The sequence below is a fragment of the Ambystoma mexicanum genome, chromosome 14 (assembly GCF_040938575.1).
Source record: "Ambystoma mexicanum isolate Mex_15411 chromosome 14, UKY_AmexF1_1, whole genome shotgun sequence".
Taxonomy (NCBI): Eukaryota; Metazoa; Chordata; class Amphibia; order Caudata; family Ambystomatidae; genus Ambystoma; species Ambystoma mexicanum.
Genome location: NC_090940.1, coordinates 372435898 through 373012613, shown reverse-complemented (window position 1 = coordinate 373012613; position 576716 = coordinate 372435898). Strand labels below are relative to the sequence as shown.

The 576716-nt window shown below is 47.2% G+C and overlaps 1 protein-coding gene across 9 annotated transcripts; it reads right to left on the bottom strand.

Moving 5' to 3' along the window:
* Positions 1 to 140804: 140804 nt before the first annotated feature.
* Positions 140805 to 478028, bottom strand: C14H14orf28 (chromosome 14 C14orf28 homolog). 9 transcript variants are annotated; one of them, XM_069637482.1, is made up of 10 exons: positions 475445 to 477633; positions 475264 to 475351; positions 475119 to 475181; positions 464091 to 464231; positions 463836 to 463967; positions 449267 to 449296; positions 442868 to 443389; positions 398968 to 399057; positions 238555 to 238689; positions 140805 to 141260 (listed from the first exon to the last, which is right to left on the bottom strand). In XM_069637482.1, coding segments are annotated over exons 6-10 (933 nt in total). In that variant the 5' UTR covers positions 449269 to 449296; positions 463836 to 463967; positions 464091 to 464231; positions 475119 to 475181; positions 475264 to 475351; positions 475445 to 477633; the 3' UTR covers positions 140805 to 141076. The 9 variants fall into 9 exon arrangements, with proteins under 9 accessions (XP_069493583.1, XP_069493582.1, XP_069493581.1 ...); XM_069637481.1 differs by lacking the exons at positions 464091 to 464231; positions 475445 to 477633 and adding an exon at positions 477832 to 478028; XM_069637480.1 differs by lacking the exon at positions 464091 to 464231.
* Between the last annotated feature and the right edge of the window lie 98688 nt (positions 478029 to 576716).

Below are 576716 nucleotides of genomic sequence, written 5' to 3'. Positions count from 1 at the left end.
CACCCCTGCCGACAATATTATTTACACCCACACTCCCCAATCGCAAACACCTGCAAGAGCGCATGGCCACTGTTTTTGAGTGTATTTTTATCATTTTGACCGCTTGATCTTGCGGCCCTTGTGGCCCTTGTGGGGAGGGGGCGTTTGTAGGAACCATGATGACCCCCACTAGTAGCGCAGTGACAACATACCAGCCAGGTAGAGGTGGCTGGGCATTTGTGAGCTGAGCACTGCTAGTGTGACTGCTACGGCGCTGTCAATTCCAGCGCGGTTCATCATCTGTTTACTCAGTCTAACATGCTGCTCTATCAGAGTGTGCGGTAATGCTGGTTTCCCTGCAGCAGCAGGTGAAAGTAATATTGGCATTTGCAGTTGTGAAATGTCTAGCTTCTGTGCAAGTATTACATTTTAAGGATGTGCCAGCCTACTTTTGGCACGTATGTACAATGTACACCGTTTTAATATTTTTAAATGATTTTTTGAAGTATAGTTTCTTGCTGGCTCAGAATCATTCTGCCATTTTCTACTTTGCCATGTTCTTCATATATTCAGTAACCATACAGTACTTGTGTGCCTTTCAGCTATTCTGTTTTCATTGCCAACAAATTCATTCATTTCCAATTTTGACTTTTAACTGCACCCTAACGTCACTTGGATGTGATCTACTTCGTTTCACCTTTCCCTTGCACACCATCCCAGATCTTATAAAAGTGGGACACGGTGTCCCTGCGATAGAACTCGTAGGAGGTAATTTACAGAGCAATGAAGATCTGTGTGAAATGGAAAGACTCAAAAGCGTCCTCTTTCGGGCGGGATGTAACGTGAGCCTGTTGTGTTGAGGTTATTAGTGAGAGGGGGCAGCACGCCCATTGCACGTGTACAACCAAAAACATTTTTGTGACTCTGCATTCCCTTGTATTTTCTCCCTTGCTTGTCATTAGACGTTCGGTGCTTTAGTGCATGGCTGGAGCAGGGATCTGTTAGAGGCCCTGCGGCCACCGCAAATATGTTACATTATCTTGCATTTGTATAGCACCTACTTCCATATTTTGTGGCATCAAAGGGCTTTTGTCTATAGAGAGGAAAAGGAGGTTTATAAAAGAGTCAAGACTTGTCTTTGGGGGCAAGGAGGCAGGTCTGTGTTGTAGCTAGGGGTGGGGCAGGGAAGTGGGAAGGAATGGAGGCACGCACCCTCTATAAAATATGAATTTTACACATGTATTATCCCACTCAGAGCCCTTCTCTTGCACAGTTTACCCTCACAGGTGTGTACAATCAATTCAGAACTTATAAACTTAGCAACAGTGAAGTTCCAGGTGATGCAATAAGTTTCACTACTTCAGTACTTCACGTTGCCTACTTAGAACGCATCTCAGTGGTTTCCATTTGCATTAAATTCTCAACCTTAGTTAGGGGGTAAACGCATATAAATACCAGTAACAGCATGACAAAATTATATTTTTCCACCATTAATGGATAACTATACAATACATTTCTTTATGCATGCAGCATATTACCAGTTATTCTCAGTACAAGCTGCAGTGAAATAAACCATCACACACTTGCATACGTAAGAATAATGTACTACCATTCCATTCGTACCTAACACTTAATACTTTTTAAGTCATGTTTGTGTAGGTTTGGACAGTAAATTGCACATTTTGAAAGCCATTTTTTCCAAAATTATCATGGGGGAAAACCCCCTTGTACCCTCTTTGATGTCGGTTGGGCTCACTCGTTGCGATTGCTCGCTTCCAAATTCGCCCGGAGAAATCTACGCCCCACCACCTTTCAAAGTCACCAGCCGCCACTGATCCCATTGAGAAGGGAAGGTGGTGGGGTTAGAATACACAGGGAGCTCTGTACAGATGAAGTTGATTCTGCCATCTTGTTTCTCTGTGCCTCTATCTCTCCTTCCTGTTGTCTCCACTTCCTATAGCATAAAGCACTTTGGATGCGATGTCAGAACGGCAAAGTCCACTTATTTTAAGAGCAGGGATTGAACCTCTAAAGCATGTTAGTTTTAGTCCAATCACCTCTGGACTTTTACTTTAAAAGAAGGGGTCTCGGACCATTTATTTCACCACTTCATTCACTATGGAACACCACCATAGAAGGATTCATTGGACCTCTTTTGGGAGAGTTGCACTTCCCCAAAAAAAAAAAAAACTCAATCACAAAGATGAAGGAGCAGTCCATTGTAAGTGAGAGCTCTGCCCCTACCCACTCCCAGGGTGCATTGGGGGGGGCGCAACCTTGCTGTGGACCAAGAGCTATCACTCTTCATCAGAAGCTTCCCAAGCTTGGAGAGCAGACCCTAAAAATACTCAACCTGACCTCGAGCCCCTGAATTGGATATCAGTGCATCTGGAGGACCATATCCGCTAAAGTTCTGATTTAGAATTGGTTGAACTGCCGTTGAAGAAAAGCTTGATGCCTTTGATGCTGAGGAATGCTGCCTGTGCTGCTTCCTGGCATTCCTCTGGACCTTCAAACAAGTTCCTGCATCTTAAAACCACACAACGCTGCATTGTGCCTTTGCTCAGCCAGTCACCTACTTGGTTTGAATCAATCGTTCAACACCACAACTCGACTGGAACCACTGGAGAGTCATTTGCTGACTCGAACCAGAGGTTATGCCATGACCAATGTTCCCTGTAAGGTGTGTGGCTGCACACCCCTGATTCTGGTGCCGCGCATATCCTTTTTGTTTTCCTGCCCTCCATTATCATTCATCAATTCGAGACACTTCATCCATTCACATCGCGGACATGGACTTCTGCTGCACAGTGCACACCATGCTTTCAATATGATTGGCTGTATAAATGCAACACTCCCTCGGCTGACCTTGTGCGTAAGGCGTGGCACTTGGTTGGAGCTCTTGGTGTGGCTGTGTGATTGCTTGTGCTCTAGGCCTAGCTCTTTGCCAAGCCCACTGGTGGTGGGCACAGGCAGGCCCTTTACACCCAGCAGCAGCGTGAGAGTGACCAGTTCTTTAACAGGTATGCATTGCATGCAGTGAAACAAGTGTGTGGGACTGGGTTGTTGGGACTTGGAGCGTCCTTCTATTAAAGGCTGCAGTGCGCAGTAAAATTACAGTGCTGTTTGGTGAGAGGTAGGAAATGGCACGACATGTATGGAGCTGGCAGCAGCATTATTAGTTGAGTTTGGCAACTGTGAGACGAGCTACAGTAGCTAGTATAAGAAGCTCGTACTGCAGAGCAGTATGAAAAGCGTGTTCTGGTGGGCTGTGTTAATCAGCGCTTGCTTCTACCATTCATCTGTAAGTCAGCTCTATTATAAATGTGCTTTAGTAATAGTGGAAGAATGCGCTATCATTTTAGAGTATGGTGCTGGGCAGTGTCAGAAGCTCACTTTTGTGGAAAGTGAGAAAATCTGGGACCGGAGATAAGGTGAGCTAAGTGAGGAGGGGAAATTGCAACAGTGTGCAGAGATCGCTCATGTGGGTTGTGAGATGTATGTATTAGATGACAGTACGGCAAGCTTACTGTATTTCGCGAACCTGTGAGAAGCTAGCCGTGGGGATACAGTGAGCTAAGTGAGGAGGGGACACTGTGACAGGATTGCTCTGGTGGGTCTTGGTAGGTGCTTATATTGGATGGCAGTTTGAGAAGCTCACTCTTGTGGACACAGAGTAGCTGGCATTGGGGATAAAGTGAGCTAAGCATGGGTGGACTGGCCTATAGGGAACTCTGGAGATTTCCTGCTAGGCCTCTGCACCCTGGGCCTCCTTTGAGTGTGAACCTATTTGATGTCCACATTTTCTCATAGGAAAAGGGTTGGGCTTGCTGAAAATGTGTAATATGGGGGCCACTTTGAAAAAAACTTCAAGGGACTCTTTTATTCCCAGTCCAGCCCTGGAGCTAAGTGGGGGGCACTGTGGAACAGTGTGACAGGGTCGCTCAGTTGGGCCTTGGCAGCGTCTAAGACTCACATTAGGGGGCAGCGGGAGAAGCTGTTGAGCAGTGTGCAGATTAGCCACGGATGGGCAATAAGAAGAGCTGGCACTGTAGGGTGTTGGCAACTTTATGCCCTTTCTGATAGTTTAAGGGTTTTGCGTTGTAGGCCAGCATGAAATGCTGTCAAGCCACACCTGAAATTCCCCAGGGCGTCCAGAGGACATTTAGTGAGCAACATAAAAAGATCTAATTTTTTTAAATAAATGATTTTGCAGAAATTGTACTTGCATTGCGCACACTCATATTTGTACCCTTCGCCCTTCCCATCTCATTCTCCCTCCTGTAATCGGTTACTTTCGTTCTTTTTCCTACTGCCTGATACTCTCCTGCCCCACTTGGATTCTTCCTTCGGGAAGCACTTAGTCGCAATCCGACTGCTACTGCTTTGCTGTTATTTTGTCTCCTGTCCATGTATTGTCTTCCTGCTGTACTTCTGCAAATGCATGCAACCACTGGCAGCTCCGGCACTTCCCCCACAATTCGAACCCGAGCAGTTGTCCACTACTACAAACCTCTAAGAGAGTTTTGCCGATATGCCATAATCCAGGCAGGCAGAAACGTCTGCTGTCCCAATATGGACATGCCCCACACCGCTCTGAAGTGTTTCCATTGCGATTCATTTCCTGCAAAAGCATACCTCAGTTTGCAATGAGCGCTATGCTCAATGCGTCGCATTCCGTCCTGATTCGCGCTCAGTTTACACCCTTTAGAAATGGGCCTCTCTATAGCATTCGCTTGCAGTGACAACTCCTTTTGAAACCGCAACAGCATTACCCAATCCTGAAAGCGTTTACTTCAGGTGCCACAGCTATCCACACTAAACGGTTTGCTTGTAACCTTGAGCTGAGAAAGATGCGAATATCTGGCCTGCAGCCTGTAGTTCACCTTCAATTCTTTGGTATAAACTTAGTAATTATAAATGCACGTGCCCTAAACGCCTAAATGCATATGAAAGCGCACATGGATGTCTGGTTTGACTGTAATGTGAGTTTTCACAAGTATTGAAGGCGTATAAGAGTGGCTTAGAGAAAGGAACGAAGCCCTTTAGTGATTCAGAAGTGTGTGTGTGTGGGGGCGGGGGGGGATATTAGGGGGGGTGCCCCCAGCATATTCCAGCACTAGTATGTGGGTGTGCCCTGGCCCTGATCGTGTCAAAGATCAGTGTGCCTTTGTGTGTGTATATCTAAAGCTCCAGCCCATGATGGTGCCAGTAGTACACATGTGTGTTTGCAACATGTTTCCGCCTCTGGAGTCCACTCTGAGGCAGTGTGTGTCTGACTCTGCATTGCAGCAACTCTGGCCGCACATTAATATCAGCGTCTTTGCCCTGAGCATGTGTCAGTGCTTGCCCCTATGCCCAACAAACATGCCCGTGAAGGAGCATCGGCTTAGGGCTCACACGTTTGTAGATGCCATCACCGGGGAGTAAGCCCCTCTCTGCCTGCACGTGTGGATGACCGCTCGCCACCACCTACCACCCATTTCCTCCTTCAATCCATCTTGGATGCCATTTTATTTTTCTAGCTCTCCTCCCCTCTTTGCATTCCTTTACTTCTCACGTATACTACCTTCCGCCACGGCCTTCCTTTGTGCCTCATTCTTTCCAGACAACTGCATTGTATGAGAGAGAGAGAGAGAGAGAGAGAGAGAGAGAGAGAGAGAGAGAGAGAGAGAGAGAGAGAGAGAGAGAGAGAGAGAGAGAGAGAGAGAGAGAGAGAGAGAGAGAGAGAGAGAGAGAGAGAGAGAGAGAGAGAGAGAGAGAGAGAGAGAGAGAGAGAGAGAGAGAGAGAGAGAGAGAGAGAGAGAGAGAGAGAGAGAGAGAGAGAGAGAGAGAGAGAGAGAGAGAGAGAGAGAGACAGACACAGACACAGACACAGACACAGACACACACTTAGTGGTTGACCGCTCGGGGTGCCTTGGGTCACACTCTCATTCATCCCACCTTCCGGCCTCACCAATGGAACTTCATTATGTGGAACAAACAGGGATTCTAATTTTGCCTGCAGTGCATCGATCTTTCATGAAAATTCATTTTGGGTTCACAAGGGGAAAAGGGTGGGCATTGTTTCTCCAGGACGAATACCTGATAGGATCGTACTGGACATGATGTTTTAGGCATGGTATGTAAAATTGGGAGACTGTATGCAATGATGTGGCTTTTTCATTCTACCTTGAGAAGGAGATATTGGGATGTCACACCACACGTGGGAGGAGTTCATTGTAGTTCTTCATGCTTTTTTGATACCTACAATCAGAGGGTGGTACTTGGTAGGTTCAGCTAATTGAAAATGCAGGTGGCTGGTCTGATGAGTCTTGGAGGCCCTCAAACCAAAGGTGGCACTTGAAAGATGTAATGTCAGAGAACTAATTCTGGAAAACTGAGTCCACTTCCAGGGAGTTTGTGCAATGTAAATTGCGAGGAAAGCTACTGAGTGAGGGGGAAATGTTAGGACCTTTGCTAGTGAACCGAGAAGGTCTGATTGGCAAACTGGCAATGATGGAATCCGTAATGCGGATGGTACATTGCTGTTACATTAGGTATGATTCTTTTGTACTATGCCAGTCACCACTGCAGTAGTCTTGCGGTGCTACAAGAAATTGTTCAAGAGAATGGTGTAGTGTGCTCCTTCCTGGGGTAAACAATCTGTAGTCTGTGGAGGAAGAAGAAAGAAACACTGGGCAGAAAAAGGGGGAATATGTTAGGGAACGCAGCGGTTGATGCAAGAGGCCCTGTTGGTCTTCCTGGGGCCAGGTCAGAACAGTGTGAATCATACTGACCAAATTCTATTATTAATGTTGATGCCAAGTTGCCAGCAACTTTTGCAAGGTGCTACGGTGGGTTGCTGTGCAATTCTATTTGCACAAATGGTAGGTGGCACTGCTGTGTGGCTATTTGTCTTTGTTTTTCACAGAATGGTATAATTAGTATATGCAGTTCCGATCCGCCTTTGAACACTTGCCACCGTGCATCCCTAGTGCAGCTTGTTTTGGGCTGCCAGTCGACTCCAACTGAGGTGACTCTAAGCTGCTGATGTAGCTCATATTAGAATAGTATTTTACTACTTGTACTCTTGCAATGTGACAAGTTGCAAGCTAATAGCCAGGCATAAAATGCGTCTGCCCCTGACCTGCTCTGATGAATGCAAGTCGTCCACTTGCACATAGTTGGCAGCACAACACTGCAAATAATTGCGATTATTTCTTTTTTATCCAGATTATGGATACACTGTTTAACTTCAGAAGATCAAAGTCTTTTTCATCAAAGGAAGGGGGTGCTGCTACAGCACCACGTAAGAAGAAATGTAGTGCTGCTTTTAAAGAGGACTTGTTAAAGGAAATAGTCGAAACAGAGTTCCAGAAATCACAAGATAAGGTGCGACTTTGACAGATTTTGGATTCCAATGCTGATGTGGGCTTGATTTGTATTGTATGTGCAGAAGTTAAAGTTACTGGCAAATTTTCTACAGGAAAGAAATGGACCGATGGGTGGAAATGAGACTACATGAAACGCCATTTGGTTGGAAAAGTCCATGTCTCTGTTGTACAGGCTCTCGGGCATAAGAATTCAGCAGATAAACTGGGGGTTGCATTGCATAGTATGCTGGCACCAAATTCTACTGAGAGAGTTAATGGATTGGCCATGGTTCAGCGACAATGGTCCATGCCTGAGGAGGTCAAAGTTCTACTGCACAATGTATTTGTAGCTGTAAAGTTGAACAGGTCCATGCTACCTGTGCAAGAAATCCACAATCACAAAGTGCACTACACCAAAATACCAGATAGCTGGAGAAGTAAAAATTATGCGTATGAATTCCTGGAGTCTATCAGCAGCATGATCAGTTCAGAAATCATGGCAGAAATGTGCAATGCTCAATTTGATACACTCATTGTTGATGAACGTACAGACATTTCAGTCAGTAAAATGGTCCTGCTATCTCCCTAGCTCTGCCACCAGGGTACATCGTTCACCGGCAGGACCGACTGCATATGAAAGGGGGTGGAGTAGCTATCATAGCTAAAGAAACTTTATCACTCAGGAAAGTAAACTCCCCACAGGAAGGAAACATAGATTCCATTGCTGTTAAACTCTTACTCCATCCCAAAATTGCTTGATCACAATCCACACTGTCTACCGACCACCAGGACCGTCCTCAGATTTTCATGGCAACCTACTCCATCTCCTAGGTGAGAACCTCAAAACAATCATTAAAACCATTCTACTTGGTGACTTAAACCTGGGCTTCAATGACCCCAAAGACAAGCATGCCAAAGCACTTGGTAAAGAACTTCATGACCTGGGATTTGTGCAGATTCACAAACTGCACGCATTCCAAGGGACACACTCTAGACTGCGGCGCTGACCATAACTGCTCATCCATTATTCGCTCCAAAAATCCTTGACCCTGGACTGACCACCACCTCATTCAATTCACCAATCCCAATCTTCACACCTGCGAAACCCAACTTCCCCGCACCACCTGCACTAGCTCCAAGTGCTCTCAAACTAACTAAAGTTAACCCCCTAGCCTTTCTAAATGTGCCAGCTTTTAAGCATCCTTTTCCCAAAGACACCAGGATCTTAACAGAATTATACAACACCCTCAAAAAAGCAATCAGCGCCATTGCTCCGCTAAAACCAAAAAAAGCTAAAAAGTCAAAGCACGTTAACCCCTGTTATACAGCAGAACTACAGGATCTTCACACCTTCAAATGCAACGCCCTGACCAAATGGCAATCTAAACCCCAAGACGCCACCAAGGCTGATTTCAAAAAAATTGTCAACACCATACAAAAAAGCCATTATCCAAGCCAAAGCCAACTTTTACAACACCAGAATAACCAATGCCAAATCCCAATCCAAAGAAATGTTTGCCATCTTCAAAGATCTAGTTACCCACACCACTAATGCCCACGATATAGTGAAAGATGAAGCATTGGGGGGGCGTGGCTGAAAAGCATGAAAAGCGGTAGAGGGGTGTCTGAAGGTCTATGGCATAGCTGGTAGAAATCCCGGAAGAAATCAGAACGGGATTAGACCAGGAAGACGACTGAAGCAGCAGCAGCAGTAGCGAAGCCAGCTCACAAAATGGCAGGCGCGGCAGCCCGTACTGGCGAAGGAGCCCTGCAAGCACAATAAAAGAGGAGGGGAAGTGAGGAAGCTTGCAGCGTGAGGCACGAACCGCCAGCACACGGAAAGGACGAGATTTGCAGCGGGCCACCGGCAAGCAAGCAAGGTGCCTGACAACACCCTGGGGTCGTGGAGTGAGACCCTGCCCGCCATGAGGGACGAGTGGACACAGATTTTAAATAAAGACACTACACCCATGGGGCAGAAACACAGGCTGCAACGAAGAACGCCAGCAGCATGAACCCATAAACGAGAAAACAGGGGTTCTCACAGCCCAGTCAGCGGACGCCACGTGGCACCCAGAGCAGGTGCGACGAATGCTCGAGGGAGAAAGAATCTACATTTTGGGGCAGCTGACCCATAAAAGGGTTCTGGGGTAGAAGGGCCCTGAGACTCCAGGAAGGTCACCCCAGCCACTCCAGCAAAAATGAGGAGAGAAGTGCCCAACAATCGAGTATGGGACTAGCAGGCAGTGATCCAATGTCCCACAGAGACAGCGGGTAAAAGCACAAGGCCAGCTGCTAGTTAGCCAAGTTGGCCAGCGGCCGCCAAGGAAGTCAGAGCCGAGACCTGACACGAGGCTCCGAACTGCAGGATATCAGGTCCGAAAGGGGACACAGTCCAGTGCCTCGCACAAAGGTGATTCGAGAGGCAATGAGGGCATTGCATGGTCCCGTACTGGACCCCATGAACAAAGGCGGTTCGCCCACCGGCATAAAGCAGAGGACCGCCCGAACTAGAGACACACAAGAAAGGGGGATGGATCTGCGGATCCATTACACTGGGGCAATTGTTATCATCAGGGCATCCCACCCAGATGGCAGGCCAAGGGAAGACAGAGCGAAAACGAGGGGAGAAGTGCCCGACGACCAAGTGCGGGCTATCAGGCAGCGAAGCAACGTCCCGCAGAGGCAGTGGGTGAAAGCACGGGGCGTACAGCTGGTAAACCAAGTTGGCCGGCTGTCGCCACGGTACCTGGAGCAGAGACCTGATATGTGGAACAAAACTGCAGGACACCAGGTACGAGGGAGGACACAGTCCACTGCCTCGGATGTGAGGGATTCGTGAGGCAAGCAGGGCATTGTATAGTCCTGTACCGGACCCCATGAACAAGATGGTTGGCCCATAAAAGCACCTCAGAGCACCACAACAAGGCGTGTCTAATTATCATCAGCTGCCGGCATACAGTGGGGGCCACAGCTGGGTAAGGGGTGCCCAGACCGCTTGGACTAGAGAAACACAAGAAAGGAGAGGGATCTGCAGATCAATTACACCGGAGCAGACAGAGGGAAAACCGAGCATAGGAAAAGGCAGCGGACAAGCGAAAGGCAAGCCACGGAGCAGGATACATCTTCACACCAAGGGCCATCATTGCGCAGTACACCTCCCTGGAGGAAGAGGTACAAAAGACCAGTAACTGGAAATGGAGAGCCTCACCGTCGCACTCCAAGACTCACGAAAGCACATTGACCTGATTTGGTTCCCCTTCATAGAACAGTATGCAACTTATCGAGAATCCTTGAGAGTCCCACCATAACACGTGTCACCTTTGAATATGATCCAGTTTGCATTGTATTGCTTGCTGTGCTGCTAAGTGTATTAAACACTCCCCTTTTAGCGGGGGGCTATAAGGTTGTGACTGGTCCCAAAACACACCTTATTATCACGTGGTGGACATGAGGAATAAGTAAACTACGAAAGTGGACTTTTTTATTTGATGCTTTATGCTTTGTTAACCTTCCCAGTGATGAGTTGGGGGGAGGGGAGAGGTAAAGGTTGGGGGAATGGGAGGGGAAAGTTATATGGAAAAGATCATTTCTTTTGTTTGAAATCGCTAATGCATCCAATGTATATTATACCAGGTTATTATTGTACCGCATTCAAAATGTGATTTTGTAAAATCAATAAAATACATTTAAAAAAAAAGACCAGTAACCAAAGGACACCAGGTATGTGAGAGGGCACGATCCACTTATCCACAAGGATCAGAGGCCCATGTTATAGAAGGCCCCAGAAGCCAGGTGAAGCCACGGACAATCGACGCGTGGCCGCAGTTCACACCAGTACACAAGGAAGATCACTGTTGTATAACAAGGAACAGCTATAGTACGAGGGAGGCCACAGTCCATTGGCACATAATCTCATATTCACCAGCCACAAAGGGTGGGCCTGGACTCGAAGGGGCACGGACGTGAGGGTACAAACAACCCCAATAAAGACTATGTAAGTGGAGGCCTAGCCCAGCAACCATGCACCAAGGTACTCGAGCCAGGGGGAGCCTGGACCAGAGTCAAGCGAGCAAGGCGCAAAGGGAAGCCACAGCACCAACCACAGCTGTCACGCCATAGACACCCTTCACGAACAGGGCCCTGACCGGACCCGGTGGGACAGGCCCAAGGAAGAAGCAGAGAAGTGCAGAGCAACGAGTGCTTCAGCAGGAGAGTACTGGAGCGCCACAAATGCTCCTATGACACAGGAGGCCGCACCAGTGGGCAGGGAGCCACCTCAGGACAATGGCTGGAAACTAAAGTGGCGGCAGAGTGAAAGTGAGACTGGGGCCTCGACGCAAACGAAAAAGCGCCACTGGCACAAGCATGTCGGAGAAGCAGAAAGGAGGGAAAGGTAAACAAACCAGCATGGAGGCGTTCACCCGGTAGAACAAGGCGCCCCAGACGGAGACACCAGAAGCTGGTTCTAGTGCATCCGGCCCCACACAGGCCAAGAAGGGAAGAGAGGAGGGCCCCATACTCGAAGCCATAGCGGCACTGAAACATCACTCAAATATAAGAAGGACGCGGTGATAGTGGACGTGGGACTTTTAAGGCAAGATGTAAGGAACCTGTCAGAGAGGGTCAACACTGCAGAACAGCAGGTGCAGAGTAATAGAGTGAACTTGACTACCACCCAAAGCCAAATGACGGAGGCGCTAGACTGTATATGCACCCTGGAGCAAAGGGCAGAGGATGCAGAAGGACGGGCCAGGCGCATCAATGTGCATATAATGGGGCTGCCGGAGGGTGAGGAAGGCAGAGACCCCACAAACTACATAGAGAACCTACTTCTCCAAGAGGTGGGGGCAGAGAACTTATCCCAGGGTTTAGTGGTGGGGAGGGCGAATAGGGAGCATAGAGCCCTGACCATGAAACCTCACCCAGGAGCACCCCCCAAGACCCATGATTGCGAAGATTATGAACTTTAAGGACTTAGAAAAGATCTTAGCATTTTCGAGAGAAGGTGGATGATAACAAGGAACGCTGCCAGAATAAGCATCTACCCTGATTACACGGCACTGGTGCAAAGGCGTAGGGCGCAATTTTGGCCGTCGAAAGGGCACCTCAAGGCCGCCAACGTGCGATTCATGCTTCTGTAGCTGGCCCAGTTGAAAGTGTTACATAATGGCAGACCATATATTTTTGAGTCTACGACCGAGGCCCAGGAGTGGATGGATCAGCAGGGGATCCCACAACTGAGGGACAGGAATGAGCGGAACGGCGGGAACACCCCTCAGTGAAATATGAAGCGCAAACCAGACGGAAGGCTTACAGACTTGAACCAGCAGTTTGTTAAGCAGGAGCCTGCAATTTCTGAGAGCAGGCCTCCAAGAGCCACAGACAGAACCCCAAGAAAAGACAGAACTCGTGATGCCAGTTTTAAGGCACTGCGCCACAACAAGAGCACCCACGGAAAGGAGGGTGGCATGAGGAAAGCGGTGGAGCCCGAGCAGGTGGAGTGAGGCTGGGCATTTGTTAACAGTTATGGTAGTTGTAGTTGTGTGGTTGGGTGGTTTGTTAGGGGAAGGCATGAGTGGAGAGGGAAGCACCAAACGACAAGGACACGAGACAGGCAGGAATGGCGAGCGATCAGAACTACGTCCATATACAAAGATCCAGAGAGATACACCAGGAGTGCAAGCCTGCACAGAACCAGCACAAGCAGGATTCAAAGAGACGAAAAGGGGTCAGCATTGCTTGAGCCGGTGGGGAATAGTAAGGGCTGAACCGGAGGTGCCAATCACCAGAAGTAGAACACACGAGCCCATGGGAATGTGCGGGCCGCAGGACTCAGTGAACGAATGCGCCAGAAATCAATAAACATAGTCACTTGGAATGTCAGGGGACTGAACGCTTATGTCAAGAGGCTGAGGGTCTATGCCTGGTTGCATAGGGCAAAAGTACACATCGCAATGTTACAGGAGGCACACCTGAAGACCGAAAAGCAAACCAAGGCAGCCAAGAAGTGGGGAGGCCAGATGTATAGCTCAACATACTCTACACAAGAGGGGTGTTGACGTGGATCCCGTTCTTCAGGACAATTACGCCCTGACTAGTGACATATAGAGAAGTGTCAATTATCTGGGCTGGCGACTTCAACTGTACGCTGAACCCATGGCTGGATAGATCAGATGACAATCAGAAGAAGCCAGCACCACCGGCCAGAGCGCTACAGAAGATACTGGACCAGCTCGAACAGGAAGATGTCTGGAGGAAGGTACATGCAGGCACTAGGGGATATGCACACTATAGTGCCCCATATGGGATATTCACCTGGATAGATTATTTGTTCACAGGCAGGGAGACACTTGGGGAATTCACTGAGATACACATTAATGCATTGACATTATCTGACCACGCCCTGCTGGTCGCGGCATGGGTACGCGCATATAGGAGAGTCCCTATACCCAAATGGCGAATGAGGGCAGAGGCATTGACGGACGGGGAGTTCGAGGAGTATATCCAGGGCACAAGTAATGATTATTTTGAGCACAATGTGGGGAGTGTGGACAGCACTGCAACAGTTTGGGAAGCCCTCAAAGTGATGGTTAGGGGAGCAGCATTAGGGAAGGCTGGAGGACTCAGGGGAAGTATCTTGGCTGAACTGGACGACATAGAAAGGGAGAAAGAACAGTTAGAAGCTCGGGCAGGCAGGGTGGGAGGTGAACTGGGAACCGGGAGAACTTACTACTCTGAGGCTGCAGTGTATAGCAATCTGGGGGAGACTGGGGAAACTGGACTATGGGAAATCTATACAGAGGCTGCACGCAGAGGGAGATAAGCCCAGCAGAATGCTAGCCTGGCTAAACAGACAGGCGGGCAGGCAGGACCCAATAAATGCAATTAAAGATGAGCAGGGAGAGGAGGTCAGGACCCAGGACAGCACTAATGCAGTCTTTTCAAGATTCTACAAGAAGTTGTACTCCCGGGTCCAGGAGACAGAGGCGTGAGGTATCACTGACGCTCTGACAGAGATCAACCTTCCCAAGTTGACAGAGGAACAAGCCTAAATGCTAGATGCGCCCCTCACAGTAGAGGAGCTGTCAGCTGTCATAACTGATCTTCCGACAGACAAGTCCCCGGGACCTGATGGGTTACCCAGTGAATTCTATAATGAATACAAATATACCCTGGCCCCTAGGTTGCTCGAGGCACTTGAGGAGGCGTATGAGAGGGGATAGTTGCTGAGGAGTATGTCAGAATCCGTAATTGTTGCTATATTAAAGCCAGGAAAACCGCCCCTAGAGTGCGGTTCCTACAGACCAATCTCCCTGATGAACCAATATTCTAAAATCCTGACAGCTACCCTAGCCAGCAGACTCAAACGGGTCATGCCCACGCTGGTAACCTAGACCAAATGGGATATGTACCGGGGAGGAATAAAATGTAGAATCTCTGCATACTCCACCACGCCATTGATAACACGAACCAGAGATGGGAGGAATGTGCAGTTGCATCACTGGATGCTATAAAAGCCTTTGACTCAGTGAACTCCGACTGGCTCCTGGATGCGTTGGCCCACTTTGGGATAGGAGAAGGGTGTCATGATGCCCGCTCCCGGGGTGCCGGTTCAAGCCCTGCGTCCCCGAAAGCGGACATCCAGTCCCCAAGGAAGGACCCAGCAACCCCATATAGGGGCCCTTTGGACAGTGTCCTGGCGCCTATGACGCCAGGCTCATAAAAGACATCAGTCCTGGCGCCATAGGCGCCAGGCTCATTATGGGAGTGCTTGGGTGCACTTACCTGATGCAGACCATGCTGCAGGATCCCGGCCTCCTTGAGGCCTGAAAGGAACTACTTTATCCTTTGGGACTAATTTACCATCCGGGCGTGGTCGGGGAAGGATACATACCTGATTGGATGAAGGATGCATACCTGGAACTTCTTCCAAGGCTATTTAAACCCCACCCGAACAGCCACACGTGCTTCGCGTTGTTCTGCATCTAGCAGCTGGACGCTCACCGTGTCTGCTCCTGCATCCTGACTTCTGCCACGCCTGCCAGCATCCTGGATCACCTGCAAAGGAAGAGAAGAAGAGAACAGAAGAAGGAAAAGTCCTTACCTGCTAAATCCGCATCCCAGAGACATCTCGCCGACAATCCTGAAAAGGAAGACTTATTTAAAAGCTCATCGCGTCGATCGCTGCAGCGGCGCATTCCACTCACCTTTTCAGGGCACCTCCATGTTCAGCAGCGATCATCCGGATTCGCAGTCACGCCCCAGCGCCTAGGGAGAAAAAGACCAGAACAAAAGGTGAGAGAGAGAAGGGAATAAGGAAAGCTAAATCTCCATGTTAAGACTTACTAGTTGAATCATTCCCTCTTCATTTCGGGTCCGCGCTGCATCCTGGCATTTCTGGACCCCGGCCCCTAAGGGGAAAAAGAGACATCAGCGTTAATGAGCGAATGAAAAGACATTACCAAAAACGCTCATTAAAGACTTACCTGATTTCTACAAGGATTTCACCTCTCATCTCGGGTCGGTGCCTGTTCCCCGGCATTCCGTACCCCGGCCCCTATGGGGAAAAAGACACTAGCATTAGTACATTAATGCATGGACACAAGGGGAACCTCTTATCAAAAAACTTACCTGGAAGCCAAGCAAGTTTGGTTCTCACCAATCCGAAAATCCAGTGAAGTAACTGGATACCAACGCGCCCCTGCATCAGAAGCAGGATGGAGAGCTCGTCCTTCCAGACCCTAAGGTGAGACGCTACGAGGAATCACAGAAGGGTTTCGAGGAGGGTGAGAGGGGAAAGTGGGAGGCTGATTGCATTACCCCGCAGACAGTTAATCCCCTATTTTCGCCTACAGAAGGATACTTCTACGAGCCAGACAAGCCAGATTTGGGGGCCCGATCCAGTCCGTCTTCCGAACCCTGCGCATCACCTTAGAAGAGGTCACAGCAGCGCGAACCAGGCCAGCGCCTCCCTGGGAGTCAGGTGAGCGTTACAGAACGCAAAGCCTTCCTACAAATTCCCACCCAGGCGCTATGGAAAGTTCTGAGACTGATCAGTTGGCCCAATTACTGGGGGAATTACGGGCCGAAGTACATGCCGCTCGTCAAGAGACTAATGCCCTCAGGATGGAATTAATAATATCAAAGGAAAGAACTGATGACCTGGCCAGACAGCTTTTGCAAGGTCAAGCTGGGCAAACTCCTCTACCCGGTTCCGGAGGGAACCCCGCTCCTGTGGTTTCCAGTAACCCTGTGCAGATTAATCTACCTGGAAACATGCCGCTGGCCCCACCCGAACGCTTTGCTGGGGACCCCAAACGATTTGCTGTATTCATGAATCAGTGTCGTTTGCACTTCCTATGCAGACCTGGGGCCTTCCCTAATGATCAGACCAAGGTAGCCTTTGTATTGTCATATCTCAGCGGCTGCGCTGCCGATTGGTCAGTTCCACTGGTTACTCAAGATGACCCGATTCTCCGTGATTTTCAAAGGTTTCAAGCAAGCATGGAAAGGTTATTTGCTCGACACTCTCAGGGGCAGGCTCTGGATGATGAACTTCTATCCCTGCAACAGGGCAATCAGGACCTCCTATCCTATATTGCAACCTTTAATAGACTAATTGTGGAAACGGGATGGCCAGAGGATAAAAGAGTCACGCTGTTTTATCGAGGCCTACGCGGAGAACTTAAAGATGTCTTGGCCCAAGTTGTAAATCCGCCCCAAGAATGCACAGAGTATATAGACTTAGTGGTCCAGGTTTGAGACCCGGGTGTTGGTCAAGACCCATGCTAATCCCAAGGGAGTTGATGTCTCTGAGCCTATGCAAATTGGAGGGGTTAAAGGACCCTTAACTCAAAAGGAACGTGAAAGGAGGCGGCAGTTAAAATTATGTCTTTATTGTGGGAATTCTGGACACTTTCTACGAGATTGCCCGGCAAAACCGCCCCGAAAGGCGGTAGGAGCCGCTGATAAAAACCATGAAGACTCTGTTTCGGGAAACGACTCTGCCCGACAAGTGTAGGGGTCCGTTTGCCGAGCTTGAAAAACTAACTCTCAGACCTCGCATTTCATTGTGCCAATGGTTCTCGTAGATCCAGAACAGCCTAAGCGGTTGCATGCAATAAAGGCATACATCGATAGTGGGGCTATTGGAAACTATGTGGATCGTGAATTGGTCTCTAGGATTAACCTCCCTCTCCGTCCTAAAACCAGCAAAGATGTCATCACCACAGTCGATGGAACTGAAATTGCCTCTGGACCGGTAACACATTCCACTACTGAGGTGACTCTTATTGGTCCCGACGGCCATCGGGAGGGTGTTGTGTTTGATGTAATCAAGGCTCCACAGTTTCAGGTTATTCTTGGAATCCCTTGGTTAGAGACACATAATCCTCGAATTGATTGGCGAGCTAAGAGAATAACCTTCCCGGATTGTACACAAACCTGCTACCCAGAAAACCTGAAGATTAATCTAGCATCTGTAACCTCTGCCTCCATGCAACTACCTCCGGAATACCAAGACTTTCAGGACGTCTTCCAAAAGGAACAGGCCAACACTTTACCTCCTCACAGATCGTACGATTGCCAAATCGATCTGGTGCCCGGTGCACAACCTCCTTGTAGCAGGATTTATGCCCTTACCGAACCTGAGAATCTGCATTTGAGACAATATTTGGATCAATACCTAGCTAATGGTTTTATTCGCCCGTCAAAGTCCCCGGCATCCTCGGCTTTGTTGTTCGTGCCCAAAAAAGAAGGCGACCTTAGAACTTGTATCGATTACAGCGCATTGAACCAGATAACGGTTAAAAACCGTTATCCTCTGCCTCTGATCCCTGAACTCCTTGACCAGGTGAAGGACGCTTGCATATACACCAAGTTAGATCTCCGGGGGGCTTATCATCTGGTACGAGTTAAAGAAGGCGATGAATGGAAAACTGCCTTCCGTACTAAATACGGATTATTCGAGTACCAGGTGATGCCTTTCGGATTGTGTAACGCGCCGGCTGCCTTCCAATACTTCATGAATGATGTCCTTCGGGAACTCATCGATGTTTGTGTTGTCGTATATATCGATGACATTCTGGTGTACTCCTCTTCGGAATCTGATCACAGAAAACACGTCAGGGCAGTACTTGAAAAACTGCGCCAACACAAACTATTTGCTAAATTGGAGAAATGTGTTTTCCATACCACAGAAGTCGAGTTTCTAGGTTTCATCCTGACACCCAAAGGAGTCCGAATGGACTCAAGAAAAGTGGATGCCATCCTCAAATGGCCTTCACCTAGCTCTGTAAAAGGGGTTGAAAGCATGCTCAGCTTTGCCAATTTCTATCGCAGGTTTATCCCGGAATTTTCACGCGTGGTACAACCCATTACTGCACTCTTGAGGAAAAATAAACATTTTGAATGGTCTGAAGAAGCCGAGCAGGCCTTTCAGGATTTAAAAGCTAAGTTTACCTCTGCACCTATATTGAAACACCCGCGTCCAGATCTCCCTTATGTCGTTGAGACTGACGCATCCAGCCTAGCCATGGGAGCTGTCCTGTCCCAAAGAGATCCCGAAACCAACCAACTGCATCCCGTAGCATTTTTGTCATGATCTCTGCTTCCAAAAGATCAGGACTTGCCCGACTCCCTTGGAAGCAGACCCATAACCCCGGTTCCGAGTGCCAGCCAGTCCCAATTGGGACCGTTCGGACCCTGTCCTGGCGCCAGTGGCACCAGGCTCATAAAAATGCCCAGTCCCAGCGCTGGAAGCGCCGGGCTCATAATGCTTGGGTGGACTTACCTGCAGCAGACCATGCTGCTTACTTACCTGCCAGTTGAACCCCTGATCCTCTTCTGTTTGGGACTACTTTTCCTGTTGGGTGGGGCAGGAGCCACTCCCTAGGCTCAGAACACTGGAACTCTTCTGGAAAGCAGGAACTCTTTTCTTACCTAGGCGTGGCTGTGGAAGGAGACACCTAAGCACTACAGGAGGCTATTTAAACCACACCCGATGGATGAATCTTGCTTTGCGTTATTCTGCATTCTCTGCAGCAGAACGCTCATCGTGTCTTCTGCCTCTGATCCTGGGCCTAAGGGAACAAAGGCTTACCATCCTGGAATCCAGTCTTCAGCAGCACCTGTAAAGACAAAGAAAGAACATGTTAGCACTAGTGTCTTCAGTGGCAGCGCATCTCTTACCTGGTCCATCGGCTGTCACCAACGCCTCGCGCTGCATTCCGGCATCTGAAAGACAAAGGCTTACCTACTCTTCGCATGCTCCGGAGGTCTTCGCACTGCATTCCGGCATCTGAAAGACAAAAGCTTACCAGCTCTTCGCACGCTCCGGAGGCCTTCGGCGCTGCATCCCGCATCTGAAAGACAAAAGAAGGTGCGTTTAAAGACATTGGGCAACTTTATTACTCACGTGCCATTACTCCTTCCCACGCCGAATCCAGTGGGTATTCCAGCACCCTTCAGCTTCTCTACAGCTCCGAACTTGTACCTGCAAGATAAAAGGGATAGTTAGTGCGCATCGTGAAGCAGGCTACAAGCGCTTACTTACGTGCTTCCAGGCGCTTCTATTCCTCACGCGGGTTCGATCCTCAACTCTCATCAGCCCACCATCCGCCATCGCCGGAACCCTGCAAAACAAGAGATATCATTACAAAAGACTTTTAAGACATTTGAAGTGCCCAGAACTTACCGTTCGTGCAGTTAACGACGGACAGCAGTCCTCTGAGGTCAAGAGGCCTGCACCCTTATCCAGTGAAGGAACTGGTTATGGCACCCTGCCCCGAGGCAGATGGAGAGCTCGGCGTTCACTTACCTAAGGTGAGGGTGTTAACCTTTGGGGTTCTACAGGAGAAGAGAAAGGGAAGAGGAGAGAGGCACCCAATAACCCCAGTTCATTAATCCCATATTTTCTATCTGCAGACATCTTACTCTTCGAGTCAGACATACAGTGCACAGAGGTCCAGCCCAAAGAGCCAACCGTGTGTTACACATCACCTTTGAAGATACGGCATTCACCCAGTCAAGACCGGCGCCTCTGCGGGAATCAGGTGAGCGTTACAGAACGCAAAGCCTATCGCAAAACTCCCACCCAGGCGCTATGGAAACCTCGGATACCGACCAGCTAGCCCAGTTACTTGGGGAACTAAGAGCAGAAGTGCATGCAGCCCGTCAGGAAACTAATGCTCTAAGAAGGGAACTGATTATTTCCAAGGAGCGAACAGACGATCTCGCTAGACAATTGCTACAGTCACAAGCCGGACAAACTCCGTTACCCGCATCAGGGGCAAATCTTCCTTCAACATCCTCTACGAACCCAGTGCAGATCAACCTACCTGGGAATGTACCTCTGGCTCCGCCCGAACGATTTTCTGGTGACCCAAAGAGGTTTGCAGTATTTATTAATCAGTGCCGGTTGCACTTCTTATGCCGGCCAGCAGCCTTTCCAACTGATCAAGCTAAGGTAGCTTTCGTGCTTTCGTACCTTAGTGGCAATGCGGCAGACTGGTCGATCCCTCTAGTTAATCAAGATGATCCGGTTCTCCATGATTTTCAAGCTTTTCAGCTCAGTATGGAAAAACTGTTTGCAAGACATTCACAGGGGCAGGCCTTGGACAATGAGCTCCTTTCATTGCGACAGGGTAATCAAGACCTTTTGGCTTATATTGCGTCTTTCAACAGACTGATAGTGGAAACTCGATGGCCTGAGGACAAAAGGATTACGCTGTTTTATAGAGGTCTACGTGGAGAGCTCAAAGATGTGTTAGCCCAAGTAGTGAATCCCCCGCAAGACTGTTCGGACTATATTGACTTAGTCGTTCAAATTGACCACAGACTGCAGAACAGGAAGGCCGATCGTTCCAAGTTTGATGCTCGAGTATTTTCCAAACCACCAACTCCTACCAAAGGAGTAGACTCCGGGGAACCCATGCAAATAGGGGGCCTGAAAGGACCACTAACACAAAAGGAGCGGGAAAGGAGAAAACAGCTGCAATTATGCCTCTATTGCGGAAACTCGGGGCACTTTCTTCGAGACTGTCCGGTGAAACCAGCCAAGAAGGCAGTAGGAGCTACAGTTACCAGGGTCACAAACTCTGAGCAGGGAAACAACCTCGCCCGACAAGAATAGAGGTCCTCTTGCCGAGCGTTAAAACCAGTTCCGTGACCTCGCATTTCGTGATACCTATGGTCCTCATTAGCCCTGAACATCCGGATCGATTACATGCGATTGAAGCTTACGTCGACAGCGGTGCCATCGGCAATTATGTGGATCATGAAATGGTTTTGAGGATGAATCTGACTCTTTGTCCAAAGGCTGTAAAGGACGTCATTACTACGGTGGATGGTACGGAGATAGCCTCTGGACCAGTAACGCATACCACCCAAGAAGTGACGCTAGTAAGTCAAGATGGACACCATGAGAAGATCGTGTTCGATGTGATCAAGGCCCCTCAGTTCCAGATTATTCTAGGAATTCCTTGGTTAGAGAAGCACAATCCTCAGATCGATTGGCGAGCAAGAACGGTTCAGTTTCCAGAATGTGTCTCTACTTGTCACCCTGGACCTGGTGTTGCACTGGCAGCAATTTCCTCGGAGGCTCCCCAGTTACCTCCTGAATACCTAGAATTCCAAGATGTGTTCCGGAAGGATCAGGCTAACTCTCTACCTCCTCATAGGTCTTATGACTGCCAGATAGACCTGATACCTGGATCTACTCCTCCTTGTAGTAGAATGTATGCCCTCACCGAGCCTGAGAATCTTCACCTCCGACAATACCTGGATCAATACCTAGCGAATGGGTTTATTCGTCCTTCCAAGTCCCCTGCTTCCTCAGCTTTGTTCTTCGTTCCAAAAAAAGAAGGGGACCTTAGAACTTGTATAGATTATCGCGCCCTGAACCAGATCACCGTTAAGAATAGATATCCGTTACCTTTGATCCCTGAACTCCTGGACCAAGTCAGAAAAGCATGCATATATACAAAGCTGGATCTTAGAGGAGCCTACCACTTGGTACGAGTAAAAGAGGGCGATGAATGGAAGACGGCCTTCCGCACCAAGTATGGGCTATTTGAATATCAGGTCATGCCCTTCGGACTTTGCAATGCCCCGGCCGCCTTTCAATATTTTATGAACGATGTCCTCAGAGAGCTCATAGATGTGTGTGTTGTTGTTTACATTGACAACATCCTCGTTTATTCTTCATCGGAAACTGAACATCGGAAACACGTGAAAATGGTCCTCGAGAGATTGCGTCAACACAAACTTTTCGCTAAATTGGAAAAATGTGTTTTCAACGTGACTGAAGTTGAATTCTTGGGATTCATATTATCACCTAGCGGAGTGCGTATGGATTCAAAGAAGGTCGATGCAATTCTCAAATGGCCATCGCCATCCTCCGTAAAAGGTGTTCAAAGCATGTTAGGCTTCGCTAACTTTTACCGCAGGTTTATCCCTGAATTCTCTCGAATAGTCCAGCCCATCACCGCCTTGTTAAAGAAAAACAAACGTTTTGAATGGTCTACCGAGGCGGAACAAGCTTTCCAGAATTTGAAGACTAGATTTATCTCTGCACCGATCTTAAAACATCCTCGCCCAGAACTCCCCTACATCGTTGAAACTGATGCTTCGAGCCTTGCCATGGGGGCAGTTCTATCACAAAAGGACCCAGTAACCAATCAGTTGCATCCCGTGGCATTTTGGTCCCTCAAATTCTCGCCTCCTGAAATCAATTACACTATCACTGATAAGGAACTTCTAGCTATCAAGTCCGCCTTTAAGGCTTGGCGGCATTATCTTCTGGGGGCCCGACACACCGTTACTGTGATTACAGATCACCGAAACCTGCAATATTTGAAAACCGCAAAAGCTCAATCCTCTAGGCAACTCCGTTGGGCACTATTCTTTGCCGAGTTTGACTTCATAATTACCTATCGACCTGGTACAAAAAACGGTAAAGGTGATGCCCTTTCTCGGATGGGAGTGGAAGAACATTTGATCAATCCTAAACCTGTACCTATCATTCCCGAACAAAGAATTCTAGGTGTAATCGCCACACAATCCATAGAGGAAGTTAAGGATAAAGCCAGGCTACTGGTAACTCCAGCAGACATACAGAATTGGCATCTGCAGGGAAAGGACTTTACGGTGAAGGACAACCTATTATATTTCCAAGAACGGTTATACCTGCTCAGCACAGATTTACAGAAAAAGGTAATCTCTTGTTATCACGATTCTTTAATGGAAGGACATCCCGGTATGACCAAGACCTCGGAAAAGATCAAGCGCTACTTCTGGTGGCCGTCTTGGAAAAGAGATATCAGAGACTTTATAAGGTCCTGTGGAGTATGCGCCCAAAACAAGAGTCAAAAGGAAAAACCAGCCGGCCTCTTACGCCCTATTGACATCCCGCCTCGCCCTTGGCATACGCTTTCTATGGACTTCATCACCGATCTATCTCCATGCTCCGGATACAATACGATCCTAGTAATCGTGGACCTATTCTCCAAGATGGCGCATTTCATTCCACTCAAAGGCTTACCAACAGCAGCAACTCTGGGCCGAGGATTTCTCGAAAACATCGTCCGACTGCACGGTTTTCCTTCAGTTCTAATTTCGGATCGAGGTAGTCAATTTATTTCTCATTTTTGGCGAAGTTGCTGTCGGTCGGCTCAAATTGATGTGAGACTTTCGACCAGCCACCACCCTCAAACCGACGGACAAACCGAGAGGACCAATCAAACTCTGGAACAGTATTTGCGCTGATGCTACAACAAACTGAAAAAACTTGGAAAGATATCCTTTGGATAGCCGAATATGCCTACAATAACTCTGTCCACTCGGGAACTGGGAAGACCCCGTTTTTTCTTTTATACGGTAGTCACCCTCGAACCTCGGAGTTGGATCCACTCCAAGATCTTGGAACACCAGCAGTAGACCACCTGCATTCTACAATCACCCAAGCCTTTAAGGAAGCTGTTTCTCACCTTCAAAGGGCTAAAGAACAATACAAGAAAGGAGCAGACCAACATCGGAAGGAAGCCCCCCAATATCAAGTAGGAGATCAAGTCTGGTTATCCACCAAATATCTACCTCTAAAAGGACCACGCACATTCAACCCAAGATACCTTGGTCCCTATTCCATCACTACCATAGTAAATCCAGTAGCGGTCAAGTTGGACTTGCCCCCTCACATGAAGATACATCCGGTCTTCCACGTCTCTCTATTAAAACCCGTGCAACCTCAAACCCGACTAACTACATCTCCAAAACCTATTCTAGTTGATGGAGAACTCGAGTTTGAAGTCAAAAGCATCCTGGATTCCAAGATCTCCAAATCTAAACTATTTTACCTGATTGACTGGAAAGGCTACGGTCCCCAAGAAAGATCCTGGGAACCTGCAGAATATGTCCACGCGCCTCGTCTAATCAAAAGATTTCATCGAACATTTCCTAACAAGCCCAAACCCCCAGAGAAGCCCGGTTTGGGAGGGGCCTTGAGGGGGGGTGCTGTCATGATCTCTGCTTCCAAAAGATCAGGACTTGCCCGACTCCCTTGGAAGCAGACCCATAACCCCGGTTCCGAGTGCCAGCCAGTCCCAATTGGGACCGTTCGGACCCTGTCCTGGCGCCAGTGGCACCAGGCTCATAAAAATGCCCAGTCCCAGCGCTGGAAGCGCCGGGCTCATAATGCTTGGGTGGACTTACCTGCAGCAGACCATGCTGCTTACTTACCTGCCAGTTGAACCCCTGATCCTCTTCTGTTTGGGACTACTTTTCCTGTTGGGTGGGGCAGGAGCCACTCCCTAGGCTCAGAACACTGGAACTCTTCTGGAAAGCAGGAACTCTTTTCTTACCTAGGCGTTGCTGTGGAAGGAGACACCTAAGCACTACAGGAGGCTATTTAAACCACACCCGATGGATGAATCTTGCTTTGCGTTATTCTGCATTCTCTGCAGCAGAACGCTCATCGTGTCTTCTGCCTCTGATCCTGGGCCTAAGGGAACAAAGGCTTACCATCCTGGAATCCAGTCTTCAGCAGCACCTGTAAAGACAAAGAAAGAACAGGTTAGCACTACGGTCTTCAGTGGCAGCGCATCTCTTACCTGGTCCATCGGCTGTCACCAACGCCTCGCGCTGCATTCCGGCATCTGAAAGACAAAGGCTTACCTACTCTTCGCATGCTCCGGAGGTCTTCAGACTGCATTCCGGCATCTGAAAGACAAAAGCTTACCAGCTCTTCGCACGCTCCGGAGGCCTTCGGCGCTGCATCCCGCATCTGAAATACAAAAGAAGGTGCGTTTAAAGACATTGGGCAACTTTATTACTCACGTGCCATTACTCCTTCCCACGCCGAATCCAGTGGGTATTCCAGCACCCTTCAGCTTCTCTAAACCTCCGAACTTGTACCTGCAAGATAAAAGGGACAGTTAGTGCGCATCGTGAAGCAGGCTACAAGCGCTTACTTACGTGCTTCCAGGCGCTTCTATTCCTCACGCGGGTTCGATCCTCAACTCTCATCAGCCCGCCATCCGCCATCGCCGAAACCCTGCAAAACAAGAGATATCATTACAAAAGACTTTTAAGACATTTGAAGTGCCCAGAACTTACCGTTCGTGCAGTTAACGACGGACAGCAGTCCTCTGAGGTCAAGAGGCCTGCACCCTTATACAGTGAAGAAACTGGTTACGGCACCCTGCCCCGAGGCAGATGGAGAGCTCGGCGTTCACTTACCTAAGGTGAGGGTGTTAACCTTTGGGGTTCTACAGGAGAAGAGAAAGGGAAGAGGAGAGAGGCACCCAATAACCCCAGTTCATTAATCCCATATTTTCTATCTGCAGACATCTTACTCTTCGAGTCAGACATACAGTGCACAGAGATCCAGCCCAAAGAGCCAACCGTGTGTTACACATCACCTTTGAAGATACGGCATTCACCCAGTCAAGACCGGCGCCTCTGCGGGAATCAGGTGAGCGTTACAATTTTGGTCCAGAAAATTCTCGGCACCCAAGGTTAGTTATGCAATCACGGACAAAGAACTGTTAGCCATTAAGTCCGCTTTTAAAGCCTGGCGGCATTATCTGCTTGGAGCTCGACATACCATCACAGTGATCACCGAAATTTACAGTATTTGAAAACCGCCAAGGCTCAGTCATCACGGCAGCTCCGATGGGCTTTGTTTTTCGCTGAATTTGATTTCGTGATTACCTATCGACCTGGCTGCAAGAATGGCAAAGCAGACGCCTTATCCCGAATTGGAATGGGAGAATCTGATACAAACTCAGAACCAGTACTGATAATTCCCGAACAGAGGATTCTAGGTATGACTTCGTTACAGACGCTTGAAGACATTCAAGCCAGAGTGAAACAGCTCCTGGACCCTACAACCTTACAGGATTGGATACAAAAGGGATCAGACTTTACCATAGATAATGGTTTACCTTATTTCCAAGGACGCTGTTCCTGCCACATAAGGAATTACACAAACTATTTATTTCCGGTTATCATGATACATTAATAGAGGGACACCCCGGTATTGCCAAGACAGAGGAAAAGGTGAAACAACAATTTTGGTGGCCCTCTTGGCGAAAAGATGTTAAATCTTTTGTGATGTCCTGTGGTGTTTGCGCCCAAAATAAAAGTCAAAAGAAAAGACCAGCCGGTCTCCTTCAACCTCTAGACAAACCGCCAGCACCCTGGCACACCCTATCAATGGATTTTATTACGAACCTGCCTCCTTGTTCGGGGTACAATACTATTCTGGTCATTGTGGATTTGTTTTCCAAAATGGCCCACTTTATTCCTTTGAAAGGTTTACCTTCAGCTTCTGTCCTAGCCAAAGAATTCCTCAAAAATATTGTTCGGCTACATGGATTCCCATCTATACTAATCTCTGACCGGGGAAGCCAATTCATTTCCCACTTCTGGCGCAAATGTTGTCAAATGGCGCAGATCGACGTAAGATTATCGACCAGTCACCACCCTCAGACCGATGGTCAGACCGAGAGGACAAATCAGACCCTTGAGCAGTACTTACGGTGTATGTTACAGCAATCTGAAAGCAACTGGAAAGACATTCTTTGGATAGCCGAATACGCATATAATAATTCGGTACACTCTGGAACTGGCCACAGTCCTTTTTATACTTTGTTTGGGTATCACCCTCGAACCTCAAACCTTGACTCACCTCAGAACCTCGGAATGCCTGCAGTAGAACATCTGCATTCTACAATTACCCAAGCCTTCAAAGAGGCAACTACGCATTTACAACAAGCCAAGAGAAAATACAAGGAGAATGCTGATCTACATCGGAGTGAAGCACCTCCGTATCAGATTGGGGATCAAGTGTGGTTAGCTACCAGACATTTACCACTCAAAGGGCCTCGAACTTTTAACCCAAAATATCTGGGACCTTATTCTATTACGGCAATAATTAACCCAGTGGCTGTTAAACTTGATTTACCAGCTAGTATGCGAATTCACCCTGTTTTTCATGTGTCACTTCTGAAACCAGTGGTACCCGGAACCCGACTACTCAAACCTCCAGAACCTATTCTAATAGATGGGGAGCCTGAATTCGAAGCGAAGAACATTTTAGACTCAAAAAAGTTTAGGTCAAAACTTTTCTACCTAATTGATTGGAAGGGGTACGGACCTCAGGAGAGGTCGTGGGAACCCAGCGACCATGTGCATGCACCTCGATTAGTCAGGAAATTCCACCGACTCTTCCCAGACAAACCAAAACCCCCGGAGGTAACAACCTTGGGAGGGGCCTTGGGGGGGAGTGCTGTCATGATGCCCGCTCCCGGGGAGCCGGTTCAAGCCCTGCGTCCCCGAAAGCGGACATCCAGTCCCCAAGGAAGGACCCAGCAACCCCATATAGGGGCCCTTTGGACAGTGTCCTGGCACCTATGGTGCCAGGCTCATAAAAGACATCAGTCCTGGCGCCTATGGCGCCAGGCTCATTATGGGAGTGCTTGGGTGCACTTACCTGATGCAGACCATGCTGCAGGATCCCGGCCTGCTTGAGGCCTGAAAGGAACTACTTTACCTGTGGGACTAATTTACCATCCGGGTGTGGTCGGGGAAGGATACATACCTGATTGGAGGAAGGATACATACCTGGAACTTCTTCCAAGGCTATTTAAACCCCACCCGAACAGCCACACGTGCTTCGCGTTGTTCTGCATCTAGCAGCTGGACGCTCACCGTGTCTGCTCCTGCATCCTGACTTCTGCCACGCCTGCCAGCATCCTGGATCACCTGCAAAGGAAGAGAAGAAGAGAACAGAAGAAGGAAAAGTCCTTACCTGCTAAAACCGCATCCCAGAGACATCTCGCCGACAATCCTGAAAAGGAAAACTTTTATTTAAAAGCTCATCGCGTCGATCGCTGCAGCGCCGCATTCCACTCACCTTTTCAGGGCGCCTCCATGTTCAGCAGCGATCATCCGGATTCGCAGTCACGCCCCAGCGCCTAGGGTGAAAAAGACCAGAACAAAAGGTGAGAGGGAGAAGGGAATAAGGAAAGCTAAATCTCCATGTTAAGACTTACTAGTTGATTCATTCCCTCTTCATTTCGGTTCCGCACCGCATCCTGGCATTTCCGGACCCCGGCCCCTAAGGGGAAAAAGAGACATCAGCGTTAATGAGCGAATGAAAAGACATTACCAAAAACGCTCATTAAAGACTTACCTGATTTCTACAAAGATGTCACCTCTCATCTCGGGTCGGTGCCTGTTCCCCGGCATTCCGTACCCCGGCCCCTATGGGGAAAAAGACACTAGCATTAGTACATTAATGCATGGACACAAGGGGAACCTCTTATCAAAAAACTTACCTGGAAGCCAAGCAAGTTTGGTTCTCACCAATCCGAAAATCCAGTGAAGTAACTGGATACCAACGCGCCCGTGCATCAGAAGCAGGATGGAGAGCTCGTCCTTCCAGACCCTAAGGTGAGACGCTACGAGGAATCGCAGAAGGGTTTCTAGGAGGGTGAGAGGGGAAAGTGGGAGGCCGATTGCATTACCCCGCAGACAGTTAATCCCCTATTTTCGCCTACAGAAGGATACTTCTACGAGCCAGACAAGCCAGATTTGGGGGCCCGGTCCAGTCCGTCTTCCGAACCCTGCGCATCACCTTAGAAGAGGTCACAGCAGCGCAAACCAGGCCAACGCCTGCGTGGGAGTTAGGTGAGCGTTACAAAGGGTTTCTGTGCTGGATCAAGCTCCTAGACAAGGATCCAAGGGCTAAGGTGAAGACAGGCAGACATGTCTCGGAGGGGTGGAACATTGCTTGGGGTATGAAGCAGGGTTGCCCACTGTCCCCGATGCTAAATACACTGGCCCTGGAACCATTTGCGGCCTTTCTCAGGGCAGGGTACAAAGACACAGGAATAGAGATAGACAGGGTGGTGCATCAAATATTGATATATGTCGAGACATGCTCCTCTATGTTGAGAACCTACTAGCACACATGCTGTACCTGCTTGAAGCCCTAGGAGCATTCGGGAGACTATCGGGAATTGCAATTAATAAGGGGAAGTCGTTGCTGTTCCCTCTAGCGGATCTGAGAGGAGCAACCCCAAACCAGCTGCTGAACTTGGGCCTTACCTGGACGCCACACACTTTCAGATACCTAGGAGTAGACATATATCCCAACACTACAGAGACACACAAAGCTAACACTCAGGTGGCCCTAGACAAAATTGGGAAAATAATGCAGTTTTGGAAGACATTACCGCTGGGGATGATGGGGAGGTTGGCTCTGTTGAAGATGAGAATATTACCCGTCTTCTGTACTGTTTCACTAACATCCCTGAGTCGTTCTTTAAACTACTACACACTATGGCAAGGGAATTCCTGTGGGGAGGAGGGAGAAACAGGATAGTACTGAGCACACTACAAAAGAACAATGAGTGGGGGGGCATCAGGTTACCAGACTTCGAATGATATTATCTGGCAGGACAGCTTCAATTTGTGGTACAGTGGCTGGCAGAAGACACATCCATAGACTCAATACTCTTTCAGCCAGCAATGTAACAGTATTACTTGCAGGAGCTCTTGTGGATAGATAGAGCCTCGGCCAAAACACTTCCCAACATGGTGAAGCTGGGCCTGACCCTGTGAAGGAGAACATGGAAACCCCAAGGGATATGTGACCCCTGCTCCAGGCAGATCCCTCTCGCGGGGCTAGTAAACACCCACATAGCGACTTTGGCAGCATATCGAACACAGTGGAAAGATAAGGGAGTAGCCCAGATCGGGGACTTGTGGTGAGTCGGACATTGGGTGGACTTCCAGACCCTGGTAGAAGAGCAGAACATACATAACAGCCGATTCATATTGCACAACAACATGGTCCAAACGATCAGGAACAGATGGGAAACCATGCCGGAGGTGGGTGACACAGGGGAGGCACTGGATGCATGGTACAATATCTCGGAGGAGGGACACATAGTGTCCAGACTCTATGAACAGCTACTGGGTGTCAACAACACAAGAGAGTTACAAGCATGTGCCAGATGGGAGGAATAGCTCCTGAAATCCTTTACGGACGAGGAATGGAGCTGGGCCCTCCGATATGCAAAGAAAGTCTCCAGGAACGCAAGATTCAGACAAATGTAGCTTTATCTTCTACATAGAGCATACCTCATGCCTAAATGAATGTTGGCCATGGGGAGCAAGCAGACCCGGAGTTGCCTGGCGGAATTGGCAGATATGCTGCATATGTTCTGGTCCTGCCCGGTGATAACGAACTTCTGGGACTCTATCAGAGAAAGGGCGTCGAGGGGGGAATCCAAATGCAGGCATGGTTGCCAGAGTCTTATCTGCTTGGCCTGTTCCCGAGAGGAGATAAACTTAGGACACAAATGAAAGACTTGATGACCGTGCTGGCGAAGCGCCGCATAGTAATGGCGCGGAACACAAGCGCAGGACCGTCGACAGAAATGTGGTGGGCAGACCTGAGGAAATGGACGGTAGCCGAAACATCAGTGTGGATGAGGGCATTGCAAAGGGGAGAGGGTGAAGGTGGGGCCAAGATACTGTCATGGAACACCCTTGTGCAAGACCTATTCGGAAGCGAGGAAGAACATAACACGGAAGATCCTAGGGATCCGGAGGAGGATTAACTAGAAGGCAGTGGGGGAAAGGCCCAGCAAACAAAAGACTACACGAGTTAAAGAGAGGCAGCCCAGACAGGGCCGCACCCTGCTGAAATACACTGCGTAGTGTACGAACATTGTGGACAGTGGAAGAGAAGGCCTCGCAGGGAAACCGAGAACATGGTAGAAGTAGTGCAAACTCCAACTCAAATGTGCCAGTAGTGTTGCAATGTTTGTTGTTGTTTCTTTTGGTTGTTATATGTTATGGTTTAGTTTAGTTTAGTTTATTCATTTGTATTGCGCACCAAACCCGAGGGTATGAGGGCGCAGGAGCAACAAGGTTATTCACAACTAAGTTACATGTTACACTGCATTACAGTAGTTATAATCAGATCAAGGATAGATGAGGCAGTCACGAAACAGACAAAGGTTTGCAGATTTGCAAGTATTTACAAAGTGGGTAATGGGGATGGGGGTTTTGAGTTGAAAATACCAATAAAAAGGTTTTTAAAAAAGGTGAAGCAAGGTGCTCAAGTATCCAATTAGCTTTGCTCAACAAAATACTTTTTGCAGAATAAAATCCAAGCCCATCTCAAAGCCCGGCCAAGGTCTGACCTTCCCAGCTCACTGACAAAAAATATACTCTCCCAAGACAAGAACCTCTTCTGCCTCAGAGAAGCATCTGAAACTGAAGTCTTAGCCCTCCTCAATAGAACCCCTCTAACTGCAAAGGGCACAGTCAAAGAATGTGCTGACACCCTTGCACCTTTTTTTAACAGCTTTCATAAATGCCTGATTCGCATCAGGCATTGTCCAACCTTGCCTTAAAGAAGCATGGGTATGCCCTCTCTTAAAAAAAACTCTCTAGACCCCTCCTCCCCCAACAACTACCAACCAATAACCATGGTACCTTTTTTGCAAAAAATCCTTGACAAGGCAATTTACACCCAATTCCAGCATGTCCTTGAGTCCAATGGCATCTTAGGAAAGAGACAATCCGGTTTCCGCCCAGGTAACGGAACTGAATCTGCACTACTGGACCTAAAAAAACAACTAGCTGACATTATGGACGAAGGCAAACCAGCTCTTCTCCTTCTTGATTTGTCTGCAGCCTTTGACCTTGTCGACCACAAGACCCTCTGCAGACATCTCACTAATTCAGCACAGTTCACCGCTGAAAGCCACTACCAGGATCACCTCCTTCCTCGAAGGGAGACCCATGAAAGTTTTTTGGAGCAGGCCTGTGCAGCACCTATCACCATCCACTGCAGAGTCCCCCAGGGCTCCTGCATGTTACCCACTTTGTACAATATTGTCACCAAACCTCTTTTTGACAAACTGGACATCTCTGCATAGCTTACACAAACTATGCCGATGACACTCCGGTCCTCCTACCACTCTCTGGCTCATATGAAAAAGATGTCAAATCACTGCACAAGATCTATTCCACCATCCAAGCATGGATGGCAGCCAACGGACTCTGCCTCAATGGGGACAAAATGGAAATCCTCATAGTCGGCCCCAGGGAAATGCTTAGCAAACTCAATAAACAATACAGCGCCTTCACCATAGAAAATACAATTATCATGGTCTCACCTTCAGTGAAGACTCTCGGGGTGTACCTTGACTCTACACTCTCCATGACTGCCAGGTTAGCGCCATTGCCTTTTCGGCCTCATTCATCACAAAATTGATTAATTCAGTCAAACCATTCCTGTCTAAGCAGAGCTGTCTCTCTATAGCTAGAGCCACTATTGGGGCTAAATTAGACTATTGCAACGTGCTCTTTGCCGGAACCACTGCCAAAAATGTTAACATACTTCAAGTTATTCAAAACAATGCACTTAGAGCTGCCCTAAACATCCCCAAGCGAGAACATATCTCCCATGCCAGGCACACTGCCCACTGGCTCCCTGTCAGAGATCGGATCATCTTCAATATGCTTACCATAACCCATAAGTGCCTAGCGCGCACATCCCCTTCTTATCTCTCTGAAAAAAATTGTCAGAGCCACCTCGGCCAGGCCCAAGCAGTCTCACTATTCCGACCAGCTGAACCGACCCACCATCAAAAGGGTCAAAGCAGGCAGTGCCAGCTTCCCTTTAATTGCTTTTAAACAATGCAGTACCCTCCCAAACACCTTCAGGACTGAGACCTCTCACATTTCCTTCAGGAAAGCCCTCAAAACCATGCTCTTCAACTAAGCAATGTCCTCTCCACATCTAAGATCGCTCACAGTTGTGGACCCAGTAGTCATATGCACTATCTGGCTCTCATGTTACCGCCTAACCTAAGGTTCCCCTGTCTTTCTTTGTACATTTAACTTTTTGAATTCTAGTAAAAGGTTCACTGTAACCAAGACCCACAGACAGGCTGTCCTCTTGTCTTTTTTGCTTGTTCTTCTCCACATGTTTTGTGCAACTAAGGAAGTCTTGCTTGTAACAGTGCCACGATGCCAGAGGGCTGCTTTGTGCACTTTATAAATGTAAAAAATAAATAAAATGTTATTTACTTTAAGAGCAGATCTCTTGCGGCAACACCACATTCAATGTACAAAACTGTGTTTGGTGGAATTGCAATTTAACGTCTTGCAATGCGGAAGCTGTCGCTTCCGCTATTACTAAATTTTACTTTGCCAATGGTCTGAATCTGCAGAAAATGGAAATGTTCACATCAGATTGTGCATCCGTTATGCTTGGCAAAAACAACTGTGTTGCAACAAGACTTAAACAATCTATTCAACATTTAATTGAGCAACACTGTGTAGCTCACCATAAAGAATTGGGCATCGGGGATGCTTGGCAGAAGGTGCCAATGATAGGGAAGTACAAACCTTGTTAAGAACAGTTTATACTGCGTTTTGCAGATGATCTTTGAGAAAGTCGAAATTTGAAGAAATGGCATCAGTCATTGAAATGTGATGCTTTGTCATTTCGACTCCTCAATGAAGTGAGGTGGTTATCAAGACATTTTGCAGTGCATGTATGTATGTGCAAATATGAGGAGTTGCTAAAATACTATGATCAGGAAATGAAGGAGGAAAAAGATCCTATAGCGAAATACTGTTTCAAGAAACTGTCTGTCCCCACTTATCACATTTCTTTGGCAGTGTTAAATTATATTTTTCGCGATCTAGCAGCCTTGTCCAAGTTACTCCAAAGAAAAAACAGTCTTGCCACAATTTAAGCCATGCAGTTTGCACGAGATAAGATCAACCAGATTAGGGGACAGTACCTTGGTCAGGAAGTGTTCTGAAGCAACACAGTTAGAGGTCTGATCTCAAAATACTCTGACAGCGAGAACGACTTCATTACCGCATCAATTCTGAGTTTTATTGGCTTTGTGTGTGAGCATATGGAGAAAAGATTTCCAGAAAATGAACTGAAGGACTGGGCCAGTTTCAATTTTGATTCACTAGCCACTCGACAATTCAGCTTTGAATTTGGAATAGAAAATGTTAAGCATCTTGTTGAAAAATACAAAGACATTTTAGATTGTAAGGAGTACTGTTAAGTATCAGACCCTACCATGCTGGTATGCAACATAGTGCCTCGAAGTACGTGGTAGCAGAGAGAAACAAGTGAGGGTCTTTAAAATGTTTTCAAGATGTGGTGAATTTCATACTTCAAAATGCCATTGAGTACAATGTAGTGGCACAGCTCATGGATATATGTGCAACATTTCAAGCCTCAAGCGCAAAGTGTGAGCAAGGGTTCAGTTTCATGAACAGCATTCAGACCAAATCAAGGAATCAACTGGAAGAAAGTCACTCATGTGAACAAAGGTGTATCTATTACATAATGAAGTAAATCTTGACGATGTGTAGCAGTATTGGAAGAGCGGCGAGAGAAGCGTGTGGATCAGGGGGAGTCTGAGGGCTCCAAAGACTCAAGGTTTAGTAGTGCCATGGGCACTACTGAAGTGTGATCACTGTCAACTTCTCATCAATGCTGACACTTTATTTCGTCTGACTTCTCACATAGTAACTGAGCGTATTAATGCTTTGCTCATCAGAGAGAACTTTGACTTTTAAAAACAAAAGCTTATTAGAAACCAGCTTTCAATCTAAACCTGTTGATGCTGGTGAAATGTTACTGATGCTCCAACGTTAGCGAACAGCAATTGGTATGTATGGCATTCAAACATCCCTTCTTTTAAATGAAAATGTGTACATTTGTATTTTTTCTTGGTAGGTAATATTAACATCAACTTCAAGTAACAATATATGACAAAACCGGTGGGCCTCTCGGTCTTGTTGCTTTCCTATCTGATGAGAAATATGTTTGTTTTCCGTATTATTTACATAATAGTTTAATTTCTTTCTTAATTGATTGTAAAACAATTTATTTTGTAATGTGCTACCTAGCTGCTACCAGTCCAACACTCTCAAGGTCCTTCTAACATCTTTATATTTATTGTTCATGTTGAATAAAACAGTAAAAATAATATACTAAACCCTTCCTTATAAGAGTGTTGCCTCTTGCTGGACCTCTGCTTTGGTTGTACAAGAGTAAGTGTCCTCTTATGATACTGTTTTCACACTACACTATTCTTGGCAGAATTTCTGAGACTGTCGGTTTGACTTCCGGAACAATCTGACATTGCATGATTTAGTGCTATATATTTAACTGCCCACTGTCCATCCATACCGCCTTTCTTAAGTCGTCTTTGTCATTAATCATGTTTATGTATTGCGTATTGCGTTAAAGCAATAGAAAGCATTTCCTTTATATTTCATACGTTTAGTGAACTGAGAATGCACAAGCTACTGCTAATATTCATTTGAGGTAGAATCTGTGTTACATTAATGGAAGAACCAGACTCCCTTCTTGTACCAATCTATCATAAAACGAAAGGTCTTGCTAATGTTTAGAGATTTAAAAAGACACAATTTCAGATGCGTTAAAGTCTTAGGAGGAGAATAGAGCACACGAATGTCCCTTGAAGTAGTTTTGTGCCACAAATTCACATTCATTGCTTGCACAGTGTGGATCACTAAGCACTTGCTCACTGGTGGGCCCCTGGCAGCTCACACAGCTGCGCACATGACTGAAAAACAGCCCACACACATCTGTTCTTTGGCGTATACAGCCAAAAGAAATCCACCGTACCCGAACTGAGCTTAATACACTTGCATCACTGCTTGAAGCCGGATTCGATGCCATTAAACCGCAAGAAGATACTATTAACTGCTCTTTTGGTCTAGTCGTGGCCCTAGAGACTGGTTGGGTTCATAAATCCATGTTTGCATCCAAAAAAACATATCCTTTTTTAAGAACATTGTGGTTTGTATTTGCTTACACCCCTTATTCATTATCTAGAGTGAGGTATTGTGCCATGGTAGCTTATTCTTTATTTCCTCAGGAGTGGGTTTCATGAAGTGCTTTTCTTTTTAGTTATTTTACAGATGGGGTGTTTTATTAAAGTAATCTATTTTTTAGAACCACGATTGCACATTCCCTTTATTTTGAACTGGTATGCTTTGCTGTTTGGGTCGCTTCTGAATCACGTTCACACCCCTCTTAAGAGCATAGCCTTCCCTCTGCCCATGTTACCACAAAATGCGAAGGAGGTATTTCTCTTAACTGTGCCTGTTTTACCTTTATGATTATGTTGACTCTTGGTTTGTAGCAGTCTGAGGGCTAAGTGGGCATTGTATCCCTACTCGTCCTTGTACTTCTGTATGGCAGAATCCAATTCATCACAGTAGGATAATAGGGAAGACCAGGGTAACCTAAAGGAGTGTTTCCCACCCCCAATGTGGACAGTCTTGGAGAACACACACCTCAACCATTTGATATCCAAAGTGGCAGAAGAAAGCCTTGTCCTCACCCATACAGTTGATGGGCACACAGACAGAGCCCCACTTTCTTCCCTCACTACCAGGAACACTGAAGAGGAGACACCTCTGGTCTCCCTGACAATTGCCAGTACAAATGAGAATAAATTACCTCGATTATAAGCAGGGGAAAGGATACCAACACTGCACCTAACCAAGGGGAATGCCTCCTCCCCTCCCAACTCCCACCTCACAGGAGTAATGGTTAATACATCCCCTGAGCTGTTTGACACAGGCCACTAAAACATAATTCAGAGAAGGAAACTCTCGAACCTGAGATAAGGGAACAAACCAGCAGCTCCTTCCCAGCTAGCAACAAACACAGAATGAAGTGGGTTCCAAGATGGTGTCTTCCCAGGTTAAAATCTTCCCTCGTGAACTCAGGATTACAAAGCATCCCAACCATGGAGCATGTGCAGAGTGGGCATATGAACCCTCTGGCCAGTCAGTTGGAAGCTAGTCAGTACAAACACTATAGAAGGGCCGGCTCGCCAGACAAGAGTGGAAGGGAGTTTTGTGGCACAGATAGTGAGAGTTGGGGTGTTAGAGGAAGAAGACTGCTGGAGCAGAGAGGAAGGTTGCTGGGCTAGCTGTAAGAAGTGGAATGGAAGAATGGATTGCAAGAACCAGAGAGGAAGGGATGATTCCTGAGCAGATTGTATTACCTGGAGTGGAATTGTAACTCCTGTAGAAGAGTGGTTGATTGTAAGACCCGGATACAAGAGACTGATTGTAAAACCTGGAGACTGAAAGCTGGATAGCAGACATGGGCGTAATTTTAGGGGGGGACAGGGGTGTTTGTTCCCCCATCTTTCATGGCACACTATTTTGTCCCCATTCATTTGGCTGGGGCACCTTTTCTTCAGATGTCATGTCCCCCCCAACTTTTTAAGCAAAGTTACTCCACTGCTAGCAGAAATACAGAAAAGGAAGGTAAACAAGGGACTTGCCACAGCCCTAGTCAAAAAAAGGGCAGAGGAAGCAAAGGTGGAGGTCTTTGATGAGGGAAAGACAGGGAATGTAAAGACTAAGGCTCTGACCAAGGGAAAGGTACAGCAGGAAGACAGAAAGTGAAGACTAATGCACTGTCTCAAGGGGACGGCAGAGCAGGAAAAAAAGCAGCGTTGTTGACAAGAGAAAGAAAGGGTGGAGGTCTTGAACAGAGAGGAGGAGAAGTTGGTAGAGAATGGCAGGGTTAGATACCCTGGCCTATGAGACAGAAAGGAGACAAGAAGGAGGTGGTGAAGAAAGTAAAAGGTTCTCTGGGAACGTACAGGTAAGAACATAGTGTCTTGTGAAGTGTCTGGGAGCACGATAATAAAACCCTGACACCGTAAATAAAAAGCATAAACTTGACTATATTTGTTGCTCCATTTGTTACAACTTGTGACCGGATTGTGAAAGTTCTCCATCTATCAAAATTGCAATCAGTCCTCTTTAATATTGAAATGCTGGTTCAACTGGGGTTGCCCATTAAAATGCTTTAGTCTGAAATCAGATATTGGATGTCCACAGCCTGAAAACGCCTGTTTTTGGACTATGAATGAGTGTAAAGTGCTGGTTGATGCAAATGACTTTCAGTGGGGGAGTTCCTAATACTGGGAGAAGTGGTGTCATCACTGTAAGCATATGAGGTGGGATAAACGTAGGTTTGATCCGGATTGAGAGAAACATAGGGAAAGAGTCTAGAAAGTGTATTAGCAGTGAGTCGATTGTACAGGAGGCGACAACTACGCAGATATTTCTTGTGCATTTAAATGTACTGTTTGCTTAGAGAGTTCATGCGCCGTCTCATTTTTTCAATGAATTGCACATTCTCTGAAGCAGTAGTCACTCTAAATGCTGGCAGTATAGTGGTAATCGTGTAAAGCTTCTTTCATCAATCTGCAGCTCCCGCGCCCTTCTACTCTTCAGCTGCAAGAGCAGAGCACCATGTCCACTTTTAGCACTACGTATCAAACCTACCAACTTGATTTTAAAAACTCTTCCCACACCCTTGGTGAAGTGAAAACAGAACTGCCTAAAATCCTGCAAATGCAGAAAATTACTTGGATGTGCTTGAAAGCACGGTCTGTATTTATTTATTTTTTGGATGGTTTTGATGAAAAAAATAATATTTTTTTCTGTTTTCCTCCACATAGTTGAAGTACTTAATTGTGCTGCCCAAGTCATACATACATTTTTGTCCATGTTGGGCCCTACCTTTTTATTTCTAAGCATAAAGGCACACACTTGACAGAGCAAGTTTTAGTTCCAGCTGAACATGCTGTGTTGTATTTATTTCATGTATCTGTATAGCATATATATTTATTTAATACACATATGGCGCATGCCTTGTGTACACAACATGAATACAATTACACAGATAAAAACATACATCCTTAGTGCTTATCAGCAACAATTCCTAAAAAAACACAAATTCGTTTCGTGTGACCTTTACAGTGGTCCTTACAATTCATCAATAAATACCAAAGCAAATTTACACTCCTAAAAAGAATTGAATAAATACCTCTGATAAAAACACTGTCACACTCAGCCCCTGTTCGCACCTGTTTGCTCTTGGTCGTCTTCTTCTTAGGAGATCTTTCAGTGTTCCGGGATGTCCGGGATTTATACAGGTAAGGGTGATGATCTTCCATATCCAGCGTGGGGACCGTAGGCAGACTCGGAAGGAGACAGGAGATCAGGATTCCAGGAGGTAGGAATCAGGTAATCTATGTCCGGAATGAAGCGTGGAACCAGGAAGGAAATTACTCAGTTCGCAGAAGACAGGGAAATAGCAGGGAGCGTGGGAGAAACAGGTGGTTTCCAGGAAGGAAGGAATGAGCGGCCACAGGCGGAGGTGAAGGCCGCATCTAGAACTCCAGGAAGGGAGAGGTAGGAATGAATAGCGGATGGTTGATACAAGGAGAAGGAAGGAAACAGCGAGCACACTAGCCGCAAACTCAAAAGGGAGCGTTGGGACGCGCAGCGCCTTGGGGCGTACCCGTTTTCTAGGAAGCCAGTGTTCCTGCGTAAAGGCTGGACCGCTATGTGTCTGAGCAGCCGACCATGTTGGGAGGATCGCGGCTCCAATGTTGCAGTGCACTATGGACCAGGAAGTCCAAAAGGGGCATGAACGGCGAATCATGACAGCATGCCCCCTCCTGAACCTTGCTCCACCGGGCTTGCCTGGATGAGTTAGATGGAACCTCCGCACCAAACGAGGGGCATTCATGTGGGAGACAGGTTCCCATGTTCGTTTGCTGGGGGGATATCCTTTCCATTTTAAGTAGTGTAGCCGACCTCTTCTATATCTAGTCACAAATCCTGGAAACCTTGAATTCAATCTGATCGTTGACAATCACAGGGTTAGGACAATGAGTGGATCTGGTGGATTGGATATAAGGCTTGAGCAAAGAAGTATGAAAAACGGGATGTATCTTCTTCCAGGTGTCTGGTAACGGAAGTCGATATGCGACGGGGTTGATAATCTCTTTGATAGAAAAGGATCCATATAATTTGGAGGCCAGTTTATTAGGTTGTAGATGTCGAGGCAAAAGTTTAGAAGATAGCCAGACCTTGTCACCAATTCCATACATGGGACCAGGTCTCCGTTTAGCATCAGAATGTCTTTTGACATCCATCCTGGCCTTTTCTAAATGTTCTTTTACATCTTTATGTAGAGTGACCAGTCTGTCAATACAGGAATGAACCGATGGAACCTGGGTGGAATGAGGTAGGATTGTTGGTAGGACAGATGGATGGAAACCTTGACTGCAGAAGAAGGGGCTTGTCTTGATGGTGGAGTGATCAGAATTGTTTTAGGCAAATTTGGCAACTGAAATCAAAACCAACCAATCATCCTGGACCTTGGCTGAAAAACACTGCAAATATTGTTCTAGGGTCTGATTCACTCGCTCCGTTATTCCATTAGTCTGGGGGTGGTATCCAGAGGACAAGGCACATTGAATACCTAACATGTGACATAGGTATTTCCAGAATTGGGAAATGTATTGAGGAAGTTCTGAAATGATCTTGGAAGGAAGACCATGCAGCCTAAAGATGTGATTTAAAAATATTCCTGCCATTTCTTGCGCTGTTGGCAATTTGTACAAAGGGGTTAAGTGAGCCATGTGGGTGAATAGATCGATATTAACCATGATGGTAGTGAACCCCTTGGAAGGGGGCAATTCCACAATGACGTTGGTAGCGATTACTTCCCAAGAACGCTTTGGCAAAGTAGGCTGATGGAGAAGACCTGCAGGTTTTTTGTTATCACTCTTATTCTGCCTGCAGACAGGGCAGGTTTGGACATAAGCCCTTACAGCGTGGATCATGTTAGGCCACCAGAACTGTCTCTGAACGAGGCGAAGCGTGGCAGTAACGCCTCGATGCACGGAATGGAAGGTATCATGATAGAGGTTTATAACCTTGGTTCTCAATTCTTGCGTGGGTACCGCAAGTCTCTTATCTTTGAAGAGGTAGCCATCTTTCACGACTAAGGTCCATTGGTTTGTCTTGATGTAATCCTTCCAGAGATCAGAAGGTAGTGTTGCTGCACAGATATTTTCCAATAAGTAGTTGGCTTGGGCCACAAAAACCGTTTTCGGGAAACATCTTCGGGAAGGCGCGGGCCTCAACCGGCTCCTAATCAGGGCGCCTGGATAGTGCATCGGCGATTACGTTGTAAGTGCCAGGGACATGGTGTATGCGAAACTGATACCGAGCAAAGAAAAAGGCCCACAGAGCATGGCGACTGTTCCTGCACTCTAATGATTGCAGGTTCTACAGGTTTCTATGGTCGGTTCGCACTTGGACGGGAAATTTGGCAACCCAGAAGCAAATGGCGCCGCTCAGTAAAAGATTGCCGGATGGCGAGCAATTCCTTCTCCAGGACTGAGTAGTTTGTCTCGCTGGGAGTAAGTGTTCGGGACAGGTAAGCGATGTGATGTTCCGCCTTAACCTCAGGTTCTTGTTTTAGTACAGCTCCAATCGCATGCTCTGAGGCATCAGTTTCTACCAGAAAGGGTTTATTGATATCCGGTTGTGCCAGGATGGGACCTTGAGTAAATATTTGTTTTAACTCCTGGAAGGCTGTCTCTTGAACATCTGACCAAATGAAGGGAATGTCTTTCTTTAATAATGCTACTATCGGGTGTACAATGTCTGAGAAGGTTTGAATTAATTTCCGGTTAAAAATTGGCTAGTCCCAGGAAGGACTGAATCTGTTTCACTGTTGTAGGGACTGGCTATGAGAGAATGGAGTCGACCTTGGCGGGATCCATTTCTATCCCCTTGGAACTCAGAACGAAACCTAAATAATGAACAGTTTGGGCATGGAATATGCAATTTAATGGTTTTGACCAGGAGTTTATTCTCTCGTAGGCGTTGTAAGACTGATGTCACATGTTCCTGATGCAACTGGGAATCATTGGAATAGATCAGTATGTCATCCAGGTATACTATGACAAAGAGAAACAGCATATCCAAAAGAACTCTGTCCATGAAACATTGAAAAACCGCAAGGGTGTTGGCAAGACCAAATGGCATTACTAGGTATTCAAAATGCCCAAAGGGGGTCCTGAAGGCGGTCTTCCACTCATCGCCTTCTTTAATTCAGATAAGATGGTAGGCGCCCTGTAAATCAAGTTTAGTAACAATTACAGCACCCTGGACTGCTTCCAGTATGTCGGAAATGAGCAGCAGGGGGTAACGATCCTTAAGGGTGCATTGGTTAAGGCCTCGATAGTCTAGGCAGGGTCAAAGTTCCTTTGTGTCCTGCTTGGGCACGAAGAACAAGGAGGCACTGGCTAAAGATTTAGAAGGTCGAATGGTTCCATTAGCGAGATTGGTATCCAAGTATTCCCGTAATGCCTTTTTCTCAGGTTCGGAAAGGATAAACATTCTTCCAAACAGTATCACTGCAGAATCTCCTGTATCGATGGCACAATCTTCTGGTAGATGAGGCGGTAAAGATTGGACAATGGCTGTCGAAAATGCATCCGAGTATTGTTGGTAGATCTCGGTACTTGGGCAATGTTTGAAATACAAATGGATGGTTGTTCGAGGGTCTGGGTTTCCATAGATAAGGTCTGCACCATATTCCAGGATAAGCAATGAGACAAGCAGAATTCAGAGCCTAGAAATAGAGATGTGGCTGCCCAATTGATAGGAAGGTTGTGTTTTTGTAGCCAAGGCATTCCCAGAACCATGGAGTAGTGGCTGCCTTGATGATATCAAAACAAAGCATCTCCTGATGGTTGTTTATTGAGAGCATTAACTCCGAGGTTTGCTGGGTTATGGGTCCTGAAGACAGTGGTTTCCCATCAATTGCTTCGACAGCTTGGATAGTTTCTTTGGATTCTCGAGCAATGTTGTGCTTCAAGGCCCATTCGTGGTCCAAGAACATTCCCATGGCACCGCAGTCCACTAGAGCCAGGATAGAATGAGATTCCTTATTGGTGGTTGACAAGGATGTTTGCAGGACCACCAAAGTGTTCAATCGGGGAGAATTCAAGGAAGAAACAGAAGCGGAGCACGTATGTAACTCCCGAATCTGGGCTCTGCTCAAGATCGGGAGCTGGCGTTTCCCGAACGCCTGGGTGGAGATATAGGACAATTCCTTACGAGATGTTTATCTGAGGCACAATACATACATTCCAGTATTGATCCTACCCATTCTTTCCTGTGAAGATATTGGAACCCGTAAGGAGCCCAATTGCATAGGTTCTGGATCAGGAGAGTGCTGTGCAGTCGTTTCCCTTGGGCAAGGCAAATCCATGGAAACTTTTGGAGAAGCAGTCTTTGTCTTTCTTTTCTCTGCCTTCCTTTCCTGGATGCGAAAGTCGATTTGGAGGGTCAAATCTATTAAATCCTGGAAAGAACTTGGACGGGCTACTCTGGCTAGTTCGCCCTTGATTTCGTCAATTAACCCTCTCCGAAACAAGGTAAAACTTGCCTCTTGGGACCAGTCCGCCTCTTTAGCCAATTGCTTAAAGCGGGTTACATAAGACAGCATGACTTGGTTCCCTTTTTGAAACTCCAGGAGCTTTTCCTCAGCACTTTAGACTTGTTCAGGGCGGTCAAACATGGTTTTAAAGGCTTCTACAAATGCATCATAATTTTCCAGGAGTGGGTCTCCGGCATTCACCAAGGGAGTTGCCCATGCCAAAGCATTGCCAGAGAGATGTGATATTATGAATCCCACCTTGGCCAGCGGTGAAGAAAAATAGTAGGGTTTAAATGTGAAATGCACCAAACAAGAATCAAGGAAGGATGGCAGTGTTTTGGAAGAACCATCATATTTGTCCACTATGCCCCCTACCATGGCACTTTCCTGGAACGTTGAGTCTCTGGAGAGCACGAGTTGTTTTAACGAAGCATTTTCGGCTTTGAGGTTTTGCACCACAGTGGTCAATTCTTGCATTCCTCTCATGAGGTCCTGGGCAGCAGCCTCCATGTCGAACTCTGTATCAGGTTTTTGGTGTCTCAAACTGTCACACTCAGCCCCAGTTCTCACCTGTTTCCCCTTGGTCGTCTTTTTAGGAGATCTTTCAGTGTTCCGGGATTTATACAGGTAAGGGCGATGATCTTCCGTATCTAGCGTGGGGACCGTAGGCAGACTCGGAAGGAGACAGGAGATCAGGATTCCAGGAGGTAGGAATCAGGTAGTCTATGTCCAGAATGAAGCGTGGAACCAGGAAGGAAATGACTCAGTTTGCAGAAGACAGGGAAATAGCTGGGAGTGTGGGAGAAACGGGTGGTTTCCAGGAAGGAAGGAATGAGCGGCCACAGGCGGAGGTAAAGGCCGCACCTAGAACTCCAGGAAGGGAGAGGTAGGAATGAATATCGGATGGTTGATACAAGGAGAAGGAAGGAAACAGCTAGCACACTGGCCGCAAACTCGAAAGGGAGCGTTGAGACGCGCAGCACCGCGGGGGCGTGCCTGTTTTCTAGGAAGCCAGTGTTCCTGCGTAAACGCTGGACCGCTATGTGGCTGAGCCGCCGACCATGTTGGGAGGATCGCGGCTCCAATGTGTTTATAACCAAGCCATTTTGACTTGCGTATTAAATTAGTGATTCAAAAAAGCACTGCAAGCTCTTAGGAGTGTAGTCGACCAACAACAAATCGTCGGCATAAGCTAGCCAACTTAACGAGTGGTGATCTACTTTAACCGGGCATAGAAGTGGGTTTAAGAATTCCGGACCCATATCCGAAAGGTTTAGATTAAATAGGGTAGCCGCAACCACACACCCCTGCTTAACTCCACAACAGGTGATAAGGGGGGCAGTTAGGCTGCCATGACTATCCAATCTTATTCTTACAGAGGTATCTGTATATAAAAGCATAATCATCTTCAATAGACCGGCTGATATGTTCCATGCTGTGAGCTTTTCCCATAGCCGGCCACAAAGCACTGTATCAAACGCGGCTGAAAAGTTTATAAAAGCTGCATATACTTTGACATGCCTTCTCACCCAGGCACATTCGTTGGAGGATACCAAAATCAGTAGGCTGTATGCCGTGTTAGAGTGTCTGACAAAACCCATCTGATTTGGGGGCAGAATCCCATTTGCGTCAATCCAAGTGTTCAGCTCAACCAACAAGACCTTTGCCAATACTTTAGAGGGCACATCTAACATCGCCAACATGCGATAATTAGCAGCCAGATTCCCTGGACCTTTCTTATGTACCAGCAATATTTCGCTTTCCCTCCAGGTCAGCTGTATAACACCCACAACGCCAATGTGGGAGAAAAGCAAATATAACCCATGCGCCCATAGGTCATTACAAATGCCATCGTGTCCTGAGGCTCGAGATTTATTTAGGTGTATAATGATATTAGCTATGTCATTAGGGGTTGACTGGCATGTCCATATTTCATTTATGGATAGAATAGACACATCACTCTCATTCAAGCCCAAAGTTTTTGTGATATGTGCTTCCCACTCTGGTTCATTAACACCAATGGTGGGTAGGCCTCGTGGTTGTGTACCATGCATTAGTTCCCAAAACCGATTGGTGTCTTTCTCCAGGGCTAACTGCCTAATGTCCTTCCATTTATTCCTATTCTGCATTTTTTTTATATTCAGACAACCATTTATGATATTGCCCTTTGAGAGATTTAATGTAATGGGCAACTTCAATTGCCAAGTAGGGTCTAATTTCATAATAGGCAACATTGCTAATTACCTTTCTAAAACATGTTTGGCAGCAGCTATTTTAGGATCGTATATAATTCGAGAATTCTGTTGCTTGTTACTCCTTTCCGCTATCCCTTTATATTTATGTGTCTCCATTGAGGCTTCCTTAATGTTTGCTACCATTTTTACAAAGGCAGAAACAATATCTTCTCTCTTATCCTCTCTGTTTGGGACATGGTAAATACCATTAAATGTAGTGAGGAGCGAATGTGATTTTTTGATTGTTCCATCGAATTCTATTCCCTTATGTATTAATGGAAATATTTCCATTTGTGGCAGTTAATGGTAGCTGATCACATTTTGCTATCGATGTAAGCAACACACATAATGGAACGTGATCGCTTTCGCTACGGTGTAGAATCGCCATATCTTTAGTTAGCCGAATCCCAATTTTATTCACGAATATATAATCGAGGGTTGTGGCTGATTTACCACTTACACGAGTGTAAACCATTGGGGTATCACCTAAACAATTCCCATTTACCCTCATCATAGCGTACTCTTCCATTAGGGAAGCGCATTTTTTTCCTCGCCTGGTAGCAGAACTTCGATAAAAGCATTGAAGTCACCTACTAAGATCAGGACTACTGAGCTATGGTATTTCTTCAGTATGTTTCCCACTGTTGCTACGTTCACATCTGTTGCGCTATTCATCCGGGGTTCATATACATCTATAATATCAAATGAGTTGTTCCGAGGGTCAATTCTGCTGCTAATACTATTGGGAAAGGACTCTGAATTTCTTCTATTTTCCAAGGCGTGGCGGTGGATATCAATAGTCCACTCATCGGCCTCCCTCTTGGCCCTTTAGATGCCATTTTAGCAATGGTTGATCATCCAGCAAAGTCGACCTGCTCACATAGCCAGGTCTCCTGTAGTGCAACTAGAGAATAGTTGCTTAGCTGAGATATTAACCCTCCATCACTAAAAATATGAGCAAATCCTGTGGTGTTCCATGACATTACTAAATGAGTGTCATTGAGACATTTGCACAAAATGGTTTTTAAAGATTGACGGAAGCCATTGCCAGTACCCACTTCCTGCTTCATTAGTGGCAGGAGGAGGCAAATGTGCCCGCCGTTGGCCTACAGGCAGCTGTTTATTACTCGAATCTATGTCACCGTGGTCCGGTATAGCCGTCGTCAGCCCAGTTGAACAATCATTATTTCCATGACTGCATCGATGCATGCAGCATGGATTTACAGAGAGGGATAACCTTCCCGTTAGTTTCACTACTATCGTTGAACTTGTTAGGAATGTGCATAGGTATTTTACGGGGGGAATTTCAGGAGCCAAGCATGACTTTGTCACAGGGATGCGTGTAGCAACAATCAAGTAGTCCATTTTAAGAATCGCATCCTGGTGAAGCATTACGTAATCTAACAGTTCAGTAGCGTTAAAACAAACATTTGTGAAATTGTGATGACTGCGGTCAACTTGATCAACCAGTGATATGTCGTCTGATAATATCACACGCAGAGGTGCAATATTATTAAATAAGCGAAGGGCCGCTGACCTGTTCAATGGAGGGGCATATCCATTTGTCGGCATGGCTTGTATCTGTGATACCTTTAACGAGTTGGTCATCTGCAACAAGGCATTTTCTTTTTGGGGATTAATAATAATAGGGACTAGGGCTCGTCTATTCATGGGCGCCCATAAATCAGAGATGTGCCTCTGTTCAAGTTGTCTGTCATTCTTTGAATTTTCACTCAGTTTGTCAGCAAGCATAATCTGAGGCCTTTTTGCAGCCACATCATCATTTACCACACAATTATTGTTTAATGGAACTAGATTTCCACCTCTCTGCGCCGGCACAGTGCTACTAAAAACACCTCTTGCGCTAACTGTCAAAACAGGTGTCACAGGCATGCCAAGCGAAGCACCCGCCGTTGTTTTAGACTTCTGCTCATCTCGTGGTCGTTTGGCATACATTACTGCCTCTGAAACTACTTTCTTTTTCCTTTTTTGATTTGTAGTTGATTTTATACTTTGTGTTGGAGGCTTTTTAAAAACACATGTGTGGCTGAAAATATGTGGGGGACAGAAAGGGTCTTTTTGTTTGTACTAAACGCGCTAGAATCAGTATTGGTAGCTTGATCATGCGCGGTTTTCCTTCCTTGGTTAATACTTTTATGCAGTAATAAGGATTGCAAATCAATCTTGATTTCCAGCTTTTTGCATTTATCGATCAGTGTTTTTAGTAGTCGTTCAAAAGCTTGGAACATTTCATCTGAGGTCATACTATCCATACTCGATGCGCTAGCCATTCTGGTTGTTGTAGCGCATAATGTATCATTTGATACCTGAATACTGCTTTTATCCTCAGCATATAATGGTTTAAATTCTTGGACAGTATCAAGATTAAATGCAAGATGAATAGCCTGCGGCTGGAATATGGACCCAGCATGACTATTTGAAGCCAGAACAAGATTGCAAGGCATATTAGGAGGACCGAGAGTATTCATAGGGACACTCTTGTGATTCTCTATTTCAACCTCTATTTGATCCTCTGATTTCAATGAGCATTGCTGCAGGTCATCGGGATCCCTTAATGGCGGTAGGGAGTGTTCCAGTGAGGGACCCGAGTCAAGCTCCATCTCATCCATGCTCAAGTTAATATCGATTTGGTAATTGGTAGGGGCTAATAGTCCAATATAACACGAGATGGGCGCATGTATTTGAGCATCAACGATGAGAGTGGAGTCATAATTAGAACCAGGATTACTCGTAGTTGAAACCCCCCTCTCCCGAACCTGTACATGAGTTGGAACAGTGTCAGTTTTGCTGGTGCTAGACTGTACACTTTCAGCCTGTGCAAAACTCTTTATTTCCACATCGGATTCATTACTCGACTCAACACCGGTGTCTGTTCAGTTTCAGTCTCAAATTCTATTGCATTTACACTTGTGCTTGGAGGCCCAAGTAGATCAGTTTCAGTCTCAAATTCTATTGCATTTACACTTGTGCTTGGAGGCCCAAGTAGATCATTTACTCATTTCAAGCCGCCAAGGCAGCTAAGAGTGTTGGAGCTCATTGGTTACAATTAACGCAGCCTGCAGTGCATCGACGAAATGTAATGACCGAACTTTCGAGAAGTAAGTGGTCATTTTCCGAGTAGTCATTTGCTTTTCCGGCTGCATAATTATTTGCATGGGACAGACACACCGTCCGCGCCGTTTTGATTTGAGGTCATTTCGAGTTGTACTGTTGACGTGCTTGTCACTGTCTAGCTTTTTTTCGTTCGCCATGTTAATGCTGAGAAGTATGTATCCAGCCAACAATCACGCAGAAAACCAATTTTACACCCACTTGCACGTGTACCCCACACGGCTTACGTTTCAATTAATATTGCTACTCCCTTTGACCTAAACGCACAGAATCGGGCTCAACACAGCATGGTGCAACATGACACTACATGCAGTCTGCACCTTATCATTTTGCCCACCAACAGGTTGTGCTACTTACCAAACGCCACCAACACTCATTCATTCATGGAGACGCCCAACCTCTCCTGGAGTCACGAGTCACAAGTGTAGCTCTAATCTGTATGGCATCAGCTACAAACCGCACAGCGTAGCCGCACAGGAACGGCAGCAGGTAAAACAGATAGGTGTAATGAAACTACGGCACTAAAGAGCGGACTTGGATTCACTACAATCCCTCACACGATCAATGTAAATTGTCCATTCAGGAGACACACTCGGGAGACACACAACTCACCCAGCTAAATTCTGTTCTTAGAATATGCAGGGGGTGGGGCTGTTTGATTACAGAAACACACTTGTTTCCTGCTTAAAGTCACAAAATAAGGAGAATCTTCAGGAGTGATTAACAGAATTAAGAGCACAGAGCAGAAGAGTGGCTCCAATGTAGGGATGTATTCCCCAATTGCTATTAATATCGCGTAATAGCACAACGGGGCAGCGTCACACAAAGGTGTTGGTTAACATGCAGTCCAGTACAGCGAAATTGCCCGGTAAAGCAAACATGCAAAAGGGAGGGTACTTGTCTTGCAAAGTCCGGTGTGAAATGTAGATCACTACCACGATCCACAGAAACACAAACACTCTGCCTACTCCACTAGGACTGAGGTACATGATGATAACACCCACCTGGAAGTAAAGGAAATAGGAGACAGACTCAGGGTCAGAGTCAGATAGCCACAAAAACACTCTGCCACACTCCGTCCGCTCTGCTAGGACTGAGGTATATGAAGATAACGCCCAACTGGAAGTAAAGGAATGGCAGACAGAATCAGGGTCAGGTTCAGATAGCCACAAAACACTATGCCACACTCTGCCCGCTTCGCTAGGACTGAGGTTTATGAAGGTAACGCCCACCTGGAAATAAAGGAAATAGGAGACAGACTCAGTGTCAGATTCAGATAGCCACAAAAACACTCTGCCACACTCCGCCCGCTCCTCTAGGATGAGGTATATGAAGGTAACGCCCACCTGGAAGTAAAGGAAATAGGAGACAGACTAAGGGTCAGATTCAGATAGCCACAAAAACCCTCTGCCACACTCCGCCCACTCCGCTAGGACTGATGTATATGAAGGTAACACCCACCTGCAAGTAAAGGAAATAGGAGACAGACTCGGTCAGATTCAGATAGCCACAAAAACACTCTGCCACACTCCGCCTGCTCCGATAGTGTTACGCTCACCTGACTCCCACGGAGGCGCAGATCTGGTTTGGAGTGTTGTTGCTTCTTCTATGGCGAAGCGCAGGACCCGGAAGATGGACTGGATCGGACCTTTGAATCTGGCTTGTCTGGCTCGCAGGAATATCTTTCTGTATGTGAGAAGGGAGTATTAACAATCTGCGGGAGAAAGTATAAGCCTCCCGCTCCCTTCTCACCCCTCTACGAAACCCTCCTGCGACCCCCACGTGAAGTCTCACCTTAGGGTTTGAAAGGTTGAGCTCTCCATCCTGCTTCTCATGCAGGGGCATGTTGTATCCAGTTACTTCACTGGGATTTTGTTTGTAGAGGGTTCAAGTTTTGTTTTCCTGGTATAGTACCGTAAGGATTCTGTTAATGAGTATGATTCCGCAATAATAATTGTTCGTTGTCTCTTCGGAAACTTGTTCGGAAACTATTCCGAGAAGAGTTGTGGAACCGAAGAATGAGACTCTGGTGAGCTTGATGAGAGTTCTCTCAGTGTCCTTGTATCAATGCGCTCACTAACGCTGATGTCTTTTTTCCCCATAGGGGCCGGGGTCCGGAAATGCCTGGATGCGGCACCGACCCGAAACAAAGCTCAATCCAGAAGAAATCAGGTAAGTCTTTAATGGGCGTTTGGGTAATGTCTTTTCATGCGCCCACTAACGCTGATGTCTCTTTTTCCCCTTAGGGGCCGGGGTCCGGAAATGCCAGGATGCGGCACCGACCCGAAATGAAGTTGGAATAACCCAACAGGTAAGCTTTGTAATGGAAATTAAGGTTTCCTTGTTTTCTTTCCCCTCTCACCTTTATTCTTGTCTTTTTCTCCCTAGGCACGGTGATGTGGCTGCGAGTCCAGATGTCGCCGTAGAACGTGGTGGTACCTTGTACAGGTGAGTGAGATGCGGCGCTGCAGCGATCGATGCAATGTGCTTTTAAGTGGATGTCTTCCTTTTCAGGACCGTCTGCGAGATGTCTCCGGAATGCGGATTTAGCAGGTAAGGACTCTTCTTTACCCTTTTCTCTTCTCTTCTCTCTTTGCAGGTGTTCCAGGATGCTGGCAGGAGTGGCAGAAGACAGAATGCAGGAGCAAACACGGTGAGCGTCCAGCTGCTAGATGCACAACAACGCGAAGCGTGAGTTGCTGCTTGGGCGTGGCTTAAATAGCCTTCAAAGTAGTTCCAGGTATGTGTCCTTCCTCTCAGGTATGTATTCCTCCCCTGACCACACCCGTGTGGTTAAGTAGTTCCAAAGATAAAGTAGTCCCATTCAGGCCTCAGAAGGCCTGGATGTTGCAGCATGGTCTGCATCAGGTAAGTTAACACTAAGCACCTTTAACACAAAGTCCCCTTTTATGAGCCTGGCGCCTATGGCGCCAGGACTGTGGCCCGATATGAGCCTGGCGCCAAAGGCGCCAGGACTGAGTCCAAAGAGCCCCTACTTGAGGCTGTTGTGACTTCCCTTGAAGACATGATGTCTGCCTCTGGGGTAGCTGGGTCTTGTCTGGCACCTTGGAGGTAGGCATCATGACAAATAGGACTGAGGTATATGAAGGTAACGCCCGCCTGGAAGTAAAGGAAATAGGAGACAGACTCAGGCAGGGTCAGATTCCGATAGCCACAAAAACACTCTGCCACACTCTGCCCGCTCCGCTAGGACTTAGGTATATGAAGGTAATGCCCATCTGGAAGTAAAGGAAATAGGAGACAGACTCCGGGTCGGATTCAGATAGCTACAAAATCACTCTGCCCGCTCCGCTAGGAGTGAAGTATATGAAAGTAACGCCCACCTTCACGTCTCGGCCCCAGTTTATCTGTATCTCAGTAATCTTGCTGGTAATTGTATAGTATATGCGACCGTTATCAAATCTATAGTAGCATGTTTTGTCTGTGTGCCGAATCTATTAAATTTAGGCCACAGAGAAGTAAATGGTTTTATGGAACAAGTACAATGTCTAACATCTTGCCCCTTGGATAAGTAGATTTCAGTAACTAAATTCCACACCTCTATGTATCTGTTTCGCATTTTTTCTGTCCTAACCAGCATGGGCATCTGTAATTTCTGTCAAGAGGTTAGGTCTTTTTTTATTTTGCTAATACTTTGGTGTGGTTGCCTCAAAGTTTTCTCCAGTTGACTGTGATCAGCACTTCAAGGCATCGAAATTGTCGGGTATATGTCCTATCTAGCTTTCCTTCTATGTTTTAACCCAAGGTCTGTTTTTTTTACTCTTTGATTTTCACTCCAGACATGCGTCAGAGTTCTGAGATTTTTCTATTACCATGTTTCCATTTTTATTTATGTATTTAGTGTGCATTTGTAAGGCACTTATACATCAAGTAAAGTGTGTTTCAAAGAGCCCACGGTGCAGCAGGGAGGGAACATGGGAATGAAAATCAAATATGTCAAAGAAAGATAGAGGCAGACCTAGTAGGCTTTGTGAGCATTCAGGGAGTGCAAGTGCAGAGAGAGAGCATGGATAAAGGAGAGGGGGGGGGCAGGGGGAGGGGGGTAAGTGCTCAGTGTACCCAGAGGGAAGTGCTAGGGAGTGAGCAGCTGTAAGAGTCTAGGTGCGGTTCATTCCATAGTCATTCCCATCAGAAAGTATGGTAATGACATTTGCAAACTCACCTAATTGTATTCTAAATGGTTTCCAATTGAACCCTTTGATATTTGGATTGTCCCTGATTGATACCACTGGTATCATGGTAAAATAAAGGGCACTGGCTGGAGACGCATCATTCTTATTGTATGCCGTACCAAGGTTGTAGCCGCTGTGAGTTGTCATTTTGTTTATGTACTATGGAAATAATGCGTCCATTCAGCTGCATGGCCCACAATGTGTTCACTGCGGGAGAGATTAGTTCCCACTGTGTGCACATGGACATTATGGAAGGGAGGCTATTCAGCAAATGTAACGGTGTAATGTCAGGAATCTGAAGTACCAGGCAGCAACCTGCTGGTTTATCGGCATAGCTCTATAAACATTGGACCCATATGCCATCCGGGATGGTAACATGTCCTGGGTGACACTGAGCCCGGTTCCCATGCTTATTCCCTGCCCCCCAGGTAGTACGCAAGTCATTGGGTGGGTGTTGACAATAAAAGGCCGTGGGATTTTATTGCACAGTTATGGTCATAACAAAACATAATCATAATTACAGTAACCATAATATGTAGTACTTTTGGGCATCGGGTCCCAAGGTTACCCCCTCTGGTCCGTGCCGCCAGTCTTGTCCTACGACAGAGTGGACACCGTACTTTCTCCTTCTTCTCATCCTTTTTCTTAGGGTGTGAAGGTTCTGGGAAAAAGAAGAAGAGACTCTGAGTGAACAGAGTACTCTTTGGTTTGGGTCCCCGTGCAGGGTCCACAAACTGATTTGTCTTTGGCTGCAGCAGCCATTATATAGGACCCAGGGGCTGTCCCTTGGGTCATTCTGTGTGGTGGGGGCTGTGGTGCCAGCCCCCGGCCAGCATCTGCTGACAGCTAATTGCACCTTATGGTGCCTGAGCCTAGCTCCCCCGCCCACTTCCTGCCTTTGGTGGGCCCTGTTGTTTTGCATCCCTGTGTGGGTGGGGCAGGGTGTTGATTAACACCCTGCCCCTCCCTCTGTGTTTCCTGGTGCAGCAACTGTGCTCGCCTTTGTAGTATTATGGAGGAGAGGGGGAAGTGCTGGCCCATTCTTTGGGCTGCTGCTCCCCCTCTCCCCTGCCTAGCCAGCCATGGGGCACTGGTTACCCTGCCTCGCTTTGTGAGACCCTGCAGCATTGCCCAGAATCAAGCGAATCAGGCGCACACTATAAAGCCAAGCAACAACATTTAAGTTTTTATTCGCTGACACAGTTCGCACGAAAATACTCCATTCCTTTTAATGTTATGTTTAGAATCGTTTTCATCGGGGGAACACACATTCCCCATTGGGTTGTGAGAGCCACAATGCTTTTACTCTTTCTGTAGATAGCCTGATACGTTCCTTTTGCAGAGCATATGCAGGCGTAGAAACTGAAAGAACGGTACAATTAATTGTAAATAAATACGTTTAACAACGAACAATTAATCAGTGAAGTTGCTTTATATAGGATGTGCAGGACGTCATTAGGCAGCCAATTTTTGTTTAAAATTGAATTTAAGGATAAACTCATCCGTGAAAAAGATTGTGGAGAAGGGCCGTTTACATTAATGAGGAATGTAAAAACTACTCTGAATGGTCCGGTTCATAAAGGTTAATGTGTCTGAGTTTTTCTTTTTTTTTTTACCACACACACACACACACACTCGTTTCTGAGAACCATTGAAAAATGTAAATGACGTGTCAAGACACCTTGCCACCTTCGACATACACCTAATATTTCATGAAAATTAATCCAATTGGGTTTTTGTTTCATATAAATCGAACGTGCTAGTGATTTTCTGAAGAAAGATATTAATGCTGTTAACGCCACTGAAATCATGCTAGTTGATCTGAACGTTCATAAATGGGAAGCAGGACTTTGAGTTCTTAACATCTCGGTTCGACCATTACTGGTATGTTTAGAAAAGCTTCTGAAAATAAAAAAAGGATTCGATTTCACACTACTTGGAACATTTGATCTGTACATCCTTGGAGCAAGATTCTGATGGAAACGTGATAACGCAATTGGAGATTATGAACATTTTACAAAACTGATGTTACAGTAACCTCTTGACCCCAACACAGTAACATTGTCATATGGTGGCTTCACCAAAGCACAAAGTAAATGCAAAATCCATGATTGCCAACCAGGTTTCTACTGATCTTACCTTGCCAGATGAGTGGAGCCAGGGAGCAGAGTACGAAGGGACAAGTGGGGTGAACTTGAAACTCCTGGAGCCCATACAATTTGAATGAAGGGGGAGAGTAACTCCCCACCAATCAGGAGCAGTTGTAGTACAGATGAAAGGTTGCTGGAATGGGGGCGCAATTGTCTGGAGGATGAGCTATTGTCATTAGGAAGCATCAGGCTTCTGTGCTGAGAGGCTACTCTAGAAAGCCTATGACTTTCACTATCTGACTGACACGTGATGGTGCCATGCCTGAAAAACCACCTGAGATCTTGAGTGTCTGCTGCCTAAAAGGTGCTGAGAACCACCTAGAACCGGAGAGTGGCGTGGAGAACCTTGAAAATCCGTATTAATCAAGAGGGAGCGATAACTTGTCCTATCAGAATTTATACAGGAGTAAAACAGGGGTGCAATATAGCTGCCATATTGTTTAACCTTTATATTTCTTGAATGAAATTTGGAAAGGTTGTAAAATAACGCCTGTAAGATTGGGTGCTTTGCGACTCCACTGGTTAGGTTAGCCTTTGTTGACGATCTTATCTTCTGTGACAGAACACCTATCGGATTACAAGCCAAACTTAATATGTTTATGCAATATGCTAAAATTAACAATTTAAAGGCCAACGCACAACAATCTAACATCATGGTGTTTTCGAGATCTAAAAAAGTTAAAATTCTGACTTGGTCTCTGGGCCCAGAACAAATTGGAACACACCATGAACATGCGTTACTTGTGGTATAACCTCTGTAATTTGACTTCTGTCAAAATGTGGAAAGAATCTCTTGCCAGCAAAGTGCGACCCTTGGTGTCACAGATTAAATGCCTTCATAACAAGCTTTGCAAATGTTCTGTGCTGCCAGTGATCAAATACTATGTCTCCAGGGTAGAACCCATCCTACTATATGGGTTAGACATGTGTCTTCTTGATCTGGGGGATTACCTGAATAGTTTTCAGGGTCGACTGTGGAAAGAAGTGCTGGGTTTCTCCTACTCGTTACCAAATGCCATAATGAGACATGAGCTGGGTCTGGTATCTTTATCATTCTGACTGCTCTGGAGACTTTTACTTAATTATTCTAAAATGCTAAATCCTCCTGTTAATTCCTTATATGAGGATTTAAAAAAATGATGGAAGATAATTTACCTGAGTCAATCTTGAAGTACAGGTTTAGAAAACATTCCCTACTACGCGATATTGACGCAACAGAAGAAGAACTTAATAGTCGTCCAGGGAGTGTCAAAAGGAAATGTTTCAACTATGATTGGTCCAAGACCATTGATCTATTGAGTGGCTATAAGATTCATAAAGATTATGCATGTTTTGCTCATAAAAGGGAATATTTAAGTCCCTACCTACTGCGTTTCCCTAGCCATTATGCACAAGCACTTTAAATGCGTTTTAAATTCAATAACTTCCCAACCAGAGAAAGTGATTCTGTCACCGTTCTCATATTCTGGAAACTCCGAGACACCTTGTAACCAGCTGACCCCATTTCTAATCCAATAGGATAGGTATATTTGGATGGGACAAGCTTGGAGAATGAGAGTTTTCAAGACCTTTTTTCTGGTTGCGTCTCATGTCGGGTGAACATGAAACCTTAGTTATAGCCCTCACTCATTTTTTAGCCACAAATAACGCACAACTGTAATATGTTGTATCAGGACAACTTGCATTTTAAGAATGATCTTATCATAATGTAAAGAAAATGTTTATCGATTACATTTAAGAAGCTTTTTGTAATTTATCTATATTTACTGTTTCAATTTCTGTTAATATGTTTCTCTTTTGTAAAGGTTTTGAATAAACCAAATGCAAATAAAAAAATAAATAAAAAGTGAGATCTGTGTATGTTAATACCATGCCAACATTGACCAAGAAGGGTCAATTTATCAAGGTGTGTTGAATTCACATGTTTGAGGCTGTAGGATGGGACTGGGATGACCATGAGGGATGGGGACCACGATCTGATGATGTAGGCCCCAGTAGAGGTTCATGCTGGATCCTCCAGCCGCTCTGAACCATGTCTGTGGACCCCATCAGAGACTGCCATCAAAGCTCTTGACGTTGACGTTGTAGACAGGAATCTGGAAGAAGGACTATAGTAGCAGGCAAAACACAGAAGGATAACTTAGGGTCTTGCAGTTTGCAGAGTCGCCAATATGGGTGTTTAAAGATTTGTATTTATTTATTTGTATAGCACACCTAGCCCTGGGGCATCTGGGCGCAGATTGTCTGACAGTGAGCCAGGTTTATGAAAGAACTCACAAGTGTGGCTCACCCAGAGGCCCAGGCACTGTGTGTGCCTTTGCACTGTGAAAATATCTAAAAGGGAAGGCACGTCTTGGGCCCTGCATCGTCGACACCTAGGATGGCAAACCAATGTCACCTGGGCCTTTTCAGTATCGGTCAGGGACCTGTTCAATAGGTCAATGACCAAATTATTTCAGGTGCTGCTTCTGTAGGTCAGGCAGGACTAGGGAAATGACATGTCCTAAGCTGAACCCACTCCTACTATGATCCTTGCCAAACACTGCCAAAGTCCCTTTGTGTATAAAAGGAAGTCAAGCTTGCTGCATAGTCTGGTGCTTGAGAGTACTGGACAAGTGTTCAGAGTGTGGTGGTACAGTGAGGTGGAGGGAGAGAGAGGACTATTGTGGAGAGAAGACTGAATGTGGGAGAATGAGATGATGTGGGAGGAGCAGCAGAGGTGAAGAGGGAAACGGAAGAGGAGGAATTGGAACCTCAGAGAAAGAAGTCTATTACATTGGAGATCAAAGGTGACTGCTGGTAAAAAGAGGAAAGGGTGGCAAGGTGAAAGAATGAGCTGTGTGGCTGAACGACATGATGGCCAGAGAAAGGGAGACAGGCGAAGTAGGTTGTGAGAATCATAAAACAGAAGTATACAAGGATGGGTAGGCGGAGAGCAGTAAGGAAAGGTTCAGAAGGGGAGGAGGGAAGATTTGCCAGTCCTGAAACTGAGCTTGCTCATACAGTTGGTGACAAGGGATTTTACAGCAGGTCATGGTTTGGATGAGAAGCCAACCGACCCTGGAACATATCTCTGGCAGAAGCCTCTTGATTCAAGGACCCAACACAAGTCAACGCATCTGATGGCAGCCCTGTGATGACAACCCAAGACAGCAGTCATATATAGTGGTGAAGTCCCCCGCCTGGTTCTGGGGACTACCACAGTGGTGATAAAGATGGTCCCTGTAAACCCTGCCTTGGTCACCATTACATGGCAGTGAAAATCAGTGGCACACTACATACCTGGCTTGGGGGTCTAGGCTTGCCCCATCTCGACAGACCGCTATTACAGACTAACCCTACAAGCCTAGTTTGTGTAAAATCCCCTGGCAAGCCTTTGCAAGGCGGTAACTTTGTAGTTACTCCGAACTGAAAGTTTCTGAACCTCTCTCTCAGCAGACCCAAACCTTAAATATAACAAAGGACATCTTGGGGGGCGTGGCTCGGAGCTGCCGCGATCGGTATGACTCCTTAGGAGCTCCTGACTGGCGCGGTGCGTCTAGTTGAAAATCGCCAGATCCAAGCCCTGATTATGCCTACAATTTGAAGGCAAGCTGGGGGGAACAGCTTCTGCGGATGTCGCCCAAGTCCGGGCCAGTTTCCGTGCAGGATTATCAAGATGCGGACCAAAATTCCCACCGAAACCCATGCGGCCAAAAGATGGCAGACATCACCCAGCGTCCCGAACACCAGCTTTGAGGGGGAGGTGAAGGCGAGTTAGAACAGCCCAGGCCGCCGAACAAACCCAGCCTATGTAGCCGCACAGAAACGTGTGCTCCAGCACTCCAAACACTTCCTTCCCCCTTCGGTCCACCAAGAAGCTAAGCGGTCGTGGGAGTTGGGGAGCGGAATGCCATCTGAGGAGCCACGACCGTTCCTGCTCTGTGGACCCAACACCGCGCCTTCGGCTTTCACAAGCAGCATCGCTCTCAACGAGATCAGCTGAGGCAGGGAGAGCCCGACACGAGGTGGTGAAGCACTCAGGGTCCTGTCCGAGGAAACCTATACATAGGGACCAGGGGTGTATGCGAGGGCTGCTGACCCTCTGGTCTCCTGTAGTCTCCTCCCTCTACCATTTTTCATGGCCCCTCTGTCCGCGACCCGGTCAGCGTGCAACAAGGTCCCAGCGACCCTATGCTTTGCTGAGAGGGTACACCTCACCGAAGGCCCCACACAAAGCATGCCGGACACTTGCAACACGGACCCACCGGCCTATAACCCAGTATCCCTCACGTCCCGTGTTAGGGAGAATTCTCTTATAAGGCTAATTCCCCAAACCTAGTGAGTCCCCCAGCAGCTTTGCTGGATTTATGGGGTTTGTTTTTCTCCTGCTAAGAGTGAGACTCTTTTCCTCCCACTCTTAGGCATGTCTTGGACTATTTGTGTGATTTTGGGCTATGGGGTCTTTTACTCCATTGGGTATCATCTGTTTTTTGTGTATGTGTTACACAGCGCCCTCAGTGCAGTAACACAGGGGTGTCATAGTGACCCCCAAACATAGACTCCATACCCTGGGACTGACTACTGTCACCCAGGGCATGTAAAGTCCCCATTGACTTTACTGGTCTTAAATTGTGAACAGAACCAGTACAAACCATCATATTGTGGAAGTACTGGAATGTTAATGTTAAAGGACATTTGTACCGCGCACTATCACCACCGAAGTGGTCCCCTGGCGCTCTGGCAGCTCTGAAAAAGGGGAAGAGAGGGGGTGGGTTAGTGGGAATAAGCTGGAAAAGTGCAAGAGAGCAGTAATGTGCTGTTGGCAGCCTCAACCCGGTGGGTCCGTTGGCTGGGCTTGGGGTGTTTAACAGTCCGTAGTCGTCGTGTGCTGTTGTGCAAGTCTATGGAGGTCATTCCAACCCAGGTGGTAAGTTCCCTACTTTACCACCATGGTGTAAACTCTGTTTACACCATGGTGGATGGCGGATTTACCGCCCCATTCCAAGGTGAGTGGGGCGGTAAATCCCCAATCCCCATTTACCCTTCCCCATTCCCATTTTGCCCCATAGGGCATAATGGGAGTGGGGAAGGCGCTAATTACGGCACCGTAAATTACGGTGCCGTAATTAGCGCCAAGGACGCTTAGCGCCTTGGTACTTAACGCCTGCTAAAAGCAGGCGTTAAGGTGGAAATCAGGCGTTAAGGGTTAACGGCACCGACGGCGCCGTTAAACCCTTAACGCCTGGGTTGGAATGAGGGCCTATGTGTGGTTTGTTTTGTTGTTGCATTGTTGTGAAGTTTGTGCGGATTGCTGCGTTTTAGGCTTGTGGTTGTGTTTGTTTAGAGTTTGAGAGGTGTATGCAGAGGGATGGAATTGTTAGTTAGTTGGTTAGTTGGCATTGCTGTCCATTGCAACTATGGGATTCCATCTAGGTGCGGTACATGCTGACATTTACATTTCTATCCAAATGCAACGCGAGCTAAAGTTTAAAATTCTAAGTGTGGTGCATGTTAAGAATAACATTTCTATCTAGGTGCGGCGCAAGCTAAAGTTCAGAATTCCATACGAGTGTGGCACATGCTAACAGTCACACTTCCATCTGGATGCGACGCAAGCTAGGGTTCAGAATTCCATGCGAGTGTGGCACATGCTAACAATCACATTTCTATCTAGATGCGACGCGAGCTTAAGTTCAGAATTCCATGAGAGTGTGGCACATGCTAACAGTCACATTTCCATCTAGATGCGGTGCAACCTAAAGTTAAGAATCCTGAGTGTGGCACATGCTAACAGTCCCATTTCTTTCTAGATGCGACTCATGCCAAAGTTAAGAATTCCCCTGGGTCTGTTTTCGAGGGGGCACTGTCCAGTCCCTCCTTGTCGAGTTTCTGGCTGGTGGCAGTGGTTACCACGTGAAATATTCCACCGGAATATTCTCTAAGGGGTTTTCCCATTCATTTTAAACGCACCACTTTTTGGTGCAATGTTAATGATACCGCCGGTTTATTTATTTAATATTAAACCAACGGTTGGGTCTTTTTGCCAGAACTCTTTTCTAAAATGGCGTTCGTGTCCGTCTCTGTAACTCCGACCAAGGTCGAGCCCTTTGTTCGACTTTTTGGCAGGCTTCTCCAGCCACTCTGTCTGGGTTCCACAGGATGGGTGGGGAGGGGAATTGGCACCCTGGACTGCGTTTCCTTAGCAACTCAAGTCGCACTCTGTTCTGATTGGGCCAGTGGTGAGCCGCCCGGATCACCACTTAGCATGTTTGAGTGACAGCTAGGCTGTTGAATGGGGGGGTTTCTGGATAAAAGCAGGACCTTTGGGACTGGAACTTCAGAAGTCGCCACAGGACCCAAGAATCCAAAGAGGGAAGAAGCTGAGCCATCTGCAACGACGACACCACCGGTGGAGCCCTGCTGCAACAAACTCACCACTTTCTCAACGACAAGAGAAGATCTTCTGCTAGACGAGTCTTCTTCCCCTGAGCTGGTGGGACCAACCAGTTCGCCCTTTTCGCCTTCCAAAGGCGTCTCTTGGTCGAATCGCCCGTGCTAAGCACCCCGGCGGCCGGATAGCCAAGCTTCACCACTTTGACCGTGAATAAAAGGAACGCACCTTTTATCGACGAACTCTGCGGCTGATTTCATCCCTGTGCAGTGCAACGACTCCACTTTTCCTCCTCGACGAGATCCTCTCTTTCCCTGGTCCAAACAATATACTGCAACCATTGCCAGGAACAACTTCCACCGCTGGAGCTTCCTTTCTCTTTAAGCTACTGTGTCCTGCCTTGCCTCCCTTTCTTTGGTTTGGCCCAGGTGAGCCTTAAATCCTTGGCTTTCCAACTGGGTTGGACCCAGACCTTCTAACTTTACCTTCTTGAATCGCCCCAACCTCTTTTGAACATTCTGCAAAGACTTTTAGTGCATTTTAAACCGTGTGATCCTGGGCACATTTCACTTTGCTCCATTTAAAGTGGGCCTGGCCTATGAACTCTGGCTCTACAGTATATACTGCCTTTATTCCCTTGCTGAGAACTCCTAAAAGTATTGCGACCTGTTTTATTTCTATGCTCTGCCTTTTTCTCTCCCTTTAACTGAACTATTGGAGTGCCATCAGGTTACGCGCTCACATCTGTTTAACAAATCGTGGTGTTTTAACTCTGACTTGTCTGATAGTTATCAAGGGAGGTGTGTATACTTTACCGGACTGTGTTTTAACTTGCTTTTGATTTAGAGTGCTAGTACATTGCCTAAAGTGTGTTTTAAATAAATAATTATATACTTTTTATACAAAGCTCTGGTCAGTGTTTGTTTGCTCTACTGTGTTTTTGGCCCTATTGTGTATACTCTATATACTGCCCTACTCTTCTTGAGAGAGGTCTGACTGCTCAGCCACAGCTACCAGGTAAATCTGGGTGGTGCAGACTGCTACCAATTGGGTTTACTGCTTACTCCGGTAGTCTTAATCTTTTTGCAGTGCTCCCCAAGGGAACTGCACAGTATTCTGCCTAACACTTGTGTACAGTGGTGGGATTTGTATTGAGTATACATTTTAGAGTGCTTCTAAATACTAAAGTGCAACTAACCACAAAGCTTAGCACTGTAAAAGCAATTTTTTTTTTAACAAGTCAACTATGGAACGTTACAGCCAGGAGTCCCTTTCTGCAAAAACTGCTGATTGTTTAAGAGTTCTTTGTAGACATAAGGATCTTCCTGTAAAAGGCAAGAAAATGGAATGTATAGAAAGATTGTTAGAGAATCAAAGTCTGGGTAGTGGTTCAGAGGAGCCTACCTCCCCAGCAAATGGAAACCACAGTCATGAGGATGATATGAATCAAAGTAATGATAGTATTGTTGTGGAGTTGGAAGAGGAAACTAATGTAACTGCTCCCCCTGGCCCTCTGCCTGCTCTGGCACCTCAGCCTGTGTCTACTGGACCTTTTTCAGGTCCCACACTAAGTCCTGCATTCCTTGAACTGGAAAAAATAAGACTTGAATTAGAGTTCAAAAGAATTAGTGCCCAATCTGAACAAAAGCACCAAGAACTAGGGCTCAGAGAAATGGAGCTCAAGCATGAGCTAGAGATGAAGAAATTGCACTAACAATTGACACCTGCAACCGACACTTGCAGCACGGACCCATCGGCCCACAGCCCTGGGCACCTCACGCCCCGTAGGCAACACCCACAGCCACCCTGAGCTGGGGGGGAGCCGCAGGGGCCTGCAGAGCTGCAACACTGGACCGACTGAGCAAGGTGAGGAGCCGGGGGCGGAGGGGGTAAAGGAGTTGCTCCCATCACGGAATTCAAGCTCGCTATTTGCATCAGCGCCAGCCCCCCCACCTAATAAATAAGCGAAAGTATTTGGGCAACCACAGAAGAGAACCCAGAACACCCCCCTCCTCCCCCCAGCATCTCTCCTACAGCCATCAGGGGGCTAATAGGGACCCAACCAACAAAGCGACCCACAATACAGTGGCGGGGCTGGGTAACTCAGGTCCGTGAGTGCAACCCAAACTCCCAAGTGCCACGTCTCCGGCTGCTCCTCGGTCCTTCCATCAGCGGAATCCTTCCCATTAACCGACCCCCAGCAACACCTGCAACACCCACAAGAGCCCAGAGTTGCAAAGGAAGCCCGACCTCTCATGGGAGATCATATATATCGCCTGGAGCCTTGTACAAAACGGGCCGGAGCACTAGCAACTGACACCTGCAACAGACATCTGCAGTGCGGACCCATCCGCCCATCCGCCCACAGAACTGGGCACCTTGCGCCCCGTAGGCAACATCTACAGCTACCCTGAGCTGCGGGGGAGCCACTGGGGCCTGCAGAGCTGCAACACCGGACCGACTGAGCAAGGTGGGGAGCCGGGGGTGGGGGGGTTCGGCTGTGCCTTCCACGGAACCCAAGCCTGCTCTCTGCATTAGTGCCAGCCCCCCCACATAACAAATAAGCAAAAGCATCTGGGCAACCACAGAAGGGGACGCGCCCCCCCCTCCAAGGTCCCTCCTACATCCATCGGAGGGCTGATTGGGACCTAACCAACGAAGCGACCCACAATACAGCGCAATACAGCAGCGGGGCTGGGAAACTCAGATCTGTAAAAGCACCCAAAACTCCCAAGTGCCAGCGCCCGTTAAACATTTCTGGCCGCTCTTCGGTCCTTCTATCAGCGGATTCTCCCCCACTAACCGATCCTCCTCCACCCAGGGGGCTCTTCGCGGCTAGGCGAAAGCATGAAGAACTAGCGCCAGTACTCTCCAGCCCTAGGGCAGAAATCATTGTGACTGCTAGATCACACTCCTTCACCAAATTTGTCAAATACCGCCCTGCAGGGGGAGCCAAGGATCGGGAGGCGGGCGCCACCGCAGACACCGGCAGAACCCGCACGGGAAGAAGCTACAGTGGCATCTTGCATGCCACACAACTACAAGCATCAACTATAAGCGAAATGGCAAAAAAAGGGAAGACATCTAGACAAACAGACATCGCAGCCCTGATGAGCAGCACCTCCACGGAAAGATCCAAGAGGGGGGACCCACCAGGAGAACCAGCAATCAGTTCTAACCACAGCTCAGAAGCCCTTGACCCAGTACATTCGGTCACAAAAGCCGACCTCCAAGACTTATTGACAGCATTAACAAAAGAAATTCAAAAAGGCACTTAGGAGGTCACGAAAAAGATTATTCCCTCGATAAAGAGAGTGGTAGCTGTGGAACACTGCACTGCTGAAATTGAAACTGAGATCTGTGACCAAAGATTCGAATGGGAGCAGGGACGGGACAGAATTGCAGCCCTCGAAGCGAGATGCGACATCCTTGAAGCAAAACAGGAGGATGCAGAAAACAGGTTGCAGCGAAATAATATCCGCCTGCGGGGGATTCCATCTTCAATCCCGGACGCAGACCTAAAGAGCTATGTGTCAGACTTGTTCAGATTTATAATTACTCTCCCCGACAACTTACAATTGGAATTGGACCGAGTCCACAGAAAGATCCCAAGACAAGCTTCTGCTCATCCCCCAGATGTCCTAGCTAGAGTACATTTCTTTCAAGTCAAGGAAGAGATCATGCGAGAGGCAAGAACAATGCAGCAAATCACCTTTCAGGGATCCACAATCCTCTTCTATCAGGATTTAGCAAACTCCACTCTTCAAAAACAAAAAGCTATGAGGGCACTCACAGAGTGGCTGCGTGAAAAGGAAGAATCCATATCACTGGGGATTTCCAACTTCCGTGAGATTCACCTGGGAGGGGGCTCAGCAACAGATCCAGTCACCAAAGGAGGCGGATAAGTTGATGGGCATTTATGGGGGAGGAGGGGAGTCAGAATCAGAGGGGACAAACCGGGCAGACCCCAGAAAACAAACAGGAGCAACTTGGACAAAAGTCAGCAGAAGGTGCTGGATCCGAGGCCCTCCCTGGAAAGAGTCCAACCCAGGATGAATAACATCAATATCGGCTGCCAAACACGTTCCGAAGGTTCCCAAGCTGGAACTCCGATATCACTATAACCACAAATTCCGATGGAGGATCCGGGGGGAGTTGGGGAGGGAGACAGTGGCAAACCTCCCAGTGTTAGCAATGGAAGGCAATCTGAGCTCATTGCAGGAGGAGTCTATCCATTAAGATAAAGTGCGGATGCTATGTTATAGTTCAGTTTTGTTTTGTTTTTCAGTGGCCCAGTTGGCCATTTAACGGTGCGCACGCGCCACCAGTTACCCATGTGTAGTAGGATGAGGTATTCCCTACTAGATCACGGGGGTGGAGTGCGGGGGGTATGGGGAGGGACAAGTTCAAATCACTGAGAGACTGGACGCACCTGGTCCGTCTCTTCAGTCAACTGCACAACACGACACATCAACATCAACGTCTACACCAGGGCAACGCGCCTGTAATGCCCCACACTCAAATGATCTGGAAACAGCAGGGAGCACAGAGCTCATTAAAGCCAACACCGAATTCCTAGGGGATGGCTGACATAAACGAAGTTGTAATCCTCACCTGGAACGTCCAGGGCCTGAATTCCCCAAGGAAACGCAGGTCAGTGGAACACAGGCTTAGGCAACTGGCCGGAGACATTGTTCTCCTCCAGGAAACCCACTTACTGCAGGCAGACGAACATCAGGTCAGATTTAGCAGATATAACAAAGCATATTTCGCCACATCCGGGGAGAAGAAAAGTGGAGTGGCAATCCTGCTGAGTGATAGGGTCCCCCTATCAAAGATCACAGTGAGAAGAGCTTCCTCTTACTAAAGGGGCTATTTGAGGAACTGCCCATCACTTTTGTTACAATTTATGGCCCCAACACTTCTCAAAGCAAGTTCATCTCTGAATTAATTCCGAACATCTTGGCTTTCAAGGAGGGACACCTGACCATGGGCAGGAATTTCAACACAATACCAGACCCCCAAGTAGACAAAACCCTGCCTCCCACAACCTCAGACTTTGCACAACCACTATCCCTGGCAAAGTTGCTCAGGGAAACCGAATCGGTTGATTCTTGGAGGCTATTCAATGGAGCATCTAGAGACTACACCCACTACTCCTGTGTACATAAAAGGGTACTCAAGAATAGACCTTGTACTAATCTCCGGGGTCCTATACCCATGTCTAAACAAAATAGAGATTCACACGTGTATGATCTCTGACCACGCCCCAGTAACTGCATATCTCAGCATATCGGGCCAAAGCCACCCTCCTCAGAGACACTGGAAATTGAACGACTCCCTACTGTTAGACGAGTGCATCAGAAAGGAAATTGGTGAAACAATAACCAATTACTTTAGGGAGAACAAGTCTGATGACTCCCCCATCAACATTGTATGGGACGCTATGAGAGCAGTGGTTAGGGGATCCCTAATCAGTTCAGGGGCAGAACAGAGGCGGGCCTTGAATATCGCTGCAACCAAACTTGAGGAAAAGGTAAAGCACTGGGAAGCAGAGCTGAAATCCCATAGTTCTAGGAAAACTGAAAGGGCCCTGAGGTAAGCCAATGTAGCATTGGAAATGCACTGGGCTGACCGGACGGCCAAATCATTGGCTTTCACTAAACAGTTCTACTATAGCAAAGGGAATAAAGCTAAACGGGTGCTAGCACATAAACTAAACAAGGTACACAGTAGAAACAATATCCTCAAATTGGCAGGGGCTGACGGCAAGGCCCAATACTCCGAGGCAGATAAAATGAGGGAACTGGTACAATATCATAAAGCAATAATGACAGGACAACCCACACCTCTGGCCGGCCTATCAGAGTACCTGCAACCCACCCGACCTCAAAGCAAAGCCCAACTAGCATCCCTGGAATCATCTATCACAGTTGAAGAAACTGTCGAAGCCATTAAATCTCACAAGAACCGTGCACCAGGCCCAGACGGGTTATCCACAAATTTCTATAAAAGCTATGCGAGTACACTAGCTCCACACATGTCAGCCCTGTTTAATTCCTTCTTGGCATCCAAATTGGTCACTAAATCAATGGCAGAGTTACTCACAGTTCTACCACACAAAGCGGGGGAAGACCCCGAGCAGGCTGCGTCTTATCGGCCGATAACATTAATGAACAATGACGGGAAAATCTTCGCAAAGATTCTGGCACGCAGGCTGGGGGCGACTCTTCCAAACTTGATAGACCGGGACCAAACAGGATTCATACCAGGGAGGGGGACCCACGACAAAATAAGACGAACGATAGACCTCATTGAAAGTGCTCATAGGATGGGAGTGGGAATGGCAGTCATATCCCTAGACGCGCAAAAAGCCTTTGATCGGGTGGATTGGGAGTATATCCAGAGCGTGTTAGAGCACTACGGCTTCAGCCCCAATTTCATAACATGGGTAATGGCCAACTACCAGACACCCACCACACAACTACGGGTCAATGGCACCAGGTCAGAAGCAATAAGCATAACTAGGGGAACTAGGCAGGGTTGTCCCCTCTCGCCTCTGATTTTCGCTCTATCCATGGAGCCCTTCGCGGCGAGAATCAGGCAGAACATGAGGATAAAGGGGCTCACCGTGGGAGGCCACAAATATAAAATTGCTCTATATGCAGATGACGTCCTGGTAACGGCAACAGATCTGGCGGCTTCCCTGGGGGCTCTCTGGGCCGAAATCAAGGAGTTTGGGGTGGTCTCCGGGTTCAGGGTCAACCTAGACAAATCCTCAGCACTAGCAGTTAATCTCCCCAAGCAGCAAAGAACCAGCCTTAACCCCCTGATGCCAATCCCTTGGGCGAAAGGAGCGATCATTTACCTTGGGGTACAGATCACTGAAGACCCATCACGCTTGTACTCAAGTACCTTCCCGCAGCTGATTAGCGAATTCCACAGTGACCTAAAGCGCTGGAAGGCCTGGGAAATTTCCTGGTTTGGGTGGATCGCAGCCATAAAAATGAATATAATCCCCAGGTGGCTGTACTATTGCACAGCACTCCCGGTTCACATCCCGAATTCCGCTCTGACCTCCCCGCAGAAGAAAATACAGGAATTAGTCTGAGGGGGAGGGGAAAGCCTCGAATAGCAAGAAAGATCATGGTTCGGGGGAAAGCAAAAGGGGAATTGGGAGTTCACGAGGGGGCCAGGTATGCCCATGCAGCGCAACTTTCCCATGCAAACACCTGGGTTCAAACGGAAGATCACCCGACGTGGAACCAGCTGGAGGAGGCCTGGTGCCCAGTTGCCCCATCGGACCTCCCACACCTGCCAAACATAAAACCCCTGACGAACGGGGGCCCCTTGACTGCAACAAACACCCGGGGTACGTTAGGCCCTCTCACCCCCATGTGGAACAACCCTGAATTCTCGCCAGGCAATCCACCGCTTGGCTTTGAACCCTGGAAAGATGGGGGACTATTAAAAGTGATGGACTTCCTGGAGGAGGGACTCCCCATATCTTTCGAGAGATGCAAGGTAAAATTTGGTGTGGGTGAACGGGAAAGATTCCATTATGCCCAAATTCGGCACTGGTTGTCCCACAGGGGAGTCAGCGCTAGAGATTTGACGGCGTTGGAACTCTCTCTAACATCCCCAGCCTTGAGAGGTAGGATCTCAGCACTCTATCGGCTCTTGGACAGATCAGACCCCTCTAAAAAAGGAAGATATATGCTTGAATGGGAGAAAGACCTGGGCCGGGAAAAGACGTGGAGGATTGGGGGGAAATCTGGACTAGACTACATAAAAGCACACAGTGCATTACGAACAGAGAAGGGGGCTACAAGCTCTGCTACAGGTATTATGTCACTCCAGTTCAACTAAACAAGGCCAACCCCAATATCCCCGGGAACTGCTGGCGCGGATGCACCACCCGAGGCACTCTATTTCACATGGTCTGGGAATGTATTCTCCTCTCATTGCATACAGTATCTTTGGATATTGGTTTGGTAAAACCCCCATACATGTTGGGTTTGTTAACCCCATGAGGAGAATGGTGCATTGTTTTAGATACTCCCTTAATCGCTTTGCTCTTTTGTAATTTTTTTACATGATGGTTAGCTTCCAAAAGAATTTGGGTGGTTTCAATGACTAAGGCTAAATTAGGTTTGTTGAGCTGTAGTATGGGGCTCTTTGCAGATAAGGGGGTGCAGAATGTATAAATTGTTCTATGGTCAGAATTTCTAACACCTTTTCTAATGGTCTTTTCCCTAACCATAAGGACAATGTATTTTTAATTGTAGCAGATAAATCTACAGGGATTTCTTCAGGATTCAATTAATATAAGTTTTCTTCAATTATCCTTCTTTGATTTCGGAAAAGGGGGTTATAACTTCAGAATTTAGAAGATGATATGAGTTCTTGAGTTCTCCCTTTAGAAGAGTAGCCCAATAACAGGTTTTTAATTATTCCATAAAATATTTTTTATTGTTTTGTAGGTACAAACAAACACAACAACGTAAGGTAGTTGACATTTGGTCACTACACTTAAATATTCAAACATTCAAACATCTAAACACACAGGTATACACTTCTTCCTGGCATCTGATTTATGTTTGCATAAATTGTGAGGTTGTAACATCTGATATTTCTTGAGTTCGTTTCGATGGCTTGTATCAGTTCACTGCTTGGCGCTCAGTGTCCCCATGGCTCTTCCTTGTTTGCCTTCAGTTGTCTTTCCATCTTTGCATATCTTGGCCGCTTTCTCTGGGCACTCCCTTGTAGTGTACACTCTCGCTTCCATTGGGACACACATGTCCACATCCGTTACCCATTTGGCATATTGCGGCGGTGTGGCTGAGCCCCATAATTGAGCTATATGTCTTTTTGCAAGACTAGTGGTCGTTGCAAACATGAGTTTTTCAAATCTGGATAGCTCTATATCCGCATCTATTCCCAGTATCAGGAGTTTGGGGTCCATCTGTATTTCGCGGCCAAGTACTGTTGACAGTCTATCGCAGCATTGTTGCCAAAAGTCCTTTATCCGCGGGCATTCCCATAAAATGTGGAAGAAGGTTCCTCTCTGGTGGTGACATCTTAGGCAGTTGGGGTCCGTCGCCCTTCCCCATTGGTGCAAGGCCTCTCTGGGATAGTAAATCCTGTGTAGGATTTTAAGATGGACCAGCCTGATTCTGGCTGAGATTGCTGATTCTCGGGGGTACATAAGTGCCACTGTCCAATCCTCTGCTTGTATTTGACCCACGTCTCTTTCCCATTTCTCTTTAAGTTCTATGAGCTCCTTCGTGGCAAATGAATTGATGGCATTGTACATTGTGGATGTTACTTTGTGCCCAATTCGTTCCATCACTATGTTCCTCTCAATCGGGGTGCATTCTGGTACATTCGGTATGTCTATTTCACTTGCAGTGAGTGCATGTCTTACCTGTATGTAGTGGAAGTGCTCCGTGATGGGAAGATTGAATTCGTCTTTCAGGAAGGTTTTTAATTATTGACTCCAATTCAACTGATGAGTTAATCTCTCAAAATGTAGAAATAAAATGCCCTAATCCTCCCCATAGGGTTGTAGTATTCCCTGGGTGATTGTAGGTCTTTTAGAGGATGCTGCTATTCTTTCTAACCCCTATTGAATTCTGTTTTCAGCCTGTATTTGATGTTCTGTCCGTTTTATTAAGAGGGCGTCTCAAGTAGCCATTGTGATTTCTTTTAATTGATTCTGAACTTGCTCTATAGGATTCACCTCTTATTTGTCCAGAGGTGTGGACATTCTTTTCACTATCGTCTGATTCCGATAATGAATCGATTTCTATGGGTGCCTCTACTTCGTCCGCTTCTACCCCCTTGGTGGAGACCAATTTAGTTTCCAAGGGTGCATAGAGGGTATTTGGACGGCGAGACGAAATTCCGGTTTCAGTTAGGAGGATCACAGTACGTTTTCTATAAGATTTTAAGTTATAATCTGATACTCTTATTATATTTGACAATGGTTTCTGGAGGAAAAAAGTTTTTGCTAGGCAGTTTTAGACACTCATTGTTTAATGTTGTAAATGGTGTCTTTTGTTTTTTTTAAACAACTTTATTTAAAGTTAAAGGCAAACTTCACAGGGCAATTCAGTAAGCACATACATGAACATTTATGCAGTAGTATGCTACAGATTCTAAGACAGGCAGGGTATACATAATACATTAGGAGTACAGCTGACCAAATCGACATACACTCGTAAAATAATAGGAAGAGGAGAAAAAAGAGCAGATAGCTAAATGCAATTGGGTGTGTACAAGAGAACCACACAACTTGCCAAATCATACCTCGTCAGACCCTGCGCCACCTGAAGACACCATAAAGATAAGCAATGGAGTCCAAATATATTGGGGCCTTGTGAGAAACTTGACAGTATTCTCAAAAACACTCCCTCAGGATCCTCTATTCAGTTGGCCAGGGAAGGACGATCGCTTTTGGATCCAGACCCTGGGGGTGGACAAGCGAGGGAGGATCACCTGAGCATGGGGGATTGGGAGGAGAATGCCCAAGGGCGAGACATGGTATTTTCCCAATCCTAAAAACACTTTATCCTACTCTCCCTCAGCCTTTGTGGTGTGTTTAAACTCTCACCACATCTCCCCCTCCCCATTTCCAAGAAATACTGAGACGAGGAGGAGGCCACTAAGATCATTGACGATTATCCATAGGAATAACATAGGGAAAGTAAGGGCAACTGACTTTAGAGAAAGCCACTGTCCCACTAAGAGTCAGGCAAGGGTAGGTCATCACTCACACCTGACTCCACTTGACTTTGTGTTCAGCTATGAAAGGTGTGGTCAGTCAGTCACAGAATCGTAAGCAAGCTGGGGATGCAGACCGGTCCAGTGAAGCCCAGAAGCGGAGAGAAGCAGGAGCTGCAGGCAGGAGGAAGACAGCACACAGAGGCACTGTCCCGGTGTGTGTGAGCTGCAGCGTGGCAAGGGAGCTATGCCTCGAGGGAGCCAAAGAAGCGCTGCCTGCAATATGCAAAGTGCATGTGCCCTTGCAGCCAGTGCCGACCCCAAGGGTGCCTGAAGGGCAGGTGGTGAGACCCTGACCCCCATCCCGCATTGCCTGAAGGAGCTGCCTCTCTAAGCGATGCTGCCCAGTGAGTTTCATGAAAGAACGTAATAGAAACCCAGAAGCATGCGTAAATGAGAGGGGAGTGGGAGAAAGGCACGAAAAAGAAAAGCGGCATAGAATCGTAAAGAAAGAAAAGTGTGAAAGTTAAAAGTGAAAGAAAAGTGAAAAGGCTGGAAGTGCAGCAAGGTGAAACAAAGCGAAAGAAAAGTAGTGAGAAAAGCAGATTGGGCGAAAGGCAAATAGTAGCCTGATCAAAGCGGGAGATGAGAGAAAGTGGAAAAGAAACAGTGAATGGCTTTAATAAGAGAGGGGCACGAGAAAGGTAAAGAAGAGTGCCTGGGGCACGCAAAGGAAGGTGCAATTGGCACAGAATCAAAAGAGGGTGCAAGGGCTATCGGAAAAGACAGCAAATTAGCAAAGAAGGTGCACGGAAGGAAAATCAGATCAGCAAAGTGCCAGGGGAATGTTAAAGAGGGTGCAAATGTGCATGTAAAGGAAAGCAGAAGAAAAGGAATGCAAAGAGCATCTAAAGGAAGTAAAGCAGTAACAGAAGAACGTGAGAGCAAAGAGAGGGGCAAGAGGGTCAGAATGGTCACGCCTAGGAAAAGCAAAAATCCTGGCATTTTCAAACACCTCTGATTCTACCCCATGGAATAATGGTTTATGAATTCAAGACAGAACTGTAATAAATCATATGTTGTGATTGTAAGCTGGAAGAGACCTAGTGCTTTGGGAAGGAAGAGGACCCTGAGAGGGCTATTTAAGAAATAAAAGTACATCCAGATAAAGAACTGAGTTTTGTGTTTCAAAGTTGAAAGGGGCCTGAGCTTGGGGAAGGGAACCTGTGATGCTGGAAATGCATCGGAGGGACAGGGCCTCCGTATCCTTGTCCTTTACTGCCTTTTATCGTGTGTTCTGTCGTGTTCTCCCCGCAGGAGTTCATGTGGGACTCCTGGCGGTGCAGCTCTCTCTTTTGGCTTTGGTGAACAGACCCATGGGTGGGGGTACAACCCTGTGCCCCTAGTGTATGTTTTTGGGCACCCATGTGTGGCCCACAGAGCAGAGTATGGGCTGGTAGCAGCTCCGTGCTGAATTGACTGGTGCCCTGAGCGTCCTCCATTTTGGGATGCCCAGGCCCTGTCATTGGAATCGGTAGATTCCTGATGGAGACAAGATGGCCCCCATGGCCTCTTGCCTTCCATCGCCTGTTACCTTGATCTTCCCGAAGTCCTGGGAAGCCCTGACTCTGTCCCTTCCCCCTGACTGGCTGTTGGTTGGAAGTTCCATATATGGTAGTGTGGGGAAGTGCCGACCAGACTGGCTGGAGCCTTCCCAATGACCGTATGTTGTGGGTACGCCTGTGGGTGGGGCCTTGGTGAATGGAGTGTGTGACGAATACGCATTCTGTGTTGTGGATGTCTGGTATCTGGTGTTTGACACAATGACTGAGACAGCCCTGCCTGAAACTGGTATGAATGCAGTGTGTAGCGTTGAATGGCGTGGTACTTGTCCCAATACACATAACTTGTTGTGAGTGTCTGGAGGGAAGTGAATGGCCTGAATGCACCGTGCGCCTGATTGGCTGACAGACTGCTGAATGCCCTTCGTAATGATTGGATGCTTAAGTGTGACCCAGCGGAATGAATGGGAGATCAACAATATATATGGGGACCTCTCACTGCTAGGAATCGTGTTCAGAAGTATTCAGAAGCTGAAGTCCAAACTATGAAGAGAAGAATTGCTGTTGCCCTTCTTCACCAATCAGAAAGCTGCTGTGTCTCCAAGGACTGATCCAGAGAGATCCTGGTAAGGGGCCCTCTTCCCGAGCTACGAGGGACCATCGTGCACCAGCTGATCTTTGCCAAAGCTCCCTGGTAGACAGACCTACGTCAGGCTGCCGACCGGAGACGGGGACTGCCGGGGAATCCCAAAGAGAAGTGCCCGGACTGTTGTCCGCCACTGCCGACGACCGGCGTCGACAACCGGAGCCGCTGCACTCCCGTTGCCTAAGAATCTTCGATTCAGACGCGCTCGTCCGCACCGCCGCCCGCCTTATCCTGCCGGAGAAGGCCAGGCTGTTTACGTGCCGAGGAGCCTCCGCCGGTGGGTTTCCCACCACCCAAAGACCACAGAGACGCCGACGACTCGACGCCCTTGCTGGGCCACAGTTCTTCAAACTCTTTGCGGTCCAGAACTATCGACACTGAGGTGCCCCGCACGCCTCTTCCTTGCAGGACGTTTACGCTTCCCCGTCGACGAGCACCGCTAAGAAAGAAGCTGCCACTTCACCGCTGTAGTTCAACCTGTTCTCCATCGGACGTTCGACGACCCGTGACTCCTGCCTTAAAGGGAGGGCACTCAAGAAGGGCTGTCGATTTCCTGATGAGGAACGCTACAACGCCATGTACTTTGGAGTTGCAGAACTATTGGAAAGTCTCTTGTGAACAATATATGGACTGGGCTTGTGATATATCTTTATTCTACAGGTTTCCCAGGTGGGGGCATCTCCACACAGAACTGTGTCTAGGTATCTGGGCCAGTATTCTGCCAATTGTTCTAACCGACTGCTTTCTTCTTATATCTCTTGTTGGTTTCCTTTACGACCTGTTTTGGGTGCCATTTAACCCTACAGTTGATGCACTTTAAAGAGATCTAATAGTAATTGTGGTACCACGTAGAACTGTATAGTTGCCATTATAGATAACCGAGTACAAAGTGAGTTATTGTGATATTGTTCATAACCTTGAATATTAATTATATAAAGACTGTGTTTTAACTAATACAGTGTGCGGACATTCCTTTGTGGGTGCTTGGGGACTACACTGTACTTAATAACCAGCTCGCATCACCTCCTGAGAAGCTAGGCCTTGATTGCTCGACCACGTACCAATAATAGAGATTCTTGGCTGGGGTCCTCTGTGCCTCTCCTCTACCATATAGAGAGCAGAAGTACAGACCCCTGCTCTGGTCTTTACAGAACCATAAGAGGCCTAACCAAGTAAGAGACTTGTTAAGTTTTGTTGAACTGGTAAAGAGGATTGACGAGTGGGTAAGGGAACACTGGAAAGCTTGCAAAAGGAACTGGGCTGTTATTTTGAATGTTGTTTTGAAAATTGGAAGAAGTAAAGCTTGGGGAAGGGAACCCCAAGGAATTTAAAGACATTTATGATATGATATGAAAGGTTATTTATAACGCGCTTAATACCCTGAGGTTTCTAAGCACGGACTCGGGGATCGAACCTGTGTTGCTCTGTGTCGTCTTGCTTCCAAGGCGAGAACCTTGCCCCTGAGCTATCCTCCCGATGAAGGTAATTGGAATAAGGGACCTGTGGAGAAGGTCGTACGAATAGCTCTGTGGATTTAATGTATTTCTGTGAACCCAACAGCACCTGGTGAAAGACCACCTGAAACCAATCCTAGTTTCCATTTTGTTGAACCACTATTCTTATTTTTGAAAAGACTTCCTATCACATGTTTGTATATAGTGAGGGCAAGCAAAGGTTTAGACTCAGACAGACTTTTACTTTGGACTCTTAGACAATGACGGCCATTAGGAACATCAGTTGAGGAAATGATCCCTTCAGACTTAGGGCAGTCAGGCATTACACCAACCCAGGAACCTTAGTAAATAAAGGTTTTTAAATGAACGCATTTGAGTCTTTGTATCTTGATACCATGCCTGTCTCACAGCCTACACAACGGAGAAACTGAGGTTATGTATGTTTCCTCGCTGTCAGAGGTATAAATAAGGTCTCGAAACCACTCTGCACGTGTCGGTTCCACTTTTTGATTTCCAATACCAAAGCACACATTTCTTGGCTACAATACATGCTACATTAAAGAGTAGTTTGACCAACACCTTGCCTATATCCCGCAAGAGCAGTGGTGGCTGGCGCATTTATTCATTGGATGGGTGTAAATGTGCCACAAATAAGAGCAACAGAGTGTAGCGACAGAGTCCAAACAAGCAAAAAGTATAAAGTGGGAGGTGAGGGGGGAAAAAGCAGGGTTCGGGAAAAGTCTTTTAAAATAATGCATTCAAATTGTGCTTTTTTACAATAAACTGTATGTGAAAAATTGTGTAAAAAGCCATACAATTAGTTTTATAAGACAACGCATGAAAAAAAAATCCTCCAATGGATAGCAGGTCACCAATAATGCACAGGAACATTTTCCAACCCCTGCTCTACGTGTACAAAATGCATCAATAGCAGGATTCACAATGACATTGGCTTGTTCTGGTCATTTAGACATCCTGGTTGCACAATATATAATATGATAGAAGTGGAGTTTATGTCGCTGGAGATAATTTTACAGGCACAGAAATGCATATGAGTCAGCGAGGCAGACCATAAATGAAAGCAAGAGATAAAGAGTGGAACTTGTGCCTTTTAGTTATGGAAATGTGACAATAGTTCCCACCCAATCCCGCTAAAAGCTGTGGCTGCTAGGGTTTGGGTGCAGCAGATGTGAGCTAGTGAGTGGAGCCCTTATCCTACCCAGACTTGCAACTCAAACAAACCATGTAACTCTAGGCTGATGAGTGTAATTCCCTGTAATGCCCAGTGTGGCAGGCACTTGGAAACAATGTTCTATTTCGAAACACTCGAAATAATGAAAACATTGGTAGACCTTAAAGCATATGGTGACCGGGAGGGTTTAAATTGGAAAACTTTACTAAGCAACTCTTATGAAGTAAGGCTGTGCATATTGTGCCTCCAAATTACTTGTAATGGTCAAGTAAACACATTGTTACTGCTTTATTATGAAAATCACGCCACATCTTGGAATCAGAATATTGTCCTTGCCATGTATTCTGAACACATTCATACCTCCCCCAGAGAAGACTCATTTCAATTTAGATTTATAGTGAGATTTGTCATATTGTGGAGGGGTGGGGTGCTGTCCACTGTAGTAGTGTACTATATTGTGTTGATTGTATTGTATTAAGCCGCAATTGGATTACGCCTGAACAGATCATTCACAAATGGCTTGTGATGTCTTGTGCCTTTTTGGGCACTCTGCGTTATACTTTGTATTGTGTGAATTTTGAAGGCTTGTGTGCCAATTAAATCCCCTTTTATGGCCACAAGTGATCTTATCTACCAAGTTAATATGAAGAATCTATGCATCACCAACTTAAAAATAGTAACCTGCAACGTGAAATAGAAACCCACATTCATAAAATATACCCAAGCTGCCTCCCCCAGTATTCATCTTTATTGGTGGGGTCATTTCTTTTTCTAGCCCTCGTGGTGTGGCAATAACGAGGCTTTTGGCACACTTTGCACCTTTACATTTACAACATTCTTGGAGCATCATGCAGTTGCCAAACAGTACAGCAGTGCCCACGGGAGGAGGAGGCTGAGTGCTCATCCACAGGACTGACGCCGGTCTCAGATTTGGATCCTGCTCGGGCCGACTCAGCCTGTCTTCCTCCTTTCACTCTGGTTCATGACCCAAAAGCCACTGAGACAGGAAATAATATCAATGATGAATAAGTCACCAAGAAAAATACCTTCCCTAGGCGCTTTACCCCTGCAATATACAATGTGGCTTCTAGGGAAATGTAGCAATGCCAAAGCATGCCAATGAGTGTAATTAATGCAGAAAGTGAAAAACCAAAATGTGAAAGTATTATATTTTTGCCAGAACTGGTTGGTATCCAAGCGAAGCATAGAAGGAAGTGAATGGCATGGTGCCCTTAGTTTTTTGCAGACAGCCAGAGTACTTTCTCCGTTATGTTTGGTTTCCTAATAAATGTATGGAGCAGGCTGATCTCTACAGCCTAACTTTTGAAACATATTTCCGTAGTGTTGGTTAGAAAGCTTCAATGCTGCCCTTGCCACAGTGTTCTGGCTTACCCTACCAGCCTCCACTTGCAATCTTTCAAAGGCCCAATATCTTTTCAAGCTCCTAGTTTCTGCCCACCAGTTCACGCACGCCTTACACTGGCACACTCCTAAGTGTACATATACTCTACACTGCAGTCATTCATACGCACAAACTTTCACACAAGCATGACCATTCAGACACAAATCTCCTCGCATGCACACATTCGCTCTTCTCATCTCCTACTCTAACCTGATCCGATCCGACTCAGCACAGAGGAGCTTTGCTGCCACCAATCACTGAACCGGATGGCCCACCCCCGAGCTTCACACACATGGACGTACCAACAGACTGGCTAAGACTGCTGCCACTCACGAAGACCACTCTGAATGCGCAAAGTTGGAGAGACACAGGGCCGGCCCTCGGATGCCCTGCTGGTCTTTCAATGCTCATGCCTATGACATCTGCGTGAGTCTTTCAATTTCCCTGTACAAAGCAATTGCGAAGCGAAGGTCGCACCCCTGCACACCCCTACTGCCAGCATTTTCCAGGCAGCAATGATTAACAACACGCTACATGTGCCCACCCTGACCATCTGTCTTTTACTGCAGAAGTACCACAGTGCTTTGGCTAAGCGAAATTTCAAATATGTACATTTTGCCTTTGAATCAAATCGTACATCTTGTCACCCCGGCTGTGATAGACTCCGTCAGCACGGCTAGTGGGATGGCAGGAATGGCAGGCGGGGCCTGCAGGCTGGGCGTGCTGCGCGGAGCAATAACGGGGCACGATACACTTACTGCGGTGTCAGAGCGGCGATTACCTTTGCAGGCTTTCTCGCCCCCTTTTATTCACTTTCCTTTACGTGATCTGTCCTGACCTTGTCAGTCACAGATCACGTGGACATCACATCCCTTTCCAACTTGGACCAACAAACAACATGAACAATAACCTTGCTGGGAGGGGCTTCTTGCATCCATATGCAAATAGTTGCACGGTTTTCCACGAAAGGGGTGGCCTGGGGTCTAGTTTGTCCAATAGCGTGGTCGGCATGACATTCACTGTTGCTCCTGTGTCAATCATCATTGTCAATGGGATGTCTCCTATGGTGTGGTGCAGCTGCAGTGTGATCTGCTGTCATTGTTGGGTCTGCCGTTGGCCGGCTTGATGGCTGAGATCATGTGGGCTTTCTCATGCCTAGAACTGCAGTGCTGGTACGTGTGGTTTGGGGACTGTACTCGGCGGATCCTCATCGCCACTGCTGTTGTCAGTGTCTTCTCCCTCAATTGCTCGGGCCCATCCTCTCCGGGTGTCACGGGTCCGCTCGGGTTGTGTCTGCTGGCGGCGGTCTGGTTGTCTGGGGTGGAACGTTTGTGCGTTTCTGGACCTTGTGTCACTCCTCCAGTCTTGATTTCTCCTCTGGGGTGAATGGTCTTTGGTTCTCTGGGAGTTTAGGCACACTGACGAGTAATGGTTGACCTTCCCACACTTGTAGCATGTGGTGCCGTACGCTGGGCAGGGTTCTCCTTTGTGTTGCTGTCCGCCACACATGCATTCTCTTGGCTTGCCTTCTACCTGTCCTTGTGGGGGGTTTGTTCTTTCGCAGGGCATTGATGGTGGACATGCTGTTGCGTGGCGTCTCCGTATCCAGTGGCAGGCGACTGATCATTTGCTCCATTTTTGCCACATGTTCGTTGGTTCTTTCTCATTGTCACCCCATGGTCAGGATGTTGTCTAGCGGGAGGTTCGTCTCCGACAGCATGGACCTCTGGAGTTTTTCAGAGGAGGGTCCATATAAGACCTGTTGCCTCACTGAAAACTCATCATCCGGGAAGTCACAGCTGATGGCCATCTCCCGCAGTCGGCCATGGAAGTCACTGATGCTCTCTTGTGGGCGTTGTCTGGCTTGGCTCATTTTGTACCGCTCAAAGTTTAGGCTGTTCTGGGGCTTGAATTTCTCCGTGAGGACAGCCTTTGCCGTCTCATAGTCGTCTTCTGTACCTCGGTTCGGGAGTGCGTTGAATAACCTGAGGGCCATGGTGCCAAGGTTGATCATAAGGAATGTCCTGTCCTTTTCTTTTCCTCCACGATGATGTCAAATGACTTGAGGTTCAGCTCGAATTGTTGGATTCAGAGCTCTCAGCGGAGCCCTGCATGGGGGCCAAAAGGTTGAAATGGCTGCATAAATGTCCCTTGTGTGGTGTCTAGCCACGTGTTGGTGTCGGGATTCTGGCCTTGCTGTCTTGGTGGCATTGCTGTGGGGTCTTCTGCCATGGTGCATGGTTCACAGGAGGGTACGTGCGCTTGGTGATTGTCCCTCTCCCTCCAACTGTGCCTTTTCTGACTCTGCCCACCAGCCTTGTCCCGTTCACTGGCTGTGTCACTCGCTAGTGCTGAGTGCAGCACCAGCTGTCCTGTTTAGTGGTGGTTCCCTGCTGGTGGGATCACTGTTTATGTTGACTGGTGGCTGTGAGGGCCTGGGGCCAGTTGCCTTGCTCTGAGTCCTGGGTTGCTTGCAATGTGGAGGCTTGGGCCTTCTGGCACGTGGTGTGCCTCCTGCTGATTGGGGTTTGGCAGGAGTGCTGTCTGGGAGCCTTCCGCCAGGGCTGGGATTCTTAGCGGAGGGAGCAGCGTGGTCCGTTATGTGGTAGTGGGGGTTGCTGCTTCTGCCGGCACGCATCGCGCATGCAGCACACTAACTGACTTTTTAAAATCTTTTGAACTCCTCTGGCATCTCACTGACACCCAGGCACCATGTGAGGAGGGCGTGACACGATTCAGCGGGCCCTGGATGCTTGGGGAGCAGTGTCGAGTCCGTGGGACCTGCTGTTGTGGGTGGGAGCTGCAGGCAGCATGTCTTCCGCTCCCTCTCTTCCTCGCCAGTGTGATAGATGCCATCAGCACGGCTAGCGGGATTGGCAGGCGGGGCCCGCAGGCTGGGCGCACTGTACGGAGCAATAACGGACACGATACACTTACTCTGGTGTCGGAGCAGAGATTGCAAAAAGGGAGAGCTCCACTCCTAGACCCATTCATTAAACTGAATAACATTTACATTAAGGTAAGAGGGGGAAGAACTGTATCTCTCAAGTGCCAGATGCACAAGACTCGGCCCTGGGGAGTACCAGTACCCTGCATATTGTGCCTGCGACACCAGATCGTACAGTTCCATATCAGGGCCGCCAGTGCCCCTGATCGTACGGCTCTGTCAGCTTTTCCCAGCTCTTACAGGCAACCACTGATCACCACAGAAACCCCACCATCATGGAACAAATTGAAGCGAAAAAGATCCTACCTGGCCAGAAAAGGATGTTACAGAACAAAAAGAGGAGCCTGGAGAGAACTATCATCTTCAAGAAAGATAACCTGCCATAAACCGAGATAGGCAGCTTAACCCAGATCTTAAATTTGGCCTCCAGGGGCCAGATTACAGAAACTTTGTGCCAATGCAAGGGCAAAGTTGCACGGTATTAGCACTAGGGCAAAGTTCACCCTATTTTTTAAAACACTGGAACACATTAGAAAACTACTGCACCATGACAAGGGCAGTTTGGCATATTAAAAGCACCATGGCAAAAATTGTCCTAGTGCAAAAAAGATGCATTTCTACTGCATTTTTGCACCAGGGCGAAGTTTGCCCTAGTGCTAATACGGAATGGTATTAGCACTAGGGCAAACTTTGCCCTGACGCAAAAATGCATCAAAAATGTATCTTTTTTGCACTCGGGCAATTTTTGCCCTCGTGCTTTTAATATGTCAAACTGCACTTGTCATGGTGCAATAGTTTTCTAATGTGTCCTAGTGTAATTAAAAATAGGGCAAACTTTGCTCTAGTGCTAATATTGTGCAATTTTGCACTAGCACCGGTGCAAAGTTTCTATAATCTGGCCCCAGGAGTTCCATATATTCGGCGTAGTTATCTGCATACAGAGTACGCTGCTACCTAGAGACCTTGATACCAAGGTATTTCAACCGGTAGTCCACCCAGCCGAACCTCTGCAGGTCAGGCATCGGAAGCATAGCATCCGTAATGGGGAGCCACTCTGACTTGGATTTGTTGATAGTGTAGCCCGAGTACTTGGAGAACGCATGCACTTCATCCATCACAGGGCGAAGGTTCACCTCTGGATCACGCTTATACAATAAGGTATCATCTGCATACAGAGATATGACCTGTGGAAGCCCTATCCCCCTATGCTCATGTTTAAATCTTATTATTGCTGCAAGAGGCTTTCATGGTTAACGCAAACAGTGAGGTAGATAGGGCGCATCCCTGATGCGTTCCTCTGTATAGCCCCATAGCAGTTGACAATGTAAAGTTGGTCTGCACTCTGGTCGTGGGATGGGAGTAGAGTAGTTGCACGCAACTGAGGAATTAAGCTCTCAATTTATAACGCTGCAGGACCCTAGTTAGCTATTTCCATAACACAGAGTCGAAGGCTTTCTCAGCATCCAAGGATGCCACAACCATCCTAGCCGGTGGGTTGATTTGGGCAATAACGCTGAATAGTCTGCGAAGATTTAGCGCTGTGGACCTAGCCGGGATAAATCCCGACTGGTTCGGGTGAACCAGATCAGCCACATAGGGGAGAACTCTGGAAGCAAGGATTTTAGCAAAAATCTTTGCATCAACATTTATCAGTGACAGCGGCCGATATGCAGTAACCTCACTCGGCGGCTTAACAGGTTTCGGAAGAAATGTTATCGCCTCACGCATAGACAGCGGGAGGAAGCATGCACCCAAAAACTCCTCCAACACTTGCAGTAATTGTGGAGCCAATATTGCCCTGTATTCTTTGTACAATTCAACCCCCAGCCCATCAGACCCCGGGGCTTTACCAGAGGCCATGGTAGGCATAGCAGTGGCAATCTCTTCAGGGGTGATGGGTCCCCTCGAGCACCAAATGTGCTTCCTCCGGCAACAGCAGGAGGTCTATGGTCTACAAGTACTGTTTGAGTTCTTTCTCAAGCAGACATCCCTGTTAGAATAGAGTGATACATAGTATGCATGGAATTTGGAGTTAATATCAGCCTCAGGGTAACGACCTGAGTGACTTAAGGGTCCTGGAAGCACAGCATAACAGTTCACCCCATATAAACACTTTAAAGATTTCCCAGACCGTGGAGTGACTATGTAAGGATATTTGGCGTGTTACAGCACAGAGTACAGCACTACTGCACCGGTAGCAAACAGCACAGAGTACAGCACTACTGCACAGGTAGCAATTTTTTTTTTTGCAGCACCACCACAAGGGTGCGGTGCATTGCTATATGTGTTACCACATTAACAAGGAAAGACAGGCCATTCAGTCAAAAACGATTTTAACATATAAGATGCAAATCTATTTTTACAGTTAAAAGCACACGTGCACATTCAAAAATGCACACTATTTTTCACCTGAAATGCCTATGGTGCGAGAGACACATTTGAAAATAATAACTAACATTACTTATAACTAACCTGACTAATGAAACTAAAGTTAACATAATCCACTAATAAAAATGTGTCTCCACTGCAGAATTAGGCCTATTCTGAAAGTGAACTTTTAAACGCACATCCATTTTTTTTTTCTCTGCTGCCCTGTCCACATAATTACAGGAAGCAAAAGAGCTCGAAAGAACAGGAAATCAGTTGGTTACAAAGTATTACTATAAAAATGAGCCATTGTGTAGAGAAGGAGGAGATGGCATGATTGATTCTGATTGGAGCAGCATATAGCAAGTATCATGCTAGAGGGAGTGATCAGAGTTTTGCTGGGGTTAATCTTCAAGGGAGCCACATTCAGAAAGAGAACAGCTGAAGAAAACTCTGAACAGATAAGGTAATTACATAAGTGTGGGAGCTGAGTGTGTACGAGAATGTTCAGTCAGAGTAGGAAAGGAGATTCCGGTGCCTTAATCACACGTTAATGTTGCAAATTGTGTTCTGTTCTCCGCCATTTTTTTTTCCAGTGTATTACAGACAATGCTGTTAATGTGCTGTTTTATTTATTTCTGTAAAGAGCGAGATCGTGTTTAAATGCAACTTTTATAATACAGAAAAATATTTGAAAGCAGACGGGTGGTGTGTCTTCTATTTACCAATACAGTGCTGATGATGAGGGGAGATTTTTAAACAATGCAATTGTCATTTTAAGACAGATGTATGCATGATCATATTCAGTATGGACAGTTGAGAGTGATTGTTTGTAGCATAGCTCGTTGGAGGTACATGAGCCAACGGGAAGAGGGACTCTCTGAACATAGTTCCCTACCGTATATAAGGTAGTGGAAATTACCACAAAATTACCACATATAGCTCTCTGTCGTAAATAAGTCAGTGAGATCGCCCATGGTGGCACACTAACACTAACACTGAAAATGTGGTATTCCTAGAATGTAGGTCTGAGGTCTCTCTAGTGATTACACGAAAAATCTAAGCAAAGATAAGGGATTCTGGACATTGGGGCCACAAATAAAACAAGGGAATTATGCTCACCAAAATACCACCAACCACGCATACCAACCACGCATACCAAATATGCATGTCTGGGTGCTGAAATAATGCATGTCCACTGTATTATTGTTGCACATGGCCAAATCTGAATACAAGGAGTGATTATTGCTAAGTTATTTTTCGGTGGTAATAAAATACCGTCAGGCCCCAAATCTCCACAAAATACCCTACATATTTATGGTGCGTTGCAGGCCGGGAAAGTGATCATAGAGTACCTACTGGGCGTGGCAAGTGTGTCTCACACTGCCATTTGCACATTAAAGGGAACCCATTTTATAATAGCAGTGTGCCACTAAAAACGAATTTCAGAATGTCACAAAGGGAAACCACATTCTCAGATCTAGTGCAATATTTAGAGGCAAAGTTGTTTGCACATGGGAATTGGTCGTCAAATAGCAAGTTAGAATGGAATAACCGCATTCAGGGTGAGGTGCAGAAAGAAAAACTAGACAATATTTTTGCAGAAGGCAGCATAATTCAGGTCTGCCTTACAAGATTATTGAATGCAGCCGATAAAAGTGCAGAGAAAGACTGTTTAATACGGCTATGCGGCAAAATATGGTTTATTTTAAACAAGTCCCTGCGAATGCAAGAGAATGATACTCAGCTAATTAACAGGTTAAAGACTGAATTAGAGGGGGCAAGTAAAAATCAGGAAATGTTGAGAGCAGAATTGGATGTATGCCAAAAAGACATGCAATTAAAATGCAGAGACTTTGATACTCAGTTATCCAAAAGCAAGAAACAATTTGAAGATAGTGAGCAAGAATTGGCACACTTAAAAGCCTTAGTGGATCACATTAGACGGGATAAAGATGAGGTTGTTTCAGAAATGCAGATTTTACAAAAAGAACATTGTGAAAAAGAAGGTGATCTCCAGAGTGCAGAACAAGAAATGATTAAAATGATTCAAGAAAGAGACAAGAGAAATAAAGAGTTCAATGAATGCCAAATGCAAATGTGCGACATGCAGGAGGTGATTAATAAGATGAATGGTGAAAACAACTATTTGCAAGATGAAGCCAACAGACTCCTTAAAAAGTGTAGGGACTTAGAACAGCAAATGTGCATTCCCAGCTCCCAGGAGAGGCGGCAGGGTACCACATTCAATGGAGTGGAGGTGAATTCTAGCTCTGCCCAAAGAGCTAGTGCTCCAGTGACTGGGCCGGTGACTGAACTTGGTTGCAGCGCCCTTGGGGGATTTGATACTCCCATTGGGGGCAGCCACCAATTTCATACACCTGAAAACAGGATTGAATCACAAAATAATGCAATTCCATGCATTGCAACAAGTAGCCCCATAAAAATAATGAAATCCATTAAAGCCCTGATCAAACCATTTAAAAAGGGAGGTGAATGCTGCATTGAGGATCACTTAGAAGCGGTGCATGACATTTCTAAAGCACTCCAGATACCTAAGGAACAGTACAGACAATATTTTCATTTAACTTTAGATGCCCCGACGGCCAGCATCATAAGGGGATTAAATGAACAGCAGAATATGACATGGCTGGAGTTTGAAAAAGAAATTAGGCGTCATTTTTCTCCTTTTCAGTCATTGCAGGAGGCAAAGAAAGTCGCGTACACAATTACTGCTGGACCTAATATATCCCCTCGCCAATTTTTACAAGACTTAAAAAGAGCATTTTCTCGCTTTGATGTATCTTTTGACTCAAATTCCAATGAGTTTAAAACTGCATACTTCTATGGGCTACAGAAAGACATCATATCCCAATTGGTCCGTGAATTTGACCGTGACAAGTCCCTTGAATGGATTGTACATCAAAGCACAAAACTATATGAGGTACTCTATTGTCAGGGTAGAGAAAGTGATAAAATGAAAGATACTAGACCTAAATCTAAAGAACCCTCAGCCACAGTAATGGAAATCAGGTCAGCCAAAATGTCCCTTGAGTCTGCTCAAAGCCAAGGTAAAAATAATGTGACACCTGAACAAAGGGGTAATAAACAAAGATCGCCATTTCCTGTACCAATGTTCCAATCACATGATCCTAGTAATAGAGAGAGCTACATCAGCCCTAGGTATTTAGGGGACAGACCCCGAGTAGGATACCGGCCTGATATGGCAGGTATGAACAATAACCAGAGACAAAATCAAGATCAAAGAAATGATGGTCCCTACCAGTCATTGGGGACACAGAGCATATTTGATCCCAGCACCATGATATATGGTAATCAGGATAGGCCCCGATATGTGGATCGATTTACTGATAATGGAAATCAACCTAGGGGCCAGTACCCACAATCTGAGAGACAGGACATGAGGCAAAACGTGAACTACAGTCCACGCCAGTACAATGATTCCCCACCAGGGGACTATAATCAAAGGATGGGTGCAACCCGCTCCCCTCCACAAATGAATCAAGAGTTCAGAAACCATCCCAACCGACATCAATCACCTGAGAGGCATCAGAATAGATCCAATCAGGGGGAAAACAACCAATATCGACCTAGGCCACAGAAAGAGGATCCTAGAGAGATGGAAAGGTTCCAGTGCCTTGAGGCCCAAGTGAAAATGTTAGCTGAGCAAATAGGAAAGCTCTATACAGCGCAAAAACAACCTTCCAAAGAGGTGGCTGATGGCCATAGCAATGACCGGGGGGCTTCCGAAAAGTGACTAAGTACTCATGATAACTGCAGTGCCAAAATGACAGATTGCTCTGATATAATTTTGCATAACGACTCTGAGATGCCTAATGGATTAAAAATGAAAGTACCAGTAAATGAAATTGTGACAGAAAGTGCAAATACTTCTAAAAAAGACGTACGGTTTAACTTAGAGCTAAATAAAACAGTAAAGATTTGCACAAATGAAAAAGAAACATTAGGAATTCCAAAAGAACAAAGGGACAGATTTAAGAAAAATGACTCATGCATGGGGAATACCAGTGAACAGGGAGTAAGTGGGGATGCTACAGCTCCTTCCCTGGGCAAGCAAAACAATGACCAAACACCGACAGAAAAAAGAAATACTCACAAGGAGGGAACAAGTCAATCACCTGAAGAATTCTTTGAGCCACATATTTTTGAAGAGGCTGAAAGGGCTGGTATCACACTAAATGATCACAAATGCACAGAATTAAAAAATGACAAATTGCTGAATGATGTTGTTACACATGTTCAGTTGGAGGATTGTAATGTGGTCTCTGATGTTACCCAGATGGATGGGCGAACAGTGGCCACACTCCAAAAAACCTCTGATCATGGAGAAATGAATAAAAAATCTCACGCAGAAATGGGTAAAAAGGAGGGAAAAATGTCTTTCCATTTACCAATGTGCTTAGCCAAAAGTGAAAAAGACCTGAGAAAGGTGAGCCCTGAAATCAGTAAGAATTCACATTTCTTATGTGTATTAGAGGAAGTTGAGGACAGATATTATGCACCCATCACTGTAGAAGAAAAATGCCACACCTTTGCTATGATTGACACTGGCGCACAGGCCACAATTATGTCCAAGGAGCTGGTAAAGAGTATCAATGAAGGGAGACCTCCACAGAGTCAGATCACAGTGAAGGAAAATCAAGGCCCAGTGCATAACTTTAATGGGGAGGAGGTGCCCATCATAGGTGTAACTGAGGTTGACATAAAAATAGGAAAGCACAGAATAAAACAAGAGGTATTGATCACATCTATTTGTGAAATTCCATTTCTGATGGGGACAGATTGCCTGAAAAGATTGTCTCCTCTCATAGATGGGGTGAATGGAGTGCTGTGGTCCTTAACCAAAAAAACATTGAGGCCTAAGAAACTAAAATCACAAAACAGCAATATAAATGAATGTCACACCGTTGCCAAAACAAATTATGCTGTGGAGGTATATCTCCAGAATAGCTGCATACCTAGTGTCACTGTCATATTAATGTGTCAAGACAAAATGCAGAGCGACAATGAAAAACTACCTGTACAAATATACTTGGACCCAAGGAAAGATTGGCAGACTGCCATAGATGAGCACACATGTTTTTATCTAAAAGAGAAAACGTGCAAACAGAATATTGCTCCTAAAACAGATTCAGAAAAACACATTACCACTCTGGCAGAAATACACATGGAAGATGAGCAACCATGGGTTCATGTTGGTATAAATGATTATTTTAAAACAATAAAAGCCACTTTAGCGCTTGAACATGAAAGGAGTTTCATTAATGAGAAATTGTTGCAAAAAATAATGGAAAGGGAAGAAATCCCGAGATTTAGGATTAAAAACCAATATGTTTCTGGCTTGGACAGTCCAGACTTTGAAAACCGAATTGCAGGCAGATGCATGCTTAAAATTAGCATTGGGCAGAAAACAATTTACCATAATGTATGGATAGTGAGTGGAGCACAAAATGAATTTTACATGGGAAATGACATCATGCACAGAATGTGTATGGTGTTAGATTTCCTTAATCAAAAAATATGGTCACGCCTAGGTGGTTCGGCACCTGAATTTGAAGACAAAAGAAGGGCTTATCATTGTGCACAACTGGTTCCTTATGCAATCGAATTACAAATGAGGAAAAATACTATTATTCCTGCATTTACAAAACAGTTTGCAATAACACTGAAATGCAAAAATGGACAGCAGATGAAAGGCTCTGATGCATTTGTATGCCTGAATGAATCCATGAAACAGCAAGGCCTGGATTATGAATACATTCCATTGGTAGACATTGGTGAGGGATCTGTAAAAATCATGGTAAATAATAAAGGTTGTCAGGATATTCATTTAGAGGAAAACTCCCCATTAGGAATGGCCATACAAAAATCGCATTATACGGCAGATTTAAATAACATGGTGATTGGGAATATTCCTGAAAAATATGTAGATGCCAAGGGCGAGTTGCCAGAACACCTGGACTCTCAGCCCAAAAGGAATATTTAAAATTCATTCTGTGTATCCTTATGATTCAAATGAGACAGTGTGCTGCCATCAAGAGGATTGCATAATATTTAATTTAAATGAAAATGAAACAGAAAATCAGCCCATTGAAGTGGAAGCTGATATGCCAAAATATTTAAAAGTGGCAGCTTTACAAAAAGACACAGCCACACAGTTAGAAGAAAGCGCCGAGATTCCCTTACCAGAAGATTTTCCAGAATTTTCCAAAATGATAGAAGAGCAGATCTCCTTAGCGGATGCATGTGAAAGCAATGAAGAGAGGGACAATCTGAGGGAGATATTTATGGAGTTTAAGGATGTATTTGCAAAAGATGCTTATGATTGTGGTTTAACTGATTTACATGTGGCCACACTACCAGAAGGGTGTAGCAGAAACCCAGTGTTTGTACGCCAGTATAGACTACCGCTGGCATGTTTAGAATCATTGGCAGAGATTATTAAAAATTTGGAATCACGGGGAATCATCAGGCCCATTCATAGCACATCCAATACCCCTATTTTAGGTGTATTAAAGCCAAATGGTCAATGGCGGCTGTGTGCAGACTTGCGAGAGTTAAATAAAAGAGTACCAATATCTAGATGGCCACTGCCATTCATTGATCAGGGCCTAGCTCAGGTACATGGTTCAAATGTATTTACCACATTAGATCTCACCTCTGGATATTGGTGCGTGCCATTGGCAGAGGAGATACAACATTTATTTTCTTTTACATTTGACAGGAGTCAATATGCCTGGCTTAGAACTCCGTTCGGGTACATCAATAGTGGGAGTGAATTTGGCATATTTTTGAGACAGGCCATGCCGGATGCAGCGGAAAGAGGAACAATAGTTTATGTGGACGATGTCCTGATAAAAAATGAAAGCCTGAAAAGCCATTTTGATGAAATAAGACATGTACTTGGCCAATTGCAGAAAGCAGGCGCCAAAGTATCTTTGCAAAAAGCACAATGGTGCAAGAAAAAAGTGAACTTTCTAGGGCATGAAGTGACTGAACATGGGCTAAATCCACAAAAGAAGAAAATAGAGGCCATACAAAGATTAAAAGATCCTAAAAATGTGAAAGGAGTAAAAAGTTTATTAGGGATGACAGGCTATAACAGAAAGTTCATTGAAAATTATGCAGAAATCACTCAACCATTGACTAAACTGCTTAAACTGAATACTCCCTGGAAATGGGAAAAAGGGCAGTCTGATGCAGTGGCTAAATTAAAGGAATGTCTTGTAAAGGCACCATGTTTAGCATACCCCATAAAGGACAGGGATTTCTTTATAGAAATAGTTTTTTCTGAACATTGTATGTCAGCAGTGTTATCACAAAAACACGATTTGAATCACAAAACCATTGCATATGCAAGTAAGGCATTTTCCCAAGTTGAAATGAAATTTAATGAATGTGAAAACATTTTCCCAAGTTGAAATGAAATTTAATGAATGTGAAAAGGCCCTATTAACCACTGTGTGGGCACTACAACATTTCCGCCCCATTGTTCAGGGAGAAAAGGTAATTATTGAAACAAATCATCAACCTTTGCAATTTTTAGAGAGTAAAAGAATTAGATCAGGTAATCTAGCGCAATCCAGAATCACTTCATGGACGCTGGCATTACAAGGTTTTCCCGTAGAAGTGAGATATGGACAAAATAAAAAGAACCAAATTGCTCAAGGGTTAGCTGACTTACATGACTGTGCAGCTGAACAAATACCAAATGAAATGGAAGTAGAAACTAGTTTGCAGGAATTTGAACAATCACCACACAAAGCTTTTGATGAAAAAACATGCAAGGATTTGCCAACTGTATATGTGGATGGTTGTGCTTTTCACATTGAAAATGACAGTAATAAACAGTTAGTGGCAGGAATAGGAAATGTCTGGTTGAAATGTGAAGGTGTCCCCAGTATAGGGATGAGGATTGGAGATAGGAGCAGTCAGGTGGCGGAATTGGCAGCCATTTATAAAGCAATTGCTACTGCAGTTGATAAAAAGTTCAGTGAAATTGTCCTGGTGACTGATTCTGACTATGCACGGAATAGCTTTGTGGAGTATTTGCCTGGTTGGAAAGCAAGAGGCATGGTTACATATAACAAAAAGCCACTTAAGCATGGAAAAATGATACAAGCCATAGACAAATTGGTGTTAGAGAATGAGTTAACAATATACTGGAGAAAAATTCGTGGGCATTTAAAAACACCAGGAGAGGATAAGGAGGGAAATGATAAGGCAGACCACCTGGCTAAGATTGGGGCTGTGATGGGAGAATTGCTACCTATTGATTATTTAATGGGTGAAATACAAATTGATGCAGTCACACGTTCTAAAGCACCAAAGGAGGTAGATCAACCGGTGGTGCAGTGGAGTCATGACACGCCAGACCAAGATTTGATTGAGGCACAAAAGAATGATCAAATTTTGGGAATCTATTATAATCATTTGATAGACCCCGAACAAAATCCTTTAACAGAAAATGATTGTATGGGAAAAGAAGAGTTGAGGTTGCTATTAAAGAACAAAACACGAATTAGATTACAGGATGGACTCATGATTAGAGAGTCCATAACAGGACAAATACAGTGGGTAGTACCCCTTTCATTCAGAGGACTAATGCTACACCATGCACATGATGCCATAACCGCAGGCCATAGAGGTTCACAAAAAACATTAGAAATACTAAAAGATTATGCTTACTGGCCACATATGTCCCAAGATGTGGAATTATATACTAGAGGATGTCTAGTATGCGCCCTATTTAAACCTGCTTCACCAATGCATGGAGCACCATTGATGAAAAGAGGCCTAACTCTCCCATGGTCAGATTTGCAAATAGACTATGTAGGTCCTTTAAAAAGGTCGAGCAGGGAACACCGTTATATTTTGAGTGTGGTATGTTTGATGTCGAAGTGGATTGAATGTATTCCTGCACCAGATTGTAGTGCGCAAACAGCAGCCACATTGCTGGTGAACCATGTGTTCTCAAGGTTTGGGTTGCCACAAAGAATTGAGTCAGACAGAGGAAGTCATTTCACAAGTACTCTAATGAGTAAGGTATGGCAAATACTAGGTGTGAAAAGGAAACTACATATCGCATATCGGGCGGCGTCTTCAGGTACAGTTGAAAGAAGCAATAGGTCTGTTGTGGATATTTTAAAGAAATTTGTGGCAGAAGCAGGTTCCAGCTGGGATTTACGTTTACCATTGGTTTTGATGGCAATCAGGTCGACTCCTGCCAAAGCAACAGGTGTTAGCCCCCATGAGGTCTTAACAGGTAGGAAAATGGTGTTACCACAACACCTACTATACAGAACACATGAGCAAACCCTTGTGAGTGCATCCACAGTTCATGAATATATTGATGAACTGAGGAGGCATTTGCAACATGCATTTGCTTTTGTGCAGAGAAATCTGGAAAGAGCTGCTGACAGTGCAAAATTGTATTATGATAAAAAGACATCAGTAAAGGAATACAGTGTAGGGGATCAGGTATACAAGTTTCATTTTGGAAAAAATAAACAGAAACATTCTAAATTTCTAGCAGCCTGGCAGGGGCCATTTCGAATTATAGATAAGGTCTCTCCTGTAGTGTATAAAATTTTGAAAAATGAAGGTGAAACAGCAATAGAGCAGTTTGTCCATGTAAATCAAATCAAACCATGCCATCCCAGACATGAGATCAGGCAGCTTGAGCATGTAGAAACAGATAAAGTCCCTTGAACACGAAAAGAGAAAATAAATGGGTGTAATCAGGAGGCAGTGACAAAGAAGTTAAAAAGTTGATTGTTATGATGGCACATAAACACTGTAGTATATGTAAAAATATATAATATAAAATAAATAAATAAATAAATAAATGCACATATAACGGAAGCTCATGGTTGGTGTGCAGAGAGAAAATGTATTAAATATTGAATGCTGTTTATGTGTGCTTGTTTTATTTTAACTTGCGTTTAATTTCAGAAAAAAAAAAAAACGAAATATTTTTACCAAGCATGTTTTATTTTTGGCAAAAGGGTGAAGTTAGTATTGTGCTATGTACTTAATTTGTTTATTTTCTATTTGATTTAGAAAATTAACATTATTTGGTCGGAGGTTCCGGGATCAGAGGCCACGGGAGACGATGGAGTCCTGGAGTCCCCTGGATGAAGACCAAAAGATGCCTGCCTCCAGGTGGAGGTGAAGACAAGTTAACCAGAATGCTAAAAAAGATGACTCCTATGGATCTAAGATTGCCAAGATGAAAGTGTACTCGAATGAACCACATAACATCGCTGGTCGGGACATATCAGAGGCAGACAAGAGTGCTGACATATGGAGTTCCACGTATTTATTATTTTAATTATTTATTTTAATTTGTTATATTAATTATTTGTTTTGGTTAGTTGTTTTATTTCATTGTTTTTAATTGACTTGAAAAATCTAAACTTAGAGTAATGCCACTTCCACTGAGAAGGCAAATGTAGAACATTTTGTAAACTAATGAACTCAGGTGAATACTGTATTGATTGCAATTTTTTCAGTGATGCACATGAATATTCATTTTATTGGATTACTATATTGTGAAAAGAAGAAAAAGAACAAATTGTTTTTAGGAATTGGCTTGGATCGTAGCCAGATTCTAAAAAACAAAAGGAGGGTATGTAAGGATATTTGGCGTGTTACAGCACAGAGTACAGCACTACTGCACCGGTAGCAAACAGCACAGAGTACAGCACTACTGCACAGGTAGCAATTTTTTTTTTTGCAGCACCACCACAAGGGTGCGGTGCATTGCTATATGTGTTACCACATTAACAAGGAAAGACATGCCATTCAGTCAAAAACGATTTTAACATATAAGATGCAAATCTATTTTTACAGTTAAAAGCACACGTGCACATTCAAAAATGCACACTATTTTTCACCTGAAATGCCTATGGTGCGAGAGACACATTTGAAAATAATAACTAACATTACTTATAACTAACCTGACTAATGAAACTAAAGTTAACATAATCCACTAATAAAAATGTGTCTCCACTGCAGAATTAGGCCTATTCTGAAAGTGAACTTTTAAACGCACATCCATTTTTTTTTTCTCTGCTGCCCTGTCCACATAATTACAGGAAGCAAAAGAGCTCGAAAGAACAGGAAATCAGTTGGTTACAAAGTATTACTATAAAAATGAGCCATTGTGTAGAGAAGGAGGAGATGGCATGATTGATTCTGATTGGAGCAGCATATAGCAAGTATCATGCTAGAGGGAGTGATCAGAGTTTTGCTGGGGGGAGTTTGAGGAGAGAGAAGGGCAGTCAAGATTTGGCAGAGCTGGGAGAAGGACCTTTTTCCTGGCTGAGACATTCCTATCTGCAAAAGCTGAGAATTCCAGATAATAACCCCGGTTTGAGAACGGCAGGCGTTCGTTTTCACTGGGGTTAATCTTCAAGGGAGCCACATTCAGAAAGAGAACAGCTGAAGAAAACTCTGAACAGATAAGGTAATTACATAAGTGTGGGAGCTGAGTGTGTACGAGAATGTTCAGTCAGAGTAGGAAAGGAGATTCCGGTGCCTTAATCACACGTTAATGTTGCAAATTGTGTTCTGTTCTCCGCCATTTTTTTTTTCAGTGTATTACAGACAATGCTGTTAATGTGCTGTTTTATTTATTTCTGTAAAGAGTGAGATTGTGTTTAAATGCAACTTTTATAATACAGAAAAATATTTGAAAGCAGACAGGTGGTGTGTCTTCTATTTACCAATACAGTGCTGATGATGAGGGGAGATTTTTAAACAATGCAATTGTCATTTTAAGACAGATGTGTGCATGATCATATTCAGTATGGACAGTTGAGAGTGATTGTTTGTAGCATAGCTCGTTGGAGGTACATGAGCCAACGGGAAGAGGGACTCTCTGAACATAGTTCCCTACCATATATAAGGTAGTGGAAATTACCACAAAATTACCACATATAGCTCTCTGTCGTAAATAAGTCAGTGAGATCGCCCATGGTGGCACACTAACACTAACACTGAAAATGTGGTATTCCTAAAATGTAGGTCTGAGGTCTCTCTAGTGATTACACGAAAAATCTAAGCAAAGATAAGGGATTCTGGACATTGGGGCCACAAATAAAACAAGGGAATTATGCTCACCAAAATACCACCAACCACGCATACCAACCACGCACACCAAATATGCATGTCTGGGTGCTGAAATAATGCATGTCCACTGTATTATTGTTGCACATGGCCAAATCTGAATACAAGGAGTGATTATTGCTAAGTTATTTTTCGGCGGTAATAAAATACCGTCAGGCCCCAAATCTCCACAAAATACCCTACACATGCCAGCAAGCCTAGATTATTGCAACAAAAAAAAAAAAAATCCTCAATGTTGGCATAAAGTACTTCTGCAAGATTGGGATCCGGCAGCATTGCAGGTGATATACGCCAGAGGGGACATGGTTTACATGAGTGTGAGAAGACCAGAGCACAATTGGTGAGTGATCATAGAATGCACGTGGTAGGAGAGAGCACCCACGTACCCTCAGGATGTACTCTGTGGATAGAAGGCGATAATCGATCTGAGACAAAGAATCACGGACCATAGAGTAATATGTATATTCCCTCACCATGGGATGTAATCTCTGCCAGACATCAGACAAATGCAGTTGCAACAGAAATCTCCAAGAGAGTTTGTGCCGCCAATTTCAGAGGCTGGGGAACACTAGAGGAGCGATCCATGCCGGCATCAGGAATCGTGTTCATATACCCTCCCCAGACCACAAGCATATTGATATGACCAACAATAATATCAGCAAGAGCCCAGTAGAAGTCAGGGTTGTCAACATTAGGGCCATACGAGTTAACCAGCAATATTTCATTGCCATTTAATGTGCCCCTCAACATGACATATCGTCCCAGAGGATCAATATAGCCTCTTTCCACAATGAATGTGATGATGGGGTGTATCAATGCCATTACCCCACATGCCTGCATGCCTGCGAGAAGTATGTGGTGTTCAATCTCTTTGACAGCCCCATTTAGGGACAAAGGACTCATGGACTGATCTTAATGCATGGGTGTCCTGTAGCATCAGGACCCTCGGGGCATGTCGCTCAAGATACATCAGCAATCTCCTAGCCTTAGCCGGGTTGTTCAGCCTCCACACATTCCAGGAGATGTAAACTCCCCACCCCCCACACCTCCAATGGCCCCAATTCATCTGTACTTACCACAATCACATACCAAACTTCCTAGTGGCCAGCGCCACACAACCAAAACATACATGTAGTGCAGTAAACCATTTGCCCAAACAGATTTAAACTTGTTAACTCCAACTCTGGGAGCCTCACTACTCCCTTTTACCCCCCACCCTCCACCCTGAACCCATCCCACCATCACCCACAACTCGATAATGCATACCCAAAACAACAACCACAGAACTCTCCTGGGAAGCATTGCGAACAGCAACCTTTACTGAAAGTACAGCCGGTGGCCCCGGCTAGCTAGCAATTACAGTTCACTGTGCCTTCAGGTCTATCCTCCCTGGGCAGGGGTCATGTACAACAGCCCCAATGTTCACTCACCAGCATCCACAGTACCAAGATCATCACCACTACAGGAGTGTTGATTACCCGAGCTGCCCTCTGCGGGAAATAAGACACATTTTCAAAGAAGTGTTCCCTGCCCCCATGCATAACTAAGAAGAGAATCGAAGGGCATACTGGATTTGCCAGGTTCAGAGAAGACGCTTAACTGGATCATAGGATGAACGCAGCACTTGGACACCAGTCGCATAATCGGGTTATATATGGACCTTACTTGATTCAAACTGTAGGGACCCAGGCTCTCTTGATAGCTTCAAAATGAGCTCTCTGTATTTGAATAGCTTGGCAATAATCGTCCTTGGGGACACCCACGGTTTAGGAATCGGGGTCAGAATACGATGGGCAGGCTCAGCAAGAAATTGAGCAGAGAATTGTGATGCCCCCAACAACTGCTTCAAGAGCTCTTCTATGAACTGCTCCATGGACCCTTCAGTGCATTTTCAAGCACACCGGCAATGCAGACATTGTTACTCCAGGAACACGAAGCCAAGTCATCACACTTCATCCGGATCGACGCTAGTTCCTTCTTCAAGCCGACTATGTCCTGGTCATGTTGTGTAACCTTGTCCTCCGTTCCACTAATCCTAGACTCTGCTTCAGTAATGCGCCCACTCTCCTTGTCCAGTTTGGAGCACAGGGAGCTGATATTAGCAACAATATCTTCAAGTTTCACATTGACAGCGGCAAAACCACTCTGCACAGCAGCCAAAAGGTCAACAGGCATAGCCTCAGCCAGCACCTGTCTCCCAGCAACTCTCACAGGTCTCAGGTTTCACAGTCCTTACTGGTGTGCTGGTGAAGGTATCCATCGGTCCCTTCCTTTTCCTTGTGCCCTTCATCATGGTTTGACAAGCCAAGTGACTCCCACGCAGAGAACTCCTGATCAAGCACAGTATCACCAAAGGGGGGATGACCACCACACCCGGACAACTAACACTGGCTCAGCGAGTACAGACTGGTCCAACATGTGAATGGCATGCACAAGGAGCAACAATGGTGAATTAAGTTCCCTAGGTGTAACAATTCGCTCCAGCGATGCCTCATACCAACCCACAGGAGCACCTCGGGCCAAAACCAGGTTGCAGGGCCAAATATTTATTTTGCCACTTGTAGAGTCAGGGTGCTAGGTGAAATATATACCGGGTTGGTGCGGACTCAGGACGCCTTAGGGTCTTTGCATCTCCTAGGTTGAGGTCCAGCAGCAAGAAAGAAGAGGGAAAAAAAGGAAGGAGACCCCCACATGGGACCGTGAAATCAGCGTGAGGAAGCTGGTAGGAAGTTGTGATCCACAGTGCATTCAGTCCACACCAGGTGCGCCAGCCAGCAGGCTGCCAACGGCGTACAGAGCAGATGATCACCACAGGGGGTTAATGTAGCTCACGTGGGGAGGCCAAAAGGTATCAGCCCCAGGGGCTCTGGAATGCCTGCGCCAGTACCACACACCAGGCACGGTCTGTCGGAAGTGGGGCCCCAGAAGTTCTGGGCTACCGTGGACTGTCTCTAAAGGATGTTCGAGCCCTGCAGTGGGCCGCCAGCATAGACGCCAGCTGCTGATGTCAGAAAGCAGCTCCCGACCGTCCCAGCATGACTTTCCCCACCGGAGTCAGACAGGCACTGCAGCAGATCTAACGTCACACTGGTCACCTCCTCAACAGCTTGTTAGAGGCACAATTAAGGATGTTCATGCTTTGAGGATGTAGCCAGGGCTGGAGAACACGCAGGCCTCCATATTCATTGCTGCTCAGCAGCGCCCTCTGTGTCTTGTGGTTTGACCTGTAAAACAAACTCATCTGCCTCTGAAGGTTGAATTATTATTTTCATAAGGAATACCAACCTTTACCTTTTGAGGATTCCTAGTTTGCATCAACTCATTCTGATGCCACAGAGGCAGACAGATTTATGAAGGTTTTTCAAAAGATGCCATTTTATTAACTGAAAAGGTTGGATAAACGCCTCACTATTCCTAAGATGACAAGCATTTCCCTGCCCAAAAGAAACTAAAGAAAACACTCTAACAAAAGGATTCTGTCCCTCACACTTAAAGATACACCTCCCTAACAAGGTTATATATGGCAGTTCAATAGCAACAAACATAACGGATACATTGACATCATAAGAACAGTTTCTCCTTCTAATCTGTGTGAATTCCCCTTCCCCAGATTCAAGCAGGATGTTGTTCAACACTTCCAAAAGGTTAAGGAAATCCTGTCTCGTATCACAGCTGCACCTCAGTTCTCTTTTTGGTTCCAATTTAATAACACAAAGTTCTAGCTTGTATTTAACCACCAGTTCATAAGTGGCTAACAATGATTTCTGCACCAGTTCACAAAACTGTTTGGCAATATTAAATACTTGTGTTGCAATTCACACAACACTTGCTTCAAGGATATTAATTTGTCACAAATGTGTCATGATGATTGTGTATTAATGCACAAAAACACTTTAGTGGCTTTTCAGCTTCTTCAAGATTTATAACCACACCACAGTACTTCAATGCCTTCCACCTGGTCAGCTTCCCTGCCAGGCTTAGTAAGACAAAGTTCTCTGCTCTGGTGCACTCTCCTGCCAGAACAGATCCAAATATTACAATATTCTCTGACCTGGTGTACTCTCCTGCCAGGCCAGAACAATCTCCTACTTGCAAGTACCTCTGTGGTAAAGGTTAAACTCAAACAGTTTAGCAATGTATTTTTGCTCCACAACAAAGATAGGAAACACTTTAAGGGAAACAAGAACCACACTGATGCTGTTTGTTACACTAGTGTGATTGCCACACTCTGTAAATTATGCTCCATTCCGTCTGAATGTCTTCCTTCAGAAGTGCAGCCTTCCTGCCACTCTTGTTTCTCCCCTTTTTCCACTAACCAACTGCTGATAAGGCTTTTGTTTCAATTTCACACTTCTTTGGTTTTGGCAATGTGGGTTTAAGCCATACTCTCTTAGGACCTCCTTTTCATATGGCAAAAGATGGCCATGTCCTGAGAGGTTTCCTGCAACGATCCAAGGAAATCCTAATTAAGCATCCTTATAATTGTGGTCCGATGTAGCAAAAGTGCTGGAATCCTGGATGGCGAGGTCTGGTGCCCAAGCGGCAGATTCCTCTGTGGGGAGTGAGGGGTCTGTGCATGGTCGGGACGCCACTGGGCCTGGACCATATGGTGGCCTGCTGATAGCAAGTCTGCGCTGCTGAGCTGTCACGACGGACAAGCTGCTCCTTCATTCAAAGACCCTGCTCGAGCCAGAGTCAGTGGCGGACACCCAGCCGGCTCTATAAATAGCGAGAGTGGAACGACGCCAGCCTTGACCGTGGAGCTGAGGAGGTGCGCTGTCTGCCAGGTTACAGACAATTGCATCTTGGCACTGGCTGCAGGGGTGTAGATTGAGACTGACCATGCATCTCCTCCTGAAGGAGCGCACTACGGGTGAGCTGCAGGCGAGCTGGACCCTTTGCCGGTGTCTTGGTGGTGCTGCAGCTGCAGGGGTGATCTCCTGCTGTGGGGCTGGCAGCACATGATCCAGCAAAGAAGGGTATGTGTTGCCGTGGTACAGCGAGACGCCTGCAGACCCGATGCCCTGGGAAGCCACTGGTTCCAGTGAAGACAGCACCCGGCTGGCCTTTATCTACCAGCCTGCCAGTCTTCGTGGCTGTGAATGAGCAGTGCAAGGGGATAGCTGCTGTGGTCGCACCTTCGGTATACGGAGCTGAGAGGAAGACAGAAGGGGACCTACTCCTGGCCAATTTGCAAACAGTGAGCTGATTCCATCTGCCACTGACCGAACCCTCAGGTATGGGCTATGTGTATTAAACACCTCCTCATCTGCCTAGCAAGCCCAACAGGTTCCCCTAGACCTCTATTGGATCCAAGAAGTGCCAGGACAACATGGAGGCATTTGCAAGAGCTTCCAGTGTGACTCTGGAGACGTACGCAGCGGATGGCACAGGATCAGGTATGCAGCAGCTGAACATTACCCTGGTGACATTCAAGGACAGTATGGACATACTGGGACAGAAAATAGACTCTTTGACACACAAAGTTGACATCTCTTCAATCAAGCTGGAGAAACTCTGCGGTCGTGTCACAGAGGCAGAAGGTCGAATATCCAAGTTACAAACGGATATCACATAGCTGCAAGCTGCCCGCAAAAAAGCCTCAGCCAAGAACAAAGACTTCGAGAGGCGGTTGTAATGCAACAACATTAGAATCATCAGGGTGTCTGAATCTACAGAAATCGAGAAGATGGAGCCATTCCCGGAGTGGCTGCTCCTTGACCTGCTAGGCCAGCCAGTGATGTCCACATTGTTGATGGTGAAGCGCGCCCAGAGGTCTCCTGGCATCAGGCTGCCTCCTGGAGCCCCGTGAGGACCCATCATTGCATGTATCTCCAATTATAGCAATAGACATACCATATGGCGGCTGGATCGCGAGCAGGGGGAGTCGAAGTTTAGATCCTCCATTGTGCGCATTTGCCCAGATTTTAGCCCACAATTTCAGGACTCCAGGCGGCTGTTTTTGGAGGTGAAAGCTGTGACCCGCAAGCATGACATTAGATATGCCAAGTTATATCCGGCAAAACTCAAGATTATGCACATGGGGAAATCTTCCTTCTTTGTGGTCCAAAAGCAGCATCAAAGCTTTGTGGCGGAGCTGGTGGATAGGGGTAGGAGAGGACCCTGGAGAACACCTTCACCGACGAAAGCGGCAAACTTCATGGTCCCAACCTGAGCTGCAGAATCTCTCAGCCCTTGGAGTAGAGGTACGGACGCCTTGAACAAGAGGGACACATGGCGAACAGTACCAGGTGGCGCACATGCTCTTAAGCTTTACAACATTGGCTTCTGGGGCAGCAACCCCCCTGGCTGGAATCCATTGACACTGTTGACGTAAGTGTGCTCTGCAGTCTGGACAGTACAGCGGGTTGTCCCCCCTGTTTGGTAGTACCTGGATGCTAGCTGTGGGGGAGGCACACCACCCCAGACCGCAGTCTAAGCTATCCTGCATGTTTCTTCCTGGATTTGTTAGTTCTTTATTGTAGGGAGCAGCTATGTTTGGCGGTCAGCCCAGAGCACTTGCTTTATTGCTGGGGATTTGGGGTATTGAGGGGAGAGCATGAGGGGACCGGGGTAAGCCAGTCCGTTTTAGTTTCTGGCATGGGTGGGGGCTGGGTGAGAGGAGGTTGGGGGGGATCATTATTGGGAGTTTGCAGTCCATACCCTGTGCGTGCCTCACATGCCTGCTGCTGCGTCTCTCATTGCACATGCGCAGGAGAACAGCATCGCGCACAGTCAGGCATGGACAGAAACGCCACAGAAATGCGTTCGTGCACATGCGCACACGCCGGTTAGCAGCAAAACACTACCCCCGGCGCGCATGCGCACTGAGTTCAGCAGTGAACAGCTCGGCATTTTCCTCTGTGATTTTCCTCTCCCATACTTGGCGCGCCAGTCGCGAATTGCAAACGCGGCCCCACATGCCAGCCTGCTGAAAGCTCGGGACATCAATCCCAGGACAGCTACAGGTTAATAACCGTCTTGAGGCTCACCCAGCCACCATTTCTTGCTGATCCCCAGCCTTATGAACAGTTGCCACTCAACCGGCACCCCGTGCATTTCCTGTGAATTTTCACGCAGATGTTAACTAGCAAGCCACCCACAGCTGGCTGCTAGACCCTACAAGCCTAATCTAACCTGCACCTTACGCCAATCCGGTGTCACAGCAATCTCCAGATCCATGCAGAATTGCAGCCCCAAAGGGAGACCTACTCCAGGCCCAAGATGAAGGCACTCAGCCGAAACGTCTTACCGACCAGTTTCTCCATACTCCTCCTAGTCCCAACATCTTCTTTGATCTATATCTAGACGTCGACCACGTGTTAGGTCACCCTCCAGCCTGGCTACATATAACCAAGAGTTTTCTCATTTATTGCTTTTGCTTTGGTTGCTATGTATTAACTACATGCTAAATCACTTGTCACTATAGGTGGTGGTTACACAGTGTTTCTTCAAACACTATCTTGTTTTACCGTTGGATTTCTGCAAATTTATCTTGCCATAACAGTTGTTTGAGGGAAAGGTTAAGACTAAGAATTAACCCCCCTGCACACTCTGCATTTTTGAATGAATCTCTTGCATTTTCGGATTGCTTTTTCAACAAATGCCTCTTTATATAAAAAAAACTACTGATGCATGACTACTAAATGCATCCAGCAGCAAAATAAATTTAAAAGCTGTCAGATTGATATCTATTTGTGTCTGAACTCCTTCTTGTGCATTTTCACATTCAAAGTGTTACTGTATCTCTTTGACATAATAGAAATAACCTAGGCCTACTAAAGTAAATAAGTAGTCCCCAGAAAACGTTATACATCAGAACAGACCCCCTCAGTTGACCAAGCATACCCTGCGCGTGACATGATTATGATCCCCACTCTACCTGTGCGTATTCAAGATGCGGGTACAATGTGTCCACATGTACAACACCACTTAGGCATATGCAGCTTTATAAACACTAAGTCAAGATAGGGGACCTGAGATATGTCTGCTTACATGGACTGTCAGGGGACTTCAGAATAAAAGAGACTTAGGCTGGTGACGCAGTACACCAATAGACACCATATCAACATACTGATGCTTCAAGTGACACACTTACGGGTGGGCAAGGGAGTTCCCACGGTGCAGGGTTGGGGGCTTCACTGCTATGGGACATCCTACTCGTCCCATGCAAGGCGGGTCGCTACGTACATCCACTCCTCTCTATGTTATAAGCTTCACACCGGGGTAGCAGACACTCCAGGACGATTCTTCCTTCTTGCTGAGGAAATTGCGAGATAGAGTTAGGCCCATATATGTTCACAGGAACTAACAGCCCTGAGTTCTTCACAGCTTGCGCAGGCCACCTGCAGCAGTTTGAGGGTTAAAAAGCCATATGGGCCTTGGACTTCAACCTTGCATTAATCCTAAACATGGATAGAGCACACTCCACTCAACAGACGCTTCCCAGGTCAGTCCTACAGTGAGGGGAAATCGGGAGGAGCTACAATCTCTCAGATGTGTGGCGCTTGGCACATCCTCTTGAGAGGGACTTTACATTCCCCTCTCAGGTGCATGGGTCATCGTCCCGCATCAATTAAGTGATATCCACACCCGTTTTCCTGCAGGCTTATTTTCACTCCGAGATCCAGCCTAGATTACTTTCAGACCACTCCCCAGTGCTGTTTGCTTTCCGGTGGCCATCACACAGTGCGCATAGGTGACATTGGCACTTCCGAGCAGAGATTGTCCAGGACCCAGTTAGCTGAGAGGAAATTACGCAGGAAGCAACACAATACTTTGAGCATAACATATCATCAGCTGTTGATTTTCATGTAGTTTGGGAGGTGTTCAAAGTCTTCATAAGGGGTATATGCATGGCCAGGGAGCATGGAATGCTCAAGACCATCCAGGCGTTTCTGCCCCGGCTGGAGCAGGAAATTAAAGATCTGGAGGTAATTATGGATCAGAAAGAGGACCCTTCTCTGCTGGCCCAGATATGGGTGGCCAAACAATTAGCAGAAATGGCAGCTCGGGAGACCCGCCTCCTGGAAGACCATCTAGAACTGGGTGGTATGGTGAGGGTGACAGACCTGATAGGTCCCTAGCCAGGGCCATACGTCAGGATAGGGACCATGGGGACATAGTGGAGGTGGCAAGGTATAGTGGAGACATGGTTGGGTATAACACAGGGATAAATGACACATTCACCCAATTCTACAGCCGCCTCTATACAGTGCGGAACACAGCACCTGCTGAGCAGGTCACTGACTTCCTAGCCCGTGTAGCAGTGGATGGCTTGATGAGGCCCCTGGGTTGCTTCTTAATCGCTCTATTTAGGAAGAAGAGATGAACGCTTGCTTAAAGCGCACTCGCCTGGTAAGGCCCCCGGGAACGACAGGCTATCTAGTGAATTTTATAAAGAGTTTGTTGCGGACCTTCTGGCACACATACTGCAACTATATGCATGCTCAGGGGGGGGGGTTCTCCCTGCATCCACCCATCAACGTTCTACAGAAGCCGGGCAAACGTCCATCAAACTCTTCCTCCTCTCGCCTTCTGTCCTTGATTAACACAGACAATAAATTGTTGGCCAAGATAAGCTAAACGGCTTCAGCCGCATATGACTGCCTTGGTCCTCCTCGACTAAGCCGGCTTTATACCCGGGAGGTCCACACAGAATAATCTTTGTAGATTGTTTGATTTTTTTTTTATAAAACATTTTTTTTATTAGTTTTCTCAGCAAAACTTAAACAGAAAAGAGCACAGTAACCTTAACGATTATAGCTTGACATAGCGGCACAGGCAAACAAACATTGAATAATGTGTAATTGCAGGGCTCCCTGTGAAGGTCCATCAAGCATATCAATCACAGCAGTACTCAACATTGCCACCCATCCCATAAACCACCCCTACCCATAGCCCCCCTCCCATTTTCCCCAGACCTTCGCAAACTTTGGAGGACACCCCCTGGAATTGTACACTCGTCTTTCCTAGGCCAGACATGTCCATCTCGGCCATCCAACTGGTCATCCGGGTGCGATTCGGAGATCCCCACAGTGAGGCGATGACTCTCAATCAGTCCCAAGGCAACCACCAGGAATATTTTCTCATATTTTTAAAACCCCACCTGTCCCCATACCCAGAGTATCACACATTTTGGGTCACAGGGGACTTCCACCATTTGTACATTAAACAACCTGTGGACACATTTCCGCACAGTAGTGGAACCAAAGGACATTCCCAGAGGGTATGATAGAAAAAGTCTTCGGACCTCCAACACCATAGTCAACAAACATCGTCACCCCACCCATAGACCTTGCCCCGTGAATAATAGACTCAGTGTACAATCTTGTACTGTATAAGGCGGAGCCTGGCAGACATTCTAATTTCCCTCAGAAACATCAGCACTCCCACCCATTCCACAGGTTCTATGGAGCCTGCATCTTTTTCCAACTGTCTTTAATGTGGGACAGTTACTGAGCACCAAAAGCTGATATTACTTGATACAACGTTGATGTGACCTTTAACTCGATTCATGCAGCAGGTAAATTAGCCTCCAACAGGGAGCACTGTGGGATCTCACTCAGAACTGGGAATTGGGCTCTAATCGCATGCAACTGCTGCATGTACCTGTAGCCCTTTCCCAGGGCAAACCATTCCCGCAAAAACTCAAAGGGAAGGCGACAGTCTCCCTGAATCACACCCACCAGGTTCAGAATCCCACGTCCCTCCCAGTGCCTGAAGTGACCCATCTTTAGGAGTTCCGGGAGAAGTACATTAGCCCAGAGGGGTTTACTTGGAGTCGGCTCCCCCCTCCAACCAATATGCGCATGTGCCTCACACCATACGCGCTGCATGCTCTGGGATATGAGTGGGAGTGCCCCTGCCTAGCATATAAGACCTGTATAGTGGTCTTGGCCCCCCATCCAACCCCATTCTGATAGTACGTTGGGTAACCCTGGGTCCCTGTGTAGCCAGTCGTTAACGACTCCCAACTGGGCTGCCTAGTAGTATTGTTGCAAACAAGGTAACCTATCCACCTCCTCCCAAACTGACCGCTGGGAGTTTTTAAGGTGATATAAGCTTGCATGCACCGCCACAATCGCTCCCTAAGGACCCCATCTATTTCCTTGAAAACCCTTCTGCATACCAGGAGCAGAGCGATCTGTAGTACATAGAGAAACCTGGCTAGGGATATAATTTTGAAAAGTGCTGCTTTTCCCATCAAACTTTGTCGAAGGGTCTGCCAGTGCACGACATCCACCTTGAATTTTCCAATTGTCGGAGCAAGTTCAGGTCTACAAACTTCAAGAGGTGTTCTCCCAGTTTATTTATTTATTGGTCGTTTATATAGCACCTATACACTTAAATAAGCGTTTCAAAGCTCTCTAACACATGGAGGGAGAGTCATTTACATTCATGACAGACATTGGAACATTCAGAATGGGTAAGTGCTATGCCTTAGAGGTACAGCATAGACAAAGTTAATACAGACTGATTACTTCATATAAACATAATTATTGTACGTACCCGACAGTTGTTTCAACAATGCAAGAGCTTTACATAAAGAAAGGAGAGAAGGGAGGGGGGAAGAAGGCAGGAAGAAGCACGTTCAGCACACAGGAGCGAGAGTGGTTGGGATCATGGGTGTAATTTTAGGGGGAGGGACAAGGGTGGTTGTCCACCCCAACTTTCATGCCACACTATTTTGTCCCCATTCATTTGGCGGGGGCACCTTTTCTTCAGATGTCATGTCCCCCCCCCCCCCCAACATTTTCAGCAAAGTTACTCCACTGGTTTAGTAGGTGAGCTGCTCACTCACAGTAAGTCTGTAGAGGTGCATGATGTCCTGAAGGGAATGTTCTTGTGGACGCAGACTTCCTTCCAAGCCAGAGGACATTGTTATGATGTGCTGCAGAGGTGGTAAGAGAAAAGAGAGGGGCCCTCAGTGCCCTCGAGGTCCAGACAGGACCTTAGTGTGGGCCTTGGGATGGGGCCAGCGATCACCACCCGGCATCGGTCTCTTTCTGCTGTAAAAGGCTGCAGGCGACCAATCAAGTGGGCTCCCTCCAGGTGCATTGCAACAAAGGATCAGTCGTTTAAAGTTCCCGCATCGGCGGCCATGATGGAAGGGAGGCCCCCGGGCAACAAGCACCCTGAGGGGCAGCAAGAAGCGTCTTCAGAAGAGAACGAGGCAAAAAATAAAGTTGTATGCCTAGATACTGGAATACCGTCCGAGAGATCTGAAACGGGCAGTCCTGTGGGAGCGCTGCATCCCCACCTTGGATGGGGAAAAGGACCTACTTCTGCATGTTAACCTAAAGGCCACTGGTGGCCTGATAATCACTTAGCATCCTTGACCCTACCTGACAGGACAGTGCCGGGTTGCACATATAAATCAATAGGTCATCTGCATATAAAGATATCTTTTCTTCTTCAACCCACGGCCACCTGAAGCCCACCCACTCTGTGCTTAACCTGAGCTTCACGGCCACCAGTGGTTCCACTGCTAGGTTGAACAGCAGGGGGAAAAGGGGCAACTCTGCCTTGTTCCCCGGTGCAGGGTAAAATTCTTGGAGCAAACCCCATTAACCAACACATCAGCTACCAGTGATTTGTATAGTAAACGCACCAAACTCAGGAAGTTCTCCCCCGAAGCCCATTCTTTTCAAAGTCCCCCACAACGAGTCCGAAAGCACATAGTTGAAGGCTTTCTAAAAATCCACCAACAATAGTGCCAGCGGACCAGGGATAGTGGAGGCCTGGCCAAGGACCAGTTGCACCCTGCGCAAGTTTCTGCAGGTGGACTTTGATGGCATAACCCTACACTGGTCTCAGTGAACCAGGTAGCTTCTAACTCCCTGCAGACGATTTGCCAGGACCCTAGCCAGGATCTTCGCTTCCCCGTTTATTAATGATATTGGCCTATAAGAGGCGCAATATTCCAGTGGCTTTCCTGGATCGCGGAGAACCACTATGCGTGCTTTCCTCAAATCTTCCGGCTGTATACCATCCCTCTTACTCTGCAGAAACAGCCGGTGGAACAGCCTAACCACTGCCCGCCCTCCCCCCCCAATCTTTTCCAGACTTCAACTGGGAAGCCATGCAGGCCCAGGGACATCCCTGACTGTAGTTGGTCAATCACTGCCATTACCTCTTCTCTGAGATCTCTGCTTCTAGCACCTCACCCTGCTGCATTAACAATTGTGCAAAGGTCACAGGGTCCGCCTCTCCACCTGCACCACTCCCTGATCCACCCGACGGGGCACAGTATAGAGACTCATAATACCCTGCAACTGCCTGTGCTATGTCGCAGTCAGAGACTCTCTGGCCTCACTCTGCAGGGCTCACACCCGCCGTCAACCTCTTTCCCAGCGATCTAGCCACACAAGCATCTTACCCGCCTTGTCCCCGACTTCATGAATTTGACTATGCCTATTCCAGTCTGCCTGTTTTGCCCTGTACAGTGCCACTATTCGTGGGCACTCTGCAGCTTGAGCTGCGCCTCTGGGGAGTCATCAGCAACCTGTGCCTCTTCTGCTTTCCCTGAGGTCGCTTCGGCCTTGCTTACCACCAGTGCATGCTGCTTTCGTCGTGGCGCGATTAGAAGGATATCCTCCCCATGGAGGACCGTTTTGCAACCCTCCCAGACTGTGACCAGACTGGCCACTGATCCCTCATTGATCAGTGGCCAGTCATTGACTAAGAAGTATTCCTATGTGGTGTGCTCAGTGGTGTCCTCAGTGAACTCGGGGAAGCCCAAATAGTTGGAGTTCAGTCTCCAAGTGGGTGTGGGTGACTCACACCCGCTCTTGAGCATAACTAGCAATGGAGAGTGGTCCGAAATCCCCGTGGCTAGCATTTTTGCAGCAAGCAGCCTATGGCCATCGTCCTGCGGGATGAAGAGATAGTCCAACCTAGAGAAAGAAGGGTGAACCCCAGAGAAGGAGCATCTGGTCTCCACTGCATGCAATGCCCTCTATGTGTCCAACCAACTCATTGCTCCAGCAAAGGTGCATAATTTAGTGGGATATCCCAGATTCCTATTACCCACATGCAATCTGTCGAGACCGTTGTAATCTCCACCCAGGATCCCCCTCAGTGCCTCCCCCAGCACTAAAAGCTTCTGGAGATTATTAAGTAACTCCTGCCTGAGGGGAGGGGGCACACTAACTGCCACTATTCCCCATGTGGACCCCCCACAGTTCCCCCCGAATCAACACAAACCTTCCGCCGTGGTCCGTTCTCACCTCCATGATTGAGAATGGTTCCCTCTTATGCATTAGGATCATGGTGCCCCTTGATCCTCTGGCAAACCCGGCATGATGGGCCACTCTATAATTTATATGCATAAAGAACCTGCAATGCATCCCCGCCAAGGTGGGTTTCAGCAAGCAGGGCAAAGTCAGGTGAGTGCCTATTGAGAAACTGCAATATTAATCGTTGCTTAATGCTCAAGCACATCCCATTTACATTCCACATTAACAACGTGACTCCCTTATCCTGTGCCATCCATCCCTAAATGTCAGATACAAGACGGTTGCCCTCCCCACTCCCAGTCATTCCCACATACAAACCCATCCTAGAACCTACTGTACAGCGATCCGGCCGCCACTGCCAAGCAATGCGAAACCAATAACGATAGAAACAGTGAAAAAGATCTCCAACACCCTCTACTCTACACTTCTCCCCCAACTGAAGCACCCGTCACCCTGGGCCCATGCGAAACCTGGACGAGCCAACTAACTCAATCATGAGCAGAGTGCCCGGTTATTCAGCAACTAGCCCTCACTGGGCCTATCCAAAACCTCCTATACTCCAGAGGCCAGTTCTCCAGAGTTGCTGCACCATACAATTTCAACATTCCAAAATGTGTTGGTGCCTGGCACGACCTGCCAATTGAATATACTCACAGGGGACCACTGTGAGAACCACAGGCTCTCTTGAATGCCCTTATGAGGGTTACTGGCAAATATTTCTAAATTTGTATAGGAGCGGCTCTATACTGGTGTGCATTGCTGGTGAGCTACATATTAAATTCACTTTCACTTTTTGAAGGGAAAGAATAATGACACAGGTGAGGGCACATGGAGTACACAGTGAAACTAGAAATCCACATAATCACTAGCTTGTGACACCATTTTTGTTCATTTTCAGTTTGACATAACAGTGGAGATAAGGTAAATGTGATTTTGTTTTGAGGATATGTATTTAGATTTGCTCTTGCAACTTACATTATTAACTTATATTTTTTGTGTACTTCCATTTTTGTTTGTTTCATTATTCTTTATTTAATTTCAATTTGCTATTTGTTTTGTTCTCACTGAATTTCTGATGTACACTATTGTTGTGTTAATAATGGTGATGACATGATATAATTTCATTTATGTATAATTGCGTGAATGATTTATAAAGGGTTTGACCCGGAGGATGGATTAAATCCAAAATGCATAGGCATTGAACAAACCCATGTCAGCAGAGCACTGCCTTGTTGCTTTATATATTTATTCAACATAAAGAACTGACTGTGGCAATATCTTGCAGTAGAGTTTTCCTTGAAGATACACAAAATAGTATTTATGCAATATTGACAGTGTGTAAATTTAGAAATATTTGTCAGTAAGCCTCATAAGGGTATTCAAGAGAGCCTGTGGTTCTCACAGGGGTCCCCTGTCTCTTTTTGGCCACAGAGCTCCATATATCTCATATTGAATTGTTTGTAGTATATACATTTGAGATTTCTCTTGAACATAAAAATGAATATGCACCATATTCAGCAGAGCCCACCCCTCCCTCCCACTTTTGTACCACCTGTCAGTTGCCATTTAGCCCTCCTCCCCTCGGTCAGTTGTCCCACCTGCGTCCTCTGGGGGAAGCAGATCCTGTGAATATAGCGGAGAGGACGATGGCACTATTTCGGTCCGAGGTCACCGAATCTCCTTCTATGGCATACGTCCATCGTTGGCTGGATGTTTATTTCGGAACACCCCCACGCCTCCGGAAGACTCATCTGGTGAGGAATACATACTGGGCTGAGACGCATACCTAGCAGACCCAACGAAAAGACCACTGTTCGACAGTAAAGAGGAGTGAGGCAGTGTACCCTAACACAGGTGCTGCAGCCTCCTGTGGTGTGCTGAAGAGGAGTGCCTTTGGCCCGTGGTAGACCATGAATTACGGGGGGAGGAAGAGTGCATTGTTAATGCTGCAGGAGAGTAGTTTCAGCTTGACTGAATCAAAGGACTACCTTGCACGCTGCACCTCCCTCGTGTAATCGGGAAAGAAGCCAATGCAGGAGCCATTGGCCCTCATTACGACCCTAATAGCACCATGGTCCATGCCGGTAACTTACCGACTCCGCCATGGCGGAATGGGGAATTACTGCCCCATTCCGAGGTAGGCGGGGCAGTAATTCCCCATGCCGCCATGGCCCTTCCCCATTCCCATTTTTGCCCCATAGGGCTCAATGGAAATGGGGAAGGCGCTCAGTACGGTGCCGCAAATTGCGGCACCGTACTTAGCACCAAGGTACCTTTGCGGGTTGGTTTTTAACGCCTGCAAAAAGCAGGCGTTAAAGTCTCCAACCTGCAAAGGGACCTCGTAATCAGGCGTTAAGGGTTTAACGGCGCCGCCACCTTTTACGGCACCGTTAACCCCTTAATGCCTGGGTTGTAATGAGGGCCATTGTATGTGATCTGGCAGGACGCCCTTGCCATCTGCAGGATGATTTCCCTATTCCTAAAGGTTAAAAGTCTTGCACTGGCATTTGATCGGGTGTAATGGACTTTTCTGTTTCGTACTCTTTCCCGCATGGCGTTTGGAGACAACTTCCTATGTATGATAGTGTCCAATTATAACTCTCCCTCCATTAGAATCGCTATAAATGGGGAGATCACGGGCAGAGTGGATCTTACTAGGGGCACTAAACAAGGGTGCCTGCTGTCTCCCCTTCTGTACGTGATTTTCCTTGAGCCTTTGCTTACCAGGATCAGGGAATTGACGGATATTGAGGGGTTCGAAATGGCTGGCAGGCAGCACAGGGTGGTTGCGTACTCGGACGACGTAATGGTCGCAATCACTGACCCGGATCGCATTCTCCCGGTGGTAATTCAAGAACTAGAGACATTTGGAGCGATCTCTGGTCTGAAGATCAACAGGAATAAATCAGAAATCCTACCCCTTGCAGGGGATAGAGGGGTGATCGAACGGGTGACAGCCTCCTTGGGCTTAAAGATCGCAAATAAAGGGGTTAAATATCTCGGCATTACCCTAACTGCTAGGGTAGACCAGTTGTACGGGGGGGGGGGACTGCCCGGCATTACTGGAAAAAATTAAGAGGAATCTGGATAGGTGGAATCCGCTTGCGATCTCATGGCGAGGTAGAATTGCCATGGTGAAGATGTCCATTCTCCCGAACCTACTGTACTTTTTTCAGGCTATCCTGATCAGAGTCCCCAAATCATTCTTCAGGGCACTCACAAAGGCTGTTCTCTCCTTTATATGGAAGAAGAAGTCCCCGAGGGTAGCTAGGGCCGTTCTAACTGCTCCAATCTTAGAGGGGGGCATGGCACTCCTTTACTTTTTCAGGTACTATCAGGCGGCGCAACTGTGGATCCTGAGGGAATGGTTGGATGAGTGGCAACAAAAGGTGTGGGCCGAGCAAGACAGGGCGGTGGCGAGAACTCCACTGAGGGAACTACTATGGAGGGGGGGCCAGTATAGACACCCAAACCTGCGTATCAGCAAAGTAATGAGGGCCACGCTGGATGTATGGGACGACCTAGCACAGGAAAGCACATTAACGGGGGTGTCTGGTCCGTTCACCCCAATGTTCGGGAACCCAGAATTTCCTCCAGGGATGGAAAAGGGGGTGTATGTGAAATGGGAAAAAGCGGGGCGTTCAAAAATAGGAGAAATGATGCAGGATCAAGAGGTAATCTCCTTTGAGGTTTGCAAGAGCAGCCTTGGCCTTAAAGTCACAGATCGATATAAATATGAGCAGCTCAGGCACTGGCTAATTACCCCTTCAGTCCGGCAGGCGGCAACAAGGGAACTTACCTCTTTTGAAAAGTTTACACTGACTGATTCCAGTACCAAGAAGCTAGTGTCGGCTCTCTATAGGCATATAAATGTGCAGGGGGAAAAGGTTAACTGGAACTACATGGTAAGGTGGGAAAAAACGCTGGGAGAACCCATCAGTGACCAGCAGTGGAGGGATCTGCGGGGAAACATTCCAAAACTGACCCGCTCGGTCCAAATGAGGGAGATGTGGGTAAAGGTGGTGATTCAATGGCACCTCACTCCGGCGCGGCTGCACTCGATGTTTCCAAACGTGTCCAAATTATGCTGGAGAGATTAAGGGGCAGAGGTTACATGGAGACATCTGGTGGGACTGCAAAATGGTTCAGGGCTTTTGGGCAGAAGTGAAGGCACAGAAGCAAGTGATGTTTCCCAATGTGGCCCTAATGGGGGAGAAGGTTTGGCTATGCAGGATTAAAGACCAGCCAGCGAAGGAGCTCACTAAGTCACAATGGAGGGGCTTTATGGGTCTGCTAATAGCGGCTTGGGCGGTGTTGGCCCAGAGTTGGAAGCAGCGAGATCCCCCTCTGACTTTTGGTTGGCTCCAGAAGGTCTGGATTCTGGTAACTATGGAAAAATTGACTCACCCTGCAGGGCTCGGGGGGCTCCTTTGTGAAACATTGGGGGGAGGTGTTGAAATACCTACAGACTATATGGAACAGTGGTGTCCACACAAAATAAGAATTTTGGACTTGTTCGCGGTATGAATAGTCCCCGGCTGATGCAGAGAACTGATTTTCCGGAGGGAGGGGGGGGTAGTTATTGTGTTTTGATGTTTATGAAAATAATAAACATATTTATATAAAAAAAAGTCTTGCAATGACAGTATGTGGGTGGGCTCCCGGCACTGCCCTTCCTGTGGGCACCCAATAGACCCTTTCAACAGAAAAGAAATTGGAGAGTTTCTTCGGTGCCATAAGCTCCACCAACCACTGCTCTCAAATGAGTTCCATGCTGGGCCCTTCCACTTTCTCCGGCAGCCCCAGGAGACAGAGGTTGTTCTGCCTCAACCTCCCCTCGCTACCCTCTGCTCTGCTCTCCAAGACTTTGAGTTTTTGGGATACCACAGTGAGTTGTTTCTCAATCTTCTTTAATGCATCCTCTGTGTCTGATATCCGCTGCTCTGCCTCACCTACTCTTGATCACAACTTACAGATGTCTTGCCGCAGAAAAAAGATCTCTGGTGCCAGTCCATCAATCTATTCCTCCACTGGAGACCGTGACTCTAATTGCCCCCATGATATCATTTAGTGAAATGGTCGGGTCCTGTGCCGGGTTCTCCATGTGGGCACTGCTCTTTGCATTGGGCTGCAATGCGACAAGGCTGCTTACTGCAAAATTGTTTATTTTGCTCTGTTGCGCGGCCTTCATGCTTTTTTCTTTCGTCATGTTTGGGTGGGGGGGGGGGGGACGGAGTGCTTCCTGGTAGGGTACTCCCCAGTCTCGCACCCACTCCCTAGTAGTGGCCACCTGGCACAACCCCTTCAGGCTCCTCTCTGCCCACAAGGGCAATTAGCGCTACAGCGGCACTGCTCACACCTCCTGCCTTGGATGCTATCAGACCCCCCCCCCCACGCCCCAATCCAGACAGGGCGGCCCTCTCAGCTGTGTCATTCCACTTTGTGCCTGCTGGGCCCAAGGGGGCAACCCCTACCTTGCTGCAGCACCTGTGTTAAGGACCATTGCCTCACTTCTCTTTACTGTTGAACAGTGGTCTTTTCGTTGCGTCCGATAGGTATGCATCTCAGCCCAGTATGTATTCCTCACCAGATGAGTCTTCTGGGATGGGGGGCCGCTCCACACCCACCCCCACACCCCCACACCCACACCCACACCCCCACACCCACACACACACACAGAGCTCCACTGCCCAGTCCTTGCCAGCCAGGATGCGCCACTAGATATAGCCACAGCAATGGGGCCCCACCACCACCTGGGCACACCCACATTGCTTATGCTGGGCCCCTCCTTGTTGTGTCTCTGGACCCCATGGCGCACTCCATCCTCACCTTAGTGTTGCCTGTGGGTGTTTATCTACTTCAAGCTGGTCCTCTTTTGCCAGTGGAGGCCCCAAGCTGTTCCAGTGGAGACTAGGTCCTCTGCTGCCATTGCTTGGCTCAGAGTGGGCTCTCTGGTAACCTGCCACCCATCATGCCCCCCACTGCTGAGATGTTCAGGAGATTAAAGGGTGGGAACAGCCCACTCCGCTAGGTGTTTCTTAGTAGCCGAGCACTGAGCTCATACTGCCATGCACCCCGGCAACAGCGGGTTACTCCCAAGATGTGTGGCAGACCACGCTGCAATAAGGCTCTAGTCCTCCGTGAGTGCCACACAGCGTGTCCTTGTGGCAGCCACAGCCCATTCGCAGTAACTGTGACTAGATGGACTCTGCACTGTCGGGCGATGCCCACGTCTCCACCCCAAGGCCTCCGGTGCGGATATTGCAGGCACCCAGCATGCTACCCACAGGGGGAGGGGTAACCACAACAGGCTGATTTCACCACATTCAATGGCACTTTACCATGCCTAAACCGTCAACATTCTGACAATATCATCAAGGGAAATGAGATTAGGCATCCCTACTGAGGGAAAGCTATTAAATTGAATCACTCTTTTACTTGTGACTCTGGTAACGTAGTCTATGTTTTGAAATGTCCTTGTGGGTTGTTTTATGTAGGAATGACGACACAGAAGGTGAAAACAAGATGGACTGAGCATAAATCAAAAATAAGGACCAAAATCCTTAGGCCACCAGTGTCTACTTACTTTATAGAAGCTAGACACAACATTGCACAAATGAAGCGTGTATTTTTATAACAGGTCAGTGTTAGTAACAGAGGGGATGGGGGGACATTAACAAAAAAAACTCCTACAAAAAGAGATGGCCTGGATTGAGAGACTGGACTCACTCACCCCAAGGGGGATGAATTGCGAGTTTGATTTAGTGTGCTTCTAATGATGTGGGCCAGAGTGATTGTTAACACCCTGATTAGAGTTAAACATGGCAGTCACTACAACTGCAGAGACAGGTCTATTTCAGGCAAAAGAGATCATATAAGTTCAGAGTGTGAGCCACTAAGCTGGACAGGTGGATAAGTAGATGCGAAAGACCTCACGCAGAGGCTAACTGAAAGGACCATGCAACCTGTCTACACCTGTACTGTAGGGTAATCTGGAGTGAATGTACAGACTTCGAAAGAACTGGGATGTGGTATTGATTAAATCGAGAATGGGAGCCGTCATGTTGTAAACCGATAGGCTATTGTAGAACTTTGGCGATCAATGGAAGAAGTATAGCAAGTCATCACAATCCCTCTATCCTTGTGGTTTGGCTAGTGTGATAAATAGGTTAATGCAATAAGGGAATCAACGTACTAAAAAATGCATTTATTTACATCACAATTTCTGGTCATTGAGTGACCAAACCTGAGGAGGGGGGCACGAAGTCGCAATCTCTGATGGCAACGCTTGTCCACCGCCCCCCCCGTATAATTTTTTGCAAAGAATGTTATAATGTACCTGGGACACTAGGATTCTATATATGGTAGAATATTGCACTGTGAGATACCGGTTCTCACTACTGTGAGAATTCGGGATGCCCACGCAGCTGATCCATAGTTATGCAAAATCTTGTAATCCCCTAGTAAGATGGCTGATTTAGAGTGCCAGACTCGCATGCACGCAGTGTCCATGTCAACATAGTGTTTATCTCTGTGAAGCCCAGAACCGGCTTACACGCTGCCTGATGTTGCTCACAGAAGGAACGCCGCATTGAGATACAGTGAAGTGAGACTTTACGCCGTATGAGACATTATCAAATCACATGTATAAGAATGGAGGGGCTTGTATACACTACGGCCCATTCGAAATATTCTTACCACATACACAAACGTAGGCTTATCCTTTGAAGGCTCTTGTGTTTAATGTTCAGCGCATTGGTGCTTATCTTAAGAATCATTGGTGTCGCTGATGTTCATTAAGAGGACACTTCCGGATTAATGCGGAGGTAAAAAACCCTGTATTAAATCTAACTCAGAATCCTTGTATTTTATAAAAAAAATCTTTTTTAATGGAATTTGGTGGTTGGAAATGACACTGATGAGACGCTTTGTTTCATCTCTCCTTGGTATTTACTTAGTACGAGACAAGCACTTCTGCTTATCACAACTACCAAAGCAGGACACCGGAAAGTGACAGACAAAAGACCGCTGGAAGGTTACCTGTGGTGTATATATCCAGGTAAACCAGGAAGTTTAGATGCACCCTATGTTTATTTTCTGTTTAAATGAACTGAATAAGACCATTGATTAGGCAATTATAGTGATGTGTGTTATTTTCTTATGTAGGTCATCCAACAGTGCGAGTTGAGAAGAAACTGGGTCACAGAAGTACCAGAGCAATTAGTTAATGTTTGAATGACGAACCACCTTGTGAGGTTAGTCAACTTTGGACATACCCAAGTAGCTTAAAATGGATAATATGAAATTACCTATATTAAGGCATACACTATTATTAATTTCAGGTACACACATCACATGTTAGAATTTTATGTTGAACAAGCCCCGATGACAGATGGTATATCTGAAACGTGTCGGCAAATTGTTAAATAATTGAATTGGAACCATAATTGTAAATTGACTTTTATTAGGATCAAGGGAAAGTAACTTGGTTTAATTATTACTGTACACTAACAAATGTACGCAAGGACGGCAACTGTCCTATATTGTGAAATCTTTTGTTCTTTGGTGAATACCTATGTAACTTTGATGGTGAAATTGAACCTCATATTTTAATATTATGTTCTAAATTTCAGTAAAAACTTTAGATGCACTAAGAGAATTGTGGAATTGCTACTTTGAATGATTCAATTGCAAATATTCCTTTTCTGTTAAACCTCTACATAATACATATGAACATTTGAATACGGCAAGGATAATAAGAGGTAATGTGACCCCACTAGCGAGCATAGGGGTTACCTATTGGTGACAACAGGGTAGATGGGTATTTGTGGGGAGATAGGACACAAGAATGCATAAGTAGGCTGCCCATGTCCTACAACCCTAACGGTCCAGTGTATCGGCTCACTTACCATCGACCATCCCAGATGCAGCGCCCCACCCCCATTATCCCACCTGCCCTAGGTCCCATGCGGCTGCAGCAGATTCAATACCCAGCCCCAAATCTCCCTGAGACACACACATGCAACAGTCACCTGCTCAGCCCTGGGATAAAAAAAAACCTATCACAGCGCTTGGTAAATCATTATACAGAGGCGAGTGTGATAGGGGGCAATCCTTTTCCACTCCCAGGCACAAATGTTTATCCGCAATAGGACAGCCCACAGAGAGAGCGGACGAGCCCAGTACTATCGGTAATTTCAGACTCAGAAGAGGAATCCTGAGTGGGAGTGAAGATAGGAGATCAACCATTTTCTTTAATGGTAAACACAGGTGCTACCATGTCCTGCATTAGGGAAGGGAGGTTTCAGATGAAATAATGGACACACAGGGATCCTCTGGGGCTGTTGTATCAGTTCCTTTCAATGAAGATGTACCCATCACCATAGGCACACACGAATTGACAGAACATTTATTGTATTCACGAGATACCCCAGTTAACATCCTGGTCAGTGATATCATGAGCAAGTTGAACATGACTATTTCATTCACTGAGGAGGGCATAGTATGTTCTACCCCAGGCACATAACATGTTAGAGCTACTGCAGTAATACAAGCACTTTCTGGCCACACCGCCTTCGGGGCATGTCATGGGAACCCAGATTTGTTTTTCTATGGGGAAACAGTTCTGTTAGGTTGGGTGCCCGAGATGATAACAAAACACTACACATACCTGCAAAATGTCTATTCAGTCCAGCCGTCCACCAGGTAGTATCACAAGGCACCATTATCTCACAGGATTTAGACACAGTGATCACTAATGCAGACAAGTTAATACTGTCCAGCACAGATGAGAATGACATCAAATGGTGTACAGTTCTATGTATTGACCCAGCTAAGCAATTGCGAGAGGTGCCTGATGAGCAATTGTTTGAAGACACTGATGAGACAGGAGAGATGGTGTTTCAAATCTGTATAAATAGACAGATAATTATCAAACAAAGATAAGTATCTCATACCATGCTCCTTGCTAAGACACTGCCACCGAATCGGAGGAAAGATTTAGAGAAGGTGTTCAGAGTTATGGACCAGTACGCCCCCACGATGTAGGTCTCTTAAAAAGGGATAGGGGCATTTTGCATCAAACTAAAACGAGGGGCAGAGTCACCATGCAACACGGCTGTGTACCCAGTGAATAATCAAAAGGGTTGTTTTGAAGGATAGTTCAGGACTTCCACCCGTTGAACAATATTGTAGAGTTCACAGTTGTCCCGATCCCCGCCACCATCCTTTGTGATATCCCCACCACATTGACCCATTTCACACTGATAGATCAAGAAAAAAAATGTTGCCTTCCCATTGCACCCCGACTTCCAGTATCTCAACATTCAACTACAGAGGACAAAGGTTCCAACACACTAATTTGCCACACAGGTATTGTGAGTTCCCGAGCATTTTCAATAGGGTACTACAAATGGACTTAGGAAACCTCATGGTACAGAGCACAGCAATTCAGTATGTAGACAACCTCCTAGAGTGTAGCACAGCAGACAAGCAGTGTAGAAATGACTGAGTTGCACTTATTGCCGGAGAAGGGATACAAGGTTGAAAAAGAGAAATGTAATCCTGCCAGCAAGAAGGTGTATACCTAGAGTAGATCAAATCAACAGCGAGGAGGAGAGTAACACCAGAAAGGGCAGCAGCAGTATACCACAACCCCCAGCCAACCACGGTCAAACAGATCCAGCAATTCCTAAGATTATCTAACTATTGTCAGGCCTGGATATTTGATTACTCCACCAAACCTCTATTGCAGGGGTTAGAAGCACGGAAAGTTAAGGGACCTTGTGTCTTGACAGATGAGATGGTCCAGTCTTTTCAGGAACTAAAAAAATGCAATCAGTAATGCACCTGTTTTAGCAACACCAGATTACAAAAAAGATTTTGTCCTGTTCTCACATTCAAACGGTTAAGTGATGACGGCTGTCCTCACGCAATAGACATCAATAGGGCACATGCCTTTGGCTTATTACAGTGGGGGAAGTGATCACTAATCTGCCCTACACGGAGGAACCACCCCTTGCAGGACCTTCAAATAAATATCAACCGGGTCTAGACCATGGAAAGAAATACACAAACTCCCTACTATAAAGTCTAAAAGCAACCAGATCTACCCTACCCACAGAAGGACCAACAACCACATTGAATGCAAAACTCCACCACATTCACAAGTGGATTATTTCTGCTTTAGACTGGATTGCCCCTTAACAGAAATTTCAAAATTGCTCAAAAAGAGAAACAAGCAAATGGTTCACACTCAGACTAAATTACTTAAAAAGGAAATAAACAATAAAAAAAGTAAAAAGAAAAATCGAAAACTGAAAATCTGGGGGAAAAAGAAGCTACACACTAGCAAATGTATCTACCACCAACAGTTATGCCTTTACAAGGCTAAAGTACTCAAAGCAAAGAAAGCACACTACTCCAAAAGCATTGATTCAGTGCATCACAGTGAAAGGGAAATGTTTGCGGTCTCTGATGATCTTAAAGACCTGACAGCCTGTAACGCAACCCCTATGCCTACACATGAGCTCTGTGACCAAATTGCTGCATATTTCAACCAAAAGATCCTAGTCATCCAAGATCACCTCAACAATAAAAGGATACTCTCACCAGCATGCCACCAAGATCCCACCAACACATCCCACTACCTCCTCTCTATTGTCTTTTCGCCTTCTGTCCGCAGAGGACCTACAAGCTACCATGCAACCCATCAGGAACTCTTGTGGCTCCATATACCCCCAATCTTTACAACTTAATCATGAAATCGGCAGACTTAGCCCCCCTTCTTCCTATCCATCCTCAACTACTCCATCAGCACTGGAAGAGTCCCAGCTCAATTGAAATCTGCACAAATCCGACCTTTGCTCAAAAAGCCCAGAGAAGACCCATATGACCCAACCAGCTATCGCCCCATCTCAAACAAGTCTTTCATCGGAAAATGTCTGGAAAAATTCATACATTGTGAGCTCTGGAACTTTATCGAAACAAACAAACCAACTCCTGAATGAGGCACAACATGGTTTTAGACCTTCTAAGAGTACAGAATCGTCTCTGTGCTCCATCTGGGATACACTTAAAAACAATGCAGATGAAAACTCAGAGTGTAGTCATCCTGCTAGACATCTCTGTCACTTCTGACATCATCAGTAACAAGATCCTCCTGAAAAGACTAGAAGATATTGGTAGTAAAGAATCAGCTCTACGATGGCTCACCTCCTTCCTCACGGGTAGAACAGAAATCACAATCTTGGGAGTCTACAATTCTCTGCCTCGCCCACTTACCTCTGGAGTGCTGCAAGGTCCACACACTCACCTCTACTTTTCAACATCTACATGAAACTCCTACTTAACACCATCAACAAATCTGGCATCTCCTGCTACAACTACGTGGATGACATAAATAATCTACACATTTGTGGACGACCACCCATCACCAAACGCCGCAGACATTAAAAACTGTCTAGCACAGTGCATTGCAGTAGTCCAGCTTACTGTGAATGATGGCTCATGCGAGCGTCAGGCATTTGTTCAGAGTGAGGAATTGTCTACTCAGGGAAATTAGCTTCAGAGTTATAAGCCATTAATGCGCTTGGCCACAAAACTGTGAAACACCCTATCCAAACTGCTCCACCTGCAGAAGAACCCCACACCCCGATTGTCAGGAAACCGCTTTTCAAACAACCGCTTTTAAAGAAAACAAAAGAAAAATATTAGCAACTGACTAAAAACTGCACCAGAAACTTGGGCTGATTTACAAGCATTTTTTGAAACTTTCAGTACTACCTACTATATGCGGGAAACCAAGCTGACTCTTGAAACCTCTCCTGCGTGGCACTGGTCCGTACATTTAAACTCAGTGAAATCAATCACCAACAGCCAGAAAGTGGTAACACCGTCACCCCTACTCTCCAACCCTCTCACTACTAAAACCTTGCATCCTTACACCTCCCAAACTCCTACAGACCTCCTAGGTCTAATGTACTTAACAGATTCAGACTCCATGCATCTTCATCATCAACCATGCTCTTCATTTTTGCACTCCACAATTTGGGTACTGCCCATAGGGCGGTCCGTACCAACCACTATCACAAGATTTTCGTATTGCCACACAGGTAACGGGTACTTCCGACCTGCATCCATCAACACCAAAGGGTTCTGCTTCTGCCTTCCTGCTATTCGACTGACACACCCTGCCCTCCTTTCTTAGAGAGCTATGCGCTGCGATGCCAACATTATTGGCAGAAGGACCCTATACAAGACCACTTTACAGCAAAATACAATTCAACCTAATTTTAGGCTTGTCCTGTGAGTTAACTCATTTGCAGGATCGAGAGTGGTTGGTTGTGGGTCAAATACAGATATGTTTGCATGCTGAACAATCAACAGTGTACAATGGATTTTTGCACAATAGAACCGGTGAGACGGTCATCTTCTATACGAGTAATCGGGAATGCAGCCGATAAAAGCTGCCCTGCAAAACCTTTCCCCGATTTCTAGAAACCTTCAGAATTTAACTGTTTTTCTATGCCTTGTGTAGAGTGAAAAATATCGAACGTAGGACAATATGGAGTCCTGCCTATACGGAGTGAGTATGGTTATTGGTCTCAGCTTTGCAAAAGCATACACCTGTATATCCAACATACATCTGTATCTCCAACAGAGACATTGGTTATATAAATAGCATATTGTCCCAATAAAACTAAACCATGTTGCCAGATAAGTCGGATTATGGGATCCAGGAGAAAACATGAGCCCCTATTAAGTGCAGTGGATGCAGAGGGTTTGGTGTATATGGTTGATATGAAAAGGAATCTATTCCAAACTACACTTACCAAAAAAAGGGTAACTATCTAGAAACCCATACCACACTACCTCACCTAATACCATAAATAACAGTCGTTAAGGATGCTAATTATTTTCTACTGTCGGTTGGGAGGGGAGGCAAACTTGCAATACCAGCTGTCTGGCAGTCCCATTCTTTAATATTGTTTTTATTGACTAGAGCTCTTACTATCACTAGGATTATATTATACGCATCATTGGGACACAAACTAAAGATATTAGGCTAAACACTATGGTTTGGCAAATACATGCTAATGCAGAGGCAAGACTTCAATTTTAAAATCGATTTTTACCATTTGGGGGATGAAATCTACATTTTTATTATATTGTTTCTACTAGTCTTCACAGAAACTTCAACACAATATGTGATGTAAAAGTGGGTATTCATGTTCAATAGATATGCTTATATTGAGTGTTAATTTCAGATACTTCCCTCATTAAGCATCTACGATCCGAAATGCATTTGTTTTATCGGTCCTCTTAGGCAGCTCATAAAAAAAAGTTATTTTGCATTAAACGTTACTGTGTAAGTGCTAGCCGTTACCCATATGCATTCATATTTAGCTTTATAAGAATAGACTTGACATCAAAGTAGATACTAAAGCAGACAAAAATACATCTCCTTATAGAAGCATGTAAACCGAGTATGATTGTTGTTGTATTTATGATGGAGAAAGTAATGAGAACTACTGAGTTTTACTACTATGCTTGAAAGACGTATATGCCCCCCAAAACAAGCAGTGTGATGCGATTACCTGCTTGTAGTTACTATTTGGCACAGACATGCAGATGGATACCAAGTAAATTTCAAGTTTCTATAAAAAAAAGAAATTGTGTGTGTTAAAAAGTATATGCCATTGAAATAAAGTCGGTGGTTTAAAAGCGGGATAGATTTGTGAGGACTCATTTTAACTGCGTCGAGAAAGGACACACATTGTAGAAGCTAACAGGAGCTGTGTTTGTGGCTTTCACGAGAAAATAGTACCATTGCTGTTCTGCTCACGCTTCACTTGGGTCTGGTCCATTACCTGACTGCTAATGCCCGCCCATCTCTGGGTTTATTCCCCAATTATAATCCTTGGAATGCTAAGGGAGCATTCTCATTGGATAATATGCAATTCATAAGAACGGGTGTAAACTTTCAGATTTTTTTTAATGCTGCATTCCAAGGCTACAAGCACGGCAGATAAGACCCCCAGCCAATTGCCTGCGACCACCAGGTGTATTTTTGTCTCAACAGCGTCTAGTGCTTACCTGCATGGTTCATGTCTCGGTGCGGAAAAAAAGTGTTTATATTACTCACATCACATTTTACTCTGAAGCCCGCGCACATACCTCCAAAATGAGATCTGTACTTGACAAACTATATTGGCCATATGTTACTGATGTATGTTGACGTGACTTTGTATTCCTTTTGAATCCATGAATGGTCCTTGTACAGTATCAATGGCACGTGATAGTCTGCATGGGGATATGCCACCGGCTTACACATACTCTCATTCCAGTACCACAACCAGCCTCTCATCCCAATACCTGCCTGCCCTGAACCACACACCATAGAACCACATCCACCCACATCCCAGCACTACATCCAACCTCATCCCCAACCAAGCACCACACCCATATTCACCCTCACTCAACCGAACACACCATCTAAACCTCACTCTATACACAAGGGCCGCTCAACAGCCTAGCACAGCTCTCTCGACCCAGCACCACACTTGCTTCCAAATTCAGTGCTGCAACTACTCAACCTCACCCCAGAATACCCCACCCCCTCAACTAGGCACGTACCACATCCAAGGACTCCAGCACTACACAAGCATCAGACCCGCTCATCCTCAATCCATTATCAAGTCCCAGCCCCACACCCCTTTTCAACCTAACCCCAGCACAGCCATGCACTACTCAACTATCACACCTCTGCACTAACCCCCAGCACTACTGCACCCAACCTTACCTTGAAACACACCCACCCTCAGCACATTAACACATCCCAGCCTCCCTTAAACCACCTCCACCTGCACTCCAACACCATTCAATCCTACTCAACCTACACTCATCAGCACCACAGCCTCCTGAGCCCATTACCACACTCTCCCCAGAATACCACCCAACTTCACGCCTGCACCACCATCCTTAGACCAGCACCACACCCACCCCACCTCTGAATTCACCCCAACCCCTCACCCAAACAGCAGCCTCCAACACCACATCCCCCAGCCTTACTACCTTTCAACCCATTACATACCACAAAACACCCAGAATCCAGCACCCCACCTCCTCCTGAACCCAACGCCAACCTCACCATCAGCCCACTTCCAGCCAAAAACTCCCACTCTCCCTGGCACACCAAAGAGCCTCACCCAACATCATTCACCATACCCAGCACCACCAACCATCACCCGAGCAACACAACACCCCAACACCACACTGCCCCATTCAACCACTTCACACCAGCACCACACCCAAGCAAATCCACCTGCACTCGAAACACTTGCCTGTGTATAGGTGCTATATAAATAAACAATACCATACCACTCCGCACACTGACCCACCCTCACCACCACACCCCAACACCAACTCACTGTAGCCCACACCCACCCAATTTCACCCAAGCACCACACTTAATCCACAGCTCATCACACCATACATGCTCACCCTGCAACATTACCCCAGCACGTCTCAACCCATTACCACAGCCCAAGGACCATACATATCCTCAACACAGCATTTTATCCAAGCAGCATGCACATACATCCCCACGCCAGCACCACACCCATACTCACTCGCACTAGACCCACCGGCCATCATCCTCAGCATCACACGTCCACCCTCACATCAGCACCAACTCAACCCAGCACCACCATAAACAAAGCTCACCACGGCCTACCTCCACCCACCCTAGTTGACACCTGCCTAACAAAAACCTAAAACTTGCTCCTGTAACTGCCCTAACCCTAGATCAAACCTGCTTACAGACCACCCTCCACCCATGGTAACCAACCCATGCCCTCACAAAGCTTACGTTAAAAGTTCCAAACATTTCTGCAATTGGTTTCAGACTCAACAGGTGTAATAGACCAAGTAAAAAAATATACTTAACTGCACTGAAATCATTTTACTAGGTCTATTATTATACTTCTAGAAATACAAGTAAGAGGAGCATGACACCTGTGCTTTTAATATGAGGTAGAAGTATTAGCGAGGCGGACACATTCTGAAGGTAGTGCACTAGTTGCAACATGCCTGGGCGTTAAAAATTCAAAATCTCTCAGAAGAGTGTCAATTTGGTCCTATTGCTGTAACTAAGCATGCACGTGTCTAAGGAAGGATAGCTTAAGGACAACGCAGAGCAACACAGGTTACAATCCCGATGCCACTCGCTGGTATTAAGTATGTTATAAAAGAACAATTATAATAGAGAAAAAAATAGGTTTTAGAATCGGCATATTGTAGTTTGGTTTAGTAAATGTTTTAAATATTTGTAGGCTCAAATGTGAATTTTAAAATGTTTCGCCTACAGGAAAAGTACATATTGAATTGTTTGGGTGCAGCAATAGTGGACTAGAACATGGTTATTGACCTATTTCAACCCCCCCCCCCCCCCAAGGGGGAGGGAGGGTTACTCCATGGTTATGCACTTGTACTTTGACCGATGCGTATACGACGGTTTAATTGTTGTGTCGGGAATATCTTGAAGGGTTTCTGTATTTAAAGGAATGGTAGCTGTATTTTAAATTGTAGATGGTTTACATTGTATTTTAAGAAAAGCGGCTATGGGGCATGCATTTGCATTTAAATGGTGTATACGTTAGTCTTATTTATGCAGTGTGTTAGAACGTTCGCTCTTATGTTGGCCAAGAACATATTCGGCTGCATTGTGAGTCCTATTGAATCTTGATATTGGGCTATCAAGAAGGCAGTTTTATTATAGTTTTGTTATTACTTTTATATACATGTGTTGGCTTTTGTGGCAATTGCCAAAATAAAACATATTACAACATGAAATGTCTATTGCTAATGTTGCATGTCTCTTTTGAATTACTGGGTACACAGCCCTCCCACCCCCAAATAATTTCTGTATTCTTGCCTATGAATGTAAAATGCAATAAAGCGCTGCAAACATCAGAACTACGGGCTTCGCAATGCTGGTTTATGAACTGGTAGGCTTAAAGCCTGCTTCAGAACCAAGCAGTGGTGGCTAGAAGTCTAAGGCGCCATCAGTTCATAAGGCTGCATAGACTTCAGGAGAAAGCGTTGCTCAGTTTTGCAAGCATGACTGTTCTACAAGAATATATATTTTTTTAAATAATCCCTGCATTTCCATAGGATAACAGGCATTAGATGGGGGCGTCCGTGAAACAGGAGACTCTATGGTAAACGTAGATGCAACGTTAGATCCTGGGATCCAAACCCAGTTGCTCCAAGAAATGCCCCTTTGTGACGTATTCTTCCGGGAAGGTGAACAGGAGTTGGTGATTGTCTTGGACAACAGCACAGCTCAGTCTTGCGAATATTCAAGAATATACCCCACCTTTTAAACGAAAGAAACAAGGTATGAAACTCAAATGATTGACAAAAAAAACAAAAATTGAGTAGGGGGAAAAAAATCTAAAATAAAATTACTGGTGGAAATTCCTGAGGAAATTTAATATACTAGCAAGCCTGCAATAACAATTTACATTGAAAGGAAAGCCAAATCAAACGACTAAAGAAGTCGTGGATAAAACGTGTAATTGGGCAGCCTGACCTCAGGAACCAGGACCAGTGCATCATCATAGATAATGAGCTGCAGGCTGTTCCATGAGCGAGCTAATGAACTTGTCGACATACTCATTGTATAACAACTCCGTTGCATAACAAATAACCACACAGCACGGGCTGCAGCAGTCCAATGCCGAATCTCATTACTTTATTTGGCCGTAGGCCATCAAAGTGCAACCTAACAAAACAGTTCTAAATTGCCAACATACCAATGCATCAATGTGGAAAAGATGGGGAGGAAGGGGAAGATGGGGACCAACAAACACCACACACAGATGCGAATGCCCAGGCCCCATCAGCTTCCCAACGCCCTTGTACCCAGGGCAATACAATACATGGTAATAAATCAAATGTTTTTCATTTACTCCTTATTTACTTGGAATATGTTTCACATTGAAATGGTTGCTTTGCTCTTTGACATGATGTAATGTACATATGGGCTTTTTTCTTTCTTGTTTGCATTTCTCTTCTTTAACCATGGCCTCCTCTTCTTCCTCTGCTGGTTAATTTTGTTTAAATTTCAAATGTTCTTATCTTTATGGCATGATTACATAATATATTGCTGTATTTGAATGCATATGAATCATACTAACACCACAGTCTTGCCTTGAAAAGGACCCGTTGTTCTGGGTCGAAACACGTGTCGGCAGTCTTGTTTTTGCATCATTTCATAAAATCTGTTTCGACAGCGTATTTTGACTGAAGAATCTACTTGCTTTGGACTCTTTGTTTCACCGTATCTGTTGTCCAGTTACACACTCAATTTGAATAGGACATTTACCATTTGCTCAGGGCTGCGCAATCATTTAGAGGTGACAATTTCAAGTGTTTGTACCCTTTTGTGATGGACCAAGGCAGGGTTGACTTCCATAAATAAGTGGCTTCGGGGCCCTGGGTGTAGTTAGGCGGAGAAAGGAACTGATCCCCGATATTGTTCCCAACATGTTTTCACTCCAGGTGCTACAGTTGGAGCAGGGCTCAGTGGCTCCGCCAGTCTCCATATCCATCCAATCCAGGGCAAGAGGAGCAAGAGCAGGCAAAGGAAGCTCAAGGATGGAGCCCAATAACAGGAGCTGGACTGCCAGAGCCAGGGCCAAAGGAGAGGCAAGAGCCATCACAGACCCCCACAGTTCCATGGCCAGAAGCCATGGTTGTGAAAGAACTGTAGGTTCCTTGTGATAGCGGGTTTGCCTTGCAACACAGCTGGAACTGGCACAGCAGGAATGGATGGATCAAAGGTAGACACCAGAAATTGGCCGAGCTCATTAGTTGTGGAGTAAGCCATCCCTGTAGAATTGGAGTAGCATGTTAATGTTTCACAAAGTGGCTCCCCCGAAGACAAAAGTAATGTCAGAGACAGTGGCAGTCGGGGCTCTATCAATGCAAGGCATAATGTCAAAAGTGCAGCCACTGGCGCTATCCTGGCTTTGTAGTTGATGCCCCCTTTTCCTGCGCATCACCAGCATCTTTCGTTTGGATTTAGGCTCAGGCTCAATGGGGACTGGCAGACTTGAAAGAAGAACCGACTTGCAGAGATACAGGGAGGGGAGGGGGATGGAGGGTCCATCTCTCCCATTACAAGTCTTCTGGAGTTACAAGTGACCAAAATTAGCAGGGGGTTGAGTACCAGCCCCAAAGCTCTATTGTCCTTGCCCAAATACCCAGCTCAGTCTCCATCTCACCTCTCTGTCCGTGAAGAGCGATAGAGGGCAGGCCTTCCAGTCCGGCCCTGCGAGTCCGCTAAAACCCCTGCGGGTCACCAACAACCCACGCCCTTGACCCACGGTCTTCACCCTGCCGGGCTTGGAGCTGTTGTGGAAGTATGGAGGTGGGGCGTGGCCCTCCTGGGCCTAGGAAAGGAAACAGGAGCTACCGCGGGCCGCCAACACTTCGCGCCCTTGACCCGGATCTACTGAACCTGAGCATTCTGATAAGTGTTGCAGTGACTATAGAGGTCTTGGAAACTACCTCTGTGTATTAAGGATTTCAAACACTGGACAGAGGCGATGACAGGGATTAAAAGGTTAAGCGGGGCAAACAGCTTAAAGATTGAGGGGGTCCGCTTCATGGGCCAACCAAGTACTCTGCAAAATGTTGCCACTCATACTATGAGCCCCCTAAGCAGATGTATCCAACTAGCAAGAATAATGGATTTGGACGACCACTTGGTGTTAAATCGTGGTCATGTTTTTCAATCACCTTCCAAGATTGAGATCAATATGATTGAAGGACATAGAAACTGTGGAGTTCTTGAATGAATCTCGTCTGGATTGAGTACATCTTCATCTCGCTTCAAACTTGGTGAAAGAAAAGCTGCTTGAAGAATCTGCCCTTCTGCTTCCGTTGGGATTCAACATAATCGATGTACCACCAGACACGATTAGGGTCTCAGAGGAGTTTGGCAAGCAGCCCAACACCAACTCACAAGTTGACTTACCTCTTGAAGACTATTAACGTGTCAGCCCTCACCTACAGTGTACCTCCACTGAAACCAAGACCATCGTTCAAAATCAACTGGGGGGGAACCAGACAGCCCTGGAGAAATCATGGTTGTGGCTAGCAAAGGCCCTGGTCCTAAACAAAAGGAAAGATTAACTAAGTGAAGCTGAAGACACCAACTAATTTAGTCTGGGTTCCGAGAAGACACAAGGATTTAAACATCTGTTCGCAAGAGGGGATTTCCGATTTGAGGCTTATATCATCATGTTTTCCAGAATACTTGGTTGCGTTCGACTCCTGCCCTTGACGCTACTCCATCTTCCTAAATCCGGCTAAGAAGGGAGAGAAGCAGAGGCCCTCTTCTGGTTTACTGACTGCATTGAAATCTGGGCTGGAAATGTAAGTGGTAGCAGTGAGCAACCAACATTCCTTTATTCAGGTGCTGGTTAGTGGGGTGGCGTAGTGGAGTACGAATGAAAGGAGTGAGAGGCCCTCCTTAATCTGTAATCTTTATTGGAACCCAGAAGGAACTAGTGACTAGGGTTTCATGGACAGTTTAACAGATTCTTTAGACATTTGTACGGAGTCATTGTGTGACCCTATCATCATAATTTGTGAGACTTCAATATGTCATATCTGTGCGGGATTGAGGAGACGGGAGTGGCGAATATGATTGCAAAAAGGGATGGGTGTGAAAGGGGGGCTTTGTGGTTGCATGAAGCCTGCCTTAGGGATGTTCATGTTCTGAATGAGCATGTGCAAGGGGATATCCTGAGCAGACCAACTTAGAAGAACGGAACCCTGATTTCAACTGCGTATCAGGAAACTTCTTTCCAAGAGTAGAAAGTTCTGAAGTCATCCCAGTAGTGAAGCAATGAATCTGGGTATAGCCGCCTTTTGGTGTGCTCTGGCCTTCGTACTATACTGAGTGGCGTGCTGCGTAACTAGTATGATGAGGTTCTACCCCTATTCTCATAAATAGTATACAAGTTACCCAATAATCGCGTTCGCCCCTAAATTAGCATACACACAGATGGCTCGAGATGATCCCCAACCAGACATCACATCCATGACTAGGATTATATATTTCAGAAGAGTCAACGCGTAGCATTGATGCAAAATAAGAAGGTTAACAAAGGAGTGCAGTTAGAGAAGATTATTTCCACCCTCAGAATAAGCGATCATTGATACCGGTTGAAGTACAATTCACGGCACACGGGCAAGATCCAATAGACCTTTATGCCTTGAGAAAGACCTTGTGTCGAAAGAAGAATATCGGACTACAATAAATCCAAATCATTGGACACAGTATATTCAAACAGATATATTTGTTAATTTAGGGGCAATTAACAAGTATAAATTGGGTAATTTTCATCCCAGTAGTAAGTAGTGATCACAATAGTCTACACAATATTCTAAGAATGACCTGGTGCCAGCCTAATGTTAAGTAAGGAGAGATATGCGCCACTGAGGTCGAAGTGACGCAAGGGCGTAATCGCTGTAGGATGAACTCAGCAAAAACATAGGTTAAAGGGTGAACTTGTGGCGGCTACTGAAGGCGCTAAATGACCCAAAGCTCCCACCTCTATCGAATATTTATCGTCCTGGTCTGAATTTGTGGACAAGGATAAGACAGGTAGTAGGAAATACTTTGCCCATAAGCACCACTACAATATAGATTTGGTCACAGTGAAACTAATCTTAAGAGCGGACATAGGAAAAATAAAAAAAACAAAGCATGTCTCCAAGACTGAAACAGATTGGCTTATAAAAAGTCGACGACATAGCTATAAGAACTGGGTCTGGTCAAATAAGGCGAATATGTTGAAGTATGATGCGGAGAACATGTTACAAAAAAGTTCTAAAAAATAAACTGGTGACATTTGGAAACTGCTCAATTCTATAAGCTCCTCCCAACAGGCCTTGCAGCTAAATGTAGTGTCGGAGGAGAGGTGGGTGAAGCATTTCACCACGCTCTTTAATGCAAGTTAGGAGCATAAACCAGGAAGTGGAATATGGGGTGAGAGAATTGGCATTTGACCATCATAAAGAGGACTTGATTGCCCGGATTAAGAGAGCTAGCAACCCAGGCCCAGACGAGATCACTAACATAATGCTAAAAGAGGATCCAGTCGCATGGGCAGAATTCCTTATGGTGCTTTTCAGAAACATTGCAAAAACAAGGACCATCCCCAAGCCATGGAAAACCTTTTGTTCCAATTTTCAAGAAGGGGGATAGGGAAGAGCCTAAGAACTAGCACCCCATCGCCCCTCTTCGTGTCTCTCTGGCTGGGTGCTGAAGTCTGGCCATTTCAACCAGTTTTAATCTGGCTCCGTGAAAAAAGCGGGCATGAACCTCAATGTATTCTTATTGAATGTTTTAAAGACATGTTCCAGCATGAATAGAGGGAAGATATATTTTGTGTTTATCGATGTGGCACAGGTTTTCGACTCAGTTGATAGGGCCCTCCTATGGGGAAAACAGGGTCGATGGGGTTGTCTTCTAGACCTAGTGCAAGCAATTCAAGCCTTGTATTCGAATACATCCTTGAGAGTCAGGTTGGATGTGGCGGGACTTTTATCGAGATCTACAAAGAGCACATTGGGGTTGAAACCGGGCTGCCCCTCGGCCCGTCCTATTCAACTAGTTTATCTCAGATGTGGACGACACCGAGTGGAGCATGTGGCTTTCCACCCAGAATAAATGGAAGGGTGATGGGTCCCCTCCTATATGCAGACGACCTCGTCCTCCTCGACCAAACACCTATTGGGCTTCAACGCACACTAAATGCTATCCAGATGTATGTGGATGACAACATGCTGAGAATAAATATGGCGAAATCTCGAATGCTGATATTCCCCTCGGTAGTAGGGAGGCATACAAAAGGCAAGAGCCCGGTACTTAAAATGTGAGCCATTGGTAAAGGTAGAAACATTTGTATATCTAGGTGTCCTGTTGAACTCAAGTTAAAATGATGCACTTAGGGTGGTGCAATCGAGGGCAAAGGTTACAAGCTGGGCTGCATAGGGCCCTTGTTGAAAGTTTCGGAAGATTTACATGGTCTCCAGTCCGGTCTATCGCCAAAAGGTGGTGGCAATATTTGCATACAGAGCTGAAAAATTCTTTGCCACACCTTATAAATGGTGGCCAGTCTTGGCTGCCCTCTTCGTGGAAATGTTTTGAGGATACCGAAGGGCACGCCCATCCAGGTGATTAGATAAGAAATGGGCCTCATTTCTCTAGCAGCGATTGTTACATGGAAAACACACTATCATAAATGGATAACGGAGAACGCTATAAGAGGCTTCCAGTTACTAAAAGGAGCCGTGTTCAACCATAGCGAAATGATTTTGGAAGACTGGAGAATAGCATGTCGTAAAATCATAGCCGACCTGGATACATCCGAGGAGATGTTGCTCCTAGACCCAGCCTTAATCAAGATCCAATTGTGGAGGAAGGACTGGCAGGAGACAGGGGAACAAAACTCCTATTTAGGTTACACCAAACCCCCTCGCTGAAGTGTCACCCTTATAACGTCCTCACGGAATAAATTTGCTTGTAGTTTCTATCGACAACAATTCCTGCATTTCTGCCTTTATTTACATGCCACAAGACATTCCGATATCTAGATAGCAGTGGAAAGGCGGGACCTATCTTGCAGGTTTTGTAAAATCACTGGAACTAGAAAGACACTGCAGCATGTGGTTCTGGTATGCAAGAGCTTGCAAGAAAAAATAACCCGTCATATGGGGAGTTTTTTCGAGGAACTGGTCACTATCACAACCAACAAATTATGGACGATCCTGATGTGTCGTGCGAGGGTGTCAATGGTCATCAGCTTGATAAGGTTTCTTGAGGATGTCTACAACCCGAGTCCGTCTCACAGAAATCATAAGTCTTGGATATTAAAGTGAATTGGCACATTCTTTTTTAGAACTGGTATTTCATTTCAGTTACAAACTCATGAGTGACTAAGAACATGGAACACATTTGCTTACGAGGTCCTAAATTCTCATTGTAGAAAGTTTTATTAATTTTTGAATTTTATTTGTTAATTATGATGTGCAGGTACAGAAAAATGTATGATTTGACGTTTCTTTGCTTCTTTTTTGGATTTCGTGTAATTTTATTGTGTTTCAAGTGTTTTGTATAAAGTGAAAGGTTTATACTAAGCTGAACATCAAATAAATTTAACAAATCAAATAACAGGCATTACACGTTTCTTTTTCAGCATTATGTTTCTAGTGATGCTTAGTCTTTTTTCACATTATCCTATCATTTTTTGTACCACAAATGACACACTGTACTCTGGAACACAGCAGATCAGCATCTTCCTTTATCCTATTTTTATTAAAGCACCAGTTATTTTAGGTGCATAACATCTCTAGATCTACACATAACTTCTTGTGACCTTGGCAAAAGTGAATTCTCCCACACTTAATTTCACCACCTTCTAATGTGGTGGGGAGGGGTGGGAACTGAATTCCGAAAAGGGAAATGGCAATTGTGACCATCTACTTTTGAATAAAACTCCATCTTTATGTTGACCGTTTTCTAAAAAATATACTCAAATAGCGCATGAATCAATAGCCCCACAGGGATGTCTGCCTAGACTCTTCAGTATATAAGTGCATGCATTTGAACAAGCATCCCAGGGAATTAAATTGCCAATGGGTTTCTCCCAGCTCTTCCCTCATGCTCTTAATGTGCGACTCATGCTTTTAATAATTCTGCTCAAGTATATGAATAGGTGTTAGGAAAGATTTTAATTATGTGCAATTTTCCCTCCCATTATGGACCCTCGAACGTTTTGCTTTTGTTTGGATATCCCCACCTGACTTTTACAGTGGAGCCCAGCCTTCAGCTGAACTACCCTGGGCTTTTGCTCGTTTGTTATGGGGAAACTGACACGTCCTTCAGACTTGTCAGTACTGGGAAACTAGGTTCCCCTTAGTCCTTGACTATGTTGCCATTTCTTGGTAACTTTCTAACAGTGCACAATGTACCTTCCAATACTGTGAGCTGGGGGGTCCCTTTTTGTTTTATAGCCCTAGACACCCCCAAAGGATTTTTTGGTGATTGTGCCTGGGATGAACTGGTGGCAGCAGTTACTTTTCATAATGTTTTACTTCTTTTTACTGAGTTAAACCGTATTTACCACGTTTGGCTCAAGACTCTGTTCAGGTCCAAAAATAGCTGAGCCACAAAATCTTTTGTTCTGTCCCATGGCCATTTTGTCCCTTGCCTTCACCCAGGTCGAGTAGCCCGGGCTTTCCTTATTTCGGCATGCAGTTGCCTTCGACAACTGATCTCTTTCACAGGCTTCTGCCTGTCACGTATGCGTGCAAGGGAAAAGCTGGGACTGTCTCGTCCCAATCCACACTAATGGTGCCAGGATGTCTAGAGTGCCGGAATGACAGAACACTGTGGCCCGTGATTGATCCACGTCTGGGATGCCTGCAAGAGAGCGGATCTACTATTGGAAGTCTACGATTTTGGCGTAAAGCTAATCTTGGATAAGAGAAGGGGCTCTGCCGCCATTCCAGGTCAATCACCTGTGTTCTCACCGAATTACAGAAGGAGCCAAGTCTCCTACACGAAGTAACAAACTTGCGAAACCGTCAGACGCTTTGGAAGGTTTTGCACCCTTCGCCCTCTGCTGTTCCGTCGGACCCCTGCTTTCTTCTTCGATCTAGAAGGCCTACCAAGGCTCTTTGCCAGTTTACAGTAGTGGGAACAACTACTCTCTGCACCCCCTGCTTACCCACCGAAACGAGCCCCTTTGGAAGTGTTCCTGGGCCATACAGTGAACTGTCCATCTCTACCTAAGTGTAATCCGCAGCACTGCCACCACGAGTGCAGACCCGAGACGTTGGCCATCGCTTGCTTGTGGTCCTGTGCATTCTCCCGCCAAATTTCGCAGGCCTAGCTCCTCTGGGTCCCGAATTAGGAGTGTGTGTAACGCTGCCTGCATGCACGATTTCCACGTCACTAGCTGGTGGTGACGGTTGCTATAGATGCCCTGCTGTTCTGCTCTCCTGTGCCCTGAAGCCAGCTGCACTGGAACTTTCTTCATACCGACTTTGGAAACTGAGAAAAGGCAACTGTCCCGTCACGGATGAGGGTTCTTGACCGCAGTGCTGAGAACCGAAGCGCCGCAAAACTGCAGGACTAGAACCTAATAGCGACCAAGAATAAAATGGCAAAGATTGGTTCGGACTGTGCCGAGGGTCGGTGAGTACTTTCAATACTAACCAGTGGCCCTTTGGCACAAGCAATCCTTTTTACGCACAAGTATTCCTTAAATATATTCAAACTTGGCTGAGTTAGCCTGCACTCCCTAGCTATTCTCACCAGTTGCACACTACTTTGCCACCAAGGGCAGGGCCTACTCGTTGGGGAACAAACTCTGAAGAATTACCGAATACCATCTGTGTGTTAACTTAACCCTCTCTTCACATGTTGTGGTTGGAGCTCATCACTAAACTGAATTAGGAAATGGAATGCATGTATGCTGCATAGTTTAAAGATTTGTGTGATAACGGTTTTCTCATTGCGAATGTTACTTAGGTCTATTTGGTCAACAAATGTATATATATTTTTCATATATACTTGTCTATGTGTAATTTGTGGTTCGTTGCTGTGTGTGCTCATTGTGGGCTTCCGATCACTCTCACCCCTCCTGAGACTTAGTCTTGACCGCCTGCCAAGATACCTAGATTGGTCTGGCTTGTCCAGAAGGTTCCCCCGTTTAACTAAACCAAGGGTGGCCCCCTAAACTTCTGCCCACCAGGTCAGAGTTTAGAAATCCATCTTAACATTAGGCACGTTCCGTTATTGCAAATGCTGGGTATATTAAAAAAAAGTGATTCAGTGCTTAACCAAACAATTCTTTCCTGCACCCTGTGTTCTGTAAATACATTTTAGAAATAGAAAGCAAAACGAAATTAGACATTTCTCACACAAATTCACAATAAGGAGGCCAGAAACTCTGATCAAACCATTATGTATTAATGCAATATCTGCGGACCACAGAAATCGAAACAGCCAAACCAGTACCAAGCATAATGGGAACAAAAGTAAAATCTGTTGAGAAAAAGTAAGCTAAAATGTTCCTCACATGGTCAAAGTGCTTTCTCTGCACCCCAATTACCCTCGAGTAACGTGGGCGCCCTATCGTTAAGTGATGGGACTATGGCTTGCCCTGCCAAGTCTCTAATACACCTAATCAGCAAGCTATGTTTTAAAAGCCCTGGATCAAGGTTAAACACCTCTTTGGAATTGGTGTTGTCTTAGAATATGTGACTTTGCTGCCAGGTTTCATGTCGGAAAGTTGCACTACACCAAGGATGGTTATCTCTAGCGATAATGACCCATCCTGAGGTCTAGAAGGCTATTAGCATAGTTGTAGGAGAAATACATGTTTTGTGACGTGTAAAAAAGAAAACAAGAAAAACACTTTATTCACTATTAAACTAACAAAACTTGACAATTAAATGTGTTCTTATTTCGTAGTTTTCAAGTAAAGTTGTTTACATAGGTTAATCATTTTCATTGCAAAATTGGTTAAACAACTACAGCGGGTTTAACACAAGCATGCATTAGGGATAATTTGAAAGAAAATGGCTAAAGAATTTTGCCATGTTTTAGCTTGTTCATTGGTGTGTTAAAAATGATGTTGCATCGAAAAATGGTCCTCCCAGAGAGGAAGTGGCTCCTTGGAAGAAATCTTGCCCGGTCTGCATATTCATAATGCAGTGAATACCATCAGTTCTTGACTGCACTCTGAACATTCTAATTGTCTGAAAGATGGTCAATAACGATCTCCATGTGCTAATTTAGTCTTGTAGACCTATACCGGGTTCATTGTATTGGGATAATGACCCGCTACCAAGTTAGCCAACGACCATAAATTAGGAAAGGATTGTTATCCTGTCTTGGGAGGATAGTCCAGCGGCAACATGCTCACCTTGGAAGCAAGACAACACGGAGCATCACAGGTGCGATCCCCGGGTCCGCACTTCGAAACCTCTGGGCATTAAGCACGTTATAAATAACCTATCATATCATATCTTAAGTGGTAATGACCCCTTCGAAGGTACTCCAGGCCATTAGCACATAAAGGTTTTGGAGTTGTGATGGTGAAGTAAAACATGTTAGTATAATAATGCATAAAGTACACAAAGCGTGTTAAAGATTACAAAATGAAACCACATTTAATTCACTAAATTGTCTTTCGAAGGTAAGCATTTTAATTGCAAACTTGGTTGAATTAACATGTTTTAGCACTAGCTTGCTTTAGATGCCATGTTAAAGTGAACTGTTTTTCTTCAAAAAAGTGAAAGCATCGTTCCATATCTCTTTGTTGTGGTAAATTGGGTTAGAAGGTCTGGTTGAATGAATTCTTGGTGGAAATGGTATTGCTGGTACTTTGTCAGAAAAATGTTTTTTTCTCTCCACCCAAGCAGCATCTGAAGTCAGAATGTCAGATGTAAGTCAATACCAGTAGTTATTACCTGCATTACGAACAGTGATTGACTAAAGGGAGGTCAATAATGGTGCTGCATTTTGGTTTCTGGATGTTAGAATATGTAGCCTGAAGCAGATCCATTGTCTGGGAGGCCCCATTAAAACACAAGAGCTGCACCAGCTCAAGATGTAGTAATGTAATGTATTCCTGATGGTATAACCAGAATTAAATTTGCCGCTGAATACCATTGCATGACTAATGCAAAGAAACAAAAAGCCAAGATGAATTGCAGAGAAAGAAGCATATATATATTTTTAATTCCAAATAAATGATTTGTACAAAAATATAGAATTCATTGTAAAAAGCAATACAAACAATTCTGCATAGTGTTTTTATCTAAGCAAATTCCTCCGACAATACAAGAAAAGAACTACCGTAGTCCAAACGGTTTACTTGGATGCCAAGTATACAATCATTAAGCCTGTAACAATTTGAGGGCGAGAGGCTTTAGAGAAGTGTTCCAGTTTTCCAACATCGAGCTTTCCTCCACGATGAAAGTTATTTCTCTGCTGCTCGAACATAAACCAAGGATGACAAAAGAAGAAATTCTGGGGGTTTATTCAGCAAAATTAAGTTGACGTTTCGGAGGCCGTCATAGTGCATCCAATAGCCATCAATCTGGAAAGCAGCAGAATAGTGGTGTTCTTCTTTATTGAACAAAGTGGCACCTTCCAACAAATACCTGAAAGGAATACAAATGGTTGAATGTCAGAAGTAAACATTCCGAATAAGAAAGAAACCGCTTATGCACGACAGACCATAATTTGACCCTGCAACATTATTTGATCCATCCCATGCAACCTTAGATTTCTGGTTGGACATTTTATGGAAATAAAATGACATGTTCAGCTCGTGCCTTTACCTTTACCTTGCAAACTACTTACCAAAAAAATTAGGACCATAATCTATAGTATGTCAAAAAATGCATTGTGTGTCATCTTTTGGTACATTAATGAACATTCTTTTTTTTCAGGCCTTCAGAATTTATTTCTCAGCTTTGAATAACTGGTGCAGAGGGGCATTTCAAGTGTTTTCCATGATCCTGGGTTCTGCAACCTTTGGCTCACCAGATATTTTGGACTACAGTGGCCAAGCCCAAACCAGCATAGTCAATGGTGGGGAAATCATGGGAGTTGTACTCCAAAACATCTGTAGAGCCCCGATACATCAAAAAAACCTGCCAGACCTCTACATTTAATCCCAGAATTATGTTTTGCAGGACCCCAGTCATTGATCCGTCATCTGTGGTGGGGTAAGTAGCTTGTTAAAATAAATAGGCGACACATAGCTGTCCCCAGGTCCTACAGTCCATCTCTAGGAAATATACCACTTTGAGAGCCACAAACTGTGCCGAACAGCTGCATGCTCCTCAGTTCATGCTCTCCTGCCTTATGATAGGTCCCTCATAATTATTATTATGAGAGTATTTAATCAGTGCAGACCTAGCATTAGGAAATGAAGGAGCGCTTTGCAAGTCATAGGGGGTGGGGGAGGACACAGTGGGGGAAGCAGGGATACAAGATGGTGGGGAGGGCGGGCAATTTGCTAGTAAGAGCTACAAATGGGGGAGGAAACCGTGGGGAGCAAATTACGAAGTCTAACATTAGATGGGGAGTGGAGGGTGTGTGGACCTAGCGGTTAGGAAGGAGCATTTCCATGTAGAAGAGGTTCCTTAGCTCCTTCCTGATATTTAGAAGTGAGGGGGCACATTTGGTGTTGGAGAGGAGGTTTCAGAATCTGGGGTCCTCTGGTCTCCTGCAGCACCATACAGCATCATTGGGAGTGGGAAAGCTATCACTTTACCTCTCATATGGGCTTTTGGACCCAGCAGAGAGGACAACCTTAGCTGCTTCCTAGATAATTTCTCCACCCTCCAACTGCTTCCAGCTGGTTTACAGTGTCCAAAAAACAAAAGGTTTAAGTTACTTACCTGTAAACTCCAACCCTGGTGGCCATCTTCAGATTTTTACTGCGCTCTTCAGTGGTGGGAGTACTCAAGTCACTCTCCGAGCTATTTGCGTGCCATTTAAAAAAATTCCATAAATAGTTTTTGAATTTTGACCGATTTATTTTTTTGCTTGATCGTCTTTGATGCCGGTCAGAGACCGGCAGTGGACATCCGCTGCCGGCTACGATCTTCATTCAATGTCAGATCGTCATAGAAGACAATGCATTACTTACCATAAAAGCATTTCTGATGGTTGCATCTGCTTAGATTCACATGCTGTGCATAGGTCCAACATCCAGTGGTCACTGCGGAGTATTGCATTTTGTTTTTCGTAGTCGAAAAGGGACGTCGACAAGGCGTGTCTGAAACACTATCCCTATAGTGACGTGCGTTGTACCCACAATTCCTCACGCGTCGAGGTCCCTCTGTTTGTATTTTTCTGCCCTGAGGGAGCCTTCTAGACGTGAGTGAGTACAGAAAAGAGAGATATAAAAGGAAGTCTATGTTCCTTCCATCCGAGCGGGGAGGAAGGGTGGGCGCATGTGAATCTAAGCAGATACAACCATCAGAAATGCTTTTACGGTAAGTAATGCATTGTCTTCTGATGTTTGTTAATCTGCTTAGAATCACATGCTGTGCATAGACTAGCGAGCAGTACCCGGAGTTGGCGGTGGGTTATGAGAAGGAACAGTAGAGAAAAGATGTCTTAATACTGCCTGTCCCACCTGGGAGTCAGATCTAGAGTGTGCATCTAGACAGTAGTGTTTTGTAAAGGTGTGCACAGAACTCCAGGTAGCCGCTTTGCAGATGGACTCAAGGGGAACATTTGCAATGAATGCTATGGACGCCCCCGTGCCTCGAGTGGAATGTGCTCTTGGCCTAAGGGGCAGTTCTCTCTTAGCAAGAGTATAGCAGAGAGTGATGCATTGAACAATCCATCTAGAAATAGTGGACTTTGAAACTGCATCCCCTTCCTGCTGCCACCGAGACGAAGAACTGATTAGTCTTCCTCAGTGGTCTGGTTCTTTCCATGTAGAACATGACCGCTCTGCGGACATCTAGTGTGTGCAGAGTCCTTTCTCCCAAGTTGGAAGGATTTTGAAAGAATGCTGGTAGTTCTATAGACTGGTTTATGTGGAATTTTGAGATGAATTTCGGAGCAAACCTTGGGTGAGTGCGTAGAAGGAACAAGTTACTTACCTGTAACTGTTGTTCTCCAGCATGGGTCTGGCATGGATTCACATGCTCATGAATATTCCCCGTCGTCAGGCTGGGAATCCTCGGTAAAGAAAAAACCAGTATCAGTTTCGTTTCTGATCTGTCTTTCGTAGTAATAACCAATCACTGGTCTCTGCGTCATACTGACCACAGCCAATGACTGCCCTCTACCTAAGCACCGCCTCTGGCAGCCATCTTCAGATTTGGAAGCACGTGAAGTGGCAGTATGACCAAGTGAAGAGCCGCAGAGGGGTAGGCGGGAGGGTTCGCATGTGAATCCATGCCAGACCCATGCTGGAGAACAACAGTTACAGGTAAGTAACTTGTTCCTTCTCCAGCATGGGGTCTGGCATGGATTCACATGCTCATGAATAAAGAATACATAGCAGTACACACATGCACAACCACGGGAGGTGGCAAAGGCTCAACATTAAGCATCACATCAACTCAACATTAAGCATCTTACCTCCTCACCAGGCTCACCTCAGGCGAACAGGTTGCGCAGCACTGCTTGGCCGACCCTGGACTCCTCCCTGGAATCCCGGTCGACGCAGTAGAATTTCGTGAAGGTGTGCGTCGACCTCCACGTAGCAGCCCTGCATATGTCCAGCAGGGGCACACCAGATAGGAACGCCGTGGTAGCTGCGATCGCTCTGGTGGAATGGGCTCTCGGACGGCCAGGCAGCGGTCGGTTTGCCAACCGGTGACAGTACATGATACAGCCGGAGAGCCATCTGGAGATGGAAGCCTTCGAGAGAGCCTTCCCCTGATTGACAGGTCCAAAGTTCACAAAGAGTTGTGACGTCTTCCGAAAACCTTTCGTGCGGTCCACGTAGAACTTCAGCGCTCTAGCTACATCCAGCGAGTGCAAAGTCCTCTCAGCCGGCGACGAAGGCGACGGGAAGAACACAGGTAACACCAAGGGTTCGTTGAGATGAAAGTCCGACGGTACCTTGGGCATGAAGGAGGGGTGCGTCCTGAGCACTACCCTCGTGTCGTGGAAAGTCAAGTACGGGGCCTTGCAGGAAAGGGCCTGGATCTCTCCCACTCGTCGTGCGGAGGTGATGGCCACGAGAAAAGCTGTTTTCCACGATAGAAACTTCAACGGGGCCGAGTGCAGAGGCTCGAACGGAGGTCCCATGAGTTTGGTCAGCACCACGTTGAGCTCCCACGCCGGGGCCGGAGCCTTCACCGGCGGGAACGATCTGAACAGTCCCTTCATGAACTCTTTCACCAGACGATGAGACCACAAGGACGTCCGGCCCGTGGTTCTGGTGTATCGGGAGATCGCAGCAAGATGAATCTTGATGGACGCGTGTGCCAGACCAGCTTTGGCCAGCGTCAGCAGGTACGGCAGCACTTGGGGAGCCGTAATCCGTAGAGGGTTAACCTTCTGTGCGTGGCACCAGACAGAGAACCTCTTCCATTTGTGTCCGTAGCATTTAAGAGTCGAGGACGCCCTGGCCTTTGCAAGAACCTCTCTGCAATCGGCCGGTATGTCGTATCCTCCAAACTCTAGCGCTGCAGGAGCCAGGCCTGCAAGTTCAGCGACTTCGGGTCGTGGTGGAGGATGGCGCCTCCTTCCCTGGAGAGTAGATCCGCGTCCGCCGGCAGCTTGATTGGCGGGGACGCCGACAAGTCCAGAAGGTCCGGGAACCATATCTGCCTCGGCCACGCAGGTGCGACGAGGATCATCCTGCACCGTGACCTCTTGAGCTGGTTGACGAGCCGGATTAGCAGAGGCAAGGGAGGGAACGCGTAGAGGAACAGGCCCTCCCAGGGGAACGAGAAAGCATCGCCCATGCTCCTCGTCTGGGGAAACCTGCTGGCGAACCTCCGGCACTTGGTGTTCGTCGCCGTCGCGAACAGGTCGATCTGGGGTGTGCCCCACCGTCGGAAGAGGCGATCCACCAGATCCTGCCGTAGTTCCCACTCGTGGCACGAGCGCAGCTCCCTGCTGAGTGAGTCGGCGATGGTGTTTTTTATCCCTGCCAGATGAAACGGCACCAGAAGAATCCCTTGGGCGACGGCCCAATGCCACAGGTCCTGCGCCTCCTTGGACAGCGCTGGGGACCTGGTTCCGCCCTGTTTCCTGATGTAAAACATGGTGGTGGTGTTGTCGGTGAAGATCCTCACCACCTTGCCCTTGAGGGACGGAAGGAAGGACCTGAGGGCCCAAAACACTGCACGGAGCTCCAGGACGTTGATATGCAGGGACTTCTCCGTCGGGAGCCAGAGTCCCCTTGCGTGCAGATTTTCGGTGTGCGCTCCCCACCCTTCTAGGGAGGCATCCGTGGTCACAGTCACCTGGTGGGCTGGGGTCTGGAAGTCCATGCCCGCCGTCAGATGCGCGCGGGTGCCCCACCACCGTATCGCTCGTCGGAAACTCTCGTCGAGCTTGATCCTTTCCTCGAAGCTGCCCGTCGTCTGGATCCAGCGCGCATCCAGGAACTCTTGCAACGGGCGCATCCGGAGCCTGCACATGGGAATGAGGTAGATGCAGGAAGACATCATCCCGAGGAGGGACTTGATGGACCTCACCTTGGCCGCGTCGGCCACCAACATCCGTTGCACCTTGCCCAAGATGGTCCTGGTCCTCTCCTCCGACGGGGAGGCCAGAAGGGACACTGTGTCGAGCCTCGCTCCCAGAAACAGTGCGACTTGCGCGGGCACCAGGTGGGATTTGGCGTAGTTCACGGAGAATCCCAGGTCCGTGAGGAGTTGGACGGTCCTTGCCGTGTGGACCACGGCGAGCTCCCTCGTCTTGGCGCGGATGAGCCAGTCGTCCAGGTAGGGGTAGACGTGAATCCCCTCGCGGCGCAGCTGCGCCGCCACCGGTGCGAGGCACTTGGTGAAAACCCTGGGTGCCGACCGCAGTCCGAAGGGAAGGGCTTTGAACTGGTAATGACGCCCTTGGACCACGAATCTGAGGAATTTTCGGTGCCCCTTTAGGATGGGAATGTGGAAGTAGGCATCCTCCAAATCCAACGACGATAGGAAGTCTCCTTCCTCCAGCTGACCCAGGACGTGCTGGAGGGTGACCATCCGGAACTTCTGCGCCTTGATGAACTTGTTCAGGCGTCGCAGGTCCAGGATGGGGCGCCATCCTCCCGTCTTCTTCTTCACGAGGAAGTAACGCGAGTAGACTCCGGAGCCCCGAAGCCTCTTTGGGACGAGTTCGATGGCGCCCTTTCTGAGCATCGCCTTTACCTCCAGGAGAAGTTGAGGGACGTGAAGTTCTTTCCTGGCCACGGGGGGGACGCGCGGGCACCTTCTTTGAAACTAGAGCGCGTGGCCCCGGGCCAGGGCGTCCAGCACCCAACGGTCGGTGGAGATGGACTCCCACACGCTGACGAAGCCCGCCAGCCGGCCTCCCACCGGGGTGCTTCGGTGGGGGCCCGACCCCACGGCCGGTTCAATCCTGCTTGGACGCGGCCTTGCCGCCTTGGCCTCCTTGGCGACGACGGCGGGGGCCGCCAGACTTGCCTCGTCCTCTGTAGGCCTCTTGCGACGACGAGCGGGCCGCTTGACGGTAGGAAGCGAAACCGCCGCCGGAACCTTTGGAGGCGCCCTTGCCTCCGCCGCTCCGAAAGGGCGTCCGCCGTTGCTGCAGCACTCCAAGGGCCCGGGCCGTCTCAGTATCCGCCTTGATGGCCTGAAGGGAATCGTCCACTGTCTTCCCAAACAGGTTGTTCCCGTCGAAGGGCATGTCCAGGACCCTGTTCTGGACGTCCTGCCGAAAGTCCGTAGCCTTGAGCCATCCGCGACGTCGAAGGCAAACGCCGTTGCCCATCTGGCGGAACCCAGTGTCGGCGATGTCCGTCGCCACGGTGATGGCGTGGTCCGAGGCCACCTCACCTTCCTGCAGGATCTCAAGGGCCTCCGCCCTCTTGTCGTCCGGCAGAAAATCCAGCAGGGGAGCTATCTTGTACCAGAGTTCCCTGTCGTAGCGGGCCACGATAGCCAAGGCGTTGGCCGCTTTAATCGTCGTCGCCGCCGACGAGATGACTCTGCGTCCCATGGCATCCAATTTCTTTCCCTCGCCGTCCGGCGGGGAAGTCGACGTGGAGGCCGCACCCCCCCCCGCTTTCTTCCTGGCTGCCGCGGAGACGACGGAGTCCGGGGTAGGCTGCGCCCGGAGGCATAGGGGGGCCGAGTCCGGGACCCGGTACTTTTTCTCGTACCGGTCTCTTTTCGCTGGCGTCGTGGAAGGGTTCTTGAGGAGGGAAAGGCCCTCATCCCAAATGTCGTCCAACAGAGGCACTGCGAGGACCGTCTTCCTCTTGGTCTCGCGCCGTTGGTAAAGGAAGCCTTCCTTTTTCTTCTCCTCAGGGCAGAGTTGGAAAAGCTCGGATGCCCTGGCGATCATTGAGTGGAACGATCCAATCTCGTCGGGCGGAGAAGCCCTGGGGGGAGGCGACGACGGAAAATCCTCGTCGTATGCCTCGTCGTCCGTACCCGTCGCTGCCGTGTCAGTCCCCGTATCATCCCCTCGGGTGGACGGGGAGGAGGGCTGGACGGGGCGCGACGGTTGAAAAGGAGGCGGTGGATGGATCCTTCTTTTCTTGGTAGGGGGAACACCAGAAGGTCCCGGTTCTGGATCCCCCGACGGGAGAGGTTCCTCCGTCGGTAACGGTAGTCTCGTCCTTATCTCGGAGCATAAGGACTGTATAGCCAACAAAATGGCCGCTGAGTTGTCTTGCGGCGCTGGCAGAGGGGAATCCGACGGGCGAGCAGGGGCCCCGTCGGTATCCTCGACGATGTCGTCGTCGTCACCTGCGTCGGGGCCCATTCCGACGGGCTGGTCTTGTTCCACGCCTAGGCCGTGGCTTAAGACCTCGATCAGTTCCTCTTCTGAGGTTGAGGCCGAATCTACGACGACGCCCTGCCCCCCCTTCTTCCCCACGGAGGGTTTCACGGGGGTCCTATCGATGGGCACGAAAGAAGACTCCCTCCGGGGAGGCAGGGAGATTCTGGGCCCCGAGGCCGCCACCACTGGTGCAGCCTCCACAGGCTGGGCCAGGGCCGCCGCGACCGTTTCGATAGAGGGCTTGGTCGAATGGATCAAGGCCTTCACCACCTTAGGTGCGCTCACCGCCTTATCCTTGAGGGAGGGGGCACTGCCACGCTCCTCCTCTGCCTTAGAGCTCGACCGGGGTCTCTCCAGGAGCTTCGCCGGGTGCTCGGCCTTCCTCTTACCCGACCCAGAGCGTTGGCTCGTGGTTGATGGTGCCGGGGAGGGTGCGCCCTGCCTGGCGCCCGTAGAGCCCGACCGTTCGGCGCTCCCGGTGCCAGCGGACTCGCGGTGCTTGGCCTTATGTTGGGCCCCCGTCGCCGGGGCGCCCTCAAAGGTCTTAGAAGACCGCTCAGATTTCTTCTTCTTCTCGCCAGACGGGCTCTTACCCTCCAGCCAGCTGGCGAGACGTTGATGGCGGTCCTTCATGGTCCGTTCCGACATGTTGCCGCAAAACGCACAGTCCTTCTCCACGTGCGTCTTGTCCCCATGAAGGCAGTAAAGGCAGAAAGAGTGTTCGTCCTCCTTGAAGACGTTCTGCAACTGGCATCCAGGGCAGGCCCTGAACAGCTTTCCGGGCGTCGAGCTTCCCTTCTCCTGGGCCATCTCCGAGACCGGGCCTGAGAAGCTTCTGGAGTCCTCCGAAGTGTAGCTCGACGAAATCTTCACCCTTGAGGGGCACAGATGAATCCGACACGGGTCCCCGTTGATCGGATGTAGGATCGGTGGAGCTTGAGGCTCTTTTGACCGAAAATCGAAGTTTTTTGTGAAAAAGCGCGAAAAAATAGCACTAACGCTCGAGAGCAATAGCACGAGGATCCCAACACATGAACGTGCGGTAAAAATCTGAAGATGGCTGCCAGAGGCGGTGCTTAGGTAGAGGGCAGTCATTGGCTGTGGTCAGTATGACGCAGAGACCAGTGATTGGTTATTACTACGAAAGACAGATCAGAAACGAAACTGATACTGGTTTTTTCTTTACCGAGGATTCCCAGCCTGACGACGGGGAATATTCATGAGCATGTGAATCCATGCCAGACCCCATGCTGGAGAACCACCTTATCTCTGAACTGTAACAAAGGGGTCTAGAACAGAAAGAGCCTGTAGTTCACTTACTCTCCTGATGGAGGTGATAGCTATTAGAAAAGCAGTCTTAAGAGTGAGGTCTTTAAGAGATGCTTTGTGTATGGGTTCAAATGGTGAGCCCATGAGTCTGGTAAGTACCACGTTAAGGTCCCATCCGGGAGCTGGGTCAGCTATCGGGGGGTGTATTCTCTTTACTCCCTCCATGAAGGCCTTTATAACAGGGATCTTCCACCACGACACTGAGTTGGGAAGTGGTGTATGCAGAAAGTGCCGCTAGGTGGACTTTAATGGAATTGAACACTAGACCCGAATCCAAAAAATGGGTCAGGTATAGAACAATATGTGTGGGAGAGCAGTCAATCGGGTTGATGCTCTTTCCTCTGCACCAGATGACAAATCTCTTCCATTTGCTAGAATAGCAGTGGCCAGTGTTAGGTTTTCTGGCTTCCCTGAGGATGTCCATGCATCTCTGCGGGAGCTGTAGATGTCCAAATTCTATGATCTCAGGAGTCAGGCTGCTAAGTTCATGTTCTGGGGGCATGGATGCAGAGTCCTGCCCTTGTCTTGTGACAGCATGTTGTACGGGCAGGGGAGTTTCACTGGGGGAGATAGAGACATCTCCATCAAGTGAGCGAACCATGGCTGTCGGGCCCACATTGGGGCCACCAGTATCATGGTCACTTGTTCCTGGTGCATCTTGTGCACCACCTTATTGAGAAGGGGAGTCGGGGGAAAAGCGTAAACAAATTTCCCTGACCATTGAATCGACAGACCGTTCCCCTTGGATTGGTTCTGGGGGTACCTGGAGGCGTAACTTTGGCATTGTGAGTTCTCCAGGGTTGCAAACAGGTCTATTTCTGGGAATCCCCATTGCGTGAAGACGTTGAAGACGATGTCTTCGTGCAGTCGCCATTCGTACTCTTCGGGCAGGGGGAAATCTCTGCTGAGTTTGTCTGCCAGCAGATTGAGTTCCCCTGGTACATGTTGTGACAGTAGGAACATATTTTGTCTGAGAGCCCACTTCCATATATTTTGGGCCAGTTGGGACAGTCCTGGAGAGTGGGTTCCCCCCTGCTTGTTGATGTAATACATGGCTGTGGTGCTGTCTGTAAGGACCATCACTGTCCTGCCTTGTAGGTGTTCCTGGAAGGCTTTTAGCGCCTTGAACACCGCTAGTAGCTCCAGAAGATTGATGTGTTTGGATGCTACGTTCGGAGTCCACACTCCGTGAGCAGTCTGATGGGATAGGTGAGCCCCCCATCCTGTGAGGGATGCGTCTGTGGTTAGAGTGGCTTCCGCCGCGGGTGTGGCAAAGGGTTTCCCTTTTCCCAGGTTTTCCTTTGTCCACCACCGTAGCGAGAGAACTAAGGCCTGCGAGACCACCACTAGATCGTCCCATAGCCCGCTGGCCTGACACCACTGGCTGTTGAGCCACTCTTGCATTGGGCGCATGCGCAGGCGCGCGTGAGGTACCAAATAAATACACAACGCCATCATGCCTAGCAAGCGCATTGCTTTGCGTACCGTCACCTCTCGACCGGTCACATATTGAGGGATCTGAAACAGCATGTTTTGGACCCTCTCTTTGGAGGGGAAGACGAGGCCGTCCTTTGTTTGAATTAGAGCCCCTAGGAATTGTTTGATTTGGCTGGGGTCTAGGCTGGACTTCTTTTCGTTGATGGAGAAGCCCAACTGGAACAAAAGGTCTACAGTCCTTTGGGTATTGGAGAAGCATGTTTCGTAAGAATCCCCTGTTATGAGCCAGTCGTCGAGGTAAGGGTAAACTGGGATGGACAACCTGCGCAGGTGGGCCGCTGCCACTGCCAGCATCTTCGTGAATACCCTTGGTGCTGATGCTATGCCGAAGGGTAGCACTCTGAACTGGTAGTGTTTGTCCTCTATCATGAACCGGAGGTATTTTCTGTGCGCTGGCAACATTAAAATATGAAAGTATGCATCTTTCATGTCCAATGTTGTCATGTAATCTCCCTGTGATAGCAGTGGGATCACTTCTTGTAAGGTCACCATACGAAACTTTTGGGGTTTGATAAACTTGTTCGCTGGGCGCAGATCTAATACAGGGCGCATGGTTAGATCCTTTTTGGGTACAAGGAAGTACACTGAATAAATACCTTCCGTTACCTGAGATAGAGGTACGACCTCTATGGCTCCTTTTTCCAGCAGTTGTTGTACTTCTTGGAGAAGGATGGCAAGATGTTCCGGTGTCATGCGACGTCCCCTCGGGGGGTTTGTATGTTGGGGAACTGTTGAATTCGATGCAGTATCCGTGGGCTACGGTGGAAAGTACCCAGCGGTCTGACGTTATACCCTCCCATGCTGGAAGAACGGATGTTATCCGGCCCCCGACCGGTGTTGCATGGGAGGGGACGCGAATCTTCGCGTCACTTGGTGTTGTTGGGGGCTTGGGAGCCTCTGGGGGTGGACCCCCGGCCTCTTCCTTTGCCCCGGCGCTGGCCTCTTTGGCTGTACTGGCCACTATTGGTCTGGAAATTGGTGGCAGGGTACTGTTGCTGCTGGTTTTGTTGTTGGCGTTGGCCACGAAAAAAGCGTTTGTTGCCATAGCCGCGCCTGGTAGAGGGCTTAGAGATTTGGTCAATAGTTTTGATAGTATCAAACTCTTTTTTAGCCATCTCCAGAGCCTCATCCACCGCTTTCCCGAAGAGGTTAGAGTCTTCAACAGGTTTATTTATTAAAGACGCCTGTGTCTCCGGTTTGAACCCTGATTTGCGCAGCCATACGTGGCGTTTTAGGATTATTCCCTGAACCAGGGAACGTCCCGCTGTTTCTGCAGCATCCAGAGAGTTCTTTACAATACTCTGGTTGACCTGGGTTCCTTCGCCAATAGTTGTAAGCAGGCGTGTACGTAATGGTTCCGGCGCTTCTTCGGCGTCTTTGCGCAGTTTGGCCCACTGCGCGTCCGCATAGCTAGCGAGCAAAGAATTGTTGTTCGCAATTCTTGCCGAAAAGGCAGCCGAGGATGTAACTTTTTGCAAGGGCATATAACCGCTTGCCCTCCTTGTCAGGTGGTGCCTCACTGGTGGAAAGTGGTACCCCTGCCCTCTTTCTTGTGTTGGTTACTACCAGGGAATCCGGAATGGAATGTCCCCTGATGTACAGCGGGTCTGAGGGTGAAGGAGTGAAAAGTTTTTCAATTCTAGGATTGACCCCTCTGATTAGTGCGGGTGTGGACAGCGAAGGGATGATTCTTCTCTTCACCGAAGCGAGGAGGGGAATGGTCTGACTGACCGGGGGTTTCTCCTTAATTACTCTTTCCACAAAGTCTAATTCAGGAGAGAGCTCCGCAGTGTCCAGTTCGAAATGTGCTGCTGCTCTGCGCAACAGGGCATTAAATGTGGGCTGATCGTCAATGGGAGACGTGTTTCTAATAGGTGAATTGTCCGGAGGATTTAGGTTCAGGACATCAGTGTCGGAATATATTGATGGGGATTGCCAGGGGTGAGAAGGTCCTTCTTCTGGATTTTCTCCGAAGACTTCTCCTACCAAGTCTGGGCTTTCTTCCAGACCATCCTCCTGGTTCCGTCCCTCTTCCTCGTCCATAAAATCATCCTCTTCCTCAAAATAATGTTCTTCCCCAGTGAGGTCATACACACTCTGGAAGTCTGAGGCTGTGTCTTGGTGGGGATTGACTAGTCTCGGAATTTTGGCCCTGGGGTCCTCCTGAGGCCCTTCTCTTATTCTCTTGGGAGTGGGAGGGTTCTGGGTATTCATAAACCTCTCCATTCTTTCCATGCAGAGATGGAGCCTTTCCATGGTTTCATGGGGTACCCCTGAGCGGTCTAGCGGGGGAAAAATAGTGTCTTGTAGCTGAAAACGGCTCGACCTCTCCCACAACGTCGAGGAAAGTGTCCCGTCGCCCTCCGAAAAGCCTTCAGGTGTGTTGGGAATCCCCTCGACTGAAGGAGATAGCCCGAAGAAAGGCAGGGACTTTTTCGGCGTGTCTTTCGACCTCTGCGTAGCGCTAGACGTGTCTTTCGGCGTACGCTTGTGGGCGTCGGCTACCACGATCCTCGCCAAGCTCTCAGCGACTCGTTTGTCAGCGGAGGGCTGTGGTTTCGACGTTATGGGTGTCGATCGCTCTACGGCGGCATGCGCTTTCTGCTGATGCGCGCCGGCCGATGATTTGGGGGCGGCGCCCTTATTTGCCGAAAGCCCAGTCGCTGGTCGCGGCTGCGAGAGGGGCTTCGAACCCGAACGGTCCGAGGAGGCCGCCGGTGGAACCTGCGTCTCCTTGGGCGCTGATGCTCTCTTCGCCTTCGACGAAGAAGAGCCATGGGTTGTGTGCTTATGTGTGGTCTTGTGTGCGTCAATGTCGCCGGGGTGTTCATCCCCATAAGCAGGGCGTGAGCCGAGCCCGTCGGGGCCGGGGACAGACGACGAAGCGCGTGTGCGCTCTTTAGGGGGGTTTTCGACTTCCGTAGCGGAGGTCATGGTATCACGTTCCTCGTCACTGTCGGTGGTAGCAACGGTGGGTGAAGCGTCGGCCTTCGACATAGCGTAGGCCGCCCACCTCTTGACCCTACGGTCTTTTAGAGTCTTAGGCTTAAGAAGCCGTGCAACCTTCCTCTTTGTGATCGAGGGGCAAGCAGAGGTTACACCGTGAATGCTTGTCCTTCCAAGTAAACTTGCCCTTGCAAAGCGGGCAAAACCTAAAGGGTGTCCTCTCCATAGCCGAGGCAATAAATCGTGATAACCACCCCAAGGGAAAGGAAGGGGAAAAGGAAAGGCATTCTCAGAAAAGAACCAGAGATGTCCCACGACCCCCACTCTCCCTACTGTATATGGCCTGCGAGGCCAGGCCACGTGTTCGGCAACGCCGAAGGATCTCCTCCGCTCGTCCCCTCCGTCGAAGATCTTGCTCGCGGAGACAGCTTCACAACAGCGTCGAGGGGGGGGATCGATATGTTCTATATTAATATAGGAAAACGACCAAAGGTCGAGGAGATGAAATCTGCAATGTCTCTCGAGGAGCTCCGCGTAAAGGATTTCAGCCATGACTGAGGCAAAGGAAAGCAGAAGCCTTTCAAACTCTGTGCGCAGTGTGGAGTAAGGAATGTATTTGTGGAAGATTGGCATCATAAATGCTTATATTGCATGCATTCGGACCATGATGAGGAGGGATGCGAGGTGTGCCGTGGTTTCTCGAAGAAAACCAAAGAAGAGTGCTACAGCAGACTGTCAGTGTGGCTCAAGAAGAGCAAGGCCACCGACTTAGCCTCCGAGCAGGGTCAAGCCTCATATAGAACTGGCCGGTCCAAGCAGCAAACTCGTTCCGGGAGGAGGTTGAGATCCTTTGAGGAGACACCGCTCGCGAGGGTCCAAGAGAAGGCCAAGCTCTGGCGCTGGCTATGCTGGGTTCGCTGCTTATGCGGGTCTCGAGTTGGGCAGAAGGCGATCACCATCTGCCTCCACAGTGAGCATGCCGACGAAAGGGGCCTCTTCTAAGAGAAAGTCCCTAACCCCATCCAAACTGTCTGCAGATAAACAGACTAGGACTCGTCAAAACTGATGACCTTGCAGCCTGCCAGGTCAACTGAGTCAACAATGGCTCTGTCAACGAGGGCCTTGACAAGCACTTTAACTACAAAGTCCACCACAACAGCTCTGACAGTGAACCTCTGAAGGAAGTGTCTGCCACAAACACCCCACTGGTGTCCTTAACCCTGAGGCGAGATATGGCTGCGGAGGCAGTGGCGAAGGCAGCGGCCACTCCGGGTCGGGGAAAGGCCTCGACGCAGCAGCCTCCTGAGAGGGAGAGAGAGACTGTCCCCCTGGTGGAACCTCTCCGGTAGGTGGACCCAGGGGCTGCTCCAGATAGGTCAGAGCTGGATTAGATCTGCTCTGGCCTGAGACACGATAATCAGCACAATGATTACTACACAGATCACAAAGGGGGTGGTGGACCTAGGTCCCCTGCTCACAGGGGAAGACTCATCATCCCAAACCCTACGCCACTGGCTCCTTTCACCCCTAGACTGAGGGATGTGTCGCTGGATATTCTAATGACTGCACACACTGGTCACAGAGGTACAGCAAAGGGTGCCTCTGGGATTTATGCCTCCCCAGACCCTCCAGAGTCTGAGGTTTAGCCCGCCTTCACGGAAGAGAGTCTAAGGGGGTGCTGGTCCTCTGCGTTATCCCACCCCTCCAATACCTCGTTGCGGCACAACCCCATCCGGAGCCCCAGGTCACATGCACCGATGAGGATGACTCACTGAGAGACACCACACTCAGACAAGCCCCATAGGGCCTCCCCATCGGACCAAGTTGGATCTTTTACTTCCATGACGTCAACAACTCTGAGCTGTTTCAGTTGGTTCCCAAGGAGACTAAGCAAGAAGGGTTCCTGTACCAGCAGCACAAGTTGAAAAGAAAGACCATCATGTCCGTTCCCTTCCTGGATGACATCTGGGAGGAAGACTTGGCACTAATGAAGAACCAGAGTACAGCCCTGCCCAAGCGTGACAAATTGGAGAAAAAGTACAGGGTACCAGATTCAGCACCCAGGTGCTTAAGGTCTTAGCCCTCGCCCGACTCAGTGGTCTTAGCAGCAGCCAGGAAGTGCTCGCCAAATCCATCATCGGCAGCCATGTTACCTCCTGGCCAAGAGGGGAAGAAGCTGGATGCAATGGACAAGAGGATATTTTATACAGCAGCCTCAACCATCAAGGCAGCTAACACCCTAGCCATTTTGTCCCGATATGACCAGGAACTATGGTAAAAGCTGGGTCATACTCTAGACTTCCTGCCCGAGGACAAGAAGGTTGAGGCACTAGAACGTTTTCAAGAAGGGGAAGTTACCTCAGACCATGCCATCACAGTGGCAGTGGACATCGCAAACACAAGTTTCTGCCAGATGGGGAACGGGGTGTCCCTGTGTCGGCAAGGTTGGCTGAAGGCAACAAACTTCCAACAGAACGTTCAGGCTGAGGTACTGGATATGCAGTTTGTTTGAGAAAACCTCTTCCGCAAGGCAATCAACAAGTCTTTGCAAGCAATGAAAGCCACCACGAGACGGCACGCTCCCTGGGAACCTTACACCAAAGACAGCTGTCATCCTTTCGCTCATCCAGAGGTCCTGGCAGATCTTCCAAGGGTTATAATACTCTGTACTAGCAGCCTTCACACTCCTCCATGCAAGAAGCGTACAGGGGTTGCTCTCAAGGCAGCGGAGGACAACACTGCCCGCAGGCCTGAGCTTATGCACCCCAGTGGGAGCCCGGCTGACTAAATTCGTCACCACGGACAAATGGGGCTGGACGCTCTCAGAAAGGGGCACATCTTGGAGTTCTAACGCAGGTGTCCTCATATTCCGCCGATACTGCGTCAAGAACAATACGGACCACAGCTTCTGCAGGAACTGCAGGCCATGTTACAGAAAGGGGCAGTAGAATCCGTCTTCGGGGCTCTTGAGTATATTCCATATACTTTCTGGTTCGAAAGAAAACAGGGTGGGGGGGGCAGGAGACCGATCCTGTATCTGCGTCGTCTCAGCAAGTACTTAAAAGTCCCAAAAGTTCCAGATGGTCACGTTGCAGCACGTGCTCTGCCAACTGGAGGAAGGTGATTTTCTGACGTTGTATATCGAGAATGCCTACTAGAAAACACTGCAAGTCCCTACGATTCATGGTTCAGGGTCAGCACTACCAGTTCAAGGCTCTGCCTGAATGCAAAACCCCTGTAAACCCCATTTACGAAGTTCCTGGCAACGGTGGTGGCGCATTTTCATCTACAATGCATCCACACATACACCCTTACCTGGACGACTGGCTGGTGTGTTCCCGCTCACACACTCTGGCAAGCAAACACACATTGAGGATTGTATGTCTGCTGACAGAGTTTGGGTTCTCCATAAAACTATCCAAAGGCCTGCTTGGCGCCATCTCAGGACACACTGTTCTGACTCAACACAGTGACGTGTTTGTTGTCTCTTCAGAGGAGAGGGTGAGAGCCATACAAGGCAAAGTGCAGCGCTTGTCATCAACACAGACAGCGACGGTGCAGTCCATCAAGTTGCTGCTAGGCATGATGTCCTCCTGCATCAGCCTCGTCTGCCTCTGCAGACTTCACATGAGACCTCTCCAGGAGTTCCTGGATGCGAGGTGGATGCAAGTATCTGGGCCCTTTGCTGACAAGATATCCTTTAACTAGGAGTTCCGTCTGCAATACAGTGGTGGGGTGTAAGACCGTGTCTCGTCCAGGGGACTCAGTTTCAAGTTCCGCCTTACCAGGACACAGTCCCCACGGATGTCTCTCTAGAAGGATGGGAAACCCACACCAGACACTTGGGTGCCAGAGGCCTCTGGCATCCGGAGGAGAAGGGCCTCCACATTAACGTCCTGGAACTCTGGGCCATATTCTGGTCCCTCAAGTCTTCTGCCATCGCTGAAGTGCAAGGTGGTGAAGATGTTCAGACATTAGCACCATGTTTTACATCCAGAAGAAAGGGGGGGGCAGCTCGCCTGCACTCTCCAACGAAGCACAGGATCTGTGGCTCTGGGCCATTCGGCAGGGCATGTTCCTCATCCCTTTTCACCTAGTGGGCGTCAAGAACACCATCGCAGACTCACTCAGCAGGGAGTTGCGTTCATGCCACGAATGGGAACTTTGCTGGGACCAGGTGGACCTGTTGTTCGACAGATGGGGCAAACACCAGATCCATCTCTTCGCGACAGGGGCGGACGCCGAGGAGCATGGCGGGTGCATTCTCGTTCCTTTGGGAGGGATGGTTCCTTTATGGAGAATTGAAATAAACAATTGAAAAGTTAAACCTTCCTGAGCTAACCTTTAAAAACTATCAAATCCTAGATGACTATTTAACTAAATTCATGGAAGAAATAAAGACCAAGAAACAAAACTTTCATTAGGGATGAAATAGACTATAAAATTGGAAGATTGTACACTTAACATAAATATGACATTAAGGGCCATTCAAAATTTAAACCAAAAGCATCTGAGCAACCAATGTGGGTACACCGACTCAATCGTCTGACACAGAAACAAACAGCAAATCAGACAGACTAGTGTTATACCAATTATCTCCACAAAACCTCAAGACCTTTCTTTTTTAGTAGAATTTTGCAGACAAACTATCAAGCAGACTATATACTCAACAAGCTGTTTCCAAAATAAAATCAAACTTCGATTCCGGTGGAAATACCTCAACCAATTTCACAAAAACAAGAGGGGAAAGAGAGGAGGATCAAACAAACAAAGGTTCAGGAAAAAGAGGCATGCAAACAAGATCGAAAAACAGGGAAAACAGAGCGAACCAGTGAACCTCGTCCTGAATCTATCAAAACATCATGTAGATGAAACATTGAAAACAGCACTAAACAGAGGACTAAACTATAGTCCGAAAAATAAAGCAGACTACTTCCACACACAAGTAGATCTGTTTAAATTTTGCAGGAAACTGAAATTAAAGAAATATTTTGCTGAAACCCCAATGAAAACCAAAGAACACAACATCAAAGACATCTCGCCCCTGACTGTGGAACTGGCCGAAGGATCGGTTAACATCATGAACTTGACTGAAGCAAATTTTTCTCTCGAAAACTTTATGGAAGAACAAAAAATAGACTCATTTCAAACTGAAGAAACATATCTGAAACCCAAATCTAAATTTATACCAACTCTGATGGAAAATAACGCCATAGATCTTTTTCACAAAGCAGTGAGCAACGAACTAAGAAAAAATTACCTTGAAAATAAAACTCTCAAAATTAAACACAATCTCACAAAAGCAGAGAAAGAAGCTATTGACCAACTATCCAAGAACCAGCAAATCGTCAAAAAATCAGCAGACAAAGGAGGAAATATAGTACTATGCAAAGATCAGACTATATTGTGGAAGGTGGAAAAACGATAAGAGTTATAATTTTTACTCTAATGCGCCAACCACTTGTATTGAATTAATTTCGGTGAGTACTCATGAAAATGAAGAGTAAAGTTCCACAGATTAATAATTCCAAAAAGTCAATTCTGTAATTCCATAGTTCCATTTATTGTGAACTAGACATGTTAACTTCACATGCAAGCATATCCATGGAGTTTGTTTTTCAAAGGCGAAAGCATCCGGCGGAACTCTGCTATGTAACCTGAATCTGAAAGGAGGACTTTGAGAGAAAAAACCAAATGAAATACTAAGAATCTGAAAAGATTTGACAGCAGAGGGCTGTAATACTGTATAAACTACTTAAAATAAGGCGCAAAATGAAAGTTACCTCATTAACAAAGGATATTGGAATAAGAATGTTTTTTTGGTTATCAAGATTGTGTTAAACTCTCCTGAAGAACCATTGCAAAGAGTGATGGGGAAACACGTGTAGAGAGTATTTGGGAATTGGAAGATATGAGAGTATTTTGGAATTGGAAGATATTATATGGAAAATTGAAAAACAAACTCAATGGATATGCTTGCATGTGAAGTTAACATGTCTAGTTTACAATAAATGGAACTATGGAATTACAGAATTGACTTTTTGGAATCATTAATCTGTGGAACTTTACTCTTCATTTTCATGAGTACTCACCGAAATTAATTCAATACAAGTGGTTGGCGCATTAGAGTAAAATTATAACTCTTATCGTTTTTCCAGTTTTTGATTGTTTCTGTGTAGCAACCGCACATGGATTAGAGTATTACTCATGCTGACAACCTTCTAAGTAAATAAGTGATCAGTTTGACTACATAATTGTCGCCAAGGCAAGCTTTTTTTGTTTGGTTGCAAAACTCTTTATTGAACCTATATTGTGGAAGGTACTAAACAACTTAGTGACACCAAATGTTACGCTGTATTGAAAACCAATCCGACCAAACCTATACAAGCACAATGGCACCAAATGTTGAAGAATTGGGACAAAATAGGTTTGCTGACAGAAGAAGAATCGGACTATATGGACATAAGAAAACCAGTGATGTCCCTCATATATTTCCTACACAAAAACTACAAGACTTTTGCACCTTGCAGGCCCATTATCAATGGGATAGGATCTCTCACGGAGAGGATTTCACAGTATATCGACTTACATCTGCAACTTCTTAAGACAGGATTAGCCTCATATTTGAGAGACACTAAACATGTCATCCAACAGATGTAACTCATTCCGTGGGAGACAGACTTTCTATTTGTGACCCTAGATGTGATGTCATTGTAGACCAGCATTCAGCATACTAAGGGACTGGAAACCGCTGAATTATTTTCTAAAAACAAGATCCATTTCATTTCTACAACAGAACATGATCCTAGAGATGCTTAACTTTGTTCTAACCAACAATATCTTTGTTTAACCAAACAATTTACAAACGAGAGCAAGGAACGGCCATGGGTGCCAAATTTGCACCTTCATATGCAAATCTATTTATGGGGCACTTCAAGCTAAACCATGCATGGCAACACCAGGCATTCATTGACAAAAATGTCGTATACTGGGGGCGGTACATCGACGATGTACTTATGATATGGAATGGCAACAAGATGGAACTTAAAGAATACATCACCCATCTCAACAACAACAACTAAAATATTAAATTCACAGAAAAAGTTAGCTCAGAGACAATTGAATTCCTGGATCTACAACTCTACACGGGAGATCACAACGCTTCAATAAGCAAAAAATGATGTGCATAATGGAAATGTAAAATGTGCATAATGGAAATCTATGGAATCAATATAAAAAACGCACTAGAGACTATAACGAATAGTACAACAAGTATATGACAAATGTGTATATTGGAAATGTATGGAATACATACATGATAAATGCATCTACAAAAAATATAAATAATAAACAGTCTATACTGTATTGGATTACTGACTGGCATTCATTTCTGGGATCGCACACAATACAAGTACCAACATAAGAAAAATTATGGTTCCTGTATGCTTTTCCTCTGTTTCCACTCATGCTATGTGTGACCAACACACTCTGACAGTACCGCTGCAAGATCATACTCATCGCTCTAACGTGGCTGAGGCAGGTCCGGTATCCGGACCTGCTGCACCTAGCAGTGGGCCCCGTCCATCAGACTACCGCTGTTCCCAGACCTTCTCACCAAAGAGGCAGGGGTGATTCTGCACCACGACCCAGGGTCGATGAACCTCTCTTGTCTTTCCACGCTTCAAAGGTGGTACTGTGTACACACCCCACCTTTATGCCGAAGGTACTGTCGGAATTCCACCTCAACGACCGTTTGAGGTTACCAGTCTTCTTCCTAAATCCATCCTTGCCAGCCAAGCGGTCCTTTCGTTCACTGGACATGGCACGTACAAAGAATTTGTGGAGGACTTCTCATTTGTTCGTCAAATTTAGACCTGTAAATCATGAGAAAGCCTTATAGAAGGTTTCCATCTCCAGGTGGCTCTCCGGCTGCATCATACACTGTCCTCTGTTGGCTAACCGACCGCTGGCCGGCCGTCTGAGAGCCCTCCCCACCAGAGCGATCGCTGCAATGACGGCGTTCATGTCTGGTGTGCCCCTGCCTGACATCTGCAGGGCTGCTACGTGGAGGTCCATGCACACCTTCACGAAATTCTACTGCTTCTACAGGGATTCCAGGGAGGAGTCCAGAGTCAGGCAATCAGTGCTACGCAACCTGTTTGCTTGAGGTGAGTCTGTTCCAGGGGCAAGTAATTGCTTCTGTTGAGACTTGCCACCTCCTGTGGTTGTGTAATGTTGTATGGTTTTGCATTTGTTATTCATGAGCATGTAAATCCATGCCTGACCCCATGCTGGTGAAGGTTTAAGTTACTTACCTGTAACTATTGTTCTCCAGCATGGACTCGCATTTGAACCTTGCCTCTGACCCCTCTGCAGCTACTCTTGGTCATACTGCCAGTTTACGTGCTTACCAAATCTGAAGATAGCTGCCAGAGGAGGGGCTTAGGGAGAGGACTGTCATTGGATGGGGGCAGTATGACCCAGAGGACAGTGATTGGTTTAGAGGAGAAATACAGTTTTAAAGTGAAAGTGAAACTTTTTTCTTTTATCAAGGATTCCCAGCCTGACGACAGGGAATATTCTTGAGCATGTGAATCCATGGCAGACCCCAATACTGGAGAAATACGATTATCATCACGTCACATAACTTTCAATGCATCAAAGAACATGGTTGAATAAAATCTCAAAATCCTACCATTAAAAAAAAAAAAAAAACTTAGACCCAGATATGAAAAACAGCAACATTTAAAATTGAACTTTCACCCAAAAATATCATGGTCGAAAATTAATCTGTCAAATTATTGGCCATACTAGGTACAATATACTCCTATAAGCTTTTTAATATATTGCACTTAGCTCCTTGCATGAGGTGTGAGGTGAATAGGTGTCAACAAGTTTCCACCTCAATCTGACATCTACAAATTCTCTAAGACCATGGAATCTTTCTCCAGGCTCCCTATCTGGCAATCATCGGCAATTGATCACAGCGCAATTTCATAAGAAATCATTGAATTTTGACATTTCAGGTCACAGTAATATACTTAAAAGGATATTTGATAGAAAACCCCTGTAAAACATACCATTTAAAACTTTTCACTTAGTTTTCTGATATTACTACGATCCCACAGGACTGCTTTATTCTTCAATTCCTTATTAAGAGCTGCCAAGTTCAAAGTTAATATCATTTAGGAATGGTTTGATATCCTTCAGCCAAATAGTGGAAATGTGTCCCCCAGCAACCAAAATATCTTTAAAATGTGAAATCAACTGTGACTAGACACCATTAGCCTCTAGGATTTTCAGATACCATTTGCCTTTTGCAATCTTCCATTTTGTATGCAAGGCCGTAATACCCAGCTCCAAACATGTAGCCGTGGAGGGTTGTCCTGGGTAGTCCAGTGCTGACCGCCATAATTTACTCTCCAATTTATTAAGCCAGAGGGATACCTTCCCCTTCAATATTTCAAGCCCATAAAATATCTTCAACCATTCCATCAAAGCCCTACTATGATACATACAAGAGATGTAATCTGTAGAAAATGACCAAGCATGAGATCCTGTGCCGGCCTGAGGATTCCCGAACTAAGTGACACTGGACCACACTGCAATCTGTCAAGCCTAGTAAGGACTCTACAATCGTGTTCCAGGAAGTCATCACCTTTAACCCAACTTCCCCAGCACCTCTCGTCCCTTAACTAACTCCTCGCTACTAAAATCTTGCAACCTTAAACTTCACTCACTCATTATCATACACAGACTCGGTGCAGTGTATTCAGATTCCTACCCCATCATCGTCATCAACAACCCCACTGCTGCTTTACAACCAGTGGCCTGCTCTTATGGCTAACTTGCACCAGTGGATATTCCTCACCAAAGATCAGTTTTTCATATTGGCACTCCAGTGACAGTCATATCAGACCTGAACTCATCAACACCACAGATATATGCACCTGCCTTCCCACTATGCAATTAACACCCAACTGTTTCCCTTACAGAGCCGCATGCAGCTAGGACAATATCAGCAGAAGGGTGCTATATAAGACCACTTACCTAAAATCCATGACACGCCCTCCCTCCCCCCACCTAAATCACTAGCTCATGCAGATCTTCTCAACATCTCTGGTCCTGTGGGAGGGCTGAAAATCGGTGCCCTCTCCACACAGACATTTGCATTGTATTCCTTGGACTATATAACTAATGATAGCAAAGAATGGAGAGAGAAATAGGAAGTCCATGCCCTCAGGTGAGTGGGTAGGGGTACTGATTGCTTGGCCATGAAATATAGTGTGCACTTTACTGTGGTAGAAGTAACAACACAGTACACTTTGCTTTATGCTTGGAACTCCATGCCCTCCTCTGAATCTTGGAATCTTCTCTCATCAGACAGAGATGCAGGGATCTCTGCTTTTGCCAGTGAGCAGAAAGCCTCTTGGACTGGGAATCGCTGACCTGAAGATGGGCTCTGAGGGACCGGACAGCACAGTTTCTGCTGATCCAGAGCTAGCTTGAAGAGCCACTACGGTAGAGGGCTGACTTGCACACAGGCTTACTGAGAGGTCATCCACCAGACCTACATGAAATCTGAAGACCCCTGTAATGTGATTGAAAAGGGCAATCTCAGGATCTACCTCAAACAGGCTTGGTGGGCTGAGGCAACCTCTATTTAGGGTTCTTTCCAAGCATGGGGGGGCTTTCTATGGCTATACTCTCCCTTTCAGTCTCACCAACCGTCAACTCACGCTCCTCAAACAACTCTTGACCTCCGTTCTGAATGTTCCACTTCCAACAGTGTTGGAGGAGAGAGAACTAGCTTGAGCCCATCCCTGCACAGCATCAAGGAATGTCCCAATATTTTAACTGCACACTCTTTACACATTCCACAATTAGACCGAAGAACCTGGTTCCATCATTACTCTAATAAGACATCATACAAATTAGTTGTTTACAAACTGTTTGCCTAGTCCATGTATGACAATGCATTACTTACCGTAAAAGCATTTCTGATGGTTGTATCTTCTTAGATTCACATGCTGTGCATAGGTCCGACATACAGTGGTCACTGCGGAGTATTGCATTTTGTTTTTCGTAGTCGAAAAGGGGACGTCGACAAGGCGTGTCTGTAACACTATCCCTATAGTGACGTGCGTTGTACCCACAATCCCTCACGCGTCGAGGTCCCTCTGTTTGTATTTTTCTGCCCTGAGGGAGCCTTTTAGCCGTGAGTGAGTACAGAAAAGAGAGAAATATATAAAAGGATGTCTATGTTCCTTCCATCCGAGCGGGGAGGAAGGGTGGGCGCATGTGAATCTAAGCAGATACAACCATCAGAAATGCTTTTACGGTAAGTAATGCATTGTCTTCTGATGTTTGTTAATCTGCTTAGAATCACATGCTGTGCATAGACTAGCGAGCAGTACCCGGAGTTGGCGGTGGGTTATGAGAAGGAACAGTAGAGAAAAGATGTCTTAATACTGCCTGCCCAACCTGGGAATCAGATCTAGAGTGTGCATCTAGACAGTAGTGTTTTGTAAATGTGTGCACAGAACTCCAGGTTGCCGCTTTGCAGATGGACTCAAGGGGAACATTTGCAATGAATGCTATGGAAGCCCCCGTGCCTCGAGTGGAATGTGCTCTTGGCTTGAAGGGTAGTTCTCTCTTAGCAAGAGTGTAACAGAGAGTGATGCATTGAACAATCCATCTAGATATAGTGGATTTTGAGACCGCATCTCCTTCTCTTCCTGCTGCCACCGAGACAAAGAACTGATTAGTCTTTCTCAGTGGTCTGGTTCTTTCCATGTAGAACATGACAGCTCTGCGTACATCTAGTGTATGCAGACTTTTTTCTCCCGAGCTGGAAGGGTTTTGAAAGAACGTTGGTAGTTCTATAGTTTGGTTTACATGAAATTTCGAGATGAATTTAGGTGCAAACCTTGGGTGTGTGCGTAGAACCACTTTATCTTTGTGAACTGTTACGAAGGGGTCTAGTACAGAAAGAGCCTGTAGTTCACTTACTCTCCTAATGGAGGTGATAGCTATTAGGAAAGCAGTCTTAAGGGTGATATCTTTAAGAGTTGCCTTGTGCATGGGTTCGAAGGGAGGGCCCATGAGTCTGGAAAGTACCACATTTAAGTCCCATCCGGGAGCTGGGTTAGCTATCGGAGGGTGTATCCTCTTTACCCCCTCCATGAAGGCTTTGATAACTGGTATCTTCCACCACGACACTTTAAGTTGGGAAGTGGTGTATGCAGAAAGTGCCGCTAGGTGGACTTTAATGGAATTGAACACTAAACCTGAATCCAGTAAATGGGTCAAGTATAGAATAATGTCAGTAGGAGAGCAGTCAACTGGGTTGATGCTAGTACCTCTACACCAGATAATGAATCTTTTCCATTTGCTAGAATAGCAGTGTCGAGTATTAGGTTTTCTGGCTTCCCTGAGGATGTCCATACATCTCTGTGGGAGTTGTAAATGTCCAAATTCTATGATCTCAGGAGCCAGGCTGCTGAGTTCATGGTCTGAGGGCATGGATGCAGTGTCCTGCCCTTGTCTTGTGACAGCATGTTGTACGGGCAGGGAAGTTTCACTGGGGGAGATAGGGACATCTCCATCAAGTGAGCGAACCAAGGTTGCCGTGCCCACATTGGGGCCACTAGTATCATGGTAACCTGCTCCTGGTGCATCTTGTGCACCACTTTGTTGAGAAGGGGAGTCGGGGGAAAGGCGTAAACAAATTTCCCTGACCATTGAATCGACAGACCGTTCCCCTTGGACTGGTTCTGGGGGTACCTGGAGGCGTAACTTTGGCATTGTGAGTTCTCCAGGGTTGCGAACAGGTCTATTTCCGGGAATCCCCATTGCGTGAAGATGTCTAAGACGATGTCTTCGTGCAATTGCCATTTGTACTCTTCGGGCAGGGGGAAGTCTCTGCTGAGTTTGTCTGCTAGCAGATTGAGTGCCCCTGGTACATGTTGTGATAGTAGGAACATGTTGTGTTTGAGAGCCCACTTCCATATATTCTGGGACAGCTTGGACAGTCCTGGAGAGTGAGTGCCCCCTTGCTTGTTGAGGTAGTACATGGCTGTGGTGCTGTCTGTGAGGACCATCACTGTCTTTCCTTGTAAGTGTTCCTGAAAGGCTTTTAGTGCTTTGAACACCGCTAGTAGTTCCAGCAGGTTTATATGCTTGGATGCTAAACTCGGAGTCCACACTCCGTGTGCCGTCTGATGGGATAGGTGAGCCCCCCATCCTGTAAGGGATGCGTCTGTGGTTAGAGTGGCTTCCACTGCGGGTGTGGCAAAAGTTTTCCCTAATAACAGGTTTTCTTTTGTCCACCACCGTAGCGAGAGAACCAAGGCCTGCGAGACCACCACTAGATCGTCCCATTGTCCGCTGGCCTGACACCACTGGCTGTAGAGCCACTCTTGCATTGGGCGCATGCGCAGGCGCGCGTGAGGTACCAAATAAATACATGACGCCATCATCCCTAGCAAGCGCATTGCTTTGCGTACCGTCACCTCTCGGCCTGCTACATAATGGGGAATTTGAAACAGCATGTTTTGGACCCTCTCGTTGGAGGGGAATACGAGGCCGTCCTTTGTTCGAATTAGAGCCCCTAGGAATTGTTTGGTTTGGCTGGGGTCTAAGCTGGAATTCTTTTCGTTGATGGAGAAGCCCAGTTGGGACAAAAGGTCTACGGTCTTTTGGGTATTGGAGAAGCATGTTTCGTAGGAATCCCCTGTTATGAGCCAGTCGTCGAGGTAAGGGTATACCGGGATGGATAATCTGCGCAGGTGGGCCGCTGCCACTGCCAGTACTTTCGTAAATACCCTTGGTGAAGATGCTATCCCGAAGGGTAGTACTCTGAACTGGTAGTGTTTGTCCTCTATTTTGAACCTGAGGTATTTTCTGTGCGATGTCAACATTAAAATATGAAAGTATGCATCTTTCATGTCCAGTGTTGTCATGTAATCCCCTTGTGATAACAGTGGGATTACCTCCTGTAAGGTCACCATACGAAACTTTTGGGGTTTGACAAATATGTTCGCTGGGCGCAGATCTAATACAGGGCGCATGGTTAAGTCCTTTTTGGGTACAAGGAAGTACACTGAATAAATACCTTCTGTTACCTGTGATAGGGGGACGGGCTCTATAGCTTCTTTCTTCAGTAGTTCTACCACCTCTTGAAGAAGAATGGAGACGTGTTGCGGTGTCATGCGCCGGTTCCCTGGGGGTTTGTACTTCGGGGAACCGTTGAACTCGATGCAGTATCCGTGGGCTATGGTGGATAATACCCAACGGTCTGACGTGATTCCCTCCCATGCTGAAAGGAACGATGTTAGCCGGCCCCCGACCGGTGATGCATGGGAGGGGACCCGAATTTTCGGGTCATTTGCTGGTATTGGGCGTGGAACCTCTGGGGCTGGAGCCACGACCTCTTCCTTTGCCACGGCGTTGGCCTCTTTGACTGAACTGGGTGTTACCCTGGTTGGTGGGCCAGTTGGAGCCAGAGTAATATTGTTGTTGTTGATTCTGCTGCTGTCTTTGGCCACGAAAGGAGCGTTTATTACCATAGCCTCGCCTGTTAGGGGGCCTAGAAATTTGATCAAGAGTCTTGATGGTATCAAACTCTTTTTTAGCATGTTCTAGGGCCTCATCTACTGCTTTCCCAAACAGATGCGTCTGTTCAATGGGTTTATTTATGAGGGAGGCTTGGGTTTCGGGCTTAAAACCTGAATTGCGTAGCCAAACGTGGCGCTTGAGAAGTATTCCCTGCACTAGGGAGCGGCCAGCCGTCTCAGCGGCATCTAGGGAGTTTTTAACGATGCCCTGGTTTACCAGTGTGCCCTCTGATATTATAGCTAGCAGGCGAGAACGCAGAGGTTCAGGTGCTTCCTCTGCTTCGCTGCGCAGCTTGTTCCACTGTGCATCTGCGTAGCTAGCTAAAAGTGAGTTGTTATTAGCAATTCTAGTAGAGAAGGCGGCGGAGGTCGTGATTCTCTTCCCCAGTGCGTAGAGTTTTTTGCCTTCTTTGTCTGGAGGTGCTTCACTAGTGGATAGTGGCACCCCTGCTCTTTTTCTTGTGTTGGTAACCACAAGGGAGTCCGGAATAGAGTGTCCTCTGATGTATAAAGGGTCAGAGGATGAAGGGCTGAAGAGCTTTTCTATTCTAGGGTTGACCCCTCTTACTAAAGCTGGGTTAGTAAGGGAAGGAGAAATTCTTCTTTTAATAGAAGCCAGGAGTGGAATAGATTGGCTAACAGGGGCTTTTTCTTTGATGACTTTTTCTACAAAGTCAATGTCTGGAAGAGTTTCCCCTGTATCAATCTCAAAATGCGCTGCTGCCTTGCGCAATAGTGCATTGAGGGAAGGTTGGTCATCTATGGGAGAGGAGTTCCCATGTGAATCCTTGAGAGGAGAAGGGAGAAAGGCATCAGGGTCTGAATGTACTGATGGGGATTGCCAAGGCTGCACTGACGGTGAATGCCAGGGCTGCGAGGTAGCTGTATCCTCTTCAAACCCTGTAGCAGTGGTGTAAGGATCTTCTTCGAACCCCTCTTCCTCAAGTTCTACCTCTTCTTCTCCACCCAAACACTCCTCATCTTCTTGGAGGTATTGCTCCTCCTCAGTGAGGTCAACCAGCCTAGGAATCTTGACTCTAGGGTCATCCTGTGGCCATTATCTTTGTCTTTTGTGAGTGGGTGGGTTTCGGCGACAATTCTCGCTAGGCTCTCGGCCACGATTTTTCCGTCGAGGGCTCTGGTGTCGACGTTGTGTGCGTTGCGCGTTGTACCTCGACGGTCGCTCTATGGAGCGTTGCGTCGGATGTTTTTGGGGTAGCGCCCGTGTTAGATGGAAGCCCAATCGCTGGTCGCGGCTGCGTTTGCGGGTGGGGCTTGTGACCTTTACGGTCTGCGGTAGATGCCGGAGTGCCCTGCGTCCCCTTCGGCGCTGATGGATCCTTCGTTCTCGACGAAGAAGAGCCGTGGGTAGTGTGTTTAGCCTTATGGGGTTTGTGTGCGTCCTTGTCGCCGGGGTGTTCATCCCCATAAGCAGGGCGTGAGCCGAGCCCGTCGGGGCCGGGGACGGACGACGAGGAGCGGGAGCGCTCCTTCTGGGGGTTCATGACTTCCGTAACGGACGTCGAGTTATCGCACTCCTCGTCACTTTCAGTAACAGCGGCAGCGGGTGAGGAAACTGACTTCGACATCGCGTAGTCCGCCCACCTTTTAACCCTACGTTCTTTAAGAGTCCTGGGTTTTAGGAGCTTGCAGGCTGGGCAGCTGTTCTCTATGTGATCGAGGGGTAAGCAACGATTACAGAGCTTGTGCTTATCTTTCCAAGTATATTTGCCCCTGCAGCGTGGGCAAAACTTAAATGGTGTCCTCTCCATAGCTGAGGCAATAATAGCTGGCGATAACAACCCCAAGGGAAAGAAAAGGGAGAAAGAAAGACATTCTCAAAGAGAAGAGACAAAGTTCTAACCCCCACTCTCCCTACTGTAAGTTGGCCGTCGAGGCCAGGCCACGTGTTCGGCAGCGCCGAAGGATCTCCTCCGCTCTTCCTCTCCGTCGAAAATCAGTTCGGCGGAGAAACAGCTTCACAGCTAACGTCGAGGGGGAGGGATCGTTATCAGTATATTAAGTTATGACAAAAGGACCGAGGTCCGTGGTAAGTATAGCAATGTCTCTCTAGGAGCTCCGCGAAAGGCGACCAGAAACTGGGCGGAAAAAAACAATCTGAGGGACCTCGACGCGTGAGGGATTGTGGGTACAACGCACGTCACTATAGGGATAGTGTTACAGACACGCCTTGTCGACGTCCCCTTTTCGACTACGAAAAACAAAATGCAATACTCCGCAGTGACCACTGGATGTCGGACCTATGCACAGCATGTGATTCTAAGCAGATTAACAAACATCAGAAACATATTTCCCAAACATATTGTACAATGCGTTGCAACACCGGTGCGTGACAAACCATCTGAGTTACTGGTTCAATGCGGATACCGGGTACTGTTAACATTACATATCTCCGTCACATATAATCACATTGTTTGTTCAGTATTACATCAATTGTGATCATGTTTTGGGTGGATAATGCAAACTGGCCTTTAGAAAACAAATTGTGTAAAACACATGTAGATATTTAAATTGAATAAACAGCAATGTGATACACAAAAGAATAACATATCACACGTGTTAAGCAGTTTTAATTTCCATCATGATACATTGGACACAGAACCAACATGCACACAATCTTCAACCTTCCCCTTTCTCGCTGAATGGTGACTGTGACTGAGCAGTCTGCTAGGAATTGAAAGGAGAGAAACAGGAAGAAGCAGTATTCAACCAGGAGAAAGACACTGTGGGGGGAAAGTCTGTGGAGAACTTGCAGGTTACTCCAGCAAGTTACGACACACTCATCTCACATAGCCTTGATATATATGCAAAAAGCAGCACAAAAGCTTCTACCAAAAAGAAAAATACTTGAATTCAAACCTATATATTTTTTCGTTTAATGCTCGAAGAACAGTCACATATGAAGCTACTGCATAACAGGCAGTACAACGTAAAATGACTTGACCAATTTTATTTAAAAAAAATTAATTTGAACAATGTATTTATCGCAAAATGTATAATGGTATAAATAACCTAAAGGAATAAATTAGAGACAAGGAAAGGAAAAAAAGACTGAATTCATGATATCCCCTTGCCAGAGTACCAATTGTGGGAAAAAATAAAGTGAAGCCAAAATTAAATGTACGAAATTGGCACATTATGGGTGGCGTGGCTTGAGCAGTGGCGCACGGCATGGCTTCCTGAGAGCTCCCAGCCCTGGCCTGACAACCAAACGAACAGAAGCGGTTAAAATGTGCAGTTCAAAGCGTAACTCAGTGCCAAGGCAGAGCGTAGCATGGAGAATGATGTGAGAGTGAGATCTCATATGTTGGCCCCTTTCAGAGACACCAAGCTGTGGCAGGATGTGGCCACTCACCCAGCAGAATACGCAAAATGGTGGACGGGGTCCGACCTGCCGACGTTCCAGACCAGCGTGAGACGGCTGAAAGGCTTTCAACGACTTGCGCAGTCCCAAACAAGTGCCGACGCCTCCACCTCATATCATGAGCTCTAGCATGCAGCAGTGTTCTGCAGGTGTCCCAATGAGGGAAGCAGACCAATGCTCCGGCAATGATATAAAGGGAGACGGGGACCCCTGGGAAGCTCTGATGTAAAGCTGATTAAGCACGGATCGGACTCCGCCGACAAGACTGGCAAGGCGGGGGCAGGCCTGGTCTGAAGCGGAGATCCAGTTAAAAACAGGGGACCCTGCAGCCTGCTACGACCCTGAAGGCACCATCCCCCCAGCCGCCTCCCTACCGCTCCAACCCAGAGCTCTGGAGGGGGAGGGCTGGCCTGGGTGCAGGCAAAGTCAGCCACCCGTTCCAGGGAGGAAACCATTGAAACAGCCCAGGAAAAGCCACAGGGAACACGAACAGCGGGGAGTGGCGGAACCCTCCCCCACCCCCCAACGCAGACACAACAGGCAGGGCTGCTCTGCAGAAACAACAAGCAGTGGCGGATCTCCTGGTGCGCCCCAATCTCGCTGCACCCACAAACGTAAATCGAAGCTACATGCAGGAGGTAACTCGATAGAGCAACAGCCACTGCATCATAACAACACTGGTAGGTCCAGGAATAAGAAACTAGCATAGCCCTTGCCTCATTGCTCTCAGGCTTGGAAGGAATCGGTCAGCGGCCACCACCCCCCCCACCGCTCATCCCCCACTGGGAAAACAAAGCCTGGGGCCCATGCAGACAAGTAACGCCGCCTGGAGAGCACAAAGCACCAACCTGCAAGTACCACAGGGAGGTGGAGGGGGGGGGGGAACGAGCACAGGGTACATCTCACCCAGCAACCCCTGCTGTGCCTCTACTCCGCCACCTATTTGGGAGGCATTCTGCCGGTCTAGTGAAGAGCCGCATAGAGACCACACGCAGAACCCTGCCCTCCACCCACACAAGACCACCTCAAGGGGCCGGGGCCAGGAGGGGAGTGTCAGTGGGATCCACCAGGAGAGTGAGGTTGAGCAAACAGAATGCTGCAGCACGCATATAGGAAGGAGCAGCAGCACGGCACAGTACTGCAGGTGAGCCCTGACCGGATACACCTCCATAAACAACAACATATGGCATGAGAAACACTGACCAGAGGGTGCTCCCCCGTGGAACCAGATAGGATAAAAGGGAAAAACCCCTAAAGCAGCGAAGCAAATGGACATCTCCATCTGTTACATCTCGCTGTGCACAGCATCCCAGGAGACGAGTTCGCACATCAAAGGGCACTCGCACTATTGTTTCCTTTCCTTATGGTGTGCGGCGCTTCATTCCTCCGTCCTTTCACAATGGAGATTGCGGCAGGGAATCGAATAAACTTACAATTCCCATTCCGCTCTGCTGCTCTGTCAGGTGCCATGTCCCTCCAATCAACGTGCTCCGACGTTTTACTTTCGGTTTTTACAAGAGCAGCGTTCTCATTCAGCTCGCTGCTTCCGATTGAAGTTACAAACCCATTGAAGTTCCGTCTTCAGCCGCATCCCTGAACCCCCTGTAAACATGACCTCTGCCTGATTAATGGACTGCCTCGTTTCCTGTTTTTTGCCGTGATTTCTCATGTTAGTGTACCGGGACTCGTATCTGCCTAACGGACTGCCCTGCTTGATGATTTTGTACTTCAGCTACCCGCCAGTTGACAGGACCTTTCCTCCTCCCTCCAGTAATTGCTTTGCCTAGTGTTTTTGTTCCAGTTATTGCCCGAATGTAAAAGAAGTATCTGCCCGTGTATCTTTTGGATTGCTTTCTTCTTAGCACTGTGTTTTTCTCAGTTAAAGACTCAGTTGGTTTCAAACATCAGTTTACCCAGCATTTTGGTGATCAACGTTGACTCTTTCCACTTAACTCCAGAAGCCATATCCTACAGCTATCTGGGGTCCACTGTTCTTGCCATTTTCTGAACTACACGGTATTGGGACAATTTTCCAACAAGTGCACACGTGGACGCTGCGCAGGGAGTGCACCAACCCGGACCTAGTGTGCTCCTCGTGCCGTTCGGGTTAGAACCCTCACTAATCTTCCTGTTTGTTATTTTATACTGCCGTTTTGTTCACCTTTGGATTTTTCCCAATACTACTAGTGGTAAGAAGCCTTCAATTATTATCCCAATTCATCTTAGACTACCTCGAACAGTCCTGATATTGTTATCTGTTTTCTAGGTAGGTGTGCACCAATAACCAGATAAAAACGCCAGGTATAATTCATAGCAGTTGTGACAATTTCTATCTGAGTATTCGTCACGTAAAACTCATCTCTTCTTTATTTTGCAGCTGGTATTTCATGGCGGTGTGTTCTTCCCCGCCCTTTTGAATGATCAGGCTCTTTGTACTGTCCACTCAGTAGAGGGTTATATCATTTTAAAGGTCTTTTTCCCTCGCACAGAGGAGGCTCGGTTGGAGGCCCCATCCGAGCTCTTCAATCAAAATTGTGAATACCAGACTGGCTCGAAGAGAAACCCAGTCACCTATCTAGCCTCATCGTAGTCGGTGAGTGACACCATCCTATTGTCAGTGTCCGCCATGGAGAAGGTGAAGAGGGGAGGAACAGGTTGAGACGCTGACCCAGGGGGAAGATTGAGCTCACCAATACTCCTGCACAAGCGGTAACCAAGACCGACCTTCAGGACCTACTGACAGCCATGGCCAAAGAATATCAAAAAGGCACTGAGGAACTGAAGAAAATCACCAGCCTGGACAAACTAATGGATGAGATAAAAAAGCAGAACCGACGAGATTGAAGCCACACTGTGTGACCAACCAGTCTCACGAGATCGGGGAAGGAGCAGACACGATCACGGTACTGGAAGTTAGATGTGAGGCCCTGGAACTCAAGCAAGAAGACTCAGCAAACTGTTCATGCCGCAACAAGTTCCGCCTGCAAGGAATTCCAAACTATCAAAGATGCCGAGCTGGGCAACTACACGCGGGACCTCTTCTGCTTTATCTTGATGCTTCCCAACATCGCCCCGCTGGAACTCGACAGGGTGCACCGAACCAGATCAAAACAAGCCTTAACCACTCCACCGGATGTCCCAGCGAGAGTGCACTTCTATAGGGTCAAGGCAGAAATAACGCAAAAAGCCAGGAACTCCACCTGCATCCAAATCAGGGATGCCTCTATCACGCTGTATCAAGATCTAGCAGCAGCCACGCTGCTGAAAAGGAAAACCCTGAAACAACAGAATGGCTGCAGGAAAAGAAACGTCTCGTACCGATGGGGGTTCCCCACCGCTCTTAACTTTAATCTGCAGGCAAGCAGTGGCAAATCCGCACTATAAAAGAAGCTGAAAGACTCTTGAATCCCGCTGGCGAGGACGAAAACACAGAAGATGGAACACACAATGAGGCCCCACTGAGAAGCACCACAAAGCAATGGTTACGGGTGGTCCAAAGATGAAGGATCAATGGTTCAGCCCACAAAAACAAGAAATGTGACAAAGACTGAGGTGGAACAATTCACCAGAAAACGAGAGGGTGCCGCAGAACTCGTACCTCAGAAGACAACCTTTGGATCTTGCCACAAAAGGCTCCCACTCACCCCTCGGAGGCCAGGCAAATTACCCCCCGAACTGTCATTATTCAACACTTGAGGAAGTGGCAGGAATGAGTGAGGACGCAATCATGGAAAGCACCTGCGACTGGCACCCAGTGGAACATTAAGCGGAACGAAAGCAAGTACAATATTTTACCTAGGCCATCAAGAGGCACGTTGGGCCTCGATCAAGGTTGGTTGTGCGGGCTTTGAGCCGGTTGCCCTGTAGGGTGAGGGCTGGGCTCAATCGCTCGCTTTTCATTGGCGGGTGGGGGGGGGGGGGGAGGGAAGTTGCATGGTTGGGAACATTCTGGTTTTAGAGAATGGTTAAAAGGGAATAGCAGAAACGAGGTATCACTTAAACAGAGAAGCATAATGGAAAGTAACAGGGAAAATCTTAATTCCACCCTGGGGGATGGAAGCTCCTCTTGGAATAAACATGGCAGTTGACACTAACAAAGCTCTATGTCGATATAGAATGCCTGCAGGAAACTCACCTTCTGAAGGCTGATGAGAAACGGATTCATTTTAACTGATACGCAGGGGCGCTATTTTTCTATGGTGGGGGGGGGAGAAGGGGGTGGCCTTGCTATTCAGCTGGGAGGTGCCACTGACAAGGGTCACAGTAAAACGAGACCCAATGGGGGATATCTGTTAGTAAAGGGACACCTGCTCGAACAACCCTAACCTTTGCCTCCATATATTGCCTCAAAAGTGCACAAGATTGCTTCCTCCGCTACAGCCTACCAGACATTACTTTCACGGAGGGCCGCCTCCTCATAGGAGGAGACTTCAACCTTGTCCCAGACCCACACAACGACCAAACATTACCACCTACAAGGGAAGATTATTCTCGGGCAATAGGTTTTTCCGAATTCTTGAGGGAAACAGGGCTAGTAGACATTTGGAGACTTGCTAATGAAGGAGTCCATGATTACACATTTTATTACCACATCCACAAGGGACTCTCTAAAATAGACCAAATTCTGATGTACAGTGTGCTATACCCCTGCATTGAAGAGGTGCAAATCCAACCTACAGTGCTATCAGAACACGCCCCAGTGTTAGCCCGAGTGAGAGTTCAGGGCCTCCCAAACCTGCCATAAAGACACTGGAAGCTACAAGACTCCTACTACAGGACGCAGCAATGGGAGGTGAAACATCTGCGGCACTAGCCTGTTATTTTAGGGAAAACACTGCAGTGGGGTACTCAGAGGCAACTGTGACGCAGTGAAACCAGTGGTATGGGGAGTACTGATCAATTGCGCTGCAGCGCAAAGGAGAACTGGGCAGGTACAACAGACCAGGCTAGAGGAGAGGGTAGCAGAACTGGAAAAGGGGTTCAAAAAGCACCAAACCACTGAAATAGGCAGAGAACTTAAAAAAGCAAAATTCACTCTGGAAATGCACATATCGGATAAATCAGCCCGAGCACTAGCGTATACCAAAACAATATTACAATATCAACAGCAACAAAGCAAATCGGCTCCTGGTGTACAAGGAACAAGTTACTTACCTGTAACTGTTGTTCTCCAGCATGGGTCTGGCATGGATTCACATGCTCATGAATATTCCCCGTCGTCAGGCTGGGAATCCTCGGTAAAGAAAAAACCAGTATCACTTTCGTTTCTGATCTGTCTTTCGTAGTAATAACCAATCACTGGTCTCTGCGTCATACTGACCACAGCCAATGACTGCCCTCTACCTAAGCACCGCCTCTGGCAGCCATCTTCAGATTTGGAAGCACGTGAAGTGGCAGTATGACCAAGTGAAGAGCCGCAGAGGGGTAGGCGGGAGGGTTCGCATGTGAATCCATGCCAGACCCATGCTGGAGAACAACAGTTACAGGTAAGTAACTTGTTCCTTCTCCAGCATGGGGTCTGGCATGGATTCACATGCTCATGAATAAAGAATACATAGCAGTACACACATGCACAACCACGGGAGGTGGCAAAGGCTCAACATTAAGCATTACATCAAACTCAACATTAAGCATCTTACCTCCTCACCAGGCCCACCTCAGGCGAACAGGTTGCGCAGCACTGCTTGGCCGACCCTGGACTCCTCCCTGGAATCCCGATCGACGCAGTAGAATTTCGTGAAGGTGTGCGTCGACCTCCACGTAGCAGCCCTGCATATGTCCAGCAGGGGCACACCAGAAAGGAACGCCGTGGTAGTTGCGATCGCTCTGGTGGAATGGGCTCTCGGACTGCCAGGCAGCGGTCGGTTTGCCAACCGATGACAGTACATGATACAGCCGGAGAGCCATCTGGAAATGGAAGCCTTCGAGAGAGCCTTCCCCTGATTGACAGGTCCAAAGTTCACAAAGAGTTGTGATGTCTTCCGAAAACACTTCGTGCGGTCCACGTAGAACTTCAGCGCTCTAGCCACATCCAGCGGGTGCAAAGTCCTCTCAGCCGGCGGCGAAGGCGACGGGAAGAACACAGGCAACACCAAGGGTTCGTTGAGATGGAAGTCCGACGGTACCTTGAGCATGAATGAGGGGTGCGTCCTGAGCACTACCCTCGTGTCGTGAAAAGTCAAGTACGGGGCCTTGCAGGAAAGGGCCTGGATCTCACCCACCCGTCGTGCGGAGGTGATGGCCACAAGAAACGCTGTTTTCCACGACAGAAACTTCAACGGGGCCGAGTGCAGAGGCTCGAACGGAGGTCCCATGACCTTGCTCAGCACCACGTTGAGCTCCCACGCCGGGGCCGGAGCCTTCACCGGCGGGAACGATCTGAACAGTCCCTTCATGAACTCTTTCACCAGACGATGAGACCACAAGGACGTCCGGCCCGTGGTTCTGGTGTATCGGGAGATCGCAGCAAGATGAATCTTGATGGACGCGTGTGCCAGTCCAGCTTTGGCCAGCGTCAGCAGGTACGGCAGTACCTGGGGGGCCGTAATCCGTAGAGGGTTAATCTTCTGTGCGTGGCACCAGACAGAGAACCTCTTCCATTTGTGTCCGTAGCATTTAAGAGTCGAGGACGCCCTGGCCTTTGCAAGAACCTCTCTGCAATCGGCCGGTATGTCGTATCCTCCAAACTCTAGCGCTGCAGGAGCCAGGCCTGCAAGTTCAGCGACTTCGGGTCGTGGTGGAGGATGGCGCCTCCTTCCCTGGAGAGTAGATCCGCGTCCGCCGGCAGCTTGATCGGCGGGGACGCTGACAAGTCCAGAAGGTCCGGGAACCATATCTGCCTCGGCCACGCAGGTGCGACGAGGATCATCCTGCACCGTGACCTCTTGAGCTGGTTGACGAGCCGGATTAGCAGAGGCAAGGGAGGGAACGCGTAGAGGAACAGGCCCTCCCAGGGGAACGAGAAAGCATCGCCCATGCTCCTCGTCTGGGGAAACCTGCTGGCGAACCTCCGGCACTTGGTGTTCGTCGCCGTCGCGAACAGGTCGATCTGGGGTGTGCCCCACCGTCGGAAGAGGCTATCCACCAGATCCTGCCGTAGTTCCAACTCGTGGCACGAGCGCAGCTCCCTGCTGAGTGAGTCGGCGATGGTGTTTTTTATCCCTGCCAGATGAAACGGCACCAGAAAAATCCCTTGGGCAACGGCCCAATGCCACAGGTCCTGCGCCTCCTTGGACAGCGCTGGGGACCTGGTTCCGCCCTGTTTCCTGATGTAAAACATGGTGGTGGTGTTGTCGGTGAAGATCCTCACCACCTTGCCCTTGAGGGACGGAAGGAAGGACCTGAGGGCCCAAAACACTGCACGGAGCTCCAGGACGTTGATATGCAGTGCAGATTTTCGGTGTGCGCTCCCCACCCTTCCAGGGAGGCATCCGTGGTCACGGTCTCCTGGTGGGCTGGGGTCTGGAAGTCCATGCCCGCCGTCAAATGCGCGCGGGTGCCCCACCACCGTATCGCTCGTCGGAAACTCTCGTCGAGCTTGATCCTTTCCTCGAAGCTGCCCGTCGTCTGGATCCAGCACGCATCCAGGAATTCTTGCAACGGGCGCATCCGGAGCCTGCACATGGGAATGAGGTAGATGCAGGAAGACATCATCCCGAGAAGGGACTTGATGGACCTCACTTTGGCCGTGTCGGCCACCAACATCCGTTGCACCTTGCCCAAGATGGTCCTGGTCCTCTCCTCCGACGGGGAGGCCAGAAGGGACACTGTGTCGAGCCTGGCTCCCAGAAACAGTGCGACTTGCGCGGGCACCAGGTGGGATTTGGCGTAGTTCACGGAGAATCCCAGGTCCGTGAGGAGTTGGACGGTCCTTGCCGTGTGGGCCACGGCGAGCTCCCTCGTCTTGGCGCGGATGAGCCAGTCGTCCAGGTAGGGGTAGACGTGAATCCCCTCGCGGCGCAGCTGCGCCGCCACCGGTGCGAGGCACTTGGTGAATACCCTGGGTGCCGACCGTAGTCCGAAGGGAAGGGCTTTGAACTGGTAATGACGCCCTTGGACCACGAATCTGAGGAATTTGCGGTGCCCCTTTAGGATGGGAATGTGGAAGTAGGCATCCTCCAAATCCAACGACGATAGGAAGTCTCCTTCCTCCAGCTGACTCAGGACGTGCTGGAGGGTGACCATCCGGAACTTCTGCGCCTTGATGAACTTGTTCAGACGTCGCAGGTCCAGGATGGGGCGCCATCCTCCCGTCTTCTTCACGAGGAAGTATCTCGAGTAGACTCCGGAGCCCCGAAGCCTCTTTGGGACGAGTTTGATGGCGCCCTTTCTGAGCATCGCCTTTACCTCCAGGAGAAGTTGAGGGACGTGAAGTTCTTTCCTGGCCACGGGGGGGACGCGCGGGCACCTTCTTTGAAACTCGAGCGCGTGGCCCCGGGCCAGGGCGTCCAGCACCCAACGGTCGGTGGAGATGGACTCCCACACGCTGACGAAGCCCGCCAGCCGGCCTCCCACCGGGGTGCTTCGGTGGGGGCCCGACCCCACGGCCGGTTCAATCCTGCTTGGGCGCGGCCTTGCCGCCTTGACCTCCTGGGCGACGACGGCGGGGTCCGCTAGACTTGCCTCGTCCTCTGTAGGCCTCTTGCGACGACGAGCGGGCCGCTTGACGGTAGGAAGCGAAACCGCCGCCGGAACCTTTGGAGGCGCCCTTGCCTCCGCCGCTCCGAAAGGGCGTCCGTCGTTGCAGGACTCCAAGGGCCCGGGCCGTCTCAGTATCCGCCTTGATGGCCTGAAGGGAATCGTCCACTGTCTTCCCAAACAGGTTGTTCCCGTCGAAGGGCATGTCCAGGACTCTGGTCTGTACGTCTTGCCGGAAATCCGTAGCTTTGAGCCATCCACGACGTCGAAGGCAAACGCCGTTGCCCAGCTGGCGGAACCCGGTGTCGGCGATGTCCGTCGCCACGGTGATGGCGTGGTCCGAGGCCACCTCACCTTCCTGCAGGATCTCAAGGGCCTCCGCCCTCTTGTCGTCCGGCAGAAAATCCAGCAGGGGAGCTATCTTGTACCAGAGCTCCCTGTCATAGCGGGCCACGATAGCCAAGGCGTTGGCCGCTTTAATCGTCGTCGCTGCCGACGAGATGACTCTACGTCCCATAGCATCCAATTTCTTTCCCTCGCCGTCCGGCGGGGAAGTCGATGTGGAGGCCGCACCCCCCCCCCGCTTTCTTCCTGGCTGCCGCGGAGACGACGGAGTCCGGGGTAGGCTGCGCCCGGAGGCACAGGGGGGCCGTGTCCGGGACCCGGTACTTTTTCTCGTACCGGTCTCTTCTAGCTGGCGTCGTGGAAGGGTTCTTGAGGAGGGAAAGGCCCTCATCCCAAATGTCGTCCAACAGGGGCACTGAGAGGACCGTCTTCCTCTTGGCCTCGCGCCGCTGATAAAGGAAGCCTTCCTTTTTCTTCTCCTCAGGGCAGAGTTGGAAAAGCTCGGAAGCCCTGGAGATCATGGAGTGGAAAGATCCGATCTCGTCGGGCGGAGAAGCCCTGGTGGGAGGCGACGACGGAAAATCCTCGTCGTATGCCTCGTCGTCCGTACCCGTCGCTGCCGTGTCAGTCCCCGTATCATCCCCTCGGGTGGACGGGGAGGAGGGCTGGAAGGGGCGCGACGGTTGAAAAGGAGGTGGTGGATGGATCCTTCTTTTCTTGGTAGGGGGAACACCAGAAGGTCCCGGTTCTGGATCCCCCGACGGGAGAGGTTCCTCCGTCGGTAACGGTAGCCTCGTCCTTATCTCGGAGCATAAGGACTGTATGGCCAACAAAATGGCCGCCGAGTTGTCTTGCGGCGCTGGCAGAGGGGAATCCGACGGGCGAGCAGGGGCCCCGTCGGTATCCTCGACGATGTCGTCGTCGTCACCTGCGTCGGGGTCCATTCCGACGGGCTGGCCTTCTTCCACGCCTAGGCCGTGGCTTAAGACCTCGATCAGCTCCTCTTCTGAGGTTGAGGCCGAATCTCCGACGACGCCCTGCCCCCTCTTCTTCTTCCCCACGGAGGGTTTCACGGGGGTCCTATCGATGGGCACAAAGGAAGACTCCCTCCGAGGAGGCAGGGAGATTCTGGGCCCTGAGGTCGCCACCACTGGTGCAGCCACCACAGGCTGAGCCAGGGCCGCCGCGACCGTTTCGATAGAGGGCTTGGTCGGATGGATCAAGGCCTTCACCACCTTAGGTGCGCTCACCGCCTTATCCTTGAGGGAGGGGGCACTGCCACGCTCCTCCTCTGCCTTAGAGCTCGACCGGGGCCTCTCCAGGAGCTTCGCCGGGTGCTCGGCCTTCCTCTTACCCGACCCAGAGCGTTGGCTCGCGGTTGATGGTGCCGGGGAGGGTGCGCCCTGCCTGGCGCCCGTAGAGCCCGACCGTTCGGCGCTCCCGGTGCCAGCGGACTCGCGGTGCTTGGCCTTATGTTGGGCCCCCGTCGCCGGGGCGCCCTCAAAGGTCTTAGAAGACCGCTCGGATTTCTTCTTCTTCTCGCCAGACGGGCTCTTACCCTCCAGCCAGTTGGCGAGACGTTGATGGCGGTCCTTCATGGTCCGTTCCGACATGTTGCCGCAAAACGCACAGTCCTTCTCCACGTGCGTCTTGTCCTCATGAAGGCAGTAAAGGCAGAAAGAGTGTTCGTCCTCCTTGAAGACGTTCTGCAGCTGGCATCCAGGGCAGACCCTGAACAGCTTTCCGGGCGTCGAGCTTCCCTTCTCCTGGGCCATCTCCGAGACCGGGCCTGAGAAGCTTCTAGATTCCTCCGAAGTGTAGCTCGACGAAATCTTCACCCTTGAGGGGCACAGATGAATCCGACACGGGTCCCCGTTGATCGGATGTAGGATCGGTGGAGCTTGAGGCTCTTTGACCGAAAGAATCGAAGTTTTTTTGTGAAAAAAGCGCGAAAAAAGCACTAACGCTCGAGAGCAATAGCACGAGGATCCCAACACATGAACGTGCGGTAAAAATCTGAAGATGGCTGCCAGAGGCGGTGCTTAGGTAGAGGGCAGTCATTGGCTGTGGTCAGTATGACGCAGAGACCAGTGATTGGTTATTACTACGAAAGACAGATCAGAAACGAAACTGATACTGGTTTTTTCTTTACCGAGGATTCCCAGCCTGACGACGGGGAATATTCATGAGCATGTGAATCCATGCCAGACCCCATGCTGGAGAATCATAAATACACCACACCACTTCCCTTAAATTCCAGACAAGTTAAGTTCACAAATGTGGGAGCAAAATGGCACTCCAGCAATTTAAAAGGGAGGGAAAGACAAAGTTATTAGCAATTAGGCAAAACCAACAGGTAAGTACTCTGGGCAATTGAACAAGAGACTACAGTGAGGAGATCAGCTAGAAAAGGCTTAGGGCCAAAGTCAATGGGTCAAATGTCTTTTGCTCAAGATCACACAGTTCAGGGTAGTTTGCGGTAAAGTTCGTGGCACAGATTCCAGACGAGGTTGGTTGGTAGAAAAGTTAGTTGAAAGATAAGGACAAGCCCTCGGATTGGAGAAAGATGACAAGCCCTCGGATTGGAGAAAGATTTCAAACACTTTCACCGTGGCTGAGCAAAACGCACAACTGGATTTGCACAATACCGTAAAACGGAGAGGGGGCTGTAGCTAAGGCAGACGTTCCTGGTTGTTCCTGCAGGCTCACGGTTCCTGATGCGACTGTCGGACTGATCAGAAGTAGGAAGACTGGAGGGTCCTGCACTATCCAGGGAAGAAACCAGCAGCAGCACCAAACAACGAATAAAAGGTGCGCTCCTTAAAACCCAAGCAGGGTCTGACCTTCCTGGTTATCCGGCCCACTGTAGCTCTGTACAGCGAATTCGACCAGAGGAGGGGTCCTGGCTTGTAGTTTGGGCAAACTGGTTGGTCCCACCAGCTCAAGGGAAGAAGTTTCCTGGAGGATCTTCTCAGTCGTCGGATTTGGAGATTCAGACCTGCAGCAGGGCTTCACCGGGCGGCTCAGTCGTTGTAGGGGTCCTCTTCTTCCAGTTTCTCGTTGGTTCTTTAGTTCCAGTGGAGGCTCTGCTCTTCCAGTCCCAGAGGCCTGCTTTTTATGCAGTTTTCCTCCATTCATACAGCCTGGCTGTCAATCACACAGCAGGGTGGCTGGCCTGGCAAGGCCAGTCCCCTTAGCCAATCAGACAAGAGTGCGACTTGGGTTTCCAAGGGGACCCATGGCAGGGGGCCGAAGATCCTTCCCTCACATCCTGCCTACCTAGACTATCAGGCGCCTTGAGGAGGGCTTCTGTGCAGAAGCCCACGAAAAAGACAGCAAACAAATGAGTCATCCCCGGTTTGGCACGCAGAGAAAAACACGAGAAAGACTTTAACAAAAAGAAATGGCGAATAAACCCAGCAGGAACCAAAATAAAATATATTTGGTCAAGCGGGTTTATGTTCGAGGCTAATATAATAGCCTAAAACATTACCACGTTTATATAAGATAAATGCGGTACAAATGTTGGGGGAGATACCACTAGCACAAGTCTTAATGTTAAGGGAGCAAAACAAGGCTCCAAGAGGCACAGACAAAAAGGGATACGAGTTAACCCTTTCCAATACTCCATGTAAGATAGGGTGTACTGGGTCTGTGGTTTAAAGTGACTATATAAAGTTAATGGCAACTTTACCCGTTTCTGGGGGACAGTAGTCAGCCCCAGAAAAATTATGTCAGTGGGAAGTCTCAAAGACAACCCTGTGTCACTGCCCTGAAGGTGCTGTGTAACACACAAAAAGTGGTGCACATGGAGTAGGTGAGGCTCCAGTGCCCAAGATCACACAAAGTAGAAATACACATAGCAAAACACATGTAAGAGTGGGAAAAAAAGGCTCACTCTTACCAGGTGGAAAAAAAGAAATCCTAGAAATCCAGCAAAGCTGCTGAGGGACTCCGTAGGTTAAGGGAAATCAGCCATTTATGAGAATTCTCCCTAACAGAGGACCACCTGGGGAAGGGTGACCCTCGCGGAGATAGGATGACATTATTGGGCAAAGTCAAATGCCCCCCCCCCCCCGCCCTCCCATTCCCTTCTGGGGACATTTCCTCCGTTACTCAGACTTTGATGGCGTATTGACATACTCCTCCCCAACTCCCTTGTAGGCCTACTTTGATTTTCTACCAAAATCCCATTTGGGACCATATACCCACTACTGAGATGAGGAAGCCGCAAGGAGCAGGGAGGATCACTCTTAAATGGAGCTTGGTATCCACTTCCTGAATGCCATACAAGAAGAGGAACCAATGACACGAGAAAGAATAACAGAGTAATGATAATTACTAGGACCGAGCATCCAACACAATGATCTAGTTGTTGGAAGAAGAATACCTGAACCGGGAACTTTAAAATCAAGTCAGCCACAGCTGATGGTTTGAAGGAGAGACCTGGAGAGGATTCGTACAAATCAGAGCGCCATGCAAAGGGAAGATATGCTGGGCAGAGGGCGGGGAGGCCACACAACGTCAGGAAGGTAAGACACAGGTGCTGGTGATTCACCCAGAGAAAGGCGAGTATGGCGGGAACCTCGCACCGAAGGAGGCACGGTAGCAAGGCTGCGCTTAACAGGGTTCACACAGAGCTAAATCAATGAAGTAGACAGAGAAGAAGCACCACCAATGGCAACCGGTAAGACCAGGGAAAGTAAAAAGGCTTACCGGGTTGCCAGCATACAGAAGTCATTATCTAGAAACACTATAGGGACAAAGTAACAGAAGTAAGGGAAAGCCAGATACTAACGAAGAGCCTGAATTACCTAGAGGGTATGCCGGATGGTCTTCGCGCCCTGAAACACTTGTGTATGGGTGCAATATAAATAAAATATATCATATCTAGCAGGCTATACCGCTTCATAGAAACAAAGCGAGAAAACAAGCTGCAAGCCAATTAAAGCATTTTTGTCGACCAAGTTGTAACTAGGTCATTTAAATCATAAATTAAGAAGTCAAGTTAATGTGTTGTGTAACAAAGTCATGGATACAGAGTATACCAAGTGAAGTTTCTTTTTTTGTTTTAAACTGTTTTTATTTAAAAATAAAAATGAAACACACAACAAATACAACCAATGGCCTGCAGGCATCACTATTCAGGCAATCTTATCAATCGGTACAGTACATAAGAGAGTAAAGTGAGTAATAATACAAATCATAGAACAATACATACTACTCAGATCGGAAAAAAAAAAAAATTAAACAAAGAAAAAGATAACACACATTAACACCTGCGTGTACAGTTTCAATCCAAAGTGACAGCACATCAAGAATGGGGTTCCCCACATGTCCCAGGGAGGCATAGAGTTGTAAGTGTAAGGTTCATCACCATGAGTATGTCTGTCCAAAACAGACCCACTATGGAGGCATGTCATCGGACGGGGCGCACATAGCTTGCGTCAGGGCTGTCCAAGCCTCTACATCACTCACTTCTTTGAGTCTTCTATATACAGCTCTACTCCATGCCGAGGTCTCAGCAACCGGCCATCTCTTCAAATCACACCAACACGCAGCCACACTGGGTCCCTCCCTCGCCTTCCAGGCCATTGCAATCCTACGCTTGGCAAGCACACAAACCAAGTCTTTCATCCTGGTGAGGTGTGCAGCATGTTTGTTCTTCTTGGGAACATCCCTAGAAGGCACACCTCCAGAGGCCATGCATGCATCTCAATACCACCCCGAGCAACCTTGTCTGCCACCCAAAACTTCCGAACCACTGGGCAAATCCAAAACATATGCAGCATAACAGCCTTCTCATCCACACAGTGAGGGCAGCCCTGCAGAGCCGCCCCATGGAACTGAGATTTTATACAGGGCATATATGTCCTTACAATTGAGTGAATTTAAAATCATGCATTCCAAGAAACCCTCCTGGTGTAGAGCAAGGTCCGGGTCCATTCCGCGTCTGAAGGACCTGCCCAAGTCCAATTCCCACTGCATCCGAACTTTCAACCCAGGCTCGCTCAGCTTGCTCACAACCAGTTCCATACATTCTGGAGACTGCCCGCCACCCTTCTGATACATCATACAAGGTGTCCAAGACTAGGTCTGGCTCTGTGCCCTAAAGGAAAGCAGGCCATCTCTGACCAATCTCTTTCAGGAGGCCCATGTGCAGTGAAAATTGGCCCGGATGTACAACAGAGATCTGCATTAGGAACTCAAAGTCCATCATCTTTCCTTCAAACATCAGGTCAGCTATGTAGCCACCCCGCTAGTCTCCCAATGTCTTCTAATTTCTCAGACCAACGTAAATCACGCAACTGAGAAACACCACTAGTGGGACACTTTTGGAATAGGGAGTTGGGGTTCCCATGAGCTGCCATAGTCGCCGCCACACGGCCTTCCCCAGTGCCAAAAGGTGGGGCAAGTGTGAAAATGCACTCACTGATTCACAAGACCTTCAGGAAATAACGTGACAGAGGGCTGCAGCAGGCCAGTATCCAGACACGGCTCATTCCCCAGCCAATCCATAACGAACTGCAGCTGCTCCACCAAAAAGTATAGCTAGGTCAAAATGCAGAAGTCTAATCCCCCTGCATCTGGGTAAACCCTTTGCAAAGTATGCAGCACGATCTGTTTTCTCCAACCCTGCCAAATGAAACCTCGAACAATAGAATCCAACTCGTTAACATTTTTGGGAATGTTGAAGGGAATAGTAAAGCGATAAAGCAAATGCGGTAGCGCTACCATTTTCAAAAGTGCTTTTTCCAGAATGCTTCTCATTTCCTCACATTGTCCAGGCCCTTCAGAGTGTTGTGTACATGCGAGGTGCAAATGTCGTGCTGCACATTCACACCCAAGTATCTAAAAGAGGCAGCCGATTCCTTTGGAGGCTCGCAACCTAGCCAGTGGAAACAAACAGGATTTAGACCTGCTGAAATGTATACCCAAATAGTTTGCAAATCGGTCTAGTACATCAAGGAGGCAGTGCAAGTTTACTTCCAGATGTGAAGCATAAAAAAAGCATATCATCTCCATAGAAGGAAATTAGATGCTGGACCCCGTCAATCAGAATGCCCTCATCCAGGTATTCAGATCTCAGGTACACTGCAAGCGTCTCAAGAGTCAGAATAAACAGCTGACAGCAGGCAGCCTTGCCAAATGCCTTTCTTCTGCACCCACCCACCAGAAATCTGCCTGCCCGTCCTCAACCTAGCCCTAAGTTAAGTGTACACCAACCGCACCAACTGCAAGAAACCCTCCCCAATGGCAAAACAACTCAGGGTCTCGTATAACCAGTACAACCTGCATCTGGTGAAGCAACCGCGCAATCCAAATCCAAATTTACACTGCCATCAACAATATGGTGGAGTCGCCTCAAATTCTGTGCAGTGCTCCTGCCTAGAGACATATCCCAGTTTGATCCGTCTGGACCAAAGTGCCTATCACTCCATTTAGTCCAGCCGCCAGTAGAGCCGTAAGGATCTTACAGTCTTAATTGACCACAGAGAGGGGTCTGTAGGAACTATAATCCAACTGGTCTTTATATGGCTGAAGTACTGTGACGATGATCGATTCCTGCAAACAGCTAGGCAAGATTCCTGTCTCATAGGCCCCATCCAGTGTGTCAAGGAGCCTAGGCGCCAATATCTGTGCATTCCTTGTAGAATTCCCCCGGCAGGTGGTCAGTCCCAGGGGTCTTCCAAGACAACAATGCTTGCATGGCAACCAGAAACTCCTCAGAGTGTGGCATGCAACAATTCCCTCTGTTCCACGTCAAGATGGGGTAACTGTCATGATGCCTACCCCGGGGCATCCAGACCAAGTCCAGCAACCCCGGAAGCAGGCATCATGTTACCCAGAGAAAACCCAGCAACCCTTGTTAGGGGCTATATGGTTACAGTCCAGGCTCATATGTTAAAACTTACCTGATGCAGACCATGCTGCAAGAGATCCAAGCCCATGTGAGGCTTGGAAGGGACTACTTTACCAGGGGACTATTTTGTTACTCGGCTGTGGTTGTGGAGGAATACTTACCTGGGACTACTTTGGAGGCTATCTAAAACACGCCCGAAGGGCAGCACACGCTTCGCGTTATTCTGCATCCAGCAGCGGAACACTCACCGTGCCTGCAGTCAGCATCCAGCCTCGTGCCACGCCCGCCTCGAGTCCAGAGCTCCTAGAAAGAAGAGAAAGAAGAAAAAAGGTTATAACAAGAACATTATTGGGTTTCTTACCCGATTCCGGATTCATCGCCTCTTTGCACGAGAAAAAGACTTTATTTTAAACACGGCGCTTCGCCAGCAGCAGCGCCGCGCCATACTCACCGTTCCTCGCAGCATCTCTACGATCCGGCGCTGTCTCCATCATTAAGTTGCCGCATTCCAGCACCTAACTGGGACAAGAAAACAACAAGGTGAGCCGAGGGGAACAAATAAGGACAATCTCTTGCCACCATATACTTACCTGATTTTACCACCAGAGGTATTATTCACCAGTACGCCAAATCTTCTTACGCCGCATCCGTAAGAAAAGAGACAGCAGCGAGTTAAACTTTGGCATCATTTAACGGACAGTGTGGAATAGCACAGACTCTTACCAGAACGCTTTCAGCTGCCACAGAACTATTTTCATTTGGGTCTAAGCTGCAAGATAAACAAAGGAATTGGACAAGAGTGATTATTCAGACATTTTTGAACTCTTTAGAACTATATACTTACGGCCCTTCGCCAGGAGTTTGAGCCAAGATTGTCTAGAACTCTTCCAATATCCTCAAGCCAGTGAAGTAACTGGCCATCCACGCGCCCCTGCGTTCCTCGCAGGATGGAGAGCTTATCATTCAAAACTATAAGGTGAGCTTGGTGAAAGGGAATATGAATATAAGAGGTGATAAATGGGGACGCAGTGAGGGGCTATTACTCAACTCCACGGGTGGCTAATTCCCTTTCTCCACCTTTAGGAGACTACTTCTACGGGTCAAGCAGACGAAGCTAGGCAGGCCAGTCCAGTCAGTCATCTCTGCACTACGCATCACGTTGGTGGAGATCGCGGCTGTCCAGTTCCGCCCGACACCCCTGTGGGAACCAGGTGAGCTTAACAGTAACGCTATGTGAGATAGGGCCCCTGCAACCTCTGTGCCACAGGCCTCCAGTCCAGGAGTATAAGGCTTCACAGAACGTGGCGCATACCATGTTGATCTAGCTTGCCCATACTGCGTGACTCCTGTTCATCCTGTATGGCACTCATTTCCCTTTTATCTTCTCCAATGCATAACATGCCAACAGCCTACCCGGTTTGCCACCCTCTGCATGCAGCTTCCGTGTATACCCTTCAAAATCAAATTTTCCCTGTCTCAATGCAGTTGTGAAACCAAAAAAGGTGTGCACTGTGATACCTATATGAAAACGGAAACAGAATGGCAGAATCACAAAGACATCACAAAGACACAGGAAATCGGTTCATTCGAATTGCAAAATTGCATCTTTATTCATGCCTTGTATTGCATGACAAAATGACAGCAAATCACTACATAAGCCAGCAAATCAGCACTCTCTAAGCATAAATACAACGAGCCCAGCCCCTCCGGCTTCTCCTAGCAATGCTCTCAGACCAGCTGAGCCTAGCCTACTGCATCTCTAGCAATACACTCTCTCTAGCATTAGCAAATAGCAAAACCCCTAAATGGCATTTCTCTGTCCCCACACAGCTCTTTCAACCCTTCTAATGAGACAGCTCCCTTCCTTTTAGCTCTTTGCAAATGCTCTCCAACACGCTCATGCCTCCCACCCATCAGAGAGCAACAGAGAGAGAGAGACTCCCCTAATGCTGATCAGATCTCTGCCGTCTACATCTGCCATCCGAGTCTCCCGACAGCCTGCCTCCTAATGCTGATCTCGTCTGTTAATTCCTAAGCAAAGCATTCTCTTAGTCAGTTAAAACATTCTCTTTAGCCTCCAGTCAGCCAGCCAGCCAAGGCCGTCTACCGGTTGTCTGCCAAGGAGTTACTGTCTGCCAAAGACTGAAGAATATTTATCAAACAATTCTCACTTTGCGAAAACAACCTTCGTGCACGGCAGAAGCCATCAGAAATGGACAAAGACAGAGCAGATTCTAGCGCCCAAAGCTAAGCTACAATGTGCTATAAAAATGACAAGTGTACATAAATCACATGGCTCTTCAGCATATATGGAACCATTATAGTTTAGACCAAAACCATAGTATCCTATTCTAAACGAAATGCAAAATGAATGCATAAATGCATGAATATAGAAATGTATTGCTCTCATGATAACCCATCAGACAAAATTCGGTTTTCACACAGTCCGGTCGCCAGACTCTTCCAGCCTCTACAAACCTACGTTCCAACAATTTGATGTCAGCCTCAATAACCGTGAGGGAGTTAAACAACTCTCTCCGAAGCCCACCCAGCTTACCAATCGCTTCCCCACATACCACCACCTTAAAGGCCTCCAATATGGTGCCCATCCCAGCTACGCTACCAGCGTTGGTGTCAAAAAAGGTTGCTATGGTGGCGTGGCTTGGCAGCCATGGAATAGGCTGCTTTCTCTATGTGCTCCGGGATCCGACAGCCGATCCGGACAAGCGCACGCTTGGAAATGGTCCAAAACTACTAAAAATGTAACTAGAGGAAATCGGAAAGCGAGCAGCGCCTGAAGCATGTACCCGTGTTCAGGAAAAGTGAGAGGAACAGAAGTTATGATACTTTGAACTCCGGGAGCCGATGCAAGGCTGCAGAAAAGATGGCGACCTGACCCGAACAAAGGAACCCCTGGGAACTCTGATCGAGCTGGAGGGGCTGGTCGCTACAACAGAGGATCGGACACCTGCGTTTCAGGCGGATCGCGGCTGCGATATCTTATAATTAGTGTGAAGGCGGCCGTGTGTGGTGGCCCTCGCCGCGCCTTCTGGAAAACGGCTGTACAAGGGGGAGACCCCGTACATGGCGGCGAGTGGACAGTGACATTAGGCACTGGTGCGGCGGGACTGGAGGCTCCCCAGGTTGTGGACGCTAAGCGCTCAGGACAGTGAGCGGGAGATAATGGCCATGAGAGGGTGGAACCGATGGGGACGAAGCCGCTGGGCACATTTATAGCGGCTCGGCAGGTGAACAGGAAGCGGCAACAAGATCACGAGCGACTGGTTAAATGGGAACATTGTTATGAGTGAAAAATGACGGCCTGGAACTGAGGCCCAATGCCAAGTGGCCTCTAGGTGCGAGACCAGTGAAGAATACAAAGCTGCCTGCGCCGAGTGCCCAAGACGAAATCAGGACGGCACACAGCCCTGAGCGAAGGAACGCGTCCAGCCCTGCGAGAGTGGAGGCTGGACCCTGCGGGGCCCGTGGCTCCCGAAGCAGAGACATTGTGCACCCTGAACACAAATTAAATCCAGTGGCCACAAGGGATGCAAGAAGGGGATGCGCTTACAGACACGCAATGACAGTGTGGCCACAGTAAAGGGGAGCAGCACGGAGAACGTGGAAAGTGACGAAATGCTGCAGCATTAACAGTATGCAAGTCAGCGGGCATACACCATTGTCACGTAACATTGGGGTAATAAAGGCACCACAATAACAATACCCACTTTACATAAAATACAAAGTGTTTTCAAGTGCCGCGAGGGCACTTCCATTCCTGCAGCCAACAGGCACCCCATAAGAACAAATAATAGGCCCTGACCAGGAGGAGAGGATACAGAGTGCGGACAGCCCAATGGTAGCATATGAGGATTGACTTTTGGTTGGCCGACTGGAGCCACACCTAAGGACACTAACAGAATTATCAAGAAGGTATGGGCATATTGTGGCGCTACTGGGTACAGCAATTGAGCGCTGGGAGGGCATCGGCAAAGTACATGAGAGATCCTGTGCAGGCAAATTCCAGTATTGTGGCTCGCTGAATCCAACAATTTATTGGGCGCTTGCTCAAACAGTACCAAGGAGCTGCACAGATTGCTGGGTATATTAAAAGCCAACAATTGAAGGGAAGCAGACTATTAAGGATACAGGCAGTTGTGCACGACGAAGAGCCAGGTGAACAAAGCAAAGCAAAAGGGTGCTTGCTGTGGCGCAATAAAACTGACTGCAACGTGGGAGGTCACAACCCACTTGAAAACTGACCCGGCCAACACATGCGTAAATAGATGTTTTCCTGAACAATTGATCCAGACCCGAAATACTGCTTTGGGCTACGTCGAATCAGAGAAGCAAGATTGATACATTTGAGACAGCATAACCTCAGACACAAACTGCGGCTCCGAGATGTCTGGGCGAGGGGCCATAAGTAAGAACAAGAACAAGCAATCTACAATGGAATCGTCTGCCAAGGCGCAACTATCCCCAGTGACCACGGCGCCTAAGGGCGCGACAACATCGACAGAAAACACCGTAGCGTCAGAAAACCATCAGATTTTGGCGGCCATCACGGAACTGAGAGACTCATGGGGGATAGCGATGGCGGAACTGCGCACCTCCCTGGAGGCCAAGATAGACGCAGTAGGCGTTGGCGTCGCCTTGCTACGACAAGATGTCAGAGGGTTGGCAGAGAGAACGAGCAGCTTGGAGAGTGCAGTGAAGACCAACTCGGATACTAGCGCCAACAATGCACAGGAGGTTCATGTACTGAAACAGCAGGTAGCTAACCTGGAGAATCGCGCGGAGGAAGCGGAAGGAAGAGCTAGGAGGAATAACATCCGCGTAGTTGGCCTGCCGGAGGGAGAGGAGGGACGAGACCCGACGGACTACATTGAGAACTTACTTTTACAGGAAATTGGAGCCGAACAACTCTCGCAAGGATTCGCAGTGGAACGTGCACACAGATCCCTCATGAGAAAACCGCAACCAGGGGCCCCTCCCCGTGCTATAATCGCCAAAATATTGAACTATAAGGACCGCGAGAAGATACTGGAGTATTTCCGAAAAGGTGGGACAATCGAAAGAGCTTCAAGCACCATCACGGCGTATCCGGATTATACAATGCTGGTCCAGAGACAACGGTAAAGTTATGTGGCTATCAAAAGGAGACTACGCGTGGCTGGGATAAAATATATGCTTCTGTACCCAGCTAAACTGAAGGTGGTGCACAAGAGTAAAATGTTCTTTTTTGACACTCCGGAGGACGCATCGACATGGCTGGATTTGCAAGGTTGCCCGGAAGGAGATGCGGAGGGGGCCCGAAAGGAACAGGATAAGTGACTGAGACATCATATATACATTGTTATAGAGTAAGATGGGCACTCCAGGGGTGCTTAGTTAAAAACTATGATTAATGGGTGTGGCTAAATGAAGCTGTTTTTTTTTGTTGTTTGATAAGTGGCCGCCGACGCAACGTATTTGAAGGACTTGAATATAGTAGTGCGAATGCATGTGCAAACTGTGTAGCGATGTGTAGTCAACTTTAAGCTCAATAGGAGCAGCAGGGCAACAGCACCCTGCCCCCCGATCTATTGTAATAGTAGGTGTGCCACTAGGACGCCCTCGCCCCGCGGAGCTTCGAGTACAGGCGTGAGCCAGAAAGAGCTAGATGCGGGGGAGCCTGAGATCCAGGGATGGAGCTGGGCAACAGTTGTTGTTGGGTAAGGGATGGACGGTGGAGGAGTGGGAAGTTTGGGGTGTATATAGTTGTGGGGAGTTTAAGTTTGAACATGAGCCTATATAGAAGTATTAGATGGTTGAATCTGTATCGCGCGGGAGGGTGGGATCTGCTGGAGGAGGACGAGGGGGATGATAGTGAGCCATGGGGGATCTTAAAATAATCACGTGGAATGTCAGGGGACTTAACAGTTACTTGAAAAGGAATAAGGTCATGCTGTATCTAAGAAGGCAGAAGATGGGGTTGATTGTTAAGAAATGGAAAGGGGTGGTGGTGGGCTCGACATACTCTGCGTATGCCAGGGGAGTACTAATTTGGGTGGCGCCGCACGTTCCGTTCCAACCATTGCAGGAGGTGGCGGAGACGGATGGGAGGATGGTCATGCTGAGAGGGTTGGTGGAGAATAAGGAGATAAGCATTGTAAATACATATGCCCCCAATCGGGAGACAGCAGCATATTTCAGGACTCTGTGTGCCAACCTTGGCATGTGTATGGGTAGCGCGGTGATTTGGGGTGGAGATTTTAATTGTGTACTGAATCCCAACGTAGACAGATCGGATGGCAAGATTGGTAGACCTTCCCCAGCGGCGAAAGCACTACAGACACTGCTAGATGACTTTCGTCTGGCGGATGTGTGGAGAACGAGATACCCCCAAGAAAGGCAATACTCGCATTACTCCGCCCCTCAACAGCTACATACGAGGCTGGACTACGTCTTCGCCACGTCGGATGTGATAGCAGAGGTTACTCAGGTGGAATATAAGGCGAGGGTCCTCTCAGATCACTCGCCATTGGTTCTGGGGTGGCAGTACCGCCCATCGAGGGCACGGATCCCGACGTGGCGCCTTCGTGCTGAGGCGCTCAAGGATCCAATCTTTAGAGAAGATATAAGGGAGGAGATTGCCAACTACTTTGAGGAGAATACGGGTAGCGTTGACTCGGCAGTTACTTTATGGGAAGCCTTTAAGGTAGTGATGAGAGTGGTTGCCATAGCAAAATCAAAGGGCCTGCAGGGCGGGGTGCTAGCTGACCTACGACGGACGGAAGAGGAACTGGAGGGAGTATTAAAGGGCGGATGCGAAGATATGGAGCGGGTACTTGGGCTACAGCAGAAATGTGCGGAACACTGGGAGAGACTCTGCAACCTTAACTATAAAAAGTATATTGAGATACAGCATTCGGGAGGGGATAACACCGGACGATTGTTAGCGTGGCTATACAAGAGCGAGGCTCCCAGACCCCCGATTAGAACGATAATGAGGGAAGATGGTAGCGTAGTGGACACCCAAGAGGGTGTCAACGAGGAGTTTGCAGAATATTATAAAGTGCTGTATGCAGACGAGATGGGGGGCAGCCGAGAGGAAATAATGGAAACGTTAGAAGATATAGGACTACCCATGATAAGTGAGGAGGAAAGGGAGGAGCTAGATGCACCAATCACCCTGGAAGAGTTAGAAGAAGTGGTGAGGCAGTTACCTACTTGCAAGACCCCAGGGGCGGATGGGCTCCCGAGTGAATTCTATAAGACATACAGGGAGGAAGTGCTCCCCCCGATGTTAGAAATGCTCAATGAAGCGTTCGAGGTGGGACAGTTGCCGGAATCACTTAGAGAGGCGGTCATAATACCGCTTCCCAAGCCTAATAAACCCTCACACAGCTGCGGCTCTTACAGACCTCTTTCGATGTTGAATCAGGACAGCAAGATATTGACGACTGTCCTGGCAAACAGATTGCAGAGAGTGATTAGCAAGCTAATACACCCCGACCAGACGGCTATGTCCCGAAAAGGAATATAACTCATAATCATGGGCGACTCCGACGGGTTGTTGAATGGGGTAGTACGGCTGAAGGCGAAATGGCGATCGTGTCCTTAGACGCAGTCAAAGCTTTCGACTCGGTCAAGCGGCCGTGGTTGCTGGCGGCCTTGGAGAGGTATGGTATGGGGCCCGGTTATATGAGGTGGGTGAAGATGCTATATAGTGAGCCACTGGCCAGAGTTAAAACGGGATCAGTAATATCTGAGAGGTGGCAATTTAGCAGAGGCACTAGGCAGGGGTGCCCTTGGTCCCCGATGCTCTATATATTAGCCCTGGAGCCCCTAGCAATATACCTCAGACAGCAATATGATACGATAGGTATTGAAGTGGGGGGAGAACGACATCTGATCTCCTTATACGCAGATGACTTGTTGGTATACTTAAGGTATCCAGAGGAAAATCTCCAGTACATACTGGAGGTGGTGGAGAGGTATGCAGGGCTGTCTGGGATAGCGGTGAATCCCCAAAAATCTAGTATGTTTCCGCTAGGCGATTATAAGGGAACCCCTAAGAGACGGTTACCGGTGTTACAAATACCACGGGAGGTTAGTTCTTTCCGGTATCTTGGGATAGATGTGTACCATATGGTGGAGGAGGAGCACATATATTTCTACAGGGGTACTGCCCCACACAAATCTGGTATTGACCCCTCCTACTAAGTGGGGATATAATAAATTTAAATCACAATCAAAGGAGGAGTACTCATCTTTAATATACATTGATATTGTGCACAAAATGGTAGGTACCTAAACACCACCACATACACTCAAAACTAATCAGTATATGTCTTCAACAAAATGTTCCATATAACATATTTTAATATTCAAGAAAATTCAAAAACATTCAAAGCTACAAGACCCTGACAATTAAGTCTAAAACATTTAAAAAGCATATGCACATGTTACAATACAATATATACAAAGCAATAAATAACAAATTTAGGCATTTAAAAGACACAGGAAACAAAAGTTAGAACCTGAAAAACTGGGTACAGTGCCAAATTAATTGTTATTGTTACACACTGTGCCCAACATAGCCCGACTTATATAAGTTTCTGTCCTTAATGTTATGTGTTAACTGGACATTCCTCAGGGGCAATCATATTTCTTGTGCTCTGAAATGGCGGTCTTTTTCCACTCAAAATTCTATTCTTAGGTTTCAAACACTGGTACTCCAAAATCTGTGGGTGCAACAAAACAACACAACCATATCAATATGTGGGCATCACAGGTTTGCATTACTCCGCCTAGCCCTACCCCTCAATACCAGAAAGGGAAATGAAAACGGTAGGAAAATATAACTATCTCTACCTGAAAAATTTGTCCCAAGAGAACAATTTTCTTAGGCCAATTAAGGTAATAACTCCTCAGTTCTGTTGACACTGGTCATCCTGTCCAACAACAGTGCACACAGTCCCACTGTACAAAAACACAATAAAAGGGCAAAAAAAAAAAAAACAACCCAAAACAGACTGTGCAAGCATCAAACAATTCCGTTGTACGGCTACACACCTAATCTCAAAGCAACCCCTACGGATACAACATGTACCAAAACGACGTAGGTTCCTCACCTTGGTAGACCCGTTCTGAAATGTAGCAATTCCAATAAATTGTAGGTGTCCCAAAAGTCTTCAACCGTCCCCAAATGGATTAGGTAATCAAATGGTGTTCAACCTCCAGAGTTGGTCCTAAACACTGGACAAACCAATAGTCCATTACAAACCGTCCAAACCCAAACACACTCTCTTGAGACATTTAAATTCCATTTCGCTGGTGTCCAGGTTTACCTTCCCAAACACTCGTAGTGTGTCTGTATGTAAACACCCTTTACTAGGACAAGAAAGCAACTTCACTCACTCACTCCCTTTGGAGCAACGCTTAAATGCAGGTACGTCCCGTGATAGTACGGCATAACAGCTGCTGGGAAGTACGTTGCTAAGCGATCCCTTTCAATACAACGTGATACGGTCACTTGATTAAATCACGTAAGGGTGTATGTACAAACAAAACACGCCTCCACAGGCCGTCATTATTGAGGCAGACCCAGCCTCTAATGCCCGAGAACGAGTCGTTAAACAACCCGAAGTCGCTAAGAAACCCACTCCCGTCTTAACATTGCGGCCACGTGATCCTGTCACGTCCTAGTTTGTTAACACGTAGCATTCCCGGACGGGCAACGGAAAGCTACCTGTGGCCCCCGAATCGGCCAAACCAATGACCAAAATATCAACACTGGCAACACCAACATCCACCATGGTGGATCGAGACGGGGAAAGAAACAGCCCCCTTCCTTAATGAATAGCTATAGCCATAGTGAAACATACAAAGAACACCACCAGGTCAGAAATAAATCCAGGTCTATGATTGTGCCCCAACATTGGAATGGAAAAACTGTTCCAGAATGTGTGACATACAGTGTAAATATCTGGTCCCTAAACACCAAAGGGGGACTGTACATGTGTTAAACCTATCCAAATACGGGTAACAAAGGCCTCAAGAAGAACCACTTGGAAAGCCACAGACAACTAATAGAATCAACAGAGGAAATAGTCATCTAACGTTGTGCCATTCAATACTCTCATTGAGCCCACCGAGATAGCTTCTGGTCATGAAAATCAATTTTTGCTCTAAATTGACCAATTTTCTATTAATAAGGTCTTGGCATTTCCCTGTTACCTTCTTCAAAATACACCATTCAAAATAATTGTCTGAGTGTCCCAAACTTCTAAAGTGGGACACTAAAGGTGCAGTTTCGATATTATTCCTAATGCAACTCCTGTGTTCAATCATCCGTGTCTTACATTTCCTGTTGGTCTTACCAATGTATATCAAAGAACACGGACATTTAATCATGTAAGTAACATTGTTGGTATTGCAATTAGTATGTTCTTTTAACACCCATTCATGTTTCAAACCCAAATTCACCTTCAAAACTTTTTTAGTCAGAGGACACATTACGCAATTACCACACGGGTGGTGACCCAACACTAGTGGGAGATTCCAAAGAGTACTTTGTTTGCCTATACACACCGTGGAACGTTGGATGTCATTTTTCATTACCAGGTTCCTAATGTTAGTACTTTTCTTGAAAGCCACGATAGGTACAGGAGACGTCATGCATTTTTTCCAATTTTTACAAATGATCCCCTTGATTTTATAGGACAAATTGCTGAAAGTGTTGACCAGTACCAAGGGTGGATTAGAAGAGTCTTTGCTCTGTTTCTCAAAAAGGGAACCCCGATCATTATTAAAAGCTCGTTTAGCTGCTTGTTTGACCACTCTCAACGGGTAACCCCTGTTGTTCAATTTCTCAATCAGTACATTTGCCCCTTCTTCATAATTCTCTTTGGTGCTACTATTTCTTTTAATACATAGAAATTGACCAAAAGGTAAGTTATCGCGAACATGCTTCGCATGGTGACTCTTGTAATGAAGAAGTGCATTTTTGTCTGTGACCTTAACAAAATGTTTTACACACAATTCCAAATTGTTGTGATAAATTGTCAGATCCAAATAGTTGACCTCCATTGCACTGAATGTGGCCGTAAATTTGAGATATCTGTTTTGACTATTCAACCAAGTCAAAAACTCTTTAGCCTCCTCTACAGGACCATGCCAAACAACAAAGACATCATCGATGTACCTCAGCCATTTAGTTATCTGGTTTTTAAAGGGATTCAAATCTGAGTAAACTACTGTTTGTTCAACCATGTCTACATACAGATTGGCTAGATTGGGGGCCATGGCGGCCCCCATCGCTGTACCTTCCACTTGTACGTAAAATTGTCCCCCAAATTGAAAATAATTGTTAACCAAAGCTGTCTCGGCACACCACAATATAAATGAGTTGCTCACAGGATGGTTGTCCTCCCTTAGTAGCAAGGTTTCTTCAATGACTTCTAGAGTTGCTCGCTGGGGAATGTTAGTATAGAGAGATTGAATGTCTAAACATATTAATACATCTGTGGAGGGATTGAAAGGTAGACCTTCTATTTTGGAAATCGCATCACGAGTATCTTGTACATAGCTCTGCATTTTCATCACAAAGGATCTTAAATATACATCCACAAATTTAGACAAAGGTTCCAAGAGGGAGTTAACCCCGGAGACAATGGGTCTACCTGGAGGTTTCTCTAAACTCTTGTGAATTTTGGGGAGTATATAGAACACAGGGATTCTGGCCGACTCTCTAGCTAAATATTCTCCTTCCTGTTTGCTGATCCATTCTAGTTCCACAGCTTTTTCAACCTTCTCTTTAATCATTTTCTGTAGTATCGGAGTAGGATCCCGATCTACTTTTCGGTAACTAATGTTGTCTGAAAGCAGTCTTTCACATTCATCCATGTAATCCTGCTTATTGAGAATAACTATGGCCCCGCCTTTATAAGCCTGGCGGATTACAATGTCATTGCTATTCCCTAAATTACGTAATAGCCGAATTTCTTTTTGGCTCAGATTAGAATTTCTAGGGATACCTTTTTGTTCCAAACATTCTACTTCCTTCAGCACCTTTTTCTCGAAGACTAGCGATTCGGGAGAATGAGTATGAACAGGAGGAGCACAAGCATAACACTGAGGTGGCACTCAAGAATATCGAGAAGTGTATGCAATTTTGGGTTAAGTTGCCCTTAGCAATGATGGGTCGGGGTGCAATGCTAAAAATGGTGGTCCTGCCTAGACTTCTGCATTATTTTAGCAATATCCCATACATGATACCCAAGAAGTTTTTTGCTAAACTTAACAGTATGTGTAGGGATTTCTTGTGGCATGGTACCCGGAAGAGAGTGGCGCTGTGGAAGCTGCAGAAATTTTATGAAAAAGGGGGGATAAAACTGCCCAATTTTGAGGTGTATTACGTAGCAAGTCAGCTGCAATATGTGGCTCAGTGGCTTTCAGATGAGGTGACCCCTGAATTTAGGTTATTTGGACATGATTGTGCCCCATTTCACCTAAGGGAGATGATCTGGCTGCCCGAGTCCGAAATGAGAGAGCGCCCTAGGATGATGACGCTCGGGTGGCAGATGTGGCGTCGGGCGTGCCGGATGATGGAGAACCCATTTCCATGCTCCCCGCAGGTACCGCTAGTCGCGTTGGCAGGGGAAGATAGGCAGTTAAAGGCGATAATCAGGACACGTTGGGAATCGGTGGGGCTGGTAACGTTAGGAGACGTCTGGCAGGTGGGGGCCATTTTGGACTTTGAGGCCCTTGGGGAGCAAACAGGATTGCATGCTGGCCAGTATATCACATACCACAGAATTGTGCAGAGAATTCGGGAAACGTGGCCTGGAACTATATTAGAAGGAGAACCAGATGCCACTATGGAGGCAATATATGATATATCGGATGGGGGCATGAGATTTCTAGGTTGTATGAGATGGTGATGTCTAAGGTTGGGAAGGACTTGATGCACTTGAGGCTAGATTGGGAGGCGGAAGTGGGAACCCCGATGGAGGATGGGATGTGGGAACGGGCACTGGGATACCATAAGAAGGTGTCAAGGAATGCCAGACTAAAACAAATACAACTATACATTACGCACAGAGCATATATGACGCCTATGAGGATATCCAAGTTCGAGAACGCTGGGCGACAAGCGTGTCCCAAATGTGACGAGGAGAAAGCTGATATGACACATATGTTTTGGTCATGCCCAGTAATTGAGCGTTTCTGGGGAGAAGTGGCACAAAAGCTAGCCGAGAAAGGGGTCACGTTAATCATAGATACAGCTTGGGCCTGTTTGCTGGGAGGGTTCCCCAGATCATCAAAACTTAAGCATGTCGGTAAACTGAAGGATCTGACATATGTGCTGGCTAAACGAAGGATTGCCATGGGATGGAAGACTTGTCACAGGCCACGGGTGGAGGTGTGGTGGAAGGAGTTACAGAAATGGGCAGAGGCAGAAACGATGGTCTGGCAAGAGTCAAACACTGTAGGGGGGGAGCAAGAGACAGGGACCCTGATGGCATGGAAATCATTAATAGCGGAATTGTTTGGAGTAATACAAGATTGGACAGAATCTATAGGAAGCGAGACCCCGACGCGTGCGGCGGATACAGAGAACAATGAACGGACAGGCTCATGAAGATGGGTGGGAGGGGGGGAAGCAGTGACCAAGATTAAGAATTAATATGATTATTTTTGTTGAAAAATGTACTGCGTGTTTGGTTGTATTGTTGTTTTGTTTGATTAAAGTTAATAAAAATTGTAAAAAAAAATAAATAAAAAAAATTCAAAAAAAGTTGCTATTGCTTCCCCAAAATGTTCCCTGAATGCATTGTCCAGCAGAGCTTCCACCCTTAGTCTCCAGGTAGGGATCAAGGGCCTGCCCTGTCCTCTCTGCAACATAACCATCAAGGGAGCATGATCAGAAATAACTCTAGCCTGTAAGCAGCTACATAGAATTCCCAAAGTACCCCGCGTCCCGTAAATAAATCATCAATACGGGTGTGTACCCCATGAGGGGTAGAGAAATGCGATTAGGAGTGGTCCGGCTCATGAGTCGCCCTCCATATGTCTATCAGCCCAAAGTTCCTCCAGGGCCTTCACCGGGGGAGCAGGCTTCTGATATTTGACATCCGACCTATCCATGAATGGGTGCAAGGTGCAATTAAAGTCGCCTTTGCCCATTCACCGGGAACCCCCATTTGGGAAACAAAGGATGTGGCCGTATTATTGGGGGTGTATTCATTTATGATACACACTTCCCTACCCTCCAGTAGCCAGAGAACTAGCACCATCCTGCCTTCATCATCCCCCTTAGTTTCCAGGTGTCTGAAAGGAACCGATGGGGCAATCCACACGGTCTCCCCTAGCAAACTCAGTAGGAACAGCCATACAGTCGCCCTCCCCATTTACCAGCTAGCTTGGCCCGTCTATCCCTCATGAGGTGTGTCTCCTGAAGCAGGGCTATCCCCACGCCCTTACTATGCAAATAAACAAATACCCTAACATGTTTAATATATCCATTCAAGCCACGGACATACCATGTGGCCACCCACACATTACTAGCCAGCCATCACCCCTTCCAGGTCTCGCTTCGTCCCATCAACCGCCCTTGTCCCCAAACCCCCCCCTCTCCCCACCCAACAGTAGCGCCCCAACCAGCCCCATCCCTCACATCCAGTCAATAACATAATAGAAACCCAACAGCCATTAAAAACCCGTCCACAAGCAGAAAAAGCTGTGTAACATCAAACCTAAGGCCCTCTAGCCCTCCCCCCAACCCCACCGCCGGACACCCTCACAGTCAAACAACACAGACACCAAAATAGCAAAGCGCATATTCAGGCCAAACTGCCACTCCCGCACCCCCTTCCCGCCTCTCGGGTGACAAACAGCAGCGGATACCCTAAAACTGGTACAAAAAAACAATGTTTATAGTATTGCGTCAGCAGGAACTGCAGCCAACAGCAAGACTCAAAAAAAAGAAAGAAAAATAGAAGAGAGCAAGGGTAGGGGGCTAAGACACCGTAAACTTGTACGTAACATTTTGTGCAACCACTCTTTGCAGATACCACCATCAAGGGGCATCATTCTGTTGTGCTAGCAACTGTGCAATCCCCATCGAGTCGATCCATTATTGTGCAGCCGTGGTGTCCTCAAAAAAGTGCCATCAGCCATTATGCAACACCTTCCACTTGGCAGGGTATATCAGCATAGATCTCAGGTGGGCCCTACGCAGTCTTTCCTTGGTGGGACCAAACGCTGCCATCCTCCTCTGAACCAACTGTGTGCAACCTGTGTAGATAGAACTTGCGTCTTCCATAATTGCCTATTACATCAGCTTCCCTGGAGAAGGGCATTATGCACACAATTTATAATTCAAAATCTTAGCAATTTGCGGTCTCAGGGGGGGGGGGCAGGGTGGGTGGGGAATGGTTGAACCCAGCAGTGGACTTTTAGCTAGAGATCTGTGGGCCCGCTCCACTGTGAACCCCTGTGTCAGCACTCCTGGGCAGCCCACCTTCTGGAAGAGCAAGTTCTCAACATAAGAAGTGGGGTCCTGTCCTTCCTCCCCCTCAGACCCTGCTAGGATCTGAACATTGTTCCTCCTTGCCCTGCCCTCCGCATGCCTTTCCGATTCCCACACCTTCCCTATCAGCGTAGCAATTCCCGAGAACATGTTGCTTCTGTTCTCCTGTGCCTGGGCTTCCGTGGTGCAAAGCCGGTCCGAACACACATTGTCTCAAAAGGCCAACATCGATGGTAACCGTCTCAATCTTATGTTCCAGTGACGTTTGTAACATTGGTATTGTCGATCCTACCCTGGCAGGCTCCGCACCCCTATGTGGCAGCGACTGCACCGTGCCACCTTCCTCCTTCTGAGTGAAGGCCTCCATGACTCTGCTTGGCCCTAGCCCTGTTAGGCTTGTCTGGCATTTGCAGGCAGTTCTTGGTGCTGTGAAGGGCATATCCAATGGGAGCTGCACACACATACCTCCCTATGCGCTGCGCTCAGACAGTGCAGTCAGCCCACCCACTGGGCAACCTAGGGGCAGCGCACCCCAAAGCAGGTCAGGTGCCACAGCCAAAGAGCAAAATCCACTGCCCACTTTGTACCCAGGACACTTCAGCAGGCACGCAAAGTGAGGAAAGGGTCCAGCAGTAGAAAGCCCCCTCCTGAGGCCACCGCACGCAACAGGGCCATCCGCACCCAGCCCAGGCAGAATCAGCTATGTTCTCACAGGCAGGTGCGCTCCTTCTGGAGCGGTTCAGCGCTGTACAGTCACCAATTCCCCAGGGCAGCACAACAGCCAGGTCGATCCAATATAGCACGTTAATCAAGCAGCTGGACTGCTATTTGGATGCCAGTGCCCTGAAGCCCCAGGTCATCTCCGTCACAAATGAGAGTCCAGGTGCTCACCTTCTGCATTTATAGAGGGCTCCATAGGTGGCATATGGCATGGCGCAGGCTCAACAAATGCATAGAGAAGGTGCACCGCAGCAGAGGCAGCGTCCAGGGATAAGACAACTCCCCTCGCCCTGCCCCTCTCCCAGGCAAACACAAAGGCCAGGTGTGCAAGCCTCACTGCCACAGCAGACCCTGTTAATGGAGCATGCAAGGCCTCGCCCCACCTGATCATTAAAGCTCAGTGCGAGAAACCTCAATAGCAGCTGTCAGGGAGAGAAACTAACAGGACAGCTCACCCTCTGCGGCCCGCTCCAGTAGGCTGTGCCGGGCCACCTGCGGCAGGGAAAAGTCCAGTCCTCTCCCTGCCAATCGCCGTGGTTCAGGTACTCGGTCCTCCAGGCAGCCGGTCCACCAGCCACTGCTGCTACATCCCCGTTTCGGCAGCGTCGTGTGGAGTCAGGACGCAACTCCTGCAAGACACGCCAAACCCCTTCACAGCAGTTCCCAGGGTCATGGCACCGGCTGCTCACCACCCTGGCACAGCCCAGGACACGCCGGCTCCTCACAGCACACAGGTGCCTCGTTGGCACCCAATTAGATGACGCCCACCATTTTAGTAAATCTCAGCAGATTGCCTTGGACGGCGTCCCATGCAGCCTCTGCCCTCCAGCACAGCACTAGCAGTCTCAATCTGCTCCGGACACGTTCTGGAGCAGAAATGTCCAAATAAACAGACAAGATTACAGGCACGTCAATGAAGGATTCAGCAGGAGCTCAGGAAGGCTGCTCCTCAAGGCATGGCTGCTGGCCACGGCCTCCTCCCCATCAGGTGAAGTTAAGTTGTGTGAGAAATCCGAGGGTATTCTCACTCCTCCTCCCCTTGGATCCTGTGCTCAGGTGGCCAGGGAAAGACCCTCGCTCTTGGATCCGGGCCCTGGGGGTGGAGAAGTGAAGGAGGATCAGCTGGGTGGAGGGTCCTTGAGGACGTGGGGGGCAGTGGGGTGCCCTTGGGCGAGGTATGGTATCCCCTTTCCTTATTGACGACCGACCCAACCCTCACCTGACCTTTATGGGCCATTATAAACCAACTCCCCTCATTTCCCCACATGTGTCACTTGACAGTACTGAGACAAAGAAGTGGCAACTGAGAGTAATGAACACAACACATTTTCACCACTTTAGTGCTGAGATGAGGAATAATGCCTATAGAGAGTTACCAGTGTCAGGCATGTCCCTTTAATTGTGGTCAGGCAAGTCTCGTTGGAGATCCACACCTGCAGCCTGCCTGGGTGCTGCAGGTGTATGAAAGACACCAGTACAGCAGAGAGAAAAGCAGCTAGGAGGCCTGTGCGGGAGAAATCAGCAGGGGACCCCGCTTCAGAGGAGGCAGCCGTGGTGGGACCAGAAGAGGAGCGTGGAATCTGGCAACCTTCCCAGGAGGCTTACACAGCCCATAGCCGAGAGACCGGGTAAGTGTTTGCTGCCTGGGCGCTTCAGTGAGCCTCGCTCAGCATCAGTAGCAGCAGACGAGTACAAAGAAAAAGGGACGCAGTCCGCATCCAGAAAGCACCACTCTGGTGGCTGGCGTAAAGAGGAAGATAGGCAGCGGGAAAGCGGAGCGGCGAGAAGGAAACGCCACAAGCCGGTGAGTATCAGAGGAAGACACATGAATGCTGGGGTGCTCCAACAATGTTATTCAATGCCAAACTAAATGGACCTTTGAAAATTAGGCAAAACATACTGAATACCGAACTAAGTTGAACTTTAAAAACTAAAAACGAATGCTTATGGAATAGCGAAGCGAATGGAATTCTAAAATACAGTGAAACCAATGTATACTGCAAATAGCACAAAAGAGAACTTTATAATTCAGCAGCATGAATGATTATTGAACAATAAATGGAATGAATACTGAAATGAAGCATTTGGAGGGTGGAATGGAATAAACCCAAGCAATTACAGTGCATAACCCAAACACCAAAGTGAAAATCAGTTACAGCATAGGGCACAAAGGTGACACAAAGACATAAGAAGGGGGACTGAGGAAAACACCCTCAACTGAACTTGTATGAACAAATGCAGAGCGGCAAGGCCTAAAAGGATGTGTAGTAAAAAATGGCAGAGCCAAGATGCTGATCAGAACAAGCTAGAAGATTGAAAACCATCACACCAAAGACAAGAGGGTGACAAGAGGCATCCTGGATGCGTGACTTGTGATAGGTGGACCGCTTGGTCTTGGTCTGACCCCTCGCGCCTAAACCAGTGAGCCCTACATATTCAAACTCAGAGACATTGTAATAATGAAGATAAAATCTTGGGGACGGGAATCCTGAAACTTGGGTAGCTACATTACGTGGTCTTGGAAACAGACTCATGCTCTTTTGTTTTGTGTGAACAGTGAGGTTTGAAATTTGGAGAAGGGAAACCCGAGGATTGGTTTTGAACTATATTGAAATAGATTACTGTTAAAAGGAGAAAGGTAATCTTGAGACTTTTCCGTGGACCCTTGTTATAGTCGGGGAAGGGGAGCTGAGAGAAAGCTTTGAGCTGGAAGAGGCTCAGAACTTTGAGTTGAACACTATTTATTTTGGTTTTGACATCCCTACACATTGGTTAGCTTTAGTTTTGAGGGAAAGCATGGGTTTTGGACACAGACAGACTTAAGTTGAACTCTTTGACTCACTTTCCTTATTTAGTTCGGGTAGGGAAATCCCACCATAGTTAAGTTATGCCTCCTACCATCCGGACATTTGATTTAATAAAGTATTTTACTTTGAATTTAAGTCTGTCATCTGTGTCTTGCTTCATGATGCCTTCACATTTGCTAGATAATAAAGTCCTGTCAGAAGAGTATACCAGGTGAAGATAAGTGTGGATGCAAATTGTGATGCATCTCAAGGAAAGTTCATGACCTTAGAATTCTGAATTGTGAGAAGAATCTCAAGAAAGACATTGGGGGGTCATTCCGAGTTTGGAGGTAAGTAACGTCCCTTACCGGCATGGCGCAAATAGCGTGTCCGTGCTGGCACCAGTCTGCTAATAGAGGACTATTACTACTTCGCGGGCACGAGCTTTACGCCATGCCGGTAAGGTATATATCGCCATGACGTAAAAGGCTCCCAAAAAGCCCTTACCGGCATCAGGTATAGCGCAGATAACACTACCGACATTGGTCAATGCGTCATTAGCGGTGACCGTAATTAGCGGTCACCGCTATTTACGGTCACCGCTAATAAGCGGAACCGGAAGTAGCGTCATCGCACAGGAACGGGAAGGAGCATGGCAGCCATCTTTAAAAACACAATCCATTCCCATCCTCACCACACAGGACCCCTGGGACACTGCTGATTGTTTAAAAACATCCACCTCGAGGACCACAATGCACAATGCCCAAGGCCCTGAAGAAGGGAGCTGCCCGCCTGAGAAAAGAACGTTTCAACGAGGATGAGCTCCAGATGCTCGTGGACACTCTGCAGGAGCATGCTGCCACTGTCTTCTCTAGCAACACGAAGAGAGAGGCAGTGCTGAGGAAGAAAGATCTGGGCACTTTTTGCCCAGAAGGTTAGTGCTGTGGGGAACACACCACGCATAGTGAAAGACTATCGCGACTAAGGTTGCGCAACATCCTCTCTGTCAATCGCAGCCAGGCCATGGGAACAGGAGGAGGTCCCAGTTCCCCGATAAAACTCACCCCATGGGAGGACGTATGCGCAAGCATGATTGGGATCAAATCCATCAAAGGTGTAGGCAAGATGGAGTGTGGGGCCACAACATCGGGCGATGGAGGCGAGTATCCAAAGTAAACACTGCTATGCCAAATCTGATGAGTCAACCCCAATGTCAGTTCGAAGAGTCAAGCTATGGTCGCCCACACACACACACACACACACACACACACACACTCCCGCAAAGTAGGCTGATGCATCACAGACACATGCAGATGCCTGGTGCAAGGCAATATCGTACATGACACATACCACACAAAGTAGGAAATTCCACGAGTCAGACGGGCGTGCATGTCCAAAATAGTATGCATGTCAGACAGCACAGTTCCTGGCCAACATGAGTGATGCCGACATATGCCTACATTAACCACCCATGTATCAAATGACGTGCTCTTCCAAACACAAATGCCTATTACCCCCAATTGTGTGGATGAGAAATAGTCCCAATGTATGTATGATGCCTATCAAAACATCACTCATGTCGTCCCTCTCTTCCACCCCCCACAGGCACTGACCATGACAGCGATGGGCAGGATGCAACCCCTGCACAGGCAACACCCCGGAAGAGGTCCCAGGATGACAGCAACCGGGCGTCAACCTTGAGGGGACAACCCAGGGGGCGCCGTGTACCAGCATCCAAGCCACCGCAGGTACCCATTGCACCTGTGCCACCAAGGCCCGTGGAGGGCAAAGAACCACCACCACCCACACCCACTGGTCAGCCTGATGACACATGTGAGGCACCACATTCGGAGGAGTCGAGTTAGGCTGGGGAGGTGGCAGCACGGCACCCCTGACTGTGGATGACACACAGGAGGACATCTGGGTCCCCATGGAGGACAATCTTTCCGATGTGGGCCATACCCCAACTCAACTGGCATCCCCCCAATTATCGTCGTTCGATACGGGGAACGCCGCCACCCCAGAGCAGTCCGGTCACGAGTACACAGAAGGACACTTCAGTCCAGTTTCCAGGGCTGGGGAGGCTGAGCATGACAGCCAGTGGCCCAATACCTCCACAGGTGCACCTGCAGGGCTGCAGCGGGCTGACCTGCTAACTTCCCTTGTACATGAATTCGTCCAGGACAGCAGGCTGGCCAGAGCGGAGTGGCATACGGATTTAGCCGCACTAGGCCGGTCCATTACAAACAACACTGCCTCCATGTTGAGATCTTTCTCGGACAACACCAGCCGCCTCTGCGAGGAGGTCTCTGCCCTCTGGCAGGTGTTAGGCTGTTTGCAGATGCCATGGAGGCAGTGCATCCCGCCACACAACCACAGCAGGCGGCCACACCGTCGTCCTGCAGTTCCACTCAAACAAGCCCGCTCCGCAGGTCGGCCCGTACACAGCGTCGACAAGACATGCTGCCCCCTGGGCCAGGGAGTGCCGAGTAATTGTCATGGCAGCCTCATGTAGTCTTCGGGGACTCGATGGGACTTGTGTGTGGGAGTTGATGGGGAAGGGGGTGAAGGTGTGTGGGGAGGGGGATGTTGTGGGGGGAGAGGGGGAGGGTGTGTGGGGGTGTTGTGGGGGGAGGGGGAGAGGGTTGAGGGTTTGTCACTTACGTTTACTTTGTTACATTTAATACACCGGTTGTGTGAAAAACAAGACCTGAGTGGACATTCATCATTGCGCATGCGTCAATTATTCAGTTACAGTGCATGGTGTAGTTGTACCACTACACCCAGTGCCCTCTGTCCAACCATCATGTCACCCTCTGCTGCCATGTGTGTCACAAATATTGTGCAATCACTGACTTACGCACAGTACGGCCCTCCTGTGCATCGTTTTGTCCAGCCACATCTTTTTCCTCCCCTCAGCACCACCAGGTGGTAGCAGTTCAATGTCAGGGGCAGGGGCACGTTCCGGCGGATGCACATATCGTGCAGCTTGACACATGCCATGATGATCTTGGCCACCTTCTCATGCCTGTAGCGGAGTGCCCCACCCGATCGGCTGAGGCAGTGAAATTGTGCCTTCAACAGGCCAAAGGTCTGCTCGATGTCAACACGGGTACGGGAATGGGAACAATTGTAGTCCTCCTCGTGCCTGTTCTGTGGGTTTCGGACAGGGGTGAGGAGCCACGGCTTAAAGGGATAGCCACTATAACCTGCATGCGAGGCAATTAAAAGGTAAATGTCATGCGAATAATGATGGACAGCTGTACTAGTCACACATGCCAGCAGATCATCATTGGTCACATGCAAGCTATTTTTTGACCCTCAATGTGTCCTGTGCCATGGAATAATGGTGTGGGTTGCATCTTCAAGATGATATACGGTGTGCTCTGCCGTATTGTACCTCATGCATTGTGTACGCATATTGCTGTGTTTGTGTGAATTTAGTGATTTGTTGTGTTGTGTGGTATTTTCTGATGGTGAGTGTTGGCAGTAGCCTCTGCAATTTTTGGCATTCTGCGCTGATTTTTCCCATGGTGACATGCTGGATTCCTGTGGTTGATCCGGGATAATGGCCACCACAAAGTGTGAAGGTCTTGCTTGCGTCACCTTCCAACTCCACCTGTTTGTGGTGGTATTGTTTGTGATTGCGTTAAACCACCTCCATGGCATGGAGGCCACCTCTTGTTTCTAGTATCTCCTGGGGAGTCCGTGGTAGGGATATGTATTCCGTTGTGTGCTTGAGGTGGAGCACCGACACTACCTTCAGTAGAGGGTGGATGGCGGTGCATTTTCAATGAGACTGATAGTCGTATATCATGTCCACAATGGTGTTGATGGCGTCACGGTCCAGGCGGTACAGGGGGTGGTTGTGCTGCGGGGTTGGGTTGGAGGGACTGGCTCTGATGTTTAAGCTGGCTGCACTCGTGGGGCATGCAGGGCCTGTCTCATCCTCCTTCTCCTGCTGCGTCTCCTCTGTGGTGCCTGCTATTGTCGTTGGTGTTGTTGCTGGTGTTGCAATGCATGCATGTCCTCCAGCTGAAGTGTTGATGCTGCTATTGTATTGATCTTGGTGTGGTACGGGGTGTGGTGTGTGGGTGTGCTCATTTTGTAGTGGGGCAAACTCCATTGCCCCCACCTGTGCTCATTGTGTGCACTTGTGGCATTTGGGATCACTGCACATGGCATTTTACGGTAGGTCTACGATGCCGGTATTTATGCCATGCCGGTAGGCACTTTTAACGCCTTCATGAAGCCGTTATTTGCATGTCCGCTTACCTTGTGATCTCCTCCAGTTTACGGCATGCCGCTATTGCCGGCATGGTGGGTCGAGTGCCCGCGCCCAGACCGCTATTAACGGCACCATACTTTACAATGTCGTTGTTCGAAGTCGGGCTGGTCAGAATAGCCCATAGCGGTATTCGATGCCGGTATTCCTTTACCGGCATCGTTGTTCCCTTAGCACCAACCTCGGAATGACCCCCCCATTGAGTCATATGGGACTCCACAGGAATGGGGACTTACTCTTTCCGCCGCCTGGCACCCCGGACTGCCGGGACTTGGCTCGGTGGCACCGGGATATTAGGTGGCGGAACAGTGTTACAGTTCGTAATAAGGCCCATTATCATTGCAATTGTGAACTGTGAACCAAGTACATGAAGGAAGGAACAAGTTACTTACCTGTAACGATTGTTCTACAGCATGGGTCTGTCATGGATTCTCATGCATGATTGTTCCCAGTCGTCAGGCCTGGAATCCTCAGCAAAGAAAAAAAACTGTTTCACTTACAAACTGTCTTTCTCCTATAAAGCAATCACTGAGCTCTGGGTCATACTGCCCTCAGCCAATGACTGCCCTCTCCCTAAGCCCCATCTCTGGCAACCATCTTCAGATTTCGCAGCACGTAAAGTGGCAGTATGACCAAGAAAAGCAGCAGAGGGGCAGGAGGGAGGGTTCGCATGTCAATCCATGCCAGACCCATGCTGCAGAACAACAGTTCCAGGTAAGTAACTTGTTGCTTCTCCAGCATGGGGTCGGTCATGGATTTACATGCTCATGAATAAAAAATACATAGCAGTACATACATGCACAACCAGAGTGAGGTGGCAAGGCTCAACAGAAGCAATTACTCTTACCTCCGGGACAGGCTCACCTTCAAGCAAACAGGTTGCGTAGTACCGTTTGGCTGACCCTGGACTCCTCTCTGGAATCCCTGTGGACGCAGTACAATCTTGTCAATGTGTGCATAGACCTCCACGTAGCTGCCTTGCAGATGTCCAGCAGGGGCACACCAGACAGGAATGCCGTCGTAGCAGCAATCGCTCTGGTGGAATGGACTTTCGGACGGCTGGGCAGCGGTCATTTTGCCAACCGGTGACTGCATGATACAGCCCGAGAGCCACCAGGAAATGGAAGTCTTGGAAAAAGCTTTCCCATGGTTCACAGGACCAAAGCTCACGAAAAGTTGAGACGTCTTTCGGAAACTCTTTGTGCGTGCCACGTAGAACTTCAGAGCACGCGCTACATCCAGCGAGTGCAAAGTCCTTTCAGCCGATGACAAAGGTGTCGGAAAAAACACAGGCAACAAAGGTTTTCTGTGGTGGGATTCCGACAGAACCTTTGGCATGAAGGAGGGGTGTGTCTGCAGCGCCACCCTCTTCTCGTGGAAAGTCAGATAAGGCTGCTTGCAGGACAGGGCCTGGAACTCACCTGGCCTCGTGACAGAAATGATGGCCACGAGAAAAGCAGTTTTCCAGAGGAGCTTGATGCATGGGCTCAAAGGGGCCCCTCATTAGCCTTGTCGGTACCACGTTGAGTTCCCACGCCGGGGTAGGCTCCGTCACCGGCGGGAACGAGCGAAACAGTCCTTTGAGGAACTCCTTGAGTAGACGGTATGACCAAAGAGAAGACAGTCCCAGAGACCTGGTGCAGCGGGAGATAGCCGCCAGATGCACTTGATGCGCCAGTCCCACCTTGGCCAAAGACAACAAGTGCGGAAGGATCCGAGGGGCCATAACCCTCAGAGGTTTGATCTTCTGCGTCCGCCACCAAGTTGTGAAACGCTTCCACTTGTGCCCCTAGCACTTAAGAGTCGATGACGCTCTAGACCTGCCATGGACCACTCTGCAGTCCACCGGTAGCTCGTACCCACCCAACTCTAAGGCTGCAGGAGCCAGGCCTTCACGTTCAGCGATCCTGGCTCGTGATAAGGGATTTTGCCTCCTTCTCTGGCGAGCAGATCCGCGACCACTGGCAGCTTGACTGGAGGTGACGTCAACAGGCTGAGAAGGTCCGGGTAATAAATCTGCCTCTACCACGCCAGGGCCAACGAGGATCATCCTGCACCGGCACTGTTTGAGTTGATTGATAATTCGCAGCAGGAGAGGCAATGGCGGGAACGCATACAGGAACCGTTCTTCCCATGGGAAGCAGAACTGGTGGAACCTGCTGGTGAATCTCTGGCATTTGGAGTTTGGCACCATCGCAAACAAATCGATCTGGAATCTGCCCCACCTGAGGAAGAGGTTGCCCAATTGATCCTGCCGAAGCTCCCACTCGTGGCAATAGCGCAGCTCCCAGTGATGTTGTTCTCGACTCCGACCAGGTGAAAAGGAAAGAGAAACATCCGCTGGGCGACGGCCCAATGCCACAAGTCCTGCGCCGCACTGGTGAGCACTGGGGATTTGGTGCCCCCCTGCTTCCCGATGGTACAACATCCTTTCATTGCGGGATGTTTTTTCACGGTTGTTACCGCAAAAAAAAAATTCTGAAAAAAAACCATCTAATTTTTTCTAAAATTGGGGGTTTGCGGCGGAACCCCCCAAAATAATTACAAAAAAATTTGATGGGTTTTTTTCGTAAAAAAAAAAAAAAAAACAGCGAAAAAACATCCCGCGATGAAATGAGAAGGAACCCTTCCTGATGTAGGGTGATATTGTCCGTGAAGACCCTCACCACCTTGCCCTTGAGGGATGGAAGAAACAACTTGAGGGCCCAGAACACTGCTCGCAGTTCCAGGACATTGATGTGGAGATCCCTCTCCTCCGGTAACCACAGGCCTCTGACGTGGAGACGTCCGGTGTTTGCTCCTCAGCCCTCCAAGGAAGCATCTGTGGTGACCGTCTCTTGGTATGGGGGACTCTGGAAATCCGTGCCACCGGCGATTTTGGAGCACACACCCACCACTTTATCGCTCGACGGAACTCCTTGTCGAGCACAATACTGTCTGCGAAGCTTCGGACACCTGGACCCACTGAGCGTCAACGAATTCCTGAAAGGGCCGCATCCGCAACCTGCACAGCCTGATCAGGTAAATAGAAATCATGCTAAGCAGCGACTTGATGGTCCCGTACCGTGGTGATCTTCAGTACCAAAAGCTGTTGCACCTTGCCAAAAATGGCCACTATGCTCTTTTGTGAGGGGGGCCGCCAGGCAGGAGACCGTGTTGAGCCTGGACGCCAGGAACAGCGCATTCTGCAATGGAATCAAGCAGGACTTGGTTAGTTCACTGAGAACTCTAGATCCGTCAGCATCCCAATGGTCCTGTCTGTCGACAGCGATTCCCCTTGACTTGGCCCAGATGAGCCAGTCGTCAAGGTACGGGTACACCTGCATACCTTGCCGACATAGATGGGCTGCCACTGGTGCCAGGCACTTCGTAACACCCTGGGCGCTGACTTCAGTCCGAAGGGGAGGGCCTTGAATTGGTTGTGCTTTCCATGTACGACGAAGCGCAGGAACCTCCGATGCTGCTTGCAAATGGGGACGTGGAAATGAAAATAAGTGTCCTCTAGATCCAGCGACATCAGGAAGTCCCCTTCCTCCAGTTGGCCGAGCACGTGTTGCTACGGGACCATCCTGAATTTTTGGGACTTAAGGAACTTGTTTAGACGCCTCAGGTCAAGAATGGGCTTCCAGCCCCCGATCTTCTTTACCAAGACTCCGGAGCCCCGGAGTTGCTTTCGAACCAGCTCCATCACCCCTTTTCTTAGCATGGCCCATACTTCCTGCAGGAGCTGAGGGATGTGCTGCTCCTGCCAGGCCATCAGTGGTATCTGCGGACACGTCTGCTGGAACTCTAGAGTGTGTCCGTGGGCGAGAGCGTCCAGCACCCATCGGTTAATGGAGATCTTTTCCCACTCGCTGACGAAGCCCGCCAACCGGCCTCCCACCGGGGTGCATGGGTACGTCCTGGCCACGTCTGAAAACCTTGGAACGACCCCTGTAGGCCTCTTGGGTGACGAGGGTTGGTGGTACGAGGATGATCCCTGCCGAAACCCTTTGACCATCTTCTGGATTTGCCTCCTGAGGCACGAAAGGAAGGGCAATGTTGCTGAAGCGTGCCCAAGGCATGCACAGTATCTGTGCCGGTCTTGATGGCTTGCAACGATTAGTCGACGGCCTTTCCAAACAGACTGTCCCCGTCGAACGGCATGTCCAGGACTGTCGTCTGAACTTCCTGCCAAAAGTTAGTGGCTTTCAACCAGACGACGATGGAGGCAGACACCGTTCCCAATCTGTTGGAACCCCGTGCCTGCAAAGTCCAGGGCCACGGTGATGGCATGGTCCGATGCCACCTCACCCTCCTGGAGGATTTCCAGCGCCTTGACCCGCTTGTCGTCGGGCGGGAAATTCCAGCAGCGGGGCAATCTTGCTGTATCTGGCCAGGTTCGCAAGCGCATTTGCTGCCTTGACCGTTGTTGCCACCGAGTAGATCACCTTCCTACCCATGGCGTCCAACTTCTTCCCATCACTGTCAGGAGGAACCAAGGCTGAAGGCTATGGATTTGAGGACTTCTTCCCCACAGCTGCTGAGCCCGGGGAGGACTGCAACCGTAAGCAGACTCCACCCGGCACCCGGTATTTCTTTTCCAGCCTGTGTCTTTTTGCCAGGGCTGAAGCGGGATTCCTCATCAGCGCCAGGCCCTCATCCCAAACGTTGTCCAGGAGAGGCACTGCCTCGACACCTCTTGGCGCTGGTAAAGGCTTCCTTCTTGGTATCCTCTGGCGTCAGCTGGAAGAGCTCAGGCGTGCGGGCGACCATGGAGTGGAACGGTCCCACTTTGTCGGATGGAGAAGTTCTCGGCAGCAGGGAAACGCTGCCGTCGCCTGTGTCTGTTGTTGTGTCTGTCCCCCTATCCCTAGGGTAGGGTGGGGAGGGGAGGGGAGGCATCTGAGGCAGTTTATGAGGCGGTGTGGGTGTTGAGGCACCACTTACCGAATCAGGTATTCACAAGACTCCCGATTCCGGGATCCTAATATGTCTTAGCCTCAAAACACCGAAACTCGGGGTCTCCTGAAACCAGGGTGGGTGGTCTTTTCCCTCAAACACCCCCTGTAAGTTTGTATTGACAGACAGAATTGTGATTAAGGAAAGAGAGCAAATCATACCTCCTAGGTATGCACCAGACTAAAGAAGGATCAGACAAATTTAGTATCTTAAAGCAATAGGGACAACATAACAATGAAAAAGCCGTAATAGACAAACCTGTTGGTGTAACAACTGAGCCTGTATCCTATTTATGGTATCTAATGCTCCAACCGATTTCCTCTTGGTTCGTGGATATTATAAAAAGAAACAGGAAAATAATTCCAGAACGTGGAGCAAAAAACAATAAAGAGGAAGGTTAGTATGGACCTACCTGGGCAGCACGAGGACGCTCCAACCACCCTATAGTAGGCACCGGACTACAGCAAGGTATCTCTTCAAGGTGCTCCTTCTAGTTGATGCAGGGTGTCCGTTGAATGTCACGAAAAGGCCAAAATATAACAAAGGGAAAACAAAAAGGAAAGATCCACAGCAATCCAGAGAACGATCCAAGGTCAGTTCAAGGAGATCAAAACACAGAGCCAAGGGAATACGCAGCAGTCCAGTTACACAGTTCAAAGTCAAATTCTGGTTAACTGTGTGCACGAGGATGTCAGGCTGCCAGGTGAAAATCAAAGAGCCAGGCTAGGAAATCCCCAGAGGGAAAAGGGAGTTTCTCCGAGTACAGAGCGGGACAGGAAGTCGGTAAGGCAGATAGAAATCAGCTAACCAAAGCGCACAATGTTCCATACAGAGTAAGGAGAAAAGGAGGCAAGGTGCAAGGTGCAAGTCGCGCAACAACTTGAATCAGAAGCGCCGGGTTGCCGGAAGTGGAATCCCTTTATGGAGCAGCTGGAAACCTAGCCGCATTCACGGCAGTCTATCGCACCGAGGTGACCATGGTAACGAATGAGTTACCCGACGCAAACTGAATCGCCTGCCTTCCTGAAGCTGCCATAGGCACCATGTAAGTCGCCAACCTCGCAGAAGTGAGAGAGGACGTTGAATCCATCTTCTGTGTCTGCCCACTCTCATGCAGCAAACCTTGACAGTGGGATGCCGTTTCCACTTCTTCACGGGTGGAGCCAGGGTTGCCGTCGGCACCTTCCTCTGGATCTCTGACGCCAGCGTGTGGAGAGTTGACAGGATGTCCAGCGATGCGTCCCTGGGTGGTGGCGTCCCCTGGGATCGTGTGAACGGACACCTGTCCTCTGTCAGAAGAAGAAATATGACCTGTAGCACGGTAGAGGCCTCCACTGACCCCCTCTTTTTTTGCGTCCTGAGGGGTCGGAGCCGGGCTCAGGGCTGGCATCCTTTTCTCCAGTGTTTTCTCCACCGGATTGGCCAAAGCCTTTTGCCTGGGAGGAAGTGCCACTCTGGGCACCACACGGGTCCCCTGGACCGGGTCAACCCCTTTCGCCTTCGAGTGGGAGGCCGCCAGTAGCTTGATTGTCGAGGATTACTTCTCCTGGACCACCTGGGTCTTCAGGGGTAGGTTGGACACCTTACCCTGCACCTTGGTCTTCTCCTGCTTCTCCCGCAGTTTACCGGGCTTAGCAGATTTCCTCTTTGAGGAGTAGCTGGAGCGATGGCTTGAGATGGAGGCAGACGGCGAAGATGAGCGTGCCCTGCTCGTAGTGGGACATGCTTGTGCGGCGACTCCGATAGAAACAGACTTGCGGTGCTTGGCCTTATCTTGGGCCCCCACGGATGGAGCGGCCTCAAAAGACTTAGAAGTCCGCTCCTCGGACGGGCTGGTGCTGGGCGAGGCATGCTCCTGCTTGCCACACGGGGTAGGGGCCTTGGCGAAGCGCCAAGCCACGAATCTACTGCGCCGATCCTTGACAGTGCGTTTGGCGGAACCCAGGCAAATTTTGCAATCCGCTTCCTTGTGGTCTGGATGGAGACAGTAGAGGCACTGGGAGTGTTTGTCCTCCACAAACACATTCCTCAATCCGCAACTGGAGCAGAGCTTGAAGAGAGAACCTTCTGGAATCTTCGATGAAACTATCGACGATTCTTGCCCTTGAGGGACGATGAAAGACGCAGACAAACTGATCCCTGCTTGCCGGTCAACGGAACGAAAGAGCACACAGGCTCTATTTGACAAAAATAGGACATTTTTAACGAAAAATTTCCTAAACGTAGAAAGGCTCTCGGAGCAAAACACGAGGACTCCCAACACTTGAACGTGCGGTAAAAATCTGACGATGGCTGCCAGAGGAGGGGCTTAGGGAGAGGGCAGTCATTGGCTGGGGGCAGTATGACCCAGAGCTCAGTGATTGATTTATAGGAGCAAGACAGTTTCTAAGTGAAACAGTTTATTTTACCGAGGATTCCCAGTCAGATGGGGAATATCCATGAGCATGTGAATCCATGCCAGACCCCATGCTGGAGAAAGCAAAAGTCCTTAAGAAGAAGTATATCTCAAGGATTGGTGGTGAAGAGAAAGCTTGGGGAAGGGAGTGATTTCCCAGAAGGAAGTGAATATTCAGTCTGTGTGAAAACCTTTGTTGAATTTGAACTTTTATGTTGAACTTTGATCATTTGAACACTTTAAGAAAAAGAGAGAGTGTACCCTCTCCACCCTGAAGTTACTTTAAAGTGTGAGGGCCAGAGTAGGATTAGGGACATAGGACTGATTGTTTGGACAGGTTGACACTGGAAGACCCATTAGGTTTGGGTCGAGGTAGGGAAATTCCTCCTAGATTAGGGTCACAAGGCATTTTCAACCACAATTAGTTTTAATAAAAGTTTGTAGCCACAAACATGGCTCCTCCGGGTCTCATTCCTGGCTTCTTACAGTTATGCATTTGCTTTTTAGCCTTATGCCATTATAGTATGGGATTCTCCGTCGGCCTCAATCAGTTACCAGATTAACCCTTTCATTTGTAGTCATGTCATCCCTCTTCCATGTAGTCACATGGACATGCTGGCCTCTCTACATTACCATGGCTACAGCAACGTTGCGTCTTTAGTCTCTGTACAAGCAGTCTAGCAGGTCTGAGCACCAGTGACTGATCTGCTCACAGATTATAAATATTCCAAACAGGTAAATCGACTTGCTGATCCCTTTCCCTCTATTCATTTCGGAATGCAAAGGCATACAGTTTATCAGAACACCCACCCAGGATTTCTCGGTTTCTGTTTTTCAGCCATGAACTCCAACGGTTGTCATGACAGCACGTATTATATCATTTGCGGTTGAACATCGATTGGGACTTTTCACATAAAACAACTGACTACACTAGTGTTCTATAAAACGGGTAAATATTAGTACTTACCTACTCATTCATTTTAGTTAAGCAAAGTAAGTTTAGCTTGATGTGTATTTTTCTAGTTGATTGCGCGCTTTCGCTCTTTCAGCACGCACACAGATTCTTTGCAAGCGAAACGCGGCTGTAAGAGTGTTTCAACATTGCAAGCATGAACATTTGCAATCAAAGTCTATCATTTTGGTTCATCTACCACTTGCATTACAATCCCTCTCAAACAGCAAGTCAATTTGGGTGGTCTTTGCTTTTGTTCGATTGCCCCCAACACAGGGCTTTATTAGTTGTATTTTTTTCAGATAAATCCCAACAATGTTTGTGTTGTTTCTGTTCCCCAGAGCTGCATAATATTCTGGCCTTGTTGAAAGATTTTAGTCCTCTACTACCTGTATAAGGGTTCGCTGCACTGCGTTTTAATACGTGGTTATTAGAACAGTTAGGTTTACTAGTTAGGTTTACTAGGTCCACAGTGATATTTGCACAATCTGCAATCAGGCAATGAAATGGATTAATTTTTACTCTTATATGGTATGGTATGGGATACATTACTCACCGTAATCGTATTTCTGATGCTTGTATCTGCTTAGATTCACATGCTGTGCATAGGCCGACATCTAGTGGAAGCTGCGGAGTATTACAGTTTGTTTTTCGAAAATCGAAAAAGGGCGTCGACACAGGGCGTGCCAGTAATACTATCCCTAGTGTGACGTCCACTGTACCCATGATCCCTCACGCGTCTAGGATCCCCAGATTGTGTTTTTCCTGACATGAGGTAGCATGAGGAGTAGCGTGAGTACAGAAGTCCAAGCAGATAGACAGAAAGGTAAGACTACAAGCAACCATGCGCCTTCTCTCGGAGGGGAGGAAGGGTGGGTCGCATGTGAATCTAAGCAGATACAAGCATCAGAAATACGATTACGGTGAGTAATGTATCCATTCTGAGGCTTGTGGAATCTGCTTAGATCACATGCTGTGCATAGATTAGCGAGCAGTACCAGAAGAAGGAGGTGGGATGTGAGAAGGGTCATGAGCAAACAGGTGTCTTAGAACCGCTTGTCCCACTTGTGTATCTGTCTTGGAATGAGTGTCAATGCAGTAATGCTGAGTAAAAGTGTGAATAGAGCTCCAAGTAGCTGCTTTGCAAATGGTGTCGAGGGGAACATTTGCAATGAAAGCCAGAGTGGCCCCAATGCCTCTAGTAGAGTGGGCCCTTGGCGTAAAAGGCAGAGTCTTTTCAGAAAGAGAGTAACACAGCTGTATACAGTTGATAATCCACTTAGAGATAGCGCCCTTAGAGACGCGATCCCCCTCTCTGCCTGTAGCTACGGAGACAAACAGTTTATCTGTTTTCCTTAGCGGTCTGGTTTTATTTACATAGTATAAGACCGCCCTACGCACATCTAGGGTGTGTAGTTTCACCTCAGCCGAGCTTTGTGGGTTTTGGAAGAAAGCCGGAAGCTCGATGGACTGGTTTACATGGAACTTGGATATGAATTTTGGTGAGAACCTAGGGTGTGTGCGTAAAACCAGTTTGTCCTTGTGGATAGTAAAGAAAGGATCTTGCACTGACAGAGCCTGAATTTCACTGACCCTTCTTATGGAGGTAATGGCTACTAAGAAGGCCGTTTTATAAGTCAGGTGTTTGAGACTACTTTTATGCATGGGTTCGAAGGGGGGGCCCATGAGCTTAGCTAGCACCACGTTGAGGTCCCATCCTGGCGGTGGGTTCGAAATAGGAGGGTGAAGTCTCTTTACTCCTTCCATGAAGGCTTTAACCACTGGTACTTTCCACCACGAGACCCTGTTATGGGATGTGGTGTAAGCCGAGAGGGCTGCCAGGTGTACTTTCAGAGAGTTAAAAACCAACCCTGCATCCAGCAGGTGGAGCATGTATGTTACAACGTTGGAAGGAGTGCAATCAACCGGGTTGATTTGTTTATTCTGGCACCAGATAACGAATCTTTTCCACTTGTCAAAGTAACAGTGTCTTGTATTTGGTTTCCTGGACTCTTTTAGAATGTCCATACACCTCTGTGGTAATTTGAGATGTCCAAACTCTATGACTTCAGGAGCCATGCTGCTAGGTTCATAGAGTTGGGTTCCTGATGCACTGTTTGACCTTGTTGCTGGGACAGAAGGTTGTACCAGGCTGGGAGTCTGATGGGCTCGCACACCGCCATCCTGCATAGGTGTGGAAACCATGGTTGTCTCGCCCACATGGGAGCAACTAGGATGAGCGTCATTGATTCCTTGTTCATCTTGTACACCACCTTCCTGATGAGAGGAGTTGGTGGAAAAGCGTACGCAAACATCCCTGACCAGTTTATCCACAGGGCATTCCCCTGGGAGTCCGTTTGGGGGAACCTGGATGCAAATACTGGGCATTGTTTGTTTTCGCTTGTGGCGAATAGGTCTATAGTGGGGAAACCCCACTGAGAGAAGAGATCTTCTACTACGTCTCTGTGAAGGACCCATTCGTGTTCTTTTGGGAGGGAGTCTCTGCTTAGAGCATCCGCTAGGGAATTGAGCTCCCCTGGAACATGTTGCGATGACAGGAAGATGTTCCGTCTGAGTGCCCATATCCATATTTTCTGGGCAAGCTTGGACAGATTTGGCGAACGAGTCCCTCCTTGCTTGTTCAGATAGAACATGGCTGTCGTGCTGTCCGTCCTGATCTGCACCGACAAGTTCAGTAGATGGGGCTCGAACGCCTGCAGCGCTCGGAATACTGCCAGAAGCTCTAGCAGATTTATGTGGTTCTTGGCTACTGAGTGAGACCAGAGACCCTGAGCTGTGTGGTGGAGAAGGTGAGCTCCCCACCCAGTCAGGCATGCATCTGTAGTCACCACTGCCTGTACTTCGGGTTCGTAAAAGGGTTTCCCCTTTGCGAGATTCTCTCTTGTCCACCAGTGTAGGCTCTGTACGAGTGTTGGCGAAACGACCACTAGATCGTCCCACTGACCACTTGCCCGAGACCACTGTTTCGCCAACCATTCCTGCATGGGACGCATGCGCAGACGCGCGTGGGGGACCAGGTAAATGCATGACGCCATCATGCCCAGTAACCGCATAGCTTTGCGTACTGTTATCTGTTGACCTGACTGATAATGCGGAATTTGCAGAAGTATATTCCGAATTCTTTCTTCCGAAGGGAAGGTCAATTCTTTCTGAGTATCTAGGATAGCTCCTAGAAACTGTTTTGAGGTGCTTGGCACCAGACTTGACTTTTTCTCGTTGATAGAGAAGCCTAATTCGTGGAGGAGGTCGATAGTCCTCTGAATGTTTGATCTGCAGATTCCTGGGGTTTCCCCCGTTATGAGCCAGTCGTCCAGATAAGGGTACACTGGGATTGCCTCCCTGCGTAGGTGTGCAGCTGCCACCGCCAGTACCTTGGTGAATACCCTTGGTGCTGAAGCTATCCCGAAGGGCAGTACCTTGAATTGGTAGTGGCGACTGTCCACCTTGAAGCGCAAGTATTTTCTGTGCGCCGGGAGCATGGAAATATGAAAATAGGCATCTTTCATATCCAAGGTTGCCATGTAATCCCCCTTTTTTAGGAGTGGGATTACCTCTTGTAGCGTGGTCATACGGAATTTTTGGGGCTTGACATACTTGTTGGCAGGCCGTAAGTCCAATACTGGGCGCATTGTTAAATCTTTCTTTGGCACAAGGAAGTAAGTTGAATAGATACCCCTGTTTACCTGGTGTCCTGGGACGAGTTCTATCGCGTCCTTTAGGAGCAGATTGTAGATTTCCTCGAGGAGGATATTTTGATGTTCTAAAGAGTGGACTTTTTGTCTTGGAGGGTGGTTTCGGGGACGTTGCAGTAGTTCTATACAGTACCCCTTGGATACCGTCGACAGCACCCATCTGTCGGATGTTATCCCTTCCCATGCCTGGGTGAAGCTGGATATTCGTCCCCCTACTGGGGTTGCATGGGAAGGGACCCTGAAATGAGCGTCACTGCTTTGGTGGAGGCGTGCCGCCTCCTTTACTGGGGCTGCCTCTGCCTCTACCACGTCCTCTTCTACTAGCCCTACCATACCCTTGGGTAGACTGTTGTGAGTTGGTGTTCCACTGTGTACCCTGGGTGTGGGAATAGTTATTTCCTCTATTGGAATTTTGGCCGCGGGGGCGACGAAAATTGCCGTTCCCTCTTTGGTTAGGTGGTTTTGTAGTTAACTGGCCAAGGGATTTGAGGGTGTCGAATTCCTCCTTAGCGTTTTTTAGTGCGTCCTCGACTGCCTTTCCAAACAGGAGATCACTTTCCACTGGTTTGTCTAAGAGTGCAGCTTGTGTTTCTGCTCTGAATCCCGACTGCCTCAACCAAGCATGTCTTTTGATGACAGTCCCCTCTGCAATAATTCTCCCCGCATTGTCTGCGGCGTCTAAAGTTGCTTTTAAAATGCAGCCTGAGACGTTTCTTCCCTCTGCACAAATGCGAGATAGCTGGCTCTTAAGGGGTTCGGGAGCGGAATCTATTAGTGCTGCCACTTCTTCCCACTGATGGCAGTTGTAGCTGGCCAACAGTGTGGTGGAATTCGCGATTCTGGTTTGGTAGGCTGCCGTGGAAGCTACTTTTCTACCAAAACCATAGAGTTTCTTACTTTCCTTGTCGGGGGGAGCCTCCGAGGAAGATAATGGGGTTCCAGCTCTCTTGCGGGTGTTAGTTACGACTAGAGAGTCTGGCTTAAGTTGGCCTCTAATATATAGAGGGTCCGACTGGGCTGCTTTAAACAGCTTCTCTACTCTAGGGTTTACAGGTCTTGTCAGGTTTGGGTTGACAAGGGATGGTGCTATTCTGCGTTGAATAGATTTCAGGATGGGAATGGTCTGGGCTACTGTCTTCCTTTCCCCTATTAGTTCTTCCGCGAAGTCCCTCTCTTCTTGGACACCTTGTGTGTCTATGTGGAAGTGGTTAGCTGCCCGAGAGAGCAGTTCATTCAGTAGGGGCTGATTATCTATTGGGGAATCAGACACTGGGGCTTCCCTTTCGACTGGTGAGTCCATTCTGAAAATATCTGGGCTATTTTCTGGCTCATCCTCGTCTTCGTCCTCCCCGTAATAATCTGACACTGCGAGATCTTCTGGTGTCTCAAAATCCTGGCCCTCTATAAGGGAAGAGTCTCCTTGGCCTGTAGGGAAAAGGCAAGAATAGGGTTGGACCTCAAAGGGGTCTGAAGCCTCTAAAGGTGTCTCGACCCGGGGCCTTTTATTTGAAGGGATAGGGTCCCTTGAACCTGAGGGAGAAGATTCCTGAGGGTTTAAAGCTAGTAGTTGGTCAGGGTGTCTTTCGAAGAAATTTGCTAAGGAGGACATCCTTGACATTACTCTGTCAATGTCCTCGCATGACCAGAGTTTTGAGCTTGGGGTGACCTTGCTGGAACTCTCTATGGACTGTCCCTGAGAAGACTTGGACGGGGAAGTCAGTTCTATTGTTGTGGAGGATTGTAAGGTTTGTTTCCTTTGTTGCTTACCCCCTTCCCCGTGGGTGGAAGTGTGTTTACCATTTCCCTTATTTTTCGACGCCTGGCGTCGAGGATCGGAGGTGGAATCCCTGTGTTTCGAACTAGGCTTCGAAACTGGGCCCTCCTTACTCCCAAGTGATGTGCCCTTTCCCTGGGGTGCAGGCTGGGGATGGAAGTCGTGTTCGTCTCCGGACGAGTGATCTTCCGTGATGTTAATGGGCGAGGCACTATGTGCAAGTGTGGAGGCTTGCCTGACGTCGTGCGGCGACCTCGACCGGGACCGCCCAGAGGACGTCCTTTCGGACCGCTCCTTCTGTGCCTCTTTCCGAGGTTTCGACGACGTCGAATCTCGGGTGGCTTTTTTGTGTTTAGCGTGTGTATGTGTAACGCTCTTGTCGCCGGGGGACTTCCCCATAGTCGCCGGGACGGACGACCTTCCGAGGCCGGGGACGTGCGTTAGGCTGTCTTTCGACGCCTTGTTGCCCTCGGCGTCCGAAAGTCCGGCGTCGCTGCCGTCGCTGAAGGTACCCTCCGCCTCCATAGCTGCTAGCTTGGCGTGGTGGGCCCAACGCTTGGTGGAGCGGTCCTTAAGAGTTTTGGTCTTAAACCTGCTACAGGCCCTGCAACCCGCCTCGGGGTGGTCTCTGGGCAGGCAAAGGTTGCACGTAGCGTGCTTATCTACCCAAGGGTATTTCTTATTACACTTGGGGCAAAACTGAAAGGGCGTACCCTCCATACGCGCCTGTGGGCAGCGGGCAAGTGTGTGTAGGTAAGAAGGTGTCTATAACCGAGTGTGGAAGTGTACCACCCCCCACTCTCCCTACTTGTAGGGCCGAGGCCAGCGGCCCAGGCCCGAGCCGAGGCGGAAGCCTCAAGGCCCAATCCGTCGGGTTTCGACGTTGATCTCCTCCCCGGTTCGGCGTCGAGATGCTGATCGACGTAAGGGTGACAAAACGGGGCAAATTAGATTTAGTTTTAAGTGCAAATATGGCAAAGCCAGGGAACTCCGATGAAGTGCTTCCGACCAGAATGGCGGAAAAAAACAATCTGGGGATCCTAGACGCGTGAGGGATCATGGGTACAGTGGACGTCACACTAGGGATAGTATTACTGGCACGCCCTGTGTCGACGCCCTTTTTCGATTTTCGAAAAACAAACTGTAATACTCCGCAGCTTCCACTAGATGTCGGCCTATGCACAGCATGTGATCTAAGCAGATTCCACAAGCCTCAGAAATGATGATATGATAAGGCATTTATAATGCGCCTATACACAAGTGTTTCAAGGCACGACAAGGCAAGGGAGGGGAAACATAGGGAGGACAAAACAAAAATCTTACTAGGCCCAGTGACATTGAGATCTCGCAAGTACAGGGTAGAGGGGCAGGGAAAAGTGTTGGGGGTTGGGGGATGGGATGGGCAAGTGCAGTAAATGGTTTCAAAACAACAAGTAGTGCGGCCTACAGGTGGAAAGTGCGAGGGCTAAAAGTGCAGACAGAAAGTGTCAAGTACAGGAAGGGAACTGTAGGGTTACAGATACAGACCACAAGTGCAAGGGATGTCAAGAGGCAGTGCAGGTGTGCAACTGGGTGAGCAGGAACCTGGGCCAGAGTTCAGAGGGTAACCAGGCGACCAGTGCAGTATCAGACGGGAGATCAGCAGGGGAGAGGAAGAGAGAAGGCAGAAGCAAAGAGGAAGGTCTTGAGGTGCTTCGGGAACCGGAGATGGTCCTGCTCAAGTTTCAGAGAGCAAGGGAGGCTGTTCCAGAAGGGAGGAGCCAGCCGAAGAAAGAACTGCCCCCAAGTCGTTGCTTAGAGAAGCGACTGACCCTCAAGGGTGCTTCCGCCCAGATCTGTGCCGTGTGAGTTACCATTGTGCTAGGAGGTGGATGTCTAATGGTCTGGTAGAGCCTTTCTTGTGGGGAGATTCCTGGTCTTGTGTGCATTTCTGCTTTGATGTGCGGGAGTTCAGTGTTGCCGTGGAGAATGTCATTTAGGACTGCCATTTGGGTGGCCCAGTAGTATGTCTGTAAGTGCGGGAGTTCAATGCCACCCTCCCATATGGAGCGTTGTAGGGTGCGCAGAGATATCCGCGGACACCGCCCTCACCATAGCAGTCCGAGTATCCCGTCTACTTTTTGGAATTCCGTCATGGAGATGTGTAACGGTGCGTTCTGTAGGATGTATAAAAAGTGAGGGAGGGCCAGCATCTTTAACAGCGCGGCTCTCCCCAGAAGAAGAGGTACAGCCATCCAATGGCTCACCTCATTCGCAAATCTATTCACAATTGGATATAGGTTTTTTGGCACATAGTCCCCCAAGGTTAGCCGTGATTTGTATGCCAAGGTAACAGAACTGCTCTGTTTCCACCCGGTACGGGCAGATATCCGGACTAATATTACTTATCCCTTTTATCGGAAATAGTATTGATTTGCCCCAATTTACCTGCAGCCCACTAAACAACCCATATCTTTCCAGTATTTGTGTGACAATGGGTCACCAATCCGCTGGACTACTTAAATAAATCAATAAGTCATTGGCACACAGAAATTCTATCCTCCCAGTCGTGAGCCCAGTGAAAACTCATCCAGGACAGTGTGTCCCTCAGCAACACCGCTATGGGTTCAATCACCAGTGCAAACAACATTGCGGAAAGGGGGCAGGCCTGTCTTGTCCCTTTGCCCAAATTAATGCTGCGCAATGAGCATCCATTCACCCTAACCTCTGCTGCCAGGGAGTTGTAGAGGAGTTTCACCCAGCTTAAAAATTGCTCTCCGAAGCCCATTTTACTCATTAATGCCCATAGAACCTCCCAATAGACGGAGTCAAATGCCATTTCGAAATCGATTGCCAGCAGTGCAAGAGACTCCTTATGTGCTGGTGCCCTCTCAATGGCCAAGTGAAGCCTGCAAATATTCATACGTGTGGATCTTTTGGGCATAAAGCCACATTGATCTGGGTGGATCAGGGACGTTATCACACCTTGCAGTCTGTTGGCAAGTATTTTCGCGAGGATTGTGGCCTCGTCATTGATAAGAGATCGGCCTGTAGGAACTACACTTATATGGGGGTTTACCCTCTTTGGGGATCATTATTATGCTGGCCTTCCTCAGGTCCGGAGGGAGAATTCTCAGCTCTTTCGAATGCAGATACATACGGAGCATACGTGGCGCCACCTCACTACCCCCTATTTTCTTCCATGTCTCTATTGGGAAACCATTTGGCCCTAGGGTTTTCCCAGTTTGGAGTTGTGATAGAGCAGCTAACAGTTCCTCCTCAGTAATCTCTTCCTCCAGGTGCACTTTCTGCGTATCGTTTAATATTCTCGTCTAGGATTGTAGCATCAATGGGGCATGTAGGGGCGCAGTACAATTCCTCATAATAGGCCGCAAAACACTCTGCAATTTCCTGATCGGTTGTTTATGTGTCTGACCTGCTGATGCCCCGCATTCCTCCTCTCCAACCATGCCAGCAGTTTGCCCGCTTTGTCACCAGTCTCATATAGCCTTGCACACATTGCTCTATATGCTTGTTTTGCGCAGTTTAAGGTTACATTTTGTAGTCTCTTTTGTGCCAGAATCAGGGCTGTGCTGTGCTCAGGTAAAGTAGTGTTTCTGTACAGTGTTTCAGCATTGCTGTACTTCCAGTTCAGCGTCTTCCACATCTTTCCTATGTGCTTTCTTGTGTGCCGCCGGCCACCCAAGGATCTCGCCCCTAAGATATGCCTTATAGGCCTCCCAGAGCACTACAGTGTGATCCATCGAACCTTCATTCAACTCAAAATATAAGGATGTGGCCGCTTGTATTTTCTCCACCAGGTCCAGGAAGCCCAGATAATAATTGTTTAGCCTACAGGCTGGTGGGGGGCGGGGTCTTTCAGTTTCGAGAATCATTAGTAGTGGGGAGTGGTCCGAGATGCCCTGAGGAAGCAGAGTTGCCTCCGTTGCCTTATGAAGGTCTGTTGCAGGCAGGAAGAAATAGTCCAACCTGGAGAGTGATGCGTGTGCCCCAGAATGAAACGGATATTCATGCTCAGTAGGGTGTAGGTCGCGCCACACATTTTTCAGCCCCAGTGCCGATGTGAAAGCGGCTAAGTTGGTGGGTACTGTAGGGTTCCTTCCCCATGTGTGCGTGGTCCATTTCAACATTCATGACCTCGTAGAAGTCCCCCCGTCCCCTATTATCCAGTTATCTGCTACATTATTAGCTAGTATGGGTGTGATATCCTCCATCAAGGCCGACATGAGTGTTGGGGGTGAATAAACCGCTACAACAGCAAAGGTCTGGTTCCACAGTGTGCCATGTATATATACACATCTCCCCCCTGTGTCTTGGGTTACCTTGGAGATCTCAAAGGGAGTTCTCTTGTGCAGTAAGATCAGTACCCCTCAAACCCATGTAGAATCCTGCATGCACCGCTGTACAGTACTCCGTTCTCTTGAAAAAGTGGCATGACGTGCCCGCCAGATGAGTTTCTGTAAGGAGCACTATGTCTGGGCTGTATCTGTTTAATAACTTTGTCACATGTCTCCTTTTAATACTGTTACCTAGACTGTTTACGTTCCACATTATGAGCGGCAATTGTTTAGTGTTGGGCCTAACCTGAGTCATCATATGACTAAGCGTCTGGTCAGCCCGTCGCGCCCGCCGCGGGAGGTGCTTTCTATTCTTGGAATCCTAAGTACCCATATTCGACTTGCGTCTGGTGCAAACAATTGACCCGCGTTTAGATTAACAAAAACAACCCCAACTCCGCCCTCCCCATACTCCATCCCAAACTGAAGCTTCTGTCGTCCGAGAAAACTAAATTGTGAGATTAACAGGTTAATACTCTACATTCCGAACAACCCAACGTACAAACAGTGGTGGACAACAATTAGACAAGAGTGTTACCTATCCTATTCGCAAAGTAACAGCAATGGGGGGCCTTGCGGTCCGGGCCGCCATCGATTATGAAAGCAGGTTCTATAGCAGCGCTGGCAGAGTACTTACGTAGCATTGCCATGGCTGCCACTTCTTAGTGCGCATCAGGTTAAATTAGTGTCGCCTCTTTCGCATGAGTCATTGGGGATCATTACGAGTTTGGAGGTATCCATGGCGCTATCAGCGCCATGGCTAACCCCCTACTGCATACTGGGTCCGGGGTCCCTGAATGGGGAATTACCGGGCCATTCCAACCTTGGAGGACCCGGTATTTCCCCATTCAGGGAACCCATCCCCATTCGAGCCCCCATAGGGCTCAATGGGAATGGGGACTATGCTAACAACGGGCCTGTTAATAACGGGCGCGTTGTTAGCATGCTGGTCCTTTAGCGGCTCCCACTAAGGGTGCCTGGTAAAACCAGCCGTCCTTAGCGGGACCCGCTAAAGGACCTCGTAATGTGGCGGTAAGGGGTTAACAGCACCGGCACCTTTACCGGCGCCGTTACTCCCTTACCTTCAACCTCGTAATGACCCCCAAAATGTCTCCATTTGGCAGTGCTTCCAGCTCCTGTTTTGGGCGCTCAGGTGGTGCTCTCTCTGGTCGAGGTCGAGTTCTGCCGTTGTCTTGTCTCCGATTCAGCCTCCAGTCACCCTCCAGATGCCTTTCTGCCCAGCTCCATGCTTCTCTGGGATTCGTAATATGCATAGTCTTTCCGTTATAGTTTATTTTCAGATGTGCCGGGAATAAAAGTCTGTATTTTATGTTAAGAGTCTGAAGACGTTTCTTGAGTGGATCAAAGGACTGTCTCGCTTTCTGCACCTCCCTAGTAAAGTCCGGGAAGAAGGTGATTTTGGAGCCATTATAAAAGGTATGGAGCCTTTAGTTCTGGCCATCTGAAGTACGGCATCCTGATCCCTGTAGTTCAGGAGCTTTGCTATTACTGATCACGGGGGAGCTTGGGGAATTTGTCTGCCGGATGGTATACACAGAGCTCACTAGACTGAAAAGAATTTGGACAGGGTCTTGGGAGCGAATAGATCCGCAAGCCATTGCTTGAGGAACAACTCCATGCTCGGGCCTTCCGACTTTTCCAGCAATCCGAGGATCCAGATGTCATTCAGTCTTGCTCTGCCTTCTCCCTCTTCCACCCGGTCTTCCAGTGCTTTGAGGCATGCCAGCACTCTGGCCATTTGGTGGTTTACAGTCCTCAGGCCAGCCTCTGTTTCGGAGATGCGGTCGTCCGATTCCCCCGTGCGGGCCGTAAGCTTTTGCAGGTCATGACGCAGTAGCGACACCTCTGTACTTATGCCATCCATCTTTGTTTCCATGGAGGTTCTTGAGTTGGCGATGGCATTCATAACATCTTTAAGGGATATATCGTCCTCTGTTCCCAGTGCATCGCCAGATTTAGCCTGCTCCTGTGGGGGAGCTTGGGCAGAGGTTGTGTACTGCTCCATTTTGCTCTGCGTTGTCACATTCGTTGCCCTGTCTTTTCCCATGGTGGTCTAGCCAATGTTGATCTGCGGTTACTCCCTTCCTTCTCAGCCGTTATTTGTGCAGTCGTTTAGATCAGTGGGGTGTTCGCTCCAGGTGTAACGATTTTGTAAGGCACCTTCCAGTTGTCACAGTTGTTCCAGGATCTTTGTGGGGACCAGTCAAGCAGATCCCCAGAGGCACTCGTTCCGCTCTTCCAGGTACACTGGCCAGCGTTTATTATGAGTCGTTACTGCACGCAAACAGTTGGTTGCCTTACTATGAGGACATCAGAGCCACCCGGCGTGGTTCCTACCTCGCGGGGGAGGTGCCACTGTAATCCCTATCACCACTTCTCGCCTTCCATTTTCTCCTATGGTTATTGTGCACTGGCCTATTCGTGACTTCTTCCCAGAAGTTTGCCGAGTTATCACATATGTCCTCTCAGCTTTTCCCCCTGTAGCCTGTCAGTAAGACAATAATTGCAGCAAGTTAAACTTCCTTTCGCCTGGATTACAGCACTATGAGGGCACGTTCCGTTGCAGTTGGCTATGGTCTGAGGTGTGTAATACTACATATACCTCAGCAGTATATACCTCTTGCCTTTTGTCTCATTGGTACAAAAGTGTTCACAATACTCAGTGACTTTGCCCATGTAAAGGGAGATGCGGGTTTGGCTATTCAGTGTGTCCAGCTAACCTTCCAGGGGAAGCAGCACACGTTATTTAACTAGTGTGCTGGCCATGGGTATTCTTCCAAAGTGGCAGTCTGGTGTGTTGCATTGTAGAGACCCTGTGCCCCAGTATGTTGGAAGTTCTTGGGCCGAGCTGCATCCAGCCGCAATATTTCTTCAGGAACCTCCACGTCGGCGTCAAGCGTTTCCTTTCTGCAGGTGAGCTAAAGCGTTTTGTCTCTGCAAAGCGTTCCGGTCAGGCGTGATTATTTTGCACGTCTCCCCAGGGACGCATGCAGCATAATTGAGACCTTTCACCACCCTGAATCTCCGTGTGCAGCCTGCGGGTGTTGGCAGGGGCATGAGAGCAGGATCCGTGCATTGGTTCCAGGGTATTCAGCCGGTCTCTGCCTGCCGGTTCACACACCCCGTCGCGCCTCTCACCCCGGAGTGTGGTCTCAGATGTCACGGTGCGCACACAGCGGGGCCCGGCTTTCTTGACAGCCCAGAGGACCACGCTGCGGCAAGCGTTGAAGCTATGTTTGCGTAGCCCCTTTGGCAGGACACACTGTGGGAGTCTCCTGTTCCCAGCCTTCGCTAGAGCGTCTCCAGGAGGGAAGCACAGGTAGGTCTTACAGAGTTATACAGCTGGCGGTCACCAGCGCCACAGTTCGGTTCTCCAGTTATCCTTGCTTCAAGTCTTGCGGCCTTGCCGCGTATCGTAAGGTACACACCGTCATTTAATTACATGGAATCACTCGGTCTCTGCATACAGGGCATCGATCGGCATGCAACAGTGCTTCCACCCCGGGCTTCACAGCAGCGTTGATCTGCGAGATGGGGTAACAGGGTGTCTGTCGTGGCTCTGTCTCGGCTTTCACCCTCCACTCCTCTCAGCCTCTCGGGCGCGTCGGTCATCTTAGGCAGACCTTGTCATCCGCTACCACTGCTCTTCGGCAACTTGGATATCCCGATCTGCACCCTGATTCCAATCCAAACTCCTGCGAACCGCCACGTCAGGGTTCCACTGCCTGCACGCTTCGTTTAGCGAAAAGGTCAGTTCAAATTGGAGGATATAAACAGGATGTAGCTAGCGGCCCTAGGAGCACAGAGGAATCACGTCCTCATCGTGCACACGCTGGCCACGCCCCCAGGATAGCATGGTTGACCGTGTCAAAAGCAGAAGAGAGATCAAGTAAGATGAGAACAGGGGGTGTTTGGCATCAAGTTTAGAGAGCAGGTCTTCACGGATATTCAGAAGAGCAGTTTCCGTGCTTCTGGCTGATCTGAAGCCAGGCTGATATCATGGTGACAACCAACAGATTCAGTATGAAGATTAAGCTGGAGGATCGCCAGCTTTTCAAAGAGTTTGCCCAGGAAAGGAGTAATGGAGATCAGGCTCTAGTTAGTCAGACAGGAGGGGTCCGCTGAGGGTTTCTTAAGAAGAGGGTGCAAAAGAGTGCTTCAGGTGAGGGCGAATGGAAGGTTCCAGTGGTGAAAGAGTGGTTGCAAAAGTCAGCCAAGGCTGGAACAAGGTTCTCAATGTGGTCCTTGATGGTTTTGGATTAACAGGGAAGAACCTGTTTTGATGAGACGTTCATAGATCAGACATACCTAGAAACCTTGTCAGGAGTGAAAAGAGGGAGGTGGCTGCTGGGAGGCCAGAGGTAGAGATGAAAGTAGAGGGAGAAGGAGGAGAGGACGAGAGGGTGTACAGGAGGTCCTGGGTTTTAGAGATGAAATGTGAAGCCAAGGCCCTTCAGGGGGCCTGGGAGGGGACAGGAAATGTAGAGACTGCAGCAGGATGGGCCAGCTCCTTGCAGACTTTAAAGAGTTTGGCCGAGCTGTTAAAAGCTTCAGAGATGTGGGCTTGGATATGGGCTCACATCTTAGTGTGGACGAAGGCTGTATTGCCTTTGGAGCAGGCGGTAGGCCAGTTTGTCAGAGGATGCACAGGATGCCATCCATTTCTTCTCAGCCATCCTAGTTTAAGGGTGACGAGGTCTGAATCGTACCAAGAGTTGCACTTGGCTTTGGGCTTCAAGCGGATCCTCATGACAAGGGCAAGTACATCAAGAGTGTCAGAGATAGAAGAATGGAGGTTAGAGTCAGCCAGAGGTGCAGCGGGGGAGAGAAAGTGGCTGCGAAGGCCTCAACTGACATACGCTTCATGGGTCGGATGACCAAGAAGGTGGGTGGTAGTGTAGGGGTTGAATCGGCCTGATGAGAAGAGAGATGAAAGGAGAAAGTGTTCACTCCAGGAGAGAGGGTTGGAGAGGGGGATATCTGAGGAGATCAGAACATCCAGGCTGTGCCCTGCAGTGTGAGTCGGGCCAGAAGGGAGAATAGAGAGAAAAAGAGTCGTAGAGGTCGCAAAAGAGTTCAGAGGAGGGACAAGAAGCATCCAGGTGGAGGTTGAGTTCTGAGAGAAGGAGGAGTTGAGTGGTCGAGGCCACGAGGGAGGAGGAGAGGTCCGCCCACTCAGAGAGGAAGGAGGTTACCTGACCAGGTGTCCGATAGATAGTAACCACAGTGAGAGAGTGGCCAGGAGAGAGAGCGAGCAGCCAGGAGAGAGAGAGAGAGCGCGCGAGCGGCCAGGAGAGAGAGAGAGCGAGCAGCCAGGAGAGAGAGAGCGGGAGAGCGACTGCAGACCAGGCATTCAAAGGAGGAGTAGGACGGCAGAGGAATGATACAGGCAGGAATCCACTCTGGGAAGATCAAGGCGGAATCGTACCGAAATGTCGACTATTTTTCTGCGTGTGTTTTCTCCCCAGACTTCACCCTTGCAAAACCAAACTTTGTTTCCTGGGGTCTTTTTTTTAATCCCACTCTGCATCCTTTGGTTGGTTGTCTGGCCAATCGGGCCCAGTCTTCCCCTCCTAGGAGGTGGCACCTACAGAGAAACTTTCAAATAAATGGTTAAGCCCTGCTCCTTTTCTCCACACGAGACATCTGAGGCAGTAATGGCGGCCCTTGTTGTACAGTGTCCAGGTTCCTGTTAGGGGGCCCCGCCTTGGCTTTCCCCAAAGGTAAGTGTAGTCCTTGATTGTGGTTGTAACCCCAGTTTCAGTCAAAGGTGGTATAGAGAGGTTACAACGTGACCGTCGCTGATAATGCCAATTCTGGGGAGCGGTGCAAGACATGCCAGGCGGCTATATAGGCTCTAGGCCACGTCTGGCAAGGTCTCTTTTGCTTTGCCAGTCTGCCGCTGGAATGACAATGGGGTAAGGGACGACGATGGGTTGTTTTAGGCAGACTCTTAGTTCGCCTGCAGTGTTGTCTGTGGGTCTTGGAAAATGACAAAAAGCTTGGCGAGCATGTTTTTTTACGAGAGACATGGGGTGACATGCGGGCACTGAGCAATTAAAGATTGGCACTTGGGGAAAGGATAGGGATTGGGGCCCCCTCAACTGCCACCTTCCCCCCCCTTTGGGTTAAGGCTGGCTCTGGCTTCCACCCATATAGGCCTCCCACCCCTGGTTGAGCAAGAGAGGTTCCTATCCTTTTTGATAAGTGCAGGTTACTGACCTTATCACAGTAGCTACATGTGAGAATCTGCAGTTTTTGCTGCAATGGTCTTTTCATAGTTTTGGGCCGCGAGTACAAAGGGTTCTTCTGTCCGGTCATATTCCCCCCCCACGGCATAATCTGCTAGAGGCAGATCATTTGAGGTTTCTAGATGGGGTGCAGTGATTCGCCAGTCTGGACAGGCTTTTGGGCCAGTCCAACAGTATGCTCAGTGAATGATGGACAGATGTTTGAAGGCCATACTGTCTCGGAGCCAGTGGAGGGATTGCAGCATGAATGGTACGTGGTCTGGTGGCTTAAGGCTCTGGGCAACCATCATTTGTACAACTGTCCATATAACTGCCAATGCACCCATTATAGCAATTCCATTACTCCCTACTCAGACAAGGTGCATGCTTATAAAAACGAGTAGGAATTGCGACTAAGGGATAAGGAGGGAGAAGTTTGGAAAAATAGAAAATAGATTACAAGCCCTACAGATAAGGGGTGTATCGGCCACTTGTACTCCCTAAAAATAGGCAAATACTCCCAACAAAAATAGATTTCACACACAAAGCTCCATGGACATGTTTGGACCAGTAGTGCACGTAGTACCACAGGAAGAAACTATTATTATTATTGCCTGATGGGAAGAAGTAAACCTATATCTTTTTATGTGAATAACTAGGCACAAAGAAATAATGAAAACATTTCTGTTTTACAGTTTAAACATTTTTACCAGCTTATAAAATACTCCCATTGGAAATTGGACTCCCTAAAATATCATTTTACTCCCAACTAAAATGCTCCCACTACTAAATCATATCTAGAGCACGGATAACAAGCACCCCACCGCCTTAAAGAAGGTTTTCAAAAGGCACTGCACAATACAAGAGAATACTAGAGCAGCTTCGAAGCTTTAGTGACAGCTCGTTACCAGTGTTACACTTCTTGCCCATTTGTCTTTGTCTTTCTTTGTAGTTATAGGCAACGCTTTAGGACCACCCAGTGTGGCAAACATATAGTTACTGGATTTTCAGAACGGGAAAAGCACTGCAGAGGAGGAACAAGTCTTCAGGTGTCCTTAGTCCCAGCTTTGAGCTTGGAAGTGGTGCACGTAGAGCCACCATTGGTTTGGATTCAAAGGTGGTGCCTTAGCACTACTCAACTAGGCTTTGTTTTGCTTTGGCATCAGTATTCCTTTTGGTTCCAGGAAGGCACTTCAGTACCAAATGATGGTAGACAAGGACATGGTTACACATATGGGATGTGACATACAACAGACATTGCACCCTGGAAGAACCAGGGAAACAGGGTGGTGAAAGAAGGGGGCAGGTGGTGTTTGTGGAGGGCTGGGAGGGGCACTGCATTTTCTTCTGTGGCAGCGCTTCAGCTATGCAAGCCACGTCTCCATCCTCTCTGCAAGGGAGCTGGAAGAGGTCTGCATGGCCAGAACAACTCTCTGTGAGCAAAGCCAAAGCTGGTGGCTTTTTTAATACTGGTTTCGGTTATGAGCAGTGTATAGAGTGTACTTATAGAAAGGACGAATATGTTTTGGGGGAATGCATATGTTTTGTAAACTGATGCGAAACACTAGTGCAAGGTCATTTACCAGGAAAACATTTGAGAGAAAAAAAAAAGGTATTGCGTGTATATCGTTAGGAGCAATATCCTTTTAATTGAGGAGGGTGTACAGCGATAATTTCACAGTACAGAAACATCGGAACTTACTTGTGATCTGATAAACCCAAGTAATAGGGTACGTAGGCAAGTTCTTCAGACTTCCACTGCTGCATATTTAAAATGACAAAAGGAGGAGCCCCACTGCAAAAAAATCGCTGAGAGAATTCCCTTAATCCACCACACCTACAGAGACAAAACACCGGTGAAAATAATTACAAACATTAATTTTCAAACTGTAATAGCAGATTTACTGTAGTATATTTAAATTAGAACATACTGGAGCTTTGTATGATTTGTATGCAAAAATTGACTCAAGAAAAAAGTGCTCGGAAACGAAAAATATAAAATATGGCACTTTGATTTGGTATTCTTAGTTTACAGTCTTTAAAATTACCAGCCGAAGAAAATAGAACCATATTTATTTATTTATCTTGGTGTTGATAAATCGCAAGCTGAGAGATGCATCAAATTGCTTATGACATGAACGGAACGTGCTTCTCAAATGTATTGCATAAAGAAGAAACAAAATAATAAAAATATGCGGATGGTATAGTGAATCCAACCTTTCTGCATATGCAGCCTGAACTATTCTATACAAATTTAGCACAACAGATCTTATCGACAGACAGGCACATTGGATAGTACAAGTGCAGAGAAAGGGTATTCTTTTTTGACTACTCATAACTAGGGCAGAAATTTATCACCCCGAGTACATTTTGGTGATGGGGTCAGAGGCCAAAATCGGGCATCAGCAGATCAGGTTGAGAATGGAAGGTTATGTACATGTGCCGCAGCCTTGGGTGACCTTCTTAAAACGACTTCATGTACTATAGCCTTCGGTACCACCCCTTAGCAGTTCCTAGCCCCAAAGTAGTCAGTTGATTCTAGTTGGGAGAGACCCAAAATCTCCAACATTACCTCCATGGCCCTAAACTGGTATTGAAGTCTGAAGATAAGTTGGCCATGATATAGCCCGATCATAAACTTTCACCTGAATTCCACACTGTTTAAGGTGCGAGAGGAAGGAATTAACCAAACATGGCTCTTGAAGACTGCAAAACAATAAAGGAGGGGCTATAGCAGTTCCAGGATCAAGGTCATTGGGTTCTTTTCCTCCCGAATTGGTGTATACTAGTGAAAACTGAGGGTGTAAGGAATCTCACCATAAGCTTCTTCCACATCCTAGGTATAACTAGGCAGACTACATAAAGATAGCCCTTTCCGTAGTATGCCTCATTTTACTTGATTTTCCTCTTGTGGCATTACACACGCTTGTGTGACTCTCCCCTGGGTTGCCATGCCCCTTTATCATCGCCCCCATCTACTCCCCCCCCACCCCCAAGTATTTTGTCTATAGCGGCCTCCGTTTTTCCAAGTTCTTAGTCCTAAGCTCTGAAACCCATAGCCTCCCAATTTCTGGCTCCTAACTGAATGGGGGCCTCAGCATTTTCCTCAGACAGATTTCAGTGGAATAAGGTAAGGAGGCATTTGATAGCCAGTATGTATGTTGTGGAACTCCCTAGCCTGAAACAGTGTTGGCTGGTATTGTTTTGGGATAGCTCATCAGACCTCCATGAAGACAAGCCCCATCCATGTCCCAGCACACCAGGCTGCTGTAATCCACTCGAGAATCAGAGCTTCAAAAGGCAACACTGACAAAGCCCCACTCACATTAGGGTGCTGGTCACTGTAATCCTTCTGTAATCACAGAAGGGGGCTAGAGTAGAGTGGCCAGAGGCGAGAGATCGGAAGAGAGAGGTGTTCAAACATCTTAGTTTCTGCTAAGGCTCTCTGAAGCTTCCTGTCCACTCCATTTTCTGCACACAAAAGCATTCTGGGTATGTCAGAAGGGAAACGGCACTTGTTGCAACAGCTTGGATTGGATAATTTACATCACCGGTGACATTTTGCCTTTATGAGGGGAAACACTTTCTTAATGGAATCATCTGTGGACTGCTGCAAGACTGATTCACTGGACCTCCATTGGCAATACGGCATATTTTAAAGTCCTCAGTCAGGAAGAAGTGTAGACAGAAGGCATTCACAGCAGAGGCAGGTTTTACTCCCTAACCATCCCTGGGAACAGGAAGAGTGACAGGGCTGTGGACCAAGGCCTCTCTGCTGCCTGTGCACTAGAGCCATGATCCTGCTCACTTCACTTAATAAAGTGGTGGACAATACCGGTGGCAATCATTGGCAAATCCAGTAGGTCTGGGGCTTTTGGAGATGGAAATCTTATGTTGGTTGAGAAAAGGGATCTACGTGATTTTTCCGCAGCTGATTTTGCCTCGACGGATATGTTCGCATGGGAAATGCACGAATACAAAATGTTCGCACATTTCCCAATGAGAACATGGAGGGGTGTCCCCAGCAATCCCCGCTCACTATACTGTGTAGTATAGTGAGTGGTATGTTGCGGGCGACACCCCCGCAGCTCCTGTTTTTTATTTTCTTTTATTTTTGTTCTGTCGATATAGTTGCAGGGGGACAACCCCTCAGCCCCCACAGCCTTTTAAACAAAAAATATTTCACACCGACCCCACCAAAACACCTAAACACACACCACAAAATGTTAGAACTGTTGGTAGTTAGAACTTTTCGTGGTGTGTGTTTTAGGTTTCTTGGTGGGGTCAGTAATTTCTTTTCGGACATTTCATCCTATTCTGAGAAAAGTATGTTCTGCATAGAATTGTGTAGGAATTGTGCAGAAAGTGAGGAAGTAAACTTGTTACAAGTGCAACACGTTTTTAGTGATGAGGGGGTAGCACAGGAGGCTGTATGATTGAAATGTCTATGATTTCACTTTTAACTAGTTTCTCAGCACTTGTCAAGGATACAACAATTTAACTGGGAAGGTTGGTCGGTGCACTAGACATAGGATTGGTGCCCAAACAAAGGAAAGACCCAGCCTATTGACAGGCAGGTTATAATAGATAACCATTGGATGGGGGTTTCTAATAGTCTTCAAAATGTAGTAGCTAAGGTACCAGTTGAGAGCATGTGATTTACAACTGTCAGTGGCTAAACTATCTTTCAGTCACCCTCCTTTGCCATTTAGCCCGCAGATACACTTATCCTTCCTATGCCATTTCGCCCTCCTTGCCTAGCAACAGGTCTGCCTCTTATTGCACACTTTACTGTAAAGAGAGAAGGAGACTACTCCCCTCATGCTTCCTACACCCTGGTCTCCTTCACCCCCAACAAGTAATCATTTTCTCCTGGCACTCACCCCTACTTCCTTTTCCTTATGCTGCTTTTTTTCTTCATAGTTACTTTCAATGCCGTTGGCCATTGCATTTTCAAGGAAACAAAAAATATACTGTCCTACATTGTGGAATGCCTCTACTAGGTGAAAGCAAAAACAATTCCCGCTATATGCTGCCTGACCTAGTTAAGAGCAACCAGCCTATATGTGGCGCAGATCCTTCACATGCCCGGCTCTCAGGTAGGTCAATCTCTAACAATCTCAGCTTTCAATTATGATTTTTGCACCAAATACTCTAGATCTTTATCTGGACTTATTGTAGCAAGCACGACGTTATTAACAAATAATTATATAGTCTATCGGCATTAGTCTTCAATCCCCCGCACTGACCTCCACCCTACCCCGACGTACTCCGTAGTCTCTACCGAGCAGGTTTACCACAGGTGCATGAACACTGATCCTGCTGGCAGTGAATGGCTCTCCTCATTTAGTCACAGCACATGGTCACTTTACTGACGTAGCTTGGACTCTCAATTTTCTTTGACTTTCTCTACCCACCTAATACAGGGCACACACACACCATGTGCTTGATTAGCTGGTCTGCATAGAAATTAAATTGCAAAATGTAGGCCTCTTACTAGGCCAGAGCAGGTCGGGACCCTTTAGCGCTTCTGTCTGTGCACAAGAGTAGTCAATAAGGACAGCACAGCAGCGCTAGTTTGTGGATGTTTTAGTGGGTGATACTTAGGAGGATAAGAACCGACTTCTGAAAACAAGTCTTGTGACTTGTATAGATCTCAGCAAAAATCCAATGATTAAGTCCCATGGCAAAGGCTAGATGACAGAACTGGGGTGAACTTTGGGGCCGGGTGCAAACACACTGGGATGTAGGGAATGGAGTAGATAAGCAGAAGAACCCCAGCCCATCACTAGCCTTGATTCTATCAAGCCTTCAATTGATCCAGGTTGATCCTGGACAACCCAGAATAGTGTGCCTGAAGAGGCAGTGAGGTCTTTTAGAAAACTTGCATCTTGAAACTTGCAACGTAGGCTCTGGAAGCTTACACACTGGAGTGTTCTTTTTTAGAATGGAGTAGAAAACATAGTCCTCCGCCCGTTACAAGCCAGCAAGCTATGCCATCCCCATACGTTCCCCCAAAGAAGCCCTTTGCAGAAGGTTACGGTTCAGGAGATATTGGCAAAACCTTCTGAGGAGGGCACTGACCCATTTTATCTAAAAAAGGTAGAACAGTAGGTCACCCATTTGGAAAGGCCAAACTCTCAGCAGAAGCTGTAGCATAGCAGTGAGGGTTAGGAGAGAAGACAGCTGGTCACACTGGTATAATGAAATGAACACACTTATTACAATGTCCCACATCTGAGAGTAAAATGATTACTCAGATTAAACATAACACACAGTGGAGCATAATGTAGTTATAAAACACTAAAATACCCTAACCCATTCTTGACACCAAAATAGACCTCAAATGGTGGGAGACACTATACATAAAAAGATCTAGGGAGAGATGTGAACCCTAAACATTATAACGTTACTAGCATTAAGACCCATGCTGCCCAACATAAATCAGTCACAGGTTTCCCCCTACAATTTAGCACAAACACAATATACATATGGACACTGAACAGTTCTATATCTCAGAGGAAAACCGGGGTACACAATGTCCAAAGAAGGACATATTACATTCCAAGGAAGGAAACATATGCAGCAAGACATGATACAAGTGAATTAAAGAGGCAGGAGATTCAAGAAAGATTAAGAAATCAGGGGTAGTCGCTTAAATCTCAGTTTTGGTGGAAAACTCCAGGGACCCTAGGGAAACCCAGGAAAATAGGTCACTTTTCAGGTTAGTACCATAGAATGTTATGTGTAGGATAAAATATGTGTCCGATCAAAAAAAAACAAAAGGACAAAGTATTTAGGCAGACCTGCAATTGTGGTAAAAAGCTAGATCTTCCCCAGAGGTGCAGATAAGGGAGCAACCTACCACCAGAGTAGGTCATAGAAGACCCTAAAGAATAGATAATAGATCCAGTGCTGGGTTTTGAGGCGCAAAGGCCCAAGAAATGAAGGAAGCACAGCAGGATTTGGACTAATTTAAGTCAATGGCCACATGTGATCGAGGGGGTGCTGCAGAACCAGACGACCATGGGGACCCCTCAGGGCAGGTATCGGCAATAACCCACCAATCCAGGGTCCACAAGTAGGTAGTCAAGGTAGCAGTTCCTGAAAAGATGGTTCCAACAAGGTGTAACCACCTGGTGAGTAAAAGGCTTGCTTTACAAGTTGAAATGCAGAACCTGGTCTACGGCGAATCTGGAGGTTTCGTCCCTTCTTCCCAATGGGTAACCACCCACTTTGAGGCTAGGGAGCTGAGCCCGCCCAGCAAAACCCTCAATAGGGTTTGGGAAAGCGGGACCTCACTGGGAGCGACTGCCCTCAAGGGGACAAAGACTCCCAGTGACCTAGCCCGCGGTTATTCAACAGAGGAAGTTACATCAGCAGAAATACGCACGGCTACACAAGATAGAGAAGAATTACTCAAACCCAAAATCAACAAACAGGATATCTCTCCCCCACTGGTGTTTGTATCGAAATATTCACGCCAAAGCAATCGGATTAAGTCAATCATAAAGAAAAATTGGAACACTGTTACATGTGATAAAAGGGTAGAACACCTATTTAAAGAAACCCCCACATTTGCCTACCAGAGAAGTTCTAATTTGAAAGACAGATTAGTCCACACGAGACCCCCACAAAAGAAGAGAAGCACGGACCGCATAGGTACATTTCCATGCCTCAACTGCAGCAACTGTGGATATATCATGAAAGGACAAACCATAAATCATCCATATACTGGAGAAAAAATCAAATTGAAATGCTATGCCACATGTGACACGGCAGGAATCATATATGGAATTAAATGCCCTTGTGGTTTATACTACGTCGGACAAACACAGCGCACAGCAAAGATCAGGTGGAACGAACACAGATCTTGTATCAGGAACAAGACTGCAAGCTCTGCAGTAGCAAGACACTGGCAGAGTAAACAACACAATCTGGCACAGATTAAATTTGTAGTCCTGGAAAGAGTCCAAAGAAGAGAAAGATACGAGGATCTACAAAAAAGAATTGATCAACGAGAAACGTTTTGGATAGACAGACTAAGTTCCCTTACACCGAAGGGAATCAATGAAGAGATCAATTATATGTGTTTTCTCTAAAAAAGCCAGATTCACGGTTGGTTCAAGAATAAGTCTTTGAATTCTTCGTGGATGAAGAAGCGCAATGGACTTAGATCCAGATACAACTGGGGACACATTGAAAACGTGTGATTGAACTTGGTGTTGTTTTCTGGTGTTTTTGCACTAACATGTATTAATTGCACATCATGCAACAGTTTAAAATATTTAGGAGTGTATGAATGGGTATGGATCGCATGATCCACTCCACACAACCAGTATCTATCCTTATTTTGACACCTACATTGGTTGACATTCATAGAACATATACACAGATATAGAACGAAGTCACGTGTATAGTTTCCACTAATTGCCTAGGCTTTATCCACACCTCTCTTTCACTCGAGTTAATTCCATCATCAGTAACACAGAGCATACACACACCTTGGGGTCATGGCAACAGTCCCGCCCCCCTGCGCTCCCGTAGGGCGGTGGGTCCCGAGGCGTACGTGCGACAGCAACTTTGCTGCTGCTCGACGCCCCGCCTAGGTTCCCATGACTACCCTTAAAAGCATTTTTTGGCCGCGCGCAGTTCACTTTCGCTCTCACAGGGAGCGCGATCGGTCCCGCGCGCGAATCATACGAGTGCAGGTAAGAGCCCATTTAACTTTTCAGGTTGAAATAGCTTCTCAATTGGATATAGCTAGAATAATAGTAATATATATTCCCCTCTGGCAATTAACAGGAACACTGGAGACGTTCTACGAACGCATTCACAGGAGAGGACAACTCACAATTAGCAGGTACAGGACACAAAATACAAAGAGGAAAAACAACTATGAATGGTTAGCGATACAATGTATGTTGACATATTTTTCATATTTATTTTTCTCTTACATGTACAACATCCATTTGGATCTATTTGGGGTATGTGCCTTGCTTTATTTTGAATTATCTATTATATTTATGTGTATTCTGATGAATAATTGATGTTAACACGGTGCAGATTCTACACTCACTTCAGTACAGCCCTGAAGATGGTCTCAGACCGAAATGCATTGGCATATGTACTATTGTTAATAATTGACCTATCGATTTTGAGTTGCCTCGCAATATCTGAACTAATCAAGAAAGATATAAAACCAGGAAATGTGAATTAAACATTTCTCTTGGAAAAACTTTGTACCATTTGGAAATATATTTTGTCTGACATTTGAATTATTTTACGCAAGAGCTATATATGATTGAGCAACCTTATTTAAGGTCAACTGAGAGCACCAGTCTTAAGTACGGTATTTTTACCTTACTTTTTCTTGGAATTCGTTTAGTGTGATCCGGATGCCACAGGATCAATCATAGACTGGCAGCTCCAGGTTAAAATATTACACAATTTTCCTAAATGAACTTTATCTATATTAAAGGACCTAACTTCTGTGGTGCCCACCTTCACATTGTATTTCTCCAACAAGGTGTAACCACCTGGTGAGTAAAAGGCTTGCTTTACAAGTTGAAATGCAGAACCTGGTCTACGGCGAATCTGGAGGTTTCGTCCCTTCTTCCCAATGGGTAACCACCCACTTTGAGGCTAGGGAGCTGAGCCCGCCCAGCAAAACCCTCAATAGGGTTTGGGAAAGCGGGACCTCACTGGGAGCGACTGCCCTCAAGGGGACAAAGACTCCCATTCCCATGAGGAACTCACTATACCCAAGATATTATCTACATACATGGGAATAAGTGAAGCTGGAGTGCATCCATATGTCAAACTCAAAACAGTAACTTTATCTCTAGGTGTTTGGCTCAAGACAATGCTGGATTCTCTATTAACTTAACAATATGCCCCATTGAAGTTGGGGAGCGAGAATAAAGGGCTGACCGCCCATGAATGGAGGGAGAGAAACGCTCTGCAGAGGCGAGACTCAGAGGGTAGGAGCTGTGCTGCACAGCTGTGGCGCAGGACGAGACCGTCATGGAAGCGAGATGCTGCTGACCCGACACAGGAGAGTGCAGAGTTGAAGAGGCAAAGGCAGCTCAAGTGTAGCCGTATCTGGAGGCACGATCACGCAGAGGATGCAGTGGGCCCGGTACCCGCTAACTGCCGCCGAAACCAGGGATTGAGGGAGGAGCAAATCCTCTGCTCAACGAGAGAGCCCAAGAGCAGAGAGACGCCGGAATGAGAGGAACAGAAATCCAGCTTGCAATCAGTCTGGAAAACCTGCAAGCCGTGGGGAACGTCAAAGAGATGCCGCCTCACTGGAACAACCCCAAACGGAACAGAGGGTATCCGAGTTGGCAGAGGGAGGTAGAGAGAGAAGAGATCTATAGGGGAGGAAGGAAGGTTGCCCTAAGCCCCTACGAGGGTCAGAGACACCTGGAAAGAGCAGGAATGAGAGGGGTTATGGGAGCCCAAGAAACCTGAGGACTGTAATCCACCAGATAGCCCAGAGAAACACAACAAGAGGGGTTACCAATACCCCAGAGAGCTAAGAGACATTTGGACAGAGGAGCCCAAGTGTGCTAGAGAGGCACAATAACAGTGAAGAACAAATACCAGGGGTGCACAGAGATGCCCAAGAAGTGAAGCAAGTGGTGAGAGGTCATCACAGGTTGGAAAGGGATAAGGAAAATATACCTGCACCTAAAGAAATTGGGACATGTTTTTTCCAGGGACTTTAAGGAACTTTTGGAAACTGGAACTTTGAGAGACTGCCAAGACTTGTTAAAAGTAGCAAGAATTGTTTTCTACACACACTTACAGAATCCAGAACCAGGAGAGGCTCATGTGACGCCGGAGAGAGATCAGTGTGAAACCACTGACTTCAGGGAACTCTGCCTAGTTTTTCCTTTTAGATATTTTTCTAAGTGATGGGGCAAGTTTAGTGGATAAGTTTGGATCAAGGACTATTTTTCTTTTGACTATTGACAAGCACCTTAGTTATCATGTAGAAGGGATCTCCCCTTTAGCAATAGGGCCAGAAAAAAAGTTTTTTTTAAATTAAAAAAGCTTTTTTTGTAAACTTGGGAAGACTTAGTCTCGCCCACCATCAAAGGGGCCCCTGTCAATGCACAGTCGCATTGCTGATCTTATCTCAATTAACCACCTAGACTTCCTTGCCATCACCGAAACCTGGCTGCGTCAGGCAGCAGGTGAAGCCCTTTAAATAGCCCTCTGTGACGGTTACTCCTTCATCAGGTCGGACAGAGACTCTGGCAAAGGAGGCGGAATAGCCTTCATAGCCAAAACACATTTTGGACTCAGAGCCGTATCCCATGTCGGCCTTCCCTCGGCAGAACTCCCAGTTAAACTCTATCTCAGCAACCCAAACTATCCTACTACATCCAATCTACTGATCCCCATCTCCTCCTTCGAGGAAGACATTACAGACCTACCAACTCAAAATACCAAACCAGGCTCTCAAATTATCCTGCTTGGTGACTTCAATTTAGGCCTTCATGGCCCCAACAACCAACGCCATCTCTGTGTAAAGCTTTATATCCCACCTGGGATTCAAACACTGTATCCATGGGCCCACGCACAAGGGCAGACCGCTGGACTGGTTGGCAGATGTCAACTGCACAACCACTATCCTACAGAATGAACCCATGGCATGGTCCGATCACCACTACATCTGCTTCTCCATTCAGAAGAGTGTGCCCCCTAATCCTAGCTCCACCATTGCCCAACAAACACTATCCAGAAACAACCGGAACATCACGCTTCACAATCTACAACCCCTACTCCACGCTATCTTGGACCCACCTAACTCCAATGACCTAGACTCAGATAAATTGGTTGACCTTTACCATGGCACCCTAGAACTTGCCATAAACAACATCCCCCCATCAAACAAAACAAGAAAAAGCCAAATGGTTCATGACTGAACTAATAACCCTCCGCAATGCCAAAAGAAATGCTTAAGCTACGCGGAGAAAAATAATCTACCACACCTAACTAGGCAGTGTTCGCCTCTGTTGAATCCTCCTATAAATCGGCCATCCTCAGCACCAAAAAAGAGGCTTACAGCAACAGAATACAAAATGCAAAGTCTGGCACCAAGGAGCTCTACAGTATTCTGAGGGAACTGGAGACCCCAGCTCCACCTACAGACGCTTGCGTCAAGGATGCAGATTGGTGTGCCAAAATGCAAAAGGCTTTATCTGACAAATTAACAATGCTACAAGCTAAAATAGAGGCAAAGAAAAACCAGCCTAGCCAATAGCTCCAACACCATCACCCCGTTGGACCTTCATCCCCCTTTCTCCCCTCCTTTCTTCTTCTCTTCAGTTACACCAAAAGAAGTGGAAAACATTATCCTAGGCCTAAAACCATCAAGGTGCCAGGGAGATATCTGGCCTGATGCAGTCATGAAGGAAAGCGCCAAGGACCTGGCCCCATTCATTGCCGCCTTGATTAACTCCTCCTTCAATGCTAGCTCGCTTCTTAATAACCTTAAGGAGGCTTGGGCCATGCCTCTACTTAAAAAACAAACCTAGATCCCAACATACCAACAAATTATAGACCCATTACAACTGTCCCTTTTCTCTTAAAGATCCTAGACAGAGTGGCCTATGTCCATATCCAAAAGCCTCTGGAGAATAATAACTTACTAGGTCTCTGCCAATCTTGCTTTAGACAGTCACGGTACAGAAACGGCCCTCCTAGACTTAGACATCAAAAGGAATGAAGCCAAAAATAAAGGCAATCTGGCCATCCTTCTGCTATTCGACCTATTCGCAGCGTTTGATCTTGTCGATCACCAGATCTTCACTGAACATTTGACCACTGCCGCAGCCTTCTCCACTAATGCCACTAACTGGATCCAATCATTTATCTCAAAGCGAACTAGGGTCTTCGCACCCGCAGCCTCAGTTGATCCATTCCCCATCTACTGCGGAGTACCTCAGGGCTCGTGCGTCTCTCTGGCGCTCTACAACATCTTCACAAAGCTCCTCTTTGATTGCCTTGATAACATGGGTGTCACCTACACAAACTACACAGATGACACCCAGGTTCTCATTACGCTGACTGGTTGCTATGAAAATGATTACAAATTGATAAACAAAATCTACCTTGAGATTCAGGCGTGGATGGCTGCCCACTGCCTTTGCCTCAATGATGACAAGACAGAGCTACTGATCATTGGATACCAAGCATGTCTAAATAAACTTGACTCACGGTACACGTCGTTCAATATCAACGGGAACACCATCGAAGTTGCTAAGTAGGTTAAAACTTTAGGTGTCTATCTGGACTCTACTCTCTCACTTAAGAAACAACCAAGTGCCACTGCCTCATCTACAGCTTATACCAATAAACTGATGAATGCCTGCAAACCATACCTGTCCCCTAAAAGCTGCATTACGCTAGCCAGGGCACTAGCTATATTGAAGCTGGACTACTGTAATACTCTCTAAGCTCCACAGAACGGAATCTTAATGCCTTGAGATCAGCATTAAACATCCCCAGATCTAACCATATCAAGCATCAGACGGGATTCCCACTGGCTACCGGTGCACGACAATCTCACTCCGTACTCTAGTTATCACGCATAAATGTTTGTCAAACTCCACCCCTAAATATTTGGCTGACAAATTCTCTAGAAATCAAAATGCCAGACCCACTAGATCATTCTATTTGCATTGCTTCAACATCCTGAGGTACAATCTAAAAACAGCTGTAGGAGTTAGTTTCCCAGTCCTGGCCGCCAAATGCTGTAACTCTCTCCCTCTCACCATCAGAGCTGAACAGTCTTTCTGGTCTTTCAGAGCGAAAGTGAAAAACTGGCTCTCGTACAAGAAACTCCAATAAGACTAGGCTTATCACGACCCACCGCCACTGCAACCAATGCACTCCATCACTTATCACAATGTATTATTGTACATCATGCACTGCCGTCCATACTGTAACTGCCGGCGACAACTTATGGTCTTATATGTATCATTATGCAAGTCAACTAATCTGTAACCTTTTGTTGACAAGCACATCCGTATGCATCTGTAACTCTGTCATAAGATCTAGCACCCAGTTACCTCAGGGTTAGGTGTGCTTTATAAATAATAAACTAAACAAACCGCCAATGATAAACAAATTCACCAGCTTACGCACATGCCCTACTTGATCATCAAATACATGAAATAGGCATTGCATGGGAGTGGTGTCCAGCTTACAACCAGTCATAACCGTAAATATAATGCATACCTCTTCCCAGTATTCATCAAATATAGGGCACCTCCACATCATGTGAAAATACCCAGCATCCTCCCCACCATATCTCGTACAGCAGCCTGTGTTTGTATTGGCAAATAGTTTCAGGCGGGCCAGAGCGTAATGGTATCTATGCAAGACCTTGAATTGAATAAGGCGAAACCGGGAGTTATAAGAGACCTTCTGGGACTGCACACATACATCCACACAAACATCATCTGTAATGTCCAGGCTCAAATCAGATTCCCACTTGGAGCAGTTGGCTAAAGTCGACAATGCTTGGCTCTGAAAAGCTGTGTAAAGAAACCATACCCAGTGAATTGTGAGCTTCCATGATATATCCCAGCAAGGAGTCATTCTCAGGCTCAACCGGGAAGCACGTCCATCATCCCCTGAAGGCCCTGCCAATGCCAATATACTAAAGCCTTTGTGAGGATTTAGAATGTGTAATTGCAGGGATGTCGCCTGCAGACATGAACTTCCTGTCCCACATACTCCCCAGTTTACCAAATCCTCCTTGTGACCATCGTCGGTCAGACACCCCATCCATTCTGGGAAAAGCCGGGGTACAGTTCCACAACAGAAAGTTCTCATGATAGAGATGAGTAACCACAACCAACTTCCACACCAAAAAACGTACTCCCCCCCCCCCCCGGCCAAATTGCTTTATTGTAAAAAAAAAAAGTAGACCAGCTTTGGTAGAACTGTCATTTTAAGTAATGCTATTTTCCCCACCATAGTCAATGACAACTTTGACCAGGTCATGAGTGGAGATGTTGGGCATGAAAAATATTTCACATAGTTACCATTGGGTAGTGCAGTATGTTGCCCAGCTATCATGATTTCAAGTACCAAATTTCAGTCGGAGCCTAACAAAACCCAAACAGGTCCAGAGGCACACGTACAGCATTTGTGAGGGGGAAATTAAATAAAGCTTCTTGGCACCATGTCCTCTAGTACGAGTCCTTCTTCTGGCTTGCCACATCACCTAGTTACTTGCAGCCCAGACCAATGAAGGCCCCAGCAACCACCACCAGCCATGAGTGAAATAGCAGCAAAAAGGTAAAGGAATTAGTAGGAACCAGACAAAGCAGATTCTGGCAGCTTGGTGAGAAGACTGGGCAGCCAGCCAGCAGAACACGGTTCCATCATTAAGACACAGTGGAGGTGATGCAGGAGGGCCCAGGCAAACAGAGACTGGGTAATCACGTACCACAACTCTTCTGGATGCCTGCAGCTTCCTACCCCAAGGCGTACAACCGAAGTAGTAAAACAAGGAAGCAGCAGTAAAGCAGCTCAAAGACTGTACTAGCACAGGGATCAAAGCCCTTCAGACATGGAGGACCAAAGGGGTGTGGGGGGTGAGGACCATCCAGGAAATACCGCCAACAATCAGGAATCAATACCGGAGTACGGGGAAGCATACAGGACGCAGCCAGAATAGCCAGATATATTCCTAATAATGCAGTAACAGCAGCAGCTTCATGAAAGAAGACTCCAGCAGGTTAGTAAACCAATCAGCAGAATGGCGGCAGGGTTAGGGTTTCCCCTAGATATACCCATGCAGACATGGGCTTGCTAAAGCCAGCCCTCCAGTCACACACCAGTGACCCTAAATATTTTGGAGGCCAGCCATAGACTGTCAAGGCACGTATGTGCACACTCCCACAGAATGGGTAACAGCTAATTTATGACTAGGGACTGGTCTAAACCAATTCAAACTACTATGGAGGTTGCAGGGTTTGGCTGAATTTGAGCCCAAGTGTGCACAAAATACACTTCACGTCTGCCTTGTGATTTCCCTAAACTACAAAAGTCCCCCAAAACAAAATGGCTTGAGAGCACGTATATAGGGCTACTAATTTGGTAAATTGGCTTTCACCCATGATGAAGATAAAACTATATTGTAGCTGCCACTAGCCTACTCCTTAAAACCAATGTAGGATGATAAAATCACCCCATGGTCAAAATGCTTCACTTAGAAAGCATCGCTATCCTAGAAGCCATATCAGAGGACTATTACAAGTGTAAAAAAATGGGGGCTGTCGTGACAGGGCGGTGAGGAGGATAATCAGCAGAAGTTAGATAACCAAAATAAATTAGGAAACCAAAAAACCAAAAGGGGAAAAAGCAAAATGCATAGGAGTCCCATACAATTAGACTGCAGAACCACCCAAAATGGAATTCTGCCTCAAAATTCACCATCTGTGAGTTAATGTAAAATTCAAGCATCCTCTCAAACTAGACGACTAAGAGAAAACATTTAACAGAGGATCATCATGTGTAACAGCTTCAGATACTGTGGAGCTTTACACAGAGTGCTGCAACACTGGGAATAGGTCTACCTGTTTCTGTGTGACACTCAAAGATGGATCTGGTTTGAGCATTGCCATCAATCAGCAGGCATCCATTGAGCACCTACATTAGAGTTCTCACAACCTGAATTCGGGGAGTCCCCTGCAACAGAAACACCAGTACGGATAACTGAACTGGAACAAAGGACAACCCAAACAATGCTGACTGCCAGCAAGTGCAACTTAGACCCATCTGGATCCAGGATGATGCCTGGACCTAATCATACTTCCAGTGGTTGTGCAGTGGACCCTGCTCACAGATCGAAGTCAGTTGAGTGTTTTGGAGTTCACTATAGTCAGCGCAAATCATAGTGCTAATTTCCAGATGGCAAACAGCTGAGACCAATTAATCAATTGACGGTCCTGTGAATTGAAGGATGGGTGGATAAAAGCATAAAGGTGGAAGGGAGAGCTGTGGGACAGAGTGGAGAGGCAAGGGTGCATGGTGGAGTAGTGAGGAGCAAAGTGCTGGAGAGAAGAGTAGTTTGGAGAAGGAAGAAATGCCACAGAGAAAGGAGGAGTGGTGGTGACAATGGTGAAAGAGTATTTGGGAGGAGGAGAAAGGAGAGTTGAAGGTGACAAGCAGCTTGGAGAAGGGACGAACACTGAGAACAAGGTGTGAAGCCAAGAGAGTTTATTAGTGAACAAGCTAGAGAGAAAAAGAACGAGAGGACGAGAATAGAGCAAAGGTGAAAAGGGAGCAGGAAAATGTTAAACGGCTCACCATACTGCTTATGGTGCTCCTAGGCCAGGGGTAAACATGTTAAGTTGAAATTCACTATCCAGGATTATAAAGTCTGTCGACACTCTGTTTTTCACATTCAGACAACAGCCCATTTCTTGCTTGCCAACAATCAAATATCACTAGCCAGTGGCTAGTGATTAATGCAAATTGAGGCTGGTCACCATAGTTCTTTTTCCTCCATACTTATCGGATGCTCCCCACGAAGTGGATGGGACCAGAGCTTGTTGTGAAGCAAGCCATTATTTGTTTAACAAAACTGCAGGGCACATGCATGCAGTCATACACAGGACCCCCGTTGTGCATCGTCCGTGGCCAAATGTCAGTCCCTTGATCAGAACATGGCCCTTAGCCTTATTAGCGGGGACAATGGGATGAGTGCATCAAGGAAAGGGGAATATGCACTATGTGCAGAAGACACTACGTTAAGTAACTAAATTACTCATATGCACCTTCCACATTCTCTCCATACCTATGGGCGATTCCGAAGCATCCTGTAATCATGGGTTGATATAGCTGTGATTGTCAGGCAAGATTCCCATTTATGAGAAGTTTTCCCTCCAGTTGTTTAACTCCCCTCCCCGGTCCCCCAACTTTTTGCTGCTGTTTAACACCATAGTCTGACTGCCAGTCGAGTACAGCCTTTAGCTGCACTCCCCTTGGCTTTTTGCTGACTTTGTTATGGGGAAACTGACATGCCCTTAAAGACAGTCAGTACTGGGAGACTTTGTTTCCTTTCGTCCTTTCCAATGTTGCAACTTTTCTGCAACATGTTACTTTACAGTACAGTGCACTTGGGTCCTCCTGTCATTTCCCAGGGCCCTAAACACCCTCAAAGGATATTTTGGGAGAAGTGCGGATGTGCCTATCTTTTCATATATTGTTAACCCTTTCCTGCTAGGCAAACTGCGTTTGGAACGGATAACTGGCCTGGCTCCAAAATGGCCATGCCACGAGGTTCTTCGTCCTGTCCTTTGGCCATCTTGCCCCTTCACCTTACCCAGGTCGAACCGACCCGGGTCAGTCCTTATTTGGGCATGGATTCTCCTGCGAAACGCCAAGCTTTTGCAGGCTTATGCATGCCTTGTGTGTGTGCTTCCAGGATGTGGGCTGGACTGTCTGGTTCCAATACACATCCTGGGTGCCAGAGTCTGGTGTGCTGTGAATGACTGGGACCACCGTGGTCCGCGATTGGTCCACGTATGGCGTGCCTGTATGTGAGCAGATCTCCCACTGGGTCCTCTTCGTTTTGGCGCGAAGGAAATTCGGGATAAGAGAAGGCTCTCTTGAGTTCTCACTGAACGAAGGACAGGATCCAAGTATCCTGAAACTAAGAAGCCGAGCCTAGGAACCGCTGGTGACCTGCTGGAAGGTTTGGCACCCTGAGCCCGCTGTCGTCCCGCCGGACCACTCTGCATCTGATCGAACTAGAAGGTCTGAGAAGACGCTTCGACCCATTGGAATAGTAGGACTAACTATTCTCGGCATCTTCAATCCCTGCCAAGTAAGCCTTCTTGGAAGTGCCCCTGGGCCAACCAGTGGGCTGACCAGCTTGCGCAGGACATTTGTTATGACAACACCGCCGTTTCGAGGAGACCCTTGAAACTTGGTACATCACAAGCTCTGTGTTCACGGCACTCTCACACCGAATTTTGTACACTTGGCATTCCCAGGTCTGAAGTAAAGAGAGCACCTGAACCAGAGTGCACGCGGTTACTGTGACACCCAGCCGTGGTGACAAACTTCGCCGGTGCATTATTGCTTTGCCCTTTTGTGCTCTGAAGCCTGCAGCAGTGAAACTGGCCTGATCCATCCACCAGGAGCAGAGAAGTCCCCACTGTCCCATTGAGGAATCATCGCTGTATCTTCGCCGCTGAAAGCCGCAGAGCGGCACAATTGCTGCAGTTGAACCTGCAACCGAAGTGGACTTGAATGCCGAAATTTGGTCCAGAATGCGCCGGGGGTTGGTGAGTACTTACAACCCTTACCGGTGGTCCCTAGCTCGTCCATCCATTTTTACGCACGAGTGTCCCCTGAGGGCCACTCTCCTTTCCACTGATAGCCTGAGCTATTGAACCATTCCCAACTCTTGGAACCTGCTCTGCCCTTTTGGGGAGACCCTCCACGAGTGGGAACTTATTCTACATCACCTCAACCACCTTCCTGAGCTGCTACACACCCTACAAAAGACCCTGTTTTTCACCCATCTGCACTACCGCGTGTGCCAGCATTGCAAGTACATTTGAGCAATAGGCTCCCCCTCTTCTTAGGGACTGGACTGCCTTTCAGTTAGGATTGTGATTACTGCAGAACTGCCTAAAGATAATTTGCACTGCCCGTTTCCTTCCCTTGCAGGTTGTGGATCCATTGTGTGTTTAGACCTTTAGGCCTCTTGGTCTTGCATATATGTATTTCAGTAGGATTGTGTTGGTTTAAAAGTATTACTGTTGATTATTGTGTGCTGAACTTCAAAAGGCCTTGAATAAATGTACTTCTATTTTTAATATATATACAACGGTCTGGGAGTGATTTGTAGTGTCCTTTACTCTGTGTGCTCATTGAGGTCTTTCAGTCACCCTCACCCCTCCTGAGACCTAGTCTTGACCGTCGCCAATTTTACCTTGATTGGTCTGGCTTGTCCAGAAGGTTACCCTGTTCCAAGAAACTAGGCTGGCCTTCTGAAACTCTGCCCACCAGGCCAGAGTTCAGAAATCCATCTGATCCTTGAACAGCATGACCACAAACAGATATTTGCTCAAGAGTTTACATCCAAAACGTAAAGCTTGCATGAAGCATGCAGAGGGGCCCCAAGTGCCCGTCTTGCAAATGTCCTCCATGGGAATGTTCATTTGAGGGCAGATTTTCCCACACTAGGTGGGCATGCATTTCCTTTGGTGGTGGGTGGAGGGGGGGAATGACTGAGGGATTGCAATCCTAAGATTCCAGGATTCAAGAAACTAGCCACCTCGCAATGGAAGCTTAAAAAGATGCAGAACATGGAGAGGAACCACCATTTGTGATAGAAGTGCTCTGATGATCCAAACTACTTTGATCTTTCTAGATAGAATTTTATGTATTCAAATTTTTCAAAAATACATTTAACAAACAATCCCAACATGTTTAGTACTGATCACATTTGGGGGAAAGTTATGCATAAAGAGAATAGCACAATTTCTTACAGGCTCGAGAAATGCTCCCCCAAACCCATCCTCACCAGCTCCAATAAAGATAAAAACGCAAACAAAAAATAAAAACATGTGGACTAGACTCAGTTCACCATTATCACTATTACATTGCCTGTCAGCATCGCATCACAATTCCCCCTCCAAGTTTATTAAATCTGACCCAGGCATCAGGACCACCATTTGTGTGGGCACTGAGATTGGCATCATGGAAGGAGACACAGACAACGGATTCAAAATTGAACAATAGTATTTTATTAAAGAAAAGGTTAGAAGGGAGCCTTACTTGCCGTATACTAAAAGTGGGATTTCCCAACCTTAAGAAACTAAGCAAAGTCTGTGTCAGTATGTTCAACTAAAAAGTCTGTGTCCAAATCCTACACTTGCCCTCACAAAGAACACAAAACAATGTGTAGGAATGTCAACCATAAATCAAACAGTGTTCTAAACAAAGGTCTGAGCTGCTTCCAGCCCTGGCTTACTCTTCAGCTTCTTTTCCCAAATGGCAATAAGTTCACCATATCTTACTTTGAATATTAAAAGAAATGTAGGTTTATAGCTTTGGAAAGGTCAGAATGCCCAGCCCCAAGTTCAGCACAGTTCCAGGGTAACAAAACTTAGGGTTCCCTTCCCCAAGTTGACATTAAACACCAAAAAGAAGGATCTTGACGCTTTGTCTTTCAACAGGATTTTCGCAATTCATTTAAACTCAGGATACCTTTGCTTCTTTCTTCCAATTCTGTATTCAAATAAATTCCACCTTACTTGTTCCATTCAATGCGATATTCAATAAAGTTCCTTTCACTTGTTTCATTCAGTTCGATATTCAATGGAAATAACTTGCCTTTACTGGTTTCCTTGACCGTTATTGTATTCATGGTATTGTTCGAGCGCCCCGATTATTCCAAAAAGCCAGGCGCTTCGCTTAGCACTCGCCGGCTACCATTTGTAGCTGTGCTTCCGCTCTGCGGCAGCACCTGCTACCCGCCTTCCCCTAAAAGGGATCTCCGATCTGCATTCACCATCCAGCTAGACACGCAGGGTCTCGCTCGCTTGGCGTACAGGCGTCTAGGCTTCTCTCGCTCCTGCACGGCTTTCTTTCCTTCTCCTCCAGAAGCTCCACCTTTTATACACCTGTGCCGGGCAATCAGGCCGCAGGTGCGAGTTATGGGTTTGCATGACCTGACCATAATCAAGCAAATCAGTGGGACATGCCTGACCTCCAGACATCTTCTTCGTCCCAGTACTTGAATTGGTAAAGGAGGTAATCCTCATAACTCCTAGTTGTTTCTTCCTAGTCTCAGTACTGTTATGCATCTCAAAGGGGGAATGAAGTGGAACACTCTTATAATGACCCATGAGGTAGGGGGTAGGTCAGGTTGGCTATTGTGAGGATAACAGGGATACTGCGATTTGTTCCAAGGTATCTCATCCCTATTCTTTCTCTTCCTCTGTTTGACGTGTCTAGGTTGATAATGTCTCCTACCCTTCTCAGAAATCAGGGCACAAGATGAACAATATCCCATAACCACTTCTGGGATAGGGGTTCCTTTCTGAAAGGAGGATGTGGATACTGTGTCTCACCTAAGGGCATCCCACCTCCAATCCCTGAGGACCCTCAATCCAGGTGATCTTCTCTCGCTTGTCCGCCCCAAGGTGCAGGATCCAAAAGCAATGGCCTTTCCCTGGCCACCTACATAGTGGATCAAGAGGGAGTAGAAGTGAGAAGACCCTCAGGTTTTTCACAGTAAATATCTCGTATCAACAGAAAAAGAATGTTCCTTGAAGTGGATGAAGGAAATGCCGGGGACTCTTGTGGGAAAGATTCTAAATGTTCTGTTACCAAAAGCTATTGGTTTCAATCATGATATAAGTAAATCTACATTTCACTGAAATTTAGAAAGAAATCATAATGGAGGATCATAAACTGACATTGTTCAGATACATAACATGGGTTGGTTCCACCCTACATATTGTTAATTCACAATTCTGTAAAATTCTCCAAAGGTTTACAAAATGTTTTTTGTAGAATACCAGATTATTCAAAAGAAATACAATTATAATTAAAAAAAACAAAAAAAAAAACAGATTTGAGTTGTACAGGAGTAGTCCACTGTTTTAACTACGATAGGGTGGGGCTCCTGTGGTCACTACGCTTTTTGGGAAGGTTTGTCTCTCTCCATCAGGTGAATAGAATAGAGTAATGAAATATAATTGAACCTCAATCGAAGTAACAAAAGGAATTGTGTTCAGACTTCAAGGAACATCTCATTAGGATGCAGTAACCTTACTGTGTCACAGTTGTCGTTTGAACATAACAGTCTCAACTGCTGCTACCACTGTGGACAAGCCTCTGATATTGGTAAGCTAGTAGGATAATATAAATGAAGATATGGATGGGCTTATCTACTTCTTAATGGGCACTGTTAGATATATTTTCTGGAGCAGTTAACACCTTATCTTCTGGTATTTTAGAATTGTGGTAAATGGTGGTATATTATTGCGGTATATTATTATTGTAGTGATTTAATGGTGGATTCAACTTTATAGTGGTAAAACTCTCCTTGAATATAGTCTAACACCTGTCCTTTATCCCAGGGTTATTAACAATACCAGATACTGTACACTTAACTTGGGGCGGTACCTCTACCCTTCAGCACCTTATTTGGGATGCTGATGTATGCCCTGGTGGCTGATCTACACAGCTGTAAACAGGCAAAACGGAAATACTGTGCACTCGTTCACTTTCTAACTATAGAGTTCACATCAGATTATTCACATGGAAACATGTATTATCGCACACTTGTCTGTGTGTGCAGATCAAAAAGAATGACCAACTGCCACAAAATTCATCAGAACACAAAGTAATTTTTATGATGTGTCTTTATCGTGACAGATAGACTTAGCAATTACACATGACAACAGCTATGCATAGAACAGATTTGCTATTGTGAATGTTTAAAAAAAACAGCAAAAAATTGAAAATCGAACTGTAAAGCAAATTTGTAAATTCGGAATGGCATGCACTTATATCATTGAAACATTACACATGAAATGACCTATTCCTGACTGACTATCGGACAGGCAAATGCAGCACACCCTCATTTCGACCTAATATTTATCTAGAAATTGGAGCGATTCCTTGCACCGCTGAACGCAGGAATCCTGTACATCTGGTTCGCCCACCGATAAGGAATATCATGACCCCAGGAAACCTGCCAGCACTGCCTCACCAAAGCGTCTCAGACTGCCTGTCTCAGCCCAGCACTCGAGGAACCTCAAGACTGTCACTTCCTGGATGCCGGTGGATATCTGCCGTCTCCCAGGAGTTTCCTGAACATCTGATCTGGCACTCCCACTACAGTCCCTTTTATGATCTCTCGCTGCCACTCAAAAGATATCCTTCCCCTTGCACAGTATCTTTCCCTTTTGAGAATGCCAATCCTGCTAACTACAAATGTAACATCTTCCTGCGCACACAATGATGTTGTTCTTTAGCAGCATAAGGTCATAGCCCGCAGCTTCTGCTACTCTGCACGTTTAAAACTCATTGAATGAAGCCACACAGCTCATAATACACTTCCCCCCCATTGCATGAGAGCACTTTCCAAAATAGTTTTCAAGTTATTTCATCTGGACAAATTTGCACTAATTTGGTAAGGACATGTTAGAGGTTACTGGGAAGGGGTTAGCCTGTTAGTTTAGATTAGTATTTATATGTAGTGCAAGCCAGTCAAATGAAATATTATCCTGAAGTAAAACATTTTTAACATGTGCTCTCTGTGAAAATGTGTGCATTTCCATCTGGTGCGCGCACTGGCTGCATTTGCCATTGCTTGAATGTGTTTCTATTGCCCTGTCTCTTCATAAGCCCACTAACATTAAATATGCATGCTAATCTAATAGACCCCTGTAACACAGCCCTCAACTCCTACATATTCCCTCCTTTTCTTTACTGCTGGGATCCACTGGAATCACTACAGGAAAAACAACATCAAATGCTTTGAAATGTATGTGTTGCTCCCAATTGTATTTTCTCCCTCCCCATTGCCATAAAATCCAGCATCAACATTTTCATCTTAATGGTGAGAACAATTAACCATATCAAATTAAATATAATTGGAACTGCCAAAATCACTAAACCTCTTTCAACCAATGTCCCCCAACTGAACCTATCTGCCCCCCACCAAGCCTAGACTGCTCACAGTAATATTATCCTTATTCCAATTGTATGTACATATTTATGCTTCAGCAAGAACTCCAAATCTGGATCAATGGGAAACATATTTCTCTGAAAATAAACTCTATAACCTTTCCCTGCCACACATCGCCATCAGCATGAAACAGGGTCAATCCACCCACTAACACCACTGTATCCTTTGGAACAGACATGTAAAATACATTATGCAGCAACTGTTTCACAATAAAAATTCCATGGTTAAGGTCAGTAATCGTATAATGTGTCATTGAGGTACTCACTAACCACCTATCCTTAATTAACTTAGCATGGGCCAGGTCCTCAACCTCAGTATTACTAATGAACACCTCACACCCCCCAGCCACTCTAGGATCCCACTTCTGCCCACAAATAGCCATCTGCTGCATCAGGAATAAATGGCTTGCCTGGACATATATAATTTTGTTCTTTGAATTTCACACAAGTATCCAATTTCAGAATTAGATAGACATCAGGTTCCCAGGACTGAAACGCTATATTTTCCGGAGTCCTAATCTTTACACATTTGTCACCCTGCCAAAAACCCACATTATGTACTAAACTTGGTTTGATAAATGAACTCTGGGAGCAATGAGTGGGATGCATGAACAGGAAAATAATTTCCATCCTCTCCATATTTATGTATAATGGCATTGCATTTCCCATCTCAAACACAATCTTTTCTTGTATCATTTCCACCTCTCTGCGTGATCCGTGCCATCATTTGACGGATATCAGATGACACAAAATATAGAGGTATATGGCCTTGAATTAACTGAGATAGCGCATTTTAAATTTCCCGCACATATTTCTCCATCATCCTCTCAATTAGGTTTACTACATTTAAAATATCATGTAGCATTTTATCACGTTTAACAATGACATTGGTACTATGCTCACCAATTTTGGCTTGTTCACCGAGCACCCAAATAGTTTCATTCACATAGCGAATTTCTCCACCTCTAATTCCATCTAAGGTTTGTTGCAGTACTTTTAAAATCATATGTTAACTCTTGTGCCTTAGCACTTAAAGCAGACACGGCATTGGCTGTGGATATTGTTGCGCCCACCACAGCACCAATTATATTAATTACAATAGATGCCACAAGTAACCCAGCAATTATCTTCCCTCTCCTTTTCTTTATACCGGATGAACTAACAAAAGTCTTTAACTGCAGCATAATTTCTTTGGTTGTCCTCAGAGCTTCTTCCTTGCGGGATTGCACCCATTCATTTAAATGTTCTGACTTTACTTCTGTTTCATTAAAGAATCTTTCAATGATGAAGTCAGAACTTTGGCTAATGTACATGTTCTGATACAGCAACCTTCTAGTCTCCAAGATAAAAGCCAGCACATCTTCTACTGCAATTCCAGATGCCGGTCCTGGCTCTATCAAAACTTGTGCCCTTGTAAACATGGCACCTTAGACGCTCAGAATTAACGTTATGGATATTAGCCAAGCACTTTTCCTTTTCAGTCTGTAATGCGGAAAGAACATCCAGTCCTCATCTCTGGTCATCATCTTCACGGTCTTCTGCGACTATCTTTACCCCCTTCTTCGGTCCAGGGGCTTTCCAAGGGTCTCTGATACAGTGGCATCCTTCAGGGGTCCAGCACTCCAAGGATCCGGCGCTGATGAGAAATTAATTAATTTTCTAGAGTAAAAACAAAAGGACAGATCAAGTACCAAGCACAATAAATGTTTCATTACCTTCTCCACTGGAGCATCTGAAATTAAAAGTATTGTTAATATTGTTATTTAATCCAAGTTATAGACACAACATGCCATGCTGGAGCACTTGAAATCAAATCTATTGTTATTAATATGCAAATCAGACATAACATGCCATACAACCAAATCAATTTAAAAAATATACACCCCCCACATTGTACCTTTATATCAGACCCCCTTGCACTTTCCATGCACCAGCAATATTTGCTCTTACCCACTTGTTAGGGCAATCTTCCACATTACACACTTTTTTTAACTAGTCTCAACTTGTTCAAGCCTCTTCACCTCATGTTTCGGGTGGTAAGGTTTGATTTGATTGACATGGACAAACAGCTCCACTGTCAACTCACCCTCCTTTTTAGCAATCCTATACACAACTGGCGAGATCTTGTCTGTAATTTTACATGGCCCTTACCATGCTGCAACAAATTTAGAGATTTGATGTCTTCCCTTTCCAAAGTTAAACTTATACACCTGATCTCCTTCCTCGTACCCCTATCATACAACCCCTATCATACGTTTTTACCCAGTCAGCAGCCTTTTCCAAATTCTGCAGCACAAATGCAACTGCATGTTGTAAGTGCTTCCTCAACTCTTCCACATATTTGTGAATTGTGGAGGCCTTTACAAGGGTTTGTTCGTTGGTCTTGCATAGTAAATGTTGTGGCAGCACAATTTTTCTTCCTGTTAATATTTCATGAGGGCTGAGACTTGGTGATTTAGCAGGAGTCCACCTAATGGACATTAATACCAATGGAAGCCGAAGGTCCTAACTAGAACCTGCTTCAGCAACACATTTCTTTAACATATCCACTATTGATCTGTTACACCATTCCACTCCCCCTGAAGAGGAAGGCCAGTATGAAATGTGTAGTTTTCTCTTCACACTTAAAATCTGCCATATCTTTGTCATCAATGCACTAGTGAAATGACTTCCCCGGTCTGATTCTATCCTTTGAGGTAAACCAAATATTGAAAAAATATGATTTACAAGTAATGTGACTGCCGTTTGTGCACTGCAATCCGGGGCTGGAATGCACTCCACCCATTCGAACATGAAACAAACTACCGTTAACATATATCGATCTCCTCTTGCTGATCTTTTTACAGGCCCGACTGTCAATTTGCAAATCAGACGATGGGAGGGTCAAGCCCCTTTTCATTAATGGTGCTCTATGAGTAGGTGAAGCAGGTTGAAATTGTGTACATACTAGACATCCTGTGGTGTACAGTTCAACATCTTGGGACATGTGTGGCCAATAAGCATAATCTTTCAGAATTTCCCAAGTTTTCTGTAAACCCCTGTGTCCTGCACTTATAGCACCATGGGAATGATGTAACATCAATCCCTGAAATGACAAGGGCACTACCCACTGTGTTTGATATGTCACAGATTCTCTAATCATCAGTCCATCTTGTAACCTAATTCTCTTTTTGAGCAGCACCCTCAACTCCTCTTTCTGTTTACAATCTTCTTCAGTCAGAGGATTTTGCTCTGCATCTAACAGATTATGGAATAGACTTAAAATCAGGTCTTCCTTTTACGCTTTGATCGTGTCCTGATCTGGAGTGTCAAAACACCATTGCATCACAGGCTGCTCAACTGCTTTTGGAGTTTTGGAGCAGGTTATTGCATCTACCTTTATTTCACCATGCAGGTGTTCAATAGGAAACAACTCTCCCAGCACAGCTCCAATTTTGGCTAACTGATCTGCCTCGTCATTCCCCTTTGTCCTCACACAGCGTCTTCAAATGGCCACAGATTTTTCTCCAATGTATCACCAAATCATTTTCGTACACAAGTTTGTCTATGGCTTGAATCATCTTGCCATGTTTTAAGTTTTTTTTTTCTGTTATAGGTGAGCATGCCTTTTACCTTCCAGCCAGGTAAATATTCTACAAAGCTAATCCGGGCATAATCAGAATCAGTTACTAGAACCATCTCTTTGAGTTTATTTTCTATTGCGGTAGCGACTGCTTTGTATATACGGGTCAACTCTGCCACCTGACTACTTCTAGACCCAATCCTCATGCTTACTCTTGGAATGTTGTCACATTTAAACCAGCTATTTCCTAATCTTGCCACAAACTCTTTTTCTGTGTTATTTTCTACATGGTATGCACAGCCATCTACATACACAGTTGGTAAATCCCTACATACCTCTTCATTGAACGCTTTGTGTGGGTATTGTTCAAATTCATTCAAACTTTATTCTATTTCCGTGGCCTCAGAAGCACATTCTGCTGCACAATCATGCAAATCTGCTAGCCCTTGGGCAACCACGCTCTTATTTTGTCCATATCTCACTTCTACAGGAAAACCCTGAAGTTCTAGAGTCCAAGAAGTAATTCTGGACTGGGGCAAATTCCCTGACCCAATTCTTTTACTTTGCAGAAACAGCAGTGTCTGATGATTTGTCTCAATAATTACTATTTCTCCTTGATTTATAGGACGGAAATGTTCTAACGCCCGGACAGTTGTTAGCAGTGCTTTTTCACATTCACTGAACCTAGTTTCTACCTGTGACAAGGGCTTGCTGGCATATGCAATGGTTTTGTTAGTCACATCATGCTTTTGATATAACATTGCTGACATGCATTGATCAGTGAATCCGACCTCTACAAAGAAATCCTGGTTATTTATGGGATATGCCAGACATGGCGACTTCACGACACATTCTTTTAGCTTGGCCACCGCTTCACATTGTTCCTTTTCCCATCTCCAGGGTACACCCTGCTTTAGTAATCTTGTTAAAAGGTTGTGTAAGCTCTGCATAATTCTCAATAAATGTCCTGTTGTAACCAGTCATCCCTAAAACTTTTCAACCCTTTCAGACTGGTAGATCTTTCAATCTATGCATCACCTCCACTTTCGTATTTTGTGGTTTTAACCCATTCTCGGTCACCTCATGACCTAAGAAGTTCACTTTCTTTTTATACTATTGGGCTTTCTGTAAAGATACTTTGGCTCCAGCTTTCCATAACTGGCTAAGCACATGTCTAATCTCATTGAAATGGTTTTCCAGATTCTCGTTCTTAATCAGCACATCATACACGTAAACGATTATCCCCTTTCTGCTGCATCTGGGAGAGCCTTGCTCAGGAACATCCCAAATTCACTCCCACTATTGACATATCCAAAAGGTGTCCGGGACCACACATATTGGGATTTGTCAAAAGAAAACTCGCACACATTTTGGATATCGTCATCCAGTGGTACACACCAGTATCCAGCTGTAAAATCTAATGTGGTAAACGCCTTTGACCCGTGAACATGTGCAGGACACTGATCAATAAATGGAAGGGGCTACCTTGAAACCGGTACCTTTTTGTTTAATTCTCGTAGATTTACACACAAACGCCATTAGGTTTTAAACACACCCAATAGCATTTGATGTACTATGAATGGGCCTATTGATTCCTCTAGATACTACATTTTTAATTATTTCAGCTAGTGATTCCAAACATGCCAGAGGTAACCTATATTGTAGCACAAATACTGGTTCCCTACCATGTCCTTCTGGTAATGTGGCAACCTGCAAATCTGTTATCTACAATCCTATGCGTCTTTGGCAAAAACCTCTTTGAATTCCATAAATATTCTTCTCAATTGGCCTTTTTCTTCTTCATTTGTGCACACATCCGCAGCCTGAATCTGCTCTTCTACCATTTTAGAAAATTCTGGGAAGTCCTGCAACAGAGGAACCTTTGTACTCACCTCTAACCATGTGGCTGTATCTCTTTGGAGAGTCAACACATTTAAATATTTTGGAACACTGACTTCCATTTCAATATGCTGCTTTTCTGTATTAGCCACATTTAATTTGAATAGAATGCAATCATCTGGATTACAGCACACTATTTCACTTGAATACTACGGATACACAGACTGAACTTTAAAGTTTCCTTTAAGTTGAGAGTCCAAGGATTCTGGCAACTCACCCTGTGCATTCACATACCTTTCAGGGATGTTCCCAATCACTGCATTACTGAAGTCTGCAGTAAAATAAGATTTTGGTATTGCCATTCCTTACGCTGAATTCTCTTCTAAATGAATGTCCTGGCATCCTTTATTTTCCACCAGAATTTTAATTGGTCCATCCCTAATCTCTATCAGTGGTGTACATTCGCATTCTAACCCTTGCTGCCTCTAGGATTCATTTAGACATACAAATGCATCCGGATCTTTTAACTGTTGTCCCTTTCTGTATTTTAACGCTATTGTAACTTGTCTGGTGAATGCGGGGATGGTAACATCCTTTCTCACCTGCAATTCAACTGTATAGGGTGCCATCTGCGCGCAATGATAAGCTTGTCTTTTGTCCTTAGGTGCGGCCCCCCTAATCTGGACCAAACCTTTTGATTTAGGAAGTCTCACACCATACACATTCTGTACATGATATAATTTCCCAAATAAAATGTATTTTGTGTCCCACTTATGATCCACACATTGTGATGTATACTCCTAGGACCAATTGTAATCTTTAACATGCATCTTCCTATAATCCTTTGCCCTGACTTTGTATCATCCAGACCAAAGATGTGTTGGTTCTTTATTCTGAATTTTGGGATCTCCTCCCTGTCAATTTCCTGCTGGAGTACTTTCTCATTAATAAAACTTCTTTTATGTTTGAGTGCTAAAGTGCCTTCTATCATTTTAGAATGCCCATTTACATGGATAGGGATCCATGGCTGCCCATCTCCGATGTGTATTTCAGAAAGGGTTGAAATGTGTTTTTCTGCGTTTAGCTCTGAAGTAACATTTGGCTTGCATTTCTCTTCCTTTAGATAAAATCGCAATGTGTTTTCATGTATTTCTGTTTGCCATTTTTTCTTGGGGTCCAAACAAATCTCCAGAGACTGCTTTTCTTTTTCACCCCGACACATGAGAATGACAGGGAGACTAGGCACACAGCCATTCTGAAGATATACATCCACTGAACGTTCTGACTTAGCCACAGCATGGCATTCTCTTACATTGTGGTTTTGGGTCATGATTTTCTTAGGCCTCATTTGTTTTCTGGCTAGGGACCAGAATACCCCATCAATGAAGGGCGACAACCTCTTCAGGCAATTCGTCCCTAGGATAAAGGGTATTTCACTGATAGATCCTGTCTCATCCGATGTTTCCCTATCTTTGTCAACCTCTGTGACACCTTCAATGGGTATTTCCTCACCACTGAAGTTGTGCGCAGGGACTTCATTTTGTCTCACCTTTATGTGATATTGGGGGGGGGGGGAAATCTCCCTTCGTTGATACTTTTTACTAGTTCTTTAGAAATTGTTGCCTGGGCACCCGTGTTAATCCTTGAAAATGCATTACATTTCTCTTCCACAGGGATAGGCACATAGTACCGGTCTTCAACTTCCTCTAGCACACACAAAAAGTATGAGTTTTTGCTGATTTCAGGGCTCTACTTTCTTAGCCACTTTTCACTCCTTGCTAAACACATGGGCATGTGAAATGATGCTTTTCCCTCCTTTTTGCCCACTTCATTTTGTATTTCTTTGTCTATTTTCCTGGGCTCAGAACCCATCTGGAGCGTAGCCACTGTCTGCCCCTCTGACCTGGGACAATCAGTGTTCACACTAACTTTTTGACTGAACATCCAAGTGTCACATGGCAGCCTGGCATTTTCTCACGCATGATACTTATCTGTGTTTTGCATAGAGCCTGTCCTGTTTCTTGGAATATTTGTGGTTCAAAATACTCCTCAGGTGACTGACCTGCACCCTCCTTTTGAGCTACTGTTTTTTCTGGTTGGAGTTCAACAGTATTCTGACTATTGAGGGAGAATGCCCTAACTACTAATCCTACCTCTTCTTTTTGCATTTTATTTTCACAATGGATGCTCTCTTTAAACCTGTCTCTCTGTTCTTTAGGTTTTTCTTGTTCATTTTCCCCCCTTTTTGTTTTTTCATATTCACACACTTCAATAGTCTGATTCAACTCTAAATTGAACCACACTCCCTTTTTGTGTGTGTTGGCATTCCCTGTCTCACTTTCATTTGTTTCTATTCTTATTTTTGAATCGGCAAGCAATTCAGGATCGTTACACAAAGGCAATTCATGGGCTTCTGTGTTTTTATCAGTGTAGGGGCTTTTAAATAGTCACTTGTTGTCAGAACGCACAAGATCATTCCTATGGTATTCTGCACCTTCACTTGGCTGCTGTTTTTGAACTGCACAGAGCTTTCCTATTTGTTCAGACAACAATTTGACTTGGGCCTCTAGGCATTGAAACCTGTCCATGTCCCTGGACTCTTCTCTTTGCGGCCTGGGCCGGTATTGGTTAAACTCACCCTGATTGGGCCTATTCTGGTACCTCTCAGGAGATTTATTTCCATTTGTGTTACTTCTGAACTCATGGGCAATAGGAGGTGGGGAACGCGGAGTGATCATCCTTTCACCATGGTCGACTGGTGGTGGTGATTGGTTATAATGGCGAGGGACATCGCTCATATTTTTTCCTTTCATTTGGTGGGAATTGTCCCCAATGCCGATTTCCATTTTCAATAAACCCAATCACATACCTTGGTCTTTCTTGGTGACCATACGCCATTGTATTAGGTTCAAATCTGCTCTGCGCCCCCAGAGTCTGGTACAGGCCATTGTACATTTGATTTTGATTGTTATTCATGCCCAACATATGGGGGCAAAATCCCACTTTGGGGGCATTGCCCAGATATCTAGGGCTAATGTAAGACTATTGCTCGGATCAGATTGGAACATAGGAGTTTGGGGTGGTGTCCTCCGTAGTGGCATGCCCCTCTGATTAGGTGTCATGTTGTTCCTTGCCAGAGTTTGGGCTGATTCAAGTGGCATTTTTGCAGATTTTGCCTCCATTATTGCTGGTTTGGGTTCTTTAGATTTTGTGTCTTTATTCTTAGACCCTCCCTCTCTGACAATAGATTACTTCATATAATTTGGTCCCCTGTTCCATTATCCATTCTAGTGATTTTTCCCAGTCAAATTCACAAATTAACTGGGATACAATTTCACCACAACAAAATGTGAAAATGCTCTTAAAGTCTTGGAGAAACTGGCAAGGGGACAGGTCTTGCTTTGCAGTCTTTGTATACGCTGCTTTTTTGGCACCTTTTATCAACTGGTAAAATGAAAATTGATGTCTAACCGCATTCTCAAAATCTGCCCATGACACATTTTACTGTTCGAGACCCTGAATGACACTAGCAGCTGCCGAATCAAGCGTTAGGTGAAATTACTATCTATATGGTACCCTAGGTATTTGGATGACTTTAAATATATCATGGACTGTTTCTAAACAATCTTCCATGCAACAATCTCCTCCCTTTTTGAAGGGTTTAATGAAAGTTTTGATTGACTGCATGATTCTGATAGGGCTACATGGTGCATTTTGGTGTGCATTATTCTGTCGCTCATTCCTGTTCTCTTGTGTGCAAGAATAATTGTAACCACTGGCTGGTGATTCATACCCCACCAGTGGGCTACAATCAGGTCTGGCCACAGGAATAGCTATCGGTACACTGTTATCTTGGGCAGACCTGGGGTTAACCTCAACTCCATTGAATGTAGCGCCTTGGCGCCTTTCTTGAGATTTTAGACTGAATATTTGCTGTTTTACATTCTTTCATTGTCCATGAAGTCATTCTGCCTCATGGCAAAGATTAGAATTATCATCCCTAATTTTATTGATCACGGCTTGCAACTCATCTATGTGCACCTGGCACTGGTTAAATGCTCCGTCCTCCTTTTCATTCTCTTCCAACAATTTAACTATTTCTTGTTCTACAACATGGAATTCCTTATCTTTCTCCATGTTATTCTTTCCGTTTGTAATTCTGAAATGGCATCTTCTTTGTCTTGTCCTATTGCATCTAAAATCCCTTTTAAGTGCATTAATTCTTGTTCACTCATTAAATAGTTTTTCCTTCTGAGCCAATTGAGTATCCATATTGCTACATTTAGATTGCAATTCTGTATTAGACTGCTATAATTCCGCTTTTAGACAGCGTATTTGACCAAATGAATATCCACACTGCTCTGCCTTTTACTAATTACCTCAGTATCATTTCCTTGCATTTTCAAAGACCGGTGCAATAGAAACCATAACTTTGCACATAGCCTTATGATACAATTCTTCTCCTCCTTTCGGCCTGGGGCTCTAAACAGTCTCATGAGGCATACTTGCACGATGCTCCCTTCCTCAAAAATATTTTGCAGCAGTTCTTTCTACACTTCCCCACATATCCCGTCTTTCCATATGGTTACATTTTCTGAAGAGCAAACTCCATGAGCAAAGAGTTTTCCCTCAAGATAATTAGCCAGAGCGGAAAAATCCGCTTCAATTTGGGACATGGTGACAGTGCAGCGTTGCGTGCACTATCACTTCACAGCACTAATTCACTTTCAAGTGCACACTATGGCTATACGCTGCGCCCAGTAACGGTTTTAAATTTCCCAATGGCCAACGCACCAAATTATATTTTCTGGAGTAATTGCACCTAATCTTCTGGTATTTTATTATTGTGGTAAATGGTGGTATCTTATGTGGTATATTATTATTATTGTAGTGAGTCATGGTGGATTCCCTTTATAGTGGTGAAACTCTCCTCAGAATGTAGTCTAACACCTGTCCTTTATCCCGGGGTTATTCACAATACCAGATACTGGACTTACTTAACCTGGGGCGGTACCTCTACCCTTCAGCACCTTATCTACGATGCAGATGTATTCCCTGGTGGCTGATCTACACAGCTGTGAACGGGCAAAACGGAAATACTGCACTCTCGTTCACTTTCTAACTATAGAGTTCACACCAGATTATTCACATGGAAACATTTATTATCGCGCACTTGTCTGTGTGTGCAGATCAAATAGAATGACCAACTGCCACAAAATGCATCAGAACAAAGTAATTTTTATGATGTGACAGATCGACTTAGCAATTACACATAACAGCTATGCATAGAATGGATTTGCTATAGCGAATGTTTAAAAAAATTGCAAAAGACATTTCAAAAAAATAGAATGAGCTGTACCCAGCCCTAGCAAACCGAACTTGGAAGCGCAGAAATTGGCAAGAATTAAGCTTTATGAAAATCAAACTGTAAAGCAATCTTGTAAATTCGGAATGGCATGTACTTAAATCATGGGGGCGTGGCCTAGACCTCATGACGTGAGGCTGTGATTCCTTCGAGCTCTGGCGGTGATCCTCTACAGATGCTAGAAAACAGCATCTAATAGCCGTTTTTCCTGACCCTGTTAGCCGTGGCGGTAGCCTGGGGACTCCTGCTACCCGAATCAGGCTGAGCAAAGTGGAACGCGATCGTAACCGAATAAGCAGACCGCTCCCGTTCTAGTTGAACGCGCCAAAAGCATAACCAAGATGGCGGCTCTTATCCAAAGCTCCACTAACTGAAGCTGTGCCAGAGGAGTGGGTGCAGCGATTGCTCTACACCAAAAGACCCTCACACCCAATGTACCAATACACCGGGACACCTACCTGTGGTACAGCGGCGCACAACCCGCCCATGAGGTACCAGATTGATTCACACATGAGGCCCTTGACTTGTGGCCAGCTGGCTTGAATTACACCTGGAAACAGCATCATTGCTACAACGGCCGTGCTGAACTGGGGGAGGCACAGCACTTGATACCAGTGGGGGACGCATGAAAACACACTACGCAGCGCTTCAATCAGCTACGACGGACATTGCGCAAAGTAGCTCCCATGCCTGCGTCGCAGGCACGCCCGGGGGAGCTTCCACTTATTGTTGTCGGTGTGCGCCTGCAGCAAGGCGGTAGCAGCCCGATTGCAAGAGGAGGCAGTGGCCTAGCATCCGAGGTCGGATAAGTGGCAGCATTGCTCCCTTTAATTGACCGCTAAATACAGAGCTGCTTGTTACTCCTACATACCCTTTAAGGGTCCACACGCAGTGTGGAAACAGCGCTTCAGTGCTGGAATACTGAGCCCCACATGAAAGTAGACAAGTAGACGACCCCCCAGTGAGCGCTAGAGGAAGAGAGAAAAAGTCTGCACGGCAGTCGTATATGAATCTCCCTTCATGTCCCAACATCCAGCCTGCACAAGACAAACTGCATTACGGGGCTGCACCCTCCCTTCTATGACATTAGGACACGCTTCTTATAAGTAATATACCAATCTCTAGACTTGTTCCTCGTTGCTCTCCTACACAGAGGCAAGGAAGAGTGCAAGTGCAACAGACCAGCAGACTTACTCAGATAGACAACCTGTACTGCACTGCGCTCACACAGATTGCTGACCGTGCAGTGGTATATGCCTGTTGTGGGAGACAGCCCCTCCGAGCAAGCCATCTAAACGTTTTGGGACACAACCGGCAGCTTGTAGACATGTAACCGTTTGTCCTACAATCGCACCCGGATAGGGTCCAAAGACTGCGCCTCAGCTAGAGAGCATGGTGAGTCACAGAACGACTATACCCTGAATAGTTGGTAACTACGCATACTCTACGGAAAACAAAGGTGCTGCATTTTAACAGGTTGACGAGGAGCAAGACGGGGTAGACGCTCCTTAAATTGATATCTGGTCAAGATAAAGCGCTATCCCCGACACCTCTGTCTGCCCCCGGAGAACCTCAGAGAGAGCCTATGGAGACAAATGGCCATATAACATTGACCCTCTGAAGTGAACGTTAGGATACTCCGGCATAGAGACAAGCAGCAACGGCGCAAGCGGGCAATATGCCTATTGCAAAGAACAACAGAAGGGCAACATAACGGACTCCTTTGCGGGGCACGCAAAGACACAGACACCAATCACAAAAGAAAGCGGTCCAGGAACAATGGGTACTGCTACCTGTGCAGATCCGAAAGAAGATGAGGTGTTGAGAACCTCTCTAGAACATAAACAGATGGTTAGCATTGAAGTGCAATTGCTACAACATGATGTGCAAACTCTAGCAGAACGTGTCACAAAAGCGGAGGTGCAGCTGAAAGAAACTGCCACTACCACCACAGACTTGGCTGTCAGGCTGAAAACGTTTGAAACTAAAAAATACAATTTTTTTAAAAATAAATTTACATTTTTATTTTTTAAAAAATCATTACCTTGAACAGAGAGCAGAAAATTGGGAGGGAAGCTCCCGCAGAAATAACGTCAGGGTACTGGGTATTCCCGAAGACACAGAAGGCAGAGATCCCACAACATATATTGGAAATCTGTTCCTACAAGAAGTCAGCACTAACAAACTGTCACAGGGATTTGCAGTAGAGAGCGCACCGATCTCTCCAAAAAAAGCCCCCACCCAGGTCGTATACTCGCCTGATTATCGCCAAAATATTGAATTTCAGAGACAGGGAAGTACTGGAGCAGTACTCTAGAGATGGAGAAATTGAGCCTGGTTGCTCAAAGGTGGCCATATACCCAGACTATACCGCCCCCTAGTGCAACAACAACTAAACAGATGTGTACCAGTCAAAACCAGGCTCCGGAAGAAAGGAATAGAAATACATGCTCACCTACCCTGCAGGACTTAAAGTGATATATGATGGCAAGTCAAGGTTTTTTGAAACCCCCCCCAAGCAGTAACGATGTGGCTAGAACATAACAATCTGGACACGCACAACGACCTACCACAACAAGGGACAAAGACTGCAGTCATATAGACGCTACAGTCGTCTACTGCCACGACAACCAAAACTGCTATGCATGTGTGGAAACCAAGATGGGGGAGGTGAGGGGGAACGAAAATAAATAAATGATGGAACTACCTCAATCACACTACGCACACCTAGGCTGTTACAACAGCAGCTACCACGCCGGGGCTGGAGACCCGGCCCATTATGACCCAGAGGAACCTCCCCCAATCCATATGGCTATTTGGCAGGCTACCCGTGCTGAATCTCTCGGCCGATGCATGCTTGAGAAAGTGTGCACCGGCAAGCCCAAACAGACTACGATTGTTGGGCAAAGTTGGGACCCCACGTTCTGGGGTTGGTTGACAAAGTTTAGTTTATTGATCCAACCAAGACGAAGGTTGATGCCTTTTGTTCTCTATACTGCATAAATAGGTTAGTGAGCAGAAAAGAAAAAGAAAAAAAAAAAAAAAAAAATAGTTGTTTACATTACACAGTGCACCGCTTGCGACTACACATCCGAATGTTCCCCATGATGCCAGGCCCTAGCGCCTGTCGTTTAGTAACACACACACATGGGAAGATGACGCAGATTAGAATCATCACATGGAATGTCAGAGGCCTTGGCACATACATGCGCAGGAACAAGGTCAAGTCATATCTCCAGCGCAAGAAGGTTTTCGATAGCCCTCCTACAAGAGACTCACTTGACAGGGAAGGAACAAGATGCTGTAGCAAAATATTGGAGAGGCGCTGTATATGGGGCTCCATACTCCAATATGCCAGGGGTGTCCTTACATGGGTAGGCAGCTCCTTACCCTTTCAGATGTTGAGTAGTGATATAGATACCCAGGGCAGATACGCCATCCTCAAGGGGCATATAGGAAATGTGGAAGTAGTCCTACTCAACTCATATTTCCCCTAACTATGCCATACCTGCGTACATACAAACACTTACTGCCCGGATTATCCCCCACAGAGATGCCTTCTTGATATGGGGAGACTTCAAGTGCATGTGCGACGCGGTACTAGACGGGTCTGCACCACTTAAGACTCAAGCCTCCCCCGGCAACAACGGGCCTCAATACTGTGCTGACAGAACTCACCCTTACAGATGTGTGGCGAGAGCGCCGCCCGGGTCTGAGGGAATACTCCTACTATTCCTCCCCGCTTGACCTCCACACAAGGCTGGATTATTTTGTTGTGAGCACAGAACACCTACAGAACTTTACTAGTGCAGACTACATGGCTCGTGTAATATCAGACCACTCTCTCCTTATTGTGCTCCGGAATGCTGAGGCGCCGTACGCCCCGGTCCCTACGTGGCGCATGCCCACCGATTTACTGCTAGACCTGGCCTTTAAGGAGCAATTCTGAGAAGCACTGGCTTTCCCCCCCCCCCCTCGAATAAAACATTGGTAGCGTATGAATATGGGTGACAATCTGGTAAACCCTGAAAGTGGTCACTAGGGGAGAAGTCCTAAAAGGGGCTGGGGTTTTCGGAAACAACTAAAAAAACTGAACTTGAGGCCCTAGCATGCAGAATAAGGGAACTGGAAACAACAAAACCTACAGGGGGATCCGCTACGCGTACCCTTCAGGAGGTCCGCAGTGACCACCAAGCTACTTTGGAAAGCCTATCCAAAGTGGACTACGCAGCCAACACCGTGCGCACACATGCAGAGGGGGATAAATCTGGGAGGCTCCTAGTCTGGCTTTGCCGTAGGGAACATCCTAAAACCCTGGTTATCCGAATGAAAGACGAATGCGGGGAAACATGGAGAGCGCAATCAGCAATTAATGATATATTCACTACATACTACGCTGCACTGTATAGTCACAACACCTGTGTCCCTGCAAATGAAATAGAGGTAGTCCTCACAGACATCACACTCCCAAAGCTTACTACCAGCCAATGTGGCTTCCTGGACCAACCCTTCACCCTACAAGAATTAAAAAGCGCAATCACGGCATCGGGCTCAGGGAAGGCCCCGGGTAGTGATGGTCTACCTGCTGAGTTTTACAAAACATTCCAAAACACAGTGGCTGCGACACTCCTGAAGGTCTTTGAAGAAGCCTTCGAGACTTGAAAACTTCCGGACACAATGAGGGAAACTTGGATAGTCCCCATGCTTAAACCAGAAAAGCCCGCAGACATGTGTGATTCATACAGACCATTGGCCATGTTAAATTGTGATGTAAGGGAATAGTTTCTTACCTGTAACTCCATTTCTCCAGCATTGGTATCTTTCATGGATTCACATGCTTAGAATATTCCCCGTCGTCAGGCTGGGAATCCCCGGTACATTATATAGACCCTTTCCCGTAGGAAAACTTTTTCGACGCTTATGCGTCCTATCCACCTCGTTTTGTATCATGCGTGCCCGCAACGTCAGGACGTCATGATATAAATACAGGACCCGCCCCCACGCTCCCTCAGATTTCGGCCCCCAAAGTAGTGGGGAAACCGGTTTGCATATTCAGGGGAGGCAGGTGGGCGCATGTGAATCCATGAAAGATACCAATGCTGGAGAAATGGAGTTACAGGTAAGAAACTATTCCCTTCTCCAGCATTGGATCTTTCATGGATTCACATGCTTAGAATAGATTACATAGCAGTACCACCCCAAAGAGGAGGCGTGCATGCAAACCCATATACTTTCTTCGCCAAGGTCGTTCCCTATGATCATGTATAAATCATTAATCGTTAACATAGGAAAAACGAACCACATACAGTCATAAATTCCACAGGATGCAACCCCTCAGCCGGGGCTTACCTTATTGGAATAGGTGTCGAAGCACTGCCTGTCCCATCCGGGTATCTTCGGCATGTTGCTGCGACAGGCAGTAATGGCGGGTAAAGGTGTGTGTAGCCGCCCAGGTAGCCGCCAAGCAGATGTCCCCAGAGGGACTCCGGCCCACAGCGCCGTCGACGATGCCGCTGCTCTAGTTGAATGAGCTCTTGGCCGTCGTCGAAGAGGCTTCCCTGCCCTGGAATGGCAGTACGAAATGGTAGATGACACCCATCTTGACAGCCCCTGTTTCGAAATGGCTTTTCCTTTAGCCCCCAAACCATAGGCCACGAACAGCTGTCTCGTTTCTCTGAACGGTTGCGTACGATGAAGATAGAACTTGAGAGCCCTTTTTACATCCAAGGTGTGTAGCATGCGCTCCGCTCCCGAGCATGGCTCCGGAAAAAACGTAGGCAACACAATAGAGGAGTGTTTATGGAACACCGAAGGGGCTTTTGGTATGAACTGCGGGTTAGTGGCTAGGACTACCTTGTTCTTAAAAAATCGTAAGTACGGTGGGTCTACCATTAGAGCCTGAATCTCTGAAATACGTCGGGCTGAAGTGATGGCCACCAGGAAGGCCAATTTCCACGACAAAAACTTTAGAGACGATGATGACATTGGCTCAAAAGGAGGCTTCATAAGAGACGTTAAGACCAGGTTGAGGCTCCACTCCGGCGGAAATTTCTTCTCTGGAGGGAAACTCCGAAAGAGGCCTTTAAGGAAGTGTTTAATCAGGCGGTCGCTGAACAATGGTGCCGAATGCCGTTGACGAGTAAACCTGGAAATGGCCGCTAGGTGTACTTTTATTGACGATACCGACAGGCCCTTTTGAGCTAAGAACAGCAAGTATGGAAGGAGCTGTTCCGGCTTAATCGATTGCGGGGCCAAACCTGGTTGATCCTCACACCATTGACAGAAACTTCTCCACTTGTACACGTATGAGGCGTTTGTGAAAGGTGCTCTTGCCGCTTGCAGGATACGCCGACAGTCCTCCGGAATCGTTAGCCAACCAAATTCAGCGAAGTCAGGAGCCAGGCCGTCAACTTGAGGCTGTCCGGGTCGTGGTGCCAAACGACCCCCTCCTGTCGAGACAGAAGGTCGGGGGTCTTCTGAAATCTCATCGGTTCCGCCACCGCTAAGTGTAGCAGGTCTGAAAACCACACCTGTCTGGCCCAGTACGGGGCCACCAGAATTACCCGACATGGGTACCTGAGGATCCATTGCAACGTCCTCCGTACAAGGGGAAAAGGAGGGAATGCGTACAGGAATTTGTTCGTCCATGGGAAGGAGAACGCATCCCCCAGTGAGCCCTGCTGAGGCCATCTGCTTGCGTATTGATGGCATTTCTTGTTGTTCTTCGTCGCAAACAAGTCTATGGAAGGGTGCCCCCATTTCTTGAATACTTGTTGTAGTTGTTGGTCGTTCAGCACCCATTCGTGAACTTCGTTCATTTCTCTGCTGAGGGCATCGGCTTCCACGTTTCTCACGCCTGGTAGGTGGAACGCTAAGATTTGCATGTTGTGTTGCAGGGCCCAATGCCAGATTTTCTGCGCCTCCGTCGATAGGGACCTGGAACGTGTCCCTCCTTGTTTCCTCAAGTAGAACATCGTAGTGGTATTGTCCGCCATGACACGCACCACCGAGTTCTTCAGTTGAGGCAGAAAAGATTTCAGAGCCCATCGCACTGCTCTCAGTTCTAGCAGGTTGATGTGTAGGGAGGACTCCTGCATCGACCACTGGCCTTGTACCTGTAACGTATCCAGATGAGCTCCCCATCCGATTAGCGATGCGTCCGTCACCACCGTCTTTTGGAACTCTGGTTCCAGTAGAGGCATTCCTTTTGTTAGATGAGTAGACACTCTCCACCAGCAGAGTGCTTGAACTAGTTGTTCGTCGACGACCAGTCTGTCGGACCAGCGACCTCGGCTCTGCGCCCAACGGTCCGCTAGAAATTCCTGGCAAGGTCTCATGAACAGACGGCAGTTGTTTATCAACGGAATGCAGGACGACATGGTCCCTAGCAGGGACATGTACTTGCGCACTGAAACCTTGGTACCGTCTCTCCATTCCGACGCCTTGCTTTGAAGTTTCTGAATTCTTTCGCTGGATGGTCTCACCAGGCTTGTGTGTGTATGAAACTCCGCTCCTAGAAAGACCAAGGTCCTCGAAGGCTCTATGGAGGACTTGTTGAAGTTTATTGCGAAGCCCAGTTCCTGTAAGAGGGACATTGTGGCCCTTAGACTGTCTCGCGTTTGTTCCTTGGACGAACCTCTGACCAGCCAGTCGTCTAGATATGGATAGACATGCTGACCATCCTTTCTTAAATGGGCCGCTATAGGGGCCAAGCACTTGGTGAACGTCCTGGGGGAGGACTTGAGCCCGAACGGGAGGACCTTGAACTGAAAATGCTTTCTCCCGACGACGAATCTTAAATATCTCCTGTGTCGTGGGCGTATTGGGATGTGAAAATAAGCATCTTGAAGGTCTAGTGATGATAGATAATCCATGGGTTGCACCGACCTGATAACCTCTTGGAGCTTTAGCATTTTGAATTTTAGGCTCTTTAGCCACTTGTTGAGTACCCTTAGGTCGAGAATGGGCCTCCATTTCCCATTTGGCTTTTTGACTACGAAGAACCTGGAATAAACTCCTTGTCCTTCCTGTGCCACAGGAACTCTCTCTACCGCCCCTTTTCGCAACATAAGCGCCGCCTCTTGTCGTAGGATTCGGAGGTGGGGCTGTGTCGAGAATAAAGGAGGAAGACGCGGAGGCTTGTCTTTGAATTGCAGCGCATGACCCATGCGAATCGTGTCTAGAACCCATCGATCTGTGGTGATGCCTTTCCATCAGTCGAAGTGATGAGAGACTCGACCCCCCAGGACGTTCCGAAGGCCGTCATTGGTTGCTGGTTTGCTTGTTCTTCGTTGACGACGGACCCGAGCCTCGCCGCCTGGAGGCTTGATAGTCCCTGCTTCCACGCGCCGACTGGGACGCTCGTCTGAACCCTTGTGAAGAGTACGAGGGTCTGTTAAATCCACGGTCCCTCGAGGCTTCAAAGCGGGAGTTTCCAGAAGCACCCCTGAAGGGGCGAAAAGAGCGAAAGTTTCTACCCGTTTGAAGGGCGCCGAGGGACCTAGCAGTATCCGTGTCTTCTTTCATCCCTTTCAGCGCTTCATCAACCTTTTCGCCAAACAGGTGTTCCCCTTCGCATGGCATGTCAAGAACTTTGTACTGGACTTCAGGACGGAAAGTAGTACATTTGAGCCACGCTTGTCGACGAAGCACTACTCCGTGGTTGATTTGTTTGAAGCCGGATTCTGCTAGGTCAACTGTGATATTAATAGCGTGGTTCGAGGCCTCTTCACCATCCCGTACCAGTAACATAGCTGCTTTCCGGTGTTCGTCTGGCAGGTGTTCTAGGATATGGGCTAGTTTGTGCCACATTTCTCTATCATATCGTGACACAATCGCTAAGGAATTGGCTGCTCTTACTGTCGTCGCTCCGACCGAGAGCACCTTTTTTCCAAAGGCGTCCTGCCTCCTAGCCTCGCTTTCCGGTGGCGTTGAACATTTTTGCTGTACCCTGGCCTTCCTAGCCGCTGCCGCCGACACCACCAAATCAGACAGAGGCTGTGATGTTAGACATTTTGGAGTGGACTCCGGAGCTTTAAACTTTTTCTCGATCCGTCCTTTTATGGCTGGCTCCGAGAACGGATGGCGCATCGTCTTGAGACCTTCTTGCCACATGTGGTCCAGGATTGGGATGGCAAATACCGATTTTCTCCTTTGACCCATGTGGTCAAAAAGGAAACAGTCTTTCTTCTGCTCCTCAGGAATCAAGCCGAACTCGGAACACGCTTTTCCCATCATTGCATGGAAGGCTCCCACATCATCCGGGGGAGATGGCTGTGTCTGGCTCCTCGTAGATTCTAACTCTACATCCGAATTCCATGTTGGGTCCCTCGACGGTGACAGGGAGATGTCTGAACCCGAGTCACCCAGTTTAGAGTCGGACCCCGACAATTCACCCTCCTCCTGAGCTCGAGGACGATCTTTTACCACCTGGGGAGCTGATGGGTGTTTAGTCGTCTAGCGAGCCGTACATGTTTGCTCGTCGACGGAAGGTACCGAAAACAGTGACGATGACGTCCCCGGTTGAGGGAACTGCGTATCCAGCCGTTGCAGGAGCTTCTGAAGAGAATTAAGCACATCCAGAGACAAAACCGTCTGAGGGGTCAGTAACGTGGATGATATAGGTACCATACCCCCACTCGCACCCATCGTCGTCGTCGCCGACGTGGAAGGCCGTAAGCCTAAATCAGATGGCTGCAGAACCGTGTCACCTTCTCCTTCCGCCGAGCAGGCTGTGTCTGGCTGCAGTAAGACCTCCGGGGGGATCGGGTCATAGACCTCTGGCAGCCAAGCCATAGACTGAGTCTCCGTCGACGAAGGAATCCCAACCGCTGCTGCCTGAACGATAATGGGCATCGTCAATGACACCGAGGTCGACGAGCACGTCGTCGTCGTCGAGCCCTTAGATCTCGTCGACGATTTCGATGCCGACTTCCCGGCTGAAGCATCCCGACTCATGGAAGACCTGGGACGGTCCCCTGAGGAGGATTTTGACAGCGCTAGCCTCTCCGTCTTAGATGATGAGGAGGAGGGCTTTTTATGCGATGAGGAAGATCCAGCATGTTTCCCCTTATGCTTGTCCTCAGTGCGAATTTCCGCTGGCCGCACTTTTTTCGATGGTGGCTCCGACTTGCTCCTGGAGGCCGTGGAGCCAACTTCCGAAGCCGGGTAGGCACCCGCTCCGTCATTAAGCCAGTCGACCAGCCTTCTTTTACGGTCCTTAAGGGTTTTTTGGGAGAAACCCTGGCATATCTCATATGTATCCGCCGTGTGGTGCGGGTGGAGACAGTAGATACAGTCCATGTGGCCGTCTCCTTCATAAACTTTTTTGAGGCCACATGTTGCACACGGGCGAAATAACGCTTTTCCAGACATAATTCTACAGAATTTGAACTTCGCCGAAGCGAAACAGAAAAAACAACCTAGTTTTCACTAGTAGTAAACACGAGGATCCCACTACTTTGAAAGACGGTTGAAATCTGAGGGAGCGCGGGGGCGGGTCCTGTATTTATATCATGACGTCCTGACGTTGCGGGCACGCATGATACAAAACGAGGTGGATAGGACGCATAAGCGTCGAAAAAGTTTTCCTACGGGAAAGGGTCTATATAATGTACCGGGGATTCCCAGCCTGACGACGGGGAATATTCTAAGCATGTGAATCCATGAAAGATCCAATGCTGGAGAAAGTTGTTAACAACGATTTTGGCATCTCGCCTCCAACAATGTATAACAAAACTCTTACATCTGGAAAACACCGGATATGTCCCGGGGTGCAACACTACCTTAAACCTTTGCAGGCTACAACATGTAGTCAAGCAGACGTAAAGCCATGAAGAACACTATGTAGTAGCATCACTGGATGCAGTTAGAGCTTTTGATTCCGTTTACTGGGAATGGATTGCGGCTGCATTAAAATGTTTTGGATTTGGGGCACATTTTAGACCATGGGTTAAAATACTTTACACTTCCCCCACTGCCAGAGTCATAACAGGGCGTTATATATATATATAAAAGCAATGGGAGATCCAGAAAGGGACTCAGCAAGGTGGTCCTCTTTCCCCCCCAATGCTTTATATCTTAGCGCTTGAACCTATTGCAGTATACCTCAGACAGGAATTCCTCATAGTTGGGATACGTGTAGGCAACACCACTTTACTTATGCCAACCGCACCACAACCTCCCTTTAATGTTCGAGATACTGGACAATTTTGCAAGATACTCTGGGATCATATTTAATAAGCAAAAATCATGCCTTTTCCCACTAGCAAAGTTGAAGGATACCAAACTAACCCAGACATTAGACTGGGGATTGAAGTGGGAACATGACTCATTCCGGAACCTGGGTATAAAGATAACGCACACCCCAGAACACACACGCTCTAAACACCCTCAGAACGGTGGAGGGAGTCAAAAGTTCAATAGTGTTCTGGTCTAAACTACCTCTCTCACTTATGGGCAGGTTGGCCATCACAAAGAGGATTATATTGCCACGTTTATTATATGGGTTCACCAATGTCACCTATTATATTGCGGCTTGCTTTTTTAGGGAATTAGAAACCGTGCTTAAAGCCTTTCTGTGGGGCCCCAAGAGCAGGGCTCAAGTCGAGGGTACACGTGGGGGGACGGAGTCCCCCTTCTTTATTCAGAGGGTGGACTCAGTACCCCCCAGCTAAAAGAGAAACATTTGATGTCCTCTTTGAATTTATGAATTATAGATGACCTCAGGGTTCAAACCGCAGTCGTCAGGTTTGCAGGCTGGACACTTCAACACTGCACTATATAAGCTGATCAAAGCTAACAAACAAAGGTGAAATATCCCATTTCGGTACTGCAAGTTCCAGGGAAAACATTTGATTTGGTTCTTGGAGTTTAAAACATGCACGCATTTTAACATTTTCAAAAACACTATTAGAAGAAAATATCTTGTCTTGGTTTTGTGTGTGTGTTGATTTTATGAAAGGAAAGTGCCATTCGTCCTGTTCAATTTGGGTGGTTATACAAAGACAATTTAATCAAATGCGCATATTTCACCTTGATATGCTAATTTCTGGCGACGTCACATCCAATTGCGTTTGTTGAAGAGTCCCCCCACTTTAATTTTTAGGACTTGACCCCTGCCCAAGAGACACAGACTATCTACAACAATAATGACACTACCCTTTGTACAAGGTGGTGTACAACTGCCATCTTAGAATATTACTATCTGGCGGCACAACTTAGTTTCACTGCCAAGTGGTTGACAGACAAACCCAACACAGAACATACTTTACTAGAAGCCCCGATTCGCTCTGCGCGTCTGTGAAACGCTCTCTGGCATTCCTTGAGCAAACAGGTACCACACCCCCTACTGGTGACACTGGGCAGACAAATCTGGCAACGGACCATGAGAATTCTAAAGCTCACACTCCATACTCACCACACAAATCTCAATTGGTTAACACACAATGGGACCCACAGGAGCTGAAGATAGCACTGTGCTGGGAAGATGTTGGCATTGCAGCATGGGGAGTTATGTATGATAATAGCGCTTATAGAGAGTTCTTAGACCTTACTCAGAAAGAGGGTCTCCCGAGGGGGCAGTTCCCAAGGTACATACAGATAACTAAGTTTGCAAAACGCGCTTGGCCTAATTAGCCGGAGGAACCACAACCACATATGCTCCTTACACATATGCACAAATTAGAAGATGGCTGGAGACCAGTGTCCCGAAAATACTAGGCCTTAGTTGACTACGATCGGGGATCAGACGAAGCTTAGGGCCAAATGGGAGGTGGATTTGGGGAAAGAATTCACGGATAAACAGTGACAGTGGGCACTCAGACATGGCAAACATGTCCCATGCAACGCCAGTTTCAGACTCCTGCAGGTTAATGTCCTTCATCGTACACACTTGACCCCATCTAGGGTTGACAAATTTAACAAGGACGCAGCTTCCACTTGTCAATGATGATGCCAAGTCAATGCCCACATAATGCATATGTTCTGAGAATGTGACTGTTCAACAGTTTTGGAGAAGAATTAAACGTACTTGTGTAGGCGCAGGGATCACTAGATACAAATGGACACCACAGGAATGTATGCTAGGTATGTACACTATAAACAGTGAGCACAAGCACATCCCTAAATTCATGGACTTGGCATGTATGCTGGGTAAAAGGTGTGTAGCCATGACTTGGAAAACGAACAAGGGCCCACGATATGAAATATGGCTAAAAGAAATGCAACGTTGGAGAGAAACTGAGACTACGGCCTGGGGACATGCTATTAATGTACATGGAGTAGAGATGAATTATTTTCGAAGCCTGGAAGGCATTGGTTCATGCTGCCCTCTACACATCGGATGACAAACCGCTGAATTGTTGTACGTAATTAGTTAACTTTCATTGTCAAACTTGTCAGCGGTAAAATGCCCCTTCTGTCCTCTCACGCAGATTGTGAATTTCCCCTTACCCAACTTTTGGTTTCCATTCTCCTTGTTCTGTTCCCTTCTTTCGTTGTTCATATTGTTCAGGATTATTGGCTTGTTGTGCCTAGTAAGGTAACATGTACTTGAAAAAGCGTTTTATAAGTGTATTTAAAAGGCCAATAAATATCTCAGCCCAGCACTCGAGGGTCCTCCAGACTGTCACTCCCTGGATGCCGGTGGATGTCTGCCTGCCCGTCTCCCAGGAGTTTCCTAAACATCTGATCTGGCACACCGCACTGCAGTCCCTTTTATAACCTCTCACTGCCACTCAATTAAAATCCTTCCCCATGCCCAGTATTTTTCCTTTTGAGAATACCAATGATCTTGTTCTTAAGCAGCATAATTTCATATCCGCAGTTTCTGCTACGCTGCACATTTAAAACTCATTGAATGAAGCCACACAGCTCATAACTGTACACTTACCCCATTGCATAAGAGCACTTTCCAAAATCGTTCAAATTATTTCATCTGAAACAATTTGCACTAATTTGTTAAGGACATGTTACAGGATACTGGGAAGGGTTTAGCCTGTTAGTTTATATTAGTATTTAGATGTAATGCAAGCCAGTCAAATGAAATATTATCCTGAAATAATTTTTAACATGTGCTCTCTGTGAAAATGTGGCATTTCCATCTGGTGCGTACGAATCAGAATTATTTGCAGTTGCCCCCTTAAGCATTGTCGTTGGTGGAAGTGATCTTGAATGTTCCAACACTGTAGGCCAGTTGTGAGAGGACTGTAGTGCCTTTATTACAAAGTCGACCCAGTGGATTAATTCCAATATTCAGGGCAGACCCATTGATCCACATTTAATCCTAATGGCCCGTAGAGTTCCATGGGTGGGTCTCACAAATAAATCAACTGAAGGGGACTGTATGGCGGTGACCTTTAAGTACCCCGGAGTGACTAATTGGGTGGTGGCCTACAACTTAGGTCTCGCTAGTCCTAAGCGTTGTGCATGGATGGTAGAACTGAACCATTTTTATCCTTGTGGAAGGGGGGGGGGGCAATGCTGCACCAGAGGAGTTTGATTGAACACATTCCACTTGATTGTCTGAGGCATGCTCAATTGCCATTCCTGCAGTTGCTATCTTGGGGACCCCAGAGGTGGAGTGGCCAAAGAAGATAACTTCGTACCATCAACGAAACGGTTTGTCTGTTTTGGCGAAACGGATGACATCGAATTACTCTTGCAGTCAGGCCCAAGTGGCAGCCATAACCCTGGGGCCCGCAAAAGCATTTCCCCAGGTTCCTCTAATGTAACATCACAAGCTGAGCAATTTCTGTCATGGAATGTGGCAGGGGTTAAAACTAGGTTAGCATGCTTGGAGACACAGTATCGATTTGAAGGGCTGGACATCATTCTCCTGCAAGAGTCGTGGTTTCAAAATGAAATCAACGTGGATGGTTACGTTTCATATTTAGGGCTGGTCTAAAGAAATAAGAGGGGGCGGAATAATGGTGGTAATGCAGAGAGCAATCTGGTCGTATTGAAGTCCCCATCTTCCTTTATTTTGGTGGTTAGAATCTTTAGACCCAGTATGTACGATATATTGGTCAACTTCGATAATAGTCTGCACAGTCAATATAAGAAGAACTGCTTACATGTCAGATAACCTTGAAACGTGTGTTTTGATGCTAGGGGGAAGAGTTTAATGCAAAGTTGGGAGGAGGGCCGGGCAGTAGGTTGTATGATGATATTGAGGATGTGGTGGTGGGGATCCCACCTACAATTATGACAGACTCCAAACTATGCATAGAATGGCAGAGGTTATGGCACTACCTCCAAGACTGCGCACTGTAAATAGTCTTTGTGAGGAAATCCCATGCAGGTTAACTTTCTCTTCTGAGCTGGGTAGCTCCACTATTATTTCTGTTTCCCAGTCAGGTTTTCGGATGAACTGATGGGGTTTAAGGTGGTGGATAATAGTACCATGGGAGCAGAATATAAGGCTCGGGTATTATCCGATCACTCGCCTCTGGTCGTAGAGTGGCAATATCAACCCCCCAGGGCACACATCCCAACATGGAGACTCAGAACTGAGGCGTTACAAGACCCGGGGTTTCGAGAGGACCTGAGGGAGGCCATCGAGGAATATTTTGAAACTAACACGGGCAGTGTACGCTCTGTGGGTACAGTATGGGAGGCGTTTAAGGTGGTGGTGCGGGGGGGTCACTATATCGAAATCTAAAGGGCTCCAAGGGGGCATTGAACGGGAACTTCAGGAATCAGAAAGAGAGCTGGAGGGTCTCATGCAAAATGAGGAGACAACCCGGGAGAACAGTGCCAAGATAAAAGACTTACAGTTAACCTGCAGTGGACTCTGGGATAGATTATGCAAATTAAATTACAAGAAATACACAGAGAGACTACATGCAGGGGGGGATAAGCCGGGTAGATTGCTGGCCTGGCTGTATAAAAGCGAGACCCCCGCTCAGTGATTAGAGATCAGGGATGTGGAAGGCCGAACCCATAACACCCAGGAGGGGGTAAACGAGGAGTTCCTCAAGTATTATAGACAACTATATGAGGACACAGGGGAGGATATGAACCAAGACATACTGGGAACAATAGAGGATATAGGGCTGCCCACCCTGGATGACCTAGAACGTGCGGATCTGGATGCCCCATGTTACCTCGGACGAGCTGGAAGTGGTGATCCAACATCTGCCCACATGTAAGGCGCCTGGGTCAGATGGGTTGCCTAGCGAGTTTTATAACACATACAAGCAGGAGCTACTCCAGCCGATGCTTGCCATGTTTAATGAAGCCTACGAGCAGGGGGAATTGCCACCATCCCTCCGCGAGGCAGTGATTATCCCACTTCTGAAACCAGGCAAGCCAGCCATGGAGTGCGGGTCCTATAGACCCTTGTCCATGGTCAAACAGGACTGTAAAATACTCACGGCAGTATTAGCCAGTAGGCTAAAGAGGGGGATTGGTAAGTTGATACACCCAGATCAGACGGGCTATGTCCCTGGTAGGAATATCACAGACAACCACAGGAGGCTGCACCATATCATTGATTACACCGGGGAAGACACGGGTGAGTTGGCGATCGTGGCGGTAGACACGGTCAAAGCCTTTGACTCGGTGCAGTGGCCATGGTTGAAAGCGACCCTGAAAGGTTACGGAATGGGCCCTGGATACATCAGGTGGGTCCAGATGTTATATAGCACCCCGGTAGCGGGAGTTAAAACGGGATCCACAATTTCAGACAAATGGCAACTCAGCAGAGGGACCAGACAGGGATGCCCCTGGTCACGCATGTTATACATACTGGCACTAGAGCCGCTGGCAATATGCCTGCGACAACAATACGGGGAGGTGGGGATTCGTACAACAAGTGGCATGCACCCGATATCGCTGTATGCAGATGATATGCTCCTCTATTTGCGCTACCCGGAGGAAAACCTGCAATATGTGCTGGAGGTGATGGATCGTTATGCCACCCTCTCTGGCATATCAGTGAACCCCGGGAAGTCTAGCTTGTTCCCCTTGGGAAGGTACAAGAGTGTCCCATTGGTGAGGCTGCCTATCCTGCAAATATCCTGTCAACCCGAGACATTTAGGTATCTGGGAGTAAACATTTACCACAGGACGGAAACAGAGCACGAACATAATACAGAGAAAGCGATCGAGGGAGTTAAGAATAGTATGGTGTTCTGGTCTAGATTACCCCCATCTATGATGGGGAGAGCAGCTCTGCTCAAAATGGTGGTTCTGCCCAGACGCGTACATTTTTTTGTAAATGTCCCGTATCTGATTCCCAGAAGTTTTTTCAAGAGAATTCATGGTATGCGCAGTAGCTTCATATGGGGCAACTCCAGGAACAGAGTGGCCCTGTGGAAACTACAGAACGCGTGCGACAGGGGGGGCATAAAGTTGCCGAACTTTGAGCTTTATTATCTGGCGGGGCAGCTGTTGTTCGTGGCCAGGTGGTTGTCGTCATAGGACTCGGCAGAAGCTAGACTCTTGCAGGGCGACTTGGCTCCATACTTTGAGAGAGACGGTGTGGCTACAAAAGAGTAAACTGGTGGGAAGAGGGAGACTATTGGAGCTGGGCTGGGAGGTCTGGCGCAGGACGTGGAGAACGGTGGGTGATCCGGATCAGCTCTCCCAGCAGGTTCCGCTGGTGGCGCTGTGTGGAAACGACTCCCAATTGCTTGAAATAGTCCTTAGATACTGGGAACCGGTGGGTTTGGCCACCCTCGGGGATATATGGCAGGAGGGGGAGGTATTGGAATTCCAGAGTTTGCAGGAGGAGACAGGGGTGCATAGAGGCCAATATATAACTTACACCAGACTCACGAAACGGGTGAGGGAGAGTTGGCCTGAGACAGTGTTGGCGGAAGAACCTGATGCCGCCCTGGAAACGATGTACGATGTTTCGGAGGGCCGGCACGAGATATCCAGGGTATACGAGCTCCTGAGAGCTAAGGCTGGGAAGGATCTGCTTCAACTGAGGCAGGACTGAGAGGAGGAGGTAGGAGGACCCATGAGAGAAGGGCAATGGGAGAGAGCTCAAAGGTACCATAAAAAGGTGTCCCAAAATGTGAGACTCCAACAGATCCAGTTGTATGTCACCCATAGGGCTTATCTGACCCCTGGGAAAATAGCCAGGTTTGGAGGCTCAGCCACGCAGAAATGCCCCAGGTGTGGGGAGGTGGAGGCGGGGTTGCTACACAGGTTTTGGGCCTGTCCCGAGGTGCACAGATTCTGGGACGAAATAAAGACTAAGATGGCCGATGGGCGAGTGGTGCTGGATGTGGGGTCGGCTGGGCATGCATGCTCAGGCTTTTTCCCAGGCCACGCAATCTAAAGCACATAAGCAAGATGAAGGACCTGGCTTACATCCTGGCCAAGCGCAGGATCGCAATGGGCTGGAAGGCGGCCCACAGACCCAGGGTGGAGACATGGTGGGCGGACCTCCTGAGATGGGCGGAAGCAGAATCAGTAGTATGGTTTGAAGCCGTTACCAGGGGGGGGTGAGGAGTAAGTGGGCCCCCTGATAGCCTGGTGACAATTAGTGACCTCTATGGTAAACCCCCTGAGATGGGCGGAAGCAGAATCAGTAGTATGGTTTGAAGCCGTTACCAGGGGGGGGGTGAGGAGGAAGTGGGCCCCCTGATAGCCTGGTGACAATTAGTGACCTCTATGGTAAACCCCCACCAGGTTAACCATGAAATAGAAGACTACAAGCACTGTGATTCCCGAAAACGCTCCCGTAGATGACACGGAAGAGCCGGCTCAAGTTCATGGGGGAGGTGGAGGCGGGGTTGCTACACAGGTTTTGGGCCTGTCCCGAGGTGCACAGATTCTGGGACGAAATAAAGACCAAGATGGCTCCCGTAGATGACACGGAAGAGCCGGCTCAAGTTCATGGGGTGGGTGGGGAGAGGACGGAGAATAACACTGTATAATGTGACGGTTTGATATTGATTATGTACGTCCCGAAAAGCTGTATTGTTTGTTAGTTTTGTATGTTTAAAATAATAAAATTAAATAATTTAAAAAAAAAAAAAACACAAATATCTGTAGTACCATTTTGCTATTGGGCTAGACATTGGACTGGGTCACAGGGACGTTTCTCCTGGGCAGGTCCATCTGCCAGAGGTATCTTTGAACCCCCCCCCCCCCCCACAATGGACATAGGCTCAGGTGGAACTATGACAGAAGGGAGGAACTTCTAAGAAAGGCTATCCAATCCAGTCCACATGAATTGGAGGTCTTGTTGGAGGGGACTAGGGAACAGAATTCTCTCTCAAAAGAGTTTGGGTTGTTATTGTGTAATCGGTCATCACTGATCTCCCGGGCAGCGGGTAAAATTATGGAAACACTGAAGGAGTCTGAATGTACTAGAACCAAGTCCCACCTACTCGGTGTTGAAAAGTCCTCTGGCCTCTAACACTATCATCTGTGCAAAGTCCCCAGAAAAAGGTCCTTGCCAGGAAGAAAAGGACTATAGAAGAGGAGGCATGTGATACATGGGTTAGAGCTTCCCAGAATAATGACACAAACTCTTCTGGGAAATATGGAATCAGGGCCGGTTTTATACATTTAATCAGAAAGTACTGGTCTCTAAAGTATCAGATAAGACTTGGTTGGACCATTTCACATCTTTATACAGTTTATGCCGAGGGAAGTGCACTGTTGCCCTGCAACACAGGGCAGTAAGGGAAACCTGGTGCAAATGGGGAATTGTTGCAAGGATTGTTTTTACAGTGGCTGAAATAACCAAAGCCATTGGTTGTAAGCGCTATAACAGGGCACCTGGACCAGACAATGTTCTGGCCGATCTGATTGGTATGGCTCTGGAACTGTGGGCTCCGGTATTGACCCAAGTGTTGAAAGCTATATGTGCTGGGGGCGTGGTACCTCCATCTTGGTCTCACGCCACCATCCAGCCAATATACAAAGTGGGGCTGCGGGAAGCTCCTGCCTCATATAGGCCCATATCATTATTAGAAGTTTTTTGCTGGGTTATTCTTGCTAGGCTAGAGGAGTGGGTTGTGGGCACTGGGGCTCTCATTGGTGCTGTTGGGATTCCAGTCGGGTCTGGGTACAACCGAGCAGTCCCTTAATTCTTATTTGGCGATTGCTCACTCCATCTATATAAAGGAAGAGCCAATTTACATTGCATTCATGGATCTAAGCACAGCTTTTGACAAAGTCAATCGTGCCAGGTTATGGGCTGTGCTCGGATCCATGAATTGCCCCCCAGCTTTAGTGAATCTCCTTGCCAGACTGAATGACTCGACACAGGCCTGTCAGTAACGGTGCTAATGAGAGATGTGCAGGTTCCTTTAAAGTGGAGTTAGGGGATGCGCCAGGGCTGTGGCCTGGCCCCTCCCTTCTCTTCCGTTCCATTAGTATATTAATGCTATGTATGAACATCTACTGAGATCTTCACCCGATGTGCCCAGGTTGGGTGGCCGGCCCTTGCCGGTCTTGGTGAATGTGGATGAGAGTTTTAAATGCGCGTACCAGGATAATTTTGACTATCTGGGGGTCAGGTTCTCCTCTACCTTTGGCCCGAACCTGAATGTGAGTAAACAGGCTGCACAATTTAAGCAGGCAATGGGGGGGCGGAGGGGCGTCATCAGGTCAATGGGCCAAACCAATTGATTTATTGCTGAAATTGTATAATAAGGCACCCTCTGTCACCAGATTCGGGGTGGAGTTGAGGGGGATACTCCAATGTTAACTCCATCCAAGTAGTGGAGAATCATTTCTTCAAAAAGATTCTGGCCGTGCCGTCCTCAGCCCCGAACTTTGGTGTACACTTAGAATCACATCCCCAATTAATTTACAACCCATTTCTAAGCAGCCCCTTCTTCACTTGCTCAGGCTATGGGGTAATGAGAACGCAGTCCTTACCCACAAATTGACCAATTTTATGATTGCCAAAGACATTGGTGGAAAGGTTCTGTGGCTGTGTCATAGTAATAAACAAAAGACGGAACTACACCATACATTTGTACCCACCTCGCTATGTGTTATCTGGAGGAGAAGTAAGATTGTTGAGCAGCTGCTTTCACAATCATGCTGGCTCAAAAAGAGAAACCATTCAGAGTGTGAAATCTAAGAATAGAGGGTTAATGACAATTAGGTCTCCTGGTATACTGAAGTATTCCTTGTGTGCTAAGTCCTTAGTGGGAGCAAGTCCTCATAACAAGGGCACGGTCTGTTTTGCTACGGGCAGATGTGGCTGAATGGTCTGGGGACGTTGCCAATCAGTCTTGCCCTCTGTCTCATGTATCTTAACCACTTGTTATTTTGTTTGTCCTGCATATGGGGGAGTGAGGTTCTACGTTACTTCCCTTGCTTCATGAACTGGACTTCGCTCAATATCAGCCTGACCTGAATCTCCACGCGTGGATTGGTCTCTTCTAACCTTTTATCAGACAGCGTTTGCTTAGTAATATGTCATGATATGATGATTTGTATGGTTGTTAAATGCTTCATGATATATATGCTTGTATATATATATATATATATATATATATATATTCATGATTTATATGCTTTTTAAATATTGTATTCTTGTTATTTGTACCGATAGGACATGCATTACTCACCCTAATGGCATTTCTGATGATTGTATCGGCTTAGATTCACACGCTGTGCATATAGTCCGACATCTAGTGGAAATCGCAGAGTATTGCATCTTTCTTTCAAAGATCGAAAGGGGACGTTGACATGGGCGTGACTAACACTATCCACAATGTGACGTGTAGTGTACCCAGAATTCCTCACGTGTCCCGTTTCTCTCTGGTTGTATTATAGGGCCTTATAGTCTGCATGCGTGAGTACAGAAGAGAGAAGGTGTAAGAAGTCCATGTTCCTTCTACTCCAAATGGGGAGGAAGGGTGGGCGCATGTGAATCTAAGAAGATACAATCATCAGAAATGCTATAACGGCGAGCAATGCATTTCTTCTGATGCTTGTGGATCGGCTTAGAATCACATGCTGTACATAGACTAGCAAGCACTACCCAGAGATGGTGGTGGGGTGTGTGAAGGAACAGTAACAAAGATGTCTAAGCACTGCTTGCCCGACCTGAGAATCAGACCTAGAGTGTGTATCCTGGCAGTAGTGTTGTGTAAAGGTGTGTACAGAACTCCAGGTTGCTGCTTTGCAAATGGAATCCAGAGGAACATTTGCAATGAATGCTACGATAGCCCCTGTCCCCCGAGTCGAGAGTGTTCTAGGCGTGAAGGGTAGATTTCTCTTGACGAGAGAAACAGTGTGATGCAGTTTACGAGCAACTTGGAAATAGTCTATTTCTCTACCAGCTGCCACTGAAACGAAGATGTTTTTTTTTTTTGTTAGTGGCTTTGTCTTTTCCACATAGTAGATAACCACTCTCCTTACATCCAGTGCCTGGAGGCTCCGGTCCACCACATTAGTGGGGTTTTGGAAAAAGGCGGGTAGTTCTTTGGACTGGTTTACATGGAACATTGCAGTAATTTAGGGTGCAAAGCGAGGGTGTGCGTGCAAAGCCACCTTGTCTTTGTGAATCGTGACAAATGGGTCCTGAAATGAAAGGGCCTGCAGTTCACCATCTCTCCTTATAGAGGGGATCACCACCAGGAAGCGGTCTTGTAGGCGAGTGCTTTAAGGCTAGCCTTGTGCATTGGTTCAAAGGGAGGTCCCATCAATCTGGTAACACCAACATTCAGGTCCCACTCGGGAGCTGGGTCGGAGATCGGGGGATGAAGTCTCTTTAACCCTTCCATAAAGGCTTTAATTACAGGAATTTTCTACCATGAAACCTTGCTCTGGGATGTGGTTAATGCCGAAAGCGCGGCTAGGTGGACTTTAACAGAACGGAAAACCAGTCCTAACAGGTGAGTTAGGTAAAAGGACAATATCTTTAGGTGAGCAATCAATAGGATTGATGTCCTTGACATTACACCAGATAAACAGCTTCCATTTGTTGAAGTAGAAATGTCTGCTGGTAGGTTTCTGTGCCTCTCCGAGTATGTCCATGCATCTCTGAGGGAGCTGAAGGTGCCCGAACTTTGACCTCAGGAGCCAGGCTGCTAAGTTGAGAGTTTGAGGGCATGGATGTAGTGTTTCTCCCTGATCTTGAGACAGCATGTTGTACGGGCACGGCAGCTTCCTGGGAGGGGAGACGGACATTGCCATGAGATGGGAGAACCAAGGTTGGTGGGGCCACCAGGATTATTGTGACTGGTTCTTGGTGCATCTTGTGCACTATTCTGTTGAGCAGGGGAATCGGGGGTTGCAAGGGGTTACAGGGGGGAGCGTAGACAAATCTCCCAGACCATGTTATCCAAAGACCGTTCACTTTGGCACGGTTCTGTGGGTCCCTGGAGGTGTAATCTGGGTATTGGGTGTTATCCAAAGTGGCGAATAAGTCAATATCGGGGAAGCCCTATTCTACGAAGGCACAGAATAAAATGTCCTCCTGTAGCCGCCACTCATGCTCTACGGGTAGGGGCAAGTCTCTGTCGAGTAGGTCTGCCAGAAGATTGAGTTCCGCTGGAACATGTTGTGAAAGGAGGAACATGTGCGAGTGCCCAACTTCCCAACTTCCAGATGTTTTGGGACAGTTTGGACAGCCCTACAGAGTGAGTGCCCCTTGTTTAAGTAGTACATGGCCGTAGTACTGTCCATGAGAACTAGATCGGTTTTCCCCTGGAGGTGTGTCTGGAAGGCCTCCAGGGCCTTGAACACTGCTAGCAGTTCCAACAGGGTGATGTGATTTGCATGGGGCGCATGCGCAGACAAGTGTGAGGAACTAGGTAGACGCAGGAAGCCATCATCCTCATCAGTCACATGGTTTTGCATACAGTCACCTGGTGACTGGTTATATAGTGTGGGATCTTGAACAGCATGTTTTGAACCCTCTCATTGGAGGGACAGACAAGCCCATTTTTTGTCCGAATTAGAGCCCCCCGTTTAGACTGGATTTCTTCTCGTTGATAGAGAATCTTAGGTTGAAGAGGAGATCTAACGTCTTCTGGGTATTTGTCTGGCATGTTCCATACGAATTCCCTGTTATGTGCCAGTCAAGGTAGGATAGACTGGGATGGACTGCCTGCACAGGTGAGCCGCTACTACCGTCAGTACCTTTGTGAATACCCTTGGGGTTGAGGCAAAATCTGGAACTGATAGTGGGTGTCCTCTATCATGAACCTGAGGTACTTACTGTGCGCCGGCAACATTGAAATATGTAAGCATGCATCTTTCATGGCCAATGTGGCCATATAATCCCCCTGCTGTAGCAGTGGGATTACTTCCTGAAGGGTTGTCATCCTGAACTTTTGAGGTTTGACATACTTGTTCGCCAGGCCCAGGTCTAAAACAGGGCACATGGTGAGATTCTTTTTGGATATAAGGAAGTACACTGAATAAATACTCTTGTTTACCTGGAGATTGGGGACAGCTTCAATGGCGCTCTTTTCCAGCAGGACCTGAACTTCTTCCGGCAGGATACACAGGTTTTCTGGCGACAGGTGTCTGCTTCTCGGTGGGTGGTAGTGAGGCGGTCGGAAAAACTCTATACAATACCTGTGGGCACGGTCTTTAGTACCCACTGATCTGAAGTTATCTCCTCCCAAGCGTGGATGAATAAAGATAAGCGACCCCCGACCGGGGAAGCGTAGGAGGGGACCTGAACCAGTGAGTCAATTTGACATGGAGGCCAGGGAGCCTCTAGGAGTACAGTTCCTGACTCTACCCTTACCCCCAAGAGAGCCTCATTGCTGGTATTGGAAGTTACCAGAGGAGCCTTGGCTGGAGGACCAAGGGGTATTCCCTGAGCCGTATTCCCCTTGAGGCGAGCGGGAGAACGAGTGGCCACGAAAGGACCGGCGTGAGTTAGAGCCTCCACGCTGGTGAAAGGGTTAAGCCATGATCTGGCTAAGCGACATTAGAGTCTTGTGTTCTTTCTTTGCCGTCTCTAGGATGTCATCAACCGCCTTCCCAAAAAGGTTGGAATCCTCCACGGGCTAATTAGAGAGGCCCGAGGCTCAGGTTTAAACCCAGAATATTTTAACCAGTCAGTGTGTTCTTCAGTATGTTATGGGTTACTTGTCGGTCTTCAGCCACGACCGCCAGCAGCCGTGATCAGATGGGCTTTGTAACATTCTGAAGACCATCCTGCACTGGGCCCTACTGGACATCACTAACTCGCCAGGAGTGTAGCAATATTTGCGATCCTTGTAGAGTAGGCCAAAGAGGCTGTGACCTGCTTACCCAGGACCTAAAGCTTCTTGCAGGCTTTGTCCAGAGGGGATTCTGTTGAGGACAGTGGTACACTCGCCCTTTTCTGAGGGGTTACAACGACCAAGGAGTCCGGTGTGGCATGACCCCTTGTGTAGAGGGGGCCGGAAAGGTGATGGGTGAAATAATTTCTCAACTCGGGCGTTGACTGCCCGTGTGAAAGACAGGGACAGCAAGGAAGGGCCCAAGCGTCTCTATATAAATTAGTAAACAGATGGCTTGGCTAGCTGCAGCCTTTTCCTTGAGGATATCCTACACAAATTCTGAGTCTGGAGCTGCTTCGTGCGTTGCAATTTTAAATGGTCGTCTGCTCTTTTTAAAATGGAGTTGAACAGCATCTGGTTGTCAACAGGTGATGAATCCCTTTTTTTTAAAAAAATTGTATTTGGCACAATGCACCTTTACAAATATTTATACAATAGAAATGTATCAAAAAGTAATAAAACCATTAATTCGAATTTCACATAATTTAAAAACCTATTAGAACAATCAACATAAAATCAATAAAAGAAATCAACTTACAGCATAACATCTCTCATAGCTTACTCCGAAGCCTGGATTTCCAGACAACTGAGATTTTCTTGAATAGCAATGATGAGGCGTGTTAATGCAAGTATCAACGACTTTGATTTACCCCATATACATTGGGACCACAACAAATCTCTGGATAGTAACAAGTCAGCATTATAGAATTTGCTAATGTGTCTGCGTCGCAAATTCTCAAAGTGACTACAGTGTATCACCAGGTGTTTGAGAGACTCGCAGATGTTCTTATTACCACATAATCTACAACCACTACTGTTTCCTACATTGCAGTGTTTAGCCAGCACTTCGTCCTTTCTTTCAGAAGTGTTAAAAAATCTCAAATACAAATTCCTTGCTTTTCGACAGAGAAAGATTAACAGATATTGTAAACGTGGAAATTGTTTGTGAAGAAACCATAATGCCCACTAAGATTTTTATTTCGCGTTGAGCTCAATCGTGGTTGCCCAATCCATTTGGAAAAATTTCTTTTTTACCACACCAAAACGATCATAAAGTTCCTTTTTGTCCATAGCTATTAGTTGTAGTAATGATCCCATCTTCTTAACCTAACGTTTGATTGACAGCGGGTAGGCCTTCATCACCATGCAACAAAAGTCTTGATACAGCAAATTTGGTGGGGGATATAAAAATGTTCCATAGTTCGTCAAACTTCTGCCACCAAAATTTAGATGCCAAGGAATTCAACCCAAATTCATGAATAATTAATGAGTTTGGAAATGATTTTGGTAAACCCAAAACTACTTTCCAGATGTTTCTTTGCAGCTTATTGTGCATCTTTGTTATATCCATTATGCATAAATCAAGACCATACAAGATCACGGGTTCAATCTTTAACATGTAGAACTCAATCATAGGTGTGAAAGAGAATTTCGAGTGCATGTGATAGATGATTTTCATTTGTGATATGAGGGGAGTTACTTTGGAGTTCAGTGTACTACTCCACATTGCTAGTGAGTTGGAGTCGCATAGATTGTATCCTAAATACCTGGTTGCCAAGACCCGCTGAATCACCATATCATTCATTTTCCATGTGAATCTGCAGACTTTGTTTCTGTTTGCAAATACCATGATGTTGGAATTGCCTGCATTAATGGCAAGATTATTAGATTTAGCATATTCTTGGAGCACATTCAATTTGGTCTGTAGCCCACATGGTGTACGATCACACAGAAGGATATCAGCGAATGCTAACCAATTAATTTGGGTATCACCCAACTTCACTGGAAATACCACCTGGTGTTCCCATAGTTTTTCAATGTCACAGATATAAAAGGTTAAACAATATAGCTGCCAACTGACAGCCTTGCTTTACCCCCATCTCTGTGCCAATTGTGTAGTGGACACCACTTGGTTGATCCGTACCATGTATGACGTGTTAGTATGGAGAAGAGCTATAAGCCCCACAATATGTCCTGGAATACCATATCCAAGTAGCTTATTCCACAGCCTGTCCCTTATGACACTGTCAAAGGCTGTGGAAAGGTCCAGTGATGCCATATAGATAAAACCTGAGGAGGGGTTATGCAAGGTTTCAAGCAAATGGGCAAGGATCGTGGAATTTAGTGTAGACCCTATCTCCTTGCGAAATTCAGGTAATAGCTGCTTTTCTGCTACACAGATTTCTAATTCCCTTAGGAGAAGAGTAGCAAACACTTTGGCAGGCACATCAATCAGAGATATGGGTCGAGAGTTTCCAGGGACATCAATTGTCCTTTTTTTATGGATAGGAACAATTATTGCTGTAATCCATGATTGTGGAATGGTTCTGGTTTCAAAAATCAAACCAAACGTAACCTTTATCACTTTAGCCCACAAACGCGGGTCGTCTTTTAATACACATGGGGGAATCCCATCTGGGCCTGCCGCTTTTGACTAAGTTCCATACACGTTTACTTGGGATCTTCAAGGCAAGAGCAGAGGTATTGGCTGATAGAAATCCCAACGGTAGGGCATATCTGTCCAAGATGTACTCACTCCACTGTACACATGAATCCCTTTGTGATGGACAAGAAGGGGGATCTGGACAGAGGATGTCTGGGTCAGCGGTATGCATCAGCGTCAGCCAAGGGCCCTGGTCCTCTGCCTGATCCCGATCCCAGTCTGGGCCCTGACCAGCTGGGTCTTGTTCAAAGGGGTAAAGCTCTTCATAAGGATCCTCCTGTGTTGGGTCATCTTGGACATTGAAGATGTCCTTCTGGTGTCCCTGTGCAGAGGTGAGGCATTCTTGAAATGTGTAGGGGATGGGACAGGAGTCCTCTTCCCTAGGTCTCTTGGGTATAATAGATCGGACTGAACAGTCAATGAACTGGGCCATCTGTCCATATGTTGCTCAAACCTTTCCCTAGTCCATAGAGAGGAAGCTGAATGGTCTGGAGGAGGGAAGGGCTGCCCAGAAGGGGGAGTTTTTCCACATAAGGCGAGTCTGGGGGGCCTCGAAACAGTCCTCTCGGCGAGAGTGGGTGCCCTTGTACTCCGTGGCCGCCGAAATGATTGCTGCAAAGCATCAACGGCCGTATTGAGGGTTTCGACGAGCCTGACGGTGCAGTCAGCAACTCCACTGGGTCTTTAGGCGCTTGTGCGCCCTATGATGGCGTGTCGACGACAGCGTGTCTTTTAGGGGGTGGAACGCCCGTTCCAGAGGGATGCCCAGTCACATGCCGAGAATGTGGTTGTGTGGAGGTCATCGAACAACAAGGTTCGGAAGGTGCAGTTGAAATTCAGTGGTCCTGTGGGCGATGCGTGCTTCAACAACTCTGTCAAAGAGGCCTGAGGGGTTGTGTGCTTATGTACAGGTGGTGTGTGGGTGCCCTTGTCTCTGGGGTGCGATTTCCCCATAAAAGCGTGGGTGCCCTGTCTGTCGGGGACGGGCATTTGGGAGCATGCGGGCTCCGCCGAGAGGTCGATGGCTTCCAATTCGGAGCCATGGCTGCCGACGGGGGAAACTATTTTCGGCCTGCATAGCGTAAGCCACCCACCGTTTAGTCTGCCTGTCTTTCAATGTTTTCGATCGAAAGAGTTTACAGGCCTTGAACGTGCACTCATTGTGGTCACGAGGAAGACACCAATTGCAACGGCAATGGGTGTCCTTCCATGGAAATTTGCGGTTTCACAAGGGGCAGAATTTAAAAGGCACCCTCTCGAGGTTAGCGGCAGCCAGACCAAGAAAGGAATAAAACCCAGGGCCCAACTCTCCCTACTACCAGAGGGCCGATGCCACGCGGTCGTGGACAGTCGTCAAGCAGTTGCAGATGTCGTTGGTGGCAGGAAACCCACGAAGCAGTCATTGAGAAGGTTGTCGAAGATTACTAGATGACCGTAGGTCGTGGGAACGAATTTAGCAATATAAAACTCTTACAAGCTCCACATAAGCGACCAACTAGTTTGGCGGAAAAAAACTATCTGAGGGACCTCGACGCTTGAGGGATTTTGGGTACACTACATGTCATGTTAGGGATAGTGTTACACAGTCATACCCATGTCGACGTCTCCTTTCCTCTTCGAAAGAAAGATGCAATACTCTGCGATTGCCACTAGATGTCGGACTATGCACAGCATGTGATTCTAAGCAGATCCACAAGCATCAAAAATGTGTATCTTAATTTTTTGTCCTGGTTTTATGGAATGTTTTGTACATCTCTGAAATAAACATTATGATGTTGTTGCAGGACTCCACTTGCCTCCACATTATATGGATCTACTTAGTACGGCACCAAGAAATGATAAGTTACTCACCGCAGTGACTAACGTACACTTAGTCCATAGTCCCCTTTCGTATCGAGGAAAGGGGACTATGAACTAAGAGTACATTAGTCACTACAGTGAGTAACTTATAATTACTCTTATGTCCGTCCCCTTTCCTCCATACTGTATGGGCGATTACAACAGATTGTAACCTCAGGGTGGAGAGGAGAGCCTTCCTACGTAAACAGGTTCTTGCGAACCACCTGTCCGAAAGCCACATGAGATCTAGAGCCGGCATCCAAAGAGTAATGCTTACAGAAGGCCGAGGGAGAGGCCCAAGTGGCCGCCCTGCTTATGACTTGCCAAGAGACATGGCGCTGAAATGCAATGGCCGTTGTTATGGCCCAGACTACATGGGCATTCATGTTGGCCGGGAGCGGCTTGTGCTGGCCCTCATACACGTCTTTGATGGCAGAGACCATCCCGCGGGATATGGAAGCCTTAGAGGCCTGATAGCCTGGCCTCGAGCCGCTGAAAGTGACAAACCGGGCGCCCGACTTGCGGAAGCCCTTGGTCCTGTCCAAGTAGAATTTTAGGGCACGCCTGAAATCCAGGCAGTGCAGCACTCTCTGTGCTTTGTCTTTGGGATCGGGAAAGAATGTCAGAAGGACCATTTCCTCGTCAAAGTGAAATGCATATGGAGATGCATCCGCACGACTACCTTGTCCCTGTGAAAGGTGGTATATGGTTCAGAGGCGACCAGCGCCTTAATCTCGCTGACTGTGAGCCGAGGTAAGACCGACTAGCAAGGCCGTCTTGGTGACCAGGCGAATGTCCACGGACGCCATTGGCTCGAATGGCTTGTGCGCCAGGGCACCCAAGACTATATTGAGGTCCCACACAGGGTGCGGTCTCTTTGACGGGCAGGTAGAGCCTAGCAAAACCAGTCAGGTGTTTGACGATAGTGTTGGAGGAGGAAAAGATGCCCTCCTCCGAGTTCCTGTAAGCCCCAATGGCTGAAAGCTATATACGGCAGGTGTCGACCTGTACACCCGAATGAGCGATGTGTGCCGAAAAGGAGAGCACGTCATCCAAATGCAGGCCAAGGGGTCAATTCCCTTGGAGTCTGCCCAGTGTCAGAACCTGGTCCATTTGCTCTTGTACTGGGCCCTGGTGGCTTTGCTCCTGGCGCCCTGTATGATCTCCAGATTGGCCTGTGAGAGGCTCAGGTGCCAAAGTGTTACCTGCTCAGGTACCATGCTGTGAGGGCTAGTTTCCCTGGCGTGAGGTGGATGATCCTGCCCCCCCTACTGTGCCAGAAGATGTGCTGGGCCCGTCGGGAGGTGTATCAGAGGCATTTCCAAGAGGCTGAGGAGCTCCGAAAACCATGGTCTGGCCGGCCACCATGGAGCAATCAGAATGATGCGGAGTCGGTGAGACTCCTCGAGCTTGCAAATTACCCTGTGGATCAGGTGAGTGGGCGGAAAAGCGTAGGCCTTCATGCCGGTCCACTGGAGGTGAAATGCGTCGCCTAGAGAGCCGGGGCCCTGACCCTGCTAGGATGCGAACTGGGGGAATTTCTTGTTGTGCCAGGTGGCAAAGAGATCCCCTCGGGGAGACCCCACTTGTTGAAAACCTGAATAACGAGGTTGTTTAGTTGCCACTCGCAATTAACCGCTCCCAGCCTCCCGAGCCTGTCCGCCTCCATGTTGGATTCCCCCAGGAGAGGACTGCTGAGAAGAAAATTTCGTTTTCCAAGGCCCATTCCCACATGCTGATCGCCAGTCTGCACAGTGGAGGGGATCTGGTGCCTCCATGCTTGTCGACGTAGTACATGCTGGTCGAGTTGTCTGTCTGGATGAGGACAACCTTTCCCTTGAGAAGTGGTAGGAATGCTCCGAGCGCTAGCCAGATGGCGTTCAGCTTCAACCAATTGATGTGGTATTCCTGCTCTGTGGACCAAGAGGAGTCTGTGGTGATGGTGACCTGCAGAGAAGGTGGCCAGAAGGGCTTGCCCGTCAGTAGGTTGCAGTCCCTGGACCACCAAGTTAGGTCCGGGTGGAGAGATGGAGGAACGTAGATCCTTCGGATTGAGAGCCCCGCTCCTAACTCCATGAGGCCGCGAAGTGCAGCTGAATCCTTCTCATCCTTAGTCTTGTGTGCGGGACAGCTAGCAGAACCGCCGCTAGTAGACCCAGGAGATGTTGATACCACCACGCTGAGGTCATTTCTCTGAGGAAGTGGACGGTGGCCCTTTTGATGGCTGAGATCTGGTCTTCCGACGGGAAGACCTTCTCGGAGCATGTGTCCCAAATTAGTCCCAGGAACGTCAGTCTGCGTAGGGAGCAGCTGTGACTTCTTGAGGTTGAGCGAGACGCCCAGGTCGTCCAGTGTGTTCATAAGGGCATGGGAGGAGTGGTGAACCGCCTCCGGAGATGTAGCCCTGACGAGCCAGTCTTTGAGGTATGGGTAGATGGAGGCCCTGCTCTCTGAGGAGGCCCGCTACCGCGTTCATGAGTCTGGTAAAGACCCTGGGGGCCGAGTTGAGGCCAAACGGGAGGACCTTGTATTGGAAATGGTAGCCCATGATCCTGAACCGTAGGAAAGAACGATGGGGCTGCTAAAGTCCAATGTCTCCGCTATAAAAGCTGGCGTAACCATCTTGAATTTTTGCAGGCGTAAGGAGAGGTTGAGGGTGGAAAGGTCCAGCACAACTCTCTGACCCGCCTGGTTCTTCTTCGGAATGCTGAAATCCTGGAGTAGAAGCCAAAGCCTTGCTGGCACTTCCTCCACTGCATGGCTCTCTACGAGCGACCGGATCTCCGCCAAAAGAGTTGCTGTCCCAACCTGTGGAGTGGAGGAGGGAGAAGCTGGGATGGGTAGGCGGTACCCCGTGGATACTACGGAGAGGATCCAGGGGTTCGCGAAATTCTGGTGCCAGAAATGTGCATGGAGAGCAAGCCTGCCCCCCACCGGAGACACGTGGACCTGAAGGGGCGTGTCATGCCTGCTTTCCCTCGGAAGCTGAGGCTGAGGAGGGGGACTGGAAAAAGCCCTTACTCCCTGCGCCCCCCTTTTGTTGTTTGCGCTGGCTCCGAGACGGCGAGCAGTCCGGCTGCCTGGATCTGCATTTCTGGAAGTCGCGGAACCCTGAGCGCTGCTGAGATTGGGTGTAAGATTTGTGCCTGGTCTTTGTAAGGATGGATAAGGCGTTTGCCGTTTGTGAGCTTTTCTTTTTGTCCAGCTCTTCATCCGTAGAGGAGTGGAAGAGCCCCCACCCCACCCCCTCGAACGGTAGATCTAGAATGCGCTCATGGACGTCCGGGTGGAATTTTGTCGCCAGGAACCAGGCCGTGCGCCTCATGTCTGTGGCAATGCAGATGGCACGGCCTGCGGTATCGATATGCGCCACTGTGGATTCCATGAGGTCATGCGCCATGAGCTTGGCCTCTGCTATCCCAGCCTTAAAGCGTGATTGGCATTGGGAGGGGAGTTCGTCCGCAATTTCCCGCCATAACCGTTGGTTGGCAGCAGCCAGCATGGTATCTGCATTAGCCTGACGCAGGTGCAAGGAGGCGTTGGAGTAGATCTTCTTGCCGTAAGCCTCCAAGATCTTCTCCTCCTTGCCTAACAGCACCGCAGAGGAGGAGGCTGAGGACGACTGAGGCTTGGAGTTAAGTGATGCCACAGCAATCACCAAGGAGTGCGTCTGAGGATGGGTCGAGAGCAAGAGTGTGTCCCCCTCCATCTGCATGTACTTGGCATCCAGGCGTCGGTTGACTGGCTGGAATGAGTGGGGCTTGAGACAACCCTTCTTGGCCAGGGAGACTATATCGGTTTGCAGTGGAATCCCTGTGTTGGCAGAGGGGCGTCTTGTGAGGACCTCAGCCAGAATCCCCTCTGCCAGCTGTTCGACCTAGGGCTGAGGGAGGCCCAGGTACTCAGCCAGGCTAGCAAGACATTCATGGAAGGCCCTGGCTGAGGATGGCGTGTCCGGATCCTCCTCCTCATCCGTGTCCTGCAGATCTGGAGGATCTTGTGGAGGAGGAGGGGTAGATGGCGCCAGAGGCTGGGGTACCAAGACCACAGCCGGAGGCTGAAGAGGCGGCGGTGGTTGCGGCATTGGCTGTGGAGCCGGACGAGGCGGCTGCATCGGGGTCAGGGAGCCCGATGGAGGCGTCTGTGGTGCCATTAGCATGGCAGGAGGACTTCCCTGACCGCATCCTTGATGATAACCCCCATCTGAGGAGACCTCATGAGGCTGGGGAATTTGTCGAAGAGCACCTCATCATTGACCGAAGAGGTGGCAGGGGGTACCGACGGGGTAGCGGGGGACTGCTTGAGCCGCTGCGTACCCAGTCCGTATGGATGCATGGGAAAGTTGCCCTGTGCATAAGAAGGGTAGACTGTAGTCCACGTACCTGGTTGCGACCAGTCCCACCTTGACAATCGTTCTTCGCCGAATTTGTGGAATGGTGTCGGACGGGTGTTCCTGACTGGCGCGGCGGACATTTTGTCGACCTACCTGCCACGTGTTGCCCAGCCTGCTGGGTCCGGCCTCATCCAAGACTCTCACATGTGGATCACGAGGCCTACCCTGCTCCTCGGGTCTCGACCCGGGAGGCGACACCCTCGACCCGGTGGGGAACGGGGGGGGGGGGGGGGGGGGGTGGTAGAGTGCGTTTAGGCGCCCCCCTCTGACATATTGCCGGTATCAGGGCATAGCCCCTCAGATGTATTGCCGGTGGTAGGGCGTAGCCCCTCTGCCATTGCGCCGGTAAAAGGCCATAGCCCCTAGGGTGTAGGCCCGGTACAAGAACCTTCTGGTCCCTCGACACTGCGTCCAGGAGGAATCCGAGGAGCCCTCGACCCGAAGGCCGGTAGCTGTAGCAGCCTCAGTACACGTGCCGGTGGAAAGATCTGGCCGGTCCCTCGCGCGCGGGAGAGTCCCTGGGAAGGCGTCTCCTTTGTGGGGTGCGCTGGAGAATATCGGCCCTACCTTGGACCTGGGACGATGCTCCACGAAGTTCTTGAGATCCTCTCGAGGACGACTTCTGGAAGAGCTCCCTCCACCTGGCTAGTCTGTTTTTCAGCGCCTTCGAGAACATAAGAGTCACACGCCGAACATGATTGCCAATGGTGGTCTGGGCCAAGGCAACTCTGGCAGAGGGCGTGGGGGTCTGAAGTTGGGGAGAGCCAGTTGCAGGATGGACACCTGCTGAACCCTGTAGAAGTGAGGAAGAGCATAGGTGCAATACAGAAGTAGCCATGAAAAGAATTGAGAAGCGCATGCAGTTTTGGGCAAAGCTGCCCTTGGCGATGATGGGGCGGGGAGCAATGCTAAAGTTGGTGGTCCTGCCAAGGCTCCTACACTTCTTCAGGAACATACCGTACCTGATTCCTAAGAAGTTCTTCACCAAATTGAATAGCATGTGTAGGGACGTTTTGTGGCATGGCACGCGAAATAGAGTGGCGTTATGGAAGCTACAGAACTTCCATGCCAAAGGAGGGATAAAGCTGCCCAACTATGAGGCGCACTATGTGGCAAGCCAGTTACAGTATGTTGCTAAATGGCTGTCTGACGAAGAGACCTCTGAATTCAGGTTGTTTGTGCGGGATTGTGCACCTTTTTATTTAAAACAGATGATGTGGGTACCCAGGGCGGAAATGGTGGGGTGCCCTAAAATGATACTGGGGTGGAAGGTGTGGCACAGGGCATGTCAAATGATGGAGGACCCGTCCCCATGCTCACCGCAGATGCCACTGGTGGTATTGACGGGGGCAGACGCGCAGTTACGTATGATACTCAGGAACCACTGGGAACCGGCTGGGGTGGCAACATTGGGTGATATTTGGCGGGAGGGCTCTAGTATTACTTTTGAGGGGCTGCGGGAAGAAACGGGGTTGCACGAGGGCCAGTACATTACGTATCAAAGAGTGGTACAGAGGATTAAGAGAACATGGCCTGAAACTGTGTTGGAAGAAGAATCAAACGCCACCATAGACGTGATATATGACATAGCTGAGGGGGGTCACGAGATTTCCAGATTGTATGAAATGCTGATGTCTAAATTGGGGAAGGTCACTCAGTTGAGACTCGACTGGGAAATGGAGGTTGGGGCCCCAATGGGAGACGGGATGTGGGAATGGGTGCAGGGGTATCATAAGAAGGTGTCTAGAAACACAAGGCTGAAACAGATTCAGCTGTACATAACACACAGGGCCTATATGACGCCTTGGAGGATATCGAGGTTTGAAAATGCAGGGTGGCAAACATGCGCCAAGTGTGATGAGGAGAACGCGGGCATGGTGCACATGTTCTGGTCATGCCCGATCATAGAGCGATTCTGGAGGGGAGTGAAAGAGAAACTGGAAGAAAAAAGGGTCAAGATGGTAGTGGATACAGTGTTGGCCTGTCTGCTGGGGGGGTTCCCCAGACCACAGAAGCTCAGACATGTAAGTAAGCTGAGGGATCTGGCTTATGTGCTTGCAAAAAGGAGGATTGCCATCGGATGGAAGTTATGCCATGTGCCAAAGGTAGAGGTGTGGTGGAGAGATTTTCAAAAATGGGCGGAAGCCGAAACCATGGCAATGCAAGAAGCGAGTAGCACAGGGGGGGAGGGGGAGGAGGAGAATGAGTCCCTGATGGCCTGGAAATCACGGATAGCCGAACTGTTTGGGTCATTAGCTGACCCGGCGGAGCCTGTAGAAGAGGAGACCGAGCCACAGGTTGCGGAAACTGAAGGTTTCATGTAATAGACTCGTAATGGGGGGGGGAGGAGGGGGGGGGGAGGGAAAGTAGTGGTTAGAAGTTAAGAAAGTGTAATGTAACTGTTGGAACATGCACTGTTTGTTTGGTTTGTATTGTTTGATTGTTTGTATAATTCAATAAAATCTTTAAAAAAATAAAAATAAAAAAAACACCCTGTAGAAGTCGAAATGCGCCTGGGAGGAGCGCGACGCCTGAGGACCGAGTACCTGAATGATAGAAAAGGCAAAAAAAGACAAAGTGAAGAAGTATCAGCGCGTGGAATTACATGGCCGAAGCCAAACCCTGGAGCGCTGGTGATTTTGGCCTGTTCCCGTCGACGCGGAAAAGGGGACTGAGGTGTGGCGCCAGAGGGCGGAGTCAGGGCAGCGCATGCTCACTGGGCCGCACCCCTCTAAATTTAAAGGGGAAGAAGGTTTTTCTGGTGAAAAAGGTTCTGTCTCCCGTCCCTTGGAAAGGACGCCCATATAGCATGGAGGAAAGGGGACGTAAGAGTACAGAAAATGAGTCAACTTATTTTACCTTTCAGAACTATATTTACCATTTTCCACACAGTGAGAAAAGAACAGTGGGTAGCTGACATTCTCTTAATTACATTTAACTGAGATATGCACCTCTGTATAAAATAGTGACCTTCATGCCCATTGAGAAGTAGATTAGCTCATACATATCTATATTATTCTACTAGCTTACCCATATCGAAGGTCTATCCACAGTGGCAGCAGCAATTGAGACTGCTGTGCCCAAACGACAACTGTGACACAGTAAGGTTAGTACATCCTAATGAGATGTTCCTTGAAGCGTGAACACAATTACTTTTATTACAGAGACTGAGGCTCAATTCAATTTCATTACTCTATTGTAGGAAGACAGTTCTATTCACCTGACAAGGGAGAGGTGGATGATGACAGGAACCCTACTTTTGAACATACCAAAGTTAAACAGTGGACTACTCCTGTACAATTTTATTTCAATACTTTTTTAAAATAATCTTCTGGTATTCTAAAAAAATATTTGTAAACCTTTGCAGAACTTTACACAATCGTGAATATGTAGGGGAGACCAAGCCATTTTATGTATCTGAACAATATGAGCTTATGATCCTGAATTTGTGTATTTACACATAAGGAACAAGTTACTTACCTGTAACTGTTGTTCTCCAGCATGGGTCTGGCATGGATTCACATGCTCATGAATATTCCCCGTCGTCAGGCTGGGAATCCTCGGTAAAGAAAAAACCAGTATCAGTTTCGTTTCTGATCTGTCTTTCGTAGTAATAACCAATCACTGGTCTCTGCGTCATACTGACCACAGCCAATGACTGCCCTCTACCTAAGCACCGCCTCTGGCAGCCATCTTCAGATTTGGAAGCACGTGAAGTGGCAGTATGACCAAGTGAAGAGCCGCAGAGGGGTAGGCGGGAGGGTTCGCATGTGAATCCATGCCAGACCCATGCTGGAGAACAACAGTTACAGGTAAGTAACTTGTTCCTTCTCCAGCATGGGGTCTGGCATGGATTCACATGCTCATGAATAAAGAATACATAGCAGTACACACATGCACAACCACGGGAGGTGGCAAAGGCTCAACATTAAGCATCACATCAAACTCAACATTAAGCATCTTACCTCCTCACCAGGCTCACCTCAGGCGAACAGGTTGCGCAGCACTGCTTGGCCGACCCTGGACTCCTCCCTGGAATCCCGGTCGACGCAGTAGAATTTCGTGAAGGTGTGCGTCGACCTCCACGTAGCAGCCCTGCATATGTCCAGCAGGGGCACACCAGATAGGAACGCCGTGGTAGCTGCGATCGCTCTGGTGGAATGGGCTCTCGGACGGCCAGGCAGCGGTCGGTTTGCCAACCGGTGACAGTACATGATACAGCCGGAGAGCCATCTGGAAATGGAAGCCTAAGAGAGAGCCTTCCCCTGATTGACAGGTCCAAAGTTCACAAAGAGTTGTGACGTCTTCCGAAAACACTTCGTGCGGTCCACGTAGAACTTCAGCGCTCTAGCCACATCCAGCGAGTGCAAAGTCCTCTCAGCCGGCGACGAAGGCGACGGGAAGAACACAGGTAACACCAAGGGTTCATTGAGATGGAAGTCCGACGGTACCTTGGGCATGAAGGAGGGGTGCGTCCTGAGCACTACCCTCGTGTCGTGGAAAGTCAAGTACGGGGCCTTGCAGGAAAGGGCCTGGATCTCTCCCACTCGTCGTGCGGAGGTGATGGCCACAAGAAAAGCTGTTTTCCACGATAGAAACTTCAACGGGGCCGAGTGCAGAGGCTCGAACGGAGGTCCCATGAGCTTGGTCAGCACCACGTTGAGCTCCCACGCCGGGGCCGGAGCCTTCACCGGCGGGAACGATCTGAACAGTCCCTTCATGAACTCTTTCACCAGACGATGAGACCACAAGGACGTCCGCCCCGTGGTTCTGGTGTATCGGGAGATCGCAGCAAGATGAATCTTGATGGACGCGTGTGCCAGACCAGCTTTGGCCAGCGTCAGCAGGTACGGCAGTACTTGGGGGGCCGTAATCCGTAGAGGGTTAATCTTCTGTGCGTGGCACCAGACAGAGAACCTCTTCCATTTGTGTCCGTAGCATTTAAGAGTCGAGGACGCCCTGGCCTTTGCAAGAACCTCTCTGCAATCGGCCGGTATGTCGTATCCTCCAAACTCTAGCGCTGCAGGAGCCAGGCCTGCAAGTTCAGCGACTTCGGGTCGTGGTGGAGGATGGCGCCTCCTTCCCTGGAGAGTAGATCCGCGTCCGCCGGCAGCTTGATCGGCGGGGACGCTGACAAGTCCAGAAGGTCCGGGAACCATATCTGCCTCGGCCACGCAGGTGCGACGAGGATCATCCTGCACCGTGACCTCTTGAGCTGGTTGACGAGCCGGATTAGCAGAGGCAAGGGAGGGAACGCGTAGAGGAACAGGCCCTCCCAGGGGAACGAGAAAGCATCGCCCATGCTCCTCGTCTGGGGAAACCTGCTGGCGAACCTCCGGCACTTGGTGTTCGTCGCCGTCGCGAACAGGTCGATCTGGGGTGTGCCCCACCGTCGGAAGAGGCGATCCACCAGATCCTGCCGTAGTTCCCACTCGTGGCACGAGCGCAGCTCCCTGCTGAGTGAGTCGGCGATGGTGTTTTTTATCCCTGCCAGATGAAACGGCACCAGAAAAATCCCTTGGGCAACGGCCCAATGCCACAGGTCCTGCGCCTCCTTGGACAGCGCTGGGGACCTGGTTCCGCCCTGTTTCCTGATGTAAAACATGGTGGTGGTGTTGTCGGTGAAGATCCTCACCACCTTGCCCTTGAGGGACGGAAGGAAGGACCTGAGGGCCCAAAACACTGCACGGAGCTCCAGGACGTTGATATGCAGTGCAGATTTTCGGTGTGCGCTCCCCACCCTTCCAGGGAGGCATCCGTGGTCACGGTCTCCTGGTGGGCTGGGGTCTGGAAGTCCATGCCCGCCGTCAAATGCGCGCGGGTGCCCCACCACCGTATCGCTCGTCGGAAACTCTCGTCGAGCTTGATCCTTTCCTCGAAGCTGCCCGTCGTCTGGATCCAGCGCGCATCCAGGAATTCTTGCAACGGGCGCATCCGGAGCCTGCACATGGGAATGAGGTAGATGCAGGAAGACATCATCCCGAGGAGGGACTTGATGGACCTCACTTTGGCCGTGTCGGCCACCAACATCCGTTGCACCTTGCCCAAGATGGTCCTGGTCCTCTCCTCCGACGGGGAGGCCAGAAGGGACACTGTGTCGAGCCTGGCTCCCAGAAACAGTGCGACTTGCGCGGGCACCAGGTGGGATTTGGCGTAGTTCACGGAGAATCCCAGGTCCGTGAGGAGTTGGACGGTCCTTGCCGTGTGGGCCACGGCGAGCTCCCTCGTCTTTGCGCGGATGAGCCAGTCGTCCAGGTAGGGGTAGACGTGAATCCCCTCGCGGCGCAGCTGCGCCGCCACCGGTGCGAGGCACTTGGTGAATACCCTGGGTGCCGACCGTAGTCCGAAGGGAAGGGCTTTGAACTGGTAATGACGCCCTTGGACCACGAATCTGAGGAATTTGCGGTGCCCCTTTAGGATGGGAATGTGGAAGTAGGCATCCTCCAAATCCAACGACGATAGGAAGTCTCCTTCCTCCAGCTGACTCAGGACGTGCTGGAGGGTGACCATCCGGAACTTCTGCACCTTGATGAACTTGTTCAGACGTCGCAGGTCCAGGATGGGGCGCCATCCTCCCGTCTTCTTCTTCACGAGGAAGTATCTCGAGTAGACTCCGGAGCCCCGAAGCCTCTTTGGGACGAGTTCGATGGCGCCCTTTCTGAGCATCGCCTTTACCTCCAGGAGAAGTTGAGGGACGTGAAGTTCTTTCCTGGCCACGGGGGGGACGCGCGGGCACCTTCTTTGAAACTCGAGCGCGTGGCCCCGGGCCAGGGCGTCCAGCACCCAACGGTCGGTGGAGATGGACTCCCACACGCTGACGAAGCCCGCCAGCCGGCCTCCCACCGGGGTGCTTCGGTGGGGGCCCGACCCCACGGCCGGTTCAATCCTGCTTGGGCGCGGCCTTGCCGCCTTGACCTCCTTGGCGACGACGGCGGGGTCCGCTAGACTTGCCTCGTCCTCTGTAGGCCTCTTGCGACGACGAGCGGGCCGCTTGACGGTAGGAAGCGAAACCGCCGCCGGAACCTTTGGAGGCGCCCTTGCCTCCGCCGCTCCGAAAGGGCGTCTGTCGTTGCAGGACTCCAAGGGCCCGGGCCGTCTCAGTATCCGCCTTGATGGCCTGAAGGGAATCGTCCACCGTCTTCCCAAACAGGTTGTTCCCGTCGAAGGGCATGTCCAGGACTCTGGTCTGTACGTCCTGCCGGAAATCCGTAGCTTTGAGCCATCCACGACGTCGAAGGCAAACGCCGTTGCCCAGCTGGCGGAACCCGGTGTCGGCGATGTCCGTCGCCACGGTGATGGCGTGGTCCGAGGCCACCTCACCTTCCTGCAGGATCTCAAGGGCCTCCGCCCTCTTGTCGTCCGGCAGAAAATCCAGCAGGGGAGCTATCTTGTACCAGAGCTCCCTGTCATAGCGGGCCACGATAGCCAAGGCGTTGGCCGCTTTAATCGTCGTCGCTGCCGACGAGATGACTCTACGTCCCATAGCATCCAATTTCTTTCCCTCGCCGTCCGGCGGGGAAGTCGATGTGGAGGCCGCACCCCCCCCCGCTTTCTTCCTGGCTGCCGCGGAGACGACGGAGTCCGGGGTAGGCTGCGCCCGGAGGCACAGGGGGGCCGTGTCCGGGACCCGGTACTTTTTCTCGTACCGGTCTCTTCTAGCTGGCGTCGTGCAAGGGTTCTTGAGGAGGGAAAGGCCCTCATCCCAAATGTCGTCCAACAGGGGCACTGAGAGGACCGTCTTCCTCTTGGCCTCGCGCCGCTGATAAAGGAAGCCTTCCTTTTTCTTCTCCTCAGGGCAGAGTTGGAAAAGCTCGGAAGCCCTGGAGATCATGGAGTGGAAAGATCCGATCTCGTCGGGCGGAGAAGCCCTGGTGGGAGGCGACGACGGAAAATCCTCGTCGTATGCCTCGTCGTCCGTACCCGTCGCTGCCGTGTCAGTCCCCGTATCATCCCCTCGGGTGGACGGGGAGGAGGGCTGGAAGGGGCGCGACGGTTGAAAAGGAGGTGGTGGATGGATCCTTCTTTTCTTGGTAGGGGGAACACCAGAAGGTCCCGGTTCTGGATCCCCCGACGGGAGAGGTTCCTCCGTCGGTAACGGTAGCCTCGTCCTTATCTCGGAGCATAAGGACTGTATGGCCAACAAAATGGCCGCCGAGTTGTCTTGCGGCGCTGGCAGAGGGGAATCCGACGGGCGAGCAGGGGCCCCGTCGGTATCCTCGACGATGTCGTCGTCGTCACCTGCGTCGGGGTCCATTCCGACGGGCTGGCCTTCTTCCACGCCTAGGCCGTGGCTTAAGACCTCGATCAGCTCCTCTTCTGAGGTTGAGGCCGAATCTCCGACGACGCCCTGCCCCCCCTTCTTCTTCCCCACGGAGGGTTTCACGGGGGTCCTATCGATGGGCACAAAGGAAGACTCCCTCCGAGGAGGCAGGGAGATTCTGGGCCCTGAGGTCGCCACCACTGGTGCAGCCACCACAGGCTGAGCCAGGGCCGCCGCGACCGTTTCGATAGAGGGCTTGGTCGGATGGATCAAGGCCTTCACCACCTTAGGTGCGCTCACCGCCTTATCCTTGAGGGAGGGGGCACTGCCACGCTCCTCCTCTGCCTTAGAGCTCGACCGGGGCCTCTCCAGGAGCTTCGCCGGGTGCTCGGCCTTCCTCTTACCCGACCCAGAGCGTTGGCTCGCGGTTGATGGTGCCGGGGAGGGTGCGCCCTGCCTGGCGCCCGTAGAGCCCGACCGTTCGGCGCTCCCGGTGCCAGCGGACTCGCGGTGCTTGGCCTTATGTTGGGCCCCCGTCGCCGGGGCGCCCTCAAAGGTCTTAGAAGACCGCTCGGATTTCTTCTTCTTCTCGCCAGACGGGCTCTTACCCTCCAGCCAGTTGGCGAGACGTTGATGGCGGCCCTTCATGGTCCGTTCCGACATGTTGCCGCAAAACGCACAGTCCTTCTCCACGTGCGTCTTGTCCTCATGAAGGCAGTAAAGGCAGAAAGAGTGTTCGTCCTCCTTGAAGACGTTCTGCAGCTGGCATCCAGGGCAGACCCTGAACAGCTTTCCGGGCGTCGAGCTTCCCTTCTCCTGGGCCATCTCCGAGACCGGGCCTGAGAAGCTTCTAGATTCCTCCGAAGTGTAGCTCGACGAAATCTTCACCCTTGAGGGGCACAGATGAATCCGACACGGGTCCCCGTTGATCGGATGTAGGATCGGTGGAGCTTGAGGCTCTTTGACCGAAAGAATCGAAGTTTTTTTGTGAAAAAAGCGCGAAAAAAGCACTAACGCTCGAGAGCAATAGCACGAGGATCCCAACACATGAACGTGCGGTAAAAATCTGAAGATGGCTGCCAGAGGCGGTGCTTAGGTAGAGGGCAGTCATTGGCTGTGGTCAGTATGACGCAGAGACCAGTGATTGGTTATTACTACGAAAGACAGATCAGAAACGAAACTGATACTGGTTTTTTCTTTACCGAGGATTCCCAGCCTGACGACGGGGAATATTCATGAGCATGTGAATCCATGCCAGACCCCATGCTGGAGAAACATTTTGATTTCTTTATATATTTCTGTGACATTTTTTTACATATACGATTGAAACCAACAACCTTTGGTAACAGAACATTTGGGATCAACTTCAATGAACATTCTTTTTCTCTAGATTCATTTTTATCCCGGATATTTGCCTGGAGCACCAGAAATTCATTTGAAAATTACTTGTGAGTTAATATTAGTTATATCAGTTGTGCGTCCCTCACCACCATGTGCTTAACATACCCTGTATCACCCACAGTCCTCTACCAGTCACCAGCGTTCATCTCACTGTCCCTTTCAGCAGTATCTGCCTTGCATAGATACAATCGAAATGGACCTCGATAGTCTATTGGCCAAGAGGCAGCGATTACAAGTTCACCGAATGTATCCTCCTACATGATATAACAGACAAGGTCCCTTACCAGTTCTTCCACCCCATGGGCTTGGATTGCCTAATGCTTCGCCACACATCTTTTTTTTTGTTAATAATATTTTGAGTTTTCAGAATATAATAATCAACAAATAACAGAACATTTCATAGAGGCTCGTAATACAATTCATCAAACATTAATCCCCTGTCCTCCATTTGCATTTGAAAGTCATAATTCATTAAACAACCAGAAATCGTCCGTAAAACCAATCGAAGATGGATTATAGGAGGCAACCGTGTGAATCAGACTACAGAGCCTTACATAAGGACTCGCAGTGTAAAGATCAACTGTTCATTTCCCTCCCCAATTTCACATTTAGTTGACGCAGTTAAAGCATATCAACCTCCTCTTCAACTCCAACATGGGCCAGTATAGGAGGAGCGATCACCTATTGGCGTCGTGAGCAAAGGGAGGGAAGAAGAAGAAAGCATAGCCTGAAGAAAAAGAAGGGAGTGGGGGAAAAAGGAGAAAGAAAAGAAAGAAAACATTTTTTTAAAAAGTCTAGTTCACAATGCCAGCATCGGGGTTCTATAGAGGATTTACAGTGCCAACATCAAGGTTTAATGAAATGTTTCCGTGACAACGGCGGAAAAAACATCTGCTCTCTATCCCGTACAAAGTCCAGAAATGGTCCGCAAGTGCGCACAAACCTTGACATCTTCCCCTTTAGCATAGCCGTAAGCTTTTCCAGACCCAATAGCTCCCACACCTTCACCCACCAGTATGCTACATTTGGTTCCTCCACTGTCTTCCAGTAACTGGCCCTCGTGATTCAAGCTGCTGTGAGTAGCTGGGCGAATAGGGTTGCTCTAAAACCAGACATCGAGAAGGACCAGTCTTCCGGGGTGTTCCCCAGCACCAAACCCTGTGGGTCCATAGGAAGCAAGACTCCAGTGACGACCTTGATTTTGGATCACACCTTTGGCCAGAACAACTGTATGACTGAACAATACCACCACCTGTGTGCCAGATCACCTCTCTCTCTCCACAGCAGTGCCAGCAGGTATCGGGATAGACACGGTTCATTGTATGTAACCTGCTTGGGGGTAAATACCATTGGTAACACAGCTTATAGTGTTCTCCTTCACAATCGTGCATCGGGAGTTCTGAGCTCTGTTCCAGGATTCCTCAGGAATCTCCAAGCCCAGTTCCCCCTCCCACGCTATCATAATGATAATGATGTGTTATTTATGTAGCGCCTTAATCCAAAGCGCTATATATCATGTATGGAATATTCTCCTCGGGAGGGAGGTTCTCTAAAAGTCCGACAGGTTGAGATTTTATGGGCCTGCTGGCGTTTGAGAATTTTTAAGTTCTATCCCGATCGGGTCCCTGGCCACAGCCCGGCGGGTATCCCCATTGGTTATCTAGTGGTGAAGCTGAATGTACCGAAAACTTTCAGATTCTGGCAAGTTAAACCTTTCTTTGCATTCCTCTGGAACAGCCTTCCTGCCTCCCTGAATCTTGAGGAGAACCATCTCCGGTTCCGGAAGCACCTCAAAACCTTCCTCTTTGCCTCCGCTTTCTCTCCCTCTCTCCCCTGCTAGAATCCCTGAACCTGCACTGAATCTGCAACTGGCCACTCACCGATCTCTGTCCTTGGCCCAGCTACTCTTCCCTCAACTGCCTACCTGCACTACGGGACGGTCTCTGTATCCTACAGCCCCTTCTCCCGGCACTTACCTTGCACTTGCCAACAGCTGGCCCTATTATTATCTTGTATTCTACTAACCATGTACTTTACTTCACCTCTCCCCTTCCCCTTGCACTTTTCCCAGTCCCCCTACCCTTGCACTTGCGCGATCTGAATGACACCTGGCCTAGTAGGATCGTTGTCTGTTCTCCCCTTGTCCCCCCTCCCCCTGCCTCGTCGCGCCTTGAAACACTTGTGTAGAGGCGCGTTACAAATGCCATATCATATCAATCCACAAACGTGAATGGCTCTCGGTTTGTATAAAAATCTATTGGCCTGAGGAGGTTCAGATGAATTCCAGCTCTGAAAGGAGCCAGTATCCAGGCCCGGCGTGAATGCCAGGTTTTGGGTGACAGGGGAAAGAGGACCCAGAAGAGATTTGATACCTTTGTGCGCACAAGCCTTATCCCAGTTCTGAAGCATCATCAACGTGCTAGGCAAAAGCGCGGTGTCTTTGGGCCTCTCTAGGGATAAACGGGAGATGGGCCAGCGGGAATGGGGCCACTGCCTGTTCGATTTCCTGTCATTTTGGGGGTTCTAGAGAGTTTGCCCAGGTCAGTATGGCAGCGACATGTGCAGCCCTGTAATAACGCTGAATTGAGGGAGCCAAAAGCCACCTGACACCTTTCCCCTAATAAGGAGTTTGCAGAAAATTCTGGGTTTTCTCCTCTTCAAAACAAAACAGCCCAACGCCTTTTGCATATTGATGAGGTCCCCTTCCGGGATTCCCACTGGTAAAGATTGAAAAGCATATTGGAGCTTTGGAACCAAGGTCATCTTAACCGTGCTAATCCGGCCCAAACAAGAGATCTCTTGAGAATCACAGCGTGAAAGCCAATCTTTGGCCTCCTTCAGTAAGTAGGGCAGGTATGTTGGCCTTAAAGAGACCCAAGACGGGTTCAATTTTATTCCCAGATAGGATCTCTGTGGTGGACCATGGAATAGGAAACTGTGCCCGGATAGACGCCACCTCACTGGGGGGTCTCTGCCAAAGCCAACCCAAAAGATTTGGATGGGTTTGCCTCAAATCCCTATATTTTTGCAAAGCGAGACACAAGGTTCAGCAGCGGCGGGATAGATCCATCGGCATCATTTAAGAAGCAGAGCAAATCATCTGCATATAAGGCTATTTTATGGCATTGTTCCGCATATTCAAAGCCTAGTATCTCAGGGTGGAGTCAAATTTGTTGGGCTAGGGGTTCCATCACCAAGGCGAACACTAAAGGGGACAGGGGACATCCCTGCCTCGTGTCTTTACCCAGGGTAATCAGAGGAGTCCATTGTGTGTTCATTTTAACCCTAGTTGATGAAAACTGGAAATTTGAGATCATCAGTTTTGAGAATCTAGAACCAAAGCCAAACCCTCTCAAAACTAGCCCCAACTATCCCCAGGACATGCTATCAAAATCCCTATGGGCATCCAGAGATAAGACGGACAACCTCCCTGGGATCCAGGGTGCAAGGGCAATTAAGTTCATCACCCAGTGGATATCATCGCGCGTTGAATGGTTGTGAATAAAGCCCGTTTGATCTCTCTCTATTAATGTTGAGAGAATTTTCCCCAATCGACCCAGCTATTATTTTGCTTAATAGCTTTGCGTCTGTGTTCAATAAGGCGATTGGCCAATAGGACACACATTCTGTGGGATCCTTCCCTAGCTTCAAGATCAAAGTAGTTGCAGATTCAGGCATAGATTTAGATACTGAGCCGGTGGCCCAAATAATATTAAACAGCTTTGTCAGGTAGGGGGAAAACAGCACAAAGTTATATAGAATTTGTAAGGCCGTCTGGACCCGGAGCCTTTCCAGGAGGGAAGGAGCGAATCGCCAGTTCCGTTTCCTCTACCGTAATAAGCTCCTCCAAACGACCCCGGTGCTCCTGGATAACTATAGGCAGATGTGCCTCACGTATAAATTCATGGGCCATAATCGAATCAGTATGGAAAGGGGCTGAGTGTTCTCTAAAGAATGTCTCTATTATTTGAAGCTTAACCTGCTCTTTGTTGATATGCCTCCCATTTGAGTCTCTCAGTGAATCTATAAGATTGCGCCCGGCTTGTCTTTTTAGTTTGGCTGCTAAAAGACGATTAGCCTTGTTCCCTTTCGAATGCCATATGCTGCTTATGGTGAGCATCCAGGGCTTTGCGGGCTATTCATCCATCTCGAAGTGACTGTCGGGAGCGCCTTTCTTTATGCAATTCTTCCCTTCTGCATAGCTCCGACTGTAGCTGGGATTGTACCCATCTCCTATTTTCCAGTCTGGCTACCATTTGGGCTATGATGTGTCCCCTGATCATAGCTTTCCCCGCGTCCCACACCGTGAGATAGTTCACCTCTCCAGTGTCATGCTCAGTGAAGTAGTGGGTTATGGCTGTAGAGACGCTAGTTCAGAACTGGAGGTCCTCCAATAAGGGGTTCAGACAGCAAGTACCCATAGGCCGTGGGATGTCACTAAAGGGGGTCAATGTAAGCATCACAGGGGCGTGATCAGACAAGGCCTGTTGGAGGATCTCTTATGTCTATTAACTGGGGAACCAATTTATCCGAGATGAGAAACATGTCCAATCTAGAGAAACCCCCTACCCGCCCCATGTAATGCAGAATGAAAGGTATACTCCCGCTCCTCCTGAAATGAGAATCGCCAAGCCTCTATAAGTGAATACTCGTGGAGCAGGGAAGTGAACGTTAGAAACTTCCTTTTGTCAGCAGCAGTATGGGGTAGGGTCGTATCTACCAATGGGTTGACCACAGCATTAAAATCAACCCCCACAATGAGCTCCCCTTCCGCCTGTTCAAACAACACCTTAGATAAGGAGGTGAAAAACAAATCCTGATGAGAATTAGGCACATAACAAGCCCAGAGTCACTTTTTTCGCCCCCAAAGTGCTGCAACCAGCAGAATAGATCTGCCATCCTTATCCCACAGCACATTCTGCACTTTCAAGGGGATATCCCTGTGCATTAAAATGGCCACTCCTCGCTTCTTTAGTCCAGAGGAGGTGCAATATCTAGAGGTTTGTTTTATTGCCCAGTATCGGACTGCAGTAGAAGAGTTTCCTGAAGAAATAGGACCTCGGGATTGAGGGTAATCTGTGAAATAGCACTTAATTTTAGAGGGGCATTTAGGCCTTGCACGTTCAATGTGAGGCAGTTAACATGCGGGGTAGTCACTCTGGTATCGCATCAGCCTCTGCACAGCCCAATGTACATATTCACCCCCCCGCCCCCCTGTAAGAACCAGCCCCACAAGCTTCCAGCCCTCATGTACCCCAGCAATTTCACCATGGACGCTGCCATGATACATTCTGAATATTATAGTATTTCCAAAGTCGGGTGTGAACCAATCGCAAGTTAACAGAACGGCTCTAGTGCCGACATTGTGAAAAAAGCACCATAAATAAAAAAAAATAAAAAACAGCATGAACTAGAAGATCATCCATACCCAAAACAAGAAAATATAACAGAATAGGTAAAGATAGACAGACAAAGATAAAAAGGTCACTACAGCTTTTTCACAGAAGTACATCACCCAAAGGGCAACAACAGTAGGTGCAATCCATTTCCAGGCGCCCAACTAAACCACCATCAGCCTCGCCTTGAATTTTATTGAGAATGCCCAGATATTTAACCATAACAACATAGAACTTGACCAACGGTCAAGGGCCCCACCGTAGCCAAATGTTTGCCCTGCCGATTAATTCACTACTGCAAGGGTCGAGACCGCTCCCCACCAGGCAGGAGACCGCCGACTAATCCTGGTTCGCAGGCCAGCTACCTGCATCTGGGGAGATGGAGATCACTGACCCATATAAACTCCAGGAGTCGCCAATCAAAACAACCCCATCCAGGTCAGGTAGGGACAACGCTCCCCGACCCGAGGCCCGAAGAACCTTTTCCAGCAGTCCAGCCTTTGGGTTTCCTTCTCTCATCTTTCGGCATGGGGCTTACAGACGATTCTCTCGATTCACCAAATCCCATGGTAGCGTCGTCACCAATGGATTCCAACATCAGCTGCTTCGCTTCATCTTCCGAACCAATAGAATAGGACCGGTTGTGAAGATCAAAGAGCAGTTTGCATGGATACCTCCAGCGATACCGGACCTTTATCGCTTGAAGCCAGGCTGTGACCTTCTGGAGACGCCTATGGTTCGCTTGTGTATATAGTGACAGGTCCTGGAACAGAGTTATTGTGGAGCCACTGAAGTTCACTGGCTCCACCTTTCTAGCCTCTACTTATTTCCTCCTTTTCGTCAAAGAAGTGGACCCTGGAGAGAATGTTGGGGAGGCGGTTCCGCTTCTGCTGGACTGACAAGTAGACTCAATGGGTCCTGTCTAAAATCAGCTCACCCGAGACCCCAAGGGACAGCAGAGATTTAAAAAGAGCCTGCACATATTCAGGGAGATCTTGCTCTAGAATTGGTCTTGGAATCCCCCGTAACCGGATATTATTTCACCTGGAACAGTTTTCCAAGTCCCCTTGTTTAACCCATACCTCCTCAAGCCGGTCTTCCCTGTTCCTGACTCTTAGTGAGCTCCTCATTCCCATGTTCTTGGCAACGGCCAGGCGAGCTAGAGAGCTCCAAACCAGGGGTTTCACTCGCCCCTTACCGTCTCCGATTCCTCTCCCCAAGTAGGACGGGTCGTCTCCTCCATTCTCCCTCGCAGGCCGCTCAGCGCTGGGGACAGGTCCTTACGGCATGGTCGCTGCCCAGAGGGAGCCGCGGTCTCCCGCACTTCACCTATGTGGGACCCTCCTCCTGAGCAGCGCGGCAGCTTCCCTGTGTCTCCACCGCTTTGGTCTCCACATACCTCAGCCTCGAGCCGCCCACCACCTTGTTTGTTTGTTTTGTTTGGGCATTTATATAGCGCTACGAACCCTCAGGTATCTGAGCGCTGCTCATTTCCCACGGTGTGTGGTGCTCATTTATCGACCTCGGAAGGATGAAAGGCCAAGTTTTGCTCTGCCGGGTTTCGAACCTGCGTCAGCAGGCTCTGCACAGATGTCACACCGAGCACTCTACTCGCTGTGCTATCTGACCACCTTCACAAAACCAAAGTATAACAGCGCTGTGGTTCTAGCAGTCCACCCGCCATTGTGTGTGTCGGCGGTCGCACATCATAACAGCTTGGGGTTTCAGATATTGGGACTCGCTCTGCATGGCATGAAACTGTAGACAGCACAGCTCCTCCAGCTCGGGGGCCTTCTGTCAGCATCCCAGCAGCAAGTTGCAGTACTTAGGGCATTTAAAGTGGCTCAATCAGGCGCCCCTTCCACAGAGTTTACAGCAGACACGTCCGCATTGGCGTGCTGCCTAGCCACGCCCCCGACACACGTTTTTGCAATTAGGAGAGATGTACCCAGCAGCCTATGTTCCCTCACACAGTGCAATTCAAAGAAGTGCCATCTCAGGGTTCAAACATATCATTGCCATCAATCCTTTTCCACATTCCCAAACCATATGCAAGAAGCCTGTGTTCTGCATCATACATCAGGGGCATACACATGGCGAGGTTTGGTCACATTTCCTAATTTTCCTATGGGTGGGGAGCATGCCTGATGAATGTATTTAAAGTGTAGCAGCTTATGCGTATAATTCATAGACAATTTCCTCAACTGGTGACCGGCACAGCACCAATCCTCATCACATATTGCTCTTCCCAATGTACTTTCCCCATTTATGCCTAGCTCTGTCAACTCCGCCGTTAAGCCACTCCATGCACTGCGGATACAGTATTCTTCCGCAGGTCTGTGCCTGTAATATACACTGTACCATTTCCGATGGCTGCGGCAACTGCAGGAATGTTTCTGCCTCGACCCAACAGTATATCATTATTGAAGTAAGTGATTTGCCACTCATGTCTTTACATTTATCACATGATAAACGCCTCTTTTTCAAACCAGTCATCAACCCTCACAATAGCCATCAGTGTTAATTCTTTGCTGGTCAAAGGAGCTTCTAACCCCACGTATTCTGTTGAAGAACACTTCAACTAGCAACAGCCAGTGCTGTCCATGTCTAGAGTGCAAATCATGCGATGCCTTAATCGTGGTATGAACTGTATTGATGTCCAACATTTGTCTATTTTGCATCCCCATAATTCGTTTGAGAGTCCGTTTGGCGATACCATAGTTCTCTCGAGGGCTACCTGCTGGGCATAGAGCGCTATTCCATATCAAAATTTGACGTGACTCGCTTGTGCAACACAGCAGTATGCTTCCAAACCAGAGACAGCCAGAACCCCCTCTTCCAACAGAAGCATGATCATCTCCCAAGCCACTTTAGCTTGTTTACCTGCCCAAATACACTTTATCAGCATCGACAAGATCCTATTGAAAAACTCCTTGGGACGTCCAAGCGGGACATTGAGGAATATATATAGGAACAACGAAGCTGTTAGGGATATTAGGAGACAGTCCCATCTAGTTAGCTCAGCTTCCACCGCCTCCAAAATCGCCAGATAAATTATCTGCATAGTCCATGCAGAGCACACATGATATTGGCTTTATAGCCAGCACAAATAATAGGCGCGACTGGGCAACCGTGCCACGAGACAACCCAACCAGGACTCACCACATACCGTTAACCAGCAGCCTTGCTAACGGCCCAGAGTATAATAGCTTAATCATGGAAATCATAGTCACCCATATGTTTCAATACCGCAAACAAGTACTCCAAGCACAAGCTACTGAATGCCTTCTCGGCATCTAAAGAAATGCCAACTGCTGTAGCATCTAGGCCAATCTGAGAAAGCACTGCAGAAAGCCTGCACAGATTACACTGTGTGGATCTCTCTGGTATAAATCCATTCTGATCAGGAAGGACTGTCAGGGGTGCCAGCCTATTGGCCAGCACCGTAGCAAGGATTTATAATCAGTATTCAACAATGATAGCAGCCTATCCAAGGAATACAGCCTACCGTCCTTCCCTGGTTTAAGTATCAACATGATGATCTTTTCCCTCATGATGTGCGGCAATGCCAGTTCACCAAGAGCCTCCATATATACTGACACCACCAGCGGGGCAACTGTCTGAGAAAATTCTTTGTAGTATTCATTGGCAATACCATCGGACCCAGGCGCCCTGCCACTCGTCAAATCTTTAATGGCCCTTTCAACCTCTTCCTCTGAAAAGGGAGCATCCAGGAGTGCCCAATGCTCCTCGACTATCCAAGCAAGTTCTATCCTCTCCAGGGAGTCCAACAGTCTGTCCTGTCTACAGTCTGCATCGCTCGGGTACCCCTTGGTAGAATACTCCACAAATGCCGCCATAATGGTCCCTTCGTCCCTATACTGCACACCATTCACCATTAACTCATATATCTGTTGAAGGGTTATCAGCATGAATGGTACAGGAAGAAAATCTGCCATGGCCTATACCCCTCTCCATATCTTCGAATCGAAACCTTCCGACCTAGAAACCACCTCCCGAATTGCAGCTTCTCTAATTTTTCCTTTATCAAGGACAACTCTCCAATGGCCCGACCCCTAGCATATTTATTTATAAAGCACACCATCATGAGCAAGGGCATGATAGTGCCAAATGAGCGAGAGAAGGCAGGAAATGAAAACAAACAAAAAAAGTCTTTAAAGCACGATGGAAGGTGAGATGAGCCTGCATAATCCATAGGGTCAAAGGCAGGGAGTTCCAGAGCCAGACAGCGGCCACCAAAAAGGCATGCACCCCGCAGAACATTGAAAACAGGGATCTTGATACGGCAAAGGGAGGCAGAGCAAACAGGACAAGATGGAATATAAGGGCAGAGCTTCGCCTGTAAATACACAGGCCTAGTCTAGTGCCATAGAAAGCATGATGAACAATGCCTTAAATTCCACTCGCGTGGCCACTGGGTATCAGGTAATATTATCCCCATATATATATGGTCGCCGTAAATAATCTAGCTGGGAAAAGGTTGTGGCGATATTATATGGGTGACCATATATATGGGGACAGGGGCAAAAAAAAAAGTTCCACCCAGAATACCGCCCCAGAAGCTTTTCTAGTTGCCGTGTTCAGAAGTACCTGCAGGCAGCAGAGCAGATGGAGGCTGAGCCAAATATAGGGAATCGCAATAATCGAGGGTATCAGGTATTAATATCGCCACATATATGGTCGCCGTAAATAATATCACCAGGAAAATGTTGTGGCGATATTATTTGGGTGACCATATATATGGCGACAGGGGCAAAAAAAAAAAAGTAAAAATAAAATAGAAATTGGGGGTTGCAGGGGTGTCCCCCGCATGTTCCATGCAATAATGTCGTCACAAAAAACGACCATTTTTTGGCTATATTTTTGCATGGCCATATTTTTGTGGCGACATTATTACATGGAACCTAATCGAGAGATCCAGACACTATGGCGGACACAGCCACGAAGTGCAAACTTGCCAAAATAAAAGAAAGGACTTTTCTGTAGGACTTTCAGTTTGAAGTAAACAGATTGGCAGACCAAGCTCACCTGTGGTTCCAGAATCAGGGAAGGGGCCAATGTGATTCCAAGATTTCTAACCACCTAGACAGGTTTCGGCAGAGGCCCCAAAAACCCACAGTCCATAGTAAAGAACTTGAAGCAGGACCCACCACTAAGACCTCAGTCTAGCTGCCATTAAGAAGAAGCCAGTTGTCATTCATCCAGGTGTTAATAGAAAGAAGACAAGCTTGGCACTGTGCAGTCGTAGATTGCTGCATAAGGTCAAGACGTATCTGGGTGTCATCTGCATACCAATATCCCCATAAAACGAAATTGTGAATGAGCTTAACCAAAAATTGAATATAAAATGTTAAAGAGGAGAGGAGAAAGAGCTGAACCCTGTGGGACCCCACAAGGGATGGGCACATGGGCAGACAAAACGGGGAAAGGGAGAAGGAATGGGAGTGACCCAAAAGAAAAGAGTGGAACTAGACGAGGACCAGGCCATCGAGGATCGCCAAAGCCAGCCTGTCAGCCAAAATGGAATGATCAATGGTGTCCAAGGGAGCCGGCAGATCTAACAAAATCATCGCCCTGACGCACCCTGATCCACCAGGCAGGCCAGGTCATCCACCGCAAAAAAAAAAAAAGCACTGATTCGGTACCTTGCGCGGGGCTAAAACCAGATTGAAAAGAATCAAGAAAACCAGAATCCTCAAGAAAGAACCAAGGCTAGGCATCACCAAAGATTCAAGCAGTTTCCTAAAAAAAAAAAAAAAAAGAAAAAAAAATTTAAAAAAAATTAAAAACAAGGAAGTAAAGAGATAGGCCGAAAATTTGAAGGAATGGAAGAATCCAGACAGGGTTTTTTCAGCAACGATCATCAGCATAGCATGCCTCAGTGTGGAGCAAACGGAGCTAGTAGAAAAAGAGGAATTTACTGCAGATGACACCCACGAACCAATACAAAGCATGGTCTTCAGAACCGCCAGCACAATGGGATCTGAAGGAGAGGCAGATTTTAGGCCTTTGGTAGCCTTAATTATGTCATCAGTGTTAAACAGGGGGAATACCGCCCAAGACCTAGAAGAGTCAGGAGGGGGTGCTTAGCACGGCAGGAGGCAAAGATTGAGACCCGGAGTCAACAAATTTGCTGATGCATGTTTTGCCCCGAAAAAAATAAACAATTAATAGTAAATCACACAAGCTTTGGGCCAGATGCTTAAAAAATGCCCTATGCTAGTTCACTGCAGACTCCAACCATGATGAAAAATAAATAAGTTTAGCTTCAAACACAGCTGCTTGAAAAACCGCTGTGACTTTATGCAGAGCCATATGGGATGCTAAGCAGTAGGAAGCACACCACTTGCGCTCCACTTGCCTATGAAGGAGGCAGGGGCTAGCCAATTCCAAGGAAAACCGTGGCTTGGAAGGGAGTCTGCAGAGTTTCAATTTTCTTAAAAGGTCCCATATGCCAGCTGTCAAGGAACAAGCTGCTGAAAGTGAGACCAATTCCACAGACTATAATGATGGACAAGCATCACTAATTTCCTCAGCAATCACTGACGAGTTAATAGACTGCCAATTACAATAGGGAGTACGATGACGTACTGGGAAATCAGAGTAAGGAGGAGTGTGGACTGCAAACGGGATAACAAAATGGTCCGACCACAGAACAGGCAGGAAAGGAAAAATTGTCACTAAACCCAGCGGGGCAAAAAGCAGATCCAGGGCATTAACCTGCTCATGAGTAGGCCCCTTGATCAACTGAGGGAGAGCAAGGTCATATAAAGACAGACAACAATCATCCCTGAAATCACCCAGAACAATAAGCTCCAGAGCATGCAAATTCAAAGGCATGATGACCTCTGCAAAGGCCAGTGAAAACGTGGAGTCAGAGGTAGGAGGTGGCTACGTGAAGCAAAATGAGCAACTCTAGAAAGAGAAATGGTAAGCCTCAATAGTGCCTCCATCTTGAGATCATGCGTAAAGGTAGGAGTTCTAAAAAGAAAGCAAGAGTGATAGATTAATGCCACTCCACTACGAAAGTGGAGAAAGGGTATGCTGTCCAACCTTAAAATACAATAGTATGATGGCAGCGCAAGAGCCAGACCCAATGCTTCAATAAACCAGGTTTGTGACAAAAACCAAATTGGGTGAATGTTTCTGAAGTAGCTCATTAACAGACCGAACATGTGCCAACAGCAAGCACACATTGAGAAATAAGCATTTAAGCTGTGTGTACATACCCCCAAAGAGGCTGTTCCCGTTCCAAGTCCCTCAAGGTGACCTCAATTCTATCCAAAGTCCGTCTCAAATCCTTGAGTACTCCATTTTCCTTAAAAATACAATTGCCCGGAAAAAAGACTTTGGGCCTCATCACGAGTTGGGCGGTATCCCGACTGGGATACCACCCAACTGTATTTGCGATACCGCCCACCCGTCGGGCGATATTACCGCTGGATCACGAATTGACCAGTAAACGTAATTCCCCATTCAGACCGCACAGTAATTGCGCCGATAATTGGCATTTTTCAGGCGCATTTACCCCCAGCTTAAATCTGGGGGTAAATGCTGCCAGACTCGAGATTGGGTGGACCCTTAAATGCAGCGGTAACACTTAAATGCCTTAAATGCTACATCGCTCTGAGAATTTGGTTTGAATCACCACCCCCCAGCCCATGCCCCGCGCAGTTGGCACACTCCAATCCAATATAAAAGAGGACTGGTCTAAAAACATACATGGTAGTAGATCACTGTTTTCAACCCATACACCCAGTTGTCGGGACACTAACCATTATCAATTTACGAGCGAGTGTCATACATGGATAAGTAAAATGTGTACTCCCTTCTCCCACCGTGCCTCTCCCTCCATAAATCAACAAAAATGTCTTACAGAGGCCCACTAATGCTTTAGCTGACCACGTCAACGACCTACATCCATCTGTGGGCCTGTCTAGTGTGAGATCAGTGACCATGTTCATATCAATTTCAATAATCAGGGCATAATCGACAAATTCCATCAACTTCTCCACATTCTGAAAGAAGTTGAGGTCATTGATAGTAGGGATGTATAAATAAACTAACACAATCCGAATATCATCCCCGCCAGCAAAACAAATCTTGCCTCCAAATCCTGCATCACCTTGTGGCACTGGTCCCCTGTGATGTTTTTCACCACAATCTGAACCCCTCACGGGTGTGTGGAATGTGGGCAATCCCATTTCGAGTGGGTACCACCACCCTTCCGGAAACACTCATGCCCAGTACGAGTCAGAGGAGTCTTTAGTAGCACAAGGATGGAACTGCGATGCCCAATGATGGAACTGCGATGCATATTCAAGCAGGCAACAATTTCCCTGTTTGAAAGGGTTGTTTAGCCCTCTAACATTCCAGGTTAATAACTTTAACTTCCCTTTACTGCATGTTCCCTTACTTATCATGGTCCCCTATAATCACCAATCTCTATGACACTGTCTGTAATCCAGACTAATAGCCAGGGTATCGTCAACTCAGCACCAATGACCATAAGTGTAGCATTGCTATATTTTCTCATTGAATTCTGCCAGGTCTCAATCCCATTATATGCACCCCCTAACTCCCCCCCCCAACCCCCACCCCACCTTCACCTCCCCCCTACCCTCACTGGACACTCCCCAACCTACAGTGTACCAAACAAGAAAAAGCCAACATAACTTAGCTGCCCATTTGAGCCATGAGAGTCTCATGCTCTGTGAGGAGGGGTGGGGGCAGAGGGGGGTGGGGGGGGGGTTCGACCCAGAGCCTGCTCAGGGACCCCACCTCAGCTGAACAATTCACTTCTTTTACCATAGTGCTATTGCACACTCGCAAAGTCTATAAGGGGTCTTCACCTACAACGTTTACATGGGTGCAGGGGTCATAGTTTATACAGCGTCTATGAATCTGGAGGCTTCCTCCGCAAACGTGAAGCAATGCGCTCTGTCTTCCTAGATTATTTTCAGCCTCGCCGGGAACAACATTTGGTACTTCACATTTTTAGTACGCAGTCTGCGCTTCAGACCCAAGAATGTACATCTGGCTGCTTGTACCGTCACACTAAAATTCAGGAAAATGGAAATGACAGCAATTTCAAACTGCAGCTCTCCTTTTTCCCCCGGCTGCCTTGAGTATGAAGTCTCAGCCTCTATAGTTCAGCACCTTGGCGAGGATTGTACGGAAAGCACATCCAGGAGCAGGCCTAGGCCCAGGTGTGCAGTGCACCCATTCAATCATAAAGTGGCCAGAGAAGACAGGATGGCCAAGCATCTCTGGCAATGCTTCTCAAGAAATACCTAGCAGGCCCTTCGCTGTGGTCTCAGGTAGGCCCACAATGCGTATATTGCTCAGTCACGCTCTAGATTCTAGGTCATCATTTTTGTCCTGCACCACCTTTATTTCCTTTTCCAGGCGCGCCACTTTACCATCCAGCTCAAGCACCACATCTTCCATGCCTCCAACACGGGTCTCTGCTTTGCCCATGCGCGCATAAATGAGATATTTTAAACTGTGTACACTAAGCGGCCCGTGATGGCATCTATCATTTGATCCTTTCTGCCCAGAGTGTCGCTCATCTCCTTCATGAGACTCTTCAAGTCAGCTGGGTGCAGCTCCTCCATGTGGCCAGCCACTTCTTGCTCTCCTGCAGGCGTTGGGGAGTATTTCACTGGCACCCCTTTTGAGAACGCCTCAAGCCTCCTCAGCTTCTTGGAGCTAGAGCCTGGCATGGTTTCTGAGACCCAGCTTCTCTTTATTCAATATCCTCCCGGCAGCGGTTCTCCTTGGGGTACATCGGTAGTTCTGCGCGTGTGGGTTCCGGGACCAGAACATGTGACAAACCAGTGCACACCCATTTCTCTATGTTTTACTGTGTTCTTGTCTCAGATCCTCTGCTGAAGTTGCCACATTCAGCCCTCCATGTCAGTGACACCAACTCTGTCACCCTTCCACACTTACCTCCTACAGTTATTCACTCCATTTCAGCGACTTTTTCCAGAGGCCTCCAAGTTTGATCCAGCATCCACGTGTTGAAGCCTTTGCATGCGCCTTGCGTCCTGTCCTCACTCCGCTCTTTGCAGCAGCTTCCTCCGGCAGCCCACAGAGCTCCCACAGATCTCACCGCCCCTCTCACAGGAGCGTCTGGCTTCTCAGCGGCTCCAACAGGTTCTCACCTTTATAGTTCATCTCGCAGCTCCACACCTCCGCTGCAGAGTCACTTTGCAGCGCTGATCACATGCAGCGATTTGTTATGGGGAAATCAACCCCCTAAGCCACTCTGGCATTAACAGGTTTTATGTCCCCTGATGGAGCGCCACTCTCAGGCGGCCATCTTTGGTGCCCTCTAGCAACCCCCCCCCACTTTCTAGATAGAATTTAAAGGCCCTTGTTAAGTCTAGCCAGTGAAATGTTCCCTGCGCCTCCAACTGAGGGCTAGTGAAAAATAGAAGAATACAAATCAGGAGGGATGTGAACCTCAGTCAGCACTTTGGGGACAACAGATGCATGTGTTCACTGCATCACCTTAGCCTTATAATCCATTATTCGGCGCGTTGCAGTGACTGCTACTGGGAAAGCTGCTTTTGATCCTACAGACAGAATATCCACTGATGCAATATGTTTAAAAGGTTTATTGGCCAACCTTGCCAGTATTATGTTGTGGTCCCACCGGTTGAAGCCAAATGGCAAATGTAGGATAGTAGATCATCAAAAGATGTTCTGTGGATGGATATGCCTTCCAATGAACCAATGACAGACCTGGTTGGGCATCTGCCGGGAGTCATTTTCCCCTTAAGCCGAAACAAAGGGCACTTCTTGTTGGCCCTTGTGGCAAACCGATCCACTTTCGGGGGCCCCTTTTCCACAAAAACCCCCGAAAGATGTAGTCCTTTGTCACCCATTTGTGGAACCAGAGATGTCCTACTTCGTTCATTTGCATATTCAGTCAATTCACTCACTGGACTTCCCGCTATTGGAATAATATTGTTACAGACACCAGTTCCAAAGTGTTACCAAAAGATTGAGAATTTTGTGCCCACCCACCCCTCTTATCCAAGCAGAACATACCACTGATGTTGTCCATGAGGAACAACACCCTGCTGTTGTGAATGATGGATGCATATCGCTAAGAAGGTGGCTTCCAACTCAAATGCTGACATAGACTTTGACTAGTCAAATATAGATCGTTTACCTTGTGTACGCAGATAGTCATGCCTTCCCTCAACACCAGAACCTCATGGCCGAATCAGTCACGTATGCATGCAAAAAGGGAATTCTCTTGATAGATTGGGAGAGTTCATGCACAGTAGGAGATGTGTTTTAGTGTTAGAAATGGCAGTTATTGGAAGAAACTTTCAAACTCCCGAGCAAGTTTGCCTTAAAGCAATTTTCTGTAAAAAAAAAAAAAAAAATGTTTACTCTACCTTGTCTTCAGTGGTCAATTGATGATATCATCTGGGCTATAGACAAACTTAATTTTCCTATGGCATGTGGAGCGGATGGAATGCCTGCCTGTGCCCTGACCCCTTATTTTGGGCTAAACTGTTGTTTATAAAGTTTGAAAATATATTTATCACTGGGAGAATTCCAGATTCGTGGCATATTGCTATTATTGTTCCCATTTATAAGAAGGGAAATCCAGCGGAGCCAACAAATTACAGACAGATTGCCCTTATGGACTGTTCATATAAAGTTTTTACCAATTTATTGTTAAAAGAAATGGACCAATTTATAATATCATGATATTCTCTCTACGAATCAAACTGGTTTTCGCAAAGATTTGAGAACTTCTATTAATGCCACCATGTTATCTCATATGTTGTACTCCTGCAAAAAAAACAAAACATACAGGTAACATCTATATGGCCTCTTTGGATCTGCGCTCACCTTTTGATTGCGTAATTCGCGATAAGCTGTGGTGCAAACTTCTAAATTTAGGCTTTCCGGAAAATATTCAGATTTTGGCTCTTTTACATACAGATACATACTTCAAGATACGAATTAATAGTGAAGGTGATGTGACACAGAAAATATTAACTTGTACTGGGGTGAAACAAGGATGTAGTTTAGCATCCACTCTTTTTAATTTATATCTGCTTGAGGTTGAAAATTTGTGGGGACAAACTTTGTTTTCCGGTCAGGCTTGGGCACTTTAAGGTTCATTGGTTGGCTTATGCTGATGATATCATATTATTTGATAAAACTCTTAGTGGGCTACAAAATAAACTGCAGGTGTTCTCTGCTTTTGCCAAGGAACATAATATACAGGCAAATGTTGATAAATCCAAAATTCAAATTTTTTCAAGTGCAAGGAAAATTCCTCGTTATTCCTAGGTGCTGGATGGGTGCAAATTGGAAAATATCTCCAAACTTGAATATCTGGGATACGATGTTTCAAATGATTTCTCTAAAAAATATTGGCATATTTTATTAACAAATAAGGTTAGACCCTTAATATCTTTATTAAAAATCATTCATCACAAATTTTGCAAATGTTCTCTAAATCCTGCAATTCAGCTTTTTTTGTTAAAAATCGAACCAATTATTCTGTACAATCTGGACCTGTGTTTTTTAGACATTGATCAATTTTTAGACATGGTGCAAGGATTCATTTGGAAAAATGTGTTCAATCCGGCGAAATCTGTGCCAAATGCATGTATACGCGTGGAATTGGGTCTCTCGAGTTTATCGTCTCGTCATCTATGGAGGCAAATGATTATCTATGACAAAATGTTGAATCCTCCTAGAAACTCAGTCTATGAAGAGTTTAATAGGATGGTGGCCTTAGAAAATCCTATCTCTATTTCACTGTTTAAAAAAAGGATGGATTTGGCCCTTCTCAGAATTAATATTACGAAACAAGATTTGGCAAGTAGAGTGAGCTATGCTAAAAAAAAGTTATATCAAATGGACTGGGTTGACACTCAGGAAAAAATTGGTACATACAAAATTGTATAAAGAGTTTGCATTACATTCGCACAAAAGATCTCCAAGGCTGATGTATATAGAATGCTTTCCTGACAACAAAGTACGGGAGCTATACATGCGTTTTCGCCTGAACCAATTTTATTCTAAAGAGCGTATTAGTCAGTGGATTCATTTTGATACAGATACTTGTCGCTTTTGTGAGACTCCTTCGCAGAATGAAACCTTGTTTTTTGTGAATATTTTAATTATGAAAGAACTTTATATTTGGGAGACAAAAATGTTGGCACCTTATTGTCGTCGCGAGAAATGCTTTGGTACAAATGTATGAACAATCCTTTTATTGCATTCATGTCTGCATTGGCTAGATTGTTATTTACAATTGAAGAGCAACTTAGGCTGAAAATGCAGTGTTATAAACATGTTATTGATTAGGAATGTTTATACTATGTTTTAACTACTATTCTTGAATGTACCTTTAGGAATAGAAATCTTTTTTTTATTTTTCTCTCCATCTTTCTCTCATTGGACCTGATCTATTTTGAAAGACGTGGGCAATTCTATTATGAAGAAAGAAAATATCTAAGACTAACAATTTATGATTTCGATGTATATGAAATGTACTTTTAATGTATCAATTGTTCTTAGTTTGTTATTGGATTTTAATAATGTGAGTGTGAAATGTTTAATTTGTAAACTATAACACTATATTAATTTAAAAAAAAAAAAAAATGGCAGTTTGTTGATTTGTTTCCTGGTCACCGTATGAAGTCAAGTCTCAGTTATGTGCAACCTAGCTAATTGCACTATTTGGACGCACAATGCAATAAAACCTAGCACCCCTGCAAGACTGGCATTCATCAAACTTATCAAACTATGTGGGAAACGCCATCCCCACTTGTATCCCTAATAAAACCAATGTTTTTGAGCTGTTGAGTAGATGGAAGTTGAAACTTTTTGACATTCACGAGAGGCCCACTGCAGACATTATGTGCATTGTAATCTGAAGGGAGTGCAGAACTGCCTACGGGACAGGGGTTGAGATAAACTAATCCTTTAAATAAGGGTAAATGTAAACCTCGTTGGTCCAGAGCATTGCAATGATCATGGAGACCACATGATAACTTGAAGACAAACAGTACTCCGAACTGAAAAGATTGGTTGGACATGGAAAATCTGAGGTTTTTCATGGGGAGGCCAGATGAGAAAGTGCATGTACGCATTTTGAAGGCCCAAGGCATACAGCCATTCTTACACATGGAGAGCTGATGGAATTTGGGGTCATCTTAAACATCCCCAATGGAAGGTATGCACTGAAATGGAGAGTTCCTAAAAGCTCAGATTCCTCCCACTGCATTCCTCTGCAATAGTCAAGAAGCGACAGTAGCAATTCCCAGATCTCTGGAAGAGGGCACTAACTTCTACATCTCTTTCTGAGATTTAATGAAAAGCGTCAGAAGGTGGGGTAGGGAGAGTAGGGGCAGGGTGGGGATGAATGAATCCTGAACGGCTACAAAGCATCAGTCTTGTATGATAGACACCCAAGTTTGGAGGTTAAAAGGACAATTCTGCCTATTATTGGAGTGTCAAAACACTAGACTGGTACCATTTCTATTTTAGACCTGTCAGTTGAGAAAGTAGAGGGGTGGGGGAAAAAAAAAAAAACTGATTTTGTTTGATATTTTCTTGGTAGAACACTGGGTCAGTTTCCATAGCTGTCGCAAGATAGCGCCAAGGTTTGGAAGTCGCTAAAAGCTTGTTCTAATCTGGTCTTGTCTCCAAGAAGAACCTAAATGAGGACTTTGCGATTGGGGAGAGGGATTAGGCAGTCATGGCATTCATTTTATCTTTGGTCAATTTCCTTTTTGGTAATCGGTTTAAATAAATGGGAAGCCGTCAACGGTACACATCAATCTTTTAGGAGCCTAATGGATGGGTTTATTGGCCTTCTTATATGCTGTATGCCTCAAGTTAGGCCGTAGGCATATGCCCCCAAAAGGGGTATCAGCGTGGCCTCGCACCAGACACCGACATTTATGTTTCTGTAAGACTTGCAAACATTTTTTTTTTAAATCAGGAAGCAAATCCTCCATTAAGTCAATTAATACTTTCCAAAGCCTCACGTTACACGTGGCAAACGTTGCACCTGAATTTTCTCGCCTCAAGTGTAGTAAAATGAGCTGGTAACAATGAAAAAAAATCAGGATGGGAGATCAAGACAGCAAGTTTCTGGACTAATCTATCTCAAAATAGTAATATACTGATAAGTATTTACTTTTCCACAAAGCAACAGTAAACAGACAGGTATTTAACTTTACAAATGGGGGGGGGGGGGGGGTACTGCTACGTACCAACCTCTTCAATGTTGAGGGTATTTTCCCTGCATTAGTGCGCATTCTCTAGCAAACAATTGGACATTTCAATACAAAAACGAGTAAGTGCTGCCCATGACTATTGGTGATCCATGGGTTCTTTTTAAAAACATAACACAACAACATGTGAAAACAGAAAAAGTGGGACAAGGGGCGTCACAAATCGACACTGTAGTGTTTTGGCCACCTGTAGCTGTTGATTGAAGCTTGTTGTTGGGGTGGCCTTCTTCAGGATGGGGCGAAGGGTAACTCTGTCTGTGTGGTATTTGTCAGAGTGTAATAAAGATGTGAAAGGCTGTAATGATGGTGTTTGATCTCTGTAACATGTTATTTATACTTTACAATACTTGTTAGTGGCTGGTTGGTGCCAAAAATACACTAGAAAAGTGTATTAATGTAGAGCTTACCGTCAAAGAGCGATGCAGCGGTAAAGTTTCTACATAGAGTCCCTCAGCTTTTCATGGCGGGGACTGGTGGGGTGGTGTTACGAGTACACTGCTTTGGAGATTCGAGAGTGTACAATCACTCTGGAGGTCCTGAACACAATCTGTTGGCCAGGGTGTGGTGGCGCCCACAAGTGGCGTATTCAAACCACAGGTCTAGGAAAAGAGAACGGAAGAATGACATGATCCATCAATGTAAATTAAAAAGGCGTGGTGCTGAGTGGTGAAGCATGCCTAGTGATGCTATAGTAATTGGTGTCGGGTGGTGGCATGCCGCGGGTGATAAAGTGGCATACGAATGCGTAGAGTCATCACTGTGGACAAAATGCCACATAGGAGGGTAAAAATGCAGGAAATCCGATACGAACCTCGGTAGTGTGCGCATGGCATAAGGATAGTGCCTAAAACCATGTCCCCACCCGAGTGGTTGTGGGGGCGTCATCAGATCTGTATGATGTAACTTACTTGTCTTGCTGCAAGCGTTTGAATCTTACTGCGTGAACGGCAATGTTTACTGTGCGTTACCTGGGAGATAAGGCCGAAGGCAGTATCTGAACCTCACCCATCATCCGTCGCAGCCAATCGTGGTGCACCAGATGGGCCAATAGTGAGAGGGGGGTGCGCGTGACGAGGCGCCCAGTCAAAATGAAAGTGAAACTGGTTGGCTGCGGCTGCATACAGCTAGGTACCTGGACCAATAATGAATGGACTCAAACTGGTGACAGTTATTTATTGGTCACATCCTAAGTCTGGTACAACAAAGTGCGGTCGTGTGGGAAAACATGGGAAAACATGATGGGGATTGTGGTCCTGCACGGGCGGGCGCCAAAGTCTGGACCAGTACAAAGCGTCTGTAATTAGAGCGCTCGGGAGGCAGGAGCGAGGAGTGCCCATAAGTGAGCCCTATCTCTGAGTTAGGCTGTGTGCACATGTATGGGTATTGAAGAATATGGCCTGGTTTGCAGGGTACAACTGGTGACTGGTTCCGACAGTTCGTTAATATAATACGTGCAAGTTTGATCAAAAAAGTTGTTACACAACTGCGTTATTGGTGTCACAGTAGGAATCACATCCATGTGAAATAAATTCAACGGAGTAAAACACAAAATACATTTGGTCAATTTTCCAACTTAGTGCATAACAAGTAATCGAGTGATCTATGCCAGATATGTAGCGGCGGAATAGAGCACTAGATGCACTTCTCAAAATTGTTAGAGGAATGTAGAACAAAAGTCTGACACTTTAAATTTCTAGGTGTATGCGGTCTTATAACCACATATTTTCTGGGCGACACTATAGACGTCATTCTGAGTCAATGCCATTGCTGTTATAACATATTTGGTCTAAGTATAAACCATTATGTTAGAATAGGGTGAAGTGCAGTATATTTGCATAATTTAGTTCAAATATGGATTAGGCATGGTTGTGATCTAGTGTGTTTTTCCTTCTATCAAGACCCAGGGTTTTGAGTACGTAAAATGATGTGTACCATGCCCACAAGTGGAGTAGACAATGGGATGCATCGGCAAGGTACATTCCAAAAAGTGGGGACATGTGACTCGAGCTGATAGTTCTAGAGGGTCAAAAGTTTATTTACATGTTGTATGGCTCCTGGCAAGGGATCTCATGCGCCTGGTGTTGTGGGTTGATGCTTAAACTGTAGTCAATTCCAAAAATGCTCACTTATGGGCACTCCCCGTTCCTGCCTCAGGAGCGCTCCAATTACAGAGGCTTTGTACTGATCCAGACTTTTGCGTCCGCCCGTGCAGGATCACAATCCCCATCATGCATTACACACCATTGTCAGGCATCAGGGGCCTGTTTTCCCATGTTTGCCCACACGACCGCACTTTTTTCTACCAGACTTAGGATGTGACCAATCAATAACTGTCACCAGTTTGAGTCCATTCATCATTGGTCCAGGTACCTAGCTGTATGCAGCCGCAGCCAACCAGTTTCGCTTTCATTTTGACTGGGCGCCTTGTCACGCGCACACCCCCATCCCTACTGGGCCATCTGGCGCACCACGATTGGCTGCGACGGACGATGGGCGGGTTTCCGATACTGCCTTCGGCCTCATCTCTCAGGTAACGCACAGTAAACACTGCCGTTCACGTAGTGAGATTCAGACGCTTGCAGCAAAGACAAGTAAGTTATATCGTACAGATCTGATGACGCCCACAACCACTCCGGTGGGGACATGGATTTAGGCACTATCCTTTTGCCATGCGCTCACTACCGAGGTTTGTATCTGACCCCTGCACGTTTACCCTCCTATGTGGCATTTAGTCCACAGTGATGATTCTACGCATTCGGATGCTACTTTATCACCCGCGACAAGCCACCACCCGACACCAATTACTATAGCATCACTAGGCATGCTTCAACACTCGGCACCACACCTTTTTAATTTACATTGACGGATCATATGTCATTCTTCCGTTCTCTTTTCCTAGACCTGTGGTTTGAATACGCCACTTGTGGGCGCCACCACACCCTGGCCAACACATTGTGTTCAGGACCTCCAGAGTGATTGTACACTCTTGAATCTCCAAAGCAGTGTACTCGTAACACCGCCCCACCAGTCCCCGCCATTAAAAGCTGAGGGACTCTTTGTAGAAACTTTACCGCTGCATCGCTCTTTGACGGTAAGATCTGCATTAATACACTTTTCTAGTGTATTTTTGGCACCAACCAGCCACTAACAAGTATTGTAAAGTATAAATAACATGTTACAGAGATCAGACACCATCATAAAAGCCTTTCACATCTTTATTACACTCCGACAGATACCACACGGACAGTTACCCTTCGCCCCCATCCTGAAGAAGGCCACTCCAACAACTAGCTTCAATAAACAGCTACAGTTGGCCGAAAAACGTCAGTGTTGATTTGTGACACCGCCTTGTCCCACGTTTTCTGTTTTCACATGTTGTGTAGTGTGTTAAAAAAAAAAAAAAAAAAAAAAAAAAATGGACCACCAATGGTCCTGGGCAGCACTTAATCGTTTTTTTTATTGAAAGGTCCAACTGTTTGCTAGAGAATGTACACTAATGCGAGGAAAATACCCTCAACATTGAAGAGGTTCGTAAGTAGAAGTACCCCCCATTTGTAAAGTGAAAAACCTGTCCGTTTACTGTTGCTTTGTGAAAAAGTAAATACTTATCAGTATGTTAGGAGATTAAATAGATTAATCCAGAAACTTGCGGTCTTGATCTCCCATCCTGATTTTTTTCATTATTACTAGTTACCCCCCCCTGGGCATATCAGGACATAGCCAGGCACCCTTTATTATATATTGTGAAATGAGCTATACCCCCTTATTTGAACTATCAAGGGCTTTTTCTGTTCTTCCTTGCCTGAAGAATTAAGGTTTAAGGATTATATATTTACTTGTATAATAGTTTATTATGGAAAACCAATCTAACCCCGCCACCCCCACCCCAACCCCAACATTCTGGGGCAACAAAATAGACTTAATCATAAAGTTTTCTTAAAAACAAACCAGTGTAATCTAGGTGCTTATGTAACTCTCAGTGCAGGCGAACCCACCTCTAAAACACTAACAATGAATTCAAACTGCAATAAGGAGACAAAAGTAGGCAGGCTGCAGTGTATTCATTAGCATTTTCATCTAACATAGAATGCCAAGTTTAATTTACAGATTCACAGAAATATCACTACACATACAAACATATCAATGACTATTCCAGAACTATTCTTGGGTATTTTGGTACAAAAGTCACATCTGAATATGGTTTTCTGGAGCAAATCCAATGGATATAAAAAGTAACCATTGCCAATTTAGGATTTCAAAGAAACAGTTGACAACATCAGTGAAATCGTCTACTGAGCAGTACCAAAACAAATATCAGAACATAATAAGCTAGTATTCAGAATAAAAAATACATGAATAGGGCTTCATTTTATCTAAGAATGAAAAGGGTTCCTATTCAGTACACAGGGCCTGAGATGTAGGAATGGGTTTGGATGTTAATTTTTTGAGTAACGGAAAGGGTGCATCTCAAATGGTTTTGCTTTGTTATAAAAAATGAACTTGCAGGAAATGAATCACTTTGAATATCACATTTTAAAAACAGTGAATTGCTTATCAAAATCTCCATCGACTTTGTATTCTTTTGGAAACTATTCTACTTCATATTTAATTTTAAACTGCCAGTTTCATGCATGCATGTTGTAATTAATTTCATTCTGAAACAAGCCCAGGGAATTATTTTACTACATTTTTGTAGAGAAAAAAAAAATCAGGAGGGAATTATATTTAAATACAGTGAGGCAGAAATTCAATTATGTTTTTGGTTTGTTGAGAAAATATATAAAATGAACAGGAATGAGGCACCTTCGGTGTCTCAGAAGCACTCTCTAATTTGGTGCAGTCCACTGGTTGGATTTGGGAAGGCCCTATACATTGTGAAGGCATCATGAAGCAAGTCACAGACAACAGATTCAAAGTTCAAACAGAAACCATTTAAAACTCAAATGTCAGGATGGTAGAAGGCCTAACGCTAAGGTGAGATTTCCCTACCTTAACGAAACTAATGCAAGTCTGAGTCAAAAAGTTCAATTTACAAGTCTGTCTGTGTGTGTGTCTCACACCTATCCTTGCCCTCACAACTAAAAGATAACCAATGTGTAGGCATGTAAATAATAAAAAGGAATAGTGTTCAACCCAAAATTCTGAGCTTCTTCCCGCTCTAAGCTGCCTTTACAGCTCCCCTTCCCCAAGCTCAAGAAAGTTCCATAAAAGTCTCAATATTACCTTACCCAAGTTCAAAGCAACACGGTTCCAAACGAAAAGCTTGGGGTTCCCTTCCCCAAGTTCAATGTAACACAGTTCCAACAAAAAGGTTGTGACGATTTGTTCTCAAGGCAACATTTACAGTTCCTCAAGTCTCAGGGTATCCTTCCCCAAGACTTTAAGTCATACACGTATACTTGTTTTAGTCTTTTCAAAAGGTTCAATACAACTCTAGGTCAACCTGACCCGCGTTCTGGATTGCATCACCAGATAATTTACAGTGCTTCTCCTTGGCTTGTTTCACAAGGTCTTTGGGTTTCACAATTTAGAGCTCACTGGTCTAGACGCAGTAATCAGATCACACGGTTTACCCATCACAGGTCGTGCAACCAGGATCCCTACGCTCTTCAGCCCACACAGGTTCTTCTGTACTTGTGCCTGTGCTCAGAGTCACATTCACTTAGCTCCTCTTTGTTGGCTTCTTGGAATTATGTGCAAGTGTACACTCTTCTGGCTTCTCCTAGTTAGCCTCTTGGCTTTGCCACAATGTGCCATACACATCTTGCCAGTTTTTGGCCTTGCCACACTTCATCTGTTTATAAAGTTCACTTTCAGGTGGTCTTATCATGCCCCACCTTTCTAAGGCACTCTTTTCCGTATATTGCTTTCACCGTATACTGCTTTCACATGGACACTTTCCCTTTGGCCGTCATCTGCTCTTTACTTTGCCCATAAAGTTGTATTCATGCTCAAATTCAAGTTCTCATTCAGTTCGATATTCAATATGTATAATTGAACTTTGTTTTGACTTTTAATTCAGTTTGGTATTTAATATGCATAACTCGGCCTGGTTTTGGGTTTTCATATCAGTATTTGAGATGCCCAATTGAAATTAGTTTCAAGTTTTCGTTCAATTCGACACTTCGTTACTTATTCACAGCCCGCTAGGAGCACCCCGCCTTTGTGTGGCTCTCTGCGACACTCACCGGTCCTCAGCGTCTTGCACGGCAGCTTCTGCTTCCCCCAGGTCAACCTCTGCAAGCCCTGCTTGCATGCTGACTTCAGTCTTGCACACGACAGCAACTCTGATGTCATCCACAGCTCCAGTTGCTCATTCTTGCACAGCAAGGAGGCTCCCACACCTGTGAAAGCCTAGCAAACCTCTCTTGCCCTGGGCTCCACAGGTCTTCCGGGATCTCGGCTGGCATCCTACATCCTTCTCCGGTCCCACCATAGCAGCCTCCTCTCAGAAAAGGTCTCCTGATGGTCTCTCGCACACAGACCTTCCTGTTGCTCCCAGTGCTGTTCTTTGGTTCTCAATGTATACACCTGAAACCACTTGACAGGTTGCAGGTGTGGATCCTCAATTGGGCTTGCCTGACTATAATAGGATATGCCTGACCCTCACAGTACTCTGCAGGCATCTTCCTCGTCTCAGTACTAGAGTGTAGAACTGGGTTACTAGTGTTCACTGCTCCTAGTCGCTTCTTCTTTATTCTGCCTAAATACTGTCCATCACAAGCTCTCTGCTAATCTACCTCCAACCTTCTGCGAGTGAGCCGGCTCTCCAAGAAGAGATTTGGAGGGGGATCCTTGTCCTCAGCCTCCCTCTGGAATAGCCTCCCTGCCGCCCTCCACCTTGAGCCGGATCTCCTTAAATTTCAGAAACTCCTCAAGACTTCATCTTCTCTTCCTTCGCTCTCCCTCCAGCCTGGTAACCCAGTTCTCAGATTTTCCCCTCTCTCCCTCCTCTTCTTTACATCGTGCTGACTGGCCTCAGGGTGTACCTCAGTCTCACTTGTCCTCAGCACCCCCGCCAGTCCTTTCTCGCGCTTGCCCCAGGGCCCTACACCCCACCCACACTCAATGCACTTGAGAAACGAATCTAAGAGTGGATCTCTCTGCACTTACCAGAGTTTCAACCGACCGGGTGTACTTGACCCCACCTGCCTCCCTTTGACCCTCTGTGCACTTGCACGATCCGTACGCGCCACGCCTGAAGATAGTCTGTCTGCTCTCCCTTGTCTTCACCCCTAAATTGCACTGTTAAATTGCAGAATAGCCATCAGGCCTATTTTCTAACTGTTAAATGTATTTTTTTTTATTATTTTTTTTTATTTTTTGCACACTTTCTCTGCCTGTGCAGACTATTATCGTCTCAGAAATTCAAAGGCTCTGAGCTACTGTGTTTTTCCCCCCCATTTTCCCACCCTCCTCGAGTACTTTGAAACACTTGCCCGTGTGTAGGCACTATATAAATAAAACACCACCATACCAGATGGAAAATGTGGGAAAATTAGGGGGATCCGTCTCACTGTAGCCTATAAAGGCTGGCGGAGGGTTAAGTTGGTCTTCACTAAGTAAAGGAGGATACCATGCCTCTCCTGTGGGTAGCCCAATCCCCGAAGTCCCTCCACCCAGGTGATCCTCACTCGCTTCTCCGCCCCCAGGGTCAGGATCCAAAAAAGGTATGGCCTTTCCCTGGCCACCTGAGAAGAGGATTCAGAGGGGGTAGTATGAGTGAGAATACCCTCCGGTTTCTCACACCATCCAGATTACCAGTTATTCCTGTGCCCTATTGGATCCAGCTAATGTGTTCCAACACTGGTGCCCTTCTGCCTTGGCTAAATAAAAAAAATCCTTTCTGGGTTCAGTCCCTCTGCCCTTCTGCAAATGTCCTCTTAAGTGCCTTCACAGCTAAAATTTCACAACACCTTGAGGCCAGTGCCCCTCCTCACTCGGTCCTACCAGAGTCTACTAGTTCGACCTCCACTTCTGGAGCCATTCCTACCACACAGCATTCTACTCCTAAAACTACATTCTCTTTCACTCCATGTACAGTAGCTGAGGTTAAAAATAAATCATAATTGACATGAAACCCACTACATGCAGAGGTGACGTTTGTCGTTCCAGACTTCTGGTTGGTTCCATTGATGCTATATGTCCCTGGATTACCAAACTAATCAAATCAATCAATCCTTTGCCGAGGGGCAGGTACCCACTGACCTCAAAGAAGCTTGGATCACCCCTTTGCTAAAAAAAGAACATCTCAACCCCCTCCAACTTAAGCACTACCGATCCATCACCAACGTTCCTTTCTTCTTGAAAGTGATGAATCGGGTGGCCTACCTTCAGTTTCAAAAATACATCGAGGTTAACTCCATCCTTGGGCCTCGCCAATCAGGCTACCAGGCCGGTCACGGGACAGAGACCGCAATGCTTGATCATAAGGCGAACTTGGCGGCCATTGTCGATTGCAGTCATCCTGCACTTGTTATGTTGCTTGACCTCTCGGCCGTGTTCAACTTGGTCGACCATGAGCTCCTGGCCTCAAGACTACAATCTCTGGTTGGCTGCTCCGACCTTGCCACACAATGATTGGTTTCCTTTCTAGGCCCACGTATCGCTGAGTTGCATCCCATGATGCCTCCTCCTGTCCTACTCTTCTCACACGCTGTGTCCCCCAGGGGTCTTCTCTTTCACCCACTCTCTTCAATAACTATATTTTTCCTCTTCTACTCGATGACCTGGGTGTCCTATATATTAACTACGCCGATGACACCCAGGTCATCCTGGAACTCTGGCACCTACCAGTCTGATTCTCAAGCCATAAACACCATCAATTCTACCATTCACTCCTGGGTGGTTGAAAACCCTATGGCTCTCATCACAGACAAGACCGAGCTACTCATTGCTGCCTCTGGTCACATGCAGAAAAACCTCTCACCCGAGTAGACTTCCTTTGTAATCTCTAATGTATCTATTCCGGTGGCAAAGACTGTTAAGGCCCTAGGCGTCACCCTGGATTCGGAGATGACCATGAGGTTGCACGTGGCCTCTGCATTAGTCGACTCAGGGTTGGACTACTGTAACAGCTTGCTTGCAGGTACTGCTCAATCCAACCCCTCTCCCCTTCAGGTGACACAAAATGGGGCAGTCAGCAGTGTTGGGCATCTCCATCAGGCAGTCTATTACTGCTGCCAGTTGAGCACTGCATATCCTTCAAGATCTCACACTCACGTTCAAGTGCCCAACTCTGACAGCGCCCAGCTATCTTTGGGGGCGCATCCATAGGTACATTCGCACATGATCCTGGAGGTCTTCAGATCTGGCCAAACTGTGCCAACCCAGGTTCCGTTCAGTCAAATTTGGAAACGCCATCGTCAACTTCCGGGCTCCTGCAACGTGGAATTCTATTCCCATTCATCTTAAAACCTGGCAGTTTAAAACACCTAAACCCACGTTGTTAAGGATTTCTAAGCCTGCTCTCCTACTTTCAGCCAACTTTGCTGGTCTCTGACCTCGTCCCCTGCCGCTTGTTGTCTGTCTGTTTTATGTGCGTCTTGAGGCCTACGGGCAATGTGGTGTATCAATCAAGAATTGAAATAAAGTTCCTTCTGGCACACTGCAGGTAGGTCGGCAAGGAAGGAGAGAAAATCAATATTCCCCTTTTAGAATAGTAACAACTTTTTTTACTAGGATAAATTCCACAAATCCAGCATCGTTTGACACTATAATTTTGACTGGACGGAACGGTGAATGGCTTACATCTTTACCTCATTTTACACCTACACATGCTGCCCCATCTTCATTTCCATTGACATACATGCGTTAGAAGGGGTATGCATCAGCTGCAAACTAGGCCCCATTCAAGAGTGAAAACTGATACAGATCTGAACTACATTTTCAGTAGAAGTCTTTAGCCTGTCTAGTTAGAAAATCCCATCACCCTAGATTAAGGCAGCCTGTCTGCCCAACTAGAAGACTGTCTAAGACAGACGGTCTACTTGCGCTTAGAGGTCTTTGAGGGTAGCCTGTCTATAGTGCCTAGAAGAGCATATAAGGGTAACTTGTCTTTGCACAGTCGATCGGATCACACAGCGAGAGCAAAGATAAGCTCCATCTGAACTTAGGGTACATCTAAAACGCACCACGTCGGTGGACATCTGGCGCAGGCATGGCTTTCCATCTACACTTTAGAATACAGCTACAACTACAAAATCTGTCTAGCTGGGCAGGTAACGGCTTCACTCCAGAATTGCCTTAAAACATGGCATTAGAATACAGTGACGACCTATGACAATATTTGGTCTTCCTGGTCAAATATCGAGTCTCTTGTAATAGTGCTCTGTCATGGCCTCCCTCAGCACCCGTCCCAAATGCCAGACCTCTTTGGTTGCTTACTGGAGCCTATCCAGCCCACCCAAATTCCTAATCTTGGCCAAATGCACACATGCAGTCTAAGCCTTTCCTGTGAATTTTCCCATACCTGGACTTCACTCCCAGAGGGCATCCTACCACAAGCGTGTTGAGGCCATAGAAATAGGAAAAGGAGCTATATAAATCACAACTAATACAAGAGCATGTGATAGTGGGTATAATTACAAATTCTGTTAAGAACATTTCAAATCTGTGACTTTGCGCAAAATTGGGTTATCGAAATATACAGATTTTGCACAAAATATACATTTTAAAGTTACTTTATGATACACATTCTATATTAGACTTCCAACGCTAGAGATTGTAATAACTTCAAGATATTGTGAGCCGAGGGAAGACTTGAAAATGCTAGAAGACAGGCGTTTCATTTCCACACCTGCGATAGATACATGCAGAACTTTGACTGAACAAAGTGAAGGCATTTTTATGGGTGATAGGATTGCTTGCTTAGACAAATTGCCTGTGTCTGGAAATATTGGCACCCTTATTCAGCATGCATTTTATTGCCCACCCAAAGACTAAATTGCTAAAAGGAGTCAACCATAATAAAACTGCAGATGCCATGGTGTAAAAAGTTGGGCAACAGAACAGACTCAGAAAAGTGGAGAATTCTAACACGAACCTTGTTTCAATACAGTTTTTCTTACCAGTCTTAAACTTCCAAGTAACAGTACATTTTTCAAATTGTTCTGCAGGTGCAGACGGCTGTCACAGCAGAGGGACTTGCTAATGATCCTAGGTAACACACAGGAGGTATCTGAAAGGTTGTACATGGGACAGCGTGAAATGTGTAGCTTCTGATTGGAACATTTACAAAAGAACAATTCACGAGGAGAAAGTAGATTAACTAGAAAAAGTTACAGGACTGATAACAGGGTCAGAGCTGATCAACATAGATGCAAGCATGGGAGACCTTCATGTGATGGAAGACTTATGCTGTGTCACCATGCTTGTGAGCCTTGCATACAATATCACATTAGCAGGTTGGAGAATCAAATGGGATGTAACATAGAGAAGCACAAAATGACCAGCTAAGATTGATTAGAGATCACCGCAAACATCAGCCTTGACCGGAGAAGTTTGGCAAGGATTCTGGAGTTCCATTCACATTGTGGTTCTGGTAGAAAGCTTTGAGACATCAATATGCTTTAACATGGGCCGCAATGCATTGAATGACACTGTGCAATCTGCAAATGGGACTGGGTAGTCTACCGAGACACGTGGCAGGTGCAAGTCATAGAAAACCTACTCACTAGGTACAGAGCGTTACCAAAGTGATACTAGCCGTTAATGGCCTGGGGAATACGGAGAAAGAAAATTAGCAAATAAATGAATACAATACAAAAGAAGATCAAAGTGTCTTTCTGAGATGACAAAAAAAAGGGTGGAGAAAATGGAAGAAGCTAGTATTTTATATTTTTACATTAACTCCTGGACGTACACAAGTCATGGGGAGAACAGCATCGCAGCCATAACTGGGGAAGAGGACACAGTGGAAGGTATGAAGATTGTGATTAACAGGCACATGTTAAGAAACCTATAAGGCTGTGTGGGTACGGCGTTGGTCTCTGCATGGGGGTTGCGGACATGCCAGGTGACATGCAAAACATCATCAATGAAGGCAGAGTTTTTGCCAGAGAACCAGACCGAGGATCATGTGGGTGCTAGTCATCAAAGCGGTTCCCCTTGCATGTTGCGGAAATTTCTGCTGCAGGCAAATATTGTGCCACGTGGTTAGTGGACGAATCTGGAGTATTCATCCCTTCTCAACAGGGGAACCTCCCCCTTTGAGCCTAGGGAGGTAAGCCGGCTCTGCAAGACACTCCCTTGGGGGGTCTGGGCAAGTAGGACATCACTGGCAGCAACTCCCCTTAGGGGACAAGGAATACAACTCAAAGCCTCGCACCATAGTAGCATATATGGGACTATCTGCTACGAAGAATAATATGAGCACTGCATATTTGGCTGAAACAAAGCAGCCTGAAAAAGGAAAAGATGTATCTTTTGAAAGAGACTTGTACTTAACTGGGACGAGTGGAGTACCAAGGAAAAGCAGACTGCAACGTATGAGGGGAAGCCCTCCCGATGTAATCATGCCTTGGAGAGGCGGACACAAGAAGAGCCGCAGAGCCTGCGACTTCCAAGAAGGCAAAGAACACCAGGCTGATACACTGGAAACCCGGCACATCCCACAACACAGGAACCGTTGTGAACCAGGAGAGTGGAAACCTGTACCAGGACCACGTCCATATCATGGTGGGTAGGACGCCCAACGAACCACACAGAGAGCATCAGAGGAGGAAGCGCAAACAGCTTCCCAACACCAGCGTCCGCACACAGAAGCAGCCAGAGGAGAAGCTGGGAACGGGAGACAGTAGAAACCGAAGAACGAGAAGACAAACACAGAAAAGGAATACCTGGGATAATGCCATAAAATGTTCCCCTGCATAAAGAGGTAAGAGAGAATGGGAGAAGCAGGAGGCGCCGGGGCAACGTTATACAGAGAGACAAACTAGTCCCAATAATAACGACGAGATGCTAAATATAAAAGTGTTGAATTGGAAATGTGAAAATCATTTAAAGAGAAGAGCGAATAACCCTGTATGGGAAGTAGATGAAGAATGGAGAAAGTATGGCATAACATCCTGTAATAAAGGATGAGATAAGACTTTCAAGGTAGTGAGATCTTTACAGAGAGAGAACCCAATAGGGGAGAGATATCAACATGGATCAAAGCACATCCAAGCCGAGAAAGCCTGAATTAACAGACAGAGCTCCAAAAATTCAAACAAGTGTGAGGAAGTATCACAAGCTGTCAGACACATAAATAAAGAGTACATGACCCAGGAATATTGTGGAAGAGCTACAAGAATGAATTAAGAAGATATCCAGCGACTGTTATAGAAGATCGTGTTAGGAAACCAACACAAGTGTCTTTTTATATCAGTGTCTAACAGAAGATAACAGAATACCAGGAGAATCAAGCCATCTTCCTGGCCTTGTTTAAGTTGGTTTTATTAGTTTGTAGGGTCAGGTAGAATTAGATTATGACTGAGGACATTTTCTTTGAGAATTCCTGATGACAGACAAGCACCTTTAAATAGACATGTAAATCCCTCTAGCAGTAGGGAAAGATGGGCCTTTTTCTTATAAGTTTATTAAAAGCAAGTCAGAATGTCCTTAACGTGTCCAACTCCTAACCCGCCACAGTAGGTAGTGCAGAACTGTACAAGCATAACATGGTGTTGTAAAGCCATGCCCCACAATGGGAGAGAAGGCTTGCTCTGGAAGTTCATTGTGAATGTTACCGACTGAAGGCATTTTACATCTTTTCTGTATGAACCCCAATGTGTACAACCCTGTTAAAACCTTTGAAGCTTGTGTGCTTAGGGATCTCATTTTCAGGAGGTTTGCTTGTCCATTTCTGCACAGTGTTTTTGGAACAAACCAGATACTTTGCTGGCTGGGTTGCCTATTTGATTATTTTTCTACAGTAGGTAGTCAAGGACTACAGTACATTACGCATGTTAATCCGAAGAGCTCTTCATAATCCACAAAAAGATAAATGGGCAAAGAAACATGCATATAAAGTAATAGGGAGAGAATTGGTGGCAAGGTGGTTCAAATCCACAGCTCCTGCGGTTGCTTGCCTCCAAGGTGAGTGCTTCAATATCTTGCCCAACCATCTGGGGACCAGGCTCGGTGCATATGAACTTACTTGCATCGAAATACACCACATTGTGGACAGAGGTTTGTACACACAAAAGGAGCTCCTTTGACTGGCACACACCTAGTGCCAAAGCAAATCGAATGCACATCTGTATCTGCTACATCTTGATTAGATTGCTGGAGCCAAAATTGTGGAGACATAAGTCAATGAAACGGCTGCATCTGGGGAGGCAATAAAGGATATTAAATTATAAAGATAAAAAGACAAGGAATAAAAATATAAAATCTAGCAATACCTAAGGGAAATGGACACAGAACAAAAGAAATCTGTGCCATGGGGCAACAATGGGGGAGGGGAGATATACACTTGCAGCCTCTCGCCCTATAGACCAAAAGCCATTGTGTGACAAAACCAAATAACACTAAAAGAGAAAATGGCACAAGTAGGTCAATTAAGCCAACATCCCCACAAAGAGACACAGAGTAAGTTTCTTCTAGCACAGACTATAACAGAGGGAGGACGCTGTTTCCAGGGACTGGGACAGGGCACGCCCGATGGCTTGAGGAGCTGCCTTAGTCCGTCTCTCGCCCCCCTGTCCCTCAGTCCGCCAGGAGTAGTATGCAGTAGGTTATGGAAATAAAGGCGGAAAGACAGGCAGTGAGGACAGGGCACGCCCGGCAGCTTAAGGAGCTGCCTTAGTCCGTCGCCCCCCTCCCCCCGTCCCTCAATCTGCACTGGCCGCCAAGTTCCCAATATGTAAACAGTAATAAGGCTTAAAATAAAGGCTGAGGCAGCAGTCAGGGCAGGGTCTTGTTTTGCCAAAGTGAGGGTTCAAAGTAGAGATCGTTTCAATGCGCTGCAGCACGGAAATGAAACGGTAATGAGACTACCGCTTGTCAGGAATGCTTAGTGGGCATGAAGTATGAGCTTTTAGCTACTAGGTGAATAATAATCCAAATTTCACGAATGGGCCAGCGCCCTGGATTCAGCAGCTGCAGTAGCTTTTCTTCGGAAAACAGAGAGGGGAGGAATTGGATTATGGGTGGACCGCCGCTCTGCACAGGGCGCACCAAATAGTTGGGGTGATGGGAGAGGTTGAGCCAATTAGTGCCAAGGTGCCAAAGAGTGCCAAAAGTACATGGAGCCAGGCGATACTTCCAAAGAGACTAGGCCTATTGGGCGAGAGGGGATGTACGTTCAGTCAGCCATAGCCCTCCTCACCTCTGGTTGCACCTCGAATTCTGCCTTAGATGCACTCCTACTCCCACAGCCACGAACAGATCTGACCAACCAAAGCAGAGCTGCCACCGCTGGAGGGCTTTCTGATTGCCACTGGGTTTGATGACAGGTAAAAGCAGCTGCAGTCCTCAAAACACACAGACCTGCAGCTCTACAGCCTCGCACAGACTGCAGAGACTGCCCTTTTCCGCCCTTCGCCGTGGAGTGAAGCTTTTCTTCAGGAGCAGACGGTATGGCTGATTTGCCTCTCCTCTTCCAGCACCCCAGGGCAGAGACTGCCCTTTTCCGCCCTTTGACTATGCATTTTTACTCTGTTTTTGTGGTTTATGGATAATCTGTTTCTGAATAAACTTATTATGTAATTATATACAACATAAGTTCGGAGCAAGGCTAGTAGAATGGGTGTAAAAACATACACATTGTGTATAGAGAAATTGGAATTAAAGAAAATAATTCGAGGTTCTTAGTGTTATATAAAGATGCTCACATTACAAGGATGCATGCATGTTTTACTGATATGGGCAGTCTCATAAAATGGTTATGATTAACTGTTACTCTGACTAGGGCAGTAACCCGACGCAGTCACCAGGGGATAGTAACCCTTTTCAGCAGCCTGGGTGGGAGGCTTACCAGGGTAGGAGACATACCATGGTTGAAGTCAGAGCCAGTCGAGCCCAGAAGCGAACAGTGGCAGTTTAGAGAGCCCAAATTCGTGTGCCCTCCCCAAGGGCCTGTTTATACATGGACAGTATCCATTTGCATTACCCCATGCCACGACAAATTCTGGGCAACTTCTCTCCTTTCTAGACCCAGAGTCAATGCTGCAGAAATAGTGAGACCGGTGGAGAGAGCACAAACGATCAGCATCCCACGCTCTACCTTCCAGCATCGGACTGCCTCCACTGGCAAACAAACCCACACCAAAACTGATGCCTACCACAGATTTACGCTGCAGCATAACGGCTGCACCTCAGTGACTTGAGAGGAAGACGCGCTTACAAAACAAACCATCACTTACTTTGGACATTGCTGCTCCATGGCACCCTACTATGAACTGGTACACTACAACGTTCGCTACCAATCTTGCAACATGGCATCCCCACGTGGATAAAAAGGTTTGGGGGCTTAACCCACCACTTATTACTTCCCATGAAAGTAACACCTTCCGGGTGGGGAAGACAGGGCCACACTGGGGGGACTAATCTAGACAATTCATCCCTTTTCCCCATAGGGGAGCCATCCCTTTTGAGGTTAGGGAGGTGAGCCCGCTCAGAAAGACCCTCCATAGGGGTCTGGGCAAGTGGGAACTCAGTCACAATGACTCCCCTTCTTGGGGACAAGTTCTCCCATTCCCATAAGGAAAACTCAGTCCAGTGTACATGGTCTGCCTACATGGGAATTGGAAAGACTTAACCCTGTTTTGGATTCACTAACTATTGACATTTCTTCAATCTTTGGTTTCAGGTAATGCTGCACCTTGCCTGAATTCCAGTCAAAGAGAAATGATATACCTCTTTCTTCAGATGACGTACATAAAAATCCACGAGGAACTTTCAATGGAGAACAAAAAATCCTATGCCGAGGAGAGTCTAACGGAAAGAAGTCCTGGAAGGGCAGAGCCACGCTACACCCTCAAAGCCAGTGTTAATGTGGAGAGCGAACAAAATGCTCACAAGATCCTGGAAGGCTGGCATCCTGACCGGCAAAGGGGCCTGGGTCAAGAAGGGGACGGTAAATAAAATGACTCACATGGTGGGGTGACCACACTGAAGCTGTGGTGGGCATGCGGCTCAGTAACTGATGCAGAGTCTAGAGTGCAGCGGATAGACCAAATACCTGAGCTCCGCAGAAGAGGTGCATTAGCTGCCAAGCCAAGCAGCGGAAGGGAAGCAAACTCTCCCGGAAAGGTAACGCTGTGAAGAAGGGTGAACAGAGTGATTCGAGGCTGGGAAAGCCACTAGGGTCACAGGAGCCAGATAAACCCGAATAGAGACAAAGGAAGCTTATCTGCGGACCAGGGGGCTTTGGGGAGACCTGAGAAACCGAAAAGACATTTATAAATGGGGCCCATTTATAAATAGAGCCCTTACCTAGGGCCACAAACAGAGCAGAGGGTGATCCAATCAGGCGCCGAGTGCAAGGATGCATTTGCTGAGTTGCTGAGTTTTTAATTAAAAAAAATAATACATTTTAAAAAAGGTTGCCGTTTTGGGGCCACCAGCTGGGCATTTCCATTCTGCAATTACGTGCGTTACCAAAGCTTATGGCCCCATGGCCATGCAAACCGACATGGGTGGCACATGTGAGGGATCAGTAATGGGAGGCAGGCAACTGTAGTTCTCAGTATTGAAAAAAATGTAAATAAAACCCTAACTAAACCCCACTCTACCAGAGTATTCCCCACTGTGAGAAACCAGAGGGTATTCTCCCAAGCAGACCTCGAGAATTGCTTATTCAGGTGGCCAGGGAAGGACTGGCGCTCTCCGATCCCAACCCCGGTGGCGGACGAGTGACGATCACCTGGATAGGGGAGCCTGGGGGTTGTGCTCTGGGAAATGCTCCAGGTGAGACGCGGTATTATACGGAGGAAGAAGGAGAGGACGAGATCCTAGAGACCTTTGTAGGTTGTAACACATCTGCCTCACTTCTTCCCAATGAATCTCTTGCCAAGATCCAACAACCCCTCCATATATGACAAATCCCCTAGGAACCCAAACCCTTCACACTCTGAGACTAGCTCTCCCAGAATCCCCGTTTTCTTGTGTCCTACGTGAATACACACAGTCATTCTCCTCCACGTCCCTCTGATTATTATTTCCCGTACTCCCAATCTGTTGTGACAAAACACTACACTTCACACAATTTTCCCTATTCAATTCACAAACCCTACAAAAAGTTCACCTTTCTGAGTTAACCAACCACCCCCTTCTTTATGACACCTTTTCCACATCCTACCCCTTAGGATACCTGCAAAATCTATTTCCCCTTTTTTCTGACACAAACACCTTCTCACACCGTGACAGACAACAGACTAACAAAAAAGCAGTTTACCTGACATGTCCCAATACAAGGGTCAGGCAGAGTCAGGCAATTGAGTACACACATCCAACGGCCCTTTCCCTTCCCCACAGGGATAAAAGGTGGAGCACGAGAGCACACCTGCAAAAAGGCAGAATGCACGACGAGGCAGCTATTCCAGCACAGCAGTTCAAGAGGACAAAAGGCGGTGATAACCGAAAGGACGACAATGAGGGAAGAGCCTATGCTCTTTTCGACCCAGACCCGCGAAGACTCTGTGAAAGTAATCACATGGATGGGAACAACAGCTAGCGTGTGGTGTAACAGATGCCAACGGTGCACAGAGCCCTCCTACACCGATAACCAAGTCAGGGAGAGACGCTTGCTACCGTATTACCGCCCCTCACTCCAGAGACAAGAAATACCAAGCGGTTCATCACAGTCGGTGAGGCGCAGGGAGAACCGATAGTAAACAGAACTGTGCTGAGCGAAGGTTGCAAATGGCAACATAATGTGAATCAAAGAACAAAGACTTTGTGCGTCACAGAACTGGTGAAACAATCCAGGGAGAGACCAGCTGCAGAGTGGTCCGGTGCCACGTGGGCGGTCATGTGAAAGACACTGGCCAGTACCAAGAGGACGCAAAAGAGGTAAAAATGGTCATACAATGGTTGAGTAAAACCCCTTGTACAATCAAAGGTCTTTCACCCATTGCCAAGAGGAAAGAGGTGAGCTGTGGCAAGTGTGAACCGAACTCCAGATAACCCAGTGAAAATTGTGTTGACAAGAGTGAACCCGGCTGAGGGATGTCCACAGTGAAAGACAATGAGAGGCGTGAATACAACAAGTGGAATATTCTGAGAAAGGCCATAGTGAACCCGACTGAGGGAGGCTAGCACAGAGAACAAGGATTGAAGGGGTGCCAAGAAGAAAGCTAAGTGAGGTGAATCCCGTACTCTGATAAAGCCAAGGGAAAGCTAAGGGAAGTGAACCCCCACCTTGTGATAAAACCCAAGTGAACTGTATTGTTTGGCAAATATGAACCCGACCGAGGGATGTCCACAGTGAGCGTTGGCCATAGTGAACCTGACTGAGGGAGGCCCACGTTTCAAGAAGGGATCGGAGCCCGGTTGAGGGTGATCCAAAGGTGAAGAGAAAAATCGCTCAACGTGAAGATTTATTGAAGATATCGGTTTGTTGTTTATGGTCCATCCGGGCTTTTAAGGCACGAGACTCAGTAGAAAAGAGACTTGGCCCATGAAGATCCTGGTATCGTTGCAAGGAACTATAACCTTGTGCTGGGGAGGCCCAGGAGTGTGCTGTGCTCAAGAGTCCTGCCTTTCCGTGCTAAAAACATGGGGAAGGGAGACCCCAGTCATACCATCCTGACTTATTTGGTGGACACTACATTTTTTTCTGGTGAACATTATCCCACACAATTTTGTAACTTATTAAGAGAAAAGGATCAGAAATAGATTTTTTTTTGTATAGGCCCTTTTTATTTAACAAGACGGCACTAGGACTGCCTTACTATTTGATGGTCATAGCTTGCTCCCATCTTAGATTTGGGTTTAGATTAGGCATTTTTCTCACCCATTCATACTGTTTCATAAACACCCTTGAACTGTGATCACTTGTGTCTGTCTTTATTGTTGCCACCATGAGTTCTGTCTTTACTGTTGCCACCATGAGTTCCTTACACCACCTATCTATGATCTAAGAGAAAACCTCCTACAATACACAAAACTGGCTCTCACACTAAACAAAACAGTGCAAACAAAGCATAAACAACATAAATGAAAGATGACCAAATAACCAGTGTCTTGGATAACTTATACTGGTCCTGGGTAGATTTCGTTCCCCAGAAATGCCCAAAGTCAATTTCTCCCAAAGAAAAATAAAGTCTTTAAACAAAGTTCTTGAAACGTTCCAAAGAAACAAAACTTTACTCAAACAAAAATCCACTGGTAACAGTTCCTTATTTGTTGAAAAGTTCCCCTTTCCAAGAAAACAGCACAAATGGTAATCGTGGATAACCTCCTTCCAGGTTAGAATTCAAAATACAAGTACTTCTTCGGCATCAACAACAATTCTTCCCCTGCAGCGTCTGGAATACAATTAGTCAGGATGCTTCTTCTAAGGGGGTTGCTCTCTCCTTGGCAACTCCCTTCTGCCAATGATACTGTGAAAGCAGGCTCTGTTGCCGTACAGCCTACTACTACTTCAACTACATTCAAAAAGTGTTCTGACAGAATTATAGACAGCCACAGTTCTGCAACTTGGTAGTTCAGAAATATATATTAAAGCAATTTAGACAAGACTGTTCAACCTCTACAGGTAGGCAAGGCACTCTGCTTTCCTGTATCGTAAGAAAGGGCAGCCTCTTTGCCTCTTCAGTCTTACAGATACCAAAAAAATAAAAATCGGCCTCAGCTTCTAGTCCCTCTCCCTCCCTCTCTCTCGCGCTCTCTCTCTCTCTCACCCTCTCCCTCCCTCCCTAGCCTCAGCTTCACAGATTGTTCATCAGATAATTTAACAAACAAACATCAAGCTCCCTTTCCCAGCTTCATGTACTTCTTGTTTCCAGTAGTTACCCCAAAACTGTACTGCTATTCCTACAGCCTTGGATAACCTTGTTACCCTTGTATCAGAGTACTCTGGGTTTATAAGAGCTTCAACAACTTCAAAACATAGGTGTTTAGTTCTCAATTGGGCTGGTTTTACCTTAGGAAGGATCTGCTAAATGGATTGGTTATTGCGTTTGGCAACTTCTACAATTAAGTATTTGTTCTGAATGCTACAATAGTCAGGTTTCACTTCAGAAATGAATTTAGGTATACGCGATCACTCTTTGATGATGAACTCCAGCTTACAAACGTGCGTTCCCCTTTATTCAGGCAGCGGTCTGCTTTCATGTCGGTCAGGAAACACAATGTCTTATACGCAACCTTTTTGGATGTGAAACATTCTTGTAACACTTAGGGAAAGTCAACTGCTACTTCTTAAACCATTACCAATAACGTTCTGCTCTTAAAACGAGACAACCTCTTACTAGTGCTACATGTTCTCTTGGGACCCACACCCCTCTTGGGACCCACACCCCTCTGCAGCACGCGTGTCTGGGATCCCGCCTCAACAAAAGTCTTCCTTTCTCCAGCTTCCCTTAGCTTGCTTCTGCACACAGACTTAGGGTAGAATAGGCTGGAAAGACTGCTAGTTTCTCCCGGTCTCTTCCAATGCAGCCACAGCCAAACAGGGTTTGTGAGCACAAGACAAATTCATAGCCTGCAGGTGGAATCTGCTCTTCCATCGCTCCGGCATCCCTTCTGTGGTCACGCTTCCTATTGAACTGCCAGCCTTGTAACTCTGCTTCTTGTGCTACTGCTGCCAACCTTCCTGCTACTCCTAACTGCTTCAGCCTTTCACGACCATCAGGTGGGTTAATTGGCTTCAGGTACAGGCCCTTAAAGTTAATTTCTTGACCCTGCCAATGGCTACTAGGCCTGGCTAACCTCTACCTCTACATGCCTCTTCTTCGTTAGTCACCGAGAGATTCTGGTACATGTAGTAATTCGAGTTTCCTACTTCTTTATTATTTTTAACAAGAATTTTACTTCCCTTGATGTTGTTGGAAGAGGGATTGTAAGGCTTAACCTTTTTAGAGGCAGACAAAGAAAAGGTCATGTTTCCTTCATTCTTTTTGGTATACTTTTGGTATTGGGAATGATATGTGATTTAAGCGGTACAAAAGACCTTTTCTTTGGATACAAAACCTTGTTGGATTACACCCTGGAAGTTTATGTACCCTTCCATATGTAATGGTGAGGTCGAGAGATATCAAAATTACAATAAGCCAATTCCTCATTTAACCCAGTGACGAGAGTTTAGCTTTCCAAGTAGAAATACTGTGTCTCACTGTCCAAAATTACCCCCACTACCCTGGGCCTCATCTCCACCCAGGTGATGCTCCCGCAGTACACCACCGCCAGGATTGGGATCCAGAAGCATTTGCCCTCTCCTGGCCACCTGGGAGGAGCGTGTTAGTGGGGATCCGCAGGATTCTCCACCCACCCCCTTCATTGGTTCCAATTTTCCCACTGGTGCCACATTAAAAAATAGTCAACTGCAATGCAAACCGATAAGGGAGGCTCCTCCTTGGTCAGGCAGAGAAGGTGTGTTAAGGTCCTCTTTAGGGCACAGGGTACATAAAATAAAAGTGATGTGGGCCAAGGCTCGGGATGTGCTTAACCCATGTGGAGTGCCTGTCTCCCAGTGGGTGGCGAGTGGTGAGGATGAGTTTTCTGGATGTTGTAGGCAAAATGAGGCCGGGCCATCCAATGTTTTTAGTATCCTGAGGGGAGCCATTGGCTCGGAACGAGTTGGAAATACAATGATGACCAACTGGTTAACAATAGTATACCGTTTGTTCATCTGACTGATTCTAGTGGCTAATCGTCACTGTATGAGGGCTAGCTCCCACTGTTAGTATTCTATGAAGAGCCATTGGCTCGGCGCCGTCTGGCAGTAGAAAGTATGATCAACGGGCCAACACTAGCTACACTGAGCAGTTTGACAAACGTGCGAACAAACAGTGGGAGAAACCACAGCCACACAAAGTATTGGTCGAGAGACTATGCTGGGATGATAATCAATTGGTATTGAATAGTTCAAAAATTCTACCCCTATTTGCTGAAATGCCAAACGTACAGGCAATTTTAACCAAAGATATCAATAGGGTGGGATTTATAGACTCAGCACATACATACCGAGTTACACTGGATTTTGCATCCAGAATGGTCTTCGATACTATCGTAAGAGAATCTGTTCCACTCTGGCAAGTAGGTTTGATATTACAGAGTATCAAACTAAGCGCTCCCTATGTGAACATTAGATCAGGACCACATTGAAATCCAATTCTCTGAAAGACTGTTCTCTGTATCTGTGGGGGTTAAGTGCATGCATCACACGCTCATGATATCTACATAGAAACAGATTGGTCTTGGTTAACAAGAACTCTGCTTACTAACCCTAGTGTTCTCGTTTGAATTCTATGTCAAGACCGGAGGCTCACATTATGCTTCTCCTTTTATTAAACTTATGACAAGAAGCTCAGCAGCAAGTATTTTATGCACCTGCCTGCGAGCAAAAAGTATGCATTACAAAAAGGTGCAATAAAATATCAATAAACCAGAACTTTAGTCCATATAACAGTCTCTGAAAGAGAAGAACTCCATTTCCCAGGAGGCATAGAGTTCAACGTAGGTCTCCAAACATGTGTCTTCAGTTCATCAATAGGCATGCAGCTGTCCCTCCAAATAGCCATTAACATGATGTAACTTCCTCTTTCTTTGCTGCTCACAGCAAGAGATAAGTACATTTACATGCCCTCACAGTATTCATTTATTATTATTACTAATGATTGTATATACTTTATTTGATGTTCGTTATTAACAAGAATATATATTGGCTTGATGTTATCCTAACGTCTGTCTAACTGAACACGTAACGGTTCATTAAGTATAATACGAGGTTTCCATTGTTTTCTGTCAGCACGAGGTCCGCGTAGCACGCATCCTCTTTCCATCTTGCGCTGAACCGTCTCGGACGCCAGCCGCCACTTACTGGCGCTGGAGGACCTTGTAGTGGAATCTGAGCCCTCGCAAGCTGCCCCATTTGTTTTATTTTTCATATCGCCTTTTTCGCTGCGTTCGCGCTTGCTTGATCCAAGCTTCTTGAGGCTTGGGGGCGGTGCGGAGCCCCTGTGGCCGCGGTTACGCCCACTGCCACTAGAGGGAGCTCCTGTACTCAGTCCTTTACTCTGCTCTGCGCTCGCGTGACGTATTTCCGTTGCGTTTTTACGGCTTTACAAGAGTCAGCAGCAGCTTTGAGCCTTTGAAGAGAGTTTATTCAGATTATATTAAAAACATTTACAAAAAAAATGTAAATAAATAAAATGTGCATTTAAGTTTATTTACATTATCATTATGGCAGCCCAGTACTCCCCTCAGGCAGACCAAAATTGGTCAGAATATGAGGAGGATGCTTATCAAATTGATGAGGCGGCTGTGGCAGACAGCTGCAAGAAGGTACTGGGATCCCAGCATCAAGAAGGCTGTAGCAGAAATGCTCTTGCCCATCCAGCAGTGCCTGGACAGTATGGAAGAGCACTTGCAAGAAATTCCTCCGATAGTGGGGAAGAAGACACAGAAAAGGAAGCACCTTTCTGATGGGGGATGTACTACGGCTCGTAAGAGTAAACACTCTCCGACCCAATCGACCCAGAGAGAGCAAGCCACTGCTGCTGCTTCAAACGCCTTCTCCAGGCTCTTTCTGGCCAGGAAGGAAGCCCCTTCCAATGATAGACCCTCTCACCCGGAAGAAGACAATAGGGGTGCCAGACCCTCAAGCCTAGAGGAAGACCAACAGGGCACTGAAGACGACCAGGACAGGGGGGGGGTGGGGATTATAATATTGGTGATCAGACCCCCCCCCCCCCCCCCCATCTCCTCAGATGAGGATGATCAGACCATAAGGTCGAGACCCTCTACCTCAGGGAATGTGGCAGCCCCCATTTTCAAGAAGCCAGCTGGTGAACATTCTTCTCTAGAGGGGATGTTTACGTCAGAGGATTTAGTACACCCCAGGTCTACCTACGGACTGGGAACCGGTGTCGAGAGCCACGGAATACATCAAGGCCAGGATGCGTAAGACCCTGGAGAAAGAAGTCAGAGCGAGGCTCAGAGCTGAATGCCCTCCACCAGAGATCCCGGGGAAGGTGGCTCCAACTCCTGAACTGGATTCCAAGATGATTACCTTCTTAGAAAAGAACACCAAAGATCCCGGGAAATGCACTGATCGTGCCAAGACAGGGTCCTGGACATTACTGGACCCCTGGCACTGTTTGCTGGGGAACGCCAACTGTACTATATCCGCCGAACGCAGGAACGGTGTCCTGCTAAAATTAGATTCCAAGCTTGGAGAACTGGCAGACACCGAATCCGGAGCAGCAGCCCAGGGTCTGCTATTCGGGGACCCATTTATGAAAGCTGTCAAAATTCATTGGCACCTTCACCACCTTGGACACGGCTCAAGCATCAAAAGGGTCTTCGCCCTCCAAGATTTTTCCCGGGCCGGACAAGGTAGGGGTCGCTCCTCCGGCTGATATTCATTTGACAGAAGACCTCACCTCACCATTCAAGAGACCAGCACAATGCCTGACAAGGGCGCTCAGACACCTTCTCCCCATCTAGTGGGTGAGGAAGAGGTTGTGCCTGGAGAAGAGCCACAAGATTTCCAGCCCAACAACAACCAACAGGTCAGTGTAACTGTAACAGCGTCAGCACCGCAGAGTCCCATTTGCGCGAGCGTGGGATTCCTTATCGGGAGACGCTGAGGTCAGGGACGCAGCTCGAGGCTTGCGGCTAGAATTCTTTGCTCAACCCTTTCAAGCGAGTCGCCCCGCACCAATAATAATGTCCAACGTGGACGCGGCAGCGCTAGACAGCGAGGTACGCAGTCTACATCAGAAACAGGCAAGCCAGAGCGGCTTCTTCAGCCCCTTATTTTTGGTTCGAAGGGAGCAAAAAGGTACGCTCGGTAATAAATCTCAGGGCTCTGAACGACTTCATAGTCTACCGCCATTTCAAGATGGAGGGGATACACATGCTCAGAGACATCCTGAGACCAAGCAACTGGCTCATTCGCCTGGACCTCAAGGACGCTTACCTGGCAGTGCCCATACACCAGTCCCACGTAAGCTACCTGAGGTTCTCCTGGAACGACCAGGACTGGGAGTGTATGAGCTTGACTTTCGGGCTCTCCTCAGCACCATGGGCATTTACCAAGCTTCTAAGGCCAGTAGTAGCTCATCTAAGAGAGCACGGTATCAGACTAATAATCTATCATCTTCATGGCTCAATCTCAAGCCCTGGTAGAACAACAGGCCAAACTCGCCATAGATCTGCTACACGGTCCGTTTCCTCAGATTGGGAGAAATCGATTCTCTGCCCATCCAGGAACCTAGGATTCGTAGTGGATATGACCATCTCACAGCTCTGTCTCCCCCGTGGCCAAGATACACTCCACTCGTCGGGAGATTCGCAGGCTTCTTCAGAGGAATGTCATATCCCTCCGAGAACTAGCTAGAGTAATAGGTCTCCTATCTTCTTCCATCCAAGCGATAATTCCCAGTCCTCTGAACTACCGAGAGTTACAGAGACTGAAGGGTCAGCACTTGCAGCGTAACCTTTCCTACTCTCAACGTCTGACACTCTCGCCTTAGGCGAGAACGGAACTCATCTGGTGGCTCTCGAACATGGAAGCCTGTAATGGTAGAGCCATCTTCGGGTCCACCCCGGACATAGTCATCGAGTCAGACACCAGCCGCTCCAGTTGGGGAGCCAGTTGCGGCACAGTAGCCACAGTAGGGACTTGGTCTCCTCAGGAGTGGGAAATGCAAATAAACTGCCTGAAGCTCCGAGCGGGCTCTTTCGCGGTGCAGTCATTTGCCAGAGACAGAGTGAGTTGTTGTATTTTACTGAAAATGGACAACATGTCCGCAGTAAGATACATCAATCATCTGGGTGGCACTAGATCAAGACTGCTAGCGGAGCTAATGAAAAAAACTGTTGGCATTTCTGCCTGGAACACCTGATCACCGTCACGGCAGAGTATCTCCCAGGACTCTGGAACGTAGTGGCGGACTGGCACTCCCGCCAGTCCACCCACTACAGCGACTGGAGGCTCAACAGAGACATCTTCCTGCGCCTCCAATGGATATAAAGTCCCATGTCCAAGGACCTTTTTGCCTCAACACTCATCTCCCAGAGTTTTACAGCTGGAGAACAGATCCAGCAGTGGCCACGACAGATGCCTTCCTACAGCATTGGACTGAAGGGACCCTTTACGTCTTTGCCCCCCCTGCACCATGATAGCAAGGACCCTTGCGAAGGCCTGTCAGGATCTAACAGTGGTGGTCCCCATAGTCCCGGTCTGGACATCTCAGACCTGGTATCCAGTTCTTCTGGAACTTTCCTCGGATTTTCCAATCCTTCTACCGCAGATTCCAGATGTGCTATTGGATCCGACAGGGCAACATCACCCCCTTCTCCTCAGTGGGTCACTGACCCTAGCACCCTGGAGACTTCCAGGGAGGTCACTCAAGGCCATCAGTCTCATCGAGGAGAGCTGGGCTCCTGCTACCCTCAAGGGGTACTCCTACTCTTGGAATGCCTGGACAAGTTGGTGCCTGGGCCGAGGGCTTTAACCTGATTCAGCACCTATAAGAGAAATTCTGAATTTCCTAGCCTCATTAGTGGAGAGAGGTCTCGCCTACAGGACAATCAATGCTTACGGTTCCGCAATTTAAGCCGGCCACAACCTCGTGCAAGGGGTCCCAGCAGGAGAACATCACCTCATTTGCACACTACTCAAGGGTATCCGCCTCACAGTGCCACCTCGCTCTCATTATGACAAGCTTTGGGACGTGAAGAAGGTGCTCAACCTTTTTCTTTCTCGGCCTCACAATGAGGAGTTATCCCGGACTGCGCTTTCCGGCAAACTTACTACACTGCTATGCCTGGTCTCCTGCAGAAAGGTCTCTGATGTCGGCGCTCTCGACTTAGCAGGCAAGACCTTTTCTCCTGATGGCATAGCTTTCGACATATACAGAAGGACAAAATGCAATTCCAGGGTAATTTCTTATCCTTATCCTGCCTTTAGAGAACAGCCAAGTACTGGTCAAGTACTTAAAGGCCTACAAGGAAGTAACGGCGCCTTTTAGGACCTCTCCTAATGGACAGCTATTGATAGCACTGCACAAACCCCACAGAGGAGTTTCCACTCCAACATTGACATGCTGGGTGCGTTGGACTCTATCCCAAGCAGAAATAGATACTAATCACTTTGGTGCTCATTCGGTGAGAGGTGCCATGGCCTCTAAAGCCTTTCAGGTTGGAGTCCGTTTAGAGGACACCATGAGGGTGGCAGATTGGGCAGGGGAGTCAATTTTCAAGCAAATCTACCTGAAACCGGTAGAGCAACCTGCATCCATTGTGGCAAGTAAGCTTCAAACAAGCATAATGTGAGCCTCCGGTCTTGACATAGAATAAAGATTTTACATAATAACTTACAAGAAAGTCTTAATTCTATTAAAGACAGAGGCAAGCATTATCCCGCCCGACTAGAGAAATACCGGCGCAAGGTATGCTCGAGTACACTTGTTCAATGTCATTGCATTTGGTGAAATTTCCATTCTACAAGCTATGTGACTTTGCATAATAACACACTGATTTCTCTCCCACCCTCGCAAGAGGAATAGGGTTGTCATATGCATCAAGTAACCCTAGTTATTTCTGTCTTCCTTCGACAGTGTCTACAGACAAGTCCACCTGATCGCTAGATCTTCTCTGGTTTCCTCCTGCAAGACGTCCAAGTTACAGCTTCTTTCCTATGGTTTTTGGACGGCCAAGTTCGCAGCCGCGAAAGAGGAAGTTACATAATGTTAATGGCTATTTGGAGGGACAGCTGCATGCCTATTGGTGAACTGAAGTCACATGTTTGGTGACCTACTTTGAACTCTAAGGCTCCTGAGAAATCGAGATTTTTTTCCAGAGAGTGTTATATGGATTAAAGTTCTGGTTTATTGGCATTTTATTGCACCTTTTGTAATGCATAGTTTTTGCTCGCAGTCAGGTGCATAAAATAATTGCTGCTGAGCTTCTTTTCATAAGGTTAATAAGAGAACTATAATGCTTGCCTCCATGTCTTTAATAGAATTAAGACTTTCTTTTAAAGTTATTATGGAAAATCTTTATTACAGACATCGGTGATGATCCAACTTTTCATGTGTTATCTTGGAATTTCCGTGGTCATTCATCTTTTCACGTATCCCAATTTTGGTTTGTTTAAAAAAAAAAAAAAAGAAAAAAAAAAACACATAAAGGTCATACTGAACATAATGAATTCTAGATGGTTCTGCCTTCTACTCGTGGTCGGGGGGCGATGCCTGGCAGGGGGTTTAATGTGTATTAGTAAGTCATGTCTGATATTTAACATCAAGGAATTTAGCATTCAACAAGGAGTCATAGTGGCAGAGATTTCTCTTCATTATTTAAGGAAATCCGGTTTGTAAATATCTACTGGCATACAGGTGGTTGAAGAATTAGCCAAATTCTTGAGGTATTCTCTAATTGCTTAATACATTGGAGGTTTTCTAACCTTGATGAATCAATATTTTTAGCGAGGGACTTGAATTCCACATGTATAAATGAGCAAGTTGATTTGCACCATAATGATTAGTTTGCCCTTTATAGCACCCAAATCAAATGAAAAAAAAAAAAACGAAAAAAAAAAGGCTTCAAATGGTAACTAGCTTCTCGGCTTTGGGCCTACTTTAACTGAATGGGTGCATAGCCCAAGACATACTCGGGGTGCCAACTTGGCACAGGGGAGCCAGTCAATCTGTTTTGGACCACATCTTTGTGGACCGTAGGTTGCTAGACCACTTGAAGTGATCATTGTTTTCTGATCACAGAAATTGGCTTTCAGGTACCGAGTAACAACGTGTGGTGGGAAATTAACACTGGCGTAGATTCGGGAAGAAATCGCCATACCTGGAACACAGGGGCTATTGTTAAATATAATGACCATCTGGGAGCGATCCTTAAAAATTCACCCTATGAGTGGAAGTTACATACGTTCAGTCTAGTTTACCATGAATGGTTTCTAGTTGGTATTGTTGATGTGTTTGCATCGTGTCTAAAAGAATTCGAAATTCGGGTCAGATAAATCCTGCAAGTCCACCCATGTCTTCGACTCCAGGGTAGCACAGGCAAAACGTATTATCAGGCAGACCATTAGAGAAATTAAATGAAGCCGACACGTGTTTCAACCCTTTGGGTCATCCTCAAGGCTGCCATTGGACACATTTAACATATTCCAATCAAAGCAAAAATACAAAATGTTAGCACAGGAAGTATAAAAACAATAGCAGTCAAAATGTGGTTACAATTCACCCACAAATGTTAAGTGGCATATATAATTCACAAAAATCAATTAATATCATCATGAATACATACCCACTGGAAAGTGTTCCAAGAGAGGTATTGCAGGAGCGGGCAAAACAAAAACACAGTTAAAATGATATTAAAAATGCTGAGCATTTAGCCTCTCAGGTTAGTTGTGGAATCACCCATGTTTCGGGATATTCTAAATTGTGTGTTACCAGAGAAATATGAATGTACAGCTTATTCTGGTGAAAGAATGCCCCAGATTTGCCAAGCACAGCCTGATAAAGCCAAAAAATAAGTAACATGCGGTGAATAACCAGTGATGCGCCATGATTAGTCTTAATGGAAATTGGAAAACCAAAACATTCCACCCTAATAAAGTGTGCTCTCAGATCCCCAAATAACTGTATGAGAGTATGGTGTTGTACAATCATATGCTTATCGGATAGCTGTGAGTTGCCAAGTAAAGTTAGAAATATCACAAGTAGACTCACCCGTTTGGTCTTTGTCAAGCAACTAAATCCAATTTAAAAATAAAAAAAAATAAAAATGTTAGAGGCAATCGATAAGCGCCTGATAAATAATTGATTGAAAATATGGATAAAAGCGTAATAACGTACCCTGTCCATAATCAGCGCGTAGTGTTGGTGAATGCATATATTATCAAGTCCTTCTCATAGACCATAAATATTGTGCAATACAAAGTTTATTTCAACTCTGCATGAAAGAACAAAGGTCATTATTGCATAGCCTTTATCAATAGATAGTAGGCCGCTGCCCAATTATAGATATTCACAACATAATACAAAGTTAAGAATTAGTATACAAGCAAATATGTCATACTGTGTTGTTTAATGTCTGTGGACAGAATAAGTGGTGATACATGAAGATAATAATCGGTTCAATGACGTGCATAATCTGCCACATGTTCAAACATATGTGTTATAGGTTATTGGAACCATTCTGTCAAGTTCCTTATTATTAATTCCTTTGTTTGTCCATTGGTAGTTATACCAATAAAATAACATTAGGAGGCTTTGCCTTACCCTATATTTGCCAGGCGCAGCCTATAATCATCAGGCATATATAGCTAATTGGTCCACTGTTTTAAAAAAACATGTTATTACTTTTATTTAATCAGTTTGCCCAGAACCGTTTGCTTCATGGCACAATTAATAGCGCTCATTAGATTTCTCCTGCAAGATACCATCCAGTATTTTAAACATAAATTCACAATCAATACTGAACATGATCCCTTACATATTAGTCCAGGATCAACATTGACATTACATTTGCATGTTAAAGGACGTTTCCAACGGCAAAATTTGTCTCATTGCCGACGCGCAAGACAATTGTAAACACATGAAGTCATCAACTGAATGCATGTGACGCCATGCGCACCATTTACATTGGGCACGTGACGACACACGCTCAACGACGTGAATGAATGACTGACTATATCAATGGCGTTCATGTTTTATTACACGCGCGAAGCGCCGTGAGTTTGGGGAACGCAGAGACTTTGCTTTAATTAGGGGAGTTAGCCGGTTTAGGGCAAGCGTGATCTGTTTTGGGCAACGGGACGATTATTCATTATGATGACCTCGGTTACGGATTTAAAGAAACAGCACACTCCAGACCAGGACTCTTTCCACTGGCAAGGGATGTGGCGAACAATATAAACACTTTGAATGTATTGATTTCAGATTCTGCTTTGAGAAAGCACCAAACCTGTCTCACACCCCCCTTGACAAACACCACGTGTCGCAATGGACCAGGAACCAGGCCAGTGTGTAATAATACAATATTTATTTATTAATAAATTCAAAATCGAACAAATCAAATCTATGGCAGCAATCACCAGTAGTGATAACATATAGCAAAATGTTATGATGCACTTAATATATCTTTGACATTTGACACATAAGTTTAAATATGGAAGCAAAGTCACTTTTTGGACATACCTATAGATGGCACAACTGTTAGGCACTCCCCAGCAACAATCCCCCAAGCACCTGCTGGCTAAGTTTTGTGTGGGTGGAAAGGAGTAGCAAGTAGTCACAAATAAGAGGGAAAAATCAGATTGGAAATTCGACCTACCAACCCAGAATGGGAGGCCAAAACGACAAAAAAACCCTTGAAAAATATAGCAAAATGGCACTTGGAAATCACTGGATAATTAGAGGTCGGTTTATATGTGCGGTAGAATAGATAGGACAGGAATTTGTGTGGAATTTGTGTGGATGTACTTAAAGGCAAGAAAGCTTACAAGCTACAGGGCAGGGAACTACAACAACATCATGAATACAGGTACAGGTAGGAGAAAAAAAAAAAATAATAATAATAAAATTGCAATGCCTTCTTTTTTCACGGATTTAAACAAGCAAACAGCTAAGGAAATTAGCTAAACTGTTAACTCGAAAATCGTTTTTTCTGATGGGGTACCATGGCACATAACCGGTAAGATACTAAAATTAAAGGATGGCTTTTGATGGAATGACAGTATGGGATTCTTTATAGGAAAAGTAAATCGGTTTTCTAATGAAAACATTTTCTCGGGCAAACTCGGTTTTGTTAACAGAAATGTTAACAAAACCGAAATCAGCGGCCTCTCCTCTTTCTCCCCGAAATAGTGGTTCTGCCTGGACCTAGATCAGGATAGGTGGTTCTGCCTGGATCAGCTACTTATGGATCTAGTTCTTGAGTCTTGCAGGGTGAATTTTGAATGTCTGGATTTTTGAATGTCTGTGTCCTGAATCTCCTTAGGCCTCTTTATATAGACAAGATGGCAGAGTATTTTTACAATGTGGGCGGAAGTAATCTGGACATACCCCTTGGAGGGGATAGGTCAGGCTATGTGTGTCCCTGTTACGCTCACCTGGTAGCCACGGGGACACCCTTATGCCCTGGTTGCCGGATTCACCCTGGACCCTTCCCGATGGTGCCTTCTATGGAGGTCGGGCCTTGTGAGGTCTGGCATGCCCTCCGTCCTGCCTTCTGTGCAGGGGCGCATAGTTTTCTGCAGGTTTGAGCAACCGAGTTAACTTCACTGGTGCTAACCCATTCAAGTGTCTTTAAGGAGGTAAGTCTGGTTAAAGCAATCTTAAAATGTCCTCGATTTCCTTTCTTGCTATTAATGTCTTTTCCTTATTTATACCCCCTTAAGTGCACGGAGGTTCAGTGGATGCGCAGCTTGGATCGGGCTCCTACCCGGATGATGGACGCAGGAGCGTGTGGTGAAAGGTAGGTTAAGCGTGAAGTGCAGCGCGGTAATGTCTTCTTTTGCTAACCTGTGTTCTTTATTCTTTTTCAGGTCGCAATGGTCTTTCTGGGCGTGTGAAGATTTCCGGAGTGGAGCCGGCCAAGAAATGCCCAGCCAGGTGAGGTTCTTGTGATTACTGCCGGGAGTAACCTGATTTAACGTTGTCCTTCTTTCGCTCTCCCTCCAGATGCTTCGTTCTGGTGCGTGCGTGATGTCCCGGTGATGCTGCCGACTGGATGAAAGACCGCAAGCTGCAGGAAGACAGATACTCGATGGATTGGAAGCTGCAGGTAAGCAGAGACTGCTAATGATGTTCTTTTGTCTCCTCTGCAGGTCCGCTGTTCAAGGATCGCTGGATTCTGGTCTCTGGACATGATGAGCGTCATGCTGCTGGCTGCACAATAACATGAAGCACGTTCTGTAACTTGGGTGTGGTTTATATAGCCCTCTAGTAAAGTAGTCTGAGCTACCACACCCAAAACACTGCACCGCACAGTATGGTTCTAGGAACTAGGCTGTGTGGGTGCCTCCGTGTTGGCTGCAGGCCTCCAATGAAAAGTAGTCCCTTCAAGACTGTGTCCCAATCTGAACATGAGCCTGGCGCCAAAGGCGCCAGGATAGTGCAAGGCCCTTGGGGCCCTAAATGAACCCTGAGCCTTAACCCTACCTGGCAAGTGACCATGCCAGTGGGGTTTTGGGTCACAGGTCATGACAGTCCCCTCCTCCCTGTGGGTGGATTGGTTCCAAGGAAGTGACATCAGTTGTAAGTGTGGGTGTTTTATAACTGGCTTTGTTTCACCACAGTTACTTTTACCAAAATAAGTTATGGAACAAAACCCTTATATTTACAAACATTACCATTATTAAAAATCAGATAGGCAAAAACCATATTTCACAAGGAATATGCTGGTTCAAACGCCCAGTCTGTGCGTTGCTACCGCCCTTTTGGCAGTCTTTCGCAATTTCTCATGGAAAACATTTCATCAAAAATTCTACAAATAGCTACACAGAAGCCTAACAGTGTCGGGCACATTTTCATCAAGTTTCATATCTGTGCCATTTACGCTTTCCCCAGAAATGGCTTTTTACTGCTGTTCACGTCCACCACATGTCAGGAAGACCCATCTGGTCTTATTTTACTTGTGCAAAAAATTACATTAAAACTGTCATAATTTCACATAAATGCTTCTTTAGATTACTGAAATAAATGTATTCATGTAAAAAGTCTTTTTAATCAAATGGGCTGGATTTGTCCCCAAATGTGGGCAGTATTTCCAACCCGCAGCCAAATGTCTTCCCCTGGTCAGCTTTCACAGGGGTTGCCAAGACTCCCACTTTCTTTGAAGTCCTCCAGTTTAAATGGGAGGGAACTCGCACTTTCTTTGTGAAGTGCTAATTCCCCTTACTGGGGAAATGCCAGCCAGTCTGATGAGGTCACGAATTTCCTCACCTTGGCCCTTTCACATTTGTAAAGGGGCTTCCTTTCCCAAGAGGCTGGATATCTTTGAAGTGCCTGCCTTGCCAAACTGGTTCTGGAGTCTTGAAACATGTTATTTTCTTTTTCTCTCTTTCTTCCCCAGAATCCAAGCCCTTTTGTTAATAAATATAATACACATTTAAACCACCCCAGCCCCACATATATCATACTGTTTCTGTGTGTATATTGGGATGATTTCACATTTAGCTTTCAAAAGAGCAGTGTTCTTAGTTACTTTTGCAAAAGCAGATTTCACACGTGTGTTTATTTCAGTTCATTTTGAGATTCCCAATGCGGTTTCTGTAGCACACATTTTCTAAGGCATTAACTTTCTGAAAGCTTTCCATAGCTCTGGTCAGTTTGTTACACAGGGATATGCTTGGCAAATGGGTTCTTTGAAACGGACACATAGCAACGGAGAGCAAGAGCTTCTTTTGAAGTACCTTGCGTGAGTTAATTTGTTTCCAAGAGTATATTCAAGCCGTGTTTCAGTAGAAATTTGAATGCTTGGCCTTTCAAGTGGTTTGCCAGCACAACAGCTGCTCTGGAAATGATTTTGCCTCACCTCTTGCTACTCAGCAGAAACTAAACATGCCAGGAAAGGTTTCCTTGAAGGGCATAATCTTTGTGGAAAATGAATCAAGAGCAAATGTCATGTGCACAGTTTTAGTATTCAACATGACAGAACAGAAAAAGGTGATGCTGTTCTAAGCAGAGGTCATTTTCTGCTGGATTTAGATGAAAAGGAGCAAATGCAGCCATTCTTAGTGGTGGCAGTGTTGACAGCCTGCCACCCCTGTGCCAGTGAAAGAAAGCACAGCCGCTTTGGGGTGAAATGGGGAAATGTGGTTGTAAGGGGGTTTCTGTGGGGCTGGCAAATGTACCCCACAACTCATTTATAGCTATGGTTTGTTATATTGTTTAGGGATTCAACCTGTTACTGAACCTAATATTGATCTTCATTTAACACCACTTGGTCTGTCCAGAGACATTAAACATACAGTAAGGCATATTTGTTTATATCCTAATTCTGACCTTTGTACTATGTTGTGAATATCTATAACTGGGTAGCAGCCTATTATCTATTGATAAGGACTATGCATTGTTCTTTGTTCTTGCATGCAGAGTTGAAATAAACTTTGTATTGGACAAGATTGATGGTCTATGAGAAGGACTTGATAATATATACATGCACCAACACTATGTTCTGATTATGGACAGGGTACGTTATTACTCTTTATCATCCATATTTTCAATCAATTATTTATCAGGCGCTTATCGATTGCCTCCAAGCTTTTTTTAATAGGATTTAGTTGCTTGACAAAGACAAAAACGGGTTCTACTAGTGATATTTCTAACTTTACTTGGCAACTCACACCTATCCGATACAGCATACATCTCATACAGTTATTTTGGGATCTGAGAGCATACTTTATTAGGGTGGTATGTTTTGGTTTTCCAATTATTATTTCTTCACACCATTAAGACTAATCATGGCGCATCACTGGTTATTCACCACATGTTACTTATTTTCCGGCATTATCAGGCTGTGCTTGGCAAATATGGGGCATCCTTTCACCAGAATAAGATGTACATTCATATTTCTCTGGTAACACAATTTAGAATATCCCGAAACATGGGTGATAACTAACCTCAAAGGCTAAATGCTGAGCATTCTTAATATCATTACCTGTGTTTTTGTTTTGCCCGCTCCTGCAATACTGTCAGCCTTGAGGACGACCCAAAGGGTCGAAACGTGTCGGCTGAAGAAACTTTTTTGGGACACCACTAAAACAATCAAAAACATGTGCACATTGTGCTTGATGGACTAATGAACTTACTATATTGGCTCACTAGATTGCATTTTGAAAGAGCGCGGATACCCAATACCCAGCCAATTTTCACTGTCCATTATATATTATAGGCCTATACAGGTGGTCTATGGGTTCGGAGCACGCAGCCTCCCACTTCGACAATTTCATTAGGGCCCTAGCGCCTTCTATCGGATCGTACGTACCCGTACAGACCTTTCTCCTATACAGGAGAAGGTTTGATCTTGTAGGTATGAGAGGGTATATGTAATGTCTATTAACCCAACATCCGAAATCTAACTAACAAAAGCTAAATCAAAGTTATCAGTGGACCAAACTGTTTAACTGGGGTATTCCACCCGATTTACGTAGATTAATAGTGGGGATGCATGAGCACTCCAACATCCAAGTCATATTGGACCAAAGTGGTTCATTAGCCAGGAATAAGGATACTAGGACTGGGTTGAGGCAGGGGTGCATTTGGCTCCCTGCCTCTTTAGGCTTTACATTTGGCATGGAGGAATGTCTGGAGGGGAGCTCGTTTGTTCCACCAAAATTAGGTGTAACTGGAATAATGTAACTCGCTTATGCAAATCATTTCCTATTGTTTGATCAAACCCCTGCCAGCCTAACAGTTGATAACAACCTTCTCTGACTAAGCTACAGCCAATTAATTAAAAATCAATGTAAGCAAAACTAGAGTTCTGACGATTGCTAGGGTTATCAAAAAGAAAGCTTTCACATGGAAATTGAAGGAGTGTCTGGAGACGGTGGAAAGTCTTATTTATCTTGGCTTCCCCATATTAGGCCATCAATATAAAAAAATAAAAAAAATAATGGAATGCTTAATGCACAAGGCAACTACCCCGTTTTCTCAGATGAAGCAGATTAAACAAAGTATTGCAAGTACACCCAGATATCTCTTGTGAAGTTTTTCTTTTTTAGGGAAAGGCGATCCCGAAACTCATATGGCATTGAGAATGCAATTTTGGGCTGTGGATAGCTTACAAGAGCTGGAAAGTTACATCTGGCACAGAGTGATGCATATTCCTAAAGCAGTACCCATGGTAGCTATTATTATTATTATTATTATGAGGTACGACTTGGGCATTACCTATCGCTGTTAGAGCTCAATTTGCAATTACTTCATAGGATCTTAAATCCCCGGGAGGGATCTCTACATAGAGATCTGGCGGTTGCCATGTGCAGTGGGCAGGAACCTGTGTTTAACACACTCACTGCTTATTGTGAAAATTTACTTTTACAACTTGATTTGACTATGGTTGAGCTCTAGTGTATCCCTGGCAAAGTAAAATCAACCCTTTATAGATATGATTGGATTAGAACACTGGATGTTTGTCACAGTTTGGCGTCTTTGAAGCACTTGATGCATGACTACAAGCAGCTTGGTGTAATGGCATCTGATCTAAGAATTTTTCCTTGCCCACATGCACTCACAGAATTAATTAAATTTCGATGGAACTTGTACCAAACGGAAGAGATTTAAAAAAAAAAATAATAATAATTCTCTCCAGGAGGGCACAGGTTATGTAGATATTTCAACACTCAAAATTAATTGGAAACGATGAAGTCTATATTCAGATATTGTCCACATCTGCTGCTAACGCCAGTAATGTACTTAAAGGATTTTGTACATTCAATGACATTTGTATAGAGTGAACAATTGTGGCAAATATGTTTGGGGTAGTCTACATCATTAGCTCTTGCGGTTATCCGGTTTCTTAGGTTTTTAAATCTTGATGTGTAGAAATGTTAGGAGGTGGATCTTGAGAGCATGTTAAGTAAGCAATCGCAATATGTGGTTTGAAGGTGTAATTTTAAAGTGTACTAGATCATTTTATTCATTGATGTTAGTGTAATTATGAACATTTGCTATTTCTTTACCTTTTGGTGGAAAATGACACGTATTGTGGATGAAACTTTTTTTTTGCCAACATTCAATAAATAAAAAATAAAATGGTAATTAATAAGCTAATGTGAGGTTATACTAGTGGCCTAAAATGAATTACCTGTATGCCTAGAGGTAAATGATTTCCATTGTGAAACAAGGTTTAATATTGCCTCGAAAATAACATATTACAATACAAGCTGAAGTAAGTATCTGTAAAAATGAACTTCTGCTTTGGTTAGTTTATGTGCTGCAGCAAAACATCCTTTCAGCTACCGGACTAACAGATCCCAAAGTCTGTCTGCTCCTTCCATAAAAACAAGCTGGGGGAGATGGGGGTGGGGGGGAGAATGTGGAAGACTCAAACCAAGCTAGTGGGGATATGGAAAAGCACTGATGTCCTGAAGCTCTTGGAAGTACCAGTGTTGGAGCAACCATGGGGAAAAGGAGGCTGTAGTACTGCAGATAATAGGCAAACTATCGAGGGTGAATGAACATACCCTATATGTGGTAGATCTGCCGCACCACACAATGGTTTTCCAGCTGAAAGCAGTGCAAATCCAACCACCAGCAAGATGGAAACAGGGACCTGGAGAGGTAAGAAGAATGGAGACATAACAGGGTAAGGACAACTGGCAGAGAGTGTCCAACAGCGGGTATACCAATTAAAGCAAGCCCTCAGTGAGAAACTAGAGCCAGGGTATGGAGTATAAAAGTAATGCTGCATGCTGAACTTGCCACAGAAATTGAAGTCCAACTTCCCAGGAGACATTTAACAAGTGCATCTAATGAGAAGTCATGGGACTCGACATCCAAGATGCACTGACCAAAGGAACATTAAGAGACACCAAGAACAGTGGACGTTTTCCCCAGAAGCCGAATATCTAGAAAAAAAACGACATTGTGGCACTATACAGGTAAACGTCCCAAGACAAATTGAATATCAAGAGAATCCGTTGGCAGTGGAACTGTAGGCGCACAGTGGTAAAAAAGCATTGAGAAGCCAAAACCAGGGTATGCTCCGAGTCGAGATCCAAAGCTCCCCAAGACACAAGTTGCAAACCCACGTGACATCTTCAAGGCAAAGACCAGAGCTCCAGACCACCCAACAATACATGTAATTGTCACAGAAAGGAAAACATTTTACTGAATCACACCTGGAATTTAATTCATGCTCTATGGAGTTGGAGCCAGCTATCGGGGGAACTCAAATCTTACACTGGATACCTGAACTAGAATAACTATCATGGATATTTTTTTTTTAGCCCCATGTACTCACTAGCACAGACAACTGGACAGTATGAGGGAAAGACAATGCATCCTCTTCAGAATGCACTCGTATTGTGTCCGTCAACATTGAATGTTTGTGCAAAGCTCTACGAGCAGTATGGAAGCAAGCTCAGGATTCTTCATCTTCAGTAAGAAGTGGCAAAGCTGGTCATAGTCCTTTGAAAGTTGCACCGATTTCAGGGATTTGCATGCCAAATAATGCATATTTTTTCTTTTGTAAACAAGAGCTAAAAGAAAGAAATTGATAGACGGCTTAGGTTTTATAGCATTGTGGGGGGAGGGAGGGGGTGGGGGGGGGGGGGTAATAGACCCGAGGATTGGTTAGGCCTAGATTTGTTTTATATGTGTTTGGTTAAAAGTAGGGGAAAATTTAATTGATGAAATATTGGTTTTGTTTGGGTCTAGGTTTCCGTTTTCACTTTTAGTGTTGTTTTGCATCTCTTTTTTTGTAACTGATAAAAAAATGATTGTATTAAATCACAATTAAAAAAATTAAAGGTACGTTTTATCTAAGGCGAAAATAATGAGTCCTGATTTAGAACTCCAATATAAACGCATTTTATTAGTCTAGTCACTACAGAAATCAGTGTTCAATACATGCACACAACTTTTCGATTATGCAATTGTTTATGTTAGTTTCAATTTCATGCATGTAAAGCATTCGTAATGCCTCCTGGAAACGTCTTCCGACGTAAGAATCTAGACTGTCACTGTTAAGAGTGCATTCGTTAACTAATAAAAGGCTTACTTTTAAAATCAACAATTACTATACTAAATACAACAGGAAGCATAATTTCAAGCTGCAATCTACTAGCCAGCTATAAAAAAAAAAACGGACACCCCTTGTATACAAAAGCAAAACAAAGGAGGTGATGGCTGGAAGGTTTAGAATAAATCTTAACCTCTGGCAATGCTCTGGGCAACCCTTCAGACCATCGTTCTTCACCTGCCAAGCAATTACAAAAGGGAAGGCCATATGCAAATCAGGCTTGGTCCCACCCCCAAAGGGGTAGTCCAGCCCGAACTGCTAGGTCACATCCCTTCTGCACAAGACCACAAGCATCCCCAGACATGTTTCATCCTTGTTGGGCATCATCAGCGAGGAGTAGCTTGGGTCTCTAGGCCCAGCAGGCACGGGACCCACGTCTGGGCATACCTGTCCCACTTGGGGTGACAAAAGCAAAACAAAAGAGGTGATGGCTGAAAGGTTTAGAATAAATCTGAACCCCTTTTGGGGTGGGGCTAAACCTGATTTGCATATGGTCTTTCCCTTTCTGTAATGGCTTGGCAGGCAAAGAACGATGGTCTGGAGGGTTGCCCAGGGCAATGCTAGAGGTTAAGATTAATTCTAAACCTTCCAGCCATCACTTCTTTGTTTTTGCTATGTCACCCCGTATATGCATACACGGCACAGCAGGTCTTACTCGCCAAGGGTCAAAAACCACTAGCCAAGGACTAGTGGTGAATGAAAATGTTGCACCTTGAAATACAGAATGAACTGATAACATACTAGATTCTGCCCCATTCAAGATTCAAATGCTCTATCAGCAGGGCAGTCCCAATCAGCTTTGAAAAAACCCACAAACCCAAGGCCATGACTAAATGGATTAGAATAAACTTCATACCATTACAAGTGATCAAATGACGTGACACAAAACAGGCACACTTTTGAAACTATTAGCATTGTATTTATTACTTACTTTCATATAGTACCATTTGAAGGCCTGTATACAAATGCTATATTATACATGTACACAAATACTATATGAATGCAAATAATAAACAAATAACCGTACAGCATCAGTATTCTTAGCAACCATCGTTATCTGCAAGTATATCAGTACAATTTAAAATTATCTGCCCATCTAGCTGTTCCATCAACATGGCCTGCACTTACATAGTTTAACATTTATAAAAGGAAATTAGGCAGCCGTCCTAAAGTCGCACTGCACCCTAGTCCCACCCCACCAGAACACCATCCCCTTCCCTAATAAATGTGGCACGTCACTGGCACCTTTCCCTAGCACTGCCCCTCACTACCCATCCAAGCCACCGTGGCTCAGAGAGCTCCACCATGGGCCATGCAAATATGAACAAACGTTCTATCTTTGTGGCAGGTCAACATAAAATTGCCAGATGAAAAGGAATGATTTGACCCCACAGGACCCGAATTGGCTGCCTCTCTCCATCAAAGAAAAGGTCACCTGCCATGCTGCCATCAATTCCCAGATTGAATCCAGCGCACTTATGGAGGAAGTTCCGACTCATCCCACCATGCAGCTAAAACCACCCAGGCTGTATGGTCAAGGGCGCCAATAATTCTGAGGTTAGATCCTTCAACTCTGGTAACCTTAGTACCAGAAATGTCTGTGCCAAAACCCCTAGGAGAGGAAACCTCACAATATCTTGTAAAGTTCTGATCACCTCCTTCCAACATCCAGTGATCTTTGGGCATGACCACTACAATATTGATCGGTTTGTCCTGTACACTCTTTAGGAAGTCTGAGAAAATAATAGTTACTCACCGTAGTGACTAACGTACTCTTAGTCCATAGTCCCATTTCCTCCATACTGGATGGGCATCCCTCGCGAGGGACGGGAGACCAAACCTTTTTCACAAAAAAAAAAAAAAAAAAAAAAAAGGAAATCCCCCCTTGAAAATTTAGAGGCGTGTGGAGACGCAGCCCTGGGAGCATGCGCTCGCCTCCACCCACCGGCGCCACTCCTCAGTCTATGGACTAAGAGTACATTAGTCACTACGGTCAGTAACTATTAATTACTCTTACGTCCCGTCCTCTTTCTTCCACTGTATGGGCGATTACAACTGAATGTAGGTCCAGGGTGGAGAGGAGCCCTCCTTATGAAAACATGTTTTAGAACCGCCACCCCCAAAAGCAGCGTCTGACCTAGAGGCAGCGTCCAAACAGTAGTGTTTACAGAAAGCTGAAGGGGTGGCCCAGGTAGCCGCCCTGCCACGGCACATGCCGTTGGAACGCGATGGCCATGGCCTAGACTGATCGCATGGGCATGTAAGTTAGCTGGCACTGGTTTGTGCTGCCCCTCATAGGCTTCCTTGATGGCCGCGACCATCCACCTTCCTATGGAGGCCTGATAACCGGGCCTTGACCCACCGAAAGTGACAAACAAGGCGTCCAACTTGCGGATGTCCTTGGTTCGGTCCAGGTAGTATTTCAGAGCTCGTCCGACATCCATTCTATGCAAGAAACTCTGAGGCTTGTCCTTGGAGTCAGCGAAGAAAGTGGGTGAGACTATTTCCTCATTAAGATGGAAGGAGGTCACCTTGGGTAGGAAAGCAGGGTGCGTCCGCAGGATGACCTTGTCTCTGTGAAAAGTGGTGTAGGGTTCTGATGCCACCAGAGACTCTGCAAGCTGAGGCGAGGCCCACGTGCAAGACTGTCTTTATGGTGACCAGCCTGATAGGCTCAAAGGGTTTGTGCGCCAAGGCGCCCAACACAGAATTAAGGTCCCAAACCAGGTGTGGCTTCTTTATAGGCGGGTAAAGCCTGTGGAGTCTTGCTTCTAGCGCCTTGGATGATCTCTAGGTTAGCCTGAGATAGGCTTAAGTGTTTCAGCGTGACCTGCTCAGGAATCATGCTGAGAGGACTAGCTTGTGAGGAGCGGGGTGGAGTACCCTGCCCCCCTGCTGGGCCATGAGAGGAGCTGGGTAGGTAGGTGAATGGGTGGTCTGTCCGATAGGCTGACAAGCTCAGAGAACCACAGTCTGTCCGGCCACCAGGGAGCTATCAAAATGATGCTGAGGTGCCGGGATTCCTTTATCCTGCAGATCACCCTGTGGACTAAGAGTGTGGGCGGGAAGGCATAGGCCGTCCTGCCGTTCCATTGGACCTAGAATGCGTCGCCCAGGGAGCCGGAGCCCTGCCCCTGCCAGGAGGCAAACTGTCAGCATTTCCTGTTGTACCAGGAGGCAAAAAGATCCACCTGGGGATGGCCCCATCTGAGGAAGATCTCCTTCAGTACTAGGTTGTTCAATTGCCACTCGCAATTGTCCACCCCCAGTCTGCTGAGCCTGTCCGCTTCCAGGTTGGATTCCCCGGGAGGTGGACAGCCATGAGGTAAATGTCGTTCTCCAGAGCCCATTCCCACATGCCGACTGCTAGGTTGCACAGCAGGGGGGGGGGGATCTGGTGCCCCCCTGTTTGTTGACATAGAACATGCTGGTGGAGATGTCTGCATAAGAACTGTCTTGCTCTCGATAAGAGGGAGAAAAGCCCCAAAAGCTAACCATATGGCCTTCAATTTTAGCCAGTTGAAGTGGGACTCCTGCCCCTGCCGAGTCCAGACTACATGGATGCTGTGGTTGTCTAGGGTGGCTTCCCAGCCCCCTAGGGAAGAGACCGTAGTAACTGTGACCTGAGGGGCCAGCTGCCGGAAGGGCTTGCCCACCCTCAGATTGAAGTCCGCGGACCACCAGTGGAGACCACTGAGGAAAAAGGGAGGAATGTTGACTGGCTCCCCTTGGGAGCTCTTCTCTTCCATGAGGCTGCGAAGTGCAGCTGTAATCTCCGCATCCAGAGTCTTGTGTGAGGCACGGCCACAAGGACCGCTGCCATAAGCCCCAGTAGGTATTGGTACCACTAAGCCGAGGTCACAGGCCTGGAGAAGAAGTGAGCTGTAGCTATCTTGATGGCCACAATCTTGTCCTCAGAGGGAAAGACACAGAGCCTGTGTCCCAGATGAGGCCCAAGAAGGTCAGGCTCTGCGTGGGCTGCAGCAGAGACTTCTTGAGATCAATAGTGAACCCCAGGTCGTGTAGCCTGTTCATCTGTGAGGAGGCAGTATGCTGAACTGCTTCCGGAGAGGTGGCCCGGACGAGCCAGTCGTCCAGGTATGGGTAGATGTGGTGGCCCTAGGCCCTGAGGAGGGCTGCCACTGCATTCATCAACCTGGTAAATACCTTGTGAGCCGAGTTGAGACCGAAGGGTAGCACCTTGTATTGGAAATGGAAGCCCATAATCCTGAAGCGCAGCAAGGAATGATGCAGCTGCCAAATCGTGACGTGTAGGTAAGCGTCCTTCAGATCCAGGGAGAAAATCCAGTCTCCCCTGTCCAGTGTTTCTGCAATAAGAGCTGGCAGAACCGTCTTGAATTTTTGCAGAGGGAGGGAGGGATTGAGGGTGGAAAGGTCCAACACAACTCTCAGACTAGCTTGGTTCTTCTTCTGTATGGCGAAAATCCTGGAATAAAAGCCCAAGCCTCGCTGGAAGGTTGGGACTTCTTCCACAGCCTAACTCTCGAAGAGCAACCGGATCTCCGCCAGCAGAGTTGCTGTCACAATCTGTGGGAGAGGAGAGGAGAGGAGGGGAGGGAGGAGAGGAAGGTACCGGTAGGCGGTACCCTGTGGAGACTACGGAGAGGATCCAGGGGTCCGAAAAAATTCTGGCACCAAAATTAAACATGAGAGGCAAGCCTGCCCCCCACAGGAGACACTGAAGGGGCGCATCATGCCTTCCCCCCCCCCTCTGAGGCTGCTGCGGAGGAGGGGGATTGGAAAAAACCCTTACTCCCCCCCCCCCCCCCCACCCTCTTTTGTGGTTTCCTCCGATGCGGACTTGGAGAATAGTCAGGTTATCTGGACCTCGGTTCTTGGAAGTCTCGGAACCCGTCAAACGCCCGCCCCTTGTCGGAGCTTTGCTGCAACTGGGTGTAGGCCTTGGGAGTGGCCTTTGTGAGAATAGATAAAAAGAATAGCTCGCAAACCGCAAAGTCTTTATCTAATTCCTCCTCAGTGGTGGAGTGGAAGAGGTCAGTGCCCTCGAAGGGAAGGTCCAATATGTGTTCCTGGACATCGGGATTAAACTTAGTACCCAGAGCCAGGCTGCCCTTCTCATGTCCATGGCAATGCAGATGGCCCAGGCAGAGGTATCAATGGGGGCCACTGTGGACTCCATAATGTCCTGCGCTACCAGCCTGGATTCTCCTAGTCCCGCCTTTAAGCATGCTTGGCTCTGTGCCGGAAGTTCTGGGATGAAGTCCGCAATTTCCCGCCAGAGCCTTTGGTTAGTGGCTGCCAACATGGCATCTTCGTTGGCCTTCCGCAGGTGCAAGGAGGCGGAGTACAGCTTCTTCCTGTACACCTCCAAGATCTTCTCCTCCTTGCCTAGCAGAGTCGAGGACGAGGTGGCCAAGGAGGACTGAGGCTTGGAATAGAGTGACGTCGCAGCTATCACAGAAGAGTGTGGTTGAGGATGCGCTGAAAGCAAGAGTGTCCCCCTCCATCTGCATGCACTTCGTCGAGGCGCCGGTTGACAATCTGGACCGAGTGCGGCTTGAGCCACCCCTTCTTGGCCAGGGCAACAACGTCTATCGTGCTCCCAGTTTTGGTAGGGTGTCTTACGGTGAGGACTTCTGCTAAGACCTCCCTCCTTGGGCTGCTCTACCTCCGGCTGAGGAAGGCCCAAATACTCTGTCAAACCTGCAAGGCGTTCGTGGAAGGCCCAGGCTGAAGATGGCGTGTCGGGGTCAGGGGTTGGGGGGGGAGGTGAGGGGGTCTGGTGCCGGTGGTGGAGTGCTGGGCGCTCTGGGCTGCGGAATGGAGAACGGAGCCGGTGGCTGCTGAGGAGGCTGGTGTGGAACCACCTGTAGTGTGGGAGGCAGGGAAGCTGGAATCAGAGGAGCCGGCTGGGACAGCAGAGCCTGCGCTGGGGCCTGTGGCACAGTAGGATTGACTTATGGGTGCCAGTGGGGTGACCTGAACGAGCATGTCCCTGATGGCATCCTGGAGGATGGACCCATCTGGGGAGTTTGCATCAGCCCTAGGAACCTTTTGAAGGACCGGTCTTCAGAGACTGTAGAGGTGAGAGGTGATATTGACGGAGTGGCCAAGGGCAGCTGGCGCCGGGGAACACTTTGCCTGGGGTACAGGGGAAACCTGCCCTGCGCTGCTGATGGATAAACTGTAGGCCACGCACCTGGTGGACGCCAGTCCCACCTTGTGACTCTTTCCTCCACCCGCTCCGCCAGAGGGGGTATCGGATGAGCGGCCATCTTGACTGGCGCGTCGGCCATTTTGTCGAGCTGCGTGCCATGTGCCGAAGTCGTGGTGCCTGGCTCACTGGAACCAGCCCCGTCCAAGATGCTTGGTGTAGGAACAAAAGGCATATCCCTTACCTCAGGCCATGACCTGGAAGGCATATTGCCCTCGGCAGAGCTGCATGAAGGCGCCCCCTCAGACATGATGCCGGTACTAGGGCGTTGCCCTCGGGAGTAACCCCAGTAAAAGAACCTTGCGGTCCCTCAGCACTGACACCGGAAGGATCTGGAAACCCCTCGGCCGTGAGGCCGTAAACAGTAGCCTCGATACATTTGCTGGTACTAGAACCCAACAGGTTGCTCCCGGTCAGGCACTTCCTTGGGAAGGAGTCGCCTTTACGGGGTGCGATGTTGAATAGAGGCCTTTCCTTCGGGCTCGAGCGATGTTTGACAAAGTCCTTTAGGTCTTCCGGAGGCACCATCTAGCTAGCCTGTTCTTCAGTGCCATTGAACAAACTTCCCAGCCGTGGTCGGGGTCAATGCAGCGGAGGCAAAGGGCAAGGTGGGGCGGTTGTTGGGAAGAGCCCCTCGCAGCCTGGACACCTGCTGAAGCACGCTGAAGTCGGCATGCGCCGGGGAGGAGTGTGGTGTCGGAGGACCAAGTACCTATTGAAAAGAAAAAGAGAATATCTGGGGTAGAGCGCGTGGTATTACATGGCCAAAGCCAAACCCAGCAGCGCTGGTGAATTCAGCACATTCCCGTCGACGCGGAAAGCGGGACTGAGGAGTAGCGCCACTGGGCGTAGTCAGGCGAGCGCATCTAAAATTTAAAGGGGAAAAGATTTTTTCCGGTGAGAGAGGTTCCGTCTCCCGTCCCTCGCGAGGGACGCCCATACAGTATGGAGGAAAGGGGACGGGACATAAGAGTAAGGTAAGGTGCCAGGCATACACCACTTTTAGCAATGCTTTTTTTAGGCCAATGAACTACAAAATTCTGTTACAACCTTGCATAACTAGGACCATTCCTCCTCCAGGACACATTACTCAGCACTTTGTCCCATTTCTTGATCAAATGCCAATCCTTATAACCATAATCTTAATATTTTATAATCCATTAGAAAGTGACTGTGCTAGGATGAACTTTTCAAAGGAGTGAATGCACTTGCTGCCACCACACAATGCAGGTGCAGGGCCCAGTAAACGAGTGGCGTCATGAAGTACGGGAATGTTATCAGGCCCTTCTGAACCAACCGAGTCCCATGTTTTAAGCACACCAACAGTCATGCTGCTTAAGAGCAGTGTGGCCTTGCCTTTTCCAGCCACAATATTCCTGTAAGAGATATGGCAAGGATCCGGTGGGGCATTCATGCCCATACTTTAATCCAAGTTCAATTGCGCCGCTCAAATGGCAAGTGCAATTATGCCACCTCATATGTCCTAAACTTCACAAAGGCCAGGAGCCCTTCGTCACTTTCCAAAATGTGTGGCCTTTTTCCCTCCCCCCACACCAAATTGCCAGTTTATCAATGAGCTGAAAGAAAGAGCAGCTGTTCCAGGTAAATTCAACTACCCTCCACTTATTAAAGTAGTCTCCAAGTTGGCTGAATTTGGAAAAAAAGTGCTCTGTAAAGTGAGCTGACCTGAGGGGTGATGTAAATCCCCAAATATTTCACTTCTCACGATATCCATTTAAAGAAAGGCCAGTCTCTGTGTCTTCCCATTCTCAGCTTGATCCAACATTTCAGAATTGGGGTAGTTCATTTTGAGATTGTCATTTTCTGAAAGGAGGAACAGAGGAGCTCTCGATAGTGAACAACAAGAAAATGTAATTGGCAAACAGAGTTTCTGCTCAATGTCACCAAATTGAATTGAATAAAACAATCTTTGATAAATATGACAAACATGTAAGGGGGCATCCCTATTTGGCAAACATGCTTAGTGTAAAAGTGTCTCTAGGATTCCCCATTTATTTACAGACAGTTTATCAGACAGGAGTAACCACACCAAACCATTCACAAAAACGCTTGCTAAACTCCGTTGTCTGCACTATCCTAAACAGAATATCAAATGCCTTCTGATCATAAAAAGAAACCAAAAAGGCCGGAAGAGGTTTATTACAACATTTTCCAAATACATGCACCACCAGTGACATCATTGAAGGTTTGTCAATCCATTAATACCAAGGTTGATCTATGAAGACCAGTCTGGGTTTATCATGACTGGTCTACAGAGATCAACCTTGGTATTAGCCCCACCAGCCTGATGGCAAATAGCAAAGTACTACGTTTCACGTCAATGTTCATCAATGCAACCGATCTGTATGAGGCACATGCATGGCCAGGAGAATTTTCTTTTTTTTCCAATTTAAGTTTTCATTAATATTTTAAACAATCAACAAAAGGCCATTCTGTTCCCTAAACCCCCCTCTCTCCATCCCTCCCTCCCACCCCTGCAAACCCATCCATTTCCTCCTGTTAACGGTTCTTGGCCATTGTAACCGAGTTCTCTTGGAGCTCACTCGCTCCGGGGATACTACTTGCCCCACTGACCAGAACTGTGTTTCACCTTGTTTGCATATGGGCCCTTCCCCCTGACCTCTGGCCCTTCTACACCAGACCCAGCAGCTTCATACTCCTGGAGTACCAAGCCACTCTCAAGTCTTTTTATAAGAACTTCATCACAAGGTCCCAGTCAGCCACAAAGCCCTTGTGGTTTCCCTGCAGAGAGTAGGTTACCCAATCCATTGAAGCAAACTGCCATATTTTACTGAACCATTCATGTTCCTGCGGAGGGTCGCTTGACTTCCACTTCTGGGCGATCACCAGGGCCCCCACTAACATCAGGATCACATAGATTTTCCCTTGCGCTGTCGAGAGTAGCTCTTCCAACGTCCTGCCAAGCCCCAGGATGGCTTCTCCATGGTTCTCATGGCCTTTGGAGCCAGACATTTCATCTAATGCATCCTCCATCTTGCCCCAGTAGCCTTGTATAAATGGGCACTTCCACCATATATGCCCCCATGACCCTGCCTACCCACATCCACTCCAACAGGGCTTCCAGGGTGAGGTGCCATTGCCACTAGTTGGACCAAAATTCTTGTAGTTGGATTGATTTCGTGAGGCATGATTATGTTGCCTCACAGACGCTCCGTCTCCCACCGAACCATGTATCGTCTAAGACCTAGTGTCTCGTTCTGCTTAATGAATTTTACAGGGTTCCTACCAGATTTTTTATCTCCTACAGTCTCCGTTAGAAACTTTCGAAAGGTGTCGGGGGCCTCAAGGCTGCCTTCTTTGTCTCAGGGTGGAGTAGCCAGTGGTGCATTTGCATAGATCTAAATCTTTCCTCCTCTCCCAGCGAGTGGTCGTCTTTGCACCAATTGAAAGGCCCGATTTCCCCTCCCTCAAACAGGTCTTATCTTTAAGCAGCCAGCTTCCATCCACTTCTTGAACTCTTTTCCTGCCACCCCTGGGGAGAACTTCGGAATGTAAAATATTGGGGTAAACGTTGAAGGGTATGTCGTTAGTTCTAAGTTGGTTACCAGTTCATCCCATACCTCGCACACCATGTCCGGGGGCCCCCATACCCCTCTGTTTCTAGGAGTTTGCAACAGCCTTGTCGCTACTCTGGGCTTTTTGTCGGTATACACAAACATTCCTATCGCCACCTGGATTGCCCTGAAGAAGGCTTTTGGGGCTTTCATCGGGGCACAAGTAAAACAATAAGACCTTGGGGAATATGAACATTTTTATTAAATTTATCCTGCCCAGCCATGATATCTTAAGCGGGCTCCATTCCTGTAGAATTTGTTTTTAATCTAGGCAGTAAGGACGGGTAATTTTCCTGGTACATTAATTCAATCTTTTTGGGGATGTTGATCTCTAGGTACTTTACCCCATTGTGCACCCAGGTATAGGGTGACGCTTGTGATATTTCGCCCTTCATCTCATTTGGGAGCGTCAGGTTAAGGGCCTACGACTTGTTCATATTAACTTTTAGTCATGCTACCTCTCTAAACCTTCCTAGTTACCTCTCCAAGGCCCCAATCGATCTGACTGGATCCGAAAGGGATAGCAGCATGTCATCCGCGAAGGCTATTGTGTGGTCCCTCCGAACTGGATGCCTGTAGCGTCCTTGGTGGCCCCGATCCTGGCCAGAAGGGGCTCTAAAAAGATTGCGTACAGCAAGGGGGATAATGGGCACCCCTGTTTCGTACCCCTTGTTACTGGAATAGGATTGGTTAATTGCCCATTTATCAGCAGGCATAAGGAAGGGTTGGAGTAGTTTGCCCTCATTTTGGTCAACATCATTTCACACGGTCAAGCCCTTTTTCCACATCTAACGCGAGGAGGAGCACTGGGACCTTTAAGGAAACTTTCTAGTAAGAGTGCTTCCCTTCTTGTGTTGTCTCAGGTCGGTCTACCTCTTATGAAGCCCGATTGGTCTGTGTTGATTAGTTTCGGTAGAAGGGGGGTCTAGTCTAGTGGCCAGGATTTTTGTGTATAGCTTAGCGTCAGTGTTTATTAACGCTATTGGTCTGTAGGATTTACAGCTTTCAGGGTCCTTGCCCAGTTTAGGAAGGAGTACCACTTTGGCCTCTTCCATTGAGGGAGTTATCCTCCCTTCCCTCCCAAACTCATTGACTAGTTGGGGTAGGTGGGGGAATCAGCTCCTCTCTGTAGATTTTAAAAAAGGCAGCCGTAAATCTGTCGGGCCCTGGGGCCTTGTTGGAGGACATTGTGTCAATGGCTTTGCGCACCTCCTCCTCCTCCATTATGTCCTGCTCTAAGGCTTGGGCCTCCTCTGTGAAGTTTAGAAATGGAGCCTTTTCCACGTATTTTATGCTGAAGAGACACTTCAGGAATTCCGATTTGTACAGTTCCTGGTAGAAATCTACGAACCTTTAGTATCTCAGCTTTATCTATACTCGCTTCCCCCACTGCTTAATTTGATTTTAGAAATTGTTCGGTCTTTCTTCTTTTCCTAAAAGCATGGCCAGCATCCTGTTAGCCTTAACATAGTACTTATGCTTAAGATGTAGCAGAGCCCTCTCGGCCTCCTTCGTCTGCAGTACTTCCAGTTGGCCCCTTATCGATCTGTATTCCCTCCTGGTGGCCTAGCTAGCCCCCAACCCAATCTTTCCCATTACCTGTTCCCTTGTCCCTTCTAGCCTTTATTGCGATGAGCTGGCCTCTAATCGTAGCCTTGAAAGCATCCCATCTCGAGCCAAGACTTGTATCCCGCGTTTTATTGAGAAAGAATTCTACTACTGCTTTCTTTATCTCCTCCCTAATTAGCCCATCTGTGACTAAATATGCCAGAAATTTCAATTTCCAAAGCCCGCTAGGTTTAGCTGTTCTCCCCAGTTAGCGTAATGGGGGTGTGGTCTATCAGAGCCAGTGCCCCTACCTCCATTTCCATTACCTCCCCACTATTCCCTGTGAGATATATATCGAACCTCGAGGAGGTCCTATGTACGTGAGAGAAGAATGTGTACCCCCTTGAGTCCCCCTTCTTTACTCTCCAGGCATCCACTAGAACCAGCCTATCCATCTCATCCTTCAATGGTCCTCCCTGGGTGCCCAGTCTTCCTGCGCTTTAGTCAGCTATTGGATCCCATGGAATATTCAGGTCCCCCATTAATATTATAGGCCCTTTGGCGAAACCCTCGAACTTGTTCAGAGCTTTTTGTATGAATTTGTCTTGGCCGGAGTTGGGCGTGTATATGTTGGCCAGCGTGTATATCTCTCTCCCACCCTGCATTGTTATGGCTATATATCTCCCACTTTTGTCTTTTTCGCAGTGTTATTGAAACCTTCAGAGAGGATCATATGGTCCCCACCCCCCACCCCTTTTTCTTTTCCTCGTTGGCTTGGAATACCTTGTTGCACCCTTTTATTCTGACCCTGTGTGCGTCCTTAGACTGTATGTGCGTCTCCTGGACCGTCTCTCCATTTAGGAACCTTTCTAATTGAATTCTTTTTAACTGAGTTCAGGCCCCTCACGTAGAGTGTCATTAAGACTAGGTCATTGCACCCAATCGACCCCATGGAGTTGCTTGGAGCGTGTTGTGGCCCTGGCTATGTTTTGGAGGAGTTCCCCCCACCTCCCTCCTTTTGCCCTCCATCCCCGCCCTCGCTCCCTCCCACTTACTTGCCCCCCCCACTGGGTAGCCATAGTGGGCCTGTGGAAACGCAGGTACCAAGACCTTTCCCAACCCCATCCCAGGCACCTGCAGGCTTACCCCAGCCCATTTTGAAATCCAAGACTCTCCCCCCTCCTCCCACCCTCCCCCCCGAGATTCTCTCTTTTGAAGTGGTTGCCCTCCCCGGGATTACATTTCACCTCTGGGTTTAGCCTCCTGGGATCTGCTAAGATGAATCTGGGCCTTTCAGGCCCCTTTTGTTTCCTTTGCGTTTCACTTTAGTCTATTCCCACATTTTCTTCGATCAGGTGCCCCCGCTTCCTCTAGTGCTTGGCGCTGGGTCGTCTTCCTCGATTCCCAGTGTGGTCGCTCCCTCGCCGATTGTCGAAATGCAGTGTTGTTTTCCCTCACATTCAAATACCAGGCCAAAGGGGAATGTCCAGCGGTATCTGATGTCGTTCCCAGTCAGGGTCTGCATTATGGGGCTAATTTTTCTCCCTTTTAGCAGGGTCGTGTAGGACAGGTTCTGGAAGAGTTGGAGCTCAGCTCCGTTGCAGTTGATTTGTTTTGCCCTTCTTGCAGCTCAGAGGTTTTTTCCTTCTGGCCATATTCATGGAGAGCCGCAAAGGTGTCCCTAGGCCTGGCTCCTGGTTGTTTTATTTGTGGGCCAACAAGGTGGACAAGGTCAAGCTTGAGCTCGGAGGCCCCTTTCAGGCCGGTGAGGATTTGCCTGACCGCATCCTTGAGGTCCCAGTCGTGGACTTCAGGGAGGCCTTTGATCCGTACGTTCGATCTCCTGGACTTGTTTTCCAGGTCTTCAGCGGAGTTTCAGATTATACGTGGCAGCCGCCAATTTTTCCACCAGGTCTTCTGTCTTCCACGCATCCTATGCCAGGTCCTGCAGTGCTGTCTCGTTCGTGTCGGTCCTTTCCTCCAGCCTGCTTATGTCCCCTTTTACCTTGTGTAGGGCTGAGGCCCAGTCCTCTCTAATCTTGGCCAATTGCGATTACACTGTGCATGCTATTTTGTCCCCAAAGTCCTTAAGTATTGTCGGAGTATCTTCTGGGTGACCGATTGGGTTGCTCCCTCTTCCTCTTTCTTGCTTGGGAGTCCTGGGACCTTCCCCTTCGGCTTGAGCCTCCATGTCCTTCCTCCAGAGTTTGTGTATAGGGCCCTCCAGGTTTTCTTTGAGGATTTTTGGGGGCCCAGTTGATCTCTGCTCTTGTTCTTTGACAGGTCTTCCCCCGAGCCCCTGGGGGGAGTGTCCCCTCTTCATATGGTGCCCCCGATACTCAGGCACGTGCTGAAACTCTGCTGGCAGAGAGAAAACTCACCTCCCTGCCCCTTCTGGGCCTTTGATTGTCCCCTCCAGGCGCTCCGGCTCCTCCTCTGGTTTTACTTTACTCTAGTCGATTTGTAATGCGCAGCAATGAACCTGTAGGCATGATGGCGCGGACAAGACTGATACAACAAGAAACAGAGGAGTCAGTAGTCGGGGGGGGGGGGGGTGTCAGGAGCTACGCTTGTGGAGCGCTTCGATCGAACAGCCAGGGTTTTAACTTTCTTTTGAAGGCCTAAAGTTCAGTTTCCAACCTTAGATCCAAAGGTAAGCGGTTCCAGGCTTTCGGGGCTGCTACGGCAGAAGCTCCCTTTTCAGCTTCCCTAGACTTACTTTTTGCAATTTTTAACATTTTGGTCTCCTGTGACCTGAGGAACCGTGGGGTACTCTTGGACAGGATCAATTCATTGAGATAGCGGGGCATGATGCCCCGCAGACTCTTAAAGGTGATAAGGAGGTGGTAATGGATTCTAGCCTCAACATGGAGCCAGTGTAGTGCTCTTCTGGCTGGTGTAACATGGTCCCTTCTGGTTAGGCTTGTGACCACCCTCACTGCTCCATTTTGAATGACTTGCAGTCTATTTATTTCTGTTTTGCTGATACCAGTCAGCAGACTGCAACAGTAGTCCATTTTAGCACACATTATGGCTCTCGCCAAAGTTTCTGCATTAGCCTGGGAAATCATAGGTCTGAGGTGTGTGAAGAGTTTGAGATAATAGGCCGCACCAGATACCACACTTCCCACACGTGCTTTCATAGTGAGGTGTTGGTCCAGAATCACCCCTAGTGATTTGACTTTAAGGGTGTCTATTTTGACTTTGCCAAGGTGGAATTTACTGTACCTAGGGTCAAGCTTGGGAGATCCGACTGGGGGAATCCCACAATCATGAGCTCGGTTTTAGCTCTGTTTAATGCTAAGCCATTTTGCACCATCCAATTTGCGATACAAGTGTAGGCTTTGTGAATACACTCTTCATCTAGGGTGTGGTCTCCAGTCAAGGGGATGATACATTGTGTATCATCTGCAAAATTGGTGAACCAGATGTTTTCTTGCACCAGCATAGAGAAGGGGACATTGAAAATGTAAAAACAGGGCAAAAGGCTTGCTCCCTGCGGGACTCCATACTCAATCAGAATTGAATCTGCTTCAGCTATATCCAAACAAACACAACTAACTCGATTCTTAAGAAAAGAAGCTACCCACTGCGAGGCTTCGGGGAGAACGCAGTCACTTGTTCTAGCCTGGTGACCAACAACGTGTGGTCAAGCAGGTCGAATGCGGCTGAGAGGTCCAGCGATTTGTTTGTAGGCAACCCCGTCCAGGATTTTCATCAGAAAGGCCGAGTTTGTGATGAGCCTATAATTCAGAGGGTCCTCTTTGGGGAGGCCTGGATTTTTTTAATAGTGCTGTCACCCAGGAGCGTTTAAGTCCATCTGGTACAATGCTCTCTTTAAGAGAGGCGTTCACAAATTACAGAATAGCCTCTAGCAGTAATGGAGGGCATGTTTTAATAATGATGGCGGAAAAGGGGTCACCCCTACAGCTGGTTGTTTTCAGATGTTTCACCACCTCCGTCAATTCCTCCAGCATAGTAGGGGGAAATGAGAATTCCGGGACTGTGGGGCATCTGCTAAATGGGATGTTGCTTCTCCACCAACCCCCCCCCCCCGAATGCATTGGTCTTTTTAAGACCAATATTAGCCTTAATTCCCTGCAGTTTGACACCCATGTCATCTCGAATCGCCTGACACTATGCTTTATCTTTCACAACTTCGTTTACCTCAAGGACCGGTGTCAGTTCTTGCTCTGAGAATTTTAAAGAGCTCCCTGGCCTCTGACCTTGCTGCAGTGATCCTATCATTAAAGAAATTCTTCTTGGCTTCTAAGATGGCAGCTTTGATAGGCAAGGAGCAGGTCCAGGGAATGATGAATTTTCCATTTGAAATAATGTTTACGCATAAGTATTTTCAGTTCTTGCAGCGTGTGAGTAAACCAAGGTCTATTGGGGGAGCTGGTTTATGTTTTCTCACTTTCTCCGGGGCAAGTGATTTGTAATATTGTCAAAAGTTTTCGTGAGAATTTTAGAGAGTTCCTGAGCTGAATCTGGGAGCTGCTCGTTGGTCAAATGCATAACTAATGGAGAAATTGTTTCCAATGTAAGCAGTTTGGAATTACGGCCCTTTGTAGGCAGAGAGATTTTGCTTTTATGTTTCACTGGAAAGATTGAGCGAATAGCAAAGTTAACAAAGTAGTGGTCTGACCAGGGACAAGGCATAGTGGTTAAATCTATTATGGACACATTAACTGCTGCTAGCCAATCCAAGGTGTGTCCCAGATGGTGCGACGGGTGACTATGATTTTGTGCAAAGCCCATGCAATCCATAGTAGATTCCAGATCTGACCCTTTGGGATTATCTGGATGGCCAAGCCAGTGATTAAATCACCTAAAACAATGAAACTGGGTTTGAGAAATGCCATGAGGTGGTTGGATAGGGTGGTAGAAAAATCTTCAGCATGAGAAGGTGGCCTATGTAGAAGTAATAGATTAATGGTAGTCTCAGCATTTATGCTTATCTTGACCTGCAGGGATTCAATACCTTCAAGAATGTTAATTGAATTCCCCCAGATAGTGATATGCGAATTAAATATCAGCGTCACTCCCCCACCCCTCCCGGAGGCCCGATCCATTCTTAACAGAGTAAACTTCCGGAATTGCCAGATTAAGGGAGGGGCCCGCAGCACTATTTGCCCAAGTTTCAGTGAGGGCACAAATATCGATATCATGTTCTTCGATATGTGCTGCTATTTCGACAGTGTTTGATCATAGATCGGGTATTGAGTAAAAGACAGGACAAGTGACACAGCTGGATAAGTAACAGCAACTATGCCCTCCTGGTCCCTGCCCTCACCACTGTTGTCCCTCTGGACAGTGTTGAGACCATCGATGGATACAACACTGGACCGGTCAGACTGCGTGGTATAGGAGTCACCCCCTGCCGTAGGCATAGTGTTACTATGATTTTTGATTGATTCCTGTTTCAGTTCGCTATCCCCCATGTGTAACCCAGAGGTGTCCATACTAGAACATGCAATGACATTGTGTTTGTGCGAGAACACTTGTGGGGGTGCCACAACGACTAGAGCTGGCTCTGTGCTCGTACCATTGCTCCTCAAGGATAATGCAGTACCACAGTAATCGAGCACCAGGATTTTTTGTCTTTCTGCCTCAATTGCTGCCACCGCGGCCCGGTCTTCTCCTACGTTCCAGGCGGGCTCAGGCCCGGAACTCTCTGGCAGAACTCCCGGCACAGCCTGCCCTGCTGGTGTTGCAGCTCCCTCAGGCCGGTGGGTCCTCCCATCTCCGGCTCACCGTGGGGGAATCAAAAGGCCCCTGGGCCTCTCCCAGTCTCCTCCCCTGCTGCTGCTGCGATCCACCGTCGGCTCCTCTACCCAGGGAAGGCAAAGCACCTCCCCAACCGATGCAGCAACCCGCCGGTTCGTTTAGTGTGCCCTGGGCGGAGAGGCCCCCCCGTGGTCCCTCTGATAATGGGCCGGCAGCTCCCGCCAGGCAGCCCGCCTCCACCCCCTGTTGCGGTTTTCCTTCTGTGCCTGAAAGGCGGGCTGGCACGGCCAATTTCGGCATGCAGCCATGGCTCCCAGCCCTCTGGCCTCGCCACTCCTCTCCTTCCGGGGGATGGTGGCGCCTCTCTGGGTATGGGTCGCTCTTGGAGCCCTGATCCGCTAAAGCCCTGCTGACTCCACTAAGCCGCGTGGGTGTCCTCAAAGGTGGCTCCGTTCTGCTCCCGCGGCAGCGGTTAGCTTCGCACGCAGCGAGGAGACACTTTCTCAGCTTTTGTGCTCATGGGGGTTGGGAGCTCTGCTTTCAGGGTCCTACCCCTACGGCGGCCATCTTGGATGTCAATAGAATATTTTTTTATTCTTCCATTGTATTGGTAATGAAGCCATTCTCTCTAAATGAAATAAACTGTGTGCACAACTTGGGGGTCAGCGTTGAAAGATCGGATATGCATAAAAGTGTCCTGCAGCCCAACCGTGCAAGACTCACCCCCCCCCCCCCCATCCCACTTTAATCGATTTGATGGCTGCTTGAACCTTCAAGAGTCATTTGTAAATCTAGTCTGTCCAAGGAAGGAAGTTGTATGTCCCACAGGAAAGCCTCCTGAAGATTCCCTGATGTTCGACTAGTATGTTTTTTAATAGAATGTGCAATTAGCAGGTCTCCTCCCCAATGGCTTTTTTATACATTATATATGTTGCGGGCTCTAAGCCCCCTAAGCATATTTGCCAGCATCCGGTCATCACATTCAGTTTTGATCTAGAGTTTTGGGAAGGTAAGCAAAAAGTCTTTATCAGCCAGCTTAGCATAAATAAACCCAGTTGGTCCTTGGCAGCTTTCAGTTTCCACCAGTTCTAGCAAGCAGGGGTAGGGAGTCATGGGTGCCACCTCCTGCTTGATGTCTTAATATATCAGATTCAGCTGGCGTAGATGCCTTGAGTATTGCAGCTCACATAGCCATCAGCGGCCCCTGTAAGAATGCCTAAAACCATGGTGGTGGATGGCTTTACTAGTGGAGTTAGGCGGCTGTGACAATTTTTTTGAAAGAGCTTGTTTCAGGACTGGATCCTTCAGCAGAACCCTCTGGAATTACTGCCCTTTCCTTCCAAAAGAGACCCAGAATTTTGCAACGTCAGTACAACTGACATGTGGTCAGATAGAAGGATTTGACCAAATATGGAAGACTCCACTTGGCCCAACATCGGCACACTTGCAAAGACACAATCTAGGAGGGAAAATGTTCAGTATATTCTGCCTCAAAGCAGTGCACCACCCCCTCCTCCATCACGTGGTCTTCCACCGTTATGGTTACCCACTTTAGTCTACCTCCATTGATTCCACGCCCCTTCATCTAGCCTCTTCCTCACCACCATGAGAGGAGTTTATTGCTCTTTAGAGCCTCTTCCTTAATTGTGATTTTGTGCACAGAGTTCTCCCAAGTGAAGTGAAACGCAAAGGGGAAAACGCTATCAGTAGATCACCTGACATTAGGGCCTCATCACGAATTCCGCAGAAATACCACTGAACTAATGTCAAAAAGTTAACGTCACTTGGTCCAATAGGTTTACCACGGGATAAAAAGTGGCGGCATTGGCAGTGTAATTGCACATTTTCGAAGTACATAGGATTACATAGGACTCCATGGGGTTTTTGGCGGAACTACTACCGGCGGTAGTTCTGGCAACAATTGGCGGTAGGGTGTCAGCTTTTTGCTCGAGGTAAATCCTCTACACCACTGCCAATCGGATTGTGGGAATGGGTCGGTAACGGAATTACTGCTGCATTCCAACCAATTTTTCTGCACCACTGACCTTGTAATGAGGCCCATGGTAGGTTCTCTAGTAATCATTCGCGAACCCTCCTATTCACCAGCATGCTCTGTGCTAGGCCATGAAACCGCGTGGTCTGTGCTAGGTCATGAAACAGTAGTAGTTAGCTTACTTCAAAGTTTAGCCGTGCTTTTATTTTTCCTGACTCTAAGGATTTTCCGCCATCACATAGGAAGCAAGCTTCCTCATTGTCTTGGCCAGTTTAAACTTCTGGCAATTCTGGGGCCACGCCCTGGGGGCCCAGTCCATAATCAGAGCCTCACAGTAGAACACCAGGTCTCTGCCATAGCCTGAAGCACCTCCGTTTAGATGGGTCTGGTGGATCCTCTTTGTGCCACCTCCACCCCCCCCCCCCCCCCCCCCCCCCCCAGGACCAATTCTGTGGAATATATCCTTTCATTCACTTTACATAAAACTACTCTCCTCAGCCAAGGAATGGATGAAGCCATCCTTATGCAGATGTAGATGGGGCTGCATATAATTCATCCATTGCCCTTTTATCAACTCCAGGCCTTAATAAGTGGTCATTGGCCAGGGACCGACCTACTTTTGAGCAAAAAGCTATATCTCCCCCTTCTGAATGCTGAGAGCAAATCAACCTGATGTAATATTAGCAGCCGGTTCGACCAGCAGCAGGTGCTTATGTCTCCTTTGAATGGTGCCCCTTCCCTTCTTTCATGCAACAAGGCCAACCTTGTAGTTCAAGATGTACAGTTTACCAAAATCCTCCATTTCCAATAACACATGCTGGTGCGATTCCTCTCTAGTATATATCGTAAGGAGCCTGAAAAACCACTCCAGCGGTGTTAGGGGACTTGATAAATGGCAGGCTCCTTACGGTATATACTACAGGGGAAATCGCATCAGCATTTGGCATTGGAAATGGGGGACTTTGGGAAACGGTACACCTTGAACTGCAAGGATGGCCTAGCAGATGGAGTCCCTCACTTGCGATGGTGGACTGCTTTTGTTGGGTGATCCAGGGGTTGAGCACACATTACCTTTCAAGGTGTAGATGTGGCTCACCTTCGGAAGGGAGGCCCTCATCAGCATCTCCCACCACTTAATTCGACTTGCCTTAGGAGGACCCCTGCAGCAGCCATCCAGCACCACCGCCCAGGGAAAAGGATCCATGCCGTGACCACCAGCCAGAGTCTCCCCTCTAAACAGATCGGGCCAAAATGGGCAAAACACTCCACGACTCTGGGGGGCTCCAGGCACCAGACTCCAGATTATTTTTAAAAAGGGAGCTTCACCCGGCAGTTAAACCCACTTGTGCCAACACCACCATGAATTTGTACTCAACCCTTGGATCCCCCAACAAAGGAACGCAACCATGGCAAGTGAGTGACTATCTGCCACACCGTAAACTTGTGTGAGGGAGGCAGACGAAGGGGCAAACAATTGCTGCACATCCTTGCAGGGTAATAGAACTGCTCCCAGCAACCCTGGTGTCATGAGTGTACCTTGGCAAAACTCTGAAGGTCACAGTCACCGATTCTCTGGGGATGCAGAAGTAATTTGTGTATGGGCACTGGCGGCTGATTGAAATTTGGGTGGGTTCTCACACCATCACCACAGAGGTCCAGCAACTCCAAAATCTTCTGCCCCCCACTCAATACCTTCCCCCCTCATTTCTGCCAAGACTTGATCCAACTTCTTGCCATTAAATGCGCCAAACGGGATCTGCTCAAGAGGCCATCATACCCCACTGGCCATGCACCCTGGAACAGACTTAAGTAGTGTAAAAACACTTTTCTGCGAAGCCTCTCGCAATAGGGAATCTTACAATTCTGTTGCTACTGGACATAACCACGTGCAACTAAGGCTCACACGGGGAATGCTCACCTTTCAGCCAATCACAAAGATCCCTAAAAAGGAAGGAGCAACATCGCCGAAGCAGAAGTGCATTTATCCATCATTTTAACCAACCACTATCCACACAGACAGCATGTGCTTCACCTGGTGTCGCTAAAAAGGTGACACCTTTGAGCCAAAACTGAAAAAAGGTGAGGAAGCGATGAGTGCATTGAGCCTCAAAATGGTTAAATACAATTAAACTATGAATTGCTGTGGCACAAGAGTGTGCATGTCCAGAGGTAGGCGATTGTTCAGGCAGCTCCTCCTATCAAAATATAACTAGATCATACCAACATACGGCGTGAAGGAGAAAAAGGCAAGACCATAACAAACCCAATGGAAATCTAGCTTTTCCAGAGTAGAGCATGTTACAGTGCTGTTTGTGGAATAAAGGACTGCATAAAAGGTTGTCTGACATGTAAAATGTTCTTTGATGCCATCAGAAGTCTAATACAATAACTATCATACACCTACCCAGTTTCATCACATAGCTCCAGCTTGGAACAAAAAAGTTCATCCACTGCCAGTTGAATCAGGTCTCGATGAGGAATTTCATGTGGAGGACTGAAAGAAAGAATTTGGTGAACTTTTTACATAGATTTTCTATACCTGCAAGCAAAACTAATCTTTTCAACAACCCCAATCCTCCCCACCTTTCGGAAACTAGTTTCCATCAGTACAAAGATTTCACACTCCAGAGAAACAGACTAGCTACAGGGCAAGCAGCACTTAATATTTATGTGACTTTTAGAAAACCGGCTAGGATAAAGCATTGCCTAAATTGCAGGCTAAGCAAAGGCTGAAAATTGTCTGCTTTTGACTTGTAGAGTAATGTGGGCATCTCTAAGCATATTATACGCAAGGTGGTCATAAAATACAAGACACGATCAGTTTCAAACGGTAGATTGTGATCAGCAGATTAGTGTTAAACATCCACATGAAGGAATATGAACATTCAGCCAATTCTCTGTTTGCAAAGAATCCTATGGCTTACCAATGGAAAGATAAGACTTACCAGTCATAGCCCTGTATATCATAGTAACAGTGCAATTCTTACGAGTGCTCAACAAACAAGACTCCCAGCCACCTTAGAACAAAATTGGAATGCACTGCAATTTCCATGTGGCTGCTTCACTGTAAACGCCCAATGCGAGAAAGCCAGCATGACAATTAGTAAATACATTTCCCTCACAATATGACATGCACTGGGCTAGGTAATGAAATTCACACTACTTTCCTTTTCACTTCCTCTTGTAAAGCCTACATTATCTGCATATTATGCACGTGCCTATACACAGAAGAAATCTATAACAGATGCAGTTGTTTAAGAGATAATAATGGAATGAAGGCTGAAAGAGATAAACGAATAACACCCCCACATGATCTTGTAAAGCACCACTTCCCAACAAGGACACTAAATATACTAGTGGACCAACCCCTATTGTTTCTAGTGCCCGATAGGGGAACGTTTTAAAGGGGCAATTGTTTTGGTCACTAGGCAATAAGCAAAATCATACAAAATTCATTAGCAGAGTTGTTATTAAATGTTCTTGATTAACAATGTTTTACTAATATTTTTTCACGCCTTGAGAAGTTACTTGTACAATACAAATATAAATGAACAACAATGCAGCAGTTGTGTGTACCACTGAAGTAAGACATAAGTGAGATAAGTTAGACCGTGCAAGCTCTTTAGAATTCCACTAGACCTGCAGGTCGAGTTACTTAGTTTACCCACTCGACCAAAGAGAAGTGCATTAGACCCATGGCAACAAATTTAAATGTGCTTTCTGTAAAATTGTGCATGTCACCACAATGCTACTTTAGTTTGGCACACTGCTGCCACGCAGAGGCGAGCCCTGCACAGTGAAACATTTGACATTTACTGTAAACAAAGTAAAGTTTAAATAAAGTAAAGTTTAAAACATCTCCTGCAAATGGTACTGGTCCTTCTTAAAATCTACTAGACTATGTGAGTGGGCGAAAATACTTTGTGAGCCCCGGATGAGTGTCTATAAAAGGTTAGCTGCAAGAATGGATACAAATAGATGTGACAAAAAGCCTCTAAAAACAGTTTGGCCAGCTCTCTACGCTGCAGGTGCTAGTATATACTGTAATCATGATCCTAGAGCAAAGCGTGTACTGGAGGCCAACTACAGTGATGGTAGTACAATAGATCTATAGATGTACAGAAGGGATGGACTACTGATCGCTGGTATGCGTAAACAACTAGTTGGCTTTGTCTATTCATTATGTAAGAGGAAAGAAAGCAAGAGACTAAGCAGAGTGGATGGTGTAGCAGGCAGAGAACTGGGGAAACTAGGTGGAATATTGTAGTTAGTGACCATCTCACTTTCAGAGTAGATGGTATAAAGCAAATGTCTGATGAGAAAGCAAGTCAAGGAGTATGGGATCGGCTCATGAGTTGAGCACCAGTTGCAGGCTGCATGTAACCAATACAGGGACCGAAAGTGAGATTGGATAAGGAGGTTCTAAAACCAGCTCCTAGGTATCCAGCATTAACCAGTGATCAGGAGCTGGCACTACAGAAACAGGAGCTAGTGCATAGTGTTCTGCAAAACATCCGCCCAAGATGCAAACTTGTTATTTTGTGTGTTCTCCCTCTCCCTCCCCCCCTCTTCTCCCTCCCTCCCTCCCTCCCGCCCGCTCTCCCTCCCTCCCTCCCGCTCAAACTCCCTCCCTCTTGAACTTGCAGTGCACAGAGAAAAGAGAGTCCAGGGAGCCCTGAAGGCAACAGAGGAATGCAGGGTGATCAATCTGTGCTTTCATTGAACACGGCAACTTAAATTGCTAGGTTTGCTACACAAGTGCCAATTTCTGTAGATTTGCTAATTAATTACATAGCAAATTGCTACGTAACGCTGCTTATGTTATGCCTTGCACCAGTAAAGCGTACAATCCCAGATATATACAAAAGTGCAACATGTTGGTCCTTGAACTTAGTGCCATATTGGGTAGTGACGCAAAAAGGAATTTGGAGTTTTAAAAGCATATTTTGCTCAAATCTGATTTTTGTAAAAGAAAATTTTGTATTTGATCTTTATCAACATCATTTATTGCAACATCCATGCATAACTGCGTACTCGCTGCATCATACTAATTCCTAATACCCAGCCTTAATGGACACAAGAGGAAACCTCATCCAGAAAGGTCACCAGTTTCCTGGCTAGCAGAAAACCTAATCCCACCAATTTCCATACTGGGTGTTTAACACACGCACACGCACACACAAGGGCACCATTCATTTCACCATCTATGCCAATCCACATACACTCCACTGCCACCAGCATCCACCAATCACATACTGACCCTCTGCAGTGCACCCATTCCCGAAAACAAGTCCCTATCAACAGAATCCGCAAACATACCACAGCCTCCACCACTCCTACCCCACACCCATTCACAAAGTATTGTGTCATTACTAACCTAACTGCAACTTTTTCACAACATTGACCCTACTTCAACAATTCAGCAGACACCATAGTAACCAAGCACAAACAAGGTGCACTTTTATCAGATCCTCTGCCATACTAACAGTATGCAAACCCAGCACCCAGTGCCCACACTGCATTACTTTTCACAGCACCATCACCAAGTACCCATCAAAAACTTTACCATGTTGTAACTGTGTGCTCACCTGCAAAACGAAACATGCACACATGGCAGCTCACTTCTCCTGCTCGATTGCGTCTCAAATGTGCTACACACCGAATATTTACAGGACACCACCCTCTAAGTGCTGAAGAAACCAAAATGCATTACTGCTGTGTGTGTCCTAAAGTCTTAGCCTCTTGAGTGCATGGCCTACAGCCTTCTGCCATGCACCCAACAGTCTAGGCCTTCTACACTCTCACTGCTACATAATGGCACCATCCATTTCACCAAGTTCGACTAGCCATATACACAGCACTACCACCGGCACTCCTACCCAACCTGCACACCGCCATGTAACTATGCAGCAACAAATTGCACCAGTTACCATAATGTAGAAAGAAAACACCCTCTCCTGCACTCCTCTGCACTTTCATTCACATACTATGGCCGTCCCCACTTCAAGTCCCAAACTATTGTGTCAGTGCCAAACTACCCACAATCAGTTTGCAAGACTGCCCTACTGCAACCAATGTGCACACACAGCACTATGCAAGCACCACCCTGTACCGGATGCACACCCACACTTGCGTTACTGCGGTGAGTATGCTAAAGCCCTACCCTCTTCAGTGCATGCCCTACAATATATGGCCTTCACCCATGCACCCAATACTCTAATCCTTCCACAGACCCAACATAAGTTCCAGCACCCATGCATGCCACCATGTGCCCAACAGCCGCATTTCATTCTGCATAGAACAACCACCCGCACTCCCATCCAACCTATGTCATGTGCACTTCATTCCCCTTCTAAAATTGCTGTAGCACCACTCACACGCCTTGCCGCTGTACGTGCGAAAACTGCAGGCACTCCTCCGTCTTCTTCTACCTACATATGTCACATGAACCACCTCACTTCCCCATCCGTTCCCTCCCTTTTTGCCACCAACACATAGCGTACAGTACATTTTCTAGACCCTTCCGCCGCCGCCGCACTGTCCTCCGATACACCATGGCAGCGTTTCCCAAAAACGTTGACGCACACCACGCTTCCCTCCAGCCAACCACCGGCCAATGACACTTCGGTCCGCGGAGCGAACAGGGAAATGGGGCAGTGGAGAAGACAAAGATATCACTAATTTTTTGGGATGTACATTTCAGTAATTTGCAGCAAAAGTACTGCTCAGATTTCCACCAAACATACGCCTTTTGACCCAAGCCCCCGCCACAAATTTGGTGACAATCCGTCCAGGCTGAAGCTGTGAGCAAAGTTTTTCCCCCATTCAGTATATGGGGAAGAAAAAAAGAAATTTGGGCCCCCCCCCCATAACTTTGCCCCTCTCCTCCCTCAACTTGGCAAAATAATTCAGAGCCGGCCATATACTTTTTTTGTAACGTTTGATGAGGATTCCTCCAGGGGGAGCGAAGTTATAAGCAGCCGAAAAAAAGTTTAGCAACTTAACCGTAACTACATGCCGCTACCGCATCCCGTGTAATATGACAATGCATTACTTACCGTAAAAGCATTTCTGATGGTTGCATCTGCTTAGATTCACATGCTGTGCATAGTCCGACATCCAGTGGTCACTGCGGAGTATTGCATTTTGTTGTTCGTAGTCGAAAAAGGGACGTCGGCAAGGCGTGTCTGTAACACTATCCCTATAGTGACGTGCGGTGTACCCACAATCCCTCACGCGTCGAGGTCCCTCTGTTTGTATTTTTTCTGCCTTGAGGGCGCCTTCTAGGCATGAGGGAGTACAGAAAAGAGATATAAAAAGATGTCTATGTTCCTTCCATCCGAGCGGGGAGGAAGGGTGGGCGCATGTGAATCTAAGCAGATACAACCATCAGAAATGCTTTTACGGTAAGTAATGCATGGTCTTCTGATGTTTGTTAATCTGCTCAGAATCACATGCTGTGCATAGACTAACAAGCAGTACCCAGGGGTTGGAGGTGGGTTGTGAGAAGGAACAGTAGAGAAAAGATGTCTTAATACTACTTGTCCCACCTGGGAATCAGATCTAGAGTGAGCATCTAGACAGTAGTGTTTTGTAAAGGTGTGTACAGAACTCCAGGTTGCCACTTTGCAAATGGACTCGAGGGGAACATTTGCAATGAATGCTATGGGTGACCCAGTGCCTCGAGTAGAGTGTGCTCTTGGCGTGAAGGGTAGTTCTCTCTTAGCAAGAGAGAAACAGAGTGATGCATTGAACAATCCATCTAGATATAGTGGACTTTGAGGTTGCATCCCCTTCTCTTCCTGCTGCCACCGAGACAAAGAACTGATTAGTCTTTCTAAGTGGTCTAGTTCTTTCCATATAAAACATGACAGCTCTGCGCACATCAAATGTATGCAGGCTTTTTTCTCCCAAATTTGAAGGGTTTTGAAAGAACGTTGGTAGTTCTATTGACTGGTTGACATGGAATTTCGAGATGAATTTCGGTGCAAACCTCGGGTGTGTGCGTAGAACCACTTTATATTTGTGAACTGTTACAAAGGGGGTCTAGAACAGAAAGAGCCTGCAGTTCACTTACTCTCCAAATGGAGGTGATAGCTATTAGGAAAGCAGCCTTAAGAGTGAGGTCCTTAAGAGTTGCCTTGTGCATGGGTTCAAAGGGTGAGCCCATGAGCCTGGTAAGTACCACATTTAGGTCCCAGCCGGGAGCTGAGTTTGCCATCGGAGGGTGTATTCTCTTTACCCCCTCCATGAAAGCTTTGATAACTGGGACTTTCCACCATGACACTAAGTTGGGAAGTGGTGTATGCAGAAAGTGCCGCTAGGTGGACTTTAATAGAATTGAACACTAGACCGGAGTCCAGTAAATGGGTCAGGTACAGAACAATGTGCGTGGGGGAGCAGTCAACCGGGTTGATGCTTCTTCCTCTACACCAGATGACAAATCTCTTCCATTTGCTAGAATAACAGTGACGAGTGTTAGGCTTTCTAGCCTCCCTGAGGATGTCCATGCATCTCTGCGGGAGCTGTAAATGTCCAAATTCTATGATCTCAGGAGCCAGGCTGCTAAGTTCATGGTCTGAGGGCATGGATGCAGTGTCCTGCCCTTGTCCTGTGACAGCATGTTGTACGGGCAGGGAAGTTTCACTGGAGGAGATAGAGACATCTCCATCAAGTGAGCGAACCATGGCTGCCGGGCCCACATAGGGGCCACTAGTATCAAGGTAACTTGTTCCTGGTGCATCTTGTGCACAATCTTGTTGAGACGGGGAGTCTGGGGGAAAAGCATAAACAAATTTCCCTGACCATGGAATCGATAGACCGTTCCCCTTGGATTGGTTCTGGGGGTACCTGGAGGCGTAATCTTGGCATTGTGAGTTCTCCAGAGTTGCGAACAGGTCTATTTCTGGGAATCCCCATTGTGTGAAAATGTCGAAGACGATGTCTTCGTGTAACCGCCATTCGTACTCTGAGGGCAGAGGGAAGTCTGTGCTGAGTTCATCTGCTAGCAGATTGAGTTCCCCTGGTACATGTTGTGACAGTAGGAACATGTGTTTGAGAACCCACTTCCAGATGTTCTGGGACAGTTTGGACAGTCCTGGAGAGTGAGTGCCCCCTTGATTGTTGAGGTAGTACATGGCTGTGGTGCTGTCCGTGAGGACCATCACTATCTTCCCTTGTAGGTGTGCCTGGAAGGCTTTTAGTGCCTTGAACACAGCCAGTAGCTCCAGTAAGTGTATGTGCTTGGATGCTACGCTCGGAGTCCACACTCCGTGAGCAGTCAGATGGGATAGGTGAGCCCCCCATCCTGTGAGGGATGCGTCTGGTCAGAGTGGCTTCCACTGCGGGGGTGGCGAATGGTTTCCCTATTACCAGGTTTTCCTTCGACCACCACCGTAGCGAGAGAACCAAGGCCTGCGACACCACCACTAGATGGTCCCATTGTCCGCTGGCCTGACACCACTGGCTGTTGAGCCACTCTTGCATTGGGCGCAGGCGCGCGTGAGTTAGCAAATAAATACATAACGCCATCATTCCTAGCAAGCGTATTGCTCTGCGTACCGTCACCTCTCGACCTGCCACATATTGAGGGATCTGAAACAGCATGTTTTGGACCCTCTCGTTGGAGGGGAAGATGAGGCCGTCCTTTGTTCGAATTAGAGCCCCTAGGAATTGTTTGATCTGGCTGGGGTCTAAGCTGGGCTTCTTCTCGTTGATGGAGAAGCCCAGTTGGAACAAAAGGTCTACAGTCTTTTGGGTATTTGAGAAGCATGTTTCGTAAGAATCCCCTGTTATGAGCCAATCGTCGAGGTAAGGGTATACTGGGATGGACAACCTGCGCAGGTGGGCCGCTGCCACTGCTAGTTCTTTCGTGAATACCCTTGGTGCTGATGCTATGCCGAAGGGTAGCACTCTGAACTGGTAGTGTTTGCCCTCTATCATGAACCTGTGGTATTTCCTGTGTGCTGGCAACATTAAAATATGAAAGTATGCATCTTTCATGTCCAGTGTTGTCATGTAATCTCCTTGTGATAGCAGGGGGATCACTTCCTGTAAGGTCACCATACAAAACTTTTGAGGTTTGACAAATATGTTCGCTGGGCGCAGATCTAGTACAGGGCGCATGGTTAAGTCCTTTTTGGGTACAAGGAAGTACACTGAATAAATACCTTCCGTTACCCGAGATAGAGGCACAACCTCTATGGCCTCTTTTTCCAGTAGCTGTTCCACTTCTTGCAGAAGGATTGCGAGGTGTTCTGGTGTCATGCGTCGTCCCCTTGGGGGTCTGTATGTTGGGGAACTGTTGAATTCTATACAGTAGCCGCGGGCTATGGTTGCTAGTACCCAGCGGTCTGATGCTATTCCCTCCCATGCTGGAAGAAAGGATGTTAATCAGCCCCCGACCGGCGATGCATGGGAGGGGACCCGAATCTTCGAGTCATTTGATGCTGGTGGTTTGGGAACCTCTAGGGGTGGAACCCCGACCTCTCCCTTTGCCAATGCGTTGTCCTCTCTGGTTGGATTGTCCACTGGTACCTTGGTTAGAGGACCAGTTGTTTGCAGAGTATTGCTGCTGCTGATTTTGCTGCTGGCGTTGGCCTTGAAAAAAGCGCCTATTGCCATAGCCACGTCCGTTAGGAGGCCTAGAAATCTGGTCTAGGGTTTTGATGGTGTCAAACTCTTTCTTTGCCGTTTCTAGTGCCTCATCAACCGCCTTCCCAAAGAGGTTGGCATCTTCTATAGGCTTGTTGATTAGAGATGCTTGTGTTTCAGGTTTAAACCCCGAATTACGCAGTCAGACATGGCGTTTGAGGAGTATTCCTTGGACTAGGGAATGGCCAGCCGTTTGTGCAGCATCCAGAGTGTTTTTCACGATGCTTTGGTTGACTGACGTCCCTTCAGTAATCGTGGCCAGAAGCCGTGTACGTAGGGGTTCTGGCACCTCCTTGATGTCCTTACGTAGCTTGCTCTATTGTGCATCTGCGTAACTTGCTAGCAAGGAGTAGTTGTTTGCAATCCTTGCGGAAAAAGCAGCAGATCACCCTCTTTATCTGGTGGTGCCTCGCTGGTTGACAGCGGGACCCCTGCTCTTTTCCTTGTATTTGTCACCACTAGGGAGTCCGGTACAGAGTGGCCCCTGACATACAACAGGTCTGAAGGAGAGGGACTGATAGTTTTTCTATCCTCAGGTTGACCCTTCTGACCAACACGGGTGTAGATAGTGAAGGGATAATTCGTCTCCTTACTGAGGCGAGGAGGGGAATGGTCTGGCTGACAGGGGGTTTCTCCTTGATTACCTTCTCCACAAAGTCAATGTCAGGAGAAATCTCCCCAGTGTCTATTTCGAAATGCGCTGCTGCCTTGCGTAGTAGTGCATTAAATGTAGGTTGATCGTTTATAGGTGACGTGTTCCTATTAGGTGAGTCCTTGGGAGGGGACAGGTTTAGGGCATCAGGGTCCGAAAACGCTGGTGGGGACTGCCAGGGCTATGAAGCACCTTCCTCTGGGTCTTCTCTGAAGCCCCCCCACCTATATCTGGATTATCTTCAAAACCCTCCTCCTCTAGGTTTTGTTCCTCTTCGTTGCCCAAAAATTCGTCCTCCTCCTGAAAGTGGGGGTCCTATCCAGTGAGGTCATATAAATCTACATCCTCTTGGGAGGGATTAAACAGCCTAGACAATTTAGCCCTGGGGTCCTCCTGAGGTCCCTCTCTTGCCCTTTTGGGTGTTGGTAGGTTTTGAGTCTCCATAAACCTCTCCATACAGAACTGGAGTCTCTCCATGGTCTCATGAGGTACCCCTGGGTCGTCTGGGGGGGTGGGGTTTGAGGGGGGGGGGGGGGGGAAGAGGGTATTCGGCCTGAAAACACTTTGACCTATCCCATAACGTCAAAGAAAGGTTTCCGTCGCTGTCTGAAAAGCCTTCTGGCAGGCTAGGATCCCTCTAGATGAAGGGGGCAGTTCCTGCCTTCCTTCCGGCCTTTTCGCCGTTTCTCTAGCCTTCTGAGCGGTATTCGACGTATCTTTCGCCGTCCGCCTCTGGCTATCGGTGGAAACGATCCTCTCCAGGCTCTCGACGATTAATCTGTCTGTGGAGGGCTCTGGTCTCGACGTTACAGGCGTTGCGTGTTCTACGGCGACGGGCACTCTCTGAGCGCTTTGTCTGGTGGTTTGGGGGTAGCGCCCTTATCTGGGGGAAGCCCAGTCGCTGGTCGCTTTTGCGGTTGCGAGGGGGGCTTAAGACTCTTACGGTCTGAGGAGGACGCCAGTGGAACCTGCGTCTCCGTTGGCGCTGATGTTTCTTCGTCTTCGACGAAGAAGAGCCGTGGGTTATGTGCTTATAGGAGTGTTTTTTGTGTGCGTCAGTGTCGCCGGGGTGTTCATCCCCATAAGCAGGACATGAGCCGAGCTTGTCGGGGCTGGGGCCAGACGACAAGGAGCGCGAGCGCTCCTTAGAGAGGTCTGCGACTTCCGAAACGGATGTCGGGTTATCACATTCCTCGTCACTTTCTGCGGCGGCGGGTGTGGAATCGGACCTGGACATGGCGTAGGCCACCCACCTCTTGACCCTGCGGTCCTTTAAAGTCTTAGGCTTAAGAAGCTGACAAGCCGCGCAGCCGTCTTCCTTGTGATCGAGGGGCAAGCAACGGTTACACCGTTTATACTGGTCTTTCCAGGTGAACTTGCCCTTGCAACGCGGGCAAAACCTAAAGGGTGTCCTCTCCATAGCTGAGGAAATATTTAGCTGCGATAACAGCCCCGAGGGAAAGGGAAAGGCATTCTCAGAGAGAAACAAGAAATGTCCCACGACCCCACTCTCCCTACTGTCTTTTGGCCGGCGAGGCCAGGCCACGTGTTCGGCAGTGCCGAACGCGAGGCCAGGCCACGTGTTCGGCAGTGCCGAACGCGAGGCCAGGCCACGTGTTCGGCAGTGCCGAAGGATCGCCTCCGTCTCGTCCCCGCCATCGAAGTTCTTGCTCGGCAGAGAAACAGCTTCGCAGCTACGTCGAGGGAGGGATCTATGTAATGATATTAATAAGGAACGACCAAAGGTCGAGTAAATGAATTTGCAATGTCTCTCGAGGAGCTCTGCGTAAAGGCGACCAATATCTGGGTAGAAAAAACAATCTGAGGGACCTTGACGCGTGAGGGATTGTGGGTACACCGCACGTCACTTTAGGGATAGTGTTACAGACACGCCTTGTCGACGTCCCCTTTTCGACTACGAAAAACAAAATGCAATACTCCGCAGTGACCACTGGATGTCGGACTATGCACAGAACGTGATTCTAAGCAGATTAACAAACATCAGAAATATTTATATTAAGACATGCAGGAAGTGGGAAATCACGAGTCACGGAGGTCAGGCTTCGCAAGCCGAGGTTCACAAGCCGGCGCCGAATGCCCTTGTGATAATCAATGCAGAGGCCCTTTTGGGCTGGAAATTGCAGGACCAGCCAGAGGAGGAAGATGGCCATCTTGCAGGAGGTGGCTGACAAAGTCAAATCGCTGTGGGGACTGTCCCACGCGTGCCTCAGAACTGCAACAAGCGCTGGACTACTTGCGGCTGAGGGTCCGGTACATCCTGGCCGCCGATAGGAGGGAAATCTGCTTCCACAGGAGGAAGGACAGTGGCACCCCTGACCCTCATGCCCTGGGAGGAGATGTGCAGCTCCATCTTGCACATGGATGGAGTTGGAAAAGCAGAGGCCGGAGCTGGGACCCAAGGCGATGGTGGTAAGTACAACAAACACCATGTAAATGCAAATGTGGAGTCCAAATACGTGCATTGCCAGGCAGAGAAACACCAAATGGGCAAGGGAACAGGGCAAACATGTGTCAGCAAATGGGCCAATCATACACACAAGCCAGAGGTTGCAGGCAGATGTAGCCATGCACAAGCACTGTATCCAAAAGATGCTGCCCCACACATGACGTGCGCCCATGTGCACCAAGAGAAACGGGCAGGAATCATAGGCATAGACACACACACACACACACACACACACACACACACACACACACACACACACACACACACACACACACACACACACACACACACACACACACACACACACACACACACACACACACACACACACACACACACACACACACACACACACACACACACACACACACACACACACACACACACACACACACACACACACACACACACACACACACACACACACCTTGGCCCACCACCCACATGTCAAAGCACACATCAGAGCAAACAGACCAACCAAACAGCATGACAAGAGCAGGACACACCATTTAGTATGAGTGCGAGTGTGATGCATGCCAATGCATGCCCGCAGATGTGGCTCCCAGAAGACTAACTGCATGTGCATCTCACCCAAACAGGCACATCCTCGTCAGCAGCGTGGCTGCACTGTCGTCAGGCCGAGCATGTGCTGGCGGGAAGGCCGCACCACCACTTCTTGCAGCGAAAGCATCACCACCACCTGGTGTGCCACCACAATATCTCCTGCTGTGCCACCACCGCCAACACACCTGTGGTCAGTGGCCCCACCGTCCCGCCTGTGCCCTACACGACACCATTGCCATACCAGCCAGTACACTACTATGGCAGGTACAGCACAGAGGAGAATCACACCCCCCACCTGACCCCGTTGATCAGCCCAGCAAGAATTCACACCCCTTCTCCTATGCCCAACATCCCAGACATGTATGTGCTGCTCTGTGCAACAGAGGACCGGCACACAGCGTTGATGGAACTTGCCCAGCAGCAGCTCAATGAGCTGCAGGAGTGCATCCAGGCCAGCAGCCGGAGGAGTGCACGGGCACAAGGCCGTACCACCATCACTGCCCTGCCATTGCAGAGTACCTCTCCCACACTCTGCAAGTCACCCTAGAGCATTTGGGGGCCAGGAGGTCTGACCCGCCTTCGAGCATCACTACCCCTGGGAGCTCACAGCAGGGCAGCCCAAGGCGCCACTCCCAGCAGATTTCCTCGACACCTGGGCCAGCCAAGAACCCTGTGACAAATAGGCAGCAAAAATGACTCTTGGTACGACATTCACTTACTGACTATGGGGTGATTCATTTTTACAATACATACCAGTTTTCACTTGAAGCATTGAGTGGACATTCCTTATTGTGGTGCAAGTATTTGCTGTGTGTGCACGCGCACACCATATGCATTAAGGTGCAAGGGAAGTGCAGAGTGAAAGGGTGTACTCGGAAAAAGTTACCTAGAAGTTCTTGACAAGCCATGCGCACATGCATTGGCCTGGCTGGCGCTGCATCATCATCCTTCTCTGGCAGAGGAATGTCTAGATTTGGGGGCAGGTGTCTGTTGCGTCTGATGCAGATATTATGCAACATTGCGCAGGCCAGGACCATCTGCCCCACCTTCTCTGGCCTGTACATGAGTGTGATGCTGGAAATGCATTGGAGGGACAGGGCCTCCCTGCCCTTGTCCTGTAGTCCTTTTTCATTTGTGTTCTGTATTGTTTTCTGCCCAGGAGTCCATGTGGGACTCCTGGCAGTGCAGCTCTTCCTGTTTCTGGTTTGGTGGACAGACCCATGGGATACCCTTATCACACCCATGGGTGGGGGTGCAACCATGTACCCCTAGTGTATGTTTTTGGGCACCTGTTTGTGGCCCACAGAGCAGGGTATGGGCTGGTGGCAGCTCCATGCTGAATTTGACAGGTGCTCTGAGCATCCTCCATTTTGGGATACCCAGGCCCTGCCATTGGAATCAGTTGATTCCTGTTAGGAAACAAGATGGCCCCTGTGGCCTCTTGCTTTCTATTGCCGGTTACCTTGTTTTCCCAAAGTCCTGGGAAGCCCGGACTCTGTCCCTTCCCCCTGACTGGCTGTTGGGTGGAAGTTCCATATATGGTGTTGTTGTGAAGTCCAGGCCAGACTGGCTGGAGCCTTCCCAGTGACTGTATGCTGTGGGTGGGACCCGAGTGAATGGAGTGCGTGACCAATATGCACTTCTTGTTGTGGATGTCTGGTTTCTGGTGTATGACACAATGACTGAGATAGCCCTGCCCGAAACTGGTATGAATGCAGTGTGTAGTGTTGGATGGCTGGGTACTTGTCCCAATACACATTCCTTGTGAGTGTCTGAGAGGGAGGAGTATGGCCTGAATGCACTGTATGTCTGATTGGCTGACTGACTGCATGAATGCCCTGATGTAGGATTGGCTGCTGAGTGTGACCCAGCAGTGTGGATGAGAGACAGAATAGTATATCTGGGGACCTCTCACCACTGGAAATGGTTCAGAAGCTGAAGTTGAAACTGAAACTGATGCTTAACCTCGAAGCCAAGCCTGAAGAAGAAGGTTGACTGCTGTCTCCCTTCGCCAAAATCCGAAAGCTGTCCAGACAAGTCTGCTGTAACCGCTGGAGGCCCGTCGAAGCCATGTTCCCCAGAAGAGGGGACTGCTTGATGCCGTGCCGCCAACGACCAGAGCCGCATGCTCCTTTGCCCAAGACTCGATTCACGGATGCACTCGTCCGCACCTGCCGCCCGCCTTATCCCGCCGGAGAAGGCTAGGCCATTGACGCGCCAATGAGTTTCCTGCCACCCAACGACCGTAGAGATGCCGGACGACTCGACAGTTCTTCATAAACTCTTTGCAGTGCTGAACTATCGTCATCGAGGTGCCTCGCACGCCTCTTCCTTGCAGGACGCCTTCGCTTTGTCGACGAGCACCGCTGGGACCGAAGCTGCCGCCTCGACGCAGAGTTCACTTTCTTCGAGGGATCTCGATGATCCGTGGCTCCTGCTTTAAAGGGAGCCGCTTAAGAAAGATCCGTCGACGACCCGACGTCGAACTCTGCTGTTCCAGGTATATTTGGGTGGTAGAAACATTATAGAAGGAAATAAGACTTATAGAACAATATATGGACTGGGGTTGTGATATCTTTTTACTTTACAGGTTGCCTGGGGGGGGGGGCTGGGGTCACTGAACTGTGTCTAGGTAACAGGGCCAGTATTCTGCCAATTCTTCTAACCAACTGCTTTCCTCCTATGTCTATTGTTGGTTGCCTTTATTAAGTGATGTGTGACATTTGACCAAAGTATAGTTGATGCACTTTAGTGAGATCTGATAATAATTGTGGTACCACTTTAGAACTGTATATATTTACCATTATAGATTTTTCTGAAGCACAAAGTGAGTTATTGTGATAGTGTACATAACCTTGAACTTAATTATATAAAGACTGTGTTTTAACTAATACAGTGTGGACATTCCTTTGTGGGGGCGTGGGGACTACACTGTACTTAAGAACCAGCCTGCATCACCTCCTGAGAAGCTAGGCCCGATTGCTCGTCTATTTCTACCAAAAATATAGAATCTTGGCAGGGGCCTTCTGTGCCTCTCCTTTACCATAAAGAGAGCAGAAGTACAGACCCCCCCCCTCCAGTCTTGAGCTCACCCTAGAACTGTTTAGGCCTCTGAAACGTGCCTTGAAGGTCCACTCGATGGTCACCCTGGTCCTCACATGCACTCTGTTGCATGCCAATTCCTCCTGTGTCTGGGGACCCCTCGTAGCCATAGAAGCAGCAGGTATCCAGAGTCACCTGCAAGGACACATGTGCGAGTAATGATGCTCAGCAGTGATGTTGCCTGTGACAGCAGAATAAACGTTCAGTCTGTGCATGCATGCCCATGTCCCACTAGGACATACATCTCATGGCCCTAGGTGGCCTGGTCTGCAGATGCACTGGCATTGAAAGAAGGGAAGGGAAGCTGAGGGGGAGGGGTGTTGCATTTTGGTAGCTGAAGTGCACTACATGTGTATGTCCTTTTGCGTTTATAATGGCCTGGTTAGAGACGGCTACATCTCCAGTTATGTGCTACTCCTGTGTGTTGTATCCTGTCATGTCAATTGAGGCATGCGCAGGTTGGTTCTGTATGTGCATGGTGCTTGCATGTGTGACATAGTTTCCCCCCCCCCATACTCCCCCATCTTTGCCTGTGACCCATGCTGCAATGTAGGTGCAAATGTACACATACTCACCCGACATACAAATCCTTTCTCCTCTGTGACACGTCATGTAAACCAGCAGGGTGCTGTTCCGCAGGACCATGGAGTCGTGGGTTGATCTTGGGAACCGGGCACAGCAGTGTGTGATGGTCAGGTCAGCGTTGCCGGTCACCTGGACATTGAGGGAATGGAATTTCTTCTGGTTCCTGTAGACCTGAGGCGTGGGGGGGGCACCAGCTCCATGTGCGTGCAGTCCTATGCTGCCAGCATATTGGGCATGCCTGCAATCGCATAGAAGCTGGCTTGGTGGCATTTACCTGTGCCTGGGTGGTGGGGAGGGTAATGTGCTGGCCCACATGGCGCAGGAGGGCCTCCAGTACCTGCAATAGCACTGGAGATGGCAGGCTACGAAATGCCATGCGAAACAGAAACAGGCAGCCCAATAACGGGAAGCACTGAAAGGGCTATAAGAACACCGGGACGGGGGGGGGGGGGGTAGTCCTACCCTATATAGTAAAATATTTGCGAAATTATTTAAATGCAAACTTTATTGGAACCCTTGTTAGAACAAAACACATGAATATTCAAGTTATAGGTAACCAGCTTTTTATTATTTAGCCGATACACTAACTTGACTTTTTTGTGAAAGTGATCAATGCAGTACAAATTAACAGCAATATACTTCTTTCAGAACAGAGAATAAATTCAGTTCAACATGTAAAATCCAGGTGATAAGAGTGGTTAAAGCAACATGAGAACAAATTAAATGGATGCACATGTCAAAAAGGAACAACTCATCCGGTAATCAGAATGTTGTGGGAACAAATTAAATGAACACAGAGTAGTCACTGATTTAGTGAATTGGAGACTTAGGTCAAGGGTCTCCTGAGCCCGGCTAGAATATGACCTCGTATATGGTCTACGTCAAAACATGATGATAGAAATGTAGGTGCAGACATAGTTGTTAGCCCAGGGCGGTGTGGGCGTAGATGCTGCAGACGTTTCGGCTACTGAGATGAGAGCCTTGCTTCTAGGGCCATGAGAGTCAGGTCACTCTGTGTGAGGGGGGGAAAAGGAAGGAATAACTAGGATGTTTAAAACAAGTACAAAGATGCTGGCAAGGGTAGAGGGTAAGTATTTAATACTAAAGGACAGATCCTAAACGGTTCCAGAGCCCCAAGCAACTCACCAAAAGCCGGGAGCACCGTGAAGTGCTCGCAAGCGTGGAGTAGCTGCGTGACGGGAAATAAAGGTGAAGGACTCCAGATGAATGGGTAGATGGTGCCTGGTAGTGGAGGAGAGCCGTGGGTAGGGGCAGGGATCCTCCAGACAAGCTCACAAGTAAAACAGAAGCAGGGAGCTTGCAACCTAAATAGGTGAGAGAGAAGGGTATAGGCTGAAAAAGTGCCTATATGGCCAGTGGTGCAGTCTAAAAAACATCTAATGTATAGCAGTGCAATGCTTGGAAGGTAAAGCAGAGGGCATTACCTGTAGGCCAAGTATAGTGGGCTGAGCACTGGAAATGAGAGCTGGAAATGTGGCCAATAATGGTGGTCATTCCATGGAGGCGCCTTCCAATGAATGCAGGTGAGAGTGGATACAGGAGCACCCTGTTAAAAAAAGGGGAGGAAGAAGGAGCCCAAGGTAAAAATGCTGTGCAAAGGTGCAGCATAATAGGCATGTAGGCGAGACCAGCATGTCTGGTCTTCCACGAAGTAAGCCTGGGGAAAGTAAGCCCCTTTACCTGCAATCTCGTGGTGCTCTGAATGGAGGCGAACGTCCTCTGCTAGAGCCTGTGCTGGCTCTGTAAAGGAGCTGTGTCTCCGCGCTTAATGGCTGGCAGGCAGTGCGGACGCGCATGCGCTCGGGGATAGAGTCCCCTCGAGCGGCACATGCGCACGGGGGGAGTAACTCACATAGATGTGCCTTTGTGGTCCGGCCATGAGGCTCCCTAAGGAATGGATCGCAGCTGGAAAGAGCAGACTAAAGGTGCAAAAGCACCAGTAGTGGCGCGTGGCCCGAGAGCAAGTAGAGTTGAGGCTGTGGGGCAGAGCAAGAGAGGGATAGAGAGGGGGGGGGGGGTCTTCACTTGAGGAAGGGCCTCCCTACAGTATAGAAACCTGGGCAGTGACATCATACAGGTGTGGCAACCGGAAGCTTGTGTATCAGCTAAATAAAAAGCTGGTTACCTATAACTTGAATATTCATGTGTGTTTTTCACGAGTTGGTTACTTATGGGATGCTATGCTCTGTCCCATAATAGATGTGTTCCTACAAGGGTTCCAATAAAGTTTGCATTTAAATAATTCGCAAATATTTTACTATATAGAGTAGGACTACCCCCCTGTCACAGTACGAAATGCCATGCAGCTGGCTCATAGAGTGCAGTAACGTGCCAGTGGCCAGGAAGTGCAGGACCGACAGCAGCTTCAACAGCGTTGGTATGGTTGTCCAGATGTCAATCCTGCTCCCGATGTCATCCTGGATAAGGGTCAGGTCATCATGAATGGTCTCCCTGTTTAGGCGATACAGGGTGTGCATCTGGCTGTGAGGACCCAGGGTGTGGCCCTTGTGCAAAAGATCACTGCACAGCACGCCTCTGTCTTGCCACCGGTCTCCTCCTCATTCTTTCCCTGGCCTCCTGTTGCCACTACTGCTGCTCCAACACCAGCAGCTGGACATCAGCATGGAGAAGCTCCAAGCCCACGGCAGCGGCAATGAGTGGCAGGATGGTTGTGTTTTAAAGTGTTCTTGTGGAAGGTGTGGCCCTCAAGTAGTTACTGTGTGTATTGCGTGCAACTGTGGCCTTAATTTTCCTCACCTGTGTCCATTTACTGGCCGCGCCAAGGTGAGGTTATCCTTTGTGCCGGTATTAACAGCAGTTTTCCTGCATTGCCAGTATTTACTAGGTGCTATCGGTGCCAGTAATTCCAGCAAACGTATACTTTGCTGGACCAGTAAAAGTGCTGGTTAACAGTTTTACCTGCACTTTTACTATTTCCGGCAAAGTTGTAATGAAGGCCTTAATGTACAGAACCTACAGAGAGGTGGAGCACTGTACTGTGAGAAATTGATGAATTTTGTGGGAAGAGATACAGAACTTATATAACTTTTAAAATCTTCTTGGAAAAGGGATCCAAGTGTTGGGCCAGGTTGAAGCCAAAGACGAGGGCTATTGCTCTGGCCTCCTTTTTTAGTCTAGTCACATCTGCCTATACACATGCCAGGGAACACCTTTGATGCAACTTTACAATATCCTGATCTTATCAGATGGCCCCTTCTTCTTGATGCCAGAGGCAAGCTGGCACTGGTTATGCAAGCTGGCACTGGTTATGCTATGTGCCCTCTAGAGGCTCAATATGTTCTCTGGCCAGAGGTGAAATCGCCTTAGCAAGAGCGTGCACAATAACGAAAAACCAAACTTTCCCCATATGCAAAAACGCTATACTTTTGCAATTGTACAGCATTATAAGAAAATCAGGCATTCAAGAACTGGACAGGATCACTCATAAAACATACTCTATACTGCTCTGCTCCCTGTAATATGTTGCTGAAATCAGTTGCTATTACGTGCTCTGCACATCAACCCTTTTATGATGAAGTTACGTTAGGAAATGCCATGGCTGATGCAGTACCTCAATCGTCTCTCAGGGTGTACATCCATTTCTTCCAAACGGACTGAATGCAGCAGCCTTGTTTTGCTTTCCTGCAGGAACTTTCCAAAATACAGGACACTGCACCAGAAATTGAAAAAGGGATGGTGGATTGCCAAAGGGTGCTTTTTACATCCTGATCACATCTGGCGCTCCTCAAACGCCCTCCTAGTTGCAACTAAGCAGGGCTCATAATTTGCCCTCGCCGCTGGCAAATAAATGATAATTGACTCTTGGCCAGTAAGAAATTGTATTCTGCCTGTATATGTAGAATTGAGATGGCAATTGCCAACTTTTACTCCTAAGGTATTGCTGTGCTCTTTTGCCCATGTGTACCAATGTGTGATATATATGTCCAAGGGAGAGGGATGGCTGCTGTCTTATGGAACGGTTTGCATCATACTTCTTCTGTAGCGCAACAATATTGTTAATGTATTATTTGTCAGCACCACAATGTTGGGAAAGTAGTAAAAAATTAAAAAAATAGACACCGAAACAAGTTCCCCTCGGTTCGTGCGGGTGCTTTAGTAAACATTTAGATCAATTTCATCCAAATGACGAAATGTTGTAGGCAAGTAGTTCTTGTAGACTTTTTTTCAGTATAGTTCGAAAGCTACCCCTTTAGACCAATACAAAGACTGGTGAAAAGGCTTGTCAACAACTGGTCCAAGATTTGGTATACCTGTTGGCATAAACAATAGGGTTATACACTTTACAGGACAAACCGTTAATGAGCTTTGTACAGCTTTACAGATTCGGCAGATGTGCCACTGCCCACATCCTCCACTATCAACTGAGACAGGGGAACAACAAACAGGATTTTGAAATACAAACAACCAACATATTCACTAAGACAAATCTAAAACCATCAGAAGCACTCACAATAGCTCTTGTGAGCATGCAGGCTTGTCTAACCGGAAAACAGGCCTTAGACCACATGGAATACTCACAGGTTGTCCAATGTGTCCATCATTAGCTTTAGCATAAACTAATGCTTACCTAATTGATGATATCATCTTCAACTATTGCCAGGCACCAACTAGATGCACCAGACCTAGTCTTTCACAGGTCAATAAAGCAGTACCAGAAGAATCTAGAATAAAAGCAAGTCACTCACTGGAACCCATATACTGGGTGTATAAAAATCTGCCCAAACATGCTGCAGGGTCCCTACAAGGTTCTGCTGCCCATGTACACTGCTGGCAAAGATCTATGAATCATACTGTAGGTCAGGTTATGGATGCTTCACCTTCTACTGATCACTAGTGCTGCGTGTACTTTACTATTGGAGCAGGTGAGGTGTGTAAATGGGACAATGTTTTGAAATAATAGTACAAGGAGCAATAGCATCTTATTTTCCAACGGACAAAATGACTGCCATAGTAACATTAAGCGATGTAAATAAAATTAGTCAAAGAACAATCACCTGCATCTGTCTCGCCGGCAGTACCTTCCACTATTCATCCTCCCACTACTAGGGCATGGTTCTACATTGATAGGAGTTATAAGCTATTTAGCTCCTGCTTCTAGCCAAGTAGAGCCTCGTTAGATTGACAACAGCTGACTCCTGATAGCAAATAGGGTAATTAAACACAGATCAGTGTTAAGTAAATTTAACTTCATTTGGAGTAAAGGCACTTTAGGACATATTTGTAAGATTTAAAGTATGAGGAGTCCCTTATAAAATGGACAAAAGTTTATATTGTGCAGCTCATATGAAGGTTAGATGTGTGATCACCATGTACTAGATCCTTGTTATCCTGCAATAACTTCGGCTTCATTCATGAATGCTGATACCCATGAGCTGCTTTTAGCTTCCGCTTAACAAATCCGTATTTCAATGCCTGTATAGTATACAAAGATGAAATTGAGTGAATGTGGCCCATCAGTATCCCAATGTTATATTTTACTAACACTTTGTATTTTGTAGACCAGTGAAATGAAAAGGCTGGTCCAAGGACATAAATGATAGGGTTGAAACCAAGTTACATGACTGAACCCCTCCCCCTTCTAACCCCTCCTTTGAAGGGGTAAATAGGTTATCCTCCACTGACCAGACTGAGAAGCAGCCCCATTTTCAGATAACTCGCCTAATACACAATGACAATTTCCACTGAAAGGGTGCGTTACTAAAATCTGAATGTCATGCAGCAATATGCTCCCAGTGCCATAAGCAACTTGCAGACTGGGCATAGGAAAGTGAATATTGGTGCAGAGTATCACACATTTGCAGGATCTGATTACCATTGCATCGCAAAAACAGTGGCATGCGATACAAACCAAACACGACGTAGTGGGACATGGATTATATTGGGTGCTTCCCTGGGGAAGATCAAGTTTCCCCTACCATTGTCAAGATTCCAGTCGTTTTCCAAACTGTTCATTGGATACAACCATTAGTGTAGTGCCGAGAGCTTTATTTTCCACAAGGAGAGAATTAGGACATTTGTGGGATGCAGTCAAATGCTGTTGAAGCATCTAACATTTACAAAAGGCTAATTACAGGATGAAATGTCAGGATGAATTGGGAAAAAAATAAAATCAAGGCTTTATAACTGGGGCACAATTGACCAATGTTGAAGCGAGGCTCAGCTAACTACTCGTTGTCTGATAGGATTAAAAGAGACCTGCGAAATAGTCATCAGCAGGTGAAAATGACATGCTCCTGACCAGCTGGAAACAGTCCGTGGCTGGTCAGACTCACAAATGACTTGAGATACTGCCTGATCTGAGCCATAGCAACTCATCTGGAAGTTCTGAGCAAAGCACAAGCAAAGCAGAGGAGAGGAATAATTCTAGGGACCGATGTAACAGTAAGAGTACCACATGCTGTGGATGTGCTAATAAACAGAACCCAGACTCAGCACCTCACCGCAGCCAGATTGACACAATATGAAATGCACCTATTCAATAGAAATGTTAAATCGAACGATGCAATGTGTTGAATCCAGCTTCTTTGCTACCGGTGCAAACAGAAGAATGTAGTGATGCATGACTGAGATTAGAACAGAAGAAAGCACCAAGGGAAGAACTGATTTACAGGACAGGCCTTTAGAGGAAGGGTACGGTGTGTTATTCTGCGATGGTCTTGCTATAAATTGGATTCAGGAGAAATGGTAGCAGGGTATACCAGAAAAATCTGCACAAGCAGCAGAACTGCATGCTGTGATAAAGGCATTAAAACATGGTGAGAGAAAGTGCATAACAGTGTATACTGATTCAGCATATGCACACGGGGTGGTGGGCTGAAAGGGAATTTGTGACATCACAAGGTACAAAAGGTAAAACACGCAGCATTGACATGTGAACTCCTAAATGCTTTGATGTTACCTACAAGGGTAGCAGTAGTCAAATGTGCAGCCCGCCACAAGGTACTTGACTATGTATCCCAGGGTAACTATTTAACAGACATGGTTGCAAAATATGCCGCAGAAAATTGTACAAACAATGAACTAGGCCAATATATGTGTGAAACCGTAGAAGAGGGGTTGGATTTGGGAGAACAGGTGGCGAGGATCCAAGAGGATGCAACGGAGTAAGGAAAACCTGGCATTCAGATGAGGACAGAAGACAATTGGGGAGCAGGGCATGGGCAAATGAGCACAACAAAATGGATGTTACCAAATGCATATCTCCCTATTGTAGTAAGCATGGCAAATGGGCCAAAACACGTGAATGCGAGAACAATGGAGAGTGTGTTAAGGACTGTTTGGGAAAATAAGAAAATTGGTCCATATTGCAGGCAATGGGTAAAGCAGTGTGAGATTTGTGTCATGTATAATGTTGGAAAGGGCGTGCCAACCCTAGCAGGGCACTGCAAGCTACCCACACAGCCCTTGAAGTGGTGTACATGGATTTTATACAATTGGAACCTGTAAACAAGTTTGCTTATTGTATGGTGATGACATGCGGTTACTCGGGGTGGGTGGAAGCTTTCCCCCTCTGAGATAGCAGCGCTACCTCAACTGCAAAGTGCCTACTAAAAACATTGGGTACCCCTGTACACAGTCCCTACCTATCTGTGGTCAGATAATGCGTCACATTTCACGGGTGAAGTAGTGGAAAAGGTATGCAAAGCATTGGGCATCGATCAAAGGTTCCATGCTGTATTTCACCCCCAGTCGACAGGAATTATTGAAGGCACTAATAAGGTGCTGAAAAGCAAACTGGCAAAAGCCTGTGCAGAGACAGGTTTGAAGTGGCCCAACGCCTTGCCATTGGCATTACTGAGCATGTGAACTGTTCCCAAACGCACCCATAGACTATCCCCATTTGAAATTATAATGGGCCTGCCGTCCAGCATTGGTACCCCAGCAGACCCCAAGAAACTGTCTGAACAAGCATGGCCAGCATTGCAACAATATTGTATTGCATTGACTAACAGGCTCCTTTCTATACATGCACAGGTAAAGTACGCAGCCCCAGTACCACCAATTGGGCGAGGGCACAATCTGAAACCCGGGGAATGGGTGATCATCAAGGCATTCGATTGAACCAGTGCACTACAGCCTCGCTGGAAAGGACCTATCAAGTGTTGTTGACAACGCAAACAGCACTGTTAAGTTACGTTTGTTATGTTAATTGCACACGTACACCCGAGGGCATCATGGCGCTGAGAGGGAGGACGAGAAATCAAGGGCGTCGTTTTTAAAAGAGCAGAGTTTTCAGGTTCTGCTGAAACGTGAGGTGGTCAGTAGTTTGAGGGGTGGTTGTTCCATCCTTTTGTGGCCGCCACTGAAAAGGCACGGCTGCCTTTGCATACAAATCTGAAATGAGGCACCACGATCCAATAGGCCGCTTGCGAACAGAGAACACGGGTAGGCAAGTAGCAAGGAAATTTGGCTTGCAGGAACTCGGCTCCGGTGGCATAGAAGGCCCTATGCACAATACACATGGATTTAAACATAATCCGCTGAGCAACGGTGAGCCAATGCAGTTGCCTCAGCAGAGGGGTCATGTAAGCCCCAAAAGGAGGGCAGATGATAATCTAACCGCAACATTTTTAAGCAATTGCAGCCGCCTCGTCAAGTAACCAGATTGAGCCAAATTGAACTGCAGTAGTCCAGAACACTCAGAACCAATGCAGCCACCACTGGTGCCTGATTTTCTGCCAGAATGAAAGGAAGAACCCTTCGGAGAACCCAAAGTTTAAAGCGGCTGGATTTACATACTGCACCGACCTGTTCGTCCATGGTCAGCGCACTGAAGGTGGACGGCAAACCACACAGGGTTTCACGCAAACCATGTGAAGAGAGCCGCTAACATGGGGCTATTGCAACCTCCCAGGCGACAAACGGATCTGCTGGAATCGTCCCAAATCCCCCTCCCCACGGATATCCCCAGGTATAATCTAAGGTCGCAAGAAGTATATAAGGACTGTGAATTGAACTTTGATGGTTAGAAAGACACAAACTCTTGTCGGTCAGAGCAGTACATAGCCCTGCCGAAGACGGCGAGCAATCAGCTCGAAGGGCCTCCAGCGTCCCTCCTGGACAAGGCACAACGAGACATGGGACAGATCGGTGAAAAGGGCCGCCAGTGTGCCATGTACGTTTAGGGTACAAAGACACTGGAGCTAAATAGGGTTGGGAACGTAAGCCGTAAGAGTGAGAGGCTGCTCACTAGGGTAGAACTCTAGGCGCCAGGACCCAGCCAAGCCACGGAACTTAACCTGCAAGTGTCAGCATAAACTCAGGTAAAGTGGCAGAAGCAATGACAATTGAGATGGAACTGCAGGATTTAGCTCTGCCTGCCCACCCGCAAGGACATATGAAGATGGCCAAATATGGGTGTACAACGAAGGAAGATACTGTTTTATGTATGGCAGGTGTCTTGGTGGTAACAGGGCTTGGTGGATTTTCATGGTATCTGGAACACCCTTCAATGTATGAATTTAAGAATATGTTTCCTGTGGCGAACTCCCCAAATTACACCAATATTAATTATGTATACAGTAAAAACAGGCATGAGCATAACGGTCATGAAGACGAAGAGTATAGTAGAAATGCATATATATACGCTTACACAGAAGGCGTTGAATTTGTCAAGTTGTTGGATATGTAGTCATGTTCCCCGCCATGCAGGGGATGGAATACCTATGTATGTTTTTGCAGAAATTGACAGTTGTATTTTGCTTTGGAAGAGGGTTCCCTCACTATACAGGTATATGCCAAACACTTCTATGTGCTTTCCAATGAAATGGTCAGAGATATCAGCAAGGATAGTTCGTAAAATGAAACGGGAAGGAGTAACCTACTCTTCGAAAGACCTTGCAGGTCAGGCAAGGATAGGGAAATTACCTCCACCACCCCCCACCCCTTGATGACAACCAGGGAGTTCTCAAGGAAGAACATGTGCTTCAATGTAATGAAAGGAGAACCCGTTTTGCGATGTAGTATAACATACGATCTTTCCAGATGTAGTAGGGGTCTAGGTGAAAATGAAGGGTACCCTTAGGTTTGTAACAAAAAGTCTTATTTGTGGCTTCCCAGGAACATGTTATTTTGCCAGGATAATACCTGCGGCTATGATCTATACCCCTAAAGACATGTATGCTTAACACAGGAATAAGAGAGATAAGGCCAGAGCCTGACCAATCAGACACTCATCTGGATATATTCATTGACATGGTAAAGGCAATGACATTCCCTGTGGGAATATTCCTGAACTCCCAAAAGGATTAAGATTAAAATGCAGATTAAGTAGGGCAGTAGATACCATGATTAGTGAAACAGCCGATATACTCACTAATATACATATGAGATGAAGGACATACGGTTAGTTGCATTACAGAATAGGTAAGGAACAAGTTACTTACCTGTAACTGTTGTTCTCCAGCATGGGTCTGGCATGGATTCACATGCTCATGAATATTCCCCGTCGTCAGGCTGGGAATCCTCGGTAAAGAAAAAACCAGTATCAGTTTCGTTTCTGATCTGTCTTTCGTAGTAATAACCAATCACTGGTCTCTGCGTCATACTGACCACAGCCAATGACTGCCCTCTACCTAAGCACCGCCTCTGGCAGCCATCTTCAGATTTGGAAGCACGTGAAGTGGCAGTATGACCAAGTGAAGAGCCGCAGAGGGGTAGGCGGGAGGGTTCGCATGTGAATCCATGCCAGACCCATGCTGGAGAACAACAGTTACAGGTAAGTAACTTGTTCCTTCTCCAGCATGGGGTCTGGCATGGATTCACATGCTCATGAATAAAGAATACATAGCAGTACACACATGCACAACCACGGGAGGTGGCAAAGGCTCAACATTAAGCATCACATCAACTCAACATTAAGCATCTTACCTCCTCACCAGGCTCACCTCAGGCGAACAGGTTGCGCAGCACTGCTTGGCCGACCCTGGACTCCTCCCTGGAATCCCGGTCGACGCAGTAGAATTTCGTGAAGGTGTGCGTCGACCTCCACGTAGCAGCCCTGCATATGTCCAGCAGGGGCACACCAGATAGGAACGCCGTGGTAGCTGCGATCGCTCTGGTGGAATGGGCTCTCGGACGGCCAGGCAGCGGTCGGTTTGCCAACCGGTGACAGTACATGATACAGCCGGAGAGCCATCTGGAGATGGAAGCCTTCGAGAGAGCCTTCCCCTGATTGACAGGTCCAAAGTTCACAAAGAGTTGTGACGTCTTCCGAAAACCTTTCGTGCGGTCCACGTAGAACTTCAGCGCTCTAGCTACATCCAGCGAGTGCAAAGTCCTCTCAGCCGGCGACGAAGGCGACGGGAAGAACACAGGTAACACCAAGGGTTCGTTGAGATGAAAGTCCGACGGTACCTTGGGCATGAAGGAGGGGTGCGTCCTGAGCACTACCCTCGTGTCGTGGAAAGTCAAGTACGGGGCCTTGCAGGAAAGGGCCTGGATCTCTCCCACTCGTCGTGCGGAGGTGATGGCCACGAGAAAAGCTGTTTTCCACGATAGAAACTTCAACGGGGCCGAGTGCAGAGGCTCGAACGGAGGTCCCATGAGTTTGGTCAGCACCACGTTGAGCTCCCACGCCGGGGCCGGAGCCTTCACCGGCGGGAACGATCTGAACAGTCCCTTCATGAACTCTTTCACCAGACGATGAGACCACAAGGACGTCCGGCCCGTGGTTCTGGTGTATCGGGAGATCGCAGCAAGATGAATCTTGATGGACGCGTGTGCCAGACCAGCTTTGGCCAGCGTCAGCAGGTACGGCAGCACTTGGGGAGCCGTAATCCGTAGAGGGTTAATCTTCTGTGCGTAGCACCAGACAGAGAACCTCTTCCATTTGTGTCCGTAGCATTTAAGAGTCGAGGACGCCCTGGCCTTTGCAAGAACCTCTCTGCAATCGGCCGGTATGTCGTATCCTCCAAACTCTAGCGCTGCAGGAGCCAGGCCTGCAAGTTCAGCGACTTCGGGTCGTGGTGGAGGATGGCGCCTCCTTCCCTGGAGAGTAGATCCGCGTCCGCCGGCAGCTTGATTGGCGGGGACGCCGACAAGTCCAGAAGGTCCGGGAACCATATCTGCCTCGGCCACGCAGGTGCGACGAGGATCATCCTGCACCGTGACCTCTTGAGCTGGTTGACGAGCCGGATTAGCAGAGGCAAGGGAGGGAACGCGTAGAGGAACAGGCCCTCCCAGGGGAACGAGAAAGCATCGCCCATGCTCCTCGTCTGGGGAAACCTGCTGGCGAACCTCCGGCACTTGGTGTTCGTCGCCGTCGCGAACAGGTCGATCTGGGGTGTGCCCCACCGTCGGAAGAGGCGATCCACCAGATCCTGCCGTAGTTCCCACTCGTGGCACGAGCGCAGCTCCCTGCTGAGTGAGTCGGCGATGGTGTTTTTTATCCCTGCCAGATGAAACGGCACCAGAAGAATCCCTTGGGCGACGGCCCAATGCCACAGGTCCTGCGCCTCCTTGGACAGCGCTGGGGACCTGGTTCCGCCCTGTTTCCTGATGTAAAACATGGTGGTGGTGTTGTCGGTGAAGATCCTCACCACCTTGCCCTTGAGGGACGGAAGGAAGGACCTGAGGGCCCAAAACACTGCACGGAGCTCCAGGACGTTGATATGCAGGGACTTCTCCGTCGGGAGCCAGAGTCCCCTTGCGTGCAGATTTTCGGTGTGCGCTCCCCACCCTTCTAGGGAGGCATCCGTGGTCACAGTCACCTGGTGGGCTGGGGTCTGGAAGTCCATGCCCGCCGTCAGATGCGCGCGGGTGCCCCACCACCGTATCGCTCGTCGGAAACTCTCGTCGAGCTTGATCCTTTCCTCGAAGCTGCCCGTCGTCTGGATCCAGCGCGCATCCAGGAACTCTTGCAACGGGCGCATCCGGAGCCTGCACATGGGAATGAGGTAGATGCAGGAAGACATCATCCCGAGGAGGGACTTGATGGACCTCACCTTGGCCGCGTCGGCCACCAACATCCGTTGCACCTTGCCCAAGATGGTCCTGGTCCTCTCCTCCGACGGGGAGGCCAGAAGGGACACTGTGTCGAGCCTCGCTCCCAGAAACAGTGCGACTTGCGCGGGCACCAGGTGGGATTTGGCGTAGTTCACGGAGAATCCCAGGTCCGTGAGGAGTTGGACGGTCCTTGCCGTGTGGACCACGGCGAGCTCCCTCGTCTTGGCGCGGATGAGCCAGTCGTCCAGGTAGGGGTAGACGTGAATCCCCTCGCGGCGCAGCTGCGCCGCCACCGGTGCGAGGCACTTGGTGAAAACCCTGGGTGCCGACCGCAGTCCGAAGGGAAGGGCTTTGAACTGGTAATGACGCCCTTGGACCACGAATCTGAGGAATTTTCGGTGCCCCTTTAGGATGGGAATGTGGAAGTAGGCATCCTCCAAATCCAACGACGATAGGAAGTCTCCTTCCTCCAGCTGACCCAGGACGTGCTGGAGGGTGACCATCCGGAACTTCTGCGCCTTGATGAACTTGTTCAGGCGTCGCAGGTCCAGGATGGGGCGCCATCCTCCCGTCTTCTTCTTCACGAGGAAGTAACGCGAGTAGACTCCGGAGCCCCGAAGCCTCTTTGGGACGAGTTCGATGGCGCCCTTTCTGAGCATCGCCTTTACCTCCAGGAGAAGTTGAGGGACGTGAAGTTCTTTCCTGGCCACGGGGGGGACGCGCGGGCACCTTCTTTGAAACTCGAGCGCGTGGCCCCGGGCCAGGGCGTCCAGCACCCAACGGTCGGTGGAGATGGACTCCCACACGCTGACGAAGCCCGCCAGCCGGCCTCCCACCGGGGTGCTTCGGTGGGGGCCCGACCCCACGGCCGGTTCAATCCTGCTTGGACGCGGCCTTGCCGCCTTGGCCTCCTTGGCGACGACGGCGGGGGCCGCCAGACTTGCCTCGTCCTCTGTAGGCCTCTTGCGACGACGAGCGGGCCGCTTGACGGTAGGAAGCGAAACCGCCGCCGGAACCTTTGGAGGCGCCCTTGCCTCCGCCGCTCCGAAAGGGCGTCCGCCGTTGCTGCAGTACTCCAAGGGCCCGGGCCGTCTCAGTATCCGCCTTGATGGCCTGAAGGGAATCGTCCACTGTCTTCCCAAACAGGTTGTTCCCGTCGAAGGGCATGTCCAGGACCCTGGTCTGGACGTCCTGCCGAAAGTCCGTAGCCTTGAGCCATCCGCGACGTCGAAGGCAAACGCCGTTGCCCATCTGGCGGAACCCAGTGTCGGCGATGTCCGTCGCCACGGTGATGGCGTGGTCCGAGGCCACCTCACCTTCCTGCAGGATCTCAAGGGCCTCCGCCCTCTTGTCGTCCGGCAGAAAATCCAGCAGGGGAGCTATCTTGTACCAGAGTTCCCTGTCGTAGCGGGCCACGATAGCCAAGGCGTTGGCCGCTTTAATCGTCGTCGCCGCCGACGAGATGACTCTGCGTCCCATGGCATCCAATTTCTTTCCCTCGCCGTCCGGCGGGGAAGTCGACGTGGAGGCCGCACCCCCCCCCGCTTTCTTCCTGGCTGCCGCGGAGACGACGGAGTCCGGGGTAGGCTGCGCCCGGAGGCATAGGGGGGCCGAGTCCGGGACCCGGTACTTTTTCTCGTACCGGTCTCTTTTCGCTGGCGTCGTGGAAGGGTTCTTGAGGAGGGAAAGGCCCTCATCCCAAATGTCGTCCAACAGAGGCACTGCGAGGACCGTCTTCCTCTTGGTCTCGCGCCGTTGGTAAAGGAAGCCTTCCTTTTTCTTCTCCTCAGGGCAGAGTTGGAAAAGCTCGGATGCCCTGGCGATCATTGAGTGGAACGATCCAATCTCGTCGGGCGGAGAAGCCCTGGTGGGAGGCGACGACGGAAAATCCTCGTCGTATGCCTCGTCGTCCGTACCCGTCGCTGCCGTGTCAGTCCCCGTATCATCCCCTCGGGTGGACGGGGAGGAGGGCTGGACGGGGCGCGACGGTTGAAAAGGAGGTGGTGGATGGATCCTTCTTTTCTTGGTAGGGGGAACACCAGAAGGTCCCGGTTCTGGATCCCCCGACGGGAGAGGTTCCTCCGTCGGTAACGGTAGCCTCGTCCTTATCTCGGAGCATAAGGACTGTATAGCCAACAAAATGGCCGCTGAGTTGTCTTGCGGCGCTGGCAGAGGGGAATCCGACGGGCGAGCAGGGGCCCCGTCGGTATCCTCGACGATGTCGTCGTCGTCACCTGCGTCGGGGCCCATTCCGACGGGCTGGTCTTGTTCCACGCCTAGGCCGTGGCTTAAGACCTCGATCAGTTCCTCTTCTGAGGTTGAGGCCGAATCTACGACGACGCCCTGCCCCCCCTTCTTCCCCACGGAGGGTTTCACGGGGGTCCTATCGATGGGCACGAAAGAAGACTCCCTCCGAGGAGGCAGGGAGATTCTGGGCCCCAAGGCCGCCACCACTGGTGCAGCCTCCACAGGCTGGGCCAGGGCCGCCGCGACCGTTTCGATAGAGGGCTTGGTCGAATGGATCAAGGCCTTCACCACCTTAGGTGCGCTCACCGCCTTATCCTTGAGGGAGGGGGCACTGCCACGCTCCTCCTCTGCCTTAGAGCTCGACCGGGGTCTCTCCAGGAGCTTCGCCGGGTGCTCGGCCTTCCTCTTACCCGACCCAGAGCGTTGGCTCGTGGTTGATGGTGCCGGGGAGGGTGCGCCCTGCCTGGCGCCCGTAGAGCCCGACCGTTCGGCGCTCCCGGTGCCAGCGGACTCGCGGTGCTTGGCCTTATGTTGGGCCCCCGTCGCCGGGGCGCCCTCAAAGGTCTTAGAAGACCGCTCAGATTTCTTCTTCTCGCCAGACGGGCTCTTACCCTCCAGCCAGCTGGCGAGACGTTGATGGCGGTCCTTCATGGTCCGTTCCGACATGTTGCCGCAAAACGCACAGTCCTTCTCCACGTGCGTCTTGTCCCCATGAAGGCAGTAAAGGCAGAAAGAGTGTTCGTCCTCCTTGAAGACGTTCTGCAGCTGGCATCCAGGGCAGGCCCTGAACAGCTTTCCGGGCGTCGAGCTTCCCTTCTCCTGGGCCATCTCCGAGACCGGGCCTGAGAAGCTTCTGGAGTCCTCCGAAGTGTAGCTCGACGAAATCTTCACCCTTGAGGGGCACAGATGAATCCGACACGGGTCCCCGTTGATCGGATGTAGGATCGGTGGAGCTTGAGGCTCTTTTGACAGAAAGAATCGAAGTTTTTGTGAAAAAGCGCGAAAAAATAGCACTAACGCTCGAGAGCAATAGCACGAGGATCCCAACACATGAACGTGCGGTAAAAATCTGAAGATGGCTGCCAGAGGCGGTGCTTAGGTAGAGGGCAGTCATTGGCTGTGGTCAGTATGACGCAGAGACCAGTGATTGGTTATTACTACGAAAGACAGATCAGAAACGAAACTGATACTGGTTTTTTCTTTACCGAGGATTCCCAGCCTGACGACGGGGAATATTCATGAGCATGTGAATCCATGCCAGACCCCATGCTGGAGAAGTGATGGATGTGTTAACAGCAGAAAGGGGCGGAGATTGTACTATGGTGGGGTTCCAATGTTGCATGTACATATCCGACACAACCGACGGGGTGTTATCTGGTATATCAAAGCTGCATAAGATTGCCGAACCCATTCATTACGAGACTGGGTCAGGTGAAAGCTGGTGGATGGCATTGTTGAAGGATTGGGGATGGAAACTGTTGACTATGCTGTTGGTAGTGGCTGGTATATTATTATTATTGTGCTTTTGTGTGCAGTGTTTTTCCGAGGTTTGTAGGGTGTTGTGTGGATGGCTGTGGTAGAGCAGTGAATAAAATAATCCACACAAGGCCAGCCCATGTGGCTGCAAATGAAGAGTATAAGTGGGTAATGTGGCTGGAAGAAATGGAAGAATTCAATACGATGGATATATTGATCTTGCTCAAACATGAGCAAAAGGGCTGCTTTGTGGATTGCGATTAGGAGGGCTGGGCATGTCACTTCAGTTGGTGCTCATGTTCAGCAAGATAAACCTTTCTCGGAAACCTTTGTCACTTTCAGAGGAAGGGCCGATAACTTGTGACTAAGACCCTTGGTATTCCAAGAAGAAGAGCCGAGCAGGGGTGGGACGCATGTCTGTAGCAGAAGATATGCATTAGTTATGCAACCACACAAGCAATTTCCCCGAACTAGGCCACCTGAAGTTAAGGCAGGCGTGGTGTGTGATAACTGTTAAGCTACAGGAATGAGTTTGCAAGAAATCCTTTGTACGAACGAAGACACGCGGGACAGGGCGTGCAACCAACTGCCAAGGACTATGCAGGTTTTGTCTTGACTACGTGCCAGCTATTGAATGCAATGTTAACCAACATGTATATAAGCTGTATGAACTGTGAATACTTAGCTCACTCCTGCACAGTCTTGAGTGTGCAGGGAGTCTTGCCCTTTCGCGAAAGCCTAAATTGAATAAATGGATGACCTGACTTATTTGGTCTGAGTTTTATTGGTAGGGTCCCTTATACAAGGTTGGGGTGAGCAAAAGGTGCATCCTCAGATGCTACGCAAAGAACTCATGGCATCTCAAAATTCAAAGCTGCAAAAGTGGAGACAGAAAATGTGTTCTTCAAAAGGAAGAGGTTGGAGGCCCGCTTAAGGTCCCACTAGACGACCCAATGTGGATCAAGAAGAAATTGAGGGAGCTTCCTTGGAGTCTAAGTAGTTCCCAATCAGTAGCCCATACTTCACAGGAATGTCGAAAAGTATACACAGTTTGTGCCTACCTAAATCAATTCACGGACAAAGATCAGAGAACAAATCTCCAGCGGATCCGCCTGAATCTACAGCCTACAAATGAAATTAGAGCCATTCGTGGACTCTCAGAAAGTGACAACTGTCGTTTCTGCAGGGTTGGCAGTTGAATCATTAAAGCACTTGGTTATCAGCTGCTCAGCGCTAACGGCGAGATGTACTAAATATTTCAGTCATTTATTAATTCCTGGACCCATTGTTTGTTGCATGATGTTTATGAGCAAATTTTTTCTTTTCACTCCTTTGCCGGCCGTTCTTTTGGAGGAAAAGCTCATGCCCCTCTGTTTCAATGGAACCTTACGCTTGAAGTAAGCTTTGTAAGACTTGACTTACTTTGCTTAAAACATTTTTTTTTAAAGTATATGCAAATACATTTTAAAAAAAGTTGTGAGAACACATCTCTAGTAATAAAATGTTCTACTTCAAAGCAACTAAAGGGTATACAAAGGGACAGGATAAAAAAGTAAAGTTGCAAGCTACAAGCCATGCATAAATGTCACTCGCTCTCCTTTACAGGCATACAAAAGCGTCAATTATCACTTTCCAATCGCTAGTGGCAAGTGCAAATCTGGGGCCCGAAAGAGGCTGCTATTCTTGCTTAGGGTTCATTTAACCAGACTGCGTCAGACTGTATCCTTTTATTACAATGAAAATAAGTTGTCTGTTCGGGTTACAAAACTGAAACGCAGTTACGTTTGTCTGATTCAACAATGAAGACTTTGCTCTAATGGCAGTCGTCAGGGACTTAGAACGCCTCTGGCACAAATCCAGTTTTTACTAAAAAGGAAAAAAAAATTATAACCTGAAAAACCGTAAACTGCCATTTTACTAAACAAAATCATTTAAAAAAATAAAATAAAAATAAACTTCAGAATAATTTGACAATGCTGAAAAAACCTTTAGGTTGTCCAGATCTGCTCCAGCAATCAATTGGAAGATCCTCTCCATGAGAGAAAAGACCCTGGAAGCTCTTGACAAGAGCACCCATGTCAGGCTCGTTGACTTTGGCCACGTTCGGCAATCAACTACAAATTCCTCATCTTCACTGGCCTTGATGGCTTGGCCCTAAAATTATTAACTACTTGTAGACTGTTCCTCTCAAGCCATACTGGCCCAACCTCTTTCAATGTGGGGTTTCCTCCCAATGCTCCATAATCTCACCCTAGCTGTTTAAACAGGGCTGCGAGATCTCACACCATGTTGATTAACTCTTCACACCCAATTTTCAAATCTAAAAACATACCTGCTGCAACCACCAATACTGAACTTAACCCCCTCCTTCCTCCAACAAATTAAATACCGGACCATTGACAATGACCACTGTCCCAAGTTGACAAAACTGAAATCATGTTATTTGGTATCCCACAACTCATCCCCTCCCAGTCAACTGGCCCAACACTTTGCGACCCTCAACCACTGCCACAAAATCGGTTATTTTAAAAAGCCCAACTTTCAGCTTCACATGAAGAAAACATACTGCTACCTCACCACCCCACAGAAAATCACTGTTACTTAAGCCGTTGTCCTCTCAAGGCTGGACTATTCTACCTGGGGATAGCAAAGAAGTCAATCAGTGAGCTACAGCTCCTCCAAAACTCTGTGACCAGACTTCTCTTCTCTCAAACTTAGAGAAAACACTGTTTGAGAAAAACTTAGTTTGAAAACCCTGAAATGTCTCCCACCAGAGTTGACGATAATTTACAAATCCCTCAACATTCACGAAAGTATTAAGCATTAACTCTTGTCAAGAGACATACCTCCTCCAGATACATAAGGAGCAAAAACTACTTAACACCCTCGCAAATTTAATTTGACATCATCTCTTCTTTCATACACAAAATCTAATATTTTCTTTAAACAAAACAAGTGAGAGGTCTCGCTTTGTTTAAAGAAAATATATTAGATTTTGTGAATGAATGAAGAGATGATGATGTCAAAGAATGTATGTGGTGTAACTATGTTCTGATTTAAGAACTCGAAAATTATGTGAAAAGAAATAAAAATATATTTTTCTATTACAAGAACGGTTTTTGTAATTGTGAAAGCATTGCCTCTAGCCGCATATATATTTAGGTCCATTGTTTAGTTTATATATACACACCTTACCTGGAGGACCTATGATATTTACAGGTACCCTTATATTTACCCCTGGTTTTAGCTCTGAGGCAGCCAGAGTTCGCATCAACGTTCTGTCTGGAAAGTGAACTGCGCCGGGTCAAAGCTTCCCCAGGTCATTTATAATTGTATGCACCATTATGGAATCACAGGCCTTTGTCAGATATATTTTCAGTGAGCATGCCCTTGACATGGTGAGGGATGAATAGAACACAACATATTTGTATGCTAATGACTGATCAGCAGATCACTGAAATAAGGTAATCGTAACCGAAAGAAGCTTGTCCCATTTATTTCTAAGCCTACAATCTTAGTAAAGGCAGCATTGCATCCCCTGAAGTATTCAAATCTGGAGCGGCAGACTATTTGCAAATTGGTGTTTATTAAAGACGTATTTACTAGAATCAGTATTACAAAAGGCAAGGCATGGATTCCCTCAGGACTATGTGGTTAATTGTCACTCTTAAAAAGTTAACAGAAGGGGCAGTTTATTCTACATTTTCAATATGAACAGTACAGACATGGCATTCACGATTGATAAAGTCAGACGGGGGGTGTGGGGGGGGGGGGGGGGAAGAGCGTGGCTAACTAGCCATGGTGTAGGACGTGCCTTCCTCAGCAGCTCCTGTGGATCCGACATTGATCCTGGAAACTACGCTTTAAAAATTATTTATATACCTCAGGATTGAAAGCACAGGCGTGTGAACGAGTGCCCTGCAATAACGCAAACAGCAAGTGAATTGTGTGCAGTATCAAGAAGGAAATCGACTACGAAGAATAGGGCTGTGTGGATACAAAGTAGCTAAAATGGCGGACAAAGGAATCGCGGCAGCGGGAGCAGCCGTATAGTTCCGGGCAGCGGAGCGAAGGAAAGAATGCTGGCCTCTGGGGGTCGTGTGGAGCGCTGCTGGTTGCACGCCGTGCTCCTGACACGAGCAGAGATCGATAACGCGGATATCGGGCTATTGTCTGGTAATTAGGAGCGGCGGGTGGCTCTGGGCCACGGAAACAACAGCAGTGCGAGCATAATGCGGAAGACCGGCATCTGGTGCTCGCACAGCCCCCGGCTGCTCACAGCTGGCGTCTGTGCAGCTCTCTGCTGCCCGTAATATGCAAGCTCTTTGTTCCGTGCAACACGGATCGCTAGGCTGTGTGTGACAGAGGACAGGGGCAACGTGCAGTAGATGTTTATGGACGGTGGAACACCGAGCGTTCATCAGATGTTTTATGTGAACGCAGAGGTCATCACTCGCTAACAGCTGCAGGACAGAACGATTGCCACTTTCCACAATTGATGGGAAGCAAGCCGCGGTGTGTGAGATCAGTGTAGCTCACAGGACATTGTTTCCGTTCACAGCGGTGTGCGGATGATTAAATAAGACGGCAGCAATAACGCCACTCTGCCATTAGGACAAGAGGTACATAACGAAGCGCTGGTGCTTGAAGGGTTTTGGGGCCGGCTGATAGGTCTCCCAGCCAGAACAAAAAGCACTCTATGTTCAATGTCCTAAATTGGAGTGCCAAAGGGACTGGTGCAATCAAGCTGGATATGCTGCTAGGCAAAGGACAATATAGGAGGACTTTGGCATTATAACAACTGGAAGGTGTCAGAACCCAATTTGCCCTGGACAGTCGCTGGACGACAGAATAATAAGGAAGGAGCCAAGCAGGCTAAATGCAGATGCTGTTGGAAAGTCCCCTTTAAGGTGGATACATAGCACCGAAGTCCACAGAAGTCCGAGGCACAATGGTAGTGGCTAGGAGGGTGTACCTATTGGCCTTCAGGAACACGTGAATGGGGCACTGACTACAGAAGTCAGAGGAGGGACGTGGGAGGACATAGCCTACTTGAAACATAACTTTTCACGCCACCACATATTGCAGCCTTCTGAGGAAGACGCTCCAGCGCCTGACTGCCCTGGTGTAGTCACAACAACACTGAGGAGCTGGAACCGGACATGCAGGAAGGATTGCATGATGTCAGTGAAAGGAGTGAGGGCCAAGAGGAAACAACCTACAATGGAGAACTTCGCTAAGGCACAGCGGACTCCCTCGACCCCAGCACAAGGTGCAGCGGCGGCTTCTGTGGATGGTACCTCAGAAGGAGAAAACCAACAGGTCCTAGCAGCCATAACGGAACTGAGCGCCAAATGGGGGACAGCAATGGCGGATCTACAGACGGCCTTGGAGAACAAAATAGATGCAGTAGGAATCGAAGTCACCCTGCTGCGACAGGACGTTAGGGCGCTGGCAGAGAGGACAAGTGGCCTGGAGAGTGCGGTGAAGACCAATACAGATGTCAGCACAAATAATGCAAAAGAGGTCCACATACTAAAACAGCAGGTTGCTAACCTTGAAAAGCGAGTGGAAGAAGCGGAAGGAATGGCAAGACGAAACAACATCCGGTTGGTCAGCCTGCCGGAGGAAGAAGAGGGCCAGGACCCCACAGACTATGTGGAAAATATGATCCTGCAAGAGATAGGAGCAGACAAGCTCTCACAAGGGTTCACGGTTGAACATGTACATTGGGCCCTGATGAGGAAACCGCGGCCTGGGGCCCCACCGCGAGAGATAATTGCGAAAATCCTGAACTATAAAGACAGAGAGAAGATCCTGGAGTATTTTCGCAAAGGTGGAACGAAAGAAAGAGCATCCGCCAACATCACGGTGTATCCCGATTATACTATGCTAGTGCAAAGATAGCAGTATAGCTATGTGCCGGTCAAGAGGAGGCTGTCCGGAGCGGGATGAAGAGCAGGATCGTCAGGAGCACGATAAGTGAGGAGAAGGTATCGTGAACACTGAGGGGATAAGCGGGAGGGGGGGGCTGGAGTCCTAGTATGAGACTTTGGAACATTTGAAGTGTATTATGTAGCTTTTGGACTCTATGACCCGGTTGGACTGGAATATAGTGAATAAAATGCACAAGTGAACTGGGTAGCACTAGGCGTAGCGAATTCGGAATAAACAGAAGCAACAGGATGGAGGCAACCTACCCCCAAGAATTAGTAGTAAGGCGGCCATTCGAGCGATTTCACACTGCTGAGCCGAGAGTACAGGCTTTTGCCAGAAAGGGCTAGATGCGGGGGTGCCTCAGATCCAGGGATGGAGCTGGGCAACAGTTGGGGTAGGGTGTTGTTGGGGAAGGGTAGGGAGGGAGGTGGGAGGGTTTGTTATGTTTTTAGTTAGGGGGGAGTTTAAGTTGAGGAACATGCCTATATAGACGAGTTAAGCAACTGGAGTTGGACTGCATAGGCGGGAGGGGAAGAAGGACTCTGACATGCCATGGGGGGATCTTAAAATAGTCACTTGGAACGTCAGGGGGCTCAATAGTTACCTGAAGAGAAACAAGGTTATGCTATACCTACGGAGACAGAAGATAGATAGTGTCTTATTGCAAGAGACGCACCTGACGCGAGATAAGATGGAGATGATTGGGAGGAAATGGAAGGGAACTATGGTGGGTTCGCCATATTCGGCTTATGCTAGGGGAGTGATCATCTGGGTGGTGCCACACGTTCCGTTTCAGCTGGTTGAGACAGACGGGAGGAGGGTCGTGGTGAAGGGATTGGTGGAAAATAGGGAAATAAGCGTGGTAAATACGTATGCCCCGAACCAAAAAGCGGCATATTTCAAAACGCTATGTAAGAATCTTAGCATGTGTGTGGAGAGTGCAGTGATTTGGGGGGGCTTCAATTGCATATTAAACCCTAAGGTGGACGGATCAGATGGGAAAATGGACAGGCCTACCCCGTCGGCTAAAGCGTTGCAGACGCTGCTGAGTGACTTTGGGTTGGAAGATGTATGGAGGGCGCGACATCCTCGAGAGGCAATATTCGCGTTATACTGCCCCGCAGCAATTACACACAAGGCTGGCTATGTCTTCGTCACTCCAGAGATACCGACAGAGATCACGCAAGTTGAATATAAAGCGAGGGTCCTCTTGGACCACTGGCCTCTGATCCTTAGATGGCAATTTTGTCCCCCCTGAGAGCAAGAATTCCGACGTGGCGCCTCAGGGCAGAGGCGCTCAGAGACCCCCTTTTTAGGGAGGACATGAGGGAAGAGATTGTTAGCTACTTTGAGACGAAAACGAGCAGTGTGGATTTGGGCACATTGTGGGAGGCCTTCAAAGTTGTGATGAGGGGAGTGGCTATAGCGAAATCTAAAGGGCTACAAGGAGGGATCCTGGCAGACCTGCGGGAAACCAAGGGGGAACTGGAAAGGGCACTTAAGGGAGAAAACAGTACCAAGGAAGACACTGAACTGATAGGCTGCAGCAAAAGTGCGCAGAGCATTGGGAAAGATTGTGTAACCTTAACTACAAAAAGTACATAGAGAGGCAGCATGTGGGAGGAGATAAACCAGGAAGGCTCTTGGCATGGCTATACAAGAGTGAAACCCCTAGACCCCCGATTAGATCGATAACAAGGGAAGACAGAAGGGTGGTGGATACCCAAGAGGGAGTTAATTAGGAGTTTGCAAACTATTATGGGCTGTTATATGGAGATGACAGGGAGGATAATTGCGCGATGATAGTAGAAACACTGGAGGACATAAGAGGAGCTGGACGCACCGATTACCTTAGAGGAGCTAGAACAGGTGGCGAGACAGTTGCCAACTAGTAAGACCCCGGGGGCGGTTGGACTCCCAAGTGAATTTTATGAAATATTTAAAGATGAGGTGCTCCCCCCGCTGTTAGATATGTTGAATGAGGCGTATGAGCTAGGCAGACTGCCAGAGTCACTCTGAAGCGATTATAATACCGCTTCCCAAACCTAATAAGCCAGGGCATAGCTGCAGTTCTTATAGACCCCTGTCAATGTTAAATCAAGACAGTAAAATTCTGACTGCCGTTTTGGCAAACAGTTTAAGGAGAGTCATAGGCAAATTAATACTCTCGGACCAGACGGGCTACGTCCCTAATAGGAACCTATCCAATAATCTTAGAAGGCTCCATAGAGTCATTGAATATGGAAACGAAAGCTAGGGCGAATTGGCAATTGTGTCGCTGGACGCAATAAAGGCCTTCGACTCATTCAAATGGCCATGGTTGTTGGTGTCCCTGGCAGGCTATGGGATGGGTCCAGGATATCTACAGTGGGCTAAAATGTTATACAATGAACCGCTCGCCAGAGTTAAAACAGGGGCAGTGGTATCAGAAAGGTGGAAACTCTGTAGGGGAACCAGACAGAGCGGTCATGGTCCTGTATGCTCTATATATTGGCCCTGGAACCCCTAGCGATCTACTTAAGGCAACAATATGATACGATAGGCATCCCTGTGGGAGATGAACGACACCCGATATCCTTATATGCAGATGACATACTATTGTATTTGTGACACCCAGAGGAAAACCTCCAATATATTTTGTAGGTGATGGGAAGATATGCGGGAATGTCTGGTATAGCGGTGAACCCTCAGAAGTCTAGCATGTTCCCATTAGGTGGATATAAAGGGATCCCCCTTGAAACAAATACCGGTGTTACAAGTACCATGGACAGCTAGTACATTTCGCTATCTAGAAATAGAGATGTACCACACGGTGGAAGAAGAGCATAAGCGCAACAGAGGTAGCCATTAAGAAAATTGAGAATTGCATGCGGTTCTGGGTAAAGCTCCCTTTAGCAATGATGGGACGTGGGGCAATGTTGAAGATGGTGGTCTTGCCTGGGTTCTTGCATTACTTCGGGAACATCCCATACTTGATACCAAAGAAGTTCTTCAGTAGATTGGACAGCATGTGCAAAGATTTCCTGTGGCATGGTACACGAAACAGAGTGGCCCTCTGGAAGCTACAGAATTTCTATGAGAAAGGGGGTATAAAATTGCCTAATTATGAAGTTTTATTTATTAATAATGTGTTACAGTTTATATTTAAACTTTTCACATACTGATAAATTATATAAAAATCACATATAAATACATTATAGAATATAAAACTAATGAAAGAAAACCGCATAAGGAAAAATTATGCCCAATTATGAAGTTTATTATGTTGCAAGTCAGCTGCAATATGTGGCCAAAGGGCTCTCAGAGGAGGCACCTCTGAATTCAGGTTGTTCAGGCGGGACTGTGCCCCATTTTATCTAAAGGAGATTATGTGGTTGCCCCAAGCTGATATGGAAGAGCACCCAAAGATGATGGTGCTCGGTTGGAAGATGTGGCGCAGGGCCTGTCAATTGATGGAGAATCCATTCCCGTGTTCCCCTCAGGTACCACTGGTTGCACTGGCGGGTGGAGAAGAGCAGTTAAGGATGATAATCAGAAACCACTGGGAGCCGGATGGGATAGCGACATTGGGAGATATTTGGCAAGAGGGGACCATAACAGATTTTGAGGAGTTGGGGGCAGAAACCGGGTTACACACTGGCCAGTATATCATGTATCATAGACTGGTGCGAAGGATTAAGAGAACATGGCCCGAACTGGTGCTGGAGGAGGAACCAGATACTACTATAGACATAATATATGACATAGCAGAGGGGGGACATGAGATATCTAGAATATATGAGATGATGATGTCCAAAGTGGGAAAGGAGGTGGCACAACTAAGACTAGAATGGGAGGGGGAAGTGGGAACCCCGATGGAGGATGAGATGTAGGAACGAGTCCAAGGGTATCACAAGAAGGTGTTGAGGAACGAAAGACTTAAACAGATGTAACTGTATAGTACGCATAGGGCATATCTGACACCCCAGAGAATAGCCAAGTTCAAAAATACAGGACGGCAGGCATGCCCTAAATGTGATGAGGAGAACGCGGGCATGGTGCATAGGTTTTGGTCATGCCTGGTTATTGAGCGCTTCCGGAGCGAAGTGGCACATAAACTAGCAGAAAGAGGTATTAAGAACGTGGTGGATACAGTGTGGGCCTGCCTGTTAGGGGGGGTTCCCTAGGCCATGGAAACTTAGGCATGTAAGCAAACTGAAGGATTTGGCATATGCGCTTGCGAAGAGGAGAATTGCTATGGGAATGGAAGACATGCCACAAACCACGATTGGAGGTATGGTGGGAAGGTGGGAAGATTTGCAGAAATGGGCGGAGGCGGAAACCATGGTATGGCAAGAAGCTAGCAGTGCTGAGAGGTGAGGGGGGGGGGTGGAGACCAAGACCCTGATGGCCTGGAAATTACTGATAGCAGAACTATTTGGGTCAATGCGAGACCCATCGGAACCCACGGAAAGGAATACCCTATCACAAGATGCAGAAACAGAACATTAATAGAAGTAGGCTCGTAACAGGGGGTGGGATAAAGGAAGCAGTGAACACAATTGAATGATGTATAATTGACAGCTCCGACAATGAAAAGTCGAGGGACCGTAATGGATTGCCGCAGGGGATCCAAGTTGTGGCTAGGAATGAGTGTAGACTATTTTTGTGTAAATGAATTACCTGATCATATTCATGTTTTGTCTCCATAATTAGTTCCTCTAAGCTACTTTGCCAGCTACAACCGCTGCTTTGTCCACTTTACTAGTCTTTGATTAAGACCTTAGTCAGCTCCTCCCTTGCACTTAGGATTGAGCCAAGAGCGCACAATTAATCCCTTTATTAAATCTACTTTAGTGTTCCCTCTTCTTTGCCTTTTCAATTGCCCCTTAGCTCAGACCCACCTCATGCTTTAAAAATCGATCAGTGCCCTAGTCTCACTCTGCATTCTCCAGTTCTCCAGTATTCCACCACTCTACTTCCCTATATCTAAAGCACCTTGATAGGGGCTGGGGTTCGACAGCCAGCTACTTCTCATGTCGAATGACCTACTTTCTTTACTGCAATCAGTCTTTTGTGCTTACATGCCACAAAACTTGAAATGTTTTGAGTTTCCAATCAACTTTGAAACGTTTGTCATGCTAGTTATTGCCCAGCCTGTATCGTTCAGATGTACCTCTTTTTCCACACCAATGAAAACCCACCGCAGGTGACATTAAGGGGGGTGTCAGTTACCCAAGACTGTTTATTTCACCAATCAGAAGCCTTAAAAGTAGATCAAATAGGCTTGATATACATGAGCCGGCAAATAGATAAGCGTGTGCACCCTCACCTATAGTAGTGTACCCATCTATTGGCGAGATACATTTTTGACAGCTAATTAAATCGAATATTGGTAGATAACTGGCACATTGAAGTTTTAACAAGCATTAGCTACCAATCTTGGTCCAAAATCTAAAGTTGCAAGCAACTAGACAGGAAATGAAAAGTCACTTGCCCCCTCAATTCTACACAAGCACACAGTATACCATTTTACTCAGAGTCAATTTAAGTGCAATTACTACATTGCTTTCAATACCATTTTGAAATATTGCAGTTTTCCACAGGAAATAACAAACATAGTAATTAAGAAGATTAATTAGAAGACAGACTCACTGTATGTTTATTGTTCTTTGCTGGCTTTCTTTCAAGCGAGTTGGACATCTCAAATTGGAGCAAAAACTCTCTTGAATTGTAGTCATCAGGTTTTCAAGATTCCTCGTGAAATTTTCATGTTCATTTCCAAACAAATCAATCTCCAATGATGCTTTCTGGATTTTGGAATTGTACTGACGCTTTTTCATCTTGTCCCAGATCCACAGCAACTTGACAGATGTGAAACTGTATGTGTCCATTAATTGAAGAAAACATTCAATAAACTCCTTTCCCAGATAATGTGACAGTTCTTTGGGAAAGGAGTTGTTTTCTCTAAGAATAACATATAGCAACATTAAGAAGCCATCAATTGTGCAAGTATTTTTCAGCGTTATCTCAACATAAAATGGTGTACAGGACACAGCTTTACGGCCAGCTTTGATGTTAAAAATTCCACCCCAAGGAAGAACAGGCCTCCAAAAAGAGCGATCTACATCATTATTTTTAACTGATGCTTTGATATCTTCAAACAATGTCTTCATCCTGTAACTTAAACATAGAGGAAAATAAATTAAGGAGCAACAAAGCACAAGCATCTTCTAAACATTGATGCAGATTGAACTTTCTACAAGATAAGTGGTTGCTGACATGCTAAAGGCCATGTAAATTAGGCATAATATTGCATGGCCATTTCATAGACAACAAAACCTCCTGACGTGACCACGAAAGAAAACTTTCCTTATTGTTGAAGTGAGTGAAGCCAAAGAAAGGGACATTCACAATTGAAATGTACTACGGGAAACCCAGGAAAGGGGAATATGTTGAGAGCTCAAGTGGTAGATTTTACTAAAGTTGGATACTGTCAGTCCCATTATGATTCTTAACTTAACAGTGGGCAATTCATAGCATATGTAATTAATATACAAACACATCATGCACAACTTTAGAGCATCTGATCAATCATTTGTTAAGAGTTAATAAAGACAAACGGCTTTCCAGTCATAGAACCAGGCCTAAACGTATTTGACAGAAAGGAAGGTCAATTTCACGTTATCATTCTTAACTGCATCAGGTCTAGTGAAATCATTTTTTTTGCAGAGTACCGAGTGCCATGTTCATGGTGCTCGACCTTGTGGCAGAGTGTCCCTTTTGTTTCAATGCAATAACTGCCCGGTCTGCAGCTGCCTTCTAGATGACAGCAATGCACTAGAATTATCCCAGTTACCTTGAAGCCAATTTGGGGAAGTCTGCCTTGTAATACTGTTGGTTATGGTAGTCTGTGGGTGGGGGTTCTGGATTCTGGAGCAGCTCGGAGGAGGATTTGTACAAAGAACCAAGGAGTCCGTCTACCTAAGGGTCTTCTGATTTCTCGAAGAAGCGATCACAGATGAGCGGTCATTGAGACCTGTATGTAGTGAACACAAACGGTATCAATGTGGCCAAGAACTAGTGTGGTACAATAAAGACCTTACATTACACCAGTCAGTATGTTAAAATACTCCACAATAAATATTCCCAATGCCCACACTGCAACTTCCTGGATGAAGTTTTTGGTGACACGATGCAGACCAATGTTCCTTCTAATTATTTTTCTCTATGTGCGCAACTGGTTGGCTGTTGTGCGCAAATTATTTTCCATGTGCGCAACGGACTAATGCAGTAAGCCACTTTGTGAGCTACTGTTGCAGAAGAGAGTTTGGAAAGGAATTTCCTCTTGCCGGCCACTGCAATTCTTTACAAATCTTACAACACTTTTTCCAAACACGTAGGCTAAAATAAAATGTCAAATGCGATTATACAGAAAAAAAAGAAGAAAAAGAAAAAAAAAAAATGTAACCAGTCCAAGACTTCAACATCTGCCTTGTAAACATACTTCGGTACTGAGAAAAAGGTATGTTTTAATTTTTTATTTATTGTGCAATAGCCAACATTTGAAAAAGGTATGTTTTATCCCACTGGAAAATCACTTGTGTATTACAAACACAAATATCTCGTCATAACTGATGTGGCTGTCAAGAAATTCAGACAGAATACAACATTTGCAGATGGATTAATGGCAATTAAAAGTAAGGTGTCAAAAACATGCGGATAGGAGTTCAAGTTCCACCTTAAAACGAGAAACAATGAACATATGATTGCTTCAACCCTCTAAGCTCGACTGATGTTTTTTTGAATTAGTGATCAGTAGAGCAGTGGCATAGGAAGGAACTCTAATCTAAAGAGGAATTTTAAGGGGCAAGAATCTCTTTTAATAAGCAGAAAGAATCCCTAATGTCAAAGCTAATCACTTTTTTACTCTGTGAAAAATCATTTGACTCCAAGTAGGGAGCAACATCTGATTAGAGCCATGCTTGCACCACTGATAGGAAGTGAAATGCCAGGGCACATCATACAGTGTATAGTTTTCCCCACCCTTCCCCACCACAACCTAAATAGAATTAAACAAGAGCCTTATTGAGGTTTATTATGGAGCCTGGTGAAGGAAAGTCACATATATGCCTTTTAAGTTAATAGCATCAATTCATCAGAGATAGAACTGATCGAGTGCATTGTGTAACAATGGACCCCTATTCTGTAATTCTTTGTGATCAGTTAAATAAGATGCTAGAGACTATACACAGAGAACATGTGGTTATATTGAAAACCCCTCAGCAGCTGAGCATAGAAAGAAAAAGAAGGTGCTGTTGTCTAGACAGGTACTAGAATTTCCTATCCGTTAGCAAACAAGCAACACATTTCCTTCAGTGAACTGCCGAAACGTCTGACTTGGTTTTTGAAATGTGCTGCTTTGTTCATCACCCGCAAGTAGTGATGACCTGTGCTCTTCCACCCATACCCTTCCCCAGCCCCTGCACTAGCCTACAATGAGCGATTGTAAACACTCACTGGGATATTTGCAGACCCACAATACTTTGTAAGCAAGGCATATTTAATGCCTCAACATATGTGCATTAAGAATGTCAAGACTCTGCATGAACACAATTCTTTTGCAGTGCATACAAGATTGTTTGCAACATACCCCACCCCTATATCACTGTGCAGGATTACACAAGTGCTCAGTGAAACCTTTTTTTTTTTATATAGACGCGAGCTACCAGACAACATGTGAAGGTCTATTCCCAAAAGAACACTTGCAAATGATGCAGATTGTTCGAAAAGCATTCTACTGTCCGAATATCCGGTGCCCTGATATGATGGGCGAGAAATCCCAGGCACAGTCCATGCCCATTATCCCTTGTTGGCTGAGTAAATGGTATTGCAATGTTGCTCTCCACTTATAGGGTAATGTTAGTAATGATAAATTAGGAGACGGTGAGCATCACATTTGTCTTCTCAAAATCTTTAGAGGGCAAATTCATATTTGAGTTTTATAATGCGTTAACTTGAAAGGGGGACACTTCAAAGCACTTGCATGACATATGTACAAAGAAGAGGAAATATGGCATAAGGGTACACATCCAAGTAGCCTACTTACTCACAGTCAGTATCCGATATTTGAGCTGGTAGTTCGATTATATAGTGTGGGTGACATTTTTGGCAACAGAAATTCTGGCACGTGAACATAATTCATGTTGCAACAAACATAAAACAAGTGGATGTAGGAACACATCTGCTAACCTTTCGTAGAGCCAAGAGAGGAAAAGTCAACATTGTCCGTAGCTGTAGTATCTTAATGTTTTCTGGGGCAGAAGTTGGTCAGAAGGTAAAAGTATGGTAGAGTCAGGTTTAGGAGTCATTAGCGGGGAGGGAACATTATTTTGGTTAATGAGTACAGGCCTATCTTGGTCAGATTCTTCCATTCATGGAGCCATATTTTGAGTATCGCTTTTAACCACTTGTGTGTGTATTTTGCTGTTAGGGATTTTAGGTGTCCCTTATGTAGTAGGGTAATGCAAATGAATAGAATATCAAGATTAATTGCTTACTTTAACCTTTAAAGTGCCATGGGTATTTCTCCCCAGTGCCAGGGCCTTTTTTGGTGATTTTGGTATGTGGCCATTCAATGGCTTGTAACTTTTTTGTTACATGAGATATCTCGGCCAAATTTGGCTCCTTTTTTTCCCACATGTAGGCGGTCGTAACGCCACCCAGGAATCCCAGGTTGCTGTAGGGGGGGGGGGGGCCAGAGAAAATAAGGAAAAAGTGTGAAAATTTTGTGTTTTTTTCAAAAAATGCCAATAAAATGATGTACAAAGAAGCCTGTGGTTTTTTCCTTGTAAGAGCTAGGAACAAATTGTTTGCTGTGCTGAGTTCCCCAAATTCGTGGCTTTCAGGAACAGGTTGAAAAAACTTATTTTGATGTGGTTATTAACCGTTTTGTGAGAGGTAGGCGATTTTTGCCAATTGGACATGCATGGACGGAATGGAAGAAAAGGGCAGGAAAGCCAAATTGGAGGACAGAAAGGCATATATTTCTGAAAAGTAGACAAAATTCCAAGTTTAGGAAGGGGTGATTTGCATAGGTCAGGCAACAACTAGGTAGGGGAAACTGCCATCGAATGGGGGAAAAGCGGGAAAATGACTGAAAAAAAAAGGTATGTGTTGGACATGGTTGGCTTGGTACGGCAATGGCTTCTATGAATTTTGAGAAAAGCAATGCTCCGCTACATTCCCCCGACTCTTGCAGTTAGGAGAGCATACCATTTTTGTAGTGTTTTTACAAAACAAGCAATACCACAAGCCAAACACTGAGCCATGGTACACAGGAGTTTTACGCTCACGGCCTGACCAGACGCACTTAGCATGTGTAAATTGGGAAAACCAATGTGGTGAGCAACGGCAGCCATACATTTTTTGAAAGAGCACAGGCAGACCTTTTCAAGGGTAGGTGACTTGTGCAGGTTACAAAAGTGTATGGTGGCTAAAGCAGCGACTAAATGTAGGTCACATTTGGGAAAAGAAAGGGTTGTGAGACAAAGGGCACCAGCAAATGGGTCAAAACGTTATGAAAACCACGCAAACACAACACATGGCCTATCGTCCCGCGTCCCGCACATCGCCCCAGAATTTATTACCCAGACACCCCCGCAAAGTCCGGGGCACATTTCGGACTTTGCGGGGGTGTCTGGGTAATAAATTCTGGGGCGATGTGTGCAAATCATACCTCTGCGGATTCCCACGGGTGTCCTCTTTTCGGAAATGCATGGGGTTCCCTGTTTTCCTCTGTGGCTTGGACACCCGAGGCCCATATCTGTATGTTGTGCCGGTCGGCAGAATGGCTGGGATTCCCCTCTGCAAACAGACTGGGGGTTGCTTGCGTTTTCGGCTTGCCCCTTGCCAGCCAGGTAGGTGCACCCACACATGTGAGGTACCGTTTTCATCGGGACACCTGTGGGAACGCGGGAGGGTAGGCCATGTGTTGTTGGGGGCGTGTTTCGATGGGTGCGCCGAGCTAAATGTGCGGAAAATGCGTTTTTTCCCCCACATTTCGGACTTTGTGGGGGTGTCTGGGTAATAAATTCTGGGGCGATGTGCGCAAATCATACCTTTGCGGATTCCCACGGGTGTCCTCTTTTGGGAAATGCATGGGGTTCCCCGTTTTCCTTGCTGGCTTCGACACCCTAGGCCCAAATCTGTAAGTTGCCCACATGAACAAATTGTGCTGTGGCGAAAGGCTTGGGGTTACCAGCGGGTTACCCTTTTCCTTTTGCGCCCCCGGTAGGTGCACCCACACATTCGAGGTACCTTTTTCGTCGGGACACCTGTGGGAACACGAGAAGGTATGACATTGCTGTTGGCGACGTGTTTCGGTGAGTGGACACAGGGAAATGTCTCTGAAATTGGCCAGAAATGAAGACAATTCTCAGACATTTCACTCTGGCCACCCACCGAAACACGTGGCTTATCTTCCCGCGTCCCCACATGTGTCTCGATGAAAACGGTACCTCACATGTGTGGGTGCACCTACCGGGGGCGCAAAAGGAAAAGGGTAACCCACTGGGAACCCCAAGCCTTTCGCCACTGCCCATTTTGTTCATGTGGGCAACCTACAGATTTGGGCCTAGGGTGTCGAAGCCAGCAAGGAAAACAGGGAACCCCATGCATTTCCCAAAAGAGGACACCCGTGGGAATCCACAGAGGTCTGACTTACGCAAATCGGCCCAGAATGTAATACCCAGAACCACCAGCAAAGACCCACATGGGAGAAGGGTGCCCAAGGCCAGGGATATTACCGCCGACTTTGCTGGAGTCCTGGCTGCCCTGCGTTACAGCTTCTCCCCACCAAGGAGTCTCGGCAGTGTGCCAATACCTCCCCGAAGGGAAAAGCTGTAATGCAGCCCAGCCGCAACTCCAGGACAGTTGGAGGTGATCTGCCCAGACGGGCCATTCCCACCCACACCACCAACAATCCAGCCCCAGTCTCACCCACCCCACTGACAGTGGGCCCTAACCATAGAATAATAAAAAAACAGTACTCACATAACGTTGCAGCTGCTCGGGTAGAAAAAGCTGTAAACAAAACAACGAACATGTGTTACCTACGGTCACACCAGCAAAATGTAGCCCTCCCCGGGGGCAGATAAGGGGGGGGGTGTGGGGGGGCTGTCCTGCACTCCTCCCTGGGCTCAGGCGTCCTTTCCTAGGAGCAGATATCTGGTCCCAGGGAGGGCTGCATGACTTGGCACCCTCTCCATTGCGGGTGGGGGGGGGGTTCAACGCCCCATCCCATTAGAAAATTCCCTGACCCTTTGGGGTGCCCCACCGCCCCCCCTAAAAAGCGTTCCACCATTTTCAATTTTTTCCTTTGGTAACCCAACTCCCCTTGGTGCAGAGGGTCACATTGGTGTGCCAATCTGGCGCCGGGGTGCCCAAACCTTACTGCCCCGTCTATTGGGGGTCCTGCCCCACCTTTTGTGGTGGCCCTCTCCCCCCTCACCCCAAATGGCTGGCGCGGGGCACCTCATGCAGGCCTCCCCGGGCCTCCTACAAACAGCTGCGTGAGGTACACCCCACCTCCATTTGGGGGGGGGGGGGGAGGGCCACCACAAAAGGTGGGGCAGGACCCCCAATAGATGGGGCAGTAGGGTTTGGGCACCCTGGGGGCAGATTGCCACACTAATGTGGCCATCTGCACCAAGCGAAGTTGGGTAAACAAAAAAAATAATACAAATTCATAGGCTGCTTTTTAGGGGGGGCTGAGGGGCACCCTAAATTGGCAGCGAATGATGTACTGCAACGGGGGGTGTCCCTCAGCCCCCGCCCCACTCCAAATGGAGGGCCCCACCTCATGCAACCCTCCCTGGGGGCAGATATCTGCTCCTAGGAAGGGGCATCTGACCCCAGGGAGGGATGCATGAGGTGGGGCCCTCCATTTGGGGTGGGGGGGGGGTTGAGGGCCACCCCCTGTTGCGGTACATCATTCGCTGCCAATTTAGGGTGGCCCTCAGCCCCCCCCTAAAAAGCAGCCTGTGATTTTGTATATTTTTTTTTGTTTACCCAACTTTGCTTGGTGCAGATGGCCACATTAGTGTGGCTATCTGCCCCCAGGGTGCCCAAACCCTACTGCCCCATCTATTGGGGGCCCTGCCCCACCTTTTGGGGTGGCCCCCCCCACCCCCAATGGCTGGGGGACACACCTCATGCAGGCCTCCTCCTAACGGCTGCGTGAGGTACACCCCACCTCCATTTGGTGTGAGGGGGGGAGAGGGCCACCCCATAAGGTAGGGCAGGACCCCCAATAGATGGGGCAGTAGGGTTTGGGCACCCTGGGGGCAGATTGCCACACTAATGTGGCCATCTGCACCAAGCGAAGTTGGGTAAACAAAAAACAAAATACAAAATCATAGGCTGCTTTTTAGGGGGGGGCTGAGGGCCACCCTAAATTGGCAGCGAATGATGTACCGCAACGGGGGGTGGCCCTCAACCCCCCTCACCCCAAATGGAGGGCCCCACCTCATGCAACCCTCCCTGGGGGCCGCCCCTTCCTGGCGGCAGATAGGGGGCCCCACCACTTGGATCCCTCCCTGGGGTCAGATGCCCCTTCCTAGGATCGCGCGCCCTGCACCCGATCCGTGACCAGCAATGCCTCATATGTGGTGTCCTTGGAAAGGGGAGAAAGTCCCCTTTCCAGGGACACCACTTTTGACCCATCCCTGGTGGTCCAGTGGGCCCCAGACCCCCTCCCTCGAATTTTTTTATTTTTTTATTTTCACCCCTGGGGGCAGTGATTATCTGCCCCCAGGGGTCTCTGCCGCTGTGGCCCCATGCCTTGGGGCCACGGGGGAGGGGGGCCGCTTACCTAGTAAGCAGCCCCCCTCCACCCGCGTCACAAACGGATCTCCATTTGATCCGTGACGTTGCTGCCTGCGGATCGAGGCGCCCTGCGCCCGATCCGCGGGCAGCAATGCCACACAATTGGTATCGTTGGAAAGGAGAGAATCTCCCCTTTCCAACGATACCCGCCTCGATCTCCGGCTTGAAATACAGCCGGAGATCGAGGCTGACAAAGAAGGTAACACCTTCTTTATCCACCGCAGCAGCCGAAAATGGCTGCTGCGGTGGATTTACTTTCAGTTTCACGCCGACGTGCGTTACGCACGCCGATGTGAAACTGAAGGTAATCCAGCCCCCTGGCAGTGAGGGGGGACCTCCCCCTCACATAGCCCGGGGGTTGGATTACAGTTTTGAGCGATCCCTGCTTTGCAGGGATCGCTCAAAACAAGGTGCCGAAAAGGACGAGCTATCTCGTCCTTGGCACTGCGTGTGCACTGTCAAGGACGAGATACCTCGCCCTTGGCACTTAAAGGGTTAAGAGAAAGAAAACGTCATTTGCTGTGGCTTGTGCTTTATACATTTTTTATTAATAGGTGAGAATTGTCTGTGTGCGCTGCTAAAAATCTGAGCGGCACCCAGAAGGAAGCTGGGCAAGCGCATATGCGCACAGCTTAGAGGGAACATTGATCCAGACCTCCATGTGATTAATTAGTTTTTGAAAATAGGTCTTGTTAAAGCCTTAATATTTAGTCAGAAATATGATCTTTATTGATTTATATTTGTACATTATAAGTTTGGCCCCAAGAGTGTGGAAGGCTAAGTAGCCCAAGCTCCAGCAGAGGAACAGAGGCATTACAAGGAGTTTGAAACATGAAGCTTGGAAGCGGTCGAAACTCAGGATGGAGCCTGGGCAGTGAGGCCAGATGTATCCATGGAAGGCGAAGACTGGCGGCTGAGTCTAGGTGGCATCCACCAGACCTTGAGTGACGCATAGGGGGACAATCTAAGCTTCGTAGGGTCCAAGCTCAATGGCTTCGGTAGCAAGCACTGAACGGACCAAGGTTAATTGTGGAGAGTGGGGACACAGAGCAGAGGGTGTTTGAGCTCCCATTGGAAGTGTTGCACTACAGAAAGAATGTAAGAAACCCAAGTAAGTGGTAAGGACAATGCAACATCGACCCAGTGTTTAAACATGTGGGCTCTTGTATATTCCTGAAAAGACACATCAGAAGTGATAAGCTAGAGCCTGCTGCCTCTGGTTTACCTGTCTGTTGCAGCCACAATGCATCCACGCTATACCTGGGGAAAAGGCAGGCTAGTTGCCTAATGATATGTCCAGTGCTCCAAATAATATTTGGAAGTGGGGGTATTTTACGCGATATTTTTTAAAGTTGCAAGTACAATTATTATTATTTTTTTTTTTAAGGGTGTCCAAATCTAAGTCCAATTCCAAAAGGGAGTATTTTATATGTGAATACACTTGTTTTACCTGGAAAACGGAAATCCTTCTGTAGTTATTCTTTCTTTGCACCCAATTATTCATACACATCTATAGTGGGAACCACTAGGTCTCAGTGGCATAAGATTACGCTATCACAGGAACAGATATCCACACCACTCCCTTGTGGATTACCCAGTACACACATGGTCATACATAAAAAACATAGAATGGCAGAATGTGTGGATAACTGACTTGCTTGATGGTGGCCGTTTAATTCCATTTCAGGAAGTAAAAAAATATCCTAGGGCTGTCCGATAGAGACTGGTTCCAATATAGAATGATACAATCGGCCATTAGAACGCGGGAATCTTTGTTAAGGGAACCATCAACATGTGAATCATAATTCGGAAGGGATATTTTAGAACATCCGAGAATTAGAACTGCAGACTAAATCATCATGGAAACATGACTTTAGCAGATATGTGGGCAGAGGATCTAGGTATCTCACTGGGAGTGGAAGACATTTACGACTTTGCTCAGATTACTCATACGTACGTCCTATAACCTAACAAAATAGAGATACACAATTAAAAATCATACCAAAAAAAAAATAATTTTACTCAGAGTAAGCAATACAGTATGAAACTTGCTCGGTCAACAGATTACTGAAGACAACGTGGCAATCTAGGATCTATAGGCCACATCTTCTGGTCTTGCCTGAAGATCAGGCCCCTCTGGTAGATAGTTTCCCAACGGATAGCTAGAATAGAGGGCACCTTGTTTTCATCAATCCCCTACATCAATGCCATTTGGAGCAGACTGCGACGAACATGACTATGCCTCGACACATAGACTCATACACATTATGCTGTTGACAGCTCGTAAGGCGCTTAGACTGGAAAAATCTGACCCCCCTCACTGAACAGGAAGAAATGGCTGGCACTGCAGAAAGAGCAAGTTATAGACGTGTCATCAGTGCCCCATGGGCAGACTAATTTTGGGAACTGATCAACACAGTAATCTAAACATAGATGCAGACTGCTGCTAAAGTGGAATTTGGCCATACAGTGCCAGAGGAAGAGGTTAGCACCGAGACTCACTGTATTCATCTGTCAACAGACGATGTGACATGGATGGGTAGGATGGAGGATAACACAAAGATGTTTCCTGCTACAGCTATACACTCGGCACAATGTGCTGGAGAGATCTGCTGGCCACGCACGCCAATAGGTTTAGGCGATGAAACTCCTATTGTATGATGAACTGCTTAAAGTAGATGTGGTTGAAAGCTACAGTGTGATATCAGTGTGTTTATAGGCTTAAATCATACATTCAGGGACAGTATGCTAATTTTTATATACTATTACATTTGACGCTTGTACTGTGAGGAGTGGTGGGGGGGGGGTAAATAGAGCAAATAAGGCTCATTCTAGTCGGGCGGGCGTGGCTACAGGGCCATGTAAGAAGACGTGCTCCCAGAGGAGCTCCTGCTGATCCTGCAACAATCCATATCAAAAGTGCAAATGCATGTGCCTTTGACAGATGAAAATACATGTGCATGCACACGAGCACACAGAGCGTGACTGCAGAAGATTAGGAGCCCACAGAACGTAAGGGTGCAGACGTTCTATGCAAAACGAAGATCGCGGTGGCCCGAGGCACGAAGAAACAAAATGGCGGACTGTTGAAGAACAAAGGGACCGAGCAGGAAGACCCGACGTCGGGACCAAGATGCATAAGATACGAAGCGCAAGTGTAGGAGTGAAATGAAGGAGCTCCGCCGCAGCCCGAGATACACAAAGCGCCTATAGCAGCTTTTTTCCCATTGAAAACGCGCTGTCGGGAACGCAGTAAACTGAGCGGCAACCTGCGCTCAGACGGCGTATGAGAAGCGCTATGAGCTGTTAGACCTTGCAGCCCGGACAATGGTGAGCCCCAAGATACCCCTGGCCGGAGAGCATACAAAAGTTGCCATGGAGCAGGGGAGACAGTGATGTGTCAGAGGGGATACAGTGTGGCGAACGGATACATGGACAACGAGCGCGGCACTCGGCTAAAACAGAGGAAGAAACTCAGATTCAGTCACAACCCCGACTGAACGTGACGTGGTGGCAGTGACGCCCGGATCCCACAGAACGGGCTGGTGAAGGCGCAAGCAAAAACGAGGGAGGTTCGTTCAGTGGGAAGAACGAAATGGGCAATATGCATGAGGAAGGACACATGTCAATAGAACAATGGCTGGACGATCGAATGCAGCTATAGTACATTAAGCAGTGGAACAGACTGCTAGAATGATCACACTGTACACAGAAATGCGTGACAAGTGAGGGCAAGATTAAATGACCATTGCTCTCTGATATTGGGGGCAGTGAAGCAGCGAGCCCAGACACATCGGGTGCCTAGCAGTGACAGTGTGGGTGCAACACCAGACCCAGTTTAGTGAGAATAGTATCCAACATTGGGACACATTGAAGCCCACCACATGGAGCTGGCGCCCACACACACAGCACTGAAAGAGGCTTGAGTACAGTATTTGGACCTGCATGGCATTGAAATACATGCAGGCGAGGACATCAGTGGCTCGCGCGTGCAGCACGCCCCACTATTCAACATACTGAGCATATTGCTGTTCAGTTCGCTTAAGACACGCAAGTGGAATGTGAGTGGGCGTATGGTATCAGGTGCCCTGGAAGTGAAACAAATCACGCTCACAGAATACAGACATACTGGAAATGCGAGAAAGTGCATTTGCATGGCAACTCGAGTAGCAGAAACACGTGGAGCTGGTGTGGGAAGATAGCCCCCTGGGAATCCTGAGCTGGTCAGGCACGGATAAACATGAATAATTGGGCTGATCACGGATATGAAACAGCCTAAGGCCAGCACACAGGCGGACTGACACACAGCCAGCGCAGTAGTAAGTCGGTGAAATATAAACAAGCATACAGCTAAAAGGAGCAGGGTTGGGGTCAGCGCCACGACACCGAAAGTGTACGAGTACGTGGGAGGACACAGCCCACTCTGGGTGCGAGCGGAGAGACAGGCGCACATCTGGACCGCTGAGGGTGGCTCGTGACCACGCAGACATTTGTGTGTGGGGGGGGGGGGGGGGGGGAGGCACGGCAGGCTTTCGCCCAATCGACATAGCAGGATGTCTTCCAAAGTGGTTAGACCCAGGATCAAACAGCCCACGATGGAGGCCTATGCTAAGTCGCCCCCGGGTGCGGAGGGGGGCAAAAGTAAGGAGACCCCCGCAGTAGCGGCGGAAGCACTGGGCACGATTCAGGAGGTGTTGGCAGCGATTGCTGATTTAAAAGTGGCCTGGGAGACGAAGTTGGGCCTGGCTATAAAAGAGCTGCAGGAGGGCCTGGACCTCAAGATCGGAGCGGTCCAGGAGGAGGTGAACCTGCTAAGACAGGATGTGCGGACGATCGCGGAGCGCACTGAGGCCTTGGAGAAGGAGATGGCCCCGACCACGGAGGCGTGCGCTGAGCAGGCAAAGGAGCTCCATGCCCTCGTGCAACGGGTGGGCAATCTGGAGGACAGAGCTGAGCAAGCAGAGGGGCGCGCCAGGCGCAATAACATCCGTATTGTGGGTCTACTGGAAGGAATGGAAGGGCCAAACCCCACAGAATACGTGGAAATCATGCTTTTACAGGAGTTAACAGGTGGGGCGCTGACCCAGGGGTTCGCGGTTGAAAGCCCACAGGGCCTTGACAAGGAGACCGGCCCCAGGAGCCCCGCCGAGGCCGCTGATCGCAAAGATCCTGAATTATCGGGATCATGAGAAGATTCTCAAATTTTTCCGGAGGGGAGGAACTATTGAGAGGGGGTCAGCAAAGATCACGGCGTACCAGGACTATTCACTGCTTGTACAGCGTAGTAGAATGAACTTTGGGTTGGTACAAAGAAGGCTGAAAGAAGCAGGCCATCGCTACATGTTGCTCTACCCAGCCAAGAACCGATCCCTTTTCTTCGAGACGCCGACTGAGGCGATGGACTGGCTGGACATGCAGGGCCGACCTCAGGAACCGGATGTCCAGATGTCTGTTGCGGAAGATAAGTAGCGTGTTGCTGTGGCACCAGGGGTGACATAGCTAAGACTTTGGGACTTGAATATAGGGGTGTATTATGCTTGTGGGGAGTGAGTCGTGGTATCAGCCGGCTGGTCCCGCCGAATGCACTTTTCCTAAAAAAGATGTTAGGGAGCTCCTGGGTGGCACCCTTTGACCCCAATAGTTAAAGACTTAGTTAGGTCACTGTTAGATTGGTGAGGCCCTGCGGGGTCCTAGCCCTTGGTTACGAGACAGGACCAGACGCAGGTGGGCCTGAGATCCAGGGATGGAGCTGGGCATTTGTTGGGGTAGGGGAGGGAGGTTGGGTTGTGTGTTGTGGGGTGAAGTTGGGGGAACCGGGAGGGGAGAATTGTTGGAAGAGGGAAGGGAGAGAGCCGGAAAACGAACCATCAGGGGGAGCATTGGCGGGAGTGGCGAGTGGGGAACAGACCGAGTAGATGGCATCGGGTAATCTCCGAATCGTGACCTGGAATGTACGGGGTCTTAATAGCCATCTGAAACGGAATAAAGTGATGCTGTACTTAAAGAGGATGCGCATTGACATAGCCCTGCTGCAGGAGACTCATCTCACAAGGGAGAAGCTGGAGGTGGTCAGGAGAAAATGGAGGGGTAATGTTGTGGGGGCTATGTACTCGGCGTACGCCAGAAGTGTTATCACTTGGGTGGCGCCGCACGTGCCGCTTCAGGTGCTTAGCTCAACAGTGGACCCAGAGGGCAGAATGGTGGCGGTAACAGGGCTCCTGGAGAACAGCGAAGTGCATATCATAAATCTGTACGCCCCTAACCACGACACAGCGGCTTATTTTAGGTCCCTTTACGGCAAACTTGGTCCCCTGGCCGGGGGCGCGGTGGTGTGGGGAGGGGACTCTGCACCCTGAATCCCAAAATGGATAGGTCAGTTGACAAGGCGGGAAAAATGGCGCCGGTGGCCAAAGCGCTGGGGACATTGTTGAATGATCTAGGCCTAGAGGATGTGTGGAGAAGGCTGCAACTTATGGAAAGGCAGTACTCGCACTACGCTGCGCCACATGACTTGTACACGAGGCTAGATTATGTGTTTGCAGCGGCTGCGATAGCGGGGGAAATGGTAGGAGCGGAATATAAGGCCCGGGTATTATCTGATCACTCGCCTTTGGTGGTAGAGTGGCGACACCAACCCCCCCAGATCGAGGATCCCGACATGGAGACTTAGGACCGAGGCACTGCAAGATGAGGGGTTCCGGGAGGATCTGAGGGATGCCATCGAGGAATATTTTGAGGTAAACACGGGCAGTGTAAGCTCTGTGGGAACGTTGTGGGAAACGTTTAAGGTGGTGGTGCGTGGGGTAGCCATTTCCAAATCCAAAGGGCTCCAGGGGGGTCTCGAAAGGGAGCTTCAGGAAACGGAGAGGGAGCTGGAGGGCCTCACACGACATGAGGACACCGCCCGTGAGAATAGAACCAAGATAAAGGATCTACAGCTAACCTGCAGTGCACTCTGGGATAGGCTGTGTAGACTAAATTACACGAAATACACTGCGAGGCTACACGCAGGGGAGGGTGGGGGGGGTGGGGACAAGCCGGGCAGACTGCTGGCCTGGTTGTATAAGAGCGAAATCCCCCGCTCTGATCAGTGAGATTAGGGACGAGGGAGGTTGTATCTGTAATACCCAGGAGGGGGTAAACGAGGAGTTTCTCAAGTTTTATAGACAGTTGTATGAGGATACAGGGGAAGATATGTGTCAAGACACACTGGACAAATTAGAGGACATAGAACTGCCCACCCTATATGGACACATTAGAGGACATAGAACTGCCCACCCTATATGACCTAGAACGCGCGGAGTTGGACGCGCCTGTCACCTCAGATGAGCTGGAGGTGGTGATCCTGAACCTGCCACGTGGGTCGGATGGGTTGCCTAGTGAGTTTTACAAGACATACAAGCAGGAGCTGCTTCAGCCACTGCTTGCCATGTTCAACGAGGTCTATGAGCAGGGGGAACTTCCATTGTCCCTTCGCGAGGCTGTGATCATGCCACTCCTGAAACCAGGCAAGCCGGCCGTGGAGTGCGGGTCCTACAGACCTTTGTCCATGCTCAACCAGGACAGGAAGATACTCACGGCGGTGCTGGCTAATAGGCTGAAGAGGGTGATCAGTAAGCTGATACACCCAGATCAGACGGGCGATCAGACGGGCTATGTCCCAGGCAGGAACATCACTGATAACCATAGGAGGCTACACCACATTATTGACCAAACTGAGGAGGACATGGGCGAGTTGGCCATCGTGTCGCTAGATGCGGTCAAAGCCTTTGATTCGGTACGGTGGCCTTGGCTGACAGCGGCCCCGAGGGGATACGGAATGGGACCCGGATACATCAGGTGGGTCCAGTTGTTCTACAGCACCCCGATGGCGAGAGTCAAAACAGGATCCATAGTCTCAGATATGTGGCAACTCAGCAGGGGGGGACCAGACAGGGATGCCCTTGGTCACCCATGTTATACATACTAGCATTGGTCCCGTTGGCGATATACCTGCGGCAACAATAAGGGGAGGTGGGTATCAGCACGGTAAGTGGTAGACACCTGGTATCACTGTATGCGGATGACATTCTCCTTTATCTGCGTTATCCGGAAGAGAACCTGCAGTATGTGCTGGAGGTGATGGACAGTTACGCCACCCTCTCGGGCATATCGGTGAACCCTGGAAAGTCTAGCCCGTTTCCCTTGGGTAGATATAAGAATGTCCCGTTACAGAGGCTGCCTATCCTGCCAATCCCATGGCAGATTGAGACATTTAGATATCTGGGAGTAAATATCTATCACAAGATCGAGGCGGAGCACAAACATAATACAGAGAAAGCAATAGAGGGGGTCAAGAACAGCATGGAGTTTTGGTCTAGATTGCCCCTTACTATGATGGGGAGAACGGCCTTGCTCGAGATGGTAGTCCTGCCTAGACTTTTGCATTTTTTCGTGAATGTCCCGTTTTTGATTCCCAGGAGCCGATTTGTGAGACCTCAGAGTATGTGTAGGGGCTTCGTGTGGGGAAACTCCAGGAATAGAGTGGCCCTGTGGAAACTCCAGAATCCGTGCGATAAGGGGGGCATAGGCCTGGCAAACTTTATTATCTGGCGGGGCAGCTGCTGTATGTGGCCAGATGGCTGTCGACTGACGACTCGGCGGAAGCTAGGCTTTTGCGGGGAGACTCGGCCCCATACTTTTGGAGGGAAGTGGTGTGGCTACGGAAGGACAAACTGGCGGGTAGGGGGCGGCTATTGAGGCTGGGAGGTCTGGCGCAGAACATGGAGGATGATGGGTGATTTGGAGCCGTTATCCCAGCAGGCCCCACTGGTGGCGCTGTGCGGGAACGACTAACTATTTGAGTCAGTCCGTAGATACTGGGAACCGGTGGGCTGGGCCACCCTCAGGGACTTATGGCAGGAAGGGGAGGCATTGGACTTTCAGAGGCTGCAAGAAGAGACAGGGGTGCATAGAGGCCAATATATAACCTACGCTAGGCTCATGAAACGGGTTAGAGAGAGATGGCCCGAGACAGCGCTAGCTGAGGACCCTGATGCCTCCCTGGAAACTATGTATGATGTGTCTGAGGGTGGGCACGAAATAGCGAGGATATACGAGCTCCTGAGAGCGAAGGCAGGGAAGGAGCTGCTCCAATTGAGACAGGATTGGGAAGAGGAGGTAGGGGGACCCATGACAGACGGGCAATGGGAGAGAGCCCAGGGGTACCATAAAAAGGTGTCAAGGAACGCGAGGCTCCAACAACTTCAACTGTATGTTACCCATAGGGCTTATCTGACTCCTGGGAAAATTGCAACATTTGGGGGCTCGGTTACGCAGAAATGCCCCAGGTGTGGGGAGGTTGAAGCGGGGCTGCTACATATGTTCTGGGCCTGCCCGGAGGTGCACAGATTTTGGGATGAGGTAAAAACGAAACTGGCTGGTGGGGGAGTGGTGTTGGACGTGGGATCAGCTTGGTCATGCATGCTCGGGATGTTTCCCAGACCACCGGGACTTAAAGCATACAAGCAAAATGAAGGATCTAGCTTATGTCCTGGCAAAGCGCAGAATTGCTACGGGCTGGAAAGCGGCCCACAGACCCAGAGTGGAGCTATGGTGGGTGGACCTCCTCAGATGGGCGGAAGCGGAATCCGTAGCTTGGTTTGAAGCGGTTACTAGGGGAGGTGAGGAGGAAGTAGGGCCCCTGCTGGCTTGGCGGCAACTGGTGACCTCTATGGCAAAACCCCACCAGGGGAATAACAAATCGGAATACTCGGATGAGGAGCGCATAGAGACTGCGCTACCCGATAATGCTCCTGTAGATGACACGAGAGAGCCGGCTCTAGTTTCTGGGGGGGGGGGCGGAGGTTGGGGAACTGCACTGTATAAAGTGACGGTTAAATGATGCCTTTTTACGTAGTGAAACAGTTGTATGGTGTGGTGCTTTGTTTGGTTTCTTTTTTTGAAAATAAAATAAATTTAAAAAAAAAAAACAAAGAAAAAAAAAAAAAAAAAAAGGGGCTCATTCTACGGCCTTAACGTGAAGTGTAGATGTTATGTGTTTTGAATAACTTTTTTTCCCCCCCATTCGGGGCTTGGTGTGGTTTGATTTACTGCTCTCCCTGACGCACTGCATTTTTCCCATAAGGGAAGCAAATCTTTCCTCGGACCATGTGTTGACGTGGTGTTTTCTGTATTGCCTCTTCTACCAAATCCAACCCCAAAAAGGAAATGTTCTTCTGCATAGCAGATGACAAGAGTTCCCTTTTCCCCCCTCCATCTATATGGGTGTATCCTTTCCTTCTTTAAGCATCAAACTATTTTTGTGTTTTAGTTGCTGAATGTCCTTCAAAATACAGGTGTCCCCACTGCACTTTGAATGTGGTTTGTTCGTTTTGTGCTTTGGCTTCAACGAAGTGTTCAGTGTTCCTTCACACCCTTCTTTCTTTGCGATTTCCCCCGTACTGTTTGGTAGACTGCATAGGTGCTGAAAAGGTGTATATTCAGATGTTTTACGTTTAGGGGTTCATGTCGAAATCTCACACAAATGTTTACCCCGGGGACAGTCCGATTTTTGTTTGGGCTTAATATTGTCCTGCGCAGCCTTCTGGGTATGTGTTGTCTACACAGCTCCGCCTGGTTCGGCCCTAGGGAGTCAGCTGCGAGGAAACCTTTGATGTTTCTTCTATACCCTGCTATTCGGAGAGGGGGCGGGCGATCTCAAAGCTGATGCCCCCTTCAGACCTCAACCATTTTCCACTGTAGCGGGAGATTCACCCAACCTCTTTACCGGCAGCATTGCATTGGCTGCCCAACACATTGTACAACGCTCTTAAGGCCTTTGGTTTAAACGGCTTGCACGCTTTGCACAGAGATTTGCTGTGATACCTTGGGAGAAAACTATTGCACAACCTGTGTGTGTCCTTCCAAGGGAATCCGATATTGCATGTGGGGCATCATTTAAAGAGTTTTTCTCTGTAGAGTAATCAAGAAACAGACACGCTTATTGTATTAAATGTCGGTGAACTAACAAAAAGGCATTCTCTAAAAGGTTGAAATGGTTGCCTTGGCCCTCACCCACTCCCCCTAAAGCATCGCCTTTCAGCACAATGCACTTCTCGTCTCAAACGCTGCCACCTCTGCCATTGTACTCTATGATGAAATCTTGCAAGTATACATCGATTAGGGCTCCAATGTTTCAACTGCTTCACGATAACTTACGGAGGCTCAGAGTTTAACATCCAACCATAATGGCTGGAAAAAAAAAAATCTGAAGACTTGGGCGAATGATGGATCATGGGTACCAGATACGGCTAGTGTAGCATGTATGATGCCCCTGTGGATGTCCATTTTTTGAGAATTCGAATAAACAATATGTAATACTCCGCACCAACGACTAAATAGCAGCCTATGCAAAAGAAAGCATGTGAATCCATGCAGATTCGTAGGCCATAGAAATATAAAGATATGTGCGGGAAAGCAGCTGTAATTTGTGCCTTATTAACATCTTTACGGGGGGGGGGGGGGGGCAGGAGGTCAAGGGGAGTCATTGTCACCTCAGTCGTTTGGGTTCTGCACTACAATATGGCGGATATATGAAGGCAGAACCTCTCTCCAGAGTCTGCACTCGGCTCTAATCACCTCAAGGTAACCACTTTCAATCTGTAAAGATCAAACACTCCAGAAATAATGCCACTTTTCCATTGACCAATAAAGTCCAATTTAGGAAGAAGCATTTCCACAGACAACCAGGACTAGTCTGCAGAAAAGAAAAGCCAAGCCTATCTTTGATTCGCCCAGCCAGTTTGACTGCTCTATTGGAGGAAGACATACTGGTCGTAGGCGACAGGGTGGGTTCCCTCTGCTATCTAATCAGCTACCACTCATGACTGTTCAGTGCCAATTTATCAAAATGGCAACCAGTGATTTATATAGGTGTAGCTCCTAAATGGTTTAATAACGGTCACTTTCCACTTAAACAGACGCATGAAAACAGGTCAGGTCAGAATGCAGTCCCTCTACCTCCCTATTCACACAGGTCGATACCATCAATAATATGTGCATTATAAGGCTAGGTCTCAGCACTAAGCACTGGCAATGCGGCTAGGGAGAAATATCTATGGGCGCGAATGCACGTGCCGCAAATGAAAACCTCCTCACACAAATGGACCTCCAACGACGTTAACGAAGGAGGGCTGGAATGCTCTTGAATAGAGTGCGATAGGAGATTGAAACAGAACCTCCACGGAGGACCCATATCCCACAGGGTGGCAAAGATGCCACACCACTGAGCTTACAGAAGACCAGCCTACCGCATCTCTTCACCCCCCGGCCGCCCCCCACGCCCCCTCACGACTCTCGCCTTTTTGGGCGAGAACTCTTCAGTCCAAGGGATCCAGGCACAATTTAATTCCACACCCATGGGGAATACCACATTATCCCATGGGACATGGTAATAGATTGTTAAATGTGCTCATGAGTAATGGCTCAAAGTATGTAATATCAAACAACGTACGATCTGCCTTATTACATAGGACCACACACACACACACACACGCACACACTGGTTAAACAGTTAGCCCATAGTCTATGATCACATAAAATTAGGTTAACAATACAAATTGATGCATTCCCAAGCAGTAAATCAACTAATCCTTTAATGCATGTGTATTGCTTTGTTGTTGAAATGAAATGGGGGGGGGGGGGAGGCTGTAATAACAATGACATAAAAGGTTACAGTGGCCAGAAAATGTCTTACCAGTTTGACCAGCGTAAACATCCAGTAGCAGTTGGGAGGACATATAGCAGTCAGGTTGTGGAGGAGCATTGCCTGCAGAATGCCCAGCTGACACGGTTATACTGTGTCGGACACGGGTGTAGCCCAAACACCCTATGGGAAAAAGAAATGTTTCATCAAAATGTATTTCGATGTCAAATATTACCATCAGTTGTAAAAACGTCAATTGAACTTAATCCAAACCCCCCCCCCCAAAAAAAAATCACGCAAACTCACTCATCGCCGCGGTTCTTGATGTGAACATAGCATAACTTTTCTCACTCGCCAAAAGTCAATCATCCCTCGCCAATGATTTGCAAAATTCCCAACGTCACAACCCCCTGTAAATTTAATCAAAATACGTTGCAGCTACCACACCTAGGAGATTTAAAGAAAAATGGGCAAGACATTTTTCACCAGTCACGGACAGCGACGCAGGGTTAGCTGTGAACAAATAGAACACTATCAACAAAAATACATGTGCTTCAGCAAAATATAGATTAGGACTCCACTCTCAGCCATTTACATCATTAGCCCTAAACAGGTTTCATTCACTTTGTCCTAACATGTATGCCTCCTGGACTAAAGCAAGGCATAAAATAAGCAGTGTCGCATAGCAATTCTGTAGGTTTGCTAATCAAATTGGCACTTGGGTAGTAAACCTAGCTATTTAAGTTGACATGTTCAACGAAGCACAGCTCGCCCTGCATGCCTCTCTTGCCCTTGATGCTCCCTTCAGCCTCGTTTCTCTGTTCACTACAAGTGGCAATGGAGAGAAAGTGCAGAAGTAATCATCTCCTCCAACCTTAAAGGAATGGTTCGCCCAAAAAATATTGCAAAAAAAGATGGGCGATAAAAAAAATAAAAAAAATATGGCACTTTTTTTTTTTAAGTCCCTATGTAAAATTTGGAGCAATTGAAGCTCAAAATTTACAAAAGCAAGCACATGGGGGCATCCATTTTGTGAAATGGATGCCCGCCTGTGCTCACTTTTGCGGCACTAATGAAGGAAAAGCCAGCCAGCTGTAGTAAACAAAAGCTGGGTGGCTTTTCCTTCATTGGTGCCGTGACTGGGAGGACGCAGACCGGAGACTACAGGCAGAAAAGCTGCAGCTGCATCTCGGTAAGTGCATTTTATTTTTTTAAAAAATAAGCACTAGCTGCGTTTTTTTCCCTGAAGGAGCCCAGAAAACTTAGAAATAAAACCGCAGCTTTAAAAACGTATTTATGTTTGCGGTTACAACGTTATTGTTTTTGAAAACGTCTCCCTCCCTATCCCTCCCTCTCCCTCTCCCCCCCCCACACCCACCCCCACCCCCCTCTACTCTGGGCCCTCTTCCTGCTCCTTCCTGTGAGGCCAAGAACCTTGGTGTCACCTTCGACTCCACTCTCTCCTCACATCTCTGACGTCTCTAAGAAGTCAAACTATCAGCTGCACCTTCTCAAATGTATTTTTCCTTTTTTCTCTTTCCCCCCAGAAGCTCACTGTCTCCAGAGTTCTGGTCCTATCAAGGCTGGAGTATTGCAACAGCCTCTTTCTAAATCTTCCTGCCTCGACCTTTACAACATATCCAGAACAGGACTATGAGACTGGTCCTTGGCCTCAAGCCCAGGGATCTCTCCAGCTCTGAAATCTTGTCGCTGGCTCCCGTGGCTGCAATGATCAACTTCAAGACCCTCTGCATTGTCCACAAGACTGTCTGGGATCGCTCTAACTCCAACTTTCTCTTCCAAAACATCTTCCTTCTTGCGCTCTCCACCCACCCACTTCCAACTCAAATGCTTCCCCAAGCAGAGAGTTGGGGGCAGATCTACCTCCTCGTATGAGGCCTCCCTCTCGAACAGCCTCCCGGGCCCCTCTTAAACTGGAGTAGAACCACCTCCAGTTCCAGAAGCAATTCAAGACCTTCCTTTTCGCTTCTGCTTGCTCTCTTCCTCTCCCTGCTGATGCACCTGACTGCTCCACGCGCTGGTCACCCTCTGAACTCGGGCCTATGCTCCTACAGGTCTAGTTGCCCTCACACTGCCTCAGGGCTCCCCAGCACTTAAGGGTCTGTATCTGCAACCCTACAGTCCTTTCTCTCTGCATGAATGAGCCAGCCGCTGGCTGCACGTGTGAGTTATCTGCACTTCCCCCGTCCCCTGGCACTTCTCCCCTTCCCTGCACTTGCGTGATCTGAACGACACAATGCCTAGTAAGATCGTTATTTTGTCCTCCCTTGTTCGCCCTGCTTGTCTTGTTGTACCTAGAAACACTTGTGTACAGGTACGTTATAAATGCCATATCATATTTCGTGTCTGGCAAAGACCAGGAGGTGTTCACTTTATTCCATTCCTAAAATGTAAGTTCTTACATACTGCATAATTACAGTATTTATACTGTAAAACATCACCTCTTTGCTTTACGGTTAGTGTATCTAAATCTCATAGTGTCCACTATATTTAATATTGTTGTGGAAGATGCATCACATGACCACACTTTCAAATGCTCTTGATGGCAAACCTAGCTCTGTAACTTGCTGGTTGCACACATCTGTGCTGAATCTATGAACGATTGCATATTCCTTGACATTCTATATTAATCACCCGGTTGCTTTGTACCAGCAACCCTGAAAGTGAGATGACCACAAGATATTCCACCAAGTTTGCCCAGTTCTCTGCCTGCTACGCCATCCACTCTGCTTAGTCTTTTATTTCCTCTTACATAATGAATACACAAAAGCCAACTAGATGTTTATGCAAAGTAATAGTGATCAGTAGTTCCATCCTGTCTGCACATCTACCGATCTACTGCACTACCATACATTGTAGTTATCACTCAGGCTTGCTTTGCTTTTTGATTAATATTGCATTATATATTAGCACCTGTAGGAGAAAGCTGGCCAAAATGTTTTCAGAAGCTTTTAATCATATCTTTTTATATGCGTCCATTCATGCAGATCCTTTTCCATTTTCCAGACACTCATCCAGGGCGCACAAAGTCTTTTTGCCCACCAGTCGAGTATATTATATGTAGGTGAGTACCATTTGCAAGAGATGTTTGAAACTTTTATTTATCATTTACTTTGCAGTAAATGTCAAATACAAGTTTTATTGTTACATGGCTGGCCTCTGGGTGGCAGCAGTGTGCCAAACATAAAGCGGTGTTGAAGTGTCATGCACCATTTTACACAAATCACATTTACATTTGTTGTCATCTGTTGCTATGGGTTGAGTGCATTTCTCTTAGGTCGAACAGGTAAACCAAGTTACCCGACCTGTGAGTCTAGCTGAATTTGCAAGACCTGACTCCACTTATTAATGTCTAATTCAGCAGTACGCAAATCTGCTGTATCGCTGCTCATTTCATGTCTTGGGTACAAATAACTTCTGGTGACATTAACAATTAGTACAACATTGCTCATCAAACCCAAGAGAATGTCACATGGGACACAGACAAATCCGAAGCTGCCCACGTGAGCAGTAGAGCAAGCGGACATGATATATATGTTCTGGTCCTGCCCGGTGAATCTCAATTTTTGGGACGCAGTGAAAACAAGGGCAGAGGCTGGAGGGATCCAAATGCAAGCGTGGTCGCCGGAATTCTACCTCTTGCGACTGTTCCCGAGGGCGGTAAACAACGGACGCATACAGCGAAAATGAAAGACCTAATGTGTATTCTAGCGAAACGCCGAATAGCGATGGCATGGAACAAAAGCACTGGGCCATCAGCAGAAATGCGGTGGGCGGACCTGCAAAGAAATGAACGATAGCGGAAACATCAGTGTGGACCAGAGTGACACAGAGAGGGGTGGAGGGAGAAAGTGGGGCTAGACTACTTGCATGGAACTCATACTGGATCTATTTAATAACATGAAGGGCAAGACACAACAGGCCAGAGTGAGCCTGAGGCGGATTGAACGAACCCCCGCCCCCAAAGTCCCTCCCCCACCGAGGACAATGTGAGCGACAGAACCCGAAGGGGGCGGTGGACATGCTGCAAGGGTGCCAGAGATGTACTGAACTGAACGTGATGGTCAGACTAGGAGAGAGCCTAGCCGAGACACCAAGGAGACAGAGGATACAGTGCAGATCCCGACACAACGTGCCGGTTGCAGAGTGATGTTTGTTTGTTTAGTGTTGGGAATTAATAAAGCGTCATTGCTAATCAAATGGGTCTGTTTGCAAATCAAGAAAACTTTAATTTAGCAAACTCAATTTATGTCTTGTAAAGGTAAATTCGTCCTGGAAATCTCGGAATTGCTTGGTTACCTATCAATGAAAAATTAGAAGCTATCAGTAGTAGGATGACTGGCATAGACCTTCGGGTCTACGTAGTGTCCTTTCCCTTTTTTTTTTTAACCGCCCACTGAGTAATTAGTGGACAGTGGCCTTAAACGCCTCCCATAGTGTGTGTAGTGGCGTGACCCCTGTATCATTGACCTTCAAGTATTCTCTGATCTCTTTGTGAAGCAATGCTCTAAATACCAGATTCCCAAATAGCGTATTATTACATACCAATCTTTTGTCTATTAAGGTCCGGGGCCCAACTTCTAGTGTGCACATGTCGTGAACCAACCAGCCTATCACTTGGAATGTCTGCAGCTTATAATTTGTTCTTGCACAGCCTCTAGGAATATATAGTTTATCCTAGTAAAAGTGCTGTGGTGGGGGGTTAGGTAAAAAAGGTAAATGCCTATCCGTGTTATTCCACATGAGTCAATAAGAAAGTTGTCTAGATGGGCGGTTCTTAAGTAGTCAATCTTGCTTATCATGGGTAGCACTGGCCTGCCCTTAGAGATGTCCAGTCTTGCATAGGATCTACAATCGAATTAAGGTCTCTGTCACGGTGGGTGGTCATAATTTCGAAAAAGAAATGTCGACAGACAAAAATGTCGACAAAAAAATGTCGACTTTCGGTTTTTTATTATATATTTATTTTAGTGGTTCGGAGTTAAAAAAAAAGGGAAAAATTAAAAAAAAAAATTAAAAAAGGGGGTTGGGGGGGAACCCCCCCATTTAAAAAAAAAAATGCATTGAAAAAAAAAGTCGACATTTTTTTTCCGACATTTTTCTTTCGATATTTTGACTTTCGACATTTTTGTTGTCGAAATTATCACTGTAAACCCTCCGTCACAAATAAGGGTTCCCGCATTCCATATGTTTAGGGACATCAGAGCTTCACTATAGAAGTGCAATTGCCGTTGGTAGGGGGCATAGAGCACACAGTGTCACAGCAACGTCACTGATCTTCCCATTAAGAGCCATCAACCGTCCCTTCATGCCTCTCTTGACCTGTTGACTTCTAGACCAAGTGACTTTCAGCCCAGTATCCCCACCACTGCTTTTCTTTTTTTTTTCCACCAAGCTGGATGAGCAGTAAGCACCTCCTAGTTCCTTACAGTTAAGCGTGTAGTCTTCAACTCAAATGTATTTTCTGCCAGCAAAAAAATAATAATACAAAATGACATCTACACCCCGCCCCTCTCTTTCCCCTATTCACGTATCACTAGGCTTCAGCTCCCCACAGAAACTTTCACATTATGATGTGGCATTTTTAACTCGCCTATACAAAAGTGTTTCAAGGTGTGACGAGGCAAGGGAGGGGAAAACAGAGGGAAGACAGACAGCGATCCTACTAGGCCGGGTGACATTCAGATCGTGCAAGTGCAGGGGAAAGGGGAGGGGGCAGTGCAGTACATGGGATAACAGTAAAATAAATAGACAAATAAAAGTGCGGCCAGCTGGTGGCAAGTGCAGACATCAGTGCTAGAAGGGGCTGTAGGGATACAGAAACAGTCCCCGAGTGCAGGAGTGCAACTGGCGCAGAGGGGACCTGGGCCAGGGACCAGAGGGTAGCCAGGTAACCAGGGCAGTTTCAGAATCAGCTAGGAGATCGAGAGGAAGAGAGAAAGCAGAAGCAAAGAGGAAGGTCTGGAGGTGAACTTGCAGAGGGTTTTGAACTTAATCCTCGCCACCACTGCAGGGATTTCAGTCCTGGAGAGATACGATCCCTGGGCTTGAGGCCTAGGACAAGTCTGGCAGTCCTGTTTTGGATGAGTTGCAGAGGGCGGAGAGTAGAGGCGGGCATATTTAGAAAGAGGCTGTTGCAGCTTAGAGAGAACCAGAGCTCTGGAGACAGTGAGCTTATGGGGCAAGGAGAGGAACGGAAGAATACCCGAGAGAAGGAAAGTGTGGAGTCGAAGATGACCCCAAGGTTTTTTGCCTCACAGGTGGGAGCAGGAAGAGGGCCAAGAGAGGCCGGCCAGAGAGTGACAGGAAAAGGAGGGAGCCAGTGTGCCTATGAGGAGAATCTCGGTCTTGCTGGCATAAAGGCAGAGATCATTGGTGGACAACACTCCTGGATGGCGGACAGACAGTCAGATAAGAGAAGGAGAAGAGGTGGCAGAAGGGATCCTGAAAAGGAGTGAAGCGTCATCCGCATAGCGCTGAAAGTTAGGGCAGAGAGCTGCAATGCGGTGGGCGAGAAGTGCCAGCCATATGTTGAACAGCCAGGGAGAGAGGTTAGACCCCTGGGGAACACCACAGGTAGAGATAGAGGAGATGAAGGACCCAAGTTGGACCTGGAAGGGTCAGACAGGAAGGAGGTCAGCCAAGCCAGAGCCTGATCGGCGATACCCAGGTTATCACAGAGACGGTTGAGCAGGATGGCATGGTTGATCGTGTCAAAGGCAGAGAAGAGATAAGATGAGGACACCGGGTGTTGGAATCAAGGTTGGATAGCAGATCTTCAAGGATGTTCAGGAGAGCAGCTTCCATGCTTCCGGCAGCTCTGAAGCACGACTGCTGGTCATGGAGGCAACCAACAGATTCAGAATGAAGATCAAGCTGGGAGATGACCTTGCTTACCATCCCTCGAGGCAAAAAAAAACCTAAAAACCCTCTTGGTTGTCCATTGTGTGCACACCCCCACCCCGTCCCTTGTCACCCAATTCGTACGCTGGGCCATCCATGCCCGGGGAGATCCACCCCACAATATCTGAGATGTCCTGTCGACAAGGAAGGGCCATCCCCTGTCCACAGGTGTGAACAATAAATACGGAAACAAACAACCATGAATTGTGCAAAAGGAGCATGTGAGCTCGGAGGTTGGGAAGTTCCCCAGTTTCATAGCGTCCACCGGCCTTATGCTTTGGTGCACCAGCAGTCTCAGTGCGATCCCTAGCAAGAACCTAACGATCTCCAGGTGCAACAAGGAACTTCAGTGCCAGTCAAGGAGTGTTAAATCTGCAAAATGTCCTCAAGTTGGTAGAGTGCCTCCTCTGCGAGAGATATTTAGGAGGACCATCTAGCGAGTCTAGTGTCGGGTCGACAACTCTGACCTCAGTGCCTCAATCCTCTGATGATAGGACACATCAACGTCCTCCTTAAAGATAACCTTATATTCTTCCCTTCTGTGAGCGAATGAAAGTGCAAAGGGATATCCACAGCAGTAGCGAATATCCCTCTCTTGAAGCCACGGGGGAGGGGGGGGGGCATTCCTTCTGCTTGTAGAGTGTCAAGAACGATAGAACTGGATAAATATGGACACAGGACCCTTCAAAGATGATCTCACCTTTCTCTGCGGCTGTTTGCACTATGCCAATTTTCTGTCTAAAATAGTGACATTAGTATAGATCACAGGCCGTTGGGGGCCGTCCCACTCCAGGCTGTAGGATGCACGGGCCCACTACCTCGCCCACGTGCGTGCAGACAGATTCCCAACTGTTTGTAAATGTGTTACAGGACTTGTTGATGTCCATGACTAAATACCTCTCTTTTGGTTCGCAACAGGAAGAAACGGCAGGGAGGTATTGCAAAAGCCACAGAAAAGACTAAATAGACAGTTCAACATTTTTCTATTTCCATGGGTCAACCTAACCAATATAAAGACGATAAAGAGTGGCAACTCCCTGCCCAGCTACCAGGACCCTGAGGGAGAAGAGAACGAAACCAGATCCAGGACATGAGCATTCTGAGAAAGAAGATAAAAGGAATAAGGAACTTGAGAGTAAAGAGGATATAAATCACAGTGCACCACTTGAGGATCACTGATGCTAAACTTTGAGGCTGCACTTCCCACTAGAACAACAAGAAAGGAGTTGGTGCTTTAAGTTGATTAAAGGTTCCTAACCCGCATATCCCAAAGGAACAAAGCGGCAAGCCACATCTAGGTGCAGATTTAAATTACTGTATGCCGAGGACTTTTTGAATACATCGCCAACATAGCTTCCTGCTGCTGAGGACTATTTTTTACAAGGACAATCATCTATAACTGACTATTTTCTCTACCTTTGTACCTCAACATTGTATTACGACTATGTCATATACTATTTTTCTCAAGAACAACCATCTTTAACAGACTATTTTCTCTACTTTCCTACTTTATTAGGACTATTTTTTTTACACAAGAGCCTACATCTAGAACAGACTTTTTCCTACTTTTTTTATCTTTACATTTTTTATTGAGACTATTTCTATTTTCCAAATTTTTATGTTTTATCAGCACTATTTTTATACGTTTCAACGAACCACGTAATAGTGGGTATGGTTTGAAAGTCAAATATTTTATTATTGTTATTCCATGTGGTTGCAAAATGTTTTGAAAAAGTACATACAGCTCGCCTCACTCGCAAAAATACTAAATTGACTGTCGCCCCGTGCTAAGTAAACTGTACAAATGTTTTCATATCCCAATGTAACAGATATCTTCTTAACACCCCGACCAATACACTGCAGGACACATCTACAAACAACTGATATCATGGCTATTGCAGTACTTTCCCCCCCCTCTTTTGTTGTTTTATCTCACATTACTTTCAAATTCCCGGGAGGATAGCTCAGCGGCAGCGTGCGCGTCTTGGAAGCAAGACGACACAAAGCAACAACAGGTTTGATCCCCAGGTCTGCGCTTCGAAACCTCTGGGTGTTTAAGCGTGTTATAAATACGTAACTAAGACAAAAAAAACACAATTACGCAACTAAGAAAAACAAACAATTCCTGTAACAGCGCCTCGATGCCTGCGGGCTGTGTGAGCGCTTTATAAATGTAAACATAAATAAAAACATAAATAAATAGATTATGATAAGGTGAATTATGGCATAATTTAGTGAAGACGTTAGAAAACAAGTACATTTCCAGTTAGAGCAGGAAATGGTATTCCGCCTAGTTGTGGAGACAGTAAGGGCTAGAAGTATTTTGACAGTTCGAGAAAGAGAAGGAGAGAACACACTGCTTGGTACATCTTGCAGTATTGCAGACCAGAGGACAAAAAGTATGTCAAATTCCCATACGTAGACAACTATGCAAAAGAAGCACACTTGGAGAGTATAAGAATGAAAAGTAAGGTACTCAAGTACATATTATCAGGTACTAAAAGAGGAGATGTTGGAAGTAGTGGATAATCAAATATTGTCCAACAGACCACAATTACAAACAAAAGGGAAAGTATATTCCAAAGGAGGATGAGTTGATGGAATAATGGGATGCAAAGCACAGGCAGTATGGACTGCACCAATAGAAATGATTAAAAAAAACACGGACAGAGTGTGCCGTGAGGAATAGAAAGAAACTGCAAAATGTTTAACATGGGTGGAAGATGAAGCAGGACCACTACCCATAACCAAACTACAGTGAGTGCTGGCCTATGACATGCAGTTGAGCAGAATATGTAGCACAAGATATAATGTGGGGGGGGGGGGGGGGGTCACCAGAGTGTGGCTGCCCAAGGATACTATAATATGATGCGGAGAAAAATGAAGTTGTTGTCAATGACTCGACCATAGTGGGGGAATGTAGTGGGCAATTAAAAGCAGATGCCCCCCCTGCCTTCTGCAAAAAAAAAAAAAAAACGGAATTACAAAATCAGAAAGAACACATTTGAAACTGCACTTTAAAATCCTCCTGGAAATGCAGCTGGCACTAACAATAGTTTGTTTTGCTACACAAGTTGGGACAGAGGAGGCATTAGCTTGCACAATTAGTGTGTCTTTTTAAATAGACTAGACTAGGTAGCAGGTAAGCGTGTACCAAGGATGAGAGACTCAACACTAGTAGGGCAGTATTTCTATAGGTAGGGAAGAGATTGCAGCGTACCTATATGTAGAAATGTTATGTGCCAGGCATGCACCAGGTTCTCGGTAGACAGCAAATAAATGCAGAGCAAATGTGTCTTGCAGAAAAAACATAACGTGCCATGTTAAAATTCTTGTTAAAATACTGCTTTAAGAAAATCCCAGTTGAGCATGCTGGAACAAATCATGGAAAATGGTGTAGCCGGCTAGATGGTGGCTACCCAAAGGAATGTCAAGGCAGAGCCTTTGCAAGGAGTGTATTTGTTGTTTATTTATATAGCGCTCCAGACCCAGGGGTAAAAGGGTGCTTGGGTAAATGGTTACAGGATACAGCTTATACATTTGAATATATTTTACAATTTAGAGGGTTTAAACACATTTATGGTTCATAACAAGATAATCAAGTCGTGGAGGAAAGAGTGAATGCTGGGGTGTGCGTAAGTGGAGATAAGCAAAAACACTGGGGCACACCAATACTTAGAGAAGAATTCAAAATATGTATGGAAGGAACCTTTTAAGAATTAAAGAAATGTTTGAGGTGCGGGGGAGAAAATAAATAAATAAATAAATAAACTCAACCTTGGCAACTAGGTTGGATACATGGAAGGACAAAATGTGGTTGTTCCTAAAGATTGTCCCCTGCACACTGTCTAATATCTGTGGAGCAGACCAACAATTTGATATTTCTTGTATAAACAGTTTCATAACATTTTATACAATCAGTAGTTCAGTTTATGGGGCAGTGAAAGTAAATACCCAGCTTGCAAGGTTTATATAAAAAAAAAAAAGTATTTATTGTACAATGTTTTAGGCCCAACGCGTTTCGAGTATACACTCTTCTTCAGGGGCAAAGTCATATTTCACAAGTTTCTAAAGAAAGAGAGAAAGGTACCTCTTAGTATATCTGCATATATAATTCCTTAATTATGAACATTACGTATTAAATTCAAAGACTCCTCATTTTATAGACAAACAATGATACATATCAATGCAAGAAGTAACCCAATTTTTGACAATTATAACCACGTGTGGTATTATTAGTGAGTACAGTCAGCTATTGCTAAAGAGGGATCACTTGTAAGAGGGTGGTCATATACCCTTCTAACCAATTGTGTCTGGAGTAGGAGTAAACCTAGTCAAATTCTGGAGTCACTAGGAGAACAGAAGTAGGATGTGAGATTAGCCTAAACAAAGTTAATGAATGTCACTTACCAACTATGGTGTAAACATAAGAGCAGCAGGTGGTTCAAAAGGAGTTATTCGCTTGTCTCCACGCTAGAAAAAAAATAACATGTAAATGAGACAAGGCGAGTGAGTCGGTGTTGAAGAAAAAGAAATTTAGCACGTCTACACTTACATCTAGTTCTAAATGTGTCCCTGAGGACGATTGGCTGGAGAGGAGAAGAGTTCTCTCGAGATATTACGGACGAATCCTGTTCAATGATCTGCAGAGGGTAAATGGAAAGTAAAATAGATATAAAATAGGAAAGAAAGTAACCGGGGGGGGCAAACGTGCAGACAACATCCATACAACTTACTTGATCATGTAGAAATCTCCGGCAAAGGAACCATGGTGGACTGCATCCCACAAATGGAGGATGTGGCTCACTCACAGTCAACCCTCTTAAATGCCTCAATCTAAAGTGACATGTGATGGGGCATGCGCGGCAGACGAATTCCGCTCACGCATGCGTGCCAAGCAAGGCTAAAGATGATCGGTACACGTCATGAATCCAACGACACGGCATGAATCAGACGATACGGTAACGCCGGCGTCAGAAAAAATGTAAACAAAAGACATCATCCACGCATAGTTGGTAAGTGACATTCATTAACTTTGTTTAGGCTAATCTCACAGCCTACTTTTCTGTTCCCTTAGTGACTCCAGAATTTGACTAGGTTTACTCCTACTCCAGACACAATTGGTTAGAAGGGTATATGACCACCCTATTACAAGTGATCCCATGTGTGGCCATCCATGCCTGAATGATAGTGAAGACTTTGTTGAACCGGTTGACGTCAACGTTGTAGTTACCTGATATAGTTAGAAGTATATGGGTGTCATCTGCGCAATTGGTATAGGTAACACCCAGATGACCCAGTTTGTTGAATAGAAGCTTTGTAAAAATGTTGTACAAAGTCGGTGAAACACATGAACCTTGTGGGACACCACATGTGATGGGGATCGGGTCAGCCACCACTGAAGGTGAGAAGACCCGCATGGTTCTGTATGCGAGGAAGGATTGAATCCACGTGACAGCAGAGAGGTCCAAGAGCAAGGAGAAGTGTTGAAGGCTGCTGAGAGGTCCAAGAGAAGTAGGATGGCGGCACTGCCTTTATCTTTAAATTCATCGATCTGACTTTTGAGGTCAACAAGGGCCGATTTAGTTCCATGTTGTGGTCTAAAGCCAGATTGACGGATTCCTAGAAGTTGGTTAGTTTCTAGATAGAGTTGTCTACCTGCAAATTCAAGACTATCTAGGATTTTCAGATGAATGGGACAGTAGTGATTGGTCTGTAATTAGTGGGTATAGATGGGTCTAATGTTTGTTTCTTCAGAAGTGGGAGAACCCAGGATTGCTTCAGGTTACTTGGGACTGAATTACTGGCAAATGATAAGTTTGGTAATGAAGGGGGATAAGTCTGATCATACATATAAGATTGTGAATAATTTCTCTTTTCACACCCTCTCGTTTTGAAGGGATGGATTAGTGGTAGTCATGGCATGTACAAAAATACTGTCATCACATTCACACCCCAGAGTATAGCTGGCTCTGGGGCCCAGGTTGTCCCAAAAGGCGAATGAGGCATCTCTCTCTCTCTTCATTAGGACCACTGTTTTGTAACTCTTCCCGGATTCAGGGCAGTAGTAATTTCATCACATATGCCGTTTCATACCCGATTTAGATCGGGTCAGCCTTTCCTTTGAGAGCTCAAGTGTTTAGGTCCAATGAGCACCCCCGACTCTGGCCGAATTCTTTCCCCAATGGCCCAACAAGTGTGTACGTGTATTTTGTGACTTTAAGCTAAGTTCTTACCGGCAACAAGTGAAACGTGACCACAAAAAGTAACAGACATTATTAAAAATACCAAACCAAAAATTGTCAAAGAGAACAAAACCTCACTTAAACAAATATAGTCACGTAAAGCCTAAAAGGCAAAAAGAGTTTAAAAGAAAAAACACACAAGATAATAGTAGCGGCACGACGCCATTCTTAATGTTCCAATCCAGCACCACTGTATATTGCTAAAAGCGAACACTGCGACGGGACAAGTGGGAGTGGCACAGGCAGGGAGCCAGGCAGCAGCCTTATGGGAGGGGGAGTGAGGGGGTCATTCCTACGCCATCTGCAAGTTCAATCTAATTGCAGAAATCCAATAGTGCAGAACCCTGACAAAGATCCAACGCCTCGGTCCCACCATTCTAGACCAATACCATGCAATCATGTAACTCAAGCGGAAGGGAGGTGGCGCGCCTGGAGCTGGGCATGTAAATACACATGCAATCACGCCCCATCAACAGCCAGACCCTGCTGCTGCCCACAGGAAAAAACGGCACAGCTGGCAAGGAACGATTTCACAAGTAGCAGCCACACTTCCCAGGAGTAGATACATCAAATTTCGAGCAGGGGCACTGCAGCTTCTAATGAGACAGAGTTACATACACCTCAAGGATAAGGGAAGCCAGAACCACTACGCTCCATTCGCTTCCCACCACCACCCCCTCTCCGTCCCCCAAGCAGACTCATACACTTAAAGTGTCACATGTGTCCTTAAACAAAAGCATACGCATCAGAAACATAAGACCACCTGCTAACATGGTCAGAAACATATGTCGACCTGCCTAGAGAGAGCCCTTGCTCCAAGGTGCCACCCTGGCCACCTGAGTATGACACGACAAGCGGATTGCAGATCCCTCACATACCTTCCTGTACCACACAATTTCTGCGGCGGTCTCTGGCGCCCCTGCTTTCCCTAGCCTGAGAAGGTAGGCGGCCTGCGGCGAGCCCTATGAGGGTCCATGGCCCTTGGCACCCTAGTCCGCCCTGACCTCCTGTGCCGCCTGCCCAGCGGCACGTTCCTTGTTATTACGAGAGACCCCGCCCCATGACGTCACTAGAGCTCGCTCCAACACAAACGACAGGAGCGCTCCGCGCATGCGCACACCTTGAGCCTTTGCCCCCAAGCCTCCCTCCCACCTGTTTGTTCTAGAATCACCGTGCGATGGCTGGTAGTTCAGGGTGTTGAGTGACAAGGAGGGCGTGGAGAATAGGCGTGGTGTCCCCCAATTACTGACGGGACTTCAAGTCAATAAATAAGGGTGACTAACGGCGAAAAACATCTCTCCAGATGGAAATCGCTGGCTACGGCCATTCAGGAGCCAGCCTACAAAAAGAAGAAATATGGTGAGGTTAGGTATAAGAAGCTAGAGGGGCAAGCAGTAGCTTAGCTCCCGACCTTTTTTGTCACCAAGGCGGGTGAAAACACCCGATTTTCTTTTTGGTGGGTGAGAGGCCCATGGAAGTGAATGGGCGTATGAGAGACTTGGCGGGTGATTTATCTGCTTTCAAGGCGGGTGAGTTGAGAGCTATGCAGTAGGAATAATACATATCTCCCATTTTGTGTCACCAAGGTGGGTGAGAACACCCGATTTGCTTTTTGGCGGGTGAGAGCCCATAGAAGTGAATGGGTGTATGAGGGACTTGGCTGGTGATTCAGCTGCTTGCAAGGTGGGTGACACCTGCCAAAAGCGGGTGAGTTGAGAGCTATGGAATATGAATGAAAGATGGATATATGAGGTGACTGGTGCTTGTGAAATTGAAAGGAAGGTTTGACTACTAGATAAGAAAAGATGGTTTTAAAGGAGATTTTGAATCCGAAGGGCATCAAACATTGGCTGATTGGTTCTGAAACATTCATAAGTTACAAAACTTTACAGAGGGAAGTTTCAACCAATAAAGAAGTCATATTTCCACTTTGGAGTCCTTACAAAAATCAGTTAAGCGCTGTATAGTGTATGCCTGGTACCTACCGCTAAATTAAATAAAAAATGACACTTCCCTTTTGCCCACTGTGGAAATGTTACACTCTGTTGAAGAAGTAAGGAATGTTTCTAATTACTTGTGGAATTGCAAACATATGTTTTTATTAATATCACTATTGCAAAATAATTTTAAAATGATGTCTTAAGTAGTGTGTGCATGCATGCCAACATTCAAATGGAGGGAGATTTTATTTGATAAATCAGGAGATGTAATTTTCCCCATAGGAATGCATTGCGCTGAAATTATTTTAGGTGGGAGAATGTGAAAAATAGCAACATTTTTCACTGAAAAGTCTGGTGTCTCCTGCCTAAATCGGGAGGGTTGGCATGTGTGTGTGTTATGTGGGAGGGCTGCGCCTGTATCCTGGTAGAAGCTGCCACCTAACTGTGGACAGCAATGCATACAGACAAAATAAAACCACACAGACACCTCATCTTTGTCCAGGCACCCGTTGCCTAATACCCGCTTCGGTAACAGGTTGCCCATTTATTTCCCAGGTGCCGTGACTTGTCACATCACGGTCTCCATAAAGGTGCACACACCACACTCTTCCTTTTCCATAACAAAACAACAAACACACAAATGTAAACAGGTAACACAAAACATCTGGGGAAGGCTGTTCCATAGGAGGGAGCATGCTGAGGAAGAAGATCAGCAACCAGCTCGCTGTTTAGCAAAGCGTTTAACACACAGAGAGTTGATGCCAGAGGAACGAAAAATCTGGAGGGAGAGTATTGTGTGGTCCCCCCCCCCAGACAGCCTTGTGGATGATGCAGAGGGATTTGAATTTGATCCTTGCAGCAACCAGGCGCCAGTGGAGAGCTTTTAGCGCTGGAGAGATACAGTCCCTGGGTTTAAGGCCAAGAATAAGTCTTGCAACCCGATTCTGGATGAGCTGGAGGGGTCATGGAGAGCAAGAGGGTAGATTAACGAAAATGCTATTGCAGTAGTCCATCCTAGAGAGAACCAGAGCCCTAGGATGAGAGAGAGGAGTCGAAGATGACTCCAAGGTTTCTGGCTTCAGATGAAGGAGAAGGGGGAGAGCCCATAGAAGATGGCCAGAGTGAGGAAGAGAAAAAGGGAGAGGGTGTCCCAATAGTAAGGATTTCAGTCTTGCTGGCATTGAGTCAGCGTTCATTGGTAGTACACCAGGACTGGATGGCAGATAGACAGTCAGGAATGATAGATGAAGTGAAAAGAGGATCGAAGGGGGGGGCTTTGAAGAAGAGTTGTCATCTGCATAACACTGGAAGTTTGCGGAGAAGGTGGAAATGAGGTGTGCAAGCGGGGCAAGATAGTTGTTAAAGAGTCAGTGAGAAAGGTTGGAGTCCTGGGAAGAGAAAGAGCCCAGAATAACCTGGGACGGATGGTCTTTGAGGAAGGAGGTCAGCTAATCCAGTGGCCGCTCCGAGATACCTGGGGTATCCCTGGAGCCGTTTTATGAGGATGGAGTGGTTGTCCGTCTTTATGTCTTTATGTTTGGAAAGAAATGCTACCTGAGGTATTGGAAGCTCTGAACATAGAAGATTGTATTCATTCCTTGCCCCCTCCCTTCAACAGACTATTTTATAACTCAACAAACCCACACTATCTTTAGCTATTGAAACTGCCCACATCTTTGCAGATGCCAATAAACGTTTCCATCTGTTACACCGAGTGGAAGAGAGGAGGGACAATCAAGGGCCCCCTCAACCATAATTTCCAACAAGAGAAAGAATAATCATCACCAATAAACCCAGAGAGTTTGATAGCAGGGAAAGGGAGAAAACGGAAAGAAAACCAGAACTTAAAATAAGGGGAGAAATAAGGAAGGAGGACAGCAGACTGGTTAAACCAATGGTCCCTGTTTGTTTCTCCTTTAGAAAGTCCAGACATCTAGCAAGGAATTGGCCGCAAAACAAAAAGGAAGAACCTAAGGATTGGGTCCATGGTAGGGGAAGAGTGGGAACATCTATGTCCTTATGAAGGTATTGAAACACAGTAATTTGTTTTGTGAGACATCAACTAAGTCCACCCAGGAAACCGCTCTAGTGAATGGGATCCCTGTCCAAGCTCTGGTAGATTCTGGTAGTAAGTAATCAAACGGCAGTACGAGCTGATTTGGTTCCCCCTGAGAAATTGAAAATTGCCCCTTTGAAGAGGATCACCTGTGTCCACAGGGATCAAGAGATCTACCCTAAGGTTACCCTAAGGTTGCCATTACCATTCATGTGCAATGAACAACGACCATTTTTCCCTCAGCCATTATTCCATGTTTACGGGAAGAAGACATCATATTCCCTCGTTCTCCATAACTAATACAGGAAGTCAGTCCATGATGTCACAATTCCCCCCTTTTAAAAAACTGTCAAGAAGAACCATTTGTAACCCCAACATCTGTGTGGGACTGGTCCTCTATCCAAGTGGACTCTCAGCAACTCCCAGAGTATCCATCAACATATGTCCCTTCTGAGGGAGGGTATTGTGATGCTTGAGCTAAAACATGGCGCTGATGCGCAGTGCATTCTGGGGGCACTCAGAGCCATAATGGATATTTATTCCATGCCTCAGTGAAAACTGCACTTGCTTTGCTAAAAAACGCTTTCAATGTTATTTGTTGCTGAGCCTGGTATGCAGGCCTCAGCCAAGGACACTGTGCTGGGAAAGCTGCTGGGATCCACAGGTGGCGGCTGGCACCAGATATAAAACGTTTTGTTATGTCTTGCTATACTTGCGCCAAGGTCTCAGGATGAGTTATGGAATTGTTTTCCGTGGTGCTTTAGAAGAGGGAAGCTTTGCTCCTTGGAGTTACTGTCGGTTGACCCGGCCGACAACCAACGGTCACTTATCAATGCACAAGCGCTAATGCCAGAAGGTTTGAGAAATTGCCACCCCTTTTTGAGGAGGGCATATATGCGGAGCTCTGGAAAGGTCAGGTGGAAAAAACACAAAGACCTCAGTCGGAGGGGGGACACCTTGCTCCGACCTTCCTGTGGGCTGTTGTGCTCTCTGCCTGGCTGTTACCGGGTCTTCCAGCCGCTTCTGGCGAGATGAGGGATTCAGTTACGCCCATGGTGATGTATTTTCGTTAATTCTCTATCTTTTATGTGATTTATTTTTGTGCTATCACTTGTTGCTTCTTAACTATGAATAAATAGCTGTATAAGTGCTCATTATCCGCTAATTGCATGTCTGGCTGTGAGTTATTGTACCGTCTACCTGCGTTCAAAGTATTTGCTCTGCTCTGCAAATATACTGGTGATAAATAACTGTCCGTGCACTCTTGGCAAGCAATACAGCTATATTCATAGGGGAAGGGTATGTGAGGAATCTGAGGGCATCCTCACTTCTTTCCCCACTATATCCTCCTACCAGGTGGCCAGGGAAAGGCCGTCACTTTTGGATCCTGATGCTTGGGGTGTATATGCAAGGGAGGGTCACCTGGGTGGAGGAGACTTGGGGAGTGGGGATGAGGCACCCTTGGGTGACAGTGTCCCCATTTCCCTTTCAAAGAAGTAAAATGCCCCCGCTGGCTTTTATAGGGTATTCCCAATCTCTTCCCTATTATTCCAGAAAACACTCTCCCAAAACACACCAGTCAGGTACTGAGACGAGGAAGAGACAATGCAGAGTCATACATCCTTCCTTTGTTGACTCAGACATACACAAACACCACTCTTGTACTGGGACAAAGAAGAGGGATGCCGAACATCCAGACCGTAATGCAGTAAAGGAAGATTGCCTGCATCTGGGGCCTAGAGGGCGGTATAAATGGCCCGCTCAGTAGAGGCTAATGAGATCACCTGTGAAACGCTTCCAGGAGAAGCCGAAGGTGAAGGCAGGGAGGCGTGTGCCCGAAACGCCAAAGAGCTGCAGAGTTGTTGCAGCTGAAGCAGATTGTGGCAGGAGCATTTGGAAGGTCTCCAGTGGCAGGGCTGGTCTGCCTACCTCATGGAGTCAGGAAGACTTCCTCTCCATTAACCCGAGTCTATGGAGACCCTGTAAGAGAGGTGTGCCGAACTGGGAGCAGCGACAGCCACAGAGAGCCTGCTGACGCGGAATTCAGCACCCGCAGACAGCGCACCCGGTGAGTCAAAGCAGCTAAATGACTCTGTGACGCTGTGGGGCTAACCGTGTGGTTTGTGCAGGTCGGATCGCTTGTGAGTGAGCGAGGGACCGCGTAGGCAACTGGAAGGCCTGTCCAACTTAAAATACAGATGATTGATAACTACGATAAGCTGAAGGCTGCAATAAATGAATGAAACGATTTTGTGAATACCGAACTGTTAATTCTATTTATTTATTTATCTGAACATTTATATAGTGCACACAACCCAGAGATATCTAGGCTTAATGAAATGAAACTGACAAGGCCAAGGAAGGGCCAGAGAAACAGTTAACTTTGAAATTGTGAACAGGGGGCAAATTCCCACTAAGAGTAAACTGGGATTTTCAGGTTGCTTTATTCAATGTGACTGATTGGAGTGAAATGTAACTAATTTTGAATACCAAACCGAAAGAAAGCAAGTGTGATTGAATAACAATTGGATTGAAAGCAGTTGGTGAAGTTCCCTGATAAAAAGGAACAGAGAACTGTTAAAACTGAAGAAAACAAACATTTGCAAGTGCCATACGAATAAGACGAACTGTGTAATTTAAAAGAATAAGCAGTGGCAAAAGCTTTGAGAAGATTTGATAATCTAACAAGTTAATGGTGACAAAACAAGTATTGAGAAAGCTGCAAGAGGATAAGTCCAGTACCACTGTGAAGCTGAAACAGTAGCAGTCTAACTGAAGAAAAAGCAAGTAACGTGTGCCGGTTGCGTGACTTGTAATTGGTGGACCGCGTGATCAGACAACAGTGCCTAGACTGAGTACACCAATCTAAAGGAAAAGTCACTTAACTCCTCTGTAAATTCATGATTGAAGGTCAAAGAAAACGTATGTATTTTGAACTTAAATAACTGAACTTCGTGATAATGGTGAAAAGCATGGAAGCCTGAAAAGCTGTAAAGTAGTCCAAGGAATTGAGTTGGTTTTGAACATCGAGAGACTTGAAAGCTTGGGGAAGGGAACCCCTCTTTTTGGTAAAGTGAACTATCCTGAATCCTGGGGAAGGGAGAACCCCTTTCCAACCAAGAGTTGGAAGAAGCTCTGAACTTTTATTTGAACACTTTTCATTTTGACGCTGACATCTCTACACATTACGTACATTTAGATGTGAGGGCAAGTATAGGTTTTGGACACAGACATTTACCTTTGGACTTCCTGACACAAACTATCATTAGTTTCAGTTAGGTAGGGAAATCCCACCTTAGCATAGGGCAAGCTAGGCATTTGCCAACCCTATTTTGATTTGAATAAAAGTTTATAGCCCAAACTTCACTCAATTGTCTGTGTCTACTTTCCGATGCCTTCACACCGCTTATATCTGATCTTTTGGATGAGCACTTTCACCAGCTGACCTATTTCTCTCTGCTTCTGGAGAGTGGACAGGGCAATATCTTGATATAACTGCACCTCCAGCCTGTTTAATCAAGGAGGACCTTTACATCTTGCTGCTCTGAAAACATTTTCTTTTTGTTCATATGAGGACACTGCTACCATGACATCTCTCGGTTTTGTGTCAGGACCAATTCTCCTAGGGCCTGTGTGATGGATTCTGGATTGCCTCTGATGGTGTGTGTGCCCAGTAGATCTCTGAACAGATTTTGAATGTTATCCTGCATGTCCTTATCCATGATGTCCTTTGTTAGAGTTTTCAGATGAATATAATTGACTGCCTCGAGTGATTTTCAAGGTGCTTGCATTGCATCACTAGATTTTGTGATAGTTTTGAGATTTGTTTGAATAGCTCATCATTCTTGCGTACATCGTCCTTGAGGTCTTGTAGTGCCATCTGTAGTCCCTGCTCTTTCCTCAAGCTGAGCCATCTCATCCTTTATTTTAGCCAGTGTCTGCTTCATTGCAGTCTTAAGAGATAAGAATTAGTCCTGGAATGTTGCCTAGAGCTCTTCCTGGAAAGAGGTCAGACATTGCTGGCAGTCCTCTCTAGTTACTGCTTTGCCATTGCATCGTTTTGTTTTCCCTCAACCAGATTGGCTCTGGGGATCCAACAGTGACATACGCTCCCGTTGCTTGGACGGTGCTGATATTTCAGGTGCATGTAGATATCTTTAAAATGAAATTTAAATTAAATGTACCCCTATCTTTATCCCTTCCCTTAGGCATCATAAGGTTTATCTCCCACTAACTGGGGCATCAAAGGGAGTTTGGTGGTTTCTGAATAGGAGGGTGCCTCCACACCGTGGGTCCACTGGGAACTTGGGAGAACACCTACACAACGGGATTTGCACGTAGTGTCTGTCGCTGTGGCACGTTGAGGATGTGTTTAATTTAATACCTAGGGCGGATTTAGTTAGTGGTAAGAGCCCCGCCCACAACATTGCACGGTTCAGACTTAATGACAGAGATTATAAATCCTACAGACTTGCCAGGGCAAGGCAATCCGGAAAGTTCAGGATAGTCTGGGAGGGTCTGTTCATAGTACGGTGTGGTTGAGGGCCAGGAGCATGTGGGCTGCTTCTCTGATCTTGTCTTCTGTGCACAGATTACAGGTAGTGCAGCAGCTTCCCCGGAGAGGGGAAGTCCCGCCCCCCACAGCTCCCCCACAAACCTGGGAGCCCAGAGGGACCACCCAGGAAGGGGAAGAAACACAGCCCAAATCGCCCCCTGGCGGCCTCTCCACAGGGCAGAGTCAATGACGGAGCAGATCCTCTCCATTGATGTCACAGACCGACAGTCAGACAGCCACTTAAGCTCAGAGCGCGGACTCCTGGGGGAAGCGCAGACACGCCCCCCACAAACCTCCGATAGCAACGGTGAGTGCTCCTCAGATGGGGGGAAAAGTGAAGCTTCAAATATGCATTGATGCGTTTATTCATGGCGACCCTCTCTCTGCGGTGCTCGGGTGCTCACGTCTTCCACCGCCGGGCACCATCTTGGAATCCCATACATCACTATTTTTAACAATGTTGAGTTTATCTGACCATCCACAGGCCAAACTATCTTTTTACTCTGGCAAGTGGGAGCACACGTTTAGCGAGTGTCTCTGCTGAAAATCACCAAAGAGTGCAGGAATCACTCTTAACCGTCAGATGAAGTGGTATAAAGGTAGCTTGAATTCAGATGAATACATATTTTCCAACTAATGGTCCAACCCTTTGCAGAACCTCATCTCTCTTTGGCAGTATATCTTAAGCATACGAAGAACCCTCTCTTCAAGATACATACTTTGCCAGCCTATGGGACTAAGAGGACCTTCACATACACACAATATGCGACTGACCAAAAAGCTAACTGGAGATCAAAGGGCAAACATGAGGCCCTCCTGCTTTATCCTCATCATCTTGTGACTTGGCCAATAAAATACAACTGCATTATAAAAGCTGTAAAGAATGAAGTATGTGGTTTCAGTGTTCTTTGTGGTCATACTAATGCTATGCTGACATGTACACACAACAATCTTTGCCATGCCATTGTTTGATCATCTTCTAGCCTCCAAGAATAGTCACTATGACCCTCACCAGTCTGCCTAGTGCGAATCACGCATACATAGACATTTTATCTGCTGAGGAAGAAGATGTCCTTCCCAGACATGGCCCCATTTATTGTAGGATTGACTTGTTACCATAGCACTATAACCTCGAGTTCGAGCGGACGTAGGCCCTCAGTGATTGAGAAACAGAAGAAGTAAATGGCCAAGTCCCTGACAACCATTTTGTCTTTAGGAAAGCCATAAAACGCCAGCTATTTCTATACATTCTGACTTATTCATGTCACCATCAGTACTGTTTGATTTTTGGTCACTCCTTTCTCCTCCACCCTCGTTTAAAGTATGTTTATGTTGTGAGAAACCTGAAGGTGTCTCACCGCTAGTCCCAGGGGATCTGTCATCCAGGTGGTTAGGAAACGGCTGTCACTTTTGGATCCAGTTAGTGGGAGTGTGCCACTGCGAGAGGGTCACCTGGGTGAGGGTTCCTCGGGGTGTGGAAGTGGGACACCGGATGGCGAGATGTGGCATCCCCTTCTATGTAACACCTTTACCCCATCTTACCAGGTTGGATCATTAGGAACTCAACCCCCCCCCTTTCCAACACAAACACTTTCTCACGGACAGCTCACTGTGAGAGAAAACAGACAAACACCCAAGCAGTATACCTTACATGTCCCAATACAATGGTCCGGCAGGGTCAGGCAATCCCTGACCGTTACATACACCTGACTTCCATCATACTTGAGGATTGAAAGGAGGGAAGTGCCCTTGACCTTTTCAACAAAAGACTGTTAGTTTCAGGAACCTTCAGGAACCTTCAAGAATAGAAAACGTAAGACCAGGAATCAAAGCCGAAAAACGCTGCATTGCATGTTAGAGGTACCCGGGGCTCTCCCACGTCGATAGTCAAGGTGGGGAGAATCTTATGCCGCTGTGATACTGTCCTTGACTACTACAACAAAGCAGCACCAATGAAGTCAGCACAGCCGGTGAGTTGGGGAGACTGACACCAGACCGGTCTGTGTTGAAGCCAAGGTTGCAAGCAGCAACTTTGTATAATGAAAAGAGAACAGTGTATGAAGCGTATGTGACAAGCGACGCAAACACAATTAATGAGCAGTTGAGTGCTTGAACTTTGAAGGCAAGATATGATACCGTAAACAGAGTGGTCTGGCACCACATGGGTGCTCATTCGAAAGTCTCTGTTAGGTATTCAGCTGAAAGGTGGCAAATGTAAAGAGTGATAAAGAATTGTGAAATCAAACTGGTCCTGCAACTGGTCAAGCAAAATGCTGTGCACATTCAAAAGTATTCGATAGTTGATGATAACATTGAAAGTTGGTCCGAGCCCAGTAGACGGAGATCAGTCTACAAACTTTTTGGTTAAAGCAAGTTTGTGTAAAGTTATGAACATTGTGTTAAAAGGAATCTGAGCCCGACTAAGGAGGATCTGAGGCCAACCGAGGGGGATCCAAGATCTGACCTGGATGGTGATCCGGGGTGATCCGTGAGTCACCCGAGAAAGAATACCCTACGAGGAATTAGATGCATAAATAATGTACGAACATTGTGGTGAAAGGATCTGAGCCCTCCTGAGGGGGATCCGAGGTGAATAGCAAATTGCCTAAGAACTTGAGTACTTGTGATAATTTGAAAAAGGAAAAGAATGTATCATTCGTTTGTCGCATCACCCTGAATGAAGAGACTTTGAAAGGAAAAGAGACTTGGACATGGAAGGCCCTGATGCTTATGTCTTGAGCTGTATCCTCGTGCTAGAGAAGCCAGAGACTGTTGTACAGAACTCATGGTGGCAACAGTAAAGGCAGACACAAGTGATCACAGTTCAAGGGTGTTTATTAAACTGGATATGCAGGTTGGAAAAACACCTAATCTAAACCTAAAGCTAAGATGGGAGCAAGCTACGACCATCAAATGAAAATTTAAGACAGTCCTAGTGGTGTCTGGTCAAAATGAAAGGGCCTATACTAAGAAAATCCTATTGCCAATCCTTGCGCTAAATACAAAAAGAGTGTGGGATAAGGTTCACAAGAAAGAAAGAAGTGTTCACAAATGACAGGTCAGGATGTGTTAGCCTGGGGTCTCCCTTCCCCACGTTTTGAGCACGGGACATGGCAGGTCTCCTGAGCACAGCACACTCTCGAGCTTTCCCAGCACGAGACAACAGTGGCGTTCTCAATTATCAGGACCGTCGATGGCCAAGTCTCTTTTCTCTTAAGTCTCTTGCCTTCGAGGCCCTGATGTATTCAAAATTAAAAAATAAAAGTTCCTTTCCAAATCTACGTTTGGTGATGACTTTTCACCACTCATTCCCCTCTTCCGGGCTCAGATCTACAAAAATTCATCAGCCGCCCTCTGTGGGGTTCACTATTGCTTTCCTTGCATTCACGAGTCTTAATGTATTTTTAAACAGTTCACTGTGGACATCCCTCTGTCAGGTTCATCTTTGTCAACACACTGTTCCTCAGGACTTTAGGCTTCGCCCCGTTCCATCGGCATCCCTCTGTCAGGTTCACTCTTGCCAATCACACAATTTTTTATATTTTTTTCTTTTTTATTTTAAAGATGATTTTAGTTTGTTTGTAAACTTTTTCATCTATGTCCTCCGGTATTAAGAAATGTTGATTATAGTCAGTCTCAGGAGATTCTTTTGTTAAGTTCTAGTATGGTGCTGAGAAAGAGAGTGATTGTGTATGTGTATTTGTTATTTTGCCCACTGAGTAGGGCCGCCCATCTTTCCTCCGTGGCGATTTGTTGTGATGAAAGCCGGAAGAAAGCCCCAAATTGTTTGCGTCGGGAAGAAAGTGACTGGCATTCCATCACCAAATGAAATATGGTTTCTGGCGTTGATTCATCATTGCAGAATCGACAGTGGTTTTTTTGTGGTGGCAGTCTGCCTCGTTATTGGCAGGTATGAGTTTGTAGGTAGGATGTTGAGACATGTTCTTAGGAATATTGTTCTGATGGTTTGGCCTGGGAACAGTTGAAGATATGGTGGTAGCTCGTGGATTTTTCTGTTATCTTTGGTGCATTGAAGGTTCTGTTTATATGAATTTTTCAGTTGAATTGTTTTTATCTAGTCGTTCTGAAGAAGTTTTATTTTGGCATGTTGTGGACGAAGGATTAGTTGTTCTTCTGAAATCTCTTTGTTTTCCATTTCTTTCTTTATGTTCTGTTTCCATTTTTGTAGTACCGTGTCGAAGGTAATTGGCTGTGCTCGGAAAATTTGGATTGCTGGGGTTTTTTCTGGAAGATGTCTAGTCTTTTCCAAAGTACAATTGATGCAATTGATTGGGTTGACGTTTCATATCGTATTCTTGGCATTAGATATGAATGGGGCATATGAAGAATTTTGCGCCAAAAAATTGCTTCGAATTTCATCCAGTTAACTGTGTGAGCGTTCATCATTGATTCTGTGCCATACGTTATTATAGGGATGTATTTTTGTCTGTAATAGGCGATGATAGGTTTGAAAGAGAATGGCCCATATTTCCTGTGAAGTATACATCCTTGTCGTGCCAGGGTTTGTGCTGTTTGCTCTATTTTATCCAGCCATTGTTCTTCGACTTTAGATTGATTTATTAGGATGCCGAGATATTTAAAAGTTGTCACGTTTTCTAGTTGGATTCCATTGATTTTAAATGTTGGATGTTTTGGTTTATTTGTTTGAGGGTTAGTTGACGTCATTGTCTTAGTTTTTGAGATGTTGATTGCTAGTTCATTTTTGTTCATGTAACTGCTCAGCGCTGTGAGGGATGTTTGTAGTCCAGAAATAGTTTTGTCGAGCAGGATGATGTCGTCTGTGTATGCAATAGCAGGCACTGGTGTTGAATTTATTTTCGGAGGGTTGGTTTGGTTGCTGGTTACGTGTTCTTCAATTTCTGATCTGAACAGATTGTACAGGGTTGCCGCCAAGGGGCACCCTTGTTTTAAACCGTTTGATGTGGCGATAGAACCGGTTGTGGCGCCTTGTTTCGATAGTTTCACTTTTATGGAGGTATTCGAGTATAGCAGAATAATTGGCTCCAGAATGTTTGATGGACACTTCCACGCTTTGAGTTTCGACCATAGCTTGTCTCGTGATATGGCATCGAAGGCTATCTTCAGGTCAATAAACACAGCATGTATAGTGGTATGGGAGTTGATGGCTTTGTGTTTTATTAGATGAAGTAATATCAAATTGATGTATACTTTCCTACGATGCAGGATTCACTTCCCTTAACTACAATCTTCTGCCGGTTGAACACTTTTGACAATATAGAGAATTTTGCTAGACCCCTATAGGCCAATTGTAACCTTTTCTTGCCCCGTTCCCAAGGCCTTCTGGTAACAGTAGTTTCAACACTATGGCATGATATGATATGGCATTTATAACGCACCTATGCACAAGTGTTTCGAGGCGCGACGAGGCTAGGGAGGGGGAACAGAGGGAAGACGAAGACAACAATCTTACTAGGCCAGGTGACATTGAGATCGCGCAAGTGCAGGGGAGAGGGGAAGGGAAAATTGCAGGGGCAAGGGGAAGGGGGCAGTGCAATACATAGGATAACAGTAAAATAAATAAAGACGATAAATAAAAAGTGCAGCCACCTAGTGGAAGGTGCAAGGGTAAGTGCAGGCATCAGGTGTCAAGTGCTGGTAGGGGGCTTTAGGGATACAGAAACAGTCCCTGAGTGCAAAGGTTGCCAGGGGGGGTAGTGCAGGTGTGCAACTAGTGGGATGCGGGCCTGGGCCCGAGATCAGAGGGTAGCCAGGTAACCAGTGCAGTTTCAGTTACAGCCAGGAGATCAGCAGTGGAGAGGAGGAGAGAAAGCAGAAGCAAAGAGGAAGGTCTTGAGGTGCTTCCGGAACCGGAGATGGTTCTCCTCATGTTTCAGAGATGCATGGAGGCTGGTCCAGAGGGAGGCCCCAGCAGAAGAAAAAGATCTACCACCAACTCATTGCTTGGAGAAGCGACTGACCCTGGGGGAGTTGGAGGCTGAAGAGTGAAGAGCTCGAGAAGGAAGATATTTAGGAAGAGGGAGTTGAAGGTATTGAGGTCCAAGGCCCCAGAAGGCTTTGTGGACAATGCAGAGGGTTTTGAACTTAATCCTCACCGCCACTGGGAGCCAATACAGAGATTTCAGTCCTGGATAGATACGATCCCTGGGCTTGAGGCCAAGGACAAGTCTCACAGTCCTGTTTCTGATGAGTTGAAGAGGGCGGAGCATAGAGGCAGGCAGATTTAAAAAGAGGCTGTTGAAGTAATCTAGCCTACAGGGAACCAGTGCTCTGGAGACAGTGAGCTTCTGGGAGAAGGAGAGAAAAGGAAGAATACCTCTGAGGAGGTGCAACTGATAGTGTGACTTCTTAGAGACGTCAGAGATGTGAGGACAGAAGGAAAGTGTGGAGTCGAAGATGACACCAAGGTTTTTGGCCTCGCAGGTGGGAGCAGGAGGAGGGCCAAGAGAGGCCGACCAGAGAGCAACAGGAAAGAGGGAGTAGGTGTGCTGATGAGGAGAATCTCGGTCTTACTGGCATTAAGGCAGAGATTCATTGGTGGCGCACCACTCCTGGATAGCAGACAGACAGTCCGAGATGAGAGAAGGAGAAGGGGTGGCATAAGGGATCCCAAAAATGAGTTGAGCGTCATCTGCATAGCGCAGAAAGTTGGGGCAGAGAGCGGCAATGCAGTGGGCAAGAAGTGGCAGGTATTGGTTGAAAGGCCAAGGAGAGGTTAGACCCCTGGGAACACCACAGGAAGAGATAGAGGAGAGTAAGGACTCAAGTTGGACCTGGGAGGGTCGCTCGGAGAGGAAAGAAGTCAGCCAAGCCAGGGCCAGATCGGTGATACCCGGGTTATCACAGACGGTTGGGCAGGATGGCATGGTTGACCATGTCAAAGGCAGAAGAGAGATCAAGTAAGATGAGGGCACAGGGGGTGTTGGAATCAAGGTTGGAGAGCAGGCCTTTATGGATGTTCAGGAGTGCAGTTTCCATACTTCTGGCAGCTTTGAAGCCAGACTGAAGGTCGTGGAGACAGCCAACAGATTCAGTGTGAAGATTAAGCTGGGAGATGGCCAGCTTTTCCAGGAGTTTGCCAGGAAAGCAGTGATGGAGATTGGTCGACAGTTAGCCGGGCAGGAAGGGTCGGCAGAGGGTTTCTTTAGAAGAGGGTGCACAAGGGAGTGCTTCAGGGGGAAGGGAAGACTCAAGTGGCGAAGGAGTGGTTGCAGAAGTCAGCCAGAGCAGGAGCCAGGGTGTCAATGTGGTCCTTGATAGTTTTGGAGGAACAGGGTTAAACCTGTTTTGACAAGACTTTCATAGATCAGACTTGTCTAGAAACCTTGTCTGGGGACAACAGGGGAAAGGCGGGAGGAGAGGTGGCCGAAGAAGGGTCCGGGGAAGAGCAGGGAGTAGAGGGAGGAGGGGGTGTTACGCTCACCTGGTCTCTGCGGGGACGTTGGAGCCCTCCCAGACTTGGCTCCCTTGAATCGACTCTCTCCCCCAGCTGCTGCAAACTCGAAGACTCGGGATGCTGGCACTGCCCCTGAGGGAAGATGGAAGGCAGTGAGAGTGGCGTGGTGGTGTCGTGACCCCTCTCAACCCTTTCGTGCCGAAATGAAGTGAGCAAGAGTTTGCCGATGCAAGCTCACCTGTTTTAATGTAAGGAGGAGCTCTCTGTCCTGCTTTCTCAGCAAGGGCGCCGTGGATGGACCTAGTTGCGTCACTGGTCCTTGGCGTGGATGTCCAGGCCGGCTGTGACCTATTCCGCCTTGAAGGTAGGTCTTTAGAACAATGAATGTCTGTATCCTTTGTGGTGATTGTCCCCAATGATTACTGTCCTTAATGTTATATTGTCCTTTCCTCCCTCTCTAGGTATGAAGATGGCCCACGAGAGCGTGGAGATGGATGAGAGTCAAATCCAGGAAACCTACACATGGTAAGTTGACTTTCCGGATGTTGCGCCAAGTTCACGAGTTGCGCTGCCCAGCGTTTAATGTTTATGCAATTGCTAACCTTGTGCTCTCTGTCTCCCTTGCAGGTGATGACAGTCGGTTCCCCGGACTCCTGCCGGCTGCCAGATGATCCACAAGGGTGCTGCGCCGGAAGATGACCCCGTGTTGATTGGGTGTTCGGGACAGGTAATTGCAAGGCGTAGCCTGAAATGGTTTCGAGGAGACAGGTAAGTGGCGTGCGGCCGCTGCTGGGATCGAAGCGAGTAGAAGTGCTCCAAGCAATGGCGAGGCTGATCTCAGGTAAGATGCACATGGGAGCTGCAGAGTTGGAAGCGGGTAGCAGAGCTTCCAGCTATGGCATGGCTGACTTCAAGGTAAGATACGCGCGGCAGCTGCAGAGTGGAAGCGGCCAGCGGTGCTTCCAGCGATGGCGTGGCTGATTCCAGGGAAGATGCTGGGTGGTTTCCGTAGACTGAAGATGCTCGTGCTGAACCGGTAAGGATCTGTAGACGGCGGTAAGCATTACGCTGCACAGGCAGACTAACGCAAAGCGCAAGCATGCGGGTGGGGCTGGCTTATATAGCCTGGCCCCAGCCACTCCCTTCAGGCCCCGCCTTGTGGCCACACCTTGCCACTCCCCCTGTCTTCTGCATGTGCCTTCCATGCCTTTGTATGGGCCTGCCCGGCCCTGATGCACGTGCCCTGAGCATACTTTGTGCAGAGCACACTTTGAAATGAGCTTGTGCCAGAGGCGCCAAGACTGGGTCCATTGGGACCCTGCAGGATATAAAGTGGATGATCTATGACCACTGGCCATGACGGGGAGAAGAGAGAGAGAGGACAGGATGTCCTGGGTTTTAGAGATGAAATGAGAAGCCAGGGCTGTGCAGAAGGCCTGGAAGGGGACAGGAGAAGTAGAGACTGCTGCAGGATTGGCCAGCTCTTTGCAGATTTTAAAGAGTTCGGCCAAGTTGTAGATGCAGCAGAGATGCAGGCTTGGATGTGGGCTCTCTTTTTGGTGCGGACAGAGAGCCGATATTGCCTTTGGAGCAGGCGGCAGGCCAGTTTGTCAGAGGATGTACCTGAAGCACGCCATTTCCTCTTAGCCACCCTGCACTTGCGTTTAAGGGTGACAAGGTCTGAGTCGTACCAAGAGTTGCACTTGGCTTTGGGCTTCAAGCGGATCTTCATGATGGGGGCAAGAATTTCTAGAGTATCAGTTATAGCAGAATGGAGCATGTAAAGGGCTTTGTCTGGGTGTGAGTTAGCCAAGGGGGGAGGGTGAACTGAGAAAGTGGCTGCGAAAGCCTCAACTGACACACGCTTCATGGGTCGGATGACCGAGAAGGTAGGTGGCAGTGCTGGAGTTGGCTTGGCCTGAGGGGTAGAGAGGGTGAGCTGGGAGGAAAGGAGAAAGTGATCACTCCAGGAGAGAGGAGTGGTGAGAGGGATAGAACGGGGAAGGTCTGAAGAGATCAGAACATCCAAAGTGTGCCCTGCAGAGTGAGTCGGGCCAGAAGGGAGAATAGAGAGTGAGAGAGTCGCAGAGGTCGTGAAAGAGTCCAGAGGAAGGACAGGAAGCGTCAAAGTGGATGTTGAAGTCTCCAAGAAGGAGGAGTTGAGTGGTCGAGACCAGGAGGGGAGGGGAGAGGAGAGGTCCGCCCACTCAGAGAAGACGGAGGAGATCTGACTAGGTGGCTGATAGATGGTAGCCACAGTAAGGGAATGGCCAGGAGAGAGCGAGAGAGAGAGAGAGAAAGAGAGCCTGCAGACGAGGCATTCGAAAGATGAATAGGCCTGTGTAGGAATGACAGAGGCAGGAATCCACTCTGGGAAGATCAGGGCCACCCCCTCCGGAACGGTTGGATCTGGGTGCAGAGAGGATCGTGTAGCCATCAGGGAGGAAAGTGTAAAAGCTTGTGGCAGAGCTGGCCGTGAACCATGTCTCAGTGAGACCGAGGACATCGAGGTCAAGTTCCTTCAGGAGACAGCAGATATCGGAAGAGTGCTTGACCGCTGAGCGAGAGTTTAGAGTGGCAATATGGAGAAGGTTGCTGTCCTTGAAAGACTTCCAGGGAGGGGTACAGACCAGAGGTATGCTCTGTGGAAGTGTAGAAGCAGCCCGAGGAGGCGCAGAAGAGGAAGGAGGCGAGAGCAAGGTAGCCAAGGAGGAGACAGTAAGGGGGGGGGCGACGAAGCCGTGGAGGGGAGAGAGGGGACACCAGGAGAAGAAAGGAAATTGATGAGGCGCGGGAAGCATCTGTCAAAGAGGAGAAGGTTGGCTTGAGGGCCTTGGACCAAGACGCTACCATTCAGGTAAACATTAATGATGACCTTAGATGATCTTAGAAGGAGGCCAGGAGGGCCTCCCACCGGGTGCCACCATTATTGGAAGAAGAAGAGAAAGGAGAGAGCACAGCCACCATATGTAGAGTCCATAGGTCTGGTGAGGGAACTACAAAGAGAATGTCAGTGAGGGTTTGCCTGGAGGAGGCTCTGGTATAGGTATCAGCGATGGGGAGGCCTGTGTTGGAGACCAGGATGTCCTTTTTAAACTTCTTCCTACCAGATTTAGTGAGGAGAGCAGGATAGTCGATAGAGAAGCAGTTAGAAAAGATAGGCGAGGCAGAGATCACCATAGAGTAGGTAGGGAGAGGAGAGAAGAGGAAGGGAGTGGAAAGGAGTGAGGGGAGGGGGCCGGGAGAACAGTAGAGAATGACACAGGGCGGGCACAAGCGGACAAGACAGAGAGACGAGAACAGTAGACAATTGGACAAGACGACCAGAGCTTAGATAAAGGTAGACAAGTTTGCTAGATTATTGCTTTACTAGGAGGCAAAATCACAAGACTGTACTACTTTCACAGTGCAATTTAAATACCGGAGAAAACACAACTAAGTCTGAGAGTCGGCTATGTGGCCAGGTAATTAGGATAGAGTGAAGGCTCTATTCCTAACCCGGGCCACTCCTACCTTACTTAGTCGCGGCTGGTTTGATGGCTGGCCACTAGCTTCCCCTGCTGACACCTGCAGACACTAGCTAGAGCCGCCTCTGTCAGAGCCGTCCTTTGCCTTGGATCCCTTAGCCACAGGGGCTGCCGGGCAGAGGGCTGCCCTGGGAGGAGGAAATAAGAGGGGGGAGTAGCCAATCACCAGAAAGGTGGGCAGGATGGAGGGAGGAGGGAGCAGGGATTCAGGAAGTGGGAAAGGGTTGATTGGAAGGGGGAGAGAGCATGGTTCCTTGCTTTTACAAAAGTTAATGCTGGGGTGCAGGTGGGCGCACGAGGTGATCAGGAGCCTTACCTTTGCCTGGGAAGGATAAAGAAGGTTGTGTGGTGCAGGGCGACTAGTTTCCTTGCTGCCGTAAGTTTAGGATGTTTAGGCCGTGCTGGCCAATCTCCGGGAAGGTGGGCGGGATAGAGGGAGCAGGGATTCAGGAAGTGGGAAAGGATTGATTGGAAGGGGGAGAAAGCGCTCGAGAGTGCGGTTCCTTGCGCTTTACAAAAGTTAATGCTGGGGTGCAGGTGGGCGCACAAGGTGATCAAGAGCCTTACCTTCGCCTGGGAAGAATAATGGGGGCCGCGTGGTGTAGGGGGACTAGTTCCCTTGCTGCCAGAAGTTTAGGTTGTTTAGGCCGTGCAGGACAATCGCCGGTAAGGTGGGCAAGATGGAGGGAGGAGGGAGCACGGATTCAAGAAGTGGGAAATGGTTGATTGGAAGGGGGAGAGAGCACTGTTCCTTTCGCTTTACAAAAGTTAATGCTGGGGTGCAGGTGGGCACACAAGGTGACCAGGAGCCTTACCTTTGTTTGGGAAGAATAATGGAGGTCGCGTGGTGCAGGGGGACTAGTTCCCTTGCTTATGAAAGTTTAGGATGTTTAGGCAGTGCTGGCCAATCGCCGGGAATGTGGGCGGGATGGAGGGAGGAGGGAGCCGGGATTCAGGAAGTGGGAAAGGGTTCATTGGAAGGGGGAGAGAGCGCGGTTCCTTGCGCTTTACAAAAGTTAATGCTGGGGTGCAGGTGGATGCACAAGGTGATCAGGAGCCTTACCTTCGCCTGGGGAGAATAATGGAGGTTGCGTGGTGCAGAAGGACTAGTCAGGTGTGGGTGATTTTGGTCAATTGCCTGACCCTTGTATTGGGACATGTCAGGTAAATGGCTTTGGTGTTAACCCGTTGTCTTTTGTGGTGTACTTTTGTGGTGTACGAAAGTGTATGTGTGGGGAAAGGGGGCGGGGGGCAGTGTTTCTGAATATCCTATGTGGTAGGATGTGGAAAAGGTATTGGAAGAAGGCGGATACTGCGTCTCACCCGTCAGTGTACCACTTCCACTCACAAGGACCCGCCTTCCTTGGGATCCTCCCTCACTGGACCGCCCCCCAGGAACTGAATCCAATAGAAATGGCTGTGTCCTGGCCATCTGGATGACAGATCCCTGGGACTAGTCAGGGAGACACCTTCAGGTTTCTCACATACCCTTCCTCCATGCGATGTAGCCACATTTGTTTCACAGGGGAACTGGGAAAGAAAATCTACATTTCCCTGGTCTTTTCCTTTTCGGTGTTCCACCGTGAATCAATAGGGTTGTAGGTCTAGAAACCTTTGCATGACCCGAGGGTTAGAATCTTTGTGTTGGCTAAAACTAGGGGTGAGTGGTCTGTAACGAGCGTGAAGTTTCATCCTAATGGGTAGGATCTAAAATGGATAATGGCCCACTTGATGGGCAGGGCCTCTGGTTCCAACACAGAGAAATTGCTTTCACGTGGGAACAGTTTGTGACTGGTGAATAATATGGGGTGTTCCAATCCATTGCAAATCTGGGACAGCACGGCTCCTAACCCTGTAAGGGAGGCATCCGTCTGTAAGACAAACTCTTTAGAAAAGTGGACTACCTTCAGGATTCGGTTCTAGCACAGAGTATGTTTCCAGGTGTTATAACATATCTCATCTTCGTCATTCCAATGAAGTTTTGAGGTTCGGCATTCTTAAGTTTATCTGTCAGCCGGGCTGTTTTGTCCGAAAAGTTGGGGATAAACCTACGGTAATATCCTATTAACCCGAGAAAAGCTCTAAGATCTGTTTTGGTCTTGGGAGTTGGTGTATCTAAGACAGCTTTTACCTTCTCATGTTGGGGCTGTACACTCCCATTTCCTACGAAGAAGGCTGATTGGGCAATATGCTCTTAGCTGGATTAGCAGTTAGGCCAGCGTTTCTGAGGACTTTCATGATGTTGTACAAATGGAAGAGATGGTCCTCCCAGAATTTGCTATAAATCACGATATCTTCAATACAAGCTACTCAGAAATCAGAATAGGGTTGTAGGATTTGATCCATGAGGTGTTGGAACGTGGCTGGTGCTCTGTGTAGGCCAAAGGGAAGCACTTTAAATGATAATAGTCCTAGAGGCGTTAAAGTCTGTCTTTTCCTTATCTGTCCTATATACGGGAACTTGCCAGTATCCTTTGGTTAAATCTAAGGTAGATAGAAAGGTGGCTGCTCCGAGTTTATCAATTAGGTCATCGATGCATAGCATGGGATAGGCATCGAAGTCCGTGATGGCATTAACTTGACAGAAGTCTATGCAGAATCTCCAGTAACGGTCAGATTTGGTGACCAACACTATAGAAGAGGACCATGGACTTGAGGATGGTTCAATAATATTGGCTTTCAACATTTTGTCGACTTTCTCGATCACTATCTGTATAAGGGCTTCTGGTAGTCTGTACGGTTTTAAATTAACCACTTTACCTTTGGGTGTTCTAATGTAGTGGTTTGTACCTTTCACTCTTCCTGGTTTTTCTGAGAATACATTGGGAAATTAGATCACTACATCTTTAAGATCTTCCTGTTGTTGGATAGATAGCTCGGGAGGAATTAAATCAAAGTTATCTATGTCTTCCGGAACCACACAGGCTTGTACTTTGACATGGGTGGCTGATGGGGTCTCCTTCCACTCTTTCAAGAGATTTACGTCATAGAACTTGACCTTTTGTTTTCTGTCCGGTTGGGCTACTTTATAAGTACAGGTTCCCGTTCGTTCTACTATCTCATAAGGTCCATGCCATTTGGAGACAAGTTTGTTTTCTGAGGTAGGTAAGCGGACCAGTACTTTCTGTCCCATGTAGAATGATCTTAAATTCACTTTCTTGTCATAAGTGGTCTTTTGTTGGCTCTGGGCTTTTTCAATTTGAGTACAAACTAAGTCTCGAACCACGTTCATGTGTTCTCGCATTCTGGTGGCGGTTTGCAAGATGGAAATGAGGACCTCCTCTCGTTCTTCCCAGGTTTCCCGAGCATGTCCCGACATCTCTGGGTTCTCTTCCATAGATCAATTCAAAGGGAGAGAAACCTGTGGAAGCCTGAAGGGATTTCCTCGCTGCAAATGGTGCCCATGGGATCATTCAGTCCGAGTCTTTCCCATCCTTGTCTGCCAATTTCCACAAAATTAGTTTTAGGGTTTTATTGAATATTTCTACAAAGCCATCGGTTTGGGGATAGTAGACCGAAGTGCGTAAGGTGGTAATGTAGAGTAGCTCTTTGACTTCGCCATAAGCTTACTCATAAAATTCGCACCCTGCCCTGTTAGAAATTCTTTGGGAAAACTGACCCTGGAGAAATACGGTAGAAGATGTTTAAGGATCTGTTGGGTGGTATTGTTTCGCATTGGAAATGCTTTGGGATATCGGGTTGCATAATCCACGATCACAAGGACATATCTATTTCTTAATCTGGATGTCTCGGGTCCATTTATGTCCATACCAATTCTTGAAAAGGGGATTTCTATGATCGGCAGCAGGTTCAGAGGGGCAGGTAATGGGATGTGCGTGCTGGTCTTTTGACATATTTTGCACGTCTGGATGAAAGCTTTTATATATCAGTGTGGTTACCTGGCCAGTAAAACTTCACTAATATGCGCCTGGTTTTTAGATGTCCTAAATGCACCCCCCGCCCACCCTCCCGGTAAGATGGGAATACGCAATCTCCAGTTTTTTACTAAACATTCTGTAGAGGTTTTTCTTCTATAAAGCAATTCTTGCATTAAGAACAAAAAGGGACTCCCCTTCTCTAAGCCTTCTGCTTCCGGAATTGCTTGTAGAAAAGCTTCAGCAAGAGCTGGATCATTTCGCTGAGCGAAGACTAGGTCGGGATAAGATGGTGGGTTCTTCTCCCTTCCTCTCTTTGATGTTAAGAAATTGATCAGTCCCCCAAAGCCTAAGTTATCTCTCTCCGTTTTATCTGGTTCACTTTCTTTAAACAGTGGAAATAGAGCTCTTTCCAAAATTCCCTGGCCAGTTTGATCTCCCCTACGTTCCTCAAAAAGGATCTTGCCATGATTTTGTAAGAGAACCTTGACATCTCCCCGAAAGTCGGGATCAATAACGCCTGCTAAAACATCTATCCCGAACCTCCGTGCTAGACCAGATTTTGGGGCCAATCGAATGTAGCACTCCGGAGGGGGTATCAAAACCAAGTCTGTAGGAATCAAACCTCTTTTCCCAGGGGAGATAATAGCTTCCCTACTGCTACAGATATCAAACCCTATTGATTCCTTGGTGGTGATGGAAGGGTTACAGGCTCTCTGACTACCATTTTAAATTGTAGGGTTCACCAATTAGTTTCAATTGAGTCACATTCCACGCCTGACACCATAACACTTCCTTCTCACCGTTCCCCCTTCCCCATGTGCCTCCTCCCATTTCCGCTCCTTTCAGCTCCTAGCTCCCCTCCACTTGAACTCCTTACATCTCTTGATCCGCTCCACACCTACCTTTTCCTCCTTTCGCACTTCCCTGAAATCTCTCCTTCTCCATTCCACGCCATTGAAACCTTCCCCACCTTTCATCCTCTCCCCTTCCCTCAAATCCTCCCTATGATCCTCTCCTCCCTCCCCCTTCCCCTTATCCTCCCTCACTTCACCATTATATCCCTTCTGCCCCGCTCCCCCTTCCCCTCCTCTGCCCTCCACTTCCCCCTCACTGATTAATTGCTCTACTTACTGTTTTTATTGGTTTGATTCATTGTAAATTGCTTCTTCTGTTATAATGTTCTATGTATTCTGTTGTTATAATGTAAAGCGCTTTGGATGAAAGCACTATATAAACATAATAAATACAAATATGTAGGGGGCAGCAGTAAAGACAGACACAAGTGATCACAGTTCAAGGGTGTTTATAAAACGGAATATGCAGGTTGGAAAAGCGCCTAATCTAAACCTAATGCTAAGATGGGAGCACGCTACAACCATCACATGAAAAACAAGGCAGTCCTAGTGGCTCTGGTCACAATTAAATGACCTATACCAAGAAAAACCTACTGCCAATCCTTACGCTAAATACAAAATATGTGGGATAAGGTTCACAAGAAAAAAAGAAGTGTTCACAAATGATAAGTCAGGATGTGTTAGACGGGGGTCTCCCATGGCCACGTTTTGAGTACGGGACAAGGCGGGCCTTCTGAGCACAGCACACTGTCGAGCTTTCCCAGCACGAGTCAACAGTTCCGCTATCAGTTATCAGGACTGTCGATGGCCAAGTATCTTTTCTCTTAAAGGTCCCTTGCCTTCGACGACCTGATGTATTCAAAATTAACAAATAAAAGTTCCTTTCCAAATGTACTTTGGGTGATGACTTTTCACCCCTGGATTCCCCTCTTCTGGGCTCAGATCTACAAATGATCATCAGCCTCCCTCCGTCGGGTTTACTATGGCTTTCCTTGCTGTTAAGACGGATTTCTGAACTCTGTCCTGGAGGCGCAGAGGTTCAGAAGGCTAACCTAGTTTCTTGGAACAGGGTAACCTCGGGACAAGCCAGACCAATCAGGGTAGCGATCGCGGCGGTCAAGACTAGGTCTCAAGAGGGGTGAGGGTGACTGAAAGCCCGCAATGAGCACACAAAGCAAGGACACTTACAAATTACTCCAAACAGGTGTTATATTAAAAATATATACACATTTATTACAAGGCCTTTGTAACATTGACCGTAGCGAGAAATCACAATAAAACTCCAGTAAACCAACACATACCAAACCAATACAATATATATACAAATACAAACGAGTCTAACGAGTTAGACGCACGAAATGTGTAGACCACCTAGATGGGGAGAAAAACAGGCAGTGCGAATAATAATTAGACCCAGTCCGCCTTCAGAGGCACCTAACTAAAAGGAAGTCCAAGCCCTACGAAGAGTGGAGCCTTGTGCTCAAAAGTACCTGCACACGCTAGTGCCAACGGGCAAAAAGGGGAGTCTCTTCGAGGGAATCAGGCAGTTTAGTTCGGTGAACAAATGAAGATGAACAGAGCTCCGCGACTCAAGCGCAGCCTCCACTGTGGGCAGAAGCAGAGTGCGAGTACGGAAAGGCGTGCTGTTTGACACAGCGGGGAAAAGCTATGGGCTCCTGCAGGAGGGCGACCAGTTCCTAGCTATGCTACTCACCGGTCCCCGATGCAAGCAGACCCAGGCTTCTCCGTGTCCGTTTCAGTGCTGGCAGGTTCAGATAGGAGCAGGGGACGTCTCGTCGTCGTGTAGATTCCGCAGCAGCAGAAGTTGAGTTGGGGACGTCCCAAACGCAGTGAACCCGCACAGTTTGTTACCACAGCAGGGCAACGGAGCGGCCGTGTGTATTCCAGCCAAATGTACACTCCTCACTTCAGACCTGGGAATGCCAAGTGTACGAATCGTGTGAGAGTGACAAGGACTCGTAATACAACACAACCTGACGGCGGTTACAGAGCAAGACTCCTGGGTAGGCTGGTCAGTTTGCTGGATGGCCCAGAGACACTTCCGAAGGCTTACGTGCAGGAGATGGTGAAGATGCCGAGAATAGTTGTTCCCACTATTCCAAGGGTCGAAGTACCAGTACAGGCCTTCTCGTTCGATCAGAGGTAGAAAGGGTTTCACAAAGCAACAGCAGTGCAGAGGAGCAGTCCTTCAGCGGGTCACCAGCGATTCCTCGGTCCAGCCTCGTGGTTGCAGGATACTTGGCTCCTGTATTCCTTTGTTCGTGAGAACTCAGGAGATCGACCTGGTAGTGGTGTTTCCAGCCCCCTCTTATCCACCGTTCCCTTCGCGCCAAAACGGAGGGGACCCAATGGGAGATCTGCTCATAAAACACTCACACCATCTGTGGACCTTATCACGGACCACGGGGGTCCCAGGCATTCACACCATCCTAGACTCTCTGGCGCCCAGGATGTGTATTGGGACAGACATCCCAGCCCCCATCCTAGAGGCACACACAAGGCCTGTCGAAGCCCGCGAACGCATCTGTGTTTCGCGGGAAAGTACATGCCTGAATAAGGAAGGCCCCGGGTCGGCTCGACCTGGGGGAGGTGAAGGGGGCAAGACGGTCAGCGGACAGGACAAAGAGCCTCGTGGGCTGGCCATTTTGGGAGCCAGGCCACCATTTTGGGCTAAGCGCGAGAAACGCGCTTAAAACGCCAAAAGGAGCTCAAAAATACAAGAAACGATCGCTGCCACCAATCCCGTCCGTGATTCACTTGCACCGTTCATTTACAATCCAAAGAGAGTGTCTAGGGCCTGTAGAAGACTAGAGACCCAAGAGAGCAGTAACTTAGCTTACAGTGCCCTCTTGTGCCATGTTGCGCAAAAGCTGCAACATGATAAAGAAACTACGGAAAACAACGTTTCCCGGTACTGACTGTTTTAAGGGCATGTCAGTTTCCCCGTAAGAATGGAGTGAAAGCCCAGAGGAGTGCGGCAGAAGGCTGCACTTCTCTGGCAAAGTCTAGATCCTGGTGAAAACAACAGCAAAAAGTTTAGGGGTTGCCACATGGAAGGAAAATTACCCAGTATTAAGAAATCTTTCCTAACACTTGCATTCGCGAGTCTTAATGTCTTTTTAAACAGTTCACTGTGGACATCCCTCTGTCGGGTTCACCTATGTCAACACACTGTTCCTCTGGACTTTAGGCTTCGCCCTTTTCCATCTGCATCTCTCCGTCGGGTTCACTCTTGCCAATCACACAATTTCTTCTACTTGCTTACAATGCAGGATTCACTTACCTTAACCTCACAATCTTCGCCGGTAAAAGACTTTTGACTTTACAGAGGATTTTGCTAGACCCCTTTATGATCACTTTGACCCTTTTCTCGCCCCGTTCCCAAGGCCTTCTGCTAACAGTAGTTTCAACACTAGGTTATTCACCCAGAGTTTCTCGAGTGAGCACCAATGTGGTGCCGGACTCCTCTGCAGCTGGGATTCCCCTCTCGTATAAACAGTTCTTTGTACTTTTCTTCAATTAGGCGTTTGCTACTTTTGCTCAACACAGTTTGGTTTCTTATTGGTTCTCCCCTCGACTCACCGGCTTTGATGAACTGCTTGGCTTTACTTGTCTCTGGAGTCAAGGCCGGTACAACGGTTGCAAGTGTCTCTCCCCGGCTTGGTTATCAGCAGAGGAGGGAGGAGGACCATGTGTACCGTTGACAACCTATGCAACACAGGTCGGCTATTGTTCCCAGTCTTACGATTCCTTCCACTGAGGTTTTACAGGCCTGGCTCGGAAAGGGCAAGGTCACCTCTCTCCTTGTCACCCTCTCGGTTCGTGACGTCTTTCTCCTTGTGAAATGCTGTGCTGAGTTAGCACTCTCGTTGTGTGGTCTGCCTTGTTCGTCCTGTGCTCTCGTTCTCTACCTTTTATCCCTGTGGGGACGGGAAAGGGCCATCAGGTGTGTGTGATTTTGGTCAATTGCCTGACTTTGCCTGACCCTTTTATTGGGACATGTCAGGTAAACAACTCTGGTATTAGTCCATTGTCTTTCGTGGTGTACGAAAGTGTTTTTGTGGGAAAAGGGGGGGCAGTGTTTCTGAATATCCTACATGGTAGGATGGGGAAAAGGTGTTGGAAGAAGGGGAATACCGCGTCTCACCCGTTTGTGTCCCACTTCCACTCCCTGAGGACTCAGCATTCAGGTGATCCTCCCTCACTGGTCCACCCCCAGGAATTGGATCCAATAGCGATGGCCGTGTGTCCTGGCCACCTGAATGACAGATCACTGGGGACTAGTCAGGGAGACGCCTTCAGGTTTCTCACACTGTGCTAAACCCGAGTATACTGCCTTGTCCCGTGCTGAAAACGTGGGGAAAGGAGGACAACGGCCTAAACATCCTGATATATCATTTTGTGACCACTTTCTTTTTCGTAACATCATTTCCCACACTATTTGTATTTAGAGGTAGGGATTGGCAATAGGTTTTATTAGTATAGGCCCATTTATTTTGACAAGACACTACGAGGACTGCGTTATTATTATTTGATGGTCGTAGCTTGCTCCCATCTGTAGATTTGGGATTAAATAGGCGTTTTTCAAACTCTTTATGAATTTCAATAAACACCCTTGAACTGTGGTCACTTGTCTGTCTTACTGTTGATACCAGGCTTTCCTTTTAATGTGCAATACATTTCCTTCCAACCAATTCACATGATTTTTTCCTATCAACTCACACCAGTTCTGGCACTCCTCACTTCTCAGAAAATATTGCATGTCACTTTTGCTTGACGGAGCAAGAGGATTCTCTTTGGGGTGTGTCAACACAACATTTTAAGTTCTCTCCACCTATTGTCTGTTGCCTAACATACCTGTTTGTTATCAGATGACAAGGACTCGTTAAAGGATTTTAAAGTTTAAGGCCTACCAAACACTGGTGAAGTAAGTATGCAAACCTGAAGTAGTTTATTTTTTTAGTATAGAAGAATCCCATAATACAACTTTCATAGTCTTATAGGTTGCCTCCATGCTATTAGGACTTTGAGGATAGACTGTCTCCAGTACTTAGAATAGCACATGAGGGTTGCTTGTCTTCTTCACACAGATGACTGGACCACTCAGCGAGAATACAGATAAGCTCCATCTGATCTTAAGGTATGGATAAACGCACCACTTCGGTGGACATCTGTCGCAGGCAAGGCTATCCTACCACACATTTTAGAATGCAGCTATGATACATTTGGTCTAGCTCGACACAACTGTTTAGCCCTGACACCAATGTTGCCTCAACACCTCTGCCATTAAAATACAGCAACAATCTACGACACATTTTTGGTCTAGCTGGGTACATATCGAGTCTCTTGCACTAGCGCTCTGTCGTGACCTCCCTCAGCACCCGTCCGCGTGTCTGACCTCTTGGGTTGCTTACTGGAGCCTAACCAGCCCTCCTACTTCCTAATCTTGGCCAAATGCACACACATTCTTTAAGCCTTTTCTGAGAATGTTCCCATACCTGGACTTCGGTCCCCAAAGGCGTTCCTACCACAAAGCGCGTTAAGGCCATACAAAAGGGGAAAATGCGCTATATAAATGACAACTACAATGGAATACAATACTGACCCCCACAAACCCCATCCTGTATGTCTCAATGGGAAATGGCACACACAAATAGCCCCAAGCTACTCAAAGAACAAAAGATGTGGAGAAAAAGACTGTAGGCTTGCTCCAACCCTATGTTGATGAAAGTCACGCAGACATCTTGTTGGGGAAGGGATGGTGGAGCCTGAGCTACCTGGTAGCATGATAGAGAATACGGAGTGTGGATTGATTACTTGGCAGCCGTATGAGGAAGCAGTTAGTAATCAAGCTATGCATCAAGAACAGTACAACAGAAGGCAAACGCACTGTCCCCAAGGTTACACAGTTGTGGTGCTCCTAAAGGGAGGAGGAAATCACAACAATACGTTTCAAGAGCCAAGAAAGACAGCCACATTGAGGTTCAAAGGAGGAGTCAGTGAGGGAGAAAAAGGGAAGCACGATCTAGAAGTAATGGGAGAACAGGAAAAGTACAAAGCTGAGGCAGAATGGGGGAAACTCTTAAAGAGCATGAGTACAAAAGCTGATGGGGAATGAGAAATCAGAGGGAAGAGGAAGCTACAACATAACCCTACTCAAAAACCATCATAATCCCAGCAGGTGATCTGAGCTTGCAACTGGAGCCCATTTGAGAGCTGGAGGGACTCTGAGATGACCTGGACATTGCCTTGGATAGTCCTTTGCTGATAGCAGACCATCCTAGACAGGTTCATCTGCGTGCTATGGATACCATCTGAGGCCTGAACAATATGGAGCTCAGGGCCTGTAATGCCCAGTGTTTAGGAAACCAACCACCTAGACCGACCTTTGTCGACATAATGGGACGTCCGCTATAGATTATATCTTGATCTCGGCTAAGGATTGGGCAAGGATTGGTGGTTTTGGAATATCCGAGAGAGCGGAAAGTGATCACAGACCCTTATATGCCCTGATTCGTTTGGAAATGCGAGATAACTCATTGTGTGATAGTAAACCGATCAGATGCGAAATTCTAAAAGCCCACCCCACCAGAGCCCTACAGACACTCCTGACCGAATTTGGTCAAGTAGATGTTTGGGGAACTTTACACCCACACTTCAGACACTACTCACATACCTCCGCTGCGCACAACGTCCAAACCAGACTGACTACTTTTTTGTGGGTAGCGAACTACTGAATGAACTGACATTGGCAGAATGCAAAAGTACTGTCTTGTCAGATCACGCCTCCTTGTTACTGAAATGGCAATATGCACCCCCAAGACCCCCGATTCCAGGACATCCCTTTCTGTGAACATATTAATAATAGTATTATATAGACCCCCGATTCCAGGACATCCCTTTCTGTGAACATATTAATAATAGTATTATAGAATACTTTCTACAAAATGAGGGTAGCGTTTCCAAGTGCGGCCACACTTTGGGAAGCATTAAAAGTGGTCATTGGAGGTACCGCAATTGCCCGTTCAGGGAGTATCCAAGCCACAATTTGTACAGAACTTACATTTGTGGAAGAGGCACTACAAAAGCTTACACAATCCCACCTAGACCAAGAAAACAGAATAACGAACAAAATAACTGTGCCAACAACACCTTGACATTTGGGACTGACTGGGCAAGTATAATTACAACAAAAACATAGAGTGACAGCAGGCAGAGGGGTGACAAACCAGGCAGATTACTAGCCTGGCTATATGAGAGGGAAGAACAACAAACACCCATCTACTCAATACTTACACAACAGGGCACCTCATATAATACACAAGAGGGCATCAACAAAGAATGTCAATACTTCTACTGCAGCCTATAGCAAGAAAAATTCATAACCAACCGGTGGAAATAGAAGAACTGCTAAGTGAAATACACCTCCCTAGACTAGACGAGGAGGCGAAAAGTGATCTAGACTCCCCAATCACTGTACAAGAACTGGTGAACACAATAAGATCATTACCTACAGGAAAAACCCTGGGTACAGACGGCCTGCCTAGCAGATTTTATAAAGAATTCGCTACAGAACTGGCCTCACAACTTCTGAACACACTCAACGAAGCATTGCGACACTGGTGCAGTGAAAACATTTGATTCCATTAGATGGGATTGGTTATACGCCACGCTATGCAGGTTTGGTTTTGGCCCAAATTACTTAAAATGGGTGAAACAAATATATACTAAACCCGCAGCAAGAGTGAAGACGGGTTGTCACTTTTCAAGGCCCTGGCTACTAGAAAAGGGCACCAGACAGTGCTGCCTTTTATCCCGGTGGCAACACATTTGAGGACGGAATACAAGGAAGCAGGCATACTAATACTAGTTCATGGAATGCACCACCTATTATCCATGTGCGCTGATGATATGCTCATATATGTGCAAAATCCAGAAGACAACTTAGAACTTATACTGGAAGCCTCACACATTTCTCCCAACTTTCAGGCATTAGAATTAGTTTGGAAAAGTCATCCCTGTTCCCATTAGTAGGACTGACCCAGACACAACAAAGCAAACTCCCGATACTCGCCCTAAAATGGTCCACTTCCACATTCCGTTACTTAGGGATTGATATATACCATGACCCCATTAAGAAACATAACAACAACACCCAAAAAGCCCTAAACGGCATATGACGCTCTATGACGTTCTGGACAAAACTACCCCTCTCGCTAATGGGCAGGGCAGCAGCACTACTAAAAATGGTTGCCCTTCCAAGGCTTTTACACTATTTTGCAAACGTACCATATAACATACCTAAACGCTTCTTCAAAGCTATCGACTCCCTATGTAGAGAATTCTTGTTGAAAAATGGCAGATGCAAGTTAGCATTAGCCTCGTTGCAAAGGCCATACGGATAGGGCGGAATTAGAGTGCCTTGCTTTGATGGTTATTTGTCAGGGCAATTACAATGGCCCTCATTACGACCCTGGCGGAAAGGGGTTTACGCCGGCGTAAACCATGGCGCCCCTTTCCGCCTGACTACGAGTTCCCGTAGCGCCATGGTGATTTTTACGCCTGCTTTTTGCAGGCGGAAAAATCCATGGCGCTACGGGACTTGTTGTTAATTACGCCACCGTAATTTACGGTGGCGTAATTAACGCCTTCCCCACTCCCATTATACCCTATGGGGCAAAAATGGGATTTGGGGAAGGGTAAATGGGGATTGGGGACTTACCGCCCCGCCAAGGTCGGAATGGGGCGGTAAGTCCGCCAACCACCATGGCGGAGTTGGCAGCTTTGCGCCATGGACCATGGTGCAAATTGCACCATGGTTCTCCGCCAGGGTCGTAATGAGGCCCAATATATTTTAAGCTGGTTGGCAGATGAACCTAATTGAGATATTATGCTACTCCAGCCCACGTAACCACGTATATTTCTGAAAGAATTATTATGGTACAAAAGACCTTGGGCCTCATTACGACCCTGGCAGAAGACCATGGTGCTATTAGCACCATGGTCCATGCTGGTAAGTTACCGACTCCACCATGGAGAAAGGGGGAATTACCACCCCATTACAAGGTTTGCGGGGCGGTAATTCCCCCTTCCTCCGTGGCCCTTCCCCATTCCCATTTTTGCCCCATTGCGGCACCGTAATTAGCACCAAGGTCCCTTTGCGGGTCCCTACTTTAACGGCTGGTCTACACCAGCCGTTAAGGTCAGGTCCCGCAAAGCGACCTCGTAAATAGGCGCTAATAGGCTAACCGCGCCGCAGCCTTTTATGGCGCGGTTAACCCATTAGCGCCTGGGTCGTAATGAGGCCCCTTATCCTGGCCAGCATTCATATCTAATATTACTGGGAATAGAAATTTCGAAATTTGGGGGGGGGCGTTAGCACTCATAAAACTAAAAGAACCCCTTTCTATGCAAATCCCTTTAGCGTCACTGGTCCCATTGGCAGTCCATGCCCACCTGGGGATTCTGACACATTGGGAACCAAAAGGCATTGCCACGATTGGGGACTTGCTCTGAGATACTACCTTTATACCCTTTCAGGAACTGGTGGATAACACGGGCCATCACCACAGCCAATACCTGTTGTATGCTACCATCAGGAAAGCGCTTGCATGCAGTTGGCTGACGTATAGTGACATAATAGAGACACACTCTATAAGCGACACCCTATACAACATCGCCGACAGTACACAAACGATCTCTAGGTTATATTGTTTTCTCCTAACCAACCAACCCCCCATAGATGTGGTCATAAGGACCAAATGGGAAAAAGACCTAGGGGAACCATTCCAGGACAAGCACTGGTCTGAGATATTACGATACCATAAGAAAGTGTGCCGTAACGCCACACTACAATTGATTCAACTGTTTGTGACACACAGAGCGTATCTAACTCCTCTTAGAATATCTAGATTCCCGGGAGCAACCCAACAACACTGCCGTAGATCTACAAACACAGAAGCAGGTATCCTACATATGTTCTTGTCATGCCCCACCATACAGAAATATTGGGAAGAAGTGGCAGATAAAATGTATAAAGGAGGCCTTAACATGAACCCACTGACACCCTCTGCCTGCATACTTGGCTGCTTTATGCGCCCCCCAATACACACACCACATATCAAAGATGAAGGATTTAGCGTTTATACTAGCTAAGCGAAGGATAGCGATGAGGTGGAAGTCCCCAAAAGGCCTTAATATCGAGGACTGGTGGCATGATCTCAAAAAATGGGTGCCAGCTGAGCCGATTATCTGGAGATGTGCAGCATAAGCCTCTCTGACATGTGCGCAGACATAACAGCATGGAATACACTGACACAGACTTTGTCTAGCTCTACCCAAATCGGTGACGAAGACGAAATACGAACCCCTATAGACACTACTACCTCTTCAAACATAGTGCACGGTTAAGGGCAAAGTCTAAAAAAAACTGATACCACAGCAACACAGGGGGGTGGGAAATTGAGGGAGAGGAGGGAGGGCATGTTGGGGAACAAGCATAGGTAGACTGTAACTTCACCAATACCAAAATGCAATTGTTTAATTAATATGCATATGACTACAATATACTGGTATCACACATGAACATTCTAATAAAACCAGTTTTAAAAAAAAACGAATTGTGTGATAAGCAGAGGAGGACCAATGCCATAGTCCCTAATGGACATGCATGAAGAACAGTGAAGTGGACTAGAGTGATTGACCAAGACCTAAAGCCCACAATATATAATGCTATTCTGGAAAACCTTGTGGTTATTAGCTCAGACAGCACCCACAACGGGGTGTTGCTGACTGAGCTTCATAAGATGATGCAGAATCTGGTCCTGTGTTTGACCTACACAGCCCCTAAAGTGAAAAAGTTTGCAATAGTAAAATCTGGCTGGTAAGATCAATCTTGCAGGGATGCAACAGATAAAATATTGGCATGCCTAAAGGCTCCTGGGGTAGCGGACAAGCTACAGCTTAGAACATACAGAAATGACTATGGGGGTCATTACGAGGTTGGAGGTAAGCATGCCGCAATTCCTGCAATAAGTCCTCATTTGAGGAACCCGGACCCGGTACATCCCCATTCCTATTCGAGCCCCCATAGGGCTCAATGGGAATGGGGAGGGAGCTAACAAAGGGCCCGTTAATAACGGTGCACGTTGTTACCTCCATGGTCTACTAGCGGGACCCGATAAGGGCACCTGGTTTTACCAGGCGCCCTTTGCGGGTCCCGCGAGCAGACTCGTAATAGGGTGGTAAGGGGTTAACGGTGCCGGCACCATTGCCGGCGCCGTTAACCCCTTGCTGCCCAGCTCATAATTACCCCCCTATGTCTCCAATAGCAAAGAAAAAAACGATTTTGTCACCCAAAGATGAGAACTATTGTTAAAGGCATATGAAGAAGGGGATTTTAACTCCTGCTGGAAATTGGTTGCCGGAAAAGAGGTGAATGGGGAATCAAGTCTACAATGCTGTATTATGCAGGGGTTTGGCAAATGCACTTTGTGAATTTGTATGGCAAATCCGATGACACCTGATAGGCGTCCCTGAGCCCCGGCATGGTTATTGGTGCAGGGGGTGGATTTCGCAGTTTTAATCCTGAAGTGACTAATGCAATATTAAGCCCAAAGAGTGGAAAGGCATCTGGTCCAGACTGGGTACCAACAGACTTTTATAAGGACGAAGCAGTGATCTGGGGCCCAATATTATGTAAAATCGTTAATGCCTTAATGAGATCGAGGACGGTCCCCACCTCCTGGAGAAATGCGATGATGATAACTATATATAAAAGGAGGAGGGAACTTCCATTAAATTACTGTCGCATTTCTCTTATCGATAATATGGGGAAGAAATACGCAAAGGTGGTTTTGACCCGTCTTCAAGCTTGGGTTGAAACAATAAAATTGTTAGTGACATTCAGGCAGGATTCCAAAGTCGATCAAAGCTTTTGATTGTTCCTGTTGATCCAGAAATAGAGTGTGTTGCTGAATATAAGGCTGTACGATGTGTTTGTGGATCTCAAGATGGTGTTTGGCATCATCTCGATGGGCAGACTCTAGAGGATTATGAGGGAAAGAAGGGCACCTATAAAATGTATCACTGCTATTTAGTCATTGTATAGTGGGAATAAGGCATCTGTCCGCTTTGGGTTAGCCGGGGGAACTAACTGACTCATTTGGAGTGGAAAAGGGGGCTAAGGCAAGGGTGCGCTATTGCCCCCCTCCTCCTCTATAATATATACATAGAAGAAGTAATTAAGTTCTTGAGTCTGAAGTGTATGGATTGCCCCAAGATGGGCAAGGCTAGTTACCCAAACTTATTCTATGCCGACGATGCAGTGATATTCTCAACCACACCGCAGAGAGTGAGAACAACTCTGGATGTATTTGTTAATGCCTGTGGGACCTTGGAAATGCAATTTAACACTGACAAGACAAACATTCTGCTGTTCAAGCCACAGTTTGCTAAGTATAAAGGCTTGGATGTCTATGTTCAAGAGAGCAAATTAGAGCAGACAAGGTTTTATGATTATTTAGGAATAAGATTCTATGAGAACTGTGGTTGGCCGTCCCTATTAGCCAAGGCTGCTTCGAACTTAGGAAAGTATGCTGTGGCCACTCATTTCTTTTTGTAAGACATGGGAGAGGAGCAGTTTCTCCTGCATTGGAGTTGCATCGAAGGCAGGCGTTACCTGCCTCATCTTTTGGCACAGAAATCTGGGGCTATTGGACTATGAGTGAACTGGAGAAAGTAAAGAATGTATTGTTAAAAACACATTGCTGCTGCCTCAGAGTTCACTGTCTGCACTTTTGAAACTGGAATTCGATATACCCCTATAGGAAATGTGTTATCTCCATAACCAGTATTCTACTGGCTCAGGCTATGGAGTTTGTATAGTCTGGGGTCCTATCAAGAGGCAGTAAAGCATTTATTGAGCTTGGAAGGGGGAAAATGCATTCCTTGGGTAGGTCATGTCAAGAAGCAACTAATGGGGTTAAATGAGGCTGCACTGTAGGACTTTCCTGAGAGGATAATAAAGACTGACCTGACCAGGATAAAGAGAACAGTCAAGATGCAAAATAAGGATTTGATGTTGGCTGCAGCCACAAGACTTAAGGTGTGTCCAGCGTATATTGAGGACAAACCAGACTTTGGCTTGGGCTGTTATTTAGATTATACTGTTTTTTTTTTAAAAATAGTTTTAATTAATTTTAACAACACAAACAACCACAGTCAACCAGACAATAAACAGTCATATTTAGATTTTACTGTTGTTCATTTTTTATTTATCTGTGGGCAACTGAAACAATTGAGAACTAGATACCTTAGACCTCTTATTAGGATTGCTTGCTTCTGATTGACGACTGAGTCACTGAAGTTTTGTTAATGTTTTTAATGAGCATCTTATTGTTTTTGCAGTTGCCCGATATGTCCATAGGGCTTGGTTACTCAGGAAGAAGTTATTGGATAAGGGCAGTGACAATGAGGACTCCAATTTCATTACCTGTGTTTTATTGAGGCTGCAAGTTTACTCTCCTCATTTTTTGTTTTAGCAAAATGTTTGCATTAGTGTTGTATTATAGGGAATGAGCTTGAAAATATCTTGGTTCTGAATATGTATGATAGTTTTAGTCTGTTTTTTAAAATCTTTTTCGTAAACTTGTTTTATATGTACTTTATGGTTTTTATTCTGAGTAAAGTAAATAATTGAATAATCCTGAGAGCTAAAAATATCCAATCCAAGAACCGGCAAGGTCATCACAGCCTGGCATGAAGGTACCAGAAAGAGAGAGAGAAAGGCTAAACAAAAGCAGTCAAGTCATTATTATATAAGCAGGAAATAGCCACAAAACAATGTGAAAAAGTACCACAAAATCCAAGTAGAATCTGTTTCGATCCAAAGGCACCAGCATGGAAAAGTACTGAGGAGCTCCAGCAAATGTGTTCTGGGGTTGATTTTCATGGGTGGTGTGATGAAATCACAGTCTCAAACACCAGGAAGCCGGGGATCGAGCCTTTCATGCATAGACTGTAACGCCATTTGCACCACCAATATGGGTAATGGCATGGGTATTTTGGGAATCACTTGTGGCACCAGAGCAGGGATGTGTGGAATCTTGGCAAGAACAGACCTGAGAACAACGGACACCAACAAACATGCATACACTATTCACAAAGGTTCCACTGTTCATGGAACATCCAAACTATGAATGGCCTGTCTATTCTGCAGAATGATCATCATCACCTTTAGTCAGAAAAACATTTCTACCAAAGCACAAACAATTCATTTTTATAAACCATAATCAATGATTGAAAATATACATCAAGCAATATAACAAACTCCAATAATAAAAAATAATTAAAAAAACAATAAATAAGAAAAACCTTTAGAAATAGTTAAAATGATATTCCTCCCTTAGTTTACTCAACATTTCTACATACTGTTTAAGCGACCAAGCACAACGTTCAGAGGCTTCCCTTAGAAGATATACGAAAGCCGGCCTACAAGATCTTAAGTTTGGCACATAGAGCAGAGTACCAGAAACAACTTTATGGGTGCTGTATAGGTGGGCAAAGAGAAAACAGAAAAGAAAGTGCATTAACATCTCAAGTTAGTCCCAGCAGTAAGGACAAAACAATTTCTCTAGAGTAATCTCTTGCTGTTTCTTTGGCGCAGATGTATTCAACCCCAACCTGTTAAAGTTGGCCCTTGTTAGTTTTGGGTGATGCCTCTAGTTAGGGGACCAAATTAAATATGGTTGACCCCCAATACAAGGGGTAATACATTTGTTAAGTCTGTTTAATGCTTTCTCTAGTTCAATAGATTCCCTATTTGCGATTCTACCATCCATTCGTTAATCAATGATCTCACAGATCGAGCCTTAATTATAGATAACAGGAAACGGTCGAAGTTGAGTTAAAAACCAATTTTCTTTTAACAGTTCTTAAGTTACATAGCTGATCCACGGAATACGCTTGCCTTGATCACTCACCAATATGTCCTTTAAAATTGACTGAGGCAGACCAGCTTTAATATTAGAAACATAATTTAAAACCAAATCAACAAGAGCTAATACAAGCAAATCTATGGTATCCTGCCCCAGTTCTCTAAGGCAGGATCAATTTGTCGAGGAGGCAGGGAGACGAAATTAATCTGTTGAACTGGTTCTGGGCCTGTTGTAAGATGAACACATTGACAGTATCCCAAACATTTGTGCTAAAAACACCAGTATAGCCCTCGGTTTACCACTACATGTTTTTCAACATATAAGCAATATAGCGGGCTTAGCATTTATTTGCAAAAATAAATATTGGCCCGATTGATTGCTGCATGTGACAGCGCTGCTTAGAAATGTCTTTAGAATTGCTTATAGTAGAAGTTAAACACTTCCCTAAGTAGTCATATTTCTTCACTACAAAGAGACACACAATGTCTATCTAAAATTAAGGAAGTGCTATCTTTGTTTGTCAAACATAATTCATGACTGCTAACTTGCTGACACTGACTTTGAGGCCCTGAGCCTTCATATAAACATTAGAAGTATTGAAGAGAATCTGGAGCGAATGCGGGGTCTTTGCCAATAAACCACTATCATCTGCATAAGACAACATTGGAATATTTACAGACCAACTCTTGGAGTAGCCACTTGTAGTTTCAACAAAGTCTCAAATAGAGAGATTGTGAATACATTAAGCAAGTGAGATGCCATTACACATCCCTGTCGAATTCCTCAGTTAACTCAAACAAAGAGAATTGAAGCACCATTAGGGATATATCTAACTATAGCATAATGATCAGTTTGTAATTCTGCTAAGATCTTTAATAGGGGCAGTCAGAGACCTACCGTTTGTAAGACCGGCCAGAGTGTATACCTGACCAGAGTCAAAGGCAGTTGCCAAATCCAGGTAGGCCGCATACATGGGCTGTTTCCTAATGAACACAGATTTGGCAGCAATCAAGTAAAGATTGGTACAAAGAACCACACCTTCCACAAAGCCAAGTTGATATTTTGGTCAAACCCACGCATGAAGTTTATTTTAAATCACCTGCCCAAACAATTCAAAACAGCAAACAACCAGAAAGATAGGGTGATAACAACTCTGTGGCATATTATCTCCCTTCTTAAATATTGGAAAATGCACACATTTTTCATTCCTCCAGGAATGTTCTAATGGCTTTCATCAAGTTAAATATGTTATAAAACAAAGGTATCCAAAGTTCAGGAGGAGTTCTATGTACATTAGAGGAAATCTGGTCAGGCCCAGGGCTTTTATTACATTTCACTGCAGTCAGAGCGATTTCTACTTGTTTGATGATAATGAATGTGGCTCTAGCTCTAGGACTCTGTGGTTCTTTGGTCCCTGAACAGGTTAATGGATGTGTAAGTGCATTTTCATGAATACATTTGACTAAAATTGTCTGTCCATTCTGGACAATGTACATTACTGTTTAGGCTATACATTTTAGTATCCTTCAGGCCATATGCCAGTAATTCACAGAAATGCCTGTCATCATTATGTTGTGTGGACAATTCCAGTTCCTCCCTAGCGATCTCTGCTAATTCTTTATGTATGCAAGCGAGGGCTTTGTTTTAACTAGAACTTTTCTACTGGATACCGGTTTGTGTGGCATTAGCCTCTCTTAGTATCTTCAGTAATTAAAGTTTAGCAACACTAGATTTCATATCCAACCACAATCTTCTGTGGTTAGGACATCCTGAGTTTACAGCTCCATTCTGAGTTACCAATATTACCTATGAAGAGATTGTTGGGTATGAATTGGTGCAGTCACATTGTGTGAGACTTCACAACACGTATCTGCTTGGTATTAGGCAACCCACCTTTTGTCATAGGTCTGTAGTACACAGGTTGGTAGTGTGACTGAGCTGTCAGGCCAATCTCAAGAGGGGTAAATGTGAGCTGTAGAGCTTTACAAATGAAATGCGTAAATACAAGTAACCAAGTAACACTTAGGGCCTCATTACACGTTGTGCGCTAAAAACCGCATATTAGCGGCATGGCGCTATTAACGTGTCCGCCCTCGTAAGAGGGCGCTAATTACGTACCATTACGAGTACGCGGACACGAGCATAGCGCCATGCCGGTAATGACCCTACCGCCATGCCGCAAAAGTCCCAAAAAAGTCCCTTACCGGCTTTGACGAAAGTGCAGATAGCACCTCCGCCCTCACGCTACATGCAAATTGCGGTGACCGCCATTAGCGGTCACCACTATTAGCGGTGACCGTAAAATTGCGGAACCGGAAATAGCATCATCGCGCCGGAACGGGAAAGAGCCCGGCGGCCATCTTTAAAAACACAATCCATTGCCATCCTCTGCCCCCTGGACCTGTATTGATTCGTGAGCCGTGCAAAACAATTGTGGACACCTGCATCATGCCTAAGGCACTCAAGAAATCAGCTGACCGGCAGCGCAAAGAAAAATACACCAATGAGGAATTGGTGATGTTGACACAGACCCTTGCGGAGAATGCTGAGGTGGTCTTCGCGAATGACATGCGCCGGCCAACCCTGTTGAGGAAGAAAGCCATCTGGGAGGAGGTCGCTGCCAAAGTCAATGCAGTGGGCACCAGCACGCGCACTGTGCGCGAATGCAGGAAGAGGTGGGACGACCTCAGGCTGCGGGTGAGGGGCATCCTGGCTGAGAACCACCGTATTGCCAGTGCTGGTGGAGTTGGATCCCCAATCCGGATGAAGGAATGGGAGGAGACGTGCGCTAACATGATCGCCGTCGAGTCAATAGAGGGAGTAGGCAGCATGGAGCTCGGCGTGGGTACCACTTCTGATGGAGGTGAGTGTACACATGACAGGATGCGATGTGAATGTACTGTACCCCCCATATGTGAGCACAGACTCCTCTCATGCATGGACACGCATCCACACATGCATCCATCCCTCACCATGCCTGTGTCAGACCCACACACACACACATGCACACAACACCACAGACAAGTCCCAAACACAACCATGCATGGATGAGGCACTGAACTGGCACATCACCTGCATCCACAACCACTAAGTCCCAATTGCCACAACTGCATCATTCATGTAATCTGCATCAAGTATATTGAAACGCAACCAATGCCATCCCCCCTCTCGTCCCTGACAGGCTCACATACAGATGGGGAGGATGCCGCTGATGCAACACAGGCAACAGCTACATGCAAGAGGCCAAGGGCACAGGAGCCGGCGGATACCCCAACAACATCAAGGGGCAAGGGGGGCAGGCCCCACCAGACTAGTGCCAAACTCCGTCGGAGTGCCACTGCCACGGCAGTACTAGCTGCACCACCAACTGCGGCCCCACCACCGGTGGTGAACCCACCCGCACCGATGCCAGCCACCGAGGGCCCACCATCAGCTGCGGCAAGCTCCACTGGTGAGGCAGCCGCCACTGCCCCCCTATCCGATCTGGAGGACACCCTAGACCAGGCCATGGAGATGCACACCCCAAGCCCCCCTGGATCACCAGAGCCAGTGCCATTCCAGACCCCTGTGTCTGATTCCACAGTTGAGGACACCAACCCTGCAATCATGTCCCCCATGTTGGCATCACCTGCTGTAGTGGATGCATCCGAGGGCACAGCCTCAAGTGCACAGTCACCCAGCACTGGCCTCAAATTGACCACCATCCTGTAGCGCCAACAAGAGCTGTCTGTGCTGGTTGGCCAGCATGTTGAGGAGGCTGCCAATCGCAGTGAGAACATCGTGGAGGCGTTGAGGCACTCCACAGAGCGGATGGACGCCAACACCAACAGGCTGTGCGATGAGATAGGGAGGCTCAGGGAGGTCCTGGTACGCATGGCTGACACTATGGACCGCCACATTTCCCAACAAGGCCAGTCTGCCCCATCCTCATCTTCTGGGTCGAGACAAACAAGCCCCCTCCGTCGCTCAACGCGCACCACCAGGCGCACATCTGCCAGCCCTCTGAATCCCCCCGAGGACCATTGAAAATAGGGGGTCGATAGAGATCCCTATGTGTGCACAGGCCAGGGCAAACTTGGCAAACACATGAGGGACTGTTGGGGGGTGGGGTGGGAAGGGTGTTATGGGTCTGTTGTGGGGGTGGGGGGAAGGGTGTTATGGGTCTGTTGTGGGGGTGGGGGGAAGGGTGTTATGGGTCTGTTGTGGGGGTGGGGGAAGGGTGTTATGGGTCTGTTGTGGGGGTGGGGGGAAGGGTGTTATGGGTCTGTTGTGGGGGTGGGGGGAAGGGTGGTGGGATGTTTTGGGACTTGCACTTTCACACCTTAATGTTACTCAATACACTGGTTTCTGATCTAAACACTGGCTTGGACAACTTCATTGTGTGTGTGTACTTTATTGGGGACAGGGTCCATTGTGTGCTCAAACATACACCAGTGCATTACTCCCCATTACCATGTGACAGTACGAAAACATGTTCCTCAGAATATTTGGTTGATCAGATGCTGTCTCACAGCACGTCCCTCCTGCCCATCCCCTCTTGCAAGACCTGCATCCCCTTCACCTCCGTCCTCATCACCATCATCATCCTCATCAGGTGCTTCTATTTCAACGTCAGGGGGCAGTGGCACATTCCGTCTGATACACATATTGTGCAGCATGACACATGCCATGGTGATCTTGGCCACCTTCTCATGTCCATACAGAAGAGCACCACCAGACCTGCTAATGCACCTAAAACGTGACTTCAAAAGTCCAAAAGTCTGCTCGATCACGATGCGGGTACGGGTATGTGCACGATTGTATTCCTCCTCGTGCCTGTTCTGTGGGTTCCGTACAGGTGTGAGGAGCCAGGTCTTCAGGGGATAGCCCGCATCACCTGTATGGGGGAATGAACAGGGTCCTGTTACTGTTCACCTCAAGAGCGGCCTGTTCACATCACACTAATTGACATTGCATTGTGATTCAAATACTGGATTGACAGCATACATGCAGATGGTCTGTGTGGCAGCAACGTGCAAGGGGGAGGTTGACCCTGCAAGTAGTTATGCAACATTAATGCCTCCAACAGTATTTGACATGTCCTGGGTGAGGCCAGGTCTTAGGTGTCCCTGTCCCAGGCAAATTTGGTACCACACTGCGAGTGTACTGACATCCTGACACCAATGTGGCCATGCTGTGAGGCATCACTTCAGTGGTGCTATAGGTGTGTGGTTCAGTGCTATGTCTAGGGGTGATCCCTTTGCATGCATTCAAGTGCGCATTGCTGGATTGATGTTGTGCTGCACTGATTGTGTATTACTATCTTGACGCCATGTTGCAGATTCGTGTGAAATGTGGCGTGGTAGGATGTTCAATGTGGATGGATGTGTGATATTTAGCAACCTGCATTGTTGTCGATGTTGTACAGCTTCAAATTGCATGTGGGTTCTTCTCAAGTACATCGTGGCCTTCCCGGATGCACATTGGTGTACATCTGTATGTCCATTTCTCCTACGGACGACAGTCAACACCCAGTTGCAGTATGTATCTCCCCCCCCAATCACTCCCAGTTGCAGTATGTTTCTCTACCCCCCACCCAATCACTCCCAGTTGCAGTATGTTTCTCTACCCCCCCCCAATCACGTTGCCATGTGCTTGCCCTGCTACTCACCGAGTAGCCACAAACGTTGTCCGGGGTGTCGCTCCATGTAGCGTGGGATAGTTGAGTTCCGCAGGACCATGGAATCATGTGTTGATCCTGGAAATCTGGCACAGCAATGTGTGATTATCTTGTTGGCGTCACATACCATTTGGACATTGATAGAGTGGAATTGCTTCCTGTTTCGGTACACTACTTCATTGTGATGTGGGACCACCAATTCCACATGTGTACAGTCGATGGCCCCAATGCAACTTGGGATGCCTGCCAGTGAAAAGAAGCCAACTTTTGTGTTTGCAATCTCCTGGGCAGTCCGTGGCATGGATATGTGTTCAGGTGCATGCTTCAGGAGTGCATCGAGTACCTGGTTCAGTGTGCGTGAGAATACTGGTTGTGAGATGCCATGCATGTGTCCCACTGTATGCTGGTAGGTGCCTGTGGCCAGAAAGTGGAGCACACTCACCACCTTCAGTAGCGGGGGGATGGCAGTTCTGATGTCTGAGGCTCACAATGTCGTCATGGATCATGTCCACGATGCTGGTGATGGTAACCCTGTCCAGACGGTACAGGGTGTGTATCTGCTCAGGGGTTAGGTTGAATGGACTGGCTCTGATCCTGGGGATTGGTGGGTGCCTCTGTGGAATGAATAGGTGCCGTTGTGGTGCTTGCTGTGCCTGTCTTGCCCTCCTCCTCCTCCTCCTCCTGCGTCTCCTTTGTGCTGCCTGTTGTAGTATCAGCTGCGCTGCAATGAGGTCCCCCAGGCCATGTATTGCTGCCAGTATTGGAACCATCTTTGTGTGGGAAGGGGTGTGGGAAGGGGTGTGGTGTGCTCCTTTTGAGCTGCTACAGTCTCCATTGCCTCCACCTGTGCTGATTGTGTCCACCTGTGGCAGGTGGGAACACTGCTCATTCCTCTTAACGGGTGGTCCGCGATGCCGGTATTTGCACCATGGCGGTAAGGGGTTTGGGTGGATTTACCATGCCGCTATTAGCATGTCCACTGGCCTTGTGATGCTGTGCTAATAGCGGCATGGCGTAATTTACGGGATGGAGGGTCGCGCGCACACGGCCTGCCCGCTAATAGTGGCACCGTAATTTGCGATGCCGCTAATAGCGGTGTGCCGGGTCGTGATCCGCATGGGGATTTAACGTTACCGGTATTCCATTACCGGTAACGGTAAATCCCTACCGCCATCCGTGTAATGAGGCCCTAACACTCAAGGTTTCAATTATAAATAGTTAACAATTTTTAAATAAGCATTCTTTAAAAAGGCAATTTGTTGTAACAATGTAAGTAGGCTTTAAAATTACTTTTCAGATTCAAAACAAGTTAATGGATAATCTTTGGATATGCTTTTTACACAATTCCTACACCCTGAGGTGACTTCAATCACAAGGACAGTAACGTCATTTATATACCACACTAGCAAACTTTACAGATTCTGAGGTTTGTAGAAAGGAAATGATTTGGGAAGTAAATAGGTTAGAACAGTTTTTCAGTAAATGTGAGGACAACTAATTCATCCAATGAAGTCTAGATACACCTTTCCCTGCAGTTCCAGTACACAACAGGCTACCACCTATGCGGGACAAACAATATCAAAGTCAATGGAGTTAGAAGAGTCTTCAGGGAGCCAGGACAGCCAAAGTCATTTGGGACACCGTCTATGGATCTGATGCACTTCTTAGATCAAAGTCCTGCACAAAGTTAGAGAGGTTCAATACAATCACTGTAGGGTCACAAGCTGTAATCTTGTGGGAAGGGAGTTGGAATCAACTCGAAAAGAAGGTAAGCCAATGCAATTCCCAAGTGAGAAAAGCACGGCTACAGGCAGTGAGGTAAGTACCAGAAGCCTAAACAGTACCTCTGGTTAGAAGAAGAGTGGTGAAGCGGGATTCTGACTTGCTACAGGGGTGCAGACACTTGTTCCTGAGCCTCAGTCGTGGGAACAAGAGGTAGGACGTCTGGAGGACTCCTGCGGCATTACTTGGGAGGTCATTGGCAGCTAAAGGATCTTTTTGGTTCAGTGGCATGTAAGGAAGGAAGGCGGCGATTCAGCCCCCCCTACATTCTACGTCCAAAAGGGACCACTTGCTCTTGTACTAGTGGGGGATGCTTCCATCGCCTTTCTGCAGCCATGCAGAATAAGGCCCTGGCAGAGGCAGAGTTTGGGGCTATTGCAAGACACACTTGGACTCCATTTTGTGTGCCCTCGATTCCATCTTTGGATTAGGCTGCAATCTGGCACTACGAAGCCTCCTCTCCCCTCAGCAGCGCCGCGCACAGCGAACAACAGCCCCCACCTTTTTCCTCCGTTGCCTTCGCCTCCAAAGTCCTTTTCTCACGGATGCTCTAAGGCTAACTGCTACAATTAAACCATCTATCTTCTCACACTTCCTCTGAGATCACTGTCCTGTGTGTGACCGGGCCGAACCATGACTTGTAGTTCATCCATCTCCCCAAACCTGCTCCTGCACCCCTCACCCTCGCTGTTGGAAAATTACTGCTTGCTCAACCTTGTGCCCCACCAAATGTATTCTCTTGATGTAACAGAAGGGTGACCCTGCTGTGCTGCCCACCCTAGCGTGCCCCCAATAAACCCATACCCCTGTCACAGTATTTTCTGTCCTAAATTAACATGCGTCACTCCATTCCCTTCCCGCTCTGATGTGCCAGACCAGACAGCTATCAATCCCAGCCCCCAAATGACCGTAGGGGCAAGCCCTTCACTCCCTTCACCTCATGAATGACCTAAAGTGGGATGACGCCAACACACGTGTACAATTTATAGGCCTCTAAGATTTATTCAAAGGTATATTGATGCGCCTTGTTTATTGCATTTCCAGAATAAGTGTGTAGATTAGCTAGTGAGGTCCCGCCACCTCTCTGACCTGGCCTAAACTTCACCTCGCACGGACCGGCCCAGCTGAATCACATGATGTCCAACCTCCCGCTAAGTCATCAGCCAATTGTGTGGAGCCGGGCCATAAACAACTATATGTGCACCTCCTTTCTAACCAATGAAACTCTAGCCTGTATAGAATTTGTCACTGATGACTCTGTAACCCTTTAAAACATATTGGGCCTCATTACGAGTCCGGCGGTAACCGCGGCGGTAAAACCGCCTGGTTACCGCCGGAGTCGTATTACCATTCCGCTTCCGTGATTCCCGGAATTACCGGGGCATTACAACCCCGGTTTTCCGGGAATCACAGAGGCGGAATGGTGTTAATCCCCATTCCCATTGAGTCCAATGGGACTCGATGGGAATGGGGATTATGGAAACACCGGCAGCATCTCGTAATGCTGCCGGTGTTTCTTCGTCCGCCTGCAGGCGGGCGGTGTTAAACCCGCCAGGTCAGACCTGGCGGGAACATCACCTCCCGCCTGCAGGGGTCAGACTCAGGCGGTCCGGAAACAACGGTGGCGGCGGGTTTACCGCCACCGTTATTTCCGGACCGCCTGGGTCGTAATGAGGCCCATTGTATCTGTATTGTTTGCCAGAGTGCTCTCAAGGCAGCAGAGTTCTCTGGATACTGAATATTATATAAAAACCATGATATCTTGCAATCCAATCTCTTGGTCTCATTCCCTACTGGGACGTGTCCTTTATTCTGAGTATTTTATTGGTACTGTGGGGAGTGAGCGCCTTCAGGCACTTCGCAGTTTCAGCGCTTATCAAACAGCACTGATGTGGATCACGGATACCCGTTGGACTTTCTTCACTCCGTCCGTTTTGCACTCTGGTGAGGGGACTGTGGATCTGGAAGTCTTGCTTCTGGAGGGTCCTTAAGAGGCCCCTGGAGCTTCTCGCCAGATTTGTTACTGCTGCAGACCTTTCACTCGACTACGGACATTCGACCCCTAGCATTGGGCTTCCGAAGCAACGGAGAGGCACAGCAATTTAGGGATAGTGGTACAGTGGAGTTCGTCTCAGGGTTAGTTGGTCCCACTAACCCAAGGGGAGAAGTCGTTCCATCCGGAGCTTCTCTGTCCAGGTGAAAAAGGAGTTCATCACAGCAGCAGGGCTTCACCGGCAGGTGTTTCTCCCAGTGGTCGATTCTGTATGTAGTCCCAAAACCCTTGCAGTTTCTTCAATTCATGCACAGCCTAGGCTGTCAATCACACAACAGGGTGGCTGTCCTGAAAGGGCAGCCAGCCAATCAGGACTAGTTGCATTCAGGCATTCCTAGAGACAAAGGACAGGGGAGTTTCACACTGGAACCAGGGGCGGGCTTCAGGGCTGAAGCCAGTCAAAGGCAAGACAAATAAAGGGCTCAAACCTGTCTCAACGCGCAGAGTAAAACCCAAGAGGGACCTCACAATCAGAAAATGGCAAAAAAAGAAGACGGGCCATTTTGACAAAATGGTCCCCCATGGGTGCTGCACTGCAGCTGAGGGTTCAGCCTGCTGTACAAAAGCACAATGGTAGGGAAACGTAAACTGTTATATTGAAGCTTATCCACATGGAGGTTGCCCAGGTTACCGATGTTGTGGATGGGGTTTCATGTGGATCTCTGGCTATGGATGCTGGGTGATGTAATTAGGATTCCATGTGGAATACTGCCTCAAGTTGTTATGCGATGCTATAGGAATGTTTAGAATCTAATATGATTCTAGGATCAATTGTGCCCAACCAACCTTGAGAACACAAGTGCTGGGGGTCTGTCAGCAGCTAAACCTTAATAAGTATAACTGTACCAAATCTACAAGATGTGGAGACTCATTCCTACAATGGCGACGAGGATGGGATTTTCAAAAGGTACAGACCCCCGGCAATCAAAAAACTATTCAGAAAGGGTTGTGGAGATGAGAAAATTGCTTCGAAAAGGAGAGGGTTTTATATGGAGTGCGAAATGAGGTCAAGAGTTTGAGCGAATTAAAGAAGAGGTCAACCTTGCAGCCCTGTTAAAGAAATGTGATACTGGTAGGAAAAATATTATCACGGTGGATGCCAGTGATGTAGGAATAGGAGCTGTTTTGTCTCAGATTAATGAACATGGAGAGAAGGTGATTATTACACATGCATCCAGAAGGTTGAAAGGTGCAGAGTTGAGATATTCTGTATTGGAAAAGGGGGCATTTGGTTGCTTCTGGGCAGTAGACACGTTTTCAAATGTTGTGTGGGGCACAGATTTTGTAATTAAAATGGTCCACTGACCTTTAAAAAACAATTTTTCGAAAGCAATGGTCTCAATAAAGTGTCTAGGCGCGTGCAGGATAGGTTACACGTTTACAATGTCACCGATTCGAAATGGTTGTAATTCCGGGAAAAGTAAATGTGCTAGCTGACTGATTATCTCGACTTAGTAATAGGGATGAGGAAAGTCATGAGGATGATGACATGGAACTGATATTAGCGACTCAGGATGACGTGGTAACCAAAGAAGAATGGGTGAGTGCTGTCAATAATGATGAAGTATTATCAAGGGTAAAGTCATATATTGAGGACGTATGGCCCAGGAAAGGAGACATTTTGCAAAAAGCGTTCTGGGAGATTCGTGATGAGTTGAGTATAGCAGATGGAATTATATTTCGGTGGGGGCGAGCAGTCGTTCCTGAATTAGTTAGGTCAAGGATTATTGATGCTGCGCACAAAGGACATGTGGGTATTAGCAAGACCAAAGCCATGTGGAGGAGTGATTATTGGTGGCGGGGTTTTGGTGAGATAGAATCTCAAAACAGTTCAATAGTGTCAATCCAGAATTTAAAAGAAGTCATAGGCCTAGCAGAAAAAGGCATAATCGAAAAAGGCATAATCTCTGTGTATTCTGGCTACCTGCTGAGAACATAATCTTCCCAGTGTCGGATAAAAAAACTATTAAGAGGGACAGGCTTAATGCCTTCTCTATTACTGTACAGCAGGTTGGGAATAAAAATGCAGCCAACAGCATTCAGGTTAGCAAAGGTGAGACCTATATAATTGTCCTCCATTGATTTAGTTGAGGGACCTCCTCAGCTGACAAGTCTCGCCGATGGGACCAACTGGCGATTCACTAAAGCACCCTGTTTAGTGTTCATCAAGTGTATGGATTTATTTATAAGATTAAGTGTTGTTTGCAATTTGGATCCTCAAAGTGGGGGCGGGATGAACTAGGCAGAGAACCACAACTAAAGGATCAGCAAATGGTGGTAAATCAAGAGAAAGTCTGGAGGTAACTCAGACATTTTAGTGATGCTACTAACCTTATTCTTGATCTTGCTAAAGATGTGTCTGTCAGTACAGGATCCATTACAGACCCTACATTTCCACTCTTGGGGACAAAATACATTGGATCAAAACTAGTCACAGGGTTAATTGGCAGACTTGGTGCGAGATAATAATTCTCACCCGCCACACTACTGAATACTCTGGTGGCTGATTACATTGCTTTAGCTCAGTGTCTGTCCCATGTTTAGCTAAGGTTTGTTTAATCAATGAGACCTTCTCAATAAATCACATCAACAAAGAAATTACACGATCCATAGATTTAACAAATGCAGTCTCTTAATTGCTGGCCATCCCTCATTGGAATATTTAGGGTTTTGGTTATTCTTCACTATTGTCCTAGAAGCTTTGATAGAATCTCCATTTGGTAGTTAGTCTTGCAGATGTAGACAATACGTTTTCTTAAACAGGCCTTCAGGTTTATTTTATTCAATACTATTCACTGGCTGTTTCTTGGCTGGTGCAGTTTTTTCCTAATGTAATTCGAGGAAGGATGAGCATTGGAAGGCATACCTGGAGCATCTGCACGTAGGAAAGTGGTTGAGTTATTAGTAACTAAGGAGCCCTCGCACTAAGCTTGGTCTTAAGTCAGATACTACTGTGTTATTTTGTGCTTCAACCTCCTCCGTTTGCCTTAAGACCGAGTTCAAAGATCCCATATTTACCCCATTTTTGATATAATTCTGCCATAAGATGCAGCATTATCTTTACTTTTTTCATTTAAAAGTTTAGAATATTTATACATATAACAAACAATAAGCTTCAAGGTGGTGAACAAGAATTGAATTAACACTCACAGCAAATTACATAAAATCCAGGTGCAAACAGCCTCATTAGACCTCACCAGCATTGTCCTCCTCTACACCCAAATTCCTTTTCTTTTTAGCGTGACTAGGTCCAAACCTATCTGTGTGTGGTAGTGTGTGAAGTAATGGCTAATTGGTTAGCAAGCAGCACCTGACTGGAGTAGGGGGCTGCCTTAGTCCACTTCCACCATAACATCACGGAGAGCTCACCAGAAACCCACAGTTTTGTTACACTTGTCTAATAGGGTGTGCTCTAGATAATCTTAAACTAAGAAGCCAGGTATAACCTTTCTGATTCAGGTCCATTCTGTGGTACTTCTCTACGTGAAAGCTGTCGGTCATCATTACCGATTGCATTGCCTGTTTGTCTTCCTGCTTTGCTATGTGTAGTGACAGGCTCATTAAGCGTGAAGATGTGAAAATGCAGAGCTGCCAACCCTCCTCCTTCATCTTATGTCTCAGTGACACAGGCCAGCACTGCCCATTCACCAGCCTGCTTGTTTAACCACCAAACCGCCACCTTGGTTAACACCATGTGTCACAGTGAAACAGGACAGGGCCATCTGTTCGCCTGCCTCGTCGCTACACAGTGCAGCAGGCTTATTAAAGGTGAACACATGAAGATGTTTTGCTGCCAACCCACCTCCTTCAGTTAATCCCTTGTGTTCTTCAATTTACACCTTCTGTTCCAGCGAAACAGACCAGGACTGCCCATTCACTAGCCCACTTCGCTCCATCATTATAATACATCTGCCTCAATATATCAACGTCAAACTATACAAAGATACTACTTTATTTGATAACATTAGAATAGCAATACCTAATACAATCTACTGGGAAAAAATGCATGGTTCCATAATTCCCATGAACATAAACAAACAACAACAAAAAAAGTAGCAGCCACTTGTCAAAAGTTTGAAGGACTGAATTCATCCCCTTTTGTTTACCACGGTCATTCTTCTTTCTAGTGGTAGCCCCATTCTCCTTCAACCTTCCTTCAAAGCACCCATATAGAATTGCACCTTTTTAAAAAAAAATCTTTATTTTCATTAGCTTGGTGACAACATGAAAAAGAAACATAGCACAGTAATATCTTAAACAACCATAGAGCAATCCATAGCACATTGATGGTATTATACAGCAGACATATCTGCAAAAGGGGAAAGCCCAGTCTCAGAGATTGCCTTATCCGAGAGATAATGGCAAAAGACGGACCAGATGTCTTTGGGCCAACTAAGGGGGTAAACCAAAGATCCATGCAACTCTTCCATATTGTTCGCCCATGTAAGGTCTTTGAGCCAGACCTGCATCCAGGGGGCACTCGGTTGCTTCCAACCAAACAAAATCCCTCTCTTAGCCAATTAAAGTCCAAGATTAAGAAACCTGCGCCTCTCCTCTGCCATTGGCTCTGTGATTCCCAGCAGTATAGATACTTTAGAAAATGGCTCTTGGTGACCAGTCACTTCCAATAGTATATTAGAAACCCCCTCCCAGTAGGATCACAGACTGGGGCAGGCATAGAACATATGAAACAGAGTGACCCCCTCATCCACACATCTGGGGCATCTGCCCAAGCTATTGTCCCCGAACTGCTGTGTCCTCGCTGGGGAATAATGTAGTCCACTCAGGACCTTGAATGGAATCATGCGGAATTTAGAGTTATAGGAGATCTTTCTTGTTAACCCACATATCGCAGCCCACTCTTCGTCTGTAAATTCAGTGCATAAATCACGCTCCCATTTCTTTTTCACATCCGAGCCCTTATGCTTCAGCGTACCCAACAGCCGCTCATATAACACTGACACCCGCTTTGTGGAACCCCCGACGAGGCATTGTGTATGTATGATTCCCCCAGGCTTATTCACATGGGTACTTTGGCCACCTCAACCTAAACACAGTTCTGATCCGCCGGGAGTGTAGCCTTTGTATGGGTGACTCGCCTATATAGTTTTTAAATTCATCCTAATTTATGAATTTGCCTTGCACATACATGCATCCCATGGGGACAATGACAGCAGCATTCCAACTAGTAGATATAGAACGATCCAGTGCTGGAGTTGTCACTGTATGACCCCCTAGAGGAGCACCAGACATGTAGCAGCCAATGAATCTAGAAGTCCCTGAGATACGTATGTAGTACCGTACATTAAAGTGCGCAGCTCAACTGTACCCGCCGCCGCCCTTTCACTTGCTACGTGTGGTGCGGGGTTATGGTGATCTTCCTAGTAGTAGGCAAAGAGTGCTTGCGCCGGCAAATAATAAAGTTTGAAATTGGGAGCTCTGAGGCATCCTTCCTCCCAGGGCCTGATCATGCCCTTCGAACTCATGCGGACTCCTCTATTACCCCACACGAAAGATGTACACAATGAATGCAACTCATAAAAAAAAGCCCTGCTAGGCCAAACTGGAATATTATTGAACTAATATAAAACCTTTGGAAGTACCAGCATTTTAATTATCGTGAAGCGTCCCAGAAGCGACTTCGCCACCTTGCTCCAGCGTTCCATCTTAGACCCTAGCTGTTGCATGTACACTGTATAATTCAAAGTTATTGTCTCTTTTGCTGATTTATGGACCATAATACCTAGGTATCTAAATGAAGCTGTAAAAAATAAAAAATCGGGTGGAAACCACCCAATAAGTTCGGGTGCTCACACCTTTATGGAGCTAAATTCCTTTATTGCTTCGAATAAGACTACGTTATACTTGTTTAAAGGTTAAGTTATTTTTCAATTTGTTTCTATTTTTCCAAAATTATTAGTATTGAAAATAAATGTCCAAATCCTCTTAGTTAATGTAAAAGCGTGTTTTATTCACACGATTTAAGGCAAAAAAAGACTCATGGTCTGTTATGAACATGCTATTGCCAATGCATTTCGGTGTCTTGCACCATCTTCAGGGCTGTATGTTCACAATTCACAACATTAGTGTGTAGCAATTATCAAATAAATCAAATATATCACAAAATATTTCAACATAAAGCGTACATACCAGAATTGCATTTCCAAATTGTGTGTTATTGGTGTTCCGGTTCATAAAGAAACAAAAGGAGAATTACAATAAGTTCCACCATCCAGTGAGTTCAATAGAAAATCACCCCGTGGTTCACCAATTAATGCCTTTGAATTTACCTTAGCGTTCATATTCTGTATATGCAATCTCGTTGTTATAGATGTCGGAGGTCTGCCTGTAACATATGTACATACTGTTCACTGTGATCGTCTAGCTTACATTATCTTGTGCTAATCGGGCAAGCTCTCAACGCTTACCTGTTACGTTCTCATTCTCAAATCCCAGTGTCAAACCTCTGTACGCGAACGCGCAGAATTTTGTTGTTTTTAAGTGTTACCATGGTGACTCTCCAGGCGTCGTCCGTTGGCCGGAAATGGCCGTCATGGACGCACCTCGTGTCCCGCTTCCCCATAGAAAAGGGTAGGCGGGACATGTGGTCGCCATAGTAACGTATACTCTGAACCGTGACCGACTATAAACGTAAATCACTGCACGTTTGTACTTAGAAGCAGTATGCTTATAAGTGGATGGTGTCGGCTAGTATTAATCTGTACATATATACATAAGGGTCTATCCTCAAACATTGCGGGGACATTTCAGTTTTTATCCACAATCGCTGCAAATTTACCCGCAGTATGTGACGGTCAGTTCTTCCATTGTAGTCCGCCTAATCTGCCTTTTCAGACGTAATGGGCATATCCATGCTATGATCCTTAAACTTAACGTACCTCAAGTCTTGTGATTTATGTGCATGAATATCAATATTCCATTCACCGTGATGACCTCAATTTTTAATTCTCAACAATAACAGTCTAAGGAAATACCAAAAATGTAACAAAGTGGAACCTGCGAATGCCAACATGCACTTCAATTTCCTTGTCTTACTCCAATTAGGGCATCTGCGAATGGTGTAAAAACCCACATTGTAGTGCGAATAATCTAATGTAAAATGATTGATCCTATTCACTGATCGGCGTTATGTAACTCCACTCTTCCTCATTTACTGAAATTTGTTAACATGGATAGTTATCATGCCCATAGAAGGGGAAGTATATATCAAGATGTTCTACAACCAATTTATGTTAGCATTAAACAAAATCCCCATAACTGGTTGTCATGCATCTGAACGTTTGGTTGCATTCTGATGTAAAATCTTGGTTTTTGTTGTCTTAACCACAAAAGCTAGTCGATGAGATTAAGCGGAGATAGAAATACATGTGTTCAGAGATCAACATAAAACATATACCACATTCACGCTGTTACAAAACTCTTATGGATATTTTTTCATAAGAAACAGGCAAAGTTAATCTCTTCATTTAGCCCTTTGGGGGCTAATGTTCCCATTTTGTCTACCCAAAAGGACTCCCTTTGGTCCAGTTTCCTTTGGATATTTGCATGTGGTTCTTTCTTCTTGATCACTTCCAAGATTTGAAACTTTATTTGCGATAAATTATGTTTCTTGTCATACCAATGGCATGCTACCACAGAATTTATGTTGTGATTACGTATACAAGACCGATGTTCATTCCATCTTACTTTGGCTGTTTGTTTGGATTGGCCAACATAGTACAGTCCACAGGGGCATTTAATGGAATAAATTATGTTGCTTGTTGCACATGTTCCGAAGTTGCAGAGTTTTATTTTTTCTCCTGTGTGTGGATGACTTACAATGTTCCCTTTGAGTACATATCCACAGTTGCTGCAGCTTAAACAGGGGTATTTGCCAGTCTTCTTTGTGTCTTTCTTAGTATTCAAGTTTCTAGTTTTCACTAGCTTGTCTTTGAGGTTCTGACTCCTTCAGTAAGCAAAGGTAGGTAATTCCTTGATCAGTGGTTCCACCCTTTCATCCAATGCTAACACTCTCCAATTCTTTTTTATTGTGTTCTAGGTACGATTGCTTTGTTTGGAATATTTCGATACAAATACCATTGGTGGTGTCGCCTCAGTTTTCTGTTTCGGTTTCAGCAACTCTTCTATTTTTTGATTCGCAAGTCGTGCTCCTGCCAATACAATCTCTGTTTTTGAATAACCTCGATTAAGAAATTTCTCTTCCATTCGTGTTATTTCTTCCTCGTAATCTGTAGGGTCACTCACAATTCTTTACACCCTCAGGATTTGACTGTAGGGTACGTTTTTTTTTTTAATCAAACCTGGTTGGTGAAAGCTCAGTTTGTGTAGGATGTTGTTTCTGTCTGTTGGTTTTTGATACACATTGGTTTTGTAGCCCATGGCGCTAGTGCTTATATTCACATCCAGAAAATGGATTGTCTCTTTCGAAAACTCGAACGTAAATTGGATCCGGATTGGAATGTTATATTGTGTTCAGATGTTGAACACATTTTTGTAGATGCTCCTCTGTATCTTTCCATATGTCAAATATATCGTCTATATATCGGATCCACAATCCGATCTTCTGTTTCTAAACCTCTTGACTCAGAACATTGTCTACTTCAAATTTGTGCATAAATGCATTTGCATATGATGGTGCCATGGTCGCACCCATAGATGTTCCAGCAGTTTTTAAGTAAAACTGTTCCCCATATTGAAAATAGGAATTCTCTCCTATGAATTCTAATAAGGTCATTATGAATTATTTCTGTGCAGGAATGTCATCTTGGAGTAACAACCACTCCATTGCTGCTCTTCCATGATCATGTGGGATTGACGTGTAGAGGCTCGTCACGTCTATTGTGAATAAAATGTTGTTGACATCATATTCTTAATCTCTGAGATATTGTAAGAAATGCATTGTGTCTTTCACGTATGTACTCGTTTTTTGTATTTATGGCTGCATGAAGTTACCACCACATGTAGCCCATGTCCTTCCCACTGTCTCTGTCCAAACATAGCCAACGGAAAAAACTCAGATTTGTCTCTGTTAAGGCGTAGCCTCAAGTATCTACCCAAATCCTCTACTGTGTGGAGGATCGTACCCACTTCTTTCACCAGTTCTTTGATGTAGAGGAGGATGTTGTCTCAATACAATGATATTAATGTTAGCGGACCACCCATTCGTAGCCCACTCTTAGCATGCCGAACACAGACCAAGTCAGCAAGGGGTTCTATAACAAGTGCAAGCAGAATGAGTGATAGCGGACACCCTTGCTGAGTGCCGCCACACAGTGTTGTGAGCAACGATACCGTCCCGTTAGTGAGAACTCTCACTTCTGGGTTCCTATACAACAGGCGCACCCATGATGGGGCCCAAACCAAGAATTTTCCAGTACTGCGAACAGATAAGGCCAATGTACCATATAAACTGCCTTCTGCATATCTAAGGAAATGGCTACCACATCAGAATCTGGGGGCACCCGTGCCATCACGTTGTAGAATTGGCGTTGATTCAATGCTGTAGCCCTGCCGGGAATAAACCCTGACGGATCATTATAAATGAGGTAAGGCATCACATTTTCCTTTTGATTTGCTATTGCATTAGCAAATATTTTGGCATCAATGTTAATTAGTGACAGGCGGTATGATGCACATGCACCAGCCTCTTTTCCTGGCTTCAACATAACCTTGATCATGGCTTCACGCACCATTTATGGGAGGATACCTCCATCCAAGGCCTCCTCCCACATCTGAAGTAAATGCAGGAGCAGAATATCCTGGACCTCCTTGTAGAACTCTGCAACTAGCCCATCCGGGCTAGGTGCTTTGTTTGAGGGGAGTTCTTTAATTGCTTGTTTCAGCCCCTCAGCAGTCAGGGGAACCTGCAGGGCCTCCGAAGACTCTGCAGATAACAAGGAAGTGGGAATCATACCAAGGTATTCCCTAATTTCGACATCAGATGCCTCACCTTTGGGGCGGTACAGATTTTCATAAAAGGAAAAGAATGCCTTGCTTATACCCCATTCTGAACAGACCGTAGTTCCATCTTCGGTGTCTCTATAAGGGATCAGGCCTCTGCCCGCCCCCCTGCACATCAACTGGGCCAGGAAACATCCCAGTCTATTCGCCTCCCCGTTTTGGTGCACCATCCCAGGCCTGTCCAGAAAATCATATCTCTCTGAGCAAGGTCTCAAACGTTATCTAACTCAATCTTAGACTCCTAGAGAACTGCAGAAGTGGGATCGTCTGCATAACTATCTTGGAGGTCTTTCAATCCCGCCTTGACCATAGCTATGTCACACCTGAGCTGTCTCAGGACCCCAAGTTCGGTCGACATCGCAACCCCTGCACATAAGCTTTGAACGCCTGCCATAACACCGCCGTCATTGTGACCGACCCCACCTTCTATGAAAAATAGACATCAATACCCTTGTAATCCCTGCATGAAGGCGAGGACCCTCAGTGCCTCTTGTTTGATGCACCATGGGAGCTTAGTGCGACCCTCCTTGAACCAAGTTACAACCAGCATCAACGGTGAGTGATCCGAGAATGTTCTCTGATACATTACACAGTCAGACACCTCAGGGAGGAGATAACTGAGAGAAACCAAATATCTACATGGGAGTGCAGATTATGTACCAAAGAGTAATAAGTAAATCCATGTTCAGTTCCGTGACACAGTCGACAGACATCCACAATATTCAGTTCCCACACCCCAGACCAAAGAACCAGAGCTGCCTGTGTCGGGTCCCATGGACCAGAAGTAGACCTGTCCACTGCCACTTCCATAATGGTGTTAAAATCGCCTCTCCATGTAAAGGCCGAACTCAGGAATCCCAGAAGGAGATTTATCAACTGCCTGTAGAATTCTAAATGTAGGGGCATAACAGTTTAATAAAACCACCTCTCTTGAAGAGCAACACTTGTACCAGCACATACTTGCCTCTTTCATCCACAACCAAATCCTGTCATGTGAATGGAAGCGTTTTGTGAACTAATAGCATCACTCCCCGCACCCTGGTGGAATATGACATATAATACGGCTGTCCACCCTAAGACTGGCCAACCCGTTAAACGACAAAGTCCACAACGTGAGTTTCGAGTAAGAATAGTATATTGTCGCCCAACCTATTAGCTTGAGCTATAATTTTCAGAGTCCCCATGGAAATTCCAGCTCAGTAATTTAATCTGGATCGAGCCCAGCATCATCCCAACTGCCATCTCACATGCATTCTATGGTTACTCTAGAAATAGAACCCAGAGCGTCTCTGTGCTGAGTGCTACACTGTACATATAATATACGACACCAAGCCTTTTGGAATTTATACCCTCCACATCCCAGCCCCGTCCCACCCACCCTCACTGCCTCCCCCCAAACTCCCAGGCTGATTTTCAACTGAAACAAAAAAAAGTGCTATTGCAACAGGGCGTACCGTCGCCACTCTGGGCACTCATGTCAAGTTACTAACAGGATACATCCACCACAATGGTAATAACTCAATGCGTCCCACACGCACTTAGGGACTGCCTTCCCTTAGGACAAGAAATTATTACGGGTTCATGTCATAGGCAATCTCTCCGGGGACCCGGCAGGTGGGTACTGAAGCAGTATTTTGGCCTTGATGTACTTTACCGCCTCTTCCGCAACTGTGGGAAAATATAATTTGCCTTGAAATTGAAAGCGCAGTTGAGCCGGAAACAGCATCGCATGTTGGATATTGCGCTCCCGCAACATCTTGTTAACTCCCAAGAATTGACGACACTCCTGCTGCACTGACAAGAAAAATCAGGGAAGATTCAAATCACCGGAGAGCCCATCCAGGGCTCTTTCTTATTTTTTGCCAGCTTCAGGAGCAGGTCTTGGTTGCGGCAGCTCAATATCTTGACTATTTGTGGTCTTGGGAAATCACCCGGCTTTGACTTGTGGGTCATGGCACTATGGGCTCTTTCGACTGCAAAGAAAGGGCACAATTGTGGCTACCCTAATAGCTCTTTATGCAACTGCTCCACTGGCTGCTCCATGTTTCCAGTAAGGTCCCCCTCTGGCATCTAACTATTCTGACATTGTTCCTCCGGTAGCGGGATTCGAGGTCATTGTATTTGGCCTTGACATATCTCATATCCTTTGCCAGTGCAGTCACCTACAATTGTACGTTGCGCGCGTGTCCTCGTGGCCCTGATACGTTCCTCAGCTTCATTAATCTGCAGGACCTCCTTAGCAAGTTGCGCTCTGATGATGGTGACATTGATTGTGATGTTGTTCAGCTTCTCACCCCTTCGTCATGGTATCCAGTATTTGTTGTAATTCGGAGGTGGGTTGCTTCCTGCTTGTTGAGGGGCAGGTACAGTCTGAGATATCGCATCTCCCTCTTTCTGGTGGGTTGATTTTGTGTATTTATCGATAGTGCCAGCTTTCTTTCCCTCTCCTGCGCCCCTGGTCATGACGTGCAGCAGGCCAGATATAACAGAGAGACAATGCAGCTATTTATTGCAGACTTGAGCACCAGCAATGGCCTTTTCCAACACGTGCTTGCAATGTATTATATATGTGTCTTACAATTCATTTCCCAGGCGTTTGCTTACAGGTTGCACACTCTAGATCACTCTTTTTCCTTGATATGATGGGCCCTGGACAAAGCACAGATTCCTGGGCACAAGTCTCCAAATCCTCAGCCGCACGGTTCAAAAGGTATTAAAAGAAGAGCACAATCTCAGTAGCTCCTGGCCATAGGCTTTCCCGCGAGGCACCTACAGATGAAAGGGATGGCTACCGGATCGTTAGCTTGTAAACAACAGGCCAGTACGGCCCCAGCCGTGGGCAAAACTAGAGCTCCTCATCATTGTTGTTTTGTTCGGAGGGTGACTAGAGCACTCACGGTGCCACAGCAAGCCTAAACCCTACACGGCACCACAATCTGCCGCCGACAGACCAAAGGGGCCACAGGACTCCCGGTGTGCATGCCCCACGTGGAGTGGCAGGATAGCACAGGACTTCAGTCCCCTCCAGAGGGGGACCCACATGGTTGTTGGTTCAGCTGGGAATCACTGCTGCGTTGATGCTGACCGTTTGCCCCCTCGAGCTTCACCACACCTCTGTGCACTGCAGACGTCATCAGGCAGCAGCGCTCCAGTTATCACCCTGCTCCGGTCGGGATATTCAAATGTGAGTCTCCAGGCACAGCTTGCCCCAGCGGCAAGGTGTGCAACCTGCAAGTCTCCCAAACGGGTCGTTCCGAGGGCAACAAAGGGCTCAAACTGCAATCCGCTGAGGCAGCTTCCCGCTGGGCAGTATAGAATGAGCTGATGGGGGGGGCAACAACCCCAATAATGGTGAGATATGTACAGTGCTATAACACAAAAAGGAGTTGGGGTGCCCTTTAGGGGGAAGTGGTTTTGGAGGCAGCTGGGCACCTGAAATACTAAATAACACAAAAACACATAGCTGCAAGAGAAATGGTACTATTCACCTTTCACATTTGCTAAATTAGTAAAGTACCTTTTTCAACTGGGACTTTTATATCAAATCTTGCCCCGAGTTCAACCATATTAATGCATGATTCATGTAAATAATTGCCACATATACCATAACATTTTCAATATATAATTAATATTGTAATACTTTTACATTCTGAATAATATAAGAAAATTACAGACAAAAGTTGCAGTATGTTGAATGCAAGATGTGAACAAAAAATATATGTATATAAAAGGAGAAAATTACATCATTTTTCAATCCTATTGTTCCAGATGGTGGAGTAGGAAAGCAATAATAAAGAAAGCAGGTGAACAGAAACCCAGTGCTGGAGGTAAGAAAGGAAATAAATATCTCAGAATTTAGTAAAGTCAGAAAAAGATAGAGATAATAGGACTTAGTTTTGGGATAAAAACAAGAGAAGTAATAAAATGAACAATTTCGTAGAAACAGTTATGGGTATTGACTTGTTACCCCAGAGACTTATTTAGTGTATACTTGAAATCCGATGTGTATACACATTACATGTTGTAAATTTAAGGCAAATCTGCTTTTTACAAGTGCAGTAGAAAAAACAGGTTTTTTAAAAATAATTAATCAAACCCATCAACTCTTTAGTGCCTACTGCTGTATATTTATATACATCTTTGTTTGAAGGAGTCCATAAGTTTTTTTTATACAGAAGTTCTTTTACTGGAATCTAAGAAGAAACCCTCATTGGGTCTGCCAACGCGTATAGGGGAAAAATAACAATGAAAAAAGCCAAAAAGGTATGCTTCCAGACTGTCTATTAGTTCCCAAAAGCGGGAAAGTTGTTTGTGTGTCCAAAAGTAAGATCTAGAAGCCAATTCCCCTTAGTCTTGTTCGCGTTTCGGTGGTTTTATGCTGCCACCTTCATCAGGGCGAATTCGTGGTACCCTATCGGGGGAAAAAGAACACAAAGGAGAAGGACAAAATTGAGGTCTAAAAATGTTATGCTAGATGGAAATTGTGCAGGCTTGAAAACACTTTTTTTTAAAACAAGCTTGCTAGAAGGTTTATTTAAAGGTGTTTTGCATATGGCACAAGTGCTAAAACCCCAAGAGGGTGAGCAAATGAAATATCTTTTCTCACCTAGAGGGGTTATGTTGGGCAGTCTCAGAAGACGTGAGACTGGAACTGCGTGCTGGTCCCTGCTTCTCCGGTGACCCTGTGGCGGGATAGCTGGGACACCAGGCATGCCCGAATCACTGCGGCATTAGGGGTGCAGGTGTGATGGTTCTACGTGAGTTTCATCAACCTGTGTAGAAGTGAATGGAGATGTATTTTACTGAGAAGGCTCCCTTGTGTGTGGTTTAGTGAAAAGCAATGGTGGTGTATTTCTAAAACACTAATGGGGGAGCGACACTTTAAAAATGCTAAAACACTAATGGAAATAGTTAGTAAAGAAGAAAAGAGAACAGAGGCACCTACCGGGAATTTCCTAATTGAAAAATTCCACTGAATTGAAGTGTCCTTAAATCCAAATGCTGATAGATGTGCGAAACCGCATCTGGGCATTGTCCAGTTGCAAAGAATCAGATGCCTATTGAGAGAAATGGAGAATGATTAGGTCTCCGTTGGTATACAAGGTGGCATCCCGATGAGGGAGCGGGGGCTGCAGGTGCCAAAAAGAATGGTATATACTACTAACCCTAAGCAGCAACTGCAGGGAATGCAGCAAACTGTCAGCTGCAGGAGGGAGGCGCTGTGTCCTGTAAACGCAAGCGCAAGGAACGCGCCTTCTGCAAAGCCCGGCTTACAAAGCCGGTTGCTAAGCGATCGAGCGGCTGAATACGTCATTTGCCACGTGACCCGGAAGTTACGGGCGGCAGACGAAAAAATTGATGCAGTCGTGATGGAATGACGTGCAAATATGAAAAACAGAGTAATTGGATGCTCCGCTCTCTGTGCTAATGGTGGGTAGGTAAAAGGGCCCCCTTGGGGTCCCCAAGTGCCTCTGCGAGCCCAGTGTGAGATGGGCCATATTAGTAAGTTGATCTTGTGATGGGGTGCAATTATGGCATACCAAGGTGCTTTCGCCACTCAAAATCCCATACTTTACACTGCTCTGCAGCCAACGCCATATAGATATGTACAGTGTTCTATGCCATGGAGTGGAGATCCTTGGCTAAGAAGCCATCTTGCTTGGCTGCTCCGCAGCGCCCCCATAGAATCACACTTTTACATATATTGCCATTTCAAAAGGCACTGGCTCTATATACCATATAAAACTGTCTTCCAATTTTGTATAACCGTTTTGAAGCGTAATCACCTTGGGTATCATCCATACTCTCAAATACTTGTGCACATACACTGAATTTTCAATTCACAACCCATCACCGATCCTGCCCTTTTATGCTTTGGATACTCATTTCACATCATGATATTTTTTTGTACTTTTGCTGTTTTTCTCTTACATTCTCCAAAACACACTGCATGTCTACTTCAATCTTCCCATTTTTCTCAAACTAAAAGGAGCTCAACCGTATACCTGCTCTCAATCCCTTGTTAACGCATGAGGAGTTTTCTGCATGCTTGAATGTGCAATCTAGCAATAAGGGACAATGAAGGCCATCAGGAGTTGGGCAGAGCAGAACAAATGTGGTAGTAACGTTATTACCGCCGCATTACTGCTCCGCCTAATCCCGAGTTTGTGTGGAAAGTGGGAGGTTTACCTCCAACTTTTAGCTCTTGAGAAAAGCCTCCCCTTTCTGTCCATTTTTGGTGCTATTGACGCAGCTCTAATTGCGCCGGTGCTAATAACCCAGAGAAAGCCCCATTGGGTCCAACGGAATGGTGAATTATAGCCACAAAGCAACTCGGGATCTGGGCCAAATTGGTCCAGACCGGGTTGTGGTGACGCTGTTTGCATTGGTGGTATCCCGGCACATTTACCGCCAGGATACCACCAAGGCCGTGATGAGGTCCAATGCCTCTATACAGACCGTTTCCATATTAGTCAGTCAAGATTCCACAAGATAGACATGTCGGCAGCCGCTCCTAAGGTCCAGAGCTTATTTGTGGCGTTCCACCACCCCAGTGTCGCGAGTAACACCCAACTTAGAGCCAGATAACTAGGAGCCACACCGGGACAACCCAGTGGAGAGACTTGTGATTTCCAGAGCAACCCCCAGGCAAGCAACTCTGAGCATGCGTGGGGCGTTGCGGTATGCCACCAACCCTGAAGGTGGGTAGGAGGAGGTGGCAGAGAGCCAGCGTATCACCAGGCAGCTCGCACCCCTCGATGGCTGCTACCAAGCAGGAGCAGACCCCCAGTGAGTGGAGAGGAGAGGTGCGGCATCGGCCGCAGAGATCTGCCAACAGCGGGTCGGTGGGACCCTGGAGAGACCTTCCTGAAGGCAAAGGAGGGGGAGTTCCCAGAGAGTTCGACCTGCAGGAGGAGCAGGAGAGGGCGCATGGTCCGCTGACAAGCATCGGCGAGCTGAACGGTGCGCTGACTTGGCGGCCTTCCCTGCTGCATCAGTGAGGGGGCAGAGCCCGTTCAGGTGGGACCAAGAAGGACCGGAGTGGGCGGCCCACCCCGGTGAAGCCTAGGCTGGCTGGCCGGTGTTGCGCGGATACAGCCAATGCCAGTGATTGCAAAGGGCTCCAGCAGTTGACAGCAGGCTCCCGCTACACAGAAGGGCCCCCTTAGGCAGACCTGCAAAAGGGAGGAGATGTCCTGATAGGCAGACCTGGAGGGGACACGCGGCTCCTAGAGAGGACGTGTGGTCCCAATGGTGTGGCAGGCCCAAGAAGTGTCGGGAGGTAAGGAGGACTGGGGTCTGGAGGCCCGGAGAACAGTAACAAGCTGTTAGGGAGGATTCTTATAAATGGTTGATTTCCATTACCTAAAGAGTCCCCCAGCAGCTTTGCTGGATTTCTAGGATTTATTTATTTCACCTGGTAAGAGTGTGAGCCTTTTTTCCCACTCTTACATGTGTTTTGCTATGTGTATTTCTACTTTCTGTGTGATCTTGGGCACTGGAGCTTCACCTACTCTATGTGCACCACTTTTTGTGTGTGTTACACAGCACCTTCAGTGCAGTGACACAGGGTTGTCTTTGAGACTTCCCCCTGACTCCATTTTTCTGGGGCTGACTACTGTCCCCCAGAAACAGGTAAAGTTGCCATTAACTTTATATAGTCACTTTAAACCACAGATCCAGTATACTCCATCTTACATGAAGTATTGGAAAGGGTAAACTCTTATCCCTTTTTGTCTGTACCTCTTGGAGCTTTGTTTCGCTCCCTTAACATTGAGACTTGGCTGGTGGCAGTGGTATCTACCCTAACTTTTCTACCGCGATTATCTTATATAAACGTGGTAATGTTTTAGGCTATTATATTAGCCTCAAACATAAACCCCCTTGACCAATACATTTTATTTTGGTTCCGGCTGGGTTTAGTCGCCATTTCTTTTTGTTAAAGTCTTTCTCGTGTTTTTCTCTGCGCGCCAAACCGGGGATGACTCCTTTGTTCGCGGTCTTCTGCACAGAAGCCCTCCTTAAAGGCGCCTGATAGTCTAGTTAGTCAGGATCTGAGGGAGGGATCTTCAGACCCCTGCCATGGGTTCCCTTGGTAACCCAAGTCACACTCTTGTCTGATTGGCTAAGGGGACGGGCCTTGCCAGGCCAGCCACCCTGCTGTGTGTTTGACAGCCAGGCTGTATGAATGGGGGAAAACTGCATAAAAAGCAGGTCTCTAGGACTGGAAGAGCAGAGTCGCCACTAGAACGACAGAATCAACTAGGAACTGGAAGAAGAGGACCCCTACAACAACTGAACCGCCCGGTGAAGCCCTGCTGCAAGTCCGAATCTCCAAATCCGACGACAGAGAAGATCCTCCAGGAAACTTCTTCCCTTGAGCTGGTGGGAACAACCAGTTTGCCCAAACTACAAGCCAGGGCCCCTCCCCTGGTCGAATTCGCTGTACAGAGCTGCAGTGGGCCGGATAGCCAGGAAGGTCGGACCCTGCTTGGGTTTTAAGGAGCTCACCTTTTATTCGCTGTTTGGCGCTGCTGCTGGTTTCTTCCCTGGGTAGTGCAGGACCCTCCAGTCTTCCTACTTCTGATCATTCCGACAGTCGCTTCAGGAACCGTGAGCCTGCAGGAACTACCAGGAACGTCTGCCTCAGCTACAGCCCCCTCTCCGTTTTAAGGTACTGTGCAAATCCGGTTGTGCGTTTCGCTCAGCCGCGGTGAAAGTGTTTGAAATCTTTCTCCAATCCAAGGCCTTGTCCTTCTCTTCTCTTTGAACTAACTTTTCTACCAACCAACCTCGTCCGGTATCTTTGCCACAAACTTTACCGCAAACTACCCTGAACTGTGTGATCTTGAGTCAAAGACTTTTGACCCATACTTTGCCCCTAGGCCTTTTCTAGCTGATCTCCTCACTGTAGTCTTTCTTGTTCAATTACTTACCTGTTGATTTTGTCTAATTTCTAATAACTTTGTCTTTCCCTCCCTTTTAAATTGCTGAAGTACCATTTTGCTCCCACTTCATTTTGTGAGCTTAACTTGTCTGGATTTTAAGGGAAGTGGTGTGGTGTGTTTATGATTGTGATTTTGATCTTGCTTAGAATAGTGAAATGTTATACAACTGTTGAGTGAATAAATATATATTCTTTTAATTAGAAACCTTGAGTCAGTGTTTGTCTGGATCATAGTGATTGCTGTCCTTTGTGTAACTATTTGTACTGCTCACTTACTCTTGAGATAAGTCTGGCTGCTCCGCTACTGCTAACACTATAACTGTGTAGTACGGGCTTGTACCAAAGGTGAAATTGTACTGTTACTTGTAGTCTTAATTGTGTGTAGTGTTCCCAAAGGGTACTGCATATAATTCTGCCTAACACTGGTGTACAGCACTTAGAGTGCTGCTATTACCTTGGACCAACTAACCACAAGGCTAACATCACTAAAAAGCAACATTAATCATGTCTGATATGGAAAGCCACAGTCAGGAGACCTTCCTGAGTTACACTCCTGATTAATTAAGAAACATGTGTAAAGAAAGGAAACTCTCTGGCAAAGCCAAAAAGATTGAATTAGTTGAAAAGTTGTTAAAGAACCAGAGTCTAGGGAGTGGGTCTGAAATACCTGACCCTCTAGCAAATGTGGAAAGCATTGAGGATGATACTTTGTCTATTAATGAGGAGTTGGAAGAGGAAGATGTGTCTATAAATGTAGGCCGCCCTGGCCCCTTGCCTGCTCAGCAACCTCAACCCTTCTCCACTGGGACCCCCACAGGTCCTACACTCAGTCCTGAATTCATTGCCCTAGAGGAAATGAGGCTTGAACTGGAATTCAAACGTTTAAATGCTCAAAACTGAACAAAAACGCCAAGAACTTCAGCTCAGAGAAATGGAGTTGAATCATGAACTTGAAATGAAAAGATTGTCTCTTGAAAATGCTTCTCTGCCAGAGTCTTCTAGGTCTTCCAGTCCTAAGAGACCATGTATGCCTAACGAAATTGTGGGTATGTATGAGGTTAAGCTTGATATTTTAGATTGGTTGGCAATGTTTGAACATAACCATGGTATTCAAGGTCTCACAGGGAATCAATTGCTTCCCTGGCTCTTCTCTAGGCTACCCACTGTTGCATCTGATGTTGTGATAGAGTTGGGAGGTGGATAGGATGGATTATGAGTGTGTGAAGCCAGCTTTAATTGGTAGATTTGGAAAGACCCCTTCCCAGTACCTTAAGAGGTTTAGGGCCCTCAAAAAGCATGATGGTACACCTTGGGCTACCTGGGTATGTGAATGTTTGAAAAACATAGATGGTTGGATTAAGGGTTACAGAGTAAACAATTATGAAGGAATGAGAAATCTTGTTATGTTGGAGTCTATTTTGATGTATGCTCTCCTGAGCTCAGACAGCACTTTGCTGATTCTAAGAAGATGGATCCAAAGAAGCTAGCTAAGGCTGCTGCCTTGTGGGTTGCCAATAGGGCTACTCACAAGGATTCTGGGGCTACTCAGCAAAAGAATGAGGGGAAACAACCAAAGAAAGACAACACATAGAATTCTAATACCTCCAATCCAAAAGAGGGCCACAAACAGCAACATAAGGATAAACCACAAGGGAAAGCAAATCAGGCTAGTGCACCATCAGGACCTAAACCAGATGGAGGTCAGAACAAACCCCCATTCATCAAAACATTTGGGAAATGTTATGTTTGTGGCTCAACTGACCATGTGAAAGAGGATCCCAGATGTAAGGGTAAACCTTCAGGGGTCCACACTGTCTCCTTAGCTTTCTCTCCAGAGGAAGAAGTACATATGGCAAGGGGAAACTTTCACCTACTGGCTGAAGAACCCATGAGAGTCTCAGCCAGTGTTTCTTTAGTGTCCCTGGGCTTGTGGGAACAACAGAATTTAGATGTTTATAATTCCATCCCAGATAATACTAAAGAGTATTATAAAGATAGTGTTCTTGTGAATGGTGAGGAAACCCCTGCCATCAGAGACACTGGAGCCAGCATAACTGTGGTGGATGAATCATTTTCAAGGTGGAGGAAGTTGCTAAGGCACCCAAACGCCTCACCAAGTTAGCTGGAGGCCCTGTGCAAATGCTTCCCCAGTTACCAACTCTCATCCAGTGTAATTATATGACTGTCAAGATAGCTGTTAGTGCGCAGAGTGAAGTGCCTGGGAGAGTCCTGTTGGGTAATGACCTTAAAACTCTTGGAGTTGTGTCAAGCACCCCCAGTCCTCCCAGCAAAAGGAAACCAGAGCTCACAAGATCTGCAAGGGAGAGAACCTTGAGAGGCTCCCCAGAGAAGATGATAGAAGAAAATATCACTTCCACTCCACAGGAGTTGCTCACTGCCATCTAGAAAAACAGAGGCAAAGGGGAAACCCAAGACCTCCAGGAAAAAGTCAGACAGCACCCCTGTACTACCACAAGGACATCACCAAGATTGTCCAAAGTCACTCCTGTGACTACTCCACTTGCTGAAGCAGAGTGTGAGGTGCAACCTTGTGTGGTTGAACCAGCATCTGAAGAGTCAGATCTGGAGGAAGACACTGTCTTAGTTGGAGATCTTGACCCTTGGAACATCCTGACTGCAGTCTTTACTGGCAGAAGGTGGACCCAACAGGGCAGACTTTAGCAAAGGACAGAGAGAGTGTCCTACTCTTGAAAGTCTTCGACAGCAGGCTGCTAACCAACTTGATGGGCAAGAAGTTGGAAAGCACAGGTTAAGCTGGGAAGATTGCCTCTTCTACAGTGAACCGACTGAGTCTACCCCTGGGGACTGCAAAAGAATTGTAGTGCCCCTTGCTAACAGACTCCAGTTCCTACAGTTAGCCCACGAGATACCTTTGGCTGGTCACTTGAGTTTCAAGAAGACCAAGGAAAGGCACTCTCTCTACTTCTAGTGGCCTAAAATGGGTTCAGAAGTGGACAAATTCTGTAGGAGCTGTCACACTTGCCAAACCTGTGGCAAGAGTGGAGCCAAGAATGTGGCACCCTTGGTGCCTCTCCCAGTGGTGGGAGTTCCTTTTGAGAGGGTGGGCATTGACATTGTCGGTCCCCTTGACCCTCCCACATCTTCAGGGAACAGGTTTATCTTGGTTGTAGTAGACCATACTACAAGATACCTAGAAGACATACCTATGAGAACTGTTACGGCTCAGGCTGTGGCTAAGGCTCTACTTGGTATTTTTACCTGAGTAGGGTTTCCAAAGGAAGTGATATCCGACAGGGGATCCAACTTTATGTCCCACTACATGCAAGCCATGTGGAAAAACCGTGGTGTCACTTACAAGTTCAGCCTACCATCTACAGACAAATGGGCTGGTAGAGAGGTTTAATCATACTATGAAGAGCATGATAGGTGCTTTAGAGGAACCCCTTAAGAAGTGGGACCTTCTCCTGCCATGCCTTCTCTTTGCATATAGAGAAGTCCCTCAGGAGGGAGTTGGTTAGTCCCCTGGAACTTCTCTATGGCCATCCAGTCAGAGGTCCATTGGCCCTGATCAAGGAGGGGTTGGAGAGTGCTCCTTCCCCCAAGCCAGTCAGAGCGACTGACTATGTGATAGGTCTCCAGAGGAGAATGTCACACATGATGGCAGAAGCAAGTGATAACTTGAAAGCAGGTCAGGCTCTGGTCAAACACTGGCATGACCAGAAGGCTAACATGGTTGAGTTTACTCAAGACCAGCTTGTACTAGTTACGGTGCCAACAAGGCAGAGGGCCTTCCAGGACAAGTGGATAGGACCCTTCAAGGTTGTGGGCAAACTTGGAGAGGTGAACTATCTGGTGGACTTAGGTAGACCTAAGGAGGCTCCCAAAGTCTTTCACACCAACCGCTTAAAGGCTTATGTCTCGAGACCGGATGTAGGAGCTTTGCTTCTAGCTTCAGCTCAAGAGGAAGAGGAGAGTAAACCTCTACCTGACCTCCTCAGAGGCCAACCTTTAGATGAACAGATAGGAGTTAAAGGAATGGTTCGGTCAAAATTTTTTATTCACCCTACGGGTCGGCCATGTGTTTTTAAGCCTAAGTCGCTCGATTTTAGAAAAATTTCCTATGGACCTTACCCGAGTTTTCGTCCATTAAACGCACGCGAAAACAGGCATCAGGGAGCTGCCATTTTGTGATAATACTATCATTTCCCCCATCGCCCTGGCTGATCTGCTTTTGCGGCACTAAATCATATCCCCCGCCCCTGAGCCTGTCATCAGCAGACGCGTACCGCCCATTTTACAACGCCAAAGCACGTCTCGTGTCAACATTCGCTGCGCTTCAGTTAATGACGTGTCGCCATGGAAATGGCAGGACGCCTCTTTCCTCAATAAGTATAAACAGACCTTTTCACAACACACAGCAGCAGATTTTCGATTCCACTCCTCTCTCTGTGTTACTTTGAGTATTCTGTGACTCGTTTCTGTGCTCTGGTCAGCTACCTTCGTTGCTTGTAGCCCGTGTGAACAGATACCAGTACCACCGCTGTAAATTATTTTAGTTTGTTTAACACACAATGGCTACAATAATGCCCTACATGTACAAGCCCGAGTATACCGAGGAGGAACTACTGGAAAGGGAAACACGCGAAAACTATGGGTTTTCGGACCGCAGTTGGGAGGACTATTCAACACCTTAAGAGCCTGGACCTAGTCACATGGACGGTGTTTCCACCTGGTGCACATGCAATCGGTGCGAGCTAATGCCAACCAAGGACGAGAACTGCTGCTGCTGTGAAAACTCGGGATGCGCGGCCTACATTTCAGAAGGCGAGCCACGACTGCAATGCATCAACGAGCTGCCAGACTTCAGGGCAGCCTGCCTCACACGGTCACGTGCAACTGTTTGTCCTCGTAATCCGAGTAACGAGTAAGTATACTCTGCTTGTCATGCCACTCCTATTTCATGGTCTTCTACTATATCCAAAATTACATATACATATCATTGTAACGCATGAAAGTCGTTCAATAGTGTGCAGTGTCTAGATAGCATTTGTCTGAGCAGAATGCCATTAGTTACAAGAATTGTCATTGACAACAAACGTTTATTAAACTTATCTTGGTCATTTAAAAACAGTTTGTTTCATTCCTTTTCACAGGTGGTACAGGCTGGTGGCCTATCGTTCCTTTACATGGTGGCTTCACGGGAGGCTTGGACACCGCGTTCGAAGAGTGATACCCGCCTGTGCCGTTCGTTCCATAAGAGAAACGTTCCCGGGTGACAGCGGTCAGTACAGGGGTTTTTCTCTCGCTGTGCTGCAACCTGACCTGTACAATGTTTAAAGTCTTGTATTTTTGTGTCATCAAAATAAGATACAAAATAAAACACCACATATATTTTAACAACGGTTGTTTCGATTTTTTTAAATGAATCAAGTGTGTCTCCATTCAAGGATGGACGTCAGACATCTGTGCTCGGAATGGGTGAAGATCAGGTCGCTGTGAAGCAGGGTGGTCACTAGCTAAGCTAACATAATATATTATCAATAATGCATGTACTAAATAACACTTGTTCAAAGTCTTTCAGTCGGTTATGTCTCTATAAAAGTCGCACATATATCTATACTATCAATTAACATTGGATTATACAGGCCTTAGGTCAAGGGTCTTGACCACTATAATACACTGTTTGAAGTGTGGGTCTGTGCTCACAAGAATCTCCGGTATGTGGCATTTGTTATTGATAGGCAACAATATACTGCAGTAGGGGTCTAATGTTAGTTGGGGATCTGCTAGGTGGGCATCATGGCGTGGTCAGTGGTCTGGCACATGAAGAGAATACCTTGCAGGGACACAGAGTCAGAATGGCAGTAAGTTTACACTGGCGAGGACACGTTTGTGGAGATGAACGAGCTATGTGCTTGGTTCAGGCTGGTTCACATGCAGGACCGTGATCTCAGAGGAAGAGTGATGTGTTACATTTATTAGCTGTTGCAAATACCTCTGGAGTTTTCCAGTCAGAGTGGGAACGAGGGTGTGGGCCATGTGCTCTGCGCGCTGTACTATCGCAGTGAGGCCTGGTCACCAAGATGGAGTGGAAAGGGGGTACAAAAATGGATGCCCCGTGTCCTGCTCAGTGTTCCCATCTACGCGAATGTCATCCAAAGTTAACATCACATAAGGGCAAGGGGCGAACCCACTACTGGAGGCACTTGGTACGAGTTTCTACTGAGAAGTAAAGGATGAGAGGGGCCTGATGGCCCCTCGCTCCCAAACACTTGCCTGCACGCCCCAGGCCCATCCATCCCACCCCCTCTATCAAAGGCGGTTCGCACCCGGGGATGAGCGCTGGCATGGGGGGGCTGTCACGGGCGAAAAACGGCCAAGGTGCCAAACAGCATGTACCCTTCAAAAGGTATCCCACGCCCAGGGGCCATCGCTCACATGGCCTCCTCAGACCCCGTGTCTCCAGGCAGGCCTCCCCTGAGGCAGGCCGCCCCCCTGCAATCCACATAAGTGTGTCTCCATTCAGCAGTCTTCCTGTGCCTTATCTGCACACCCCAGGCCCATCCATCCCACCCCCTCTATCAAAGGCGGTTCGCACCCGGGGATGAGCGCTGGCATGGGGGGGCTGTCACGGGCGCAAACGGCCAAGGTGCCAAACAGCATGTACACTTCAAAAGGTATCCCACGCCCTGGGGCGATCGCTCACATGGCCTCCTCAGACCCCGTGTCTCCAGGCAGGCCTCCCCTGAGGCAGGCCGCCCCCCTGCAAACCACATAATACCACGACATACACACATCATTCATTCACAAACACACCCCTGTTTCTAATACTTTATAAACCACTTGATATGTCTCATGAGAACATCTTTGTGCTTTGCAAGTCAACGCCTGAACCTTCTACCTGAGAAGCACTGAGATCTATGCTAATCTGCTCATCGTTGTGCTATCTGTGACCGCTTTGAGCAAACTCGTCAGTGTGCTACCTGTGGCCATCTACCTGTTCTCCTGCAACATACTGCTCGGCCTGCTGAATCCAACTGTTTGTTGGTCAAGGTAAGGCCATGTATCCTAGTCATATTTCGGTCATTTTTACATTTCTATCTATTTGCGATTACAGTACCCAATAGAGCTATGGTCATTGGTCTCATTGCTATTGACTTGAGTTTCAATTGTTATGCTATCAATAGACCTATTTATTTTCATCTGTGTCAATTATCATCGAATTGCATCCTTCGGGGGTCCAGTCTATAATGTAAGCATGTTTCCTATTCGTGCAAGACAGAACATCTAAGGGACGAGACACATGTTCAGAGTTTAGTCACATAATTATAAAAAATTCTGTAACTTATGCAAATACTAAGCCGCACATGATGAACTGGTATAGTTCCGGCGACCAAAACAAACCTTGCATTGAACATGGTATGGTTCATTTACTTTTTTATGACATTTTTATTCATCAAGGATTTAAAATAATATTTATATTTACTTGTCAGAATTTTCAACAATGCCTGCCTGTTCGATTAGCGGTTGCCCTTCGAAGACCCATGCTAAATCTGAAGGCACTCTAATGCATGTATTCCCGAAAACTGTTGATCGAATAAGAGAATGTGTCAGACATTGCGGATATCCACTGGATGAGCTGGAAAGTAGAGTCCAACAAGTCTTTGAGAACAAGAGGGGTGATCGATACCGCATCTGCAGGCGGCACTTTCCCTCGAACATGTACACCACATCTTGGGTAACAAAGAAGAATAAACGGCGTTCGACACGAAAATTGCTCGCCAATGCTATTCCCACTCTATTCGTCCGCATTCCGCCACTGGTGAGTCAAGTGTCTGTTTTTAGCTTTAGGCCTTGCGGTAGTGTGTAGGTAGCCAAATGGATTCATTGATATTTTAGGTGTTTCCAATTTGTAATACTTTCGACATTGATATGAGTGTATAGCTTTTTGATTAATGACATTTATCAATATATTATTTTTAGATTTCATAACCCACAAACGAAATCTATATATGGGCACAGGGAGCTGTGCTATATTTCGCATTACTCAAGTATTCTGTCTCCTTACATGGCAATTTTATATATTGGCATTTCATTATCAAACAATAATTTACCTTTACAACTTCTTGACTATCCCTTGAATCTGAAGCAAGAACATTCTACTTCCGTGACGTGCTCGCAGTTATCAACCACTTCTAGAGCGTATCAGGTAATCATACTTGGCTATTCCGCTACAGGCTTGTTTTATGCATGTCAAGTAATAGTTTTTATGTATCGTGTGATTATTTTACCAATTGTTTGGTTAGTGCTTTCCAATTGATATACACCTTAGTTGTCGTCCCCTGGTGTTTGTTTTCAGTTATAATTAGTGTTATCCATACTAATGCAAGTACTGTCTTTCAGGGAGATGCTGAAGCGTCCACCACATTGACAACAGCCCTAGATGTTCTTCAGCAGCATGAGGTATGGATACTGACAGCTCAATCGACCATGATCATCAGGACTGGAACACTTGTCGTTTGATTGTTCTACACCATGTTTCATTCGTGGTTAGCCATTGATATGTACCTGTGCAGTCGACCCCAAGCGTGTGTTGTGTTTTCAATATTGTAATCCTTACTAATGCAAATACTATGTTTCAGGCAGTTGTTGAATCGTCAAACCCACGCGCTTGATGCAGAGCCTGACATTCAAGTAATTCCAGGGGAAGCGGGACCATGCGGATACGAATCGGCGCAACAGCTTTCGGAAGTGCGCACCACATTGACAACAGCCCTAGATATTCTTCAGCAGCCCTAGATATTCTTCAGCAGCACGAGGTATGGATACTGACCGCTCCATCGAGCGTGATCATATAACGTGATTCCATTTGCTATACTTTCTTCCCTATTAACGCAAGTACTGTGTTTCAGGGAGACGATGGAGCTTCCACTACAATCACAAGATCCCATTTAGATGATGCAGATGTAAAGAAATCGGAGAAATAAGTCGATTAAATCTGATCATATTTAAATATTCCTTGGTTCTTTTAGAGAATGCAACATTTGTGGTTATCTCTTTATATGTATCTGTGCCGTCGACCCCAAGTGTGTGTTATGTGTACAATATTGAAAACCATACTAACGCAAGTACTGTGTTTCAGGGAGTTGCTGATGCCTCCTCTTCAATACAATCATTCGTGGCAGTCCATGCAGAGCCAGATGTATGGATACTGACAGCTCCATCGAACTAGGTCATCAGAGCTCGAATACTTGTCGTTTGATTGTTCCACACAATGTTTAAATCGTGTTTGGCTATTGAGATGTACATGTGTGTTCGTCCTCACGTGTGTTTTATGCTAACAATATTTTGATACACAGTAATGAAAATACTATGTTCAGGGAGTCGATGGAGCCTCATTCCGTGCTGTCTATGCGGATACAGATAATATAGTCGTTGCAGCGCAAGAGGAAGGGGAGACATGCGGATACATATCGGAGCAACAGCGTGCAGATGTTGGAGGTCGAGTCAAAAAAGTTGCAAAGAAAAGAAACAAAAATAAGGTTAGTTACAAACAGTTCATAACTTTAGAATTTTTTTTGTGCTGGGGACTATTTTGTTTTTTTCCAGTCAATTGTACTATACGTTATCTTGTGTTTAAACTGAACATCCCTTTTCCAATCTGTCCTCTAGTTACCCGTGGGTCTACGAACTATACATACACAGACAGTGAAGCGAATGAGAGATGTTGCTTGCCAGACCATTTACACTATGGAGGCTATGGAGGAAGTATTAATTCAGACGCGGCGTGTTGAGACTCGGGATGCTCATGTCCAATGTACAGAAAATGAAATGAATGTGTCCGGAGAATCCGGCAAAGTTGTATTGGACCATTGCTACAGTACGACCGCACCACCACAACAACATGATACTGGATGTATTGAAGATAGCTCTGAAGTAGTCGCAGATCAATTCACACAATCTGCACCCGCCAAAATATTGCCACCAAAAAAGCTGTCGACATTGTTGTGTTCTCCTATCAATGTTGAAGTAGCAGATGTTGAAATGACAGAGAATGAACCAGCAGCAGCATTCACCGACGCATCAGAACTTGATAGCAGCGATATTTCTTTCAAATGTGGTGATATGTCCTCAACGTCACAGGCCGAAACAACTTTGACGCAGGATGACAGTCTAATGAAAGAGGGCAAATACATAGTATTCGACAGTTGTTTGATGGATATTATAAGTATGCTGAAATGTGGGCATTCCGTCAGAGGGTAAGTATGTGGGAAGCCATTGATTCATGTGACTTGTCAAAAACAAGGCAGTAACGTCACACTACATGCCGCCTGTACATTACATCATACGTTTTCATGGTCTGCACAACCGATGCTGGGGAAACTGCCAGCAGGCAATCTATTGTGTGCAGCTGCATTACTTTTTAGTGGGTCCAGTTTTAGAAAGTTAGAATCTTTCTTTCAGTTTGTGGGACTCCATTTCATTTAAAAAACGTAGTACTACAAATACCAACGTGATTATCTGTTTCAGGCCATTAGTGATGCTTGGAAAATTGAACAATTGTCTGTAGCAAGTACATTCGAAGGCAAACGATTCAGGCTAGCCGGCAATGGACAGTGCGACAGCCCTGGATTTTCGGCCAAGTGCTGCACCTACCACTTTCAGGACATGGATAGTTACAAAATTGTGAGTTCGGTGGTCGTGCAGGTAACACAATGTACATCCTCAGTGGCCATGGAGAAACTAGGATTTATAAAATCGGTGGAATATCTGCAATCAACGGGAATGCACATCGACCTCATAGCCACGGACAGACAGGTTTCAATTGCCAAGACAATGAGAGAGCAGTTCCCACATATTAAACATCAATTTGACGTATGGCATCTTGCTAAATCAATCAATAAGAAAATCTCGGCTGCAGGGGAAAAAAAAAGGTTTGGAAAGTATTTCAGAGTGGTCCTAGTCTATCAGCAACCATCTTTGGTGGAGCTCCAAAACTTGTGAAGGGTCAGTGGAAATACTACTTGAAAAATGGCGGTCACTGATGCACCACTGTACCAACGTGCACTGCTGGTCAGAAAACCTACATTTCCACCAATGTGAACATGGCCCTTTGTCCCCAGTGGAGGCACGGAAGAAGTGGTTGAATCCATCTTCACCGACACACAAAGCCATTGAGAAGATTGTTTTCGATAAAACTCTATCAAGAGATTTGAGGGGACTGACAGAATTCTGTCACACAGGAGGTTTGGAGGTGTTCCAAGATATGTGCCTAAAGTACAGGCCAAAGCGCTTGCATTTCAGCATACAGGGCATGAGACATAGGACTCTACTAGCGGTCTTGGCCCATAACGAGAACCTCGGCCGTGAACAATCTAGGACTAAGGGTAATGTAAGGATGTCTCGCTACACTAAGGCCTTTTCAAAAAGAAGTAAGCAATGGGTGATCAAACCAGTCTATGAGGAAATGGAGTTCGACTTTGTCAAAAGCCTTATTGTTGCTGTATTAGAGAAGCAGAGATATGGAATTTTGAACATTTCTGTGCAGAGCACTGATCCATTGCCACCCAACATTGCCACTGTGCCATGTCCACCCAAAGGAGAGCTGGTTGTGAAGTACAAATCCCGGTTTCAATAAATGTAATACGATTGTCTTTTAGTAAATAAATGTTATTGTACAGTGTGCATACAAAGTACGCTAACCCTAACCCCTACCTTCACCATCCTGGGTGCCGAACAACCTGGGTGTCATCTTTGAATTCTCTCTCTATTCACCTCATATCGCTGACCTTGTCTATATGTGTATGTATATATTTTTGTTGATGTAACTAATTTTTGCAATCTCTTGTAAATGCTGCACACTGTTAACCGAGGGGAGGCTTGCGTATTGCAAATAATAAAACAAACAAACAATAAATCTCACTTTCAACTCAACTCCTCGGGTACTTTATACTTTCCCTGACCTTCCCCAAAAAATGAAAAGTCTCAATAGTTATGGTTCTTTGGGGCTTCAAAGCTCACAGACAACGAGGACAAAATTGGGGGCCTTATAACGCGCCAAGCGAGCCGTTGCAGATGGGAGAGAAGCAAGTTCGCATTTGCACATTACATAGATGGATTCAAAACTTCAAGTTCTCACAGATGGCTTTACTACGGGATGTTGCAAAGAAAGAATGTATGCTCATTTCTAGTGAAGGTCAGCGGCTTTGATTTTCAGCTCACGCCCTGAAGAGGCCCACAACTCGCACTGGCAGTATAAGGTTCTATTGTTTTTTGACCTTGAGAGACAGGGACCATGCCGAAAGAACTTCATTTGAAGGGGGGGGAGGGTGCAATAACGTAAGACGATAAGGCAGAAAATTATGAAACTAGACCGAGTTTCATGTTAGTTCAGTATACGAAAAATCGTTGTCAAGAGCACAGTGGGATTTACGGACTGCATTACGCAGAGACACAATGGAAATTGCAAATATAATGTAAGTAACTCTTTAGACGCTTTTATACTGGAATGAAGAATTAAAGAATGGATGCATGAATAAATGAATGAATGAAGAGCTTGGAAAAAGTTTGTGGGATCGTCCTTGTAGCGGGCACATGGGCATGCAGGTCCACATTCCACACGCATGTAGACAAAAGTAGTTTCTCATTGTGTACTAACCTCGATTTATTTTGTTACTTTTCGCATTGATTTTAGAGCCGAACATACTCCATTGCACTATCCTTGAAAGCAAATAGTTTCAGCTCGGCCGTAATAAATAAAATTAATAATATTAATAAAGATCGGCTGGCGAGACTAATTATAAATTTTATGTTTTCAAAACGGGTATATCCTTCCCTTTTGCTACTGCCACCAGTTTCAGACACCGGCAGATGGTTTTTTTTAACCGCCAGCTGCAGCTTAATGTAAACAACTGCACAATCCTGATGATTTTATGGGACGATCGCCAAGGGCCCATATGCCCTTAAGCGGTACTAGTGGCTAGAAGCAACATATCAACCTTTACGCTGGCCTAGTGCCTACTTGATGGTACAGCCTTGCGGTTCAACGTGCGACAAAAGTGCTTCTTTTAACGAAAACCAACACCCTGCGTACCATAAAGGAACAGCGCGTGACTCACGATAAACTTTTACGGATTTGCGGATAGAGAAAAAAGAAAATAAATGGCTTTCGGAGTTCATATGGCAATTGCTGAATATTCTATAAACAATTAATGTCAAATAAATGTACTTTACCAAATGTACCGTGTTGCTGTTTGATTTTAAAGTACAGTTTCATATTCCGAATTGTGGCGCGCTGTGTTGTGAGTTGATCTGTGTTGGTTTCCGGGTTCTGTGTGAAGTCGCGTAGAAGACGACTGGGTGCGTTTGCCTACGCAGCACAGAAACGTCACGGAGAGAGGCGGGGAATATGAATGTTTTGATAATGTCGGGCTCAGGGGCGGGGGATATGATTTAGTGCCGCAAAAGCAGGTCAGCCAGGCCGATGGGGGAAATGATAGGATTATCACAAAATGGCAGCTCCCTGATGCCTGTTTTCGCGTGCGTTTAATGGACGAAAACTCGGGTAAGGTCCATAGGAAATGTTTCTAAAATCGAGCGACTTAGGCTTAAAAACACATGGCCGACCCGTAGGGGCAATAAAATTTCTGACTGAACCATTCCTTTAATCTCTCTTCTCAGCCGACTTCTGAACAACAGGAAGAGTGCAAAGTTCTGTTGAATCAGTTTGCCTCCCTGTTTTCACTATCACCAGGCTTGACCCCTTGGGGCCAGCATGATATTCTCACTGGTGACTGTTTACCTGTCAAAAGCAGGGGTTACAGAATGTCAGAACATGTGAGATCCCACATCAAAGGAGCGGTCAACAAGATGCTTGATCTCAGGGTTATAGAGCCCTCAACCAGTCCATGGTCTAGTCCAGTTGTTCTAGTAAGAAAGGCAGAATCCAAGGAGTTGAGATTCTGTGTGGAATGTAGAGCGCCAAATGCAGCCACTAAGACTGATGCCCATCCTTTGCCAAGGACAGATGAGCTGGTGGATATACTTGGTTCAGCCAAGTACCTCAGTACATTTGACCTAACCTCAGGCTATTGGCAAACAGCACTGACAGACCATGCCAAGGAGAAAACTACATTTTCTACCCCAGCAGGCCTCTACTAGTTTAAGGTAATGCTTTTTGGACTAAAGAATGCACCTGCTACATTTCAAAGGATGGTTAATCAAGTTCTGAATGGGATGGAGGACTTCTGCATGGCGTACTTGGATGGCAGTGCTCAGCCCTACATGGAAAGAACATATTGATCACCTAGGATATGTTTTGCAGGCTCTTGAGCAGGCCCATCTGACCATAAAGGCAAGCAAATATCAAATTGGTCAGAGTAAAGTGAACTACCTTGGTCATGAGGTAGGAGGAGGTGAGATAAGGCCATTTCCCAGCAAAGTACAAGCTGTGCAAAACTGGGCCACCCCTACTACTCAAACCAAAGTGAGAGCTTTCCTAGGTCTCACTGGGTACTACAAGAATTTCATTGAGAACTATGGGACCATAGCTTCTCCCTTGAATGTGATCTCCTCTCCAAAATTCCCTAAAAAGGTTTGATGGAATGAGGAGTGCATTCAAGCCTTTGAAAGCCTGAAGAAAGCCCTTTGTCAAACCCCAGTCCTAAGAGCTCCTGATTATCACCAACTCTTCATTGTGCAGACAGATGCCTCCATTATAGGTATAGGTGCAGTCCTTAGTCAACTGGATGAGAAAGGTAGGGAGCACCCCATTTGCTTCATCGGTAGGAAACTGAAGGAACCAGAAACAATGTGGGCAACCATAGAGCGTGAATGCTTTTCCATTGTGTGGAGTTTGAAGAAGTTTAGACCATACTTGTATGGGTCTACTTTTGTGATTCAAACTGACCACCAACCCTTGAGATGTTTCATGCAAATGAAAGGGGAAAACCCAAAACCGCTAAGATGGTCCATCTGCCTACAAGGGATTGATTTTACCATTGAGCACAGAGCAGGATGTCTCCACCAAAATGATGATAGTCTCCCTAGGATGTTTATAACTGACTAAAGGTAGAGATTCATCCAGGAGTGGATTAAATCCTCCTGTTCCTTAGTCTGGCGGGGCGAGTGTTAGGAAGAATTCTCATAAATGGTTGATTTCCCTTACCTAAAGAGTCTCCCACCAGCTTTGCTGGACTTCTAGGATTTATTTTTTTCACCTGGTAAGAGTGTGAGCCGTTTCTTCCCACTCTTACATGTGTTTTGCTATGTGTATTTCTACTTTGTGTGATCTTGGGCACTGGAGCCTCACCTACTCCATGTGCACCACTTTTTGTGTGTGTTACACCGCACCTTCAGTGCAGTGACACAGGGTTGTCTTTGAGACTTCCCCCTGACTCCATTTTTCTGGGGCTGACTACTGTCCCCCAGAAACAGGTAAAATTGCCATTAACTTTATATAGTCACTTTAAACCACAGACCGAGTACAACCCATCTTACATGGAGTATTGGAAAGGGTTAACTCTTATCCCTTTTTCTTGGAGCCTTGTTTCGCTCCCTTAACATTAAGACTTGGCTGGTGGCAGTGGTATCTACCCTAACTTTTCTACCGCAATTATCTTATATAAATGTGGTAATGTTTTAGGCTATTATATTCGCCTCGAACATAATCCCGCTTGACCAAATACATTTTATTTTGGTTCCGGCTGGGGTTAATCGCCATTACTTTTTGTTAAAGTCTTTCTCGTGTTTTTCTCTGCGCGCCAAACCGGGGATGACTCCTTTGTTCGCTCCTTAAAGGCGCCTGATAGTCTAGGTAGGCAGGAATCTTCGGACCCCTGCCATGGGTTCCCTTGGTAACCCAAATCGCACTCTTGTCTGATTGGCTAAGAGGACCGGACTTGCCAGGCCAGCCACCCTGCTGTGTGATTGACAGCCAGGCTCTATGAACGGGGGGAAAACTGCATAAAAAGCAGGTCTCTGGGACTGGAAGAGCAGAGTCGCCACTAGACAGAAAGAATCAACTAGGAACTGGAAGAAGAGGACCCCTACCAGGTGTGAATCTCCAAATCCGATGACAGAGAAGATCCTCCAGGAAACTTCTTCCCTTGAGCTGGTGGGACCAACCAGTTTGCCGAAACTACAAGCCAGGACACCTCCTCTGGTCGAATTCGCTGTACAGAGCTACAGTGGGCCGGATAGCCAGGAAGGTCGGACCCTGCTTGGGTTTTAAGGAGCGCACCTTTTATTTGTTGTTTGGCGCTGCTGCTGGTTTCTTCCCTGGGTAGTGCAGGACCCCCAGTCTTCCTACTCATGATCAGTCCTACAGTCGCTTCAGGAACCGTGAGCCTGCAGGAACTACCCGGAACGTCTGCCTCATCTACAGCCCCCTCTCCGTTTTAAGGTACTGTGCAAATCTGGTTGTGCGTTTCGCTCAGCCGCGGTGAAAGTGTTTGAAATCTTTCTCCAATCCGAGGGCTTGTCCTTCTCTTTGAACTAACTTTTCTACCAACCAACCTCGTCCGGAATCTGTGCCACTTACTATACCGCGAAGTACCCTGAACTGTGTGATCTTGAGCAACAGACTTTTGACGCATTGACTTTGGCCCTGAGCCTTTTCTAGCTGATCTCCTCACTGTAGTCTCTCTTGTTCAATTGCCCAGAGTACTTACCTGTCACGACCCACATCCAGAAACCCCCCTGGCAAGCCCATGGACCAGGAGGGGTCTTGGCTCGGGTCTCCAACAAACTTAGGCATCCTTTGCCTAGGCCCTCTTGGGGTCAGGCTCATACTTAATAAAGACTTGTGTTTAGGGAACTACTTTATTTCAAGTGCCAGCCAACATGGAGGCATCCACATAGCTTGGTTCCTTGGAACCAAGCTATGCTCTATAATGTTTTGGGTGTGGTAGCCAAGGAACTACTTTACCTGGATTACTTTCTTGAAGCTATTTAAACCACACCCGACTTGGATAACACACTTCGCGTTACTTGCAATCCTGCAACGTGACGCTCATCGTGTTCAGCTGTACCCGGGAACCTCGGAAGAACAGCATCTGTAAAGAGACAAAAGGACATTGTTAACAGCAGCAGCTTACCTGTAATTTCATCGTTAGGTGCCCACAGCTCCTGCGAACAGCATCCTAGGATCAGTGCGTCTCCCGGACCGGCGGATCTGCAAAAAAGGAAGAAACAAGACATTACACACTTTTACAACATAACAAATTGTGCCGAAAAGCTTACCTCGCAAGTCGCCCCTCGACCAGCATCGCCTCGGGATTTCATACACCGGATGAGCACCGCGATCTAAGGGAAAGAAAAGACAACAGGTTAGCAAAGGCAAGGCATCATAGCGTTGCGCATAGCGCCTACTTATTGCATCAAATCGCTCTTTATACGCCATCATTTACCGGCGAGACCCAATTCAGCCAATGCATCACATTGGACTTCCGCGCACCTAAGAAAGAGAAAAAGACATTATTTAAACCAAGAAAGGCATGCAAGAGTCACAACAATATACAACAGCAATAAGACCTACCTGAAAGACTCAAAACGGGCCGGCATCAGTGAAGTAACTAGATCGCATTCGCCCACAAACAACGCGCCCCTGCCATGAAGGCAGGACGGAGAGCACACCTGAATTAATAACAAGGTGAGGAGAGGTCCAGAGGGGCTGCAAGCATACGGGGTGGTGGGGGGTTGCTTACCCCAGTTGCCCAGTCTTGAACATTGCCCACCTGTATTCCGGGCAGAACTTCCCCGCTGGTCACACCTGGGAACCGCAGAGAAGGATACCAGAGTCCCCACGGCTGGGTGGCGTCCCCGTGGATACCAGGTGAGCGTAACAGAATGCGAAGCCTGCCAAACCAATCCACCTGGGCGCCATGGAGACATCAGAATGAGACCAAATGGCCCAATTGTTAGGAGAACTTCGTGCAGAGGTTCATTCTGCTCGACAAGAGACTAACGCTCTCCGGAAAGACTTATTAGTGACTAAAGAGCGCACTGAAGAAATTAGCAGGCAATACTTGCAATCACAAGCAGGAAACAACCCAACGATGCAAAAGCCTATCGTACCATCCACTACCATCATGTTACCGGGAACAGTTCCTTTGGCACCACCGGAGAGGTTTGCAACTGATCCACGGAAATACGCAGCTTTTATGAATCAGTGTCGCCTTCATTTTCTTTGCAGACCTGGAGCATTCCCAAATGACCAAGCTCGGGTAGCCTTTGTTTTATCATACCTGAGTGGTAGCGCAGCAGATTGGTCGGTACCATTGGTGACCCATGACAATCCTTTATTACATGACTTTGGGGGATTTCAGAGGGAAATGGAAAAACTTTTTGCTCGCCATACCCGAGAACAAGCAGTGGACAATGAAGTCCTTTCCCTCCGACAGGGGAATCAGGACTTGTTAACGTACATTGCTACTTTCAACAGATTGGTTGCTGAAGCTAGGTGGCCTGAAAACAAAAGACTAGAAACAACTAGAGGGAAATCGGGTATAATTGTAGGTTTCAAGGGAGCAAACCTGACATATCTTTATAGAAAACTAAGATCAAAAAAGGGGGCTCCCGTACCTAAATGTGGTTTGACACTCTAATTACTGGATATTTAGGAATTAGTCACACTAAAGGACAATTCGAAAAACAGTTACACATCAAAGTTCATGGAAAATACAACCTAACTTCATTGTTGACTCTGTTAAAATAGAATTTTAATACATGATATACAAAGTTTAAAACATATACATAAAACCTAACATATATAAAAAACGAACAAAGTGACCAGTGCTTCTAAATAAAGTATGTGCTCGTCACCAACTGGCTTATAAAGTGCAAAGTATACAATTAGACCGTATCTCTCTTCTGGATACAAGAGCAAACTCAAAGTGTACATGTAAATATAATATAAAAGGTTTTTTTCAAGTAGATTCAACTTTCAATTTCCGTTTTAACAAAAGAACCACACAAAATGCATCACACTTGAGACTCTTACTTATTCAATGTCTCTCAACATTGTACCTTAGTCTAAATATACCTAAAGTACACAGGAGGAATTCTAATCCTTGTTCAAATACTTCGTGTTAGTATCTGTAAAAGCAGATACTAACTAAATTCGATTTTAACAGAGTCAACAATGAAGTTAGGTTGTATTTTCCATGAACTTCGATATGTAACTGTTTTTTGAATTGTCCTTTAGTGTGACTAATTCCTAAATATCCAGTAATTGGAGTGTCAAACCACATTTAGGTACGGCAGCCCCTTTTTTTTGTTCTTAGTTTCCTGAAAACATAAGAACCACGTTGTTTCATCGGGGTTTACGAGGCGAATTAAAAGACGTTCTAGCTCAAGTGGTTGATCCTCCTAGAGACTGTTCTGAATTCATAGATTTGGTCGTACAACTAGACCACCGGTTGCAAGACCGAAAAGCAGACCGTTCCAAAATGGACCCTCGGGCTGTGTACGTTTGATCTAGAGACAACGTAACCCGAGTGCAAAAAATGCTGTGGAGCCCATGCAAATCGGAGGGGTATGACCTCCAATAACAAAACAGGAGCGGGATAAAAGGAGACAACAACTATGCCTGTATTGCGGAAAACCAGGGCATTTCCTGAAGGACTGCCCAGTGAAACCTCCAAGGAAAATCGTCGGGCCACAGAAAAAGATGAAGAGAAGGAATCTAAGTCGGAAAACTACCCAGCTCGGCAAACGTAGAGATCAGTTTGTCGAGTGAGAGAAAAGAGCCACCGACCTCACACCTTGCAATACCAGTGATCTTAATTAATAACCAACGGTCGTCAAGAATGCATGCCGTTGAAGCATACATCGACAGTGGAGCTGTTGGGAATTATATAGATCAAGACCTGGCTGCAGAGATGGGGCTTCCCCTATGCCCCAAGCTGACTACGGACAAGGTGACTATGGTGGATGGGACAGAAATCGCTTCCGGACCCATAGCCCAATGCACAGCCGAGATAACCTTGCTGTGCCAGGACGGACATTGGGAACTTATTTTGTTCGATCTCATCTGGGCACCTCAATTCTAGCTCATACTAGGGATGCCATGGTTAGTCGCTCACAACCCTTTGACTCGCGAGCAAGGAAATTAACCTTCCCCAGCGACTGCTCCCCAGCCTGTTATTATCGAGAACAGAAACCTGCTTTCAGTATCTCTACGACTCCCGGAGTGACAGCATCAACCCTGGGAGTAACTAATACCTTGCCTGAGGAATACCATGATTTCTAGGATGTATTAGAGAAGGACCAAGCAAACGCGCTGCTGCCGCACAGGCCCTATGACTGTCAGATCGACCTTGTTCCAGGTGCTGAAGTCCCTTGCGGTAGAATCTATGCTCTTAAGGAACCTGAAAACCTTCATCTGAAGTCTTATTTAGACCAGTACCTTGCAAACGGATTCATCCGTCCATCAAAGTCCCCTGCAGCCAGTCCTTTGTTTTTCGTACCGAAAAAAGAAGGGGACTTAAGAACCTGTTTTGACTACCATGCATTAAACCAGATCACTGTGAAGAACCGTTACCCCTTGCCACTTATCCCTGAAATGCTGGACCAGGTCAAAGATGCCCAGATGTATACCAAATTGGACCTTCGAGGAGCGTACCACCTGGTCCGGGTCAGAAATGGAGACGAATGGAAAACTGCTTTCCGTACCAAATACGGTTTGTACGAATATCAAGTCATGCCCTTTGGGTTATGCAACGCTCCCGCAGCATTTCAATATTTCATGAATGACGTCTTGAGAGAATTAATTGATGTCTGCGCCCTAGTGTACATAGATGATATCCTAGTGTACTCAACCTCAAAACATGATCATATCAAGCATGTCCGTTCAGTCCTTACTAAGCTCTGTGAACAACGTTTATATGCAAAGCTTGGAAAGTGTTTTTTTCACGTCACCGAAGTTGAGTTTCTGGGTTTTATTCTTACTCCAGGAGGCATCAGAATGGACCTGCGCAAAGTAGACGCCGTTTTGAAATGGCCATCACTAACGTCAGTAAAAGGGGTACAAAGCATGTTGGGCTTTGCAAACTTCTATCGCCGCTTCATACCAGACTTCTCTCAGGTCGTACACCTGATCACCGTATTGCTACGAAAAACCAAAAATTTGCCTGGACCGTAGAAGCAGAAAAAGCTTTTCAGGAACTTAAGAAAAGGTTCACCTCCGTGCCAATCCTACGACATCCTCACCCAGATCTTCCTTATATCGCAGAAACGGACGCTTCCAGTATAGCAATGGGAGCTGTCCTTTCACAAAGAGATCCAGAAACCGGCCAGCTACATCCAGTGGCCTTCTGGTCGAAAAAATTCTCACCTCTGGAGATGAACTACGCCATCACGGACAAAGAACTCTTGGCGATCAAATCCGCCTTTAAAGCCTGGCGGCACTACCTTCTGGGGGCCACACACACCATTACAGTTATCACGGACCACCGAAACCTGCAATATCTTAAAACAGTTAAAGCCCAGTCTTCACGCCAATTGCGGTGGGCCCTTTTCTTTGCCGAATATGATTGTCATCACATTTCACCCAGGGGTCAAGAATGGAAAAGCTGACGCACTCTCTCGTACAGGCACTGATGACATAGTATATACGACCCCAGACCCAGTGCCCATCATACCGCAAGACAAACTCTTGGGCCTCACTGCGGCCTTAACCCAAGTAGAACTGAGAAACGAGATTCAATGAACCATGAATCCAGATACTTTCCTTGCATGGCAAGCACAGGGGGAACAATATTCCATCAAAGATCACTTTTTTAAGAATCGTCTGTACGTACCCACCAAGGACTTACAACAACAAATCATTTCAGGTTATCACGATTCTCTGATCGAAGGGCACCCTGGAATCACCAAGACTCTAGCCAAGGTAAAAAAGAACTTCTGGTGGCCTGTCTGGCGTAAAGATGTCATCCAATATATTCAGTCCTGTGGAGTCTGCGCACAAAATAAGTTGCAAAAACAAAAACCATCCGGTCTTCTGCAACCTTTGGACATTCCTCCCACTCCATGGCACAATCTTTCCCTCGACTTATCATTGACCTACCTCCCAGTCAAGGGTTTAACACCATTCTTGTAGTCGTGGACTTATTCTCAAAGATGGCACACTTTATTCCACTCAAAGGCCTCCCTGACACATCCACTTTAGCCAAAGTGTTCCTGGATGGTATTGTTTTTTTAAAAAACATATTTATTTATAGCAAGGCAGGTCAGGTTACAAGAAACATTGCATGGCAACATTGCATATCAGTAGCAGGTCTACAAATCTGTATCCCCCTGCCCCGTATTTCAGCTTCCCCAGGCCATAGCCTCAGCCCACCGCCCCAGCCTGGTGTGTCCCCTCGATCACTCAGAGCCCATCGGGTGTTGATCGGTTTGAATGTCAGTGCGGGGAATCGTTGATCATAGTCCAGTACTGGGGCCCAAATGTTCTGGAAGCGGTGCAGGGCCCCCGCTCTCGCCGCGGTGACCTTCTTGGCGATCAAGATGTCCCAGAGTTTCCCCCACCAGTGGGCCATGCAGGGACCGCCCGGGGACTTCCAGAATCGGGCCACCACAGTCTTGCCCGCTAGTAGGCATTGCGTTAGAAGCTTTGCCCTGTGTCCAGAGCGGGAGTAGATCCTGGGGACTGGGACCCCTAGCAGGACAGTTTCAGGGTCCAGTGGGTGGGCGGTATCGGTAATCTGTTCGATGGTCGAGAGACACCTGTTCCAAAATTGCTGGATCTTGGGGCAGGCCCACCACATGTGAAAAAAAGAGCCCGGCTGAGCGCAGCCCCTCCAGCAGGAGGGATCCACTTGTGGATTCATGTGGTGAAGTCTGAGTGGAGGGTAGTACCATCACAGGGTGAGTTTGTAGGCACATTCCTTATTGGTGACGCAGGAGGAAGAAGAGTTTGGATGGTATTGTTAAACTACATGGCTTCCCATCAGTCCTGATCTCCGATCGAGGTAGCCAGTTCGTCTCCAACTTCTGGAGAAAGTGTTGTGCAATGGCGCAAATTGACGTCTGGCTATCCACTAGCCATCATCCCCAAACGGACGGTCAGACTGAGATGACCAATCAGACCCTCGAGCAATACCTACGGTGCACGTTGCACCATGAACTAAGAGACTGGAAAGACTTACTATGGATAGCCGAGTACGCATATAATAATTCCTTGCATTCCAGTACCGGATAAACACCCTTTTATACCGTTTATGGTAGACACCCATGTACCTCAGAACTGGATCTCCCAGTTTGGAAATGTAAGCAGTAAAAACCCTTCACACCAACATCACTCAAGCTTTCAAAAAGGCCAAAGAACATCTTATTCTCGCCAAAGAAAAGCAAAATCAATTTGCCGACCAACACCGGAAAAAGCCCCCATCAGGTAGGAGACAAGGTTTGGCTGGCCGCCAGATTTGTACCCATCATAGGAACCCGGTCCTTTTAACTTAGGTACTTAGAGCCTTAGACCATCAAGGCAATTATTAATCCAGTGGCCGTCAAACTAGATTTGCCACCTAACCTACAAATCCATCCGGTATTTCATGTGTCCCTTTTAAAACCAATGCAGCCCGGTACACGGATTGGGACACCACCAAAACCCATACTTATTGAGGGAGAACCAGAATTCGAAATCAGAGGCATCCTGGATTCCAAGTATTCAAGGGGCAAGCTATACTATCTAGTTGATTGGAAAGGATTTGGACCCCACGATAGATCCCGGGAACCCTGTGAAAACATTCATGCACCACGTCTAATCAAAAAATATCATCGAAACTTTCCAACTAAACCTGGGCCGGACAGAAGGAACACCTTGAGAGGGGCTTTGGGTGAGTGCTGTCATGACCCACATCCAGAAACCCCTCTGGCAAGCCCATGGGCCAGGAGGGGTCTTGGCTCGGGTCTCCAACCAACTTAGGCATCCTTTGCCTAGGCCCTCTTGGGGCCAGTCCTGGCGCCTTTGGCGCCAGGCTCATACTTAATAAAGACTTGTGTTTAGGGAACTACTTTATTTCATGGAGGCATCCACATAGCTTGGCTCCTTGGAACCAAGCTATGCGGTATAGTGTTTTGGGTGTAGTAGCCTAGGAACTACTTTACCTGGACTACTTTCTTTAAGCTATTTAAACCACACCCAACTTGGATAACACGCTTCGCGTTACTTTGCAATCCTGCAACGTGACGGCCATTGTGTTCAGCTGTACCCGCGAACCTCGGAAGAACAGCATCTGTAAAGAGACAAAAGGACATTGTTAGCAGCAGCTTACCTGTAATTTCATCGTTAGCTGCCCACAGCTCCTGCGAACAGCATCCTAGGATCAGCGCGTCTCCCCGACCGGTGGATCTGCAAAAAAGAAAGAAACAAGACATTAGACACTTTCACAACATAACGAATTGTGCCGAAAAGCTTACCTCGCAAATCGCCCCTAGACCAGCATCGCCTTGGGATTTCATACACCGGGTGAGCACCGCGATCTAAGTGAAAGAAAAGACAACAGGTTAGCAAAGGCAAGGCATCACAGCGCTGCGCATAGCTCCTACTTACCGAATCAAAGCGCTCTTTATACGCCATCATTTACCGGAGAGACCCAATTCAGCCAATGCATCACATTGGACTTCTGCGCACATAAGGAAGAGAAAAAGACATTTAAACCAAGAAAGGCATGCAAGAATAACAACAATATACAACAGCAATAAGACCTACCTGAAAGACTCAAAACGGGCCGGCATCAGTGAAGTAACTAGAGCGCATTCGCCCACAAAGGACAACGCGCCCCTGCCAAGAAGGCAGGACGGAGAGCACATTTGAATTAACAAGGTGAGACGAGGTCCAGAGGGGCTGCGGGCATACGGGGTGGTGGGGGGTTGCTTACCACAGTTGCCAAGTCTTGAACATTGCCCGCCTGTATTCCAGGCAGAACTTCCCTGCTGGTCACACCTGGGAACTGCAGAGAAGGATACCAGAGTCCCCACGGCTGGTTGGCGTCCTCGTGGATACCAGGTGAGCGTAACATTACCTGTTGGTTTTGCCTAATTTCTAATAACTTTGTCTTTCCCTCCCTTTTAAATTGCTGGAGTGCCATTTTGCTCCCACTTCATTTTGTGAGCTTAACTTGTCTGGAATTTATGGGAAGTGGTGTGGTGTATTTATGATTTTGATCTTGCTTAGAATAGTGAAATGTTATACAATTGTTGAGTAAATAAATATATATTCTTTTACTTATTAACCTTGAGTCAATGTTTGCCTGAATCATAGTGATTGCTGTCCTTTGTGTAACTATTTGTACTGCTCCCTTACTCTTGAGATACGTCTGGCTGCTCCGCTACTGCTACCACTATAACTGTGTAGTACGGGCTTGTACCAAAGGTGAAATTGTACTGTCACTTGTAGTCTTAATTGTGTGTAGTGTTCCCAAAGGGTACTGCATATAATTCTGCCTAACACAAGCAACAAGTGAAAGGAGAGCAGCGGTTCCAAAGGTGCACTAGGAGCAGGGAGAGACCCTGGGAAGCCCCCAAGGAGGTGGCAAAAAGGAGCCAGAGGGCTGGGTCCAGTGGGACACAGGCCCCACCAGGAGACAGACGAAGCTGTAAAGACCACAGAAGGCTGGTGGAGAGGAGAGGTTCGGGGACAAAGGGTCCCACAGAGGTATCCCCAAGGGGTCCAGAGGCCCTGGGGGACGACATTCGGAGTGCCATGCTTAGAGTACATCCACCAGTGGAGTAGAAGGGGGACAGAGGCCTGCTCACTATGAGGATGAGTGAGGGGCGGAAAGTGCAGGACTCGACGAGCATACAAGCGCTCCTCAGTTGGGGGACAGGACAGACACTTTTGAAACGTCCCTCCGGGAGGTGGACGAAGACACAAAGGCGCATTGCGAAGCCATAGAACGTCTCAACGTGGCGACACAAAATGTAGAACTGCAGATGGAGGATATGGAGAACAGCTTGAGAAGGATCAACATAAGGATCAAAAGACTTCCAGAGTCCGTCACAGACAAAGAACTGAAAGGGGAGGTGAGGAAGAATTTTGCGAGTATCCTGGGGAGTGGGAGCTCAGGGAGATCGAGTTGGACAGGGTCCATAGGACTGGAAGAAAGCTTAGAGAACCAGGTGGATGGCCGAGGGACGTCTTAACGGCATACTTCCGCTATGCGCAGAAAGACGCAGTACTGAGAGAGGCAAGGGCGAAGGAGCCGGTACAATACCAGGGTTCCACAATCTTTCTGTATCAGTACCTGGCAGGAAGCACGTTGTGTAAGAGACTGATGAGCCCAGTAGTGAGGGAGCTGGCCCGCCAAGACATCCGATATAAATGGACATTCCCATTTGGTCTGCTTTTTGAATGGGAATGAGCGCAAAAACGCATCACGATGACCCTGGAGGGGATCCACCTCTTTCAATTGGAAGACTTCCAGAGTAGTCAAGGGAAACCTTTGACCCATCAGGAGACTAGTACGCAACCCAGGCCATGGGCGCTGGTGGAAGGAGGACGCAGAAGAAGAAATGCTTTGCGAGGCCCACAGGTGTAGGCAGAAACAGAGGATGACAAACCGGCAGAAGGCTGACTAGGTGCCATGCAGAGTGCAGTGGCAAGTGGACTAGGGAGGTGATGGAACAAGTTGGCAGTTAAGGGGTGACCGGAGCGGTGAGATGCTCATCCTGGTTTCGGTTAGGTCAAACAAGCCCAGGGGGGGAAGCATGGGGGAGAGGAGGGAGCGGGGAGAACATGTTTTTTCTGGTGGCAATAGGGGGGAGGACGATGGGAGGTGTTGGGGGAGGCAGTGGGGGTTAGGGAGGGGGGCCTCTTGGAGTTGGGGACCAGTCCCGGGAGAGGGGGAACATGGTCGACTGGGAAGGGGGGGAGAGAGGAGATAATGGTAAAATGAGCAGCGTAGAAGCCACCAGGAAAGTGGGTGGAGGGAGCACTCGGGGTCGAAGGGAGGAGAGGGAGCAATTAAGTACAGCAACAATTCAAGAGGGTCATGCATAAGGTAAGGGGGTTTAATTCCCCGCTCAAGAGGACTGCAGGAGACTCAGCTCCTGAGAAAAAGGATGATGCCAGACGTAAACTACAAAGCTATTCGAGGGTCTATCAGGCCTGTGGCCTGGCAAAAAAGGGAGGGGTGGCCCTTGTGATCCGAAACAGTTTGGACTTTAAGAGAAATGATCTTAGGGCGGACAAAGGCAGGGGATTTGTAATATTAGTGAGCAAATATGGGTGTATCTCCGATACCCTGGCATCGATATACACCCCGAATGTGGGACAGGAAGCCTTTTTGAGAGAACTGCTAGGCGTGTTAGAGGAAACGGCGAAGGGCCACCTGATTATAATGGCCGTCTTCAACCTGGCCTGGAACCGAGACCAGGGCAGAAGTTCTGGGGAAACCCATACAGGGGAGCAGTAGCCTTACCATCGCTGCTGGAGCGATTCGCAGAAATGGGCTTGCAGGATGTATGGACGGGCCTGAAGGGCTATGGGGAGGGGTTCACCTTCTTCTTGAGTGTCCATGGTACTCAGTCTTGGATAGATTATGTGTGGCTTTCGACATCGCTTTTGGGGCAAGTGGAGGGAATAGAAGTGAGTCCACTGGGAGTAGGGGATCATGCAATAGTGACACGGGAGCTGCGACTGCCGGGCCATAGGCCGGGAATCTGGGGTTGGAGATTACCGGGAGAGCTCCTAAGTGATCCAGTAGAGAAGGTGGATCTGGAGGGGAAAAACAAGGCCTTCTTTGAGACCAAACAGGGTAGAAGACACGGAAGAGAGTGTCCAGTGGGATTCCTCTAGGCTACAATAAGGTGGGAGGTCATAGCAGCGAAGGCCCAGCGGGTGAGGCAGATGAGACAGCTCGATACCCAGCTGGAGGGGGAGGTGGAAGGGAGCAGCAAGTGAGCAGTTATGAAGCACTTGAGGGCTATGAAGGGGTACTGGCAGGAAGTGGGCCAGCTCACCGCCCTCAGAACAAAGAAGGCGGAGAGTGCAATGTTATCAGTTTGCCAAAGTTTATATGCGAAAACTAATAAAGCGGTCTCGCTCTTGCCTGGACTGTTAAGGGGGAGGCAGGAAGTAAGACTATTGAGGCTATAATAGATGACCAGGACACATGTCATTCCCTTACTGGGGAAATACAAGACTGCTTTGCAACCTACTAAGCAACCTTATACTCATCCCAGAACCCAGTCGATCAGAAGCGGGCCGAATTCCTAGAGGGCTTAGACATCCCGGCGGTGGGACCTGAGACAGGGAAGGAGCTAGGTCAGGAAATAGCGGAGGAGATGAGGAGGGTGATAGCAGCCCTCCCACCGAATAAAGCGCCAGGGCCAGACGGCATAATGACAACATTTTATAAGGAATTCTGAGGGACACTCATACCACACCTGACCAGCCTTTACAACCATTTCCGGAACACAGGCAGGATTTCCGCGTCCATGGAAGAGGCGAAGTTCATTCTTCTCTGCAAGCCCAGCAAAGACCACACTAAGTGTACAGCATATAGGCCCATAGCGCTCATAAATGTGGACACAAATATGTATATGAAAATATTGGCCAATAGGCTGGAGAGACACCTACCAGGACTGATGCACCCCGATCAGACAGGTTTTGTGCCGGGGAGGCAGACATTTGACAAAATCAGACGTGCCACCCACCTGATAGAAAAAGCACACAAGACCACCACTTCCTCGGTCCTCCTATCTTTAGACGGTGAGAAGGCATTTGACCGGGTGGAGTGGTCCTTCCTGTTCAAAGTGATGGAAAAGATGGAGCTGGGCGAGGATTTCTTGCAGATGATCAGGACAAACTACAATACATCCGTCAGGTGCCTCCAGATCGATGGGTCCTTGACCAGGGCGATCCGACTGCAGAGAAGGACCAAGCAGGGGTGGCCCCTGTCCCCCCTTCTGTAAGCAATATATTTGGAGACATTGCTACAGTCATGGTGCGCGAGGCGGGAGGGGTCTATGGCATCCCATTCGGCAGCGTCCAACACAAGGTAGCTGCGTTTGTGGACGACATGTAACTCACTCTTACGAGACCGGGGGAGTCGCTGAAAGCTTGGGGGGCATACTGGCAGAATTTTGGGAGGTCTCGGGCCTCAAGATAAAGTTATCTAAATCAGAATTGCTAAACCTCACTGTCAAAAGAAGGGAAGGGGAGGAGCTGAAAGCATCTTCACCATTCAAATGGAGTCCCGGGGGGATAAAGTATTTGGGAATCTATATGACACCCTGCCTAAACGGCTGGTACACGGCAAACTATCTCCCATGCTGCTAGCCATTAAGGCGGACCTCCCAAAGTGGAGGAATCTCCGTATCCTGTGGGTGGGAAGATTAGCGGCAGTGAAAATGGTAGCACTCCCTAGGCTGCTCTACCTCTTTCAGGTGGTCCCACTGGTGGTTCCAAACAGTTACTTTGGGGAATTGTGGAAAATCACAGGCACTTTTGTCTGGGAGGGAAAGAAGCCAAGGATTAGCAGACATATACTGACATCCTACAGGAGGGCGGGAGGGATGGGGCTCCCAAACTTCCATCAGTATTATGAAGCAGCACAGCTGTGGATAATATGGGAATGGTTTCGCGGACACAAGGGGAAACAGTGGGTAGCCATGTTAATCGCAGTTGTGCAGCATGATTTGAGGGAGGTCCTGTGGCTACCACGCCAACAAAGGCCACAGCAGATGTAGCTAAGCACCTAGACTAATAGCGGAAACCTGGGACAGCCTGATGGGAAAGCAAGGTATCACGACCTTCACGTCCCAATTCACCCCGGTTTTTGACAACCCAGAGTTCTCTCCTGGTAGGGAGAAAGGGACGTCTGAACAGTGTCAGGGAGAGGGGGATGCAATACTTTCAGATTCAGCAGTGGCTTCAGAACCTAGCAAACAAGGAGGCTGCTACTCGCCAGCTAACCCCATTTGAAAAATTCCTGACAACACCTGACAAGTCGAAGGGACTGATATCGAGCCTCTACAAAATCTTGGACAAGGCTACCCCCTGACCAGCCCAGCCCTATATGGGAATCTGGGAAAGAACAATAGTGAGAGAACAGGACAGGGAGGAATGGAAAAGGTTATGGAGGCTGATACCGAGGGTAGTCCAGGCATCGCAAGTGCAGGAGTTCTGGTACAAACTGGTGTTTCAGTGGCATTACACGCCAGTGAGACTCCACAGGATCAACCTGGGGACCACATAGGACTGTTGGAGAGGGCGCGGGAAGGCAGGCAGCTGGTCCCATATTTGGTGGAACTGTTTGAAAATCAAGTCCTTTTGGAAGGAGGTACAGAGTCCCTGCAGCAGATCTTTGGGGATGAAGTGGGGATACCTCTGGAAGAAACACTGCTGAGGTTGGGGGGGGGGGGCAAGGAGGGAAGATCCGGAGCCTTACGGAAAGCACAAACAATGCTCACAATTGCAGCGATGCTGCTCATAGCACAGAGGTGGAAGAGTGCCTCCGTCTCCACAATCCAGGACTGGTACCGCAAGGTATGGGACTGTGTGGCTCTGGAATAGGCCTTGTATGCGATGAAAAATAAACTGATGCACTTTGCTAGAGATTGGAGAGAAGTATTGACATTCCTAAGAGAGGACTTCAGAGTGCAATGGTGCCCACAGAGATTAAGGCTGTTGGAACTAGGCTAGTAGTGATGCTACAGGAGAAATCCCACCAAACAATCATTGGCGTCGACCCATGGGGGAGCGAGGGAGGAGGGCAAGAGACAGGGGAGGGGAAAAGTTGGGGGCGGCAGGGGAGGGGAGAGTTTGCAGACATAGTTCGTTTAAATGTTGAAAATCAATAAAAACAAGTTAAAAATAAATAGGCAGTTTAAGATGATTGTGCTGTATGCTTCCTTCAATAAACAATTGACGCTTTGCTCCAGTCCTTTAGCTTTAGGGTGGTACAAACCTGTGCAATGGGTGTTCAATCTATCTAGATCTAAGAAAATCCTCAATTGCGGCCTATTAAGGCTGTATAGCATTGTTTGTTACAAGCATGTTAGGAACACCCTCGTGGTAAGAAAAGTACTTTAGAAGCAACTTCTCCTGCCGTGTTGTTATACCTGAGCCCAACACACTTCAATCCACTTGGGGGTGTAATCCTCTAGCGCTTACAAATAATTACTTGCCTGACCCAAACAATACCAACAATGGGGCCCACTATGCCCTGTCAATTGGTTGACCCAGATCGACAAAGAAGCCAGGTATGTGAATTTATTTAACATAGGCTTCATTAAGAAATGTGTTCAAGTGGTTGCCAAAATAACAAATCAGTAGGGTCTCAAACTAACAGTTGTCAGGATTAGTCTCCATGGTGGCATAGTTCTCCAAGACAAATTGACAAAAAGAATGTTTCTAGTGGGGAAGTGGAAAGTGCTCAAACAAAGGTCCTCCTGATAAGCTTTCAGTCTCTAGCTTTTGAGTCCACTAAACCCTCTTTTTAGCACTTCTCATTAAGGGCTCCTGAGTTGTTCCCAAACCCTGTCTGCACAGTTCTCATGGTTTCTTTATTCTCTGTGTTTCTCATTCCCGGGTTTAGGAGTTCCCACACCCTGGTCCCCACAGTTGATCTTTCCTTCACAATTCACAATTTAGGTTCTCTACCTTGGTCTCAGCTCTGGATTTGAGCCTGTTTGCTGGACTCTATAAATGGGCCATTGAGTGGCAGGCTTTTTACAGCAAGCAGCAGAGAACCAGGAGGACAGAAGACTGCCTGAAAGTCTGGATAGTGTTCCTATTAAGCTCCTTACTATCTCCATCCATGCCATGGTCCCGTAGCCACCTGCTCCAATCTTTCTCTCCCTCAGTTTCTTGTCCCAAATCTCACTCCCTCATTGGTTCTCCAGTTCTGTTTTCCTAAATGTAACCCTTTTGGTATTAGGGCCCACCACCTCCTTTACTCCCTTGTTGTTACTCGATTCTCCTTCACTTCTTTCTATCACCTCTTTCCCTCAGTATTCAAAATTCTTCGACCTCTTCTATTATTACTTCCAAAACCTTCATACCCCCTCTTTCCAACATTATCTCCTCTTGTAGCCACCTCTGACATGTATAATCTTTTTTTCCATGGTCTAATGTCTCTATCACTTTTCATCTGTCTACTCTCCTTTCCAGATTCTTTACCTGTTTGGGCATCTCTGATGTATCACTCTGGGTTCTCTAGAACTTTACTATCACTCCCACAATCACCC

Excerpts from the sequence above, each read along its gene's own strand:
- C14H14orf28 (XM_069637481.1), bottom strand. Across the intron at positions 399,058-442,867 it reads CAAAGAACAATAAACATACA|TCCTCCACATGAAATTCCTC; the intron begins GTGAGTCTGTCT and ends TCTTTCTTTCAG. Across the intron at positions 141,261-238,554 it reads TTGGGTTTATCAGATCACAA|GTATTTGTTGGAAGGTGCCA; the intron begins GTAAGTTCCGAT and ends TATTCCTTTCAG.